We start from the raw sequence: 543,335 nt of genomic DNA, 5'->3' as shown, positions 1-543,335 counted from the left end.
ACTTGTGCTCCAGACCCTTCACCATCTCTGTTGCCCTTCTCTGGACACCCTCCAGCACCTCAATGTCCTTCTTGTATTGAGCATCCCAAAACTGAATACAGGATTTGAGGTATGGCCTCACCAGCGCTGCACACAGGGGGATGATCCCCTTCCCAGCCCTGCTGGCCACACTCTTCCTAATACAAGTCAGGGTATAATTTTCCCTCTTGGCCACCTGGGCACACCTGGCTCACATTCAGTCACTGTCAACCAGCACCCCCAGGTTCTTTCCTGCTGGGCAGTTTTCAGTCACTCTTCCCCAGTCTGCAGCACAACATGGTGCTGTTGCGACCCTGCTGCCAACAGGACCGAGCACCTTGTTGAACCTCATACCATTGGCCTTGGCTCATCAATCCAACCTGTCCAGACTCCTCTGCAGAGCCTTCCTACCCTGCAGCAGATCAACACTTCTGCCCAGCTTGGTGTCATCTGCAAACTGACTAAAGGGGAGCCCTTCACCCCCTCATCTAGATTATCAACAGATATTAAACAGATCTGGCCCCTATACTGAGCCTTGTGACACACCACTGGTGACAGGCTGCCAACTGGATTTAGCTCAAATCACTGCAACTCTTTGGGCTTGGCCATCCAGCCAGTGTTCTACCTGGCAAAGAGTACACACATCCACGCCATGGGCTGCTGGTTTCTCCAGGACAATGCTGTGGTAGATAGTGTTAAAGGTTTTACTAAAGATTAAGTAGGCAACATCCACATCCTTTCCCTCATCCACTAAGTGGTCACCCTCTCAAAGAAGGAGATCAGGCTGGTCAAGAGAACCAACCTTTCCTAAACCCATGCTGGCTGGGCTTGATCCCTTTGTTGCTCTGCACCTGCCATGTGATGGCACTCAAGGTGACCTGTGCCATGACCTTTTGTGGCACCGTGGTCAGGCTGAAAGGGCTGTAGTTCCCCAGATATTCCTTCCAGCCCTTTTTGGAGATGAGTTTCACACTGGTGTGAAAAACAAGATTCACTTTTCTTAATAAATTATAAAAAAAAATTAATATAAACAAAAAGACAATTAGGAGACAAAGGAAACAAAGCAAAGGGTTAAAACGGGTGGGTGCCCCTGGCGCGTTGCCAGGAACACACCTGATATCTTTGGAACATTCTTTTTATCCCCTCCTGCTGTGAGGGTTTAATGCATATTCAAACTTTTCTAAGAAGCATTTTGCATGGTTACGCCCTGAACCTGCCTCTTCAGAGCACGCTTCCTATGGTTTTTATTTTTGCTGATCATCATTTTATTTGAATTTGATTTCCTTTCTTTGCAAGTGGCCAGTGCTGATAACAGTCTGGGCCCCTTGTCCTGCCACCGGTGACAGCTGGGCTTCACGTCCTTCCGCTGCCAACAGCGTGGTCCTGGCTGTTGATAACAGCCTGGTCTCGTTGTCCTTCTGCTGATAACAGCTTGGGCCCCACTGTCTTTGCCCTCTGGGGTTTCCGTGCTTTGTACCACAAAATTCCTTTAAGCTTAAAACTTGTTAGCAAGAGAAAAAGTACATACATAGCCGAAAAGTATTTAATATATAACATTCATCCTAATACTTGCAAAAGCCAATATCACAATATGGATTTATAACGCTGGCTAACCTCCAGTCACCTGGGACCTCCCTGGCTAGCCAGGACTGCTGGTAAATGATGGAGAGTGGCTTGGCAAGCTCTTCCTCCAGTTTTCTCAGTGTTCTTGGGTGGATCTCATCCAGCCCCACAGACTTGGGAGTGTCTAAATGACACAGCTGGTCATTAACTACGTCCTCCTGGATTATGGGGGGGTTATTCTGCTCCCTGTCTTTGTCTTCCAGCTCAGGGGTGCGGGTACCCTGGGGACATCTGGTCTTTCTGTCAGAGACTGAGGCAAAGAAGGCATTAAGTAGCTCAGCCTCATTCTTGTTGCCAATATTCCCCTGCCAAGTCAAATAAAGGATGGAGATTCTCCTTGACCCTCTTTTTTGTTATTAATGTTTTTGTTAATTTTGATGGTAGTAGCTGGATTGAGTTCTAGCTGGGCTTCCTCCTTTCTAATTTTCTCTCTGCATGACTAAACTATGTATCTGTACTCTTACTGGCCACATCTTGCTGCTGAGTACAAAAAAAAACCAGGTTTGCTTCTTTGTAAATAAACAAAATATTAAGTAATATACAGTGTTTTTCTGTCCTTTGGGGTGAGGGGAAATGATTAACAACTTTTCTAAATAGGGAACTAGGTAAAGTTTTGCTCCAACTAATATACCTTTAGCTCTCCTTCCTACTCCCTGCCCCAAGGGACTCCGACACCTAAAAAAAGAAAGCAGACTTAGAGGTGATCCTGTTGCAAGCTCCTGAGGACTGTCCTGCTGGCTCAGTATTTTTCCAACCCCCCCACCCCTCCTTTTTTGTGAAAATGTTGACAGCTTTGGAGCTGGCAAGCTGTTAGCACTGCTTTCGCAGCCATGCTGGGTGTGAATTTGTGACACACTGCGGCAGGAAGTGCTCAGCGTCAGATCTGGCGATAACCGGACCTTTCTTCCAGGAAGACGAGATCATGTGGTCCTGTATCTGAGTAACACAGGTTGTGAATGCCAGAGTCATAACACTCTCAGTGATTTGGGGACCTTTCGCTGCTGGGTTCCCAACAGCCCTTTGGAAATGTCACATGGGGAGCAGTCAGTCCGCTCTCAAGCCCATGAGAACACGGTGTGTGGTTCGCAAACCCGCAGAAACACGCTACGACCGTGTCCGTCAGTACCAGCGGCAAACCGAAGCTGAAAAACAGCACTATGTGGAAAATATTGGTGTGGAAAATATCAAGCTAACAGCCACAGGCACGAGTCCTCTCTTTATCTTAAGCCTAGAGACAGCAAAGATAGCTGTCGCATCTCTCATCTCCTTTCCAAGATACCTTCTTCATAAATAGATATCACTCTCAGCCTCCTCCCACATCTCTTCCTCTTTTTTTTTTTACGGTGGAGAAACAGAAAACAAGGGTACTTGCAGTAAAATATTCCTCTGAAGTCAGATCTGATCAAGGGTTTGGGTCCTTGGTTTATTCAAAAGCCTGTGGTAATAGATGTGGTATATTTGCTTAGATAGATCAGATTGAGCTTCTGCATTTTTTGTTCTGCTGAAAACACCAGAGAACGAAAATTCTTCTTTTCAGGAAAATTTAAATCAAAAAAGTAAGGTCTTAGGCACTGAGAAGTACCTTTAGATGGGTTCTGACCCACTGTGGCAAGCCCCTCATACTGTAAACTCAGGAAAGCTACATATGAGCCTAAAGATGCAGCTTGTCCCTCATTATCTGTGGAAATTCTGGTTCAAAGTAACTTTTAAAAGTGAAATCAGGTCTCAGATCTCTTGAGCAGTTCTGAAAGCATTCCCAGTAAAACATTACAGATTTCTACCTACATTTAATGTTTATCTACTAGAATTCACCATGAGGCAACTACAGTAATGGCTTTGGTCTTCATGCAGTCCCAGACTAAACCTGGTCTAGTGGCAGAGATGAAAAATATCTATCCCAGCCCAGCTGCCAAAATGAGCCCAAGTGAGCCCTGGCCCAAATGAGCTCAACCCCAGCTGGATGTCACTGGCTGGAGCTCAGCCCTGGGTCAGGAGTCACCCATTTATTGACAGAATAACTCTGTTTACTCTGCTCTAGCTGTCTCTGCTTTCTGTGATAAACAAAGGGGTACATACAGACCCGCAGGACTGTTAGCAGAAGGTCGTGTGGGAGAAGTAGCAGAGGAGGACCAGGGGCTGGAAGAAAAGCAGATGCTGCAGGGAGGTGTGAGTGGCGGTGCAGCAGAGTGTGGGGAGCCCAGTGTCAGGAGACTGGGCAGCGAGAAGCGCAAGAAGGCAAGAGGGGGTCTCTGAGGTTGGCGCTGAGTGGCACTGTGCTTTGCTTTCATCTGCATGAGCACTGTGGTAACCAGATGGGCTCTCTGCTGCTGTATTCCCTCCTTCCAGCCATCTACCCCTGCCAGCCAGCATCTGCTCCATCCCCGTGCTGGGGAGCGCACACCGATGGGACCAAAGGGTGGCTAAGAAATACAGCAGTTGCTCAGCAACTCCCTGTCCCCCGAGGAGAACAGCGTAAGCGATCTGCACCAGCCTCGTGGACTGCTCTTCTCTGCACAGCTAGAGGTGCTCCTACCTTGACTTTTCTCTGGACTTCCCCTGCTCAGCCTGCAGATCTTCTCCTGCTTTAAGCCTCCAAACCCTCCATTTCAAAAAAGAAGCCATTGTGCAGGGTGCGCTGACCCACTGCAGCAGGATGGTGCAGGACAAAGGCCAAGCTGAAGGGACATGGCACCAGGTTATTGATCATTGAGGAGACCTTGAGCTAGGTAAATAGATGTCCTGCTTCCTCCCCCACTCCCTGCAGGTGTGAGTTGGGGTGTGGGCCAGGTCTCACAGGCAGCAGCAGGCTTTAGAGGTAGGTCTGCAGCTCTGGGGGAAACCCCAGTGCCTGCCATCAAATCTACTAACAAAGAGGCTCTTCTGCTGCTCCCTGCCCTCTCTCCCCTGCCCCTCCATCTGTGGCTGTGTGCTTATGCCTGCTGCTTCTGAAGGGATGCTATGGTAGCAGAGAAGTTCCCTTGCTCTCCTGGGCTACCCAACTTGGCTCCTTGGGGAGGAGATCCTTCCCAGGGGTTGCTCAGAAAGGTGCCCCAGAAGGAGCAAGGGAGGGCAGCCTGTGCTGGGCCTGTTTGTACTGCCTGCCTCTCTGGAAGGGTGTGTTAGAGCAAGTGGATGTGTGACTGCTTGTCCGAGCGTGGGCATTCACCAGGCTGGCTTTAATGTTCTGGAGTGAGTTACCTGGTGCTTACATTCTGCAAATGTAATGTTGCAAGGCAGCCTGGAGGGCTTGGGGCTCCATAACTCGGGGGAGCAGGCTGAAAAGCCCACTCACCCTTATCAAGTGATGCTCAGTGGCATCCACACGGGCTAAAATGTGCATGAGGCCAGCCACCTCTTCCCTCAGCTGTAGCAAGTCCCTCCCATGCACTCCTCTGTCCATGTTCACATGCACCACTGGGAACAAAGATGACTCACGGACACACAGACAGGACCACAAATGTTCCACAAGACCTCTGTGTTTTCTTGTGCAGATGCATTCACATGCCTTTGCTCTCCAACTGCAGAAACACAGAAAAAACTTTCAGGACAGGCATGCACTACGTGGTGGCAGAGGAAAGGAGGAGGAAAGTGGGTGACAAAGCCAGGGTTAATGTGTCTCTCTTGGGCGACGGTATTTCTTACCCAGAGCATGGGGCTGACAGAAGGGAAGCAGCCAGGAAGAAGCAAATGAAGCAGATTTGGGGAAGACAAGGGGCAAAGGAAGACAGAAGGTGTCTCCTGGCACAAGCAGGTGGTGGTGAAGGGCTGAACACTACTCAGGTGCTCTCTTCTCATTAGCTCAGCTATTGAGCCAGTGCCAGCATTGGCTTTGCCTGGGAACACACGGCCTGGTGGGAATGGCAATGTTTGCTTACTTTTAGGGATCAAGATAAAAATGGCACAGCAGGCAAAGTGTAACTTCAGGTTCCCAGGCAGTGGCTGCTTTGTGCAACTTCTGCTCACATTTCAGGTCACTGATTTTCTTCTGCATTGATCTAGATCAATAAAATACCAGCTTTAAAACAATTCCCAGCCTGGGAGGACAACACTTTTGTATTCAGAGAAATTAGTTATTGTACTAATTTGCAGTTTCGACAGAAGCAAACCAGGGAATGCCTTTGAAAACCAAGGGATTTCCAGGAGATGTAGACAAAACAGTGTCCTAGAAGCCTGTCTCCCATTAATTTAGCAGTTTTATCCACATTTGCTTTGAGCAATCCCTTTGATGATTTGCACAGCAATCTCTTGGGGCCATAGATCTTGGGAGAGAGGAAGACAGATTTGGTATAACACCTTCAGAGAGGGTGTAAAGGGAAACAGAAAAACCAACCTGACCCTGGCATGCTGTGTCACCATAGGACCCTGATGGAGGCCGAGGAACAGGAGGAAGACTCCAGCTCCCTCTCAAATGACAAATCAGAGACTAACTCACGCCGCTGCCTCCGCTACGTGCCCCTTGGGATAGCCTTTCTTGTGCTGGCTGGAGCTGCTGCAGCAACCTGGTATTTCCTAGGTAAAAATTCACGTGTTTTCCCCCCAGCAGGAGGTGGGGGGTGGGTAGACAAAGCAATGCCCAGCCCAAAGCACATTAGTGACTCTGGGTGGTCTTTAGACAGTCATACACAGGGGTAACCCCCTCTTCCCTACATGTTGCTAAGTGTCTTCTCTCGGCAGACTACAGACCATGGCACCTGGAGCCATCCATCCTGCAGTTTTACTGTGGCAGCCTCCAGGTCCTCAACCGCCGGTACTCCCCGGACCTTGGGCAGGTGGAGTCCAGAGCCTTCTGGGTGGAGTCAGCTAAGCTCCAGAACATGGTGAGGGCAGTTCCATGAACAGAGCCAGCCCTGAGGCTGCTCAGGGAGTAGAATGAGGAAGGGGTCAGGCACCCCCATGCAAGGGCAGGCTTGGTGGGCCTGCACAGCACGAGGGATGAAAGATCGGATCAGGCACCGCAACATTGCACTGTAATTATCAGACAACGTTCTCGTTGCAGCTGAAGGAACTGATTCGTGCCACAGAGCTGGGTCGGTACTACAACTCGAGCACGGTGTATGCCTTTGGGTGAGTAGCACCTGCAGCATATTTGCTTGCTCCTGTGTAAAGCTTCCAGTAAATTGTACTCTGGTTTCACTGAAATCTGCCCATGACAAACTTCTGCAGTCCCTGCCATGACCTCCAGACTAGGCTGGACAGTCCAGATTCAGACTGGTTCCAGCATAACAGAGCTGGGGATATTTTGATGTTTCTGTTGATCCCAGGTCATGATGAAAAGCCAAAACTGAGACATTTTTCAGAGAGGCAAAAGTTCAAGAGAGTAAAAAAAAAAAAAAAAATCATTGGGAAGAGATTAAAAAAAAATTGTCTTGGCATTGTCAGTAGAAACTAAGCAGCTGGAAATAAATTTTTCTAATTCAAGAAAGCAATTTTATGGCCTGACTCTAGGCACCAGAAGGGAGAGGCCAGAATGCACCATGGAAAAGTTATTCCCGCCAAGAAGCCTGGACCACCTGGGAACAGGATAACAGTGGAATGGGACAGATGTGGGACTACAGCTTTGCAGGTCTTAACAGTAGAAGAGGATAGCAGAAATAATTTCCAGACTGATGGTCATTTGCTTCTGATTTTTTTTCCTATGGAAAACCACACCCCAAATTTGTCTTTCATCTAAGGAACATTCCAGATTGGATGTAACTCCATTTTCAACTGGGGAAAGAAATGTTTGTCTTGCACATCTTTCTCTAGCCTTTTACTGAACAATGATATGTTTCAACATCTCCTTGCCCTCTCCCAGCCAGTTTTTTCTAGCAGCTGGTTGAACAGAACTTTCCCAGGCACAGCCTCCTGCAGCTTTAATGGGCTGTGGTAAGGTACCTGGTCATAAATCATCCATTTGTCACCACTGGGAGATGAGACTGAGCTTCTCTTTTCAACTCCTGGTCAGTAGTACCCAAAGGTCATTTCTACTTGAAATGAGACTACTCATTAGACTAGTCTTGATTAATTATCACATTAATTTGAGCTCATATGGTCATCACTAGAGCAGATGGCATGGAAAGGCTTCTTCCCACAAAGCACGGAGCACTGACTCACACCATGGATATTACAACTCCCCTGCCTCACTCAGAGAGGTTCCTCTGGGTCACAGCAGCAGAGCTGGAAAATCTACACAGATATGTCTGATTTGTGGAAAAATAGTGGGGAGGGTAATTCCCCAGGGTTTGTCTCTCCGGTAATTCTGGAGATGAAGAGCAAGAATATTTTACATGCTATTTCTCTGTTAGGGAGGGAGCTCTGACCTTCTTCTTCTGGTTCACCCTCCAAATCCCTGAGAGTCAGCAGAAGGAGGCAACTGCTGAGAGGGTAAACACAGTGCTCCACCAAGAGCTCTCCACCAGCTTCAACAGCTCGGGCAGCCTGTCCTACCAGACAGAGTACAGGATCAACCCCGACTCTCTGGTTCTCCTGGGTAAGTACGAGCTGCTCAGCTGTGGCCCAAGTAGTCAGAAATGCTCCATGATGTAGAAGGTTAGGAAAAAAGGCCAAGAGTCTATTGAAGGAGACAGAGGAAACCTGAAGAGGATGAGGAAGGTAGTAAGGATCAGGAGATACAATTATGCACATTTTTTCCCTGATAGAGAAGAACTGAAGTTTGATTTAAAAAAAAAAATAAAAAAATCCTTCCTTTGAAGGATTAAAATTATTGGAGATATACCTGACCACAATCAGATAAGCGATTCTTTTTTCACCCATCAGCTTTGGCTCCTGTAGAGCAAAATCTTAGACATGACTTAGATCAGCTCAGCTTGAAAATACCAAGCCCTTAGGTTTCCTACTTTCCTTTGGGAGATTATTCCAGACTATTTGATAGAGAGAAAAAAAACAACATATCTGAGTCACCACTAAGTCTTCCTCTGAGACAAAGCATCATTGTCACTTTGGTTCCTGACATGATTTTAAGGATTATTTATTGTTGCTCACAGAGAAGGTCACAGCCCGTTTAAAAAGCCACCCATACAAAACTGCTCTAAAGTAGGTGTTAGGTAAGGGACTAGGGACATATATATATAGTCAGTGCATACAGGTCCAGTGGAATTTATGTTTGATCTTTTTAATGAGGCTTAACTTGTCAGCCTAGTCTGATCCCCCTTACAGAGTCCCAAATCTCACAGGTGTTAAAATACACTCTGTTTCTTCTCTCCTCTTGGGACTCCTATTTCCAAGTTTCTTTTTCCCATGAGATGTTACATCTCCAAGTTGTTAGCTTTTTCTTTTTCCCTAGGCATGCTATCTTGCATTATTCCAAGATGAAACTTCTTTCATTATATCCTACCCATACTTTCTTTAACTTTTACCCCCAAATCCCAGTTGTTTTGTGGGTCATTTTTTGATGCCTGTAAAGAAAATTCAATTTCCTCTAAAGTACTTTCACTCCCTCATCCAGATCATAATTGTAAGGTCTTAGTCAAAAGCTGTATTAGCATCTCATCAAGACATCTCCTCCCACAGTCACCATTAGTTCCTTACTTCTACTTATGATTTGCTTCCAGCATGCCAGACCCTACGCTCAGCCAATTTAAATGAACTTTGTTAAGAAAGATATCACAAGGAAATGTACTAAATCCTTCCAAGTCTGTCCATCTAGCATTTTCCTTTTATTTGTTCACTTCATAATGCAACTCATAAACAAATAAAAATGATGGTGCCATAATTTTAGCTGTTCCCAGTTCCCTCTTATTTGCTTTGCATCTGTTTCACTGTTCTATTCATTTCAGCAGACCACACTTCTTTCTATTTTGGGCTTAAAACATCAGTTGTAGTTTATCCAGATCCTTCTGCTTTCCCTAGACCTTTCCCCCTCCAGTCAGAAGTCCAGTCTGATAACTGAGACAAAAGCCAGAAATTACTTATACTGCTGAGCTAGGGTGACCGCCAGCCAGTGACTTAACCTCTGGTTTCATTTGCCCTGTACAGTTAGAGTGGAAAAACAGCCAGCTGATAGCAGGTCACTAGCACTTCATTGCTTCCTCACAGACTCTTGCTGGCCTGCTCAGCTCTAAATTTCACTCTGCCTTGAGACACAGTGCTGCAAGCCATTGCCTAGTACAGGAACCTCTCCAACATCTCCAGTGCTTTATTTGTACTAACAGCCACACTCACCCCAGTACACTGGCTTCCCCCTTCCCCAAAAATCTTTTGGGACTTCCTGTTCCCTACAGGAACTCTGTTTTATTACCTTCAGATAGAAGAGTACTTACTACCAGCTCTGCACGGACTACTCTCTATAACACATGAGCTTGCCTAGGAGCCTGTCTCATGCCTGCAGGATACTATTTTCCACAACAACTGTTTTTGCTATGACAAAACCACTCATCTGTCCCCACAGATTTGCTTAGAAGCTACAGAAGACCAAAGCCCTGACCTAGGCAAGCCCCCAACAACAATCCTCACACCCAGTTGACCTCACAATGCCTTTTATTTTGGCAATTATTCCCAGTAGCACCTGATCTCTGGCTGATTCCGATTCAGCTGGAAGGCTGGAGAAAAGCCCAGCTCTCTTAAAGTGTTATCCACCCTGTGACTGTTTTGCACAGATCTGTAGCCCCTGCTGGTCACTTTCTCTGCAGCTCCCTCCTCTAAAGGTGGACTCTATAAGGATGTTGAGTAGCTCATCACACAGGGGTCATCAAGAGAGAACTCCTTCTCCACCCTCAGTGACTCCCATATTTTTGATTGGGCATTTTTTGTGGTGGGACAGCAGATGGTGAAGGCTCTGGGAAGTGGGGTTGTGCCCTGAGATGTGGCTGGCAGAGGAGGGAGATGACTGCCTGAAGCAATGCCCAGCCCTCCTGGGAAGGGGAAGAAGTCCTGGTACAGCACACACCAAAATGGGCAAGGAAAAAAGGCAAAGAAGCCCCTGATGGGCTGGAAAGCAAGAATTAGGGCTGTTGGATTTGGGTCAGGGGCAGACAAATAACCCAGAGAGATGGGTTGGGGAAGGCATGACTGAAACAAGTCCCTGAGAACAGACAGAGAGGTACCTGAAGGATGCCCCATGCTGATGTTGTGAGCTAGTTACATGAGTGTCCTGGAGTCCATTCAAAAGTTTTCTCCCAAATTTGCTATTTTAAACTACAAAGTTTTTTACAAATATTTACAAATTTAAACTAAGTCAATAAGGAAGGAAGGGAGTCCTCATCTACTATGCTAGGTTATCAGATTATCTTTTTTATCCAGTTTATATTTTTGTTTATCTTCTGTTATATATATTTTCTTTCTAACAGAATCCAGCGTGAAAGACATAGTAGTGCTGAAATCCACTCTGGGTAGGCTACCTTCTCCTTTCCTTTTGAGTTCATGACTTTATGGGAGCGATTTTCACAGGGGACAGAAAACTTGTTGGCCTCCTGGAGCTGTAAATCCTGGGAAGGGGAGAGTAGGAGCAAGGGAGCACCAGTGCTGCTGCTTGGCCAGATCCAAACTACATGACAGCTATGTACTGGATGGCTCTAGGCAGAGATGTCAGCTGCCAGGGGCAATGCAGCCACCTCAGACTTGTCCTGGTCCTAATGAGAACTGTGAAATAGCTGGGTGTACTGGTACCAGTGCAGATGCAATGCTGCTGAGTGGGGTGGGGGTTTCCTGCATGGCTCTGCACTGGATGTGCCTCATTTAGGAGTGTGTTGTCTTGGCAATGTTTGAAGATGCTTTTACTGATTTCAGGCAGTGTTTTAAGTTCTCTGTCTGGCAGCTTGTATTAGATGTGCTATTAGAAGCTCATCTTTAAACTGATATTTACTCAAAAATCCTGGTGTGAAAGTCTTCTGAAACCTGGAATTCAGATGAGAGAGATCTAAAGCCAGGAAGAGTATGGGGCTGAGAGGAGAAAGAGGTGAAAAAGTAAATAAAGCCAGTAGAAGATAACTGTGCTGTGCTGATATTTAAAGCCTGAGGTAGTATTAGGTTAACCAAGAAACAGGGGACAGCTCTTAGAGAAACTGGGGCAATGGTACAAAAGGATCAATGCCACCACAACACACGTAAAAGTAAACCGAGATCACTGGGATGAGTCAGCCTTACCCTAAAAAAGGGCTTACACTGATGTACCAAGTGACAATCCCATGTCTTAATTTCTCTTACAACCACGTCTATTTCAGGTTGCTACAGGTACAGCTATGTCCAGGACGATGACATCCTTAGGCTGGAGGGCCCTGACTACCTGGCCTCCAGTTGTCTTTGGCACCTCCATGGCCTCAAGGGCTACATGATCAAGCTACGCCTGGAGTGGACTCTGCCTGACTGCAGGGACCGCCTGGCAATGTACGACGCAGCTGGGCCCCTGGAGAAACACCTCATCACCTCGTAGGTAGCTCCTGAGCAGGGAGGACACGGTGGGGAAGACAGGCAGGATGGCACAACACGCCACAGCAGGGGAAGGTGTCAGACGACATCAGAGGAGGTTCTCCTTGATGTACAGCCTGCCTGCGTCAGCTGAAGTCACTGATGTGGGATATCTCACACCACTGTGCTTCAGGAGCTGTCGCTCTTGGCCCTTTGTTTGGTTCAGTTAGTGCCTTACAACTGCTGTGTGTGCATCACACAGATATCCATTGTCTTTCTCATTCTCCTCTTTCATTTGTTTGTTGCTTGCCTCACTCCTATACTTTCATCTCTTTCCCCTGAGGATCTACGGCTGCAGCCGGCAGGAGCCCATCGTGGAAGTCCTTTCATCTGGCCCTGTCATGTCCATTGTGTGGAAGAAAGCCATGTACAGCTACTATGACCCCTTCATCCTCTCAGCCCAGGCAGTGCCCCTCGAAGGTGAGGAAGGCTGGAGGAGAGTTGCTATAGTTAGAGGGAGAAGACGGGTTTTCTCCTACAGCATCACAGCTCCTAGAGATCCTGTATGCCTGTTAGGGGCAGAATTCATTCTGAATTGCAAGGGTGGTCGGTAAAAGGCAGGTTACATGGCCTCCCCAGGCTGAGGCTGAGCTGACAGAGAGCAGGGCTTCGAAAATCTGTATTTGCAGCTTGTGAGGTGAACATAACTCTGCGGGAGAGCCTGGAGCTGCAGGGGAAGATCGGCACCCCACACTACCCCAGCTACTACTCGCCCAACACGCAGTGCACCTGGCACATGATGGTAAGAGCCAGCTCCCACAGGAGCATCCACCCTGTCCCCAAAACGCAGGCAGCACTCCGCACATTGCAAGGGGTACAGCCAGGGCTCTCAGTCTGATCTCCATGAGATGCAAGGGTGACAGCCTGCCCAGCCTCCACATCAGGTGTGTTTCTGAGGGGGAAGAACTCTAATATTGCATACCAGCACGGAGATGCTGAGGAGGAATCCGAAATCTGATCTCCAGAGGAGTTCTTCAAAACAGAACCAGATTTACAGGAATTGATAAGAACTGCCAGGCTTTGACACCAGCAGCAGAGCCACACAGGGCTGTGGCATGGCTCCAGTTTAGAGGGTGCTTCTTTCTGACCTGCAGTGTGGCCGGACATGTCTGGCCTTCACATTTGCTCTGCTCATTTCTGATCTATAGAGTGTGCTGTAACACTCCTAGGAGCCATCTGCCCTCTACTCTGCACCCCCTTGTCTGCAGGTCCCATCCCTCGACTATGGGGTCACCCTCTGGTTCGATGCCTACGCACTCAGCAGACAGAAGCATGACCTGCCCTGTACCCAAGGCCAATGGATAATTCAGAACAGAAGGTGTGTGGTGGGGTCCTGGTTTCTGTCTCTCACTTCCCACCCGGGATAAAACTGGGATTAAACCTCTGCAGGCCTCTGCTCGCTTCAGCCACCATATGTGAGGAAGAAGAGCCATATGCTGTGGTCACTCTTTGTGCTGGTGTCTCCTGCTTTTCTGCTCGTCTTGTTCACTCTCTCCCCAGTGAACACATTTCTCACAGATTTGCTTTGAGCTACCAACCTGCTTTCTCTCTCTTGCTGTTTGCATCAGGCTTCTTAGTTTTCTCCTGTGTGTGTAACCTTGGTGTCCTCCCACGTCTCCAGTGTTTGCAAATCTGCCTGTCACCACCTCTGCAATATTATCTCTGTGTGCCATTGCCTTGAATCCACCTCCATACAGATCTTCCCCTTAGCTCCATATCCTCCTGCTTTGACTGCAGCCACTTTCCCTGCAGGACTTCCCACAATTAGCACCCATATGTTGCTGGGGCTACTGCTCACCACTGCCTCAGTGCGAAGGATGGAGACCTGTTGTGCTCCCATCTCCTCAGAGCAGGCTCTGAGATAGATGGACCTACAGCTTTTGGTTTTCCTCTCACTTAATGCAAAATTGCCTGTTTCCCTCCAAAACCTCCCCCCACCCACCTCATTAGTGCCTTCTCCATGGTTCCTGTAGAGGTAACTTGTCTTCCTATGAAGGATCTGGTCCAGAACTTATGTTACCCTGGCTTTGGATTTCCACTTTTTCTCTCCCTGCCTTCCTCTCTTAAACTGTCAGTGCCATAATTTCTACAACATGGCTTCTTTGGGAAGATGATGAAGGAGAATCTTCTTTCACTGTAAGAACTGAACTGTGCTGCATGGCCTGGTCTCAGTGCTGGCCAGAAAGTGGGACATGTACAAAGATAGGAGGGTCCCTCTGGACTCTGTATCTCATGCATACTGAAGGCATTTTGTATTCCTGGTTTGCCTGCAGCACCCAGTCTGTGTGACCCCTTTCCCACCCCAGCCCCACTGAGCCCCCTTGCCCTGCTTTGTCTCCTGCCTCCCTGTCCAATCCACCTCGCCTGTGTTTGCCCCTCAGGTTGTGTGGCCTGCGGACCCTGCAAGCCTACGCTGAGAGGATCCCAGTCACATCTTCTGCTGACATCACCATCACCTTCACCTCCCAGATCTCCTTAACCGGCCCTGGTGTACAGGCAGCTTACAGCCTGTACAAGCAATCTGACCGTAAGCTCAGGTTCTTCCCTGCTCCTTAGTGGGGGGACCAGCAGCCCCTCTGCACTTGGCTTGTGCTGGGAGAAGCACAAGGCATGGCCTGGGAGCCCTAGGTGCCATCCAGCCTTCAGGAAAATTCTCACAAATCAGTGATGCACCAGTGATGCCCCTAAAAGAGGAGGCAATTATGTGCAAAGCTGCTCCTGCACATCTGGCCCAGCCTCTTGTGGCCAGAGCCTTCATGCAACAAAACCCAAGGGCATAAAATTGCCTAAAACCTTACCCTCATGGCAGCATCACAAACTGGCCTTGGGAATTCAATGAGAAAGCACCTTGGCTTGATGCAACACTTGTTTTGATTACAAGATCTCTTAGAGAGAGCTGTTTCCTGCTCACCTTGGAATCCGTGCAAACAAGAGATAAATAAAACTGCACACAAATACACACATATGCAAATGCCGCCCACAGTCTGTCTTTCCAAGGTTTCACCATCTCCCTCCTAAAGGGTGCCAGTAATGCACACCAGTCCCTGAATATGTGCACTTGTCAACGTGTCTAACAAGAACCCCTTCAAGGTCCTACGTAAGTTTTGGCAACAACTCCAAAGAGCCTGTTTCAGCTTTCCCATGGTGTTCAGGAAACATGAAACAGCAGTGATCATGATGTATGGAGTGCCAGACAGGTCCTAAATGGTGCCCATTGTACAATGCAAAACAGGGAAACCCTCTTTCCCCTGGTGCATAGCCTGGCTCCATATGCCCGTGTTAAGAGCAGATTACATGGCAGATTTTGGGGGGTGCAGTGAGTGCTGCCAGCACACTGCAGCAGTGCTTGTGTGGTCAGGAGAGTGTGCAGTTCCACCTTTTCAAGCCATGGTGCTCTGCTGCCAGGAGGTTTCCAGTCATCGGGACTAATTACTCTCTTTTGGTTTCACAGCCTGTCCTGGGGAGTTTCTGTGTTTGGTGAACGGTTTGTGTGTCCCAGCCTGTGACGGGATCAAAGATTGCCCCAATGGGCTGGATGAGAGAAACTGTGGTGAGTGATTTCTTCTCCCCACTGGTCCCTGGTCTCAGCAAGACACAGCCCCTCACTCATCTGAAGGTAGATGGAGAGGATTTGGTCGGCCAAGGCACAGCCTTGTTCCTCAACTTCAGAAGCTTAAACCTCTGTGCCCTTTGAAGTCTCATCCCACTGCTGTAGGGCTTCAGCCTGCTCTGGAAAGAGCAGTAATGCTTCTGGCACCTGTCACAGCACAGCCTTCCTGGGACAGTCCCCTAGTAGCTAAAAGCACCAAGAGTTCCAAGCAGCCTGAAAGAAAACCCCTACCAAGCTGCCCCCACCTTGCCCTGTTTTCCTCCCACCCAGGGTCTGCAACCAACCTCAGCCCTGGCCTACAGCCCCCTCTGCTGTCACACCACTCAGCATCCCCCTCACTTCCCCAAGCCCACCCACTGACCTTCTCTCTCCTCTTCCCCCCAGGCCATTTGTACACTTCATCTGTACAGATCCTCACTCATGCATTTTGCCCCAGTTTGTGAGCATCAAAGTCCATGATCAGCCTCAATCTGTTCTTCATGCCAAAAGCAGTTAGTGCTGATGCAGGCTCCATCCTTACCATCTCAGAACCCCTGCAGAGCCCCATTCTCATAGGAACAACAATTCAGGCTTAGACATGACACCTAATTCATCTATTCTCTCATCTCTGGTGTGATTTGGGGCTCATCATATTGCTGCCACCACTAACTTTTCATTAGTTGTTTCCTACAGATGTTTTTTTAACACGTAAAGAACCCTGAACCACTAGAGAGAGTGGCCAATTTTGAAAGATTCAGAGGAAGGTACAGGAAAAGTCTAAAGTCAAAGAAAGGAGGAATCTTTCTATGGAAGCTTAAATTCAGTGCTAGAAATGTGAGAGCTCACATAAGACTGCCCAAGTAGGGTTTTGCTTTGTCTGTAGTGTTGCTGACAATGTCCTCTGTCCCATCATCCAGCTGTCTTACATCAGGGTTTGCATGCTTCCCTCCTGTAGACATGGACACATTAGAATCCTTATGAATATCTAATCCTTTCTTGAATCCCTACATCTCCTTGGCCCCAGGGGTATCATGTCATTCAGTTTCACAGGCTGACACAGACCAAGACTGACAGAAAACCCCACGCTTTCTCAGTGTTTTCCAAAATTGCTTTATATTTGAAAAAGAAGAGAAACATTATTATTTCCTTCCTTTCTTATACTCTTGCCACTAGTGTATCTCTGATTATTCATTCTGTGTTGGTACAATCCCTGTCTTTAAAATCAAAGTTCAAGTTGCCTCAGACCTTCATGTGCCTTTAGTCATCTAGAAGTTTCTAGGTGCTATTAATGAAGAAATTATAGTCACTGCAGTAGGAAAATGGTACACACAAACACAGTAAGTTCCTGATATGAAAATCTGTGAACAGAAGTCAAACTCTTTGTTGGACAGGCAGCTTAGACCCATCTCCATCCTCCAGTGTCCACCAGAACTCATGGACATTGCAGAATCCTTTGTTGTTCAGGACTCAGAGGCAAGGGGAAGTGCTGTTCTCTACAAAACAGTGACCCATGAGCTGGGGTTACATCAAGGCAGGCGGAACAGTGACCTCATCAGACAGAATGCAGTCCTACAAAACCCTAACAAGGCAAGCAGACCAGGACTGGTGGTGGTAAGTGAGGAGTCTTGGACCTCACAGCAAGTACATAGTGCTGAGGCGGGTCTGAGGAGGCCAAGACAAGAAAAGTTAAGTCAGCAACAGCAAAGTGTAAGACAGGGTGCAGGCACACCTACAATGCAGATGAGGAAAAAGTTGAACAGCTGCACTATACCAGAGTTGGTCTTAAGCACAGCTTATGAGGTGGGGGAAGAGGCTGTAGAGACTGCAGGACTTATGACCCTGTCCTCACACCTTGTCTTGCATGCCTGATTCCCATGAGCTTCCCTCCTGAGCAGTGTGCCCTGCAAAGTTCCAGTGCCGTGAGGACAGCACTTGCATTGAGTTCAGCAGGGTCTGCAACCAGAAGCTGGACTGTGTCAACGGGAGTGATGAAGAACACTGCAGTGGAGGTAGGGAGGAGACAATGCTGGGATGACAAACACCTACCCATGTGCTTGAACCAAGGCTGTCTGTAGAGTGCTTTCCACATGTGACATACGGGCACCATCTAACTTGCCCAGCCTCCTCACAATGTTTGTGAGCTGTTTGTTTGTTCAGGAAATTCCCTGTCATCATGGAATGATAAGGGGAACTTATGGAGTTCCCCTAAGCTCTCTGCTGCCCTTTCTCCTCATTTAAAGGCCTTCAGGCTGTATCTACAACCAGCTGCCCTCTCTCAGCTTTGGCTTTCCTTCCTTTTTGCAGGGGTCCTCTGCGGTCCTTTCACCTACCGCTGTGAAGATGGGACCTGTGTGAAGAAACCCAACCCCCTGTGTGACACCACTGCAGACTGCAAGGACCTGTCTGATGAGAATCACTGTGGTGAGGAAACAATCAGCCACACATCAGCCAGCCAGGTTCAGGATGACACGTAGCTGCAAGTTGCCCCTTTTTCTCCCACCAACCAGAATAAGCACCCACCCTCCCTTGTTCCACCACCTTCTCCCCACCTCAGTCCCACAGTACCAGTGGCCCTGCTCCATTCTGCAGTGGCAGGGACAGCAACAACTAGCTAGCTCTGTGCTGAGTGTGAGCAGGCACTTTCTCTTTGGACAGCTGCTCCCTGCCTCCTTCAGGCAGAGGCATCAGGCCAGACAGACATGTCTCACAGGCCAGGTTCAACCCGCAGGCTGCCTGTTTGACCACTCTGTCAGCTTACGTGCTGTTGTACAAGGCTCCAGCCAGGAAAATCACCCATGTCTGCATGGTAGGGAGAGAGTTTATGTTTTGATTTCCCTACTTGTTTTTTTCCTGGAGCCTCAGTAGGAACTGAAAGGCACAGCAGTTAGCACAGTCAGCATGTTTCCCCAAAGGCATCCCCAAGCTGCAGCCGAAGGTGAGGAATGCTGAGAGGGAGTGTTCACTAGACCTGTCCTGGGCAGTACATAAAGCCTAGGTAAGACAAGAAATTAGCGGTCAAACTCTTCAGTCAACTAAGTAGGAAAGGAAGGGCAGGCACAGTCTATCATGTTCCCTTTCTTCCCTGAAGTACCTGCTGTGTCTCCTCCTCAGACTGTGGAATGCAAGCCCCTCTCAGCAGGATTGTGGGTGGTATGAATTCTGTGGAAGGGGAATGGCCATGGCAGGCCAGCCTGCAAGTTCGGGGCCGCCACATCTGTGGGGGAACACTCATTGCTGACCGCTGGGTGGTCTCAGCTGCTCACTGCTTCCAGGATGAGAGGTAAATGGAGAGGGGAGGTGCTGGATAGAAAGATTAGCATTGCTTTCCATGTCATCCATGACTGGAGGCTTCTCTGACTGATGAAAATGTCATGGGGCAGCTGCACCCCTCCTCTGGCACCTCAGCCATGTTTGAGGTGAACATGAACTGAAGAAAGGGGTATGGATACGTGCAGTATTATCTGGGGGTGTGTGCAGGGGAAAAGGGGCAATCCTGGGATTCACAGAGCAGCTTTGAGGGGGCAGTGATAGCAGAAGATGCTGCACAGCTCCACCTTTGTTTTGGCTCTGTTTTGTCCCCACGCTGTCAGAACAATGCAGATGTCAGCATGTGCTAGGATGGGTGTAGCACTGCCGGCAAGGCGTGCCCTTTGGGTCCCATGCTCCTCTGCTGCATCCTACAGGCTGGCCTCCCCCTCCATCTGGACCGTGTACTTGGGCAAATACTTGCAAAATGCCACCGGCCATACAGAGGTGTCCTTCAAGGTCATCCATCTCTTCCTCCACCCTTATTACGAGGAGGACAGCCATGATTATGATGTGGCCCTGCTCCAGCTGGATCATCCGGTGATCATCTCGCCCTTAATCCAGCCCATCTGCTTGCCTGCTCCTTCTCACATCTTTGAGCCCGGCCTTCATTGCTGGATCACTGGCTGGGGAGCCCTGAAGGAAGGTGGTAGGTTCAAGGTCTCTTTGTGGCCTACTGCAGCAGTGCTGAGGCAGAAACATAGGGTCAGATGTGTCATAGGCAGAACAGACTTCTATTCATGCCAATTCCATCCATTCTCCTTCACTCCTGATTTTGGGTAATAGGTTGACCAAAGTTACTTGTCAAGTGCCCTGAAACCTCATGTGGAGAGGCAGGCATGGCAGTGTGGTAATCTGTATGGGGACAGCATGTGTTTCTTCGTCCAAAGACTAGAACAGCCCTTCAGGTCAGCTTAGTGCCTTCACCCACTCACAGACTTGTTCAAGCTGCTTCCTAATTGGAAACACTCAGCAGACTATACAGAACTGGATACTCCTGGTTTGTACTCTTAGACACAAGAGCTTAACATCTGTTTCAGTGAGAAACAAACCCAAAACTCTGACAACCCAGAGGTTTTCCCAGAGCAGAATACTTCTTGTCCCAAAAGCTGAAGTGCCCACAACATATCCCTGTAGGGAAAGGAATGAAGGGGAATTTTATGCCTTCCAAGCAGAAAAAGTGCTCAGATGAAAGTCAGAGACTGTAATGCCAGTGGAGAGCAGAACAGAAATTCCAATGGCAGGTTTCAGCATGAAGTGAGGTAGGCATGGGCTAGGGGAAGTTCCACCATAGCTCACCCGTGCTTTTTTGGTGCTCTGCTTTTCAGGGCACATCAGCAATGTTCTGCAGAAGGTGGACGTGCAGCTCATCCAGCAGAACATCTGCAGCGAGGCTTATCACTACATGATTACTCCCAGGATGCTGTGTGCTGGGTACTACCAGGGAAAGAAGGATGCCTGCCAGGTGAAAGAGGAGTTGTGGGATCAGGGTTGACTACCAGAGGTGGAATGCATCCCAAGTCTCACAAATGCAACCCACAGCCTGAAATGAGGGGGAAAAGACCATATAAGGTCACTTTCCCAACACTTCCTCTAAGTGGCCAACAGCTCTAATGACCACTTCTTCCCAGCATCCTTGCCTTAGACAGGATCCAAATACAGTTAAATTATCCTTTTCTCATTTCAGCCCATTCTCCACTCTACCTCCCACTTTCAAGTCAGGTGACTACATCAGTCTCTTACACCCTCAGCCTCTTTAGCACCTGTCATACACAGTAACCTGTCTCTTCCTCCACTGCTATCAATCTCAAGGAATTCCTCTCTGCCATCCCTCATGGGAAACATTGGAATTGTTAAATTCCAGCAAGCTTCCTTGCTTGCCACATATTTGGAAATGCCATATGGACCAGGAGGAATCAGTAGAGCAATCAGCTTTTTGGGACCTGGCTGAGGGGGAGGAATTTGCATGATGAAGAAATAACTGAGTCAGATGTTTGCACTGGAGACTGTTTTTGACATCTACCTAAGGTACAAGGAATGTTGCAGATGTCCCAGGCATGAGTTGAGGGGATCCAGGAATCTGTATACAGAGAGGCTCAAAGCAACAGAAGCTGATGGACCACCATCACTTCATTTTGCTTTTATTTTTTCTAGGGTGATTCTGGAGGTCCACTGGCCTGCAAAGAACCCAGTGGCAGATGGTTTCTGGCTGGTCTGGTCAGCTGGGGAATGGGATGTGCACGTGCAAATCACTATGGAGTATACACCAGGATCACTCAAGTGCTGGGCTGGATGAACCAAACCATGAGCTGAGAAAAGTGCATCTCTCTATCTCTGTACATCATCTGATGTATCCCCATCACACCTACACTCACATGGTACTCATTCCTGATCTTGCTCACTTGCCTCTCAGAGAGAGTGTGGGATGTTGTCAGACCCAGGATGCTCTTCTGAACAGGGTAAAAAAGGCTGCTGCAGGGATTGTAGAGAAAAGCAGGCAGACCCTCTTCCCCATTAGTACTTCCCAGGGAGCATCCCAAGGGGTTTTTTGGCCATCCATCCAAAAGCGGGGAGAAGAGAGGCAGGTGAGGGAGTTGGGGGGCGATGACATGAAACACAGCAATAGTCCCAAGCTGATGGTTTCTGAGAAGAGGAATAAGGGGAGCTGAACTTTCCATGAACCATGTGATTCAGCCACAGTCTTATGCTGGAACATTTGCTGAAAGAAAATGTGACTGATGTAGTTAGAGATTCCAGTAACTGTGAAATCAATCTGCCTCCCTCTTCCTTCCTGCTGCTTATCCTTCATCCCCCTTCCCCTCCCATCACTCCTCCTCTTCCATCTCCCTAATTGCTTCTTTTCTTAGCTGGCGTGTGCTGTTCAGTGTGCTGTTCAGCTCAGCCAGGCAACTCTTCACGTCTCACTGACTCCCAGGCATGAGTCCAGCATCGCACCCCCAAGCACGTGTCCTGCCTCCCTGCTGGAGCAGCACCCAGCCTCCACTGCTGCACTTCCCCCAGTAAAAATGCTGGAGCAGACTCCCACCCCCTTCCCTCAGCCCTTCTAAATACCTTTAACATCAGGGTGTCTCAAGCTCTTCCATCTCCTATCTCAGGTAATCCAGGAGGTGAAGGAGAAGGCTTCAGGGCACAGGGCTTAAACTGCAACTGCTGTGGTTTGGTTTTTTAACTAAAGATATACGTGTGTGTGTGTGTGTGTGTGTGTGTGTAATAATGGGCCACTCTCTGGAATCAGAAATAAAATTAATTTGAGGATTTTTTTGGCTCTTGTTTGCCTCACCCTGCTAAAAATTATCTTGAGGTTTGTATGTTTTTGACCAAACTCCAGTCCTGACACTGGCAAATGGCAAGAGTTTCCACAACCCTGCCCACCCCCCCCCACCCCAGATGTCCCTGGAGTCAACACATTCACTAGACAGGTGGTCCTCACTAATTGTTATGATTTAGGACCTGCAAACCTGCTCTGTAGCCCAGCTGCCTGCAGTGGGGATGCAGCACAGACACAGTGGGAAACACCTCCAGCCCCCAGAAGACAGGCACAGAACAAGCAGATTCTGGTGGCTCCAGGTGATTAATCCAAACCCCTTTTCTCCAACTCCCACCCCCTTACAGCAGGAATGAATTTTTACCACTTGAAGTGAGAGGCAGCAAGGAGGAACAGACTGTGAATTTTATTCAGGAGTCTTCAGACACAGCAGTGAAGCAAATGCCCCGCTCCCTAAAACTGGGATCTGCTTGGTGGTGGCTGACACAACATCAGGTACCAGCATGTTCCTGGTACCCAGGCAGCACACCATTCTCCTTCTCACACTGCTGGCACAGAGCTGCTTTGGGGGACAGGGAGAGAAGCACCAAGGAACGTAATACCCAGCACAGAGACACCTCCGAGTGATACAGGAGGCCCAGAAAAGGATGGTGGCTCTGCATTTGTCCCCAGGCCACAAGCCCACACTAGTTGCCTGCAACAGTGAAAGGGCAAGGGCTGGTCCTTCCACAGCTGCCACCACCTCGGTCCCTATCTGCATCCAGCGTGCTCGGGAAGGGACCGCAGGCTGCAGTGGCTGATCGCTGATGTCCCCACCAGGGGCCACTGTGACATTAAGGAAAGCCAGACTGCCAGGCATAGGAGGGGGCCGTGGGCTCCCGCTCCTACAGCAGCTCAGGGGCTCCATGGAGCATCTGCCCTCCTCCAGGGCTGGAAGCTCAAGCCTCCGAGGTGAGTTGGTAAAAAAAAAATGGTTGCATGTCAAGAGTGTAGAGGGCTGGGGACATCACTGTGGGACAAGGGGCTGCCATACACTGCAGTACAAAAATAAAGATATAAACAAGAAATGAAAAGGCTGGAGTGGAGTGTTCAGATCACATCCTCAGATCTCTGGCTTGTAACAGCTAGAGAAGGAGAGAGAAAGAGAAACACAATCAGTGGTAGGGAAAAAAAGCAAATGAGCATGGAGGGGAGAGTGAGAAACAGAAAAAGGTAAATGACAGAGGAAACACAAACATAAGAAAAAGAAAAGAAATGAGGGTGGGAAAACAGAACAGAAGGAAGAAAAAGTCCATGTGATTAACATACACTGACTCTTGAGATAATAACACTCAGGTCCCACAGCCATAGACAAGGTGGCTTTCAAACAGGGAGAGAGAAATGTCAGCCAGCTAACAAGTGCCCTCCATCAGGACTGGTGGAGATTGACAGTGAACACCTCCAGTTTAACAAGAGCCTCACAGTTTTGCAGTATGGAGAGGAATCCTCCTTCTTACGCTTTCCATACCGAGCCCCACACATGCTGGCCAGCCAGCCTTCCTAAGCAGGAGGCAGAGCGGAGAGGCTCATTTTGCACACAGCTGTGTGAACATCTGCAGTGGGGACCAGCTGCTTCTGCTCTGCCTTTGCCACCTTTCCCACTGCACTCTCACCCCTGGCAGAGCCAGTGGGGGAAAAGCCCAGGGAAGCGAGAGCAGGAAAGGAAAAATAACAGGCTGCCTTGTGCAAACTGCCCGGGCTGGCAGGCAAAGGAGCTGCGGACAGCAGCCTGGAGAAGCGATCTGGCATGCGTGTCACGCAGACACGTGGCAAAAGTCCACCCCTTCCCCTAACCACCCTTGCCTGCTTTGCATTCATTTCCACCCCTCTCCCAGCTGCACTCTCCTTTCTGCTGCCAGAGCCTCTGGTCCACAGCCATAGGATCTGCTTGGCAGGTAAAGGCATGCATAGGATGAGAATATGTAAAGACACCTTAGGGATGAGTCAACCTCACACCTCCCTCCTTCCCCTCCCCAAGCTCTACAAACCACGGCCATACCCACAAGAGGGAAGTGAGTCACTCATGCAGAGCTCAGGCTGGCAGGAGCTGGGAGTGCAGACAGGTAACATACCTGCAGAGGAGGAAAAGTGAGGAGCAGAGAGAGACAGGGCCCTGGGCAGAGACCACTCTGAGCCCTGGGGGACAAAGAGAGCAGAGGGAAGGATGCTGGAGGCTGGCGAGTGGGGCAATGTGGGAGGTAGATGACAGTGCTGGGATGGACACGGAAGGGAGCAGGAGGGAGGGTCCGCAGGAAGAGAGTTTAGCACAATCCCGAATAGATGGACAGTCTGCAAATAAAAATAAAACCGTAGATAAACCAAACAGTTCAAAATACAAAGCAGCAGCCATGGTAACAGCTCTCCCCTATCAGCTTTATCTCCAGAGAGACTAACTCCTGGAGAGGACATCCCCCACACCCCACACCTGTTCTAGTCCTTCCCTGATGCTAGCTGTGAGCTCTCACCAGAAAGGTGGACGAGTCTATGTCTGGGGGGTTATTTTTATCATTTTCCTCAGGGATTTGCTGCACCTTTCTCCTCTGCTTCTGCTTCTGCCTCTGCCTCCTCCTCCACCTCCTGCTCTTCCTCCTCCAGGTCCTCTGTGTTCTGTAGCCCAGCATGTGGGACAAAAGGAAGAAAGAGTGGAGATACTTGCAAGATGAGCCATGGCAGTTCTTTCTGACACACAACGGAACAAAGCAATTGTCATAACATTGGAATAGAAAGGGACCATGGCCAAGACAATTTTAGGTCAGGGAACAGAGAGGCTTGTTTTCCTCTGGACTATCACATCAGGGTACCTAACCCACTTACCAAGTACTGTGACCCCACCGCCCAACAACTGCCATCAGTTGCTAGTGTTCCTTCCTGCATCCTGGGTGTCTAAAGGATGTCATGCACTGCTACATGTTTCTGTCCTTCCCTCAAAAGGGGAGCAGGAGATATCTGCCCCTCAGGCTGAGACTCAGAAAAAGGAAAAAGAATGCTGCAAAGCCTTCAGGGAAATAATGCCCTATAGGCAGTGACACACACAGAATGGGCATGAGGAGGCATGAGGGGGATGTTAGAGTAGCATGAGAGGTGCCAGGGTGACTTGCTAAAGCCATTTGCCACACACAGCCACACACCACCCCACCCCTCCAACACACACACCCCTCCTTTTGGGCAACGGGTGTAACGCCATGGTGCTGAACACCAGGACTGGCCCCTGTATTTCACCACTGAAGTGCCCATTGTCACAAGGGAGAGAGAAAAGAGAGAAGGAGCAAAGAGCAAAGGATCTCGTGGGCAATGGGAGCAGGGCCATAGCAAAGTTAATCTCACCTTGGCTTTGTGGCTGGGCTCAGAACTCAGGCCATTGGGGGAGTTGTACAACTCCTTGGAGACAACACAGAGGAATTCTGTCTGATCCTCATTCCCATAATTATAGGATGAGCCAATGTTCACAAGCTAGAAAAGATGAGAGCAAGAATCACAAGTATATATCCCTGAAAACACCCATTCCACCTGGGGAGCAAGGCAGAAAGCCCACCATGCAGCACTGAGTCCAACCCATAATCCCAGTGGAGAGACCTCATAACTAAGCCAAGGTGACAACACAGAGAACCAGGAGATAAGTTATCCAGGATGCAAAACAGACAGGCCTCACACACTATCCTCTAAACCTCTAGAAAGGGGCAAGAAAGAGCCAGTGTGATGGCTGAATCAATGACTTACCCAGTATTCTCAGAGCAGGAAGGAGCCTTGCCTGGAAACTGTATGGTATTCATGATCTTTTCCCCAAAAGACAGCTCCTTCCCCCCCTGTTCTGCCTTATCCATACCTGCTCAAAGCGCCATCCATCTGACATAGTGGAAACCATCTGAGTAAGCTCCTCTTCCTGGCACTGCAGCACGCGGTAGACATGCTTAGGAGGCACCTGAGAGCAAAATTGCAGAGCACGCTGATAACAATCACATGCTAAAAGCTGCTCCCCTGCTGCAGAATGAAGTGGTAATATCCTTCCTTGACAGACCTGTCCTCTTCCCCATGTCCCAGGTGAAAGGGGAGTGGAAACCACAGTCCAGCTTTCTCCTGTGCTGTCATTGGAGGCAAGAACGGTATCTCTTCTGAAGAGCAGGGACTAAGCTGAGTGCTTCCTGCATTGTCCCCAGAAGATACTGCCCGCTTTTGATGGGGGGTTTGCAGTTGTCATTACAAAATTATTTTTGCAAACACAACAAATGCTGATGGGGCTTTGCAGCACAAAGTGACTGTGCTGCCAGAGGCTTATAACGTGAGGCAGACAAGATGAAAAGTGATATAGTAGACAATCCTCTCTGAAAAAAGATCTTCAAAGGTTGCTGGCCGAGACAGGGTATGATTGTGCTACAGGATTGATTCCTTGTCTGCATTTAACTCTTTTACAGACATCCCTTCACCATTTCCCTCCAGATTTCTTTACAGGTATTACCATGCTCTTCATTGTGATTACACTCCCAGGACTCCCCCACACCAGTCCTCCTCTCCATGACACCTTTGCTCTCTTCACAAACATTCCTCTATGCACCAGAGCAACCAGTTGCCTTCTTCCAAAAGCTAGAGGAGCTCACTTAGTTTCAGGGGCTACATCCAGCATTACTTCTGGGATGCAAAGCAAGCCTGCAATTTGTTTATTGTAACTAAATTGGTGGTAGCTTGTCCCCTGCAAGATTTTGCTGCATAGGGATTAGCACATTAATTAGTTGCTTCCTTCCATTCCTTGCTGCTTCCCTCAAGTCTTCTCTCAGTCTAGACTCATCTCTCTCCCGTTTTACACACCCTGCTTTCCCCACTCTATTTTGCCATACCTGTGTCACTGTGTAGTCCTTCTCCTCCATTCGATCCTTGATTATTCGGATCAAAGGACCAATGTTATAGAACTCCGCTTCTTCAAGGATCCCTGAGAAAGACAGAAGGAAGGACCACAAAGACAGAAAGCTAGCAGCCCATCTTTATTTTTCAACTTGCAAAAGATCAATTCTGAGCTTCACAAGGTCCATAGGGAGAAATTATATTACTGCCTTACTTTTGAACAGGCTTGAAACTCTTACTGCAGAAAATTGAAACTTGGCTCTCTGCATCTTGCTTCTAAAGCACACCCCAACTTCCTTATGCTGCCTGCTACTACAGAAACAGGCACTGCCAGTGAAGTCTTGTGCTGAGGACTGCTAATACCTTTCCCAGATACCTGGCCAAGGAGAACAGCTGTAAGCTCCAGTCTCTCTCAATGACCACTTGTTATCACCTTGCTCAGACACCACAACTTATGGTTCTGACAAGTCACCAAAAGACCCTAGAAAAGCCTAACTTACCTCCTGGACCACTTGGAGTTGCAGCCCCATATGACTTTATATGATCTTTGGCTCTCTTCCCTGTGCTTCAACTCAAAACAGGTAAACAAACAAAAATGGTTTTGTTTTTTTTCTCTATGGTACCTGCATCTAGCACCTCTCCTGAGACTCACCTGTTTGCTAACAGGCCTTCAGGAAAAGGGAGGTGGTTCCCAGAGGGTCAGTGAGGGAAAGGTGGCTGGAAGCCAACACTAACATGTCCCCAGGGCAATACAAAGAAAATATAGATGGGAAGATTGATCCTTTACTACCTGACACACTCAGACCTCTTCTGTGTCTCTCATTCAGCTATGAATTGTCTAATGGGTTAGTTTTTTGCCAGTCTGAGTGTTTGCAGCAGGAAAAAAAATAAGGCAATGCAAATGAACTGGACTCCTGTTTATCTTTCAGATTTGTTATTAAAACCTGCGGATGAACTCTGTATGACCTCAGGATTACAAGAAATGTCAAGTAGGAAACACCTCAAAATTGTGTTTATTACAATCCTATACCATTAGTTTGGTATATTTTTGTAATTATAACTGATAAAACTATTCTGAAGAAAAATTTCCTTAGACTAATGACCATGCAGAAACTGTGCTTGGCAAGAGCTGTGTAGCACAGCCTGTATTTCAAATTGGCTCCTTATTAGATCCTAACATCCAAAAAATAACAAGGCACTGTGGGCTGCTGGCTAGTAACACTGTGATGTCACCAAGTCATCCTGTTGGACCCACTGTCAACCTCAAATGAGGGATTGGTTTCTCTGACTTGCTCCACTGGAATTTCTGTAGCCCACAACCCATGAGAGCACAGGCAGCATACAGTGCATATCACTGATTAATGATGGTCTTTATTACAATCAGTAGAAGACATGAGCTCGGTTTTGTTTGGTCTACTGGGCTTTCATTCCTAATTAGAAACAGACATTAATAGAAAACTCAGTCTCAGAGCCTGGTTGAAAGTAGATCAGGAACAAGTAAAAAATGGCTTATTGAGGCTCTGAGATCTTGCCTACCTCTGCCTTGGTGACATCTCTGCTGGACAACACCTGCAAGGACATCTTCCTCACCTACTCCAAACCCCTTTAGTAAAGGAAACATCGTCATGCTTTGCAGGGATAGCTCTCTGAAATCCCCCCACAATAACATCCAAAAGGAGAACAGGAGACAACAAGGTTGACCACAAGCCCTATTTTTCCTGACTGTGGTAAGTGGGATTTTTCTGAGCTCCACAACTCACCCTCTTCAGCCATATCTTTATCAAGGACCAGCTTCCCATGACGGAGGAAATTCAGAATCGGTCCAAAGTAAGTGGGGTCTCGATCTATTAGATATGCACCAGTTTCATCCTAGCAACAGAGATAGATCACAAGGAGAAAAAAACCAAGGAAAACTTTTAGCCAGCCCTCAAATGCCCTAGAATACAAGAAAATACAAACCTAAGCAAAAATATCCACTATTTCTGAGATTCTTTGGAAACCATGGGTCCCTGAGAGTCCCTAGCCAAGTCAGTCCACCTTGGATTTTAACTCCTGTATTGGTCTACTCAGCATGCCCGCCTCAGTATGAATCAATCCAGATGAAAAAGCCCAAAAAATAGGCCTCAGTCTCTCTGTGCAACTGTGCATCCAGGCCTGGTGTGAGAGCAGCGATCCTCTTACAGGGACAAGGCTGAGTCAGGCAGACACAGCTGGGAAGCAGACCCAGGATGTCGGGTGGGTGACAAAGAGGAAGGAGAGCAGGAGCAAAGGGGAGATGGCCTCTCCTTTCCCCAGCTCGGGAAGGCAGCTGCCAGGCTACAACAAGGTGGAATCTGGCATGGGGAAATCCTTCCCGGGAGAGGGGGGATAAAGAGCAGGCGTTTCTCACTCAGTTGCTCCTGCAGCTGCCGGAGTCTGGCTCCATCCCTGCGTCCCTCCAGCCCTCCCCATGCTCGGTGGGGCACGGTGCGGGAGGCAACCCAGCTGCCTTACCCGGTCCGACTGCAGCTCCTCGCCCTGGCACAAGCGACACAGGAAAGATTTCTGCTCCCGACACAGGGTCTGCCTGGTGGTGAGGAAGACGGTGCCCCCCACATTGAGCCTCACCCACTTGGCCTGGGTGCCAGCGGGTGGCGGGATGTCCCAGGTACAGCGTAGCCCCACGGCGCCCTGCATCTCCTCCCTGCCCTCCATCCTCATCCTCACCCCCACCTCCCCCACGGCGTGCAGGGACTGCCGCAGGTGCTGCCTGTCGGAGAATGCCGGGATCTGTAGTTTATCTGCCTCTCCCTCCGCAGCAGCCGTGTTTCCTGGGGGCTAGACCTTCCCTGTGACTACCGAGGGAGTCCAGAGAAGAGGAAGGTTGCTCGGTGCTGGAGACTATCACTGAGGCTATTGAGGTGGGCAAAGTCACAGCTCCACAGCGCTGACACTCCCTGGCTTTTCCTCTGTTCCCGTTTTCACAGACCATGGGCCGGTCAGCACTCCGGAGGTGCAGGGTGTTATGCAAAACTCGTCGGCATTTATTTCCACAGACATCCTCTCTGGCTCATTAAAAGCTTCTGGGAACTGTAGTTTCGCGGAGACATGCACAAAAGGGTGATGGGAACTGTAGTTTCCCCAGCTTGCTGTTCCTGCAATGAGGATGCTATAAAGAAGGGGACTGCACCACATGACCCCAGCCCTGCGGCTGGTACTCTGCCTGCTTCCAGTCCTGGGTCTTGTCTGCAAGCTTCCTCGGAGGCAGGAAGCACAACCTGCTCCCTGGCAGTCGGCAGATTAAGCCCCTCAGCGCTGTACTTCACAGCATTCCCTTCAGGACATCCATTGCCTCAGGCTCACCGCTCAGTGCCGCAGCAGTTGCCATACTTTCTTGCAGCAAAATATGCAGACGGTTGCCTTCTTGCTAACATATGTAGGGACATTCTGGGAACTATAGCCTGGATCCACACGAAGTGCTGGCAGGGGGCAGGAATAATTTTTCTTCCAGCTCAGAGGAGTCGCTGACTTAGCAAAGTCCCCCCTCCCTGTGCTGCTCTACCTAGCAGAAACCCCCCACATCCTTCCCCTGGGCTCCTGCCATCCCTGTTTGTGTCTGGGCAACAGAGTTCAGACTAACTCAGCTCTGTGTGGAGTTTTACCTCTGCCCCAGGCACGTATCACCCGCTGCGGCTGATGTGCCAATCCCGTGTTGTGGAATCTAGTCCTGCCCCTGCCACTCGCTCCTGCCAGGCCGAGCCTCGTGCTCAGCAGTTCATGCCCCAGGGGACTCTGTTCAAACAAACTCCTTGGCACGGACAGAACCTGAACAAGCTCTCTCCAACAGAGAAGCTCTGCTTTTCCCACTCCCACCTAAGCACAGCTGTGCTTGCCAGCAGCTTGTGCACATTAAGAATGAAAAGCTGGTGTTTCACCCCATTGTGGCTCAAAAACCTTCCTCCACCTAAGCAACTTCCTGGCTCTCCCTTGAAAGGACAACGCAGTACTGCAGAGACACACAACACTTTCTTTTTCTTGCATTTAGATCTTAGTGCCTTTAGAGGTGGGGGGGTTACCTGAGTGAAGAGGATGGCTAAAGAGAAACATTATGTTTTACTCCTACATTCCTTTTCTTCTTGTCCTTCCTTCTTTTACTTGCAAATCACTCCCTTCTATCACTAAAGAAGAAGGCAGCATTGCCCTTCCCCCAAATTGCCCAGGACTTCCTTTCACAAAGATTGCACGTGTACTTTGCTCATTCTGTGGAGGAGTGCCAAGGGGAGGAGAGGAAAAGAGGGTTAACACGGAAGAGGTTTCAAGATTGCTGACCTTCAGCTAAGTACAGGAACAATTCAGCTGCTCCAGAGTGTAAGTTTAAATAATTTTGAATCAGCACTAGAGTGACCATTAACAGAGCATGAAAAAATATTTTTGTCTACCTATTTGGAGCAAGCTCTGGCCAAAATTACTGCTCAGCCCTGGGACCAGTCTCCACTGAGCAGTAACATGCATCAAAGATGCTCAGGCTAACAGTGACCCGGGCTGAAGCGTCACACAGCGCAGCACAGCTCTGGGCTGTCAGACTGCTGTCCTCCTAATTCTGGCTCTGAGTCAAACCACAGCAAATTGGAGACCTCTGCCCTGCACTCTGGTGTGTGAGGACTGCAGGACCCTGTCTGTACTGGCTACAGCTCCAGCACAGACAGAACTAGGCTGAGGACTGTTGCTCTCTGATATGAATGCAGCAGTTGGGTGATAGCCTACAGCCCTTTTTCTCCCCCTCCAAGAAATCTGCCCTGCCTTCAATTTTTTTCCCTTTTACCAAAGGATCACATTCTCCTTTTCCTCCTCTCACAGCCCCTCAACCTCTTTCTCCTTTTTAGGGTCCATCTCTTATTTTCAGCACCTTCTTTTCCAACCTCCCCCATGACAACGCTGCTCACGAGTCCAGGATGGTCTATACCCAAGGCATACTTCCTTCCATCAAACCAATCTCCACTTGTGACTGGAACCTCAAGTCTTGCTCACACCAGGGCCATGGGGTGAAAAGTTAATTGCTAAATCTAAAGAGGTATATTGTGAGTAAGGAAACACATCAAGGGACATCTCTTCCAACACTAGAGCCTTTTTTTCTGCAATGTACAGCAAAAAAATCATTGAAAATGCACCAGGCCAGGGATTTCCCCACAGTATGTGAAAATTCTCTTTAGGAAGAAGCCAGTGTGGGGTGAGTTGCCAACTGAAATGTTCTGATGAGTTGGTGGCATGGGCTAAAAACAGACTGGATTGCACACTATAACCAGATGCAGTTGTGAGATGCAATTAATGTGTCCTTGTTAAGGTCCCCTAAAATCAAGCAATAGGTCACAGGAGAGGTAAGTTTAAACAGTTTGTGGTATTTGGTCAAAGATTGGACTCGAGATGTCAGTTCTTTCCTAACCTTAATTTTTTATGGTTCTATGACTTGTTCCTCCTGCCTTTATGATAACTGTATATAAAACACATGCACAGCAACAGAGAGGAGAGCAAGCAAGAGTTTACACAGGGCTGGCTATGTGATGGTGTAAGACTGTACAGCCTTGCAAAGTCCCCAGTGAAATCATGGGGACCATTGCACAGATGGACTGGGCGCAGGAAAAACTTGACAGCCACTGGATACTGGGCTGAACAAGAGCTGAGGAGAACAGAGCAGGGGTAAACTGGGAGTGTCTTGGTTCAGCAGTCAGGTCTGCAATGCAATCCTGCAGAAGGCTACACACACTGCAGTGCTCTGCAGCTTGGTATGTGGAATGTGATGCATCTCTGGCATTGTAGAGGTGAACTTATTGAACTGTTGTGTTGTGGAACAGCAGTGGGAGCAGAGGTCACCATGTGTTGGCACAGTGTCACCACTCTGACAGGCTGGGAACACATATTGGGGATTACATGGCAGGAGGCACCAGAGAAGAAACCAGGAAGAACAAGTTGGCATGTCCATGTAGGATCAGTGCCACTCTTTTTTTCTTCAGGAGGTGGAGAGGGGAAGACAAGTGATGCTCTGACATTTTGCCAGTAAGCCAACACTCAATTTGGCAAATAAAATTCCCTGCACTGAACTTGGGGGTTGACACAGTTGAACAACAGAGTCCAGCTTGACTGCCAGCTGAACCAGGCGTATTGGAGCATGAAGAGAAAGGCCCCATGGCATACAGGCAAGCTAATCTTCCTCCAGCTCCTTGTGCTGCATGAGGTCTGTGAGCAATGTACCTGCATTCAAAGCAGTGTGCAAAGCCTGTGTGTGGACGTGCATCATGCAGCACCTTTGCTGGAACACTGCTGGGAGAAGGAAACAGAATTGTTGTGTAGCACCTGGTTGTAAGCTGGGATCAGAAGAGATGGGAGGAATATGAAATGTCCCTGCAGGCAACACCAATTACCACGGCTTATGTAGTACTGAGGCCAGTGGTGCTGGTAGAAGAAGGGCTGCTTTAGAATTTAGAAAAATTTGCAGAGGAACAAAAAGTTTGCTGGGAAATGAAGCATGAAATAGTGCAACCTGACTGCTAGAGAGCAGTATGGAAGGAAGAGGAAGGCAGGTTACAAAGAAGACAAGTGAAGAACAGGGGACCATGGGATTACTTTTGACTAGACCAGACTGTTTCACAGAATCCAAACCTCCTTCAAGACAAAAGTGCAGACAGTAAAATATAAATAAACCAATAAAGAGTTTATATGCTGGCCTGGCATTCTCAAATTTATACAGAGAGCTGTAAAAACTCTAGTCTCAGTTTAGTCACGTGTCAATGTAACCTTCCTCCTACATCAGGGCTGTTATTTAGGCTACCTTTTTGGCTACCATGAGCCCTATTCCACCAAAGATATGCTATTCCAAATTCCCTGTGGAAAATTTTCCACAGGAAAGTAATGAACATTAGTGATTTGCTTTATATCCACTACTCCCCAGCTTTAGGTTCCTATAGGAAACCCACCCACTGAGTCAGGGACATAAAGATCTGCAGAACATTTATAGTCCTGGTGTAAGTCCCCTCAGCTGTTCCATATGTCCAGTAGCATCTGTTATAGCTCAAAATAGGCTTTTGCAGTCTCCAGGCTTTGAAAACATTGTCTCTGCCTTCACAACGTTCTCAGTGCTTTGCCTGCATCACCAGAACAGATCTCCACTAAAAGGAGGGGGAACTTCAGAAAACACTGTTGGATAGATTTTTGATACATAAGAGGGAATACCCCAGAAAAACAAAGTATCTTGCTGTGGGAAAGAAGATCTCAGTTTCTCCCCTGTGGAGAAAGCAAGGCAAAGTTAAGCATCTGGGAAAAGATTTGCCAAAAACTGGGAAGAATCCTGAGATTTTGTAGCAGAAAATTCAGCCCGAGAAGGGCAGTTGAGTACTGCCAAGCTTGGCATAAATACCAGAGAGGGGGAAGGGCCCTGCTAGATGTCATCGAGCACAGGGGTGAAATGTAGAGCAAGGGGAGACAGAAGTTTTCCACTTAATTTGCAATCTCCAGGTGGATGGCTGGGCTTTGCTGCAGACATCCCTGCAACACACAGAACAGAGAAAAGCATCTCAGCCTCAAGAGGAAGCAGAGAGATTCCCACTGACCAAAACGACTGCTGGGTCAGTGGCAAAAGAGAAACATAGTGCTTAAGATGCATCAAAAATATCCTGGAAGTACCCACAAAAGCCAGCTCCCTGCATCTATTGCAAATAAATCTGAAATAATATGTCAATTTTCCTAATAACTAAATTTTCCTGGAGAAGCAGAGCAGGCAGAGCACTCATCTGGCCACATAATCACAAAATCAGCTTCTCTTTGTACTGAAGGGTCACTTGTTTCAGACTCCTGTGCATGCTATATACCCAGCACTTGCTGCAATGCCAGCCTCAAGTCCTTGAAGAGCTGGGTTGCCAGTCTGGATGCAAGCAGAGAAATTGCAGGCTGTCAGTCACTGGGTGGTCAGACCATAGGTGTGAAGGGGGAGGACAGAGGAAGAAATAAACTGGACAGTGAAACTCCAGCTGCCCAGGAGGTGGAGCAGAAACAGAGCTTGCATGCATGGAAGACAAGGCCAAGAAGAAGCAGCCAAAACAGGTAAGAGGAAATACAAAGAATAAGCACTCAGCAATAGGGAGGAATCCAGTCCTTTCAGTCAAACCTGTGACAATAAGCATCCACTGCATTCCCTGGAAAGGGCAACCCCATCATCCATAGATGTTTACAGGCACCTGTTGCTGCAAACTCAAGAGAAGAAACTGTCTCATTAACTTCTAAGTTACCAGTAGGCCAGAAGAGATGCAGATTTGTTTTCATTTTTTTACTGTGGGAGGTATCTGTGGGGTTTTTTTTGTTTAGTTTTGGGCATTTTTTGTAGACGAGAAAATCCCAGAGAGAACAAATTCTTGAACATTATCAAGGATACCCGGTGTGCTTTCAACTTTTAGAAATAAAATAAAAAGGTCTTGGGCAAAAATAGGTGCCAGTGTGGGCAATTCCTCTGTAAGTCTCAGTTCTGCTAAGTTTTTAGGGGAAGGTTACATGGTAAGAACAATAATATCCATGCAGTCCATTTTCCACTATGTAAGCTGACATCCAGTGTTTCAAGAGCAGAGCTGTAACTAACAACTGTGGACTTCAAGGCAAAAAAGCAAACGGACAAGGACCAAAAGCAGCAAGACAGTACAGAGACCCAAGAGAGAGGCATGCCATTGTCTTTCCTGGGTCAAAGAGCTTGCTGAGGATAAGAGGTGTGGCACTACTCAAAGAGAGAAGGAAATATCTCATTTGAATCTCACACTGCGGATTCACAAAGTGATTCCATAAAAACAGAATTCCTGAAAAGGATTCACCCAAGCAACACTCATGGAAGTTCCATTCAGCAGAACGACCTTGAAACATGTTTATTTACATTGTTTAAATCCCAGAATATTTTCTTTTTCTCAAAGGGGATTTTGGATCATGGGGCTACAAGGCTGGCTAAGTACACACTGTAGTTAGAGCCCAAGTACAAGAAGAAATACAAATCAAGTCTCTAGCCTAAGTGCCAACCTGAATGCCATAATTGCTCCTTTAACAGACATCTCTTTCCACAAAGTTTTGCATGCAAAATGGCCATAATGTGCATGGATGGGACAGCAGCAGAGAGCCAGATTATGAGGCATATTTATATAAAAGTGTGACCACCCCAGTGAATATGAATGAACGTGACTGAATGCTTTGAGTCAGGAGCTTGGCTTAACTCAGTTCCCTATGCTGGCAGCAGCACTCTCTGCCATCCATCTGATACGGTGAAATGGTCACAGAATCACAGAATGGCTGAGGTTGGAAGTGACTTTGGGAGGACATCTGCTCTACCCTATCTGCTCAAGTGGGGTCACCTAGAGCTGGCTGCCCAAAACCACTGTCATCTTCATCCTCCTAAGCAGCGGCAGGGTAAGGACAAAGTGCCGAAGCACCATGTGCGCATGATTGTTATCCAATGCCTTCATCGCAAGACACTTAACCAGGAATGCTAAACCCATCTTTTCCAAATCCTGTTTCAAGGCAAGCTACGAGCACAGCTGGGAAACAATGCAGCTTATTACACTGTTTTCCCTTTTCCCTCAGAAATAATATTTTCAGGCTGTGCCCGCATGTACCATTCCACCCAGGCCCCGTCGTACACTGCGACATCTGGCTTGCCGCAGAGGTAGGCCCCCAGAGCCACGTGGCAGGCGGTGACTCCAGAGCCACAGGTGGCTACCACCGGCTTTAGGAGGTCCACCTTCTTCTCCTGGAACAGAGTGCGGATCTGCTCAGGGGTCTTCTCTAACCCAGACTCTGTGAGGAAATCAGTGAAGGGGATACTCGTTGACCCAGGGACGTGACCAGGCTCAATTCCTAGAGAAAAAACAATACAAACAGGAATTAACCTCTATTGTCTGGGACAAGTCTATTCCAAAGCCTCTTCTGTTTCACTGAGAGAAGTATTTATTGCTTAGTGTATTTTGTTAAAACAAATACATTTATTTTTGTTACACTTTGCTTCACTAGATTACTGATAACTCAGGAAGGATGGCTCTATGTGTAACCTTCATGTTACCACATGGACACAACCCTGCCAAGTTCCATTTTTTCCCCTAGCTCCCTCCACATCTTTCTCCCCATCAGAGCAACCCACACTGATGAAGAACCTCCACAGGTCGTTCTGAGGGGAAGAGTAGCACCAGTACTTGAAAAGACAAATGAAGATCTTCGAGGTGTATTGAAAGCTAGTTCCTTACCCCCAGCCCCTCATGAGGAAAAAAAGATACATGGTTTCCCCACGGCTGAATTTTCAGAGTAGCACTTGCTAGTCAAGGGGAAAGGAGGACAGACGGACACACTGCCTGAAATCCCGTCCCATAAAAGACAGCCATTATTTCCTAGCATTACCTCTACAGGAGTCAAAGTGATAGACACCTTAAATTAAGCCCTTCTTTATAATGCCACTGTCTCAGAAGGCACATTACCATCTCGGGGCTCTGGCTCTACTCCCCGGAACCGTCCTGCAGCACGGGCATCCACTAGTTGGAAGCGATGGGAATCCAAGTTATCTAAGACATCCTCATATGTTTTCACCAGGGACTTGTCCAAGGTGGCATGGAACTCAGATGGAGCTACCTGGGTTTTCCCAGAGCTAAGTGCATTCCCCTCTCGCTGCCAGTTCTTCAGGCCACCATCCAGAAGGGAGACAGCTTCGTGTCCAAAGACACGGAACATCCACCATACCCGGGGTGCTGAGAAGAGACCTTGGTCGCTGCCATCATACACCACAACATGGGAATCATTCCCCACACCCAGCTTCCCCACATACTCGGCAAAGTCATTAGCCTTGGGCAGCATGTGATCGTAAGGCGAGGTTCGGTCACTGCACTGGTCAATGTCAAAGAAAACCGCACCAGGGATGTGGCGCTCCTCAAACTCTCGCTTTGGATCACGCTTCATCTTTGGCAAATACCAGGATGCATCCACTATTCTTAAGGCCAGGCCAGCTTGCTGGGACTTGATGGCTTCTGAAAGCCATTTTGCAGACACCAGAGCTCGGTAGAGGAGTTGTTGCGACATCGCTCCCGAGTCCTGGCTGAGATTAGCCGATTTCTGGATCCTACCTGAGTCCACCTGACTGCAGAAGGTAGAGAGCCACAAATTAGAGAGCAGCCTTTCAAAAAGCAGCTGGGCAAAGATGCGTTTTGGGACCCGTGTCTGCACTAAGGTGCTGGCTAAGCCTACAGTGAGGGGCTTGAAATGCTCCAGCCCCGAAAGTAGTTTCCCAAAGCTCATCCCAAACAATGCCCCGAGCGGGACAGCCACGGCGGTCCTGCCCTGCGCCCGGCCCCACGCAGCTCCCCTGGCCCCATCCAGGGACCCCAGCCAGCACTGACAGCAGCCTCAGCGCAGCGGGGCAGCCCCAAGGACCAGGCGCTCGGCGGTGAGGCACGGCCCCTCGCCTCTGCCCGTCCCGAGCACACCTGCAGCCGGGGCCATACAGGGCCCCGCCGCCGCCCGCTGCGAGCCCCCCCGGCCCGGCGGGGCCGCGGTTCCCGCCGCTTCGCCCCGTACCTCCGTGCTGGGCCTCGCTGCCCGCCAGCCACGGCCGCCGCCGGAGGGCGGGAGCGCTCCCAGCGGGCCGGGCCCGGCCGTGCGGCCGCCTCCGTGCCGCCCCTCGGGCCGCGCCTCCCGCCGCCATTTCGCGTGTGTCGGGCTCTGTGCGTGAGGGGAGCGCGGCCCGGCGGGGGCACCGCCACCGGGCCCCCCCGGCGGGGCGGCAGGGCCTCAGCCGGGCGCTGGGCACGGCCTCCTGGCTGGCGGAGGCTGTGCGGGCCGGGCGGGTGGGCGCCGGGCTGCGGGTGCTGGACGCCTCCTGGTACCCCCCCAAGGAGCGAAACGCCCGGCAGGAGTTCAAGGAGAGGCACATCCCGGGGGCGTCGTTCTTCGACATCGAGGAGTGCCGGGACAAGTCCTCCCCCTACGACTTCATGCTGCCCAGCGAGTCCCACTTCGCCGACTACGTGGGCGGGCTGGGGGTCAGCAATGACACCCACGTGGTGGTGTACGACGGGGACGAGGTGGGCACCTTCTACGCCCCCCGCGCCTGGTGGATGTTCCGGGCCTTTGGGCACAAGGAGGTCTCTGTGCTGAATGGTGGCTTCAAGAATTGGTTGAAGGAGGGGCACCCCGTCACGGCGGAGGTCACCCAGCCCGCACCGGCTGTCTTTAAGGCCAGGCTGAACCGGGCCCTGGTGAAGACTTTTGAGGAGATGATACAGAACGTGTCGTCCCTAAAGTTCCAGGTGGTGGATTCCCGCCCCGAGGGCCGGTTTCGGGGAACCGAGCTGGACCAAGGTAATGGAAGTGGGACTGGCACCTGCCCCAGGACGGGATGAATGTCAGTGCTAGACTGGGAGTAACAACTCCTGGCAGCCATCAAACAGATTTTCCTAAAGCACAGGCATGCCTCAGCCCGACTCATACCTTAAGGGATCCACAGTTGCACGTTCAGAGCCCAGTGCCATCGCTGAATGCTTTTGTTACAGTTGGCTATAAAGCTGCAGGAGGAAATAGCAGAAAAGGGATGTAGTCATTTGGTTCCAGGATCTCCCATCCCGCACCCTGCAGAGGTTTATCAAAATGCAAACATGGGAGGTGAAAGCTCGCAGGGGTTTGTTCAGGGTCCTATCTAAAACCAGCAGACACGTACAAACTATCAGTATTCATACAGGCACCTCTCACCATAATGAGTGCACTAGCAAAAGCCAAGGTTTTAGGTAATACAGTAACCCAAGGGACATTCTCCTTATTGCTCTGATTCCCAGCAGAGAATTTGCTTGAGCTGATCTTTGTTCTTTTGCTTATGTAAGAAAAGTCTGAAGCTTTTAGCAAATATATGGGGTGTCAGCCTCTCTCTTTTAGGTGCCCTAAGTTACAGGAACCAAAACTGATTTTGTTACCTCGATGAAACGCTGGACACACAAGCAGCAGGGTTGGGAGAAGTCCTGTGTAGTGGGGACAGCAGGTACAGCAATGTGCCTGGAATGAAACTGAAGTTAGTTAAAGGAGGCCCTTGCTGTGTAATTTAAGCCTTGGTATATCCCAGAATAACCTCCCCTCTGAAAGAGTGTAAAGGAAGCTTTCCTGACTGACCATTTAGGAGGCACTCTGTCAGTCACACTCCCACTCCCAGGGACTTTAACTGCTGGGACCAAAACCCCTTCTCAGCAGGCGGCTCCACTGAACTGATGGGTGCCTCACTTGACTTCCTACACACCCTGCACACACGCTCAGACCAGATATTCTTACCGTCTTGAGCCTGGGTTTTCCTTAGCAGAGCCTCAAAAGTTTGGTTCCTTAAAGCAACTTATTAACAACGCAATAACACAAAAACAGCTTGAGCTTGTGCCTCCGAGGAGGGACCTAAACAAAGGAAACACTGAACTTTTATACCTTCCCAGTCTGTGTGTGACAAAGTCCTGGCTCTTCCTGCTGAGTCCTCGGCTCCTGCTGTGTCTCAGTGTCCGGTCACCTGGCTGTGCCACAGGTCCTGTGCCCTCTGTTGTGCAAAGGGTCAGTGCCAGTTCTTGGCCTCTTGCCTGGGGCTCTCACAGCCCAGAGCCCAACCTGCATCTGACACTGCAGCTGCACTCCGAGCTACCTGCGCTGAATGTATTCCTCAACAAGGGAATCACAGAAATGGTTGGAAGAGAAAGAGTTTCTAGAAGAAAGCACAGAAAAGCTCAGCAGCAGCTGTTGGGTCTGAGCAGAGCCCACACTGCTGGAACGTGCTGTGGGTTTTTGTGGTCTCCAGGCCATGCTGGCCCACAGGGCTTTCCTGGCTGTTCACATATACGTGTGCTGCTGTACAGCCAGTTAGCGTGATAACATGTCCTGAAGTACATTCTTGTATCCAAACTTCAGGAGCATTTGGTTGTCATTGGTAAATGACAGTATTTACAGGTGGGTGGCCCAGATGTCTACAAAGACAATGTGGCAGGTGGGAAAGGTAATGGAAGTGATGGAGGAGGGAGTGTGGCAGGGGAAGGGAAAAGTTAGGCTTATCACTCATTCTATTTCTTCTCCTACCATAGCCATCAAAGTGAAGGTTGAATTTTAACCTCAAGATGTGACTAAAATGCTCCTTGCTGGGAGCTGGTTTATTTTGCATTCTTTCCCAAGGTGAGAGCTGTCACCAGATGACAAATACCACAGCCCCAACAGCATCTTCAAAACAGATTTTTCCTTTGAAATGCGTCAGCATGGAACAGCTTATTTGTGGTGGTCCAGCTTTGCTTCCCACAGCAGATCCAGCAGGATAAGCACTCCAGCTGCAGCTGCTCGTTCCACAGGAGCTTGACAGCTCTCTGAACCAAGCCAGCCATAGCAGCACATCAGCCAGCAGTGGGTAAAAGACAGTGCTTACACCTAAAAGAGCAATTTGAAATCAATGCTAATTAATTGCAGGGGTCATCCAATCAGGGAGGATGCAATTTAGAGAAGACTAATGGTCTTGGGGTTAAGGAACTTGCTGCCTTCTCAGGTGATTTCAGTTTAATTATTGCTTCAGTTCTTGACTTCCTAATTAAGTCAATTAATCTCTCCTGTTCTGTGAACTTCATCTCTAGAAGAGGCTAATTGCAGCTGACTCTTTTGCCTTTTTAGTTTTTCAGTTCTTTGTGGTAAGAATTAATTGTTCCTGTTTTATTTTTACCCTTGCTGGGATTTAGACCTCTGTACCGGTTAAGATAAGCCATAATATAGGACTAATTTTTATTTGCTGGGAGACGTTCACCAAAGTTGTCAGAGTGGGGAAAAATGGACATCTCTAAAGGCCAGGTCTCACAGGTCTTAAATTCAGGTATTGCTGTAGATGAAAAACTTGGATGTTCATGCAGAGTGTTCAGCATAAGCCTGACAGATGTGCAGCCCTGACCTATGCACCAGGTAGTTCAAGGTGTCCCTGCACAGTGCTGTGTTCCTGGAGGAACTAGCTGTCCAGGGCTGATTATAAAAGTAATTACATGATGGTTGCCAGTGCTGACCCTCTCTGATTGTCAGGCACTGAAAACTGATGAACAAGAATTACAGTCAACCAAATGCATACAGAAAAGTTGTGAATTTCTGAATTCTTTTGCAGACATCTGAGGAAAGAGGCAAAAGTTGCCAGGCAAGAAATCTATCATCTAAAAAAGAGCAAACCCAAAATTGTTTGATGAACTTTTACAGGTATTTTTCTTCTCATTCTCAGCCCTAAAGCAGTCCTTGTCTCCCTTCTGCATATAGAACTCTTCAGATTTTGCCCATTTTCCCAGCTTTCCATCCTGCCTTCCCCAAAAACAAAGCTTTTCCTCACCTTGAATGTTCAGTGGGAATGAGAATAAAATGTACATTTTTCTTCCCTGTCTCCTCCTAGAGGATTCTGCAGTTGGGAGTAGACTGGCTTTACTTTGCTCATAGTTGGGGCACAGCAGTGGAGAGTGAGAGACTTCATCAAAGTCTGTTTCAACCCACAGAAACCTACGAGGACTTTCAGGGAGCTGGCCAGGAGCAAGCCTAAAGTGTTCCTTACAGTGTGTTCACGGTAGGTTAGACAAGATCAGTAATTGTCCTTTCTAAGACATATCATTTGAATGGAAGAGAGAGATAAACAAGGAGGCAACAGAGGAGGCATTTGGAAAAGAACTATCTGCAGCCAGCACACTCCAAAGCCACAGGGAGTTAAATATGGGCAGAGCAAATCTTTTATCTTTTTGACATTAAGAAATTCCATCTGGAGCTTTCAGCACAAAGGGAAGGCTAGAGAAGAGGGGCTATGGTCTTAGATAAAGAGCCAACATAAACAGCCAACAAAAAGAACAATATGTAAGCAGAGAATCTAACAGATGTGGAAAAGGGGATTAAGTAGTGAAGAAGATAACATATTACAGCTTATAAATTGTGAGGAAGGATTGTGAGACACCAAGATGAGTGAGACTTGGCAAAAGGAATTAAATAACAAAAACTTCTGGAACAGAGTGAACAAAAGAGAAGAAGGAGAGAAAGAATAAATAAGGTTGCTGTGAAGTTAGCAGGCATTCCAGGTGGAAGATTATTTGTGTGTGGTCTCAGCATTATACTGAGCCCTGAGTCTGTGCTACCATGTTTTCTTCTCTCCTAAGGATAACTCTGCAGAGCAGGGAGAGGGCTAACCAAAAGATAGCCTCATGCTCAGTGGGGCAGATGATCTCGATCCCAAATATGTGTCAAAAATCAGTCATGTGACGTTGCAACTTAATGAGGCAAGAATTTGATAAATTTATTTGAAGCATGTTTCTGTGGGACAGAAACAATTGTAAACTTCATATTTAGAATAGGGGGTACAGCACAGCCTACCTGTTGTTCTAACATGGATAAACTAGGAGGCTTTCAAAAAACTCTTCAAGAAAAATTATTTTAAACAAAGACAAAATTGAGTAAAACATGTTGGTAGACTTGCACTGTAGCCGAGAGCTTTATTTCTTTGCCAACTGAATTGGTTGGCCAGATAAGAGAAATGGGAACGTGCGTGTCTGATCTTTTCTTCCAGCCATTGGAAGCACCTGCAAGGTAGAGTTGTGCCATTTGGACTTCATTAATGCTTTGGGAATAACATTAGAGGGACATTAATTAGCTCAATATGAGGAGAGGGCAAATAGCACACATTGTTAGATTTAAAAAATTGACTGAAAAGGAGATAAGTGAGATAAGAACAGCCTGAAAGAAGATCTGTGGGGCTGGAAGTTGCCAGCATGGTCCCATCGTTAAGCTTCCGTGTTTTGTTTCGTATTTTCCTGAATCATCGAGGCATTGAAAATAGGGAGTTGTTACTGAAATGTGCTGCTGGCACCGCCATGGGAAGGTCTGAATGATCACATGGGGAGTATTATGTGAGGTGCCACCTGCAGAGGTATCAGTGACAGGAAGAATAACACTATGGAGAGCAAACTGGAATGCTTATTAACCCAAAACACTGAACTGCTTGTGTTTCTCCTACAAGCTGATGAGCCACATTTGGAAGCAATAGAAGAGGATAAGATTTGGATTAATTAGTTTGGTACAGGAACATCACGTGTGATTTAGCTTTGCAACAGCCTTTGCAATTCCTGGTAGGAGATGCCACTTCTTTATCCAGAAGCCTGCTAGACACCTAGAGCTGTTTCTAGGGTGGCCAAGACAGAGAAAAGTGTATCTAAAGGGCTCTTACTGGGTTTAGGCTAAGGATGTGAGGTTGTTGGGTTTGCAATCAGTCTGTTGGAGCAATAGCAGACGGACAGAAAAACTATTTCAGCCATAGCGCAGTGTTAGCTCAAGGATAGATTGTGTATGGACTGATTGTGATGATCTGAACACTGGAAATTAATATTCCTCCTCACATGAGCCAGGAGGTGCTTCAGTGGGAGGTTTCATGACAGGAATCCAAACTGTTTCTCAGATGGATGCTTTTTTGAAAGGCAGTTTATGAAATGATTACTGAGGTATCTGGGGCCCAAGCTCTGTAGTTCTAGGGTTCCTTCCTGGAGTTTCTGACTTTGACTGCATCAATCTGGCATGGAGTATTCTCTGTTTCATATGGGACGGGAGCAGATGTATCCTCTTCCCTGTTCAGATTCCAGCTGCATCCAGTCTTGCCTTCCAGTCCTGTGTTTCTCTGCTCTTGACCTAGCAGAGAGAGATTATAAAGCTTCCTCAGCCACTTGAGAGCACTTCTTAGGCAGTCCAAGGGATTGTGGTTATGCAGTTTCAGCTCTTTCTCTCAGCTGAACACCCACATATGTGAATAAACAGTTTCTACAGAATTCTCCATCTTTCACCCACAGAGTGCAAGCACTGGTCTCTGACTCCAACAGAGTTTTGAATCTCTGGAGCAAGAAAGTCTCCCTATAGATCAAAGTCAAAACTGCTCTAAAATGAGTGTTTTCTCAGATCTCCTCAGCTCCTACCTGAAGAGTTGTTTAAGGGTGGTGAGTTGTCAGTCTCCAATAAGAGAGGGGTACAGACCTATTTTAAGGTGTGTGAACAGTCTAGAGAAGTGATAATGATCATGGTGCCTGGGACACCTGGGAAGTGAATCAATTGCCCAGCAAGCTTCTTTGAGCAAGAGTTCCCTTCTAGTTCATCCTCCAGGACTTCCTGATCTCAGTACATTTCCCAGTGGCCTAGGATGACTCACAGAGTTGTCTGTATTGGGATGATCACCAGTGCTGCAGCAGAACCTTGCAGAAATCGTTTGCTGAATGGATCTTTTCCTATTTACTCCATGAGAAAGTGGTCGCCTAAGCCAGGCATGTAAGAGGCTCCAGTAAGCAGCTTTGCAGTCTGAGAACTGTATACAAGGTTTTCTCAATTTTTGCTTCATTTTTTATTTCCTCTCTGTCATACCGACACTGTGTTGCTGAGTGAGTTTTGCAGTTCTCTGTACAGAAGTGATGAACTGTTGTCTTCTGGAACTGGAAAAAATGTGATAAAAGCATCAGTCCAAAATGCTGCCTCTTATTTTTTCTTTTCCTTTTTAAATGTTAGTCACTGCAGAAGTCAGCAGTTTTTCTCCCAGCTTCCCTTAGTAATGCTAAACACTTCTGATGGATGCATGAGGTGACTCCTAGACAACTGTGCTGTATTTCTAATGCACTCGGGGAGGATGAATCAAGAGACAAAGAGGGTCTATCTGAAACAGGAAGAGAACTTGTGAAGCTGACTCGGGGCAGCATTGATTGTCTTTAGGCTCTGTCCAGCAGAGCAAAAATTCCCTTCAGTTCTGTGCCAAAGCTGTTTTCCCCTTATATCTCACTATGTCATGTTACCACTCTGCACAGTGATGAAACTGCAGTGTCATTATGTGTGATGTCAGTTTCTGTGTAGGTATAGTTTAATAATTTGACTGTAACAAAGTCAAATGATTAAACTGCCCCATCTCTTCCATCTCCCCCATCTCCCAAGACAAGTTATCCCAATGATTTGGGCTAATGGAAAGCTGCCAATGAAACAGATTACTATTATGTGATTTTTTTTCAGATTTGTCTCATTAGAAGTTCAAACCTAGCAAGGAATCATTCCCTAAAACATATTTTCAGTGTAATACATAATGGTTTTGGCTTCAATGAGGTTTGATCCAAAGCCTCTCAAAATTATTGGAAAAGCTTCCATAATAATGGAAGCCTTAAGAATCTGAATTTGAAGGGTGTGATGCCAACCTTGTCCATCGTATTTTTATATCTGCTACTCTCTGAAGACCTTGTTTTGACATGCAGCTTTGATCTTGCCTGAAGTGGTCAGCTACACCAGCAGAAAAACAGAACCTTTTCTGATTTCATCCATGGAGTAAATAAGAAGTGATAAAAAATATAAATTCTGACTTCTCTGACCCCATTACCCCTGAGGATGGCTGCCTCAGCAGTGATGTGGATGACTTTAAGGTTTCTCTATGATGTCTTATTTATTTTTCTGAAATATGATTTTAAGGTGATGCAGGAATAAACTGTGAACAGATAAAAACTTTCACAAATTCCACATATATTCCCTGCTTCTGAAAACTGTGTCACTACACACTGCTGGCATACCTGGGGGAGGTTGGAAATGCATTGCTTTACTCCTCTTATCACAGGTGCCCTTAATGCCTTTGTAAAGGCATTATCTGTGGAGGTTCTTTGATTCTTGTTATGTCTAGGGCTTCTTCAGATTCCTACATCTCATTGCTTTCAGTGAGGAAATGGTTTGCTAAATATTTTGTAAGTTTTGACTTCAGCAAAATTGAATAATATTTTTCCTCTTCATAGCCCAATACCACTTTGCATCTTCATCATCAAGTGGAACAAATGAGTCTTTTGGAGGGAGTGAGAGTATCTGCAGTGATGTCTCTAATGTCTCTTGTGGGTGTCTTTCATCACCTATGTTAATGTGTCCTTGCTTATGTTTCCTTTTCTGGTTCCCTCTTGCAGGGTTGGAATCTGGCCACATCCCTGGTGCTGTGAACATACCCTTCCACTCATTCCTATCAGAAACAGGGCATGAGAAGAGTATTGAGGAGATCCAGGAAATATTCCGTGCAAAGAAAGTGGATCTCTCAAAGCCGCTGACGGCCACGTGCCGCAAGGGCGTCACGGCGTGTCAGATTGCCTTGGCAGCCTTCCTGTGCGGCAAGCGCGACGTGGCCGTGTACGACGGCTCCTGGTCCGAGTGGTTCCACCGAGCCCCACCACACTACAAAGTCTCCGAGTTGAAGCGCAGCAAGGCCTAGAGGGAAAGCTCTGCCTGGGGCAACATGGTCTAGCAGCTGTCTCCAGCCCAGGGTAAAGCAAAAGGGAGGAGGTGGAAGTAAAGAGTAAATCAGTTGATTCAGATTTTGCCAATTTTTTTTAAGAATTATCATCAGGTTTCTATTGAACTTTCGATTTTTGACAGTTAATAAAATATTAGATGATGCATCTGTGAGTATTTCTAATTCTCCTCTGTTACCTGCAACCTGCTTGTGTTGAGTGGGAAAAGCAGCTCTGCTGCATGAGAGTTACACTCTGTGCCTGAAGACATGCAGAAATTCCAGTGGCCTGATGAAAGATCAGGAGCAGAATGAATGCCGAGTCCAGTGCTAAAATACAGCACTGGGTACTGGACATGGGAGGGCCAAGCTGTGGTTCTGTCATTGATTCTATGGAAGACTTCTTGCCAGCCCACCATCTTCCCATTTGGAATGTGGAAAATGGGAGTACCTTCCATATGGCAGCTGGGCCCAACCCACAAGGAGGTGTGTTGCTTCCCTTGGGTTCAGGTAAGGGACATTGAAAAGAAATGTATCAACTGGTATGGCTCAGGTGTTCCAGATAGGCAGCAACAAGGACCCAACAAGAAGGCTGAGGTCAGAAAGCTCATGTGAAACATTTGGAGATGCTAAAAGATCCATTTCTGCTGAAATACCATCTTGTTGATTATCATGACTGTGTTAGGAAAGCCTCCCAGAAATCCTGTATGTGTGATGAGAAGTTTCGGGCACAGGTATTTAATGAGACACGAGCCTTTTACTCTGCTCCTTGTGTGTTTTTCCAATCAGCGAGGATAACCCTTCTCCACACTGCGTGAATTCCGTTTCCCATGGAGCTGGAGCCCACAGCTCATAGAGAGAGGGAGCATTGTTCCCTAGCAACCATCTCTACTCTTCAGCCTTCATCCAGGACCTTGTACAAACCACCAGTCACCACACAGGGATAATGGACCAGGTGAGAGAGGTAGTTACAGAAGAGGTTTTGCCTCTTGGTAAATCACAGATATTGGCATTTTATAATTTTTTTTAAAAAATAATTTAATAAATAAAGGAGAGAGAAATGTCATTTCCACATCCATGGGGCTCCTCGGGTTTGGAAAGTCACTGAAACCTCCTCACACTTTAGAGACCCAGTCAAATGTGGAAGGCCTATGAGACCACTCTTGGCCACATCTGGTGGCTGGTGAGATTGGCCAGTTCCCCCACCTGTCTGTGGAAGTTTTCTGCTTAGGGAGAACAGCTTCCTTTTTCCTCAAAGGCTGCATGTCAGGAAAAAGTGTTAGGCTATGCTAAACATCTTTCAGAAAGAAAGATCACATTTAATCCTTTTTAGCTCTTTGATCAAGATCTTTTCTGACTGGTTGCCTATTGTCCCTCACAGAATTAGTTTAGCAAAGCAATAAGTAAACATACTTCTGTCGTTCCTGTTATCCAGGAGGATGGTAAAATGGCCTTAAAGTCCTTCTTGCCTCAAGGTGTGGTATTCTCTGAGCAGTGCTTTGACTTCAGGGTCGGATATCAAATGAAAAACAGCAATCACATGCAGTTGCAGTGCTTTTATAATAACAGTGACAACAGCGTCATTGTTTGTTCTACAAACTAGAAAGTAGGAACAGTCGCAGGCTTTGGTGTCATTTTTGTCCAGGAGGAACTGGGGAAATTATTGATGAAAGGGATTTGGGAAATGAGCACATTGCCTCATTACACAGAAATTCTGCTTTGTTGGAAGAAATGGGAGAGGAGGAATTTCTACATCAGCAGACTGGAAAGTTCTTCCTACTGAATATAGTAATAATAACAAACAGACATGGGTTTTTTTAAGTAGGAGGTGGGAGTTAGCACAGCAGTTTATTTAGCAGCAGCTTCCTGCACTTTGATCATGTGTAAGTGTATGGCTCTTCTTTAAAAATAAAGAAGAGTGAGAGGGAAAAGAAGCAGATCATTCCCTGTGAGGTTTTTTTTGTGGGAGAGGCTCTGCAGAGCATGCAGCACTGACTCCTGGAGTCTGGCTGGTACAATAACTTCAGCTTCAGGATCCCAATACTGTGTAAGACTTGGTGCTGCAAAGATCTGTCACAGCGTAAAACCCAATCCGCTGCTGATTCAAGTCAACCCTGGTGGAGCACTGGGGTTCCTACCCCATGGGCTGGCGCCTTCATTCCCACAACTGCCTCAAGAGCAGAAGGTAAGCCCTGTGTCATGTCCTGAGCTAATCTGACAAGTCCAAACGTGCATTCCTACCCCATCCAGATCCCATTTGTCCTGCTGCTAGTGCCAGCAGGCTCACAGTCTTCCACCACTATGGGGCAGGGCTTCGGTTTTGTCACAGCCTTGCATGGGCTAAACCTACCAAGTCCCCCTGGGATGGGGACGTGACAGAGGGTTACACAGACATTCCCTCTGCAGGAAAACCACTTCTCGTCCTAGCTGTCCCATGCAAATGCAATGCCTACAGAAGCCGCTAAGGGAGACTCAAGGACAGACCCAGGTCCCAGGGATTAGTCATAGCTCAAAGAGCTGTGCAGGGGTGGAAATGCCAGGAGTTTGCTGCAGTTTGGGAATGTGGATTGACAGCATCTCCCTGTTGTTTGTATTCCCAGAAATGCCAAGCTCAGGACAATGCAGCATTAGAAACAGGACAGAAAGGACTCAACAACTGTACTGAAATGACAAAAAACTACTTGACCTGGGCATCTCTTTCAGATTACCAACAGCTGAGTTACAACTTCAACATTAATATCTTCCAAGGTGAGGGGACACACCACCTACCCCTGACCTTCAAAGCTGGTTCCATCTGTGCTTTGCCAGGGCTCAGGCAGCCACATTGCTCTGGGTAAAGATCTGACCATACATAATAGATTCCCCTCTTATTCCTTCTATCCAAGGTCACTGCTTTTCCAGGCTGTGATACCTAAGGAACTGGAATCTAGATACTCCCATTTTATGTATCTTATCCCTTTCTTTTCTTTCACTTTTTTTTTCCCCCCCCCAGTGTGAAAAGTGAATGTGAATCATAATCCTTGTTGTCCTGTCCAGAGTTGTCCAAATGGACACCATTTGCAATTTAATGTTCCCTTTCATCTCCAGTTACCTCCCGTTCCAGTGCCAGCATAATTTCTCTTCCAGACTTTTAGACATGTGGAGCTCTGAAATATCTTTCCCAAACCTCTGTTTCCAAGGTTCTCCAGGATCCCTCCATCTAAGCGAATAATGGAAACTGAGCATTCATCCAAGAAACTCTGAGATAATTGTCCATGGTTCTTGTTTCTCGTGTACCAGCATAAGGCAGATTCATTTTCCTGATACAGTATGTTCCATGACAAGACTTTGCTGGGTATTGAGGACTGCATTGTCCTGGGTTTGTGTGGTTACACAGAAAAGAAGGACGTCTTTCCTCAGGGAGCTCAAAATCATTATTGTCAAGACAAATATGTGATTAAAAGGAAGGTGAAGAGGAAAGGATTAGAGAAACACCACCCCACCCCCCCCGCCATGGTTAGAAGTAAAGAGAGGATAAAAAGAGAAGTCACATTTGGCAACTCTTTAAGTATTTTGGCAGAAAATGAGATCAAGAAGGCCTAGAGTAATAAAATGGTTTTGGGGGTTTTGTGTAGTTGTGCTGCTAGCAGCAGCTAGGAAGCTACTCACATGGATGAGGAGATTCAACGGTAGGGTAAGTGGGCACTTGGCTGAGGAAAGGGCACTGAGATACAAATAAAGATGCCTTGCAGCACTCTCTGTGTGTATCTCATACTTGAGGATGAAAAGCAGATTTATTTGGAAACACAAGTAACCTCCTGGGTGGTGATGGTGAAGTTATTGTTCAGTGCCCAGCCTCAGACCAGATCAAAGGTACTGCAGTCAGCACATACCTTTTCTTGAGCACTTGCAACTGCTGGGGTTGCTCCCCTGTTCAATTCCAGGACTGCAGTAGGGTGATTTCTACATACAATTCCTTATTTGCTGTTCCTTGCAGGTGGTCCACTGAAGAGCCAAAGCTTGATGAGAGATTCCTACACCCCTGATGTATTTCAGAAGGCAGTCATAGATCCCAGGCATTGGCATGGAAGGACAATTAATGAGCTGGGTATGACTTCTGACATGAAAAGTATATTGTTGAATTCCTGAGATGGGAGCTGCTTCTGCCAAGAACAAAGGATGGGTTTGAGCAGAGGCACAAGGGGCCTAGAAACTGGCATTTTAATAAGAGAGAAGCTTTGCAGCTAGAATAATCCTTGGGGTATGATAGCAGTAGGAGGGAAGCTGTAACTGAACTATGATTTCCATTCTTTACAGGGAGATGGTATGAGAAATATTTCCTAGATCTTAACGTGCAGAAAGCAATGAAGGAGAAACATGGGAGGCGTAAAAAAAAAAAAGATTCCTAGAAGATGAAGGTTGAAGGTTGGAATGCATTCAACAATGAGTCTTTTCCTTCTACCATCTAATAAACCTGCCTGTGAAATCTGAACCCATTGCCTTCTAGCTGGCAACAACAGATTTGTTCCTGGTGCTTTCTCCCCTCTCTATTAAAGTGTCTCTGGGGAGAGCAGTGTGAAATAAGTCTGAATATGCAAACAAACAAAAAAAATCACTGTTGCTCACTGGTACAGTGGGAAGGATTAGTGTGTGAGGCCCGTACCCTTGGAAAAGGATGTGGAGAGGGCCCCACATGGAAATTCACCTGCTCACATGTAAGTTGGAGCAAGACCTGTGAGCGGTGTAAGAGGGCAGTGGTGGGTGTTTGTTAACAAATAATGTTTTCCGGAAGACTTATGACACTTTGACAGCTGCCCCAGCACTCCGGGGAGTACAGAGGATGCACTGGGAACCAACCAGGGTTGTCCCAGCAGCAGAAATGTGCAAAAGGAAATGGAAATTCACCTGAGAAGAGTAGGTATCAGGGTGTTTGTGAAAGCTCACGCTATTTACAGGCCAAGGCGGTGAAAATAAAACCTAAGAAACAGCAGCTTATTCCACCTAAAGGAAACAGGAAAGGTGCAAGAAACCTCAGGACTCCTCCAATGCACAAATCACCCCCACACCATGCATGTACCCTTACTGAAGCTCTCATAAGCCCCACTTGCCCCTGACAGCCCTTTCCCTAGCTCAGAGGTGGCTCTCAGAGAGAAGCACATGCCTCCAGCATCCAGTCTGTACAACCTGGAGTGTGGGAGTGTGTCTGGGCAGTAAGTAAGGACCACCCAAGGCCTGAATGATGCAGGATTTGCAGGGTCTTTAGTGCTTCCTGATGTGTTTTTCTCACAAATTTAATGGTCTTTATTGCAGGACTGCTTTCCAGCTCCAAAGTGTAGCAATTTGGTGCAGCAATCACAAAGTAATTTCTGGGAATTGCGATGCCCTGTTCTTCCCTGTCTGGTCCTGAGCTCTCACCATTTTAGAAGATTGATGCTTTTCTCAATAATATGAACTGTTTTGGGACAGAATTAGGATCGTTACTTCACCATTGGCTGGTGATTAGATAACAGTATGGTGACTTTGTTAAAGTAGTGAAGGAGGTTAAAATTTAACTAATATGATAATCAAGTGATAATCATTTTCCACAACCAATAATTAACCGGATATTTCCAGGCAGATGTCCAAGCCTTTCAAATTAAGTAGACTGGCCAAATTGCAGCTTGTAGAAACCTCCCTATGGGTTTGCTTTGTACATCAGTACTGAGTGGCTGCTGTCTGAGCACACACCACTCTCGCCTCCCCTGAACAGCACAGCTCTGTAGGAACAGCCGGTTCTCTGTGTTGCATCCAGCACTGATGGCCAATATAACTCCAGGTACATAATGAGTCTTCTGAGACCACAGCAGGTCCTAATCCAGAAAACATGGAGCTGAACAGAAATCCACTGATGATGTTTGGCGTACTGGAAGCAGGCAGTTCAGGGCATAGTCAGCTAATAGGCAACACATAATGTGGGATGAATCCACAAATAGATGTACAAATTTGTTTCTACTAGACATTAAAAATGCTTATTAGCCATTAGAGATAGACACTAGGGCAAGCAGGCAGACTGCAGGATTATGGTTCAGCTGGAAGCAAATGCCCTTTTGCTATTCATGAAGGGCTCATTAAGAGAGTAGATCAGAAGAGAAATGGACTGAAATGTCCTGTTGGTGCACCACTGGGCAAAAATGGGGTGTTTGCCTCTTGCGGTGAAATGAAGTCACTGTGTAGACCTTTTACAAATGAAAATATTTTATAAGCACTTAAATAGAATAAAATACTTGGTGTTGTATAATGCACTCAAATGTGTGACAGCTGTTTGATGACAAATGAACATACCTGTGTCAATTCCCCTTCATCTTCTTTGCTTTGCCAAATGGTACAGCTCAGCCAGGAACAAACACTTTCAGACAGGTGACACATGAAAGCTGCAAAGATAACTGAGATTATAGCTTTCAGTGAGGCAGCACAGCTGCTGGGGACAATCAATACCTGAAGTCTCTGAGTGCTGAACAGACTAATTTAGCCACAACCTTGGCAAGGAGCATTTTCCTGTGTGGCACTTTTTGTTGTAGAGTGCTTTGGCTATCCAGCCAAAATGGAAAGTCAGCCTTGGAATCCCCAGGTACCATGTCATATGCAGTTAGACAAGAACAGAGCTGAAATAAGTGATCATGCTCCCTGCAGCTGAAATCTCCCTTCTATCCATTCTTTGGCTCTCAACAGTTCGTTCCTTCTTGCTTGTTTTGTGCTCGTGTTGGCACTTCCCTGCCCACGCTCTGAACTGAGTCAAACTGATAAACCAGCAGAAAATCAATACAGAAGGAAAAACAAAACCAAACCAAAGTTAACAGGTTAACCAATTAAAATTTCTAAGCAAAGGACCTTGTTGCAGATAAGGCAATGAGTGATGGGATATGCAGATGTTAGGAAAGAGGAGTAGAAGGAAAATGGAGGTGGAAATGGCCTTTCACTGCCTTTTTTATGCAGCAAGAAATTAGTTTCCCTCCACTGTATTGTCTCACAGAGCTCAGTGCTTTGCAACACAGGTAGCCCGTATTTAAGTGATTTTACAGGGTCTGATCATTGGGTGGCAGCTCTGAGCCAGCGTTTTTATCTGACAAGTCAGAAATTGGAAAAAAGTGTATTCTTCTCTGGTTTAGCTAAACCATTCACTGAAATTGCTATTTAAGAACTGTTTATGTCGCCTCCAAACAGTCGGTTCACTCGAAATACAATCACACTACAAGGATTTGAAGTAGGAGAAACCAGTTTCACCCCAGCGCTCTCCTCACAACTTTTTCTTACAGTAATGGCTACTTCCCAGCTCAGGTTTATGCATCACTGCAGTTGAATCACAGGTCATTTTGCAGGACATAACATTTAATAAATATTTCCTATTCTCCAAACAATATTGTGTTTTTCTTCTCATTTAACCCTCTGACCTCTGCCTATCTCATGCTATCCTGAATGATTCCATCCTTTGGTGTCTCCACTGTGAATGACTTCAAATGGCTTATATAAAGAGATGGTAACAACTGTAAGAACAGAAGACAGACACTGCAAAGACCCTTATTAGGATCTTCAGCCAACTATTCTATTCAATCCTTTGTGCTGTAAAGCTTGCATGGAAGTAAAACCTAAATTCAGAGCTACATCTATCCTGAGGTAAGACCAGTATTCCTAAAAGAAAGGAGTACTTACTGCTGATCCTGCCCATAATGGTATAAAAGAGAAATCCAGCACTGTTTGAAGTGACAAGAGATCACAACAAAAAAGGAGCAGGTGAATTGACTTCAGTGCATTTCATTCTCAGGCACTGCGTTTAAAATACAATTCTGTCTTACATTTGAAGGCATTAAAAAAACTCTTATTCATCAAGGGAGAATGGTGATTTGAGGGTTAGGAATTACCTGTGGTGCTCCACTTGATAGTGGTAGAGCAAATGAGCCAAGGAGCAAGAAGGGTATAAAACAAAACCAAGACTCAAATGGTCTGTTCCCCAGGGCTCACTTTGTATTTTCCTTGCCACAGACTCCTCTCTGACAGAGCCAAGGCTTCATGGATTGAAGCTGGAAGAGCAGTGACCCGGTGTCAGGGGTGGGATCACTGCACTTGGAAACAGTACAAGAGGTTTAAGAACAACAACTCCTTACAGATGGAGAATAGGCTCTCTCAGATTTGGGCAAAACAGGGGTGAGAGCTACATTGAAAAATATACAAGAAGGTTCTATTGTTGATTTTAGAGAACAGGCCTAACAATTTTTTATGCTGAGTTGCCCTTTTATCCCTCTTAATAACATTCCTTTTCTTTTAAACCCTTGGATTCATTGCTTCTGAGCAGGAAAACTGATTATCCAAGCTCATTATGGGCCCAAGTGAAATAAGTTTCTTTTCCTATAACCCGAGAGCCTTGAACTGAAATTGATTAACTATTTTTAGAAAGAAGCTCTAGCTAAATCCGAGTTCCTCCCCTGCCAATCACACCTATCAGGGGAGTGCAAAACAAGCCTATCTAAATGCAGGTGCCTAGGAATTATGGCCTGTCCCTTTTACCAAGTACATTATTATAACTAAGAAAGAGGTGGGGTTGTTTGAGATCTTTCACTATGTTGGACTAGGAGTTGGAGAGGAGAGGTACCATTTTTGGAAAGAAAATGGGATAATAATGGTGTTATATTTCGAATTTTTAGTTTGGTTATCTAACATACCTGCAACTCCAGCAGCATCTTCTAAATCTCAAGGCTGGCTTTTCCAACAGTCTTCTTTAGGGTTCTGAAGACCCTTGTATTGTCTTCCTTGCCACTGCTGGATGAGAAAACCCACAGGACTTGGCTGCTGCCAACAGCCCACTAGCTGGCAGCTCTCTAAGGTGCCAACTGCATACAGACAGGAGATGACCTAATGGGGTACACTGTCTTCCAGGAAGCCAGAAGAAACCTCTGGCCACATTTCTTGTACCTTCCTCAGAAGCTGCAGGCCTCAGATTTTTCTGTGACACAGGAAGAGGTCAACTCTGCCAACTACAAGTGTTCCAGTTCCAAGATATGAAAGCACAATTCAGCTTTTGAGAAAAATCCATATTTTTCCCTTAAATAAAACAGGGACAGGGGCCATTCTCTGGCTGCATCTGCAGACTTGCTGGTCTCCTTGGTCTCCCACAGAGTTTCTTCAGTCTAAAACACAGATAAAGTTCTGTGTATCTTTTAATTAGCCCAAAGTGCACAACACACTGTGTTACAGCTGTACTCCGAGTGAAAAAGGATGTGCTTTGCACAGCCTGCGTGCAGACCTGCTGGGATGCTGCTGAAGGACACTGGATACAGCCTCACCCGGTACAGTTGTGTCCATGTTGCCCAGTGGGAATCGTTGCCACCCTGTGCTATCTCCCAGGTGGTGCCAGGTTGTTATCTTGGAGAGCACTGGTTGGCACAGGCAAAACCGTGGCAGGGGGAGTGCTGACAACAAAACACTACAAGCAGTTGCAAGGCAGTGTGTGATACTACATCTTGGCCCTGATTTACTTGGCACTAATAACTCAGGCAATGTGACTGCTAGCATCAGCATTTATGAAGCTCACGAGCTTTCAGGGATATTTTGCAGTCAGTTTTTCAAAATAAAGGACCCTTGTCTCTCAGAAGTATTGAGTATGAAAGTTGAAGGGAGAAAACAAAGGGAGAAGACAACATTTTCCAAGAAGCTACAAACAAGCCCATCTTTCCTTCACATGACTTACAAAAGCACTAATTAAAAAGACCTGACCCTCACTCCTAAGAGCCAGATAATTATCACGAGACCCAGGAGTCAATTTAATTTGTATCAGCTTTCCCAACTACTCTGCAACCTAGGATATTTTCCCAAAGAGACTGTTCTGGTCACCTTCCCACTCTGTCTTTGAAGACATTATATAAATTTGAGTCATCATGGACAATTTGGAGCTATTTCTTATCAGCCACACACTGGCTGGGACCAATGCAGCTCTTCTTTGTTTACATTCCACTATTAAAGTCAGACTTTGCTTCAGGGGCAAAAAGTATGTCATTTCTAAAGGATGAGGAGGTAAGGGAGTATGTGTGTTTTTGTGAGAGGGAAGTTGTGTTCGGGCAAGCTGGGAGGAATTCAGACAACAAGGTTTCCACGGCCTTTTATTGAAACCTATTTCCAAAGGAAATGCTGAAGAAGAAAGGAAGCAGTTTTCTAGCCTCAGACTTCCATCCAGAGAGGTCAAGATCTGCAGCTGCAGTAATTCCTTACAATTTCCTAGGTGTTTGGAAGGTGACAAGACTTAAGAGATAAACAGGTGAAAATTCTCTGTCCCCCTCATTGCAATGGGTGATACCCATGTGCAGCCTACTCTTACCCTATGGCTAGTAAGGAATTTTAGGGTCAGATATTCAATACTACAGTCTGAGAATGATTTAAATACTCAGGACTAGAGATAAGACTTAGTGGTTTACCTTTATCATTCTGAAACAAGTAGATATTTATCTCTACCTCCACTAACAGGTCAAATTTGAAGTTGTGGTCTTCTTGATCATATCCAAGGATGTGACACACCCAGGGTACTGCGAAGTTCTGGCTGTCAGGGTGTTTTAGACCTTTGTGGGATCTTCAGGTCCATTTCTTTGTTCAGAACCATTTCTTTGTTCCTGGTTAATCAGAAGGAAAAAAGCATGACTAGCTCAATCAGATGTGTGGTTTCTAAAGCCTTCCCCACATATATTTTATTCTGTTTCTAAATCAATATTACATTATGCTGGCATACTCCTGTAATTCAGTAAGTGACATGAATAAATTCTCTAACATCAAATACTTCTGCTTTCCTTCCTCCCTTCCTTCCTCCCTCCCTCCCTCCCTCCCTCCCTCCCTCCCTACCTACCTACCAACCTCCCTCCCTACCTCCCTACCTCCCTGCCTCCCTCCCTACCTCCCTACCTACCTCCCTCCCTACCTCCCTACCTCCCTACCTCCCTACCTCCCTACCTCTCTTCCTTCCCTCAAAGAAGAAGCACTCACAATAACTATTTAGGGTTGGTGGGTGTCTGTGCCCTGAGCACACCCTTTTTCATGCCTTCCCCCAAAAGGGGTTTGGCTGCCCATGCCCAAGGCTGTCTAAAGTGGAACCATCCTGTCTGAGGATCTCCCCACCTTCACTCAGAAGGTGCTTGTAAATTCAGGCCCTTGCCTGAGGTCTGGCACAGCCTGTGCCTGGTGATGCACATTGCTGATTGCCATCCATGGGATTGACTTCCTAGCTTGACCTTGGGTCTGGCTACTGGATAGGGACTTCCTATGGGATCTGGATTGATGGCTGATTCTGGCCACTCTCACTGTTCAGCTTTTCTTGTTACTGTGGGGTTACACCATTGTCATTGAGGTCAGTGCCTTGCTGTCACCCTCAGCTCCCAGCTCACCTTCCCTCAGCAAGCAAAGCTTGTGACTTCCATTGCGGCAGGCTTGGTGTTTTACATGTGTACACACATCTGTTATGCTTGCTCACACTAGGGAACCCAAGGAAGGGACACCAGAGAAATGCAACCAGCAGTTGGGACAGAGGTTTTGTGAGGACTGTGGGACTGCAGAGCTCCTGCAAACAGAAAATTATTTTGGTGCAGACTGTGAAGTCCTTTATGCTGCAGGAACACTTCCGTGGTTTGAGACTTCAATCCACAGCAAATTGCTAACTTTTAGAATGTGATTCAATACTCTAGGGATTGTAAAAGTCACTTTCTCTATTGGCTTCACGGCTGTCAATTCATGAATGAATCCTACAGCTTTTTCTCAAAATTAAAACCGAGGTAATTTCTTCCTATTCTTATTTCATGTATTTTCTTCCCTGCCTCCAATCTCTTTGCTGTTTATCCCTCCATCTTCAGCATCCACTATTTTACTTTTTCTCTTTCCCCTATCTCTTCTTTATTTCCTGTTCCTTCATCTCTCTCATACTCTCATAGTCTGACTGTTCTGTTTTCTTCCTGAAAGGAAGGAGAAGTAGCAACAAGATAGAGTGAGACATATCTGGTATATCTGAAAGGAAACACAGGTTAAACAAACACTTACAACTTCTGTTTTTCTCACAGTTTTTGTTTTGCAGAAATAATTTCAACATAGCTGTGCTCTTGCTGGCATAAGGAAGAGCCAGCCTTCTTTGCCAATCTGATTAGTTATTATCACCTCTGCCTCTAGTCTAACACATTCTCCACTCAAGTGCAATTATTAGCAAGTCCTGCTGTAATGTGTTTGTGTGCTCTCACAGCAAAAGCAGGGTCCAGTGATTGAAAGGCTAATGAAAGCAGATGGATTTGCTTGCTCTGTTTCCTGTTCTTCCTCATCCTGTACAGAACCAGCTTCCTCCCTAGTCTGGACATAGCACTGGTGTCTGCAAGCTGGATACTGTGCTAGCTGCAAGACCTGTTCATGTCTTTTTGCCCAGCTCCATCTCTCAGGTTCATCAACCAAGCCTCTTCAGGCCCTTCACAGGACACCAGCCAGGAACTTTGTTCTTACAGCTGTTATTAAAGCTTGGAGTCACATTCATGATTTGATGAGCCTCAGAACACTCCACCCATGTGCAAGCTGTAAGAGATATAGTCATTGTAGGGTGATAGTGTAGTCACTGTAGGGTGATACTGTAGTCACTGTAGGGTCTTCACTGGGAGGTTTTCTGAATAGAAAATGGATCAGGCTGGAGAACATAGTGGGAAATGGTAAAATTAACACAAGTTACTGGACTGGAGAAAGCAGAGACAGAGAAGTGAGGTCCTAGGTGATGAGAACTGCTGGGAATATCTACAGTATTGATCTGCACTTATTTCACTAATCAAAATTGGCCCTTCATGGGAAAGTGGAAAGAAGTCTCCAACATCAATTGCTGCTCTTAGAATAGGCTGGACTCTTTGCCTTTTATCAGAATTTTATCATGAGTCTTTGAACTAAAAATGTCTCAAGTCTTTGACTCTGCATGTTTGTAAATCAAAATGGTCATACAAGAAAAGTAAGACTCCGGCCTACACTCAGTGCAGAAAATTTGGAATTGATAAATAGATAAGTCTAAAGGGTTAAGCTTGATGAAGCCTCATTAGGCTTCATGCCTTTGGATCCAAAGGGCCTCATAATACTGGCTAAAACTGCAAACACATCTTTCCCTTTCTCACCCCCCCCAAAAGGAATGCAAGGACAGCCTTTCTGACACAGTGAATTATCATCTAAGGCTTGTGATGGTGCCTTTGTTTCTCTTCCTGAGCTGCAGAGGCCTGGTGCTCCATGAAACCCCAACACAGATGGAAGGCTGGTTAAGTGTGAGTATAACATAGAAAACCTAAAAGAGCGGCTCTCCCCAGTGAGAAGCCTGTTGTTGGAGGAAATGAGAGCACCAACACCAACTGGGAAATGCTGAATGGGAATTTATTTAGCTGAGCGCTCACATCAGTATCAGTGTCCTAGGATAAGCATAATTCTGAGTCCTGGTAATTCTCTGCATAGTTTTGCAATAAGCAAGTGTCCAAGCTGAATGAAAGGACCCTCAGGACCTAAGCAGTGTAGTGTTGACTTTTGTACCCCTTAACAAGAGAAAGAATGTGGCAGACATTTAAAAAAACAACTTCTAAGAACATAATTACAGATTTTTTAAAAGCCAAACAAATGCTCTCAGCAATCCACTGCTCTTCTAGCAGTCAAGAGAGATCTCAGTAAAAAGTCAGTAAGGGCAAGATATGAGTAAGTGATTTATTGTTTAAGGCAAAAAACTAGATGCCTCATTAAGCAAGACATTCAGCTTTGCCTTTGTGGGTTGTTTCCATTTGGTGAATACATTGCCATGCCCACCAAATAAGCCCACTTGCCTTAGCAAGAGTTCTGCCTCTAGGAAGTCATATGCCAAAGTGAGAGACACCCACTCTGTTTAGCTACAAAGTCACAGAAAGGAGAAAGCTTCCTGGCAAGGAAAACATATTTCAAAAACCTAGCAGCTGAAAAACTCACATCCCTGTATCAGTAAACAAACATACCTCATAGGTGGATTTGCAGAGAACCCACTTTTCCTTTTTCTTTTGGGAAAAACCTGCATGCAAGAAGGAGCTGAGTCTATGTTGAGGAAAGATCAATGTTAACTAGGGAAAATGAATGTGCCCTTTCCTGAGAATTCAAACTCCAGGAACAGGAGCTGAAGTTGTCTCTGCTGTCATGAGAACTGCTGGCCCAGGATCTGCTTGGTTGAGTGCTCTGTTTTTTAGAAACAGCAGTCAAAAGATGGCAAGGAATGATTTTGCCTTTCCTAGCAGCTCAAGGGCAGGAACCTTGAGCTAACCTTGCAAGAAACACCTGTTCCTGAGCCGAGTCACTGTCAGGTCCAAAATGTGAAACAGGCTGCCAAGACCAGGTTGTTTCAGCCATTGTAGAGTTACTGCTTGAGAGACCACAGAGTCCGTGGTGTTCAGTACTGTGAATCACATGTCAGGCAAGGGATCACAATCTTCCCAGTATGTGTTCATTTCTGGAAAGATCAGTATGCAATGATACAGAGAGCTGGTTTTGGCTTGGATAGAGTTAATTTTCTTCACAGTAGCTGTTATGGGGCTGTGTTTTGGATTTGTGCTGGAAACAGTGTTGATAATTCAGGGATGTTTTAGTTACTGCTGAGCAGTGCTTACACAGAGTCAAGGCCTTTTCTGCCTCACCCCACCAGTGAGAAGGCTGGGGGTGCACAAGAAGCTGGAATGGAACACAGCCAGGACATCTGACCCCAAGTGACCCAAGGGATATTCCATACCACATGGCACCATGGTCAGCACATAAAGCTGAAGGAAGAAGAGGGCAGGGGAATGTTTGGAATCACATTTGTCTTCCCAAGACACCATAACATATAATGGATGGAGCTCTGCATTCCTGGGAATGGCAGAACTCTTGTCTTCCCACTGGAAGTGGTGAATGCATTCCCTGTTTTGTTTTGCTTCTATGAGCAGGTTTTGCTTTCCCTATTGAACTGTCTTTACCTCAACCCACAAGTTTTCTCACTTTTACTCTTCCCTTTTCCATTCCTTTTCCCATCCCACCAGGAGGCGCTGAGTGGTAGTTGGCAGCTGGAATGAAGCCACAAACATTTTCACCACTTTTTGTTTCAATACCTGTTACTGAGCACCCCAGAGGCTCCAACACTTATGAGTAATGGCCGAGTTCCTCACTCACACAGGTGCTGTGCCTCTGCTCTGACAGCTGTGTTACTAACTAAATCTTGACTTTAGCATAGGTCCAGCAAGTGGGTTCCTGACCAGATGTCATAAAATTAAAAAGAATGGGGAAGTATTTACTTCCTGTTACATTTTGCTTAACCAATTTCCCAGAACTGTGATATTTTTCTGCCAGTGAGATGTAATGATCTCTTAACAGAAGCTGAACTTTGCTGCTTGTTCCCTTTTCTGTTAATCTGCACTCAGAACCTGCCCTTTAAATCACGATTCTCCTGGTGCCCAATCTTTTCTGAAAGGAAAATTAATTTCCATAAATTTAAACAGTCATTAAACAAAATATTGGTTTACATAGTGAATGCTGTCTCAAAGGCACACTGTTGCTGCTAAGCTTGATGTGTACAAAACTGTCTCCATTCAAATAGTAGCACTACTGAGTATGTAATGGCACTATTGAGTACTTCATAGTAGCACTACTAAATATGGATTCTGCTTAAACCAAACCCACACAGCTGAGGGATTAAAATTCAAGCCACACTCTGATTACATATTTTAATTTAAGTGATAATATCACTCTGCATCAATAGAAGTGAGGCAAATACACTCAAACAGAGACAGTGTAATTTAACATATATTTTTCTTTTTAATCTCTGGGGGAGAAAGGAAGCGGCTGGTGGCATCTAAAGAAGTGAGAGGCAATGAATTCTCTTTCTGTTTTCTCTAGCCTGGACTGCAGCCTCTGTGAAGAGAGTTCTGCAGGTTTGGACAGTACCTTCAGCAATTGAAAGTACTAGAGCTCAGGCAACTTTGGATTACATCTGCCACAGTGTACACATTTTCTTAGGAATCAGTGACAGCTGGAAGTGCATCAGAAATAAAAAATTTTGAAAGCTAAAGGAAAACAGAGTTAGCCAAGGAGTGGAAGAAGGAAAAGCTATTTAACAATAATTTTCAAGATTATACTGTAAAAATGAACATTGTACACAGTGTATAGACATGAAACCAAGAATGGAGACTTTTTGTCTTCACATTTCTCCAAGGGCACACATGTATGCTTCTCTCTTCATGCTCCTTTCCCAGATTAAAAAATAAAAAATAAAAAAAAAAGAGAGAGAGAGATGTGTAAACTTATCCTTTTAGTTTCTTCTTAACAGGCAGAAGAATTTTCCCACTTAGATGGAGAGACCTCAGTGGAGAAAGATAAGGACTGGTAGTGAATACCCATGCACTATGTCTCTTGAAACTTCAGTCATTCATAAATAATTGCCTTTTCTTTTTTTCATGCTTGTTAAACACAGTCTCACTGTGTGTGATTCCAAGCAATACTTTGTTACTCCTCTCACTTAATTTACTCCAATTAGGTTCTGGCATCCCTAGACACCAAGGATCTGCCTATCAGATGGAATGTTTCTGCAAAAGAGCAATGCTTGGCGAACATGAGATTCAAGTTCCCTAGGGTGGAACTGAGGCATCTCTGTTCAGCAGAGTTGTGGCAACTTGTGCTTGCCTGGAGTGTGACGGGATCAGTGACAGCAAATTCTCTGCTCTGCTCTCATGGCAGAGTCTGGCAGCACCAGTTTCCTGGTTAGTTTGCATTGAAAAGCAGCCTGACTGTGTCAGGACATACCTATGCCAAAAAGGCCTGTCAGCTCTGGTTTGGGAAGGCTGAAAGACAACACCACCTGCAGAGCCAGGCTGTGAAGTGGTGCCTTTCTTCTTAAAGGTCACACAAAGGGAGTTAACTGGCGTGTTAATTCCCTATTTAAAGTGAAATCCAGTTAGAGCCTTTAGCAATAGCTTAGAGTAAAGGTTGGAGAAAACTCTTCTGATACAGAGAGCAAGCAGGAGAGATCAGTCTAAACCTCAGAATTTCTCCTTCTCTGTTTGCTGAGCCTTAGTGAAAGCAACTTTCATGAGTGTATATGAAAAGCAGTGGGCAGATTGTCATAAATTGATTGGTAATCTCTTCAGGGCTACTGGGATGGGCTCTTTGACCAGAAATACTTTAATAAATCCATTCAGGAAACAAAGAATCATGAGCTGACAAGACACCAAAAGGCCATCTGTAAAGCAGTTAAAAACTTCAGTCCCAAAGTGGGACAAAACCTGATCGAACAGGTAGACAAGTCAAGCCTTTTAGCTCCAAGACAGGACGTGAGGATGAAGCCGTTGTTTAGACACCTGTGGCTGTTGCCATATCTGTACAGACCATCCACAGCCTCTCTTGGGCACAGGGGAAGCTTTGCCAGGCATGTGATGTCACAGAGTGGTATCCCAGGAGCCAGGTACCACCTGCTGGATCTGGTCTCCACCCCCAGGAGGATGTCACCTCCCAAAAGGAGATCTGGAGTTACATGGACACTATCAACACTGCACCAGGAGTTACTCAACAGGTAACATGTGCAGCAAAGGCTGAGAGGTGTCTTCTTAAATAGGATGGGCTCCCTTCAGGAGCAGAAGAAAGGAAAATATCTCCTTCATTTCTCATGACCAAGTAAATACAAAAACGGACAAACATTTTACTAGAAAAGACACATGCAGTTGAAAAGGTGACAGAGCACAAAGTTTCTAGACATTCTTTCGGTACATGCCAAGCAAAACCCAATGGTTGTGGCCCAACAACAAAGAAACAGCAGGTGAGAGGTTCTGAAAGCAAAGTTTAAACCAGGAGGCTGAAAAAAGCAGTCCTACATAGTAACATTCTTCAATGGTCCTGCTTTTATAAACTCTGTCAGATAACAGAGTCTCACTGCATGATTGATTAAACTCTGTGGGAAAAAGGGGATTGTATTTATTAGTATCTGGTAACATTTTGAAGCAGATTAAGTTTATATAAGATGGATTCCGCCTAATCAAAACAGAATCAGTGCTGCTGACATTTAAGATTAAAGACACTATGAGGAAATTTTAAAATGAAAACCAAGGAAATGATGCCAGATGTGGAAAATAAATTGTTTGGATTGATCTATTTGTGTGGTCTGAAATCACAGAAAGCCTATGACTTAGAAAAAGGGATAGGATAGAAGGTAAGAAAAACACAGAGAAAAGCAATAACCTGGATAAGCAGAGCATATAAAACTATGCAACCAAATCAAGACAAATGTTTTGTTTTGTTTTACTTTATTTGCTACTATGAATCTAACCACAGAGTCTATTTTTTTTTTAGCCACTGTAAATGATTGCTTCTTGGAGTTATTTGTGAAAGCACTCAGAAGAAAACAAACAGATTTAGGCTTGAAAAATATGCAAGACCTAGTAAAAGCTGAAACAATGAAAGGCACAAGTTTACTACAATAATGTTTTAAGGACAAACTGGCAAAAATAAGACTAAGAAGCTGTTAAAGGATGAAATGTTTTCAGTGGACATAGGAGCTGTTTAAAGAATCTTATACAAATTTAAAAAGAGAACCTAGGCCTTTTGTAAGTCTACCCACACTATAGAGTTATTTTAGCCTTAATGTTCTGAAAAAGTAAATGAGGCAAGATATGTAGAGAAAAATGATAATTTAAAATGATCTTTTCCAACTAAATTTTAATGTTTAATAAAACATATTTACTTTCTTTACAAGCCTTGCATATCCTATATTATTACTCAATTGCTTTCTTACCATATAAATCTGCAAAGGAATTTAAACATTCAATTGCTGAATGAGTAATTGAGGTAAATAATCAAAAGCTTTAGCACTCCTCAGCTTTAGAGAAAAAGAAATACCAAATGGAAGCTTTTGAGGAGTACTCAGAGAAATATTCAGGGAACTACTGACCAATCAGGCTGGCTTTTGCACAGGATGATAGAAACTCAAAGAAAAAACAGAAGTAGTAGAGAAAAATGTTCTGGAGAAGTGTTAGCATCTCTCTATAAAAGAGAGTTTTCCATGCCTCATAAACCTGGTAGAGTTCTTTGAAGAACTCCAGAAGCAAACATGTACAAGGTTATCCAATTAATACCTCATACCTAGATGTCTAAAGAGCTTGAAGTCCCTCAAAAAATGCATTTCCAAGAAACTAAGAGATAAAAGGAAGGTTGTCATGTAGACTGAAGTAATTTAAAGACAGAAAACTAATGAGAAAAAAAATATTGGTTAGTTTTCATATTGGAGAAAGGATTTAAGTAGTTTCTCCTGGGAAAATTATAATTTTCAACATGCTTATTAATTATCTGGCAGACCAAGTGGTGAGAGATCTCTTACCTGAAAGATCTGAGCGACTGAGAAAGGCACCGTTTTTCTGGGGTGCTCTAAACTAGTGATGATGGAGAAAACACTAAGCTATAAATGGGATAGGAAATTAGAATCACAGAACCAGAGATTCACAGAATGGTTTGGGTTGGAAGGATCCAAACCCCTTGCCATGGGCAAGGACATCTTCCATTAGACCAAGTTGCTGAAGGCCCCATCCAACCTGGCCTTGAACCTTTCTAATGAATAAACATCCACAACTTCTCTGAGCTGCCAGTTTCTTTGTCTTGCCAGCCTCATAGTAAAAATTTCTTCTTTATGTCCAACCCAAATCTATCCTGTGTCAGTATAAAACTGCTGCCCACTGTCCTGTCACTACAGGAATGAAATCTTGTGATTCCAATGAGGATTTGCTGGGCAAGCTTTGGTCTGTTTCCCTGAATTTCATGTCATCCCATTTGCTTTTATAGTTTTCATTTTGTTTCAGAATTGTCTCTTTTTCTTTTCAGCATTCAATTTCTTCAGTTTCTTCTCCTGTCTCTTTATTCAGCCTTCCTCCCTGATGTGGGGATTTAATTTTGGCAAGTTTCAGTCCTTGTAACTGCACTTCTTTTCCTCTCAGTATAATTGGCTGTAGTCACTCCAAATTCTCTGTTTTTTTCCAATCTCATTTTGTTTGATCATATCTCTCTTCCAGAGTGTTTGTTCCCCTTTCTTCCCTGATTTGGGAGCACTGCAGCTACAAAAGGCATGCCAAGGGGAGCACAGGACTGCCACTACATGGCTCCCTCCACACCTTTCTGCTTGGCAACAGCCTCAGCTGCTTTTACTGCTCTGACTAGGGTTAACATTATGCCCTATATACTGAGATGAAAAGAGGTGCACTAGAAGACAGAAACTTGCCAAAATTATTCCAATTAAAATCCCCAAATTCAGGACGGAAACAAAACAAAGAGAGAAATCATGGAATTCAAGGGTTGAATATGCAGTTAATGAAATAAACTCAAAAGTGTGTGTCAACATCTTATGTAACTTTGAGTGCCACAGAAGGAGAAACAGCTTAGAAGATTAAAAAGTACTCATCCCAAACCTTTGCAATGTATGTGTACACTGCAAGCAAGGAGCTGGAAAATTTTTGAAGAGAGAATAGTTGTCCAGTTGTTTCAGACAGCTTTACAACTACTTCTCTAGACAAATCATCATTTAAGAATGAGGACCAAATGGTTCTCTACCAACAAGCTGGAAAGCACACAACCAGTCCACAAAGGTTTTGACCTGAATTTGGTACATGTTGTACAAATTTGTAGAGGAGTTTGGGTTCACCCACTGAACCTCATGGTGAAACATCCATTGTGTAGAATGAGGAGCTGTTAGGGTCAGGGTTGGAGCATATGGAATCCTGGCATACATTTGAGAGGACTTATAAAGAGCAAAAGGAGGCATGAAGTCATAGTGTTACTTATTCCATGTACAGAATGTGACATGTGGAGTTTATTTTCATGGAAATTTTATCTCCATAGTGAGAGCAGAGGGAGCATGTAGGGAGTGAGGAGAAGAGACAGAGTGGAGTTCTATGTGAATAACATTGTGTGTACAACATACTTGTGAACAAGAAACTAGGCAGGGACTGCAGGATAGGTTGGTTTTGTTTTCCATTACCCAGCAGAGATACAGGATTCTCTGAAATTCTCCCCCTATTGTTCCCTGAGGTCTTGAAGGGCTTTCCACTGCAGGGTTCTTTTCTAGCAAACCATTCAGCCCCATTTTCCTTCCTTACATAAGAGACAACTCCCAAGCCTACAGAAATGCAGCAACAGACCAGTTCAGTGTTGACCTTAATTAGAACTACTGAGGTCACAATAAACCTCCTACCCTAGTCTCCTGCAAGTTCAAGTAGTATGTTTCTGGCTGATGAAGATTATTATAAAGTTATTACTTCAGAGCAAGAAAAAATGCCTGCTGTTAAAACATGGGCACAACCTTTGATGTTTGAGTATGCAGTAAGGAAAAGGTTGCAATCATCTCATCACTTGTTTTTTGACTGTGTAAGAAACACTGCTGACTCATCATGCAGATATACAGGATGAGGGCCTGGAACTACTTAGTGAGAAGCCCTACAGACAGGAGCATGTCAAAATTGGCTCCTGAATCATCACCATGATGATTCCATTCCTTCACATCAGTACCTGGCACTGAAGGGGAAGGGAGCAGCAACTGGCCTTTGCACAGTAACTTTATGGCTCAAGCTAACGATCGGAAGTTGAAGACCTGGGACTCATGACTGCTTCTAAGTCTTGAATCAGGCTACAGGACTCTAAAATGCTTTTTAACACCCTCAGTGCACCTGGACCTCATGCAGAAGAGAATGGAAAATTCATAGGATCAGCAACAGGTGAAGTTTATAGAAGTTTTGATTCCAGTAAGAAGTGGATTCCTCTGTCAGAGAAGAGCCGTAGATCATGAGCTCTGTTTCCAATGTTCACTACATATTTTATTTAATGATATTTAGGTGGATATTGAAGAGAGAGTCCCTAGAGCAAAAACTCATTCTGCTGTAAATGAATTGTTATAGTTGGAAAGCAAGCCACTGTGCAGCTCCCTATCCTGACAATGGCATGTTTCTCTGCAAACTCCAGGCTCCTTCAGATGATAATATTGTCTCTGTGGGATCATAACAAATGTGCTTTTATCTGTAAATCCTGTCTCCAAAATCAGCCTCTGCAAATGCCCAGTGAAGTGCAGAGGAACAGAAGGAACAGAGAACTGTCAGAGTACTGATCACATCTTAGAGCACTGATCACAATGCAAATGGGCTTTATCCAGAAGCCACTGAGTTGAATAAAACTTCTCCCACTCATTATTCTTCTTGATTATTAAACCCTAGCAATTCAAGGCCCAGCAAAGTGATGCATATCTAAGATGTGAATTCAGATACAATATTTGCATATGAATTTGATCATCTCCTTTTAGGACATGCTTCGATAGAGCACAATTATACAGCCTGGAAGAAATTAATTGTGCCACTTATAAAAGGCCAAAGAAGAGATTAATAAAAAAAAAATTCATTGATTACAAAAGGTCTAAATTGCAAATCTCTCAAAGTGTTAAATCATTATTCTCTATCAGAGGCTGCAACTGCCTGCCTTCTGCTGTGAAGAGCAGCAGGTTCAATTTGCACACCTTTTGGATTTAAAATGGTATTTACAAGGATTAAGTTCTCAAAACCCAAATAATTTCACTGTAATTTCTGCATCAGCACAGTCCCATTAACCCAGCAGGAGGAATTGGGTGGCAAAATACATTTTCTCTGTCAAGTAATACAGCAAAGTCAGGAGAAAATGTCCTGCCTCACATATGGTATAGCTCAACCTATAGAATTTTCTGAGACCTGAGCAAATGAGCTAATAGTAATTTAATTGTAAACACAGTATTTTTAACATATGAAATGAAAAACAGGAAGAAATAATATGTTTATTAATACAGATTTTATATTTGAAAAAAAAATTTGGTTTTTTTTGGAGGTCAAGTCCACCTTCAGGTCTGAAACCAAACCCTTTTCCCCTTTTCATTGATTACAGAGTAGCAGTTCTGAAGAAATGTTCTTACCTTGCACCACTTCTTATACAGCAAAATTGGGAAAAAAGCTTTTCCTCTTTCTCAGCTCTCATTATTTAAGAGAAAAAAAAAAAAAAAACAAGAATCAATTACACATGAGGATGAATAATGGCTAAACAGCCAATGAACCTAAAAGAAAATCATACAGTACTTCAACACTTAGAAGCAGAAGAACCCCAGCAGTTACAGGCTTGTGCATCTTCCCAGCACCTCATATCTGCCATTTTCTGTCATCTGCCTCACTCCCTCTCACTGAACCTTAGGAGCCCTTAGGTTTTCTTTCAGTATCATTTCTTCTTCCAAATGGTTCTCTACAACTTGCTTTATGTATCCCAGTAATGTTTCCTTCTCATCCTTTGAATCCACCATGATATACTGCACATTAACATTAAGAAAGTTTTCCTGTATTTCAACTATTTTTTTCTCTTTTTTTTTTTTATGCTTCTATAACTGTCTGGGGTTTTTTTCACCTTAAACAATACCTATTTCATGTCATAATGGAAAGGCTGAGATATAGAAGTTCCTTGGTGACTTTTAGAGGTATTTTACAAGTGCACAGAAATTAAATAAAATTGCTTTTAGGTATAGAACTTTTCTTTCCAAGGTTTCCAAACTTGTCTTCTTCTGATAGCCTTTCAAGCTCTTAAGTCTGCATTTCCTGCCACGAGTTTTGCCAAGCAATCTGATATAATTGCAAGATGATTGTGATGTATTACAGGATCATGAGGAGGATAAACTGTTAATCATGGATAAGCCAAAAAGTTTGAAAAACACTGAAGGGCAATATTTGTGTTGTCTTCCATGCCAAATCTGTGAAGACCACCGAGGATGATATTGAGCTACTTCAAGTTTTTTTACACATTGAACTGGAAACTTGAAAATGGAACTGGTGTTTATTTGTTCCTAGGTTTGAGGATTCATTTTCACCAGATAGTGAACCTCTTTCAGTGACCTGTCTCTTTAGTATTCATTAATATTTATTTACCCATTTAACAGATTTCTTTGATCCCCAGAGATTGCTGCCAGGAAAAGTAATCATCTGATTTCAGGTTTTTGAAAAGCTGAATGGTCTGTATTTTTTCCCTTTTCCATGCATCCTTTTCCTTGCCCATGATGGATTCATCATCACATACAGGCTGCCCAAGTGTTGTCTTGCCTTCAGAAGGTTTCTTGACTTGGTGGCCTTCCTGACTATTAGCCATCTTCACAATGGATTTTAGGCTGTGGAAGCAATAATCACCAACCTGGCAAAGGAAAACTGGCTCACTGCTGTCAGGGTTTAACACCACCAAGTCACCTTCTGACAAAGGCTGCTTTCTAGGAATACCATTTTCCTTCTGTAATACAGGCAAAGAAATCTTTGTGGGTTTTAAATGTTCATGGAGACCTTCAGGCACAGTAAGATAGTCACAAAATGCATCCAGGTGCAATTCAGGAGATGATGTTGGTGCTTGGCCTGAAACTGGGATCATGACGCCAGTTTTCCCTAGAGAAAATTCATGGAAGGAGTCACTACTGGGAAGGTGGGGCTCCTGTGAGCCACAAGGTGATTCCTCAGCTGTGAGAAGTGGAGGATGGATGGAGGAGCTGGCTGATGGCAGTAAGGGGCTGTCTGTGGCAACGTACTCCAAGGGGCACAGTTGAGGAGACGTGGTACAGCGGAGAGCCTTTGGAGTGTTCTGCTCCTCTGTTCCCTTGTTGGTGCCTTCCCCACAGGCTGGTGAGGCCTGCAAGGCTTCTTCCTTGTCATTGAGGTGCTGCATCATTCCCTTCTGATCTGGGAGCATGTCCTTTGGAGGAGCTGTTCCTGGCTGTTCTTCTCTCTGTGGGGTCTGGGGAGAGTCTTCCCCTGGGAGAGTCACATACTGAAGGGAAACCGATTTCTTACTGAGTCCCACGGGGCCCATTTCCAGGGTCTGATGTGTATCAGGGTGAGAGGACACCACTGGGTTGTACAAGTATGGACCATTGAAAGCAAAGCAAGGGATTGCTCTGTGGGAAGAAATACTTGCATCAGCACTGTTTCTCCTTGAAATGGGAAAGGAGTGACTGCCACTCTGACTTGAGCAGGCAACTGGGGCATGCTCTGACTCATTTAAAGCATGGTATGAGTTCTGCAGGTCCGATGTAACAGAGGAAACATCTGTCTTCCTGGTCTGGTCCTCAAGGCACTCGGCCAAAGTCTTCACCTGCCTGAATGTGGGGAAGTTAAAAGTTGCTCATGAGAGAGATTATTGTTTTAAACACAAAACATAAATCAATCTTAGTTGAAAACACACATAGCTACACACAGGCCTAGAAAAAAAAAATCTTCTAGATGCAGTTATCCCTGTAGTAAAAATTTGAATCTCCTTGTCAAAAGTAACTTGTATAAGATTTTTTGGGACATAACATTTGATTATATTCTGCCATGATGCATTTGAGGTCTTAGAGACCATCCGCAGTGTCACTGTCATGTAATGTTCACTTACCTGTCCACAACTTGAAGGAAACTAGCCTGCTCCATCTTCTCTGAAAGGTTGTATTTGTTGAAGTCCAGCTGGTTGCTTGTTGGCCAACTTCCCAAATGTCCTTTCTGAAAATGAAAAAGCAGACATGACCAAAGAGCAGTATCTCACTGGCAGTAGAATCAGGAATTGTACATTCCTTGTGGACAAAGGAAACAAATAGGAGAGCCTATAGCACCTGGTAACAGGGATACAACTTCACTAATACAACTCAAAGGTATGTTCTCCTCTCCAGAAGACGGTTTCTTCCAACGCATATTGCCTTACCGCTAACTACAAGTATTCAGTGACCCAAGGAAAGATGCCCTCCTAAACTTGTTATTTGTGAATAGAGGACTTAAGGGATTTGATAGTAGGTGGTTGTCTTGGCCACAGTGATCATTAAATGATTGAGTTTAAAATTTTCAGAGTAATGGGAAAAAAGTAAAAGGAACAGTAGAGTTGCTACTCTGGACTTCAAGAGAGAAAACTTCAAGCTTGGAGCTTGGAGGGAAACCAGGGAGCTACTTAGCAGTGTCCCCTAGAAACCTGCTTTTGGGAGTTGGGACTCCGCAAGTGCTGGGCAGATATTAAGAACCCCCTTTTAAAAGTACAGGAACAGGAAATTCTAAAGTACTGAAAATTTTTCTACATTGATTTTAAATCACAGTTGTGCTGACAAGCACAGCACAAAAAGGTCTGCTAAATATAAGAGCATTACGTTGACTAGGACCAGAACTTCTAAAAACAAGTAATAGATAAATGAAGATATCTGTTCGTTGTGGACTAGAAAACAAGAAGAGCTCTCAAGATTATTGGAAGTCCTGACAGAGAAATAATGAATCCTTCAAGGTACAATTCTCTCTTACCCCAAGGTAGCTCTGGATCAGGAGACTCTTGCTGGGGTTCGGAATCTTTTCCTCCCACATTTTCTTCTTCCTGCAGCAAGAAAACAGTTTTCAATTGCTTCAACATTTCAAATGTTTCAACATTTGCTTCTCAATGTGGCTGCACCCCATACACCATGCTGCTCAGCACAGCAAGGCACGACCAAGGCACTGGCACAGCACCACCCAACTCCATCCCTCGTACAGCTGTGCACAAGGCTTCCCACAAAGGCCCATCTCCACACAGACCTTGGGACAAGAAGTGCCTCAGACTTTATGCCACCCACATGGGCTGCTAAGTCTCCATGTTGCAATGCAAGCCTACCTGAGGAAATACTTATAGCTGCAATAAGCAACTACCAGCAAAGCGATGATGAGAGCTGGGAGCGTCACTGGGAGAACCACAGGTGCCAGAACTGAAAAAGAGAAAAGAGAAAAAGATATCAACCTGCAGGGTGACTGTTTCCTGCAATAGGTTTTTCACTCTGGCCACTACTCAGGGAATTTGATATGTGGAGGGACAGGATCATAGGGCCTTCTAACTGCTGGAATATCCTCAAAAGTAGGACAGGAGAACATGGCCTGAAGAGCGTACTGACCGAAGGAGTTCATTGTTTCCTTTACTGATTGCCTTCTTAGCTTTTACTCATATCAGAATTAAACAATTTAAGCTAATAAAAGGATGGTTATGAATCTTACTCCAGGCATGACTTCAGGCATCTCAAGTCTGCCTGACTCTGCACAGTTCTGAGGAAATGGGGTCTCAGAGATTTTCTAAGAGTTCCCCCTGCTAACTGTCACAACAGCACACCAATTTCTTCCTGAATACACACATCAAAATTTTCCCACAGTATAACCACTTCAACCTTCCTCAGGACAAATAATGCAAGATTGGGCAAAAGATTGTATGATGGCAGACACTCTGCCTCTGAGCCCATAAACAACAAAAACATGTAAAGACTTTATCTCCAGCAGAATCCACTGTGTGTTTTACACAACCTTATAATCACTCTGCAAATATAAAAAGCTGATGGCTTATGTTCTGTCTTCTTAAAGTATCAGACTCTTTAGTCACTGACAGCAGAATGGACTACTGGAATAAGAAAATAATGATTATCCTTTGGGCAGGATGTCTTTGATTCATTCTCCACATGGAGAACTTTATGGTTTGTTGTACTCACCTTATGAAGACGAGTAAGAAAGAAACTTAAAAGGTCATTCACTTCCTTCCCTAGCATTGCTGATGGCCTGCAAGGATGCAGGCAGGGCAGATGCCTTGGTAAGTGACTCCAGCTAGGCCATGGCTGCACCTCACTCCAACCCCAGCTGAGAGAATGTGTTATACTGAAGAACAATTCTAGCCATTAACAGTCCACCAAAACCTGACAGAAGCAGCTGCATGAAAAGTACCATTCTCAGTCTTCCAGGTGAACTCCTCACTCCATTCACTCCAAGGTCCCTCATATTCCAGAGGCCTATTCACCCTTGCACGCATTTTCCCCCTATACTCTGTAGATGCTGCCAGCATCTGCAGGGTGAAGATGAAGGGAGGTTCATCATTGCTGATATTTAACTCCTGGAGAGTCTGGGGAGAGGGAAAGAGCACAAATGACAGAGGTGAGAAGATCTGCATTTCCATTTGACCAGCAAAGAAATATCCATGACTCTTGCACTTTGTAAGTTACCTTTTCATATCGGTTGTTTTCCCAGTACTTGACTTGGTATCTCTGTGTTATGAAGTTGTATTTCAAATTGTGTTTTATCCACCTTAGTTCATACTCTTGGTTCTCTGTTGCTGTTACTGACACATTTGCAGGCGGCAGCACCTGAACTGGAACACACTGAATGTCTCAGAGCACTTACCAACCTACTGGTTCAGTGATATCTTTCCATATTGTGAATCATTTCCAGGGACTGAAAACAAGGTTGTTTTGTGCAATGTAAAATGGCAAAACTTTTTAACACTTCTTAAGTCTCTGCATCTTCATTTTCTAGTCAAATACAACAGTAGACCACTAAGTAACAGAAAACCCATACCCATGAATACTGACTGCAGTCCCTGTGTAAAGAAAAGCAGCAAAGCAGTAGTTGAAATATCTGTACTTGTCCACCACATTTCCAGAAATTTTCCTTTAAAATTTTTCTCTTGAAGCTACCTCCTGGTATTTTCACCCACTGCAGGAGCTGCCTTAGTTTTAGAGTTTGAAAAGTGAGCCAAATACCTTCATATACATGTGGGCAGAGATGGCTTACCCAGTGCACCTCACTGGGCAAAGGATTCCTACCTCATCCAGTGTTCCAGGGGCCATTGCACAAACCCACAAGAGCTCACTGGCTTTCCTGAGAAATCACATAGTGACACACTCCTATTTGCCACAAACACTTCTCACCACAGTCCCCTGTCACTGGGACACTCATGAATGTGAATCACAGAGAAGTTAGCAGGGTGGCAAATGCTGACTGAGAAACTCCAGGTCACAGCCTGGATTTCTGCACAACAGTTTCCATCACTGTCACTTTCCTCAGAGTAACAAGTTCCATTGTTGAGGAATGGAACTCCACACCTACTCTCCAGAGCTCTGACCTGATACAGTCCCTTTCTTCATCAGTGATTGTTTCTTCCATTTCCCACTCACTTTTCCTCACCACCACTGTCCTCAGCCCCACTTGCTTAGACAGGCACCTCTCCAAGTAACAAGGAGAAGCAAGAAGCAACACAGAAACTCACTGTTTTTGTAGGCTTCAATCAGCTTGTCCTCTGTCTTGGCCCGGACAGACACATGGTACTGGCTCTGGCTGCTGGAATTGTTGACAGGGATCTCACAGCTCTGGACCACATATGAGGTGTGGTGCAAAGTCTTCTCATGCACAGGAGAGCACTCCTCTTCTCTGGGGGGATGAAAGAGGATGAATGGAAATCAGGTGAATGGGAAAGGCACAGACACACTGCTGTGGGCAGAGCACATACTCTGATGCTGGGGTGGCCCTGAAGAACAAGCCAAAGAGGACAGAGGTGGTGATCACTTTCTTCACTTCCCAGCTGCACGTCAGACGATCTCTACCATTGAAGAGGCAGCGAAGGTTTCTGGGCTGAAGGCCACCTTCAGAGAACACAAGTGCAAGATTAGCGACAGGAAACTTCTGGCTTCTCAGTTTCCAGCCCTGCATGGCCCCACTCATGACCCGTGTTACCTTCAGGGGTCTTCCACGACACTTCCATGCTCCACTCGCTGTACAGCCCAGAGAAGCCGCTGGCCTGCCCCGGTCTGGCTCGCACATGGGCAACGTAGCTGCTCCCTGGGACAAGGTCCTCACGGCTGAGACTGCAGTGTGTGGTGTTGGAGAGCACGAGCGAGGCAGCTTCCTGTTGTTGAGGGAGAGGAAGGAGAGGAAGGGATGGAGGAAATTGGGATGATGGTGAAGGGAGAGGTGAAATGAAGACAGGGAAAGAGAGAGAGGAGGAGTTGACTGCCAGGCTGCATCTCCAACAATCCCACAAGTGTGATGGTCCATGCAGATGCTGCCATGCGGTGCTTCCTCGCTGCCACACAAGAGGGGCTCCCATGTGCGCTGCAGCACAACTCAGGAAGGGCAAGGCATGGCCGCTGTCAGGCAATATCTGCAGCTTGCAAAGTTCAGACTACCTTCAGCTTCAGCTACACATGTTCATAGCACTGCTCAGCACAGAATTATGTGGGAATCTGGCCAAGAAAATTCCCTTAAAATCTAAAGATCAGGCTGACAGGTACAGAATAAAAACATATGCAGATCTAGGGAAATTATAGAGCAAATGATATGGGCTCCTAAAACCTTTTTTAAAAAAAAAAAGAAAAGAAAAACCCAAAACATATCTGTCTCAAAGGAGGAACAACTTCAAATGTATTTTGCTGTTTTTCCCACATGAACCCACAGCCTTATGTTGGAATGTGATTTAATTCAGTTTAACTCCAATTCAGATCCAAGTACAGTGGTTGGGGGTTTCTTTGAGTGGAGATCTTTGCATTTGGTTCAGCATTACAGTTCAGGAAAAATGCTATTTCATTGGACAAGTCACTTGCTAACAGAAAGAGAGACCCTTCCACCTGACCCAAAACAACACTTGCTGTATCTCTTCACAGTCCCTGAGAATGGAAAGACCATTCATTCACACAGCTTTTACCTCAGTCTTTCAACTGCCCAGAATAGTGCAATCTGAATCAGGACAGCTCAGCTCCTCCGCTCTTACCTCCCAGGACTCCCACTCCCGCTTGTAAGTGACCTCATAGTCCAGTGCATTGCCCAACCCTTGGCTTCCATCGGCTGTTTCCCAGGTCAGCAAGAAATCTCCTGATGTCATTGCGGTCACTGAGAGGTTTTGAGGTGGGAGGGGCTGAACTGGAAGGTGAAGGTACAATGCATGAGAGGAGATAATGAGGAAAAGAGGGGAAGAAAACATCTGGGTAAGCTTCCCCATTTCCAGAGAAACTTATCCCTGACAGAACAAGTACCTCCTGCTTGATAGCCCCTGAGATGATACCAGATCCAGCTGCTGTCAGAAACTTGCCTTCTCCTCTCCCTGCCCACCCTTCTCAATGTGGAACTCTTGGTCAGTTTGCACGATGGAAATGGAAATCACTTCCAGGTGAATGGCAAATACATTCTCAAAAATCCTTAAAATTCATTGGGAAATGAGAATATGGTATTTAAGCCTTACCATTTTGGAAAAGATCAACATCCACTTCCGTTTGAAGCACCTTTTTAGGTCTGAAGCCATAAATATCATCTACCCCAATTCCAAAATAGTCTGTAGTGTTGTGGCAGACCCAGTGCACATACACATCTGGAGTTTCACGTAAGTCATTTTCTGTCTGGCGTTTGCAAAACATGTCCTTGTTCTCCCTATGTACAGAGAAAGTAATCTATAAAGATCTGAAGACCTGTAGTTAGTGCAAAATTAAACACCTGAAACCAATTTCATCTCATCCTGTTGTTATAATTCACAAAGGCACTTATATCCTCTTCTCACTGTTCCTATTAGGCCTGCTTTGCGTCAGTTAATATGAGAAACATTTTTGACACCAGAATTTTGCATCCCCATTTCAAAGTCATGCAGAAGAATGTTACAGTACCAGTTAATTTTTGTTGCTTTTTAGCCTAGCTCTATGTAATCTCATATTTTTAGGCGAGAAATAGTATGATGAAAATGAATGTCATGTAAATAAATACCCCTTTTACTCAGAGTTAAGGGCCGTAAAATTTCTGATGATCCTAAGCTGCTTGAAGACTTTTATTTTGCAGTACCATAAAAACACTTAGAAAAAGATTCTCAACCAAAATGTACTTCGGTATCCTTAGTTGTTCTGTTGTGCCAAGGGACCTTAAGTATTCATTAAAGATTTCATCTACAATGTTAATCATCCTTTCAGATGGCCTTTCTCCAGGCCAAGGAGCATCATGAAAATTAGCAACAATTTTTTAAACTGGGCGGGAGAGGATAATCTTTGTGTGGTTGCAGTAGCCTTAGCTGCTGGAGAGATCCGTTGCTTCTTTATGTACCCTGTGGAATTTTGTTTGTGCATATGGCTTCATGCCCAGTATATTATCTTGTTCCAGCTCAGATGAGAAATATTAAGTTGTGAATATTTAAGGCCAAATACTCTCTTCCAGGATAGGATGGAGTCTTCTAGCCAACTATATGTCAGCAAGCATTATTCAGCACTATTGCTATTTTTGTAAGTTGGGTATTAGCTAGGAAACCAGGGATATTGATGAAGTATGGACTGGACACTGCAGTATGTGTGTAGCCTTAAGCAAAAGAGTCAGCCCAAGGGGTGTGAAGTCCTGAAGCTATTTCTATCTGCTCACCAGCATTATCTTACAGTTTGGGGTTTAGTCAACTATTCTTCGTTTGCGAGCTGATCCCGTTTAATTGTTGGCCATTTTGATTTCAGCTGTGTGACTGTCCATGTTTAATACCTGCTTGTCTGGGCAGTTCACCTCAGTTGTGTCTCAAGATCCACACACTTCATCATGCAACAGTGCTTCAGAGAATGCTCCAAAAGTCCAAGGAACTTTATATCATCTTTTCCCAGAAGTATTTAACTTTAAGGTCATGGTCCAAAGTTCTTCAATTGTTTTCATCTGCTCTTAGGTCTATTAATTCCCTCTTGTTTGCAATAAAATCAAGAGTTCTTCCTCTCTCTTTTTCTTCCTGTATCCCCAGACTCTAAATAATTTTCTTCTCGACTATCTATCCTTCCACTCTCCCTTAACTATTGCTCCATTTCTGTTCTTTCTTGTCCTCACCAACCATCTGGTGATTTGGTTCCCTTTTGAAAAGGAAACAAGTGTAACAGAGAGATACTGTCATAAACACACCAGTATCTCTGGGAGGAAAACTGATGGCACAGATAGACAACTTACCAGTCCTCTCTATCACATAAATATACAGTCTACACATATTTCTCAAAAGCTATCAAAACCACACTCTCAGTGATGCTCCTAATTGAGCAAAATGACAGGAGGAATGTCTCCTCCCTTTAGGGTTTACAAACAATACTCACACTTATTCTGACACTTCCTTCTCCCCAACGCTGATTATTAGCAGCCTACCCTTCTTATTTCATATCTACGATCCTACAACAAAATTATAGAAAATAATTGTAAAGGTGGTAAAAACAACTCCACTGGCATATCCTATTCATTCCTCTTTTCCTAGATGAGGCCTCAGAAGCAAGCAAAACTTTTGCTTAATTGAAAAAGAGAGGTGGCTGTGCTTTCTAAAAACTTGACTGCTTGTCCCCAGGATTCCAAGTTATGGCCAATACGCCTTTGAACTTCTATCTAGCTCAGCACATTTCAGGTACTTACATGTTAACATTATCCCTTTGGTAAAGGATCATACCAACGAGGTCATGAGCCTCTGAATGCTCCATCCATGTGCAAGACACCTGTGAGTTGTAGTCATTGTAGCACTTCAAGCTTTTCATTGGGATACTCTCTGGGAAAGGAATTCAGGAAAAAAAAAAAAAAAAAAAAGACGCGGTGATTAAAAATATAAATGGTGAGAAATAGCAGGAGGTAGAGAATGGGTAAGGCACTGATAAACTATTATCAGTTCTCTCCTCTTTGCACCAGAAAATCATAGACTCATAGAAATGTTTGGCTTGGAAGGGACCTCAAAGATCATGTAGTTCCAACGCTCCTGCCATGGGCAGGGACACCTTCTGCTGCACCACTTTGCTCAGAGCCCCATCCAGCCTGGCCCTGAGCATCTCCAGGGATGGGGCATGACTCCATGAAAATATGTGTGGAGTTGTGACCAGTCCGCACGTCTCCACCGTACACAAGTGTCCAAACCAAGCTACAGCTGACAAGAACTAGGTGAAATCTTTGTGCCTGCAAGGCATACAGTTCTAGCCAAGGTATTACTTTTCAAACACTGAGTATTTCCAAGGATTAGTAGATACCACAGTCAGCAGACATATGGTGATCATCTCCTCCTTATGTGTTTCTGTGTGAACTTCTTTGCTACTAACTTCCTAGTAAAGCTTATAATGCTAGAAAGGTCTGTTTAAAAGTGAGATGCTCTGGAAATTGTTATGACTCAGAAGAATGTCCAAACTAATTTGTTGGAACTAGATTTGTGATGGGAAGGGGAAGGGGAAGGGAAGGGGAAGGGGAAGGGGAAGGGGAAGGGGAAGGGGAAGGGAAAGGGGAAGGGAAAGGGGAAGGGAAGGGAAGGGAAGGGAAGGGAAGGGAAGGGAAGGGAAGGGAATAGGGGAAGGGAAGGGAAGGGAAGGGAAGGGAAGGTGCGGGAAGGTGCGGGAAGGTGCGGGAAGGGAAGGGAAGGGAAGGGAGGGAAGGGAAGGGAAGGGAAGGGAAGGGAAGGGAAGGGAAGGGAAGGGAAGGGAAGGGAAGGGAAGGGAAGGGAAGGGAAGGGAAGGGAAGGGAAGGGAAGGGAAGGGAAGGGAAGGGAAGGGAAGGGAAGGGAAGGGAAGGGAAGGGAAGGGAAGGGAAGGGAAGGGAAGGGAAGGGAAGGGAAGGGAAGGGAAGGGAAGGGAAGGGAAGGGAAGGGAAGGGAAGGGAAGGGAAGGGAAGGGAAGGGAAGGGAAGGGAAGGGAAGGGAAGGGAAGGGAAGGGAAGGGAAGGGAAGGGAAGAATACTTTTATTGTGTAAAAAAGGAAACACAAGCAAAGGATATGGCAGATGGTCTCTTTATCTGTCAGCTATTCCACAAGAAGAAAACCAGTTCATCTGGATTTTGCTCTTGGTAGCCCCCACCACACTGTCTTGTGTCTAGCCACATGTCTCTACTCCTGTGCACTATCATCTGAATTATGCAGCCCTTCATTTTCCTATGTTTTCACTAATTATCAGGGTCTATCCCTCCTTCCATTCACTCATTATCCAATCAGCTTGTGCATCTCATCCATTTTTACAGTATTTCACCTGTCCATACCACCAACATACAACTGATTTAGTTGCACGTGCACCTGCTACATGCTGGTTTTGATCAGGATGTCTGTTCTCTTACAGCTTAGAAAACAAGAGAAGGAACAAGAAAAGCAAGCAGAAAAGGAGGAAGAGCATTAGCGGAAAGAATGAGACAGATATGGAAAGAATGGCAATAATGGAAGGATAAAAGAGAATATAAATTTGAATCTCACCTTGAATGGTTTGAACACGGAAGACCAAATAGAAATCCACCAGCAGGATGAAAATCTCTTTCATGTTCATTATTGTCCTTGGCACACAGGCTTGATCCTAACTCAGAATTTCAGAGTTTTCATTGCCCACTGGCTACTCTCTTGCTCTGCTTACTGTGAAGCTGTTTGTTTTCGTTCCACATAAAGAGAAGTAAAACTGAATAAGGGAACTTCTTTTAGATTACGTTGAAGTGACATTCAGGAAGAACTTCTACCAAGCATTTCTTGCAGGACAAAAGCCACATCTTCGTGTGCTGTTGCAACGCAAGCAAAAAATGAAGTAAATGTACATTCCCAAGGAGGTGCAGGGATTCAGTCAGCTGAGAAGCAACAAGAAAAACATCCTAATTTTTTATGAGAACTTATCCTTAAAATTAATTTAATTCTTCGGCTCTTTATGCTTAAAGCCTTCCTAATGAACCACAACAGTAGTTAATTTCCTTAAAAATATGATCTCAACCACACAGTTCCTAGGACCGACAGTTGTTGAATTTCCATATTCATTCACTTTGAGAATTTCCTTCAACATACTACTTTTCTAGGTGCTCTCCTAACAAGTTACAAATTGTAGACACAGTGCCAAAGAAACTAAAATTATTTCTTTTTTTCTTTTTTTCTGGTGATTGTAGAGACTGAAAAGTAGGTTGAGCAGTTCCAGGACCATGGACCACACTGTTCAATGCTGGAATTTAAGTCCTTTTGGCCACCTTTCATTGCTCTCTCAGAATCATAATACACACCCCTGCTGAAGTACATTACAGTTCTGAGACTTTTTCTACTTTAGGGGAGCATGGAAAAACTCCTTTTAAATTCCTATTGACTTTTAGATTCCCAAACGCCACTTCCTTGAATCAGAAACAACTGGCTGAGCCCTTAAATAATCATTGCAGCTAGGGAATCCCTCAGTAACTCACAAGTCCTTGTATGGGAGCAGACTCTGCCATTATGCTTCCTCCACAGAGGAAGCCATTCCTTTACCTGGATCCAGGGGTGTCTGTGAGGCAGATGTTGGATGACTTTCCCTGTCCAGCCTCCTCCCCACCCCACACCAGAATCCTCTGATGCAGCAATCAGCAAACCCACACTTGCCTAGAACTGGAGACAGAAATATAAACTTCTTGGCAAGTAAGTCTTCAAAATAACTGCTATATCTTTTGTGAACCTCAAATGTCACTTTCAGAGAAGCTGACACCCCCCTTTAAAGGAAATTCTGTGCAATTACACAAAATAGGAAGTCTGTACTTTCTATTTTAGCCCCCAAAGCACGCACTTAGATGAGACTGTTAGGTTAACTGGGAAGGGAGGGAAAGGAAGTTTGTCATTGCCAATCTGTGTGTTAACAATTACCAGATCATGAGACTTAACTATTTTAAGAAAGACAAAGGATTGACTGGACTGACTGCAGCAGAAGTAAGAAAGATGAAGAATTTTATGGTTTTCACTCCTCTGCTGTTTCTTGCTTTAGACTAGACAATCTTCATGGCAGGGATCCCTCTGGGCTTTCGTTTGTGCATCTATACTGGAGGAGTGTGAACTACCTTTATCTCTGTCACTCTTTATTTTGCATAATATTTCTAAGTTTTACCGATTTCAAGAACAATTAATAATAAATTATAAGTACTATAATACATAGAGGAAACGAAAGAAAACTGGTGAGAGTAGTTGATCTGAAGTTAACCTACATCTAAGGCAGCCTGGTCTTTTAATCCAACCATAAAAAAAGAAAAAAAAACAACTTAGGAAAGTTTGGCAGCCATAAGGGAGAGACATGTTCAGGTTTGTGTTCTCAGGGATAAGCTGTGGGGGCTCAGATGAGTCCCCAGATACAGAATATAACTGACAGAGTCTGTCTGTCTGTCCTGCACTGCTACTCCTCCTCTCAATCCCCATGGTACTGACCAAAACCACAGTTGGCACAGTTATTCTCTCATCAGAACTGCATCAATAAACAAAAACAAAAAAAAAAAAAAAAAAAAGAGAGAAGTATCGTGCATAAGGGAAACAAGGGAAACATGCAAAGCAAGACAAAGAATATGGAGAATTTCTGGGGAAACTGTGTATCAGAAAGTGTCCATATAAAACCTGCAGACAGTTAGGGGAAGAGGTAACTTGGCTAGATGGGAAGAATTTATTTTGCATTGTAGTTTAAAGGCAGAGGGGGACCATCCTGCTCCGATTTTCAAAGGCCAGTGTGTTTATGTTCTTTCAGCACCCTTATAAAAGAGGACAGTGGTTTCCCAGCAGACATTTTCTCTCCTTTTCCTTTCTCATTGAAATTGTTCCTCCATTTTGAGAGAGACATGCTGAGCTGCTGGTTACATCGTAGGATCTAGCTGTCAGTGAAAATCTCTGAGTGCCACTTGCTCTGTTGAACTCCAGGAACAAGTAACAGGGAATCTTGCACACCAGAACCTTTGCAGACTGTACCTGCTGTCAGGTTTCAAACTTAACAGTGCATTTTCTTATGTATCACAACATGTAATATCATTGGCACAATCGTTGCTATTACTTCATCTCCTTTCTAAACTGCATTGCTACAATGCCCCTGAAGTAGGAAGTTACATTTTGTATTATTTCAGTAAAATAATGTCAACAACTCCCCACACCCCAAAAAAAACACTTTCAAATAAAAACTGATGAACTTTATTTATTGAAGAATCTGATACAGTAATTTCTTGTTAGTTCTACTTTGAATTGCAGTGTCACAAAGCAGAAGATAGAGAAGAAATTGCTGTTTGACTAGACATCCTACACATTTTCCCAGAACATGAAAATAAGTAGACTGTACAATTATATAAAGGTCTATACAGAACACCACAGGGGTACTAGGTTTGATTCACAGAAATCAATATACTGGTCAGTGGAAAAGAAGAAAGCTAAGATGACCTGCAATTTCTTCACTGAAATCCAAAAAAGTTTTCTTGATGCTCCTAGGACAAACTCTGAACATCCAATCAGACTCCAACATGAGATAAATAATTACACAGTGGCACACAAACCTTCAGATAAGCAAATGAAATTTATGTGAGTCCAGAAAAAAAAAAAAGGAAATTTTATGAATACATTCTGGACAAATGATTAGCCTTGGGAGTGAGAACAGAGACTAGAGCAGGTCTAGGGGCTCAGGAGACCTCTATTGCAGACTAACTTTGTGAACATGGCCCGTGATTTTATTCCTCTATTCCTCATTTTCTCTGGTCTCTATGTAGATGTCTCTACTGCAGATGAGTGCTAAAAAGCTGAAGAAGTTAACTAAGTACAGATTTTACATTGAAAGGCGATATATTACTAAAAAATTACTCATTTCAAGGACACTTCAAAGACATGTTGAAGGAAACTGCCTGCAGAGAGAGATATCTATATAGCACTTATATTGCTCCTACTGTTTGAGTAGCACCTGTTCCTGGACTAGTGTTGTAGACACCCAAGTCATCTTTGTGAGTGATGTGCAACTTCCAAGGGAAAAAGTGCTTCTCAGAGGGACTTCTTCTGCTCTGAGACACCATGAGTTCAACATCCTGATCAGAGAGCAAGCGGATCAGATCACCATCGGGGTCCCGGTAATTCAAAACAATGTCATCTTGGTTAAACTCCTGCCTGGGAGAAAAGAAATGGATTGATCCCCAGAAATCAAGGAATGCCTGGGAGGTGCTACATGATGAACAACATACTGACAATCTAATTAATTTTGATAAAAGCCACACAAAGCCTTGGGTGTCTTGGTTTTCTTGATACAGCTAGTACTAGAAATCATATAGCCATATTCATGTTGTGTTGTGTTTACGCTAAGAAATCTATCAGAACCAAGAACCATTTCCAGTAACATCACATAAATGGCACAATTCAACTGTGTGTTTGATAGAATTACCATGCAAAAGAGCTGATGGTTGTTACTACCCACTTTTGCCTACTTGTTTTTCCTCTTCCTGAAGAGTGTAAGAATATTAGAACAGGTGCTCTATTACCAATAATTACAAATATTTAATGTTCCAAATTGTTGATGTTCAACACCAGATTAATCTAGTTTAACACTAGTTTAACAAGTATTAGAAGGCCATGTCCTACATCCTGAAGAAATGTCCTAGACGAAAGATGCTTTTATGGGAGTATGGCTCTTAATACAAGAAATGGAAATTTCTACCCATCACAATTGAGTCAGAAGTGTGCATCATTCCTTACTCATTGACAATCCCAAGAAGAACTAGTATCTGCACAGATGGCCCTGGTCCAAGTCAAAGTGCAACTTCTTCAAGACATTTGAAAAGTACTTCATACACAAAACATAGTGATGACCAAGTATAATGTGGAAAATCTCAAACCAGAATGACCTTAACAAATATTTAACATCAAATATATAATCAAGTGCTTGCATTGTACCTCATCAATGCCATTAGATCTTTGAATGATGGAATGCTGCTCAGATCCTCATCCACTGCGATATCCCTGCATTTAGAATACATCTAATCATTACCTATCATGACAAGAGAATTGTTGGTGTTTCTTCAGCTATAAACTGGAAGACTATTTTATTACTACCTGACAGTGCTCACAGTTTCATCATAGTAATAACAGCGAACTTTATTAATGGTTTCTTCCTTCTGCGGTAAATCTTTTATGATCTTCACAAAAGCACATGGGAAAATCCCAGTGGCACCATCAGCAGTTCCCTGGAATTGTAGGAAATGTTAGAATCTCGAAAACCATGCCATTTTGGCCATATGCAATAGGTTCTGGAATTCAATTAATTTACACAGAAACAACAGTAAGAATTTTTCCACTATAATCAAGAAAAGAAATTCTATGGTGGCATCCCTTCAAAGATTATACAATTACATAGTCAAATACTAGGCAGGGGAGTGAAACAGTGTGTAAAAAATTAAAGTCAGATGGTTAGCAAGGAAGGCTGTGGTGTTTGAGCAAGCAGAGATATCATATCAGCAAACACACAGTATGTTCCCCTCATCCTTTTTTCAGAACACTGCTGCATTACCCAAGTTCTCTCTAATCAGGCTGACGTGTGTTGTGGTATGAAGCATGAAGCATACATCAACTCACCCTGAGGCAAGAAAACAATTAATCACTGAAATGGAGTTTCCATCTCCTTTCTGTGGCCTTTCTGTGTTCTAATCACTTCCAAAGAATTTAAAAACATTCCAGCAGAAGCAAATGCAAATGAGAACTGAAGTCTGGAGGGCAGAAAATTTGTAAGCTAAAAACCATCAAGTAACCAAATAATTACTAATTTGGAATCAAGGACTTACTCTTGACAGTAAGACCTGATTATGATACAGTTTCTCCTTGAAAGGAAGAGGCAGGTCACAGGACCAGGAGAGCCCTTTCTACTCATATATTTCAAGGTATGCTAATCATTCAGTACTGCTATTGCTGTCTTACCTCTAACCAGTCTTTGTTTACTTTGCTGAGTAGATAGATCAAATCTCCCTTCTTGAAGCTGAGTTCCAGTTTATTGGTTCCAGGAAAATCAAACAGTGCCTGTGGAAAGTAATAACCTCAAAATTATTGATTCACAGAATTACGAAAGTAAATCTTTCTGCTGTTTTCTTGAGGAGAAAGCATAAAGCAGCAAGGCAGCATGCACTTTATCACCACATATGTATTTCTGGGATAAGGTCAGATGTATTTGACCGTAGTCTGCAGTTCTCATAACCTCTTCTCGTGCTCAGCTCACACAAAACTGCTTTGAAAAAGCAGTGAAAGCACTAGGATAAACACGGCCCTGAGAGAGCTACATATAGGGATTCTTAAAGTGGCAGAACACTGAGCACCAGAGAAATAAATATACATAAGCTGAAAGCACTTAAGGGCAATTAAGACAACAGAGCTGAAGCCAACTGACAGCTTGAAATTCTGAGAATTGAAATAATATATTATTTCTCATTGCAGCTTTACAGCTTTTCGATTTGCTGCAGGTCTGTATTCTGAACTGGGAGATTTGGAAAAGCCTGGGAAATTGACGTGCTGTTAAAATGGAACTTAGATGCCCTCTTCAGGGAAAAAAAAAAAAAAACAAGAGACAAATACATGCTACCACCCTAGCAAAAAGTTGGATAGCTAAAATGGATGAGTTGTCAAAAATGCACATCTCCCCCATTGTCCTTTGAGAACATGGCAGTCATTTAAATGGTCTTAGAGGAGCAAAAATGAAAAGAACTTCTTTATTCTGCGTTGCAATGGTTCTTCTGGTCTTGTTAATGCCAAGAGTTCTCTTAATTTAAAAAAAAAAAAAAAGGCTAAAAAATAAAAAATAAAAAAATAAAACAAAAAATAGAAAAATTTTGTGCTAGTGGTTCATATGTCTGCTTAACAGCTCTTTCAAAAGCCTTTTTTCACCTTTTGAAAAGTTCTGGTAGGTATATTCAGTACAAATAAATTAATAGAGAAAACCCAAGAGATATGACTGTTCCAAGACCTGTCTTTCTCTGTGTAAAAAACTAAACCAACCAACCTCAAAGCAGGTGCATGGGTTTTTTAATCTTATATGGCAAAGTCACGTGTTTCAGGAAGCAAGACCCTGCTCAGACAAATACTGGTTATGAAGCAGTCTCACGTGCTTAATACTGAGAAAATATACCACAAAAGACCAAGAGTATGGGCATTTTTCCGCAGAACATTTATGTTACAGAAAATACTAAGATGCCTGCAAAGCTTTTAAGCATATGATGAAGTCAATGAAGCTGAAGCTTATGCCTGTTTTAGATTTAACTTATGGGTAGCACTATGCAAATATGGACAGTAAATTTGGCAGTAAGCTGTACATGTCTCAGTTTTGAATCTCCTGTCATTCTGATTTCACCATGGACCTTCTTATTACTCAAGTGATAAGGAACAGAACACCTCTTTCTATCCTTTGTTTCATTCCCTGTTGTTAAAATCAATTGTTTTTTCTCTGTTGATTTCACTTTCTTCTCCCAAGCTCTAATTAAAAAAGGTAACTTGATGGATGAGGTACCAAAGTAAAACAGTTTAATCTCCTGTCCTATGACAGGTTGTGCAGAGTACTCACCTCAGCCCGTGGAGCTGCGGTGCGGTCAAAAATAGGCACTTGATCTGAAATGCTCTTACTGCAAAGAAATGAGACAACAGGGAGGTAAACAACCTTCTAAGTCATTAAAAATGCTACACAGTCAGTAGTGCAGTGTCTGTGTTTTTACTGTTTAAGGGGCATGTACGCCATAGATCACCAGAGAAACTGCATGAGAATCTGTGTGCAGCAGTGAAGTAAATAAATATGGATGCAACAACACTGCCCTAGTTCTCTCAGTTTCAGTGCAGAGCAGCAGCAATCTGATGGTGTCTGCTGCTGAGAACAGATGGAATTCTCAATGCAGTCAGTATTCTGGACCTCTTTTCCACAGCACTGCTCAGTCCCTCTACTCTGCCTTCTGGGCATCATTGTTTCTAGCTTTTACAGCATTTAGTACAAACTCTGCCATCATATACACATGCAGCTTTTGCACTGTTTGAGGTAGGTGAAAAGGAAGTGAGTCCACCTTTGGCATGCTGAAAAGAGAATGAATTTATCTGAAGGGTAATGAAGTATGACATCTACTTAGCAGTTCTCCAAAGGGGTGTCAATGCTGCTATGGAGGACAGACCCCTGTTTAGGCAAAGGACAGGAACAAATTAAGCATTCAGTTTCATTTAGTGTCTGAACCAGTTCTCACTGAATTCAGTGCCAAAACTCACATTGACTTCAGTGGTGCAAGCCTATGTCCTTAAGCTTGGCCTGTATATTCTGCACGTTATTATAGAGAGTATCTTTAAAGAAATATAGGCAGATTTTTATTATTTTATTTTTTATTTATTTTTATTATTTATTTATTTTTATTATTTATTTTTAAAAATCAAGGTATACTCTCATTTAGGAATTTTCCTTTAATGCAAGTACCACATCCACTTTAGAAATTTGAGATTACTGAAAATAAGAAACACTCTGTGTTGACTCCACCACAAAAACCCTCATAATTAGGGATTCATGGATTCACTTGGAAAACACAGTGGTGATCCTCATCCCTCTCCCCCCCACCCCCAAAACTGGACATCTCTTACGTCAAGCAACACTGAAAAAAACATGTCAATCACTTACACTCGGCGTGTCCGTGGGCGAAGCCGTCTCAGTCTGTGAGGCACCTGCTCACCATCAAAGGTTGAGTGATAGAAGAACAGCCGAACGTCCTCATCCATCAACACCCAAGCAGGGAGGCAGAGTAGGTTCTGTGCCAAGAGCAAGCAGGAAGCAGAGTGTAACAGTGGGAGAGACCAATTCTCTATTTATTTACATGTAACAAATATGCCTCTCTGACCTACAGGATCATGAAGGATATTCATTACTGCCAGAAATCTCCCTCCTCTCCCTTCTCACTCAGCAGGACACAGCTGAACAGCTGACAGTCTCTCCTCTTTACTCCTGGAGTTGGCCAATGTATTCCTTCCCTCTTTTTGTACCTGATTTACTGCAGGAGTAAATTGCTTTTTGTCTTTTTCTTCAGAACATGAATGACTGTGGAAAGAAGGCAATCTTAAGTAGTGGAAGTCTCGGCCAGTGCTTCAGACTTCTACTGATTTGAAGTTCAGGTCTTCAGTTAACCTGCACACGAAGAATATCTCTCCTTGATGTATGCTGCATCTTCACTGTAATTCAGGTACTCTAAGAAACCTACCTGTCCTGATTCTGGCTGTGAGTCAGTTTTCTTCTTAGTAGCTGGTACAGTGTGTTGGATTTAGCATGAGAATAATGTTGGTAACACACAGATGTTTTAGTTGTCTCTAACTGGTGGCTTACTTAGGCTAAGCCAAGGACTTTTCTGTTTCCCAAGTCCTGCCAGTGAGGAGCTGCACAGGAAGTCAGGAGGGAGCACGGCCAGGGCAGCTGGTCTAAACTAGCCAAAGGGATATTCCATGTCATAGGACATCATGCCCAGTATGTAACTGCAGGGAGTTGCCCAGGAGCTACTCATCACTGCTCAGTGGACTGGCTGGGCATCGGTCAGCCGGTGGTGAGCAATTGTATTGCGCATCATTTGGTTTTGTTCTTCTATAGTTTTATTTCTCTCTTTTTGATCACCTCCCTTCCAATTACAATTATTTATTACTATTGCATTTTACTTTATTTCAATTATTAATCTGTTCTTATCTCAATGCATGGGTTTTACCATTTCCCAATTGTCCTCCCCATTCCATTAGGGGAGGAGGGAGTGAGCAAGAGGCTGCATGGCACTTAGATGGTGGGTGGAGTTAAAGCACAGGCCACACACCCACTCCTAATCCCTTGGATGCACACTCCAACTCTGTATTCATGAAAAACCTGGAGATTCACCATTTCCTCATACATCTTGGGGGTTTTGGTAAGGATATCTGTCTGTATGTGAAGGCAGAGAGTGAGCCTTTGTGAACTGCATATGCCAGCAGATCCTACAGTCTGAACAATCTGGGGAAGGGGACTCCAGATTGTACCACAGTGTGGGCACTGTGCCTTCAGGAAAGCAGTACAGAGAGAAGCAGATACTTAGAACTCTAACAGAACTGTCTGTCTTAGCTGACTTCAATGGCTAAGTATCTGAAGTGATCAGTGCATTCTTTACTTTAAAATTAAGTTTTACCTTCATGTAGACATTTAGGATAGGAATCCTGTTCTCAGCAATTTCCTTTTTGGCACCAACAAAAACTTTTCCTGGAAAATATAAAACCTGTGACAGCTATTGAAGGGACAAAAAAAAAAAATAAAAAGAAGAAAAAAAAAAAAAGGAAGAAGAAAGTAGGCTGTCAGAGAAAGGAATCAAGAGGAAGTAGAAGCTCAAAAAAACCTACACATTTTCTAGAGGATTTAAGGTTTCTAAATGAACTTTACCACAAATGAAGGGACTGTCAATGGAACATGACTTCTCTGGCATCCATAGCCAGGAATTAGCTCCTTGTCACAACTACTTCTCTCACTGCATTCCTCTTTAGGACAGCCTGGAGCTGAGAAAGCTGCTAGTTATGCAAAGGTTTGGTACTGACAGCTTACCTGGCAGTACAGGCAGTGTGCAGGTAAATGGGCTGTTATTGTTCTCTGGACCATATCTCTCCTCTAGTTTGGTGTGCAGGGCGTAGAACTCACGATAGCGCCGGAAAATCAGGTATCTGCCACCGCCTTTAAGCTTTACTTCAATGACAAACATCTGAAACAGAGAAGAGGGATCCAGGCTGATGTTCATACCTATAAATACTCACCAGATGAATGTGAGGAATAAAATAGGAACATAAGATCAGTGCTCCATTAGTGGGAATATTCTCTTAGGAGCAGAGAGGAAAGCAAGCCTTCAGTGAAGCATCTGCGAATTCAGGAACTAGGAAATAACAAGGTAGCACCAGTGTGGTATTTGTGTGGGTCCAGCTTGCATATGAAGCATGTCCCCTTTATAATCTTAGAAGGAAACATGAAATTACTACATTCAACTTTATGCTTGCACACTTTTCTTCAGTGACAAAAAAAATACATTAGGGAGACAAATACAAATATTTTACAATAAGAGAACTTGGAGATCTAAATCTAGAGACAGACATCAGAATTGAAGACATACTTCTTTTTGACTTTAATATACACAATTGCAGAAATTATGGTCTGCCCTCCTTCAACCACTATTTTATTTTATCTCTTGACAAAATTGCTTTGCTCTAAAGGAACCCCACATTTCTATGCACTGACCTCTAAGTCATATTGCAGCCAGATCCTTCCACAAACATAAAGACAGCAATGAAACATCACTCTATTCCAGTGTAAAACCTGAATTCTACAGTGGGAGTGTTTTTATGAGCAGTGTCTCCAGCAGAAGTCAGACTGAGCTGGTCATATTCAAACCTTCAGAAAATGTTAATGCCTTTCCCTAATATTCCCTTCCTGTGTGCTCTTTTGTGTCTTAATATACTACCTCCTGTGAAGATGGGAGCATCCTAACTTGCCAGTACCATGGAAAAATGAGACAAGACTCTGCCTTTCTACCCTCTGAATTACGTTTCCACTAACTTCACCAATGGTACAGGACTCCAACAGGAAACAAACCAGATATTAGGAAAGAATTATGATGTTAGAGGATATCTCCCACATTTCATTCAGAAAATAAGTTTTTAGACTGCATCTGGGATAACTATACTCCATTACAGAAAAAGAAAGCACTAAGTCTTCCACATGGAACTACCCATGCCAAAAAGCAATTACACCAGATTAACCACATTTTGCTTCCCACAACCAAACCAGTCACAGGTGAAGGCATATAGAGGCAGGATAAATCTCCCTTCTTACATAGTAATTAGTAAAGCCTTTCTTCTCTTCAATATCTGCAATATTAGCTGAAACAGGTACATCATCTGGAAGCTGGTCAAAATCGCTGTGAAGCAAGAACAGAAGATTTAGGTTACTCATACTGGTAATAGCCTTTGAGGTATCCTATGCCACATAGAACAAAGATAGACAATATCATATCAAAATTAAGACATTAGAAACTCATGGTGTCATTCTCTTCCTCTGGAGGTCTGATCTTGAGATGTCAAGTTTCAATAAATTTAGCACAAGTCAGTGGCCAATACCCCTCTCATTCCTATTCTTCCTCGAGAAGCAGGACTACAAAACAAACACTTGAACTGCTAAGCTTTTCCTGAGAAATGTGATCAGCTGTGGATGCATTCTTAATCCTTCCTTGATCTAGGAGATTTACAATAAGAGCTCTGCATCAGTTGATCTTATTCTAAGGAGATCATTATATATCATGATTTATGCTGCTATTATTACTGCATTACTGTAGGGAATAGGAAACAGTTCTGAGAAAAGAGCTTGTTATGCAAGGTGCTGTAGAAACTGACAGCACAAAGCTAAATCCTAAAAACTTTATACCCTGTGCAAGATGTGTAAAATGTACCACATACATATAAGAAAAGAAACAACTAAATAAACACAAACAGAAAAAGAACAAAGAAACAAAAACTCTGTATCAAAACTAGTGATGCCTACACCAGCTGTCAAAATGTCAAGTTTTCTTGTAAACATCACAATAAAGCAAATTCTTAAAAGAAGCCTGGGAAAAAAAGAGTAGGCTATCAAATATTTGGAGAGACACCTCCCAGTCACAGCAGGTAAGATTCACCACAGAATCACAGAATATTTGGAGTTGGAAGGGGCCCACAAAGATCATCCAGTCCAATTCTTAAATGAATGGCCCACACAGGGATCAAACCTACAACCTTGGTATTTATTGCCCCATCACAGCAGATAACCTGAAGCAAGCACAAAGATACTTATTTGAAAATGTCAAAGATGTGTGAAGGAACACTTGGAATTAGGCAAGGTTGGAATGAGCTTTGCAAATCCTAGAAAGGATTGGATTGGAAGTAAGAAGGAAGGATCGCTAACGAGCAGCCATATGACCACAAAGTCGTGTTACTGGTCTGTACTGTCCACACAACAAAAAAGCATGGATTGGCAGGTGTTTCTTCGTCTACGACCTTCCCCTTGGTGCAACAGCTTTGACAAGTAGCAGATAAATTCACCTTTTCTTCAGTCTTTTAACTCAGTGTTGTTAGAGGGATATTTATATTAAGACCTGAGTAAAAAGCATTTAGAATGAGGAAGAAAGGATAACAAATGAGATATAGAAGGGCTTTTAAAAGGGTCACCTAAGAAATGCCAAGCTGAGAAAATGTTAAATATTCTGATAATCCTAAAAAAAAATAAGTGGTTGTTGTCTTAGTTTATTCTTCTAGAAGAATATCCCAAGCAGGGGCTTCCACAGGGCGTAGTCCATTTGAAATTCTGAAGTAATGATGCAACATCTTGCAATAGTTTGGTGTATGAGGAGAATGCCATGAATCAGCACCACCCACAATACTTTAAATACTACCCCTTACTGTGAAGAGGGATGTGGTTATGGAGACCAGGATATATAATTAGTCATATCACAAACACTCATATCATAAACTCCAGTAAAAGGGAAACTGTTTTGCAGTTGTAAAGAGGACAATGACCCACTATGTCCTAGGTGGTGATACTCCCCACAAAAAGAGAAAGTCCACTCCAGCATAAGAAATGGTCTGCTCTATAACCCTAAGCAGCCTAATAGCGTGGAAGTTATGATAACAAGATGCCTTTTAGAATCACCAAAGATGCTCATATCTCAATTAACCAAACAGATCACGGGAGTTACATGAGGCTTGTGGGGAGGCAGGAGCAGGGAGAAACACATTACCTCTTTTCTCGCAGCTGTCGGGGAAGAGACATGGCTCTTCTTAAATCCAGATGATTAAGATCTATTCCTCTACTTCTTGAGCAGTTCCTGGTTTAATAGGAAGACCACAAAGTCAAAGTAATTCTCCCTGCATGAAACAACACTCTTTTGCAAGGCCTCAGAGATCTTTTTTTAATGCTTCAGTGTCAGACGATTTCTGCTGTACCTCCCCACCCCCACAAGTTTGAGGAAGTACCGGGGGAAAACAGTAATAAAGAGAGACTGTTCTGTGATGTCGGTCATGTCTCAAAACTGCCACAATTGAGAAACTGAAAGCCCAAGAAAAAGCACAAACTGTGAGCCACATATTCCATTGTCCACCCTCCTCTGAAACATTTGCAGCTAGCTCTGGCCTCTGTTGAAAGCCAGTATGAGTGGGCTCAACAAAGCCTGTTTTGCCTCAGTTAAAATGTCCCCATATACAGCTCTACCTTAATATTTGTAAACTAGGATGAAAACTTCTGATCCCCTCTTAAAGCTCTGTGATTCCCAAGGATCCTCCTTTTCACAGACCAAGAGCCAGGAGGTGGAGCTAAAGAATAAATTTTAAAATGGGAGCAGAATATATCATCAGAAAAATCAGCCTTGTCAAACACCCGGGCACCGGGCACAAGAGATGAGCTTTGAAGGATGGATCAATGAAAGTAAGACAGGAGTCCTTTAAAAGCCAAAGATCTTTTTGGCTTCATGTGCTCAAAACAACCCACATACAAAGACAAGGTAATGGCTTGCCCTGGCTTGTACTCAAGCTATAGTGACAAAGCATTTATATAACACCAGTTAACAATCTTTCAAGAAGAAAATAAAAGGAAGAAAGTGATGAGGAAACCATGATTTCTTAACGATATGGTGAAGTTGTAACACAGCTTATCTGCCTTAGTCAAAAGCTGTTATGTGCATCCTTGCCTCTCCATTTCTGCCTTTGACTCTCTTCCATTTTCATGTTCAATACGTATTTGCCTCCTTCTCCTCCTTCCGCTGACAAGAACAAAAATTCCCTTCTGAATGGAGCAAAAAATCAACCAGCATCCTTCAAAATAAAACTCTATTTGCAACTGTAATCATCAGCCTTGAGAGTAACTGCATTGCATCGCATTTTAATGAAGTAAATCCTTCACCCATCTCCTTTCCATGGATAACTCTAGGCACCATGATAGAATTTGAGAGGGGATACAGTGTCTCTTGACCAGAAGGAACCAGGAGAGCAAAATTCTGAACTGTATTTTCTGAGTGATCTGCTACTCTGCTACATATCATAGCTTTGACAAGAAAATCATAGAAAGGGTATCCTAATTTTTCAAATGTCCTGAAAGATAATCTAGATACAATGCAGGTACATCTTTTAATAGACAGAGGATATGACACAATGCAAAAATACATGTTCATCATTTATCTAGGGACATGGTTTTTTGAAAACAAGTCGGCAGAAACTCTCAGACAAATTGTCTATGCAACTGCTTTGCTGTAAGATGAGTAGAACAAACTGAAAGCAGCTCAATTCCACTACTTTCTACTAGAGATCACAGCTAGTAATAATACTAACTTGACAGAATAATGCTAAACCTACTAAGAATGTTTATGATTCTGCAGTACTTTCTTGTTCTGAACTCAACCAGAAAAAAAGATTGCTTTTCTGACAAAAAGCAGATTTCTGCCTCAGAAGAGTGGATAGCTGATTGGTTAGAGAGAACACCAAGGCTGTGAGACTAAGATTGGAAACACTGCTTTGACATCTTCTTCTGTGCCAAATCAGTGCCTCAACTACCACATGTTTTCTTTCCATTTCTACTATTGTGCTGCTATGGTAGAAATAACAATTCCTTTTATATGGGTTGAGAAAATAGGCCGTCTCTAATCAAACATTCTCTGTTCAAATAATTATTTTAAGAATGAAATAAATATCCACTACAAATCTGATAGCCTAATGACAGTACCTATGTCAAGAGATGTGCCTGCAGTAAAAAATTTCATCAGCTGACATGGCCAGCTCTCAGTTTTGAGAAACCCCATCTTTACACTATGGCTGGCATGGTCATTGTGGTGCTATGCACTGACCCAATTACATGTGCAAGAGAAAGCAGGAATTCATCCATGTGCACAGAATACAAAACAAAAATTGTTCCATTAAAGGAGACTACTAAGAGAATCCTCAGATGACTGAATCATGACCATATGCTGCCACCACTATATGCCTCTTCACAGTTCACAGTCTACTCTATTATTTTGGACATGCCTGTGAGCTGTGAAACTGTGGCCTTCTGTCCAATGCACCTGTTGTTAGAAAACACATGTACAAGGACACATAGCACCCTGTAAATCTGACAGTATCAGCTAGAACCAAACAACCAAACTAGTGAGGAATTTCAATGAAAAATAGGAATGTAGTCCCAAATCATCAGAGATACATGAACTACTGATAAAAGGTAAACCAAAAAATGTAGCAGAAATACTCAGCTGAATCTTTTGGATGACAGCACTACATACCCATGTCCACTAGGGCAGCAGCTACTGTACCATTTTGCATGACTTTATAGAATAATGGATTCTCTCTGATGCACCTGATCTTACAAAACTGCTGTGCAGTTATGCTCAATCACCTGCCATAGAATAAATCTTTCAAGTGACAGGAGAAAGTAAACAAGAATAAAAATGTTAAAAGATGTCTGATCTCATCACAGATTAATCTGCAAAGGAAATAACATTAGCTATCACTGCAAGGAAGCTGAACATCAAACAGAAACACATACGGCAGAGTTGGCTTGCAAGATACTTTCATTCAACCTATTGTTTTTAAAAGAGATGTGGAATGTTTGTTTCTGTAGCATACACATCATTAGCAGTTGGATGCCTTGTCTCCTGTGGTTGCTTGAGACTGAGCTGCAACTGTAATAACACTGATTTGGGAAGTATTTGGGGATCTTTTCCATTTTCCTTTAATAATATTTGTACTGACCACCAGCTTTACAGAATGCTTTAATAGACTTTTACAATATTTATTTTCAAATACAGCCATGTATAAGCTAGCTATTATTTTTATTATAGCACATTAATAATTAATTACAGTTCTGTAAAATTTCTGGACAGAAGTTACATTATATAAGCTATTCATGTCTGTCCTGCAATCTTTGGAGCTCTTTTGCAGGTAGTGCTACAAAATCCTTAGGAGACAATTGGCACAATAGTAAGTAATAAGACTGTTTCTTTCCCATATGCTATCAGGACAGTGGAAAACAAACCATTAAAAAAAAAAAGTTGAAGTTGTCCTATCTTTCTGAACTTGAAACTTTGAATAAAAAAACCAAAGGGGACATAAGTTGAGAGTTGAGCTGATTGGTTTTGTATTCTTCATTTGATAATGGCTCAATTCATAGTGTCTGAATTTATGGATATTCTCCCTGTCACACATTGTGTTGGGATTAAAAAAGCCACAGGAGTATGGATTGATGGAATTTGGAAATGTGCTTTGAATTAAATCTGGACACAGTTTCCATGATTGCTTTTTTAGGGTGAAAAATAGCTAGTAGGTATTTGCAGAAAAAGACTCTTTTCATGCCCTGCTGATATAAACACAACTGAATAATCCATCTTGGACTGAAGAAATTTAAAGGTCAGCATCTACCACAGTTCCTGACAGTGAATTTAATGGTGTCATTTCCAGAATAAATTATTACTCGACATGGAAGAGGTTTACAGAACCAAATGTTAAAGAATGAGCAGCATTTTTTTAAAATTACATTCTTCCCAGAACATCAAGCTAAATCATATACCTGAATCTTGGCTTTTTCACCTCTACTACTTGAGCAAAATAAGGAATAAGTATTGCAGGGGAAAAAAAAGACACCCCAAAAAGTGAGGTTTCGCTTTTGACATTATCAGCTATTTTGGAAATACGCAACCAAAAGTACCATTCTGAGGTTTGAGAGTTCATGATTCAATAGGCAGATCTCGCCAGCTTTTCTTATGCAGGGAAATATCACAAGCAGTATTATGATCTTCCTCTCTGTGGAAAACAATTCTTCTTTTAAAATAAACCTGCTTCCTTTAAAAATCTTTTTAATTATACAGGATTTCTTCCTGATAGGGCAGAATCACCTAGACTGGAAGAGTTAGAAGAAACTTCTGCATGAAAAGTGGAGCTTTTTGTTCTTGCAGAGCTCAGATGGATATTTGATGCCCAGGTGAGAAAAATGGAAGCTCAGAAACAAGAAGAGAACATTTCTTCATCCAGATCACATATCACTTCCTGGATAAAAGAGACAAATAAGGAAGAAATAGGGCAGAGCTTGTCACTGCTATTGTGCATGACAGATACAGGATGGAGGTGGAGCCCTGTGCTCCAGTCAGCTTCTCCAATGTGAAATTCTGGTAACTGGCAATTGCAGACAAAAAACCAGGAAAGTTCCATTCAAGCAGTCCTGAGAGAGCTATGCCTACAACCATCCCTCCAGAACTTTAAAACCTAGTTTTAATGCCCAGCAGCAGAGCACCTTTGTGACAGGGGGGGTTTTGTGTTTTAAGTCTCCTATTTATCTTGAGAATAAAAGATCTGTTGGAGTTATTGCTACTCAAGACAAAGAAAATTCTGCTTCATCTATTTCACAAGTTCAAAAGACCTACTAAAATTACCCAAAAAAATTTCACTGTACTTCCCCAAATGGCAAAACAGGGTCAGGATTTGCTAAAATTTGTGCACTGATGCATTCAAATCAGCCTACACTGTTCCTAACATCCATTTGAAGAAATCTTGTGACCAAATTCCTTTTACCTTATTAAGAAATTTTAGGTAAGTGTCTGTAGTTAAGTGAAGTTTTCTAAAAAGTTAAGGGAAACAGGCACCACTGGCCAGTAAATAAGACCTCAAGTGGGCCAGTTCTCCCTATGAAGGTTTTATCTGTCTCCTAGGAATATATATGAATTATGAAATGGCTAAATTCCCAGCTTTGTCACCTCAGGTTTCTAAAGGTAAGGTAATAAATCTGTCCATTACCGTGGACCTAGTTATTACTGGTACAAAGGTACCTTCTCATTCGGGACTCAGCTATATTTGGATATGCACTTTTACACTGGTATAATTGTCTTTACCCTAGGGGAGTTGTACTACTTAAGATACACTGATATAGTCAAAGAAGCACAATTTTCTGGTGCAGAAATATCCAGTCTGCTCCTTATAGAGACTTTATGGCTCATTTTCTAATGGTTCATAAATTGGGACAATATTCCTTAATAAAATCAGGGGGCAAGGGGGCTAAAGATTAGGATAGGCAGGCAAGTGGCAAATATAGAGGCAATAAATAGCAAAGCCCTGTGTTTTTTCAAAGTTCTGCTGTTCAAAGTATTCCTCACAGCATATACTCACAGCCTGCCTCACCTGCTGCCTCACCTACCAGCCATTTATTACCTCAGACCTTCACTCCCTGAAAGATAAAATTGTGGAATTAATGCACCAATTAACATTTCAACGAGCAATTCAATCTCGTATCAGTGGCTGGACTGTCCATTTCAAGTGTGCAAGGCTGGAGTTTATGTCTCCCATACCTCAATAGGCAGAAAGCTGCCTCGTTATGTGAAACTGGGTCTGAACAAGAGATCTCTTAATTAACTGCCATAGCAAGTTCAGCCACTGGTTTGATGTGTAATTCCTTCTATCTTATCTTTGCCATCTGTAAAATAGGGCTGACTAAGACTTTTCTCATGAGGGGGGAGGTGAGAAGCAAAAATGCTCAGTACAGATATAATTCTTGGGGAAAATCAGGTAAAATGTGAGAAACTACAACCGTTATTCTTTGCAACCCACCTACACTCAAAATCACCTGCAGTGCAAACAGAAAACAATGTAAAAAGGTTGCTCTTTAAAAATGTGCCAGTAATGTTCCAATGCCAGGCCTTAGAACAGATTCCCAAACCCTCAGAAAAGACTATAGTGGATAAACTATCACATATGTTCAACACCAGTAGCCAATAGGCCTGTCCTACTACAGAAAAGAACAAGGAAAGGAAATGAAGAATTACTTTCTTCGGAGTACTATTTAATTTTGGAATACATCGTTGTGCTTGTGGATTGCTTCAATAATCTGAGCCAAACAAAGGTATTGGAGAACTTTGAAGTTGTGATTTCAAGAAATGAGTATATGGCAACAGTAACAGCTTAGGAAATTCCCTGTCTTCACATACTCTTGGTTTTTTTTTCCTGCCTCACAGGATGGCACATCTGAGGCTATGCTGCAAAATACGTCAGCTAACTAAGACAGCTGTAAAAACACTTTTTAAAGCCACAGATCAATTTCCCAGCCCAGCTCACAGAGCAGACATCAACAGGATGAGGAGAATGAATGGGAAGGAATACATTAAACAAGATAACTATATCATAACAATATCATGCCTGATAACTTTGTCTTACAAAAGCAGTCTGCTCTGACAACACAGTGAGTGTATGTGTGTACATGCACAGCCCCAAATAATTCATTTTATTTCTCGACAATCCATCTCCACATGCAGATACTAATGCAGCCTCTTTCATGCATATGCTTCAGGGCAACCTAACAGTAGTGTGGCAAGAATTTTATCACTTTTAATGACGTATGGAAGAAGCCAAAACACACCCCCAAACCATAACCTTTGCTGTAATAGCTTTTCTGAATGAGACAGCAACTACTGAGGTAGTATCTACAGAATACAGTTCTTGAGTAGCTGCTCCTCTCTCCCTTAGTGCCTTTGCCCTGTTTGCCATCACTTTATTCATTTTTCCAGATTTCACTACAAACAACTTGTACAAGCTGTTGCACAATGTGAAAACAGTGCCATAACAGTGGGTTTCTCATCAGGAATCATAACACAGGTAGGTGGAAAAGAGGGCAGAAAACCGTATGTCAACAACACTTTTTCATGACTGAAAGGTGTTTTCCTCGTGAAAACGCCAAAATAAAACTTAAAAATAAAGGAAAAGGAGGAAGTGAAGGGAGGGGAATAAAAATCAAAAATGCCTGTGACTAAGACATGCAATAAAATCTATTTACTACCCAAATAATTCTTAGTCCAAACAAGGTGGTTATGACACTCTCAGATGTGTCTGCTAAAAAAACTGTAAAAGCTAGAGGGGGATTGATGTCCTGTTCCAGTTCTTTCTGTTCCACATCTCACCTCTTGAGTTCTGCTGAATGTGACATTTTTCCCTGGCACCTAATACACGGAGCTCTGCTGCTAATTTTGTGCACAGAGTTCTCATGCTGTGTAATTTGAGGCCAGAGACTCCTCCAACAGCTTGCCAGACGGAGTGCACACCCTTCAACACTGCTTCTGCTGCAGAGAAAGGGGGGATGGGACAAGGAAATGAGCCAGACAAGAAACAAGAAACAAGCTTCCAAACTTGTCCAAGATGTTTAGCCAATTTTTGGCTCTTAGATTTACCAGGGCTCTATCTCCAGCTCACTCTGTCCAGTTTGTCAGAAGATCCATCCAGTGGATTTGCCAGCAATTGCAAAGACTCAGTCAACTTAAGGCGCTCACTTTTCCCTTTTTCTTCCCATATTAGATTCTGTGTGGCTGCTCTAAAACTAAATCAGGCTGTTGGCCAAAAGGGTTTTTTAATACTACCCAGATGAGATAGTATAAAAACTGATTTCTGCAATATTACAATCAAGGATATGAAAGAGAATATGTTTCCTCTTTCTCCCCACCTTGGTTAATATCTCTGCATCTCCCAGAGATAGTCTGCACTGTAATACATTCTACTAAAATGAGAATGGTCAAGTAACCTTCAAAACATGAGCAGATGTACTCAGTAGGGGATTGAACTGGACGTATTCTCATTAACTAACCAGAAAAAAACAGACTCCCTTCTTTGTTTCCAGTGCCTTTTAGTGGAATCATCACTTTCTGCGGTATTGAATTAGATCCATTTTCAATACTACTTACTTTTTCCTTGGTGCTGATATTGCCAGAAGGAGAACACCCCACACCACTGTATTCTCTCCACTCCAATCTTCTTTCTCTTGACTGCATCAAAAACAGACAGTGAGGGGACTGCGACATAAAAAGAAAAAAAAAACCAACAAAAAACAAAAAACCTTTGAGAACAGAATTATATCAATAACTTCTTCTACTGTAAACACTTCATGTCAGAACAAAATAATCTGCACTGCCTAAAGATTTCTTTGGATGGTACAGCATCATCCTCACTAATACTTCTTCTCTGATAATTATTTTGACCAGCAGTATCAAGAACAAACCTAGTCTGAAAAAAAAGGAAGACTCCCAGGCCCTGCTGTACAGTGAGTACTATGATAATCCACAGACCCATCTGAGACTAATTTAAATCTTTCTTTAGAATTTGAGAAGAGCTGGGACATCTTCTGCTGTTCACCTGCAAGAAAGACTCATGATCTTTGACATCCAGAGAACTTTCTTTGAACTTTCTCTGCAGTTATCTCATTGTGAAATATGTGCCTCTGGAAAGGAAACAGGGGAGAGAAGGCTGGAAAAAGGAACATAGTCCTTTATTCTATATCTGGGAAGTCAGATAAACAAAAGATTACACATAAAAGTCAGATAACTTCATATACTGATCTACCACAACCACTAACGTGTTCCACTGAAGAAAAAGAAAAGAATGAGAGCAAAAATTGGGACAAGGCACAGCTGACAAAAAGAGTAACATAGAAAGTAAAAATAGGGATATGTAGAAACAAGCAAATGTAAGGAAGAATTGGGAAGAATCTATCCTTTCTCTAAAGTAATGCAGTGCAAAGTCCAATGCAAGTCCAGACTTGACCCACAAGTGTCTAGCTATCTAATTTATGAGATGTGAAGATGACCACCCAGAAGGCTGGCTATAAATTATATCTCTTAGACATGACATTATGATTTACATTCGGGCATAGGAAGGGAAAACTGATGAATAAGAATCTCGACCTTACCCTCTGGGGTACTGCCTGGAATGTACTCTGTTGGTACCTGAAAGACTGTAGATGCCCTGAGGTAGTAATATTCCTTGCCAAGACCTCTGCATCATAAAAGGTAATAGATCAGAGCTTTTTTTCCACTGTCTGACAGCATGGCTGGACAACTACAGTCTCAGACCCACAACATTTGCAATTTTGCTGACCAAGCTTTGCTCAAATCCTTGCTTTTTCCTCTTCTTTCATAGATCTTCATTGTTTATAGCCTTTATTTCTCTCTCTATACTGCCACTTCAGTTTGTTAGGGTTTTTTGCGGTAGCGAAACAATAGCCAGTAGGTCAAGAGTAATTATTTTTCTTGTCTAGCAAATGCTTATCAGGCTGTATCTGGAATACTACAAGACTGTATCTGAAATACTATCACTAGTTTTGGACCCTCAAAAACAAGACAAATAGTGACAGTCTGATAGAGCTCAACCAAGGACAAATAAGGTTGGAACACACAATATTCAAGGAAAAGCTGAAGTAAATTACTTTGCTTAGCTTAAAAAGGAAAAGACTGGGAGGGAGATATAACAGCTGCACCAGCTAAACAAAGTGAGATTAAAGAGCAGACACAGCTCGACTCTTCTCCTAGGTGGACAATGAAAGCTGCTGAAAGGAGACAGAGTTGCACAAGCAAAAGACTCTCAGTGGAGGTAAGAAAAAAATAATTCAACATGACACTGGAACAAGGCCTAGAAAGACTATGGGGTCTCTGTCATGGGAAAGGTGCAAACTTTGACTAGACAAGTTTAACACATCCTTTATATTAGGTCATCTTTGAGCTATTCATTGCATGTATGACATCCGGTGGCCCCCTCTAACCTTACTTATTCTATGTTCAGTTACCAGATGCTATCTTCAGACAACCAGAGTCTCCATCAGAGTTACTGGTCAGCCAATCTGCTTGACCTAAATTAAAATCTCACAGGCATTTGGTAGCTGTGAACACTTCAGAGAGTCTGATACAGTGCTATAAAATTAAGTTTCTTGTATTAAAAAAAAAAAAAAAAAAAAAAAAAGAATGAGCTGAAACTCAAATTCTCCTAAAGTCAACACTTCTAAAATCAGTACCTTTAATAACATCACAGTAAAAGGTATTGATGCATATTCTCAGATTGCATTGACAGATAGAAGTAATCAACTGATCTCCATGCCTTGCCTCTACTTCCTGTCTTATTCATCTGCAAATTCTTTCCTCTTTGATCACCAAGTTTTCCAGCTTCACCATTTTCTCCTGGTGGCATGCATCTTCCTCCAAGCCCATCTTTCTCCTCAACCTACTTTTCTCTTCACATAACCTTTTATTTCCTTTATTGATCCCAACCTTTATTCTTCTAGTCTTGAACCTCTGAGCTGGAAAATAATTCCTCAAGGCACCTCCCCTAAATAGCAGCTAATTATTTGGCTTTGGGCCTGCTCCTGCTTTGTCAGCTCTCTTGTCATCAAGTCTATCAAGTGTGTGTGGGGAAGCTCTGGAATGACCAAGAAACTTATAAACTGACCTGGTAATCCCAGGGAAAACCTGGTCTGTGTTAATGATACTTGTAAAATAATCAAGAGAGCTTGATGCATAAAGTACCCTTGAGCAGCCTTTCTCAAATGTTGCCTGACACAACAAGTATTCAGTGCTCCAAAGGGGGGAGGAGGGAAATATGTCTGCCATGAAAATTAATAGAGAGATTAAAATTATGCACCACACAAGCACTAGACCTGCACTAATTTTATTAGCAATTAAACATTTCTTTGTTTTCCTTTGCCTTAGTAGTTTGTCTCCCATTACCCTCAGTCTATTTTTTGGTTAATGCTGTGGCCTTTAGACATCAAGAGTCTTAGTATGAGAAATAAAACAGTTATAACTTTCACCATGCCTGGCGTGCTTACACAGTGAAACAAAGGATGAAGAAACATTTACACAAGTTGAAATTGGGCTCTTTAGGCTGTTAACTAGTGAGCAGTCAGAAAGGCTGCAGAGTTTTATAAATAGACTTGATTGGGAGAGCAAGAATTACAGAAAATAACACTTTCACCACATAAATACTTAATTCCAACTGGTATTTTAGAGATATAACTTGAAAAGTCAGAGACATTTTGCTCTCAGTTACAGAAAAGGTACTGTTCACATATTTTGAATGCAAAACATGGGGCTTACCAGTCCACCTACATCATCATGTAAGTATACAAAGAGTTCATGAACATAGCAAAAACTTTTATACTAGAAAAATTGTTAGTTTCTTTCACTCTTGAATCCGTATTCCATATGATTCATCAGAGCAGACCTGTATTTCTAATCTGAATACTTTCTTTTCAATTGTTGCAAAACACAAAAAAAATTTGAAAACCAAACACGCTTGCTTGACTTGGCAATACAGTTTACATTCTTACAGATGATTGTCTTATTCTTTCAAAGTCTATCAGATTTAGCTAGGCTAACAACAGGCACTCTGCTTTTACATATAATCCTTCTGCAAATCTCAATAAACTCTTTGCTGAAATAATAGCCATCCAGCTGCTAAACCCACAAGATAATTAAACACTCTATGAAAGGACATTTCTTTTTAAGCAGATTGAAATGCTATCAAATGATTACTCCCTCTTAGTTTGGATAATAATTATTCAAATACTCTTTTCTTTTTAACCTTTTTCTCACGTAAGTTCTCTCTGGGGCCCTTGGGCAACAGAAAAAATAAAAATGTAACTGTGGGATAGCTGAAGGCTATGTGAAGGCAGGAAAAAAAGGCATTAAATAGTTACTTCATTCTCATTTAAGCTCCAAATCTAGCTTCAGAGGGACTATTCTTAGTCAAAAAGTTTAGGATAAAGAAGACTGTGCAAGATCATAGTGCCTTTGGCATAAGAATTGATTCTTGCTATGTGACATCTAAGTACAATACTTAAAAAAGGCCCCAATTACAGTTGGAATTAGAAAATTTGATGCAGTATAAAACAGCTGAGGAAGAAGCATGTAGAAAGAGAAACTTCTAGTAATTTCCAATAAGTCTATTCTCCAAATAAACACCTGAGTTTTCTTGTACTGATAATGGGGAAAAGAAAGTAACAATAGCTATTTTTAAAGGACTAGCAAACTATGTAGAACCACAGGAGAAGGGTGGTTGCTATATACTACTGATTCCATTTAAGATACCTCCTCCTTCACTTTGGAAAGAGAACAACTTCCTTAAACACACATTTGGATCTCTTTCTTCAAGTGCCTATATCTACAAAAACCACTTCTTGTCCAACCCTATTTACTTCTCTAAAATATGACTGTGCTACCATTCTATGAGAGAGTCTAGCAGATGTTTTTGTTTTGCTGTCTCATCTTCAGGCTCCTTTTAAGGAGCTATTAGTCTTCCCTAATCCTCCAACTAAATTTATCAGCAGTTGTTTGCAGCCAAGAGTTAAGCTAAATTAAACTTTGAAATCCCTGTACAATGTATCAGATGCACTTCTGGTAGGGGAGCAGAAAGTTCCAAATGTTCCACTTACCAAAACGTAGGAGAACTATGTTTTTCTCTACAGGTATCTCAAAGCTTCTATATATTTTTCAAGATGACCACAATTTCCCTGATTTTATAAGAGCAGGAACTCAGCTATTGAAACAACTTTTCATTTAATTCTACATCAGGTATGTACTTGTTTTTTTCACATAGGTACATACCTTCCTCTACAAGTGTAGATTATGTAGGGAGGGGGAATGTACACACACACACGCTTAGGTTAAGGCTGCATGCATGCTTGAGGCATCTGTTCCAGCTGACACCCACGGTGAAAAGGGATTTATCTTCATCTCTCTCTCTCAACATGTATCTATCTGTTCCCCAGTCTTCATCCTCACACAATTAATCATTCCCTTGTTTGCTTCTCTCACACACTCATAACTACTTACCAGAACAGATATTCTTACTGGTCTTAGTGAGTAATAAAATACACAGTGTTTTAAAACTTGGTATGTCAATACTTGGTTAGTTTTGGTGACAATATATGATAATTCCTCATTCCAGAACTGCTTACTTCTGTGGTGCTTCTATGTCAGAAGATGGACAGTTATGTATCCTTACATACACACACACACACACACACACACACACAAAAAAAAACTAAATCAAACACCACCACAGCAAAAAAACTCTCAAAAAATCCCACAAAACAAAACATAATATGACAGTCCAGAATGTACTCCTTCTTATAAACAAAAAGAAAGCACATGCATAAAATACGGATGCTTAAGATGAAAGAGAAAAGACAGATATTTTACCTGGTTTTTCTGCCTTCAGATTACAATATAAAACATCAGTAGTTTTCAGCAGTCACTGATATCAGAAAAGAGATCAGTACCCACCTAGATTTACGGTGTCAATGAAACTCCTAAACAATTGGCCTTCTCTCTACAAAGTAATTATTCAGTGGTACTAATTGATCCCCATCACATTGCAGTTCTTGAGAATAGCTCTAGAAGAGGACCATGGTGAAATCTCCATTAAAAACACCACAAGAGTCTCAATGACAACTGTGGAAGATGGTTCAGACCCTCAAAAGACAACTGAGTTGAAAATGCAGCTCTCTGGATGTAAAAGCATTTCTTGCAAATCAGGTTACACTAAACCAGTGAAATAAAAACCAACTTCCTCTCCCAAGACTTCACAGCATTTACCCTGAGGCCAAATCAAAGATTTGTTCACAAAATCATTTGCCTACCCTTTCCCCCAGTTTGGGCTTTTTTTTTTCAGGAGAGAAATTGTGTGTGAAAAGTGTGATTTCTGCTGTCTTTATTCCCATGGCTCCTAAAAACTTCTAGAAAGGGAATTGGGCACATCACACAAAATGTCAGGTTAACAAATACCAACACAACAGCTCAGAGAAATAGACACTTTCTCACACCTTCATCCTCCCATATCACACTAAAAGAAAAAGAAATAAAAAAATCAAGAGAAAACTAGCCAAAACCATGAAAGGCAATCAAATACATCCTTCAGAAACATAAGCACACCTAAAAATAGGATGAAATGTTAAGCAAGTGACTTGGTTTTACCCATAGCAGTAATAAAGGTCTTTGTAAGGGATTTGCACAAGTTCTGTGCTGTTACAGTAGCATCTGACTCCTCATTGCTGGAGAGAAAGAGTGGTGAGGATTTAGAACATGTATAACCTGAAATCATCTGTCATTCCCTCACGGGGCATTAGCAAACTTTCCCTCTCCTGGGAGAAGAAAGAGCCCCACTCCTCCCCCATTTCTTGTGAACACAGCCTTAAGCATTTTTACAATGTGCTTATGAGTACAGGCTTATGAATATTATTAATAATTGGAACAAATCTATCCCTATTAAGAAAGGGTAAAAGAAGCCCAACTGAAGAGAGACAATGTTCTGTGCAATAAATAGGGTGAGCATGGTAGTAAAGAAGAGGTCAAGTAACAAACAAATCCTCTTATGTGAAAGCAATGATCTCTTTGCTCCACCCCAGTGAGACTGCTGTCACAAAATATACTTCTCACCATCAAGACCTAGAGCAACAAAAAGAAAAAGGAAGGTCCATTTTGGAAGATACCACCCCATGACAGGATGTAACATGAAATTTCTATACTGTGTGGTCTCATGTAAACAGTTGATTTGTTTTTGTTTCAATTGCCTGCCCTTTAACAGGAGAAAGTGTTGGAAAAATAAGTCCCTAGGCAGCTGATAGTAACAGGAGACATAGAAGTACACTACCTCAGAGATCAACAAGGTTTTCAGTATGCCCTGATATTTGCTTTTTCCTTCACAAATTACAGAGCAGAACTGTCAACAAAAGTGCAGAAAAATAACTGAGATTATAAATTTCAGAGGCAAAATGCTGCCAGCCAGCACATCGCTTGTGTCCTGCAAGTCTCTGCATCATCCACAAGCAAGCTATTAATGATCAATTTTCTGAAATATCTCATTCTTCTTCAAGACAGCAGTTTCTGTTTCCCAGTGAGATCAAACCTCAAAAGGCTTGGGAGGCTATTGCCTCTTACAAACAGCCATCAAAATACCAAAGCATGAGCCTAAAGTGCTGATGCATCTCGACCAAATGGATTGATGCTCTACTTCTAGATTACAGCACTTCTTTTAGCTACACAAAGAATATATACATAGTTTTGAAAGCAGGAATTCAAAAAGACCCTGCAATAGGGTGATTTTTGCAAGAGATTGCCACTGTGAACCTTTTGGGGAAGGAGAAACAATACAAACATCCAGGCAAAAAAAAAAGTATGCCCATAATGAAGACCAATTCAGATGTGCAAAATATAAAAAACATAATGTAATTTTCTATTAAAATGGTTAGCCCAATAAATCTATTTCTGTTATGCAAATAATTTTTTTAATAATAGGAATAAACTCTTTCACTTTCATAGGAAAATAAAGAAATCCCCATACATAAAATTATTAACAATGTGATGATTATCAGAAGGAATATCTGAAAGAAAATAGTAAGAAGAAGTTGAGATACAGTGGAAATGTCAGGGGAAACATACTTCCCTTAGGAATATGCCTGTGAATCTTTAATATTTTTTTCTCCTGAACACAGAGGATAAGGATGTTACAAGAGACAAACTCAGATTTTCAATTTGGCATTTACCTGAGGGGATCCCAGGTGAATGCTGCTGGACAAGCTAACACTTGAATGTCAGTCCATTCTCTTAAGAAGTTTAGAACAGGTAGCAAGAAGAGAGATTTCCTTCCTGTAATCTTTCTTTTAGGCAACCTAAAGATATAAAAAAGTGAAAGCAGGAGAATTCAGCATTTGGGTCAGATTCAGGCCATGAACAACAAGGAGATATTCGTTTAGTGTAAGTAAGATAATTTTGTGTGTATTTGTTTATAAACAACTGGGCTGATGCTGTTCAGCTCATTTCATCAGGGTGATTGAAACAGCACTACAGAATAATGACTTTTATATACTGTTATTCTCCTTAGCTGGATTCAAATCATCACTTAAACTTGAGAAGCTGCCTCATTTACCAATTGTGCAAATGGAAGAACTGTTTTCTAATGAAATATTGACAATAAATAAACAGCTGACACAACAGTGCTCCTGTTCTGGTAATAGTTATAAACTTCCTTATCTAGCAATTTCCACTTGAGATGTTGGCAGCAAAGCCCCGACTTGCCATTTGAGCATTTGAGCTATAAAATTCTTCACACTTGCTGTTAACTCAGAAAGATATGACTCCTTTACAAACCTCTGACTTTTAAATCCATCTCACTGGGCACTAACATCTCCGAAATGAATGATAAGTGCATTAATTTTTATTTTTTTAAAAAAGGAAAAAAAATACAAGAAAAAACCCAAACAAACAACAGATTAATTAAAGAATTACTATTAAAATTTGGGTTACCATAGGATTCTGGCTGCTAAAACTAAAGTCCAATTTCCCCAAAAGCTGTTTACCCTGATCTAAATACTTTGACTGTTCTCCTACCAGCAGCCTAGTATAAATAGGAATAAGCAATGAAACCATCTTTCTGCTGTGCTAGTTTTTCTGGGATATAACCCCTGTGGTAATAATTACATGGGACTTATCCATCCCAGCGTGAACACCACCAGAGTGTCAATTATGACAAATGTCTGGTACCCACAAGTGTCTGTAGTAAAGAAAACCAACTGTTTCCATTCGCTTAACCTTGGGGTCAGGGTTTCCCACTGGGACTAACAGCTTTTTTTCCTACTGTAAATATCCATTTGAAGTTGCTAGGATGTGTTATGATACACAGACCTACTCTTTCAGCACTTGCCTTTTTCTTGTTTGGTAATTTGAGCCTAACTCTCACCAGGGGTTTGCACCTATCTCTGGTTTTTATTTGTATTATCCCCTTTGGGTGAGACATTTCGCTTTCTTTTCCACACCATTTGCAATACAAGCTGGGGAGTCCCCAAAGCCCACTGGTAGCATGGACTGGTAGTGACCTATTTCTTACCTCTGGGGTATCTCTTGCAGCTATTTGCTATCTTCAGCTTTTGAGACAATTACCAGAGGAATGGAAAAATCAGTAAAAATGGAACCACTGAGCTTTGATCCTAGGAATACAGACTTCCCTCAGGCAAAACCAAGAACAGGCTATTGCAGAGGAAATTATAATTACATATACAAAACAAAGGACATTTTCAGTAGTGTAGACCGTGACAGTGGACATAGTTAAAAGTGTTTGGAGGAATGTAATTGCAAGGCAGTCCAATTATTACATCTTCCTCTAATCCTATCCCAAATCCCAACCATTTTGGCTCAGGAACTTCACAAGCTGGATGTGGCCTGTAGGAGTTTGATAACTTTCAGAGGATCTCTCTTCCATGAATTTGTCCACTTTCCTCTCCAGCACGTATAAGCACTCATCATCACAACATCCTTGGCAGACTAAAGCTTCAGGTTGGTCACCTGGAAGAATTTCTTCCCTGAAAGGATGGTTAAGCATTGGAATGGGCTGCTCAGGAAAGCGGGGGAGTAACCGTCCCAGGAAGTGTTCAAGAAACAACTGGATGTAGCACTTAAAGCTGGTAGTGTTCAGTCAAAGTCAGGACTTGATCTTGGAGGTCTTTTCCAACTTGAATGATTCTGTGATTCTATTACATCTTTAACAAATAAGGAAAATCTATGGGGAGCAAAAGATGGCTGGCTGGTATCCTTGAAGACTGAAGCTGCTTGTCACAACACAGCAGACACAGGAGATAGCAGCAGGGCAAACTTTCTGTTTTAGGATGTTATGCTACTGCTGTGATGATACCATCCCAAATTTTGGATATGTTGGCTGAAAGGGACCCAGAGCACTTTATTATTCAGATTACAGTTATATATGTGTGGTGGGGAAAAGGAAAAGAAATTTTAATGGATGAGCATCCCCAACTCTGCATTGTATGTGTATCCTAAAGAGGAAACACAGCCCTAATTTTTTGTGAATGAACCTGATTGAGATGATAGTAAATATGCAACCACATTACCAAAAGTGACAAGTGCAGTAACACAAACTTCCTCCCTAAAATCTACCATTTCACATAGGTGAAATTTCAGAATCTCAGTGAGCCTATTGCCACAACTCTCCACACCTTCCAGCTTTGGGAAGACTTGTACAAGTAATCTATATGTGTCAGATTTTGATTGTATTCTTCTTACAAAAAGAAAAAAAATCCCAACAAAACCCCTTTTAATTAATTAAATACTTGACATGTAACAAAGACCTCACTATATGCCCAATGTGGTCATAAATCTGCTTCTCTCTTTGTAAATAAGCCTTAGTAGGAGCTAACTAAAAGGATAAGAAAAGATTTCCACTAATCAGGATTGCTTTCACATGGCTGAATTACACAGAGGAATCACAATGACTGGCCCTGCACTTGCTCTCCTTTCACCAGTGGACAAATGCAGTCATTCCAGTGGAATAGACAGAAATGGAAGTCACAGCCCATTAGCCAAAAAGTCCTACAATCCTTATCCTCTCTAAGCTGCCAAAGGAAGGTAAAAGAGAAAAGTTGTTCTGCCAGCTACCAAATGGAAACGAAGCATGCAGCTAACAACCATGAGATACTGGTATCTCTAAACAAGAATCTAATCTTGGGACTACACCAAGGGTTTATAAAATGGGAAAGTATAATGCAAACCCCACAAGACTGAATTTAGCAAACAGTATACTGTTGATGACTTGTACTGTTCCAAAGGCAACACACCATTTGGTTGAAACATCTGGACCCACAAGAGCCAGCTACTTCACACTGTAATTATCACCTGCTCTGAGCCAGGGTATGGACACAGTGACTGTGAGAAATTAGGAATGCTGCTGAAAAGTAGTATTACTTCCCATACTACTGTAGCACACTGAAAACTCAAAAACCACTACAGGAAGTGTAATAGAAAAAAAAATAAGAGAGAGAACACAAACGATTGAGTTAACCTTTGTCATGTTCGATTCAATAAAGCTGCCTCTTTAGAAATTATCTAAAGCTGCTGGAGTACTTCCAATTTATCACAGAACTCAGCATCTAAATTATATGGGCAGTAGAGAAATATTTTTAAATATTCCTATCCCATACATACCTCAATTATATTTCCTCACTTCTAGTATCAATTAATCAAGCTAGAAAAATCAAAGCTCACTTTTGCAGCACCTGCCTTTCTCAAAAGATAATTTTCATTGTATCACAAAACCTTGGTTGCTTTTTAACCTAGGAAATGTTGGGTTTGAGTGCTGAAACAGAAAATAACTTTTTTTTACTCATAAATGTACTACAGATAAATGCAGTGCATAATCCTTTATAAAATGTTTTCCCTTTCCAAAAAAACGTTAAATATCAGGAAACATATCCCCAAATGGATTACAGAATGGCAAATACATTTCATAGGCATTTTTATTGTTGTTATTGCTTGACGGAGTAAAAATAGAAGTGTCTTCAAAGGTGTCTTTCCCTGGAATAAGCAATTCAGCATAAAGATAATTTATATGCTGAAAAGGTTACAGTCAATGTATTATGGCTGTATATATAGGATCTCTTCATTTACAATTCCTTATCTCTCCCAAGAAAGCTCAGGTTGTAAATTTTTTAGACTTCTACAGCACCTTGCCCAATGGGGCCCTGAATGCAGATTTTGCATGCCCCTATAAGTATGAGCAATCAGAATTACACAATTGAGATTGCTGCTGCCCGCAGGAAAAAAAAAAAAAGAATGTATTTCCGACTTGCTTCAAGGCCGAGAGGTAAATCTGAATGTTGTAGCCTTCAGGTGCAGGAGGCAGTTTAGATATGTTCTATTTTGTTTCAAATAGTATCTGTCAAGGCTAAAGCAAGAAAAGGGCAAACTCGGGAGCCTATCTGTGCTTTCCCTCACGCCAATGAGGGAGTTACATCTTCCCATTCCCTTCGTGAGCAGAGTCCCATCTCTCGAAATGAACCTTCTAACGCATCGTGATCTCTGCAATGCCACTTTCGTCTGATGTATGATTCATGGTCCTCTGCAAAACGTTTTCCCTTGCCAGAAAAACATTAAATATCAGGAAAAGTGTCCCTAGATGGATTGTACAATGGAAAATAGGCCTCAATAGCATTTTTATCATTGTTATTTGCCTATTTGTCCCTTAACAGCTCACTTTTACTTCTTGCCTCTCCCCTCGACATTGGAGTTTCATGTGGACCATCGGTTTGCCAATGTAATGGGTTTTCACAGCCAGGGGAAGGTAAGCGCCAAGGATTATTAATAGCGTTCCTCGATTAGTTAAGGGAAAGATAAATGTGACACCACCAACAAAACCCCTGAATATCTGATACCAGTGAGGAGTGGGTATCACCTGCCGAAAATAGAGCGAGAGAGATTATATAACTAGGGTTCCTACCCCGAGTTCCATCTCTTTTTGACCACCTCCCTATCTAACACCTTTTCAAGCGTGCTTACGAGAGGTACAAGAGGTAAGTAGCAAGAAAATGCTCAAATTTCCACAGCAAACGTGGATTCACCAGCTCCGGGCAAGATGCAGGACCTTCGCAGATAAGGGGATCTTCCATCACTCCGTCCTCACTCCCCTTTCCATAAACAAAAGCCCGGAAACAAAGAGATGCAAATCTCTCAAACACTGAGGAATGGCTTCCCGCAGAGAAGACTCCAAACGGGAAGAATGGATCATTAAAAGGAGTAAATAAGTGAATTCATTGAAGGGGAATGAGGAGAAAAGCAGGGGTGAAGGTGGAAATTACAAAACTGGGAAAGGGAGAGAAGAAAGTCAACGAGAACGAGAGTGCGGGCTTGCAAAGAGATTTTACTGAAATAGACAGCTGTGAACCGAAGACAAAAAAACCCCCACGATATCCAGAACACGTCTAGAAATGACACGTCTCCTTCTGCACAGATGATTGTAAGCGATGGGATGAAATCGCTCTCTTTGGGGTGGTAACTAGGAAGATAAAGGAAATGTGTCACCATTTTTGCAAAGGACCTCCGTCTTTCTGCTTCAATTCTTGGTGTGAGGGCTTCGTGCTGCTCAGGAGATTCTCCCTGAATTGTTTGCTTTTGGCAAGGGTGGGCTGATTTCTACTTAATTTATTTGGTCGTTTACTTAGTAACAATATCGTCATTCCGGCGCTGGTAGAAGGGGGAGTTGATCTACACAAAAGTTTTGGTTCAGACAACTTGGAAATCCACGGCGTGGATTTTGCAAATAGTTCGGGCAGAAAAACTGGCAAAATCTCAGAGATAAAGGAAAACGTGTCATTCATCTCGCATGGAGGATGAGAAAAAGATGAAGGGTCAAGTGAGAAACTGTCAATTCGTGAAACGCCTTTTTTATTAGAATAACAGTTTTGACTACAGGTTGGTGGTTAAAAGCTTCTGGAAATTTGCTAGCTATCCTTAAAGAGAGACACTGCTGAGGCTGGAGCTGGGCCTCATCGCTCCTCCATGTGAGATCCCAGCTGGCCGCTCCGCAAGCCCTGTGTCCCTGCTTTCACCTTTCTGGCTGTGGAGGGTACGCACGGCTTCTGAGCTGGGGGAAATGTTATTTACGCTCTACAGATGGCTCCACCTGATCTGAAGCCTCATTTTTCTGACACCTCTCACTTTTCGCCTCCACAGCACGATTAGGCCGTAGAGGGCTGACGGATCCGATGACGGAGGGAAAGCGGGGCAGTTCGCGCATCGTTAGGGATGCGGAGGGAGCCGCCGGGCTCCCACCCGCAGGACACAGACAAGGAATGCGCCTCTGGCCGGTTCGCTTGGCATGAGGCTAGTTAACCTGATCAGCGTCTGCCAGCACAGCAGGCAGCGCTGCGCATCGCCTCTGCCAGCCACCAGCTCGAGTTCCACCCGAGGGCAGCCTTCCAAATGGGCTCTGCCTTGTCAGCAGAGCGGGGTTAACACCGAAACACGAGTCACCCGCTAGGAGAGAGCATCTTCACTGGCGGGTGGGCAGGTGCGTTCCTCTTTGTAGGGACCTAAAAGGAAGCTCTGTGGCTCAACAACGGCTTTGCAAAAGATTCGCAAGAAAGGGAAAAAAACCTGCGGAGACTGAGGCCCAACTCTTCTTCAGACTGCACCGACGCTGCACGCAGCAAAGCTGGGAAAGCAGGGGGCGATGTAGCATTGGGCCGGCGGTGTCTGCACTGGGAGCAAGAAGAGATTGTCCTCTCTTTCCTCAGTTAAGGAAAGGTAAAGGGACGTCAATTTCATAAGATATGGCACATTGATCTCTGACAAATAGCTGCATATTGATGGGTCCGCACTTATCCTAGGTTTAAGACGGACTACCAATAGGGTTCTAACCCTGAATTCCACTAAAGCAAGAAACCCCAGTACCCCGAGTGCTGTCTTTACTGCACCCTTCCACCTCCCAGCTCCAAAACAAAGGCTGAGCGAGAATGACCCATGCAGGAAGGTGCACAGAGCTCTTCTGTGGGGCTGCTGTTTATCTCGGTTCAGCAGCCCAGTGCTCAGCTCCTCTGTCCCTGTAGAACAGGGAAGGATGCGTTCAGCCTAAGGAGAGGGACTTGGCTCCACCATCCGTCTCCTTGTTTGTCCTTGGAGAAAACTAAGCATTTCTTGCATCTCGGGAAATACATGGAAAAGAGAGGCCGGGGAGAAAGTTCCAACGGGAGAAAAACGACAGTCCCTTCCACAATGAAGAGACGATCTTTAGGAAAGAAAAGAAAAGAAGAAAAAAAAAAAGGTGGGGGGGGACTCCAATGTCCTCTCCTGCTCCGTCCCTCTGCGTTCAGTGTCATGGTAATGACTTACCCATCATAGCTGAACTTGGCCGTGGGAAAAAAAAAAAAAAAAGAGGGATGGGGCTCATACTCTTCAAAGCACAGAGCAATTATCGACAGCACAACCCGAGGTTCTGCACCAGCCGCCCCCTTTTCAAGGCTGCTCTCCGGCGGCCCCATTCAGAGGAGAGGTGTGATTGTGGCAGCAGGACCGGGCCGTACCCGTCGATCGCGCCTGGGGATCTCGCTGCCACCGCTCTGTCCTCCCCCGTCTCTCCTGGAGCAGCGATGCCAATACTCCTGCAGAGATCTGCCCTACTACTGGGCCCTAACCTTGGCTACCTCAGCCTAATGGCTCCTGCCCAAACTCCGAGAGAAAGTTGGACTACTTACCATATTTTATGTGAAAAATGGGCACAGATCCTTGGAGAGAAAAAAAAAACAAAACCCTAGAAAACACATTACAAATCCTAAATGCTTTCTTTTTTTGACTCTAATGGGAAGTGCCTGGTCCTGCCTGAGAAACCCACTACTGCACAGGAGCTCCTCACGAGTGTGTTGTCACCTCGCATCTCGTTTTGCCATACCCTGTCGCGGAAGATTCTGCAGCATATTGTGCATTACAAACGGGATCCGTAGGATTCGCTGGGATGTGATAATTAATTCAGTGAGGATGATGCTTAATATGGACTGGCCCGAAAGAAACAAGGTCTAAAAGGAATACGTGTGTGAAGGGGAGGGGGAAGGGAGAAGGGGGAAATGTTTAAAGTGGTTGAAGGATAAGGCAAATGTTCAAAAGCTACATTACATTTGCTTCCCGACCTCAAGAGCAGCTTGAAGCTTGGCATATGCTGCAGTTCCTTACTCGTCACCGAATATAACTGGTAAAGCTCATCCTGACTTACTAAAGGAAAAGGCTCTGCTCTGCACCACTAGTTTGTCCACTGCACCCGAGGACTTGACCTTGGCAAAACTCTTTCTCCAGCCGGTATCACAGCAGACTCTGGCACTGTTCCAGTAAGGCTTAGGCTCCAGCCTCCCAGGGAGCGACCCCCACCCGCATCCTCCCCCACCCCAGTCCCCACAGAGGCATCCCCGTGCCCTCTCTTTAGCTGAACCCTCGCGGCTGTGGACTACTTGGTGCTCTGCAAACTGGAGAGCGACAGCCCACAGCACTTATCCACGCAGAGCTATAGAGCTGGCACAGGTCCAGCCTTTCCCGGTGTGCCATCCCCACACAGCACTGCAGCTTTGGTCATATGAGCAGAAATGATGAGAAAAGCACTTTTTAATCTTTTCGCACTTGCTTCCCTGTTCAAACAGTTGCAGGATGGCTATGACTGACTTGCTCAGCGCTGAGGATATCAAGAAGGCTGTGGGAGCCTTTTCAGGTGAGTGCTTTTTTTCTATTTTTTTTTCTTCTCTCTTTTCCTCCTTTCATCTCTTCAGGTTAGGATAGCTGTGCATTTATTTCAGCTATGGGAAGATTAGAGGAACTAGCTAGTCAAAATTTCAAATGAGGATGTTTTCAGATGTTCAACGAATGCCTCTGACAGGTTTATGAAGTACAAGACTGCATCCTCAGCAAAGTTGTCCTGCACATTAGGGAGGTGAAATGTTTATTTTAAAGGAAAGTAAGCAGTAACTGCAGACAGACTTTGCTTCTACTGAGAGGATACTTTCAAAAGGAACAAACCCCTCGGCGAACCAACCTGCATTATATCTTGGTATGGGATAGAGAAGTCAGCAGTGGATGTCGGCAGCTTCCCTCTCACTCCTGAAATTTAGTTTCAGATGTTACAGAACTGCTGTTTCCCGTTTCAAGGATATAAGAAACCACTCTTGTACTTCCTATGCAGAATTCCCGGGTGGGCTTTGCTTTTCGGGATGGACAGAAGGCAACAGTAGAGCAAGCGGGAGCACTGCTCGACTGCAGGGGCTCCCTGCAGGTCGAATGGCTGCAGTGGTCCACACTTCCCTCTCAGACTCCTCCGAGTATCAGATGTTCCCTACCGCTCTCACTCATCGCGACCCCCAAAGTGACAGCAAACCCTCTTGGTGCTTACAGAGATTCAGGCAGTTAAGGTTGCTCCCAAAGAAAGGCAGAAATCGTGCTCCGGGATGCGCGCTATGCCCCCCTCCCCCAAACTACCTGGCTGACCGCACCATCCCGGGGAGCCGCCTCTGTCTGTCCTGCTCCGTGCGATGACCTTCCCGAACAGACAGAAGCGCAAGACCCGCTGAGCCTGGCTCAGCTCAGAAGCCGGAGAGTGAGAGGGAGCGACAAATTGCTTTGCTGGATCCAGCAGCTGTTTTACTCATTAGCTTCCATTGTTCTATGGCCATCTCCAAGTCCCGGAGCAGATGCAATTAGCAGCAACTAATGACAGATCTCAGTCAGGCACATCACGGAAGACTGAGCCTCCTTAATTTTATGTAATGGGAAAATTTAATGCGGCGGGAATAAGAATGCATGAGGAGCAGGAAAAAAAAAAAGTCCACCGCACGTTTTGGAGGTCACTGCGTGGTATTTCTAATCCACATCTCAGTTGTTAGGCTACCTGGGTGGGACAAAAGCGGCTGCGGTTAAAGGACGAGGGAGGTGGAGCAGGTAAACCGGCTCCGATTTCAAGGGCTCCGGGTTGTTTGTTTCTTTCCTCCCCGGAGACAGCTCCTCACAAGGTCTTGCAAGGCAGCGCGCCGTGCAGCACTCCCTTGCAGTGTCTGAGCTCACACACCACGATTGCACATTCCTTTAGCGGTTGAAATGCAAACACTGATTTCTAGTAAGTCTCCAGGAAAAAAAAAAAAACAGACAGTGCTCTGAAACATTTCTCGTCAATGCTTGAGCACGAGCATTTTTTAGGGTTTGTTTTTTGTGTTTTTTTTTTCCAGGGGTGGAAATGTCAAAAAGTGACAGCTATCTAATAGACTGCTCTCAGATGTCTGTTCTAGTGTAAAACTTAGCAAAAAAAAACCCCAATAACAAAAACAAACAAACAAACAAAACCAACCAAACAAGAAAACCAAAAACAAAAACAAAAAAAAGGTTTAAGGCACTGAAATGAGACCAAGCACATTAGACCTCAGCTCCCAAAGCTCCCAAGTCTATCACAGACTTCTTGGGTGACCTTGGGCAAGTCTCATCCTTCTCTAGCTCTGCTCTTCATCTGAAAAATCGAGATATTGCCTCTCTGCCCCACTGTTTATTTCCATTAGCACCTGTGAAGCATGGACGATTACACTGGGTACACCCAGCACCTACCAAAGCTGTGCTCCACTGTTCCTCCCGGGGCAAGAAAAACAGCAGCACGGAAGAAAACCACGGGTATGTGTTGGTGTGTGTGTTTCAATGACTTTTCTAAGCAGTTCTCTGGTTTTTCATCTCTTATAGCGGCTGAATCTTTTAACTACAAAAAGTTTTTCGAGATGGTAGGATTGAAAAAGAAAAGCCCAGAAGACGTGAAGAAGGTTTTCCATATTCTTGATAAAGATCAGAGCGGCTTCATTGAGGAGGAAGAATTGAAGTAAGTAAAGTTACATCCCTCTCAAATATCCCCACCTAAGGAGTCTAATTTCCTGTGGGTTATTTTTACAAGACTCTAGGTAGTAACACACAGCTCAAACTCTTGACTAGTATTTGTGTGCCACGCCAGTTGTTTGCTGAGCACATCATCTAAAGAGTGTTGGGAGATAGCTAGTTGCCACTTGGATTGTGGGATCCCTGAAACACATGAATGGTCAATACCTTACAGGTAGTTCTTCAGCCAAATGCAATTTCAGAGTAAACTACTTCTGAATGTTAAAGAAGGTCAACAACAGAAGACACAACGCTGGATTCTAACTTGTGTCTAAAATCAGTGGTACAAATAAATATGAAGTGCAATTGTTCTGTGGAAAAAAAAAAAACACAAACCAAAACAAACAACAAACCAAACCAAAAACAAACAAACAAACAAAAAACCCAAAACAAACCTTCCTCTTTTTTCCTATGCCTCCTTCCTAGGTTTGTCCTGAAGGGCTTTACCCCAGAAGGAAGAGACCTATCAGACAAAGAAACAAAGGCTCTTCTGGCTGCTGGAGATAAGGACGGTGATGGTAAAATTGGCGCTGATGGTATGTAATTAGAGGAGTAAACTTTGACAGTAACAACCGAATGTTACCCTTACACACAAGAACTGAGGAAACCCAGGAATCACGGGGGGCTGTGACCTTCTGAAGGGCAAAAACCAGTTTGGGTTTAATGAATGCCAAGCCCTGCTCCATTTGCCATACCTTGCTTGGAGGCGTTAGAGGAAGAGGAGCCGAATTGTGACACTAGAGGGGGCAGGAGCTCACAGAACCCGGCTGTGGGTCGGGCACTCCGCAGCGCAGGACTGAGTACCCAGCCAAACTCTACCTCCATTACTGTAATTTCTCTGTTGATATCAACGGAGTGAGGATCAGGGCACTACGAGTTCAGGGACTGAGGCTTGACTATAAAGCTTGGAAAGAATAATAGCTGAGCGCCAGCATTTTTGCTCGATGTTAAGTGAGCAGGAAAGTAGTTAATGACTTAGCAAAGCAATGCTCTTAAAATTCAAAGTACACCCATTTTGCTACAGAATTTCTATACAATAACAGTCTATCCAGCTTATGCTAGTGTTTACGTGGGCCTTCACACCTAAGAAAGCTTGTCACTCCCTTTTACTGAATATGAGAAATACAAGAAAAGAACGTTTTTTCCTCTCACAGCATTGCTTAAAAAGCTAGTCCTGTTTTCTATTCCCCCTTGGGATGAATCAGCTTAGCCCACATACGAAATTTCTCCTTTTTTCTCTTTGTTGGAGGTGAGAGTGAATGAAACACACTGAAGGAGACAAGAAGAGATGCAATTCTAAACTAAAGCTTTCCTCATTGCAGGAGCTAGAAGTCTGTGGCCAGAGTACTAAATCACCTAGAGAGCAGGCAATTGCTAGGGTTTTGACATATCAGTAAGCCATATAATAAGTTGAAATCTAAAAAATACCTAAACCCACTCATATCTCTCTGTGTTTACCTAATCTCTGAGATTTTTCAAAAATGTTATCTCAAAAAAATAAAAAGGTCAATTAAAAGAGAAATAAAAAGCAAAGTTAACTAACACACTCTGCCAGCTTAGAAGATGACACACAAAATCAGCCACTGACATATCAGTCAGGTGATGCACACTGGCATATCAGTGACTATGGCCATGTTCCTAGACCAAGCCTCTTAATTTCTCCAATCATGACTATATTAAAGTTTAGGCAAAGCTCCCACACTTCAGCAGTGCCGCTGAATCCAGTGTGAGTGCCATTTCCTGGAACTTCATATTCTTTATTATATAGGTCTTCTTTATACACACTAAAATAAGTGATAGTAGTACTAAAATCACTGGGCAAGTGTTTCAAAAGAAAACTTTATTCAGGTAAGTAAGCTTACAGCTGATCCACCAGCCTTAGATAAATTTTCAGCTATTCCAGAAGGCTGCAAATCAAAACTAGTCTTAATTGGAATAAAATAACAATATTGTATCATGATTTTGGCTTGTACAGGAAAATACAGCATTAACCTTTATATTTAAGACTACCATAACTTTTTTCTTTGAAACAATGCCTGAAATCCAGTATATTGGAATAAAGCAATATGAAATGCCTCTTCTCCTTATCTCTTTCTTCTGCAGCTTTTACTGTTCCCTAACTTTCAAATGGAATTACTCTGTGTTTACACTTGATAATGAGAAGAGAATGATGTGGTTTTTTCTATTGATTCTTCTGACCATATCCCTATGTACAACACTACCAGTTTCTTTCCCATTTCTTAAATTTGACTTTAACAGCCAATTTTTACATCAGAAAGGACTGAAATACGTACAAAACTTAACAGGATGAAGATGAGTAGGATACTTCCAGATACTTCCCAGCTTATGCTTTGGCCCATAAATCCAATTCAAGACTATAACTGCAAATGTAAATAAAACATCAAGTCATAAATGTACCTCACATTCATATGCAGTATTGCAATGCTGTATTCCTTTTGTAAACCAATTTTGTTTCCTGCAGCTGAATTTTCAGGATTTACTTCCACTCCTTGTTTCAAACATCAACTTCCTAAATCACTAAACGATGGCAAACAAGCAGCCTTTCACAGGGGTTAATGTAAATTCTCTTGATGGCCCTTGAATGCTGTCCCTCAGGAGCCCACAGCAATTGTAAGAACTGATCTTTAGGGATTTTAAACACCATAGAGACAACTTTCTCAGACGTATCATCATAAACATTAATCCCAACCTAATCAGCCTTCTTCTAGCTGGGGTCTCACATTACAAATTTTCTCTTAGATCTCTTGCTTTAAACCTTTTCTCATTCCTGCAAGACCATTCAGCTCTGAAATAGCTTCAGCAGTTTACCTCTTGTCTGATCACGGTTTGAACTTGTGGCCGATGAAGCAAAGAGCTGAAAACTTGCAGCTAGTTCCTGTAAGACATGACCATCTTCTGTGCAGTATCAAACCCCCTCCATATTCCACCAATGTGGTCAGAAGATGATGAACCTGAAAAAAATTGCAGGTCATGGCCAGGTTACCTCATTACACAAGCAACCTTAGTTTCCAGATCAGGCTGAAAAATGATGCTGAAGCAGCTCTAGTAGCTTCAGGAAAATATTTATTTTCCTTTATTTCTTTTATAAGAAAGAGGAGGAAAAGTATGAAAAGTTGTAGTCATCATATTGTTTTAAATCTATTTTGTTTATTTGCATTGGACATGCACATTGTGCTTTTTAGTTTCTTGATATTAATAGACTTGAGAAAATACATAGAGAACTTTCAAAGATCATGCACTGTAGGCAACACAAATCCAAATTTGTATCCCTGTATATCAGAATGTTGTAAAAATGTGACATAAGTGTGAAAAATTATGAATCATGACCTTGCCAGGTGAAAGCCATAACAAAAAAAACCACCAAAAACAAACAAACAAACAAAAAAATTTGGAATTCCTTCTTTTCTTATCCTGCTTTGTGCTCTTGTATCTTCCAAAATATATTAGTATAAGTCATTAGTTATAAAGTTTCCTAAACAGACTTGCTGTTGTAAAGAAAATGTAAAAAACACAGTCTGGTGAGAGAAATCATGAGCCTACAACATGTCCTCTGTAATCATGTCTGTCATTTCAGTAAAATACTAGAGGGCATGCATTAGGCTGGTATATAGTACTAAACTGTACTGAACACAGTGAAACAGTCCTCTCCTTTTAAGTCAGTGCTTTGATACAAAACAGCTAGTAAATTATTTTACATGACAAAATGGTCTAAATCCTTGCAATTTAAAGCCACTATTTGTGCAAAGAAAGATATAACTTAATTTTGTTTGGAAGGGTAACCACAACTGGAAACAATGATATACTAAATCACAAGGATTCCCTTACTAACAGGCCAGTGAGAGGCAGTAACCATTTACAAGGGAATGATATATAGTACATTATCTCAGAAGTTTTGCATATATGAGTACACTTTGTAACAATGCTTCCACAAGCCACCTGTGGTTGGACTAACCCTCATGCAAAAATGAGTACTGAATTAATTTACAAGATTATTCAACTGGAACATCTTTGAAATATTTAAAATACATTGAAAATTCTGGGAAAAGTGAAATTGTTGCAATTATGCAAGAAGGAATATTTTATGTCTTGCTGGCTATCACAAAATACCTGTGAAATATATTGCTATTAAGTGATAATAGTACTATCAAAATGTATTATAGAAAATAGTTGGCTGCAAGTCTGAATAACCTTTTCCAAACATATTCTGTAGACACAAATGATTATAAAAGGTATTTAATTTAGCTGTAATAAGTATGACAACTTGTTTTAACAGTATATGCATAGTTAGTTTTCCCTTTTGGAAAGGTTTGATCCATTGCGGTTCATGTTTCTCTCTCTGGGACTTATTCACACAGAGATTTAATAATCATAGCCTTTCTCCTTTTCTGCCCAGAATAGTTGGGGTTTTTATCACAAGCATTTTATGTTATCTCTTAAATTCAGTTTGCAAACACTTTCAGTCTATGTACCCACCATGTACAGGATTTATACATGTTTTGTGTTAAATAATCTGCATCACTAATCCTAATTTGGATTTACATCTTTCAAAACGATGGATAAATTTGGAATTAATTTAAACCCTCTGACATTTTTTATTTCTCAGTCTGGTTTGTCTGTATTTAGCGACACGTATTTTGGACACACCATCAAAAATGCTATCTGTTTGCACACAACAGTCAATTAAGATCTCACTTGTTTAGAGATTAGCATTTTTCAACTGAACACTAGAATATTCTTTAAAATGCCTAATTTTCATCTTCTATCTTTTTCAGTTGCCAGACTTTACTCTTCATTATGTCAAACTTCAGTAATTTTTTCTTGAGCCTTTACAGACTACTGCCTCCCCTATTTGTCATTTTCCTCTCAGCTGATTATGTTAAACCCATAAACCACTCTCTCTGCATATCCTCTAATCCCTTTATCATCTTTGTTGCCCTTCTCGGGATTCCCTCCAGTCTGTCATTTTCAGTGCTCTGAGGCACATACAACTGTGCAAGGTATTCTCATGTGTAACTCTTCCAAGGTTAGATGGAGTTAGGAATTATAACCAGGCAGCTATTCACCAGGATACAAATGTGCCTTTTCCATGCTTTATCTCCCTGCTGAAAGGCATTATATACACTAAAATAACCCCAAACTGCAGATAGATACGTTTGTGTAAATACTATGGATGTACCACTAATAAAAGCCACAGGGTAAAATCCTGGCTCTCTGACACCACAGGAATTTTTATAATTCTTACAACACAGTCAGAATTGCTACATAGGTTGGTATGAGCCTTCTGGTTTTGTAATCTGTCATTTTCACTCAATTTACAATTACAAAATTGAGTTTAAATGCAATAGAATTATAATATGGGACACGAATACTTTGAAAGTCTCATTAATGATTCTCTTTGCCAAACTGTAATAGAAAGGAAATTTATCTCACTGAAAGATTAAATTTCTAGTTCTTGCCTTCATCCCATTGAGATTTACAAAGAAATAACTGAGAACTAATCAAGTTCTTCAGATGAAGAGTAGTAGAAGTCTTACAGTCTGGCATGTATAGCATTTCTCCCTTTCATTTCACTGTAAGATTTCCCAAATCATACTTTCCCTTTAATTAACTTGGATTTCTTTGCTCTTTTTTATTGTGATATTTCTGCTACACCAATGACTCTGTATTCCTTGTAATATGCTTCCTCCTTCTTTAAATTTTGGTTTTAAAATATTTTTTAAAATTCTTTCCTTTCTCCAGAATTTGCAACTATGGTGGCTGAATCATAAAGGCTTTGACCAATGCAAACCCTTCACCCACCCTTCACTGCCCAATTCCAACCACCTCCTGCTGACTGCTTTGGCTCCTGTTCTATTTATTTATGTTATTTTATACTCCAGCTCTGTTCTCTGCAATCCTGCAACTCTGTAATTGTGCTGAAAGACACTGTTAAAATAATAAAGGTCACATCAATCTGGGCTTTCTTCTCTCTCACTACAACTTGTTTCTTATTTCATGTAGGCTTGGCACACGCTGAGAGAAAATGTTACTTGTTTTGTTTTGTTTTGTTTTTTCTGACATCCCTACTGCTTTATCCCTAGCTAGGGTAAAGTAGGAAGAAATTTAAAAAATTATTTGGGATAAAACATGCATATAGTAAGTCATTCTGTCCAAGTCCTGAACTGTGGCAAAACTGCATTATTTTTAAGCCATCCCTGCTAAATGGATGTGTACTCATAGCGTGGAAAATCTCTAGTGATGGAAAATCTCTAGTGATGGCAATTACCCAACTTCATTTGGCAGTTTGTTCTTTCAACTTGATCAGTGTTATAGCAAAAAAGTATTTCCTAATATTTAAACTACATCTCCCCTGCTGCATTTTGGTGATCAGTAAGTTGATCTGTATAATTTTTTAAATTTACCCAGTGCAGGGGGATTTTTGCATAAAAGGTTTGACAGGAATATCAGTTGGTGCCAATCATACATGAAGATAACTTCATAAACTATTAAAAAGTAGTCACTTCTGAAACACAGGGTATGTTTACTAGTAGTGTTATACAACTATCTAGGACAGGAAGAATGGCATACTCACAAGAAATAACAATATGAATTTCAGGAAAAAGAACACTGAGATTAAGGTGTGATGCTGCAGTTGATAATCCTACTGTTAAAACAGTAAATCAGAAAATCCCATCAAAAAGATTTTATTCTAAAACTTTACCAGGGAAGTGAATGTCTTCTTTGGAGTTATATATAGGAAACTGAGACTTATGCTAAGGAAATTATTAGCCAATAGTAAGCCTATGACAGAGCTCAATACTTATTTCCCAAATCCTGTTCAGTAACCTTGGCACCAATCTTATGCTTTTTACCAGTGTTGTTGGGGGGTTGGGGGTGTTTTGCTTTTAAAGCAAAGACTAAAGCACAGGGAAAATATTTTCAGGCAACATCTCCCCAACAACTTGACAAAACATTGATTGTTACTGCAGTATAAAGGAAGCGTATTTTCCATTTCTGTATTCCAAACTATTCCCTGCAGCAATAATACCTTGTTCAATTTAGATTTATTATCACCAATTTAGTGGAGACACAAAGATAAGGATGAAACCCTGTCATCATCCCACTGTACAGAATACCATCCTCTGCCACAGCGATTACCCAATGCTACTCGGGAAGCCAATAAACGTTCCCTAAAGCCATTCTAGATCCTCACTCTGTAGTAACTCGCAAGGAAGACTTTTTGCTGAAGATGCTGTGCATTCAAAAGAAACCCTTTGGTTTTGCACACTGTATATACGGTTCTGAAGGATGTATTGATTTTTAAGTATTCTAAATAAAGCAAATGAAAACGGATTGCGGTGAAGCGAGTTTATTTCCTGCTTTTTCTCGGCAGCTGCTGACCTCGCGTGGCAATAAAATCACATTACAGGAGCGCACAGGGCTACCGAAAAGGCATCCGGCACCACGCTGCTGCAGCAGCGAGAATGAAGGGCCGGGGAATTCGAGAACCGACATAAAAGTCGCTGGATAAACAAAGCCCTTTATACACCCTTTTTATTCTCTGAAGCTGCAAGGATTTGTATTTTAATGCTTCATTGGATGGCACGAAAGCTGAGATTTTATCGAGGGGTTTGGCAAAAAAAAAATAAATAAAGACTGTAGAACAAATAGCAAATAAATAAAGACACTAATGAGACTAAAAAATAATTGTAGCAGATTATGTGAAATAAATCAAATTACAGCAATATCAATGGAGATATTTCACTAGCATAGAAGTCTGAATACCGCAATGATCCCTGTTTCAGTCTTTCTTCATGTTGTTACCTCAATCTGGAACAAGCAACACTGAGTGCCTAATTTGGCCTGTAAATTTTAAGCCATAGAGTAATGAAGAAGGTGAAAAGAAATATCCTTTATTTGCAAACTGAAAAAGTTACATTGAGTAGAAAGACCTCCAAAATACCATCTCTACTTTTCATGCTGACAGTAAAAGATATTCTAAACCTGCATTTGGTCGATTTATTCAAATATGCAACTGGTATACTCAGATCCTGTATTCTGAGATCTTATACTCAGAATTCTCAAAAGCTCTATTTAAACACAGTTTTTTCCCCCTCCTCCCAACTGCATTTTAAATTAAAAGTTCAAATTTCAATATGCATCTATTGCCAAAAAAATAAAAATTCAAATACAAGTGTAATATAAGTAAATCTCTGCCCAGAGGCAAAATGACTGGTTTATCAATTGCCATCAAACTACTGGTTTCCTTCCACTGCTGGATCTTCAACTTAGACTCTTTCTCTTAGACTCTTATTTTTCCCCATACAAATTTCTTCCAAATCTTCTCCAATTCTTCAATTGTTTTATTTCAAATTTTAAAAACATTTAAGTTTTCCTTTTATCTGGATGTTATCTAGCCATGACTCAAAATACAGCAAACAAATGTCAAATTTGAAATAGAATAAAATATAAAACAAAACATTTCATATACAAAATATTAAATTATTCATTTTTATATATAGCTCTTGCTTTAATGTCTTTGAGACTGTCACAGAAACTGCTGTAAAGCCTGAAGAAAGCAGAATTTGCTACATAATTTAATCAGGCTTTCTGCACAGTGTGGATTACAGTATGCTTGACAAATACAAAAAGTACACACTACCCTGCAATTTACTGTTACATGAAGAAAGATGTTTTAATTTTCAGATGCATAAGCAAAGGAGCAAAATTACATTTCTCCAATAAACATTTACCTTAAATTTCTTAATTGCCATCTTACATCTTCTTTGCCCTGAACAGTAAGCGTTCCATAATTTGCTTCCCTGTTGTAATACAGTAGAAGTTATGAAAGAAAAAAAATACTTTAGCCATCCTGTTGAAGACAAATTTTTAAATAATCAGTACATATCCTTTACTTAGATTAATATCCAATGGTTTGCAATGAGACATAATTGAATGACAAATAAAAAAATAAGCATTACTTGTTCATACTGGAATTCTGTATTGCTAGAGAAGAAATTGCTTGCTCTGAGCTATAATTCAAGAGAAAAAGCCAAATCTTCAAGTCATAGCTGAACCATCACTGACAAATGACATTAGCATTTAACAGAAAGAGTTTGCATTAGCAGACTGTCACCAACTCTTTAAGATTTCTCCAATCACCCTTTACCATTACTAAATCCTTAACCAACAAATGCATAATTGTTTATGCTTTAAGGGTCCTGCCAAGCTCTTAATGGAGTTTCATGGATCAGCAGTTTTCCACATGTCTTATTTTGGGAATCAATAGACTGCAGGCCATAACACCTGTTCACCTTACAGAAACTGAGCTAGGATTTATATTTACAGTCTAACTACCAAGTCCTGAGATCAACACTGCCTAATGTCCTGAGATTGCTTCCACACTTCCTTCCTTTTATCAATGCAAAGGTTGTTTGTTTGCTTCTTTTGCCTTTTCTAACTAAACTAAGTATTTTTGAAGACTGGTAACGTAATTCACATTTCCCTTTCCTGCAACACACACACAGTTTTAGCAGAGCTTCTGTGCTAGAGTAGCTAAACATTAACAACATTCTGTTCAAAACAGAGTTAATATTGCTATGGAATTACACACTGCAGCCTTGCACAATATTTGCAACAAGTCTTGCCTTAACAAAACATCAAAAATTGGGCCCAAAGGTTCACTGAAGTCACAAATTAGCTTACAAAATTTTTATTAATGAGCATAATGTAAAAATAACTTAATTTGACTCTAAAATCCTAGATTGGCATTTAAATGGCTGGATGATAGGAACCCATTCTTTTATTTATAAAGCAACTTCAAATGAAATAGAAATTATAAGGCATGCACACCAAAATCCAGCTGTGGTTAAATTACATGCTGACATTCTTGTTCTAACCCCCCTCAGGAGCCATGGGTAATACAGAGAGAAGAGCACTGGCTTTAGGCTGGTGATTAAATATCTCCTCTAAGTCCTGGACTCTCTCATTGCTAACATGGGCTTGAACCTGAGCTCCTGCTCCTTCATTCTGAGCAAGCACTTTAGCTGATTCTCTTTTCCAAAGAGACACACCCTTTGGAAATCCCAACACTCTCTAGACATTTAAAATTACATTTCTCCTAAACACAGGAAAGTGAAGCCAAATGTATCTAAATAGGGTTAGCTGTCTGCATGACAGATCAATCATCAAAACTTTTCTGTTTGACTGTAGGATCTCTTAAGGTGGGATAATTATTTCACAAGGGAGGAAGTACATTCCTGGTTAGTGCCCTTCTGGTCAATAAGCAAATAAGCAAAGCTTAACAAAGGCTGATGCACCTTTAAAGGCAGAAGTTAATATGCATATGAATACTAGAGTCCCTTCTCCAACCACCAGAAATATAGAAGGAAATGCATGAACTAGAATAGTGAATGGATCAGATGATCCAAACATAAATACTGAAAAGTTTATGGAACTAACAAGAAGCCCTAAGCTAATAAGCCTATGGTACACGCAGCTAGAAAAGATACTTCTTTCATAAATTCATTCAGCCTCCCACCTAGGAAAATCTAAGTGAAAGGATCTTGTCAGTACCTCGATCAGCTTGTTCAACTCATATTGCCACAACAGTTTTTAACTCTAGGAGATGCTTTGTGAGGTTTACGTACAGAAATACAGTTGGTTTCACTGGTATTACAGTAGCACAAACCATTCTATGACTCCAGATGGGTCATGAGAGCTGCAGGACCAGAGGTCAAAGGCTTAACTATTGATTACTGGAGGGAAGGTCCAAGGATTGCTCAAAACTCAAATGGTTCAGAGACATTTTCAGCTTTTGGAAACGTGGTCTGGAAGAATTTTTTTAAAATTATAACATTTTAATTGATAACAAATTTTACTCCCTGTGTATTCACAATGCAATTCAGCTTAAAAATGTATCACTAGAAAGATATTAAAATATATAAGAAATAGCAAATTATCTCACAGTTATTACTGCTTTATAAAGAGGAATAAAAATTATGAGGCTGTGCTAATTTTATGCTTCATTCTGCAGATGAATGAAGATTTTGTCTTAAAAACATTTGCATTCCTCTCCTTTAAAGCAATTTTCAATTTTGCTGGATGCAGCACAATTGCATCTACTCTTTCAGCTGCAATGGGTTGTTGAAATTGAGCTATTGCCCAGCACCTGCTCTTAGTCAGACAGCTGAAATCAGAGGTTAGGGGAAAAAATAAAGATTTTTTGTCATTGTAATGCAAGTCTCCTTTTAGCTTTGCTGCAGTCAGTGTTCAATTATGTTCTGTAACAACCTCCATTACTAGAGCCAGTGTTTTTCTGTTCTCTCTGCATATATTAACTTCCTTGTTCACACGTGAGATCCTTCTTAGCAAGGCAGAGTCTTAAGAGACATTTGCCCATAGGCTTCATGAGTCTATCTTTTTTGGGCTGTTGAAGATCCTAGTGTTCAAATGCATCTTCATTTTGAATGCTTGAAAGGTAACTGATACAATAGAACTTAAATTATCTCCCAATGAAGGTCTGATAGGTCAAAATTAACCTGAAATTCCATCTAGTCTGTTGAATACAAAGCATTGAACAAGTAACAATGAAGGGCTCCCACGTAATTTTTTATCCTATTTTTACAAGCTCTGAATCCTTCTCCCTCAGAATTTTTATCAGTTCACTGTGTAGCCCAGAAATTCAAGGCTTCATCAGAAGCAGGAATCAAGACCCTACATCTGTCGGAAGAAAGCCACGAAGATTTTGACCAGCAAGGCTCAGCCACAAATGGGAAGGAAGTAGCTGGTGTGAGCAGCTATTGGGAAGGCAGGAACAGGAGCCTTGCTTCTGAAGTAGGAAGTAAATGGACAGAGAGCTCTGAGACAGAAGTCAGAGGGTGAACAACATTGAAATTCAAGGTCTCAGGAAAAGGAAATCCAGAGCAGGAAGTACTGGGATGATTAGAGTGAGGATTTGAAAAGCCTGGAGCAGAAGACATCTTATTACAATATAAATCCATTATAATAAATTGACCTTGAAAAGAAAGGATATCATTAAGGTGAAAATGTTGGTGCCTCAAAATTTAGCCTGTTATATAAGGGAAGAGAATAGAAAACAGAGTGTTGTAAACTTTTTAAAATTTAATTAAGAGTCTCAAATATTTCTCTTTTCCTTCTTCCTCCATTAAACCTCCAAGTCTTGGAGTCACATGGTTGAATCTTAGTTTTCAGCAAAAGGAAAAAAAATTTAGCTGTCATGCCATCAGAGAAAACCTTGAACATTCAAAGCCTAAAAAAATAGGATATAAACCCAAACATTAACTTCTATTTTTTAATAAATCTCATTATTTGAATGTAATCTGTCTTGCAGTTTTTAACATAAGATACAGCATTAGTGAAAGCCTAGCATCTGCCTTCTAAGCAGACAGCAGCTAGAGATCCAAAAAAAGATCCCCAGCTGCTATCATAGTCATCATCAGCACATAATGACTGGCATGCTGGAATTGTGGGTAGCTCATTTAAAGCTGTCACATATTCATGTATTCTCTGTTTGACAGATTAACCCCTTCCCTGGGATGCAGGAGCACACTCAGTGCTCCCTCCCCGTCATCCAATCCCCCTGTGCAGGAGAGCACGACACCATCACTCCAATAAGGGCGCTCGCAGCTAGGAAGGCTCAGGCCACACAAAGGGCCACAGCAAGCCCTCAGGGTGTCACAGACACTCTTCCATGGAGAGATCCAGACAACTTGCTGTGTTCCAGCTCCCTGATCAACAACCCACTATCTACTGCATTGGGGAGTATTATTAAAAATTAAATAAAGATTTCAGGGTTCCTTCCCAGTGCTTTTTCAAGTTTCCATGTGCACGAACAAGAAAATCAAGATTCAAGCTGGAATTTTTCCAGACATATGCAGAGTAATTACTCTCCGGAAATTCTCTTTATCTTCATCCTTGTGGATTTGAATGCATCCTTGAGAAATCTTTCCCTCCTTTCATATTCATCAGAAGAGAGGACATAGCAGTTCCAATTAGCTTACTCGAACCAAGTTTACATCTTGTAGAGGTACCTACCCTACATTTAGTAATTTGCTACTTTCCATTGATGCCACAACTGCCATCCATTTCTAACTTCCTCCCAGCGGAGGAGATCAGAAACAAATGGCAGATATTCCAGATCAGTCAGAAGGGGCTGTTGTAACTGCCAACAAATCCTTTGGCTGATTCAACCATTTTGTAATCATCTTATATTACAGTGCACCGATTCTCAGCCAAAAAGCCTTCAGATCTGTGTGTCAGCCCCCACCACAAAAGAGCAAAATCTGAAGACCTGAACTATAATGGTGTTATCAACAGAGCTAGAGAAAGCATCCAAATTCTCACTTCTGTGCTAATAGCCCCACTCTGAAGAGAAATAAAAGCTGGTTTTGGGGGATGCCAAATGAAGTAGCCCTCAAAATAGATGGAGTATCTATTTATTCCACTGCTTGGGGGAAGTGTAAAGAATGGAAATCTACAATAAAATTTACACATCCTTTCTTGCAGTTTTCACAGCTCTCCAGACATACCAATAAACATTCATAGTCAATCCTATAAGAATCTATGCGGATTTAAAAAGCTGCATGAACTCTGAATATTCATTCACAAGAAACTGCTGATGCCATTTTGTCACAATGCTTCCTTTTAGTAACATAAGATTTTAAAAAGAACTGATGAAATACTTTGTATTTAAGAGATTTCTTACAGAAAAACCTACTAATTCCTTTTCCTCAACATTAATGCCCTCCTGAGAAGCACTGCTTACTCCAAAGAAATCTACAGCTCTTCCATAGTAGCTTTTATCAGGCAGCAGGTTCGAGTTACAGGTTGTAACCTTCGCAGTTCTGAACATACCCAGAATGTTTGCATCGACAGATGAACAACTGTGGAAACAAGTCCTAGTAATATTAGTGAACTCTGCCTCAGAAGAAAATCACTTTATAACAGGTATGCTCTGTGAAGAAGATAATGAAGTGACCTATGCAGTGCCTGACAGAATCTGGAACACCAACCATACCTCAGTCTGAAAGAGTGCACGACCTCAGTTTAATCCCCTTTGTAAAGCCTTACCTGGGGTCCGAAATTCCTTGACACTCCTGCTGGAGATGCAGTTCCACCATTGCTGCAGAAGGCAGCCGGATGAAATGCGAGCCACACCCGACACGTGCAGTTCAACTGCTGGTTTAAGGGAATGTGACTTCAAATTTCAGGGTCTTGTGGCTGTCAGGAAAACTTTTCCTGCTCACATGAGAGAAGGGGCACTTCCCACTCAAAATAATCTTGTTTTGTTTGAGGGAAGAATTAAATGTGTGAATGAAAAGAGTGTTCTGTTCCTCCTGAGCTGCTAAATACAGGATTTAACCTAATAAACACTTCTCTAGGGTAAGGCCATCACCCTCTGTTGTTGGGGATTTTTTTTTGTTTAAATCCGCAGGGTTCCTCTTCCCCTCTTTCTCACGTATTCAAGATGAGAGAAGCTTCAGTGAGCACAGCTACCAGCATTCCAATTTATTCAGCAGCAACCCCTGTGGACTGCTAACAGCAGACTGCGATTCTGTTTGGATTACAAGGTGCAGATAAGTAATTCCATCCTTAATCTATCACTGTCAATGCTGGTAGGGGAACAACATATACCTGTGAGAAGTCAGGCAGAGGAAAAGATAGATTGGGTAAAAAAAACCTAAAAATATTGTGGGGTAGAAGGACAGAAGAAATAGAGAGGATACAAGTCCATTAAGAGTTCTGTGCACACATGCATGCAGAGGTAGGAAATGAGGGAATGGGATAAAGGAACAGGGTGCTAATACGAAGGCAGCAAGCAGGAAGGAGATTCCAGATCCCAAGCAGAAATTTTCAGTAGCAATGAAAATCTCACTTCCAACATAATCTATGCCTTCCACTGCAGTGATCCCAGTGTAAAATGCCAGGGATGTTTGTGACCTCTGCAAATGCTGATGGATACCACCACACTGCAGCCACGATCAATAAACCTCAAATACATCATAATGAAGCCTCAAAGCCTTCACTTGGAGACCTGTCAGTAAATTGGGGCAATATTACAGATAGACAACAAAGGACAATGCAAAGATTGCAAAAACGGAACAACGGAGAGGCAAGTGAATTTCCTGGAGGATGGAGTGGAAGGCAAAAAGATGAAAGAGGAGGTAAGCTATTTAGACATAAGTGATGGAGAACATCAATAGCCCACATCTGGAGACTGATGTGATGTAGTGATGGAGGACTTGGGGATGGAAAACACAGAAAGTAATAATGAGACCTGGGATTAATTTTTCTTTTCCCTTTTAAAGGAACAGGAGGGACTCTATCCCTTCTTTTACTACAAGTCATCATCCACAATTGCAGTCTTCCCACTCAGGCTAGTGAAGTCTTATTCGTGTTTTTATCACAGGAACAATGTTATTTTATGTGCCTATAGAAGACTCCTTTGATTCAGCTATAGGTTCTCATTAATTTTATGTTATTTGCATGCCTGCATAGGCATGTCACAGGTTTTATCCCAGGAAAGGTAAAAGAGCTGCCTTCTAAGCAGTTACATTAAAATAAAATGTTGACATTAAAATAAAACTTGGAAAACTTTATTTTTGACCCTTGGAATGTCCAGTGTTAAGACCCAAATACAGATGCATTATTGATTATTCTGTTCTTCCCAAGCTTACTCACTGCTTTCCGCAGTTTGCACATTCTGTGTTCCAGAATGAACAACCCAAAGTGCAGCCAAGTGAAGTTCATACCCTAAAAAAGTAGGGTATAGGTATAAAAAGGTATGGATTGCTATTAATGGCATGCTTTCTGATGGCACAGATCTTTCAAAGAGGTTGCAAGGAGGGAAAAACCCAGGAAGTTTCGTGGTTCCCTTTTTCAGCTTCCACGCAAACCCACTCGCTTGGACTGCTTAAGGAAGGCAGAAAATCAGTTCAAAGAATAAAAATAGGGTGTAGAAATAGTTCAATAGTAGCCAAGGGAGAGCTTCGTAGAAATACTTTAAAAGTAAGAGAAAACAAATAAAGAAATTAACCTACGACAGTGTGAAAGGCTATAAAAATTGACAAAGAGAGGGGGTAAAGAGGAGAAAGCAGCTAAGAAACCAACAAACAAGAGAACTTTCTCCGTGAGGACACTAACACGGCCAACGCAAGGAAAAGTGTGCAGTGGAGGGAAGGAGGGGGGATCAGCTCCGGCCCGGCCAGGGAAGGAGCGCAGCTCCACTCCCACAGGGTGACGGCGGCCTCACAAACCGCCTGTTCCCGCCGTGCTGACCCGGCTTCGTGGCCGACCTTGAAGCTGCGGCAGCAAAGCTCGGAGCCAGGCGCAGCCGCGGCTCCCGCCCCGAGCCCTGAGGGAAGCGTGACCCAAATGCGGGGGCCGGGTGCGAGGGACGCGCAGGCCGGGCCAGGCCGAGCTCCCGCCGCGCGCATGCGCAGCAAGGCGCACGGAGCCAGGGCCCTTCCGCACGGAACATCGCCTTCCGCGGCCTCACGGGCAGGAAGTGGAGGCTTCACCCCCGCTCGCCTCTTCCCGCCTTGGGGCTGCCGCAGCTCCCTGCCCGTAACTTCTATCATTTTTCTGCCGTGCCCACAGAGGGTCATTTCAGCCCCGTGGTGCAGGGCCCCTGTGTTCTACCCAATAACAAGCCGGCCTTCGCTGACGTCCTTAGTTGCCAGGCAGAATTCCCCTTTGCGCATCCCGTACCGCCGGGGCGCCACCGGGAGGGGCGGGGCGTCTGCTTTGATTGACAGTACTGCTAGGGGCGGGGAGAAAGGCCAGAACCAATAATAACTCTGGGTGTCCTTGATGAGCAGGGCCCGCAGCCAATGGGGATGGGCGGGTGGTCGCTCTGTTGCCAGGGCCACGCGGTTGCCAAGGCCGCGGCTCAACGCGGTGGCGGCCCCGCTGCCACCGTCCGGGCCCGCCGCCGCCACCTGCCCCGGGCCGGCGCCATGGTGAAGCTCGCTGCCAAGTGCCTGCTGGCAGGTGAGTCTGGCCCGCCCTCTCCCATCCACCCCGCTGGCCGCAGCGGACTCTAGAGCGGGCGCCGTGGGGTAGGGCGAGGCCGACAGCGCAGGCGGCCCGGCCTCCCACAGCCCCTCGTGGAGGGGCCGCCACGCCAGAGAAGATGTGGGGAAAGAGGCAACGGGAGAGAAGTGAGGATCTCGGCTGCTTGGGGATGGGAACAGTGGGAGTCGCGTGTGTCATTACCGCTTGGTACCCGCCCCCGTCTGCCACGTGGAGTCGAGCTGTGCCCAGGGAGGGTGTGAGGTGTAGTTGGATCGGCTGAAATCCAAAGACAGGATCTGAAAAAGAGGAAAAAAAACCCAAACCCAAACCAAAAAGAGTATTTCTGTAGTGTGGAAAGGTGGGCACAGAGACTGGAGAAAGCGTGAAGGGAGCAGGGTAGGCAGCTGAGTCCTGCCTCATTTGTGAGTCTTGCTTTGGGCTGACGGGAAGACTTCATGTCAGAAATTAGGATGATGCTGAGAGTATGATAGAAAGGTAAAGCCTAAACAAAGAGTAGAAGAATGAAGCATGAGCACTTCACAGTTGCATCTTTTTCGCTAAACAATTTGGAGGCTAACCTGCGGAAAAAATGAAGACACCAGTTTATTTAGTCAGGATGGATTATGGAGGTGCTGGAAGTAAGTACAGCTGGCTGTCAACATATTGTGAAAAAAACTTTAATTTTTCCCCTCCCTCTACATTGAAGCTCTGTGCAGCCTCAGACAAAAGCACAAATCCATAAAACCTTTGTGTGCAGTCCCAGGTTTAATTCTTCATTCCAAATTATTTCATACAGAATAAAATGTTTGCCTTTTTTAACCTCAGAAGCATATGACCATCAGCTCACACAAAACCAGATGTGGTCTTTGGCAAAGGCAAAAGAATTAATCTCCCTTGTGGCACTGCTGCTGTGAACAGCATGAGTGTCTTGCCTGTCTTCTACACTTGAAACGTAGGCATCATTTCCAATTTGGAAGTTTCCTGCTCCCAATGTACTGGCTTTGCTGAAATTTATCCAGTTTTGTTGTTCAGTGTTACCAAAGGCCAATTCCATGACCATTTTAAAATCACATAATTTTTCTCTGGATGACCTGTTTATGTCCTTAATCCTTATTGGGTCTGGAGCAGCCTTTTCAATTCTGTTCACAGCACAAAGAATAGGAATGTCCTATCCCATATGTCATTCTTCTATGTGCTACAATAATATCCATGTATTATTAAAAGTAATAAATTCATGAAGCAGACCAGGCAAAATAGAACCTCTGTTGCAGAAAAAAAACACTGTAGTGTTCACTGTAGTGAAAGGGACCTAAGATATGAGTAACCACAACAACCTAAAGGAAACAAGAAAATGCAATTACATAGATAGGAGCAAACCCATCAGAAATGGAACTGGGAGCTCTTGTGGACTTATAGAAATGGTAATAAAGAGCCAGTGACACAGAATTTGGAAGGACACCAAGGTCAAAGAGAAGAGGGGAAAAGGGCTCTTATTAGCAAAACAGAGACTATTAAGTTGGCAATAGAAGTCGATTCCTGTGTTATCTCAAGGGTCATTTACAGACACAAAAGTAAAGTACCTGTTGTCTGAGCTTACTTTGGAGACACTACATGAAGGTTTTCATTGTAGAGAAACAACCAGCAGTAGCAGGCATTTTTGACACATGAGGCTAAACTGAAAAGGACAAGGAAACTTTGTGTAAGTGTACTGGTGTAATAGACTAAAGAGGATGGCAAAGAATAGAAAGAGGGAAGAAACACCTGGGGCTGTCAAGTGAAAGAAAGGCAACGCATTAGTTAAGAATTTGTGCTGGCTGATGCCTGCACAGTTTGGAGCAATGTGTGCCTCTCTATCTCATTTTACAAAGACAGATCTAATTGTCTATTGAAATACAGAATAGCTTCCACTTAGAACAGAGTGTTGTCTTCCGCACAGGCTTGAGCTGATCAGAGAACAAACAAGCTGACTTACCAGATTTTCCTGTCTAAATATTGTGAGCCCAACTCAGCTTAAAGTAAGCAAGCATGCTAAAAATGTTTAAACAAGAACTACATTTGGTTAATGCATCTAGGGGTAATTGTCACTATCCAAAACACCTTTCCTCCTCTGTAATAGTATGTGAGCAGAAAGCTTTACCAATTTCCTTCAAAACACCATTAGGAAGCTGTAATAGAGTCAAAAATATACTCCTTTCTTGGTTTATTCATTAACAACATAATGTAAAATAACCCCTTTCTGGCTTTATTTATTAAGAACATAATGTGAAAGACTTGTATTCCAGGCTTGGCTGTTATGAGTGTGCCTTTAAGGGTAAAGCTTTAATCACTGAGGTGTTTAATTACTGGCTCCTGTCCTTTTAACTATGCAGGCTAGCAAGACATTATGTGGAGAAATGATAAGCTCTTTGGAAGCATTAAGGCCTTGTTTAGAAAGGGGTATAATTTATGTTTTTTTCCATGTAGTAATACAGGCATATGTGAGCTCTGCAGAGCTTGAGGAAATGGCCTGAAGTTGTGTCAGAGGAGGTTTAGGTTGGATATCAGGAAAAGGTTCTTCACCCAGAGGGTGACTGGGCTCTGTAACAGCTCTCCAGGGAAGCGGTCACAGCAACAAGCCTGGCAGAGTTCAAGAAGCATTTGGGCAGTATTCTTGGGCACATGGTGTGACTCTTGGGTATGGTCCTGTGCAGGGCCAGGACCCTGTGATCCTTGTGGGTCCCTTCCAATTCAGTGTATTTGGTGATCCTGTGATTGCTTTGGATCTCACAGAGTTTTGTAAGAGCAGGCCAAAGCAGGCAGCTGCCAGGTTTGCCTGAAGTGTGCAAGCCATATCAGAAAGTCTTGGCTCTAGAAGAGCAAAAGCCAAAGCCCCTTGCTTTCTCTTCCACACAGGGATGAATCAGCAGGCTCTTCTATCCAGCCATGTGCTTTCTCTCTGACATTTGCTTCTGTTATGCCCAGGATGCAACTAATGAGCCACCAGCAGCATTGAGTCAGCAAGAGTTGCTCTCTTAGCAGGCTCAGCAAGAAGAGTTCATTGAGAAACATTACCAGCTTAAGCAGCTTTGTCTCAGTATATAACAAGGATTTGAGTCTGGGGAAATGGGTAACCTAAGGAGAGGAAATAGCCTCCTAGGAAGCCCAGTCCCTTATCACATTGCAATTTTCTCTACATGATAACATATCTGGGAAATTTTAATTCCTGGGTAAGGGCTGTGGAGCAGGCATGAAGTTCAGAACAAACAGCAGTTCCACCCTGATCTGGCAGTCCTTTGCTGTTGTGTATAGGTCAAAAATCAGGTGCCAGCCACTAGTACACATCATGGCAATATTCATTTAGTTGTGTGGGTATTACCTTTTAGATGGTTTTGTGCTTCATGGGACACTTAAATTGCCTGTATTCAGAGTTAGAGCATCTAGGCTCTTACAACATGTGATAGTAACAAAACTGAGGAAAAATAAGATTCTTAAGTATGAAACAAAAATATTTTATATTTTTTGTTTTGCAGGAGATCCAGCTGTGGGCAAGAGTGCTTTAGCCCAGATGTTTCGCAGTGATGGGGCTCATTTTCAGAAGAACTACACACTGGTAAGCATTTAACAAGCTCGGACTGCTGTCTAATATTTTTTCTAAGATGAACAGGAAAACTGAGAGGCCTAGAACAAAATAAATATGATTTTAAGTTGAGGCATTCAAGGTGGGATCTTAGAGGGTTTTCTTTCTTACACCCTAGATTCTGAAGAGAAAAATTTAACGTTCTGTAAAGTCTGCATTATGTAGGTGCTGTTGAAACTTAAGGTAGAATAATTTAGTTAATCTTGTGATTTTCCTGCTGAACCAATGTTTTCATAAGGTTTTGTGGTGTTAGAGAGCTCCCCCCTTTAGGGACTACTCTATGAAAAAACACTGCTGAAGGAGAAAGCTTTTAATTCCAACTATTAAATGTGCATGTGGACAGTGCGCTTATCGCTGTGCAAACACCAAGATGTGCTGCATAGCCCCAAGATAATTATAATCTACAGAAACTGTTCCCAGATGAAGAGGATACAGTTTGCAGTCTTTCAGTGTAAGAATCAATGGTGATGACTAATCAGAAGCAGGATAAAAATAAAAGTAAATATAAGTAAAGTAAAAAAAGGAAAATATGAGTGTGGAGGAAAAAAACCCTAAAATATGTTTGTTCATTGAAATAAAGATGGAAACCAGAATTTAAGGATAGAAATAGAACAAGCAAATGAGCTACAAAGCAGAATAAGATAAAAAGTGGAAGAAGCACAAATAATCTCAGTCCCATATGTTAGCTCATCACATGGTTAGTGCAAAACGTTCTAAGGCGTGCGTTAGAGCAGCAGTGTGAGAGTGAACGTAGACCTTCAGACTTCAGCTAATACTCTGAGCTGTATAGAAGGAAATCTCTTTGGTTTTCCTCCTTTTTCCTCCTTCTGAGCAAATCTACGAGTCTTTGACATATTGTTGAGATTAGGTTACCAGAGCTAGAAGGAATATTGCTGAGTTTCCAGCGGTCTGTGTTTGATGGAATCGTAATGATTCACAAGAATTGCCTCAATCCAGTGCACGGTTGGTATGCAGTTGGACAGGCTCTTGAAAACTCTCCTGATCCTCATTTTCCTGATTCTTCTTGACAGACAGCAGGCATAGAACTGTTGGTGAAGGCTGTATCAGTTCCAGAGACAAGTGATAGTGTGGTGAGTTTTTCTGTGACATAAATTGGGTCAGAAAGAGACATCCAGAACTCAAGCCCCACATGAGTCTCATTCTGGTGGAAGATCACTATGCATGTTCCTAGGGCAATTAAGTTATATTAAGGAAATGAGGCTGACCATGTATAATTGCTGATACTTAAGGGTTAGTTTAATCTTAAAAATGTAATTTCTATGTGCTTGTATCCAACACAACATTTTAAACCAAAGTTATTGCCAGCTTTGTTGAGATTTTGTTCTATCCTTTGGGGCACTCAGGTTTAGTTCATGATTCTTGGGACTACAGAAGCTGAAGCTTATCTGTTATTTTTCCTTTATGCCTTATACTCCCACTAATGGAATGTATATAATTTTGTATAAATAAAGGTTACTGTCCCACTCCACATATTCTGTTTCCAGTAGGGATGGAAACTAGATTTGGGGCCTTGGAAGTAACTCGTTTACTGCTTATATTTGAAAAATGGCTATTTATTTTCTCATACTATCTGGAGTTTTCTCAGTGCAGGCATCCTGGTTTAGGGCAAACCTCCAAATGGAGTCCCTCTAGAAAAGCAGATTCCAGCAGCCCCTCCTCCAACTGGTTCGGGAAAAGATTTCCTTGGAGAAAAGTGGAAAAAAATGTTTATTTAACAAGCAAACTATTCACAAGCATAAAAAATGAATAATATTAAATAATGAAACCTCTTGCTGTTCTGTAGAGATGGCAAATTCAGAAAGTCCTTGTCATGGGGTGTAGCTCAGCTCACTCAGTCTCTTATCTGTCCCTTCAGTTCTGGAATGCAGCCTCCCAGCCCCCGGTGGGCCACAGGCGTGAGCTCCCAGTGTTCTGGGTTTTCAGTCCAGAGTGGGTTTGAACAGTTCCAAGCAAAAGAAAAAAAACCACAGTCCACAGAACTTCTCTGCCTCAGCTAGCTAAAAACTAACTAAATGCAAAGGAGAGCTCTGTCCCACTGTCTGTCCATGCTGTCCATGCTGCAGGCAGCACAGTCTGGGAGCAGGATGTGGTGGAGTGAGTGCAGTTTCTGATAACAGACTCACTTTTCTCCTGCTTTGCTCTCAGAACCAGTATCAAAGGTGCAGAACTCAATGTCCAGCATAAACAGGACAACTGGGGATACAAGCATCATAAAGTTACCCCAGGACAGTGAGGAATTTGTCCCTTAGAGACATGACACTGCTGTACTGAATAAAATGCTGGACTTACAAGTTGCAGTATTTATTTCCAAAACCTTTCCCTACACTGCATTTTTCTTGGCAAGAGCCTTCTTTCTGTTTCCGCTTTCAGGAATTCTTCATTTTTGACTCTGCAGGAAAAGATCTATTTTCTGAAATGCTGGAGAAACTGGTAAGTCTTATGTAACAGTCCTCTTCTTCCAAAGAAGTGCTTTTGCTTTGAAGATCTGAGCTCCCCACTCTGGCAGATGTAGCAAACTTTGTCTTTAGTGTAAACGGGAGCAATTACCTCAGTTGCCAATGCATCCTGTTCTACCTCTCTAAAACTTGTATAAGTACTGGAACAAATACTTTCTAAAGAAAGGAAAGCAGATAGGCAGTTTTCTTACAAAAGAAATAGGGAATATTAACTGAGAATTTCTGTGTACTGTTGTTTAAAGAAAAACATCTGTTTTGCTGCAACTTCAACAGTGGGAGGGCTTTTTTTGTGTTACAGTGATGTGTTTGATCCGAAAGGATTTGTTCTTGTCCTTGAGCATAATCCTGCCCTTGGGTTTTTTCCTTCACATATTTGTGACCTTCGCTGTACAGTTCTCTACTTCTACTGTGTTATCTCAATTTGAGAAGCAGAATCAGTTAATTAATGTGAGCTTTCATAAAATGGCTAAGTCAACCTAATGGTTCATTGTCTACAAGAGCAATTCCACTTTTACACTTGCACTGGATCTGGTTTGCAAGGGACTTCTCTAGAAGCTGGTTCAGCTTCTCGAACTGGAAGAAAACCTTTCTACTTTTTTTCTAGGACTAATTTTGTGCTGATTCAGCATGAAAAATCAGCTTCCCTGGGGATCAGATGAGTGCCAGAGCTGATACAAGTAAAGGGGCAGGACTGCCCAGACACAACTAGGGAGGAAAGCAAGACCATCTCTCCCAATGTCAATGATTTAGTAGGGTCAACTGAAATGTGAAACCTCAGCCAGGGCATAGGATTCCTGGGTGTTAGGCTTTTTATTTTCATCTTAGCAGCTGTGTTTGCCATGTTTACAGCCTGGCTGTTGACCACATCAGTTTCATTAGAGCTGACAGTGTTCCTTTCTTGCTGTGCAGTGGGAGCAACCCAACGTCCTGTGCCTTGTGTATGATGTCACTAATGAGCAATCCTTCAACAACTGTAGCAAATGGCTGGAGAAGCTGAGGGCTCAAGCAGTTGGGGTGCACATCCCGGGTAAGAATGGGGTGTGATTCTTGTTACCTACTCCCCTCTTGTATGACAGCAGTTGTTTCTGTTGAGCTGTGGAATAGAGCATTTATTTTAAGTCGGAGCAGACATGGATTCCTCCAGCTGCTTTGCTTTTATCAAAAAGCAGATAAGGCTTGAATATGTTTCTTTTTTGGAATATTTTCTAGGTAGTTATATTCTCCACATCTTGAACTTTTTAAGCTACTTCTGAAAATGTTCCAGTATTTATGGCTTACAAGTCAGCATTGATGAGCCGTGGTTTTTTCCTTTTCTTTCATGTCTTTTTTTCTGTAGGTGTCTTAGTGGGGAATAAAACAGACCTAGCTGATCGTCGGGTTGTGGAGCAGGAACAAGCACAGGAGTGGGCTGAGAAACATGGCCTGGAATACTGTGAGATGTCAGTGGTGAGTATCTGCTCCTTTCACCATCTGTGCAAGGAGATGTTTGTAAAGTTATCTTCTCTTTCAGGCAGAGAAAGATAACTGGGGACTCTCCTCCCCTCGTTTGTCATCTAACTCAGTTTTAATCCTTCTTTGGTGGAACAGAGCAGAAATAGTCAAATGATTGTTCCATCTGCAATTCACAACTTTCTCCTTTCTTTACAGAAGGAAATGAAAAATTTTGAGGCCCCATTCCACATTCTGGCAAAATTATTCCACCAACTGTACAAAGAGAAAGTGGAAACTTTTCACTCACTAGCCTGACTGGTATGATTTATTTATCCTCTAAGCTTCTTCTAGTACTGAGAATCCTGCTGGATTGAATACAGAGAGAAGAAAAAATATGAGCTATTTGCTACTTCATGGTCATCCTCTGGTAATTCAAAATAAACTAGAAATAAGCAAGTGGAAAGACACTCTTCTGAAGCTGCTACCTCAGCATTCCTTTCATGTCTTCTAACTTGGTTCTCTGCTCATTGAAAGTCTGCTAGGTTGGAGGAGGCGGAGAGTAAAAGGGGAGGACAGAATGGAAATTGCCAGCTCTTTGCTTTGATATCTTTTTGTCTGAACAGACTTCCTGCTGCTACAAGCAAGGATTTAGAGGTTTGGAAAAGCAGAGAGGAAGCTGACAGGATGTTTTTCGACTTAAGCCAGCCTTGATACATACACTGCAGGGCAGGACCGATTTGGCCCTATCCCCTTAAAAGCATTTTCACGAGGAGGCTTACAGCCCTAAAATCAACACCTGGAGACTGAGATGTGTGGGGGCAGAGCTGGATTTAGATGTGTTTCCAGGAGTGCCCAGAGTCGGAGGCCAGTTTTAACGGTGTTGCCCTTATCGGTTGTAGGATTGATATGCTGGTGACTAACGCATGTTTCTAATTTCCAGAATCTGTTTCTTTCCTTCGGCGTGGCTCGCTGTCCCTGCCTGGTGGGAGCTGCGTCCAACCGCTGTCGCTTGGTGACGCAGTGCCCTCTGCTGGTCCCAGGTCACAGGAGTTCTCCAGAGGCTGCCACCTCCCTTGAAGTGAGCGGGAAGGGCTTCCTGCAGCCGCTTCCAGATTGGATAAACTGCAGAGTGGAGTCAAATTGCGAGAATACCTTTTCTATTTTAAAGGTTAATCTAAAACTTATAAAAAATTACCTTTTCTTCTAAATATCTTTATCATCTTACATATTGTTGTGTCATTTTTGTCAGCTGAATTTGGCAATACCATTCTGATTAGGTGCAGTTCTCAATCTAAAAATCAGAGTCCTCTTATTAAAGTCTCTCTGCTTGTCATTGAATTTCAGATAAAAGACCATGGTTCTGATGTTGCTAGTGGAAACAGGACTAAGGAAATGAAAGTCAGCCTGGCTAAGTTACTCTGACTCAGCTGTGTCTGGCTAGAAGTTTCATATTAGAAAGGGTAAAAGCCTAGAGAGAGTTGCTCTTTTGTGTGCAGTACTGATGTTGCATATGTAAGAGTCTTTGCTAATGCAGTATGCAGAAGCACCTGTGGTGAGGTCCTGCCTTGTAACTGAGCCTAACACCAAGAATTTCAAAAATTTAACCATTATCTTCCAGATTATGGTAGACCCCCTTAGGCAAGGGAAGCTGAGTTTTGTAGAGACTAAGCACTGAGTGATTTTTCAGGCGGTCTTTTCAGGAATCTGTGTTTCAAGACTTTTATATGTTTGGTTTATAATAATTTTTATGCCCAGTGGTAGGAAAAGTACATTAAATTGAACATAAGAAATATGGCTGCAGATGTTGCAGCAGAGTTTATGAAGCACTTCAAGAATCTGGAGAAGCACTGCCCTCATTTCACTGGCAACAGTGTGTTGATGCTGGGAACTCACTAGGGAGCATGAATACCAGTTAAAGAGGGTGAGTAGGAGCTCAATCTACAAGAAGTGAAAACAAGAGGTTCTTTTGCTAGAAGCCAACTCAAAAATGGCAGAACAAGGTAGGAAAGCTCCTGCTTTCTCCAAAGAAGGAAGGGGTCCTCCATGAACTTAGGGTAACAAGAAGACTCACTCTTTTTAAAATTGGATTAGCATTACTGGCATTTGTGTCTTACATGGGTTGTCTTGTTAATCCTGGGTATTTTCTGTTGATTTACATAGGCTGTATAGATGCTTGCTTACAGGTGCTGATGTCTCTGAATAGTAAGAATAAAAGCTATTTTGGATGCTGTGCTGATCTTGTTAAAGAACTAAAGAAGGTTTGTTTTTATTTAGTATTTCATTTCCCCCTGCTTCCATTGATGATGTGATCACGAAACAAGACACATATTTTTTCATATTGAAAATAACATAGCAGACGTGTATGTCACCTGTGACATTGTGTATCTAGGGGGGATGAATGCCTTGGGAATAGGTAATAAAATGAATTCTGTGCAATCTTTAACCAGGGAGCCCATCTCTCTGCACCTGAAGGACCTCCCATAAATTCAAATAAACACTCTGAAAGCACCAGTAAGATGAAGACTGGTGAATGCTGTTTTTTAAAATAAATGTAAAAGCTGGAGGAGCTCATTAAGGGAATGTTTGCAGTGGTGATTTGTGATTTATAGGGAAGCTGCTTTTGAGAAGTTAGTGAAGAAAAATGCTGCCCATGCAGGGAAAGATGTATTGCCTAAGAGAGGAAATGCATGATGTAATTACCTTATAGTAGGGATTCACCCACTGCCCCTTTCCCTCTTCCACAGACCACAACTACAATTAGAAAAGAAATCATGTCTAAAGCATGTTGTCCAACTTGCTTTTTACAGGACTATTTCAAGCACTAATGTGGACACAGTTTAATGCCTTTCAAAATAGTGTGTTTGACAGTAACAATCTCAACCACTTCAGATGCATTTTAACAGCATAATATATTGTCCTTCCTGGCCAATGTGCTGTATAATACCAGCCTGATGCAAGTGGTGGTTGTTGCTATTTTCCTGGCTTAAATGTGACCTTGGTTGTAGAGGCTATGAGCGCAGAAGGGGTAAAAAACATGGGAGCCAAACATGGGAAGGTTGTTGGAAATAGTTTTGTTTCTGTTTGAAGGAGTTCAGGGTAGTGACTAAGTGAGCTGGACCAGCAGGATGAGTAAGAGTCTGGAGCCATTATTAAGTTTCTTCTCCCTGTTTACTAACTGTGGCAGTCACATCTGTAGAATGAGGATACATGTTTACTGCTTGTAGGCTTAGCATCAGTCTGAATTACAGATGCTGTGGAGAACAGTGGGAGAAAGACAGGAAGCCTGTCTTCTGACCAGGAGGCCTCTTGTCTTCTTACAGCTCCCCTGCTTTGTCCAGCTGTGCAGTGCTGCAGGTGCTCAGCATGAGTGTTACAGCACAGAAAAGACCCAGCTCAAGCAGAACTGAAATTTCAAAAGAAGGGGAAGGAAACAAACACGCCTTTAACTGGTTTTAATAGATATGTAGTCCTTTTTCCTGCTTGCTTGTTTGATCAGACAAAACCATTTCTTTCCTCCCGGGAGTCCCTCCTTCTTACCTTTCCTTTGGTCCTCATGGGTCTGCACAGAATTTCTGTTATACTTGTATCAAGCTAAGTAAAGCAGGGCACATCACCAGCTGATTTTTTTTTTTTAATCCTTCTAATTTCTGCATTATCTATTCCCAAGGCTGCAAGACATTTCTTCTTAGATTAATAGACTAAAGGAAACAAAAGTGGAATTTTTAGACAAATTGTCTTGGAAGAAAAAGCCTTAAGAAGCTGTCTGACATTCTGAAATTTTACTGGAAATTTGTTTGTGTAAAGTTGTCATATTAAAGATGCTTTAATGGTTTTGTTTTGTCTTGCCAGACATAGTCTACTGCGGAGTGAAATTCAGGATGTAAAATTCCAGAAAAGATCAGGTTTTACTGTGGGAATTAATAGGAGTTTCAAAGCTGATCACGCTGTGATAAGATCTGTTAAGTCTTAACAATGGAGTGGTCACTGCTGTTCATAATGAAGCATTAAATACACTGAAACAGGGCTGTCAAAACAGTTTCTTTTAGAGATTTGTTCATTTTAAAGGCTTTAAGCTTAAGAAAGGACATCTTTTAAAAGACTGATCTGATAAATGACACCATTTGGACCAGGGTTATTTCTGATATAACTTCAGTGACTTAAAGAGCTGGATTTAGTCTTTTATGCCAATTGACTCCCCTGGGTAAGCTTCATTTCTTTACCCACCGTACATCTTGGACCAATCTGACCTGATAGCAAAAGACACATGATGTTGTTGAAAATGAAATACTGCCTTGGGGCAGAAGGATAAACTGTGTGGCCTCCTGAGGTCCTCCCAGCAATACTTTCTATAATTCTATTAGATTAAGTGAGGAAAGAAGTAGCGTGGAAAGCACAAAACAGGCTAAGTCATAAACTAGCAATTAAACTGGGAGCTGGGCTGGGCTGCAGCAGAAAACGTACAATCTATCCCAATTAAGAGCTGTATCTCAAGAGAAACTGGGAGCCTGACGCAGGTGCTGACAGCAGGGAAAACACTGCATTTCTGTTCTGGAGGCAGCAACTGCTTTCTGCTGGTGCTTATGCAGATCTGTGGGGGTCCTTACGCAACTCGAGGCTGTGCTCTGTTTTTAATAATTACTGAATCTATGATGTTCAGGTGGCAGTTGCTTACAGTTGTGGTCTCATCTGCCTGCACAAAGTTGGCAGCATGATGGCAGATTATTTGCTAGTGGCAGGAAGACATCCCTATTACTGACACCTGCGTCATGGGACCCGTCTGTCCCTATGCATTCTCAGTCCTTTTCCTATCTCATATCTGCTCTTTGATGGACACCATCCAGCTCTGCTTGCTCTTAACAAGTAATTTTTCCATCTTGCAGATGGAAAGAACCTGCAAGAAAGTTCTCTGCAAGAACCTAGGGCTGAGGGACTTCTTGGACCTTCTGCAGCAAAGGTGGAGTCTTCAAGGGGCACTTCAAGGGCCATGTTGGCCTCCACAACATCTCTTTTGGCCTAGGGGCACATCATCTCTCTACTTCTCATGTCCTATTTCCTCCTGCTGTCATTTTGCCTGCAGAACAATGTCTTCTGTGCCAGTTGCCCTTGGCTCTGTTGACCCGGAACAACAATGCTTGGGGGAGGGAAGAAGAAGAGAGCTGCTCAGTCTTGAGCCTTTTCAAGGCTCTTTAGCTGTTGTGACTCCCTGTCGAAGTCACCTGAGAGATGGGGATGTTGCACAGTCTAGGGTGTATAATTTCCTGGCAGGAGACCACCAGCTGAGTCCTAGCAGCCTCATCTCGGCTCTTCAGAGCTTGCTGCAGTGTAACTTTGTCAGACACTGGCTGTTCTCCTTCTAACCTGGGGTTTTGGTGGGAATTTTTGGTAGGGTTCTTTTACTCCTTGGAGGTCTTTTGTTCTTCTCTCATGGCTTCACATATTTCCTCCCCTAGAGCTGTTTGTTAGGAGAAGCTTAGAATTGCTCCCTTTCCTGGTCTCTGAGATTCAATCTGGGAATGTTTAAAAGGAAAATGTGACAGACCCTACATGTCAAGCTGGGGTCAAGGGATGGGGCCAGTTTGATGAGTTTCCCTCCAGCCAGATATACATCAATTTGAGATATGTGGAGCCTGTAATCTTTCTGCACAAGAACTAAAAAATAGCCAGTATGAGGGCTGCAAGTTAGGGACTGTGAAGAAAAAGATATAAAGGCAGAAGTGATTGACTTCTGTGTCCCAGACAGGGGAAATGCAGGAACAGTAGGGGAACAGAAATATGTAGGAAATATGTAGGTCCCTATTCCTGCATGAAGAGCCCGAAGGTTTGCTGAGGCAGATTGAGAGGGTGGGATTTAAGGATAGGAAACCTAAGGCTTTTCCTGTCTTTTAGAATGTTGTGTGGAAATAAAGTAGGAGGAAAAGTAATTTTTGCATGAGCCACTGAGGGAAAATGAGGATACAGGGTAGAGCTGGATGACCTTGCAGGTGGAAGGGCAAGTGGTAAGAATAAATAACTAAAAGGAGATTTTCAGGGCCAATCTCTTAGAGCCAAGGGCAGACAGGGGGATTCAGAGCCATGATGAGGAAGGTCACTGGTAGCCATCAGTTTAGGCTGAAGATGTAGGGCCTGCATTAGAACAAGGCAGGAGGAGTTAAAGCCTGTGTGACAGCATTGACACCAGAAATTGAAAGGGCAGTAGCAAGAATACAGAATGATAAACCTAAGAATAGTGTGGGGAGGTAAGAACAGCAAGCTGTGATGCTGTGAGCAGCAGTGGCTGGAGACGGCATGTCCAGGTGAGACCAGAAAAAATAGAGTAGATATGCTGAGGGCACTAACAGACTATCAGACTATCTTCTAACAGGTAAATGCAGAGGAAAGGATGCTGCAAGTCTCTGGATGGAGGTATCTGGGGAGGTAGTGGAGAAGGTAAAGGAGCATTCTTGGACAATTCCATGGAACTGGATAAGAGCAGGAGGATGGTTCTGGTGTGAGCAAACACAGACTAATGCAAACTCTGCCCTCTGGTTTCTGTCCCTTTTGAGGTGTGGGGCTATTTCCTTTCAGCAGAGTATGCCATTGCTCTTTATGGCCCTCACAGCTAAGATTGCCAGTAGGTTAGCTTTCCCTGTTCACTGAGATAGAAGTGATCCCTGAATGCCATCTTGGTCCACAGCTTTTTTGATACCTGATTCCTCTTCCCTGTCTATGCCTTTTGCCTTTTTCCTCCCTTCTCTGCATGTGGAGGTCTTATATGTCCCCACAATTCTGCTACAACTCCCATGATACCAGCCCTCCCAATGACCTTAAGACTGCTTATTTCCTCCCATGTACTTTGCTTTCCAGGATTAGAAGCTGTGGTCAGAAAAACAGCCACTGGTCATTCTATCCACTACCACCCTCTCCTACCCCTATCCTTTCCATCTGGTGCTAGGGAAGAGCTTGTGCCCTGTTCAGCTGGCTAGTTCTGGCACAAAACTGGGCTGGTATAGGAGCGAGAGGGCTGTGCCCATGTTGGATGTGTGTCTCTGTGCGGGTGAGGAGCATCTGAGGCAGGCACCCTTTCCTCCTTTTATCAGACTGCGCTCATTTATTATACCATCTGTTTTCCCAGTGCTGGAGATGATGCTGGGGATATGTGACTTGGGGCACTCAGGCAGAAACTGGCCTGCACAAGGCCAGCCATGTGTTTGCCTCCTAGCAATGCAGCGGTCAGCAGCAAATTCTTTGCTGCTGCCTCCTCTCAGTATGGGAGAGAGCAATTGTGGACCTGGGTGTGTAGGAGACACAAAGAAATAAAATGTGGCAGGGGGAGGAGGGGAAAGAGACTTTGGGGTACATGTGTATCAGCTGCAGAGAACTGAGGGACAGACAGACAGATGAGCAGAGTTGGGGAGAAGGAAGAAGAATGGATTGAAGGGAGGGAAAAACGTAAAGAACTGTGCAGGGAGAGACAAAGAAACAGACTGGCTGGGGGGCAGCAAGAGAAAGGCTGTGAAGGAGGGAAAGACAGGCAGATTTGGCAAGGTTGTGGTGTGGAAATCAATGGATTGTCTGTGGGAGAGAGATGTGTGCCAGCCAGGTACTACACTCATAGGTAAGTGGATAACTAGGGAGATGGAGATAAGTTCTGTGTGTGTGTGTTTATACAGGCCTGTGTAAGGGTGAGCTGAATGAATGGGAGTGAGGAAGGGGAGTCATAAGGAAAGAGAAGAGTGAAAGCAGAGCAACAAAAGATCAAAGCTAGATAGAGATGAACCCTTGCAGTGCAAACAAGAGCTGGCATCAGGCAGAGGGGAGGAAGGGATTTGTATGGAAAGGAGACTAACTGCACTCGTATGTTGGGGGCTGAGGTTTTCTTATTGGAACGTGAGAGACAACGCAGGGCAGCCATCAGAGCACAATTCCCCAGTACTAAACAGAAGCATTTTTATGCATGCAGAGCTCACTGCCAGTGCACAGAGAGACCCAGTGGACCCAGGAATGTAAATGCCACTATGCTAGTGCAGACTGTTTCCTACCTGCTCAACTGCAATTTGTACCTGAGCATTTGCAACCTGTGGACTGCCTATTTCAAGCATATGTGCTTGACTATTAGAAGCTGTTTAAGATGGCAGCCTAGGTATTTATTTATCCTCCTTTCCCTTTCCTCTTGTCCTTTTCCTCACAGTGTACTCACAATAGAAAAGGAGACATGAAAAAGTAGTGTCCAGATTCACAGGGACCTTCTTGTTTCTTCTGCCTTGTTTCACAGACACCGCTTTGCTTTGCTGCCTGACTTGACCTCCCCCTCTTCCCTTTGACCATTTATTTTCTCTTCTGTACTTTCTTCTGCTTTTTTTTCATCTACTTCTTTATCTCTTCCTTCAATTTTCTGTAATTTTAAGGATTTTTATTGTCCCTATAACTCCATCCCCCTTTCTCCATTGTGTTCTAGACTAGGAGCCCTGTTTCTTTCCTTCTGCTCCTTTTCTTTCTCCCCAGTTCCTCCATCTCCTTCTGCCTGTGCCTGTCTGCCTGCTTTCTCTCACTCACTGTCTGTCTCTCTTGAACTGGGTTGTGAATTCTGTTGGCATCAGAGTGGGACAAACTGTAAAACCGAGGTTCCCGGAGGGCCAGATTGTGATCATTTTATTTTTACAATGTCCTTGGATGTGTAAAGGTGTTTGTTTGAGGGGGAGGAGCAGTGCATGTGCTCCATGTGGGAGAAGAGAGAGGAGTGAAGGCCAGAACAAATGAAGCTTATAACCAATATAGGTCAGTTGCAAAGAAGACTCCCAATGGTCTGTGAAATAGAGAAGTGTTTTGTCATTTCAGACTGGCTAGTGGAGAGATGGCAGATGAATAGTTTTATCTAACACACACAGGGAAAGGGTCTTGTTGGAGAATGCAGTAGTGATGAGCATGGGAGGAGGACCAGCTCTGCACAGGGCTCATCTCCCAGCCGCCCCCATAACCCAGGGAAAAAAACGCCTTTCTCCTGCTCTGAGCTGCCTACTCCTGTGTATGTTCCCATGTCTCTGCTATGGGCTGCGTGGTGCTTCCCTGTGCCCTCTGCCAGACTTGCTCACTGTGTCAGAGAACAACAACCAAACAAACAAATTAGAGAAGCACAGAGAACCATAATCCCACACTCTTGGAGGATGGGCTGGAGTGCTTGGTCAGCCTCTGCTGGGGTCAGCTGCCAAAGAGACCCACATAGTGACAGAGAGGAATTATCAAGGCCCTGAGCATGGTCTGGTGGAGCTGTATGAGCCAAGTGCACTGCTGGGAATTGTTTTGCTCTGCAGAAGGCTCCTCACTTCCCATGATTTGCCACCATATAAGTAAATTCTGCTTTCTGATCATTCCAGAAATTTTCAAAAGTGGTCAGTAGCTGCAGTGAATGACAGAAATGCAGTGAATGACAAATACTGATGAACCCACCATTTGGCCTTGGGGGTTTTGATTTAATTTCTATTGAGAAATTTGTTGGTTTATGAGATCAAAGCTACTCTGTTAAATGACATTAAAACATCAAAACTGAAATCTAGATTTTCAGAGGTGTTTGGAGCCCCTACACCTCTCTAAATTCGATGTGAGATGCTGACTGCTCAGCACAACTGAAAATCAGGACAGTTCCTCACTGTCTAAACATGGAGTTAGAAGCCTGAATAGACTTAGGTATTTTGCTTCTTATTTTAAGGTAGTCCTTTATTCCCAAAGCAGAGAACACCACCTCCTGACAATTTCTACCCATGGAGTACTCTTCTATGCATCACCATAATGCTCCAGTCTAGCATCTGACTGGCTTAATCTGATGTGTTTAACCTACTTCCTCTATAGGAATTCATTTGGGGGATCCTAAACCATTACAATGGTAATGTGAAAACAAATCCTAGGAATTCATACAATACAAGAGCTCTGTGGTCATGAGGTATCAGCTGACTTGCTCTGAAATAGTGTCTTAGGTGCTTTTACACCTCATGGGATGTCTCCCTGACTATGTGAGACTAGAGAAGTAAATCCTTCTCACATTAAAATTGGTAGCCTTTTTCTGGCATCAGTGGGACATGGTTATTCTGAATTCTCTTAGAATGCCAGCTCACTGAACTCCTGAATAGGTGCTATGATATGTGCTACTCTTGATTTGTCCCTCTGAAAATTCAGAGGGATGAAATAGCCTATCCTAGACACTAACAATTCTCTTGCTTTTCCTGGGATGTTCCTTCAAGAATCCTCTTAACCCTGATGTACTACTGAGCGTCAGAGAAGTTAAATGTCCAATATTCCTGCCCCGATACCCTAAACTATCTGACAGAAGAAAAACTCGGGGTATCCTAAAGATGAAAGTTCGCATAGCTGTCTTGCATTAGTACCAGACCTAGGAGAGCAAATCTGTCCATGGAGGAAGCCCCAGTGATACCTCTGTGGCTGCAGAGGTCTAGATGGCAAAAGCTCATATTAGGGCCGGATTGTGGCTATAAATGATGATACTGAATAGATGCGGCTGCACAAGATCCTCTTGTCTGTCCCCATCTGTGCCCTTTACACTGAAAGGAAGACTGATATCACAGGATATCGATCAGTGTCAACACAAACCATCCTCACTGTACACCTCACCTTTACCTCAACATTTATCATTGCACTGATGCTTCCAAGAAGATTCTGAAAGCCTTCCGAAAAAAATAAAGCCTTTCTTTTTTTTCACTTATTCTTTGCAATTCCATGTTTACATGGAAACCGATTTTTTTTTTAAATTATTATTATTTAAGAACCAAACCACAGCCCATGCACATTTCCTCAGTGTAGTTTCGTAAAACTGTCGAGAAATGGTGACTGCTTTTAATTTGGACTTCCTGAAGTTGACCAGGAGAAACCACCCCTTCCATGAGAAATCAGGAGTGATGGTCTAATCTAGTTACAGTCAGTGGATAAATGGACAAAGGCTTTGTTGGGAGCAACATAGTTGGTGCCCATATTTCAGGTGCAATGGGCAGTGGGACCCATAGCCTCTCTGATACGTTCTGGAGACTCTTCCCTGTGTCTTAGGCCCTAGAGCAGATTTTGATTACAAAACCTGTGCCAAAACCTTTTCACCAACTTTTTGTTGCCTGGAATATGCTTTCAGAGTTGGATATATGTAGATGTCAGTGGGAACTGTCTGTGTCTGGCTTTGGATATGAATGTGAACTAAGAAGAGAATTTCCATGAAGAATCTGGGGATACAGAAAAGTAGAAACAATGGCTGTATGCTTGTGAATAAGTGGGTCTCAAGCTGGATTTCTATGGTGTATGGCTAATGCAGGGGTAAGGGAATGTAGAGGCATGTATTTATTTAAATGCAAGATAGTCCAACATGAAGGTAGCCTGGGATTATAGATTAAGTGTAGAAAAATGTGTGTTCTGGAGAGGATAAGTATGAGGCACAGCATCTGAGTGGGGAAGAGTGTCTTTAGTTTAGCATACTTATGTAAATACATAGGGATAGACGTGCTGGTGGGAGGGGGAATGTTCTCACAACTTATATTCTCTGCTAGTCATATTCGGTTTGTGTATGTGTGTGTGTGTATATATATATATATCTATACATATGCATATATCCTCACTGAGAGTGCTTTACCAAATACTAGAATTCCAGCTAGAATGACTTGTTAGCAGCCTGCCCTCTGTTAGAGCTAATGGGTTGCAGGTATTGATTTTTTTCTATTTCTATTGATTAGGAGGCTGCTGTACATACAAACCTTAACATAGCATGGAAAGAGAAAGGGAAGCAAAACAGTTCACATCCCAGCAACTCATCATGGCGGAAAATTCATCCTGGGTATCTCAGTCTTCTCCAACTATCTCTTCTGAGTAGAGAAGGAAGGCATTCCTTTTTTTGCAGAAATCAGCCCTCAGGGCTCATGAGAGGACACTTTTTGTTTTGCAACCATCTTCAGATACACCATTCAATGGAAGAAAAGGTTGTGTAAGAAAAAGGGGAAAAGGAAAGAGCAGGAGTTGTAGCTTCAAGACTCAATCTGAAAGTTACCTTGGGTACCCATAGGTACCCAATTCATTCATAACAGCACCCAGATCCCACTAAAATCAGTGCAAACACTTTCACTTTGGTGTGCTTTATGAATACGTTCTGGATTTTTTGGTGCCTCAGTGCCTCCGCAAACTAATGAACATGTTACTTTGTAGGAGTGTTGTGAGGCCAAATGAACAGTTTGTACAAGATTTTGCTTGGAAGAGGAGATAAGAGAGAAACCGAGGGGCTTCTGTATGGCAGCATTAGAACCTCATACTTGGTGCCTGCTATTCCTGTCTATCACAATAGGTTTTTAAGCACTCTCAGGGCATCACCTGCACCCATTTTGCATGGAAATCTGCTCATTTTAATTGATAGACCTCCATGTCCGGTATCTCCCTTTTTTCTTTAATTTCTGGTCACAGGGTTACACTAGAGATGACTTTGCTGTGGTATTGAATGTCTGATGTTTAAACTGTGTTGTTGATCTTCAACATGAACCTGAAGATAAGAAGGGAGGACCAGTGAGGCTTTTTCCATCTGCATTTATCTCCCTATGTCTATCATCTCCATCTCTAGCTCCTTCACCTGTGATTCTCTGGCAAAACCCACACATTTTCTTTCCATGGTTTGCTGGCTTGTTGAACTGGTCTAAGAAAACCAGCATGCAGATATGATGTGAATAATGTTTCTTAACTGCTTTGGGAACCTCATCTTTGGATGTCAGTGATGACTGCTCTGATCACCCCATCTGCTTTTCTAACAGTACAGATATGTGACTTCTTTCTTCTCCAGTGAAATAGCTTACATTTTAATTCTCTTTACACACCATATCTCATTTCTCTCTTCTCTGCCCCATTGGCTTCTAGTTCCATGATCATCACCCTAACCCCAGTTTGTTTTTCCTAACATCTCCTCTGCTGGTGCATTTCCCTATTAACACCTCTGCTCATCCTGCAAATGCAGCTGCATCAACTCTATCTCTTTTACATCTCATTACAACAGCTCCTTCTCAGCTGGCCTCCCCAGGATGAAGATTCCTAGATCCAATTTTTATACACTATCGCTGTTTGATTTTATCCTATCTGCCAAAGAGCTCCACTGCAGCACTCAATCCACAAACACTATTCAGTCTCATTACCATCCCTTGGAGTTGCTTCCGACTTCGTGCCCTTCATCTCGCTTCCTGCATCTTTCTCGTGCCCCTTTTTTTCCTACAGCACTGCCCCTTCTCTCCACAAATAGCAGCACTCTTGGTTTGCCATTGGAAGCAGACTTCCTGTGGCTCCCTGTCTCATCAGCTTCTCATTTCAAGTAATTTAAAATGTAATTTAAAATCTCTCTATTTCCTCCAGACTATTAATTTCTCTCTCCTTACTCTTCTATAGATGTCATTCTGTGTTGCACTATTCAGAAGATACAACTGTTGTAAAAATCTGCCACAGTGGTTTTATTCTGTATTCTTGTTTTGTATTATCATTTTTAATGATTCTTTATAGGAAAGACAAAATCTCAGCACAGCATCTAACCTCTGCACAAGCAGTCACACAGGACAGTCTGGCATTTGCATTGCCTTTGTTCCATTCTTCTCCTGTGGCATTTAGAACTGTAGAGGGATTATTGTGAATGGTCTAAGAGTATATAAGTAGGGTATCAGGAAGAGAATTATTTCTGGAAATTGGGAAGTGTGAGGCAGGAAGCCGTGTTTAGTTGTGATCCTGAGATATACTGAGCTCTCATAGGTCTGACTCCTCTTAGCCAGAGATTATAGAAATTGCCACCCTGGAAACGTGGCCTTCTTATAGTGGCAATTTCTTTGGGGAGAACATGCTCTTCTCTTGTTGCTTGTTGTTCTCTTGTAGTGTAATACACTCTTTTAGAGTGCAGAGTAACTGAGGAGCCAACCTTCCTTGGAAGTATGAGGTCCAGATTTCCAGAGTGGTTTTCTTGTCCACACATGATATATTTGTGCCTGATGGATTTAAGTGCAAGAAGAGCCAAATGAAGATTTTTGTTCTTCAGAATCTTTCAAACTCCTGGCCCAGACTTTCTATCTTCCTTTGAAGAATGAGGTTTGAATACTGGGGTGGGGTTGGAAAGGAACAACCAGTAACACAGAAAGAAACTGCTCAGCGTCCCAAGAACTATTTATTCTTCCCTTATGCCTTCCCTCTTCAAGGTCCCTTCCTTCTTTTAGGCAAAATATAAAGGGAGGAGAGGTCCTTGAGGGATCTTCCCTAGCTTTCCCAGCTAAGAGCCTCATGGAGCCTCCTCAACACAGGCCATCCCTATAAAGCCAAAATCTGCCACCAGCTTAGGGGTGTTCTCCACATCTCTCTGCCTCACAAATTCCTTTGCACCAAGGACAACAGTTCAAAGAGCCTGTCCACAAATTACCATCCTCCACGTTCTTGCAGCAGGCTGTACTCAGAGTATGAAAACTGCGGAGTGCAATACGCACCTGCCCCCTTGTTCATCCCCAGCTGTTCAGCAGCTCCAAGGGTATAGAAAGAGACCCCCAGTTCCAATGGCAGAGAGCAAGGCTAGGATTCCCCCAAATGAGCTACGTACTGTATTCATCCACAAAAAATATTTCAATGGTCTCAACCTGCACTGTCTCCTACCACCTCTCCCTTTTTCTGCCTTCCCCAGGGCTTGTTCTACCTGCTGGTGGCAATTTGCATTTGGCTGATGCCAGACACCAAGAGTGCTGGTAAACAGCTCTGCCTCAGTCTCAGCTATGAGGGCAGCCTGGAATGTGTCCTCCAAATGGGGGAGATGATCAAGGGTCTGTAGGGCAGCCAGCCCTACAGCCCCCTGGCTGCTTGCTATAGAGCCCTTCACATCCATGAGTCCTGGGACAGATTGTCCTGGAAGGGTACTCCCAGTCTGCACCCAGAGAGGGAGCAGGGAGAAGCGATCACTGGAGTTATGAAATTGCAGCACAGCTGAAGCCCTCCAACTGGTTCAACTTCCCAGCACCCCCTTCCCCCAGCACTGCTCCCCCGCATAGAACAGCAGTGAACCTAAAGCAGATCTTCTGGTCTCATTTTTTACTGAACAATGAATCTGATCAGAGAGAAACAAAATCGGTAGCATCAAGAATTAGATTATTTCTTTTCTTCATGATTGTTGCATTAATGAGCAGCTACATGTATAGAACCAGGAGGTGACTAATGTAATTAACCTGGTGTAATGATACTGCTGAGGAAAAGAGAGAGGATTATGACATACTTAGATGTCAGTATTGCACAATTTTTTATGTGTTCCCTGTACTATCAGGTTGTGTCTGACACAGAAAACTTGAGCAGTGATAGATTTCAGTCTGCATCCATTCAGCTCATGCATCTTTCTGTGTAAAATGAGGATGTGAAAGGTGGATTGCTTTCCCAGGGTTGAGGGGGTGGAGGTATTCAATTTTGGTGGTTCCTTCCCTCAACAAAATGATACTAATTATCATAAATCGTCCTTTCTCATGAAGAATCTTCCCAAAATGTCTGCTTCTTGGAGCAGGCATTGGGATTTCACCGAAATCCCTAATGACAAAGTAAGAACACAGGGATCCATACAACACTGGTCAGGGGGAGGCAGAGGGACAGAAAACGAGCAACACCAAGACATATGCAACTTGCAGCAAAGCCGAGAGAAGAGCGAAGAGCAAGCACTTAAAAATCATAACAACGGCAATAAGAGCAGAAATACATGCTTATTTTTAAGTTACCCTTCCACGTTACGTTTCACCCGCCTCCTGGGGAGAGAAACGGCTGACTAAAGTTTTGTGCGGGTCTAACTGCGGCGTGCGGGTCGCACTCGCAGCTCCGGGCACCTACGGCGGGGACGCGAAGGAAGCTGAGCTGCGGGGCGGCGGTGGTGGAGGGGGGGGGAAGGCGGTAAGGGAGGGAGAGCCCCAGCGCCGTCTTCCCCTGGGCCCCGCGGCGGCCCCGGGGGAACGACCCTTGCCGGTGCCGGCAGCGGCGGGCGAGGCGCAGGGCGGGGGCAGGCTGCCCCCCCGCCCCCCGCTGCCTGCCTGCTGCCTGTGCCTGCCCGCGCAGAGCGGAGCGGGGCGGAGGAGGAGGGCGGCTGCCGCCCGCGGATGCTGGGGCGCGGGCGGCGCGGGCAGGGCGGGCGGCGCGGGCAGGGAGCTGTCCTTCAGCACCGCGGGCCGCGGAGCGCTCCTCCCGCACCGCCGCCCGGGGAGCTGTCCTGCAGCACCGCCGGCCCGGGAGCGCCCCGCCCGCCCCGCCGCCCGGGGAGCTGTCCTGCGGCACCGCCGGCCAGCGCCGACACCGGCACCGACACCGCCGCCGCCGCCGCCGCCGCCTCCGCCGCCGCCGCGGGGGAGCCGTCCAGCGCCGCGCCGCCAACGCCGCCGCCGCCGCCGGCTTGATGCAGTAGCGGGGCCCGGGAGTCGCCGGGGGCCGCCGCGGGGCAGGGGGTGCCGCAGCCGGGCCCCGCTCCGCGCCCCCCGCCCGGGAGGGGCGCCGCGCCTGTCCCCCTCCTCCCCCTCCCCAACCCCCCCCCCCCCTCCAGGAGCCCCCCTCTCTCCTCGCCCACCTCCGCCGGGAGCGAGCGCCGCGGCTGTGCGGAAAAGCCATGGGAGGCAAGACCTCGGCACCTGTTCAGCTGAAATCAAGGGCTTACAGTATACTGGGCACTCTGGCTTGGTGGTAGGAGCGAGCAAAAGGAAGGAGAAGCAAGCAAGAAAAAGTGAGAGAGGATTGGAGCGACTGCCGCTGCCGGGAAAAAAAAAAAAATAAAAACCCAAGGAAGATAACTGGGAAGGAAAAGGATTTTCATGGCGCAGGCTGCAGAGCTAAGCAAGAAGACTGAAGGTTGCATCTCTGCTCTTACAGTCTCTAACTGTCTAGGTCCAGATAATGAGAGATTGTGTTGAGGATGCTGCTGCTGCTCCCCTGTTCACTGTGGAAGCCATCTCCAAATTAGCCATTACATATGGAAACTGGAGACCAGAATTTTAGAAAAAGGGATTAAGGCGTCTCATTTTGGGGGGGGTTCTCTCTTTATTTGTTTGGTTTTTCTTGGTTCTTTTCTCTGTTTTTTTTTTTCTTTTTCCTTTTTTTATATTTCAACCAGAACGTTTCCGATTTAAAAGGCAAGCCTCTTCCCGTGTGGTCTTTCTAATTTACACTCTTTTCCGTGGGCTTTCTTACCTCCCTTTTTTGATATCTATCTCTCTCTATACCCATTATATTATTAGTCGGAATTATTATTCTTTTTATTTTATTAAACACACACACCCCAAGAATCAGAAGGCGGTTGGGTATTTGTATAATGAAGAATTATGGGGCTCTTTGACAGAGGTGTTCAGATGCTTTTAACCACCGTTGGTGCTTTCGCTGCCTTCAGCCTGATGACCATAGCTGTGGGGACCGACTACTGGCTTTACTCCAGAGGGGTTTGCAAGACTAAAACTGTCAGTGAGAACGAAACCAGCAAAAAGAACGAGGAAGTCATGACCCATTCTGGATTATGGAGAACCTGCTGCCTGGAAGGTATTTGATTCTGGACCTCCACACCCCCCCCACCCCCCCACCCCTTCCTCTCCCACCACCCCACGTTTCTCCCTCCTCCCCCCAACAAATCCCTCCACATTCCACCATTTTCTCACTTCATTCCTTTCACGGTGGATTGAGAGTGGTGGGCTCAGTTACTCAGAGCACAGAGGCAAGAAGACAGGCAAAACATTCACTGTTCTGCTCCCTTCTCCCTTCTTTTTCCCACCCTCCCCCCTCCCACCTTCCCCAAAAATTCACTTCCTCCCTCCAACTGGAATAATGTGTGTGTTACAAAACCACCGAGAGATCCTTTCAAAATGCAACTGTGCAGTCTGCCTGTCTTCAGCTTGTTTGTATTGCCTGGGTAAGCAATGCCAAAATGCTGTGTTATTGCTGTGCTCCGGCTGCAACCAGAGAGTGAAATAATTGCTCTCCTTTCAAATGGCTTATTTGCAAAGACAAGACTGTGAGTGAGGGGCAATGTGGGGAGGAGGTGATTGCAAAACACTCTGGATGCAATTTAGTTCACTTTAGGAAGGAAAAAGAGAGAAAGGGAAGCAACTGTGTCATATCCAAAATGTCTCATACAGAACGACACCAGTCATCTCAAACAGAGTTCAGAGCATTTTGTAATGTCTGTAGGCAATCACATCTCCCTGGGCTGGATGCAGAGGGGTCTAGTTGGCCGCTGATTGGTTTGGTTTGGGGCTGGGATTTTTCCCCAGTTTGTTTGTTGTTGGGAGGGGGGTTTTGTTTGGGGTTGGTTTTGGGGTTTGGTTTGGGGTTTTTTAGGGTTTATGGTAAAGGCTTAAAATAAACAAGTTTCTGAATGGAGAAATCAGCTGAAGCCTGATGTGGTGAAACTGAACAGCAACTCAGTGACATGTCTGATGACAGAAGAGACACCACTGCAGCCAACTTCTGGAATCAGACGTTCTAAAGGCAGAGGGAAAGAAAAGAGGGGCCAGTGATTCGCTTTTAAATATGTGTTGCTGAGTACTGCTATTGGCGTACGTGTGGGCTGGGGAGGTGGTCTTCAGCCTGTGCTGGAGGGAGAGGGGCAAGCGATGTAAGTGCGTGGTTTATGTTACACACGTAGTGAGGAGAGAGTGAGAGAACAGGAGCGCACATCACAGCCCATTGTGAAAGCCCTGCTTGTGAATCAGCTCCCAGCTGGACGGTGGGCTGCCAGGGGTTCATGGACATCCAGGGATAAGATCAGTGTCTGCCGGTGTCCACCGGAGCTGGGTGTGCCTGGAGCTCCCTGTCGGGAGAGAACGGCAAGTGGGTACCGCAGAACTGATTTTCTTAACCCGGCACTGGGAGATGGAAGGCAGGGGGAAGAGGGAAATAAACTATGTATGTTTTGATGTCTCTCACCAAAGAAAGCTAAAGCTGCTGTTTGGAAATGGTTGTGTCCAGGAAGAAGCGTGAATTTCCCCCCCGTTCTTGGTGCAAATGGTTGAGTGATGGCTGGACATGTTTTGAATAGCTAAGTGACTTCATTGAGCGATGGTCTATTTGACGCATACTGCATTTAGTGCCCTTTGTCAACCCAAACTGCTGCCTTTTAACATATCCTGCAGAGGAGCTCTATGCTGAATACTATATGCTGTATCCACGCCAGAAAATCAATAGCAGTAAATTAATGGGGGATGTTTTAAACACACTTGCTCACACACATGCACAGATTTCCTGCAAATAGATAAATACATAGAGGTATATATTAATAAAAAATGAAAAGCCTTTCACACAGATATTCATTACAATCAGGGAAGGAGACATCTCCTTAATTAAAAATTAATGAGAGAGAGAAGGGAAAAAAAAAAAAAAAGCCAAATGCAAAGCCATGCAGGGAAGAGAGGCTGCAGGGATGAACTCCCTTCCTGAGCCATGTCCCCAAGCTGGAGGGCGGAGGGAGGCTGGGGTGGAGATAGAAGGTATGAGGACCCCATCCAGGAGAGGCAGAGAATTCAGATCATGTCTATCTGCCCACAGAGCCGTACCCAGAGGGACGCGGTCTGAGGGGGAGGAGGAAGGGGCGGGTGAGGTTTGTCAGATTGGAGGAGCTCGGGGCTCCTTCTCCTTTACATCTGACAGGACCCCACAGGCACTGTTAAGAAGTGGCTTGCATGGCAAAAGAATGTGCCAGGATGCTTCCAATTAAAAGCTTTGAAGTGGCCCCAGCCCCCACAATGTTGTGCTGCCAGCCCAGGTCCCCTGCCCTCCCTGCTGATGCTCTCCAGCGGGCTGAAACCATAGCCCTGCATGAACGGTGTGAAATTCAGCCTGAGCACAACCCTCATTGCCCTGGCAGGGTGCTCTCGCTCACCCCACACACGTGAGGGTTGGGCTGGCCCAATGCCCCAGCCCCTGAACGCTGGGCAGCAGCAGCAGCAGCAAGTGGAGTAGGAGGGTGCAATGCACCACAGGGGAGCTGAGCCCAGCTCTGAGTCCCTCACCTGAGGGCACAGGTTCCACTAAAACTTGGATAAAGACTTGGTTGCAAGAGCATCTCAGCAGAGGGCAAAACATGAGCACACACTGAGCAGGGACTGAGCATGGGTTTGCCTTGTGAGGTGGCACAGCATAGGTTTGGAACTGCCTCTGCCGGGATGCTTGGCTTCCCAAAGCCCCACAGCCTGCATGGGGTGGTGGCTGGCACTCCCTTGGTCCCAGGACAGCACAGCCAAATATCCCCACCAGCCCTTGGATGGCAGGGCTCTTACTGTCATGTCTGATCAACTTAGTGGGGGGTTATCTTCTTTCTTGTCAAAAGGAATCAGAAGGGTGTCCCTGGCTGATTCCCTCTCCTTGGTGAAAGCTTCCTGCTGGTGAGCCGGAGAGAGAAGGATGCAGCAAAGTCTCCTTTCCCCCAGGATACATAGAGTGGGTAGATTTGTGGAGGGAAGGGCTTACAGGAAGCTGTAAAAAAGGACAAAAACCTTGGATCTGTGCACAGTCTGCCCACGGTGTGGCAGAGGCACCTGACAAAAGATGTAGGGCAGATACTCTTCTGCCTGGAGGAGATGTCAGGGCAGGTCTATAGGGCGAGGGGAGGTAGAGAAGAGGAGGGCAGGAGGTTTTGTAACAAGAAAATAATCAAAAAAGGAGTTCAAACTGCCATCTGCTACTGGTAGGAAGCCTCTGATAATGTTGTCTTCATTTCTGGAAGCATGGAGGAACACTGGCATTAGTCAACACTGTAGGCTCTCAGAGATGGTGGACACCTCATGTTCGAGTTATCGTGCTAAATTGTCTATTCTCTTCTTGGCCAAGATATCCAGCAGCAAAAATGGATGTGAGCAATTATCTTGGGCTGTATCCACAGATACATTGTGGTCAGAATTGCAAGCTCCTCTTGGAGAATTTGGTCCCCAGGGTTTCAATTTTTGGGTTTCCCTCTCTTCAGTAATTCTATTCCCTACAGTGGACTTTCAGTCAGCATTTTCAGATCTTTGTATTGCTTCTAAGAAGAGTGTCATTTGGGAAGTCCCTCCTCTATTGGGATTTCCTTCCCCCTCTTTCTTCTGTCCTACAGTGAGCCTCTGCTCCATGGTGGGACTCAAGCAGACAGTAGTGTCAGTTCATGTTGCTGCAGATCATGCTTCCGATTTTTTCCCTAATCTTCCTCCAGATGATTTTCTCTCAGACTTTGGGGTTGCCCAGATATGTCTCTGGGCCATTCAGAAGTCTCTGCCCTTCAAGAAAAATGTTTTTTCTCAGCCCCTTAGCTGTATAGACACAAAACACACAAACACTGGACAATTGAGATCTGCAAGCTCATGCCCCACATGGATGCTGCACCTCTTACAACTTCGAAATGGCTGCGGATCTTCCAGCCTAATTCCTTCTTGGCACTGAATGTTTTAAAAACACTTTTTATTATGAGTGATGCCTTGTCTAATTCTTTCATTAGCTCCTGTAGATCTCCTACAGGATCTCAAAAAGTGAGGGACGATGCCTTATCAGGGTCTTATGAAGCAAGCAAATGAAATGTATTTTATATCTGTAGGTTATTGGTTTTGTCATGTTGTCATTATTATTAAGAAACAGATAGGTCTGGGAGGCTTTTATACTGAGAAGGCAGGAGAGAAGAGTCCAGGGCAGGCAGGCATGAGTGATGCACATGGGGTTAGACATCCCTGTAGATCTGACTGGTGTGAAGGCAAGTAATTGAATGGATGTTGGTGGAGAAAATAATTCCTGCCTAGAGACCCTTCCCAAGGAGAAATAATGAGCTGATCTGTTCCCTTTCCAGCTTGTTATATCTGAACAGTGCATGAAAACTAAGTGCAGATTCAGTGTTTGCAAAAATGAAGAGCTGACAGCAAAGTGAGGCAGGGCACAGGCAGTGGACAAGCTTCTGCCAGACAATTCTGGCGCTGCGTTGCTTCCTCTCACTGCCTTCTCCCACTGCTGTTTGTTCCTGGTGCACCTCTTTCCTTTCACACCCATTTTATGTGTAGGTTTTCTCCCTGTTTTCCCTCTTACCTTTCATGATTTTATTTCTTTCAGCGGTTGTTTCTGTCAGTGTCCCTAGTTTTGCTCTGCAGAATTGCCTGCCGTCCTACTTCCAAGGATCAACAAATCTACAAAGGGTCCTTTCCTTTCATCCTTGCTGACCTAATCCAGGGCCTTTTCTGAAAATTCAGTGTTTGTAGCAGTAGATTAAATCTGGGTCTCCACGTCTTCACAGTTCAGGACCAGGAGCATGCTAGCCCCGCCATGAGATGCAGCAGGAAGAAATGACCAGGCACAGAGATGATTGTTGCTGGCATTGCATCTGCTGGGGAAAAAAAGGATTCAGAGCTGGACAGGCCTTGTGTGAAGAAGAAGGCAAAGGATTTTAAAAAGTGGGGTGGCAGATGGTAAGGAAGAATTACTCAGGATCCCAGACTTGGGTGGGTTTCGTTCTCCTCTCAGCTTAAATTCACACCTGACTGAAGTCACAGAGAAGGCAGGGGTTTGAGGGGCTGAGACCTGCAAGCTCAGCTCCTTTGTAAGATCTGACAAGGAAATGCTGTTCCTCACTAGTGAGTTGCTAGAACAGATTTCCAAATTGCTTTTAAATTATGAATCTTCCTGCTGACAGAAAAAGAGGAATGGGTTAATACTGTCCTGAAATGCACCAGAAATTGCCTTGCTGAAAAGAGTGAGAGTGAAATGCAGTGGGAGGGACATGGAGGTGCAGTGTGGCAGCAGTAATGTATAAAGAAATTACACAGAGATAGAACAAATGTCTCTTTGCCAGGGAGACCAGGAGCTATTCCTATCTAATGTTTCCCTTTTAACCCATCCCTTTCCCCACGCAGCCCTCTGAGCCCCCGTCTCACTCGGTTGCGGTTTGGTGCGATCTAAGCAAGAGTTTTGGGGGAGGAGAACCACTGAGGTTTGACAGCAGGATCTCCATATTTATTTAATTTAAAAGCAGTAGAGAGGAGGTTGCCGGGGGGAGCAGGGAACATTTCAGGCTCTCAGATGGCTCTGCCCCCTGCCCCTGTTTTAAGAGCAGATTCCCAATCAAGCATACCCGGTTTATCCCAGGGGGAGCCCTCGCTGCTCCATTCTGCGCTGCTTCTCCCTTCCATATCACACTCATTGTTAGGGGATGTGCTGCTGCCTTCCTTGCACGGGCACAAAACCTGCCCCCTTGCAGGGGGCTCTCAAGGAGGGAAGGGGGCTGCTGCCGGGGGAATGGGTTACAGCAGGGCTCCTGCTCCATGTCCTCCCCCCTCAGCCCCCAGTCCAAGGCAGCAACCACCCAGCAGGGGAAACACAGAGCGCAGAACTGGTTAGGCATACGCAGAACGTAATGTAAATATGATACTCCTAAAAGTTATTTTTCCCTTGCGTGTATGACCCCAGCTTTTCCCTCACCCTCCATCTTTGACTCATTCTATCCATCTCCATTTTAATTTGTTCTCGTTTCCCTCCCTTGTTTTTCCTCTTTATTTTTCCCTTTCATCTTTGTGTCTCTTCTGTGCTTTCTCTCAAAAGCATCCTCTCCTTCATTATTTCTCCCTGTTTGTCTTCAAGTTCTCTGAGACCCATCCCCCTTGCTCTTTCTTCTGTTCTATTATCTTGTCCTTGCTCCCCTCCGTCCCCTTCACTCCTGCTGCCACATTTCTCTATCTTTCCAGTTCTCCCTGCCATCATTTCCCCCTGCCTTTACCCCACCTTACATATAGTCATTCCCTCCAGCTAAAGGACCCCATTCTTATGGAGCTGTGCTGCCTGTATGCTCTAAATAAGCACTTTCCCAACCTCTTTCTGGCTGTCCCCCTCCTCCTTCCTCCAGCCAGTGCCCCCTCCTCAAAGCCATGTATGACACCAGTTGCTGTCTCCTCTTACCAGCAGCCCAGCTACCTCTGAGGGGGCTGAGACCCAAGCTCCTCCCTCTGCTCCCCTCATTGCTCACTGCCTGTGGTCAAGCCAACCTCCCTCCACTTTGCTGCCTCCAACCTCCCATGGCCGGAGGGCTCACTGGCAGCTCAGCTGATGAGCTGGCTCATCTGCGTGCAGCCAGCAACTGGGCTGGAAGGAGCTCATGGCAGCCCTAAATGCCCTCCCTGGCAACCCTCAGACATGGATCAGGCCAGGATCCAAATGGAAAATAAGGGTCTCAAGCCATAACCCTGGGGTAGTTGTTGTGCACTACAGTGAAGGACCCCTGGCTGTCAGGGAGAAGAGTCTCAGCGAGCAGTCGTCCTTTTTGAACTGTTTTTAGGGGAACAATTTTCTCTGAGATTCTCAGGAATCCCTAAGGGGAGGAGGTGGAATGGTGCTGGGGGCTCCAAGCCCCATGGTTGCCTGAATGAACCTCAGTGAGGAGGGGCAGAGGGTATGACTGGCTGGTGAGGAAAGGGGGATTGTGTACCATGCAGGGCTGTGCATGAGCCATGGTGATTCACTGGGTGCCAGAAACAGGGCTGGTGCTGTTAATGGCTCTGCTGTCTATCGCAGCACATGGCTGCAGACAGAAAACCCACCACCTGCAAGTCCCCAAGCATAAGGAGTGAAGCAAAGGGGATAGCAGAGAGTGCAGAAACAAGGGCCATCCAAGAGTGGGGGTGCTGCAAAGTCAGAATAGGGTTCGCAAAAGATGGACAGGGACAAGGAAGAGTAGGAAAGACTGTGTATGAAGGCTAGGTATGTTTGCCTGGAAAAGGAGGTGAATGAGAGGGAAAGTGATTGGATTGTTTTGAATAATGAATGGGCTAGAGAAGGTGGATCAGTAGCTCTTGATTTCCCCATTTTGTAACACACAGACAAGAGGACCTGACATGAGTCACGGGAGACCCAGTTAAAGCTTTCTCATTTGATGCATATCAGGGCTGTGGAGCTCATTGCCACTGGAGCTCTCATGGCCAAGATTTTAACAGCATTTAGCAAGCAAGTGGGCATTTACGACAGAGTTCACGAAAATTAAGCATCCTCCTAATGGATGTGAACAGCATTTTGGGTGTTTTGTAATTCAGCAATTAAGCCAGTCGCCATAAAAACTAGGATAACATTTCACAAGGGCAGTCTATCCCCTATCTGACTGCCATGTGGTTCTTGCCTCTTCCCTGAAACATTTGTCAGGGATTAAACAGAGCTCAGATTTTCTTAGTCTGGCATTTCTTTTGTTTCTAGATGCTATGCTGTGCAGTTGCAATGTAAGATGCAAACTAGGCCTGCATTTCTGCTGGTGTCAACGACTGCTCTAATTTGACAAATTAACAGTGAGTTTAGGTATTTCTATCATATTTTGCTAGGAAGGATCTGGGATAGAGAGCAATTAAGAGCGTATGGAATTAAGTGGAGTCCTTTTTCTTCACACCCCAGGGTATAAAGTAAGTAGTTGGCAATGAAGGTGCTATATATGTGCAAAGAATTATTGTTGTTGAAGTCCCTGCTTCCCAGAAAGCAATAGGCTTTGGGTCTCTTTGATGCTATCACGACTAAATTAAAAACGAGGTTGTCTCTTTTCTCTTGTATCTGTGGAAATGATTACTGCACTGGCATCTGATGACGTACAATACTGTGGTGTTTCTGTACACAGGAGATGGAGGCCCAATTCTCCCCTCGTTTGCTCTGATGTAACCTCGGTGACTCGGATGGAGTCACTCTGCTTATGCTGCCTGTGTAGGCAAGGGGAGAGTGAGGCTGAGGAAGGGCTGTGCGTGCTTTAAACATCCATGCCCCCAAGGTCACTGCGTGTCCCCGCTCGGCCAGTGACGTACCCAACAAACCAAGGGCTAAATTCACTTCTAGTGTGAGTGGGTGCAACAGCCACAAAGGTAACGAGATTCTGCATTTATTTATGCCAGCTGTTCACCAAGTCCAGCGATTCCTTTTTTTACTAGTCCCATTTTCGTCATCTTTCACCCCCATTAAAAAAAATTCAACTTGGCTGCTCTTCCTGTGGGGCAAAAATTCTCACACAGATTCCTCACCTTGGATGGGTGAGTGTGTGTAAAATGGCAGCAGAGGTGACTATGAACTTGCTGGCATTTGCCTTTCTCTTTCTCTTCTTTCTGCATTTCTACCTTTATCTGCATCTCTCTTTTTTATTGGCAGCTTTCTGTCTCCCAGACCCATTTATTCTCCTTGTGTTACAGAAAAGCTCTCCCATAACATTCCAAACTGCTCAATCAGAGTTTTCATACCAGGCCTTGCAGGATAGGTGAAATCCACTTCTGTTTCTGTGGCACAGGTGACTAAAGTATTTATACTAGCTTCCTATCAAATCTATAACTCCTCAGAGAAGCATATGGACTTTATCCTGCAGTTCCTATTCCCCTAGAGCATATACTCCTATCCTCTCGCTGTGAAAAACAGAAAATGAGGATGGTATACAAAAACTTGAGAATGTAATGCCATCCTATTCATGGGTAGGGATTTTTCTGATGTGTGTTTTTGCTAGAAGCAAACACCTATAAATTTCTGATTTAGCTTGTTGTATAAAGAATACATTCTGTCAAATAAAGAACAACACTATCCACCTCCGTTCCTTGGATTTTCTATCCCTTTCTGATTTTTTTCTTCCTATTTCTCAGTTTTCATTCTCCTTCTGAACATGATTTTTTTTTTAGTGCTGGTTTTATTTTTCTCCTCCCACTCCTTCATAACAACATTTCATTCTTAAATTTGCTATCACTCAGAGAACTTCTCTCTTTCTTCAGGTCTTGTTTATATCACCAGTGTAGCTGCAGTGAGATGGATCATGCTTGAACACTGAATATTTCCCAGGTTTATGGTTGTGTTCATTCAGTATCACAGATCACTGTGAATCAAATGACTTTTCATCCAACCCTATTTGCTGACTTCTGCAACCTTACTGTGACCTGTCCATTATAAACAATGGACAAGCTCCTCTTCCTGGAGCTTTATCTCCTCCTGAGGATGTCGCATGATATTTTTCTTTCTTAGTTCAATTTTTTTCACCCTTGGTTTCCATTTTTCTTCATTTTCTTCATCATTCTTCTTCAGAATTCACTGTTTCTTCATCTCTTCCCTTTTTCTCCACATCATCTCTCATGTCCGAATTTTTCTCCAGCAGTCCTAACCCCTGATGATGTTTCTGCTCTTCCTTTACATTTCTAGCCCATAGCCCTCCTGGGTAGGAACTAGTTCCCTTGATCCCACCCCTTTCAGCCTCTTTGGAGAGGCGGTGGAAAAGGATTCACAACTAAATCCATTCAAATATGCACATGTGCACATGTGCAACTCCTTTCAGATACGATTGGTATAAAAGATTGGTGATTGAGATGAAGTGGTTTGATTTTGACTTTTGCCTTTCAGACAGCCATGAGGAGTCATTCCCAAATGTAGATGCCCCCCAGAACTGCCTTCAGAGTACAGGGTCTCAAGGGACCAATCATCAAGAATTTCTGCTGCTTCGTTTTAGATTCAAGCACTGCCCTTTTCCTTAGGCTGAGGGTCATGGGTTTTTGAAGGGCAGTGGCAGAATCATGAAAGAAGACATTTTTCTCCTGCTCATTTTTGAGTGAGGAGTGAATGAACTGTGATAAATATTTTTTTCTGCATATAACTAGAGCTGTCTCAAAGAAGTGGCAGAGGAAACAGATGGCAGAGGCCCTTTATAGGCAGCTGCTGTTGTCTCTTAAGGTGTCACCATCGCAAGAAAAGTGGTTGCAATTGGGGAGCTTCAAGATCAGTAGCGCATGAAAGGACTTGAGCGGAAAAGGATGTCATCCTGCCTGAAGGCAGGGGGGAGGGAGACAGAAATCAAATATTCAGAGACGAAAAATCAAGTACGGGGAATAGGTTGGAGCCACTATGAAGTTTTACTGAATTTCAAGACCATAGGGTGGATGGTTTCCCTGTGTTTGGGAGTTTCTAACTGGCCACAGACAGTAGGAACATGGTAAGCAGGGTGAAGAGCTGGTTTAGTGTATTTTGGGGACAGCAAGAGGGGCTGGTGTCCAGTGGGAACAGCCGAGTGAGAGACTGAGATCCCCAACACACTGTGGAAATGCAGGAGTGAGGAAAGGTCCAGGAATAGCTATCTCCAGGCTCCTTTCTCCTCCAATTGCTTCAGAGCACTACTGCAGTGCATGCCTTTGGTATGGGGGATGCTACAGTTTGGTGTGGAAGCTTCTGTCCCAGATATTCCTCAGAATGCCTGCCTGGAGCCCTATGATCTCACTGTATGCAGCAGAGAGAGAAATTTTGAGTTGACCTGTGAAATAACAGAAGTGGGGACATGTAGCTGCTCCCTCAAGAAACAACCAGGCTTAAGTCCCTTCGTATCTTCCAGGCTTGGAGGGATTGCACAATGGGCTAGACCTCTAAGTCTTCCAGACATGGGGTTGTTTTAATCTCTCCTGCTGCCCTTGTGTCTCCAAAAGTAGGAGCCATGTACTTCTTTCAAGTTAAAGGTTTGATAGGAGAATTTGGGAGGAAGCCTAGGAGGATGATAGGGTCTCTCATGAAGTGAAAGGGTTTGGGGCAACAGAATAGCTGTGAACAGGCTTGCTGCTGGAGATAATTGGAGCTCAACATTGCACAGTGTCCTTTAGCTGAGGATTCCATTGGAACTGCACTCAATAGTCTCAAAGGGAGCAACTGCCAAGAGCAGAACAGTGCAGCTGCTTTTCTGTTGGGAAAGGGAGCAAAAGAGAAAATAATGTCTACCCTGCCGGGTGAACTGCAATGCAAACAGCAGCACAGCCCAGGAAAATGGATGGGACTGACAATTTTTCTAAATTTTAGGTGAGCACCTAATCATTGCACAACTCTTTCTCAATCACTGTTCCTTTCTCCCCCTCTTCATACATCACTTTGTCCATCTGTTCAAAGGAAAGCATAACTCAGAAAGGCCAAGAATGGCTTTCCAGGAATTAATTCCAGGGGCTGTCTAAGATCACAGGAGAAAGGTGTTTTTCTGTGTGCTGCATCATTACAGCTTGGCCCACATTTACAGGAACAGTGAGGGGGAAAGCATTCAGAGCAAAGCAAGAGTGTGAGAAAGAGCATTGTGATGATATAAAGGCACCAGGACCAGGGAGGACTTTTATTCTTCTGCAGAAACTGAAGGGATGGGTTGTTTCTGGGAATAAACTGACTCAGCTGTGGGGGAAAGCATCTCTGCATGCTGGAAATGGAGGGACATTTGAGACTGGAAGGGTCTGTGACAGCTGGAAAGCACAGCTGGCCAGAAGGAAACATTAGGCAAGAGAGGACCCAGGACTTGGCCACAGCATGACAAGGGAAGGTGGTAATAGGAATGCAGTGTGAGTGCTGGAAGGAGATAATTGAGATACATGGTCTGAAAGAGGAAGATGAGTCAGAAGAAATCCTGGGACTCAGAGGTAGAATTGCTGAGAGAAGCAGGAGTATCAGCTGGAGCTGATGGATGGAGAAACAGACCTTCTCATCCATCTTCTCTGAATTATGGAATGGGATGGATTTTCACCTGCTGATGCCAACATCTGCCATCACTAACAGCCCTCCCTCTCACTCCTTCTCATTCCTTCCTACCCCAGTCCATGGAAGAAAGGAGGGTTCAGACATAAAATGACTGGGCAGGATTAATCATGTGGACCAACCAACCTTGGACCTCCAGCAGTTTGGAAAGTGTGACCAGTGGTTTGGGCTCCATGCAGTGAAGTTTGAAATAGGAAAGAAGAAACAAACTAGCTGGAGCATGAAATATCAGTCCTGACTTGGTGATGCCAAGAAAGGCAGGCACAGCCACCTCATACATTGAGCTCTGCTGGTCTCATAGCTGGAAGCACATGAATTTGTCCTCCTTCTGGAGCCTTTGGGTACAGTTTTCATGGCAAAGAACCCACAGCTTGGCTAGATTATCTTTGGTAAAGCAGAGGAACCAACACTTAATGCTCCTCTCTGGCTGCTCTTCTTCAACGGAGATTTTCTGAGAATTTTACATTTTCTTGCCATTGTGCCATTGCAGCTGAACAAAAAATGCTTCACATAGGGTGGAAACACCTTTATGCTAGACACCGTGCATACACAAAACTGTTGTCCCTACATCAAAGAAGTGACACTCTAAGATGACAAATGACATATGAAAGGCAGCAAAGCAGAAGGCAGCAAATGTGTAGAATTTGTTTCTGTGTTGCTGCTTTTGACATCACTAAGAGGGTATTACACCTAGAACTGACTTCATCTCCTTCTCCAGGCAGAGCAGAATGCAGAACAGCACCCACCTGCCCAGCACCAGGCAGTGCCAGGAGGAGATTCCCAAATAAGCAAGCTACCTTAGGTATTTCAAGTTCTAATGGCTACTCAAGCATGATGCCCTGCACAGGCAAACTAGTTGTGTGTCTGAAAGCCATCAGGATGCAGCGATTACTCAGGTGTGCAGATTCCAAAACCCCTGCATGGTCACATTCCACTGTGCTATGGGGACTTGTATTAAGAGCCTCTCTCAGTTCTCAGTCCAAGTCTCACTCCTGTATCCCCAAGGAGGCATGCCTAAGTGACTGGAGGGCTTTTCCCCCATGCTTGGAAACCACAGGTAGTCTGAAAGAAATGGATGATCCCATCTCATTGTGTTCCCGTGGGAGTGGAATTACGTTATTTGGGGTTCTGAAGTGGAGCTTGGCCCAGACGTGTGTGCAAGTGCTTGGGAGATAGTGAGCCAGAAGATGCCATCACAGCTGGATTTCTCCTTTGCAGTTTTAGCAGGCAGGGCTGAAGGACAGAGACTAATCTCCATGTGACCTGCAGATCCTGTCCTTTCACATGAGGGCTGAAGCTTGCTGAAGAGGCAATGCTGGAATGCTTTTGCCCATGTGGTATCTGCCCTGGGGATACATGGCCACTTCTGTCTCTAGGGTTGTCACTTACCAGTGAAAATTCATTGGATTCATGACAAAACTGCAGGATTTACCAGCAAAGAAATAGTTTGTCCTCAAAATAAATAAAATCTGATCTGGAGGTGGTGATTTACTCAGACACCCAAGAGATCACTTATTTTGAGTATCATGTTTAATTCTCACTGAGACTGCTAGTTTTGTCAATCTACATCTTAGTTTTCTCAGGAAAAAAAAAAAATATATTACAGGGCTTCTTCCCATAACAAAAATGAAGGAAAAGACTCAAGGAGAGGAAAGCTCCATGCTCATCACTTCACTGAGCTGCACCACAGCAGGGACAGTGGTCAAACCCACATTCAAATAAATTCTTAAGACCTACATGAAGCTCTTCTCTTCCTTGGGATCCACATGAAGAATTAGATCTCTGCAACAGATACACAGTAGCTTTTCCTAAATAATGAACTAATCAGAAAGACTAAAAATAGGCTGCACTGGAACATCAGTTCAGCCATTTGGAATGTAGAGCAAATAGCACTGAATGTGTTTAATGAAGTGAAAGAGCTTTGTTTTTAATCACTGAGCTATTGATAAATTGTTGATAGGTGATCAAATGTGGACTATGCTTTCAAATGTTGTGACTTTTTGAACCTGCCAAGACCCTCTTGAGCCACTCTTTATCTTTTCACTGCTAATGTAGTAGGACTTCCTGCCCATTTCAGGACCTAAAATAAGAATAACTGTAACGTCATCTTTTTTTTTCCGGGTAACAAACATCTAGCCTCTGGGCCAGTGATCAATTTTCAAGACTAAATGTTCATAGTTGTACAAAATCAGACCCTGGGAACTGGGTCGGATATGTGAGAGAAGATGACAAGATGGGAGGCAGATCAGTTCACATCTCTTCATACTGTTATCAGGATAACACCAGGACATTAGATTAGGAGGATGGGGAGAGTGAATGAGGAAGAATCTGGTTTTTAATTGTACAACAGCAAAAAAATGAGTGGGGAATCAGCATAGACCCTACAGCAAGAGAAGATTTCATTTTCATGCAGGGAAAGGAGTGAGCTGGATCCTCACGGGTGTTAGACCAAAGGAAGCAAGGGAAACTGAGGCTCTAACAGGAAATTCAAGTTTGTTGTGAGGTTTGAGAGAATACTATTGAACTAGTTTAGTTCATGACAGCCCCGACTGGCTGTCCTAGGTAGACTAAATCTTCCAGCATGTCTGGATCATACTTGGTCCAGAATGACAGAGGAAGAGAAAAGAGTCTTAAGCAGAGTCCACATGTCCCTTAATTAATGCCATCCAAGATTTCCCATATACAGAATGTCTTCAGATGGAATGTAAGCAAAATTATTTGTTATTTTGTGCTATTAAATGGGCTGAATCAACTGGAATGAATTTGAGGATTGAGCCCCATACACCTGCTCTGGCTGATGTATGCTCACACATCAGTGATCTTACTAGGCAGCTTGCTGTAAACCTTGAAGCTATCTTTACTTTTCCTTCCAGTGGAGAAGAATCACAGTGTCTTTTTCACAGTCTGCAGGAAATCTCAAAGAGCATCTGAGATATAGTTTATACACTACAACAATTTTCTAACGCTGGTTTATTTAGAGCACAGAGTTCTCAGCATTCCTAGATAAATGTTAATGTGTCCCCCTCCCAAAGGTGGGGGGTACATCATCCAACCCGTGCTAAGTCAGTATAGCAATTAATTATCTGACTGAATATTTGTATTCTGCTTATAAACTCATGAATTATTCAATTCCATCCTGTTTGGAACCAGGTTTTCCTTTTAACCTCAACTGCAAACCAGCTGTCCATCAATTGTGATGTGCTCATACCTTAGGGTGATGAGAGCAGCAGAAAAGCCTAAATGGGTTGCTAGAAAGTGCTACCAGTAATATAGAGATGCATTTCATTAGTGTTGGGAGGATTGGCAGCTCTTTAATTGTATGAATCACCCAATGGGTGTGTTCCCGAAGCCAATCGGAGCGTGCCAGTTCAGTAGAGCCACAGTGAGCAACGCTGTGCTGCGTCATTCAGCATTCTCCAGCGAGTGATTAAATCCATGTCATTCGCCATAAATCAAATGTTGTCACAGGGTCAGTCTTGTGGGTCATGCTAGGTTATCATGGGGATTTTGCAGTGGTTCTATCAGGTACTGCTGTGTCACACAGGTTTTTTGAGGTCATGCTGGGTTCTTCAGATACCATCTCTTGAACTCACTGGGAGCCCTGTTGGAGTGCATCAGGGGAATGATGAGAAGGGTTTGCTGTGTAGCCTTCTACTGGGTTAAGGCTACTTTTCATGGCTAAAGTATCTTTCCCATGGAAAATGTGCATTTTTTTTCTCATTTATTAGTTTTAAGCAGACACTGTGACATTTGTGATTTTGCCTTCCAAAACAACACCTGCCCAAGGCCCAAAACAAATAAGATCTAGTCTTGAGGCAGTGGCTTTTTTTTTCAGACAGAAAACATCATGCTATTTCAGTTAATTCTATTGCTGCCTGACTGCATGGAGTCAGATTCTGCCCTGTGCTAATACTGCTGCACATCAGTGGTTTAAATTCCTGTTATCAGAAACTCCCACATAGCCAAGAAATGCAAAAGTTTCCCTCAGTGAGGGGATGTGGCCAAAGCACGAACAGTAAAATACATCAGGTTCCAGGAGTCCCCTGCTACAGTGGTCCCTTGTTTTCAGGTAGGATTTGGTCAGGTATATGTTACAACAGCCTTGAGGTACTCCAGCTTGTATCAGAGACTAAGCCAATCTCTTCTGGTCTGGTGATCAGAAAAACACAAACGCAGCACAAAGCCACCTTTAACCCCCACACCAACCATCCTGCTTCAGACACCACTGAGAAAGCTGGAAATCCACAGCTTCCATCCAGAAGTCACTTCAGATGGCATGAGTTTAAAATGTTGACATTTTTATGCACAGAGAGACTATTTTAGCATTTTTTAAAGGATCATTATGACCTCTTATGAGGTCTGTGTGGCTGGTTGAGTATAAGTGAGTTGGTGTAACTAATGCTTACTTTTGCAGAAGAGGAATGTAAGAATTGTCTTGATAACGTTTTTAAACTCCTCAAAATAAATTTATTTTCCATGACACACATGGCCTCTCCAGAAGAGAGAGTGGCAGATCATGATATGAAAGTTTTACTGGTGCCAATCAAGATGACACTCCAAACCCACTAGTGCCATCACTGGTCAGGTAAACAAAGTCTAACAGATGAATTTCTGAAGACAGTGTCCCAATTTTCAGCAGCAAAACCAATGCTGCTGGGTGAGGTTTCAACTTGTGCTTTCTATGCATGGGATTGCTCTGCTCAGAGCAATAGAAGCCATTCTGGTAGTGCATGATTTTTCACCTCTTGATGCTTTCCATCACCCAGTGTCCCTGGAGCACAAGAAAATCCTCCCATGCCCATCTTATTTGTGGGAAATTTCAGACAGGGGAAGGTTAAGTGTTTGGCCAAGTATACACAAAGACTGCAGCAGAGCTGAATTCACTTTTCACCAAACTGTAAGTCCATATCAGATCATCCTGCCTTCCTTCCAAAGTGCTGTTTACCTGGCCCCACTGCCTGTGTCACCACAGAAGGATATTGACTGTTTTCCAAGTGTGAAATACACAGATGTTCTCTAAAGCTCCAGGGAGATGCCATGGATAGCAATCAGTAACATATTAGAGCCGATTCAAACTCTGCAGTACTTCTTGCAAGCTCCCAGATCCTTTGGACATAGGAGGTCTCTGCTGGAGCCACATGAGATCTTGCTGGTCTTCTATTAGAGTCAGTGAGTGAGCCAGGAAAAAGTTATTCCCTCTGAAACTGAAATCAAACTCATATTTTCCTCAGCAGAGATATTTTAACTCATTCATTATTATCTTTTTTTTTTCCTCTGAAAAGCAATGCTCGATTGGTACTCAGAGGTTGTTAGAGCCAAAGGGGAGAAAGAGAACACTGGGGTATTGTTCTTGCTGCAGTTGCAGGCTTACTTGGCACCTAAAAAAGGTTTTGTTAAAAAAACAAACCAATTCTACAGTGCTTTGAGTGAGAAGAAGAAAACAGCAAGCGAGAAAAAGAAAAAGAAAATCCATGCTGTTTAAGTCTTGGGCAGTGTCAGGAAAAGAAGGCATGAAGTTGACATATTGGGTCAAATCCATGGCTACTGTAAGTGAGCATGAACTACTTATTCTTGCATTCAGCAATGATTCGTGTGGGGCTAAGACTCAGATTATTTCATTTAGCCTTTGTGAGGTAAGAAGAATCCAATACTGAATTCCTGCATAGGTCCGTGACAGATGGTGTTTAACAGCAACAGGCACTCTGGGTATGTTTTCACATGTCTTGCTGGATCCCAGCTTTCTCCTCAGGCTTTCCATGTCATTTGTAACTCACCTGGAGAAACTTTCAGGTGTGTTTTCCTATTGCAAAAGCGACACATGGAAATGCATCCACATTAAGTTGCCATCACGGCGCAGTCTCATGTTTGCCATGTGATGCACACAAAGACACAATCTGGCATCTAAGGTGGCTTGCTTTCTTCCAAACACCAGCACATGGAATCATCACAACATCCTCCATTCATTTCTTTCTCCACCCGCCTGTCTCTGGGTGTTTTTTTTCTTTCTCATTCATGTTCAGCAGGTGCCTTCAATTCCCAAACATGTTCCCAGATCTTTCCCAATGTCAGCTGTGAAGCTAAAAAGGGATTTTCTGAATTTGATTGATCAGGTTGTCACAAACCTGGCTAGGAGCCATTTGTTGGACACTAATCAGATTGCTGCCGCAGAATCCAACTGCTGAGTTTCCAGCGTGCTTTTAGCCTCTGGAGTGTAAAGAGAGACAAAAGAACTACACCTGACTGGGCATCTCCAGGGATGTTTGAGGGGCACAGAGCTCTATCGACCATTCCTGCTTGAGAACTTGACCTCCTACTGCAGTTGCCTCTCCCTGCAGGCTCACACAACTTCCCCAGGTAGCTGAAGTACAGCCTTTCACAGAAACCCATCATGAGGCATGAGCTTACACTTTCACTTATAGCCACTGCCAGATGTAACACATCTGTGATAAAGATGAAATTTGCATATAATGTCTGAACCCATCACCTCTCAGGAAAAAAGTTCATGAAAAAACAATAAACACAGTGTCCCCCCCAACAGCTCCCTGTCCTTTTAACTCAATAGGAGATCTCCTGCCTTCGATGCCAGCTCATAATTTGTCTTTTCTGCTCGTGGTTATTTCCCTCACCAAATGAAGCTTTTCTCTTTAAATTACCATTCACTCCTCTCTCTTCCGTCCATTCTCTCTTGTCTCTTGATGAAGTTTCCTGTTTTGTTGCTCAGCCAAGTCTTTCTTTATTCCTTTCCATCCTTACCTGGCTTTGTTCAGCTTTTTGCAATGGGCCTCCGCAAACCCACCGCCCCTGCGTGCAGTCTCAGTCATCACCCACCAGGGTTCAAGGACCAACTGCTGTCGATGTGTGAAGGACTCTTCTGCCTCACAGTGGGCAGGAACCCACACTGGAGTCACTCTCCTGGTTACAGCAATGTAAAACACCGCGACATCAAGGAGAGTGCGCAGCTCATGCAGAGGTCTCACATCAACATGAGGCTCAGCACCAGCTGTTCAACAGGCATTTAAACCCAGTGCTATTCTCGCAGCGTTGCAGCCTCACTAAGTACAATGACTCTGAAAGAGGTACAGATATTTATCTCGACAAGCTCTTGAGGCCTTCAGCTGCTCATCTGGCAAGTGCTCAGAGCTGCTGCTTTTGGAGGACACATGCCCACCCAGATCTCCTCCAGCCATTCAAGTTCAGTGTGCAGGAGCTCGGAGCAAAATGACAAGAACAAGACACAGAATATTTCTAGCTGATACGTGAGTCAGGGGCCCAGTGCACAGCGTAGTCTGCATGCTTTTACGAAGGAAAATAGGTGGAAGCATCACATTATCTGTGGCTCCAGCTCAGCAGATGCTCCATTTGCACACTACAATTTATGAGCTGCGCTGTGGAATGATTTAGAGGGTTGAGGACAGAGTGCTTTGCTTTCATCAGGGATATGGAGGTATAGGAATACTTGCCATGAACAGGCTGTGAATACAGCCTAGAGAATAATACAGTTTTCCTGTGTGGGCTGACATGCCCCCACATGGACCACTGCACAGATCACCCTTGGAGTAAGGATGATTTGATGGGCTCTTATTATAAATGATCCTTGGCTAACAACATAAAGCAAGTAATTTATGCTTCTTCCTGCATTTCTAAATAATCTTTAGTAGGTTGAATTGTCCATAAATCTACTGCTGTACTTTGGATACAGGTGTGAATCCAAGGACTCTCTGACTCTTAAAATGATGAAGTTTGGCAAGCAGAAATCACTTTTTAAAGCAAGGATTCACTTCTCTCTCTTTTAAACGCTGCAGGAAGTCAAGACACGCAGGAAGTAAGGTCTGATTCTGGTAAAGTGGGCTGAAATAACTCGCTGTTTTCAGAGCAGGATGAAACACATGGCGATTATAATGCAAAAAAGCTTTATGAGTATGTAACTGTTTAAAAGCTGATTATGAAAAAGAGGGACTTGGCATCCAATCTGGAAGGGTAGTAGAGGGAGGGATGGCTGCATGGCAGGACTCCTGTTGGTGTATGAATGTCTGCACCATGGTGGCATTGTTATCCCCTTCTTGTCCTGACAATACGCAGTCAATGGCACTTCAGGAGGTGGGTGGGAGACATCTGGTTAATGAGGAACAGATGGACCTCATCGGACATGCACTGTACCTGCTCTTTTCTTCGCAGCTCCCTCCCTCACTCTCTGATTTCTCTATTCTTCGCTGCAGCTGAGCTCTTCCCTCTCCTTCCTTTCAAATGGGAGAGAATGTTTGTGTGCTTCCAGTAAAAAGCAATGAAATGCTCTGGTCAGAGCCAAGTGCAGCAAATGCAGTTAGGAAATGACTCAACTGTAGCTCGCTCCATTCTCTGGGACCCCTACATGCTGTGCTGGTCCCCACTTACCATGCCCCCTTATCACTCAAGTCCCTAGACCCATCATGACTGTAGAAAACAAAGGCCACTTTCTCATTTGGCATTTCTTTGATAGGATCTGCTTAATAACCTGAGAATGACTTTCCTGAAGCCCATTCTTTGGGATTGGGAAGTTTACCCCACTGTGATAAGGTATTTGTTAACGGGGACAATTTTTAGAAGAGGTGCAGCAATTCCAGGCAACCTGAATTTCCCTTCTATCCTAATTCCTTCATGGCAGGTAGGTAGGATTTGGGTCTGGGCTTGTGTGTTCTCATTCAGTTAACAGATGCCAGTAGTGTGGGTTTGTTGGTCTTCCATGAAAATCTGAAAAGCTGCATACAAACCAGATCCTGAGAGAAATACAAATTCCCAAAGGCTTGTGCATCTCACAGCTCAGAGGAGACAGCACAGTGTTCCTAGATGTGCTTCTACAAAGGAAATCTTCCTAAATCCCTGTGTTCCAACCAACGCTGACAAAATAGCAAAATAATTCCTATCAAGTTCCAATTGGCTTTCATTAATACTGGTGGCTTTCATTGAGATTTGCTTCCCGAGAGATATGACAGAAAAGTCAGTCTCTAAACCCCTTCTCACTCCTTCTTGTAAAAATTTTATTTCACTACAGTTATGCTTGCTCAGAGTTATAGAGTTGAACTGATCCCTCAGTTTAAGTTACATGATGTGCTTATGTAACATCAGAACAAGGTTTTCTACCTTCCTCTAACTCAACAAGTATTTTAGTCTGGGTGACCAAAGTCCCCTGAATCAGTCCCTTTCAAGGGCAGCAAGCAGAGGCATAGTTAGCAGTCCAACCATGCTACCTTCTTCTGTCTCACTAATCTGAGAGCTATTATTGTGTCCAAAACCAGGATTAATTTTCAGTGTAGGTCTGTCTTGGATAAAAGGCCCCCATGTCCCTTCTGTGGTTTGTACTCCAGCTGCCTTTGAGACACATTGGATTTTTTATATAGGGCACAATTACAGCATGAATGAGGAAAGAGAACTTCAAAGGAGGATGATTAAGGTTGGATGAGTTGGAAACCAAGTTAATTCACTTGAGCTGATTATTTCAATGAGGAAAATGGACTCAGTCACCATGGTATCCTCTTCATAGCATACAAATGCTGAGTTAGCATCCAGATCCACCCTCTGCCAGGATCTTGACCTTATGGGCAACTCGGAAGTATTATTCAATATACGTCCCAGCCAAAGCATCGTGATTGTATCTGCTTGTCCTTGGCTTTCCTTCCAAGATCTTTTCCATACTCTCTCTATCTTTTCCCAAATGTGCTCTCACTCCTCTTGTTAACTTCAGGGAGAGTTAACAAGCAGATTCTAAGATAGTGAGTTAACAATACCTCAGCAGCCTTAGAGAGTCCAACAGCAGGACAGGACAAAAAAAAGAAGAGCCCGTTCATCTTTCTCCCTTTGCCATTCATTGGAAGTTGGTCATCTTAGCATCTTAGTTTTATTCTGTATGCCATACACCTCTATCCGTGGCTCTCTGTTCCTGCCTGGGACATTTCCCTCATTGCAGCAGAGGAGTGAAGATCCTGACATGCCCCCACTTCTCAGAGCAACCTCTTCAGTCCAGCGTGGCAAGATGTCTTTACACCATTCCTCTCCCACAAGCTACTGACCACGGCAACACAGTCTGGAACTGGTGTAAGCTTCAGTGAGTTCACTGGGAGATAGATCCCAGTCTGGGGATCCCATCCAGAAATCCTCAGGGAGAGAATGTGCTCAGCCATCCCTGGCAGCTCATCTTCACCATGCACATGCAAACAAGTCTGTCAGGTCAGCCTCTTTCCAGATGCTTGGATGGCTGTACACTTTCTTGTTTTGTATTAGATTCTTTCCTTAGACACACCTCATATCTCTCCTTGGACACATTCCACAGGTACAAAAAGTCTTCCTGTTGGCCTCTACCCCCATTAGAGAAGTATCTGCTCAAGGTCACTGATCATTCAGTCCTCCTGATGCAATGGAGTTGGGGTGGTCTGTGAGTTTCTTACCAGCATAACCTCTCTGTTTGACAGATCCTTTCCTTTAAACTCTGGAATGCAACTCTTGGCAAATAATGCCATCTTCAGTGTTCCACCTCTAAATAGCCTTCCATCTGCTGAAGAGTGAAAATCAGTGTCGGTGCACCTGAACCTGCTCCCTTGAAGGGAGATTTTCTGTGCACTGCCCCAGATTTGTCAAGTCCATTATGAGGAATCCTGTTGTGCAGAACTTCAAATCGAGACACACTGCTTTGTAAGATAAATGCAGGTTGAAAGTGTGCAGCTGCATTCCTAGAGAAAAGGGCTATGATTCCCCAGAGACCCTCGAAGGTCCAAGGTAACTGCAGTCATGACCTCATTGCCTGCACAAGTCTCATCAGTGCAGCAATGGAATGAACTTGTACAAGCCCCACTGGAGAAGGGACAAAACTGAAAATCCCAATTCTGTCTTCCACAGTAAGTGCATGCACAGAAATATGCCTCTGAGGGAAGTTTATGCCCCAGGCTGAATAGGTGAAGAACTGGGGCTTACTGGTGCTTTTAGAAGTTGATAGATTTTGCATTCTTGCTGCACTTTCATGTAAATTACAAGCCACTTTTTTTACTTACCGTAAGAATGGAGCAATATGCAGTGAAGTGCATTGTTTTTTGGCTGTTGAGATTGCATCACTGGGATTCTGGGATTCCAATTTTCCTGCTCTTCTCAAATGTGGTGAAATCCATGGTCAACCCAAGCTGAATAAAACATCCCTGGCCTGAGTTATAATTCAGTTTCAGTTGCCTTTCTCTGATTCAGTTTCACTAGTAAGTTGGAAATAATAGTAATAGTAATAGTAATAGTAATAGTAATAGTAATAGTAATAGTAATAGTAATAGTAGTAGTAGCAATAATAATAATAATAATAATAATAATAATAATAATAATAATAATAATAATAATAGTAACAATGCTGCATCATAAATCTTAGGTGAAGCCTGGGCTTCCATCCCAAAATGTTCTCAGAGACTTAACCAGTTCGAAGAACATCACAACCAGACAAGGGGGTGGATCTGCTGGAGCAATCATCCATTTCCTATGCTTAGAGTAGCATGGCAGCTTCTTTTACTTTGATATATGTTACATTGATAGAAATCTATCAACATGTTGCCAATTTGAGAAAGTCTGTTTTTCCCTGTATATTCTTTCAATCTGATTCCTTTTCTCCTTGTAAGTCCTAGTTTATAACACAAATTTCAGCAGCTGGATTCTGTGATAGGATGAAATTTTAGAGTTGCTCCATAGGTATTTACAGCCTGGTCATTGCCATGTTGTATGTGGATTGAATCACTCTATTTCCAGGCTTTGCAATGGCATAGCACTGGCTTTCACCTCCAGTTGTGCTTGTTCATTTACACCCTCTAGACATAGAGCAAGGGGTATCGGTAAAGAAAAGGTCGGTCAGACATTTGTGTGTGGTATTTGAGATTGAATTGTAGGATAACGGGAGCATTCAGGTAGGAAGGAACTCCCAAATTCTCTGGTCCAAGCTACTGCCAAAGCAGGGAGCAGCTGTGAGGCCAAGCCGGTTTGCTCAGGGTTTTGCTCAGCTGTGGCCAGGTTTTGTGGCTATCACTTCCCAGCAGAACTCCAAGGGAATGTGGTATATCACTGAAGAACAGCTATGCCTGAAGTTCCAGGGCATATGGAACAGGTTTTTAAAAATTTATACTTCTGTTTTAGTGGTTTGTGCATCACACCTTTGAGACTTACCCCATCTCCTCACTCTGGCAGTCCTCAGTGTGTACCGATCAAGAACTGAAAACAGCCCATCTTGGGTCTCAAATCAATACAAGCTGTAAGCCCTGCTTGGGCCACATGCTTGTAAGAAAGCCAAAGGAAGCACCTTGTATGGCTTTTCCTAAGTTGTGCCCGCAAGAAAAGAGATAGCAGTGTTTCATCTACCTTATCACAGTAACGAGAGAGTAGCCGGAGAATAAGAGCTGTAGGAAAATGTGCTCTGCAGAATCAAGCTCCTTGGGAGCTCCCTGTGTGTGAAGTGAGGGCTCTGAACCCGTGGGAACATGTCTGATGCCTCTCTGCACCAGCTGGTGAAATCCCACACACACTGTTTCTAGTCCCTGAAGTCGAATGCACAGGGGGCTCCCCTCTGTCCTGGGGATGGGTGGACTTGTCTTTGTCAGCTAACTCTTACAAGCTTCTGTGCACAAAACAGGAACTTACTGCTTACTGTTGGCAAAGGGTTAGGCTGGATAAATCACCAGAGTCCTGGAGCAGGGGCAGCGAAGTTGTCTCTGGTCAGCATGGATTTGAACTCGTCCACTGAGGTATAATGTCCTGTCAAGAAGAACAAAGTAAAAATATTCCTCTGAAATCCCATTTATTTGGCTCCTTACTTGGGAAGCTGCACAACAGCTCAAGGGTTATACAACTCTCATCATGCAGTGCCAGGTAGACAGGAAGTTTTAACAGCAACACCAACCAATTCAGCTGTTTTAAGGCAAAAACTACCCTTTTTTTTCCCGTAATGTGACACGAGATAATAGTCCCCGTATACTGAGGATCATGTGCTGTAGGTCTCAGAGCTGCAAAAATGTGTCAGCCAGAGCTGTTCAATAGTTCAATGGTCTATTGGATAAATGAGAGGATGAGAAACACAGTAAAAGGCAATGTGGGACCACATGAACGTCTGTCAGCCAATGCCACTGGTCTGGAAAACCTTGGGTTGCAATTAGAAACTGTATTTCATAAAGCAGTACATCCTACTGTGATGTGTGTTAGACAAACACACAAAACAGGCTTCAGGCTGCCCGCTGGATCAGCCTGGTCAGGGCAGTCAAACCTGCAGCCAGAGGAGCTGTTCCAAACTCTGAGCTCCAGGGGAAGCTGCACCTCTGGTACTGCACAGTGATACAGACAGGAAGCTGCAAACAGCTTTGTGCAGACCTCTGGTAACAGCTTGGGCCTCTTGTATGATCAGAATCTTCCCCCTTTAGCACAGCAGCAGCTGCATTGGTCACAGGCACCTTATCTTTACTGTCACCTCCATTAATTCCTTGTATGCGTGTCATTAATCCCACCTGCCTGGAGCTGGCTTCTCAGGCCAGCTATGAAATGGGGCTATGTTAGAGAGAGATGCTGTGCTCCAAACCTAATGCTGTGTAGCAGAGGAATGTGGTCAGATGGCCCTGCAAACAGGCCTAGATTTGTTTGCTCACATTCACCAGTAGGTACCATGATGAGCACTTGGTGGTTTGCTCATTTTGGAATATGTGCGATTCCCAGCACTGCTCCTCAGTTCATAGCTGGCTTCTAATCTATATGTTAGGCTTGTAATGGTGTACAGTGGCATGATTGATCCAGAGCTAGATGTTACAACACTGTCATCTCTCTTTTGGACAGTTCATCAGATGTTTGCAACATAAATTTCCAATACCAACTTTATTTATCCACAGCCATTACTTTGTGCTGCAACCATTTCACTGCATAAAACATCTTGAGTATAATTCCAGGACTTCTCTAGTATCACTCAGAAGCAAAGGCTTTTCACCCAGCAATATACACAAGCTGTTTCACTGGCTTGGATGGAAAAGATGGAAGTCTATAACTAACAAAAATGCCAGAAAAATGTATATATTTGGTTGTGTTCACAGCTTGAACTGAGTGAATCCAAAGCAGTGTGAGCTGCTGTAATGTGGCTCTCTCCCTGTCCTGCCAGCATGTAACTCACACAGCTTAAACCACCTTAACTACTGCTGAACTCCACACTTGCCCCTTGCTGTCCAATAAACAGGATAGAGATGTGGTGCTCCTTAATAGCACCTGTGAGGTCATCATCCTGTGTTCCAACAGAAGCATTCCTGTAGCAGCCAAGGAAAGAAACATAGCTGGACAGACCAATAATTGAGAAAGCTGATGTATTTCCGACAAAAGAAGGGAGCTATTCACACCCTCTTTCTGACATTAACCTTAAAGTATCGATTCTGCAGTCACATTTTCTTCATCAAAGAAGGATTCTGTGGATGCAGTCAAACTTTGGCTGAGTGTATACATGCATATGGAGTGAAAAGTGTGTGTGACCTGAATTTTAGGACTAACCTCTAAGACTACCCTTTAAACAAAAACTCAGCATGGTACATCTCCCAGTGTTGGTTAACTCCCACCATTTGAAGGGACAGGTTAGGCTCTCATGTGCCTGTTTGACTTTGCAAAAATTAGCTAGTTGTCATCAGCTGGACAAGAACATAGGTTTTAGTAAATATCACACAAAATATTTGCGTATGATCATTCAGTTTACTTTAAACAAATTAGCTTCAATTGTGCTCCCACTCCATTTGTCTGCCTTCTGTGACTGTTCCAGAAACATATTTACTGGCATGGATTTTCCCTCAAATAGCAACATTTATGTGAACATGTTTGTAAAAAGAAAATGTTGATTCTATAACCAAAAAGTATTCACTCTGATGAGACACTACTACTACTGAGTTAAAACAACTACCAAATTGTTACTGGAAATCTTTTTCTGAGGGAAAAGCTGTAAAAGCATCTGGGTTTTGGGGCATATTTTTGTTACATTCTTTCTTTTGTTGGGGAACTGGAAACCCAAATATTTTCCATTTTGAGTTGATGGCATATGATAAAAGTCATTGAGTACATGTCTCCAGTTAGGAAATAACTGAAATTCACACTTCATGTACTTAAAGCCATGCTGGCACAAACAGATTAGCAAACAAGTCAGAGGTTGACTTGCCCTTGTGCTGTCACAAAAAAAGTCAATCAACAAACAAATTCAGGGAAGCTATTATGTTCCTTCAAGAATTATTTGAAAGCACATGGGAGAAGCCATTAGTGGTCTCCCAGGCTCTTCAAAAGAAATAAGGACTTTCTGTTGATCATGCATGGAATTGCAGTTTTACATTACTTACCAATCCTATATTTTGTAACATTTGTACTGAGCGCTAGAAAAAGGCAGGCTGGCTTGGGTTCACAGTGGAAAAAACCCAGGACTAAAGTCTAAAAAAACAATTGAAAAACAAATCTGTTATCAATTGAAAGCAAGACAGGGAGGAGAAAGAGAGAGAGAGAGTTCAGAAAGCAGAGAGAAATGTTAGTCCAGGCAAAGGAAGCAGTATTGGAAAAAGACATGTCAACAGCTGAAGCTGTGGGACACTGAGGAAGGCCCTGCTAGCAGAGAAATTTGAGAAATGGCACAGACTGGAAAAAACCAGATTGGAAAATAAAGGAGAGGGATTTGAAAAAAACAAGTGAGGTTTCCACACAACCTTCTCTTCTCCAGGCTGAACAGCCTCAACTTCCTCAGCCTGTCTTTGTAGGAGAAGTGTTCCAGTCCTTTTATCAACTTCATGGCCCTCTTCTGGACTTGCTCCAACAGTCCCATGTTCTTCCTATGCTGGGACACAAGACACAGCACTCTAGGTGGGGGGATCACAAGAGCAGAGTAGAGGGGGAGAATCCCCTCCCTCGCCCTGCTGATCACATTCCTGTTGATGCAGCCCAGTATTCCTTTGGTTTTCTGTGCTGAGAGCACACACTGATGGCTCATGTTGAGTTGTTCATCAACCATCACATAACATATGCAGAATGGGTTTCAAACAGGGACAGAAAAGTGGTATTGATTATTTGAAGCAATTTATATTAAGAGGAATGATTCTACCCATGAAGAAGTTAACTGAGAAAAGCTGATATGAATCCAGAAACTTTCTTAGGCAAGAGAGGCTGCAGATAAGCAGGGGCAACCCAATGCAGATATAAAGCTGGGTGTATTACGGTACTATTGACATTAACCAGGCAAATAGAGCTCACAGAATTTTTTTACTGAAACACATCTTTTGTCTGTGAATGGCAATTTGTTGAAGCTGACACTCTGCAGGAACGTGCTTTCTAGTCTCAGTGGAAAAGGTTGCTTAGATCTGAGATGAACTCACTGGCCAGAAGGAGAGAAGGAGAAGAGGAAATCAGAAGAACCAAATATTTAATAAACTCATCTAGAACACAAGAAGCCCAGGGTGAAGTCTTTGCTGGGTGATAAGAATTTTGAACCAGTTTCCACCATTTCAATATTAAGTCTAGCTACTAGTCCACCAGTTCTTCTAGGAAAGGGCTGTTTTCTACCTTCCTCACAGGAAAAAAAAGAAAAAAAAACAAACAAAAAACAAACAAACGAGGAGGTATGGATATGTCACAGTAAAAAGAGTTACTCTGAAACTTCTAAAACACCCCGAGGCTTTGCACCATCACATCTCTCCACCACTTAAGGTGGAAAGAAGACCCTGAAGCAGCAGTAGGCTCATGAATGGAGGTCTCTGGCTCTGATGTCAGAAGTAAGGGAGCTCTTTGTAGTCTTGATCAGATGGTATACAACTACATTTTCATAGGTACTCAGTTCTCTGTGCCTTCTCTGAGGTATTTTGCACCTACTGTTCTATTCTCTGTTTTTCAAAGGTGCTCAAGACCTATTGCTCCCTTTCATGTCCTATAGCAAAGCAATTAGGTTAAGTTATTTCAGACTGGGTTCCCAGAAATGAAGATGCATAAAATGAATGAACACATGAAAATATTGGCCCTAGTGTCTCTGTGACTCAGCTTTTCCGTCTCTACAATGGAGAAAACAATGCTTACTGATTCTGCAAAATACTTTGAGCTCTAGGAGTGAAAAGCAGTATGAATGTTAGGTATGATTATAATTTTTATAAGAAAAAAAAAATATTAAAAGCATCATTTATCCCTGGGGAAGGGATCCCAGCATAGAAGAGGCATCCCCATCTGAAGAACCACTTGAAAGTTGAGCAGTTGCTAAGAAACGACAGTACCTTCATCACAATGAATACCTTGAGACAGATGGAGTGGGCAACCATTTCACAGGGCTGCCATGAAGTAAAAAAAGAAATGGGACCAGGCATCATTAGCAGAGAGGAGATCATTAGATTCCTGCACTGCGGTCTGCATGAACCTAGAGTGAAAATGGATGAGGACAGTCATGTAGGAGAGATAGCAGGGAGTGACTCTCTTAAGTGCTCTATGAAGAATAAGGAGGCTCTGGGTGCTTGTTAAGTGGAACGGCGGTGTCGGTGGAGGAGCCTGAGGACACAGCAGATAATGGCTTCTTTTCAAAGAGCTGAGCAGAGTACCAGAAGCTATGGAATTACTGGAAACAGGAGTAAAGTAAAAAGACAGAGTAAGGAGATAGGCCTAAATGATGAGAGGTACCAGGGTCAAGAGAAGTAGTTGTTTTCTTGAGCGACTGAATTATGTCAGATGTTTCCAGGGCTGCAAAGAGAGTGGGAGGGAAGGCATGAGAAAGGCTCAGGAAAGAGGGCTGTTAAGTCTAAACAATATAAATCAGGGAAATATGTGATTGAAAGATGGAATAAGTATATTGTCTGGAAAAGAGCTAGGAGGTGAAGACAACATGGGTGTGCTGGGAATAACAGTGGTGTCAGAGGACCAGGCAGGAAGGGCTAATACAACTTGAGAAACAGAGAAAGAACAACAAGACTATCCTTGATAAGCTGCCCTAAGTCTCCCAGTAGATTTGAAGGACATATTCACACTGTTGTTCCTGAAAGTATAACCCAAACAATTGGCAATCAGAGACTTGCTAAAACATCCTGAAGAAGATCTTGAAGTAATGGATTTTGTTTATGTTTGGGTTTGGTTTTTACTGCAGATGGTGTTGGACAGAAATGGAGATTAACTCAGCACTGCAGGTATTGCCATAATGGACAGAGAGATGAAAGGAGGGAGCCACTCAAACTGCAGAGGAGCGCCAATAGGCATATGAGGAAAATGCTTGAAGGGCATCAAAGGTTTAGTATAATTCTGAGATTAAGAGACAACAGGGATTGGTGCAAATTACGCAAGGCAGCGCAGGGTAGGGTGGGAAAAGTTGGTCTTATTAGGACTGAGTCCCAGAGATCAGGAAACTGAGGTTGAGAAACTGCATGCCAATAGTTGAGAAAGAAGAAGAAGAAAGAGGAGGGGGCAGCAGGAAGTCATCAGAGTTGACAATAAGCTAAAAATTAAGAAGTCTAAAAGATCATGGAAGGTAAGAAAATAGAAGAAATTCACATGTAGAAAATTGTTTCAAAAGCGAATGGAAAGATGAGATGTTAAAAAAACCCACATAGAATCTACTCAAGGTTTCAGAGATGGGAGATGAAGTTTCTCCCTAAAGAAGCCAGAGGAACAGGAAGTTTTTTGCTTATTTTGGCAGTTTTGTCCTGTAGGCAACACCCTTGACAAGACATGACCTAGGAAAGATGCAATAAACAACAGAGACAGTGGTATTGATCTTTGGAACCCCGCAGAGTGTGGGAAAAGCTCTACTGCTGGGATCATCCCCTTGATCAACTTTTGGGGAACTCATGAGATGGGAGGAAATCCCACTACTTTTCTCTCTGTAGAAATGCTCTGCACCCTACAGCTTGTGGGCTGTGATGGGAGATCCTCAGCCCCTCAGTGCCACTGTTCTGCTGCTCTGGTGGCACCCATCCCACCGCTCACAGACAGTCCTCTCCCTGCCACTGCCTCCCCTTAACACTCCTGATGCGTGGATGATTGATTAGGCAAAAGCAATATAGGGAAAATGTTTTACCCAGCTATTTAGACCAGATCACGAAAGCACAAACCCGCTCAATTCTCAGAGCCAGAGAGGCCCAGCAGGACTGCAGGGGAGGCTTAATAATCACACTAAAACTCCCAGCATGCAGCAGTTACATTATCTTTTCTTTACCTGCTGTTCCACTTGTGTCATTCCCTCTTCTTGAATCCCCGTGCTGACTTCCAGACTCCTTCTACATCAAAGTTCAGTTCTCATTTCATCTTCAAGGCCTCACGTGGCTCTCTTGGAGCTTGCTCCCTGTCTCCTCTCCCGTGCTACTCGGTGCTCACTCAGCACATCTGCCCCTCCCCAGCCCCCTCCATTGCCCTGCAGCAATGACTCTGCTCCTCCTCTCCTGCTGTCCTCTCCCCTCCTTCCACCGCACAACCTTATTCACCTCCCTCTGCCTGCCCTCAGGACTCATTTACTGCAGTTAGTCTCTCTGTGTTAATGACTTCCACTTCTGTGCCCTTGGCAAGCTTTGCCCCTTCTGACTATTAACTTTGTTTACTATATTACATCTTTGGAATGAGGAATGATTCAGAGATACCCAGCTAAAGCCAGGAGCAAACAAGATATGAACATGCCATAACTCAGCCTGTGACCTTTCTCAGGCACTTCCTTCCCTCATTCCATCCTGCAAGTCTCAGGCCTAATCCTGTCCCCAGTGTTTCCCGCTGACCTCACCAGGAGCAGGATCCAGGCCTTGTAGCTGCTGCCTAATGGCTGCTGAGAGCATCCTCTGAAGAGCTGGGTGTCCTCACTTGCAAGTGCCCCACATGCTGGGGTCTTTGTACTGCAAAATCCTGGGGACAAAATTCTGCCTGTTTAGCTGCCAGTAAAATGCTGTGTACCCATGATGGCATGTGGAAATACATAATAATGCTTAAAGCTACAAGCAGACAGCATTACCAGGGAAAGGCTTTCCCCTCCCACTCACCCCTTGTCTATCTGTTTCTTTCCCGTTGTCAAAATTTAGCATCCTCCACTGAGAGACTCAGTTTTGCTCTGATGCTTGGAAGGCATCCAGTCCCAGCTTGCTTGCTTTCCCTGCCAGTCTCCACAGGTATTCGATACACAAGGCTTGTCAGGAAATGCTCTCTCTTCTCTCCACACCCCCACCCCTCCCACCCCCTGCAGGGGAATCTCCAGTGCTGGGGTTGTTACAGGATCCCGGGGTCAGGCAAAGTCGTTCATTCTCTCTTTGACGCATCAATCGCCTCTGCTCCTCAGCGCACTGTGAAGTGCACTACAGAAAAAGAGGAGCCCTTCGGGAGGAGTGGAGGGCAGCTCTCAAGAAGCATTTGCACAATCCATTTGTTATGTCAGATCACAGAGGAAACAAGAGGAAAACCTGCCCTGTTTTGGTTCCAGCTTGGCCAAAACTCATTTAGACATTCAATAAAAGGGGCTCCACCAGAGACAGTTTGGACCAGAGACTAATGCACAGACTGAATTCCATGTTTGAGATTGACATGACTCTAGTGCTGGCTCAGCAAAACCAAGGGCAGCACCTTCCAAGGCTGTGCCAATCAAGAGGTCTTGGTGCACAGTGGATTTCAGAGGTCAGTTTTGAAGGAGCAGACTGGTAGACATAGGTGTGGCAGCTGTTAGTAAAGTGGCCAAGTGGTGCCCAAGGAACAGCTGGCCAGCTGTGTCTTCAGCTACCACAGCTGTCCCAGCAGGACCCAAAGAGAAGCTGCAAACATGCTGAGTAAGGTGTGTGAAGTCAAGCAGATGCAGAGGCCAGGCTGGAAAAACATGGACAACTACTTTCCCACAAAACTCTGGATTTATAAAACTTCCTGTTCTACACTGGGGTGGGAAAAAGATAGTTTTATATGCCTTTTTTTTGTTGAAACCAAAACCATAAGTTAGAGGCACTGAAATTGGCCATAAGCCAATAGTTCAGGTATTCACTTTATTCCCCTGGGATTTAGGTGACCAGGTCAAAGTCCCTGCACCCTTCTGAGAAATTTTCATTGAAAAACGCTGACCAACTTCAAGAAAGAAAGACTTTCAGCAGTGGCTGTGGCACAGACAAAAAAAAAGGGGATTTACTCGTGGAGAGACAAACACAAAGTGAGTCTGAGATGCTGCTGTTCTTTGATCTTAGCACTTTTCTTGTCTGGCAACTGAGTTCAAAGGTAAGAGAATGAGGTTAAGATCTAAGATGCAGCACAACTTTTGTTGTTACTTCACAGACTGCTGCAGCTATAGCAGTAAATTAGAAACTGAGAAAGGGGCTGGTACTTCAGACCAGTGATTCCAGTGGAGAACTGAAAATATTTTCCAAGGGAAAGTGGGCAAATATGGAAGGGATTTGGGTTTTGGCAGTCTTAGGAGACAAGTTCTCATGTTAAAGACTTTGAAGCAGGGAAGTTTCAGTTCTGAGACCTACATCATTCCATGTGTAGTGCAGGTGGGGAGTAGAGAGGTACAGTTTGGTACAAGAAGCTCTGATGGATATGTCTCCAGGTAGTACAATTCGGGACATAGAAGGTGGCTTGGTACCTGCTTGGACATGATTCAAAACCCTGAAACGGCCTTTCAGGTTTCTAACTGAGTGTAACTGGGCCAGATCACATTAGAAATAATATTCCCCAGTCTAGTATTGTGAGTAAATTTTATTCCATTATGAATAGCCTCCTCCCTGGGATGCAAGAGTAATGTTACGTGTAGAGTAGCTGAAAACGCTTCAGAGATTAGCCTTAGCACATAGCTCACACCTACAGACTCTTCTGTAATAAATTAGCGTGCTCAGTGGATGAAAAAATATTGGTGAAGCAGCACGACTTGCAGTCAAGCTTCAAAAGGGTTATTATGACTGAGCAGTAGTACCTGCTCCCCCGTATGCCTTTCCTGGCTGTGCCACAGGTAGATTCACACTCCTCCTTTGCAGCCTTCCCTTCAGCCTCCCCTTTCCAAATCATCCTTCCCTCACTGACCTCCGCTCGTTTTTCTTGCAGGCACCATCCCTAAATCTGGCACACCTTTCCCCTCTATGGTTTTCTTTTTAAAAGCCAGCATAAACTAACAGGATATACATGTGCACACAATCGTAAATGTCTCATGATCCTCTGCTGCTATAAACCTCCCTTTTCCAAACACCCTGCTGGCACTGTTTGCTTGTTAAATAAGCCCAATGCTGTGCTTAAGTCTAACTTTTGTTGTAAGAGCTTCAGGAGAGGGCCAAATCACTTTGTTTTCTTGTAAATCACTGGGGTACCCACAACCCTGAGGAAATAACAATAATAAAATTATTAATGTTCTAATAGCAGCCTCTAAAAGCTAACAACACTTGCAAGGCTTGGCATTTGTTTTTTGCTCAGCTGCATAGAAAGGGACCTAAAATCAAATCTGTGCAATGTCTACTTTAACACCCAGTGTTTGATGTGGATTATGAGTAAAGCAGCAAGTTAGAACAGCAGTAGCTTGTTTGGAGACATTAGGAGCCTCAGCATAGCTGTGCTACAGCAATTTGATCAGACTCACAGCTACCCTGCATGGCCCTGTGGGGTACAAGCTGTGTTTACCAACATTTTTTGAACTCCAGTGACCCAAGTGAAAAATAAGCATAATGTGTGTAACAAAGCAAACTCTGTGTCCTGGCTTTTTCAGCACAGAGGGCAATGCTTTCCTACAACTTTCACAGACTGGTCTGGTTGTTACTCTGGATATTTGCCTTGCCAGCAATTGCACCTAAATGAGCACAGGGAGGTATGAGCCTAAACTGTTTTGGAGCCTATACATGCAATCCATACAACTCCTCACATCCTGAATCGTAGCATAGCTGGGAAATGCAAGAAACAATATTAAGCCATGTTTGGATTCAGCACTCAGGCTGATTGGAAAGTGGACTGCATTCAGTCATTGGACTGCAATGGATGCTGTCCCCATTCTGAAGACACTGTCAAGTCAGGGACTTGACAATGACTAACCCTTTCTGAAAGTGGCTAGCTCAGGACCAGTGGCTTCCTCCTAAGCTGTCAGTAGGAAGGGGTTTGCTATACATCAGATTCGCTGATCTGATCTTCCTGCCCTGTTTTCCCTTGTGTTTCTTATTCCCTATTGATTTAGGAACATTTGGGAGGTTTTGGATAGTTTTGTGAGTGAGGTCCAGGTCAGGACTCAATTCGCCAGGAGTGAACATCCTGAAGAGCTTCAGCACACTCGTATTCCCTTCATCCCGGCATGTTCCCCGGAGCACAGCAGGGTATCTGTTCTGGGTTGGGCTTCTCCCAAAACACCAGTGCTGGAGGATGAGATGTAGTGACTGCCAGAGGAAATTGCAAAATTGGAAAGTCCTGACCTCTTCCTCAGGGCTTTCATTTTCTAATTTGTAGGTGGTGCATTCCAGGGCATAAAGGACACGGGGCAGAAAAGCTCCGTGAGTGCATGGCCCTGCACGTTGCAGCTCAACCTGAAGTGCTGCAGTCAGCAGGGCTTTCTGCCAAGGAAATCCTATGCCCAGTTCCCTCCTGGCCATCTCTGGTGGGCTGCCTGAAGGGACAGCAAAAACCTCAGTGCACTTCCTGAACAGACTAAGGGATAACCACTATTCCCTGCCTGGGCAAGGCCGCCTCCACTCTCCAAGGGCGAGTGTGTGCGCGCTCAGTGAGCGCGTAATGGCAGCCACACTCATCTGCAGAGCCACCGCACCGCGGGACCTCTGTCGGTGTTGCATGAAGGGCTTTGGGTTCCCTGGCGTAAAAAGGTACTAGAGAAAGTCCAGCCCTTACCTTGTTTTATTTCCTCACCTGAAATAGACTTCACACTCATCTCCTGGGCTGGAATGGCCAGAACAGGTTGTGAATTTCCAGTGATCCCCAAATCAGGCAACAGCAAAGGGACCCCCAGGTCTCATCTAGAGACCTTTAAAGAAAGCAGGCAGTGCCTACCTTCTCAGTCATTTTCCCAGAGGAAGGGAGGACAATGAAATGAAAATCCCTGAAGACCACTAGGGAGGGTTGCAATTTTCCATGAGAGGCAAGCCGAGGAATTCCCACACACTGTTATTCCCCAAAATTTCTACTGCTGGGTGTCAATTCTGCTACAGATTTCACAATTCCTACTGCAGGCTGATGATGATGTGTGGGAGAACACAGGAGACTCGCTGAGACTGCCAAATTGCTAAATACATGTGATGGTGGGCTCTCCCTTCCTCCATGTGTCTGAGCCTTGGAGGGGAAGGGGGAGGAGAGCTCAAGTGGCGCAGAAGAGGGAGGATGGATTAAAAGCTGCCTCTGTCATTGACTTGTTCCATTCTTTGGATTATTTCCCTGGGGTTCTTGGGTATTTTTGTTATTAATAACTAATAATAATTTCTATATAGTGCTTTGCATCCTGAAGGACCCTAAAGCACACCACATACTTCTTAAGCTAATTAACAGCTGCAAGCCTAATTCCTCTCTTGGTTGTGGCCCTTACTGCTGAAGGAGCAGCTTAGAGTCACACTAGATTTACACCAGTTTAACTGAGGACAGCGTCTCCCTATAGATCCAGCTGGATATGTCAGAGACAAATGCAATGTGGAGCTGGAGATGAAGGATTTGAAGTGTGTTTTCTCCTCCTTCATAATTTAAAAATGACTAAGGAAATTGCAGTCAAAAAGCCTTGTGAACACAGCATTACAACTGCAAGATTCAAGATTTGGAGTTTGGGTATAGCCAAGCCCTGGCTCCTGCTGAGTTAGAGGCTCAGCTCATATCTGTACTAGGCATGCACAGCTTGTGGCTCATCCCAGGCTGTGCAGGACACTTTTCACCGTGCAAGGACAGCTGGTTTGCCCTCTTTTCTTGCCTGTTAAGTCCATGTCTGTACACTGTTACTTAGAGTGACCATTAGAGTTACAGTCTCATCACTGATCCAAAACATGACCTACTGTACAAGGTGAGCCTGGCTCTGTCCACTGATGCACACTCAGAGATCAGCAACACAGTTACCTCTGAGCAGAAAAATGCAACACTATAGGACGAACTAAATCAGAAATTTTCTAGCCTGTGGTTTTCCTCTACATACTTCTGGGGAAAGACTAATCCATTTGAGCTCTGGGTCTTTGAGTCCAAATTTGAGATGGTTCAGTCCTTACGTCCTCATCCAGCTAGGATGTTGTTTACATGCTCTGATTTCTGAGAGTTTGATGTTGTAACCCTATATGCAAAAACTGTCCTAGTTACAGTATTGTTGCCATGATAGGGAAAAGGAAAAAAAAAAATAAAGAAAAGAAAAGAGAAGAACCAGCTCTTAAATACTTCCTCCATCCCATTCACCCCTTTCCATCCAGGCTTAAATTAGTGTCTTCCTTCCTCTCACATCTGGATGTACAGCCGTGGATTGGGATTGCCTGTGGTAGCTATGGAGCATCTCGTCTCCTCCCACACCTTATGCACATCACTTCTCTCTCACTGCAGATAATTGCATCACCCTTCCTGTCACTTGGCTCACAGTTGTAGTGTCACATTTGACTCGTTACACACACACATAAATGGTTTTGCTACAAATTGATAGATTTTTTTTTTTAATCATCTCTAATTTCATTATTTCTTTCACTTGCCCTTCCTGTTTTGCTTGGACTTTTCTCCATGTCCTGATCAACTTCTGCTTTTATTTCTCCATCCTCCACCAGAGAAGGTCCAGCACCTAAGTTATGTTCTTTGAATTTGAAATCCAACATCATGCTACCACATCTGAGCACCAACACTTACAAACCCTTTTCTCAACTCTATTTCTGGTTCCCAGCTCATTTCAAATCTAGTTCTGTCTCTTCTTGCAAGGCAAAGGCACTCCTTCCACCAGCTCAGTTAATAGACCTTGAAAACTGGTACAAGGCTTGTAAGCCAGAAAGTTCATATATTTTTCCTTCCTAGAGTGACACTAGTCACTCTAACAACAGTAGAAATTGTTTCCGTTCTCTCTGCTGAGGAACCAGAGATGTTGCTCATGCTTTACTCATTCACTGAATCACACAGGAAAATATCATTATAAAAACCAAATTATTTCATTGACATATAAATTAAATCATGCATTTGTTATATATATATAATTATTTGCAATGCCAGTGCAGAAGGCAAATGTGAGAAATAGAACACTAGGAGGAACACAGTTACCCACAGCTTTCAGTGATTTAGATGAGCCTAATACATTTTTGTGTTAAGTACTATTTTCAGAAGAAATTTGGTCTGGGTTTGATTCTGGCGAGGTCTAGAAAAAAGATGCAATTATTTACCATGGGAGACATTTGTACTGGGTGTCTGCAAAAAAGGATTTTTTGAATTACTTTTATTATTGCTGTGTTGAGATTTTTCATTTGTGACTTGGACAGATGTCTAGCAGTCCCTGAAAACCAGCCACCCGCAATGTTTCAGTTTATAAAGCTCAAACATGCTGGATTTGCGTTTGCACCAAAACACATTCAAGAGCCTTTGCCCAATTTTCCCAGCCAATCTCACTTCTTTGCCTGTGACAAAGCACGGGAAATTTCAAGCCACAGCGAGGATATTTTTGAAAGTTACAACCCTGTAAAAAGAGGGTGTTTATAAATGGAAATCTTCATATAATCTTAATAATAGGTTTTGCTACCACTGCATCTCCACCCACGTACACGGAATAGCTGTAGCCAGCACTGAGGCAGAGTCTATGGGCTACTTAGCAGCACGCAGCAGCAGCAGCAGCATCGAGCAGGGTGGGAAGGAGGGGAGGCTGCCACCTCCAAGGAAAGATGCAAAGCGGTTCCAGGCTGACAGCAGTGCAGAGTCCAGCCCTAGCACAGCGTGGGCCCCCTTGGCTGCCGCAGCAGAGCTCTGCAAGGCACCATGTGGGCAATGCCAGGGTGGGATGGGCTCTCCTGCACTCCCACCCACACTGCTGAGGCTCGGCAGGAGGGACCTGAGTCACCTGCAGCTGCGCATGTGTGGTCATCACACTGAAAGGGTGGTTAAGCATTGGAAAAGGCTGCCCAGGGAAGTGGTGGAGTCACCATCCTTGGAAGAGTTCATGAAACAACTGGACGTGGCACTTAGTACTTTGGTTAAGTTGGCACAATGGCTGACAATCAGTCAAAAGATGGACTCGATGATCTCAGACATCTTTTCCAACTTAAGTGATTCCATGATCCTTCTGTCATTAGCCCCTTCTCCTTTTCCAGGTGATTGTCAGGGATAGCTGCAGAGACTAAGCGAGGAGAAGAGCTGAAAAAGGCAGAACAGGAGCCTGGTATTAGTTTGGATGGGACTAATCTCCCTGGTGCTCTCTGGCAGCTCTCTATACCCCTCTCCTTCCACCTCATAATTTTCTCCTCAGTGCTACCCCATACTGCCTTCTCCCACTTACTTCTCCCATCTATGTCTGCATTTCTTTTCCTATTTATCAGCCATCTCCTGAATAAATTAACCTCCACAGAACAGTGTGTTCAGGCCATTTTACTGCTGTAGCTTTGGTTATTGCTAATGTGCTGTGATACACCTCTTCCTCCATGCTCATCAAGGCAGCAGTGGTCTGTAAGACAGTGTTTGCAACATTTTTACTGCAACTTGTTTTATCATCTGACCCTTGGCAACAGCTGTAATAAACATGATTATTAATAATAAGGTGAGGAGAGCTGGTATAACGGTTCTACCTCGTAGGCAGGGGCAGATATTCTTTCATAACTATAAGATCAATTTCTATTTTGCACCAGTTCTTTTGCAGGCTTCTTCAGCACAATATCTGAATGAATTCCAGTGGCACATTAAGCGATGGAGCTTGATATCAGTCACGTGTGGTTTGTTCTTTTATCCTCTCCCCAGGGAGAGAATTATGTATGCAACGTACTGGTTATGTTGCTAGCGTTTTGTTTGGGATTTTTAACATATGCATTGCTGCATGTTTGCATTGAAGAAGACCACATCCAAGCAGGTGCACTGCATTTGGACAGAAAGGTGGCAAGATTTTTGATGGCCTGTAGTTCCCATGGGATCTCTGCTATTGTCCCAGGCTCAACTCCGCAGACCACATTTACTGTCCCACTGACCTTCACCTTGTAGTGGAAAATCCCTATGTCCCTAATGACAGCTGAGCACTCTTCAGTCCTAAAATTACCCAGCTGGGTCAAAAGGTATTACCCAAGTACAGCATCCCCTGCCACTGGGCAGGGTCAGAGCCGCAAGAGCAGCACCTGCTCCAGCCCCAGAATGACCAACCCTTGTGCTCTATTTTCTGCTTTAACCCTACACCCTGTAACCTGTGTACTGAGGCAGGTGAAAAGATGGCCTTGTTTTTGGAAGGTGCGATTCTCTACTGAGGGATTCCCAGAGAGGTATAATGAGCCCTTTTGTAGGGCCAGTCTTTCTTTCGGGAGAGTCAGCACATGTGGGTAAAAGCAGATGCCCACAAGCACTGTTTGTGCTCCCTGCCACCACGCTTTTCATCAGCTCCAAATCCCCCAAAATTATGTGAGCTCTCAAGTGCTTCATTCTTGGAAGGGAGGAGAGCAATCAAAATGCCTTCAAAAGGCTTTTCCTGTGCTCTTTGTCACTTCATGAAACCTCACTCCTTCCTCTTGCAGTCATGTCAGGTTGGGCATTAACAACTCAGTGTCACCAGTGTCAATTTTTGACAGGGATGGCAGATGTCCTCTCCTGGTTTGGAAGCCTTTTGTGTGTAAGAAAGGCATGCCAGCAGTTTGCCATATAGCTGTGGAATTTGTCTTTGTAGCCCAGAGGCTGGTTCTGAGCCTCACTTCACCACCTGGTACCAAAGGGACACTGTTCAGAAACAGAATCCTGGAGCAGAAACATCTGTGTTTGTGTCTGACTACCTGTCCTTCGTGTGCCATTTCTCATATCTCTTTCATGGGCAGATAGCAAACAGTTTACTCTGCACCAAAGTTTACTCCTAGGGCAGGCAGCACAAGTGGGAACTTCTGAGAACTGCCATGTTTGCACAGCCTTCATGCACAGAAGGTCACATCAAAAATGAGCATGTTACATTTGAACTAGATGGTGGGAAGAATTATCTGGCCCAAATGATCTAGTGTCTGATCACTTTCATATTTTTAATACAAATATCTTCAGCCTACTCTCCTGAGGCAGGGGAATACCATTATTCCCATTTTGAGTGAAAGAAGGGGGCGGGGAGAGGGGGGTAAGTGGCTTGCCTAAAATGATACAGAGAGCATGTGATGGAAAGTGATACTCAAATCCTTGGCCAACACCAAGACATCTTTCTCAGCTTTTAGAGACAACAGCTATATCCAGCCCCCTTTATTTATTTCTCTAGAAGCCATCATGCCAAAACCTCTGCTAAATTAGAGAGTGAGACTGAAGAAAAGCTTTCAGTGGATTGCTTTTCTCCATAAATGGAAATATCACAAATCATTCTGGGAAAACAGGTCTTTCTGTTCTCGTCCCTCTTTGTCTGCTTCTCTCCTTTTGGATGTCTTTTCCTCTGCCTCTGGCTCACAGTTTTCAGATGTATGGTCCTGACCATTTAAAAGTGTTCCTACCTCACATGAAGGGAGTAGCTTTTCATTCTTTGGAACTTACTATTTTGCAATGGATTGCACTCTGCAGGCAAGCAAGACTTCTGAAAGGGACAGGGCTGCACAAAGCAGCACAAAAATAAACTGTTATCACCAACAGTACCGAGCCGGGTTCTCATCACGGGTAGCTCAGTCTGAGTATTGCTGCAGCAGGGCTGGTGGCTGCCAGCTGTCCTGGATAGACAGCTTATACCCAAACAATGATCCTGCCACACTGGAGGAGGTCTCTCTCAGAGATGAACACACAGTTGACATTGAATTTCATGCCTCTTAGACATTTAGTCCCTCTTGGCAGTATGAGAGATTGTCTCTGCTCCTAATGACCCAACTGGGCAACTTCTGTCCTTGGCCAGGCACTGGAAGGGTGCCTACTGCACCAATCCTGGCTCTTTTTCTTTGCATTTTCCAAAGTTTGGGCAGGCAAGAAGCAAACGGTGGTGATCTTGCCTAATGACACCCAGTAACACACAAAGGATGCGGGGGCTGCTCTGTGCTTTTCCATGGACCTGGGCATCTGCAGCCTTCCAGTCCTGAGACAGGCTGATGCTCATCCCCGCCTTCTTTGCCGCCCACGCACCCCAAAGCAGGCTGTTCGGAGGATGCCCACACCGATACACCAGAGAGAGGGAGGCGGCTGTCATGAGTGAGAGAGACTGAGAAACAAGAGATCTGATGGTTGAACATGAGCAAGGATGAAGAGAGAGCCCAGACTGCACTGGGAGAGCTACAGGGAGGAGGTGGAAGCATGTAGTTGAAGTTTCTCAGAGAGGTGTATGGGAGAAGACAGAGACGCATGCCCTGTTTCAAGGTTCACAGCATGAAATACCTTGAGCTGGGAAGAATGGGAAGGGAAAAGGGACTCAAGTAGAGAGGAGATGTTGCTCTTACTTCCTTGGGGGTGTACTCAGAACCCTACATGCCCTCCCACATAATGATTTGATCTTGCTCAGGTGTTCAGGAGTATTAACTATAGGATGGCACACAGCTCTCACCGTCCCTGGCTCTTCAGACCACACGTGCAGCACAAGAAAAGGCTGTTGTGTCAGACCTCAGCAGCACTGCTGAGTTGCTCCATCCCCCCTCTGTGCTTCCACCAGCACAGGTGCCAGGGAAGCTGCTGTACCATCTCAGCAGGCCACAGATGTCCGTCAGAGAATTGCCGAGTGACCTTGGCACAAGAAGTGACATCAAGGCCTTCCCCACACCAAGCGGGTTTCTGAACCGCTGCCATCCATCACTCACCTACTCCGTGCACTTTCGGAGCCGCTGGCACCAGCACACCCACACCATGCCCTGTTTAACACGTCCCCGTACGGCACCAGGCAGAGGAATGCTGTCACCCCCATTTTACAGGGTGGGACTCTGAGGCAGAGAGAAGTGGTTTTAACAGCACGCCTGTGGAAGAGCAAAAACTGAATCTTGTTCTCTTATATTCCCAGTTAGCGCATTAATGACCTAAATTCTGCATCCTTTCCCCATCCATCGCCCAGAGGAGCTAGGAGGCATGGGAGGAGAGGGTGTGGTAGCACAGGCAGCATCCAAACCCACAGCACTCCGTGCTGAGCACAGACAAAGCAGGGGCTAAAGTGGGACCAACACTGCCCTCATAAATCCTGGTAGCATTGATCCGGGGAGGGGAATCAACCTGGCACAGCGTATCAGCCTGTGGAGAAGGGCAGTTCCACAATGTCACAGCATTTTAAGCAAGCCAAGGCTTGACACTCCAATGGCCAAGTACCCTGCTGAGCCAGGTCAGCAAAGCCTTTGGGACACTGAGCACCAGTAGCAGATTTTCAAAGAGCCTGCATATCCCCTCAGCCTGCCTAAGCAGCCGAACCTCTAACCAGCTATCCCACGCAAGTCCATATAAAAGACAGCCTGCACCAGATGCAGCATCTTCCCCAAGCAGCTCAATTCTTTACATAGGAATTAATCAGCCTCAAATTCAGCAAGAAACAGAGCGGGGGAGAGGGAGAAAAAAGGAAGCAGGGAAAGGATGTCACACAGTGAGGGGGTTCCCAGATGCACTGCGTCTTCCCTCCCTGGCTGATTCCAACTGGGAGGCTCTGGCTGTGTGCCAGGAACATCACCTGGGAGGTGTATGCAGGTTCTGCCTGCTCCCCCAGCAAGTATGGGCAGGAGGAACTCGGTGTTCAGGATCTGCTGGGCAAGGAGCTGAAATCTGAAGCTGGAGACCTCCCCAGTGCCCCGGAGTGTGCCAGTGTTCACATGCACTGTACAGCAGTGACCGCAGCCAAAGGACCAGGATGAGGAGCTGCTCATCTGTCACAGGCAGATGGCCCCAGGCAGTCAGGGGCAAGCAAGGGAAAGGACCCCCTTCATGCTGTATCTGCCTGCCTCAAAGGGATTTTAGTGGGCAAGTAGCAGGGTGGAAGTGTGCCAAGGCAATTTCCTTGGCTATGAAGCTTTCCTTCCAGAAAAGCCATGGCTGAGAAGCAGACACTTTTTCAACGAGGTAACTGGATTGGGGATGAGTGATTAACAACCTTTCATAACCCACCGTTTCAGTGTGGGAATAGTATGTCAGAGCTACACAGAGAGGCTTTGTTCCTACTTTCTTCTCCTATTACGTACCTCTTAATGCACACACACTCCTCTCTGCTGTCTCTAGTCTCTTCATGCAAGCTCTTCAAATGAGCAGCTAAATGCGATAGGTACCTTGGAGGCATCAGACACAAGCCAGATGGATGCAGAAGAAGCCAAACTTGGGGGTTGACATAAAGAAACCCACCCACCTGCCTTCCATTTACTCAGCTATTTACTCAGGACTGCCTCCCAAAGCATCCCAAACATGAATCCATCAAGGCTTGGCCTCAAGAAGAAACTCAGGGAGAATCCTTTGAGTTTTATCCTTCCTCCATCTGTTCACAAATATCTGAAAGATCATTCAAATTTACCTGGAACAGACCTTCCAAGACATGACCTGGGGACCTAACATGGTGACTGCAGGTCTCAGCCTGGGTAGGGTTGGTCTGGAAGAGATCTGTTGCTCTTCCCAGAGGCAACAACCTCAAGTGTGGCAGCTTCATTTTCCCTTGCCCTGCACACCCAGCTGGTCCAGAAGCTGGGTTCGGGGTCAGGGTGGCAGGAGGCTTACCCAGGTTGCCACAGCATTTGTCACTCTTCAGACTCGGTCTCCAAATGCTTCCACTGTGGGACCAATGAGCCTGAGACATTTTGTTGCTTGACCTCTGGTGAGGAGGCCCACGGGATCACCATGCACCTCATGCAGACACTGCATTTCTCCTTCCTGGACAGACTATGTCCATCACTTCTGTGTTGCCAGTCAGTGCAAGTGTCCAGAGGGAAATGGAATGGAGGGTAGGAGAAAAATATTGTGGGAACCCCAGAAGATATAATGAAATTGTCTTTCACATGGTCAACCCTGTACAAGAATGGACAACCTGATCATTTGAGATATTAATTAATCAGTGGTCATGGTAGAAATTATGATGTGGCTTGAGGAGTACCTCTCTGAAGTGGTATTCCTGGTGTCAAGAGGAGAGATGAGTGATGAAAATAAGAGTTTGGTAGACATCTCAGCAAAGAAAAGACTTGGAACGTGTCACTGGCCACTTGCTGGGATGGCCTTGTTGGTCATGGGGTATGTGAAAAAGGGTGCCCCATGACTGAAACTAGCAGAAGGCCCTGTACATACACCAGCCTGATGGAACTGTGTCCAGTCCAGTTTCCTCCACTTATGGTGGAAGATTTTGCTCCCCCAGCACAAGGGTGTTTTGCTGTTGAGCTGCATACACACACTTGCACCAAACTTCTTGTAGCCTCAGTCTGTGAGGATACAAGAGAAGGCCTGGCAAAGGTACGCAAAAACAAGCAGTCATATGGAGAAAGTAGATTAAGGGCTTTTGTTCTCACACCAAACCAGAACAAAGGGATGTATCCTGCCCAGGGAATCAAAGGGCAGCAAATTCAGAGCTGAGAGAAACAAATACTTTTGCAACCCACACCTAATCATCCTGCCCCGATCCCCTTATTGCTGGGATCCACCGAGGCCATGTCAGGGGAAACACTGAGGTCTGATGATGAAACTCATAGTTACGCCTGTCCATGCTGAGGGAGAGCACCTTGGCACCTGTACTTTGCCCAGTATCTGGCTCCTGCTCCCATCCCACCTCCCTCAGAGGCGGGCAGTGCTCTCCTGCCTGCCTTCAGCAGGAGCCACCGAGCTTCTGCTGCTCTCCTCTGCGGAGTGAGGCGTGCTGGGCTTGGTGGGCGTCAGGCTGGATCCTGACAGCAAACCCCACATTCCTGTGCAAATACCAGGGAAATACATGCTCAAGTGTGCAAGGAGAGGCCCTGGGCAGTTCCTGGGCATGCACACACGAGTGGGCATGCTGCCTGGGAAGAAGGCAGGCGGGCACAAAAGGTGACGCAGAGGGCAGCTGTTCCTGCAAGGCAGGTTTTGGTGTTCTCATTTGTTCTTTTTTTTCTCTTGTTCCCTAGGGAATTTTAAAGGTCTGTGTAAGCAAATCGATCACTTCCCTGAGGATGCAGATTATGAAGCCGATACAGCAGAATATTTCCTCCGTAAGTCCGCAGGCTCTTTCTGCAATGGCTCGTAGGTGCTAGCGTCGGGCGCCTTTTGTTTTCTGAACACAGGGTGGTGGAGACACTGGGACTTGTGAGGCTCAGTGGAAAACCCAGAGCCTTGTCACCCCCTAAAAATAACTCCACTCTCACCTCCCAGGGACCCTGCCCATGAGACAGTGCAAATTCAAACTCACAGTAACAACAAATGGCATTTTTATTTATTAGCAGAAATTAATTGTGATATAAAATCAGAGTCTTAATTCAAATACACTGAAAAGCTGCCGAGGTCAGACTGGCCTAGCTGGGGCAGTGTGTGTGTGTATGAGTGTGCATGTCCTCCTGAAGCAGAGGAAGTTTGTATTTCCTTATCTGATACTCCAGTGGCACTAGACTTAAGAAATTAACTGGATTTTGACTGAGGAGCTCTTATTGCTGTCTTCACCTTTCCCCAAACACCGCTTCCCTACGGAGGCTGCAGATCTGATCTTTGCTGGTTTTAGCGATGGGAGCAGGAAGCAGGAATAAGGACAGTCAGAGCCCTTTGAAGGAAAGACCTGGTGCTTACCCAGAGCCCTTAGAGAGATGCTGAACCCTAGGCACAAGGCATGTCTGTAATGAAACCTGGCCCAAGCTCCATGTCCAGCCTGAGATGTGTGAGCAAAGCTCACAGCGCTTTGCGCAGCAGCACCCTGGCCAGTAGGACAGATCCACATCATGCCCTGCCTGGTTGCTCTCACCAGCCAGCATTTCCACCCACCCCAGAGGCAGGAGCTTACTCTTCCTTTAGCACAGCTGAGCAGGGAACACTCCTCCTTTTAGGTCTTCACCTTGCTATCCTGCCCTGCCTCCACAAGCCCAACGTCTTTTGACATCATGAGATCTTCTCCCAACAGAAATCTGAGATAAGTGCTTTTGACCTTCCAAGGTTAATCATCAGAGGCTTCCAAAGACCGGGAGTCTTTCAGAATAGCTCCTTGTCATCCGGGTGTGCTCCAAGCCAGATGTGGAGACCCAGCCCTGCGGCAGGGATGAGAGAGATAATTTAGGATCTGTGAGGCTCATTTGTATGTGAAAAGAGACAGATCTTATGCTGCTTCCTCTTGGTTTCTCAAACAGTCCTTCATCCACTGTAAATTGTAAATAACCAAGGGAGATTGCTTCTTTCAGCTGCCTTTCTGCAGCACCGGTCTCTTAATTGCCGCATGGCCCCTGAACAGCAGAGCTGAAGACAGGGGTTTGATCCAGTTTGGCACAGGGATGCCAAAGGTTTGCAGGCTGCCTCCGGGGGCAAACCAGCCCTGGCAGAGCTGCTTGAGAGCAAGGAAGCTGCTTGCAGCATCAATTGCACTTCAGAAAAAAGAGTTCGGGGAAGGGGCCAAACATCTCAAGAAGGATGGGTTTGTTCCCTCAGAGGGAACAAGATCTGAAGACAAAAAACCAGCCCAATGTCAGGACCTGACAGTGTTCCCAGGGGAGAGCCCTTTTTAAGAAAGAACCAGGTTCAAAGAGAGATTTGGCAAGTCAATAAAGGATGACTTGGGTCACTCCTGAGGGAACTGGGATTTCTGCTGGCTTAGACCTGCCTGGAGAAGGACCCCACTGAATAGCTTCTTCCCAGAACTTCTGTAAAACCAGAGTCCATGGGTGCTCTGCATGGGCAAAGCCTGGCGGTACCATCAGAAACAGCTAGGAAGTTGTTTATCAGTATCAGAGTAGGCAATTTCCTCATGCCCCAGGGGACCAGGACAGTGATGGGGCAGTGTCCATAGCCTGGCTAGAAGGGCTTAGCCATTATTTCTGCCAGCCATCCACATAAGTTGTCTTAGGACTTTTGAAATTAAATGCTGTTATCAGAGAGGGACCAGAAGCATCCCTGTGTTTCCTTGCTAGCAGACGCAGATGAACTTAGGGAGCGTACACCACCAGCCCCTATTCTTTAGGCCACAGGCCCTGGAGCCAGGAAGACTGGATGATATTCTCCCCCTCTCTTGCTGGCATGGTCCTCCTGAAAGGCTGAAGAAGGCTACTTTCCTTCTCCACCACATGACAGCTGCAGCTTCCCATGTCAGTCAGCAACTTTGTGTTCTCCCAACAGACGTGAATTTCAGAATTAAGACAGAGATAAAACTGATGTAGTCAGGACCAGGTTGCAGGACAGACCAAGCATCCCCCTAGAAACCCTCTCAAGAGTGGGTGTCTGCTTGACGTTTGCTTCCTGCCATTTAAGCTTCCCTTCGTCAAATGCCACCTTGTTTTCCAGAAGCTATTAAGATGGTTATTACTGTTATCCTGTTCCCTGAAACACAGCCAAGAAGAGCTGGAAAGCAAGCAAGAGAGGTTTCTCCCTGCCTTCTGCATTCCCCATGCACAGGCAGTGTGTTAGGCCCCCCTCAAAGAACTGATTGCTTGTGCCTAGCAGGATCCAGGGGCCAGCAGGGTCTTTTAAGCAGGGTCTCTGCTCACTTAAGAAAAAGTCCTGCATTTGCTTCATTGGGATCATTCTTGCAGGCAAGGAAGGATTAGCTTTCATCCCCCTTCCAGATCTTTGCTCCACAAGCAGAATTGCACCAGCCCGTCTGATACCTTTCTTTATCAAGCAAGGCTTCATTTCACACTTTAACAGCTTATTTTCTCTTGTGAAGGGAGGAGAGAAGGCCTTCCTAGTTTAAAAAAAAAATAGGAATATTCGCAACGCAGACTCAGGCAGAGCGCTGGCTCCCACTGAGCCGCCCACGAGCGGTGTGTGCGTGCGTGCCTGTGTGCGTGGGTGTGCGTACACACAGACTTGGCCTTTCGCTGCGTGAACACGAGTCAGGCCCCCCAGAAGCTTTGGGGTATGTTTTGCATGCACATATGAGCATATACGTGCATCTGTGCATCCATGCCATTGCCCTCTGCTGGCTGAGCTCTTCCCATATCGACCGATGGAGAGTGTGCGTGTGTGGGAGCTGGCACATCCAAACCCATCACTGCCCTCTGGAAGGAGCCCAGTCATTTAATCACTAGGATAAGCCCCGCATTTCGGCACACAGGGCTGGGACTTTTTCTTCTCAGTCCTCACTGCAGCTGCAGCGCAGTGCATGGCACCACGAGCTCCTTCTCAGCCCTAAAAAAAACCAAAAAACTTCTCCTTGAGATGCTCATGCCCTTTCCGGAGGATTTGAGATTGAGCAGCTCTGCAGGAAGCATTTGGGTTGCTGCTCTTTGAAGTGCAGGCTTGAGCGGCAGAGCCCCGCAGAAGGAGAAGCTGAATGGTGCCTGGGCTCCCCCTCCAGCCCACAGTCCCCCCGAAAAGAGAGGAAAAGACAGCGTGAGGGGGCACAGACAAGGCAGGCAGGCTCCCAACTCAGCCACCAGCCCCGCAGTCCCCTCTACCTCCCTGCGCTGAACCGCCAGCTTCGTGACAGCAGCAGTGGCCAGGGCATGGGAGAGTTGTTTTGGACCACTCTCTTTTTCTGACACACTTTGTTTCTCTCTCTCTCCCTCCCTCCATCATCCAATGCCTTTATCCCTCCTTAAATTACTTCCCTACTGCACATTGCCCTCTGCCTCTCCCCTTCACCCCCACCCATAAAACGTGCTCGCGTGCCCCGTCCCCTCACTCCGGCACCATTTCCATGCCCCTGTTTGCTGTCTCTCACACCTGTGTTGTTCTTTCTGTCCTGCCCTCCCTCTCTCCTCTGCAGGGGCTGTTAGAGCCTCTAGTATTTTCCCGATCCTGAGTGTGATTCTGCTTTTCATGGGTGGACTCTGCATTGCAGCCAGCGAGTTCTACAAAACCCGACACAACATCATCCTTAGTGCCGGCATCTTCTTCGTGTCTGCAGGTAAAGGGATGCCCAGGGCCTGATGCCCCGGGGGTGGGCTCCAGGGGTTGGGGGGCATCTGCAGGGGTGCAGTGGCCCAGGCAGATGAGTGTGCATTTCCCAGCCCTGATAAGCTTTATTTGGGCTGAAAGCAGCACCACAGGGATGCCTCTCCACGCTGTCTGCTTGCCCAGCAGAGGCAGGCAGGCAGGCAGGGGCTTTTCTCCTGCTTGGGAGCTGATGGAGAATTTCCCTAATATCTGACATCTCTCAGGGACCAGGAGTGCAGTCCAGGGAAGCAGCAGGCACCTGAGGAGGGTTTTGCCTGAGTTTCCCAAGGAAAACTGCCCATCCAGGAGGGGACAGGCAGGGATTCAACCCCACAGCCCCCACTACTGTCACGTGTGACCTTCCTGACATCTCCTTCTCTCTCCCCTGCCGGACGGCTTGCAGGTCTGAGTAATATAATTGGCATCATCGTATACATATCAGCCAACGCTGGAGACCCCTCCAAGAGTGACTCCAAGAAGAACAGCTACTCCTATGGCTGGTCCTTCTATTTCGGGGCCCTGTCCTTCATTATAGCCGAGATGGTGGGAGTGCTGGCTGTCCACATGTTCATAGACCGGCACAAACAGCTGCGCGCCAACGCTCGTGCCACGGACTACCTCCAGTCCTCCGCCATCACCCGCATCCCCAGCTACCGGTACCGCTATCAGAGACGCAGTCGCTCCAGCTCCCGCTCCACTGAGCCTTCACACTCCAGGGATGCCTCTCCCGTCGGGATCAAAGGGTTCAACACCCTCCCATCAACAGAGATCTCGATGTACACCCTGACCAGGGACCCGCTGAAGGCAACCACCACCCCCACCGCCACCTACAACTCCGACAGGGATAACAGTTTCCTCCAGGTTCACAACTGTATCCAGAAAGAGAACAAGGACTCTATCCACACCAACACAGCCAACCGCCGGACCACCCCGGTATGAAGCCGTCGCCAGGAGCTGAAAATGGGGCAGGAACGGGCAGGAGGAGACGGGGGTGGGCTGCAGGGTGGGGAGGGTGGAAGGGGGCAGGGGGCAGCAGGGGGGGTGGGGAAGGAGGAGGTGGAAGCGCCCCTTGGTGGAGTGGGGACCTTCCCAATGCAAAAAAAAAAAAAAATCCACAAAAAAACCAACAAAAGCAAACAAAAAACTGACAAAAAAAATAAAAAAAAAATAACGAAGGAACAAGCAGATAAGCAGACAAACAAGCGAGCGAACAAAAAAAAACCCAAACAAACGAAAAGGAAACATGAGGAAAGAGACAACAGTGAAAAAAAATTCTTAAAAAAAAAAAGAAAAAAGAAAAAAGAAAAAAAAGAAAAACCTTTAAACTGAGAGAAAGAGATTTAAAAAATAGAAATAAATTTAAAAGAAAATGCATGATTTCCCATGTACCATTATTTTAACATTTAATAAAAACAGATTAAAAAAAATAAAAGGGAACCAAGAAATAAAAAATGACAATAAATCAAGTGGGAGGAAGAGGAGGAGGCAGCTTTTTTAATTTTGGGTGGTTTTATTATTTTATTTTATGGTTTGTTTCCCACTTACCTTTAACCCAGCACAAGCTTCTTGGGGAACAGGGGATGGGTGTTGGGCTGCCAGTGACTTCAGTGTTCTTGGGCCAGTTATGGAGGATCCTGGGTGCTGGAGTTAGCCATGACCCACTCTGTTCCCCTGAGACCCATGGGGACCCACTCCATTCCCCTAGGATCCGTGGGGATCCACTCATCCTCCACAGGTACCTAGGGGTTTAAAGTGACCCTAGGGAGTGCAGGAGCTGATGCTGAGTCACCCCTCCACAGTGTCCCCAGGGGGGTCCCCACTTCCCCAGCCCTTGGGACCCTGGGGTTAATGGTGACAGTGCAAAAAAACAAACAGACACAGTAAATAAAGACACACAAGCAGAGACAAAAAAAAAAAAAAAAAAAAAAAAAGAGACAAAAGAGGTTTCTTAAAAAATAAAGTGGCAATTTTTTAATAAAACAACAGCTATAAATAAATGTAAATATAATAAGTGGATTTACTTGCAAGAAGAACAGATAGTATTTTTTTCTTTTAATTTTTGTTTTCTTCAGCTTTAAACTGTGAAAAAAAAGTAAAAAAGGAAAAGAGGCAGCAGGGAGCTGTGTGGGAGGCACAGGTGGGGGGGGGCTGGTGGAGGACAGCTGGGGCTCCCATTCTTTCAGGGTGATGATGCTGTGGGGGGGACACACACGGGATGCTGTGGGGGGGCAGCACTCACGCACACGTGTGCCCATGCTCACACACTCGTGCCCTGGTGGGCGCACGCTCTCCTGTGAATGCTCCAGAGGCTCCCCAGGGTGGCCACGCACCCCTCAGATCTGCCCAGATCCCCTTTGGGTCACATCAGTGGGGCTGCAGCCACGTAGGGGCACGGTCAGGCCACCCAGCCGCCCCCCGAAATCGCTCCCGTCCTCGCCTGGGCACAGGCAGCACACCCTGAGCCGGAGGCGGCCCCAGGCTGTGATCCGCGCTGCCTGCCATCCCCACCTCCGAGCCCCCGAGCGCCCCTCCAGCTGCCCCGCCAGCGGCTGTCCCTGCCCGCCGGCTTTTGCCCTCCTCCCCGCCCCTCTCCTGGGGGTCCCCCACTGCCGTGGTCGCCTCCACAACAGCAAGGCAAGGCGAGCTGGGTCCCCCCATCCCTCTCGGGCCCCCAGGCCTGGCTGCTGCCTGCCTGGGGCAGCGGGGAGCCAGCTGTGAGCGCAGCTCCCTCCACCAGAGCCGGGGGCGGAGGGGAGGTGGCAGCAGGGCTGATGGGTGCCTCTGTGACACCCGCGGACACCGGCCAGCCCGGGGCGAGGGCAGGACCCCTTTGGGGCTGCCCCCCGAAAGCAGAAGTGCCCGGGGCAGGCACAAATGCCGAGAGTTTGCAGGATGGGGCCGCTGAGCCCTTCGGCAGCGCAGACCCACTTTTCGACTCTTTTTCCGTCCCCATTCCTGCTGCTCCAGTTTTAGGAGCTGCGCAGTCCCCGCTCCAGGCCCCAGCGGGGGTTCTGCTTTAAAGCAACCAGATCCTCCCCGCTCCCCCCGACCCACTGCTACTTCACCCCCCCTTCCCCGCCCTGGGGTAGGGCGGGGGGGCAGCAGAGGGACGGGGTCACCCCCCAAAACGGCATCACAGGACAAGAGGTGGATGCGAGCGCCTCGGCTGGGTGTTCAGACCCTACCCCACTGCTGACATCCTCTCCCGTGGCCTCCCAGCCCTTTCAGAAGGATTCACAGGGGACATCCACCCCCTCCAAGGAGTCCAGAGGAGTAAGTTAAAGCCGGCTCCCCAGCGTAGAGGGAAGGTGGCGTTGGGGTTTCCATCCTCACCCAACCCTGCTGGGAGCTGGGGAGCATTCACAGGGCTGAGTGCGCCCTGGGGCCAGGCGGGGACAGCGCGGGAGGGCGCCGGGACAGCGTGTGCAGGAGGCAAGGGCTGGCGGGGAAGATTTTCCGCAGGGTGTTGCTCATGTCCAGCTCAAACCAGTACAAGAAACCAACCTCCATTTTCTTTATTTCGTGGGTTTTTTTCAGACTGTTAAAAATAAAAAAATTTTAAAAAGAGAAAATGACAAAAAAAAAAAAATCCTGGTACATGAAATAAAGATTTTTTTTTTATAACTTGGTCCTCGTTTATGTGCATTTATTGGGGGGGATTTGTAGTGCCAGAAGAGTTCCTCAAAACCTAACAAGAGAATCTACTGCTGTGGACAATTTCGTCCTCGCTGGCAATTCAGAGGATGGTCTTGCTTCAAGACGGTCTTCAAGATACAGGAATGGATGAGGCAAGGGGAGAGGGCTTTGCCACAACTTTTTATTTTAAGTAAGTGTAGGTAAACTCAAGTCATACGTGGGCTTTCTCTGCTGCTCTCCAAAACATCTGTTCCAGCCTCTCTTTAGCCTCCAGCATTTCCCCTCCTGTTCCATTCTTTCTGAAGATACCACAAAGGCTGATGCTCCAATTCCTGCTGGCAAACAGTGGCTCTTGTGGCAAGCCAAGAATTGCCAGCAAGGTCGAAATTCATACACACTGGAGGGCTCAAAAAGAAAGTGACCCCAGCATTGTTTTGGGGTTTTGTTCAGCCACTCATGGCAATTTCCTCAATAGCTGGGTTGGCAGTGGGTGCCTGGTGGGAATGCTCAGCATAGAAGCTTGGAGCAGGGGAATAACTTACAGCTGGAGATGCAGACACAGAAACAGATAAGGTGGCAGCAGAGCAGGGAGACAAGATCCCTACAAAGGGGACTAGGGTCCTGGCACATCCCCTCATCTCCCACTCCCCATTGGCAGCAAGGATGTCACCAGTGAGCCTCCCTTCACTCTGCACTGGACTCTCACTTCCCATGAGACCCTCCATGGCTTTCTGAATCAGACCAGAATCCCCATCAGATTCTGTCACCACTAGCTCGGACAGATGGCATGGAAAGACAGCCACCTGAGTGACAAGGCCTCTCTGTGTGTGACCCACAGCAGACAAATGAGACCTCGAGCTGAATGAGCAGCTGGGACCAGGGGACTTTATTTGGCCGGAGCAAGGAAGGCACAGCTGGCTCCAGGAATCCCAGCAGACACTGGTGGGCCGCAGTGTGATCACAGCACTGCAGTTCTCCCCGCTGCCCAATGCACCTCACACATGTTGGTACCTGTGCACAGCAACTGTATTCCCTGGCCAGCCCCAGTGGGTCCCCACTCTGGCCCTCACTGCACCCCCTCCAGCACAAACTCCTGCAGCTCATCCCTCTTCTTTGGGCTCCTGGTAGCACCTAACACCCACCCCAGCATTCCAGCTGGCAGGACGCTTCATTGCCAAGGTAATTGGGGGCACCCGCCGACCCATTTCTGCTCCTTCTCCAGGGACCCTTCCCAGCAGCGGCCTCACCAAGAAGGAGGGCATAGGGAGGGGAGAGGCAGCAAAGCAGGCCAGGAGTCTGTCTGAGGGACACCAGGGAGCTCCCAACCCTGCCACATGCACATCTAGGAGGCAGCTGCCTTCCCACCCCATCTAGTGCACAGACACCCCCAAACCTTCTCACCTCCTCCTCATCTCCTCGCCTGGTTCTGAAGCCTCCAGTGCTGAGTGTTCCTGCTCAGGCATGAGTGGGATAAGCTGAAGGAGCCCCCCTGCATTTCATCCATCCACCCTGTGTTGCTTCCAATCCTAGCCTTCTGCAGAGCCTGGGGAAAGAGTGTGCTTCCTCACCCTCGCCCGTGCCAGCGAGGCACTGGGGAGATGTGGCTACACTTCCCACGCAACGTCCTGCCTGGAGTGAAGGGGCTGCATGGCTGTTCCCCTCTGCAAAACTCCATGAGGGGCTCCTTCCTCACAGGGTGCAGATGCTTCTCCCCTTCTCTATCTGGCTTTTATGGGATAAAGCAGCACCGGCCTGAAATTAGGTGTGGGGAATGCTCCTCAGACAGCGCCAGCCTCCATGCCTTAATAATTAGTACTAATATTCAGCACTTATACAGCACTTTTCATGTTCAAAGCACTTTGCAAACATTAACTAATTAATGTCATATTAAGTGATGTCTTAGAGGGGCAGCATCGAAAGCAAACGACTTGTGCGTGGGCAGAAGCTCTCATTCCCCATCTCTCCCCAGGCGCATTAACACTTAGGTTGGTGAGAGCCCCTAATATGTTTTCCTGCTCCCCTCCTAGTTCTCAGTGCTCCCCATGCCATGTGCTTGCCATTCCCACTGCTGACTGTGTGCTCCGGCAGGCCCTGAGTATGCCAGGGGTGAGCAGGGCACCAGGGTCTACTCCTCGGCAGAACTGAGCCACTGAGGCCTTAGGGAAGCCAAAGACTCGTGACTGAGAGGTCAGTTAAAATATTTGGGTTGGAAAAGTTCCTGTCCCAGTCCCAAGCCCCAGCAGTGGGGAAGGAGAGACAGCAGGCCCCTCGCAACACGGCCAGAGTGGAGAAGGAGCAGGCAAAGTCTGGTCCGATGCCTTCAGCCAGGTCCCTGTCATGCCCCAGCCTCGTGACCTCTTTGGGGCCAGTGGTCATTCCCTGCTTTGAGGTGCCAGAGGAATGCAGTGCCTGGCCCTGTACAGGGCTGATTTTGGACAGCACCCCTCCAAACCTGAGGACATGCTCTCAAATGCTGGCCATGGATTGGTAGGAGGCAGGCAGGGCATCTGCCAGAGAGAGTGCTGCCCTACTCAGACAGAGCAATTTGCAAGGATGGCTCTGGCAAAGGATCTGAGCTCCAGAGGGCCTGCATTGCCCAAGGGATGCAGGCCTGTACTGGCAGTGGTGCCAGGTCTTCCATCCCACAGAGACACAGCATGGCTGGAGAGGGGGCTCCCTTTGTGGGATGGTGTGGGGCAAGGGAGTACTTGTTATTGAGTAATGCCCAGGCCCTCACGTGTGTGGGTCTGCTGTCAACATGTGCTTGCTGCTCCTCTGCTGCCTCTCTCATATGGACCTCAGCCAGAGCTGGCTGCGTTTTGCTTCAGTGGGAGATGCTCTGAGAGCTCCTCATGTGGGGAAACCCAGATACTTGGCTATTAAATTAACGTCGGGCATTTAACTGCATCATTGAAATGGTTTAAACACCCAGGAGTGGTAATTAGTAATTATGGTTTGGTGAGGGAGGATATTAAGACCCAGGTATGGAGCCCAGTATTTTTCTCTGCAGATAATTTTTAGTGCCAGATGACTACAGAGAGAGGCCAAGCGTCAGACACGCAAGCCTGCTGTCTTGCTTGTGTGTGAGAACTGCCACGGGGGAAGGAGACAGCCACACAGCTCGCCTTTCAAAAGCCGAGCACCGAGGCCAAGGACACAGAAAGGTTTGAGATGGAGAGCTGATGGAGAAGGAAGGTCTGTGAAGAGGTACAGCCAACATAACTAAAACTGCTAGGTGAGCAAGGATGGCGAAGGACAGGCTAGCTGAATGTCCTGGAAGTGTCCTCAAAGGTAGAGGTCTTGGCATCTCTTGGCATCTCCTTCCCAGGTGCCTTGCAGCTTCTGGGGCCTTCTCCCCTCATCCCCCCAGGCCCTTCTGAACACCTTCTGGAGAGACAAAAAGAAGAGACAACTGTTTTGGTAAGGAAGAGTGGCAGAGGATAAAATTTGAGTAGGACCTATGCATATTAAACAGATGTGAATTAAATTCCACCACTCTGATTTCTACCCCCAAGAGTGGGGAACAAATTACCCCTCACGCTAAGCTGAGGCATGGAGCTGTATCACACCTGGGCTGCTGTGCAGTACGCAGCTCCTCACCCAGGCAGGGCATTTACAGAACTTCTGATCGTACGTTCTGATCGAGCATACCTGTACCACAGCTTGCTGGCTCCACAGAGCTCCAGAGTAGCTGTGCAACCATGATGCCCCATGGAGATGGAAAACTCCCCTTCAGCCCGAGGAGGAAACAGGACCCTGTCACCTGGACATGGTCATGAAAAGACCTTTAACTGGGGATTTGTGTCCACAAGGGTAGGGAGGACATCTGTGATGTCCCAATGGCCAGGCTGGCTGCCCCTTACTAAAGACATCAACCACTGGCTGGTAGAGGGGTGCTGAGGACTTGCCAGGCATGGAGCTGCACTGAGGACACTGACAGAGGATCCAGGACCCAAATGGGCCATGTTGCTTCCCACAACTGCAGCAGCAAAAATTGGGTGACTGCCTCCATCTTCCTGGCTGCAAATCCCAGCTTTGACCTGGCTCTGGCAGAGCCAACCCAGACGTGAACCATTCTGGCAGAGTGTTGTCACTTGTGCCAATTTTACACCGTGGAGAGGAGTAGCGTGCGAATGACGCCAAACCCTGCTGGCCTCATTTCACTTGCCCTTTATTGAAACCTCCAGGCCTTGCACCCTGGGCTCGGAGCGACAAGGGTGCCACGGCTGATGTACGCAACAAGGGCTGGGCCTCGGCGGCCTCGGCATCCTCTGCAGCGGTCAGCTCTTGACATTGCGGAACGTCCGCAGTGGAGGAGCCGGCTGGCCCGATACCCGCGGCTTCAGCAAAGGGGTCAAGATACACGGCTATGAGCTGAGTTCCAGAAACAGATCCACAAGGGCAAAGTACTGGGCTTGGGAAAGGGTTTTCTCTGCTGCTGCTCCTCCTGCTGCTCCTGATCCCCTCGGGGATGGAAAAAACAAGGGACTTTGCTCTCTAGGGACCTGTCAATCAGAATCTGCCAGCACCGTTTAATTTGCTGCATTTATGCCTGCCAGGAGAGCTGGCCAGGCTGCCAGTTCCTGAGCAGGCAGTGCCATCCCGTGGGACGAGCTCAGCACAGCAGCAGAGCCTCACAGCCGCACTGTGCGGGAGCTGGAGCAGCCCCACAGCTTCCTAAGAAGATGCAGCACTGGGACCCTTGCCCGGTGTCCCCCGGTGCACAGGGGTGGCCAGCGAACATTTCCATTCTCCCTGGACTACTCACTACCTGCTTTCCCTCATTCCCCCTATCCTGACAGCAGCTCAGAGGAGACACAAGGACATAATTTACCTGGGGATTTAGCTTAGTCCCACCCGCGACAGGCTCCAGCCAGCACAGGGGCAGGCATTATTATAGGAGAGGAGGGCAGACAACAAAGCTCTTACTGTGAGGTTGGTGTGGCCCTGAGATTCAAGGCAGCATGTCCCAGGAAGCTGCTTATCATCAGCAAGTCCCCCCACTTCTTCTGCTCTAAAATCTGCAGCTCTCCCTGGTGCCTGGCCAGGGATCATCTAGGAGTGTTTAGTGCAGTAATACTTCACACATGCGGAGAAAAGAGCAATTCCCCAGAGCATTTCCCAGGTCAGGGAGCCCCATGGCTGCCCCATGTCTCCTTCTGCCCTTGCTACTCTCCTTTGAGTACTTGGAGCGGTTTGTGGGTCCTTTGGGGACAAAGGGGTGAAGAGAATGTCCCTTCCCAGCCCAAACCCCTTCCCATCCCCTACAGCAGGGGCCACAAGCAAAGCCTGGGCCTGACCTTGGGAGTCAGTTGTGACCTTGGGAAGTGCCTGATCCAGAGGAACAGGCTGCAGATAGGGAAAAGGAGAGAAAGAAAGACCTTGGACTGCTGCAGTGGGAGCTTTCTGGAGCAAGGCTGAGAGTGCGCATCCATCCCAGCTGCCTCAGGGTACCTGACGCCCGATGGGGGACATACGCAGCACAGCTTTGCCAGAAGGGACAAAAGCACCCGGCTGACTCCTCCAAAGACAGAAGAGAGCAGATGGCGCTGAAATCTGCTCAAGAGGAGAGGAAGGAATGGCCCCGAGGCTCCGTACTCCCTGTACCCTCCGCACTCCCTGTACCCCGAGAGGCACATTTGTCCGCGGCCAAGCGTGTCGGCCAGCCCTGTCCCTGACTTACCAAGGAGCAGAGAAGGGAATGGCAACCATGGACTTGCTGGGTTGCTGCTTATCCCTTGATGTAATTCTCTTTTGTGGGGACCTTCTTGACAGTCCATGGGAAGGGAACAGTATGTTACACATAGGTAGCATCTGCTTTTGGTTCCTTACTGCCTTGAAACTAGGTCTTGTGCAAATAGGGTTCCACTGTGTTTCCTAGCAGAAATTGCATGCACTCTTTTTCTGCCTCCTGATATTCTGCTTAGACCTCTTTTCCTGGCTGGCATAAACATTAAGCTTTATAGAGAAGAGACCAGCCAGGCAAGAGCATTTGCACAGCATGTTTAGCCCCAGAAGATTCTAATTTTTCACAGAAGTTACTCTAACACTGATGATGTTGAAGGAAATAACTATGGGTGCTTCTGTGCTGGGCAAGGACCCTTGTAAAGAAAACCTGGGATGCTCACAGCTCTGATCGCATCGAGGTCTTTCTGAGGGCAGTGCTGCATGCGATTCAGGCACTGGATAATCGCAGGGGCACAGAGTGGGGCTCCTGCAGCTGAAAACTGCTAACTCAGTGGTGAGAAGGCATTGTGTGCCTTGCACCTTCCACCACCCAGGGCCCCATCCTCCTCCTCACTGTAGATCTGGCTGTATCTATGCAGCATTTCCCACATGCAGGAGCCTCTGTTGACACGGTTCCCCATCACCACAGCTTGTATCTCCTCCCATCAGGCAGGGAATGTTGTATCTCCCTGCACAGCATGGAGGTGACAAGCTCCCACTGCAGAAGCTCACTGGTGTGGCCTAGAAAACAGCCACAGAGCAGGGATTTGAAACTGAGCCTGTGGACGCCCAAGCTCATACCCCAGCCACTGCACCAGCCTTCCTCTCCTGATGCAGGCTTGGAGCCAGCAGGGACACTGCTGCCGCCAGCTGCTCTAATTGAGCTTTGTAGAATAAACTTGTGGAATTAGCCTGTTGGCTGCTGGGATAAAATCCAGCACTGAGTGCAGATCAAAGGAGACAATCTTGCTGACAGTTTGAGGGGAGGCAGCGGGACCTGGGTTCCTTCTGTAGCTCTGGAAAGGGCAGTGCTCAGCAGCCAAGGGTGACAATGCAGCGTGACACACACACTGGCTCTTCGGCAATTCGTGTAGTCCAGACTTTGATGGTCAAAGCTACAGAAACCTTAGGAGAGTTCCAACACTGTTGGCAAAAATAGTCAAAACCAGGCAAGAGACAGCACTAATTCACAGAAAGACAATTTTTGGGTACACCAAAAGTCTGTGGCTTTTCCTGGTAGCATGGAAGGAGCAGGCAGTTCAAGGTCAGGCTCTGAGCCCAGCCTACAGAAGCAGCATGGTTTAAGAAGGATAAATCTGCCCTTGCTCTGTTTCTGTCTGTCTGTGAGGACAAGACAGTCCAGCCCGGCAGCCAGGGAGAGCTCAGCACAGCAGAAGGAGAAAGAGGGGAAAAAAATTAAAGCTATCTGATACCAAGAATAATAAACTCAGCACATTCCTTGTGTGGACCTTACTGGCTGGTCTGAACACACACAGCAAATCTGCCAGGTGCCACCTGCTCCCAGCCCCACTAGATTGCACAGGCAGCAAATTAAAAATCATATTCTCTGCACGTACACGTTAACCCTGTTTTATGGCCATTTTTCCAGAGTTCCTGAAAATCTAATCATGAATTTTCCTGGAAATCCAATCAAGAATTTCCCTGACAAAGCTGGTGAGCAACCACCACACGAGAGGACAGGTTTATAGCTCGGCAACCAGGACAGCAGCAAAAGGAATGAAGCTCTTGGAAAGGAGGCCAAGCATTGCAGCAAATCACCTGTCCTGAGAGAACAGCAGACTCAGGAGGCAGATAAAAGTGCCATGGAAAAGATGGGATACAAAGAGGAGGGCCAGGGAAGAAAGGAAGGAAAGAGGGCTTCCCAGCCTGTGAACATCGGTCTGGGCCATGAGCCAGTTCATACATGGCCAAAGTTGGTTACAAGAAAAGCCCTGGACCCAGCAGTAAGTTTTGCTGCTTTCAAGATGATGACAATGACTGTGGAAGAGGAATCTGACCTGAGGAGGTGTGTGTGAACATCACGGTTCCCCACAGTGGGAAGGTGTTAAGACTGAAGACTATTTCCCTTGGTTTCTGGGTTTGTCAAGAAGCACAGGGCAGTGGAGACTAAGCATATGGCACAGGCATACGGTGTGTTTGGTCTTCAGCGAGGAAAAGGAACCCAGCTGTCTATTTTTGATGCATTTCTTGTAAGAATGAGAAAAGGAACTGCTGGAAAATAGTATTTTAATGTGAACATTATTCACATTTAATTAAATGTCTTCCAGACCTCAGCTGCCTTTTTGATTGGAAGTACCATCATACAAGCTGGAAAACAAGCCATCTTAAGGCTTTCCAAAGCTTTTTCAAGGCAGAGGTGATCTGTTTTCTAAGAAAGGCCGCTAATGGCCTGGGTGCTTGAACTTTCTCTCCTTCACTTAAACCTGGCAAGTCCCTGGTAGCACTGCCTGAGCTGTGCATCATCCTCTCTCAGCAGGAGAAGGCTGCTCAGCACAGCGCCAGCTCTCCAGCGAGCCCCAACCCACGGAGGAGATGGATGGCAGAGAAGGTTTTGGACTGGAACATCTAAGGTGCTGGAATGAGCCTCTCTTTTATGGGCCTGCTAACACCAGCACAGAGCCCAAAGCCAGAGAAGTGGGAGACAAGAACGGAGAAACGGATGGGAGCAATTTATCCTGGCTGTTCTCATGAGCATCTTCCAGGGAAGAGTGATTAGTCTTATTAACTGATTAAATGATTAATTAACTGATGAACTGAAATTATGGATCAAGGATCAAATGATTGCAAGGCAAGTGTATTTGGAGTACTTTTCCAGGAAGTGACCTATTTCACATGCCTTTCATGAAAACCAGAGGCCAGGAGGGGAACTGTTTGCAGCAGAGTGTGGGGTCAGCAGGATGGAACCAGAGGCACACGGAGCTGGGGGCCCCAGAAGGACAAGGTGCAGGACAAGAAGGGAGGTGCAGTACCTGGTGTGAAGCAGGAAGCTGCTTCCTCTCCTAGTAAATCTGACCTGAGACAGGCTAAGGAAGTTGGTTCTGTTCACTCTGGAGAAGAGAAGGTCTCATGGAGATCTCATAGCAACCTTCCAGTATCTGAAGAGAGACTACCAGGAAGCCAAAGAGGGACTCTTCATCAGGAACTGTACTCATAGGACAAAGACTAATGGCTACAAATGGAAAGAAGGAAATATAGGCTGACTATTAGGAAGAAATTCTTTACTGTGAGGGTGACAAGACACTGGAACAGGTTGCCCAGGGAAGTTATGGATGTCTCAACCCTGGCAGTGTTCAAGGCCAGGCTGGATAAGGCCTTGGGCAACCTGGTCTAGTGGGAGGTCCCTGCCCATGGCAGGGGTGGTTAGGACTAGAGGATCTTTAAGGTTTCTTCCAACCCTTAAACACTCTACGATTCTAGCTGTGGCAGAAAATCTCCCCTGCTTAAGATCAGATTTATTTTTTTTTTCACAGAACTCTTCTTCTCCTTGCTAAGAAAATGGAAGGTTAGATCCATGCCCAGGGGAGCATTTATCCCGCACAACCACTCCCTATGCGTGCCGTCTCCTCCAACCCACACCTATATCCAACTGTGTCACCAGAAAAGGAAATTTGATGGGCTGAAACCAAGCTGCACACGATCTGCCACCTCTGGTAGACAGCAGCAGCACTACATTCTCTTGCATGCACCTCACGGAGGCCCAGGAGGAAAGTGGAAAATGTGGAGAGCACGGGATTTTGTTTTATCAGTCTATTTCTCTTCATTAATTCCTAAGCCTATTTTCTCTTTTCAGAACTTCTTCCTCTTTTCCTCACCATCTTCTAAGCTGTGAGTCCCTCTGAGCCCATAGAGCCCATTGTCCAGCTTGGGGGGACAAGAGACAGGCACTGTGGGGGTCACTTGCAGCTGGGATCCCACTGAGCCATGCAAGCGACCAGCGAGGCAGTTCCAGCACCGATGATGTTTGTCTCCAAAAAGGCTGTTTAGGTGAGACAGTTACAAATTGTATTTTATAAACTGTATTTCTGTAAGTGGATTTTTTTTTTTTGCTGGCAGGAAGAGGCACTTTAATAATCCCTCTTCTGATTAATGGCAGGGTGTCTTGTCAAAGCAAAGACCGCTGCAGCTTCGGTTCTTTCTCGAGGAGGAATCACAAGTGGAAAATAAAGAAGAAAATGCACAACCTCTCTGCCTGGAAAATATTGATCTAGACTCTTCCTAGGTAGAAGATACTCAGTAAAATTCTCTGAAGAGTTTTTTAGCCTGTGAGCTGAAGAGATTTGTAAACCAAATCCTGCTCTTTTTAGAGGTAGAGAAAATTTCAATCACTCTGGCATGAGAACATTTGGGATTTAATGATTTATTGCCCTCACTCCCTGAGAAGAAATACTATCCCAATTACAAAGACAGGGACCCAAGGCACTGCTATATTAAATCACTGGTTCATGGTCTCCTAGAGATTCCAGAGGGCTGAACCCAACTTCCAGCCCTAGGTCTGCCTTCCAGCAGGTCCAGGGAAGCCATCAGGGATGATGGGAAAGCTTGAATATCACACTGTGAACACAGCAAGGGCAACTGCAATTCCCATTCTTCACACATCTTTGACTCTCAAAGTCAAGTGGTTTTTGTAACACCCTCTAAAAACAACTTGGTTGAATGATCATACAACTACAGCCTGGAAAGTATCTGATTTTCCATAGAATCATTGCAGAGTTTGGAATATATGGAATATATTTTTATTTTAAGAAGCTGGGTGGGGGAATGAAGAGGCATACCATTAAGTCATGTTTCCTGTCCTAGCATATAACTTTATTGACATGTTTCTTGTCCAGAGTGCTCTAAGGCTGCTCTCTATCAAAGTCATCTCTTAAGGTCTATCTCAGCTTTTATCTGGGAAAACAGGAATTTACCAACCAGACATCACAGTAACTCCATCACACATCTGTGAAGCAAAATTTACCAGATGGGAACTGCACATTAATAGTTGAAACCTGTATTTGACTACGCTGAGGATCATTATTCTTCCAATACATGATTTGTAAAGTAAGTTGAACTCAAGTTTTCCTAAAGGAAAAAAAAAAAGGCAAGTCATTGACACCAAAACCATTCCCAATAGGCATTTGCCTACCATGGGGCTGAATACTTCTGCCAAGAGAAGTTCCACAGTTCCAGGAAGTTTAGCCATCATTAGCACTGGAGGTGTTTCTGACCTCACCATTGTCGGAGCTGCTGTGCTCTGCTGAGCCTTCAGCACACACAGAAGGCCAAGTTTTCATCCTCTTTATGACATCTAGGTTCAAAGTGAATGGGTTGTGAAATGTCACCCACAGCTTTTACACTTAAAAGCCAAACTCAAGCATTTTAATCAACAGGGGAAATTTACACTATCCTTAACATCAATCTCCTTCCACTCCTGCATATTTTTCCTTATTAAGTGGTGATTAAGCAGGAATGAAATTTCTGTAAATGACAGTGTTGTCCCAAAACAGGTTCTTTCACCCAGTCTGCAAGAGGCCAACTGACACACACAATCCAAGTATTTGATTTTATTTACAGTTCTGCATAGAAAGAGGTGCTGGATGGCAAATCCCCAAAGCCAGCACAACTCCCAAAACTTTTCACTCTATACATTTTGGCAAAACAAGGCATTAATGACCCTTGGCTACAAGTTACCTAGTTCTCTTTTTAATTAGTATTCTGTCTTCAATTGGTTAATGATCCTCTCACTGCTCATGCTAATTAGCCTGCATGATCAGTCTGTCTTTCTCTCCTTTCGAGTCGGTGGTTTCTTGGATCAGTGGCCATGATCTCCCCCTGCCAGAATTACCTCTTACTCTGTTGGAGCTGATTCAGCACAGTTGCTGAGCTGTCTTTATTAGTTTCTTCCTTATCTTGGGGGTTTTGGCAAATGTATTTGTGGCTTGTGAATTCTGCACTCTTAACGTCCACTATCTGTGGTACATCCTTCTTCCCAAGCTTTGTTAACCTCCCCTGAGGTCACTGAAAAATGTTGATCCTTAAACCTTAACAAGGCAATTCTACTGTCAAGTAATTTGTCTTTCCAGCACCTGGACATCACTTGGAGTTTGTTTGTTAGCTGCTGTTTCACAGATTAAACCTCTTTTCTTGTTGATAGGACTTGAAAGCACACAAAGATCAAACACCAAAGAACATCTTTTCTTAAGAAAATTTTTTTGATAGTTGACACGTTGCGACAACGCTGCCGCTTTACGGCAGCCGCGCGCCTTGGTCTCCTTTCCGGGGAGGGTTAGAGGTTTTCTGCTTTTACGACAGGGCGCTGCCGTCGCGCGGTGCTGACGCAAGAAGGGCGCGCCGGGGCTGCGCGCGGCCCTTTCTCCGCCCGCCGCCGCCGCCGCTGGGGCCGCCGCTGGAGCCTCTCCTGGATCCGCCGCTGGATCCGCCGCCATCGGGGCCGCGCCCGGGCCGCGCAGGTGAGGGAAGTGCTTGGGCCGCCCCGGAGCTGCTCGCCTGCCGCGCCGGCACCGCCCGCGCGTACCGAGACCCCGGCCCGGCCCCGCCCCGCCGATCCCGCCGGTTCCGGTGGAGCCGCGACCCCGCCCCTCCCCGGCACACGCAGCGCCCACCCGGAGCCTTCCTTTCTCCCTGGGCCCGGTTGGCGGAGGCGCCTTCCCTTGGCGGTGGCCTGTGCCGAAGCAAGGCCTCAGGTTTCGGTGCCACACCGTGCGGCGGCTGAGGGTCTGAGGTTTTGGGGTTTTTATTTTATTTTTTCATCTTTAGAAAATTAAAACATGGCGAAGTTTGTGGCACCCGTGATCCAGGACAACCCGTCCGGCTGGGGCCCGTGTGCTGTGCCCGAGCAGTTCAAGGATATGCCCTACCAGCCCTTCAGCAAAGGAGACCGCCTGGGCAAGGTACCTGTGCCGTGAGCTCTGGGTGCCTTCCGGGCCCCGGTGTTCGCTTTTGTGTTACCCTGGCTGCTCCCCTGGCACCCTTGGCAGTGCGTCCTGACACGCTGTGAACACCTGGCAGGGCTGGCAGGCAGAGGTGGGACTCAAAAGGATTAGACCTGGAGCATATGGCAGTGTTTGTTTCTGCTGCTGGGAGTCCTGCGTGTGCAGTGTTAGAGGTGTGGGAGGGGAAGTTTTGTGTTAATACTTACTTTTGACTGTTTACGCTTGTTCTTAGGTGGCCGATTGGACAGGAGCCACGTATCAGGATAAAAGATACACAAGTACGTGTGGTCTGCTGGCTGTTCCTGGGGTTTATTTTCTGCAGAGTTTCCTTCCAAGCGTCGTTCCTGCTTTCATGTCTCACACCCACCCTGTAATTACCTGCACACCTCAGCAAGACGGGCAGCTTACTTTAGGAAGCGTGCTTTACCCTTGGGAAAGCTCTGTGTGGCTCTCCCTGTCCTTGGGGCTTACTCTGGGTTTTTGTACTGCATTACTGCCCGGGCTCATAAGGGAGGTTTGGAGCAGGAGAAGACATGCAGGTGTAAAGCAGGAGTCCCAATTTAGACAACAGACTTAGGTGAAGGGAGTCGGGGAGAGAAAAGGGCAAAGCATCAAGGTTTTTTCTTAGAACTGTGGTGCTGAGATACTTTGTTTTATTTCCAGACAAGTACTCGTCACAGTTTGGTGGCGGAAGCCAATATGCCTATTTCCATGAGGAGGATGAGACCAGCTTCCAGCTGGTGGACACGGCCCGGACGCAGAAGACGGCGTACCAGAGGAACCGCATGAGGTTTGCACAGGTAACGTGTTGTTGGAGAGGGGATCAGAGGGGAGCTTCAGCAGCGCAGGATTCTTTCCCTATTAAAATGTCTTCGTTTTTCTTCCTGTCATTTCCGCAGAGGAACCTTCGGAGAGACAAGGACCGTCGGAACATGCTGCAGTTCAGCATGCAGACACTGCCAAAGAGTGCCAAGCAGAAGGAGAGGTGAGGCTGCAGAGACGAGCTTACCAAGCTCGGGTTGGAGTGTGTGAACATACTGTTGATGAATTTGCAAACTTACAGTAACAGAATCAGCTGGAGCGAGCAAATAGCAAAGAATTTCAGGATTTTTCTAGTTCTGCTGGTGTCAGTAGTACTTAAAAGCATGGATTTCAAATGGCTGCCTAATAATTTAGGAGAATTTTTAAATTGTATTTAGAAAGTAAGGGTGGCATTCTAACCAGAGAATATCCTTTCTGAAAACTGCATTTCAGTCTTCAGGTAAAACTATATAAAGAGCTGCTCAGAGCAAAGAAAAGACTTTTTAATGCCTCAAGCATCTTGATCAACAGATGGCTCAACAAATGTTTCAGGAGCTCGGTGCCTGAAAGCACTGCTCCTCTGGTAGTAGTTTAGAAGTGGAGGAATAGTTGTGCCATATAGGAATCAAGAACTTCTCTTCATGGCTTTTCTCACATTTGTCATTTTAGAGATCGTTTGCGCCTACAAAAGAAGTTTCAGAAGCAGTTTGGAGTGAGACAGAAATGGGACCAGAAATCACAGGTAGAAATCACAACTGATGAGCTTTGTGCCTCCTCTGATGGTTAGGTTTCTCAGGCTGCACTCATGGGGCAGCTCCTCTTACACAAATCCTGATGTGTCTCCATTTCTCTCTGTACCTGTCCCGCCTCTGGTCGCACAGCAGAAACCTCGTGACTCCTCTGTTGAAGTTCGCAGTGATTGGGAGGTGAAGGAGGAGATGGATTTCCCTCGGCTGATGAAAATGCGCTATCTGGAGGTGTCAGAGCCACAGGATATGTGAGTTCCTAAAACAGCCCTTTGCTTGCTCCTTGAAGTGGCTGGATTTTTGGAAAGCAGGAGCTCAAGGGTCTTCTGCCTGGTCCAAATGTTCTCATTGAGGTACCAAAACCAGGGGGAAGTAATGGAACACCTAGCAGGCCCTGTGTGGTTCATGGGTAGTGTTACCTGCAGGAAGGGTATCCAGATGGTCCTCTTAACTTTGCAGAGAGTGCTGTGGAGCCCTGGAGTACTATGACAAAGCCTTCGACCGCATTACAACAAGAAACGAGAAGCTCCTGAGGAGCATTAAGCGCATCTTCCATACTGTCACCACTACGGATGACCCAGTTATCCGAAAGGTATCCACCAGTTTGTAAAACTCGGTGTGTGCTGTTGTTGGAGACTATCTGTCACTGTCAGACCAAAGGGCAAATGCAAGAAATATTAGGTTGTACCAGTATTTTTCTTAGGTGGAAGGCAGAGCTAGATTAATGCAGAGCTAGGAACACTGGCCAAGGAAAAGCTGTAGTTCTGGAAGGACAAGCAGACCAGTACTTGAGCTATGTTGGGAAGAAAACTTATGTCAGAGACCTGATTCTTGGGGACTTGCTTTTGGAGGTGAGGAAGGCTCAGACATTTCTCTCTTGTGACCTGATTGGTAATAAGAAACCATGCATTTTCCAACAGAACTAACATTTTGTAGTAGTTTCTTACCTTCCCCTTGTGTGGGTGAGGGTGGGCCAGGATTGCTGGGTAGTACCTTATGCTTTGTTGATGTGGTACTCACCAGTTCAGCTTTCTCAGTCAGAACAGCAGAAGAAATCAGTGATCTGGTTTGCTAGCACTTCTCATCCCGCCTAGGGAAGCGGTATCTGTTCTTACTGCTGAAACAGTTTTCTCCTCCTGTATTCACAGCTGGCCAAGACACAAGGGAATGTGTTTGCCACGGATGCCATCCTGGCCACACTGATGAGCTGCACTCGCTCTGTCTATTCCTGGGACATCATTGTCCAGAGAGTTGGATCCAAGCTTTTCTTTGACAAGAGGGACAACTCAGATTTTGGTGAGGAAAAGTATTTCTGTTGCAGTAGCTGAAGGGTCTAATTTTCTTCATGCTTATTTGGGTGTCCACACTGCGCCCCCTGAACAAGCTGATTACTACAGTACATGTGATAGTTGTGTGGGGAACTTCAGTATTGATCTGCGCTGATGGTGGGGCTAGAAACTCACTAAAGCTGACATAGTTACTCCCCCAAGTATAACCACTTGCATCTGGTTTTCTTCCCAGACCTCCTGACGGTGAGTGAAACAGCCAATGAACCACCACAGGAAGAGGGCAACTCCTTTAATTCTCCACGCAATCTGGCCATGGAAGCTACCTACATCAATCATAACTTCTCCCAGCAGTGTCTAAGAATGGTAAGGTGGAACAGTGATGAGTGGTGGGGTCTGTGTTTCAGAGAGTCTCAAGAAGAGACATCATTAAGGCTGCTTTAATACAGCACAGAAGCATTTTAATTAACAGTTGTGTTATGTCAGTGGTCTTTCAGTTTTGAAAGAGGTGGGATTATTTCTGGTGAGTAATGTGACTTTGTTGTAGAAAGGTTTTCACTTTGATTTCACAGACAAGTCATCCTACTCCCATTGATGATGTAGACAGGGTTCTTAGTACACTTAATGAAGCCTAAGTGCCAGTACAAGTACTCCTTGTAGTGCTGTGACTAATGTGGGCATGAGGCTTTCATCAGCTGTCTTAATGTTTTGGTGTTTCTCTACGTAAGGGAAATCAGCTACTGTTGCTGTAAAAGAATATTTTTCCAATAGAGGAGAGCTGTCTCCTAACATGCTCTGCTGTTTCCATCTGCAGGGAAAGGAGAAATACAAGTTTCCCAACCCAAACCCCTTTGTGGAGGATGACATGGATAAAAATGAAGTAGCCTCTGTTGCATACAGGTAGGTTGATATTTCTGATGCCCAGGTTTGGCAAGAGGGGGCAGGATGTCAGTGTGATACGGAGGCAACAGATTGGGAGTGTTATTGATGGAAGATTTACCTTGAGAGGGATTCATGGATGACCTCACAGTGAAAAGATAGAGAAGGAAAGGATTTCGCTGAACGCTTACATGGATCTGGGAGAGAACAAAGGTCAGAAATAACCAGCTGGATTTTTTATTGGCAGATACCGAAGGTGGAAGCTGGGAGACGATATAGATCTCATTGTCCGCTGTGAACATGATGGAGTGATGACAGGAGCTAATGGAGAAGTGTCATTCATCAACATCAAAACACTGAACGAGTGGGATTCGAGGGTGAGGAGGAACAGGATCCCCAAGCTAGCTCTAACTGCTTCACTGCTGCCTGACATGCCAGGTACAGCAGGGAAGATGAGACAAATATCTGGTGGTGTCCCCGGGTGTTATATTCCACCAAGGACTTTGGTGGACAAGCAGTGCTGATGGGATTCTCCCCTAAATGCAAGGTAGCTGGCTTTAATCTGCTTGTCCCTGGGTGTTCAACACAGCCAGTCTGTTCTTATGGTTCTCTTTAGAATTCTTCCCTCACAAATTACCCTTTCTAACCAGTGCTACAAATGTTGATCAGTCCCAGCTGTTTGCATTTCTCCCTTCCCGGTGCAAGAGCTTTCCCTGTAGGCTGCAGTTCACATTCCCTCACGTGGTACTGTAGGGTAGACAGCTCCCATGTGTGATGACAAGATGGCTGGAGAGATGGCTGCTGCTGGCTTGTCAGGCTGATCCTGGTTCTGATTCTCCTCTCAGTATTGCAATGGGGTGGACTGGCGGCAGAAGCTGGACTCTCAGAGAGGGGCTGTCATTGCCACGGAGCTGAAGAACAACAGCTACAAATTGGCCCGCTGGACATGCTGCGCGCTGCTGGCTGGATCAGAGTATCTTAAACTCGGGTAAGGGGGGGCAGTTCACACCAAATATCTTCCAGGTGCATTTTCCATTATTAAACTTTGTGTATGTCTGAGTGAAGCACTTACAGAACGAGTAATCCTAAAATCACCCAGTGTTTGAGTAGCCAAGAAAGGAAAGCTTGTGGTGAGTGTACCAACCTTGGTGTAAGCTGCTTCTCCTCAGCATCCAGCTGTGATTGACCCCACACACATGAGGGTCAGGTGGCCTGCATGGGCTCTCAGCCTCTTTGCTGTGGTCACCAACAAGGGAGATAAATACAGTGACTGTGATGCCTCTCAGGAATCTTGATTGATCATCAGTGACCTGTTACTGAGAAATTAGGTGGTGGGGAGAGATATGGCCACAGCATTTTTTCAACTGTCAGCTTAAAATCAGTTGAGTACTGTAGGTAATGAATAAAGAGGCTTTTGCTAAATAAGTTTTAGTGGTTCTGCAACCCTCAGTTCCATCCACAGACACAGAACTGATACTTTTCCATCTTCTTGATTCCAGATTCGCAGCTAATCGTGCAATTGCTTAATTTTATCTCGGGCTAATTCTTCTTTATCTTTTGTTCCTCTCCATCCGATTTGGGGATTTCTAGGTGCATTACAGATTGACAGTTTGTAGCCAGGAGATCCTCTTAGCTTTCAGTGTTGGAGTATTAGGATTTTTTGGCCCAGAAAACAAAAATAAGACAATCATACTGCTTTTCTTGCTGGTATTTTTCTGCTGTCTGGGCTTAATCTCCTGAAACCCCTCTGGTTACTTCTCACCCCCCTAGGTACGTATCCCGTTACCATGTGAAGGATTCTGCCCGCCACGTGATCCTGGGCACCCAGCAGTTCAAGCCAAATGAATTTGCCAGCCAGATTAATCTGAGCATAGAGAACGCCTGGGGCATTCTGCGATGCGTCATTGACATCTGCATGAAGCTGGATGAGGGGAAATACCTCATCCTCAAGGACCCCAACAAGCAGGTGATCCGCATCTACAGTTTGCCTGATGGCACCTTCAGCTCTGATGAAGATGAGGAGGATGAGGAGGAAGAAGAGGAAGAGGAAGGTTTGTAGCATACTTGGCACTTTATGCTTTTAAATGATGTATTGGTCTGGATGAAAAGGTGGTAGGTATATGATGAAGACCAGAGCTAAAGGGTCAGATCTGACCAGTGCAATGACTTGAGAGGAATGAGGGTGGAGAATATGTGGTCCCAAGGATGGGACTCAGTTGAAAGAGGTGTGGGTGACATTGAGAGTACTGAGCTGGAAGAAAAAAGAGATTTGGAAATGCAGATGTGCCTCTGTACAGATACTTGGGGAGGACTGATTTTAGCAGGGGTCAGGGGGAAGGTCCCAGATCCAGAGCCCTGACTGTGAAAACAAAGCCTGCCAAGGAGCCCTTCATTCAGCCGCCCCAAGGTCTGTAGGAGTGGGTGGGTGCTAATTTCTGTTGGTACTGGAATATTTATTTTTTTTTTTGCAGTTTTAGAAATGGCAGTGACTATAAAGTGACATTTAAGATGTGTGACAGAATTCAATTGAGGGAACTTGGTGAAGGCTTTTCTGAAGTGACTCTTGAAGCTGAGCAATTGCTGGCTGGTCAGGATGGGAGTTTTGGAGGCTCAGTGGTGCCCAGTGGACAGCTGCTGCCTTCACTTTGCTTCTTAAAACTATCTTTGATCCCTGATGTGAGATCTGTGTGTGCTCTGTTGACAGTGGGGAAACCATTTATCCTAGAGCTCTTGCTTCTGTGATAGGAAAAATATCTCCCAGCTTATTTTTAGGCTGTAAGCTTAGCCTGGCTTAAAGCCTCCGGATTTTATTATGGAAATGTTAGTTAGGTTGCTGTGTAATTTGCTCAGGAATGTAAATTGTTTAATTCCAAGTGATGTGTGTGTGGTCTTGGCTGATGGGCAGGTTTATTGGGAAGCTGTGGGGAGGTGAGGAGACAGTTGGAGGTGGGATAATCTCCCGAAGTGGCAGCCTTGATTTTTTGTGTTCCTTGTGGCATTTCCTTGACAGCGAGGGTTTAATTTTGGAGTTTGTATGGTTTTCTTTCCCCGGCTGAATTAATTTCATTTCCGTTTCTCTTTTTCAGAGGAAGAGAGCTGAACGCTGCAGCCACTACCGCGGGGGCTGCAGTGCCCGGGCAGCCCCGGTCCCGAGGGTCGGGCTGTGGCTGCACCTTCGGCCCAGCTGTGCTGTACATCGATCAGAAACGGGGGGAAAGCGGAATAAAGTTGATTTTGCCGAGTGCCGGCGCTGTCTGTGTGTGTGCGTGCGTGCGTGCCTGGTTCGGGTGCCCCGCGCGGTCACGGCTCCGGCCCGCGCCTGCCCCTTTAAGCGCCGCCCGCCCCCGGACACGTGGTGCGCGCACCGCCATGGTGCCGGCGGCGGGAAGCGGCGGTGGCGGTGTCACGTGACGCGGGGAGCGCACCGCCCCCCTCGCTCGCCCCCTCAGCGGGCGGGAGGCAGCGCCGTGCCCGCCCCCCCTTGCCCGGGCGGCGCGGGAAGGAGGAGGGAGCGGAGCAGGAAGAGCCGGGAGCGGGAGGAGCGGCGCGGCGGGAGCTCCATGGTGCAGGTGCGGCTCCGGGCGGCCGGTGGCGGCGCCGCGCGTCACGTGTGCCGCGCCTCGTGCGCCGTTTGGCGGGGGCGGGGGCATCGGGGCCGGGACCGTATTGGTGGGGGAGCGAGGGAAGCGCGGGACACCCCATCTCCCATTGGCTAGGGGGCTTGCATCGCCCGTCCCCATTGGCTGGTGGGGCGCAGAGGCGCTCGCGACCAGGAGTCCACAGGTGCTGCCCCACCTTGCCACCTGTGTGCTGTGGGTGGGGGACGCTACGCGCCCATTGGCTGGAAGGCATGGGGGCCCTGCTGCTATTGGTTGGCAGGGAGCAGGGCCCCGCCCCAACACCCCACCCTGTAGGAGGACGTCTCATGGCGGCCGGGTCTGGGCGGGGGCTGATGGGTTCCGGGGTGTCCTGTGGGGACGCTGGCGCCCCTGGGGTAACGCCTCCCGGTCCTGCTCACTTCAGGGCCGGCTGCGCCAGCCCCGCCATGGCTTCGGCGGTCTGCGGGACGCTCCTGGGGCTGGCCCTGTACGCCGGCGGCCTGTGGACGGTGAGTGGTGCCACCTTCCTCTACCACGACTACTGCGTCATCGGGGCCGGCCCCGCGGGCTTGCAGGCGGCCTACTTCCTCCAGCAAGCCGGCCGGGACTACATCGTCTTCGAGCGGAGCCATGCTCCCGGCAGCTTCTTCGCGCTCTACCCTCGGCACCGCAAACTTATCAGCATCAACAAGCAGTACACGGGCAAGTCCAACAGCGAGTTCAATCTCCGCCACGACTGGAATTCGCTCCTCAGCCATGACCGGCGGCTGCTTTTCCGACACTACTCTCGCGACTTCTTCCCCAACGCTGACACGATGGTGCGTTACCTGGAGGACTTCGCTTCCTTGCTGAAGCTGCGTGTTCAGTACAACACGGCCATCATCCATGTGACATTGGAGAAGAATGAGCAGGCCTGGAACGGCCATTACTTTCTTTTGACCGACCAGGACCGGAAGAACTACAAGTGCAGGTAATGGGCGGACCTATGTCTTGACATGCAACTCAGAGTTTTGCCTTGTTGAGGCACGATTATCTCCAAGGATGGAGATGTTACAGCCTCTTAGAGCCTTAATCACCATCAGAAGAGGAAAACATTTTTAGGGATTGGCAGGTGGATGGGTAGAATAGCTGCTCCTGGGAAAGCATTACCTTTCACGGGCAGTGTTTTGCTTTGGGCAGCTGAGGAGGTTGCGAGGGCAGACACAAATTGGCTGCAATGGCCATCACTGCAGCGTCTGTCCTTGATAGGTAGGCTTGAAATCACTTTTGTTTTATCACTAGATAATTACTGTCTGTGAAAAAATTAACTCAGTTGTACTTACAGCCAACACTGCCTCTATTACAAACTGGCCTGAGTCAGTGCAGTGACATCTTGCTCCTGTTTTCCCCCATGTGCTCAGGGGTGTGTCCCAGATGAGTGAAGCCCTTGGTTGGCACAGAGCTGGAACACAGGGGGGAAGAAGAGGAAAGCTGGGGGGGAGGGGCAAGGACTGTGAGAAGTAACCCTCAAAGCTGCTGGTTGCTGAATTCCCCTTCCACTCGTCCTTTTTACGTCTGTGTATCCCACACCACCGCTGAGCTCCATTCCTAAAAACCTGGAAGATACTCGTGTGAACATATGAGTGTATTTCTCACCTCTCCTGAGAACCTCAGCTCTACGACAGCAGGTCGTGCTGGCTGTCACTTGCCGGTGTGCTGCTGACAGGCTCTGAGGGGACAGAAGGCAATCCCAGACACCCACATACCGTGAGCGAGTTGCTCTCGGGATGCTCTGTAAGCAAGGCTGGTGCTGCTTGCCTCAGCTGCCTGGTGTTTCCATCTAAATCACAAAAACTTCCTCAAGAATCAAGTAAAAACTCTTATGGAGTGATATAAAAAGATCGCTGTAGTTATTTTTGGTGTTAACGATTAATGATGTTGCTAACACGTTTTTATGACTGGGAGTTACATTTCAAAATATCAAAATTATTTCCTGTCTTAGAAATGTCTTCTGCTCTGCCAAATGTCAACTCAAATTTTAAATCAAAGTAATTTTTATGCAACATATAATCAACCTGTGAAGCTATATTACGTATACTGTCAATGAGTTCATGTTAGTAGAAGTTGCATTCATGAACAGGCGAGGGAGATGCATATGTACAGCACCCACACTAACTATTGCTATATATAACTGTTCCTGGGTGTCCTGAGGATAGGGAAGAGAGGAGCAGATCATTAGTTGAAGCTAGGTAAAGGTTTCTTTTGAAACTGTGACCTGTGCAGCTGCCCCAGTGTCACTGTGGAGGTCACATTGCAGCCACCTTCCACACTGGGAGGAGAAAGGGGTGAGGAGATGGAGCCTGAAATTCCTGCGTTTTCAAGTGCTGTCCCTGTTTTTGCAGCTCTTTGTTGGTTGCTGCTGGGACGTGGGTTCCCAATGTGGTAAACTTTCCTGGCTCAGAGTATGTTGAGGGTTACGAGACCGTGTCCATCAACCCAGACGACTTTGTTGGCCAAACCATATTGATCTTAGGCCGAGGGAACTCGGCCTTTGAGACAGCGGAGAACATCCTGGGTGTCACAAATTTCATCCACATGGTGAGCCGGTCCCGCGTGCGCCTCTCATGGGCCACCCACTACGTCGGGGATCTGAGGTGAGAAACCACTCCTATTCCTGTTTCTAATGAGGCTGGAATACAAACAAGGAGAATCAGTTCTTTCCCAGCTGACAGGCTGGACTGGTGCTGTGGTCATGGGGGCCACAGGGGAAATATGGGGCCTTCTATAGGTCCTTGCTTTAAAGCAATCCAGGTTGCAGTTGCTGAACACAGGGGCTTGGTGAGAGCTTTTAAGAATCTGTGTGAAATAGAAATATGTCCACTTGGAAACTGTAATCTTTACGATATACTGGCTCTCAAGTTATTGCCTTGCCTCCAGTCACAGAGGAAAGTTAGGAGGTTGGTTACATCCTCCAAGGACAGTGAGGCTGTGTTACCCACGCTGTTCCTGTGAGCCCTGAGGTTTTGGGGATAACCTTTACACTGCAGAGGAGTTGGGATGCCTGATAAATGATCCCATTTTCAGCACCTGAGACAGAACCTCCCTTCTTTACGTTCTTGTATTTTCCATAGAGCAATTAACAATGGCCTGCTGGACACCTACCAGCTAAAATCTCTGGATGGGCTTCTGGAGGGCGACCTGGAAGATCTGGCTATCGTTAAGGACAAAAAGGGAAAGCTGCACATCACACTGCGGTTCTACTTGGAGAATAGGAATATCAGCGCAGGCATTGACTCCATCACCCTCCCTCAGGATGAACTGGACAATTTTGCCACCCGCGCACCTTACGACCGTGTCATCCGCTGCCTGGGTTGGAAGTTTGACTTCTCTATCTATAATAGGTGAGGGAGAACCAGGATCTCCAGGAAAGAAGGTGTTTAGGCTGAAGGGCCTGAGTAGGGAGGAGAGGGAAGAGCAAGTCTCCTGGCAGCATTGTTTGGATCTCTGTGTGCTCTGAGCTGCTTGGTGCTGCACAGTCCTTTGTTTATCCTGCAGGTAAGAGTGTGTCCCAGTAGGAATGTGTGTCACTGCCCTCTGACCGACAGGCTCTAACACTGTGCAGATGGCAGCAATGGGACCTGAGTGACACAGAAAAGTTGGTACCTTTAGAACTTAACATGCTGACCTGCCAGATCACATGGACAAGGCTAGCAGTGTTTGTTTTGTTTCTTTTAAATGAGGATGATAAAGGTGCAGATCCTTGCAAAAAGGTTTTATCTGGGAAAAAAAAATTCCCTGAGGACGCAACCTTCATTCCACCTTGGTACATTGTGGAGCTGAAAATGATACTGCTAACTTCACTGTCTTCCAAAATTCACTGTTAGTGGCTCAGCTAAGAATTAGATCTTGTCCAGGGCTATCTTGAGCTGAACACCCTTATCTTCCAAAGATCCTCATTTTAGTAGTAAATGCCACTGAAGGCAGCAGGGGTATGAGGCAGAATCTTGCAGTGGCTGCAGTAATAATGTGTATCAGAAACCCATTTTATTTTTCTACTCCTGTCCTTCCTGATAGCCTGCTCTTCTCTTTTGCATATCAGATCCCTGAGAATGATGCCAGGAAAAGGGAATATTAAGAAGTATCCTCAAATCAAACCCAGCTATGAGTCTAGAAGCACTCAGGGGCTCTTTGTTCTTGGTACTGCTAGCCATTCAGTTGACTTCAGGAAATCTGCTGGGGGCTTCATCCATGGATTCCGGTATACAAGTGAGTACTGGGATGTACAGAAAGGGCAGAGGTGGAAACTGTTCCTCCCTTCAGAGGAACAAACCATAGATTACTGCTGGAAAGTGATTTCCCTTAGTCTTGTTCTGGCAATAAAAAGGACAAAACACAGAGGAGCTGTAACTGCATCATCTGAAGTGGAGAAGTAACTTGGGGTCATATATGAAGTTTTTGGTTGTCTATCTTTGTTTTGTCTTGTGTCTCTCTTGCCTGCTGTCTGTTATTTATGTAACACAATAGATTTCTTCCTGCCAGACGCTCTGCCTCATGACAGGCTGTGGGTGAGAGGTCTGTGTTGTGGAGTCAAAACCCAGCAGCTGTGGGCAGTAGAGAGAATTTCCTTCTTTATGTGTGTGTGCCCATCCTTATCATTAAAGGATTGCTGAGAAGTAATGAAATATCCCCAAGGACCCCCACCCCCTCCCGCATCACTCAGCATCACATCAGCTTTCCAAGGGCATCTCCACTGCAGTTACCAGCGATTGGGGTGGGAGATCTGAGCGTGGAGGAGCTGTATAGATCGTTTATTGAGTCCTGCTGCAGTGCAGAAATTTGATTTCTTAAAGCATAAGCTTGGGTTGTTAAATGAGCTGTCTTTGTTTCTCTCCATGTCTTAGCTCGGGCAGTCCATCGCCTATTGGAAAACCGTCACCATGGTGTCCCCTGGCCATCCACAGTCTACCCTATTACACAGCTGACCAATTCCATCATCAAGAGGGTGAATGAGGCCTCAGGCCTCTACCAGATGTTCAGTGTCCTGGCTGACATCATACTGCTGAGAGAGTGAGTGAGTAATTATTCCCAGCACTGCGCTCCATAGTTTCATTTCTGTTTCTTTACCATTGCTTCCCGTAGTGCCACCACAAAAATTGCGCTGGTCCTGCCTAAGGATGTTACACATCACATAGGCAGCCATCCCAAACCTGTACCACTGCTGCAACTGATGCCCAGTTGTGCAGACTGTTTATCCCTGTTAAAGGGCTGAAATGGTCCAGACCTTCCCTCTAGGATCAGAGATAGTAGTACTCTTTTACTGACCCCAGGGGAAAAGCTTTCCTTGAGCGGTGCTACTGTAGAGAAAATCCCATAATCCCATGAAAACAATGGTGTCTGTAACAGTATCTGCAGCCTTTATAAGCTCTGCATCAAGTGCAGCCCAGATCTGTAATGACCAATCAAAATTGCTATCTTACGACTTTTTGGCTTTAGTCTTGACCAGCTGAGGGTGGGTTGGATCCCAGCTGGCTTTTTCTGGTGGAAAATTCCGATGGTGTGTTTGCAATTCACAGGAATGCCACAGCATTTGAGTACCTGGAAGAGTACCCTATTGGAGTCCTGGCTGAGCTGGAAATGCAGACAGGAAGAAAGGCTGGCAGTGGGCTCTTTGTCATCATCATGGAGTATGGGAAGAATTTCTCTGGGGCTGACAAGGATGTCTTCTACTACAACCGTGCTGTGGGAGAGGCACAGCATGCCTGGCAGTCTAACTTTTTACACCCTGTTATTTACTATTACAAACGCCTCCCAACAGGTAAGCTTTCCTGCTAATTACAACCAAAACAAAGAGGGATAAAAATAAATCAGACCCCAAGTGGGGGTGACATCTGAAAGCACTGTTCCCCCTTCCTGTGAGCCACCCCCCACCACTCAATGAGCTGAAAAGGAAGCTGAGAGTTAGCGAGGAACTTCCATGGGTAAGTACGGTACAGGGTGTGGGGGGGTTGTACCAGAGACCTCGTGTTTGAAAACAGGAACAAACACGTGCTGGAAATTTCCCCATGCCCAAAAAGAGGAACAGTTCTTCCCTTTGGCTGACACCCTATGTGTGTTTTGGAGAGCCTGACAGATGAGGCTGGGCTGTTGTTTGGCCATCTTGCTGCCAAGAGAAAGCTGCTTTCTGGCAGGCCCAGGTCTAAGAGTTCACACAGACATAGAGACAGCCAAAGGCAAGGGTTTGAAGAGGAGTATTCTGTCGAGCAGCAAACAGGCTTGAAGTAGACTTCCTTGGGAAATGAGTGTGTTGAAATCCTCATCTCCAGAAACCTAGGGTCAGGGTGCAGCTTGCCTTACACAGAAATAAGCATGATGGGTAGCAACACTAAATGCAGCTTAGCCCATCTGGCAGTCCCTGCCCAGGGGGAACAGGAGTGAAATGACAGGAATGCTACAGGCAGGGACAGAGGGCAGCTGTGCAGTGGCAGGGCTGTTGAGGACAGAGCTGGCAGAGGGGATTTCAAATGAAAGTTACGGATTAAAAGGGAAGGACAAAAGTGGAAGGACAAAAGTGGAAACAGCTGTCACAGCTGCTTTCTACTCCCCAAGTTCTTTTTAATGCCATTTTGCTTCTAAGAGACTATGTTAATGTTCTCTTGGCAGAGCATGAGATGAGACTCCGTCCCCCAGATTGGCCTCTGCCCCGGCCAGATGCCATCCATCACATTGTGGAGGACTTTCTGACAGACTGGACAGCCCCAAATGCTCACATCCTGCCACTGAGGCGGTTTTTGGAGAACTGCCTCAGCACCGACCTGCGCAATTTCTTTGCAGGTAATTTGTGCACAGGGTAGAAGTGGCAGGAAGAGGAGGGAGGAGTGTGAGGAACAAGTCACAGAAGTGATCTTCTCTGCAAATAGCTGAGATGTCCCTGTGGTGAGCTGCTCGTCTCACTGTCAGTCACACCACCTCAATGCACTCACCAGATGGTACAAAATGCTGTTCTGTGTGTATATTCCCAGAGTCCTCACTCTTGTTCACCATTAGAAAAAGACTGGCCCAGGCATGCCAGAATTTATAGAAAGGCATGTAAGGTTGGGTTCCATCCTTTTTCTAGCTGCAGCTTTCCTTTCTTCTTCATTATCTGAACATTTCTTTGTGTAGTAGAGAATTTCCTTCTCTATCTCTCATGTACTGGTGATTGGATTGCTTGTCCATGGGAAATAGAAGTGCTGTGATGTGAGAGGTGAAGAGCCTGTGCTGCCTCCCTCTTTGGTCTTAAGACCAGTGTGGGACCCTCCTGCAGGAAGCCCGTGTGGCACACAGAGGGAAGCCATCTTGTAGCACAAAGAAGATGCCAAAAGATGCAAGCTCAAATCCAGCTCCTTTTTCTCTGTGTGCAGACTGGGCATCCCTCTATACATCTCCTGAGCTCTGCAGAATTAAGTCAATTACTGTGCTGCCACCTGAGGCAGGGTACCGGGTGGGAAACTCGTCTTCCCTCATCCTCTCTGCCTTTTGTTTTGAACAAGTCCCTGATAGTTTTTGGGAGTTTTTCCCTATAGGGTGTCTCCGCTGACTCTAATTTTTGATCCTTTCCCCTGCAGAGTCATGTTTCCTGTTTGCCTTCACCCATCAGAAGCTGCCTCCCTCCTGCCAGCAGGGGTACATGAGAATGCAGGGACTGCTGGGGAGCCAGGAACTCCTGCACCACGCAGTACAGGCGGGGTTGCTCCAGGATTACAGTCACACAGACTTTTCGGGTGACAGACCCTCTGAGAGCCACGATGGGTCACAGGAGCAGTTGATGAGAGATCATGGGATACCAGTTCGTCCTCTGCAGCATCTTGTTAATGCCAAGGATGAGCTTTAACCTCTCTTGCTCCACACTGAAATCCATAGGTGCTCTTGTGACAGTACTGTAACAGAGATCCACAGTAGGACTCTGCCCTTTCCAGCATCCCTATTTCCATCCCCATGCTTCCCACTGATTGTGAGTTGCCAAAGACCTGCTCAGATCTTGCTGTTACAGAGAGGACCAACATGCTCTGAAGGATGGAGTAAGGGACCAAAATCCAGTACTGCTGAGGTTCCCATGTTGTCCTTGCAGAGTTCAGAGTTGCCTGAAGGTGGTGTTTGTGTTTATCTCACTGACCAGTATCTGCAGTGATGTACAGAGGCCACAGAAGTGAGTGCAGGAATGCCTGGGAAACTTCAGATGTCATGTCCCCCTTCAGAGGTGACCTGCTCACACCCTGTGGCAGCCCAGTGCTGCCTCCCTGGTCCCTGGATGCCCCCACACTGTGTAAACTTGAAGATTCTTTTCTGCATTGAATCCTGAAATGGTACTCCAGGCAAACTTCCTGGTATTTTTCCTGCATTTGAGTTAGGGCAATTGTGTAGTTTGAGTGAGGAAAGATGATTTTTTTTTTTTAGTTACTGTATAGGTCAGATAATTTATAATTTCCCAGAGTACACTACAAGGGACTCTCCTCCACGATGGATGAGTAGCTTGCTTGGAATGCCTGGGACACAGAGACTTAGAGTTTGGCTCCGCTGTCCTCATGTTTTTCTTCTCCCACACCAAGCAGCCTGGAAGGTTAGACTGTCTTTTATAAAGCATGACCAATATTTCTCCTATTTGCACTATGTCCTATCAAGAAAGTTTGATGATGTTAAAATGCTCCTTAAAATGCCTCTGTTTTATTCCCCTCCAGTCATCTTGAGATCCTAGAGGGACTGATAAGGAGGCTGTCTGCACTTTACTGCTCCCTCTGTGAGCCTGTCACCTCCGTCTCCATGACTCCTTCCATGGGCCTAGAGTTGTAATGCAAGAGCAATTTTGAGCTTGACCTCATGATGTCCTTGTGATTTCTAGGAAATAGAGGGGTGACAGGGAACAGGCTTTTATATCCACACATTTTCCAACCCTTTAGCTCCTTGAAAAATACACATTAATGCTTCTAAACCGAGAGGAGCTGTACCTTACATGTACCTAGAGCCCTCCCAATCCTTTGAATTCAGCTGCTCTTTCACTAAAACCCCAGTTCCTTGGAGAGGCTGGGGAGCAGAAGAGGTCAAGGGAGTGACAGGGGAGTTCTTGCTCTCTGAGAATACTGGCCTATACAAGCAATGCTGCTGCTGGAAGGTAGTGCCTGTTCATATGCAGCTGGAGAGGGTGGTATGGGCCATGCTGGTTTGTGGTCACCCCTGAGTGCAGGGCTGCAGGTTGGTCCCGACGCCCTGCCCGGGTGGGTGCGTTGTGGAACAGAGTTAATTGCTCTCTTAGGGGATTGTGGAGCTGTACGTTTCCAGGAAAGCTTAAAATAAGCAGGTGAAACAGCGGCCCTTTGCGCAGCCTCAAGCTGAAGAGAGGGGGCAGCCGGGCCCGCGCCTCGGCTCGCGCGGCGCCCATCGGGGGGCTCCGCCGCCAATCAGCAGCCAGGGTTTGTCCCACGTGGCACTCCCGTCCTCCCCTCAGGGGCGGAGCGAAGTGCCCTAAAGGACAGGCACGGCAGCCAATCAGAGGTCCCGGTTCATGGGGCTGCTGCCAATCGGTTGGGAGAACGGCCGGGCCGTTTGCAGCATTTTTCCGGCGGCGGCAGCCAATCAGTGCGGGTGGGCGGGGCGGCGCGCGGAAGTTCGGTGTGTGCGGGTCACCTCCGCGCCCGGGAAGGTGCGGGCGGGACGCGGGCCCGGCGGGCGGAGCGGGGCCCTCCCGGCTGTGCCCTGCTGCCCTCGGGCTCGGGAAGCAGCGGGGCGACGGCGTCTGGGGCTGTTCTCCCCCACAGGGTTGGGACCGGGGGGGGCCCTGTGCCACCTGTTGGGACGTCAGCTGAAGGAGCCCCGCGGTATCGGAGCAGTGGGACTCCCGCTGCCTGGGTCTGCCCTGTGGGAGGCGAGGAACGGGCGGTGGGGGCAACGCTGCTCTGTAGGGCTGAGGGAAACGGGACCCTGTGCCTGGAGCCGTCTCCTGTAAATGGGGAGAAGGCGGGGGCCAGCTGGAGGCCCCGTGGCTGTGGGGCAGGGGCTGGGCACAGGGGCAGGAAGCATTCCCATGTCATGTCCCATAAGCTTCTCTCCTGACACCTGCTGAGGGGGACTCGGATCAGGGCGCTGCTGCAGTGCGACCAGCCGTGGTGTGCACCCGCCCCAGCAATCACTCCCCCCACAGATGGCCCAGAGGCTGGCGCTCCAGCGGCTGCTCTCCCTCCCCACGCGGGGGTCCCTGGCATCCCACGGCAGAGCCTTGGGTACCTCAGCTGGCCGCAGGAGCACTTTCAACGTGCAGGATGGCAGCGACTTCCAGGACCGTGTGGTGAACAGCCCCAAGCCCGTTGTGGTGGACTTCCATGCACAGTAAGTTCCGCCCATGGCTCTTGCACCCCTCTCCACCATCATACTTGCAGGTGTGTCCCTGTGACTTTCCTGATGTGGTCCCACTCTGGGCACACCATGGAGGAGCATGCTTGAGGGCTTTCCAAACTGTGGAGTCTCATGTTAAAAGGCGCTTCTGCCCATCAGGCTCAATCCATGAAGATTCCCCTCAGAGCCAAACCCTGCAACAATGTCGAACAGGAGTGCCAGGAAAAAATTCCCCGGGGTGGCATAGCTGCACCTTCCAGGTGCTCAGGTGTCACCCCAGCTGCAGTGTTGCATCATCCTACAAAAGGTGCCTCAGGAAAAAGCTCTGATATTTGCCCTATTTGGCTTTATGGATGAAATGTCCTCTTAGAAACATTAACGTTTGTTAACGGCCCCAGAGAGCTCTGCACTTGCCATGCCTCACTGTTGTTATGGTGTGTCATTCCATGTTTCTTAAAGCTGCGTGGTTTTGAGGCTCTTTATAGCAAATGCCTTTATGTGTTAATAACAGCCGTGTGACACCAATGACAGCAATTCTCATCAATAAAAATGCTGTCATCACCTGCTAGTAAAAATATTCCTAAATGTTATCTGCTCTATTAAGTCTATTAACAATACTGATTATCTTTGGGTTTTTCATGTATCTTCATAGTCCTCCAGTACTGTTATGTGAGCCTGTTATAGCCGATTTGGGGCAAACAGAAGACAAAACAGCCAAAAAACTTCTGCTCTAGATAAACCAACCGGCAAACCAAAGTGAGCATTAGCTGGGATCATCCAGGAAGGAGAAGACAGTTAATTGAAGCCTGAAACCAGATACAGAGCTTCCTTAACCTTTGACAGCTCCTTTGTGAGAGCTCCTTTCTAAGCTGTGGTTCAGGAATTGTATTTCCAGGCTGGCTCTAAGTGGCAATGGTGCCAAAGGCACTGGTGTACCAGCATGCCTTCCATGGCTGCACCTGCCTCTCCTAATGTCCTCTCTCTTTTCTTGCTCCATCAGGTGGTGTGGTCCCTGCAAGATCCTAGGCCCCAGGTTAGAGAAGCTAGTGGCCAAGCTGGAGGGGAAGGTGCTGATGGCCAAGGTGGACATTGACGATCACACAGACCTTGCTATCGAGTATGAGGTAGGAGATGGAAGAGCACAGACGTTCTTTAGCTGGCAGTGCAAAAGTGCCTCCCTGGGGAGAGCTGTGCCTACACAGCAGCAGCATTGGAGGGGAGGGGAAGCCCAGAGCCTGCGGGTTCCTGATCCATTGGGTCACTTTTCAGTAGGTGGATTTTGCTGTTTGGCTCTGCTCCAGCTCTGCTGGTCATGCCCAGCATCCCCACCTCTAATTCTGCAGGGAGGTGTTCTCTAGGCCTTGCGGGTGTCTCTCGGTGTAAACACTTCCCTGGTCTTCAGGAGCCTGGAGCACACACAGCATTTTGCTGCCAGCTGGGGCTGCTCAGGTGCAGGGCAAGAATATGAAGTGACAATGTGTAACTGCTCTTCTGTGCTACTGAAAGTGGTTCTTTGTGCAACCAGCCTGTCCTCTCTTTGTTCAGGAGTCTTCCTTGTTCAGGATCTCTAGCTGGGCCCCATCCTTGAGTTGCAGCATGGGGAGACACAGTGAATTTTGTTTGGACAGGTAGAAGCCAGGTCAGAAAAAGCACATAAACAACAGGAGCACGTGTCCTGCTCTTGAAAGATGATGTTGGTGCTTACACTGGTGCATGACATTACTGCTGGGTTTGTTTCCTCTGCTGCCTTTCTCCCAGGAAGCAGCAGAATGACTGGAGAAGGCCATGGCTTTAGTTTACATGATTCATTTATTTGTCCCCTCTGTCAATGATTAGGTAGTTTAAGAAACACAAAAGCCGCTCTGAGGGCCATGGTTGCCTCTGTTGTCTCTCCTTGTAAACAACCACTCTTCACAGGAAGTTGGGGCATCCTGCTGTTATGTTTTACAGGGGGAAAATGTGCTTCATTTTCACTTGGGTATCATGCAGATGGATCTGCTCCCCCTCTGCAGATGAGGTCCTGCTCCCAGGGTGACAACTAGCACAGCAAGCTCCTCAAGCTGCCCCGAAAAGTGTGAACCATCTCCTGAGCAAGCTGTCATTTTGTTGAGTCTGGAGAAGATGCTGTGTGCCGTTCCCGCACCCTGCCGAGACAGGAGACAGAAGTGGAAACAGCTTGTTCCCTCCTACTCTTTCTCCAGGGAGACCTTTCTGCCTGTGCTTGCCCACACAGCTGGTGGCCACAGTCATGACTTGCAGTTCCCACAAGCTCAGCATGAGAGCCTCTGGTGCTCTCCAGGGTGGAGGCATGCTGGCAGATACACCCCAGGCCAAGGAAGATGGCTGGCTCCTGAGCAGGGCTGGCTGCTGCAAGCCCAAAAGGTTGCGTAGCTCAGAGGGTGCTGGTGAGAAGTTGAAGAGGATGAGGTGGTTTCAGCGATGATCTAGAAGTGTGTGAATTCTAATTGATGCAGGGAAAGCTCTGGTAGCAGCCACGCTAAGGAGAAGAGAATAGAGATTATTAGCTCAACTCACGTATTGTTCCAAGCCTTCCAGTAGATAGAATTAGCTGGGATTACAAGAGCATAATCTCAGATGAGTGGAAAACAACAAGCAGGGTGTGTGCATGCAGAGGAAGGTCTGTGAAAAGAGGCTGAAAGTCCCAAGCTGTTCAGGTTTGATGACGTGCTGCATGTCCTCTCCCCACGGGTGCTGAGGGAGCACTGCCTACGGTGTCTGTGTGCAGGTAGGACTGAGGCTGCAGGGAAGGGTCACCTTCTAGCAGTTCGTTCTGGAACCTTATATACAAACACGATGAAGTTTGTCTTTTGCAAGAGGCCCTCCTCCGCTTTTGGAGTGGTGTGTGTGTGTCTTGTCTTGGCCATTATCCCTGTGGCTAAAACACCATCCCTAGACAGAATTTTCTGCTCAGATCTCTGTAGTTTGGAGCATCCTTTCCCCAAGACAGAAGTTTGGTTCATGTGCTGAGCATGTGCTTGGTTTTGCTTCATCTTCCGGGAAGTTGCCGTGTAAGGAGAAGTGTAAGGGCTGATGGGAATACACGGAGTAGAGATCTAAGAGGGACCAAATAGAGTGTTTGTGAGAAATCAGGAAAACCAAAGGTGGTATTTAGGAGAGGTCGGAGAAAGTTTGTTTTAAAGCCATTCCGTTGGGGATCAGATGTCTGCGTGCTGAGGAAGTCTTTGGGGGTTTTCAGTGTCCATGCCACCCCCACAACTCCTTCACTAGCTGCCAGGAAGTCTCGCTCTGTGTTTATTCCCCTGCCCACGCACACACGCAGCCCCCAGTTTGCTGCCTGCTTGCACAATGTCCTCTTCAGCAGCCTTCTTGGAGCAGGGGGAGGCAGCGGGAGGGGGAGACCCCCTGGAAGAACCGAGGAATGCTGGCACATTCCTTTATACAAGCGGCTGTCTGCCCTTGGCTCTCAGCCATCCCAGCTTAGCACAAAGCACGGATGCATTTCTTGCATCTAGGAATGTCCCCAGTGCCCTTCCCTGTCCTCTTATGCCCAGCACAAAAGTGCTTGCTCTGGAGACTCTCTGTTTTATCTAATGCCTTTCATCTCTGGTTGTGGCCTTTCTCCACTGCTCCAGCCAGCTCCTGACCTCTCGCCTCAAGAGCAGAAAGGGGGAAGAAGTACTTTTGTTTATCTACAGTCTCTTAAAATTCTTTAGATTCATCTCTTGCCTTAGCCAGTTGCCTCTGTGTGTGGTAGGGCAGTGTGAAAGGGCAGCCCCTTCTCTGGCCACTCTGGGTGGGGAGCTCAGGGGAGCTGCTGGGTACAGAGATGGTCATTCATCAATGGAGCTCCATCCTGTTACCTCCTCACTCAGAGGCCTGGATGAAATCCTTCCTTCTGCTCTGTTGCATGGCATCTGAGTTTGTATAAAAGTTTCAGATGGGAGAGAATTCCCTTGGTATGGGCGTTGCCAGGAATAACCTGGATGGCCACGTTTGTTTATTTATCTGTGTGGTCAACACTAATCAAAAGCAGACTGATTTTTTTTGTAGAAATGCTCTTTAGGGAGGAGGAAAGTTTGTTTAGGTTCAGTGCAGATGGGACCCAAAAAAAATGGGGGAAAAAAAAATAAAAAATGCCCTCAACTTTGCATTCTAGAAATTCCCATGACATTTGCTTCTCAACCAGCAAAACAAAGTACATGCTCCATTAACAGGCTGCCCTCACTGCAGCTGGCAGGAAGGAAGCTGACAAAAACATTGTGTTTTCTGAGCAGAGGAAAGTTGTTCTGTGCCTTCCACTCTTTCTTGGGATTTGCTCACCAGCACAAAGAGGGAAAGAGACAGAGGGATTGAGACCATGTGAAGCTCATGGGTGCACTGGTCAGCCTGCAGGTCCTGGCAAAATGGTGTTGCCTGCTTCTTGGAAGCATAGAGCTTCCATGTGTTGCCTATTCCTCACTCTGGCCCTAATAGGGACCAGCTCTTCTTTTTTTTGATGGGACTGGAGCAACTCTGTTCAATATGGACCCACTCTGCAAACCAGAGGGAGTCTCAAGGAGAGGTTTGCCCTTCTCGGGGAGGGGCAGCTGAGTGCAATGCATCCTTTGTTTCTCCTAAAATCGCAAGAGAATGTGTTGGCACCCTGGTCAGTGCTGGGGCCCAAGCCCTCTGGATCTGCTCCGTGCAGTCACTAGGAGGAGCTGAAGATTGTGCATTGAGAAGCCCCGACGCTCCCATCCCTTCAGATGAGACTGCACAAGCCCTGAAGGACACTGGGGAGCCACGCTGGACTGCCGGCTGGGACTGGGTGGGAAAGGAACACAAAATGTCCCTTTCATCTCAGACTCCCAGTGGGAGAAAAGCCAGCCCTCTGATGGGTTTCCAAAGGGATTTGCAGATCTTTGTTGGCAGCAGGGCTGGCAGTGCACATGGGAAGGCCCCACAGGCCAGGGGAGGGTCAGCAGGCAAGATAAGGACAGGATGTGTTTTGAGGGGGAGACTTTGCAGAGATAAGGGCATCAAAGCCTCGGGGTCAGAAATGTGATCAGACCTTCCATTGCTGCAGTTCTCCAAGCTCTGGTTGTTCCTTCCTTCAGTCATGTCCCTGGGGTCTCTGCTGTCACCAGTCAACCAGCAAGTCCCTGGGGAGTGTTGTCATTTCCAACACTTCTTCTCTTGGATAATTCCCAGAAACCTTTGTTCTGAGCTATAAAAGCAGTGCCCAGAGCAGCACAGCTGCCTGCTAGCTCCGGTCAGAGGGACTTTTTCACTTTTTACCTAATTGTCAGGGATCTGCAGTGAATGGCTACTTTATGACCAGATAAACCACTAAAAACAGAAGTGGGAAAGGAAGAAGGCTTGGAGGGGATTGTCATTGCCATAATATGATGGGAGCAGGAAATCTGCCTGTGCAGTGGTGGGATGGGTTAGGATTAGAGTTCCAGTCCTGTCTAGAGAAGAATACAGGTCCAGTCTGATGCTACCCTAGCCATAAAATATCCAAAGGTCATAATGTCTGAGATGTCCTAGATGTATTCATTTATGATGGGACAAAAGGAAAGGAGAAGAAGCATTTGTATGGAGATGGTTTTTGTATTAGCTGTGGTTTTGTCTTTAAAAATTTGGTTGTATTTAAACTCAAAAAGCAGCTCAGCCTTGTATTGAGTAGAGCAGTGTAAGTCAGTGCAGAGAAGGGGAACATGGAGCTCAGCTGGCCTGTTTTGCTAGTGGACATCTTACCCTAGAGCAGTGCATGCTCAGCTCCCTTGTAGCCACTTACTTAGACTTCCATTGGGAGACTAGGTGCAGGTGGCTTCCTGCAGGCTTTGCTCACCTGTCTCCCCATTTCTCTTGCCCCAGGTGTCAGCAGTGCCAACTGTGCTGGCTATGAAGAACGGAGACGTTGTGGATAAATTTGTGGGCATAAAGGATGAGGATCAGCTGGAGGCATTCCTCAAGAAACTCATTGGAGCCTGAAGTAAAAGGGTGGCTGTACCTCTGCCTCTGGAAACATCCATTTTGTGCATTCCTTGCCTGGGAGAGCTGAGGGCAGGTCAATTGCTTGCCCTGTACAACACAGGGGTTTCTTCTGTTACGGTGTTCTTAGAAGATGGAAAATGTTGTAATCCTTCCCTCCTTCTTCCCCTTCTCACGAGCAGCAGTAGCTGTAAAGGGTGCTGAGGAGCAGGGCTGCTTATTCTCAAAACAGGGAATGTGGCTGGAATTAGGAGCCTGTGTTTATCAGCCAAGAGCTGACGTGCAGAGCTGCTGCTGCTGAGTTAAGAGGAGGAATGTTTTTGTCTTTGCTTCACATCTGATAGCCCAGAGCAGAGGGCAGCTGCTCCCTTCAAGATGATGGTACATACCTGCCCTGGGTGGGTTCGTTTAAAGCTGAGAATGCCTCTACCTTGTCCATGAAACCTGTCTCTTTCTTCCTCTGTCCTTGTGTTGCTGGGACAGGTACAACTCCTCCACAAATCTATGGGCTCCCAATTTAATTTTATAAGAGAAAATAGGGAGAAGTATTTTATGGATCTCCTTTTGTATGTCTGCAGTGGAGAACTTTTATCAGTCACTGCTGTCTAGCCGGGAGAGTAAATCGATTCTCACAAATCTGTCTGTCCAGAGAGATGAGTTGGGAGTATCAGCAGCACAGTTTCTAATGATGGGTTGGGAAAGTGTAGGTTATGACTTGATCCCTACTAAAAGGTCATGTGTTGAAAAACAAAATAGGGGATTCCTTCCATGGGGCTTTCAGTGCTGCCTGTAGGACCTCCTTTGTGTGCTGCTGGATCCAGGGGGCCAGAGGGAGGACTCACCTCTCATGCACAGATGAGCAGCTGCTCACTGCACAAAAGGAACCTGAGCTGTGCTCACTCCCCCTGTGCTTTTCTCACCCCTCCCCTGTCTGTGGAGCCTGAGAGCCTCCCTCTCCCTGTTGTGAATAATTAAATGTGTTCACACAGGTGAGCTCTGCCAGAAGGCAGCTTTTTGATTGCTACTGCCCTGACCTTTGGACTAAGGGTGCCAGCTGTGGGCCTTCTATCTGAGCAGCCTTCACCCCTTCCAACCTCTTTCTTCTCCTCACATACACCTGTTTCCTGTCAACCTGGCTTCTGAGTCCTCCCAGCCTCCTCCTGTGCTTGTAGGCAGAGTACAACACTAGCAGTGGTTACTGCTGTACTGTTTAATTCCAGCTTGCTTATCTAAGCTGCATGAGAACATTGTAAGTGCTTAATAACCATGTACAAGCTGCTTTTTTTTTTTTTTTTTTTTTTTTTTACCACAGCTTCTGTTTCCTTCAGTCACTTTAAATCTGCTTTGGCTTTGCTCCATTTCACCTCCCTGGCATATGAGCAGCCAGGTAATTTTTTTTCTGCACCTCTGCAGTAATGATTTATGACCTTTGAAGGAGCCAGGGGAGTGGTGATCCAAGTCCTGCTGCAACTGCAGTGCTGCTGGCTGGCATCAGTGCTCCCACCTGCTCCTGTCACACTGGAGCCTGGGCCATGGCACAAGGTGGTACTGGCCCCCTGAGGTGGGTGCCTCCCATTTGGGCTGGGCTGATCTCACCGTTGGCACGCTGCTAGAGGTGATGTCACTTGGATGTAATCTGGTAAAGAACTGTTGGTCAGTTATGATCAATAAAAACTGGCATTTCATTTTATTCTGGAGATTACATAGGCTGTGGTGCTCCTGATCTCATGTTTCAGGCTGGGCAATTTCCTCTGCAGTTTCAGTGTTCCTGCTCAGTAAACACTTCTAGTAAAGACTCCATTTCCCTGCACAAGCAGGAAAGGTAGGGGAACAGCGTCACATACCCAACAATAATCAACTTTCTTGCCTTACCATCCTACAGAACAGGAAAAAACAGAGTGACTTTGCATTGTGTAATTAAGGGGCAGTATAAAATAGTTATTTTACTGCTTCCTTCTAAGGAAAAGCAGAGCTAAAGTGTCACTCAGCTGTTAAAGTGCCAGCACACTTTAGGGTGCATTATGTGAAAGCCACAACTGTTTCTTAGAGATAAATGCTGAAGACCCACGTACCTGGTGCCCTGTGGGAGTCCTTCAGAACAGTGTGGACAGTAGGAGGAGGGGTTTGAGGACAGCTTGAAATTCCTCAAGCACTTTGCAAGGTTTCCACCACAGGACAAGACTCAGAGCAAAAGGGTATTTTCTGTGTCAGGTTTTTAATTCAGCTCCCTATTTGCCAACTGCTGGGGAAGGCTTCAGGGATTCCCACAGTGGTGTTAGTAAAAGGAGGTGCAAGCAGGAAGCAGTACCAGCAGTGTGTTTGTGTAGTGGTTAAAGAGGAGCTGCACAGCAATTTTCATGCCACCTGAATGTGATGTTGGTCTTGCCTGATTGAAGGGAGCTGAAGCAATGGGTAATTCCTCAGCAGTAGCTGTTTTTTCCATGTCAGCTGGGAAAATGTTTCTCCAGCGAGGATGCAGTTTGTTTTCCCTTTTGGAGTTAAGCACTTTGAATCCTCCTCTGATCTGTCAAGCATTTTCTCTCTCCTACCTAAGCCTGTCTATTTAACAGTAGCTTTCTCAGCTCTTAATGTTCCTTGTTTCTATTTTAAGAGGACAGGGCAGTCAGTGCCTTCCCAAGGGGAGCAGTGCTCAGCTAAGCCCGCTTCTCTTCCCTGTGCATGTTTTGAACCCAACCAAGGTTCCCCCAAGGGTCAGGCACAGTGCCTCTGTCCTCACAGTCTTGTCCAAGGCGCCTGATTCCAGGCAAGCAGAGGTTTTCCATTCGTCTCTGTTGGCTTTACACTTGCATCAAGCCCTGAAACAGCTGCTCCTTTCCCCAAGATGTTTATGCCTGCCTGCTGAACTCCAAGTTAATCTCCAGCTGCTCTGGCTCATAGTGAGTATCTGAAAGAAGGGAGGGAGAGCTTTGTTGTGTACTCTACTAGAGGTGCTATGCCAGCACCAGCTTCAAGGGATGGTCGAGGATGGAAAACTCCAGTTGCTTGGCTTGCAGCACACAATGGGCTGTGTATATGTGGCCCTCTGAAGGGGATAGGTTGAACGAGTTTGTTTCCAGTGAGGTCTGACCTTGGCAGCCGGGCCAGTAAATCCTTTGCTTTATCAACAAATACGATTCCTCCTGTGCAGAGAACAAAACAAAGACCAGCTCCATGTCAACAGGGAAATGGCCTCCACTGACGCTGCCTTAGGCAGGGCCTTTCACTAGCCCAGCCAGGCTTTTGGCCTGAACAGTTTGTTAATCACTTTGAGCTTCCCCTCACACACCTCGTTTTTCTCATCCAAGTAATTATAGGATTCAGACAGAATCAGCAATTAAATTCTCCAGCCCTGCAAGGCTGTTAGCAATTTTAAGCTCAGTGTTCAAAACTACTGCTAAATGGTGGCTAAGTGCTTGCTGTGACTTTCCTGCAAGTTAAAAAGTAACAGCAGCTGCAATAGTCTAGTCAATCAAAAGATAAGATAAAACTACCATAGGCATGATTTCCAAACCAAAACCAGACTAGATGGCCTGTTACACAGTCTCTTGTCCTCCTTACCTGCCCCTGGCAACACACCTGGGCTCAAGCTCTGGTTTAACCCTAGTTGACAAATAAGTACTGGGCAGCTGCTCACTCACACCTATCCTGGTGGAGGAGAAGAATCAGGGACAAAAAAAAGGCAAAACCATAGGTTGAGACAAGAGTAGTTTAATAATTTGAATAAAGTAAAATAATAACACAATAATACTTGTAATGAAAAGGAAAACTACAGAAAGAAAGAAAATACAAGAGGAACAAGTGATGCACAGTAGAATTTCTCACCATTTGGCTGATTGATGCCCAGCCTATCCCTGAGCAGTGATTGGTTCCTTCCAGGTAACTCCACCAGTTTATATACTGGCATGATGGGCATAGGGCATGATGTCCTATGACATGGAATATCCCTTTAGCCATTTCGGCTCAGCTCTACTGGCCATCCTCCTTCCCAGCTTCTTGTGTAGCTCCTCACTGGCAGAGCATAGGGAACTGAAAAGTCCTTGATTTAAAGCAAGCACTGCTTAGAAAGAAGTAGAGCATTGCTACATTATCAGTATTATTCTCATGCTAAATCCAACATACAGCACTGCACTGGCTGCTTGGAAGAAAATTAACCCTGTCCCAGTCAAAACCAGGACACTGTCCCTCACACACAGAGGTGGTGTTCTGCCATGTCTTGCTGCTCTTTTCAAGGATGTTGGGTACCCTTGTGAGCTTTGTGGTTTCTCTGCCTCTGCAGCTCTGACTTCAGCAACACTTTCCTCCATAAAGCCTTTCACAGGCAAAACCCAAAGATTGCAGCTCTCGGGAGAGTGATAGCCACAGGCTGGATGGAATTTGGAGGGGGCTGCTGTGCTGAGCCATGCCTGGTTGCTTTTTCTCTCTGTGCATTCTACCAGCCAGGGGAGGATGGAGGCAGGAGCAGAAGGGGAAGCCCCAAATTTCTTACACCAGAGGAGCCAAATGGGTGAAAACAAGAGGCCTACAGGGAGAGATTAAAAATGCATCCACCCACATCCCCGTGGGAATGGAGTGAGGAGAAGCCTTGTGGCTGCCTTCCTGGTGGCATGGGGTCCCTTGCCCAAGGGCGGGCAGTGAGACAGGGAAACATCCTACAAGTAGAGGCCAGAGGGGGAAACTGGAGCTGCTCGTGTCATGAGGGTGGAGGACAGCTGGAAGCTGCAGGCAACAGGGAAGCACCCAACTTCCCACCTCAGATCGACTTCCTAGGCTCTCATGATCGATCCAAAAGTCACAGTAAAAATGCACTAAAATTGATGGGTTTTCTCGATGGCCTACATGAAGTAAGGTCTGTTAAATAAGATCCCTACAGGTGTATGTGTATATATACATGTTTATCTACTCCCATACTCTTGTTCTCTGTTGTGGAGAGTGCCAGGAGTTTCTGTGACTCACAGATGTCCCCAGCAGCCACAGCTGTTGACAGAAAAGGACTGGCTCTCCCACCCAAGGTAAGGCTAAGTGCCCTGTGCCCTTCTCAGCCTCTACACGCTTCTCTTCACTCTGCTGCTAAAGGCACCTTGGCTCTATCTCTCTTAGAGTGGACAAGTGGTTGAGCAATTTCCTGAAAAACAGGAAATTTTTGCAGTGAGAGTCCTCAGAATTACTGACTTCAAGTCATCCAGGGGGTACAACATATACCAGAGATTTTGGTGCTTTCCAGAGACGGTGACCTCTGGTCATTCACATGGCTGCAGCTCCTCTGTGCCAGTCCCGCACAGTGAGAGGGTGTTTGTCCCGGCGGGCTCTGCACATGGAGCTTCACGCCCTTGGGAAGGAGAGGAGCTGAAGCCCCCAGGGTTGCTGTCTCACTCCATCATCAGGCAGTAACACTTCCCTGCAGTGCCCATAGCCACGGGTGCAGGGATAGCCCGGCTCCTTTCCCTGCAGGTGGCTTTACCTGCGGGGCCATGGCACAGCCATGGGTCTGGCTGTCGCAGCAGCCGGGATAGAGATGGAGTGATGCAAGCTCCAGCACGCCTGCTGGTATTTATATAACATCGTTTTACTTTAATCCGGCTTTTTAAGTAAAGTGTCAAAGCCTTTCTGTTCACTTGTTCACTAGGAACCTTTTCCTTTCTATTTTTTTTTTTTTAATTTTTTTTTGACTGCGAGTTTCATCTTTCAAAGCTTGGCTAGTTTTGAGTGATGCCGAAAAACCTCATTTACAGTGGCTTTTTGTTCTGTGCTGGTATTGTTCAGGCAGAAGTGGTTGTTTTCTTTTTGTCCTGGCATAGCTCAGAAGTGACTGCATAGTCTGAGCTCAAACTTTCTAAAAATACTTACCCTGAGGAGAGATCCAGCATGGCACTGTTCAGACCCAGAGATTAACGCCTTGGAAAGGTGCAGTGGTCTGAAAAAGAAGCCAGTGGCAGTGTCCTGCCAACTCTGGTCACCGTAAGCCCTGGAGATTCAACATGTGGCAGGCAGAGAGGATCTGCAGAGGGCTGTGGATCTCTGAGGCACCAGGGAAGTCCACCCAGTGCCTGCAGAACCAGCCCAAGGGAAATACTTCTGAGGAAAGGCTATATGGTGACTCAGAAGTCATAACAGAAGCACTTCTTGCTGCTTGGGGAAGCAAGGCTGAACAATGAACCTGCTTCACACCAGAGGTTGGTCTTCATAATCACATCCTCCTGTTGGAGTGTGAGATGGCTCTGGGGGAAGTGAGCGTGTAGAGGCTTCTGGGGGAGAAGCGTTTAGAGGCTGAGAAGGGCACAGGCACTGAGCAGAACAGAGATCAGACATATGACAAATTGCAGGAAAGCATGTGGGAGCTTTTTTTTGTCCTGCCACTGGCTGACTGCAGGAAGCTTCCCAGGTGACAGCTTTAGCAGCTGCTGGGATAGGAGATCTTATTGTTCAGCATTCGTGTTTACAGCTGTGCCACTTCTTGGCAGGAAGCTACAAGACAAAACCCCCACATTCCTCCTCCTTGCCTGCCAGGTCTGCTCTCAAGGGGCTGATCCTTCAGCCTAGCTATTTTCAGCTTAGCTCGCTACCTGAGGAGATCCAGCTTCCCCTTCCCAGCCAGGCTGGGTCCCATGGGCTTCATCCTAAAATCCTGGCAGAAGCATGGAAACTTTTCATAGAGCTCAGACAAGATTCAAGATTGCTGCTGCTGTAACACCTACTACTGCATTTTTCATGCTAAACTGCGGTTTCCCAGCACTCCAACCCCCTTGTACCTGTCTGAACCCTGTTTAGTTCTCATTCCCCTTTCCCTGGCTTTGGGGTCAAGTTCTGTTCTCAATTTTTTTGGCAACTCTCAGGAGGAAGCACATTTGGGGTCTTCTTAATCTGTCTGGCATTGCACATGAAGGCAGAAGCTGGCAGCATCCTTGAGATGAAAGGATGCAGGAACACGAGTGACTCGTTGCTGCTGGTCTCACTGGAGCCTGTGGCACAGAAAGTGGCAGCATGTGGCCACGTCTGCAAGCAAACTCCTTAGGCTGCTGTCCTTTCCCTGTTCTGCTTCTCCCCCACAATGCTGTGTCTCCCTGTGACATTGTGTCCACCCTGTGGTGGCCAGCAGCACATGACTGACTGACCCAAGGGCACTGTTCCCAGCCTCGTTTCTCCGGCTTGCAGCTGGGGTTATGATGGCTAAGTTCTGCCACTGTTACATCCCAAGCCCTGTTTCCCTCCCTCCTTTTTCCTTTCCTCCCTGGGGTTTTATACTGAGGCCAGGAATGATGGTCACGTCCCCTCCAAGGAATCAACAGGCTGTGGCATTTCCGTTGAGGGCGGAATCTGAGGCTGCTGGCAGCAAATCCCTCTGCCATGGAGCTGACAAGGCAAGGAGGCTGGTGTGTCACTGGCTCTGCTAAGGGGTGTCAGCCGGGGTTTTCCACGGACTGGATATGCCCGCTGTTGTAATCGCACCTGGAGAGTGCCTGGCTGCGGTTCAGCCCCTGCCACGCTTGCCTGCGCCTGTAATCTCCCAAGGTTTTGCAAAAGTGCCGGCAGCCCACGGTGGCGGAGCTGCGGGGAAGGCACAGTGCTCGGGTGATTCAGCCGGGGAGCCTCTGTCCTAGCTGAGTCAGGCCTTATTCCAGCATCTCCCTGTCCTGCTGCTGGGTGCTATGTCTGCAAATTGCAGGAGCCTCACAAGCTGGGTCTCCTCAGCACTTCTGCCCCTTTGCCCCCCCCAGCCCAGCATCCCAGCCAAAGCTGGCTCCGGTCGTGGCCGCTTCCTCTTTGTGGGACTGCTGTGCACAAACAGCTGCATCGTGTCAGCCCGGCGGGCTGCACTGCCCTGATAAATGACCCAGTTCCCGAGAGCAGGGACGGAACTGCCGATGTACGGCTCCCTAGGATGAGGGGAGGGCAGCAGATAGCCCAGCCATGCTTCGGGAACATCACTGTCCTCATCTCATCTGTCTCCCACCAATATTGTGTCTCCCTGTGTCTTCTCTTGCCACACACACAGCAGCACAGGTAGCACCCAAGGTGTCTCAATCCATAACCCTTGCTTTGCAGACAGCGTGAATGGCAGCACCACTGGCACTTTGGAAAGCCATGGCCAATGCCTTGGAAAGAGTCTGCAGAGGCAGAGGATGAAGGAGGAGCAGCCTCTAGCTGTCACCCACGGGCGCCTATCAGCAGCCCATAAGCTTGGGCTGGCGACACTTGAAGATTAAATTCTGCCCTACAGGGTGTTCTCTTGCCCCATTTCTGCACCAGCCTGCGCTGGCTGTCCTTTCTCACATCAGAGTGGGGGGGATGGGACAGGAAGGCCCTCATTATCCAGGGCTTGCTAATTAGACGGGAATGTTATCTCCAGCCCAGATGTCAGCTCTGACCTCCATCTAACCTTCTTCTAGAAATCAAAACAGACACAACTCTGCTTGTTTTAAAATAAGAAAAATAAGCCTTTGGGGTGAAGCAGGAAAACCTGGTCTTGGGGGTACATCTGGGGTGGGAGGAAGGCACAGAACCAGATAAGCCTTGGTGAGGTTCTCCAGGCTGCCAAGCTGGGTGGGACTGGCCACCCTACCTTGGGCAGAGAACAAGGTCCCATGGCTCATGGTGGCTGTGCATGTATTTTGGGCCTTCTAACCTATATCCAGCAGGAATGTTGGTGCAGACATAGCTTCATGTTCCAACACAACCCAGGGAATCCCAGCTGGGTCCTGTAGATCCAGATGTGGAGCTGATAGGAAAGAAAAGCTGAGTTGGTATTTCATCTCTTTGCCTTGCTTTTAGGATTTACAAAAGGGTGTCAAGAGGAGATGTTGATCCCTGGAACAAATTATTCCTTTCAAACCCAACCTGAATATCTTTTCCTCATGCCACCTAAGCAGTCCTTAAATTGGTTCAGAATAAAGGGAGCTGGGTGACATAAAAAGCTGATGATTCTTGGCCTTGACTTGTAGTAAAACCTCGTTTTATTGCATTTCTGTAATGATTTTCTATAGCTGGGGAGCAAACTTTGCCTGACTCTGATCTGGGTCAGACCTTTGAGCACCTCACCCTATGTTAACCCAGATTTACATCTCCATTCTCCATAGCAAACTACATTGTTTCATTTCCTCTTTGTAAGACTACAGCTCCAACCTGGAGATTAACACCATGGAGGTCTTTACCCAACACCCCTTTTCCTTCTGTGTCAGGCATTCAAGAACCCTGGGCTGCAGCACCAAAGCTCCTTATGACAGAGGCTTGATGTAGTTCTTGCAGTAAAATGAAGAATGGATGTGGCCAGCTGAGAACCAGCACCTCAGGGCTTTCTTCTGCTGCTGTTGCCTTTGTAGCTTGGGGCAGTCAGTGGCCCAGCCTGGGCTCTACCCTGCCCAGTCCAACACCACAGTACCAAGACTTATGAAGAGCCCAGAAGGATTGCTCATTAAGCCACAATTCCAATATTTTAAAAGGTGCTGCTGATTCACAATTAAGCAACATTTTGCCTACCATATCCCCAAGACAGCAAGCAGGCAAAAGTTTTGAGGTGTCCCCTTCACTTGATTCCAAGCACCTGTTGGCCCCCTGAGTAATGGGTATTCTTTTTTATGCTCTGAAGGCTGTGCCTCATGCGTGTGACATCACAGCAGGGTTGTGTTGCCCTCTGGCAACATCACCAGAGCAGAAAATTATTTCTGTTGTCTTCCAGACCTGGTTACTGAATGGTACACCCTGTCTCCCTGAGCTTCAGGGTTACTGAAGTAGAGTAATAGCTGAGAAGTGAGTAATCAAGAAGCTACCTGACCAGATTTAAACCTGACTATAAACATCTTCTCCAACAATAATGGGAAGGAGGATTTGTGCCTGCTAAGGTGCACAGCTGCTGCAGGAGGACTGTGCACAGACGTCCCTGGGACTTGGTGTGGATGGCATTCATACAGCACACCTGTAGGAAAGCTCTGCTTAAAAAAAACCCACAGCTATAGGGCCTTGAGTGATTTTGCACCCATTTTTATGACCTAAACTTCTGAGTCAATATTTACCTAAGAGGCACATGCACAGCTGCCCTATGATGCTGTGTACACACAAGGACAAATGTCAATGCTGTGCACGCACACCCCCACACTCACACTCAAAGACTCGAGCTTCTACAAGCAGGCAGACACCTCCTCTTCCTCCTCAGGCTGCTTCAGGATGGTCCTTCACATTTGACAGAGGAAAACTGACGCAACACCAAGGCAGAAGTATGAACCTGCCCAAGGGAACTGGACCATCTGACACGGAGGCAGGGTCTGAGGGAGCTGGGTTGGTTTGCAAAGGGACAAGAAAGCTCACAAGGGGGACTATCTAACCACTGACTTCTACTGCCCAAATGAGGGTCATGTGGAAGGTAAAGCCACATTGCCAGACATGCTCAGTGGAAGGACAAGAGGGAAAAGATGGTGGATTTGCTGTCCTCTGAGTTTTTCAAATCCCAGTTGGATATCGCCCCAAGCACCCTGATCTAACTTTAAGGCTGGTCCTGCCCCAAGCAGATGGTTGAGCTGGAGACCTCCAAAATGACCTCTTACACTAAATGATGCTGTGATTTTAGTAATGGTACATTCTTGAGAGTAGACATATTTGATAGTAGATATTCTTTAATTCAGATACTGATTGCCACCGCTTGTATGTGGGATGCTATAACACCTGTGATCAGCCACACAACTGAATTCAATTCATTCACAACAGTCCTGAAAAAGAGGCTTTCTGGCCTCTAATAAACTTTAATTCCCACTAGTTTCTGAGTAGCTTGTGGGTCTGGCAGCTCATGACTGTGCATTTTCAGCACCTCTGTAGCAAGCATGTAGTCAAATGTACCAAAGAAATTATCAAACTGGAAACATCTGTCTTTCTTTTGATTCAGGGTTGTTTCCAGCTGAATCAGCTGGCTGTCATCTGAGACTGGTAGTGGGAGTGTGAAGATCAGAGGAGGGAGGGGAGCAGCCCTTGTTATGGGACTGCTCAGACTTTGGTTGGCTTCACACAGTCGTTAAACCCCAACCCTGACCCATGAGAGGTTGAGGAGAACATGATGTTCCACCTTTGCAGGTTAATGTACCCATGTTGCTCATCCCAGGGCAAAGTGTGCACAGCTCCTCTTTCTTGAGAAAGAGAAAGCAGATTAAGGGAGACTGTGTGGTAGGCTTAGGAGAAGGCATATCCTGAAATCACTACTATCTGTAGACCACTCTCACAGCTTCTGCTCCTCTCTTAAAATATGTGAGATTTATAACAATTCAGTGGGTGGTAGGGAAGGACATTACATCTGGCACTTCTGCAAACGGGTGTCAGAGAACTGCTAAGTCCACGTTGGAGCATCTATTCCAGGCATTTCTGCAAGTCAGATACAGCCCAAATTATGAGAAGTATATCGTAGAGGAAGCTCTTAGTGCCTGTTTCCTCTCATAACACAGAGATAACTGCCTCCTGCAGTACTAAATATGACTGGATTTGGTGAAGGCTGCTGAGGCCTGTCAGTGTGTGCTTTGCCCTCTGGAATACCAGCCTTCTACAGCTCCCAAGTGGCATGGCTAACCCTTGCCTCCTGCTCCTTCCCAAATCACACCAGTATTCACAGAGGGAGGTCAATGCTGTAACATTTTATTTTTTTTCTTTCCCCCGCCCCCCTCCCCCCCCCGGGAGAAATTGAACACACCAAAGTGATAGCTATGGGCTGGTAGAAGACTAAAAAAATAAAGTTACAGTCTGAATCCCCACTCACCATACCCTCCTCCCCATCCCAGGCAACATATGCATGTGGCTTAACTTTTCATGTCCTTGGTTTAATGAACTCGTGTCAGGAATTTCATGTGCATAGCAACCTTATCTGATGACAGTGACATTTTTAGCATGTTTATGTCCAGTTTTATTTGCAAACTGTTTCCAGCATAGTTCAGCTGGGTGGATTGGACGGGGCTGAAATGTGTAAGAACCCAACACACATAATGGAAGCTCAGCCAGAGTTACTGGGGGCTCTGAAGCACATCCATGGGCAAAAGGATCTGCAACTGAGTTTGTGCACCAGATTTTCCAGCTGCAGCCTTTCACGCACTCGCTTGTGTCCAACAAGCAACGCTGGGGGGGGGCACGGGGAGGATTGTTTGTTTTTTCTTTCTTTTTTCTTCCGGTTCTCAGTACTGTCACAACCAGATGAGAATATGTTTCCCACGTCAGCTGTGGAGGCACTCTCCAACCCACTGCTCCCTGATACCCACAACATTACAAAAGCAGACGTCTCTGCTTCACCACAGCTCCAGCTAGTTGGAGGTATGGGGGAGAAGGGGAGGGGAGCCGAGGCGTTTTGTAGTTTGAAATTTGAACAGCTGGATTCAGCAAGGGTTCCCAGGGTTTTTCCCGGCAAAGAGGTCAGCGGCTTAGGCAGGCAGATAGCCTGGGAGCAAACATCAGGAGTGCCCCTGGAGGCTCCACCTCCGCAGCTCTGCCCCGAGTGGAGCGCTCTTGCCCTTATAAGGCTGCGGTAGTCACAAGGAAAAAAACCATAAATAGTTGTATCATTGTTACCTGCCTGAGCTCTTCCTGCCTGCAGCTCCCAGAGCTCCCCTCCCCACTCCGGCTCCAGAAAGGCGGTGTTTCCCATGTCTCTGAACATGGATGTGCAAGTCCGGGTCATGAGGTCCAGTTTCTCCAGGTGCTCTGCCCTGCACGACTCCTTGCCTTGGCCTTTGCAGAAAGTCTCCTGCCTGGGACTGTACAATTACTTTAAAAGTGCTGCAGGAGACGGGCTGTGGTCCACCCATCTGTGTGTCTTTCTTCAGCAGCTCATGGGCCACAAGTTTCCTTGGTTTGAGGGGTGTTGCTTTCATTCTTCAATTTTGTATGAACAGGGTAAGGTGTGGGATGATAATGCAAAACAGTAGATCAGGGCAAAATAAGACCCTTAGCAAAAATGGCAAGCAGCCCTATGTTTCTGTTTGCTTCTTTTCCAGCATGCGAGATCCATACCTAAATGCAGAGAAAATCTTGATGTCTCCTGGAAAGAGATCATTATGAGTAAGACACTGTGGGCTGAGCAGCAACAAAGTGTCTTAGACCAGCAATCAGAAGACCTGGTGTATCTGTGAGACAATTACTTGTCTGTTTCCTGATGTGATTGAGTTTTACCCCTTCCCCCTTCTCTAATTACTTTTCTCTAAGTAATGAAGCAATTCATTGTCAGTGCATATTTTAAACACTGACTCTCTGGGTTCCTGTCTTAGACCCAGCACAGGCTTCCCAAAAGTTTCCTGTGGGCCCCAGCTACAGCAGTTTTAACATTTTCCATCCTACGTGCAGTAGCTCTGTGCTGCCATGGGGTCCTCGGTTCTCTGACTGCCTGGTCAGTCAGGGTAGTACCTGTACATACTTCCTGCCTGGGACCTGCTGCAGGCATTGAGGCCACTCTGCCTTTCTTCACTTCTGATCATGCTCTCACACTGAGTTTTCCTGGTCTGTCTGAGCTTGAAAGCTCTTTGGGGAAAGCAGCAGGAGCTGATCTTGGCTTCAGAATAAGCTTGTGCTACTGCAACACAAAGAAAGGAAGAGTGGTTTGATGTGCAGCAATAAAGACCAGAATGCCTGTCTTCATTAGATTATCTTCAGTCTCTTCCAGAGAGGAAAGGCAGGTTCCCATAAGAACTGCTGTGCTTGGGAAGCTGCCATTAAGAATTACAACTTTTCCCCTAGACAGTCTTTACCAGCTGCGCTGGCAGGATGGGATATGCTGTCTCCATTGGGAATGTAGCTTGAGCTCCTATTTCCCCAGTCCCACATAAATGTTACTCCCCTGCTTTCTGGGAAGCTCCTTGGACACAAAAGCAACTTTGAATATCTGGTGCCTTCTATGTTGTAAAGGTGTTGGGCAAACAGCACTATTGGAGGCAACAGGAGAAGTGTGATGCTGACCCGAGACTGAATCATAACATGCTTCTCCCAATACCATGGATTCACGTGCCTTGTGCGACCTTTCTCCAGAAATTAAACAGAAAACAAGATTAGAGAGCAGCAGTGTGAAAGGTTTCTTGCTAATAGGGTGGAAAATGTTTGGTGTTAAGATGTCAGTCATCCATATAGTACAGTTTTCCGTCATCGTCATTGCCTCTCTTTGAGGCAGAAGGACAGCCCCGGGCCCCTGGAGTTTGCTGCTTCCCTCGGCAGGAGGCGGAGGGAGGAGGAGGTGGTCCCAGTGCCTGGGTGGCTGGCGCTGCCCTGGGGACAGCTCGGTGCCAGTGGGTGAGGTCACCACCATCAGGGAGGAGGGCAGGGGCCGCTCCCTTCCCAGCTGTTGTCTGAGCACATGCTGAGCAGCCAGCCAGGACACCGGCAGGCAAGGAGCTGGCTGGAGAAATTGCAGCCGTTCTCACTTTCCTCCCTTTCCTCCTCCTGCAGGGGCGAGGGTAGCAATCATTTCAGGGCACACAAATCCCCATCACATTCTTTCACATCCCTAGGCCTTTACACGCAGAGGTCACTTCCAGGAGACTATAATCTACATTTTCAGTTTTAGAGGGGACTTTACATTGAACTTAAAAGATCTTAGTCTCCTGTATCCTGAAGAAGCACAAAAAAATATGCATCTCTAAGTGCTTCTCATTATAGTGGTATTTTTCCTCCTGCTTTACTTATTTGCCTGCTTGAGTTTAGTTTGGTTTTTTACTTCTTTTCCTTGCTAATTAGAAGACTAATTTTAGAAATTAGTCTTGTCCACTCTGGAAACCTAGTAGAAAATTAGTAAAAATGCAATAGCAAGAAAATGAAAGCAAGCCTGAGGAAAGGTAATTGTTTATAACTGAGGGGTTTTGTTAACTCCTGTGCCTAATTAACACACTACAAAGGGGAGCCTTTGTTGAAACTTCCACACCCTGCTTTCTCAATTAAGGTACAAGAGAGATCATCATAAAGAGCTTGGAGACAGCTGGTATATCCCCTAGCAAAGCTAAGCCTGATTTAGCATTCCTTAAACTAAAAAAAAAATTAAAGAAAATCCTCAAAACCCAACAATAGTGAGCATACACATATCCTCTTTCTCTTTCTGCATATGATTCTTTTTCTCCATGTAGTGCAAAGCTCTTTCTCATTAGTTCCTGGTAGAAATAAAAAAACCTTAAATTATGATCCTCATTGCTGATGTGTTTTTAGCCCACAGGAAAAATGGGCTGTGGTGATTATTTTCAGGGTTATGATGGCTGGTTGAAGAAACTTTGCAGGAAAGCTGAATCATTGAGTGAGCATCTTGTTTTCATCTTTTTTTTATTTTGCTATCCCACATCTAAGGGGCGGCTTATGAAAATTCAAAAGGCTTTTATACATGTACATTCCTCTATAAAGAGTCAAAGAATTACAGGCCTCTACAGTGTCTCGCAATTAGCTGCAAACTTAGGTACAGGGGTGTGTTTCAAGTTCAGTGTTAGATGCAGCTGTAATTGGGAGACTGGTAGAGCAGTAAGAGGCTTAAGGATGGTTTAACTTTATGTACGAACAGAAAAGTCAAGGAGGGAGAGGACAGGATTTACCACAGGTTAAATTACTTTTCCCATTAGGTAGAAGAGTGCAGTGCTACTTTATTTTGTGCTTTAGGTCTGTGTCATGCTTGCGTTTATAACTCAAAGTCCAAATAATATTAATAATATTATCTTCCACAGAAAACTTTTTAACCTCCTTTTCTTTTTTCTTTTTTTTTTTTTTTTTCTTTCCCTGGGACCAGTGCAAGAAGGCAGTAGTGCTTGCAGTTCTCCTTACACCTTGGCCTAATACAAGTTGCTACCTTACGTGAAGGAACTCCAGAAGTCCCTCAGCACCTCTGTCCTGTGGCTTTGATTCCTCTAACACTTTCCTGTCTCTTGGTATCTGAGAAATTTCAGAGCAGGTGCTAGCCTGGGCAGCTCAATGAGTTATTGATTTTTGACCGGAATCAGTGTGTCATAAAAATGCACAGGATGCCCAGTGAGTTGCTTTCTTTGTTCCAGAGTAATCCCAGGAAACGATGATCTGATAAATGGGAGAGAAGGGTGACTGTGTTAAATGGAGCTCATCTTCACCTCATCTGAAAGGAGGCTTCCCACAGTGATGGCACCTCATGTGTCTGTGCTGGCAATTTCTCACATCCTGCAAAGCTGATGTCTCAGGAAATCCTGGTGAATTTTCTTTCTGTGTCAGCCCTGACAGTTCACTCTTGTGATCCATCCCCCTGACCCAAACGTAGGACTGAGAAGAAGGGTAATGCACAGATCTTTGTGCCCAGCTTCCTGCACTGGTACATACATTCCCAAAGGCAGAGCAGACCAGCAAAGCTGTACAGAACAGTCCATGCTCACAGTAGGAAGCTGGAGGAGCTGGGAGAATTGAGGAGGCTCTCATGGGAGCAGGAAAAAAAGTCCTAAATGTGGGAGGGAATCTTGGCAGAAATGAAAGGGGGGTTGTTGAGCAAAGCATGCACTGGCTCCAGATGCACAGAGCTTGCAATATGTTATGCTGAGAATCTGTGGGTGTGTTTATAAGACCTGCCACTGACTTGCAAGCACAAAGGATGTAGCCTCCTCTTATCAGAAAAATGTGGGCTTCAGCCTTGCAGAAGAGGTAGAATGAATGTTCGAGTAACCTCCCATTGGGTCTTCTTTCAGGTTCTAGCCCAACAGAATGTTCCCAAAGTTTGGTTTTGACTGCACCAGCTTTGGTTTCTGGCAGACAAAAGTGGTGTCTTTAATTGGGGCAGGCTATAAACGAGTTAGTTCCCCTGCAGTTCCCACAACAAAGTTACAGTGGGAATCTGGATGACTTTCTACAACACTGGAAAAATCCCTTGCTCTTAACATCTCTTGGGCATACTAGAGAATTTCAAGCTAGATTCACTTTGTCCTCAGCCAGCTTCCTGAAATGAGAACCACAGGGCCACTTCATTTGAACAAATATTTGGCCTTGATTACTGTAGCAGGCTGAGCCCAAAAACAAACAGGAGACATGGGATAAACTGAGAGGCACCATTAGTGGAGAGGAATCTCACACAGTAACCTCAGGAAAGGCAGCAAGCTGAAAGTAGGGGTGCTTTCTTGGTTTTTTGTAAGGACGGTGTTAAAAAAGGAGGGACTAAATTCATCCTGGTAGAGGAAGAGGGAAGTGAACATTCTGCTAGATGTCTTTTGTTTAGAGGTCTATTAAAGGTGACTGATGCTGAAAAGCAATTAAAACAATAAATTTTTTTGAAGTAGTTAAATGCTGTCACTCTTATGTGTTCTCTGAAGCAAGTCCTGTTTTTGTTATAGCACAATCACTCTGCTACTGAATTCTTGGTTTTGTGAAAACATGGCTTAGCCTGAGACCTACAGAAGGAAAATAGAAGCAAAGGTGGCAGAAAGCTCTCCACAGCCCTACCTTATCAGAGTGAATTCAGCAGTGTTTAGGTGGATTTGTCAGTCTCTTTAAAGTGTATTTTCCTTATCAGTACCTCACCCAATCCTAGCTTGTCATAAGCATGACAGGTGCAGTGTGACAGAGGGGCAGGGGCAGGATGCTATTCTCCTTTCAACTTATCCTCTGCTAAAAGGAATGCCCCCAAGCCCTTCTGAACTCAGGAATCTGAAGCATTTCTTACCCCCTCTGAGAAAGAGAGAAGGAAAAGGAGGTATTTGAGATGTTAATAAAGGCTCCTTAGCAATTGTTGAACCAGGGAGCTGTGGGGCCAGGGCAGACAAGCCTAAAATTTTGTACTTGCTGAAGTATCACTGAAGGAGCTAAGGTGTAACAGATGGTATGAAAATGATTGTTTTCTTCAAAATAAACCCAAGCAAAAAAGCAACAAAACAAAAACCCAAACAAACAAAAACCCCAGTTGCTTTGCTTTTTTTTAAGGCAGGTAACAGGATGTTTTCTGCTGGCATTTTGGACAAGTCTGGGTAGGCCCAAGGCAGGAAACTCAGATTCCAAATCTGAGTTTTGGGACAAAGATTCTTTTGCTGGATAGCTTCTTGGCCGTTTTGTATACTGATGTTAGATGCCAGCTTTTCTGAATTTAAAGCTGAATAGAACATAGTGAGCAGCAAAAGAACAGGGCTAGAGGAAACACAGTTTGGAAAAAGATATAATGAACTAAAAAAAGTCTGTTGCTTAGCACTGTGGTTCCATTTAAATGGCAGACGTACCTCTTGGATGTAAAGAGCTCTGGGCCATTATTCTTAGTATGTCTGATCAGGAATGTGGTGTCTGTAACCCTGCCAAATGGAGTTGTAATCTCATCTCATGGACTGGAAGAACTCACAAGCTCCAAGAAGACTTTTCCTTCGCCTCAGACAGAAGTTTTTTTATCTAGGTGTGTTTCTGAGGATGTTTCATGACTTCAGCCAGAGCCCAGCTGTTTGATAATCTGCTTCCCCAATAGGGTCCTTTCTACAGGATGTTGTCATTTGCATTTTATTGAAAGAAGGCACTCTGGCATGTGACAAATATACTTAGTGCAGTACAGAGGTAGAGAAGTGTGCTTCTGAATGGTATTGCAAATGACCAGAGATGCTGTATGTAAATGGCTTGCTTTTCAGCAGCGGATCTTGTCATTAATGTATTGAGAAAGTAAAAACATGTTCCTCTTTTTTTTACTAAAGTTGAAGCAAGAGCTACAATGAGAGAGCAGGAGTTCAGCAGGTTGCTCACATGGAACCGTGTGGGTGGAGGGTTGGGGAGAGGTGAAAAATAGCATTATTGTTTTAAATGCTAGAGTATGCCAGGTACAGCTTTTCCCTTCCTCCCCTGTTGTGGAGTGCAGATAAATTCCCTTCCTAAATTTTCTCCATTAGCAAAGTCAATTTAAAAGACTCCCATCACAGTGCTTCAGTTTAATCTCCTCAGTTGTGCTGATGTGTCTCTCTGAGGGCCTATAAACTAGATCAGTGAACTGATCTTTTTTTCTTGACCTGCTTTTTTTAGCTGTTCTTCAGTGATCCAGTGTACAATATGACTTTTTAAACATCTTCACCATCACTGCTGGACCAGTGGAAAGTTGTGTCACAGCACTAAAACCAAGTGTCTAATGGTAGAATAGACAACACCTTAAACCAGTTTTGCTGATGAAGAAGGTATGATGAAATTGCACCTTGACATACGAAAGTGAGCCAGTTAAGCCTTACTTTTTCTACAGCCATGCCAGAAGCTGGGTAGTTCTGCTAAGATTAACATCGTTCTGTAAGAAATTGATTCCTCTCCTAACATCTGCTCCTGGCTGCTTCTGAAACAGGTTACCCGGGACACATTTCACTTGTTGTCTGACACACACACCCCTCCCACCCCTCAGGGGAAACATCACTTGCTTTCACTCCTTCCACACCTCCTAAGATGGCTTTCCACCTTTCACGCTCTCACAGTTTGGATGTGGTATTTGGTTTGGGAGCAGAACAATGAAAAATTGGTATAAGGGGAAAAGGAAGTTATGTGCTAATAGGTGGTGCTTAAATTGCAGACAAATTTCAGGTTGCTCAGAGGCACAAAGTCCGCAGACCTACGTGACTTTCTTCTACAGACCCGCCTCCAAAGAGGCAGTTCCTTTTGCTACAATACCTGAAAATGCTTCAGGTTCTCATCTGCATTTATAGCTGCTGCTTTGTATGGGTGTATCTATTAAAGCCACTTCAGAGCTGCTTCTCTAAAGAAATTCTAATTATGAATCTGCACTGAAACAACTAAGGTTTCAAGGTTTTGCAAAAGCAGACCTCAGGCTTCTTAGCAACACCAGATTGTGACATTCTCCAGATTCGTACATGTGCGGTTTCTGTCTAAAGACACTGTGGTTAGAGTTTAGCAATGTGACTCCTCCGATGGAGTAAACACCTTTTTGCCTCTGTCACTCTTCTTGTTTCACTCTCTCCAGCTTGTCAGTAAGAAACTAGTTTTGGGAGAGGTTTTTTTCCTGCCCCCCAAAGCATTGAAAATTATTCACCAAAATTAATTTTGCCACTTTTATCTATTTGTCAGATACAAAAATCAAATGTCCCTGCATTTATTGCTGATTGATGAAGTGCAGGCTTCTCCCAGGGCTTGCTGTTTACCCACAAATTTAAACGAAGTTCATTTGCAACAAACTTAAGACCAAACTGGTTTTGGATTAGACCAGTGTAGGGAAAAACACTATAATTCAGCAGTGGCCCTTTGTCTGGTGTAAAGGCTGGCAAATTGAAGAAGTATCTCTGGATGCTTGCTCCTTCATAGATTTGTTTCCCTCTGGAAATAGTATTTATTAAATATGGGAATAAATTTATTAATTTATTCCCATCAAACTGGTAAATCTGTTTGCTGTTGAGATGTTTTCCAGAATTCAGTGACCATTACATGTTTGCTCTTCCAAATGGTGCTGGCTTGCAAACACTGGTGTAAAATGTGAGGGAAATTGATTACAAAGATACACATAAATATCATGTGCATTTGCAGACAGTAACAGATGTATAAAATCAGTCTGATAGCTCTTTTAGTCACACTTGTTTTTCTCTGAGGTGTGTCCCCTTTCCTGGGTAACTTCCTGCCAACAAAAGCCTGTTGCACGTTTTTTCAAGGTAATCAAGCTACAGAAAACAGACATTTAAAACCTGACTTGCCTCAAGTATGGCACATCTACAAATCTTACCATGAGGGAAACACACAGTCTTCTACAGAGGTGGGATACACTTTTTGTGAAGGGGAAGAACAGTGTAAACTTGCACCAATCTGTTCTGAACTCAGTTTTGATGCTTTACTGCTGAAGCCATCAAGAAAGTTTTGATATCAATTAAACAGGAGTGTGACCAAGTTCTTAAATTTATATTTAAAAAAAAAGAAAAAAAGAAAAAAAGAAAAAAAAAGCACCAAACCATAAGAAGGCAGTCCAGTCTGACCTTAGCCTTAAATCTGAGCATCAGGAAGAGCAGAGCACATATACAAGTGTGAGAGTCAGAGAAGAGTAAAAAAAAAATAAATTACCAATATTATATACTCTTCAAAAATTACTTTGTGACAGTCTTTTTATGTCTGCATTTCATTCTCCCAGTCATTATCTTTTACTTCCAACATAACTACTGGTGTCAGTTCATATTGCCTTTTGTACTTGGTTTCCTAGCTAAGATCTGCTACTTTTCCTCCTTTAAAAGCTCTGTTTAGACTTGATACTGACTACTTTCCTTTGCTTACCTTTCCTTTCTCCACCACTTGGCTAATGATGCAGCTTCTCATGTTCTTCAGAAGCTTTTGATGTATTTGGTTACCTTCACTATTTTCATTCTGCTGCATTTTTGTGGGAGCACTTAAAACTCTCTTGTTCAGTCAGTAAATATCTGTTCCATATGTTGGTCACTTGTTTTCATGGCTCAGTATGAGCCACTGGATTGTTTGACCATAGAATCATGGAATGGTTTGGGTTGGAAGGGACATTAAAGATCAGGCAGTTTCGACTCCCCTGACATGGGCAGGGACACCTTCCACTACACCAGGTTACTCAGAACTCCATCCATGAATGCTTCCAGGGATGGGGCAGCTACAACTTCTCTGGGCAACCTATGCCAGTGCCTCATAACCCTCACAGTCAATCCAAAGGCATCTGGTTATGTAGGGAGCTGTCTGTCATAATTCCAAGTTCCTTTCATTTTCTGCCTTGAATTACGAGTGAAGACCTACCCTGTATATTCCCTTCTCACTGCCAGATTAAATTCTTGTTTATATTTTGCATCTGTATTTACATTTCTCGCTTCTGCCTCTGACAGTGACACCTCTCTGTCCCTGATACTCACTGTAGAACCTTTCAGTGATTTCTCCATCTTGTGTGTCTTGAGATAAAAATATCTAGGATTGTTTCCAGATTGCTGTAGTGAATCTTTCTAAGCCTCAGAAAAGAAATGCTTACTTTAGATACTTCTTCATTAACTTGCCTCTTTATTCAAGCCTCTTTAACTGCATTTGCCTCTTCTGCTTGGAGCTTTGGTACTGCCACCAGTAAACTTTGCCTTGCATTTTCTGTCACTGGCACCTACATCTGCAAATGTGCCCTCCTTGTACAAAGTAGGAAGTCAGAAAGGGAAGGAGCCTTGTATATCAATATGCTCATAAAGCGTGCAGTAAACCTTATCTGCATGTCTAGATCTGACACATGGATTTACGTACACTCTACTCTTTTTCAGGACTTTGGTCTTGCATCCTGGCTATTGCTTCCTCCTTTAGCTCATCCTGAAGTTACAGTAAATATAAGGAGGCAGAATTCCACCACCTTTGTCTTTTCACACCTCAATGTTTCAGCATGCCTTTTAAAGTATGTTTTGGGCCTCTGTGAGCATGTGCACTAGCTGTTCCAAACACCTCAGCAGCATCAGGGACTGCTTATGCCTGTGCTTCTGCCTGCCTCAGTTTTGTTCCTTAAGAGTCCAGAGAAAGGAAGCAAAGCTGGGTGAAGGGTCTGGAGCAAAAAGTCTTATGAGAAGCCAAGGAACCTGCGATTGTTGAGCCTGGAGAAAAGGAGAGTCAGGGGACACCCTTATCCCTCTCTACAACTGCCTGAAAGGAGGTTTTAGCCAGGTGGGCGTCAGTCTCTTCTCCCAGGTAACCAGTGGCAGTGTGAGAGAGCATGGCCTCAAGCTGAGCCAGGCTGGACATCAGAAGCAATTTCTTCTGAGAAAGTGATTAGGCATTAGGATGGGCTCCATGGAGGTGGTGGGGTCACTGTCCCTGGAGGTATTTAAGCAAAGACTGGACGTGGCACTCAGTGCCATAGTGTGATTGACACGGTGGTGCTCGGTCATAGGTTGGACTCGACGATCTCAGAGATCTTTTCCAACCTGATTCTGTGAAACTTAATTCTGACTGGCATCCTCCTGTCGCAGGTATTTTGCCCTACAATAAGGCTGAGTCGGAACCTCTTGACAGGAACACCCCCCCACCAACCCCCATCCCCGAGGACTTCTGGCACGGCCTCCGGCGGCGGCGCCCGCAGCTCATCGCTCCGCTGACCCCCATGCCCTGTTCCCGGCCCCGGCCGTACCCGCTGCCCTCATGAGCACCCAAGGCCGGAGCGGGCCGCCGGTACCCGCCCGGCGCGGGGCATTGTGGGGCTGGCGCGGCGTGGGGCGTTGTGGGGCCAGCTCGGCCGGGCTCGACCCGGGCGGATCGGAGCGGAGGAACCCTCTCCGATCCCGCAGCCGGCAGGGTGGAGCCCCGGACGCCCCCGAAGCCCCGCAGCCGCCGCCGCTCCCCGCCCGAGCGGCCGCGGGGCCGGGCTGGGCTGAGCTGGGCGGGGCCGGGCGGGGCGCACGGGCGTTGCTAACGGCTCAACGGCTTCCTCAGCCTCCGCACACCTCGGCCACTCTGATTGGTCAGAACGGCCGTCAATCTCCGGGGGCGGCGGCTCCATTGGCGGGCGGCGGCGCGGGGGGCGGGGCGGTCCCGCCCGGGCGGGCGGGCGGCTCAGCAGAGCCGGTGAGCGGGGGGCGGCCGCGGTGCCGCGGGAGGAGCCGCAGCCGGAGGACGCCGCATTATTGCCGTGAGGAGCGCAGCCGCCGCCGCGGCGTTTCCTTCCCTCCACCGTAGCCGGGCTCAGGTGAAGCCGGTCGGGCGGGGCGGTGGGCGCGGGTGGCTCCGGTTTGTCCCCCCTGGCGCCGCGCTTTCCTCCCTCCCTCGCCGGGTTTGGCGCCTCTTTGTCCGGCCGGGCGAGAGGGCTCCGCTGTTCCGCCGCTCTGCCGCTCTGCCCCCGTGGGACCCGGCGTGGTGGGGTGCTCCCCGTGTCCTCACGGTGCTCAGGGGCCGTGTGTGCCCGGGGAGTTGCCGCTCTGCCGCCTGCACGCCCCGCGAACCGGCCTCCCGCAGGTGAGGTGGGTGATTGGCGCTCTTTTCCACCAGACCCAGCTCCTTCCCCTCCCAACTTCCCTCCGGTGCCCGGCCTCGGGGGGCAGCGGGCAGGGGCCGGCGGGGCCGGCGGGCAGCTGTCAGGGCTGCAGCCTGAGTCACGGGCTGACAACTCTCCTGCAGACTCCGCCATGGGCTTGGCTTCCGCCCGCCCGCCCGGCTCCACTTCCTCGTTCGGTTTGGGCCAGGAGAGAGGGAGGGAGGGAGGAGGGAGTGACAGGGCAAGATGAAGCTTGCACTGGGAGCTCTTGCAGATAGCTTGTGCTTTCAGGCATCACCTCCAACCGAGTAGTAAAAGTTCGCCGGCTTTGAGTGGTATCTTTACCAACTTATCCTGGGTAGGTGTGGAAAGTAACAAGTTTCATGGCCCCTGAGTGTGGTGCCTGCCCAGGGAGTTTAATGAGAATTGTTCCTAATTTGCCTAAACACGGGGTGAAATTAGTTTTAAAAGAATTACACGCTTCTGGTAATAAAGGGGGATTTTTCAGAAGTAAACTTAATTGGTCAGCAAACTCTGCATGCGGTGACTCCTTAACTCCACTTTCTTTTCCTCCTTACAATTCCTTTCCTTCTTTTTTCCTCTTGAAGCACTGCTTGTGATTTAGATCTTTCTTCTTCTGTAGTTTTTCTTCTGTGTCCTATGTCGTGATGTCCTGAGCCACACTCCATCAGAGTGAGCTAAGAAGCTAAGCTCTTTTATAACTGGGCAGGTCTCCCAAAACAGAGTAATCTCTCAAATAATGCATAAAAAATTATGCTTCAGATCTGTAAAGATACTGTAGGTAGTCTGCAGGCCAAGGTCCATTTATAACTTGTGTGCTGTAAGGAAATACAAGGTTGCTTACATGGAGGCTGTTGAACCAGGGATTGAAAGATTAAATTACATTCTTGACTCTCGTATACATCTCCTGTTCATAAGGCTAGGTATGGTAAAGTTTTAACTCCAAAGTAACAGCCCTCTAATCAGTTACTGCCTGTGTAAAATGCTTTTGAAATTAGTCACTAGGTCACAGTGTGACTAAGTTCACTTATTGATGGTAATCCAGCAAAAATGGCAATGGTACGGCTGTGAACCGACTCATAGATGCACTGTCTGCATCTGTAGTGCTCTCACAAGGTTTCAATGAGATAAACAAATATTTTTATTAACTAGAAAGTTGTAATGGGGGGAAAGCAATTGATAAATGTAAGTGGCACAGAAGGGTTTTGAAGCTGTTAATCACAATTTCCCAAACTGTATAAATACAAGATTTTATACTAATCTGACCTTGTGAAAATGACTACAAGGAAATCATGCAACAGTTCCATGATGCTCCATTATCAGATGGAACTGCTGAAATTGATGTGTTCCATTTCTTGATAGCTTTGTTTATTGCACTTACTCATAGTGTGTGCACTGTCTTTACAGAGGTGGACAGGCAAATTTTTCTGTAACTCTGAAGTAGAAGCAAAATTGGTAGTAGTGGGTAGAAATGGGGATCTGAACTTCTTTACTGCTCTGAAACATCAAAGTGTGTGTGACTGGCACCAGGCTGGTGAGTGATAAGGCTCTTCTTGGAATCTGGTGTCGTCTCTTGGGTGCTTGACTTGTATAGCCAAGGTCTGATTTTAGAAGACCTCTGGAGAAGTGTTTGCACTGCTGAGTAGCCTGTGTATGTTTCTGTATAAAAAGAAAGATTTAATAATCAGGTTCTGTCTGCCCCAAAAGAATGAGTGAAGAAACTGAAGTCTTGTTATTAGCCTTTGTGTAGATAGTTATGGTATTTCTACCATGGTCCTGGGTTGGTTTTTGGTTGTTTTGTTTTGCTTTTTCTTTCATGTTAATCTTGTAAGAAAAAAGTTGCTAAATGATAATTTCATCTCAAGAGATAAAGAATAAGATTTTTAAAATTATTTCCTCTTGGTAGATTTTGGTGTGTTTCAGAATGTTTTAAGAAGACAAATAGCTTGTGAGAACTACACCATAATATTTTTAATTAATCTAATGAAAAAATAATGATAATAATAAAAAACCCCAACCTTGTCTGGTAAAATCGTAGGAAAGAGATGAGAAAAATCTGAAATAATCTTTGTTGTCCAGCACATTATTTAGGTATTATGCAAAATGTTGAAGAGTGGTCAAGCTGTGTAGTTGGCGGTAGCTCTAATACTCACTCATCTTCTAGTTGAAAACTGCCTTGTAGTTGGATGCCACAGGTGTTTAAGTCTCTTTGCAACAATATTTGGCACTGCAAATGTATCTGCTACAAATGCGAGATTTGCATTTACCACTTCAACAAGCTATCTTGAAAACCTAAACCATTATTATCTTGGAAGGTCTTTAAAAATAATGTAGCAACTGTTTTAATTTAATTATTCACAGGTTAGTCGTGTGTCAGGCTATTCACATGCAGGTACGAGGGAGTGCATGTGTATCAGCTGCTACCTTTGTGAAAATATACTTCAGTTGTACTGGGAGATTTGTCTGTGTATACCCAAGTTTCAGATTTGGTTCTGTTAATTTCCAGAACAAAGGAGACAGGACACGTGTCAGAGCTATTGTGATTTCTGAGCTGATTCTGCTCAGTCTTCCGCTTCCACCACATCCCTAGGCCTGTGTCTCGCCCAGATTGATGTCGCTTATGGATTAGTGTGACTGTAATAGGGTGAGATTATAAGTGGACCCATGGGAGGTACAGGAACTCATCTAGTTAATGCAAGGTTTACTAAAAGGGGAAGTCAAAGCTAAGGTTGTGTTATCCCCCACAGTACATCTCCTTTTTTGTGTGGTAGCTTTGGGTTTATTGGGTAACGTGCTGAAACTAGCTGATGACTAGAGTACATTTTAGAGGCTCAGAGTTAGTGTGCACATCTACTAAAAGGTGTTCAAAACCTTAATCCTCAGTGTATGATTTAATGTATTTTTGTTGGTTTGACTTAATAGTGCACTCAGTGCCCTCTAACATACATTTTTTGTCTTTGATTTCTTGTATAAATATCTCGTTACTCTTTGCTTTCTTAGTTTATAATTGAGGCTGAGCTGTTTGCATGTTAAGTAGAGAAATTGTGTGCCTGACATTAAGTCTTCTGTGGGTTGGAACAAAACTATAATAGCAGAGGATTGCCTACAGCAGCATTGTTTTTGCTGGCAGTTGCTCTAACTTAATGGTGGCTTGGTGACCTTGTACCTTAAATTTCTTTTCAGTTTAACCACACCATGGTTCTAATTGAAATTTCTAGTGTAGAAAGAGATGGAAACTAGCAACCTGATTTTAATAGAGTATGCTGAGGCAAAAATACAAATGCTATTTCTGCCCTGGAAGCTAATGCAAATGGGTGTTGTCCAACTAAATGAAATGCATCAATTTACAAGTTCATCTTAATTATGGTTTATCCGCTTCGCTTTTTTCTTCAGTGGCTGTGAGAACTTGTTCAGAGTACTTGAAGTAATAATCTCAACACTAATTTTTCTTGTAGTCTTAGGCCACTGTAGTGACTTAACAGCTTCTGACCTTACTCCAGCCCAGTTGTGTTCAGCATAATGGGTTTGTCCCCCTTTTCAGTTAATGGTCCTGTGGCCTGTTACTGTTCATCACAAGATGCCTTTCTGAGCATCCTAAAGAGTCTGGAGAAACAGTAGTCTACAGTTTTCTGATGATGGGGCTGTGATTGATTTAATTGTGTGATACTTCTGGAGCTTGTACTGCTAAGTCATTTTCTTTTTAATCGTAGTGAAAAGGAAACTGGAAAATTGATCTGGCATACTTTGTCTACTGTAAAATATTTCTTGTAGAAGTATTACAAATGTATTGCTGCTGGTTTCAGAGAGGTGTAATGAACTGTAGTGCTGTATGTCGTGTCTTGACTCTGTGACCTGTTTATGAAATTTATGCCTCTAGAGTTTTGTACATAGGGTTTGAATTCTGCTTGTCTTCATGACTTGAAATCTGAATTTCTTCTAATGCATGTATGCTGACTTTACTGAGAGCAATAAATAAAACCACATGGATGAGTGACTTCAGTAAACTCAGGCTAATAATTAATATATTAAGGGAAACTGAACTTGGAAATCCATATCATATAGTCTTCTTAACTGATGAATACTTCTATTCATCAAGAGCTACCATTTTAATGAGTCTCGGCAGGAAATCCATTGTGATATATGTCTCTGCACAGTACTTGAGTTCTGATTTGCGTGAAAGCAAAGTGGGCGTTCAGACTTGTAAGAAAAAAGGTTTAGAGAAATTTTACAGCTCTATTTTGTTAGTTGTGTGCAGTCAGAGGGTTTTTTTTTCCTTCTGGGCAACTTCCTGTTTAAAATCTAAGTCTTAAAGCATGCTCTTGTAATAGTTTACTTCACTTTTTATTGTTTGTAGTGATGAGAGTAGTCACCTGTGTTTTTCTTTAAAGCTCAAGATTTGACCAGTTCATTTGAATTTAGGCTCTTTTAATCAACCTTGGATGTACAGTAGATTTGACTTTAGTTAAAGTTGGTTATGGCCAACAACCAACTTAGTTTTAGTAACAGAGTTGTTTTAAATGTTCAAGAAAAAAAAAAAAAAGAAACCTACAGCCAAATTTCAATTAAAAATTTAAAAATCTGTTTTTTTACCAAATGTGATTGACTTAACTGAACTGTATTATCAGTATGTAGGTCAGTTGTTAGTGAGGAAGCTCTTTTTGATAGGGACTATTACATGAAGGTCTGCTTGCCATTTAGTGCAAGAGATTCCAATCTTTCTGTGCCAGAATTGATAAAATCAATTATTTTGAAATGTGTGAACAACGTAATTTTCATTGATGTGCTATCAGTTTAAGAAAAATAAACCTTATCTTACGATTTGGACATATTTGAACAGGTATAGGGTATTTAGATGAAAGAACTTCACAAGCAATACTGAATGTAAATCTGAAATCAAACCAGTGAGCTGGATTAGAAAGTTCCTGGCTAAGCACTTGAAACTAGTTGGTTTATAAGGTAAATTGATTTTTGCACTTTTTTTTTTTTTTTAATGTAGGTGAATAAAAATACTCTCAGGCTTCTATTCTGGCTATATCAGTCATAGTTTAAAATGTAGGGGAAGGTATTGACATTTTGCTTTGGGTTTTTTGGGTGATTGTGAGGATGAATGGCTGTGTGTTTAACAGAAGGGGAGGATTTGAGATGAAGATAACCAGAAACAGCAATTTAATTCATAAATTCCTCGTTGCATTAACTATCTAGAAGGCAACTTTACTTCTTGCTTGTAAATGTATATGAAGTAGTCCAAGAAATGTTTCTTTTGTATTAGTGGAATTTTACTTTTTTAGCAGAATGCCACTTAAATATGTTTTATTCTTCATAGTTCTGGTTCAGACATTGCTTTTTTCCCCATTGTTCAGAGATAGAAATGTTTTTTTATCCCTTTCTGACATCAAGTAGAATGTATTCAGACTTCTCAGAATTGTTTAAATAAATGGAACTACGGATGCAGATGTACAGTAGGCTACCTAAAATAGTTAAATAAATGGATACTTGAAACTGCTGTGTTTCAAGTGGATGTGTCTGCATGAGGACACATGAGCATTAATACCAAGTAAGAGTTCTCTACAAGCACAAAAACATTTTAAACTGTGACTTAAGATTTGTGACTTAACCCAGACAATAAAAGTTAAGTGAACTGGTTTATGTTGCAGTATGAATCTTTATAGCAGACACTAAAGTCTGTGACATTTCATTACACAGTAAATTATTGTGTATTGGTTTAATGGCCCTTTCCAAGTCTAATGCAGTATATGATGGGAAAAGTAAAATGAGAGCACACACATGGGGTGAGGAAGATGTATTAGTCATAAAAGAAGGATTGCCAATTTATTAGGCAAATTAATGTAACTTCCAAAAACTATCTACGTTGTCCATGTAGCACTGACTGACGTATACATGTGCACAGTTTATCTTCTTCCACATGGTGGGAGGTAATCTTTTGTGTGGCAAATCCTAATTTTTTACCTTATGGGCAGAACTATATTAATAAATTTTAGTTCTTTAGTGCTTGAAAAACTTGATGTAAACTTAACTGATAAATATCACCATGTTGTATTATTGCTAATTCTGTTAGGAGAAAGTGCAGCTGCAGTTCAGCTTTTGCTCACGTAGATAAGAAGAGTATCAGAGAGTCATGGGATTGTTTGTGTTGGAAGGGACCTTACAGATCATTTTGTTCCAATCCTCTGCCATGAGGGACACCTTTCACTAGGCCAGGTTGCTCAGAGCCCCATTCAGCCTGGCTCTGAACACTTCCAGGGATGAGGCATCCACAGTTTCTTTGGGCAGCTTGTTCCAGTGCCTCATCACCATAGCAAAGCCATGTGTATGGTTATGGACAATGTTGTTAGCTATGGTGGAAACGCACAAAACAGTTTGGCTACTCCGTGGTCAGTGTTTCCTTATGTTATTTTTTTTCCTTTTAGGGCAGAAAGCAAAACTTTATTGGAAATTTTCAAATTATATTTGTTTCCTCATATGGGAACCATAGAATGTCATATCAGTGGCCTGCCAAAAGGAGATAATTTTCTTTTTTTTCCTCCAAAAAAGTATCTTGTATTGCCAGAATGAGAAAATTTTATATGCCATGATAGCCATGATTCTAATAGTCCAGACTGTTTCTACTTGAAGTGTCCTTGCTTTTACTCATTTAAGATTGAAAGATGAGTCCTTTCTTCACCTCTAACACAAAAACCAATGTTCCAGGAGATCCAGACAGGGGGGAGGGCATGGTTGGGTGAATTCTAAAATCAGTGATGCCTAATGTTGTTCCTTTCTAAGGACTGATATATTTGCCAGTTAGAGAAGAAAGTGCACAGGTCAGGGAGGGAGCAAGCTAACCAGAAGACAAACTTGTGGCTGAGGTGTACAGACCAGACCAGTGTTCTTGTGCTGTGCTGCACCATGAGCTTTCTGTAGAACAGTCTTATAATGGTTGGCTAAGAAGCTGTGCCAGACCTTGAATGCAATAGGGAAATGTCGCAATCTGGATTTTCAGACTATCTTGAACATAATATTTATGAGCACAAGTATTTATAAAACAAATATAAATATAATAAAAATTTTAAAAAGATAAATATTTTCAGCCTGGCCTCCTTACACATCCTGGAATGTAAAGGCTATGTAGCTTTTTCTTCTTTGTGTAGGAGTTCTCATGTCCAGAAAAAGTCATTCTTCTCCAGACCTCTACCTCAGAGATCGCTGTCATAAACAAGAGACTTCTTATTGATCTATTATGTATTGCTGGAAGGGTTGAGAATCAACCTTGGACCCTGTAGAGGTGGTAGACGTCTAGGTGCCACGTTTTTGCCTGCCATCCCCATAGCTGCTGTTAATGTGCAGAATGATTTGAAACAAGAATAAAAATAAGAGATGTAGCAGAAGGCTGTTTGTACACAGTGCTAGTTTGGCACAATAGGTTGAGCTGAAAGTGTCTAGAGAAACTTCAGCTGCAAAGTAAAAATAATACCTTTAAAAATTACTTACTAGACATATTTACACTCATTCTTGGTTCTTTTCATTATGAGCTGGAAGATGATTAGTAGTATTGATGTTGGGATCAAAGCAATTTGTCAGTTAACATTAGCAAGAGTAATTGTTCCTGTAAGATGACTTTATCTTGGCCACATACATACTAAATATTTGCATCTAAAAGGGTGAACCAGAACCATATTTTTCATCTCCATATTTAGGTGTAATTGTTTTATTCCTTTTTTCCTCTTGCAATGAATTGAAACCTGGCATTGACAGAGATAACAGAGAGTGCGAATTGATGTATGTAGAACTACCTTAAACAGTGCCTGAGAGTTCTTGGCAGATACCTTTTTAGCCTTAAATCAGAATATTAGGGAGGGGATGAAAAGTGACCCTGAGATATCAAAGGTTAAAACTTTCTAAGCTCTCGTGCAGTGTCTGTAGAGAACTGCATGCCTGATCAGAACATACACAGGCCATTATGCCTCCTGAAAACAAGTCTTCCAGCAAAACAGCTTGAACAGCAGGGATGGGCTGCAATTTTCTGAACTACAGCTGTCTCCTTAAGTGGGATTACTTTGCTGAGTGGTCACGAAGAATGTGTTCTCCCCCTGGAATGTTTTCCTTGTGGGCACACTGTCTCTGGAAGAGGAATTCTCCCCTCTGCTGAGAAGGCATGTACTGTATTCCACTAATGAGAAACAACAGTTGCAGAAAGTGTATTATGCAGGATTGTAAACTTTGAATATTTATTCAAAGTGAATGGGGTTGGGTGGCAGCCAGCCTAGCTTTGTTATGCTAAAGACTGGACTTGAAATCAACAGAAGGCTACCCTCCCCCTCCCTAAATCGGTGTTTGGTGTGTTTAAACAAGAGTGTGCACAGGCTTCATAGAGCTGATTAACTGTATTGGTGCCATCTACATGGTAGTGTGTCTCTGTGTCTCCCTGGACTCCTAAGGTGCAATTAAAACAGAGGCAAGCATACCCTCCCTAGCATTAACTTAGGGAAGCTATGCCTGCCTTTATTTGCCTATAACCCACAGTGGTTAATTACTGCATGCAGTGTGGTTGCCCAAGATCGTTCCTGTGCTTCTGTAGTCCATGGTGAAGCCTGCACTATCCTGTTTTCAATCTGGTACCTAAAGTAGCCTCTTCAGATTGGCATTAATATTTGTTAAATGTACGTGTGCCGTGCTTGTAGGACTGTTCTCACAGTCCTACTGTATTTGAACCCAGTGGAGAGAAAAGGTGACTATTAAGTGGGATGTACGTGGCTTTGTGGCCTTTGCACTTTACCATGGGAAGTCCCAGCTGCCAGAGCAAAATCCCTCTCTCAGGTGTTAGAATAGAATACATGCAAGTGCTGCTTCACACATAGCAGAGTGGTGCTTGGCAGCTGATGAAGAGGGCTGGACACAGAGAAACCAAGAAACACTTGTTCCGTGTTCAGTGTTCTGAGGATGTGTGTTGGGTACCTTTAGGCCACTCGGAAGATGCAGAATTTCCTTCAATTTCTTTCTTTGCCTTACCTGTAGTCTGTCCAGTAGGTCACTTCGATGCAATAGAAGCATCACTTATGCATTAGATAATTTGATTCCTCCTTCTTGGTTCTTAGAGCCCCACATGGAGAGGGCACTTTAGTGCTCTACCTTGAGTTTAATTTACAGTAATAAACAGGGTAGCTGGCAAGTCTGGGCAGCACTACAGTCAAACTGAATATGCAACAATAATTGCCAGCAAACTGCATTCCAGTTGTGAAATAAATCTTTCAACAATGTATTGTGTGCGTCAGACTGTGACTAGAGAGGAAAGCAGTGAACTACAGTAAGCCTAATAGCAGTCATTATGAATCCCAAATAAGCTGAAATAGAAGAAATGAATCTGCATGGCAGCATTCTGAAGGCAAAGGGTAAGTGCAGCTTGGGGGGCTGCCTGTGAGGGGGTGTTAATTGTAGGCTCAGGTACTTGTCTGGTGTTGTATTCTCTCGTGGGATCACTGAAATTCACGATTCTTGCATTCAGCCTGAAGCATCAAGCACTGGTGTGTCTCAATATACTGAACTTGAGAAATAAGCAGATATAACCTGTCCATCAGTTCAGCTTCCTGACAGCTTTTCCCTTTCCTTTCCTCTCCACCTCTTCCTTGTGATTCATTTCTCACCCTTAGTAATTTAAACTCTGTTTTTAGGCGTTGCTTACAAACTGGAGCAGTTTGGGCTAACAAACCTTACAGTTTTCTTTTCTATAAACATACTGGCACTTGGAGATGTGGAGTGTCAGCCTAACCTAAACAAATGAGATCTGAACAGTTTCTTAGTGAATACAAGGGAATTATAGGAAGATTTTTATTGGTGGGTTAGGGGTTTTATATTGTCAGTTCATGGTTACTGTAGCTAGCTTGGCCACTATAGTCTATTTTAGACTAGTTTAGTCTAGCTTTCTAGCTGCTCTTAAATCTGATTTGATGAACTGTATTCAGCTGGCTGGGGAAAGCAAAATAGTTGAGCTGCAGGAATAATGCAAGTATTAGCTGTTCAGATCATACGCCTAGCAAGGATTCCCATCATATGAATGTTACTGACCAAACTCAGTTTGAATCATTAGCAGCTTCTCAAGGTCAGATTATTTTTTAAATTTTTTGTGTATTAACAAATAATCAAATTTCTTCACTGAGGGCAACTTAGTTGTACCCAAAATAGGGCCGTAAGAGAGACCAGTACCTATAGAAAGGTGCACTCAGTTTGTTCTATGAAAGGGCCTTCTGTCTTGTATTGCACCCTCTGACAACCTGCTAAAGGTAAGACAGTTTGGAAAGTGGTGGAAAAGTTGTATTCCTGAACTGCTTTTAAAAGGTGAACTCTTAAAGAAGGGGAAATTAACTTGTAGTCTAAATATGTTTGCTGTTATTGTTCATTCTTTTTGTCACCCTTTAGGGTAGTTCCTCTTGCACTGCAAGTAGAAAGGCCACTAGGCAAACCATGTGGGAGGATTGTTTAATATGAAATCACAGAAAATTGGTAACAGTGTCTTACTGGTGGATATGAAACAGAAGAAAACTTCCACTAATTATCCACTTAAGACCCTTTACGTACAGGCTCAGTCTTACAGCAAAGTTCTGAAGTGGTGATCTGAGTTGCCAAGGAGTCTGTGCACGTGTATGGCTATTTTGCATCCTCTGTAGCGCAGTATTTCACGAACTTCTCGTAATTCGTTAAAGTAGGGAAATAAAACAGTGTTTGAATAAAACTGTCTATTCCAGTGTAGTAATGCAGCTTTGCTAGGAATGAGGCTGAAGCCAAGAAAGAACAGTGTGAGGATTCCTACTTTAATGATGGTTTAGGTAACTCAAACTGGACATATTTCCTTGCCCAGCCAGTGCTTTAATACTTGTGTGAAACTTTAACTCTTGCCATTAATGTTCTTTTGAATTCTATTTCTACTTCAGCTATTACCTCCATAGTTCAGTAAAGCCCAAGCTTACCTTACTGAACAGTGGTTCACTCCCAGGAGCAGTTCTGTGGCTGCTGACAGAGTAAATGTTTGAGGGGAATGGGGAATGTAATACAAATAAGTATTGAAAATTAAATTGCAAATAGGTAATGTTCTGTGCTTTTAGCAGTTGCAAAACACTTGTAATTGAAAGAAAGAGACCTTAAAGCAGAGGTAGTTTTTAGACCTTTCCAAACCAGATAAAGTTTGTTCCCAGGTTTATGGGAAGCACTTGATGCTTTAAGTAGAGAGTGTGTGAAGTGTCTCATAATTCCAACCTTAAGGCTATGAAATTGCAGGAAACTAAGGCAAACTTCTGTCCATATGTCCACTGTATTCCAGTGAGGGTTTGGAGTAATTCTGCCTAATTCAAAGGTAGTGTATGTCATCTTAAGTCAAATCCAGTGCTTGACTTGTTCCTCTCAAAAGAATCTGTCTGCTGGGAAATATATATGTCAACAGGGCAGTTGGTACTATTTTTTTTAAGGTTGCTCTACATACTGATGTCTTGGTCCCATCCTATTCATGATTGTAGAGATTGTGTTGTCTCTGTGTCTGTATGGCGTCTTTGTGGCAATTACATAGTTAGTTAAATGGCAAAGAATGTCTTTTGGACCCTCAAATAATGGAAAATGAGCAAAGTTTGACCAGCCTCTTCCCCAGACTGCTATGAACCACAATAAGGGAACATACTGGGTTAACGGGGAAGTGACTGTAGTATGTCATTTTTGGAAACAATACTAGGAAGGAGGCATTTAAACTCAAAACAAGGATGGTCTGTCTTCCTTCTGTATTCTTTGGTCGTCTTGCCTATAGACTGGCATCAAAAAGAATATTGTTAACGGTATTTTCATCTGGCAGTTGCACAATAGCTATGTAAAGATAAATGTCCTTGTCCTACATAATTCTCTACACCCCAAATGCAAACTACCAGGCAAACAAATTGCTTCCTAATTGTTCCTAAAACAGCAATGATTTGCATTCATTGTGAGTTGCTCTAAGGCCGTAAGAGCTTACTGGGCTTGCTTCCTTCCTTGACCACTTTAAGGGATTTTTAGAAATGCCCAGTGAAATGCAGCATAAGCTAGGAAAATAAGTTTAGGAGACCATGAAATGGAACTTGCTGAATCTGATTCCTCTGGTACTGTTCTTGTGGAGAAGACAAATTAATGGTTGGTTTGTGGTATTGCTAGTTTAGACGCCCTGTGGGTTTGAAGTCAGCCTCAAGAATAGCTTTAATGCCATGTTATCTTAGTTTGAGCCTCTAGTCATCTACTACGTGAGGATTCTGTTCTGGAGCACAGGAGAGCTAGTTTAAGATGATGATAAGAAGGCTGCTGCTGCCATTCAATGGGAGAATTTTCAAGTCTGTTTCAAGTTTGAGGTGCAGACCCTTTTTGAATCTCCTCACTACTATTCGCTAGTACTTAAAATATTAAAAGTTACATTAAATATATGTATTTATATCTACAGTATATTATACTATATTAATATATATTTAATATATTAAAAATATCTTAAACTTTAGTGTTTGGTGAGATTTTAGAATAGCTTTAGGCTGTTTCTCCTCTTACTGTGAAAGTTGTTTTCAGCCCTGAAAATAAAAAGGTATAGATGCTCTAGAACGATCTCTTACTGGCTGCAGAATGCACTCTTGTAGTATGGGAGATAATTTGGGGTTCTCTTCCTGCAAAGAATTTGATTAACTTCTCTGTAACTATCTTCTTTCCTTAGTTCTCCCCAGATCTAGGACTGACTGGGGATTGATACCCTTTGAAAGATTTCTTGTGGTCTTAGCCAGAAATAGTCTTTAACCTAGAATGTATCTTAAGGTGTACTGAATGCATGCACGTACCCTAGCAGCGAGGATGTGAGGACTATATTTCAGTGTAATGTAGGACACTTCAGATGGCTGGTTACTTCGGATTCCTCAGGAAATGATGAAACTGAATCTAGCTGAAGCCTAGTGCCTCTGTGTCCTGCCTGATTATAGCCAAAAAAGGCAACTGGTTACATTCTGGGAGTTGCATAGGCAGGAAGCTGTGTAATGGAGGGTAGAGCACAGCTGTTGCCTTGCCAAACCTGATACAACTCTGAACAATTGAATTTTTTTTTTCCTTTTCCCCCTCTTTCCTTCCATTCCCTTTTTTTAACCCTTTGATTACAACCTGCAGATGATACTCTGCAGTGTCATGAAATGCTAATGTGTTCTGTTGAATTCTTGGTCTTATTTGCTATATACTCTGTCAGGCTTGCTGTTATAGGATGGTCTTGGAGCTCTCCCGACAGCTCAAGTTTTTTATGGCAGCCTCCACATTGCTGCATCTTATCTCTACAACAAATCTTGTTGATACATATCCATTAAAATCTAGTTTTCAGGAATAACATGAAAAGCCAGGGAGGAGTTTCTCTGAGAATCGCCATTGTGGTTGACGTGGAAGTGTCGGTGACACTGTGGGGAAGGAAAGATGGGGCCAAGTGTGGAATAGCTGCTTGGCATATCCTGTAAGGCTTAAGACAAAGATTTTAAACTCAAACTAAAGGAAGTGATTATTTATAGAGTGATTTTCTCTTTGTTTGCTAAAGAATTTTTGACTGTGAATATATAACTATCCATACAGTCTCTGGCACAAAGTTACATACCACTTACAGTGATACATTTGTTGAATTTCCCTACACGCTTACAAATTACTCGTGTTGGCATTTGTGCCCATCATTATTATGGCTGATGTTTTTCTGGCTTCATTCACTGTTTGCTAATGCTGGGACTCTACATCTATTGTTGTTCTCATGCATGTTTTGGGAATTGAGCTGCTTCTGTCCCGCTTTCAATACTTTTTTGTCTGGAGTGTGTGTAGTCAAACTTCACTTACTTGATTTGCCTGCTGGCTTGTAAATATGAATTCTGTAGAAAAGTTATCCATATAGCTCCTGATAGCCTTCTAGGACATGAATACTCATATTTTCATTTCCTGTTCTTTAGGTGGTCAAGAGCTCTAGTTTCTATTCAAGCTATGAAAAACATATATTGAGGACACTGGTATCTTTGTGAGGAAGAATTCAAGAAGTAATGTTTATGGGATCTTGTAAAGAGGCTGCTGTTACATGGCTAATGAGCCTTGACGCACGCAGTCCTTTTCTGATTGAAAGGACTTTTGAATGGCACTAATAAAATTGCTGCCTTATAAACTGGAAAATCCCTGGCGGTAGTGTTCTGGTTTTGATGAAACACTAAATCTAGGGTGCCATTTTTCAAGTATACAGCCTAAGTCTCCCTTTCATAGGGATGAAACTCTCTCCTCTATCTGACCACAGCTTCATAGAAGGATGTTTGTAGAAGATATTTAGCTGTAAAATTTCCTGATTTATTCTTATCTTGGAGATATTTTGCTACAGAACATTATCTAGAAAAAAAAATTGCATATATAAACTGGCAGGCTGGGTATTACTACTAAGCTGGTGATGGAAAGTATCTAATATCAGTCTTAACTGGTGGCAAATTACTTACTGGCTGCAAATTACTGCTATCTTTTAGAAGCAAAGTGCACCCCATATTCTAGGCTGGTAGCTGACGTTTTTGAGAAGTTGTGTTTTTTGATTTATAGCTTATCAGAATAAGGAGATACAAAGTAAAAGTGCTGATTACACATTTAGGATTTGATTTCAGAGCCAATATCTCTACCAAGCAGAGCAGTGAAGGGTTAATTTTGACCTGCATGTTATTGACATAGTGTCTGATGCTATGAAGATTGGCACAAATTGTTTGGTGCTTGCCACTTTAATATGCTTCCTCTTTTCTGCCAAATAATGGCTTCCAAATGCTTAACGGTCAGTGTTTTGTTGTAGGTTTTGGGGTTTTTTTTAAAACTGCTTGCTAGTTTGATTTTTTTTTTCATACTCTTGGCAAGCAAAACCTTGGCCTTATTGGAAGTTTGACAATTTGAGCAGTGCTTACTAACATGAAATTAAAGGAGGGAGAGGCATGCTCTGATGACCAGGGATTCAGAGTACTTAGCATGTGCCTGTCTGCCTCTAGGAATTTGCAAGTCAATTTGAGGCTTCAAAAATAACCTTTTTCTTTGTTTCCCCCTCTCTTTACAGGTCCCCAGTTATAAACCACAATGTCGCAAAGAGATGCGGATAAGTACCTTTATGTGGACAAAAACATCATTAATAACCCCCTGACTCAGGCTGACTGGGCAGCTAAGAAGCTGGTATGGGTTCCCTCAGAGAAGAATGGGTTTGAGGCAGCTAGCCTGAAGGAAGAAGTAGGAGATGAAGCCATCGTGGAACTGGCAGAGAATGGGAAGAAAGTGAAAGTAAATAAGGATGACATCCAGAAGATGAACCCCCCCAAATTCTCTAAAGTAGAAGATATGGCAGAGCTGACATGCCTGAATGAGGCTTCTGTGCTTCACAACTTGAAGGAGAGATACTACTCAGGACTGATCTATGTAAGTAATCTTGTCTGTTGGGGCAGGAGTTCCTGATTATATACTGTAATTGCTTTGCTCCTAAGTGTGTGTGTTAGCCTTTCATTGCCCCTATACACAACTCATCAAGTGACTTACCTTCTTCCCTCTACTTAAAATTTTTCACTAAACTATGCCAATCCCCCTCTAGTTAATGTTGAAGCTTTCAAGGAATGCTATGGTAAATCTGGCTTTAATGTTTTAGTGTCTTTGTTTGCAGGATGTTTTGAATGCCTTTTAACTTTCTCTTAGCAAGACACAGGAGCAGTTGGATAGTGGTAAACAGGGAGTCTGATCTGAACAAAATACTAATAATAATGATAACAACAACAACAACACAGTCCTAATCCACCTTGCATCTGAAATGTGTTTTCCGTGTCTGGAGCTTCAGTGGGAAAGAACACCAGTGCCAAGCTTTTTGTGTGGCTCTCAGAGCATCTTACTGGAGAAGGACTATGTGTGCCTGCATGTACTTACAAATAGGAAATGTTCCTTTTCTTTCCATCCCCAAATGGAAAAGATCAGAGGTTTCTGCTTTTTACTGCTGTGTAAATAACAGATACCATTTATGGGACCAAAGGTCATACCCAAAGAAGCAGGCAGCAGCCACTTCACTGAACACCAAAGGCAATAAATAAGGAAAGGTGGGGAAGGAGACTTTGGAACCTTGACCTGGTTCTTCAGTTCCCTTCTGATTTCCTCTTCTTGTTGCCTATGTTTAGCAAGCAGATGTTGGTCATGCTATCTTCTGCTGTATTAATACTCTGCAGTTATAGAATGAGTTATTAAACACACTGGTAATGTAAAATCTGTGTGCAGTGACTGGTTAAAACAGGACGAGGGAGAAACTCATGACTTACTAGTGCTGTGTCTGTTCTTCTGCAGTGACATGAAGGCATACAGATGACTCCTGGAGAAATTATCAGAAAATATATGAAGGATACAAGGCTGATATAAACTTAGTCTGACTTCCACAGTCTGATGTCAGAATTCGAGAGCTAGTGTGATTGGAGGCTGATGTAGTTTATTATTCTTGTAGTTAACTTCTGCCTTCTACTATTGGTCAAAATCTATTCTTAGATGGAAAAATATTGGTATTCAGATGAAATAGGATATGGAAGATCCATGAGTAACATTTTTAGAATAGGAAACACTGCTAGCTTATATAATAATTGTTGAAAATAATTCAGCAGTGTCTCAAAGTCTGTTGCGTGCTGTGCAATGGGCTGTTTCACATATCTTGCAAGATACCATCTGAAATTTCAGATGTAGTCTGTGACTATTTGAGTTCTTTTAATTGGCTTGTAAGAAGATTGTAAGATTTTTTTGGTAAAAAATCTCCACACCCTTCACCCAAGCAAACCTTGCATAGTATTCCTCTATTACAGAATCTTAGTCTTGCCAAAACTGTGTTCCTGTGCACTTGTGAAATGGACTGATCTCACCTGTCAGCAGTTCTCAGCAAGTCAGGAGATTAATGGGAAGGCTTAAAATACTTTCATTGCAGTGGCTGTTAGTTGATCATTAATCCGCTTGAAGAAAGGGAGTACACGCAATGCATCTCCAGCATAAATGTCTCTGGAAAGATCACAAGCATAGTTTAGTTCTGTTCTTCTACTTCCTTTCTTATTTGGCAGCAGGGCTGTGTGTTTTTTATAAGTTATTGTCTTTTTTCCATTTTATTTTTTTATCTTTATTTTTCTGTCTTTCCATCCTGTAATATGAAGGGGAGAAAATCTTATTGCTGGTGCAGGCAGATTTTGAGTGAGGAGTGCCAAACAGTTCAAGAACTAAGAGCTTGACTCCAAACACCAGTTTGCTGTTTCCAAACATCAGTTTGTTCTGCACTGAGGTGACTTGCTAATAGACTGGTTTTCATATTAACCCTTTATATTTGGAATCCTTTATCAAAAGATAATTTTCAGCTTTTGTGAATAATTTTTGCTTACATGAATTGCTTTGTTTGTATTTAGTGTGAAACTCAAAGCTCAATTGTACGTGTTCCAGTTATTTTATTGAAGTTAACTGTTACTGGGAAATAAATTTTCTGATGCTGTCATCTTTGTGCCATACTGCAGATGGTCCTTTCAACTCCTCAGAGCTAGTTTAGCAGTTAGAAAAATAAAACTCGTTCCAGTTTGGCATGTGTGTCACTTGAAATAGTTAGTGAAAGATAATGCCAGAATTCTATTTTGAGATAGTAATGTCTGAGACAAAGTACTGATTTCCAAGCCAGCTATGCTTATAATAGATGAGCCTTTCAATTGGAACCTTGGGTTCAATTCAGGGATTTATGCATATAAGTCTTTATTTGTACTTTAATAAGATGAAGGTAACTCTTGTCTTCTTGTGGTAGGGCTGGCTTCTGCTTATTAATGCAATTCAACTTGCTTCCTTTATGAAACTGGCAGTGGGCTCGACCAGCAGTCATGACTTGGTGGTCGTACTCGGTTGGTTATCCCAGCCATGATTAATTACCCCTCTTTATTTATTAGACAGAATTATCCCTTCACACAGCTGAGGTCATCCTACTGCATGGAAACTTCCCTTAGGTATTTCTCCTGGCAAGCAGAATACTGGAAGGAGATGGTAGCTTCTTCTTGCATACTTGCTCCATGGCTTCATCACTCTAAGTGAAATTAATGTGTTCCCTTTTCGAAACTGCTGCTCTCATCCATAGGGTGGCTTTAGTTATGCAGTCTACTTACTTGATAAGCAACCATTCTAATTTGTCAGCAGTCACAGCTATGAAGAGTTACACGTACACAGCTAAGAAAACTCTACATTCCTTGTGGACTTGTGTGCACTGCGAGCATGCTGCTCTTGCTTTGACTCATTTCTGTCTCTTTGTCCTATTCTGTCTTCCACCAGTGTGGTCAAAGGTCAGGAAAGCATCATCCAAACTTTCAGCTTTTATTCTGTGCTGTGCAAGTGTTGTCAGACTTGATGAAGAACTAAAGCTGAGGCGAAAGGAATTGACATTGCTGGCTTGGTTGCTGTAAACTCCTTAAACTGTTCCCTTCAAGCACTACCTGAAACCTAACCTGACTAGAATGTCTCATGGAAGCTTAGCTGCCTGGAACTTTAGAAGTACTGTGCCAAAAGGTTTTTAGCCAACTTTAATAGTTTTCCACTTTGGAAAGACATTTAGTATTTTCTGTAAGTCATTCAAATATTCCTCAAATGTTTTAAAAAAAAAAAATAGGAAAAAAAGTAGGTCTGGAAGCATATCTTGATTGTTTATATTGGGATGTGGAAAAGAAACCTTAAATATCTATGAAAAACTTGCTTCCTGGAGGACGTCTGTCTGAATCTATATCTGAATCTGCTGCATATAAGAGTGGACTTGTTACTTAGTGTTAAGCTAGCATGTCGAAAGTTTGAATATAAGAGCACAAACTGTGTAGTAGATGCTATTTTCACCCTTCTGATCACTGCAGTCTAATCCTTACCTTTATCTAGCTAAGGAGCTAAATCTGATTAAGTACTCTCTGTGCTCCTTGTGGAGAACTCTCTACCACTCCAAAGCACTCTTTCTTCATTGAGCAAACAATAGAAGAGATCTTGGCAATAGAAATAAAAAGTGCCAAATGTACTGTCTTCTGGTAGCACTGGAAGTTGCTGTAGAAAGCTGCTCCTCTCCAGATGTTTCAAACAGCTGCTTCTAAAGTTGACAGGGAACTAGGATAGCTCTAAACCCCAGGAGCTGGGCTTGGAATGCTATTCTTAGAATATCTAGGAAATATCTAAGAAGCCTCTGCTCTTATTCCCTTTGCAAGTAAAAATGTTGGGTCTTTTTTTTTTTTTTTGGTACTCGGATCTCAAAGTTTGGGTTTGTTTTTTTTTAAAGAAACTTAATATTTTCACTGGAAGTGTTGTTTTGACAGTTGTATTCCATTAGAACTGTGCAATTTAAGCCAGTGGAAACTAATTGAAAAATTGAAGTTTGCTATCGTAGATAATGAATTAACCATTTGATATGAATTTGAAGTAAGCTTTGGTGTATATCGCTGACTCCTTTAGCATGGACTACTTTAGAATTGTTTTCTATTTTGACTGGTTCAAAACAATACTGAGCATTCTAAACATACCTACTGAACATACTATACATTGCTGACCTTACAATTTGAATCTAGTTCTAGTCATACTACATTATAAATTATGAAAGTGTTCAGGCTCAGGAGGCCATGTAATCCAGCTTCCCATTCAGAACAGGAGAGCACTGCCTTAGGCATAGTCCAGCGGTCTTGAAAACCTCTCAGGAGTACATTGGTCTTATTTTTATTTTTGTACCTATTTTGGCTTGAGGTTTTATTTTGTTTAGTGATCATTTACTAGAGAAGTCCATATCAAGCATCAGGCAGAACATAAAATGTATGCATTTTGGAGCTAAGCACCTACATTAGATAATGAAATGGCACTTGACTTCAAATATGGGAAGTTTGAAAGGAAGAAAAGCCAGTCCTAGTGGACTGTTAATCAGCTGGGGAGCCAGTGATATCAGCTTGACTGATGGGCCAGCTGATGCTCAGTGCACACTTGGAAAAGTTGAGTACTGCTCAAGGTTATAGGACTTTAGCTGTTCCTCAGATTTTAATATTGCTTAGTGGGAAGCATGCCATATGGCATCACTGGAAGAAGTACTTTAAAAAGCACTGTTTGATTTGTTTGTTTTTCCAAGTAAATTACTGTTAAAATATGCAAATATGCAACATTTTTAATTTCTGTCTCTATTTGCTGGCGTGTTTTCTTTCTAGACCTACTCAGGCCTGTTCTGCGTGGTAATCAATCCTTACAAGAACCTGCCCATATACTCAGAAGAAATAGTGGAGATGTACAAAGGCAAAAAGAGACATGAAATGCCCCCTCATATCTATGCCATCACAGACACAGCCTACAGGAGCATGATGCAAGGTGGGTGCTGACTGAGATAATGACTCTTGTTGAAATCACAAATCAAGGTTGCAGTCAAAACACTGCAGGAGAACAACAACTCACTGCTATCAAAAGGCATTATTGTCCCTGCTTACAGACACTACTTGGTACCAGCTTTTGTGTTCAGGTGAATAGCTTTCTCCTGTTCTAGTGGATTGAAGAACCTTATAAAAAGTCTGGTGAGAGCTAAATTTGACATAAAGAACAGACTGGTGTGAATGTATGGGGTTCAGAGAAGCAGGCAATGAGAACTGAGGTAGAAAATTTTCCATCTCAGTGATGAGCTTATGAACTGAGATAGCTGTAGGTGGATAGGTATGTGTATTGTTTGATAGAGGCTTGTAACAAAAGCCAACTTAAAATCCAGTTGCACAGTCTGGTTGGGGGGAACAAGCTTAGTATAACCTGTATTTCAAAGTGTGGTGGTCAGTGGTAGCTTTACTGTCAAGACTTGTTTTGCTTATATTCTTACTTTGTTAATAAAACTCATTGCCAGGAAATATTAAGTATATCTGTTGCCTTTTCATGGAATAAAAGAAGTGGATAGACCTATTTCACTTCACATTATACAACTGTGAATCAAGAGTACTATGGATATTATCTGCTACCTGTTTATCGCATAAGACCTTCTAAATATGGTACTCTGAATGCCCTGTGCATATTCCTGGTTCTGAGAGGTCTTTCACAGAGTCAGTGGTGGCGAGTGTGATGCTTGGAGAGGTTCAGGTGTGGAGGTATTTTGTGCTTTACTTCCTGTTTGTACCTGGGTTTTCTGAGGAGACACATTTTGTAAGGTTTAAAGGGTGTAAAGGACAGTTTGATTTGGCATGCCTTTATGAATGTTACTGCTCCATTATTTTTTGATGCTTAGAAATGATTAAGGTCTTTGTTCCTCCTAGATCTTGTCACTAGCCTCACATTTTTGAACAAAGTCCAGATATAATAAAATCATGCTTTAAAATTCTCATTAGTCTCAGTTTGAGTTCTGCTTTTCACCTGCCCTTGCTACCACTTGCACCTCCAAGCATAGGAGGACTATAATAATACAGATTCCCGGAGTGGAAAGAAAGAAAATCTCTATCCACTCACCTGTCCTAGTGGCTTCCAACAAACTTGGTGTGGAGAAAGCTGATAAAGTTTGCTAAATCTTGGTGCCATGCAGAGTACAGGGGTGAGCTAATGTCATGGATCAGCTAATCTGTATTTATAAAAGCCTAGGATGGAGAGGGGTCAGCACACAGACATGCTGAAGTGGACTGGTGGCAGTCATTGGTGGCAATTTGTTGAAGATGTGGCAGGTCTCAAAGAACTACAGACATACTGCTGGTGTGTTACTCTGAAATGAATGCTATATCCAGAAGATAAAAACCCGTGAACCTGGACCTCTAAAGGATCTCATTTCCCCTAGAGAAAGACTGGATCTGCCGTGATGGTCAAGAACAATTGCTCCACCTGTATTATACATGGCAGAATGTTGTCCATATACCTCATTACACTTTTCCTTCTTTTATTACTTCCTTCTCTCCATTTCCTCTTCCTTGTTAGCTCAAGCACTAATTTGTATTTTTGTTAAACAAGCTATTGACTTAACTGTACCAAAGTTCCTGTTCCCTAGAAAGAAATCTTTTCTACATAGAATCAGAAACAGTTTCTTTGTCAGTGTTGTGAGGAGATTGAAAAAGTCTATTGCCCTTATACTTGAAAGTGCACGTGCCTGCATCTTGTCCTTCATCCATGCCAAGTGTATCAGTATGTGACAGAAGATACCCAAACAGTTCAAATCTGCATCAGGGGAGAGGTGACCTTGGTCTGATGGTGGTTCAGGGGTAATGATTAATCTATGTGGGTATTTTCTTTCGTGTTGAAAAGAGGAGGTCTGTCAGACCACCGCTTGGATGATGTCTAAAACTTGGAACTCCCAGACTTGACTTGCTTTGTTGTACAAAGCTGGAGAAGCCCGGCCACTGTTTTCCAAGCATGGGAAAGTTGCTATGAGGTCTGCTGGAGTGTTTACCTTTCCCAGAACAATTCTAGCTATGCTGTATTCTCAGCAGTATTGACAGTGTAGAGGTTTACCCCAGCTCTTTGCCTAGTTTAAGATACCTTTTTGCTGACTTTTTCGAATGCTTGTTGATGTGACATCATTCCCAATTAGCTTTTGAACTAGCCTGCCTTGATCTATTTAACTGGGTTTGGAGAGTTTTCTGTGTGGCTTCACAGGTACCTTTGTGTGCTGCAAGACCCTCTAGAGATTGTTTAAGGGTTTTTTATTGCCTTATTTCCTTGTTTCAAAGGGTAGCAGTAGCATTCCAGTGTCTGCTACTGGGAGTGAGGGTGAGTAGTAGGTTGTTGCAGTGTCTCTAGTCCTGGCTAGCCTCGAGGGGAACGGAAAGCAACATTCCTATTCCACTTTCTCGGTTTTGCTCAGTGGTGGGGGAGGTTTGGTGCAGCAGCCAGTGGTAATGGCAGGAATCTGTACAGAGAATAGAAGATGAAAGGGTCGGGTGCTCCACATGAGCCAGAGGCATTTAGGATTAGGCTGCCTTCCCTAGGTTACTTTCAGAGCCCTGAAGACTGGGAATCCTTCATGGCCTGGAGAAGGATAGCAAGCTGACTTGACTCTGATTTCTGTCAGCACGGGGTATAGTTATCTCTTAAGCTGACAGTGTGGAAAAGCTTTGCGTGTTAATTGATTTGGGCTCAGATTTTTTTTTATTTTTTTTGTTGGTTTTCAGTCAACTTATGGTATTTGAATAAGCAAGGCTTTCAAAGGGATAGTTCATCAGGAAGGGAGAGGAAGATGAGAGTTTTGTTCCAACCTCTGCTTATCCACAAATTATTTAACCCCTTTCAGGCATCTGTGCTGATGCACTGTGGGTGAGCTTTGGTCTTCTTTTTGTATCTTCTGGTTACTTCATTGACAGAAATGCCAGGGCACTTAGATATTCCAAGAGATTATTTTGGTTTTTGTTAATTTTCACTGGAAGTACTTTGTTGAAGAAATAAAATGGTGAAGGATATGTTCAGAGTGGGCAGTTTGTTGTTACTGGGTTTTTTCCCCGCTCCTTTCTCAGACCCAAGACTGTGACTCTCAGAAATAAGATGAAAATATTATTTTGCTATGTATTACCTGGAGAGACTTCCTGTGCTTCAAGAAAAGAACTCTCAAAAAAGTGTAAAATTTTGCTTTCAGAGAAAACAACCATTTGTCTTAATGTTTTTGGTCCCTGGGTAACCTGGATGCCAGAAGACTGAGATCTGCTTTCAGAAAAATTATTCTTCTGGTGCTGAAGATTGAAACACAGTGCCTGCAAGTGGAGTGGTGTCTTGAGCAAACAAATCATTATTCTAATGCAGCAGATGTATACTGAGGAGGTACATTCTTTACCCCAATTCACAGTCTCCAGGGCCTCAATTTAGAAAAACATTTTTTAAAGCTGTTAAACAGCACCTGTTTGTCTATTTGGAACACACATGGAGAACTTCTGTGTCAGATAGTGATAGAAGATAGAAATTTCATTGGTATCTGGAGGATGGTATCTGTTTTAATATCCTGAAGAGTATCTAAAACTTCTGTAATAGGTTAGGTCAGTATGACTATTCTGGTCTACAAAGCTTGGACCTCTTCAACTAAGATGGGTAGGAGAGGGAATAGACAGCACTTAGCTAATGAATGTATTCCATCTCTTTTCTTATCCAGTTTTCTCCACATCACCTGAGGGCTCCTAATGTTTCACCTAACAAAACTGAAAATCATTGAGCAATGGTTAAACCCTCCTTGACCTTGATGGATTAGTCTGCAATGAGCCTGTGCAGCCAGAACTGTGCTGGTGTTCACTTGGAAGTTAGGTAGTCCCTGGGTTTGGTGTTTAAAAAAAAAATTCTGAAGCACAGTGACTTCATGATTTTTAGTGACCTTGTTACAGTAAGGGAGGAAGCACAGTGTTACATGTTGTAAGACAAATCCCTTGCTTTGTAGATCCTCACATGCACCTTGGGACCACTTGTGATTTTCACAAAAGACAGTCATCTAGATCTGTAGAATATAGACCTTCAGATGTTTTGTTTGTAATTAAATGTTTGCATGTTTCTCTCAGTTTACAAACTAGCAGAACACTTCTGTTTTAACTTGCTGCCAAATCATTTCTCAGCTTGCTTCTTAACGTGGGGCTGCTGTGCTGCACTGTATAATGCACTACTACCCCAAAGAGCATCTTTCTTTTCCATATAATATTCTGTCAGTGCATCTCAATTGAGACCTGCTCTGATTAGGTGAAGGCACACATGTCTCTTTCAAGTTGCATGTAAAGGTCAAATTCAATTTCCATTAAAACCTAAAAGAATATAGCCTGTGGTTTCACAAGTGTTTTCCAGATTCGTTCAAGTTTCTCATGCAAAGGGCAACATGAAATTTGGATGCTAGTTACAGAGGATATTTGTTTTGATGCAAATGGCAAGAAAATATGTACATTGTTTCTAATTTCCTGAAGAAATGTTTTACATGCTTTGAATTACTTGCGATTTCTAAATGCAGCTCTAAAAATCTGTGTCCTGAGATGCGGTTTTCATGAGAATAGGGAGCTAAAAAAGAGTCTGGTTGCCCACTTGTTTTTTAGTAAGTTACCACACCCTTTTTTGCTTCATTCCTGTAAACCAGAGCAGGAGTTCTCTGACAGTCACTTATGTAATGGTTCAGCCCCAGTTGTCAGTCTCCCTGCAGTTCACTGTTTTAATATCATGAGCTGCCTGAGCTTTTTGCAGGCTGTATACTAGTTTTTCTTTTCTGTCAGAACTTCATAAACATTTGCATAACCTAAAATTACAGCATACAACGTGTTTTCTGCTATCTCCAGATCCAGTTAAGGAGTGTTAGAGGAGGGGAGATATGGGCTCTAGTCCAAAAATGTCTTGAGGGAATAAATATTTGCATTTGACACTGTAGGATGCGTTTCATTTTGAAAAATGAAATTTACTTTTCTCCTTGTAACTGTTTTCAAACTTCAGCTAATGCAGAGCTGAATTTTGGTACTAGAGTATTCCTGCCAACTGAAGTTTCTCATGTTTGATTTTTTTTTTAAACACTTTGAAGCCCTATTGTTGAGAGCTGTCTTGGATATGCTATGTTTCTCCTTCGTTTGATTTCTTTTTTCTCTTTCTTTTTGTACTTGATGGTAGTTAGCATTTTGAAACTTCTCTGTAGTATGTTCTTTAGATGACAGTGCAAAAACAGGTTCTTGGGCTCTGTCCTGGTGTTCACCTGGAGTGTTTTTGATCCCATTCAAGCCAGCATGTAGGTTAAAGCAGCACAGTGAATGTACCTGATTAGGTCTGATGCCAGTGGGGTTGTTCGGTGTAGCACAGTGTCCCTGCGGCCCCTCCTGTGTTAAGAACGCTGAGGAAAGGACACGGCATGGGACGTAAAAATTATGTTGATGTTGGAAGAGAAGTTTGAGGAGGCAGTAAAGAGCTGAAACTACTACGTGGTCGAAGCACTTAGATGCATTTAAGAGTAATTCTTGCTTTAGGTCAGCTCTGTAGCTTGGCCAGCCCAGCCCAGGTTGGGCTGCAGGCATGCAGCGGGTGCTGGGGAGCAGCGCAGTAACGGGAACGCGGAGGGCTGGGCTGCCAGACGCCCGTGGTTAGGAGGTGGGTGGTACCCTGAGCTATGGTTAAGCTTTTAGCCTTAGTGAGTCAGCTATAGGCAGGGGACTGCAAGCCAAGCCTTTGCCTTTCAGCTCCACTTCCTCTTAGCTGCAGAGGTGATGTCACCATTGTGTGAATGCTATATTACTTCTCCTTTTATGGAGATGAACAGGCTTGAAACGAGAGTCACTCATGCAGAGGAAGTGGGTGATAAAGGCCTGGTAGGACGTTCTGCAACTGAGATGTAGAGCTTAAATTGCACATTCTCTTCTAGCCTCCTAGCCTTTTTCTTCTCCCATCCCAAAACATTTGAAAACAAAATTCAAGACTTTGGAGCTGTATTAATTTATCAATTATGCCAATATATTTGACCACAGCAGTTCAGCATTCATTCACATCTGTTGTTTTGCAGTAGTATATTTGGTTGAGTACTTTCTATGTACAAAGATGTCTCTTTTTGTGAAAAGAAATTTTGGTTGAGTTTTTAATGTAAGCTGAAGCAGTCAGCAGTCTAAATACAGTCTTTTATTCTTAGACTAAAGAAAGTCAAGAATAAGTTACATAGTATGGGGTTTTTTTACACAGTAAAATTAATCTACTGATCTTATTATACCATACTGCTGTATAGTTTAAATTTGAAGGATATTTTACTTCCTAAATTTCTGGATGTTTGAGGCTGCTGTGTCTTGTGATCACTTGAATACTATGGTGATGAGAGCTGAAGAAGAGTCCAGATAAAAAGCTTTCCTTGTCAGCTGGTTTGAAATATAGAACTGTTGCTATAATTAACTAATGAGTTGTTATTCTGGATTGTTTTTAATAAGTGACTCTGTTCAGGATTGAAAAGCAGGTGCAGATTTCTTTTAATCAGGCGTTTCTTGATTGTGTTATTATAAGCAACTGAGTTTATGGTACCCAGCACATTCTCTTTTGCTGAGTAGGTTGCTTGCACAACTGACAATGAAGTAAAGGCAAGTGCTGACTGAAGTAGTGCAGTACGCCCATGTTGAATGATGCTTTGAAAAAAAAAAAGGGGGGGGGGAGGTGGAGGTGGCCTCTTGCCTGGACAACTGAATTCTGATTCATGATAGCACAAGTTAGTATCATATGGAGAACAAATATTGGCATTTGAAACTCTTCTTAATTTGAAGAGTATCTACGAGTTACGCGTTGGATGTGTTAGCTCTCTGCCCCTTTGGTCGGCTCCAGTTTCCTGTTGCTCAACACATTATTTGAGTTGTCTGTCTATACACAATTAGAAGAATTCCAGCTATCCCAATGACTGCTGCTTTGCAGTCCTGGGAAAGAATTTCCCCCGGATTGCAAACAGGAATGTTGCCTTTTATGGCAGTGTCTGCATGCTCCCGGAGACTTGCCTGCACTCGCAGGTACGTTCCTGCTGACTTAAAGCAGAGGTGACTAAGGCAGCTGCAGTGGGCCACCAGAAAAGTATGTTGGGGGAGGAAAGCTTCATGCCAAGAGGATTTCGAACACCGTCTGTGGCTTTTCCTGCCTGACCACTTTCAATACCTTTCTTTGTGTTAAGGTGGGGGAAAATCCTGTGCTTGCCCCTTTGAGACTCCTTAAGGTCAATCCAGGGTGCTGTGACTACCTTGCCTTACTGGAAAAAGGCTGGAGAGAACTTCTCAATCAAGTATGAGAAAACTTGGCAGGATCGAGAAGTATTCAGTGCCAAAGAGCTGCTTGGTGTTATTGTCTGATGTTGATCATCTCTTTTTCTGTTGGGCAGTCAGTTTATCTGTCTGCTTACTGGTATTCTTTTTGCTGGATCATCTCTAGGATGGAAATGGGAAGGCAGGTGCTATTCAAGTGCCTGGGGCTCCACTGCCTGTTTGAGAAGCCCCAGCTCATAATTCCAGGATCAGAGCTGGTTAGCAGCAATAAGGAGCACCTTATTTAGAGTTCTCTTTTTAATCTTTTTTTTCTTTCTCTCTTAGACTTAACTTCTTAGAAGAGCCTCTCTAGTACCTGAATGTGAGCATAACCTCTTTTGGACAAGTGAACTGTTTGTTTTTATTCAAGCTTTTGAAAGTCAGATGTTATTCAGAGGCACAGTCTTGTCCTTTCACATACCTGCTTTGTGGTGCAGAATTGTACTCAGGTGTTGTACTACCCAAGAATACATTTCCTTAGGCAATCCATAAATGAGTCATTAGTTATTCCCCTGATCCACCCTCAAAGTGCCCAGTCATGCAGAGGGCTGGCATGTGCCTGCTGAGCCCTTGACCCACTGGGAACCTGAATGTGTGAGGTCTTTGGAGCTGGCTAACTTCTACTCTTGGCCTGGCCTTCAGCAAAAGGAGTGTGTGTCTCAAAGGCAGTGAATAAATTCAGCACTTGAAAAAATGAATATGCAATTTAAGTAAAGCTGCAGTATCTAGTTTTGAAGGCTTAAGAATTGGCCAGTCTAAAACTGTTTGAGTCGTGATTTTCTTCTGCTTTCCTTCTTCCAGCCTTGGGGCTGATCAGCACTTTCTGAGAACAGTATTAGCAGGGTAATGACAGGTAATATTCTGAGTTATAACAGGAAAAAAGCAGATTGTTTTCCTCTCATTTTTTGTGCTCATCTACATACAATCAGTTTCCAGTAAAGATGCTTAAGAGCAGGAGCTGCGTATATGTAGCATGTGAACCTAATGCTTCCATTATTGGCTTCAGAATATTTTAAGATGGAATCTCAAACCTGTTAGGTTTGCCAGCTTTCCTTATTTCACAAAAATATGTGCAAACTGGGTGTACGGGAGATTTTTCATGATGAATGTGGCATTCATGACGTTAGTACTGAAATGCTAAATGCACTTGCAGCAGCAGTGTTTAAGGGTACAGAAAGAGATTTCAGGTACTTGAAATCTATCAGACTAGAAAGCCTTCCCTAATTACAGCTCAATCTCTTTATCTTGCACAAAACAACTTGAATGGTGACTTAATTATATCATCTAAGTACTGTCTGGTGGGAAGAATACTGAGTGTGCTTGGTTTCTCTAAGCTATGGGGAGAAAGAATAGAAAGAACCAGTAGCTAAAATGTGGAGATAGTCACATAAACATACTGTCAGTGGTCACTAATTACTGAAAAAAAAATTAGGAGAGATCCAGTGAATTGCATCCTGCCATGGATGTTTGAGGCTTTCTTTCTCTCTCTTTAGAGAGTAGATGTTACTCTAGTGCAATGAGTGGAAAAAGGAAAGTGCAATGTCTGAACAAAATCTAACTGATGCTGTGTTACTGAGCTTCTCAGACTTAATAATCTGGGAGTCCCTCTGGTCTTGATTTAGAAACAAACACGCACCTAACGTCAAATAAAAAAAAAAAAAACCCAGCCTAATGGGGATTTTGAGTTCAGTGGCAGAGTGTGTTCTGAGTGCCCCAGTGGCTCTTGTGGGCTATCAGTCAATGACTTGCTGTGCCCACCTCTTCCATGTTTCACTGTCTCTGTGATGACTACAAGCTACTGAGGCTGTTATGGTGTACACATGGGCACTCTCCAGTCTTCCTAGTGCTCCCGGCTCATTCTTGGTGGTGTGAAGGAATGGTATGGAACATGGGTTGGGGGTAGATGGGCACAGGGTGGGGCGCAGGGAGGAAAGTGAAGCAGGGCAGAATTGGTGGAGCGTGTGCAGGAGCTGTGGGATGAAGGTGTGGTGGAAGGACTGGTCAGGACTGTGCGTAATGAAGTGGAATCATAGATGAATGCTGACAGGAGATTAAAGATGTGGGAGAAGATAGTGGTGAATGGGCTGCATGAATTAAGTTCTGTAACTGGAAAGATACCCACAGCTGGGAATTGAACACAGGCATTAGTATGTCTGCTGGTATGTCAACGTGGAAAAGAAAAGGTTTCTATTGTTACTAACTGCTGTGTTAATACAATAGGGGATGGTGCCTCAAACAATCAGCTGTATAGGATGTAGGCTGCTGCGCAGTGTTTTTAGCTTACGGGCCCAGTCTATGTAAAATAAACAACAAATATTTTGTCATTGAGCCTCCAGTGTTTGTTTTAGTCTGAAAGCATATATTTGATGTGAATCTTAGACACTTTGGGATTTGTAACAGTTGCTGTCCCACTTTTCCTCTACCTCTTCCATTTTCACTATTCTGCTGATAACTTCTGTAATTCGGTATGGGCTTACTGTAATAGGGGCTGAAGAACAAGTAGATGCACATCATACTGTAGCTCTGTGGTAAAGAATCATTCACTAGGAGACTTCTGTAGTGTTTGTAGAAAAATTGTAATGCAAATAATATTCCTTCTGGATGAAGAAAACTAAATTGCTGTGGTGCCATTATACTTTGGCATACAGTAGGACGTGGGTGTCTTGCCAGAGAAGGGGTTACTTGGCTTTGTTTCTGAAGATATTTGTCAGTGTTTACTAGTTACTGGTGTCTTTGGTATTAATTTCATTCTGTCAGAGAAATTTACTTTCAGAGTTCTAGTCTGACTACTCTTTTAAAATTTTTTCTAGATCGAGAGGATCAGTCCATCCTTTGCACGTGAGTATTTCCAATTGTCAGTTTGTCTGCATGTCAAAGTTTGTGTTTTTACGTTCTTGGTGGAAGGAGTCTCTTAATGTTAAGTGCTGGTAGTGGAATTACAGAATTAGGTAATAATGGAGAGTCAAGGAAAGTCTCAGTACAATTCCTCCAATATATAATTCCTTCTTCAAAATAATATTTCTAATGAATGGGGGAAGGGTGGATTTGAAACAGCCCCTGTGCTCAAACTACTAAAGAAATACAGCTTTGTCAATGGAAAAGGCTTGGAGTGATCCTTCAGATTTGATGCAGCTGTTACATTTAAGTACATGCATACTGATGAGGCTGATAGAGTAACAGATACTCTTGATGCAGCAGTTTGTCTTTTAGACACAGTAAAATTGATTGTCCCTCAGCCATGCTTAAGGAATTGATACGTTTCTTCTTGCTGTCAGGAGGGTTCCCTTTGAAAGATTTACTTCATTACGTTTCACCCCAACCTCTACAGCAGCCTCCAAGCTATTCCTCAGCCACTTGACAGTCTTTGTATCCAAGTGACTAGAAAGTGTAGTTCTTCATTGCCTTCCATGTTGCAGTCCAGCTGCAGCCCAGCTTTTTTCCCTTGGTTTTGAGGTGCTGCAATGGCTAGAATGCAGTTAAGGATGTCGGTAGCCCTTTTGGGATTAGAAATAGAATAATGTCACCTTACATCTTGTTTGTGGATAACCTACAGATTTTTCTTTCTAGAGGTGAATCTGGAGCTGGTAAAACAGAGAACACCAAGAAGGTCATTCAGTATCTGGCTCATGTTGCTTCCTCGCATAAGTCCAAAAAAGACCAGGTAAGACCTAGGTTTAACGATGCTTTATTTCTCTGCTGACTTTGGACACTAAATATATACTGGCTGATATTGGTAAAAGACATATTCCTCAGCAGAAGCTTAGATGTTAACATCTCTCAGGGGATTGAGGTGGTCAGTGAACTATGAAACAGTAAGTGTGTCAAAAATTGCAAGTCAGGGAACACTGTTCAAAGTCATAACTCCTTTGAATTTGGTGGATCTACAGTGGGCGTAAACTCATCCACAACCCCTTGGATTTGTGGGCAAGTGCATGGGCCAAGAGCTGCTATAAATGCACCACCTGTACTGATGTTTTTTCACACGGATGTATTTCTTATAACCAATCTAGACAGTTTAAAACTGATCCTTCTGTGGAGGAGTTGTCTCATTTCTTCTGTACAATTATAGATTAGGTCTGGCCATTACATGTTCTGTCTGAAAACGGGAGAATACATTGATAGGCTAGTGGACATCAGCTGAAAACTTAGAAATGGTAGGGAATCATTAAAAGGGGGGAAAACAGCCAACTGTTAGCAGCACATGAGAGGAGGGTGGTGATGATGGTGGGAGGACTTTAAAGATGTCTCACTTATATTTTTTTCCCCCTCCCTCTCCCCCGATGGACTATTGCCGAATTCTTCAGTTGTATCCTCGTAGGTGAGCTGCACGTTTACTGCACGTTCTGCACCAGGAATGCGTTTTCTGTCCCATTGTGTGATTTTTTTGAGCAGCTTTTCACTCCACACCAATATCACTTTCTGCAGCTAAAGCAAATCCATAGACAATTCACAATTTTTATTTTTTTTGTGTGTGGTGCACAGTAATCTTTTTGTAAGGATGTTCAGTTGAAGACTGTAGTGATATCAAGAATACTTGTGAATTGTGCTCTATACTAGTTTGCCTTTAAGGTTTTTCTTGCAGGATTTTCCCAGATACATATCATTTTAGAAGTATTCCTCCAGGGCAATAGGACCGGACAAGGCTTTCCTGGAATCTTAAACATATAGTGTGTGTGGTGTTACACACACACTATGTTTAAGTGTTAAGTGTTTAATCAGGGTGTTTTAGGACTGTGGGCTTGTTAGCCAGATCTGAACACATTGGAAATGTTCATTAATGAAAGCCAAGTGCCAGGTATGTAGAGATGCAGTGGACGCAAGTTTTCCTATAGTAGTTTAATGTGTAGGCATGTCTAATGCATGTAGAGTGTATAAATAAAAAGGCATTTCTGCATTCAGGCACACTGTATGTGTGCATGCACATAGTAGTAACTAACTTCTGGAATTCTACCAAAAAAAAAGTTGTATGTGCCAAAACTTCAGACATATGAAGGCTTTTTCCATGGTCTGTCAGTAGCTGTATTTAGAAACATTCTTCTTTTTTTTTAAGCGTGGAAAATAGAGTCATGGGGTTGAGTTAAGTATTCTTCCACTGCTTGTCCATGAGTAAAATTTGAACCACCAAAGCAGGACAGGCAGTCTGCTTAGGATAATAAAACAGTCCTAAGTTGGACTGGTTGGTGATTTGCTCAAGTTTGATATTTAATTTTTTTTCCTAAGTTTTGATTTTTTAAAAAAGTCCTACTGCCCACGTTTTGTGGCTGAACTGACCTTACCAGAGGGGATTTAGAGCTGAAGCCTTTGTTAATCAGCAGTGAGTGCTCTCTGCAACACTTCTTTACAGAGCAAACTTGGAATCAGAGTATAAGAGTTTATGAAGATGAATATGTTTAATTTTTTGAGGATCTCGGGTATGGTGGTCATGAAAGAATTTTGTCTTTAGACTCAGATCTTAATGAAGGATATTATAGAAAGTAGTGGTACATTCTTTACCATGAGCTTTTGGACGTAAACTGGAGTTTTTCCACGTATCAGGGCAAAATCAGTTTTATTAAACATATTCTTTAACTCTATCTCACTTGTTTTGGAGGTAGTGATGTATTCCACCATTCCCAGTGTATTAGTATATTCAGCTAAATAAACTTCTAACTGCGTGGTGTGACTTCTGAGCACACTAAGGCTCCTTTTGAGGGGTGTTCAAAATCTAATTATAGAAACATTTTTTTTTTCATTTGTTGAAACTTCTATTTATGGAAGTTGAAATCACTGTTTTCCTGTATTTAATTTCAGCTTCTCTACTGTTTTCTTAAATCATGTAATGATTTTTCAAGATGTGTGTTTGCATCTAACTGGAAATTTGTGGGTAATAGTAGCTGATATTTAAATATTTGTAACAAAACTTCAGTTAAAAATGATCATTCTCCTTCCCCCATCCACCGACTGGAGTTGGGATTTACTTATTTGGTAATCTCTCACATGACTGCAGAGAAGAACACAAAAGCAAATCCCTGAAGAGTAAAAAATAAAACAACAAACTCCAACAAACCAAACAAACAATGCAAACACCCTCCCCCATAATTTTTTAAAAATTGCATGCTGTTAAAGGTAGATGTGATTTCTGGATGCATTTCTTCAAGAATAAATAGCTGGAAAAACTTCTATCTTGCTTAGAAAACATTTCAAAAAGTGCATGAGATGCAAAAAACTTCAGAGAACAAGGTAGATGTCAAGGAATTTGGTTGGTGTAATTTCAGAGCAGTAGAAAGAGAGCATGTTGAAGAGTGTTGGGAACTGCCAACCACAGACTAACAGACCCAGTAGCTTTTTCTGCTTCTGTTTTCACGAGGAATATTGCACATACTTCAAGTGCATGCCAAGTGTTAAATAAATTTGTTTCAGGTCAAGGAATGGCAACTACAGGTGCCAGGAGATTGGCAGCATTTTAATGCTAGGAACCTTAAGATTTTTAGAAAGCTTGTGATAGACAGCTCTGTCTTGTAATGGTTTGATTTTGCAAAATTATCCATTGTATAAAAATAATGAAGTGTCTTCCATCAGTGAAAGGTGACTATCAAAATATAAGGTAAAAAACCCCAACAGACTCTACCCAAAAGCTAAAAAAATTTTTTGCATTTTTAACTAAGACAACATGCAGTGAGGAATGGGTACAGTAATTGCAGACACTTAGTCTTATGCTGTTACTGTGGCATGCTGAGAACTCTGATTTTCCCACTGTGTCATGATGCTGCGGCAAATCAGGAGAGCTTAGTGATTTGAACAACTCTTCAGCATTTTCCTTTCCCCAGAACTTCATATTGCTGTGAGGCCAAGCTGGCATTCTCTATGCGTATTGCTACCTTGGTGTTTCAAGAGACCTAATCACTTCTAAACTACAATTTACCAACACCTACTTGAAACTAAAGACACTTTTTCCTGAAGTACTAAGTAACATTAGGGTCTATTGTATGTGGACTTGCATAAACTTCCAGTCTTTGTCTAGCTAAGTATGGTCTTGGTTTTATTTTTAGCCACATAATTAAAATAGATTTGATGTCAAAGCCTGATTTCTCTTCCCTCCTTGTTCCATAGTTGGGTTTAAGTGCTGTGTTACTGTCATCTCTCACTTGAATAGTAGCAAATTTCAGTTAGAAACAAAGGCCTTGGACTGCACTGCAAAATGGGGAAGAATGGTGTGAGGGAAGAGCATTCCAACTTCAGTACATGTGGTAGAACACAAGGGGAAATGTGACTATCACAGAGTTTCAAGGACTGAACCCTAGATTCAAGGTTTTTTTTCCTTGTAATGGATGCTGGGTCTGTTGTGAGACAGGTGATGTCCCAGCTCAGGTTCCCTTACCAGGGCTAAGCCCCTTGTTGCATCTACTTGACAGTGAATGAAGGTGTTTGCAGCAGCTGCTCCTTCTGTATATGTGCAGTTCCACCAGGGCTGGGGGTCTTGTTTGGCCTTGCACTTTGCAAGCGTGAAGTGATGCGATCGTGGAAGTAAAAAATTAAGACTTGTAGTTCATTGTACAGCTTCTCATATATCTTCCCCTTTTTTTTAATTGCCTGTGTTTTTAGAGACACTGTGTAAGAACTAATCTATCTTTGAGAACAAATGGGAACAGTTTTCCTTTAGAAGTAACCTTAAATAGTTTCCCCATAAATTCCAGTTCTCACAAATCAAACTTCATTTCCATCTGTTATGCACAGGCAGTCTTGAGTACTTACTGATAACTGCTAAAAAGAGAAACATTAATCTAAACTGTAATTTTGTGTCTCCAGAAGCTTTCTAGTTGATCTTGAAATAAAGAGAACTCCATGCTTTTAGCACAGAGGACAAGTAATTTTTCAAAAGACCTGGGGATACATGAGCCTGCAGGGAAAGGTGTATATGCTGCAATGGTCTAGCTGGGCAGAGATAAAAGTTCTGAATTTCTTTTTCTAGAATTCCAACATTTTGTGTTCCTTGAGGGGAGGAGTGTGTGAATATGGCAGCAGAATGCAAGCAATCATATAGTTTGTGGGATACCACTAATTCTCTTTTTTGTGTGTTCCTCCTAAAAAGGAGATCTTTGCTTGTTTGTACTTCGTAAGATGTAGATTCTTAGGAAAGTGCAAGCTTTTTGTGTTTGTTTTTTATAAAATATTAGACCTTTTCAGACTTACTTGTTAATCTTAGTAGCAGTGTGCAGTGTTCAGAGCTGTCTTTAAGCAGCAAGATAGGATTTACCTCACTCTTCCAGCCTCAGTGGCAGTACACTTCTGGGATGAGGGCCTGGTCTTGGATGGTGGTATGATTTTCACATTGTCCCTGGGAATTCTGAAGGATATTACAGCCAAGTGACTTTGAAGGGCTTCTTGCTAACAGAAAGACACACTGGGAGTAAGGGAATAAGGCTTATTTATGAATGTTTCTGTTTAACCCAGATAACTAATGAGTCTCCTTTGAAGGTTTAAGTGATCATCTCCTAAGGTTTAATATGTCTTCTCTGCAACAGATGCCAAACCAGTGTGAATTGAAACTGCAGCACTGGTTTGACCCAAGGTTAATGCAGTGAACCACTACCTACTTTATTAATTTGGGATTTTTCTCTAGGGAGAACTGGAGAGACAGTTGCTCCAGGCTAATCCCATCCTGGAGGCCTTTGGAAATGCCAAGACAGTAAAGAACGACAACTCCTCAAGATTTGTGAGTATTATTATGTCATGAGTGTATTCAAAAAGTGCATCAAAACTGTATTTTACACTTTCCAGAGTTTTCTGCTTTTGGGTGAATTGCTATCAGGGATAGAGTAATTGAGTGACTTCCTTTAAATTAATCTGGGAAAAAAATGCTAACACTGAAGGAAGTTCAACTGTGAAGCTAAAATTGAAGGTGAAATTGGAAGGACCCAGGTTGTGGGAAATCTAGGTTGAAACATAGTGAGTGTGAGTTGTAGGCTGTCACAATGACAGAAGTATCTGGAAGTGCTTGGCGTCTTTCTTTTGTTCAGTTGGTGTTGTGATCAGCAGGCATTGCCTATTGGCTGACCTTATGCTTTGCCTAAAACCTGCCTGACCTGTTTGGAGTTTCCTTTCCTGGATTAAAAAGAGAAGGTTTACATCTGTTGTTGGTACTGTTGTTACCATACACAAATAATACTAATTTTAATGCTGTTGTCTTCCTCTTAGGGCAAATTTATCAGAATCAACTTTGATGTCAACGGTTACATTGTTGGAGCCAATATTGAGACCTGTATCCTTTCTGTAACCCCTTGAAAGGTTCGAGGCTCCAGAGGTGTCAGGAATGGTACCTAGCAGTCTCTTCACAGCTGACTTAGGTTGGGAAGGCAGTTGGAAGCACTCTAGATTTCTGCTATCAAGATCACTGTTGTAGTCTCCTGTTTCCTCAATAGTATTTTGTGATCATGGTGCAGATCTTTTCTGAATGAATGAATTCTAATCTTAAGAGATGAAATGCAAGCATAAACTGCAGCAATATGAGTTTGGGGTGTAGAATTTCATAAGTCATTCTCGCTTCTGTCCGAGGCAAGTGGGGATTGATGGCCACTATTTTTTTGTCGCTTACCATGGTCATCATTCAGAGACTGATGCTGAGGCTGAGACCAGAAGCTCAATGGGTTGTTGACTGATAATGATTGCTAAGTCAATACCCCTGACAATTGGTATGAGGAGAACATCAGGTAGTTTTTTCTCCTGCCACAGAATAGGAAGGGATTTATATGTCCTGTCATGTGCCTTGACTCTCTGAAGATCTGCTGGAGAAGTCACGTGCAATTCGCCAGGCCAAAGAGGAGAGAACCTTCCACATCTTTTATTACCTGCTTTCTGGGGCAGGGGAGCATTTGAAGAGTAAGTATGATTGTGTTGTGATGAGGGAATCCCATAACTACAACAACAGAGGATTCAGAACACTTGTAGACAAGGACCTGTTCATTCACAGTTCCTTCTTCTCTACCTTTTGGATATGGTCAGCTCTCCACCACTTCTTTCATGCACTCATACATCCATCTGCCCTCCCCCTGCACGTCTCAGTTCCTGAAAACTTGCTTCTCTGGTTCCTTCCTGCACTTGTCTCCCTGCCAACAATGACTCTACACCCTTCCTTATCTAAATCACTGTCCCGTGTTTAGTCTAGTCTTGCAGGATGTAAACCATTCTGGTGCAGGAATGGTCCTGCTGTGATGCACAACCTGTAACTGAGTGGAGCAAATCTGCAAGCCTCTAAGTAGCTCTAGCAGTCTGGGATCCCAGCACACCTTGTTTTAATACTTCTGCCTTGTAATCTGGGTCTGTGTTGTGCAAGAGCTGTGACTGGATCGGTAGGAATGACACGAACAGAGGACTTTCTCATAGCTCCTACTGTTTCAAGAGTTAATGTGTTAACTTTCATCTGACTTGAAACAAATAAGGTATCTGAAATTAAAGGGAAATTTACTTTCAAGTTAATCCCTGCTTTTTACAGGTTTAGGTCCTAATGATGAGTGCCACTGCCTTGGTGGAGTAGTCCAGAGGAAGGAATAGCAAGAAATAATACAGAAAAACTCTGTGTTTATCTAAAATACATTAAATGTCCAGCCTGAAGTAAAACTGGGCTTAATCCTAGATTCGTCCACAAGCTGGTAGTGTATGCAAGTCAGAAATTCGGTATTAGTGATAACTTGTTTCAGTTACAAAAGAAAATCCATAGCAATTTCTTTCTCAATTCTTTCCTAAGATGATCTGCTGCTGGAGCCTTACAACAAGTACCGCTTCCTTTCCAATGGGCATGTCACGATCCCAGGTCAGCAAGACAAAGACATGTTTCAGGAGACCATGGAGGCAATGAAGATCATGGGCATCCCAGATGAAGAGCAGATAGGTATGAATATGCAGGGAATAAAAGGGGGAACAGGCTGTGCCTCGAGCTTTTTTGTTCTGATGTTCTTTTATTGTTTTGGTTTGATCTGTTAGGTTGTTTAGGGATTTTGTTGGTTTTGTTTTGCTTGTGTCTATTTCTGCTCCCCCTCCCCGGAGTGAACAGTGTGCAAGTAACAAAATTTAGTGGCTTTGGAGTGACCCACCTCAGGATCTATCTGCACAGTTTCAGGTTATACAGTTAACTTTAGAGAAAGCAGCTAATAAAAACATGCTTCTGCTTACTGTTTTTGTTCCCAGTCTGAGGCTTGTATACTCAGTTTATGAAAAACACATCCAAGATATAAGAATTCTCTTATGCAATGCATGGCTTATGTGCTCCCACTATCCTTTAGCAGTGGCTCTAAAGTATGTGATCCAGCCACTGCTGGATTAGACCTTTTTAGAATGGGCTGGTCATATTGCCTTTCTTTCCAGCTTAACACTGAACTGCTGATCAGAAATTAATATTGTCTGATTCTGGGAGCACAGTAGCATGACAGTGAAAATAGAATTGCGTGCAGCCAGCACAAAGCGCAGTGATACGTATTCACCAGAGCTCTGCTCTCTCATTCATGATCTGCCTCACTGGCTGGGAATCAGTGTTCTGCAAAGTCTCACTTTTGAAAAGTATATGGTTTTCTAAAGCTAGGACTGTTACTCTCTACACTGAAGCAACAAGCATCTGTTGTGGTTTGAGGTCACCACCTCCTCTGCTGGAGGCTGCAGTTCTTGTGGCTGTAAGGGGACATTTATTTACCTGTGCCTTCTGCTCTTTACAGTCCAGCTGTTAAAATCCATGCTGCTGTTATTGACAGTTTAATACATTTCTTGATATCCTGAATCATATGAGGCTGAAACTTCTGTGTGGAGGTGAAGAGAAATTTGCCAAAACCAAATAAAAGAAATGGTAGCCTAATTCATAGTCAGGGTGTCTTGCTGTGCGCAGTTTTTTGAGTTGTTTTTAATGTGTGCTCCAGGGTATGTCTTTGCTGTCATGTAGATGAGTTACTAGTTTCAGGCACTACAGCAAAAATAGCTTTAATGTTTTACACTTGCTGAGGAGCCTGTTCCAGTGCCCTTTTTTCCAAGATCCAGCCTAACCCTCCCCTGATACAGCTTAATGCTGTTCCCTTGGATCCTCTCATTGATCAGCAGAGAGATGGGTGCCTGGCCCTCCACTTTCCCTTGTGAGGAAGCTGTAGGCTGCTGTGAAGTCCCCCTTCACTCTCCTCCAGGCTGAACAACCGAGTGACCTCAGTCACTCCTCCTATGGCTTTCTCTTGACCTATCACCATTTTCATAGCCATCCTTTGGACACTCCCTCGTAGCTTTATATCTTTCTGATATTGTGGCACCCAAAACTGAAAACTGCGCCTAGGACTTGAGGTGTGGCTGCACCAGTGCAGAGTGGAGTGGGACAGTCACACACATATGTTTCTTTTCTGTTACTCCTAATGTAGCATATATGGAGCTTTTGTTCACTCTCTTATCAAAAGGATGTTTTCTTTAAACAAATCTTTTTGTGATAGTGTAGTGGTTTAACTCCAGTTGGCAACTAAGCCCTACACAGCTCCTCACTCACTCCTGCCCAGTAGGATGGGAGAGAGAATTAAGATAGTAAAAGTGAGAAAACCCATGGATCAAAATAGACAGTGTACCAGGTATAGCAAAAGCTGCACATGTAAGTGAAGCACAGCAATATGAGGAATTAATTCACCACTTCCCACGGGCAGGCAGGTGTTTGGCTATTCCCAGGAAAGCGGGTCACAGTCACACAGTGACTTGGGAAGACAAACGTTATCATGCCCAACATACTCCCTTCTTCTCTCAGCTTTATATGCTGAACATGATGCCATGTGGTATGGAATATCCCTTGGGTCAGTTGGGGTCAGCTGTCCTGGCTGTGTTCCATTCCAGCTTCTTGTGCACCCCCAGCCTTCTCACTGGTGGGGTGAGGCAGAAAAGGCTTTGACTTTGTCTAAGCACTGCTCAGCAGTAACTAAAACATCCCTGTGTTACGAAGACTTGTTTCCAGCAGAAATCCAGAACAAAGCTCCATAACAGCTACTGTGAAGAAAATTCTACCCCAGCCAATGTCAGTATAAACAAATAGAAATTGGGGACAAAAAATATCTTCGCTACAAGATCCCCTTCCAGTGACTGGCAGTTTACTTTGCTCAAGGCAACTGGAAGCTATTATGCAATGAGCTTTGATTGATACATGGTGAAAATTGAATTGACACCGTCTTCCCTGTCTTGGCATCTGATGGTTTGGCTTTCTTGATGTGCATCATTTGAAGAGTATGAATACATCGTTAGCAGTGGGGTGGGGTGGTTCAGCATATAATTAGTAATACTTACAGTACAGGCACTTTCGCCAACATCCTGCTGCCTTCTATACATTATAATGTTTATAAGGATTACAATCTTGGTCAGGGAACTGAAAGTGTTACAGGGTTAAAGAAACAAAATCTTTAATTGGGTTGTTCTCTTAACTGTCTCTCTCTTTTGTTCAGCAATAACTGTTGGGAAAAATTGAGTATCGAATTCATTGCATGAGTTTTGACCCTCATGCAGAGAAAAAGTGTTTTATTAGAACATACAGATGTTGTAGGTGGCACTTAACCCTCAGTCCTGTCTCTGACTGTTTAATAGAGATGTTGAGAATGGGTAAATTTCTAGGCTGTGGAGTCTTGCAAAGGAATGACAAGGCAAGTCCTTCATCCTGAATGGGAGTAATTTAGAGGAATAGCCTGTGGTGGTTTTTTCCTAAATTTCAGAAGGATTTTTGGGATGTTGAGATGGGTCTCTTAACCATTTTAGAAAAGATAACTGGGTCATATCAAGGCTTTTGGTGACGTCTGATACTAAGCTGTTATTATTGTTACTATTTTAAAAGGTCTGCTGAAGGTTATCTCAGGCGTTCTTCAACTTGGCAATATCGTCTTCAAGAAGGAGCGTAATACAGACCAAGCCTCTATGCCAGACAATACAGGTAACCAATCTGGTCCCCCACACCAAAGAAAAGTGCAGCAAAAAAGCCCACAGGAAGTTCATGCAAGTGGGAGAATGTATTGCAGTATGTATGGAATGCTGGAGTCCTGTTTTTCCACAGGGTGAATTATTTGTCGGAGGAGCTGGCGTGCTCCATATAAATACAGAGTGTTCTGCCAGGCGTGTGTTTGCAGCCACCCACGGGCAGGAATGTGGCAGTGTTCTTGTGTCAGGGCTAGACAGGAAGTACACGTGATGAACAGATGAAAAGGATTACTGGAATATGTGGAGTGTGTGTTTTAAACGAGCTACAGTAATTGCTCCTTCAAACCTATATTACCAGATTTTAAGGAATGTTCTTTGCTGCCTTTGGTATTCTGGTAGCTGTAAGAGTAAGGTGGTGGATAGTTTTATGGTGGGTGTAAAAGCATGTGTACATACTTCAGTTGCACTACCCCTTGTTGAATGTGTAAATAGTGCCATGTTTCACATGATAGAAGACTATTTGTTGGAAGACTGAACTCTTAGACCTTCATTGTAGATGTACTGCAGGAGTGCAAATGTTGCTAATTTATCACTAAGTAGGTTTTTTGCCTGTTATTATTTAAGATACGCTCTAAATGTCATTTTAAGGAGGAGAGTGAACTGTTTGGGTTTTGGATCTTGAATCTGAAATACAGAGTTGACTCAAAAACTAATCAGATGAAGACAGAGCAATTAGCTTGATTAAGAAATCCATTGTCTGATGTATTTTTAAATTGATTACAGACAATGACTCTTCTAAAGCTTGTGTGTTACAATTTAGTAGTATGAGACTATTAATTCAAATGTACTCTAGTGGCTTCTGGAGAAACTCAGTAAACTGTAGTATGGGTTGCAAGAAGGTTGTTTTGGAGTTTTTTTTTTGTTAGCAAGGTATTTTGTCTCAGCAACACATTCTTTATTTAATGTTTTTTGTAAGCTGTTTCCTGACTTTTCTAAAGACAGTTGTTGGAATGTTTTTCTTTCTATCTTGCTTTCTGTGAGAAAAACAGAATAATATGAATCTTTTTGTTTCTTCTTACCATCTTTAGCTGCTCAGAAGGTGTCTCACCTTTTGGGTATCAATGTGACAGATTTCACTAGAGGTATCCTGACTCCTCGCATCAAAGTCGGACGAGATTATGTGCAGAAAGCTCAGACCAAAGAGCAGGTAGGCGTTCTCAAAAAATGAGTACTTTGCTCTCTAATCTTACTGCTGCACAGCTAATGAATATATCAGAGGTTTCTGTAGTGTTTACTGACCATCTTTATGATTGCAGCGTATGGCAAGCACACTTGAACACTGTACCATAATATATTGCTTGCTCATGTAATCTGTACAAAGATAGAACTCACCCTGTCCCTCAGCACTTCTTCTCATCCAAAAAAAAAAAAAAAAACAAACCAAAAGAAAGAGAACACAAATTACCCAATTTTGGTGACTGGGTGTCTCTGGAGAGTTATTTCAATGTGGTATGCAAGGGTGACATTTTCAAGTTGGTGCAATAGAGAAAGCACTATTTTTGAGTAGGTCAGCTACTAAGATAGAATTTGCTGCTCACCCTTGGAATTGATAAGAAAATTTGTAACACTCTTGGCTGGTTGTGCTGTAAATGAAACCTGACCTAGGAGCTCTCGGCCTGCTTGAATGGAGCAAGCCCCTGTGCTTACTCATTGCCTGACTTCTTCATGAACACAGCATTATCCTCTGAATAAAGAAACATGGCCCTCTAACATGGAAAGGATTGGTAAGAGATTGAAGTCTGGAAAAAATCATAGGTTGCCTTTCCATGTTGCCTATCCCTTTTGATGTTTAATCTCTTACTACACATAGTGTTTGTTTCAAATACGGGTAGGGTAGTGGCAGGGAGGGATTGCGCTTCATAAATCCAAAGTTATTAAAGAATTTAAATTCATTTCCCGTGGGCCTATGAAATACTCCATGTTACTACAGTCTTTGGAAATGACTGGGCGTAGTTTTTCTGTCTTTAGTACCAGCTCTTGTTTCCTCCAGCAGTCAGGATCCTGAAATTTGGTTTTGACACACTAATTTAGAGACAAATTCTTTGCTCTTGTATATGGAATATCACTATGCCATCTACTTTTCATTTGAAATAAACTGAAATAAGCCTTGTTCAATTAATTTCCCGGTGGAGTGAAACATGTCAGACTACAGTTGTGCTGCTAGATCCTGAAACAGTGTAATCTGTGTTTTTCTTTGGTTTGTAATGCAACTTTTGATGTTTATCCATTTGCTGTTTAGGCTGATTTTGCCATTGAAGCACTGGCCAAAGCCACTTATGAACGGATGTTCCGGTGGCTGGTTATGCGCATCAACAAGGCTTTGGATAAGACCAAGAGACAAGGTGCATCCTTCATTGGAATCCTTGACATTGCTGGCTTTGAGATTTTTGAGGTAAGGAGATGTCAGGTCCTTGCATTCAGCACAGTTTAATATGGAGCAAAGACCACAGAAGGAAATAGCTTTACAACTGGAAAATAACACACTTTTGGAAAGGATGTGAAGCCCACAAAAAGGGGAATCGGTATCAAGTCTCGTGCAAGATAAATGTAGGAGAGGAAGAGCTGAAGGAAAGCTGTGGGGAAAATGGGACAGAGGGGAAATGTGAACTCTTTCTCTAGATGACAGTGAACTCTTAGGCCAAATGTTATGGGATTCTATGAAATAACTTTAGGATGTGGTTTGCATTATTTTCTGAAGCAGCCACAGACTGCCATCAAAAGAGAAGTATCCTGCCATTATCCCAGCAAGGCAGCTCCTGTCAACCTGTTTTATGTTACACTGGGTCTAGCTCATGAACAGCTGCAAATGAATTGGACCAATTCATTCACAAAATAGAAAACTGAGACACAGAAAAGTTTGGGTTGGTTTGGGTTTTTTTTCATTTGTTGGTTGGGTTTTGGGGGGTATTTTTATTTCCTTCCCCCTCTTATTGGTATACCTTTGGCTTCATGGTTGCTGGATCTCATGGAAAGAAGAGGAAAAGAAATAACTTAGTTAGGAATTATTAAATATGGAGTCATTAGAGCAGGACTTCCTTTAGAAGCTTTGACATTGTGTGGTCAAATGTAAAAATGCACTGTGAGTTATTAACTGTGTCCTTACTGTTGGAAGAAATCTGAGAATTTTGAAAAAATTTCCCTCACTTTCCTTGCTCTGATTTTATATAAGGATTAAAAAGGGACTTTCCAGTCAACATGCTTTTAGGAATTTGTCTTCAGGCTTCTCTTGCTTCTTCTTCCTGTGAAAAGGACTTGCTGGCTCTGCATTTGTGAGAAAACCAGAGTCCTTTCTTGTTCTGGGTTAAGTAGCTGCAGTAACTCTTCTGCTGTTTACAGCTAAATGTTCTTTTGCAAAGTCTGAGAACCAATGTGTATGAACTTCCCTAGGGATTGTAGCAGTGTGCAGTGGCACATGACAGAACAGGCAGTTCATATCCAAAGGGGTTATTGACAGTGGACTGTCTGCCCCAGTCTAGCTTAGATTCCTGAGCCACAGATAAGATCTTTTGTGCTAAGAGAATGCTAGGTGTGTCTTCACAACCAATTGCTCAAACATCTTTCTACCTTTTTCTTCACTAGCTGAACTCCTTTGAGCAACTGTGTATTAACTACACAAATGAAAAGTTGCAGCAGCTCTTTAACCACACCATGTTCATTCTGGAGCAAGAGGAGTACCAGAGGGAGGGCATAGAGTGGAATTTCATTGACTTTGGCCTGGACCTGCAGCCCTGCATTGACCTCATAGAGAAGCCGGTAAGTTTGTTGTTTTACCATCAAGCAGGAAATAGCTGCACTGATTTTGTCATTGAGGACACCATCTCTGCCCCTGGATTGGAAACTGGCCCTCTAGCTTTTGTAATCCTCTACTGACACTGTAAGGTGATTAGAAACAGGAGTGAAGAGTTTCTTCTTTGTCTGAAAGTGTGTCACCACTAAGGCTGTTAACTGCTAAGTATCAGTTCTGTAGGAAACACTGCATGAAAATGGATCTAATTGGCCACTTTTTCCTCTCACTGTATTGTCCTCTTTTGTGTAGGTGTGCATGGTGCTAGATGTATGTGTAGCTTGCCATAAGTAGTGTGAACTTCCTTACTTAACTACAGGTGTAACGAGAAGCTGTGATCTCTGCTGTTTTCATTCTGCTCTAATGAAACTTGAGAATTTACAAATTTCATAGTAGATGTTCCATTAGTAATAACTAGTTTGTGAAGCTTTCTGCTATAGCCTTTTGCATTTAGACACCTGAATATATTCAGAGAACTGTATAATAATATTTCCTCTATTAAAAAATGTCTTTTTCCAAAAAACAACCTAGACAAATGTCACAGAAGAGACTTTCTCATCATAATGGTCAGAATTCAGATGAGGATATTGAAGAACTATTAACAATTTATATTTCAGTGGAAGTAGTTTAACTGGTATCACACAAGAGGTTAATATGATGTGGATCATGCTTAGGTATTCTTTCTTTTCTCCTCTAGCCATCTAAAGGTGTTAATTATCGTTGTAGTCATGTAGTTAATGATGTTTTGATGTTTCCTTTCTTTAAGGCTGGGCCTCCTGGTATACTGGCCCTGCTGGACGAAGAGTGCTGGTTCCCAAAAGCAACAGACAAAAGCTTTGTGGAAAAAGTTGTTCAAGAACAAGGCACCCACCCCAAATTTCAGAAGCCAAAACAGCTGAAAGACAAAGCTGACTTCTGTATCATACATTATGCTGGCAAGGTAAAGAATTTAATAACTAAAATGTGAAGGTTGAACTGCTTATTCATAACAGCTGCTTCTTAGAAATGGCTAGTTACTGAAACGGTTGCCTTTGAGACACCATCAGAAGATGGCATGAAAGTGTTCCATTGCAGAGGAGCTAACAGGGCCTGAGGAGATTTGTCTGCAAATTATATCTATATTTTTAGTTCAAGACATGTCAAACTGACAGCAATTTAAATTTAAATTTGTTTTCTGACACTTGGTGAGCTGGAGGTACTGTTCAGAAACCTTCATCAAGACTTCATCACCAAAAATGCTGATGCAGCTGTTTTTTGTGTCACACTCTGGATGGTACACACTAGCATTACAAATTCATTCCATTTACTGACAGAACAGAACGTGCAGCTTTTTGTAAGGGTTGGAAATTCCTAGGTGTGCTTACTTAGATGGCAAATCCAAGAATGATTGGGTAATCTGTTGTTGTGCAGACTTTGGTGATACTTTTTTAGACCGTGCCAGATGTTGGATTTTGGGCTGCAGAAAATCACCCCCCACTCAGCTCAAAGCTTCTTGATGTGTTTATCTTCTCCAGGTGGATTACAAGGCAGATGAATGGCTGATGAAGAACATGGATCCACTGAATGATAACATTGCTACTCTTCTCCACCAGTCATCTGATAAGTTTGTGTCTGAGCTGTGGAAAGATGGTATGTGATTAAACTTCACTTAATTTGTTTGCTCTTTTTTTGTGTGGAAGAGCTTGAGCATCAAAAGCCTTTGATGAACTGTTTTGCTTTTTTCCCCGTGAAGATTAAGTCACCAAGATGAGCATTATCTGGAGCATCCTTTGCTTAGATCATGGTATTTCATTAGAAGTTTACTGTAACCCAGGAGAAAGGTTCATTTGCATCAACTTCAACATAAGCTTGCCACATATATAGCAATTCTGTCTCAAAATGAGGAATACTGGGATAAAATACAAATGCACAATTAAGAGGCAGCAGCTTGCATAGCTGCAACACTCAGGGTCCGAGGTGGAATCTGTTTTCAGTCCTGTGACTAAGTGTGACCTTTCTGCAGTGCTGTTCAGTATTTTACTCTATCTTCTCTGGGTTTTATCTGCTTTTGAGTCTTACTGTTACTGTCACTTTCTGTGGTAGGTTTTCTTTGACGTCTCTGTCTGTTACAGAGATGCAGAAGGTTCAGAGAGCCTATTTCTATCAACACTTTCCTATTCTTCATCTAGAACCAGGTGACTGAGAAACCCAGCTGTTGTGTCATGTGTGTGATGCATCCTAGAGCCATGCAAGAAATGCTTCCGTTAACTTCTCTTTGTCCCTTTGTCATACCTGCCTGTCCTTCTTGTTCATTTCCTCTGCTTTGTGCTAGTAGCTCCTCATGGACTCTGAAACAAAACTCACCTTGAAAGTGGATACAAAAATATAGACACATTCAGGTGCTAAAAGTTGCTCTTGCATGATTGCTCTTGGGTAGGAACAAATCCCTGTCAACTGTTTGAGGTAGAGCTAGCACAGCTGTATTTCCTGCAAGATCTGGAAGGAAGATTTCTGAGACTGATAGAAACTGAAATCCAGTTTAACATTGGTTTTAGTACTGGGATTTCACTTCAGCAGCTGATCATTTAAAAGAAAGTTTGGCAAAGGAACTTGTCCTGGATGGAAAATGGCCATCAGCAAGTTGTGCCTAACAAGGCCTTTGCTGTGTGAGACTACTTTTTGGGCTTTGAAATGTCAACTGACCACATCTTATCAGTTTGCATTTATTGTTCTTAGCTGAATCTTCAGTTGCAAGTGTCTGTCCTTTTCACTATCTTGAAGTAGAATGCAGGGCTCAAGATTAAGAGGATTGGCACAGCCAGAGTCTGGGATTCACTTCTGTGGATTTCCCTGTGATGTCATCTAGTAACATAACCTTCTTTTCTTTCTGATAAGACATCCTTGACCGTGTTCCAGCAGCTGCTCTAGAGGTGAACAATTTTTAGCTAATATTAGCTATAAATGAGAATATTCTTTCTAGTTTATTCTTTTGTGGGGGTATCTCTAAGCAGCTAAGTTTTTGTTTTTCTTAAATCAGAAGACACTTGAGCATAAGCTGGTGTATTTTCTGAAGTGAAGATTGGAAGCCTGAGTGTAGGCATCAGCCAGCCATTAAAGATGGTTGAAGAGTAGCTTGAAGCTCTAAGTAAAAGTGTATTGGACGTGTGGAAATTTATAGTGATACAGCTGGTTTTTGCTGGATGGGTGAAATTTTATCTCCGTGTAGGAAAGCAATGGGGAAAACTATAGTTTCTTCTTGCCCTGCTACTAGCAGATCTAGCTGACTTCTGTTGAGGGGAAAAAAAAAATCTGTGGTGTCCATCCCTCAAGGTGATAATTTCATCAATGCTTGGATGTCACTGTGGCACAGTGGAGAAACTTGGGGCAGGGAGTTCTGACTTTCTCCTAGTGCTGTTGTTCATGTCTGTGTCATAGAATACTTGTACTCCAAAAACCACTCGAGCGTGGTATCCTGAGGTTTGGGCTTTGTCATGCCTTTTTCTGTGCTTGTTCAGTTTACCAGTAGATATGACTTTTCTGATCATTGGTTATTACAGTCCTGACTGTAATGCAAGAGTGAAGCTGGGCTTTTTCTCTGTCTGTGGCCCCCTCTGGATCAGAGTTAACTAATAGTTGACTCTGCTGGGCTAGCAGCTAGAACTCTTGTTTTTCATTCTAAGCTAAGCAAGTAGAAGCGTCTGTAACTCACTTCTAGATTGCTCTTCCAGTGCTGCCATCCAGGGCATCAGTAGAATATGTTTGGGATTGAGTTTGACTCCATCACTCAAACTTCCTGTAGTGAGCTGATGCTTTCTTTTCCTTCCTGCTCCTATCCCTGCACAAATTTTGTACAGGAGTCGACATCTGTGTAGAGATGAAGCAAAAAGGATCCTGCAGCTCCTCTCATTTATCCTGTTCTACCCAGGTGTTCTTTGTATGTCCCAATACTTCCTTTGTTTGTGGGAGAATTTTAATGCTCTTTCCTGTGCTCTCTCTAGTGGACCGTATTGTTGGGCTGGATCAGGTAGCCGGTATGTCAGATACAGCATTGCCAGGGGCCTTTAAAACCAGGAAGGGAATGTTCCGGACAGTGGGACAGCTCTACAAAGAACAGCTGGCTAAACTGATGGCTACCTTGAGGAACACCAACCCCAACTTTGTCCGTTGCATTATCCCCAACCATGAGAAAAAGGTAAAGACAACTATAACAGCACAGCCCATGCATTCTTATATGGGCTTCCTAGGTATGTGGCTGGGTTGATGGCTTTTGTCAGGTTTTACGAGATCTGGAAGAGGCCCTGTTTTCTCAGGGTATTTTTTTTAAGGTCATCCTAAGTAACTGTATGCTTACTAAAACTTTGGAGACTGACCTTTGCAGTTCTTAAGTTGTCCTAAAAGCTTTCCATTGCTTTTAATTGGAAAGGAGAGAACTGGCTGCTTTACAAAGAGAGGGAGAGGCGAGGGAGTAAGCCCTTTTTGTAAAAGCTTTTTGGTATTCATAAAATATACTTTTTCCTTACTAGGCTGGAAAACTGGACCCCCACTTAGTCCTTGACCAGCTTCGCTGTAATGGTGTGCTGGAGGGAATCCGTATTTGTCGTCAAGGTTTCCCCAACAGAGTTGTATTCCAGGAATTCAGACAAAGGTGAGCCCTAGAAAAGAATCTGAAGCAGTCTTTAGCCTAGCAAAGTTAAGACATAAGTACAAAAATTGAAATATTTTATTGCAACTAGATTGCCAGTTTTTCAAAGGCAACACATCTGTGTCTTGGTATTCCCTGACACAAAGATTCCAAAAAAGCATTTTTGATTTCTCCTGTAAGGATGTAGTTAAGGTGAAGCATAGAGGACCCTGTCCAAGGCTGCTGCTTCATACTCTGCTGTCTAGAGGAGCAGTGCTTTTTGGAAAATTCTTGAACTCATAATGGCCTAGGAATGCATACTGATTTCTTTTGTTTTGTTGTTTTCAAATAAAATTGTGTGACTAGTCTGATGCTTTCTTGTTTTCAGATACGAAATCTTAACTCCAAATGCAATTCCCAAAGGATTTATGGATGGAAAGCAGGCTTGCGTGCTGATGGTAAAACATCCTAGAAACTCTACTTGAATAGAATGAACTTTATGGGTGTGGTTTAAAAGCTGGAGTTTTGAATGCTAAATATAACTTGTATTCACAGACCAAAATTCCAAAGTCAAATGTTTTGTCTGAGAGAAGGGTGCAAAAAGCTTCCTTTTGGCTTCATGGATGGAGGCTTTTGTCTAGCATAAGATTCAATAATCCTAGGCAAAGAGGACCTTTCTGTTTCCACAGATGCATACTTTGAGATACCAGCAGTATTCATAGACTCAAAATGCTTAGAAGCATCTATGCTATCTTTAGCACATGCTTAAAGTATGAGCTTCAGTAAACTTTTTGTAATGGCCTGCTGCTGACAAATGCTTTCAGCAGAGGCTCCAATTAGTTTCTGTAGAATTGCCTGCTTCAAAGGGAAAGCTTTGGCCCTACCTGGGTGACTAGGCTTGAACTGAACTTGACTGTTAGGGATTCCCTTTTTCTGTCTTACAGTAGTATAGCTGATTCTTCTTAACTTAGTTAATATAAGCATTGGCAGCAAATCCTCAGAAGGAAGGTAGTGCTGGGGTGTCTTTCTGACAAAGATATGACTGAGAAAAAGTCAATGGGAAGGACCAACAGATGTATTTATTCTAGAAAAGGAAGAGAGCTCTTGGGATTAGACATGCATTCCTCACAGCATCCTTATCTTCTGAGTACTTGATGTGATACTGTATTAAATGATGCTTTCTGTCATCTTTTCTGTCTCTGATTATCTCCATTTGATGCTGTGCTTGGCTGAGCTCCAACTCCTCTAGTTGGGATAGGCCAGGAATTTATTGGCAACTTTGGTTTGCTCATTGTAGAGAAGGGCTGTCTTAGAGCCTTGAGCCACAAATATGTTTTGTGATGTTTCACATGAAACAGTCTTTGCAGGACATGAATTCTTCTCTCTCTCTTTTTAGATCAAAGCATTGGAACTGGATTCCAACCTTTACAGAATTGGACAGAGTAAAGTGTTTTTCAGAGCTGGAGTCCTTGCTCATCTCGAAGAAGAGAGAGACCTGAAGATCACAGATGTCATTATTGGATTCCAAGCATGTTGCAGAGGCTACCTGGCCAGAAAGTAAGTACCGTGGTTTTTCAAGTACATCATAAACATGTATTTCTCCCATTCAAATACAAGTTTATCTTAAAAAAAAAAAAAAATCTAGAAATTATTTTTTGTCAGAAAGGTCATGATTTATTTATAGTATATAACAGTTGATGGACTTCTAGGGTTTTCTTGTCTCTGTAATGCCAGACTTCTGGCACCTGCAGGAATCTCTGTGTGCTGCATCCCAGAAACTACCTGAGCAGTAAAGTTCTGCTCTGTAGGAATGCCATGCAGCAGATCAAGTTTTTGATGGAAGTGCTGTGAAGGTGCAAATGGAAAAGTCCTAGTACAGTACTGATGCAGGAGGTGTGTAGGGTTTCTCTTAAGCTACCAGGTAGGGCTGCAATTGGTGCAGTTCTAAGATCAAAAGTAGTACCTGTCAGTTTGGTGGGAAAACACACCTCTGTTTAAATCTCCCTTTTTGGAAGTGAAGGTAGTAAAGCTTTTCAGAGTAGGAGACATGAGGTAAATTTTGTTAAAATAGGAAATTGGATTAAGATAAAAATAGCCACTCTTACCTGAGCAGAAAAAAAAATTAAAATCAAGAGAAGGTTCACTGGAAACTGCTGTGTTTTTGGGAGGAAATCTTCTAAAGAAAAAATACAGAGGTTTTTTTTCATAGAAAAAAGAGATTGATGGTGTGGATTGTGTGTTGCTCTGGGTTCCTTTGTCTTATCTCCACTTGCTTTGCAGAGCCTTTGCCAAGCGCCAGCAGCAGCTGACAGCTATGAAAGTGCTCCAGAGAAACTGTGCTGCCTATCTGAAACTGCGGAACTGGCAATGGTGGAGGTTGTTCACCAAGGTAAGAGTTTTCCCTCTGCAGTCCCCCTGCAATGAACAAAGACATCTTCAACTAGATCAGTTTGCTCAGAGCCTCATCCAACCTGACCTTGAATGTTATCAGGGATCAGGCATCTGTCCACCACCTCTGGACGTGTTCTAGTGTTTCACCACCATTACTGTAAAAAACTTCTTCCTTATATCTAGTCTGAATCTACTCTTTTTTTGCTTGAAACCATTACCCTTTTGTCACAACAAGCCTTCCTAACAAGTTTGGCCCCCTCTGTTTTATGAACCCCCTTGTAGGTACTGACAGGTGCTCTGAGGTCTCCCTGGAGCCTTCTCTTCTTCAGGCTGAACAGCCCCAACTCTCTCAGCCTGTCTTCATAGTGGAGGTGCTCCAGCCCTCTGATCATTTTTGTGACCCTCTGGACCCACTCAAACAAGTCCATATCTTTCCTGGGCTGAGGACCCCAGACCTGGGTGCAACACTCCAGGTGGAGTCTCACCAGAGCAGAGGGGCAAAATCCTCCTCTGGATTCAACCAAGCCAGTTCCTTGATCACCAAACACTCCACCCATCAAATCCATATCTCTTCAGTTTAGAGAGAAAGATCTTGTGGGGTACCATGCCAGAGGCCTTACAGAAGTCCACCTATATGACATTGACTTATCTGTGAATTTCCCCATTGTATGGCAGCTCTTGTTCTCTCACTATTACTACTTAACCCTTGAGGCTCTGGAATTTACTGGACTCTTTCCTGATGCATCCCATCCTGGAGGAGAATAAATGGACTGACGGACAGTGTGCTATAGGCATATTAGGTGATACCCAGTCCTGTATAATTCCCCCCAGTATTCACAACAAATCCTTCAAATAAGATATGTATTTGAAATGTTGTTTTATTCCATGCTTATCTCAAGTGCAAGAGCATTTCTTCATGTTTTTGTTATTCCTTATACACATCTCATTCCCTTGGTTTTCCTTTCAGGTGAAGCCCCTTCTGCAAGTGAGCAGACAGGAGGAGGAGATGATGGCCAAGGAAGAAGAACTAATAAAGGTCAAGGAGAAGCAGCTGGCTGCAGAAAATAGACTGAGTGAGATGGAGACCTTCCAGGCCCAGGTGAATTTTGCAAATCTGATGTGTAAAAATTGTTCTCTCTCCATCTGTCCAACTGCTTGAGAGCACCTCCTTTGCTTTCTTGGTCTGATGGACAAACTGCAGGATTCCAGCTTGCTGGAACATGACTTGGCTGCCTCTTGTTCACTTTCCTTTGCCCTTCTTGCAGCTCATTTCCTGCAGCAGGTCTTTTTATACAATGATTACCTATCGCCCTTCTGTAATCATTATAGGGAAAAAAGTCTCCTTTGGCTGAGTGTTAGAGCAAGCTGATTGAATTCAGTCTTGTCATGAATGGAATCATTTATGTTTGGAACACAGAAGGTTGGGGCAAGGTTGTTTTTTTTTCTGTAGGGCTGATAATTATTTGTTACTTTTGTAAGGGGAAATAGACAATATCCGTATTTCAAATGGATATGGTCTTGAGAAATTTGTGAATAATTTGTGGTTGCAGCACTTGATTTGTGAAGGAGAAAACACACTTAAAACTGTGTTTTGATATTTAGCTTTTGGCTAACAGCAGGGGACTGCTTTTTAAAACTGTAACTGTGGAAAAGTTTAAAACTGTAACTGGAACAGAGGAGCACAGAACTTCACTTAACACACATTGCTAAGTGCTTTGGTAAATTGGAGCTCGTCTTACTTCTGGCTTTGCATCCAATGTAGCTAATGGCAGAGAAGATGCAGCTGCAGGAACAGTTGCAAGCAGAAACTGAACTGTGTGCTGAAGCCGAGGAGATAAGAGCTCGCCTGACAGCCAAGAAACAAGAACTGGAGGAGATATGTCATGACCTGGAAGCGAGGGTGGAGGAAGAGGAAGAACGGTGTCAACATCTTCAGGCTGAAAAGAAGAAAATGCAGCAGAACATCCAGGTAATGCCTTGGGAATGCTGTCTCTTGTCAGTAAAGAGGATAGAAAGGATTAGAATGGTTCTTTTGCCTCAGCTTGGAGGGATGTGAAAGAGAGAAGGGGGAAAGAGGCATAGGAAAATCCATCTGTCTAAACAGCAATAGAGCACAGCAGTTCTGGTTCTGAGCCTGAGGCATTCAGTTGTCTGGAATGAGCTGTTCCATTCTTGAAGGTGATGGCCACTTCTCAAATAATTAGACAAGTCCTTGCTTTATTTTAGGAATGGTAGTATTCCTTAACAAAATAACATTGTTTATTCTGCTAAAAAATTTGTTGATTGGCATACAGTCTGTTGCTTTAAGTCATGGCAGAGATGTCAGTCTAGGACCACTGATAATACTTCAAAGGAAGGGTGAAGAAGCCTTTCATTCTAGTTTTGCTACTGTGCTGTTCCATGGATTAGTGAACACTGACAAATACTTTGCTTTTCTTTGGGTATTGTAAAGGAGCTAGAGGAGCAGCTTGAGGAAGAGGAAAGTGCAAGGCAGAAGCTGCAGCTAGAAAAAGTTACCACAGAGGCCAAATTGAAGAAGTTGGAAGAAGATGTGCTGGTTCTGGAAGATCAGAATCTCAAATTGGCTAAGGTAAGACTCCGCATCTTCTTCCATAAGCTAAAGGTGCACCTGTGAGTCTCTTGGAGAAAACCACTACAGGCTGACACCCTTATTACAGGGAAACTTACTAATTAATTCAGTCTTGTCTTTGAGAATTCTGACCTGAATTTTTGAAGGTAACTGTGTGACTGTATTCTCAGTCAGTATTGTATGATATTTAAATAACCTTCACTAAATAATGATCCATGAGCAAACATTTTCTGATGCATTGTTATGCCAAACAGTATCAAGTTATTTTATGAAGACTTCCATTTCAGTTTTGAAAGGGCTGTCATATACAAATCTTTAATTTCAATTCAACTTTAAATTTACTTGAATTCTATTTGTGATCCTGAAAGGATTTCTTTCTTTCTGGATTTCCCCATAGTAGAAGTAGTCACTCATGACATTGACATTTCTAAGCATCAGAGCTAGAAAAATACCCTGTAATTCCAGCAACTCTTTTGACTCTGCCTTCTCAATTCTGCAGGAAAAGAAACTCTTGGAAGACAGAATGTCTGAATTTACCACAAACCTTACAGAGGAAGAAGAAAAATCTAAGAGTTTAGCCAAACTGAAGAATAAGCATGAGGCCATGATCACAGACCTTGAAGGTGGTTTTGGTTTTTGGTTGTTTTTTTTTTTAAGATAGATCCTATAAAGACCTTGCCTAATTAGTTTTAGGTGGTTTCTCATTAAAATTTTTTGAACTTCAGTTTTATTTCTGAAAGAGTTTTAGTCCTCCTGAGTTTCTGAAGGGTTAAAAATCAGTCTATAGTGTGTAAGCTATTGATCAGTTTGATAGAACTGTGCTCTGTCTGGCTGAAGGTTATGTGGCTTGTCAGCTGAGCCCTTGATCTAAATAAAAATCCTCTCCAAAGCAGCCAGGCCAATGGAGAAGAGAGGCTGGTTCTTCTCCAGCTGTGGAAGTGTCTTCACTTTTCTACTTCCAGCAGCATCAGTCTCTCAGGGTTAGTGCTTTTTCTGATAGCCTGTTTGCACAAATTCTTCAGAGTTCTAGAATGATATTCTTCTGGAGACTGCCTGTTTATTTTCAGTAAAGGGAGAGCAGACCTTGTGTTCAGCATCACTAAATGGGTGCTTATTGCCTGCATGGCGTGAGACTGGCATTGTGTTTGCATTGTTACTGTGAAAGTGGGGAAAGGAGGTTTGGCGGTAAGGCGAGGGGAAGGGAAATTGCCCAGATACATTTTGAGGGCAAAATATGGAGTAGATGCCTGTATAGGTCCTGACAAAAAAATGCAGTCTAGCTACAGTTTGGACAGTTGTGTTATCAGGAAAGAAAGTATTACTTAAATAGATCTATTTTTCTATGCTTGTACAATGTTCCAAGTGTGTGATCTGTGTAACTGAACGCGTCCCCATCTCCTTTAGAACGCCTGCGACGCGAAGAAAAGCAGAGGCAAGAGCTGGAAAAGACTCGTCGGAAGCTTGAAGGGGACTCCACTGATCTGCATGACCAGATTGCTGAGTTGCAGGCTCAGATTGCAGAACTCAAAATGCAGCTGGCCAAGAAGGAAGAGGAGCTGCAGGCAGCCTTAGCTAGGTGAGAACCTGACCTTGCAGGGTTCAGGGACCAGCCAGGACCTGGTTGGGAAGTATGTCACTTGGAATAGGGTGAATAGGGATAAGGGCAATCTGTGGATGTTGTATTTTAGCCTGTGGCTTATTTCAGATCCATATCTTTGGCATTAGAGTTCTTTAGCTGCTGCTCACTGCCACATTCTCTGTACAGAACTAGACTATGGATGCAATGGACACTGCATGCGTTTGACTGGAGTAGTAATCCTTAATATGGGATTAAAAAGTAGTAGTCGCACACTGTCCCTCTGGTAGTTGCTGTATTCATTTACTCAGTAAAGTGTCCAATTTCCAGTGTAAAATGGTGCTTTCTCTTCTGCTTTCTTCTGTTATCAGTCTCTCTCTGTCCCCTTCTTTAAGGTAATTTCACTGTCTCAAGTATTGGGAGATGGAGCTTAAAATTTATAGATCATATATGGATCAAAGTCTGAATATAATATTGTAGAGCTGACCAACACCAGCTTTTCTTGATTATTTTTGGTAGGACAGGTTGTCTTAATTTGTGTATGGTTTAAGTCTGGCTCTGACCAGAACCTTATGTTAAACACAGAGTGGAAGAAGAGGCAGCTCAGAAGAACATGGCCCTGAAGAAGATCAGGGAACTTGAATCCCAGATCACTGAGCTGCAGGAGGACCTGGAGTCAGAGAGAGCATTCAGGAATAAAGCTGAAAAACAGAAGCGGGATCTGGGAGAAGAGCTGGAAGCATTGAAAACAGAGCTAGAAGACACACTAGATTCTACAGCTGCTCAGCAGGAGCTGAGGTAACTCCAGCATGGGGCTGTGTTATCTTTATTTGGGTTTTGCTGGTTTTAATAATTCTGCTCTATTCAGTCTCGTACCATAGCAAGTCTTTGCCCTTATCACTGCTTAACAGCCTCAGTGACTACAGAAGGAGGTGTGTGCAAGCAAGGTGTGTCAAGAATGCATTACCTCTCCTGATGTCAGAAAGTTGATTTCCTACCTAACCAAAGTGTTAGTGGTACATTGGTACTTTTTCAGGCTGTTACCACTTAGGCAGAAATGATGCTGCCAGCTTGCACTTAAGAAGGATGCGGTGCTAAGTGCTACCTTTGAAAAGTATCTTTATAGCCTAAAGAGACCTTGGTGTTTTTTTGCATTAGAGATGCTGTAGGTGGATATGCACCTCTGTTTGATTCCCTTCTTGGCATCTAAATGGAATTTGTGAATCTTGCAGGTCAAAGAGAGAACAAGAAGTAACGGTTTTGAAGAAGACCCTTGAAGATGAGGCAAAGACTCATGAGGCTCAAATCCAAGAGATGAGGCAGAAACATTCACAAGCTATTGAAGAGCTGGCAGAGCAGTTAGAACAAACCAAACGGGTATGTGGAACAGAAAGCACAAGGCCAAAGCAGTCAACCTCCCTGAAATGACAGTGCAGAAGAGCACAAAGTGTTCATGATACTCATATATGTGTTCTTCCCTTGGTAGATCGTTTTTCTCCATGAAGCATATATAAAACTGTTTTAAATAATGGCATTCATTCTTTTTTCTCCTGTTAGGCATGTTAAACTGCACAGCAAAGACATTTTTTTCACTTGTTAGCTTGTACAACCTTTAATTTGGAAATCTGATCATGCAAGACTTTTTTCTGTATTGTTGTCTTCTCTGATTGTTCGATTGTCTCCTGATTATCAGTGACAGGCTGTTCATCTTGTTTTTTTTCTGAGTAAGCAGTCTGCAACTTAGCTGCTAAACATACAGCATTAGTTTGCTTGTTGGAAAAACATGTACTCACTGGATCCTGCCATATCTGAAGTCTGAGGGGTTTTCATGCCTTTTCTTTTCCTCTTCAGGTGAAAGCAAACCTTGAAAAAGCAAAACAAGCTCTGGAAAGTGAGAAGGTTGAACTGTCCAATGAGGTGAAGGCTCTTCTGCAGGGCAAAGGTGATGCTGAGCACAAGCGGAAGAAAGTGGATGCTCAGCTCCAGGAACTGCAGGTGAAATTTACAGAAGGTGAAAGAGTGAAGACTGAACTGGCTGAGAGGGTTAACAAACTGCAGGTGAGTGGCATGGGTTTTCCTTAGCTTCAGCCCAGGGCTCAAGAGAAAAGGTTGTAGGGTGGTGTCTCCCCATGGCTAGTTGAAAAATTCTATTCCTCCTGAGGATAATGTTCCTACAAACAGCAAATCCATCATTTGCTTCGCAAGGACTACACAAACTCTGTAACTCATTGCTAGATCAGGATATTTGGATTGATGTCACTGAATTTGAGCAGCCCTGAGAAGATGAAATAACCAGTTGCTGCTTGAGTTTTGGAAGGCTCAAGGAGTCAGAGTGTCTGTGCCCCCTGAAGGCAGGCAGTGGTTTGCACAGCTCTGTGGGCAGTCAGCTGCTGGAACACCTGAAGTGGCACACACAGACAGGTGGTTGTGTAGCTCATGTGGAAGACAGTGTCTGGAAGTTTTGTCACATGGCTGATGGCTCAAGGGAGATGTGGATGGATTTCTCCTCCTTTCTTCAAAGGAGCAGCAACTCCCTTAGAGCGACTTGAAACATTGTCTTTGGCCTTCTCATTTATGGAGGGTTGTCATTAAAAGTTGAACATTGCCAGCATATACACAATCTTTTGAAGCGTGAAAATGTAATTTTGAGATTCTAGATATAATCCTGAAGCAAATAGTATAAAATAGAAGAGGGTTAGTATAAAATAGTATAAAATAGAAGAGAGTTAGTTTAATAAAAAATTTTACAGTTGCTTACCAAGCTGTCTAAAATCTCATGTAGGCCTTAACCCAAACCAACCAAAATCAGAAGGCTGTTGTAATAGAGCTGATCTGAAATTAAAAATCTCTTTTCAGCTTCTCATCTGGGACTGTGGAAATGATGTGTTCATCCCTTGAAAGATTATACACATGCCCTCCTGTTGAGAGGTGCCTCTGTTTTCAGTCTTAGGTCTCATGGCTGGTCACCTCTTCCTGTCGTTGTTCTTGCTGATGCATTCAGTAACTGATACTCTGATCTCTCCTTCAGGTTGAGTTGGACAATGTCACAGGTCTTCTGAACCAGTCTGACAGTAAATCAATCAAATTAGCAAAGGATTTCTCTGCTCTGGAATCACAGCTTCAGGATACCCAGGTGAGAGCTTTGGAAGCCAGGTCAGCTATCTTTCTGTTACAAACTGGTAAAGGGAGAAATCACTCTGGATGCCATTAAGTACTGACTATACAACAGTTCAAAGGACTGGGTCTGGATTCTTTTGGAGGTTTTTTGTCTTTGGGGTTTTTTTTGCTAAATACTGCATGCTATTGAGTGCATTTCTACAGAAACAAGCTGGTTATCTTCCTTCTGCTTCTTCAGCCTGTGGAACATATGTGACTTTGCCTTTCTTGGGCTTAGAAGTCCTGCTCTATCACCTTTCCATCTGAGACCACTTCAATGCTTCAGCTGACTGGAATGCTTGTTTGAAGTTCTTGTTTGAGATCTTTGTAGTCAAGTGTTTGACAGGGTTTCTGTATGTATGTGTGTGACCTACAGTAAATTTGTCGAATTAAGCAGAAAGTTTTATTTCCCAGTGGATGTTGGGGAAGTGATAGATTGAAATAATTTTGTATTTTTTTCAGGAAATAAGTCATCCTGAGCCTTACACTTTGGGAAAAACAAGCATTTACAGTTAGCAGAATATGACTCTTAAGGTCAAGCATGGAGTGCTAAGAAGGTTGGAAGGGAAAGGAAGTAGTCAGTAATAAGTAGCCTTGAACAGTCACCTGTCTACTTACTACTCTTTATAGAACAGACTCAAAGACAGGGCACAATATAAAAATTCTGCAGTAGTTTGAAGATTGGTTAATCTTTACAGATCCCTTCAGCTCGAACACTGGCAGCATAAGTCAGTCAATGCAATGTTAAATGACTAAGCTGGTAAAGGACCAGTGCTGTACAGTTCTGCTGAGACCAACATGGTTTTTAACCATGCAAGAGCACTTGGGCCTGCTGTGTGTTCCTTTGGTACTGGAATATGAGAGAGACACGTAGCAGAGTACAGTCATGCTGTTGTTGGGAAGGGTCTGAATACTTTTTATGCTTTGAGGACTTGAGAAAGGACAAGAAAGCTTGTGTGGTAAGGCCCTGAGAAAGGCTTGTGTGGCAGGGTGTGTACTTTATTGATTAGAGTGTAGGAGAGAATAGGACCCTTCTGAATATTTTGTTTCTATACAGACTCACTAAAAGGCAGTCATTTAAATTCTGTCTTCAATTGTCTTATCTGTGAAGTTAGTTGCATGCTTAAACTCAACTTCAGAAGCACTCCTGGAGAGAGTGGGTGAGGATTGTGAGCCTTTAAATCCAATGAGTGGTGCTGAATTCCACTGGGGTGTTTGCTTTATAGGAGCTGCTGCAGGAGGAGACTCGCCTCAAATTGAGCCTCAGCACTAAGCTGAAGCAAATGGAGGATGAGAAGAATGCTTTCAAGGAGCAGTTGGAAGAAGAGGAGGAGGCAAAGAGAAACCTGGAGAAACAAATCTCTGTTCTTCAGCAACAGGTACAGAGTCTACATCCCAAAAATCAGTGACCTTTGGAGAGTAAGGATAGGTACAGGTCTGTCTTGAGAGAAGTTAGATTTAAATGTAGAATTGACTTCTAGCAGCACAACTTTTCCTGGGTAAGGGCGATTTGGGTGAGAGAAGAAATGAAGAGGTCTCCGATGATAATCGGATGAACTGCTCGTAGATTTCTGTCCAGGAATTCCTTTGGGAATTCAGTCATACTGAATTATCTGAGCAGGGAGTAGTACCTTCAGAAATGAGCAGACCTTCTTACTTCAAAGTCCTAAACTTCTGGTGCTGGTAAACTGCACAGAACATTTTATATGGTTTCATGTGCAATCTTGGTCCTTCAGGCAATAGATGCAAAGAAGAAGATGGATGATGGTCTGGGTTGCCTTGAGTCAGCAGAGGAAGCCAGGAAGAAGCTGCAGAAGGACTTGGAGGGCTTGAGCCAGCGTTATGAAGAGAAGACAGCTGCATATGACAAGCTGGAAAAAACAAAGACCCGCCTGCAGCAAGAGCTGGATGACCTTGCTGTGGACTTGGACCATCAGCGGCAGATCGTCTCCAACCTAGAGAAGAAGCAGAAGAAGTTTGATCAGGTATAATAACTTCAGTCATAAGCATTCAGTAGTACATCTTATTGATAGGTCTCCTTTAAGAATACCTAAGCAATACCACTTGGAGAATGCATATTTATTTCTGAACTAAGGCAGAGCACGTAGAGTGGAGGAAAAAGCTTTAATAGAAGTAAATTAATTTTGTTCTATGAATAGGAAGTTAAGCAATGTTCTTTTTCCCAAAGGGATAACATTTATATCAAAACCAAAATTGAGTTTGAAGTGTTGTTTGCAAATCATCTCAGAGAAGGTTGAAAATAATAGGTTGGAGGCCTAGGAAGTCAGAGGTTTGTTTACTTGGGGTCAGCACAGTAGTTAGAGGTGGGTTGGAACACTTCATTCTCTGAAGCTGCATTTTCTTGATTCCTTCTATCCATGGAAGAACACTATTAAGAAGGCCCTGATGAAAAGATGCATGTTTACCTTGTTAGCAAATGTTCAGTAGTTTCTCAGAATACTGATGCTGTGCTCTTGTAGCTGTTGGCAGAGGAGAAGACCATCTCTGCCAAGTACGCAGAGGAACGGGACCGCGCTGAGGCAGAGGCCCGGGAGAAGGAGACCAAGGCCCTGTCCCTGGCCAGAGCCCTGGAAGAAGCAATAGAGCAGAAGGCTGAGCTGGAACGAGTCAATAAGCAGTTCCGTGCAGAGATGGAAGATCTCATGAGCTCAAAGGATGATGTTGGGAAAAGTGTAAGTATTGAATTAAGGTGTCCAGGCAGGAAATGTCACACAGTCGATACTGTTACTTTTGTACTCCAAAAAGCTGATGCCAGTGGTAACACAGAGGAACGTTGTAGAGAGTTACTGGATACATTGTGAGTTTGTGAATGTTGTTTGTATTACATCAGTAAGTGGTAAAGGTGGGTTGGAAATTTCCCAAATGTGAGGCAGTGGCAAAGCTGAAAATTACCTGGTGTCCTTGTGGCAGAGATGAAGGTATGGTGTGAACCTGATAGGTAAAATACAGCAATTAGCCAGGCAGTGGAAGACATTAGCCCCAATATTTCAAAACAAGAAATGTCACAGTACTGAAGAAAAATTAATAAATTCAGAGGCTAAGAAGTATTTTCTTGCAATCTGTCAGAACCAGAGGTGTCCCACTCGGATAAGTCTGTAGCGGATCAGGACTGGGCTAACAATTACTTTTTGCTTTCTCCACACCCATAACCAGAACTAACAGTAATTGTGGCTCAGACTGGCAGCTTGCAACTGCCCCAATACAGGGACAGGTGCGGTGTTCTTGTATCGTGTGTGATGCGAGTGGCTGTTCTTAGCCATTTTTTGCAGTTAGGGTAGATTAAATTGTTCTGCACTCTCTGGGGAAATCTCACGTGTGGTGGTACTGTGTTGTAGGTCCATGAGCTGGAGAAAGCTAAGCGAGCTCTGGAGCAGCAGGTGGAGGAGATGAAGACACAGCTGGAAGAGCTGGAGGATGAACTGCAGGCCACAGAGGATGCCAAACTGCGGCTAGAAGTGAACCAACAAGCTATGAAGGCACAGTTTGACCGGGACCTCCAGGGCCGTGATGAACAGAATGAAGAGAAGAAGAAACAGCTGATCAGACAAGTAAGAACTGCTGTGTAAATCCTCAGTGCATTCTGTACACAAAGGCACTTGTGTCCAAAGACACTCAGACAGACAGTACCAATCCAAAGATTGTTGTTAATGTTAATACTCCAGGCAATATTGCAAAGCTGTGACAGACTTCCTCCCTTGTGTGTGATTGTTCCAATAGTCTTTGTCTATCACAGGAATCCACGGGGCTTTATTAGTGAGGAATGTCAGCCCCATCCCCCTGCCATGGAGAATGAAAAAAAAGTCACGTGCTTGCACTTATGCAGCCTTTGAAAGGGGAAAGTGAAAAGTGGGTGCTGGGAAACGAAGGAGCTGAAATGCTGATGCCTCTGCTGCTCCACACAGGTCCGGGAGATGGAGGCGGAACTGGAGGATGAACGAAAACAGCGCTCCATGGCTGTGGCTGCCAGGAAGAAGCTTGAGATGGACCTGAAGGATTTGGAAAGCCATATAGACACTGCTAACAAGAATCGTGAAGAAGCCATCAAGCAGCTGCGCAAACTGCAGGTGAAACATTGCAGCTGTTTCAGCTGTCAGGGCAGAATTTTTTACCCAGGGAAACGGGATGTAAGATTTCACTTCACCATTGCCAGAACAATGCATCAGTGTCACAAGAGCAGCAGAATCTTGCAGCAGTTCACTGTGAAAGATTTTTTGGCATTTCAAGCATCCTTCTAATCCCAATCTGCCTGTTTAACCCCTGGGAGACAAGCTATAGGCAACGTCTGCTCTAGTGCTTGCTTCAAGGTCCGTGTTTTTGGAATGGATTATAAAGCTGCAAAGCTAGAGGACCTTAAATAATATTTAGGTTAGGCCTACACCTGCCCCAAGATGGCTCTGTTGTGTTTTTTAAATTCCAGCAAGCAGTTGTCTGACCTGTTCTTAGGAAAAACTAAATCCTCTCCAGACTGTTCATTCCATTGCTTCACTAGAAAGCTTCCTGTACCTTCCCTTCCCTTCTCCATTTATCTGCCAAAACTTTTTTTCCACAGATAAGCAATCCTGCTTGCTTCCACTGATATTTTTACATGTTACTTGTGAAACGCAAAAAGAATGATTTTTGTTTTTACAGCAACCTTTGTGGTTGTTGAAAAGTAATGAATCCCTATTTCTGTTTTCCGTCCATGTTTCCCGTAAAACAAATAAACCACATCTCTTAATATTAATTCATTGCTTTCTATTCTCTTTTCAGGCACAAATGAAGGATTACATGCGGGAACTGGAGGACACACGTACTTCCAGAGATGAGATCTGGGCACAGGCCAAAGAAAATGAGAAGAAACTGAAAAGCATGGAGGCAGAGATGATCCAGTTGCAGGAGGTAATGGAATATGCATGAAAGTCAAGGATTGGTTTGTTTTCTTTAGCCAAGAACTACATGCAGCAGTCTAAGCTGGAGTGTTTGTTTCCTTTCTTTCGTACTTCTTGCTCTGCTCAAATATGAGGTCCAATTCAGAATTTGGCCCTTTCCTGACAGCTGTGATAGGAGTGTGCAAAGCAAAGGAGGCTGTGGCGTGGACAGGGAACAGGCCATGTCATATAATTAGCTTTGGCTTATGCTAGAGACCATACCAGCCATTACCAGTAACTCCTTTTTCCTATGCTGCGTTAATTGGTAGCTTCCTATTGGATCACTGTCCGTCTCGTTTTCATTCCAGGAACTTGCAGCTGCTGAGCGTGCCAAGCGCCAGGCCCAGCAAGAGAGGGATGAACTGGCTGATGAGATTGCCAACAACAGTGGTAAAGGGTGAGTAATGTTCCCCGTTTGAGGGAGGAGGAGCTGCTGTGAGAAAACACTTCTTGGCCTGTTATTTTTATGTAAACTGCAGCACACACTGTATCCCCTCTGGTCTCTAAAGACTGAGCTTATTTTGTATACAAGTGGTGAGTTTTCCCCAAGGCATCGATGCCATCAGTGCTGCTTTAATGCTTTCATGACTCTGTGTCCTGCAGAGCACTGGCCATGGAGGAGAAGAGGCGCCTGGAGGCACGGATAGCTCAGCTGGAGGAGGAGTTAGAAGAAGAACAGGGCAACACAGAGATAATCAATGATCGGCTCAAGAAGGCAAATCTTCAGGTACCTGTTCAGGCTGTAGTGGCCTGTGGGGGTTTTCTGGTGTCTGTGAATCGTCAGACTGTGCCAGCAGCTACCTTGTGCACAGTGCAGACCCTCAGAAAGCCATCGGTGCGAGCAAGATGGAAACAGCTGAATACAGTACAGAAAATAGCTAAAACTATTATGATGTTAACTCACTGGCTTGGGCCATTTAAAATCGTTGGGTAGCTGGAACAATCTCCCAAGTTTATTTTAAACTAAACCAACCCCCTCCCAGTCCTTTTTTTCTGTACTAAGGGATATTGAGAAAGATGATCTGTGGCATGCTGCTCCAACTTGACATGCTAAAGGGTGCCACAGTGTGTTCGGAAAATTACTTTTCTGCCAGTTGTACGCTGTTTGAAATTGACTGAACATGTGAAATTTGTTAGGCTGCTATAGAAACCATGATTGTGATCTGCCTGTTGTGTGCCATATTTTGTCTGCCCAACTTTGAGAGTCAATCACGTTGTTTTCTTACCACTCCCAAAGCCAAGGAGCTGGGCTGATTGTTTTCCAAAGGGCTCTTTCATTCTGATAGATGAGAGTGTAGTTCTCTACTTGGTTGACTATCAGCCAGAGCCCTGGCTTGGAAGTAGACAAGTTCTCACCCTTTTACCTCTGACAGACAGTATTTTTAAGCTGCTGCTTTGTATAGAAGTAGATAGACAGCACATAAATAATAAATTAGTAAAGCACATGTATTGGATCCACTTGCCTCAGGATTTTTGTAATTCAGAGACTGATAATTACTGTGTTAAGTGTCAGACCATGACTTGAGCCCCAGAGGGCAGTGAATGTGATTGGCAAGCCCTAAGAGTAGGTTGATAAACCTGTTATTCAAGGAATTACTTTGAAACTCTGGGTAAACTAAGATACTTTGAGAAGTGTCCTGCCTACAGACAGCTCCCTCTGCATCAGAGTTATTCCAGGTATTCAGCTCACCCTCAGGGTCCTTTTTCTTTTTAAGTCTGAGAAATAAATGAGCCTTTCAGGCAGGAGCACTGCACTGGCTGTGCTGAGGAGTCCTTATCTCTCTCTTGGCGCAGATCGATCAGATGAACGCCGACCTGAACGCTGAGCGCAGCAACGCGCAGAAGAACGAGAACGCTCGCCAGCAGATGGAGCGCCAGAACAAGGAGCTCAAGCTCAAACTGCAGGAGATGGAGAGTGCCGTCAAGTCCAAGTACAAGGCTACCATCACGGCCTTGGAAGCAAAGATAGCACAGCTGGAAGAGCAGCTGGACATGGAGACCAAGTATGTACTAGGAGAAACTGCTTTACAAGCTTCCACCCCTTCTGGGATTTTAAGCTCCTCTTAAATCTCATTTGTCTGAGTTGTGAGCTTCATCCTAGGTATACAGGGTAGTACAGAAATAAGATCTTGGCATACCTTCCTTGTTTGTCACAGTTAATTCTTCTGAATTTCACCACTCCTAAGACTGTAGCTGTGGTGTGCTTGTTGCCCCTCTGTAGCTCTTGTCCGTGTGACATCAGCCTTTTGGTCATTTCTGGGGAACATTGCCTCTCATCCTCTTTTCTTCCTAAGCTGAGAAGGACTTTTGCCGTTTTCCTCACTTCTGACTTGTCTGGATCAGGTGATCTTGTTGGGGACAGTGGGAGATAAGGTGTTGTCTGAGCCCTTGGTGTTTGTGTTCAGGGAGCGCCAGGCTGCCAGCAAACAGGTGCGTCGTGCCGAGAAGAAGCTGAAAGACATCCTGCTACAGGTGGATGATGAGAGGCGTAACGCTGAGCAATTCAAAGATCAGGTGGGTACAGTGACCTGCAGTGTCTGTGAGTCTTCGGGGGGGTCAGGCTTTCCCTCCTATGACCAAGGCATTCACCATCCCATGCATTTCTCTTCTTCTCTGTCACTGTAATAATTACAAGATGAGAAAGATGAAAATGTGATTCTTTTAAAGAAAAAACAAGGACCTCTCAAGTCCTAGGCAGTTCCCTTCAGAAAGGGAAGAGGGGGCTTTGGAAACACTTTTTTTTTGCTACTACAGCTACTGTGCTGCAAGTCGGGGGAAGCACTGAGTTCTTACTATTTGTTGCCCCATTCATGCTCAGGCGGACAAGGCAAACATACGCTTGAAGCAGCTGAAGCGCCAGCTGGAGGAAGCAGAAGAGGAGGCCCAGCGAGCCAATGCATCCCGTAGGAAGCTCCAGCGGGAGCTGGAAGATGCCACCGAAACAGCGGATGCAATGAATAGAGAAGTCAGCTCCCTGAAAAGCAAACTCAGGTAAGGAGGAGCATTTTGTGCCATGCCTTGGCAGCCAGTGCAGCATGGGCTTTGTGCAGCTGCCCCCAGCAAACAGCGGGGCCGGGTGCTTCCTCACCTCCTCCCTGTGAGTTCTGTGGAACACTGCTGAGGTGCCGTGTGTCCTTCCCTAGGCGTGGGGACCTGCCGTTCGTCATGACACGCCGGATGGTCAGGAAGGGAACGGGAGAGTGCTCCGACGAGGAAGTGGATGGCAAGGCGGATGCTGGTGATGCCAAAGCTACTGAATAAGTCCTCCCATTTGACCCAGGTTACACGTGAGGGAGTGACCCATCTACCCTCCCCTCTTCCATTGGACTTTCAGCAAACCCTCTCCTCCTAAATTGGCTGGGGATCTGCAGAGCAAGCCCAGGTCTGTGTATCTGGAGCCATCGGGCATCTGTGTTCCTGGTTTTCTCCTCTTTCCAGTTTCCTAATCCTCTTTGTGGATTTAATGCCAAAGAGTCAGGGCTCTGAAATTTGACCAGCGGTTTGGCCACTGCAAAGGCCTGTAGAACTGTCAGTGCCATTTCTGCTGGTAAATCCTTACACAGTTTGGAGGGAGTGGGGCTAGGGAAAGATTATTTTTGCTGTAAATCTCCTTTTGTCTTCAATTCTAGCTGCAGGGAAGCTTCTTCCTGTATTCTTTCCCCTCCCTCTTTGTTTGCTTTCGGCAATCATGTTCAGTGACCTCAGACTTCTGCCTCTTTTAATCTGCCCACCCATGTGGTTTGGGAGCAGTTTCAGGAAAAACGGTGTGCTTTGGCCATGGCAATTTGCCCTTTCTTCTTCCGTGTGTTCCCAGGGGGGACTGAAGAGGGAAACTCTTCTTGGGACCGCTTACCTGGGGAACTTGCCAAAGTTGTCTCTCTCTCTTTCTTTCTTTTTTTTTCTTTCTTTTTTTTTTTCTTTTTTTTTTTTTTTTTCTTTTTTTCTCCCTTCTTTTCCTGTCTGGACAGATTTCTGAAGTGCAATGATGTCCTGTTTGTGTCTCTGCCTCTGAGCGGTTTCATCTAAGGTAGTGTGGACCAGTAGTTAATGACAGGCTGGGGGAGCAGAGCAATGTCCTTGTGCTTGTCTGAGAATCTCTGGGGGACCAAATATATTTAATGGTAATAGACAGAATCTAGAGGAATTTAATAGGGTAGTGGGCAGAGGGTGGGGATAAGGGGAGGGAAATTCCTCTTATTGACATGTCCAAGCCTCTTGCACCTGCTCTGTAACCAGGGGTTGGGATTAGTTATTGTGCACCATTGAGTAAGAGTATATTAAAAACCCTTTAATCTGCACAGATATATGTAAGGCCTTTGTATTTCTTGTAATAAGTAATTAAGAAAAAAAAATAAAGGTCTTTATCACTGCCTTTCTTTTGGGACCATGGTTATATATAGATAGTCTTTACTTTTCTACACCGTACACTGGTTGCTGGATTTACCTGTATTCTTAACCATATTGTATATGCTGCATTTAGACCTACTTATGAGCAAAGTAAGAAAATATGAAGCACCATACTGTATGCCTGAAGCGCCCTAATGCAGGAGTCTCCTGTCCCAATTGCTGTCACAGAAGAATTTAAATTTTTTTATATAATAAAAGTGCCTTAGCATGTGCCTCAGCTGTGTGTCACCACTACAGTCAGTAATGGTTTACTGGTGCTCCACTGATGTTACCAATAAAGATTATCCATGTGCTGCAGTCCTGTGTGTGTGTGTTGCCCTTCACTCCATCCCTCGGTGCAGTGAACACCCTGTGCAGCCACAGAAACTCTGCTTTTTGTTATGTTTTTGCTAGAAATTAAGTAAGAAACTTCTTGTGCCCATATTCTGGTCTTTTGGCCCCTTGAAGTGTGTCACAAGTACATTCTGGTCCTACAGGCAGGGCAGGAGAAGCTGGAGTGCAACAGCAGCAGCTCCTAACTCTGAGCTCATCCTTCCCATCCTGTGCTGGCAGAGATTTAGACCTTGCTGAGAAAGTCTGAGCTGGGAGCTGCGGTCGGGGCTGGGCCGGGCCTGGGTGGCAGCGATGGGGAAGGAGGTGCTGGCACTCACACGAGGGGCCTGTGCTGCCAGCAGGGGAGGGGCTGCTGCCACGGCCAGTGCTGGCAAACAAGGAGCAGGGAGGGAGCAGCTTACGGGAAACTCCTTCCCTGGGGAGCACACGTGGCTGCTTGCCCCCAAAGGGCGGCATTTCTGCCTAACCAGATGTTGGGAGGGGAAAAGTCTTCTCATTAAGAAACTTAAGTGTAAGTAGAAGTTAAAAAAAAAAAAGGGGGAGTGCAGAAGGAGCAGGCAGAGTTAACCATGTGCTGCTGCACAAGTGTATGCAGTCCAAAGGGTCAGCTGAGAATGAGCTGCTTTAGAAGCTGTGTTACGTTGGATGCAGTTTTTGAAAGCCTGGATAGGGATTAAGGCATGAGGGGCTGGATGTGGGTTCATGATATGTGGAATACAGACACTGCTGTGCTCATCTCCTGCATATAGGCTGTTGAAAACAGGATTGGACTTAGTGTCACCTGGGAGGTTACTGGCTCAGCCACTTCAGTCTTTTTCCAAAATGTTTTGCAGAAACTTGCAGGGTATCTCTGAGACCAGTGTGCCCTTTAAATTGCATAGAAATTGCTTTCCCATCATAGGATCAACTTGATACAGCACCTCTGGCCAGGCACTGCAGTGATCCAGAGCAGAACCTGTGTGCTGATGCTGTGATGACCCTTTTAAGCTCAGGCTGCTTTTTGTGTCCTTAGCCTTGTGCTGTGTGAGCCAGAGCACTGCTTGGCTGCAGTTCTGTCCTGTGCAAGATGGAAAGAGGCTTGTGTGGTTTTTTGTTTTTGTTTTTTTTTTTTTACTGGCACAGTATTTCTCTTCAGCTTTCTACTTTTTTGTGCATCCCTATGGAAGGGACAAAATTGAGTCTCCTATTCACCATTTTCTGCTTTGCAGAGTGCAACCTTAAGCCAGGAGATTCTCATGGCTTCAGGTTAGTTGCTGTTCTGTGGCTCCCCAGAGCTTGTAAATGCTTCACAGTGTTTTTCCTGGAATTTTGGGGGTGGTCTGAGTAGGTGAATGGCTACAAGGGCTGGAATAAGCATGGAGGAGGTTGAGCTTTGACCTTTTCTATGGGCCCTATAGAAAAAGTTTCTGGAAGTTGTTGCTGGAGCTCTGTTTGTTGTCTGGACTATCTGGCCTCGGGGCTGATGCTAGCCAGGGTTGGAAGGGTTTGAATTAGAGGGAAGGGCAGAGAGAGATTTTGAGGAAATGTAAGAGATGATGTTGATTACAAACACTCCTGTCCCTGCACTGGGTCATTCTTCTGGGACAAAGGATCTGCAACCAGATCATTACATTACATAAGCTGGTTAAAAAAAAAAAAAGATTAAATTGTTGCAGGTTTACAGCATGGCCCACACAGGGCATTGCAACAGCAGAATCGAGGGGCAGAGCAACCAGCCCAGCCCCAGCCTTTGGGAAATGGAGGTAAATCACCTGACCTGCAGCAGTATCCTGTGCAAAGAGCCTTCTTTCCTGGGGAGCAGCTGAGTGCTCTGCTTGTTCCTGCTGCAGCTCCCCCCAGGGCAGAGCAAGGACAGTGGCCATTGGAGCCAGATCCAACTGGGTTCCTGGGCACAGCAGCACTGACCTGCCAGGTTTAAGATTTAGCGCTCTTCCATTTCTTTCACAAATTGATTCAAGTACCACTTACTGTAAATGAAGAATGAGGGTTCAGATTCAATGGCTGTGGAGTGGGATTCCTCAGTGACAGACACTGGAGTGGGGGAACTAAGGTGGAAAGCTGCAGCTTTCCCAGCCTGGGGTGTGATGGAGGTCCCAGAGCAGTGGTTTGAGTGATCTGAAAATAAAATGCAGGCTTCTGCAGCCCACCTCTAGAGCTCAGGCAGTTCAGCTGGTTCTGGAGGTGCTGGAGACAATATTCCCAGTTTCAAGACAGAGAGCTACCACTAGTGGATAACTTCTGTCTGTATTTAATTTTGCCTTTCCCTGACGCTCTAGCAGTGGGACTGAAAGCAGAAGGAAAAGGATAGCTATAAAAAAAAATATACCAGAACCCTTTTTGTCCTAAATTTATGACTCCCATCCTTGCTTCCATTTCAAGCCTGTGGGGCTGAGCAGCCATGCAGCGAGAGGAAAAGCAAAATGTGAAACCTCTTGGGCAATGATAGTCTGGCACATGAGAGGAGAGAGGTGCAGGGTGCCAGCTCTCTGCACTGGGGCAGCCTCCCTGTCTGAGACTTGGAATTTGGGTAGAACATACAGAGAAGGATGCTGAAAAGCCAATTAGGTAAAAGTACAGCCACTCTTTGGACTGGGCTTGGTTGTGCAGGCTGAGCGTTGAGGGCAGGCCACCTTCTGCACTCACCTGCCGCAGCCAAGGGTGCATGCAGGCAGCAGAGGCCGTGGGACACGCGCTCTGCAGGAGAGTCGGCCTTGGAGGTTTCACTATTGCTCAGCTCTCCAGCCCCCAGGAAGAGAGGGAGGAAGTGGAGGACTGATGATGATGGAGTGGTTGGCCTTGCAATGCTGTGTTAGTCATAATGTGGTTGCTTGCTGCTAATTAAGCTGGAATTACACTGTGAATGGCTTAATTCACTACAGCCCTAATTGACTTCTGATGGAATTTGTGCAGAATCTCATGGGAGTGGGTGTTGTGGCAGGGTGTATCACTCAGGACAAATAGATCACTTCTTTAGACTCCTTTTTAGGAGAAGAGCCATCGCTCAAATCCCTGACCTCATTTAAGACTGAGCTTGAAGGAGGGCTCTGTGGCAAGAAAAAGTTTCACTAGACATGAAATTCTGGTGGCAGAGAGTGGTGGTGCCAGTGGAGAGATTTGCCTAGAAGTGCAGGGATGTTGCACTGTACTGCCAGGAGATGTTGGGCAGCCTCCACCAGCTTTGTGGGTGAAGCAATGACTTGATGGAGGAAAGAAAAAGGAAAAAAATACAACAAACCCTTGGAGCAGTGATCAAAGGAACTTCCTGCTTTTCATTCCCACTGTATCCAGGGAAACATCTCCCTGTGTTGCCTTATAAAGAAATAGCATTGCACAGGAGCTGAGCCCACCTTTCACTTTTCCTCCCTCAAACTCCTGGCACTGAGGCATTCCTGGTGAAGCAGCCTTTCCCCTAGCCCCCTATTCCCTTCCAGAATGCTTTACTCGATCCTGAGCTGTCCCTGGGATTTGAGAAGACTCTGGCAAAACTTCCCAGCCCTGCAAGTTGCTTGATGGATGCAGGCTGCCCCATGGCCAGCAGGCATGTGTTGAAAGCTTGTTTCATTTCCTTCTCAGCACTTCCCCATGGGAGCTGAGAAGGGCATGAGAGCTGCATGCACCCTGTCCGTGCTGCCAAGTCCATCCTAGATCAGAGCTGGCTCTTTCAGACCCCATTTCTGCCTCCCAAAGCTGGTGCAGGTGTAAGGAGCTCAGCTCTGGAGGAGAGACCGGCTCCAGCCTCAGGTGAGGCTCTCTGCTTGCTTCTTAAATATTAATGTTGTCGCTAGGAGCTGCAGAAGGCTTTGAAGCTGAGGTTTTGGGCGCAGCCAAAACAGGTTTTAATGAGGTAACACAGCCCAATTTGCTGTGCAGGCTTTTGATCCTGTGGGCTGTCAGTGTGCTTGTGCAGCTCACAGCTCGCCAGCTCATCATTTTCGGAAGCACGAGGCACCCGGCTGTCTTGCCTTGACGTGTCCTTGTGGGCAAGGATAAAACTCTTGATCAGCTTTTGCTTGAAGCTCAGCTCACCATTTCCTTCTCACCTGCAAAGTTTCTGGGAGGTGACTTCAAGGACACAGTTTATGCTCCAGCATGGATCTGCAGTTAAGCTGCAGCAGGACCCCACACAAGGAAAGGAGCCAGGTTAGTGCTGTCTGTGTTTGTTCAGGCCCCTGCTGCGGGGCTGGAGGGGATTTATCTGCATCCCAACACCTCTCCTTTGCTAAGGGAAACACCTCTGTGCTGCAGCTGAGGCATTTGGTTCAGAGTAGGGATGGCCAGCACAGCTGGCAGCCCTGCTGCACTAGAGAATAACACAGAGTATCTCTACAGAGCAGGAGGAAATTACACTGCGAGTAAAGCCCCTCTGACCTCAGAGGTCATTTGCCGGCACTGCTGCCCTGGGCAGGTGAGGAAACCAGAACTGCTTGAACAGAAAAGGCAGCGGGGCTGGGGCCCAGCAGCAGCATTTGCTGACTGGTGCAGGGCAGGCGGCCCCAGTGCCACCAGTGGAAGTGTCGGGACAAGGATGGGACCAGCATCCCAATGGCCAAGGATGTGCCAGCATGTGCAGTGTGCCCTGCAGGACTGGTGCTCTCACTGGGTACAGCACAGCCCTAAACACAGCACAGCTTCAGAGGGACACTGAGGATGAGCCAAGCCTGGCAAAACATCCCCATGAAGGGACCTGACATGTTTGCTTTGGGCAGAAGTTGAAAGGGGATTAGGGAGAAAATCACAGAGGGAGACCAAATAGCAGCTTCTCTGTGGCTCCTCTCCCATAACCTGGAAGCAAAGAGATATGTGATGGAGAGAGGAAGCAGGCACCCACTCCATGGACGTAGGGCATAGCAGGAGCAGAGCTGTGTCCAGGATTATCATGCAGGATCATTTCAAAACAGCTTCTCTCCAAAGACAGATTTCAAGGTCCCAATCCCCTGGATGGACAGAGCAGTTGTTCTTTGCTCTGCTGTCCAGGATCTGACAGATCAGTTCCCCAAAATCTTCCCTCTGCATTCCCCTGGCAGCTCTGTGAGCTGTGCTTGAGAGGATGCCTGTTCTCCATGGGGCCGTGGTACCTATGGCTTGCCCAGCAGGAGAGGCTGCCTCATGATACTGCCACGAACTATTAAAAGCAGCAAGATGATTAAAATAAGCTGTCATGGGACATTCACTCCAAACAGAAAGCATGAGCTGGGTTCTGTCATTTCCCAGGAAAGTTAATCTGTGTTTACAGGCTGCCATGAAGTTGGGCCGTGCTGGTGGGAGGCTCCCCAGACTAATTTCTCTCCTGGCAAGGTGTGTGGGGGCAGCAGCACTGCTGTGGGCAGCTGGCTCCATTTTCCCCTGTCAAACAAAGCCTTTTCCTGGCCACCGGGGTGGAATAAGCAAACACCTCCCAGCAGGCGCCATGGCAGGAAGAGCTGGGTCTGGAAATGCCCGCGCTCCGCTCCTGACAGCGGCAGAGCCTCGGCTGTGCTGCAGAAGGGCGAGAGGTGCTGGGGTGGGAGCCCATGGAGCACCTCTTGGTCACAGTCTCACTTGCTGGGACATCCCACCAAGGCAGAGAGCGCTCCCTGTGAATTGCAGTGGGCTAGTTGGACTTCCACCAGCCAGTAGAGCCCACAGCTCCCTTCTGCACTCAGTTTCCTCCAGCACAGGTCAGAGATGCCCTGAGAATCCTCCAGCTGATCCCAGCAACACTCCCTCCCACCTGCCCAACAGGGACCCTGCCTCTATGCATGCAGGTAACCTCACTGCTGTTGCTAAAAAAGAGGCCCTTAGGCTTGTGTTGGGGCTGGGGGTAAATCAATTGCCACTGCCCAGGTACCTTTGCTGGGGAGGATAGCTGGTCCCAGGTCTCCCAGCCCCTTGTCCTCCTCACACTGCTGAAACTGGGGACACATCTGGTGTGTGCAGGACTCACCTGTCCTGTTTGAGTTGCTGGGTGAAAGCGAACCAAGCAGAAGAGATGGGTTGCACAGGTAGCAAAATTTTTCACCTGACATAATTTGTTCCCTTTACCTGCTTAGCTTTTGGATTCTGCCTTTTCTGCTGCAACTGGCACGGCCCTTCTTGCTAATCTGGGCACTTACTGGCAGGACAGGGATTGCTCCCATGTGGTTTTGATGCTACTGCTTTCTGATTTTCTTGTGCAGTGAATAGATAAAATATTTACTGTCTTTCCTCGCCTTTCTTTTTTTCTCTTTTTTCTCCTCTCCTCTCTTTTCCGAACTATCCAGCAAATCCTTTGATGCCAGAGTCAGTCACAGCACAACATTTCACAGAAAATAAGTGCTCATGGCAATTCCTGCTCTGCAATTTGAACTCCTTTCCTCTTTAAAGGAAAAGGTAAAATTTGGGGACATGAGGATCTGGTAGATCTGGTAGGATCCACTGCTAAATTACTGCCTTAGAGGATGACTTGGAAAGTGTGGATGGAGAATACCAGCTGTGACTGATGGACTGGGATGCGTTTAAAAATTAAGTACCTCAGAGAACTAATGAAGAATGGTTTCAGCTGAAGAAATTTCTTGTGGGTTGAACACTGGAGGAAAGAGATGAATTATCAACGATACAGCAGGTGAAAAGGGGCTGCTTTATTTATTTCCGAAGCACAGCGAGACTCGATGTGTACTTACCTGTGTTGATTATGAGCCCCGCTGAGCTTGATTATAATTCGCTCTCCGGGGCGAGCGTGCTGCGCTCGGCAGCAGGGAGGAAGTGCAAAAGGAATTTGTCTGTGCCAGGATGAAATGTGATTACTGGCTGCACGCTGCAGCAGAGCCTTGTTCCTGGGGGTTGGGGATCCCACACCTCTCAGGTATCCTATGAGTGCTGAAACACCTGAGGGAAGTTTATTTTTTTTTGGCCTGTTTCTGACTGGTTTGGTGCCACGACACCTAAGCTGGCACTCGGTAACAGCACAGAGCTGATAGTCCGAGGTGATCTCTTTGAAACAAAGCAACAGCTTGGTAATGGCCTTACATGAAAGGGAGAGCTTTGCTATAAACTAATTCTAAAGCAGCTGCCCCACAGCCATGGAGGAGCTGGAATGCTTTAACAGTAGTTTTAGTTACAGCTCGAGCAGTTTATGGATGGGAATACCTGGTGTGATTTCTGGGCTCAGTGACATGGGACAGCCATGGGCAGCCTGAGCAGGGATTTTGGGGATGATGCAGAGGGATTTGGGGTACACTGCAGGGACCTCAGTGGGTTGTGGGGAAGAAGAGGGCAGAGCAGAGGCAGGGCAGCGAGCCCTTGGCTTGTAGGCTCACACTCCTGGTAGTTCTGGGAGCCTTCAATGAGGTTTTGGCAGTGGAGGGGTGAGTTCATTCCTGCTTATAATCTGAACCTCTGGCTCTGTTTTCTCTTCCTCTCCCTTCCCCTACTAATGTCTCCCAAGGGAAAGTTCCTGCTGCAGTAAAGGGGAGGAAAAGACAAATCACAAAAGCAGAGGGCTGGGGGATGCCGGGTGGGGAGGCAACTCCAAGGGGCCGGCCTGCTGGAGCAGACTCAGGAATGCTGGTGAGGGAGTGGCAGCAGGGACAGTGGAAAATAGATATTAAAGGGAGAAAAAGACTTTTAAAATCAGTGTGAGCAGGTCCATGAGATGAAACGGCAGTGACTTCTCTAGAATGGTTATAGTCTCGTACCTCAATTACATTTATTTGCGTGCCCTACCTGTACATTCTCACTGCTGAAGAATGCACTCAGACTGCTTCCAGCTTTCCCCTCTGTCATAAATTGCTGGAATTTATAGCACTTACTCTGGAGACTGTGGTGATTTCCCCATTCCATATTTAACCCATGTCACCCAAACCACCTAAACTGCATCTGAATGCAAGCTGTATGAAGAAAAGTGATATTAATACAAGTCAGAGGCAAGTCTTGGGAGGGAGTGTCCAGCATGAAATGGTAGTTCTGAGTCACACGGCTGTTTTCTGGGTCAGCCAGACCCTACTGCACAGGGCTGGTATCCCCAGCCAGCTCCAGTGTCACTCAGGGATTTCCACCACGGTTTTATCATCAGCTTCGCAGGGCTGTGGATATTCCTTTCTGAATTTTGCATAGGCTGGTAATGTTTCATTTCGATTTGAATCTCTAGCCCTGATCAAATGGCTGTTCAGCAGGCAGGAAAAGGACAAGGGGCTGGAAAACATGACTAAATATGGCTGTGTTTCTGGTTGCTACAGACTGCAGGATTAGCAGTCCCTTCTTGCCAGCAGTCACAGCTGAAGTTCCCAAGGTTTGAGGATCACTGAGGGGAGCTATAGCCCAGCCCTCTCCCTGCCTTTTTTATTTTTTAAATTTTTAAAAATTTTTCTTAATTTTTTTTGTTTGTTTTCCACAGAGAAATCTGCAACCTATTGTGTGGGCTAGTAAACTTGGCAGCCTCCAGCTGCCTATAAAATTGCATTAGGCATTTATATTTCCTGTAGCGGATTATGTGTTGTCTGGGTTTCGGATGATTCCGGGCGAGAGGCTTAGCCTTTCTTTTTTTCAGGGGCAGGGGGGGTGTGGGCTACAAATTGCATTTGAAATCATTTCATCTTCTTGAAGATAGGAGAGCACTGGCAATCAGCAGGGCACACGGATGTGTTTCGAGACAGATGGAGGCAGTGTCCCTGCCTGCGGCTTGCAGAGCTGCTCCAGCCCCGTGTGCAAGGCACAGGCACCAAAGTCCTCACCTTGCCCACAAGCACATCAATAACCCCATTGACTGCAATGATATTTCTCATGCTTCAAGTTAAGCAAGTGCTTGAATGTCACGCTGAATCACAAGTGAAGGATTTCTTCGCGCTCTCGTGGATTCAGTTCTCCTGACCCAGCTGGCTCCGTGAACCCGCACACATCGGGAGTTTATCTGAAATCTTAGTATTTATGCAGATGGAGCATACATGGGGGATTTTCTTTTCAAACTGGAGGTTGACTTACTTTGAAAAAATCCTCTTGGCTCATATACAGAGTATTTATTGTGCTTTACCAGTTTTCTGATTTGGATCTGAAGCCAAAGAGGCATTTACTAGAGTGGAGAAATCACATTCACAAAAAAAAAATTAAAAAAATAAAAAAAAAAAAAAAGGAAAAGGAAAAGTATGTCTTCAAATCTTATTTGAAATCTGTGCTGTATCAGCAGCTAATAACATTGTGAAGGGGTAAAATCAGATTGCAAGTGCTTATTGGTACAATGTTATCATAAATTCACAGAGCACTTTTCTGCACGAAGGAAAATCGATCATCTTTTACTGCAAATGTACAGTCTCAGGGCACGATTTTGGAGTCATGTTTATGTGAGTAAGTTGTGTCTCACAGTCCCTGTGATGCGAATGCTGCACTGCTGGATAGCCAGCAGGTGGAGTCATCTATAACGGATGTGCTGCGGTCTGGAAAGTTATTGAGTAAGTACGGGATGGGACACGTGGAAATTCCAGTTGGAAGCTGAGACCAAGGAAAATATAAGGAATGGAACTGGAAAACTGTGAGCGTGGCAGATACGAAGAGCTAAAACTTTAGCAGCAGCAGAGGAGGGACCTGCAAAATGTTTGGAACAGTGAATAGCTGGAGCAATCCTGGAAACACTTCTGTGGCTTGGATCCCGAGGCGTAATTCATGCTGCTGTAATTTGCACAGATGGCGGATGTCTCAAGGGAAGGCTCGAACAGCTGGGAAACATCAGGGTGTGGGCCAGCTTCAACCACACACCCTTTCTTTATCCCCGAATCAGTCACAGAAGTGAAAGGTGATACCGAGATCGCTGCAGAAAATATCTGCAAGCTACTCTCTGCGCTGGGAGATGGCTCCTCCTGCGTGGTGAATCCTGTTAAGGACCAGATTAGTGTGGCATTTTGTGTGTAAAAATGCACCTTCAGAAGCTTTTCAATAAACCAATTAGGGAGGATGAATCAGCCTCAACTCCAGAGATCAGTCATGTAGTAAATTGAGTTGTAGCTAAAGGGCCCTAATAAACAGGGTGCTTCACTGAAAAGGAGCAGGAGTTACCCCCACACCTTACCCCGTTCAGTTCCACGATGTGCCCAGCCACCACAGAGGATGTTTTGCTTTGTCCTCTGCTCTATCTGCCTGTTACACCAGGAATGAACATTGCCTCCAGCGGGGCATTTGCCCTTCTCAAGCTGTGCTGCCTCCAGCCTATTTGGAAATGCGCAAACAATGATTGGTACTCTCTGTTTGTGTGCCCGTGTAAGCTGAATAGCAATGTCAGGCTGTTACAGACTCATGTCTGAGAGAGGAGAGGGTGGCACAGCCCTGAGGTGCTTCAGAGACACAGCCAGAGATGTGCAGCCAGGCCACTGCAGGACTGCATCAACAGCAGCCACTGCTGGCCCATTGATGGGGACTCCAGCCTTCAGCAACCTCTGGTTCACTCATCACAGGCAGCTGAGGGGAATACGTGCCAGGTATTTCCCAAGTACTGGATCTCTGGCATCCAGCGGGTAGGAAAGAGCCAATGAGGCTTTTTTTCTGTGTCCCCATGAAGGGAGGTACCCTGTGGTACCTCTGTAGCTCATACTGTTTATCTTGGTCATTATCTCAGTCTTATTTATCCAGCTCTGCAGTCTGAACAGGAACACAAGAGACCTTTCATCTCCCAGATGTGCTCCCCGCACACCTTTCTGCTATTATACATTTTTGGGATATACAGTGATGCCCTTTCAGGTTAGAACTGCTGGAGGACCTACCTTATTCCCCGTCCCCTCAGGCATAAGCAGTGCAAGCAGATGGCATTTTTATGCTAATTGCATCAATACAGGTAACTGCATCTGTGCTGCAGGTGCCATGCCATCCTGCTTTGGCAGCATCAGGACACCTGAAATGCCACACCTGCTGTACAGCCTGATGCCCCACAGAACCACAGACCAAGCAAACAGCAAGGATAAATGTGCTGCAGTGATGTTTGCAGGAAACAGGAAAATGAGTCAGGAAAGTTTTGCTCTGAGCTCTCTGATGGATTCCCAGCTGCTGACACTGCTGCCTTGCTGGAGTGCCGAGGTGCTTGGAGGTGTTTGCTGAAGCCAGGTGTCCTCATTGCGAGAGGTGGCACTGGGAAAAGAGCGGGTGCATTGTGGGTGCTGGCCCAGTGACTGACATCTGCCAGCACCTTTGCGTCACAGCGACATATTGATATTGGCATCCTGCCGCTGCTTGGGCACTGGCACCCCCCTGGCACACCGTTCAGGCCAGGTGACAAGGTCCTTGCATTTTGCTGACTTAGGTTATGTATTTTTAGCTGCGTGCTAATTGGTTACAAGAAAAGGCAGCTTCTGCTGGTAAAATTTTCTAGCAAATTGCTGGTCTGAGATAAGGAAGAAGAAACATTTACCCACACTAGTTACTACGGAAAGCTCCATCGTCGCTTCCTGCGAAACCAGGACCAAAGTCCAGGCTGAAACTTCACCTTGGCGGCACTTCATCACCTGTGGGAGTACTGCTGTGAAGAGGAAGAGCGTTTGGCTTCAGAGGTTTGTCTGACTGGACAGAAACAGCAGGAATGAGCAGGGCTGGGCAAGGTGCTAGACCCCACCTGACCCATTTAGCAGAGAGACAAAATCCTCCATGAAAGAGAGGAACAAAGCTGCTGGAGGCTAAAAGGGCAAGAGGGAGCTGGTCAGCAGGGTGAGACATGGTGTGTAGATGATGGAAGCAGAAAGAAACTGTTCTCAGTTGTGGTGGTGGAGAGGAGACATTTGCTTTGAAGTGGCTCTGAGTAATTTCTATGCCTTTGAGCCAAAGGCTAATAACTGAGTTTGTGCCTCTCTTCATGCCTATGCCTTAGAACTTTCATGAGTCACTGCCTCTGCTCCATTCAAGCACCTTCTGGGACCCAGCCCTTTGTTCTTCCATAGATGTTTCACACCCAGCATCCTGATGCCACCTGATCTCCAGCCCAGTGGGAGCACCAGCACATGTTTTTCCAAGGAATCTCTTCAGAAGATACCCTTCTGCAGGGAGGATACCACCACAATTTTATTCTAAAATGATATTAATCTGTTCAGGAAAGATACACTCTTCATGCCAGCTTCTGGGAGCTCTCTGCAAGGACAACATATCTTACGATTGCCTCTCTCCGGTCTGTCAAAGACAAAGCACTGGTGAGCACTCTGCAAACTAGTCCACGAAATCACAGCACATGAGCCTTTGGCAAGAATGCTGTGCAGCAGTGGAAGGGTTAACAGAGGAGTCAGCTGTCTGTTTAGTATGTCTCAGATGTCACATACAAATACCTAAAAGGCAGCTGGGTTGTGTGAAAGGAAATCAACGGATTAAGATTGTGTCTCAACTCAAAAGCTTTTTTGTGACTTCAGGAATGCCTCATATCCCATCTGTTAAATGGTGATAATACCTATCCCACAGTCTTACCATGAAGACAAATTAATTAATCTTATTTTATGAGGAAATGGAAAGATCTGGATAAATGGTAGTATGTAGTAACGGGGCAGTAATGTCAGAAAGCTCACAATGGCACAGAGCACGGCAGTGGCAGCTGCAGGTCACTTCGGTAGGAGGGCACAGTTCAGCTCTTTTCACCTGCACCATAACTCAGCTCCGTGCCCTGCGGTGGTCCTGGCTCCTCCCCTGGAGCATACCACAGCCAGCTGAAAACGCCTCACCAGGGTGCCTATGGCACCGCCAGCTCTGCCAGGAGCTGCTCTGCAGCACAGACCATGTGCACACAGGATGCAAGGGAGACCCTGCAGCAGCTTTGGCACCTGCATGGCAGGAGGTGGTGGAAATGGGGTTAGGAGAAGGAGAAGAGAAAAATGGAGGCTGGGCACCATAAGGCAACTCATTTCTTTCATATCCCCAAGGGAAGTGTCGGACAGACACTGAGTTACCACGATGAGAGGAGTGCTCCCAAGATCTCTCTCTGAACTGTTAATTCCTGACCTGACTGAAGGTTGAAGCCTTCTGCAGCTTTACACAGGCAATACCTTAACTTGGACCCTATCACGTAGAATCCCTGGTCAAAATTAGGGGGGGGAAGAGAAATACAGAAACATTGCTTTTCTCTGTATGAGCAGCATCCCAGTCATGAGAATTGCAGCTTCTTTCCAAGCCAAGGGTGGACTGAACACGTTCCTTCAGTGTTGTTTGACAGTCTGGCTCATTTTATCAAACCCAGTCAAGATGAATGAGACATGTGTTTACCCTTGGTGGGTGAGCAGACAAAAGCTGCATATAATTGTCTTCTGGGTGCCTGCCACTCCGTGGGGATTTGTAATCATTTTGAAAAAAAGAGATTTCCCCTGTCACTGGAGGAGACAAGCTGGCACCTCAGCAGAAAACATACCACTTAAAATAGCTTTCAACGTGGCCTTGAAAACTATTTTCGGATGGGGAAAAATGTGGTGTAAGGGAAGACTGGAGTCATGTATGGTAACTGTCACTCAAAACCAAAGGCTCTATAATTTCATGAAGATCAACAGATGTAGCACGTACAGGGGATATGGAACACAAAGATAATCTAACTGGTTCCCAGGCTTTGTTACACATTGTGATATTCAAGAAGGCAATAAAGGTTTCCTCACACTGACCAACTCCATTTTTAGTTTTTTCCTTTTTCTTCAAGTTGTTGGCAAGCAGGAGTGTTGTCCCCACCTCATAACAAGCCAACCGCAGATTTGTATTATGATCTGTGGATTAGTTCTCCATCAAGTTGCCATGGCTTCCAGACTACGTTCAGGACAATACAGGTTGCCTATGCCTTCCTCATTCTAGAGCAGACATTGTCCCCAGCGCTACCAGATTGCAGCTGCATAATAAAATCAACTTTATGTTTTGGTTGAGGATCCCAAGTTTGTTTCTCAAGATAAAAACGTGGAGACACACGAAAGGGCTGATGAACAGGCTTTGGGCTCTTGCAGACTGGTGTCTCCATCCAGTTGGAAGTCCAATGCAGCAAAAAACCGAGGTGAGATACATATATATATGTACATAAACGCAGGAGAAACCCACAGAGGCCATCAGGGACAGGAAACCAGCGCAGCCCCTTCCTCAAGAAATCAGATGTGCTCTGGGGCAGCGAGGCGAGCCCTGGAGTGAGGTGCAGGGAGGAGGCCTGGGAAAGGCCGGGAAGAACACAATGCACTGAGTGATGCGAGGTTGCGCTGAGCAGGGCTCCGGGGCTACGGAGCGGGGCAGCACACCCCTCGCTGCCGGATGCTCCTGAAGCGGGGGTCAGGCCAGTACCCCTCATCCCAGGTTCGCCTCAGTTCCTTACGGAAGCGCTGCGGAAACCTTACGCCCAAAGGCAGCCCCGCGCCAGCGGGGCCGGGACCAAGCCGCCCCGCGACGGGGGACGCGGCTCTGCCCGAGGGCTGGGCGCCCCGCACTCCTATGGCCACCGCCGCGGCCCGGCTGGGGGTCCCGCACCCGCCGTTGTCCCCACAGGGCGGCCGGGCGGGCTCGGCGCAGCCCCGCTGTCCGGCGGTGCCGAGGCGGCCCGGCCGAGCGGCCATTTCCCGGAGCCCCGCGCCGGCCCCGCCCCGCCCCGCCCGGCACCGCCTCCGCCGCCGCCGCCGCCGCCGAAGGTTTCCGAGCGGGGGTCGCGCTGCTCCGGCGGCGTTTCCGGAGATTGCCGAGGGGCTCCGGCCCCTCCCCAGCCGCCGCCGAGCCCGTGACCGAGGCGCTCCGGTGGGTCGGAGCCCGGCGCGCCCGCTGCTGCTCCGGTCGCGCCGCGGGGCTCGCCGCCCTCCTCCTTCTCCTCCTGCTGCTCCCGCTCCTCCGGCAGCGCCGGGCGCCGCGGTGACAGAGCGGGGCGATCGCGGCGGGGGGCGGCCGGGGCTCCGGCGGCGCGGATGGCGGAGGGGCGGCCGCCCCCCCCGCAGCCGCAGCAGCAGACACAGCCGCAGCTCCTGGCCGGCGGCGGCGCGGGGTCCGCCCGCGGCGTGAAGCGGGAGCCGGAGCTGGAGCAGCCCATGCCCGGCGGGGACGGCGCGGAGGGCGGCCACAGCAAGCGGCTGCGGACGGAGGCGGAGGCCGACGGCGGCGGCATGCAGGTAGCGGGCAGGGCCGGGCCGGGCCGTCCCCGGCTCTCCCTCCCCGGGACTCGGCCGGGCCGCGTTTCATTTCGGTTTGCGGGATTCGGCGCGTTGCGCTCGGGCGTACGGCCCTTTCTCCGCGGGCAGCCGGGCGAGCGGCGCTCCCCCCGGGCTCCCCGGGCCGAGCCGGGCGGCTCCCGGGGGCGCAGGCCAGCACGTGGAGCGGCGGCGCGGGGCCCTGGGGGGGCCGCCGCCGGGTCCGGCGCCCCGGGCGCCGCCGGGCAACTCGGGCAGGCCGCGGTGTCCGGGCCGGGTGCGGGGCACCGGCAGCGCTCCGGGGCCGGCGGGTTTTACCCGCGGCGCTTGGGGCTTGTACGGCACCAGGAGAAATCCCAGGTGCTCCCTGGGAAGGGTGAGAAGCGGGGTAGTGGGGCGTCTTCTAGGCTGGTTCAGAATCCCACGTTTCTGTCGTCTGCTGCCAGCGCGGTTTGATCGTCCCCAAAACATCGTTTGTTTCAGGTGCATTGGCCTTTTTGTTTGTGGGGTGATGCTGCCAAGGTGTTTCTGCCTCCCTTTGTCTGGGTGTTGTGGAGGGTTGTTTTATTACTGCAGTTGCACTGGTCTTTTCTGCTTCTGTCTTTCGTGATGAGTATATCAGAGATCTTTGGAAGCAGCGTGATTTATTAATCTGAACTTGTTTCTCTGCTCACCTTTTCTGGGGTTATTTAGCGCTCCTGGCTTTCCAAAGGGAGCATCCTGTTCTCTCCATGGTATTTCTCATCAAGATGCCGAGTGCCGGCCAACACTCTTTCCTTTTTATTTCCCAGGCTGTCCCCAGTTTTCATACTCAAGAATTACTTATTTTTTAAACAGCTTGTAGCAGGAAGGTTTTGTTTGTGGTTCTGTCTGATGTTCAGCCTTTCGTGGTGGTCTCTCCACCCCACAGCGTCATGTTTTCCTAAGTGTGATGGTGTGGCCTGAGCGCTTGCTGGAGCTTTGTACACAAGTGCTGCTGCTTGTGCTGTCCCAAGGGCAAGCGAAAATCGTGCTGTGCTCTTTAATCCCTTGAAGTAGTGTGTTCTCCCAGACATAGGTGTTAAGGATGACTCAGGCAATGTGTACAATTGCAAGGAGAAAGATGCTCGACATCGAAGGAGTGTTTATACGGTGTACCTTGCTGGGAGTTATGAATGAGTGCATGAGCATGGTGACTTGAAATTCTTCTAGCTCTTCAGAGTTGAACTGAGGCAGAGATCCTGTGTAGTTACTGAAGACGCACCAGTTTACCTTGCATAGAGTGGTTTAACTGGTTGTTGTTGATACAAACCTGGGTAAATCAACTGAAAATTGCCCAGGACATGATTTGGGCCTTTTGTTTTTTTTTTTTAGTTGCTGTTGAGTACAATTTTTCTACCCATAAAAGGCTCCCCCTTATATTTACATTGAAAGGTATCTTGCTTTTTGTTCAGTGAATAATGCAAGATAGTAAGAGTGCAGCTTTCAGCCATGGGGCTGTAACAGTGTGTGTGTGAAGCAGTGTGTAATACTGGTGGTCATGATGCTAGGGATTGATTGTGGAATTAATTAGCAGGATGCTGGGGTTTATTTCTGTACCAAATAGTGGGAAACAGTGGAGAAATTAGGTGAAGTGCAACTAGTACAGCCCAATTTTTAAGTGTGTTTGTAGTGAGTGTAGCAGTTCTTCAGATTAGGACACCCATATTGTACTTACTTGGCATTCTTAGTGTAATTTTAATCTTTATGTATGTATATATATGGAAAAGATTTTTCAATCCTTTTATTTTAAAAGATGAAAATAAGCATATATATGTGTGTATGTATATATGTACAAATTCATACCATTATTTGGAACTAGGTGATCTTTAAGGTCCTTTCTAACTGAAACCATTCTATGATTCTATGTCCAGAAGTTTCCCTTGACTTTTTTTTTTGTTTGTTTTAAAGACTGTAGTTTATATATTTGGAGAATCTTCTCATGTTTGCAAGCAAGAAGTACCAAATTTGAAGCCAAACTTCCCAGTAATATCAGAAGTAGGAAAAATGTGTTCTTTAATGTTTGGGAAATTCGGTATCTTTTTGCTTAAAAGACAAAACACAAGATTGCCCTTCATGAGGATGTCAGTTCAGATAGTGCTTTCTTTTGAAGTACCTATTTTAAAATAACCAGCTCCTCTTTAGTAAATCCTCTATGTTTAACTGTATATAATGCTTACAAGAGGAATAAAGAACCTATTCTTTGATTTTTTTTTTTTCTCCCTCTCATATGTATTAGAGGCTTTCTGAAAGCTGTAAATAAGACCAGCAACCATTGTACCTTGTTTTTCCTGGAGATCCTGTCAATTTTCTACTTCCTGTTCCAGAGCCACGGGCTGTTGCTGTGTAAACTTGGTGACCTTGTGTCTCTGGACTGATAGCAAGGAATCACAGAATGCCATGCCCACCACCACTTCTTCTTTGCGTAACCTGTGCCTACCAGTGGCTTAGGATGTAAACACAGTGTGTAATGCTGAAATAAAACATTAATTTTATAAATTAATGCTAATAATTAGCAATAAATTGCTAATGTAGCTGTAAAACTAATAATTTTTTGGGGGTCTATTGACATGAAATATCAAAACTAGGCTATAGGAAGGTAAGACAGTAGTTAGTTATTAAGATCTTGAGGCTTGAGGTGCCTAAAAGCTTTGAGTAGCCCTTAAATTTCCTGGGCTTCTTGTTTTCTGCTGTCTCAGGCCAGCATGCTCAGACAGCTTATGCTGTTAGGGTTTCATTATCTAATCCATCTTTGATCAGGCCGGATAAATGGTGTTTGGCCAGTGCTGATCTTGTTAGGAGGGTGGTGTAAAGCTGCTTGAGTTGGGATTGGGACAAATCGGATCATGGCTGCTATCTGCTTCTGGGACATATTTCAGTTAATCATGGCGTGGGAGGAAAAGGTCTACAAGGAACTGCTGGTTTTTAGCTCCCTCTGTTCCATAAATGGCAAAAGTCAAATGCTACCAGCCAGGAATGTCACCTGGAAGTATTTGGATAGGTTTGTAAGCTCTGGAAGTAAAGGGCCCCAAAGGTACTGCTGCTTTTTAACTGTATAAATACTAGCAAAGGACTACCTTGTGCTCTGTTTGCTGACTTGGATGGTTGAATCATTTGGATCAGCTTGCTGATCTGAGTAAAAATAATGCCTAACACAGGGGAGAAGGTAAAAAAAGAAAGTTATATTAGCCTAAGTCACTTGTAAAAGTGCACTGAAATGCAGTTGTTGATGCAGCTGTATTTGTTTCTTGTCAGAAAATACTGACTGCTGCACAGATGGAAGAGAAAGTACCCTTGCAACAATCTCTCTCCTCCTCTTTTCCTTGTGTGATGAAAGATGAGAAATGTTGTGGCTAGCTGGGAAGTGTCTCTTTCTCTTTCAAGCTGCAGACAATTGTATAATTCCAGGGTGCTCTTTTTGTCTTCCCTTTCCAGGTGCTAGAGGTGTACCGGACAGTGTACACTGGCTGAAAAAGTTACTAAGATATCTTTCCCTTGCTTTGTGTGGGGTTGAATGAGTTAATCAACTCCTTGTTTAGTCCCTAAGCTGAATTTTGATTTATCTTTTTTGTGGGATCTAGGCAGGTTAGGAAATTAAAATCATACCTGGTGGTAATACATGGGAGGAATTAGATGCAAGGTGTGAACAGAGCTGATCCTTGTTCCCCTTTCATGAATGACTTTTGTGCTCAGTATCCCTGAGTATTTGGGAGAATTACCCTTCTTGCAACCGTGAGCATGGCCAGCTGGTCAGGACCGACAGTTAATGCAGCTGTGGTCTGCGCCTTGCCCAGTCCACATAAACCTTTAGTGGCAGCAGTGAGTGGTGACTTTGTGTTGTCATTCAGCCATGTCAGCACAGGGTTCATAAAGATGACTAGTGGTGTTGAGATCAGTCCCCTGTGACTAAAAGATGATGTAATAGACGATAAGTCTGCTCCACAAGATAGTCTGTGGTTTCTCATCCTACCATGAGCCAGAAGGTGGTCTGTGACACCCTCTAGCAGCCTGACTTCCTTCCAGCACCTTGAACTGCAGGGTGCTGCAGAAAGGGGAGAGTGGGGGCATGACTGGTGCTTCATGACAACCAGTGTCCTTGCTCAAGCTGTGGCCTGTTTGTGGTGCTCCAGGGGGGATGGCAAGAAATCAGTCTGCTGATAATTTCTACATACGTTTGGGTTTACAAATAAGAGGGCTGAGTGTGATTGTAATTGAGAAGGGGCCAGTGAATAACAGCTTTTGCGCTGTGAAGGACCCTTTAGAAGTCTGTATTTTTAAATCTTACAGAAGAGAACATCTAGTTCCAGTAAATTGTGGAAAAGCTGTGTAATCAGGTTAGCTTTTTCCTCCCTCTTATTTTTCATGGCATGGCTGTCTTTGTAAAGAGATGTAGAGCAATGCAGGGGATACAAGATAATATAGTAAAAGAAATGAAGTTTCAATCTTTCAACCCGTACCTTGGATCCAGGATGAGGTTTCCTGGGATGCTGTTTCAACAGAATATTGCTGATGTGATGAGACGTAATGAATCACCTCTAAGTTTGTTGTTGTTTCTCTGTTTGCATTTGCCCTTTGTTTTTATAAATATTTGAATGTTATGAGTTAGACTTGACACAGTCTGGGAACACTTAGAAAATCTCCAGTTCAAAGAAAACCCTTGGCAAACAGACTGAAAGTTGGGATTTTAGAGCTGTTAAGAGTGCTTTAATGTTGGCTCTTTTCTTGCCATATTCAGGAAAATGGAAAGCCCAAGTGAAGTATTCTGCATGCGTTAGTACTCCTCCTGGCTCTCTCGGTACTTCTCTGTAGATTCCAGAGGTTTGTGTTCAAAGGTGATGGCCACGTCTGTGACGCTGGAAGCCAAACAGAGCTCTGGCTCTACTGGAGATGGTTTCCTTCTGCATATGGGTACCAGCTGTACACATAAGCTTTTTATTTTTCCTTTCAGAATTCCCATTTAGAAACACGAGTGCTCTGGTATTTTGCAGGAGGCCTGGTCTCCCCCTTGGTGTTGGAAAGGTTGCCCACCTGGCTGAGTTTGGAGCAGCTCCTGGGCACATCCTGTGCTATACCCTCTGTCGGCTGTTCCTCCCAGTGATGCAGCAAGCAGGGCCCCTGCCTTATCCTTCTGCACTGGGGGTTTGCAATTCTGTATTCAAGGTTGTCTCAAAGATGTGCTGGTCACAGGTTTAGCAGCTGTGTTCCTGTGCTGGCTTCGTGCTTTACCCTGACCACCCTTTCAGCCACTGCTGCGGTGAGGCCAGTGGCAGCAGGAATACCAGAACACATGAGATACAAAGGAGACAGCAGTAAAATAAAATAAATCAACTACTTTGTTTGCACTAGGGGTAGGGAAGCCAGGCTCAAGTTGAGATGGATCTGAACAGGATTCTGTGTGTGGTCTGTGGCCCCCTGGAAACTGCTGCTGAAGGACATACCCCTGTTAGCTTGGAAAAATAAAGCCTGTCCTTAGCAGTGTTTGGTTGGCTGCACAGAAACCTCTGCCCCTCTGGAAAATGTTAGGAATCACGTTATTTGAAAATGTTTTAAAACCTGCCACTCCGTGCTGCTGACTTGTCTTGTGGCACTCAGCAAACCTTAGTTTTTGTATGAAGTGACAGAGAAGGGGAGATGTTTTGGTTGTCTGGAAATTTCTTATTTAATTTGTCCTGATATTACTTGACCTTCTGTGTGTGTGTTTGCTGTTGAAATGCGGTGGCTGAGGGATCAGAGGAACATCCAGAAGAGAAGTGAGAGAAGCAATTAGAGGTAACGAGTTCCAGTTCATTGAAGCATTCTGTTGATCTACATTTTACAGTGGTATTGAGTGGACACCCGAGTGTAGCTGTCATGAGATAATCCTGATGTTTAGGGATTAGAGCTGCTTGACTGCATTTTGGGCCTTAACTCCCTTTGCTCTCCAGTAAATTTAATTTTGCCAGCAATCTTTTGTATATTCAGTTTGAAAGATATGTATACATTTTCTCCAGCATGCTTCCTCCTCTCTCTGCTTCACTTTCTTGCATCCAACTCATTTTTTCCAGGCTGAATTAGAGATATTTGTAGGAACCAAGTCCAGTGATGGCATGGACTGGATGAAACAGTCCTCACCAGTCCTGGACCTTGTGGTGTTCCGTGTTAGGGCTCTGCTGAGCTGTGCCTGGCTACCTCTCCTGCAGGGAAGCTTTGCTGAGAAAGACCACATAGTTTTCTAGATTTCTAACCTGGGTTCTGGAAGATTTCCAGGGTGTTTGTGAAGTGTTCCAGTCTCTCTCTCATTTGGCTTGTCACACATACATACAACATCTATCTAAATCACCCCTAGCAGTTCTCTTGCTGGACCAAAGGAAATGGGATGCCAACTCCTTAGCAGTGATATGAGGTATAGTGGCCACAAAGGTTGTATACAAAAGCCCCCTTTGTTTGATGAGCAGCATCAGCTGAACTAGAGCTAGATCCAGCATCTGCTTGGGCAGAGCAGGAAACTTTGGCAGTTTCTGTCAGCTCACTTGGTGTGGCATTGGTGTTCAGTCAGCTATACCATTGTGCCAGCTCCTAACCTTTGGAGTGTGGGCAGAGGGTACTCGTGGTTCACGCTGATTAGAAAAGAGGTAATGAGATCTTCTACTTGGATAAGACAGTGGGATTCAGGCTGGCATGTTTTTGTAAAGTGGCTGTGTGTTACTGGGGCTGTTGCTTATTTTCGCCTTTGTCTAGGAGAGTTTGTGGTGCAGAAAGATTGGATGCTTGCTTCAAAGATTATGGAATAGAAGCACTTGTTGCTTTTCTTGCATGACTTTATTGGGTTTTATCTGCTTATATTTGCCTCAGCAATAATGCAGCTATTAGCATAAAGATCAGGAAGAAGCTGCACCATTTAAGGGGGAAAAATCCCTCATCATGTCAGCACTTTTTCCCTCTGACTGTGCATAGCTAAATTTCTTTTAATAGAGAGGCGAAAGAATCAACCTTATGTGGCCTTTCTGTGTGTCACAAATATCCAAATATGTTCCCCAGAGGCCTTTGGGGCCTTGGGATCTGGATCTGGCTCAGGTTTCTTCAACGGACTGCAGTATTGTGCACTTTTAAGTGAGGCTTTCTGCACAGCTTTCCCACTGCTATTTCTGTAGGAGATTCTTGCAGACATTTGGAGTGGTTGTCACTGTTGAGGGTGATGCCCAGGAAGAAAATCCCACCAAGGCATCACTAAAAAGCCTTGATTTAGTGCTGTGTGGGCTGAGGGGAGGCTCTAGCTGGGATTCTGGTGCTGTAATTTTGCTGCTTGTGGTTGCTGTTCTCCTGCCCAGATAGTGCTGGGAAGGTCGCCTTTCCTCCAGCCTGTTCACTGACCTCAGGCAGCAAGGCGGGGGGAAGGTCAGGCTCTGCCCAGCTGCAGGACTGGGCACCTTCTTCCTGGGTCCCAGGATCTGCAGGCAGAGTAGCCAAGAGTGTCTCTCTGAGTGGCTCCAGTGAGAGATTGTGCTTCTGAGCCATCTCTGTCTGCCTCTTTGATTTTATTCTATTCTGTGTCTTTGCTTGCCTTTTGTGGGAAGAAGAAATGAAGGGAAGTGCAAGCAATGGCTTCTTCATTACCCTTTGTACTCTGCTGTTCTGGAAAGCAGGTCCATCAGAGGCCTCTTTCCTACCCTTATTTAGTTTTAAAAGCCCTGTTTAGCTTTGGAGCTAAGCTGGACCGGAACGGAGTAGATTTTGTAGGTGCTTCTCTTTGCCTTTAGGCACTAGTTCTTGAAGCTCAGCTTTGGAGTGACCTGGGGTGGTTCCTGAGATTAAAGACCTCTGTCTGAGTGGCGCTGCTTCTGCTCCCATGAGTAGGACCAGCCACACAGCCTGGGGAGATCCAAAAGGTTCATTCAGGGAAGGAAGCCTAGGCTGTGATGTTGCTGCAGTAGATGGAACCGTGGGGCATACCAAAGGAAGTGGGGGCTGGCAGCATGGTAGGGGCTGATGTCCTGGGGCTGGTGGCATGTGTGAGGGTGGGAGACAGGTGTTTGTGTTATAGTAGCCTCCGGAATTATTTAAATAATGGGGGAAACAGAGGCAATAAAGCATATGCTGCACTGCTGCTGATTTGCAGATCTGAATGTCTCTTTGACAGGCTGCAGGAGAATCCAGCTGGCTTCTGAAGCACCTGCTCATCCTGTTATTTGTTTTGTCCAGTAGTGGAAGTTGAGGTGTGGAAATGCAGAATGCTCTCAGTGCTCTAGTTAGAAGAAGAGCTTCTAACAGAAGAGCAGCTCTGCAGTGGTTCTGGAGTTATGTTTGTCCTGGGTCTGGAACTGCAGGTGCTGTTTCCTCTGTGCAGAGGGTTGAGGAGACAGGGAATGTGCCAGGGTGAGAACATGTGCACAGCAGGCTGCAGCCAGGGAGACTTTAATTTGTGGAGCTTCCACATTGAAGGGGCTGGAACTCAGCCAGTAACTGCCCAACAGGAGAGTGTGACAAGAAGGCATCATGTGAGGTCATAATTATGTGGTCATACCTTTTATGTTTTTAGAGATGACTTCATCTCTGCAAGTGCAGCAAATGGATGGTGCTCACTGAGGCGCTATTAAACTTAATGGGAGTTTTGTAACCAGTTAAAATGGGTGTGAGGTCAGGTTTTGGACTATCCAATATTTTGTTTCTTTTTTTTCATCTTATGTATGACCCCACACTGAATATACTGCAGATAACCTAAACCCTGCACAGAATACAGACCTATTAATTTTTAATGGTCTCTTCTACAGTATTCACCACTGTAGTGTGGGTGCTTCACAGGTACTGATGATTTTATTTTATTTAGTTTCCTGAGAGGTAGAAAAGTTATACTACGTCTTACTGTGGAAGTATGGGATTGAAGTACTTGGTAATAAGACCAGTTTTGCCAAAAAAAGATTGACACTTAAAATCTAATTTATTTTTATTTGTACTTTCGTTTGTAGCTGTGCCTTTTTTATTGAGGTCAGGTTTTGGGGATGTTTTAATCCTTGATCTACGGCTGTCTACAACCTCCACTATATAAATATATATATACATGAATGAGGTGTACTGCTTCCATAGACTAATCCTTAAGTGTGTTATGTTGGCCAAATGTACAGTGATGTTGTCTTTATCTTAAAACCCAGCAGAACAGCTTGAATTAAGGAGATTGGTCAGCATCATAGTGAAATTTTACTTGGAAGATAAGGTTTGAAATCTAATGAACATTTTAGGTGGAATGGATGCTGCTTGTCTTAAACTACAAAACCACCTACCTTAGGGTTTCTGCAGCAGTTTTTACTGCTCAGAACACAGCACTTCTTAGGCTTGAATGAAGCAGGAATTAGGAAAAAGTAGCACATAATCCTGATTTATTGTAACATCCCTGCACATGTGGAAACACTGGGAGTTGCATGGATAGTTGCTATTTTTTAATCTGCAGCACCTGACTTTTGCAGTTGCTATTTTAGGAGAGAATGTAGCTACACTGCCTTTTGAGTTAAAAAGCGTGTTTTGCTCTGTTAAGAAGCAAAGAGCTGCTGTGTGAACAGCACAGGCAGGAACCAGCTCCTGACCTGTTCCCTGTGCTGGCTCCCAATGTGGGCTGGCAGCTCTCCCCCTTTCCTCAGAACACAGGTCTCAGTGTGGTTGCTTGTGGGGTCAGCGAGGAGGACAGAGGCATGTTTGCTGAGGAGACTTTATGACACATTAGGGCAGCAAAGGAATCCTGCCACTTGGGATTCAGGTGTCTCGGGTGAAAAATACGTGCTTGATCATGGACTTGGTGTCTCCTGTTTGTTTGCTGAATAGCGAGTCCTCCATGCATCCCATCACTGCCTGCTTTTTATTGCTTCTCCACGGGGGTTCAGTTCTGTTCTCCTTAGCTGAGTAAAGGGGGAGCCAGAATTGTGTTATATGGCTAGGGTTCTGTCATCTTCAGAGAGCCCCAGACAACAAGCCTAGTTTTGGGCTGAATGCCTGATCTTACTGCTAGGATTGTCAGACTACAACACTGGAAGTAGTATAAAGCTGTAGGGGAGAAATAAACACCCCATTCCACTGCTTTTTGGAAAGAGGAGATAAAGACCAACCTGGCAATGCCTTCTTTGTGCCCCTGCATGTGTTATGGGAATTCCCATTGCCTTGAAGTGAGGAGAGAGGATGAAGCTGGTGTTCTCTCCAAAGCTCACATGAATCCACTGGAGGTCTGGCATCTGCTAGTGTCACCAGCTGGATCTAGCAGTTTTTTCCGTGTCTGACCTTTATACCCAAGCACTTCTTGGAAAAGTCTTACTTCCTGGGCTGGTTAGATTTCCCTGAGAGTGGTGTCTGCATGCCAAGTGCCTCATGTTGTGAGAGCTGAGCTGAGATGTCACAGACAGAGGAGAGAGGAGACAAGGCCAACCTTTGAGATGGTGGGATGGGCTCAGCAGGAGGTGATAGTGGCATTTGGGGACAGTACTGTCTGTGTGCTGTTTAGGTATCAACCATGGGCCAGAGAACGCTTCAGAGAAGAGAAGGAGAATGTAAAAGGAAATGGACCAACTGTGGATTTTGATTGTCAGATAGAGAGGGTTACAATGGAACTTCACTCTGCAGTGTTTCCATCTGTTGTGATTTAATCTTAACTGGCAGCTAAGCCCCACACAGCTGCTCACTCCTTCCTGCTGGGATGGGGGAGAGAATCAGAAGACTAAAAGTAAAAAAATAATTGTGGGTTGAGATAAAGGCAGTTTAACAGGTAAAGCAAAAGCCACATGTGCAAGCAAAGGAAAATGAGGAATTCAGTCACCACTTACCAAGGACAGGCAGGCGTTCAGACATCCCCAGACATCATGTGTTATGGTGATTTGGGAAGACAGACTTCACTCTGAATGTCCCCCCTTTCTCTTTCTTCCTTCAGCTTTATGTGCTGACCATGGTGCCATGTGGTATGGAATATCCCTTGGGTCACTTGGGGTCAGATGTCCTGGCTGTGTTCCATTCCAGCTTCTTGTGCACCCCCAGCCTTCTCACTGGTGGGGTGAGGCAGAAAAGGCCTTGACTCTGTGTAAGCACTGCTCAGCAGTAACTAAAACATCCCTGAATTATCAACACTGTTTCCAGCACAAATCCAAAACACAGCCCCATAACAGCTACTGTGAGGAACATTAACTGTATGAAAGCCAAAACCAGCATACAGTCTGTCTGTCCCTTCTCTTAGTGCCCACTTGTGACCAGTCGGTGCTGTTGTGATGGACATGGATGTGGTGAATGAGGCTAAGACTGGTATTTGAGTATATATTGTCTGGCCAGCTGATACTTGTGTATATATATATATGATATGTCTGTATGTGGCTTTGCTAGGAAACTGAAATTATGCTCATAATTAGGTCTGTTTTTTGTGTTTGTCTCTGTCCCCTAATGAGATCCTTCTTCAAAAAGCTTGCTGCATTTCCCCATCTTGCCTGATCTCGTCTGGCTTTCAACAGGAATATCATATGGTCAGTATCAAATATTACAGTTTCAGAAAAGTAGGTTTTATCTGTTGATAAATCACAAATTAGCACCACTAAGAATTCTTCATGCTTCATGTTCTATCTTGAAACCTCTCTGTCTATAGGTCTGATAACATATCTGAGTGTATCTCTTTCTTTCAGCCAGACCAGTGTGTAAGTTCTCCTGAGGGTGGTCGTTTCCCATGGGGAAGGTGTTGATTTGAATAGATGGAGGTGCTATGAGACTTCTTCTGTGTGTGTGTGTGTGTGTGTGTGTGTGTGTGTTCCTCCTGTTATTCATTGCTTAGAGGGTTAAGTAAGAATTCCTTCTTTGCTGGTCAGTGGGTTGATGTTTCCATCTTGGGCAGTATCAGGTATTTGTGACTGCTTTGCATGCCAGGAGTAGCATGAGTTGGGTTTGCTTCAACCATGACCCCTTTAAGGACTAGGAATTCTTTGATGGGTGATTACACTTAACTCTGGACTCTTTGTTGATGGATGTGATGGACCATGTACATACTTCTTGGGAAGGTTTCCTTAAATAGGCATGACCTTTCTAGTGAAAACAGGAATATAGTTTTTGCTTTTTTTCCTCCCCAGCATGGTATTTGTTTCATTTTTGGACCTCATGATTACTGCAGACATTTACCACAGGAGTAGCTCATAGGCTTGGTAGCTTCATAGGGCAGAGTATGGCAAGTCCATTGGAGTTTTGATAGGGGTATTAGCTTGCTTTGCAGTGTGGCGTTTGATAGAACATTTGTTCCATCATTTCTGTAGCAGCCACTATTTTTCACCTTTGCTGACATGGTTCTCTTTTCTTACCCTGTCTGGCATCCAGAACTCTGAGGCATCTCTGTGTGCAGAGAAAGACTAGCCAGTCTTCATGCTTTAATATGTAGATGGGGAATGGATAGTGATTCAGTAGATCTGGATCACCCTGTGTTCTTGTTTCTGTTGTGTTTCAGTAGAGGTGTGGAATCTGTGGGCAAATTGGAGAGAATGGTCCTGTTACCTCAGAATTAGAAGTCCTCTGGCTGTGACTTGAATGTGATGACAGTCTGCCTGAAGTAATGCCTGTCCCTGACTGTCCTTGGGAAGTGTAGCAGGAGATGGATGTGTTTGACTCTCCTGTGCACTGAAATCTTCCAGGATGCCTGGTGTCAGCTAGTCACTGTTGCTGGCAAGGTGAGAGCAAGCTCTTTTATGAGGTTTGTGTTTAAATAAACATACAATCTCAGTGCTTTGGCTCTTTTATCTATTGTAAGGAATTCTTTGAAGTTTGTTTTCTTGGATTTGGTGCTTGATAAAGACATGATACATATAGTCTGGAAAAGGGGCAGTGGACAAACTGACCAGCCATGCTGGCACAGTAATATCAATTTTGGCTTGTGTAGTTTACCTGATCCTCAGGGTTAGTCTGAAATACAAATTTAATGTACATTCTCCTAAGCAATTTCTTATACTGCGTCACCAGTTTCTTGATGCCTGAAATATTGGAAGTTTGCAATTAAAGATTCTGAGGTCTGTAGATCTCTCTGCTTGGTTCTGGGATTGGCAATTTTTACTTTTGTTTTTAGGATAGGATTTTAAAGACAATCCCTAAATCTCTGGACCCCTTGGGCAGGAGTAAACATGTGGCATTGTTCCTCTTCCATGGGTGAATTCGTACCATTGTATGGCTTTCTCTGCCTCTGACTTCCTGGGCAGGATTTTTGATAATTAATACAGTCACATTAAGTAGGGGAGAGTTTCCCAACTTTACTTTGCAGGTAAATATTTTTGTGTCTTGTATGGATTTTCCTGGGGTGCAGAATCAGTTAGATGGTTATCTTTGCTTTCTGAACAATGTGCTTATATACGGATCATTATTGCATAGTGCTCCTCATAGAGGCAACTATCTTCACGAAGTTGCTTTAAAAAAATTACTGTTGCATTTGTACAGGCTGCATTTGAACAGGTGCACTGTGAAAATAAGATTGCAGTGAGAAGGAAGGATAGGATATGGTTATCAGTCATCTCCCATCTCATGTCCCAGTGGAGCCAGGGCAGGTGGTCCTGCCTCCCCTGGTGACTCAAGGGGTACTGTCACGTCTGTTAAATTAGCTCTGGATTGGAGTTGCTGGAAGTATGTCTGGTCAAATGCTAATTCAGCATGTTGTATGTGAAGCTAATTGGCAGGGTAGAAAAAGCAGTGTTGCCTGTAGGAAATTTTCTTCTTACCTGCAAGAGCTTAAACAGTAAAAATGTAAAATATCCAGTAGAAAAATTTCTTCCTCCTTGCATGGTTAGCAGTGATAACCAAAAGCAAATTTTTCAGTTCTGTGCTTAGAGCCCTCTGATAGTATTGTCATGGCTTGTGCTTCTGTTTACAGATTTCCCATGTAGCTGAATTAAATTAACAAGACCAGTCAATTCATTGCTGCTGTATTTAAACCCCTGGGCAGCAATGAATCTGGCAAGGATGGAGCGTCATTTTCATGTGCTGCTTGGAAAGGGAGGGTGTACAGAGAAATGAAGTAGTGTTACTGACTGGGGGAGGGGTTCACAGGCACAGCTCAGGTGGCAGATGAAGAGAACAGTGTAGGTTCCCAGAAGTCTTTTTTGTCTACTGCTTCCCATGTGGCTCAGTCATTAGAGAGCAGGAGGTTTTTTCTGTCATGTATGGGCTAGCCAAAGGCTAGTGTATCCACAGAGTTTATTCAAGTCAGATAGCATTACAGGAATGAAAACAGAACTCTTGGTTCCTGTTCATTGATATAATCCTTTGTTTTTAGCACTTAAATATCCCTGTATTCTTTAGCCTAGCCTCAGTTATCCTGGATTTGAGCCCTTCTTAAATCCTAATTGCATAGCATTCATGTTAGGAAGAGAGGTGGTGTGAGGTGAGGCACAGAGAAATGAAACAAGTCCCCCAGGTCACCTGCAGAGGAACAGAAATCTCAGAGCACTGGGTTCAGTGGGCCATCTTTCCTTCCCTTGTTTGAACTAGGCAGCCTCCTTTATTGCTGTCACCTCCATCTAAAGGGTGGTCCTTGGAGGCTGTTTGGAACACATGGTGAGCTGCACATTGCTCTTGCCTTACTCTGCATCAGCTTGCTGTGTTAGCAGAAGGTAGTTTGTAGCATTTTACAGCATATTTCCCTAGCACCAAAATTAATTACATATATGGATCTGCATCCTGTTGTTAGATGTTTCATATTTTCTTTAGGCTTGTGTAAAATACACGGACAAGGTGCTACAGATTAATTTATTTTTTTTTTAAATGCCTTCTCTCATGAGTCTGCATAGCTTGTGAGACTGAGATGATACTATAAGCTTTGCAGCCAGTTTGGAATTCTGGACTTCACCATGTCATGTTTGCTTCTCTTGTCTGTTTCCTCCAAGTCTTTTATGTGGAGTTTACTGGTGCAGTTTGCATAGCAGAAATTGTCCTGTTGTAGCAGCTGGTGAGTGGATGATGGACAGCTGATTAAGCTAAACCTTCAAAAGGCTTTTGAAAAAAAACACAGTAGTATTAAATTTATGATTTGCAAATGTTCTATCAGTACTACTAGGTTAGATAGCTTTAGACCGCCTGGTGTAAGTTGGTCTGACTAAAAACACTCCTTTGCTCTGGGCCACCAATCCTTGTGTTTGTGGGGTATTTACAGTGGGCACAGCCTCTGTGTAGTGACTCTGTGTTGGGGTGCATGGTGTGAACTCATACCTTGATGCTAACTTGGGAGTAAATAGGTTCTGAAAGAAGTGATCTTTTCTCACTGTGCTCAATTTGGCTCAAAGTTTCTTTTTCATGATCTCAGAAAATAAGTAATGCCAAAGAGAAGAATTTGTCTCTAAATCCAGCTGACTGCACTGTGGTGGATGTGTTGCCTCTGCTGTCCTTTCAAGAGGCAAACTGGTGTCCAGTGCTGGCTGTGCCCATCTCACAGTGCTGACAGCAGCAGTGTGTGAGGTGATGTGGCATGACATACCCACAGTGGAGCTGCATGTCACTTCTGTCACCTGGTAGTATCTGTAGCTCCGCAAGGAGAGTCCTTTGCATGTCACTGTCTACCTCTCTCATATCCACATTGCTTTAGAAGTGAGTGGACATCCGCTCCCCTTGCAGAGGAGGGGGGTAAATGTTTGCTCATCTACAGTTTCTGTGATCCAAGTGTGTTTTCCACTGTGCCTTTGTATTTGATGGTAGGTCCTCCTTCCCCTTGGCGCGCGTCTGCAACGTGCTCATGTGCCGGCATGCGTGTGCTGCCCTTGAAAACAGACCAAACTTATTAAAATCATTGCTGGTTGCCATGGCTGCTGTTGTCGCTGTGGGCTAATAGAAAAGGCAATTACAGCTGCATGCTGGGGAGTGTATGGGGAGGCTGTGGGCAGGGGAGTACAGGCGGCTGCATGCTGAGGAGTTGTGTGACTGATAGCTTGGATGTCACAGTGAGCAAGCAGCAGAGGAGAGAAAGGCAGGAGATACCCTGTAATGAGGTTTGGCCAGATGTGCTGCTATATTTCCACCTCCTGGGCAGGCTCATTGAGAGATTCCCACCCTTCCTTTGATTGTCAGGGGGAATCTCGGGGTTGAGTTTCACGTTTTCAGCTGGGCGCAGCACAGTGCTGCTCAGTGACTCTCAGCTGGCCCAGGAAGTGAAACGGAGTTGGAAAACTTTCTGTGTGTTGAAGATACTAATCTGGTCCCTTTCCTGCTGTTTCCTCTCTGTGAATATTCCTCTTCAGTTCTAACTTTGTGGTTTCCTGTAGGTTGAATGTCATGATATAAAATAGCTCAAATTTTCCTGGAGTGAGTAGGATCACTTAAGAAAAGTGCTTCTTATAATGAATGTAAAGCTAAGGGGAAAATGCATCCTTCATCTTTATTCTCTGAATTTGGGCAGCATGTGTCCAAGTAATGCCAGCACTGTTTGTGCCAAGTGCAAACATAAAAAGAACTGGAATTGTTTTATAGTGCAGAGCTTGTAGGAAATCAGTAAATTCCTTGAAAGATTCGAGATGGGGAAGTAGGTGAGAGCTGTAAATCTTGGGGATATCAAAAACTGCTTTGGCAGTGTTTGACAGAGCACTGCACTCCCAAATTGAAACCCTCTGTACCCTCCAATTTGTTCTGCTTTCCCTTTCCCTGTTCTGCTAAGCAATGGCCTGGGACCTTGCTGCACAGGAGCTCTTCCAGGAGGCTCTCTTTGTACATTGAGAGGCACGTCTTACAAGTTTCTTCTGGCTTATAGAATCCATGATGGTGTCAATGAAGCTAAAACGATGGTTGTTACCTCCTTCAGTAGGGAGACAAGTCGCTGGAGGCATGGACAGACAAAGTGAGAAAAATAAAACAATCCTCTTGGAGAAGGCAGTGTTGGGATCTTGTCTCAATTTCTCTCTTTCTGCTGTTCTCCCAGCAGCTGTTTCCAGAGGCCCTCTGGATCAAGCCCTTTGGGGGATAGCTGTGGTGACTCACCCGGCTGGGATCGTTTCCGCAGCGTGTGAGAGCCTGGCTTCCCAGGGAGCCGTGGCACCAGGAAGGGGAAGGTTTCTGGTGCGTTTGATCCCTCAGCGAAGATTATGCTGTGTCTGGTTAATTAGACGCTGCTGCTTTCTTTACTGGTGTACTAAATATAAATGGAAGAGCTAGTCTAATATACTTGAAGTTGCAAATGTCAGGAGTCAATAGCTTTATTTTCCTCTCGCCAAATCTGATTTGGTTTTAAGTACTGCCACTAAATCTAATGATGCAGTAATTCCTGTTTGTTAAAAGGAATGAGGGATTTAGACTGAGACAGACTTAATGCTCTTCTCCCATCTCTCTCTCATCCCACCTCTGTTTTACAAAGGAAGAGCTACTGGTTTGCAGGTGTTTGTACAGTAAGACCTGAAGGTCAAAAGGCTCGATCTAAATACACTGAACTGAGTTTGTATTCAGCTAATATACCTTTGTTAAGGTTTTCTCTCTGCACAGTTTTTGGTGCAGACTTGTACATTCCAAGCATTACCTTTGTGACAGTTAGCAGAGTGCCAATTTTTAAAAAAAAATATAAAAAAATGCAGTAAAGATAAAGAAGCTGCTTCTGGAGCCCAGGCTTCATGTTCTGTCTGGGATTCTTTGTTTGCTGAACTACAGTCTTAAGTCCTGGCAGGCCCCAGGGAGATCCGTAATGGGATAGACATCTGTGCTTAAAATGCCTTGCCCTGTTGGTCTGCTGTGCAGGAAAAAGAATAAGTATCAAATGAGATATTTTTTCTCCCTCTGGGCTCACACTGAGCACGGTGAACCCAATCTACCTCCGTCTGCTTAGTTGCAGACACCGTTTTCTTGCACGTGTCTGACCTGTAGCACGACGCCTGGCAAGTACAGCTCGCTGGGAAGTACAGCTGGTACTGCCGGCCGCTGTGTGAAATGTACCATCCCGTATTGTTTGGAAAGTCCTTGAGAGCAGAAATGATGGGAAGAACTCCTCGATTCAGTGCTGCTAGCAGCAGCAGTGAGGCTCTGCATCTTGCCGTAGCATCTTGCCGTCGGCTGCAGTAATTGCTGTTAGTTCATGCCCTGGCTGATCTGGAATGCTTTTGTCCTGGCCAGTAGGATAATGTGGGCTACCTTGTCTTGGGGCAAAACTGGCTGCTGGGTTGGAGGAGGAGGGAGCATGCTCATTATGTGCTGGAGGCATTTTTGCCATGTTGGAGCATGTGCTGGAAGATGCATGATTGAAAAATGAGAGCACCTAGAACTTTAGCCTTGATCTGCCAGGTCTGTTCTGGCCTCAAGACTCGAGGTCTGGCAGAACAGTTTCAGCATTAGGTGTCTCTTTTTGGAATGGGGAGGAAAGAAACCCGGAGTTTCTTCTTGAAGTTTTCCCATTCTAATGGTGGCAAGAAGAAATTGTGTTTCTGGAGTGTGTTGAATTGTAATAATTAATCGTTCTCAGTCTGCATAGAGTAGCTGAAAACTGTCCACAGTGTTTCTGTGTGCTCCAGGTCATCATTAGACGTGGCCTGACATGGACTGACTAGCACAGAGGATTTTTTCCTAAAGCTGTTTCCTCTGCTGTATTGATCCAGTGTTATAACGCTATTGCTTCGAAGGTTATCATTTTTCATATCCCCAACACTTGTGTATTGTCTTGCCTTATCCCTCTTTTCCCTCCCCGCACCTTTTCCTATTTTTGATAGACTAGTCTAACACAAACATTTCCAGGGACAGAGCAGCGGCTGCAAGAGAATAGCCTTCAACCTCTTCTGCTTTAAGCTTTGGGAGCCGGGCTGATGGAGAGCACATGACGCTGCCGGTGGCTTTTCCTTCCCGGCGGGACACAGGGAGCTGTGTGTGCGAGGGGAACAAGCCGTGCTGTGTAGTGTGTCGGCGCTCCGCTCCCGCTGGTGGCGAGGGCAGGTCGGGCTGCTGCCAGCGTGGCACGGCTCGGCGGCCCGGCGGCTCTCCCGGGCGCGGCGGGGCTGCAGCAGCCGGGCGCCACTCGCGCACCGCCTTCGCTCCTGACCCCGGGCAGGAGCGTGCCCAGCGGCTCAAGGCGATGCGAGCAGGCTTCATCTTTCCCCGGCATGGTGTGAGCGAGAGGAGCGCCTGAATTATTCACTCCTCCTCGGCCTGCTGTTCCTATTGAATTCCCGTGTCGAGGCACCCTGCCAGCACCCGCCGATTAATTCATTGCTGCGCCTGCCCCGGGGGCACCCCGTGTGTTCGGGGCTGGAGGGAGCGGGGGGCGGCCGCCTGCGCCGGGCTCGCCCCGGAGCTGTGTAGCTGCAGGTCGGGGAGCCTGGCTTGTCCTGAAGCCCTTTCATCCGCAGCGTAGGTGGGCGCCGGCCCTTTCGCTGCTCAAAGGGTTGTTGGCAGGTTTGCTTGTGTTTTTATCTGTCTCTGGCTTGCAGCCGTGCTGAAGCCTGCCTGGGCTCTCTGATCCTGATCTTCCTGTCCCAGCTCTCCACATGCGGTATCTGGTATTGTGTCCTATCTGTATTTTGTCTTGGTGGAGTGGATTTCTCCACCAAGAAATCTCAGGATGCAAACCACATCCTGATGTTTCACACACCATTTAAGGTTCTCCTTACTCCTGCATCCTGAGCTTTTAGGGGTGATTGTGCTAGGGAAAAAAAAACTATGTTTCACAATTTCTGAGAGGAATTTTTTTTTTTATTGTTCTAAGAGAAACCATTTCCCTTTTGTCTATGATGTTACTCTTAGTAATCGGAGTAATTTTTTTTTGTTAAACATTTAAAAGATCTCTACTGTTCACATTATCACAACTCATAAAAGCTGTCGAAGACACATTTGATACTTTCGGTAGGAGGTTATCACTTCTCTTAATAAGAACTTCTGGACATATGTTTGGTACCATCTTCATTGTGTTGATCCTCTGCTTTTTTTCCTCTGTATATTCTTTTTTAAGGAATTACAGCAGGTGGCTGGTCTGTGGGGAAGCTTCCTTTGACCCGAGTGCTCTGGTCCCAGTTGACAGGGGCGGATGGAGTTTCAGGTCCTCCTCCTGGCTGCACAGAGGAGTGTTTTTTCACCTCTAATTGGATCATGTAAATCGGCTCTTTCTTTGTCTGGTTCTCTTTGTCCAGAATCTCCTTTTGGATTATGACCAATAAATCAGCCTTGACAATGGATTGACTTTTCCTTTAGTAATTACACTGATATTTGAAGACTGGTGTAACTGATGAGCAAAATAGGTGTAATAATCAGAATTGTGACCAATAATTTTCCTCAAAAACTGATTTATGTAGTAGAGGCGTTATGTGATGTAGTACAAAGTAACAAGGGCTTTTTTTTTAAATCCTGTACTGTTACAGACCTCTGAGACTAGCATTTGATAAAGTGCTAAGGGGTCCCCAGGGTCTGACAGATGCTGGAGAAAACAGAGCTTCTTTCCAGAGAGAAACACAGTCCTTTCACACTCGTGCAAATGCTGGATGCCAGAGTAGTGCACCTTTCTCCTGGGACATGGAAAGCTTTTGTTGCTGAATGCTGTCCCCTCAGCCAAAGGCAGTCTTTGAGAGTCAGAGTTTGCAGTGTGTGGTTGTGTTGGGTAATGTGGGAGGAACAATGTACTGTCCTTCTTTTCCTCACTTTGGCGCTTATGCCTGGAGCAATGGAGTGTGCCATTGCCTCTAAAGTGGTGGCTGCCGTATTGTGGCTTCTCTGCAGCACAGAGCGGAGTAATTCAGTGGAGAAAAAGGAGCAAAAGAAGCCTCAGGAAAGCCCAAATCACAAATTGTATGAGCATTGACTGGCTATTGAATCAAAAAGGCTAGAAGGAAGGGAATGAAGGATAAAGTCATCTGTTTTGTCCTTTGTACATACAGGAATGGAGAAGTGTACTATTCCCTGTCAGTAGAGGAGAGGGAAACGTCTGAAACAAGCTTCCTTCTCTTGCTTTTAAAGCTGGATGAGTGGGAGACATGAAGTTGTGAAGGTGTGAAGCCTTCGTGCAGCAACCCAGAGAGTCTAGGACTGCACTTCCTGATTAATACACAAGGCTTGCAAATGTATTTTTGCTGTGGCAGAAGCATCCAGCCCCTCCAGAAGTAAATACAAAAGGTGGCAAACTGGGACTCATAAATGGTGAGGTCTACATGTAGTCAGTTGGGAAGCAAAGCCTGGTTGTAATATGTGGCTTCCAGGATGCAGGAGAGCCAGAATTGCCTGTCGTCAAAGTGTGGGACTCTATGCTTTTATGTTCTCTTTGTGTAGTAGAGATTCTAAGTTTTGGAAATTCTCATTTATAGCCATATTTGCTTCAGTAACAGCAGCAGGAGAAAGAGAAAACTTTTTCTTCCTTCCTTCTTTTTTCTTCCTCCTGGAGATTTTTGACTGTTTTCTGAAGGGAGCAGATTTTGGTCTTTTTCTTTCATCTTCCTGATCTGATTGAAGAGCAGTGGGGGACAGAATTCAATCTGTGATTTGCATGTGTTCAATCCTTCTGTCCCGAATCTGTACAATGTCTTTCTGTGCGGCTGATAACAGCTTTCTCATCAGCACTTACATCTATGTGAAATTACAGTATCCATTTTTTTTTTTCCTTTTTCTTTCTCTGCTGCTTTAAAGCCACAAGTAATCCTCCAGGCACCAGTGCTATCTTTCAATAGTCTCTGACTGATGCAATGCTGTCTTCACACGGGATGGGATTTGGGAGGTGCAGTTTTTCACCTAGGAGGATTACAAGCTTCATCTTGATACAAACATTTTTACACTACAGGTGGTAGTGTTGGTGCCTCAGGACTTTGTTTTTGGCACTAGGAAGATGCACTGCAAATTCAGTGTCTTGGTTCTAGAAGACAGGTGTCTGCTAGGGAGAGCAGGAGCCTCCCTTGGGTTGAAAGAATGTAGACCCCCTTCCTCCGAATTATTATAATTTTGAAATCAAGGGGCCTTTAGGCAGAGATCTGGGGACAGGAATGACAGTTCTTTACTAGTATAACCAGGCAAACAAACAACAATAACTACAGCATTAACAAGAAAACAGAACCAGGGACCCCGGGACAGCTTTCTCAGCTGAGATGGGATGGAGGAGAGGTTTTGTTCTCACAAACCCCTCGGGCAGTCAGTCCCGGTGCTCCTGCAGGGCTCCGAGGAGCAGTCGGCTGGAAACAGCAGGGACGAGCTGAGATCCCGGGCTGGTGGCTGAGGTGGATCAGCAGCTCTGCGGCAGTGGCTGGCACTGCCACACGTCCCGGCAGGACAGGGGGTGCGAGGCCGCCAACAAAGAGGGGAGAAGGAGAAGAAGCAGCAGCTCCGTCTGGGTGATGGCGAAATTCCCTCCTCCCCACCGCAGCAGCTCCGCGACCCAGCAAACGAATGTCTTTCCCTGAAGCCGAAGAAGCCAGCTAAAAACTGTCCCCACCCTCCTTTCCTGCCCCTTCCCCCGCCCTTGGCCCGGCCACTCTTTGTCCTTTGTCGGTACTAAGTACCCACAGTTAGGTTGTCTCCGAAGCTAATGGGTAAAAATTCCACGGGCAGGCCAGAACAACAAAAAAAAAAAAAAAAAAAAAAAAAAGACACCTAACCCTCAACATTCAGGAATGCTCCTAGACCTTTCTTCCTTTTTGTGTCAGCTTTAGAGCTGCAAAATGTCCATTGGTGCCAGTAGCTGCCTAGCAAGTGTAGGGGTTTGTTATGTTTCAGTTTTGGTCAGGTTCATATATAACTATGTATAATACAAATGCAAAAAATATATGTTTTGTATACACACAACCTTATCTATCATCTGTGGTCATCATTTAGGTGCTTTCTTGTAATGCATTAATCAATGTTTTGTTCTTTCCTATCCCTGTGAGGGAAAGCAATATATGCTCTTTCAAGATTAGGTTTTTTGTTCACATTCTTATTGTGAAAGAAAAGTTATAACTAAAAGTATAAAGTAAACTAAAGTTATACTAAAAGTTATGCATACTTTTAGTATGCCTACTAGTGAAGTCTTCTACATGCTTCATCCTACCATCAACATTCTCTCCAGAATTACTGTACTGCAGTTGGTCTTGTCAAATCTGTGACATGTTTGTGGCAGTGGTAGACGGCCTTGTAGCTAAGAGCAGTGCTTTTGCAGTGGGAAAAGCTGGGGAAAAAGGTATTAGCACTTGTTTTTGTAGATCTTCTCCAATTACTGATCTGAAAAATAGCTACCAAGAGTAGATAGATTTAGTTGATGAAAATGCCTTTTCCCTCCTGGATTCTCACAGCCCTGGACAAAATTAATGGACTAAGCATGACAGCTTGGTTTTGAGTACTCATTGCTGCTGTCCTTAGAGCACCACTTTGCTCATGAAAACTCACTTAAGCAGCTCCAGTCTCTGGTGAAGCAGCAGCAGCAGACTTGTGTTGCTCCTTGCTTCTGAGGGAGAAAGAAGCAAAGTATGAGCCAACGTCACCTGTATCTGGTTAGGCCATACAGTACTGGAGATGTTTTGGCATGAAGAAGGAAAGCCACGAAATGTGAGATGACACCATTAATTTCTTCTGCTGCTTCAGATGATTGCTTGATGTTTCCGATGATCGGTTCTTCAAGGGAGTAAAAATTCTGACTCCTAAAGCATTGTTTTAGATGCCTGTGTAAAAGGCTCTGAAATGCATGGAGGTCAAGGACTGATCATTTCTGAGGAGGAATCTTGTCAGCGAAGTTCTCATTGCGGGAGGTGGTTTAAGCTGATGGGAAAATATGCTCTCTTTGAAAGAGAAGCCCTTCTTTCTCCCTGACTCCAACCATGTGGTCATGCACCCTCCCATGTACAGGTGTTAGGGATTACGTGGCCTGTAGCGACCACCTTTGTTTGTGGATCTAATCCTTCTCCTTTTTGAGGGATTAGTTTCCAGGAGGATCAGCAGGCTGATCTGACTTGCAGTTTTCTTCTGTGATCCCTACTGCGCATGCAAGAGGTGAAGTAGGGATGCACACTTGGGAACCAGAGAGGGAAAAAAAACCAGAGTGATTTACTTTGTTGGTACAGTGATTTTTGAGGTTGGCTTAATCTGGCTGTAAAACCCATACTCTTAAAAGGTTTGTATTGCTGTCTAGCTGAAGGGAGTTTGAGATTTAATCCCTTTATACTTGGGTTGAGCAATGTGCAGAAGGAAGGAACAAGTAGAACTGAATTTGTAGGACTGCAACTGTCTAGAGCTTTGACTAAAAATATTTGCTATATTTAAAAAGAAACCTTGAGAAATAAAACAAAAAGAACCAAATGGTGCTTTGGCAGGGTTTTAAGATTTGACTGGCCCTCTCCTCTGCTATTTGCCACAGTGCCTTAGGTCTGCTCCAGCTCAGAGGTTTGCTACACTGCCAGTTTCTCTGTACCGAATTCAAGATGTTTTTGTGTTCAGTTGGGAGGGTGGCTCCCTTTTTTGTTTCCTTCATCTCAATGTGCTGCATAGGAAGATACATGATGCTGTAATTTCAGGAGCCCAATGCTTTTAGAGCTCTTTTCTTCTGTATTTCATCTGCAGGCTCAGGGAGGGAAATGTTACTTCTTAATGCAAAGAAGTCTCCAGGGATTGCACACAGGAGAGGGTTTTAGACTAAATTGTGAAGGAAACAAGCTTTAGGTGAATCTGCTATGACAATCCCTGCCCACACTTGCACACTTATAAACCAAGCGGTAATTTCAATTCCATTTTAAAGCTGGAGGAATTGTAATGCTATTGCCTTCCTAAAAGCTTTGTGGAAAATGGTGATGGGGTGGGAGAGATGCAGACACGGGAGGCAAGGCGGTCAGTACTTGTGGGTTATACAGTCCATGTGCAGCAGCTGGATGATTGGTCCGGCCACGCCATGGCGTTTGCTCCCTTTTGCCCCGAGCAACCATAGCAGAGCACGGTGATGGGGGCTGTGGTTATAGCTGCAGGAGGCTGGAATGGGAAACAGTCAGGGGGCAGAGGGTACAAATCCACGAGGAACTAGTTTGGGTTAGTTCCACCGCCTTGATTATTACATTGTCTTGCAGGCAGGGAAGGGAGGGGGCTTTGATGCTTTTGTGTGATGCTGGCAGGAATGTGCAATCCAGGGGTTTTGAGACCTCCTGGAGGGGGGCATGGGTCTTTTTCCAGTGGCTTCAGGCTATCCATAAAGACAATAGAGTGGAACTGAGGCTCTGTGAGGAGTTTGCATGCTGTTCCCGAGGACTTCCTGGACTTTAACTAAACCTAAAGCTTGTAAAAAGAGAGAAACACATTGGAGGCATGTAGGATGCTGCAGGAAAGAATTATGTCTGTCTCCTGCCTGCTTGACAGACAAAGATCTTGAAGTCTCCGAGGTTCCTGGGGTGCAGCAGCCTGGGGCTTTATTACTGCAGTCACCACAAAGCTCTCTGGCACTTGTCTTGACCTTTCACAGGCCAAATTTCTTCCTATAAGCACATGCCCTTTAATTGCAATCTTATTTTTAATGTTGATGGCTGTATTTACACACAGGATGTATAAGAATAACCAATACTTGAGACTGCTGGAAGTCTCTCAACTTCATTTTTCCATTAATACATAAAGTCTGTTCTGGGCTGAATACAAGTAGCAGCATCTATTCCTTATAGGCAGGGCTAGCATGCCTATCTGGCACAAACTGAATAATTTGCACCACTTGCAGATACCTCTCCTGTTCGTTTTGCTTTCCACAGTAGTATGATCTTTCTTAGAAAAGTCTTCAGAGAGGCTTACCTTGCTTCTGTGCAAAATGGAAACAGTAACTTACTGCAAATGTCTGGTATGGTCCCCATAAGGGGTGTATGGTGCTTGTTTTGTATCTTCCTCTCTTTGCAGAGCAATCTCCCAACTTTTTGTTCCTTTCTTAAAATTTTGAAACAAAGCATGTACTTAAAACTCTTCCAGAGAGGAGGTGTTCCTCCTCTGTGAGGGAAGGAGATCCTTTGATAAGTATTCCTTTTTCCCTTGTTTTAACGGTGTTCTTGCTGTGACCATTGCTTGCATGGAAATGCTTCATCCCTCCTGCATAAGTTATTTGCCTAGGTTGGGACATCAGCTATAGCCTGCCATCCTGTGCATTTTGTCTAGGCTGCATATTTCTGGCAGCTTAGGCAGGATTTCACTTTTTTCATATGCTTTGCAGTAGGGAGGTGTGACCACAGCTACCATGCAGGTATACTCAGGGCAATCATGTTTAGCAAGAACTTTGCATGAGCAGTGAGGAGGTTTGTATAGCACAAGTGGATTCCAAGGAGTCCGTGGTTAATGGCTTAGAAAACCTATTATTTTAGGAATTTATTTTTTATTATTACTTTTATAAATTGCACTCCGGTTATAAAGAGCTTTGGCATGTGGCCACATCCCATTCTCCCTGTCTGTGGCCCATAAGAAGGTGGCAGTCAGCTACAGGGTAGATGTAAAAAGAAAGGCAAACGTGTGTTTTCTGTAGTGGAATAGCATTGTGTTATAGCAGGAATTACTCATTACTTTTCATATGGAATTGCTTAATTGGGATGTTGAAAGGTTAGCTTTGATTTTGTTTTGATACTTCTCTATATTTTTGTCACCAAATGTGTACCACTCTGGTGTCTCATTAGAAGAAAAACCCTGAAAAATACTGATATGTGTGTTGTGTGAGAGATGAGTAAAGGTAAAGCAAAGAGGGAAGGGTAAAAGCAGGTTTTATTTTTTCATGGAGATAGCAAACCTTACAAGGGGAGTGACTCTCTAATAAACTATTACATAAGGATTTATTCTGGTAAAATTCAACAGTCATGACCTCTACTTTTCCCTTTTAAAATACTGGTGAATGGCACTTTGGAGACAGATACCCTCTTTGTCTTCAGAACATGTGCTGAGGCACTAAGAGGCTGTTCCCTTATTAGAAGGAGCCTAGGGATTGAAATGGCTGGATCAGACTCTGTTGCCCTTCTCATCCTTGGTACCTCTGAGGCAGTAGGGGAGCCATCACCATGATGATGTGCTTTGCATCATGGTCCTTCTGTCCTCTTAAGAGCAGAATTAAATCTTTTGTGTGTGTCTGGAATATTCGTCTCTGCTGGAGTGGGTTCTCCCAAATCCATGTGGTGATTTATGGCAGAGAAATGGCAGATTCCAGGGGCCGGAATTCAGGGTGTCCCTGAGTGTGCACAGCTCCCATTTGGGGATATTCTAGCTGCAGAATGACTTGCTGTCCATGTTTTCCCCAAGTTGATCATATTAGGTGAAATTAGTGCTCTGGATACTCTTTGTGACGCACTTCGGGGTGTCCCTTGTAAGCAGAGGGAGCTGCCATGCTGTGCAAGTTGCTCTTGCAGCAGCACAAGACGGGGTTCATTCCCTTTTAGACATGCTCTTTTGTTCCCTGCTGTTGCAGGGAGAGGAGCTTTCCAGGAGGGGGATGAAGAAGCCAGACTTAATGGTCTTAAGAGTGGATTTATTTTCTTTTTTTTCTATTTTGCGAAGGAAGGCCTGGGAGTTGTTTCTCTCTAACAGTTTCCAGATGGTGCTGCTGGAACACAAAGATTTCTAGTGTGTTTGGGATGGCGGCTCTGAGACCCCCAGCCCCCCAGCGCTTCCTGTGCAGCTCCACAACCCTGCAGGCTTAATCAGAAACAGTCCTGGCTGCTGAGGCAGGCTGCCCCAGGCCCTCTGCTTTCTCCCTCCTCCAGGCTTTTTAACCCCTTGCCATTACAGCTCCAGCCCATCAGCTTGCCCACTTCACTTCTCTCCTTTCTCAAGCTGGCTGTAGGCACTTGCAGTGTTCCAGGGATGCAACTGCATTTGGCTAAACTGCTTGAACAATTTGTGTCTCTGGGGAAAGGGAAGGTGGTTTGTAATGTGAACCTGGGAAAATAATTTCTGTAACTATGTAGGGCAGCTTATGCAATCAGGACAGTGTGTCCAGGGCACAAAAAATTTCTCTTACACCTATTTGCCTGCAGCACTTAGTATACAGTATGATTTTGTCAGAGTTGTGTGCTGTTGAACCTCTATCTCTTTTTTGTGCCAATTTCCCTTAGAGCAAGGCAGATTTAATTTTATATCACAGCCTCTTCACGCCCAGCTGACAAATTAGCTTCAGATTTTTTCTTCTGAAGGTAATATGACAACTATAATTTCGTTTGCAAAGTAGGAGTACTCTTGTTTCTTTTTAGCCTTTGAGCAACAGCCTGTGAATATTTGTAAAATCAGCCAAGAAGTTTGTGATCAACTGACTTCCCTTCTGGATCCATGGTGTCATGGATCTCTCATCCTGTTCTCTCCTGTATTCTCCATCCTGTTTTTTAAGAAAACAAAACAGTGAAGCCGTCTACTAAAGCAGAACTCTATACTCCTCTTCACCTTGTGAAAGCTTGTACTCATCATGTTTGAGCAAGCCAGATTTTCATGCCATGAGCATGTTGCCCTGTAATGAGTTGGCTTAATGTAAATTATGTGTGAAATGCTTCCTCAGCCCCATGTAACAATTATGGCATCCAAAGGTGCCCCCAGTGCTGGATTTTAGAGCTGTGTTATGAGCCCTGTCCTGTTTCTGTTGAGTAAGAATACAAATGAAGATGAACTGCCATTTTAAAATGCTTCTGCTTAGTAAAAGAGGAGGGAAATCAATATTTTGTGCTATTGACTTCTTTGCATGTAGAGTGTCCTTGTATTTGCTGGATCACAGACGTCACACAGTGCACAGTATTCCCAGGGGCTTTAACTTGCACTGGATCTATTGTTGCCACTGTAGGTCATGGACCAGCAGAGTCAGACTATATTCTCTTTATGCCTTGAGCAGAATGAGGATGCTACCATATGTAGTCCAAAGGAAGTGTGCATTTTGCACATTTAAATTACACTAAATCAATGGAATCTCATCTATTTGAGTGACTGAAAACATCCATTGGCTGATCTGGGAAATGAAAAACCTAGCTGGGGGAAGGGCTGCTTCTGACCAGAGAGCTACTTCCATTATTTGGAAAAAGTCAGGGAAGAATCAGCATTGTTATAAAGAATATATGTAAAATACTTCAATTTTAGCTGTTGAAGTGCTTTTTTTATATGAAAACCCCCCTTCTCTGCAGCATTAGATATCTGTACCGTAACTTCATATTGACACCATCAGCTTAAAGCCTGAGCATGTATTTGTAAACTTGTTGCATCATGAATATTTTAGCAGACCTGAAAGTATTTAAACTTTTCTGTGCGGTTTGGTCAGATGTGTATTTGTCTGTATTCCATTCTACAGCCTCTGCTATGCCAGTCAGTTATTCTTCCTATTGTATACATATAGTTTCACAGAAAAGAAGTGCCAGAGATTGGAGTTAAGAAAATAAGTATTTCAAAATACAGAAAATTGCACTGACACGTTTGGGTGGCATCACTGGGGCTCTCTTCAACAGGGATGCAGCCATCCCAAAGTTACCCTGTTCTGTCTGACCACCTTCCCTAGCCAACTGCTCCAAACTATTCAAACTCTGGTCAGGGCAGGAGACTATTTTTATTAATCTGACATCACTTTCCTTTCTTGTCTTTACTGTGTCACTGGGCTTCCCGCCCGCGGAGCCTCTGGCAGGCCTGGCCTCCCTCCAGCTGGGCTCTGCCGGGGTGCTGCCCCTTCCCGATGGCCGCGCGGATGACCTGCGGTCCCACAGCGGGCTCTGGGCTCCGCGGGGCTGTGGCTGCCATGTCCCTGCTACAGAGCTGGGTGTCCCCCTTTGTGGAGCTGGGAGGCTGGAGCAGACACCCAGGACAGGGACCCCTTCATGCTGTGGGGCTGGAGTGGGTGAGAGGCTGCAGGTGGGAGCTGCATTCCCTGGAGCCCTCTGAGGCACCGGGGACACGGCGGCACGGCAGCTCTCCTGCTCTATCTGTCCTCCTGCGGAAAACACGGTATTTTTAGGATATGGGGAAGCCTGGAGCGGGGTGGGGGGGGCTTAGGCCGGAGGCTGCTGTCGCTGCAGCAACGGGACCAGAATTCCAGGAAGGAAGAGGGGCCGGATGAGCCTCTGTCCTGGCCTCTACTGGACTGCAGAGCAGGGAACTCGTGGGCGCTTCTCTGCTCCTGTGGGTCCCCACAGCCAGAGCCCTGCGCTGGCAGCTGCAGCCCTGCTTTTCCCTCCCTCACAAAGTGGCCTCAGTCATTGGGATGGGTGTCGGGAGCCAGGGCTGTGCTAGCCCGCATTCTTCCCAGCCATCAAGGGCGGCCCTGCGCAGTGTACTTGGTGTGGTAGCTTTTATCAAAATCTCAAGCTCGTAGGCCCCAAATACACTTAAAAAAAAGAGGGAGCAGGGGGGTGGGTGGGTGAGAAGCGGGTGAAAAGTAGAATGTAAGTCCTGCTACTTGCATCCAGCAAATTATACAGATTGTTGATGTCAGGGCACTAACAAGGAAGCAAATAAGTGGAAGGTCTTTGCTAGATGACGTCTGCACATGTGGAAAACAGCCAAAGCCATGAAGCAAGTTTAATTGAAAGTGAAGACAGCTGAAGGGAAGTGCCCTATACTATAGACACAGTTATTGGTGCTGCAGAGTGATTAGCAAGAGCTGTATATCAAATTAGGCTAAGTATCGAGGGAGAAGGGTGACATCAAGATCCATTTAAAAACTACTTAGTTCAGTTTTTCATTAATAATTGGCAATTCACCCTTAGATGCTACTTTCCCCATTAATTTTATCCAAAGACAATTTGGGATAGCAGACAGCACACACAATTGAGAAGGCAGACTGAATGCATCAGATACATTTGGACAGAGAAATGGTTATTTCCTTTTTGTTTATATGCAATAATTTGTGCAAGTAAGGACCTGATAAAGAGTTGCTTACTTTTTTAGCAACTGATAATAAGATCAAGGCATTTACAGTTTTGGCAGTGCTCTCCCATAGTTAAATACTAAAAAGCCTTTTTCAAGACAATCCCCCCACCCACCTTGCCTTTCCCCAGCACAGAGTTTCTGTCTTTCCTGTATGCAAGAAGTAAAACAAAAAAGATGGTGAAACCACTGGGCTGTGATGAACAGCATTGAGATTTCTGTCTGGCTCACGATCTTTACTTTTTCACGACTGTCACTTTCAGATTAATAGCTTCGTAGCCAGTGTTTTCAGCCTATTTTTTTTTCTTATTGTGAACATCTTATTCACTGTGCTCTAAAAAAGCGGCTTCTGTTTGTCTAGTACAAGTCTCTGATAAATGTATAGCTTGTGCTATCTCATCACTTCAAAATCCCATTTTGCTTTTGGGAGGAACAAGTAATTTCTTGTTGCTTTTTTTTTCATAGCTCTGTGTAGTCCAAGGGTTTCTGGCTTTTCTGGTGCAGGGGCTCTCCCTTGTCACTTCTTTCCAAGCCACCAGGCTACTGCACTGCCCGTAGCTGTTGGGGGCAGCCAGAGCAGAGACAGATGAGCTGGTCCTGTGAGTTTTGCTGCTGCTGTTCAGAACCCAGCGGGTGGTTATGGAACTTGAAAGGACTACATTAACTTCACTCCACTTTTCCTGGCATTGTCATGAAAGCAGGAATGCTGCAGATCCAGAGAAGAGATTGCTTGGTCATGTTTCTGAGATTATCTTTGCAATGGAAAGGACTCAGCACTTCAAGCTGAAGCTGGGATTCAGCAGAATTGATTTTCCGGCTGGGAGAAATGCGGACAAACTTGCTAAGCTAATGGTTCCTACGAGCAAAGTTTCAATCTACAGACTTTGGGTTTAATTCAGCTGTCAGGAAACAGTTGCTGATCAGGCCTCAGTGATTGTTGCATCTGGCAAAATGGCAAGTTGTGATGTAAAATTGATTCATTCTGGGGTCAGGTTAGTCCAAAAATAGTATTATTAAGCTAAAATTTATTTTTAATTTTAAGAAATGTGTAGAAGGACTTTCAGACTTTCCATTATGTGTTAGAGCTGTGATGTTTCCCCTAGAGGAATCACTTTATTCCAGTCCTTTGAGGCCTTTCATAAGCTAGTGCCAGCAGAGATGATCACTTTAATGGCATCTTGGTTTATTCACAGTTCCTTATGTTTTTAAGATGTGTCTAATTCGGCAGTTCTTAGAATTTTTTGAGTTGATAGGTATCAAAAACCCCAAAAATTCTGAAGCCTGGCTCTGGCAGAAGCATCTACTTTGAGCTTCAGTCGTCTGCAAATGACTGTGCTGAGTTTATCTTCTGACCTGAGGCAGTACCGGTGACTTGCAGTTTGTGGCAGACCTTACTACTGCAAGTGCCAGTGGAAGAGGTCTTGTGTTAGCAAGGCTGGGAAATTAAAGAATGGGAAAACTTTGAAATAAAGGGGTGGTAAAGACTTAGTGGATTTTACTGAGTTGTGACTTTTATCCTGTCAAATCTAGTTGGCCTGCACAGAGGCTTTCACTGGGGTACAGCCACGATGGTCACATATCCTATGGAAGTGTGGAAGCCCATGTGTGAGATCATCCATATGGTTTGAATAAAATCCCAATATGTGTTGCAGAAAGCTGATTTATGGTATTAGCTTCTAGTTTTATTCTCCCTACTCTAAAGCAAATTGCAGTACCTGAGAAATGCCTTTCAGTGGTAAACAAAGTAATGAAATATCTCAGTGGCAGTTTGATTTGATTTTGCAGGCTAGTGTCACCTAACTCAATTTTTTTATGAATGTCTAGTTGCATGTTGACATTGAAAGAGAATGTAATTGGCAGGAGGGAGCTGTGCAAAAGAGATGGAGTTATCTGGGAAATCCCTCTCCCATCGGGCTGCTGCCAGCAGGCAGGTTCCCTCTGTGTTTGTGGTGGGTACTTATCTGTGTCAAACCTTCCCTCTTTCTTTCTCACTTCCATTTTGTGAGATTAGTTTTGTTTTGTGCAGTCAGAAGAGGAGATTGAGCTGTATCCCCATCCTCTGCTGCCTTGGATTGCCTAGCAGGGGTTTTCCGTCTGGATGTTGCTGGGCTGTGCTGTTCCAGTTGCAGGAGTTTAACGCTTTCACTTCTTGCTCTGTTTAGTTTTCAACAAAGGCCAAGTCCGTATGGAATAATCATGCAGCAGGCCCCAGATTCACCATTAGTGACCTGTAAAATTGCCAGCACTGGAGATTATTGGCAGGAGACGGTTTCCCTAGGCGCTTCCTGCCTTCTCTTGGAGAGTTAAGTTCAATTAGAGCAATGATACGCACAGCGGGGATTTTGCAAAGAGTCCAGTACTTGGTGGTAGCATTGCTGTATGAAAGGCAAAGAGATATCTTTGGCCTTTTTGTGACCTTAATGCTCCAGCTGCTGCCCTCTTTCTAACCTCTGCTATCTTGGAACTCTCACTAATGTAATGCTCTTTCACCTCTCCTTTTACCTCCTGATGCAGCCATATCTCTCAGACATTTTTAGCCTGCATATTCTGTGAGGTTTGTCTTCCAAAAAATAAAGCATGGATTGTGGGATGTGTGCCATTTCCCCCTCCATTCAATTTTTCTTGTTTCTTTCTGGTTTCTTACGTGCTGTGGGCTGTCCTCAGATCTCTGTAATCATCTTTGTCTTCACACTTTTGTGATTTGATTCTACTCGAAACTGTTCTGTTTCTAGATGTGGTTTCTTGGATTCCAGATTCTTTGATTTCAGGAAATCTCATAAAGTTCAGTTCTGTCTCTTTTCTGCCACAGCCTCATGATGACAGTCCCTCTTACTAGTCCCTTATGTGAAGAGCATCATTCTGAAACTAACAATTTCCTTTTCCTTTCTTATAACTTTCAACTTGCATTCACTGCCCTTATCTTTAGTATCTATAAGGGAAGCTTGTCCATTAATTCCTTATCCTCTGTGTGGAAGTCCTTCTGGTTTTCAGGGTGTTGAGAGAGGCTTGCACAGGAACTTGTCTGAGATACTGACCTTGCAGGTGTGTGTGTAAGTACTGTTAAAAGCATGCCTGGAATAGAAGACCATCTGTCTTGCTACAGGGTGGATGTTTATGGTATTTAGACATACATTGGTAAACTGTAGTTTGTGGGATAAACAATCACAGTGCTTATAAGGTGTACTTACACTGGGGGAGAAAAAGACAAACTGTGTTTTCATCATGGCGTTGTTTTTTCTTACTTAAGTTCATAGTTAAAACCTGAAAGCTTTGAGTGGTGCTGTAGTTGAGGGTCTCCATTTGCTTCTTCCAACTTCTATCTTTCCTTCTGTTTCTGAATCGTTTGTGGAGTTTTGTGCTTAACCTGCTTTCTGGCTGTGTTAGTATTTGAGAAGAATGTACTCACATGGTGGCCAGCCTAATTAATTACTGTTAATCCCCAAAAATTGGCTGCCAAAAGTTTTGTTGTCCTTGGAGCTTTCATACTGTGCATGCTACTGTAGCATGAGAGTATGAAGAGAGGGTGAATGTTTCCTGGCAGGTTTCCATGGAGAATCCCCTGGGCAGAATTGAAGTAAAGAGGAAGAGAGGGAGGATGGATGCAAACTCTAAATAGCATTGCTAGTCTCTGCACTGAAATATTTAGCACCTTGATTTTCAGCAAGAATTGTGTTAAAGTGTTTTGTGTAAACTGAAATTGTGCCAGTGGCCACATGCCCTGTGTAGGGTAGTAGACCTTTCCTTGGTAGGAGCTGGCCTTTCACTCAAATGTCCCAAGCACAAAACCTAAAACATCTCAACGAAAACTCTCCCAACAGTGATTGTACATCTCAAGTCAGCTTCATGCCCGTAATGTATTTATTTGCTTTTGACAATTTGAGATTGTTTTGCTGTGTTTTGTCAGGGCCTCTCTCTCCCTCCTCTCCTTCCCCAAGAGCTGCTGGAGAAAGTACAGGGCTGACTTAGAGTTCCTCCTCATAAGTCATAACAGGAGATAGACTTAAAAAGTGATTGTGGAGGGTGGCTGTTTCCTTTCCTCCTCCTCCTCCTCCTCCTCCTAGCATTCTTCTGGGGGTTGCTTGTGAATGCACAGGAGTACCAGGGTGGAATTTATACAGACTTTGTCTAGTTTAGTTTATCCTCTCCTCAGACGGAAAGATGCATGCCTGAGGCATGTGAGTGCCCTTTCTCCATACCAAAGAGGATGTGTTGGAGGGAGAGGAACCAAAAATACATTAAGAAACAGAAATAAACATTTATGAAGTATTATGTTACCTTCATCCCCACTGCACTGATAAAATAGAGATGGGTCTGGGAATTTTTCTGGGAATGGAGAAATTCCAGAAATGTTGGAGGTTCATATATTCCCGCAGAGCAGGATGATGGAGCTGCCAATATCACAAAATGTGTAGGCTCAGAGCCCCTTCTGAGCTGAAGAAATAAGGCCTAGAGGATTGATTTCCTGCTGGGAGTGTTGAGGTATTGCACAGGCTTACTGGGGTGTTTGAAGTTACACTGACTGCTTTTTAAGTTCATATTAAACTATTAATATAGTTTTTGAAAAGGAAAAATATGACACGTTTACAGCTAATGTTTAGGGAAACATTTCTTCAAGACTGGGCGAGGTGCATCATAACATCTGTAATTTTATGTTCTGTTTTGTTCAGTTTTCATGATAGTAAATGTGTTTGCATATAAAAAATTTTTGGAAAAGGACCAAAATTATACGTAACTGATATTACAGAGGGTAGAGTAGGATTAGTTTATGCTTATTTTATGGCTTTGATTTTTTTTTTTTTTTCTTCTACACAATTTGACATATGCAGTTGAAAATAAATTTTAGGTGTATTGGCTTACATGGAAAAAAGAAAGTTGGCAGAATACTTTAGCTCGTTCTTCCCCCATTTCATGCAGGTTCTTGTCTTTGGCTGAGTTAAGACAGGCCTATATTTTCTTGCTTTCTATTCCTTGTAACCCCTACCTTTGCTCTTTGTTTTCTTGTCTTGCAGAGCGAGCCTCTGACTTCAGGTTATCATGGATATCCAGCAAGAGACAATCAAGTAAGTGTCTGATTGCAGTAAATGCATGTGTCCGTGCATCTCTGTACGCTTAGGGGTGTTTTGTCTGACAGCTTCCTGGCTCTCGTGATGGAGTGGAAATAGTTTTGTTCTATTGTGGATTGTTTGTGGAGACATATGTGATTAATTGAATGGGTTTTTATGACTTCCAGCAGTATGTGGCAAGGCACCTCGTAAGGGGTTAAATATCATCCACATTACCAACAGCTCAGGAAATTCTTGATTCTTAAAAATGTCACAGTTTAGAATCTCTGTCCTAAGCTCTCCCTGTATCTCCTCAGTGTTAATGAATGTAGATGTTCAGTGCCAGTACATGCTTGGCCCTGTTTTATACTTATTGCTGTAATTCTGGCATCTGGGGAGCAAAACAACACTGAGTTTTTGTGAGAGTCTGCTTTGCTGGTGGAGTAGAGACTGACACATCCTATTGGGTTGTTTCTAATATCTGTGAACTTGTCTTGCATTCCTTTCAAGTCCTGGAGGGCCCCTGCTCCTTGCTCTTATTCAGGATGCTCTCCTACAGCAGTAAAAATGACACTGTTCAGTGCTCTGCATCTGTAAGCGTTCTCTTGCCTCCTGACAGAAGACAGAGAAATCCCAGTTGATGAATTTGTACGATAGAAGGAGGAGATGCTTTGGAACAAATGAAATTTAATGGTTGTAAGATACAACTGTCACACATTAAATCTCCCTTCTTAGAATGAAGTTTTTTTCAGTGTTCTGCAGTGCTACTGCAAAGCAGAGTATGAACTGGTGTAGCAGGAAATTAATATGCACGGAAAATCAATAATGCAGCACATTTCAGTAATGTGCAAATAACAAAACCAAAATCAAATTCTTTAATACTCTCAGGTACTGCTATATAAAGAAAGTGATTTTCATCATCTCTTGATGAGGTCTGGGTATATGTAATAACAGCTTAATGGGAGATGTTTGTACGAAGGAAGTGCAGCATAGTACAGCCTCAGCAACTGAAGAGCTTAAATCTTTGGTGCTTGGTATGTGTGGTGTATGAGTTTATAGGAAGAAATTATTCAGAATGTCTTCTGGGATATATAACTGCTAACTAGCACAAATAAATACTACACACTGGGATGCTGTGAGAATTGTGTTCCTACTCTGTCTAGGCTAAGTGAGGTAAGATAGGCTGCAAGGCAGAACCAGTCAGATCCTTAAAGTGGTTCATATCTGCTTTTGGCTTTCCCATTCTGGTAGCACCTTTTGTACCCTATTTTGGTGCTTCACTTTACCTGCCTATTCGGGGTGTTTTAGGGTATTTTGATACCTACCAATATATCCCACTTCACAGGTTTCCTCTTTCTCATCCCATAAGAACTCTTCTGATTTCAAAGTCCAGAACTGCTATTACTGGCTGGTTGCCAGATCAGCAGAGATGGGCATGGGAAGCTGTACTACAGCCAATGTGTGAAATGAGAATTACAGCCTGGACAGCCCTGGGAGCTTTATGTGGGTGAGCACAGGGAGTAATGAATGTTAGCAAGTGTGTGCATGTATTTTGGATGGCAGAGAGCTTTATGGAATTTTCTTGGAGAACAAACAGCTGCAGTTTAACTTGTGTGTTTTCATTTAGCAAATGCTTGTAAAAATATTTTTTGGCTGGTTTTTGTTTGTTTTGTTTTTTTTCTTCCTGCTCTCTACAACATTTTGGTCTGTAGTAAGTATTTGTTCTTCTGTCTTGCTTGTGTCCCTGAAGCAGCTTAAATTCAGATCTGGTTTTCACTAATGAGGTTTCAAGGCTTTTAGCTAATCTGATTGCAAGCCTCTAACTTGATAGCAGCAGAAAAAGAAGTCTTCTGTTGCCACAGGCTGGGGCTGGTGTGGGAGAATCAGCAATGGCTGATCTATCACCTGCCTTCTTGCACTGCAAAAGGAGGAGGTGGTGTGAGGAATATGTGTAGGGGGTCCTCACCCTGTAACAAAGCAATTACTGAGATACAGGAGCAGTTCTGTTGGATTTCCTCAAATTAGGAGCTTGATTTCAGCTGGTGAGGGTAAGTCAGTGTATTGTGCTCTTCCCCATTGTTCTTCACTGTAAGTACTTGTACTGTGTTTTTTTTTTTCCCCACTGTTTTCTTAAGGAGAAATAGCAAAGGAGAGCTTATTTTTAGGGCTTTTCATCCTGTGACCACAATAGTCAGATTGTGACTAGCCCTTTCTTTCACTTTATGCAGTCTCCTACTCCTCCTTCACTTGTTTGAATGCCTTTTTCGTTCCTCCAGGCTCTGAATGCCGTTAATTGCTGGCTGCAAACCTTTCACTGTGCTGTTTTTACACCCTCTAGTGGTTAAATCATACCCAGATGTTCCGGATTATTGGGGTTTTTATTCCTGACAGTGGAAATATGTGATTGGTTTGAGTCCTCACTTTGGCCATTTCGGAATGCTTAGGTCTCCAGAAGAGAGTTTATTTTGTATCTTTTCCCAAGTATTTAAGTATTCTGTTGTCATCATTCATGGGTAGCAGTACTGAAACAAATGAGATGGGTTCATGTTGAGGCTCTTTATCTCAGAATCCTGGTCTTGTATGATTGCTTTATGATAACCCAAAGCTCTGTGTTGTTGTGCACCCCCCTTGTTCCTCACCTGCCCTGCTTGAGTGCTGTCTTGCTGGACTTTTTGTGGTGATAGGACCTGGGGAGCATGTGTGCTAAATCATTATTGTATGAGTTTGCCTAAAAAGAGGCTTTATTTTGCCAAGGAGTTGCACTACTGCATCTATGTTACAGTCCTGTAAGGAGCTTGAGAGCTCTGTGGGACTGTTCTCAGAATTCAAGGTTTGCTCTGTGGATGCCTAGAGAACATTCGGGAATGGCAGGATACCCTTCTTTTCCCAGAGCTAGGCTGACGGCAGGGACAAAGCTCATGGTAAGGGGAAAATGAGGGAACATTGGTGTAACATAGTGTAACATTGTTAACTGAGATGACAACCAGGTCTTTTGCTGAGGAGAGCTTATTCCCTGGGGACTATTCAGTTTTTTCATCCCTCTGTTAGGTCTGCCAACAAAATGGTATTTCTTTTTTTGTAATGCAAGCGCCTGCCTAACAGGCAGTGAACCAAGACTTCCTTGCTTCATTTCCCAAGCTGTGACAAACAGCTCTGAGGTACTTTGAGTTGGTCTCAACATGGAAAATGACTGGTACGGCTATACTGATACGGCTTTTACATACAGACAAACTCATCAAGAATACATAGTCTCCTTCCAGAAGGCTGTTCCATGCTAACTGTTCCAGCTTATTTTTTATATAGACAAGACCTATATTATATTGCTCTAGTGCTTTTCATGTCCAAATTTATTAGACATGATATCTGAGATTTGTTAGAGTGCCAAATACTGGCACTTCTGTGGCAGAATTTTGCAGCTGCACAGAATAATTTTGTTCCCCAACAGGAAGCAAAATGAGCAAGAACACCTTGTTTTGCTGCTACTGATGGGAAGAGAGGAGGAGAGAGAGTTTATGGAAGCAGGAGGTAATTTCACACACCAGAACTGGGTCAGGATGTTAGAGCTATTATACCTCTTCTGTTATGGAAAGTGATCCTCAGCTATCACAACGGGGTAGGATATTGGTTTGAAGCCTCTTTTAAAAGCTTGTACTTCCCTAAGTACAACTCTTAAATCAAACTGGGACATTGGCTTGGTGCTAATGTGGTGGAAACGTCATTACCTATCACAAGTGACACTTCCTTCAACAGCTTAATTTCAGTGGCTTGTTTTCCATCTGAGCACTCACCAGCCCTGACCTGTTGTTCTCCTCTATGTAGATGAGGCTGCAGCCCAAGGTAGTGGATGCCTATGGCAACTGCTAGGAACAGCTTTATCAGTATCCTCTCAGTTTTGAGTTCAAGCTTAAGGTGAAATGCTGTTAAATCATCTCCAATTGTCAGCCTTTTCCCCAGGGTCTTTACTCACTTGCTGCATTGGAATATCTGACGGGGCATCACAGGCTCCAGGCGGATGTGTGCGCTGCCTTCCCTGGGGCCGCAAGCTGGTGAGGGGAAATTGAACAGCACTGGTGGCAGCCTCTGAGAACAGGAAGCCTCCCCATTGCTTTTTTTCTTCCCTGTTTGTTTTCTTTGCCCAGTCCCTTCTGATGCGGGGACTTTGGCAAGGAAGACCTTCATCCTGAGATGTGACGGGTGGGTGAGGGCTCCTGTGGGGAGGCAGGACAGCAGGTCACCAGGCTTCCTGTTGGAGCTGCCTGCCTAGAGGCACTGCTGCTCATTGGTGGTCTCTTGGCAGCAAGCAGCAGGAATCTCAACAGGGTTCATAGGGGAAACCTGTCCTTTCTCAGCTGAAACTCCTTCACTTATCCTTCACCTATCTCCCTCTTCTCCATTATGTGGGTGAAGTGTGAATTTAGGAATATTGCCACAACTTGATTAGCATCTAGGTGGCTCAGCACTGATTGGGATATCCACCCAAAAAATCTCTTGATTTAGTACCAACAGACTTGAGATGCTCTTGCCATGAGGCAAATAAAAATGTCATCCTGGAGGAAAATGGTTTGGTCGCTTGTTTTGTTTTCACTTGTACCGTGATAGCACCAACCACAGTCTCTTTAGTGCCCTGCTTGGTCAGTTTTGTAACAAAGACTCCCTGTCTCAAAGTTCAAATCTAAGTAGTCTTCCTGAAAGGTTTTAGTTTTTAATTTCTTTTCCTCCTAGTAACTGTCCATGAAAATAAACCTTTCCGTGTGTATGTTATGTGGCTCTGTAGCCTGTGAGGTAATGACAGTGGAAGTGTTAAGTTATTCAGGAGCTAGAAAGGAGCACGGTTTGTGTGGTTTTGGGTTGTTTGTTGCTTACACTCTTCATTTGAAAAGTGCATTTGATACAAATTTTTAAACTCAGGAGCAGAGAGAGGTTCTAGAGAGGCTCAAATAAAATTTTAATACCATACTCTGTGAGTACGCAGCCAAGACAAAGATCAGGAAGCTTCTGAGATCCTCCATATAAAATGGAGAGGACCAGGCTTGTTGTTCCTAGTACTTTTGAGGAGTTCCTCTTGGCTTGAAAGCAATCAACCCAAAATTTGGGATGGGACCAAGCTAATGAGGGAAAACGGCTCTAAGTGCTTTCTTTATGTTTAAAATTAGGTGGATTAGGATAAGTCTGCCAAATCTGCTGTGTCCTGGCTTCTACAGCCTCTCTTCAGGCAAGCAGTGAAACGTTTCCACAGCGTCCTAGACAGGACTGACGGGATATTCTATTACTGACCTAACTGCAGTATCCCATAGAAAATAATGAGCTTCATTTCAGAGAATGTAGTCTGGGGAAAAATGTCCAATGTATTCAGGAGGTGAGAAGCATCTGTGAGGCAGCTGCACACAAGGGGGTTCAAGAGTGTTTAGTGGGAGAACTGCTGGGATGTTACTGCTCCTCGAAGCTATGGAGAGTTTGGGCCAGTTCAGGTGTGCTTATGGAAAACAATTTAACACTGCAGGAGGAAGGAACTTGAGAAGTCCTTTACCAGATTGCATCAGACGCTACTTAAAACTCTCAGTACATTCAGAAGGTAAAAACATGTTGAGAGAGTGAAGAGAGTTAAAACAATGTAAAATGTGATATGTGAGAAGGAAAATAGAGAACAGAATGTTAAGCTAAAAACTGAAGGAGGTGTTGGTTACAGATTGAAGTTTAAACAATTAAGAATGAGTTGGAAAAGCAAGATCCACTGAGACTCATCTGGTGATACATCTCCCTTGAATCCAGAACTGTCTTGATCAGATCTTGCTTGAAGTGATCTTGCTAGATCACTTGAAGCATGAAGAACTGGTTCCTTGTTTTCTCAAGCCCAGACTATATCCCTGAGAAGCTGCAGGAAAGATACAATAAGTGGGATTAAAAAAACAGTTGTAAGACATAAACCACCACATAGGTTAGCTTGGTTATAAACCAATTCTGAAATTTCACTCTGAACCAAGTCTCTGTGCTTATATTGGCCACATTCCCCCAAATGTCTCTTTTCCTTTGTTTAGCTTATTTCCCAGCAAACCTCTTAAATAATACAGGAAGGATGATGTCTTGCAGTTGACATGAGTCTTACAAGTAGATCACTCTGGCTATATATTTATTCCCCTCTTCCCTCATGTCTGCTGCCTTTCTAATCTCTGAATACAAGGCACGGAATCCTTTCCTTGCAGAGCCCTGAATACGTTCCATAAACACATCCAGTGAACTCCATGCCAGTGCATGCCTTTCTCATAATCAATAGCAAAAGATAATAAGTAACCACGTGGAAAAAAAGTTGTAAGAGAAGAAATAGTTAAGGAGTGCACCTAATTCAGATACATGGGAAGACTTCCTCGAAGTAAGCTCTTTAAACCCTATAAACAGCTTTTCAAGGGAAGTAACAAATACCTTGCTGATGAATAGTCCGGCCAAAGCTCTGGGGTTGTAAGGCGTTGGCAGGAAATGGGCTTGGATGATGTAATACAAATTCCTTTCATGTTTGGGTCCTCTGATTCAAGCAATTTCTCATCTCTGTTTAGGGGTTAAGGAGTGGGGATGTGAGTCATCCTAGAGAGAGTACCAGGAGACCACTTTTTCTCCTCTGATGACCATATGAGTGTTACTCCATGTCTGTCTTGGAGGTTCCCAAGCCCCTCAGTTCTTTTGGCAGCAGGGACAGCATCTTGTTTAGATTTTCCCTTCTGAATGATTACGCCAGAGTGTAGCATGTGTGTTAGAAGTAGTCTGAATCGGTTGTAGGACTAAAACCAAATGGTGCAGAGAAAACGGCCTGTTGATAGCTGTGATATCCTATTGAGGGTATGAAAGCAGCTATTCCAGGTCAGACCGAAGGTCTCTGCCTTCCAGTGTTCTGGCTTTGACAGTGTCTAATAGCAAGTACTTAAAACAGAGGGAGCAGCGCCAAGATTCAGTGATACTTCCCCTCTGCTGTGCTCTTGAAGCAATCCTGTGGTTTTGGGATTTCCTGACTATAGATTTTTATTCTTTTTTAAAGTCACCTGTGATAGATTTTTTTTTTCTTTATTGAATTTCTCTAAATGGTTTCGGAGCCTGTCTAAACCTTTGGCATCCACAGCATCCTGTGGCAACAAGTCCCCGCTTTAGGTGATTTTTGTGGGGAAAAAGTTCTTCCCTACATCACTAACTTGAAACTGAGGTGCTTTTAAATCTCTGGGGCGAGCGGGCGCTTGGGATCCTCGGCTCGCGCGCGCACACACACACACACACACACACACACACACACACACATATATATATGTATAATTCTTTTTTTTTAAACCGCTGTGCAGCTGTTATTTCTAGGTACCCAAAGGTGCCGCAGCGCGTTGCTGACGGACAAGCCGTGCTCTTGGGAGCCTTGGCTCTGGCATCTGTTGCCGAGCCGAGCCGTGCTGGCGGGGGTGGCCCGCGGGGCCGGGCGGCGCTGGCGCTGCGCTGCCGGGAGAGGGCAGCCGGCTCACGGCCAGCGCTGCCCGCCCCGCCCCGCCCGCGGCCCGGGCCCGCCGCCTCCGGCTGCCCCGCACGGCACAGCCCAGCACAGCATAGCACAGCCCGCTGCAGCCGCGGACACACGCGGCTCGGCCTCTGCGAGCGAGTGGGGCTGTTTCTGGAACGCCTCTTCTGGGCGAGGGAAGTTGTGTTTAGAGGGCTGGGGAGAGGGCAGCCCTTTCATGCGACCTGTGCTGGCGTTTGGTGGTGGAAAAGGTTTCCACAAAAGTCTTTGATCTGTGAGCAGAAGCAACATCCGGGGGGTGTGTAGGAGGAGGAGTGCTCCTAATAGATTTGTTTTTAGAGGGGAGCCTAAGTAGGCACTCTGCAGGCTTTCCTGGCCCGAGCTGGTTTCTTCCAGAGGGAAGGCTGCTGCCCAGCACCGCTGCTGCTCAGAGGGCATGGCGGAAGGTGGTCTTCTCCTTTGTGCTGCAGTGGTGGGTTTTCTCCAGTTTCATACACATCATGAAATCTCACAGCTTTCAAGTGAACGAAGAGCATGTATGTGAAAAAATATTATTCTTGCATCTTAATTTTTTTTAAAGGCGGCTAGAGATCCAGAGAAATTCAATTGCTTAGTGTAGCTACAGAATGTGGAAAGATGCTGAGAAAGATCAGATGCTTATGGTCAGATCCTTTACTACAGGAAATTAAGCCAACAGCAGACATACATTGCTAATTTTTAAGGGCTAATCATGTCAGATCAATTTAGTTTTTTCGTTTGACATGGCAGCAGGCCTGGCAGACAGAGAAAGCTACTGGCTTTGGACATAGTCCCACATGACCTTTACATAAACTAGACAAATGAAAGGTGAAATTAAGAAGGGGCTGAATGCCTCATTGGAAACCGTATGTGGAGCAATTATATCCTGCTTTTCTGTGTGTGTGTGTCTGATCTGGAGTCCTAACATGGTCTGGTTTGGCTGCTCTGCTCTTCTCTACTGCTCGTCAAAATTGAGGGTCATAAAACAGTGACTTAAAATATGTATGTGCAGGGGCTGGCAGCGTTTGGAAGGTAGGATTAAAAGCTGGAAAGATCACAGTAAATTGCAGAAATGCCCTGAAATCCAACAATGTGAAATTAAACAAAACCAAGCTGTATTAACAAAAGGAACTGTATATGCAATATAAAATGGAGACTAACTGGCTAAGCACTAATATACAAGGAAGGATCTGGGGTAATAGGAGATAACAAACTGAGTACGTGGTGCTGGTTTTCGTGGTCTTGAAAACCTGGAATACATTTCCAGGTGTGTCAAGTAACTGCAGAAGACAGTTATTCTTTGCAGCTTAGTACAGCAAGTGGAGCACTGTACCTACTTTAAGCACTTCAGGATGTACACAGGTGAAATCTGGAAAAAATCCAGGAAAGAACAAGAAAAAGGAGGCTCAGAGAACCTGACATAGTAGGAAAATACCAACCTTGTTCCTTCCTTTAAAAAAGACAGAGTAGAAAATATGGAGGGTGGCGATTATTTACTGTGTCCATTGAAGACAGCTTAATTGGTATCAAGAAAGGCTTAAATTGAATATTGTGGAGTAAACCAACATTTTCTGATTCAATGTAGTGAAATAGTGGAAGGGTAATTTAGGGGATCAGAGTTCCAGTTTCTAGGAGTGTGTAATAACAAGTTAGGCAATTCCTGATGGATGTTTGTCTAAACATGCTCTGTGCCTTCTCTGAGCATGGAGGACCTCTTGTCTCTCCTGCCCTGTATTTGAGTTATTTTGTGACAGTCAAAAGCCAGTTGTTATCACTGACATTATTCTACAGCAACATGACTGCTCTTTCTCTGTTTTTCCTGGGTTTTTTTTTGTGTGTGTCTAAATTGTAAGATAGGAGGTTCCTCTGCTCCTATATGATCTTAAAAGTGCCCAAGATCCTTTCTTTGTGACAGCTGTCTCAGCTCTGTTTCTTCCTGAGCTTGCTTATTACTCAAATGGTGCAGGGTATTCAGCATCTCTGAGTCAGTCCTTCGCTCTGTCTTACAGTATAATATCTACTATGTATGAACCTTGGATTGGTCTGATATTTTGATTTCCCTTTAAGTTCTCTGGTCAGATTTCCATTATAAAAATGTTTAGAAGAGAGATTATTATTATTATTTTTCTTTAATTAATGTAAACAAACGTGTCCTTACTACCCTACCTGCATGAAGAAAGTACTGAGAGGATTCAGGAGGAGCATTTCCTCGGGCTGGGCAGGGAGCGTGCTTCTGCCTGCCTGCGGCTGAGATCTGCTGTGGGAGGGCAGCCAGTGCTGCCTGAGCCTTACCCCAAGTACAGCAACTGCTTCTGCACCCTGCCCGTGCCGGCTGCGTCAGTGGGACCCCGAGTAAATGAATGGGATTGCTTTCTGTTCTGCTGACTTCTCATGCATGGTGAGTGAGCAGCTCTGCATTGGCTGGGGAAGGATGCTGTGTGCAAGCAGCCTACCTCAGCGAGCTGCGCAGATGCTCCTGAGAATACCTGGTGGATGGAAGATGGTTTCATTCTTCTTAGTATTAAGGGAGAGCTATTTCCAGCAGTAGCATAATGTTGCTCAGAGCAGGCATTTACCAGATGGTTTCAGCTCCCCCGAGGTTTTGGATGTGAAAGGGAAGGGGCCAGGAACACACTTTTGATTCATTCCATTAGTAGATTAATCGGCACTGTCCTGGCTTAATAAGTCTCTTAGATTTCCCAGTGGAAATGGCACATGTAATTCTGCCCAGGTCATGCTCTGCACCCCTGTGTTGAAGCTTTCACAGCAAGACGCTGTGCTGCTGCAGGCAACATTTGCAAAGCAAGACTGGGGAAGGGGGAAGGGGCAGGTTTTTTCATGGAGGGAGAGGTGAAAAAAAATCTTTTTAGTAGAAACTGTTAAATAATGTTGTGGGAGTGAAATAGGTTGTGGGAATGTGCTTGAATTCTGTGTTTTGGTGGGGATGTATTTTAAAAAAAAAATCTTGCAGTGGTAATTTGATGTTAGGAGGCTTTTTTTGCCCCCCCCTCATTCTGTATTAATTACCAGCTAGATTGTGTTTTCCAGGAAGTCTGTGATTAGAGGACAAGGGTGCTCTTCCTGATAAAGGTCAGAGGCTGCTGTCTCCAGAGGCTGTCAATAAAATGATGAGAACTGTCTCATGGATTCTGACTGAAAGCCTCAACAGATGCTGTGCTGCTATTTACTTGGGGCTGAGGGTGGGCAGTCCCCCATGACCTGTCTCTTCCCACCTCTGTTTCCAACGGCCAGCCAATTGTTGGGGAGTGAAATTAGTTGCTGCTGCTGCTGCCCACACAAGAGGTTTGTAGCTTATGGTGTTTTAGAAGGAATCTGTGTTTTTAACTCTTGGTACCTGTGGATTTCAAGAAGCCGCGCTCTGATGTCACAGCAGCACCAAGCTGGCTTGCTGCCAGGCCCAATAAATGTTTAGCAATAGGATTGCATCTAATGAGACCCATTGAAATTCCTTTGTAGCTGATTTTGTTGAGGAGACACTTCAGGTACTATCAGCAAACACATCTTTGTGTTTTCTAGTCCATTGTTCCTGCTACACCTGGAGAGCATGGGCTACTCTTTCTTACAGGTCAGGAGGACAGCAGTGGCTAACGTTGGCAACAGTTTGATCCTCATCTTTATTTCTAGGGCACCTGTCACCCTGGCTCCTTGCCATGGTCTCTCTAAGCTAAAACAGTGCTGCCCATTTCCAAGTGCTTGGAGAACAGCATCTTGTTTTCCAGCCATTTATGGCAGCTAGCTCTGATCCTTTGCAGGGTCTGGAGGAAGACTGACAGGGGCCAAAGGAGTAAATGTCATGAGACTTGAGCTTTCCGTTGAAAGCTGAGATAGAGATATTTTACATCCCGTGGTAAATGTAGCCAGATTTAGGCTCCTTGGTATTTCCAGTAGAATGGCATTTCAGAACTGGGAGCTGAACTCTGACAGCAGCGTTGTCCCCAGTTGCTGTCAGCTTCACCCCAGACAGAGAACTGCTGTTTTGAGCAGCTGTTGCTGCGGAGCAGAGAACAAGAAAAATGATCGTCTCTGAAATAATTTGAAATAGACAGATAGAGTCAGCCATCTGAATTTCACTCAAGAATTAATCTAATCACTGTGTAATATGTTCTTACTGGTTTATCCTACCTAAAGGGCAAAGTTAACTACATTAAGCACAATTTGGAGCATTTGATTTCCTTCAGACTTAGACTTCGGATGCAGCTGACTATCTGCATACGAATTTTGAGGTTTCTGGGTGTCTCTAATCCAGTTTGTAGTGACATTAGCATTAGATAACCATAGCAAGGCCTTTATCTGAAAGGGAACCTGCATTCTTCAGGTCGCACAAGGATGAAAAAAGATTGTTCTGGTCACTGTTGCTTTCTGGAAGTTTAGGAACAGGGAATAATTTAATATATCATTGCTTTGTTATCCAAGGGAATAGCTTCTCTAGCAGTTACAATACTTATCAGATGGTGTGGTTACACTTCAGAGCTTATATTTGGATTCAGATAAAATGGATTCAGATTTATATTTGATTATATATTAGATTTATATATTGATTATATTCAGATTATATTCAGATTCAGATAATATTGCATAGGATCTAGGATGCAATAAATGCATGTGTTGACGAGCCATAGTTACTTCAAACCGTTCATCTCATCTAAACCAAGTGTGAGTTGCTACTCATTCAGTTTGTCTGTCTTAGAAAGGAATTGGAAAAGTAAGGAGGTTGCGATTAATATCTAATGGAAGAGTCTGATTTTGCCAGGTTTTGGTCAGAAAATACAACAGAATGGAATTCATAGTACTGTTTGTTTGGGTGTGGGGTTTTTTGTTTGTTTTTTTGTCATGGCTGCCTGTCGGAGAAAGAAGGTGGATGAGCCTTAATGTGTGCTCAGCTGAAGGCGTTTGAAGGTCATAGTATGTGACCCCACAGACTGCAGTGATGCTGAAGATCAGATAGCTGGTATGCTCCTATGAGAGCCAAAAATCCACCTGATTTAAGTACAATTACTGTCACAAATGTGCCAGTTTGTTGGGACATCCCATGTTGCAAACTGTGGATGTTTTCAGTACTCACTGCGTGTGAGATCTGTTAAAAGATACATGTAGGTATCTATCTGTATGCCTCTTGGAAGTCCCATATCAAGTATATACACTAAGAAGACTTTGAAGAATGGATTCTCTTTTGTTTATAAAGTGGGTGACCAGTAGTGCAGTTAGTCTTTAAAGGTACACACTTTCCTAAATTGTCTTATGCCCAAAATTCCCCAAGGGACCAGTCAGATGGAGGGAACTGTTTGCTGCAGCCATGAGAGTAATGGAGTTAGATGGTGGTGGCACAGGTATGGTTAAAGAGCGCTTTGCTCAGAATGAGATCAGAAACAGAATTGCATTTCTGACAACTGACCTTTGCTGATCATTGTGAATTGAAGTTGGGGATATTATATTCTATAACTAAAATTTTCCGGTAGCGTTTCTGTCATCTCGAAATCTTCCTCTGTTTTATATCTATTTATACCTCTTTCCTTATGCTTTATTAATGCCTTTTACATTTGAACAGTCTGCTGTTCCTTTATGTGGCTCGACAACTGCCAATACTCTTGTTGAAATATTTTGTTTTTAGTTCTAATGGCGATTTTGCCTGGGTTTTCTTACTCCTGTTATGTAATGGAAGTAACTGCAGTCCCCGACACGTGTGTTTCGTCTCTTTCCACCCACCCGTACTTATCACAGGTTGATGCTGTGTTCCACTAAAGTCTTTTAGCAGTTTGGTTTTGTTGTTTTTCAGGAGATGTCATTCAGTGTTTATTGGTGTTACCTCTTCATTAGCTGCAGTCATTCCTTTCTTCTTTGCTGATTATATCCTTGTGCCATTTCCCACGCTGAAGTCGTATTTCAGGCATTCAGTTATTTTGTCTTCATTAGGTACATGAGGCTGCTAGGTAAAGTCATGGTTATTCTTCTTCTTAGAGGGTCAAATGAAAGAATGTGATTTGAATAAAAGAAGAAATAAAGCATCTATAATATGTGACAATAAGGATAAAAAAACGGGCAGAATGTAGTATTTGCTAGCTGGTTTCTTCCTTCTCATAGACATATTTACAGTTTACTACAGTTTACTTTGAGTCTCTCTAAGTTTAAGCAAATGCATTTTATACCCTTGAAAAGGGACATTAAAACCCAGTTTTCAACCCAAGCAATAAAGGATAGAATTTTATTCCTCTCTCTAGCAACTTTACTATCCCAGGATTTGTAAACTGCTTTCTAAGCCATAGTAAATTAAATCCCAGCAGTACTGGGCCTCTGTAGATAAATATAGTAGCCATTATACCTTGATATAGTCCTATTGCCTAGGAAAATACAACTGTTATTGAAAAGGAATTTGCTCAGGGCAAGAAGGTATCCATTACTTCCTGAATAACTCACTAACATTGTTAACCTTCCTTTGCACAAACAAGCCAGGAGGAGTCCCTTTCTGCAGGATGGTATTATTCTCCATCTGTATTCTCCTTTATCATCAACAGACCTAAACCAAAGTTTCAGCATATTGATAAATGCCTCTGTGGTCCAGGCAAGAGAGCTATGCCGTCTTCCCCTTTTCCTGCTGTTGCAATACTTTTATCTTCATACCCTTTCTTAATTTCTGGGATGTTGTGGTGCTGATGAATTGCTGATGCAGTACAGCCACTTGATATGGTAAACACAGAGACAAAAAAAAAAATGGTGTAATTATGCTCCAGCTCAATTTATGAGGTTTTGGAAGCAGTTTCCTTCTTGCTACCTGAATTCTCACACCTTCAATTGGATGCCAGCAGTTCATCCTTTTGTATAGCTACCCTTGCAGACTATGAAGAGATGAGTAGGAGCTGAGTTGTGGGGTTTTTTATTTTTTTATTTATGACTTCCTCTTCAGAATCCAAAACCAAAGAAATACCCTATTTAGCACTGACAAGTCTAGGGCACAAAGTAAGGTGAGAATCTTTCTACCCTTTATCAGTTAAACTGGATATTGTACTCCTGATTTGACTCTAAAAATAGACTTTGGTTGAAATCTGATGCTGTGTAATAGCTTTCTGCTACTTCATAGAAAAACTAAAGGGAGATCAAACTTTTTTCCCTTTATGAAGGCATTAAGGCACTTATTAGCTAATCAGTCTTTAAAAAAATATGTATTTAAATACCAGGGTTGGAGCTTACTCTGTTTCTCTCTTACAATGATCTAAATATATTTGCTACATGCCAGTTCAGTGTGGACTTCAGACTAGATCCATGTGTGATAGAATGCAGAAGATACAGCCTGAAAATCAAGGCTAGGGTGGCAACACCAGCAGCAGAGAAACTTTTTCTTCTGTAGATGTTCAGGTTGCTAGATTCTCCTCAAAAGGTATTGGAGGATTTCAGACTTCACTCCTGGTCCACCCATAGTAAGGCTAGGTAGGTAGCCTAGACAAGTATAATTCATGGAAATTCCCATTTGGCTCCCCAAACTCATGTTTGCTATATCCTGGGAGTGGCTGCATAGTCATTCTGTTTCTGCAGATAAATGCCCAAACTGGAGCTGTGAGAATTCCTTACATCTAAATGCTTGCATGCTCTTCAGTGTTTAACTTTGAATTCTCTGGCTTCACAATTTAGTTTTGTTCATGTGGGTGTTCTTGGTTTTAATTTAAAGGTGTATTTTTGGGAACATGTTTTCGGAGAAGTACCTTTCCTAGTTACTGAGCTTTTTTTTCTCTTGAAGAATTGACAATGCCTTCCAGAATAGTGCTCTTGAGCACAGTTGTGAGGGGAGGAAAATCCCAAACAAACTCGAAAAAGCTTTTCTTGGTATCCATTTCTTTTTTTTTTTCCCTTATGTACTTGAATGATAAGCCTATGAATTGAGATCTCCTGAAATTTATTTAAGGACTTAAATTTAATTACTGTGATAAGTCAGTAACAGGACAGTTCTTAAATATTGTTGGGTTTGTTTGCATGTCAGGATGCTTTATTGTTTCAGGCTTTCTGCTTTTTTTGGAAGATAAACTAGCCCTTGATAGGTTGTTTTTAAATAAGTAGTCTCTTTTCAAATCCTTTTGCTGGACCATACATGCAGAAGAGAAAACAGGGAATCCAGTCTTCTAGTAATGAAATGGGTTGCTCTATAAAAAAAATGTTGGGTTTTTTTCCCTTGTAATATGCCAATGTTTGGCTTATTTGCTTGGCAAAACATCCAGAGGAGTTGTGGTATTTTTCTGGATGATTTATTGTATGCACTTTGTATTCTTGCTTCCTTTCATAAACAGGATAACGCAGAGTGAAGCTTCCTATATTCCTTTCGGATGCTGAGAGGAAATCTACCTTGTGGCTTAGAAATTCTGATAATCAGAGATAATCCAGGATCCTGAGCAGAGGCAGTCTCACAAATGAGCAGTACTCTGCTGCCAGGGTAGTCTCCAGCGGCACCCAATGGAGCAAACCAACCTCAAAGAAGATCCTCTTATCTCCATAGGAGATGCATGTGTGCCCAGGGCTGCCTTCTGTGCCTCTCCCCACATAGCTTCCAGCCCCATCTCTAATCTTCTTTCAAAAAACCAAAACAAACCCCAAATAAAAATCAACCAGTCAAACCAAATAAAACCCCCCAAGACACAAGGCATGCCCGAACCCACGACTAGCAGAGGTCTGATTCCCCTGTTGTCTTCCTCGAGCCTTCTGCTGGAGTTAGATAAGCCATGGAAAGCAGCCGCTGAATTGGAGAAACTTCCCTCTGGGCACCATAGAGCATGTTGCTGTTTCAGTCTCCAGTCAGACCTTTTGTGGATGGTTCTTGAAGTGTTTGCCATAGCAGGGCAATGATTGAGTCTTCATCCTCAGTCTGAATCTAGCTTCTGCATAAAATGTGGACACTGATTATGGCTTTTGGCTGTGAGGAACTGCTTTCCTTCAGTTTGAAATTAAATTTCCCTCTTCAACCTGCTGCAATCTCATGCCTTCAGCAGTAGCGCTGCTTTCCTGATGCAGTCTTCTGGTATGACGGAGGTTGGCCTAACTCAGCAAGCAGCACCAAGGTTTAATAAAAACTGGCTGCAAGAAACACCTGTATTTGTAGTTGCCATTGTGTCACAGTTGTACTTTTGCCCTTATGGCAGGTTTAGTGTTAGTGCTGGAGTAAGGGCTTATTAGGGCTCCAAGTGCAGGTGATGCAGTTCATAGCAGACTGCAGACTTTCCCGTGTGTCCACATTTAAATATGTTCACAGCTGTAGGTACGGCTGAAACCTACTTGTTATCTGGTTGCATCCCTTTTGTTTGCAAGCTCAAGTGACATAAGAGAGCCACAGAGCTGTTTGTTGGGTAGCTGTTGGAACATCTTCCTTAGTTACTGCTGGAATGGAAGGCATTTTGTTATCACAGACTGCAACAGCTGACTTTTCTCCAAATATAGAACAGAAATACGTATTGAATGCTTTGGCTCTTTTTTCAGTATTGGGAATGTTTCTACCTTTTCCCCATAGTAGCAGATCAATGCAGTTGCTGGGGTTTCTATTCTTGAGAAGCTTTAAAAACACATTATCGTCTTCCAGCTCTGACTATGGATTTTACCTCCTCTCACTAGGATTCCCTTGTAAATTTTATTTTTTCCCTTTCTAATTTCCTTTCTATTTTCTTCTCACAGCTTTTCTCTTTTTTTTTTTTTTTTTTTTTTTTTTTTTTCCACTTGCTAGAATATATACAAATGTTCAAGTGTGGAGATGTGATAGGGAAGCCCAATAAGCAATCTGTCTGTCTAGGAAAAATATGCCACTATACCTCTGGTCCCACTCAAGTGCTAAGTATGTACGTAGGTGCATTAGTTTGGTCTCTATTCTCCTTGCACATATCCAGATGGAATTGTCACAATCATTTTAACTAAGCTACCACTAATTTATATTTTTACAATTGATTGCTCTTTTCTGTCAAGATGGAATCTAATATGGAGTTACTCATTTTCAATGTAACACTTCTTGAACTAAGAAATTGTTTTCTCTAATTTTGCAATCTGGAGGGTGTTCTTTGACACCAGCCCCCCTATGCCTCCCACAAGTGTTGTTGCATTAGAAATTCCAGATGATCAGATGGGATTTTCCCTCTGTTATGAAGAGGTACTCATCTAACCACTCATCCTGTGTGCTATCTAATATGATTTCAGTAGCGTGTAGCAGACACACCAGCTCATACCCTGTCTTGAGCTTTATCTGCTAGAATGTTAATCCACGAGCATTTGAAATCATATGCCTCTGAGACACAATCAGCTAGAAACAGATAACGTCTGTTTGAAACTGTGCTGTGCCCATTCCCTGTTTTCCCACTCGGATCTTTCCTAAATAGGCTAGAATTTTCTGTAAATTATTTTCTAAGCATTTGTCTTATTTGAAACTTATATACCAGCAGTGTATTTGAGTTGAGTTTATGCACATGAGTAGTCACAATAATTTTTATATGTAATTAAGGCTCTTGATGCCATACAGAAACATGTAGATTTTTTTTTCATTTTTCCCAGTGTCTCATTTTTCCAAATACCTTTATGCAGGATTAAATAGGTGGTTACTTGCTCCCTTTTTTATCTTTCCCCTTTTGTTACTTGCTAGGACTGTCCTTACTTCTCTAACAAGCATTAAAGTCTTTGCAGACTGCTTTCTTCCCCTTTCACTTTGATTTACACAACAGCCTCCTGTCAGGGAAGAGGGACCAATGTTTCACTAGGCTACAGCTCTCTGAACATTTTTCTCATAGCTTGGTATATATTAATTTAAAAATCTTTACCTTTCTACTTTTAATCCTTTTTGAGACATGAAAGATCCCTAAGAGATAATGTGTATTTCACACAGCAGCCTTTACAAGCTCCCTGACACATATCCTGTGAATGACTGTTGTTAAGATTATGGCAAAGCATTTGCAGGGGATCCTAGCTACCTGTGTCAGAAGCCTGTCTTAGTCATGTTTGTCTTTGTTTTTCTGGAATAAGATGCATTGACATAACTGACATACTGTTGTCCTCTTGCTCCTTAGAGAATATTTTTTGGGTTTTTTAGAAGAAATTTTTCAAAAAGAAATGTCTTGTATGGATACATTTTACATACCAGCTAATGTAGTTGAAAAATCTAAAGAAAAGCATATTGAAGACCTAATAATTCAAGTTGTTCCTTCCCCTCCCCCACCCCCTATTGTATCAGCCAAGCCAAATCTTTTTCTTGCTTGTAATCTGAGGCTAAAATGGTACTGCTACCAGTTCTGCAAGTGTGGATAGTCATGGGCATGCGCTTCGCACTCTTCATGTAGATTTGAACCTCTGGGCAGCAGCAGCTCTCTTGAAAAGCAGGGTGGTGGTGCCTCTCGAGTCCACCCACAGCCTCATTTCCTGACCCATTGGGTACTCCTCTCACTGCTTGAGAATACTGGGTGTTGAGAAACCTGCTCTTGCAGTTCATCAAACAGGGCTCCTGCTCCAGGACATAGGTATTACATCACCAGAAGTCTGCTGCTCTCAGTAATCTTCCTGTGTGCCTTCCATGGAGAGGTGGTGGCCTTGCAGCAACTGTGGCAAATAAATTTTGAGGTAGTATTTAGATGATTCAAGGAGGGTTCATGGGTCTTGTTTTGATTTGCAGGTTGAATGTGACCTGCACAATATGGAACTGCTGGGATGATTTGTAACAAGCCTCAGTTGTTGAAACTAATGAATAGGCTTATTCTAAAAGTTTTTATTTTCTTTCCCTGAAGGTGGCCTGAAGGATGAGAGCTTGGGAAAGAAGAGGAAGAATTTTTTTTCTTATGTTTTTAATTAGGGAAGTTTTTAATAACTCTTCAGCTTAGTTTTAAGGTTCATCCTTTTCAAGTTTTTTATAGGAATACATATCAAGTAGGATTTATTTGGGTTTGCTCACCTGGTCCACATGTCTTCTCACTTTTTCTGCTGCAGACAAGGAACCTCAGCTTTTATTAAAATGACCATAGGATCATTTTTGAATTGTGATTCTGGATCAGAAGAAAACCTTGAAAATGCCATCAAGGTTATCTGGTGCAGAAGTGTCTGCTTCAGTCTGCAGGCTGGCTGAACTAGTTGCCGCTGATGGTGTGACCCTGCTTCAGAGATGTTAACAGAAGTGTCTAATCGTGATGCAAATGTCAGCATTGCTGCTGTTTCGCTCCTCTCAGAGCCTTTGAGAACAGGTTTGTGGATCACATGCTTCACTTTTTGGAGACTGTGGTGCATAGGCTTTGGTGCAGTAAGTGATTTTTAGGAACATTGCTTTTCAGCCTCTCAGCCTGACCCCTTGTGCAAAAAGCTGCGAGCAGATGGGAGACCTGAGCGATGCCATAACGGAACAACCCTGTGCAATCCCAGCTTTCTGGAGGAGCTCTTGCTCCTTTCCCCGAGTAGCAGGGCTTGGGTTTTCTGGGCTGGAAAGTTGAGTGTCGTCTTGCTTGTCTTTAACCATCAGATCCCTATGACTGCTGTATCCTGGTAATGGGAATAAACCTTTTCTCCAGGTTTCTATGTGGGTCTGCAGTGACAGTCATGTATTTATTTCCTTAGAGCCCATCGGCATCCCATGTGCTCAGGCCTGTTCCTGGGACAGGCCTGCCCTGGGGTGTGTCTGTGGCTTGCTGAAGGTGAGAGGAGCCTGGGGAGTGTGGAGCACATCTGGGGTGTCTGGGCTGGCTGTGACAGGAGACCCTTCCTTTTGTCACCCCCTGCAGACAGGGCCTGACTCGTGTAGAGCCCGGATGCATGCTTTGCTCCAAACCTCCTGGTCTGCGTTTAAGTAATCTGTAAGTAGAGGCAGTAGAGGTGATATGTGGAATAGCACCATTTCTATATCTTTAGCTGAGATAAAAATATTTCTTCAAAACTCATTTCCAAGGAGACCAGTGCCTCAATGAAAACACTCTTTTTTTTTCTTTTTTTTTTTAAATTTCTTCCCCCCCCCCCCCCGTTTTAGATGAAGCCATATTTAATGTAGCATTTGGAGCCTGGCAAGGGAAGTCAATTCTTCATTTTGAGGCGGGAAGGGAAGGGGGCAAGAAACCCGTTTTCCTAGTTTGGAAGAGCAGTTTAACTGATTAATGAGATGCGAGGTGACACTCATCCTGTGGCATCGGGCACGGGGGATGGGACGAGGATTTGTTCCTGCAGGGAAGGGCTTGCTGGTGCTTGTCGAGGGAACTGGGGCGAGTGTCTCTTGCTCAGCGCTCCTTTCCTGGGGCTGCCGCCCCACCGGCAGAACTTTGCAGTCCTGAAATTGGAGCCGGCTGGGAGGGCACTTGCCCCAGTCAGACTTGGGGGGAAGCTGCCTCCGGGCAAGTGGGAACCCGATACACTCTGAGGAACCGGAGCCAGCTGCCGCTTTCCCTTTAGCAATATGCATGTCTGTAGAATACTCATGTGGAGCCACCTGCGAAAGCAGATTAACCCCTTTATCTGTGTCGCTTCCTTTCCCCAGCTCATGCCGACAGTGGTTGTTCTTTCTTCCTGAAGGAGCTCCAGGGCTGGCACACACGCATTTTCTCCTTAGCTTCAGGATCCCCGTAGTTACGCTCCTTGATGCCTGTCAGTGGTTAATGATTAAATACAGCTACTGAATTGTGACCGAATTTGGGGTGTTGACTAAGGGGGTAGATGAAGATGTGCAGAACCTGCCTGTAGCCCCCTGCGTGGCTCCTGCATCTACGGATGATTCCTGTAGGAGCAATTAGTGGCCGGGGGGGAATGGGTCCTCATCCCCAGTGACCTTGGAGGACAAGGTTTTGCTCTGCTTCATTCACGGCTACAGTCCCCTTTTCTAAAGTAAGCGCTCTCCAGCACTGGGAGCCGGGCTGCATTTATTGCTAACCCCACCCATCCCTGCCTCTTGCAAGAATCTTGTGAGGCCGAGATTGTGTTTTTAGAAGCAGAATGACAGGGAGAAATTCCCTGGAGGCGAATGCAGAGTGTGTGCTGTGCACGCCAGTACAGACACACGGGGCTGGGAACTCCCAGGGAGAGATTAAGTGCGAGAGAAGAGCGCAGAGCAGCCAGAGCTGGAGGAGGGGGGTGGAGGAGGCGAGACGCTTTCTAAGCCTCAAACTGAGCCGTTCGGATTTTTTTTCTTTAAGAAAAAAAACCAAAAAAACACCCTCGACCAACCTCGGTGTCGACAGTCTTACTGAAGTGCCTCTTGTGTTGCCGGATCATCTCACTGCTGGGTTTGAAGGACCCAGGCTAACATGATGTACCTCTGGGTGAGTAGGAAGCGTGTGTGAGGGCTTGCACACTTTGCACATATAAGGAATGGAAAGCTGAAGGACTCTGCACTAACGTGAGCGGCCTTCACTGTTGGGCTTAGCTCTCTGCAGCCTCTACTCACTGTGGGCTAGTTTTCCCTTTAAAAAAAAAATAAAATATTTTGAGCACGTACTATTAACTGGGTATCAAGCAGGCTTTTCTTGTGGTTATAAGTGCCTCTGGAGAGAACAGTTTTGGGCAGGTGCCTTGGAGACAAAATTTTTTGGTATAATGCTACTCACTGTCTGCCAACTGAGAGACCTGTGTGTGTGTGTGTGTGTGTATATATATATATATTTTTTTTTTTTTTAATTCATAAACCTGTTCCCATGTGCCTCTGCTTTATGGGATTTTTGGAGTCACTGAGAGACATCCCAGGTAGTGAAGGAGTGCTGCTGAAAGGGATCTGTAAGTCTCTGAAGGCTAGGAGAAGAGTAGGAAGGGGTTAGATAGTTTTGTAGTTTGGGACTTTGAGGATGGAGGGAGAAGCTCTTTTGAGAAAAGCTGGATGCAAGGTTATTTTTCCAGAAGTGGCACAGTTCCTCAAGTTTCTAGTGGAGTATGGAAAATAATGTCAGGAAGAAACATGTGTAAAGTGTTATATAGATCCAGCAAGCAAAGTAATAGCTTATACAAAGGCATATATATTTTCAGCCTTTGAGCAAGGACTGGAATTTCCACTGGAGCAGTCAGCTTTTAGACTGCTCAGTCATCAATGTATAGTTTTGTCTGCTCCTGGGCACCCTTGAGATCTGCAGTTTGCCCTTGGGTTTTCTTACCCAGCTGTGAGAGGTAAAGAATAGCTGGGTCCCAACTAATTTTTGGTTTGACTTGTTTTTTTTTAAAAAAAAGCCCTTGTTTGTAACTCAGAACGAGAGGGCTCTCTCTGCCTCTGTCTGCTTTGAGTCTGGTTCCCCGGAACAAACACTGGTTTATTTTAGCAACAAAGCAAGCCTTGGAACCCAGGCAGAAGGATTTGACTTCCCTGCTTTGCACATACACACACTATCTTTGTTGCAGGTAACCTGATTCTGCACAGGGGTATGCACACTTGCCTGGTTTTGTCCAGCAGGCCCTGCTGGCAGGAACGTCCACCTTCTCTGCTCAGCCCCTTGCCACAGCCTGGTGTATGGGACCTTCACTTTTAGGGAGAAAGACTGGGCAGGACCCATGGCTCAGCTAAGATTTGTGCTTGGTTTGGTGGGTGGGGTGAGAGGAGAAGTAATTCAGCCAATGCTGCTGCTGCTGATCTTAGATAAGGAATAAACAATGGAGATGTTCCCTACTCTGCTGAAATGGGGAGGATGAGTGTGGGAGCAGAGGAGAGCTGCCCTGCTGTCTCACCTCCTGTGCTGAGGGGTTTGTGAGCACTCTAGAATAAAACAGAGGTGTTAGCCTGCCTAAAGACCAGCTTTGGCCCAAAACATGAAGCACTGACCTGGATTCTTAAAAGAGGGTTGAGTTTTGGGATGCTTGCCAGTGGATGAACCCCATGGCCTGCTGCTTCAGCTTGCACCCTGAACTTCAGGCAGTGTTACTGCTGTGTTTCCATTGCAGTTCAACTTCAGAGAAGTGGGGAAAATAAATATTAAATGCTTGAATAGCTGAAGGGGTTTTAAAGGCATCGTCTGGGCACTCTGCCATAATAATTAAAAAAATTAGTGAATTTTTGCTATCTAGAGATGAACTTTCCCTTCTCAGTACAGGTTACACTATTACTTTTGGGGAGTCTTCTCCTCCTTGGACCTTTCAGGGACCTTTTCCTCCATGCCCATTTATGTTTCTGCTTTGAGCTCTTTTTATCCTGACAGGCTACATAATCTTTAGCGGTGAGAACAAGGAGCCTCAACTGACAGATCTGGTTTGGTGTGGGGTTTGTTGTGCCTTGGCTGTGCCAGTTTCTTGCTTCCCTGCTCACAGGTTCCCCTCTGCCTCTCATTCTCTTCTTGTTGCCTGTGCTATCTTTTTTTTCTGTTCTCTGCCTCTTGTCCTTGGAATGTCAGGACTTCAGTAGATGCATGGAGATTTGTACTGAGTCATTCCTTAATTCAATGCATGAAGCTACATTAATGCAATGTTCAATTTGAGGTTTTAAATATGCAAGTCCTGAAATCCAGAATTAAGATTCCCACAGCAACCATAATGTTTCTCCCCCAGCCCCCCATCCCCAGGGGTACATGTTACAGAATTATCTTCTTTGAAGAGATTGTGCAGTATTGAGTGCTGTCAGGTTTGACAAATAGTAAAATAAAAAGGAGAATGCACCTTCCTCTGCAGCTGTGGTGTGGTGTGGAAACTGTTCCCAGACATACAGGCTACCTGCAACATCACAGTCCCTGATTATAATGCTGTCTCTGGAATGAAGTGGTGTTGTAGCCTTGGTTCAGTCTGACATTCCTGCTTGCTGAACTGTATTCCCTCGGGTGAAACTTGTTGCAGGATACTCTTAAATATTTGAGAGCCTTGTAGACTGCAGGAGATTGTGGGCTGTGGAGAGCTGGAGAGTAGGAAACTTAAAATATCTGTTGTGATGACCTAATGCTTGGCATTGTGAGGGAAGTGAAGGCAGCAGACGATCTGTGCCGTTAAATATCAAGGGAGACTATTTATCTTAACACTTTCTTTGTGTAGGATGCAGTTGTATAAAATCTTTCTGAGGCAGAGATGGTATGATAGTCTCTCTGATGTTGCAAACCCTTTGAGTGTATTGTCAGTGTTGTAACTCAAGGTGGGTATTTGCCTTATGTATGGGAGGTGCATGTAGGAGTTCTGTTTTTGCAAGCATTTTGTTTGTGGGGGACCATCTAGCTCGAGTTTTGTCTCTTCTCATACTCATCCCCATTTGTGTGCAGCTGTCTGGGCTCTTGAATTGCTCAAGAAAGTTCCTAGTCATCAATTCTCTAAATGGGACATGGGTAATTTGGGCTATGAAAGCAAGAGGGTCTTTGTGCTGAGGGCAGTCAGGAATGACAGCAAGGTGTTGTGCTGGTGACAGCCAGGAGCAGAGTAGTTTGAAGGTGGGAAAAACATTCAACCCTTTACTGGATAAGAAAGACTGAGTTTTATCATTTATGAGCAGATGAATCTTTGTGTACTGTGAGTCATGAGATATAATCTAGAGTCATTTCATTCCAAGTATTTTCTAAAGAGCATGATGTGTTCTGAGAGTTGCATGTATGAATGTTGCCTTGTTGGAGGTCTGTTGTTACAAGAAAGGTTGAAAGGAAGGGACAGCAGCCCTATGAAGCAATTTATCAATCATCCTTCTCCTGTGCTCAAAGACAGCTGAAACTATCAAAGGCAGGAGGGACCAAGGTAAGGGAGGTCCATGCTGTTGCTAGGCTTCTGGTAGGAAAGCACTGGATTCATTGCTCTGTTTATAGTGGGTATGGATAATTTCCTCATTTTTCGCAGCCATGTACAGAGTACATGCTGAGTGTTTGTCAGAGGGCTGGCTGCCTATTGCAACAAGAAATTATTTCTTTCTCTGGAGCCCCATGAAAATGGAGATCTTACCTAGACACACTAATTACCATACAGCAAGAATAGTGTTAGTAAGCTTGCCGAGCTAATTTTGATTTTTTTTTGTTGGTTTTCTTCCTGACCTATCTTTTACTTTCCTTTTTGTCATTGAAAAGTCTCTCTTTGCATTCACTGGAATAATTTTTCCCTCTAGGCTCCGAGCTCATCAGCTTTACCACCAAGGGATTGGAAACCCAACTCTGCTGCCAAACTTGAGTCTTAGCAACGAGCTCTTCCTCACGCCAGGTCTTTCTATTATTTGTTTGGTCTTTTTTCATGAAAGGTAGCTACTGCCAGTGAAAAGTATGGACGTTACAGCATGGTTTTCAAAGCATGCATTTGACAGCAGCAAAACAAGTGGCTATCCAGGAAAAACTGCCTCCCTTCTCTGTTCTAGTACAAAGCCTGGGGCAGCTCTTGCTGGGGAAGTCTAGCTGTGCCTCTAGGTCTTTGGCTGGAACCTGTTTGGTAGGCATGGCTAATGAACATCAGCCATCACCCAAAGCTCTGACTGGAGGGAGAGCACAGGTGCTGGCGTGTGGAAGGTGTGCATGTGGCATGGTCACTGCTGAGAGAGATGGACATGGGATTGCCTCTGGGAGATTGCGGCTGTGAGGATGTAGAAGGATTTTCCTGAATGAATGTTAGAGGTCAGGTGTGGGTGAATTTCTGTGAGTATATTAAAAGACGTTTTGTGTTAATACAAACACTTGTATTAATTCTTGCTCTGGAGCAGAAAAGCCCTGGAAAATCATAAAATGGAGCTCATGTGAAAATACTCGAGCTAGTAAGCCGTAAGCTGATTCCCCAGCCTGCAAGTCCCTGCAGTGCCATGCTGTGGCATGCATACGTAGCAGCTTGAATCCAGAAGTAATATAGTTATGTTTGTCCAGCACTGCAGCTGAGATAATGAGTTCTGCTGCTCGATAAGGTTTATTAGCTTTGGTGCAGCACCTCATGAACATGGTTATACTGCTTCCACACTTGAGCTGCTCTGTGCACAGCTGGGTTGGGGATGTCTGCATTGCATTCCTCTGGAGCTTTGTGTGACAAAGCAACTTGCATCTATTTACATCTAGGGTTTTATACAGGTTTTGGAGATTTGGGAAACAGAGAAAGAAGAGTGTATGAAAGAGATTATATAATGTGACTGGCTGTGTTATTAGAGGACTAGAGTTGATAATCCAGGTGATCTTTTCCAATTCTATGTTCCTACAAGCCTGTAATTGTGGAAGATGCCGAGGTCACTACTGAGACAAGAAAGCCCAGTGCAGTTCAAAAGGAAAAGCCATTTCAAATTAAGGTATAGGCTTCAGAAGATGAAGATTCAGGATCACAATGCTCTGTTCTGTAGGCTACAGTGATTTTATCTGGTTTTGTGTAAATCAGGTGTGCAGCACATTGCCATCATGTTCAGGAATTCCCTTCTCTGATGAGTCTAAACAAAAGAGTTAGAGAGATGTAGGTTTGCTCAGTTGGTGTATTTCTCCAGTGGCTCTTCTGCCTGACTGCTGTATTCCCACCTGTCCAAACAGTGGTGAGCACAGGGGATTCTTTTATGCTGTAAGCTTGGATGACTGACAAGGGCTGGGTCCTCTTTAAGTTAGTTTTTCACAAAACAGCCTGTTTATCTTGGAAGGAAGAGAATAAACTGTAAGAGAATAAGGAGAGAATAAACCTCAGCCTTCATGATTTCCAGCTGAAAGCTTGAGGAAGAATGCAGATAATAGCAATTTGAGACTGAACATCTGTGTTTCCTGCACTTCCCATGGCGCTTATTTGCTAATATTAATTCCATTAGTGACAGAACTTTACCGTTTTCACAGAATCACAGAATTCTTAGGCTTGGAAAGGACCTCTGGAGATCATCTAGTTCAATCCCCCTGTCAATTCAGAATCACTTAAAGTAGGTGACATAGGAGCATGTCCAGATGATTTTGAATGTTTCCAGAGAGAAGGACTCCATAACCACCGTGGGCAGCCTGTTCCAATGTTCTGCCGCCCTCAATGTAAAGAAGTTCTTGTTCATCCTGAGGTGGAATTTCTTGTGTTTTAGTTTATGGCCATTGCTCCTCATCCTGTCAATGGACACCACCAAAAAGCATCTTCCAGCAACGTCTTGGCACCTGCCTTTGAGATATTTAAATATATTAATGAGATCATCTCTCAGTTACCTGTTCTCCAGACTAAACAGCCACAGCTTCTGCAGTCTCTCCTTGTACAAGATGGTCCAGAGCCCTCATCATCTTTGTGGCATCTACTGAACCCTCTGTAGTATCTCCTTGTCTTTCTTGCAATGTGGAACCCAGAACTGGGCACAGCACTCCAGGTGTGGCCTCACTAGGGCCAAGTAGGAGGGGAAGGATCAGCCCCCTTGACCTGCTGGCCACAGTTTTTCTGATGCACCTCAGGATACCACTGGCTCTCCTGGCCTCGAGGGCACACTGCTGGCTCATGGTCAGGTTGTCATCCATCAAGAGTCCAAGGTCTTCCCCTGCAGAACTGATCTCTAGTAGGTCCTGTACTGGTACTTGGGGTTATTCCTCTCCAGGTGCAAGACCCTATACTTGCCCTTGTTGAACCTCATTAGGTTTCTCTCCACCCAACTTGCCAGCCTATCAGAAGCAGAATGACAGAGAGAAATTCCCTGGAGGCGAATGCAGAGTGTGTGCACTGTCCTAACCCACAAGGTAATAGTAATGGTGTGGGAAGGGTCTCTGAGTGGACCTGAATTGGGGTGGCTTTTTTGCCACAGCTCTAAGCAGTCACTAGAGTAGCAACTGTGTATGTGTGCGTGCTTAACCAAAAGTATGATTGGACAGCTTATGCAATTAGCTGGAAAATATCCCTTAATAGTTCAGAAAGGTCTGTGGGATACAGCAGGAGCTTGAGTGACGTAGAGGGGTCCGAAAAAGTTCTCTCTATGGAGTTGTCAGTTTGGAGAAGGAACAGCAGTCTGTATCTGCAGTACCACAGCTGTGGATGGTATCCTGTACCCACGGCAGTGTGATTCACCCTGCAGCCATGCATTGGAGAGGCAAGCTGTACTGGTGGACCAGTGCAGATAGTTCCAGACTGGAACTGAAAACAGGCTTGCAGAAAATTAAGAAGTCCATTGAGGATGTGCTTTGTGCCCTCCAGTGCTAAATTCTTTTGCTAAAAATGTTAAATATTCCTCAAAGCTGTGAAAAAGCTTAAACAAGTAATTAAGTTTCCTTCGTCTGTCCCTTAAATTTAGGTTTCATTGTTCTCAGAGTCCTGTGTCTCATGACTAATATACTGCCTGCACAATGCGCTGGCTGATTTTTTACCAGATGGTTCTTGGGTCTGTAGCTGAATCCAGGGCGAAGGCAGTTAGTTTTTCTTCTGCTTCAAATGAAAGATGCTGTCCCCCACACAATGCTTTGATTGAATCTTGGACATAAGACAATAATGAAGCAAAAATATTTTGACCAGATGACAACTTTTTAAGATATTCTTAGGGATTATTATTCATTATATTTAAGGAGCTGGCATAGGATGATACTAGAACACTCTTCTGTACATTTTTTTACAATTTATAAATCATCTAGTGTTGAAGCAAAGTTTAAATGCAGAAAAATGCTGGAATTCAAATATGTATATATGGCTAGAAGATAGAAAATGTGCAGTGTGAACTGCCTGTTGCTATTTTTTCACTTTTTGTTTTTGTTGTAATGGCCTTCTTTTTCATTCCATCCTCAGTCATGATGGTGATGTCTGCTTGCATCCATGATGTATCTTTTGGATGGAGAACCCTTGTGAGTAAAGAAAAAGCATCCCTCAGGAAGGTGCAGCATAAGTGGGGTGCCTATCTCCATGGGGACCATCTCAGCAGCACTGCAGAGCAGGTTTCCCCTGAGGCCTGTTGGATCCAGCTATTCCTGCCCCCCCCCCCCCCCCCCCCCCAATTTATTACACCGTGATTTTGGCTGCTGCTTGAGTGAGGAGAAGCAGTGAATGGCAATTATGGTTGCCAAAAATTTTTTTTTTACCAACCAGCGTAAAAGGAGAAGCCCATTCAGCATAGGTGAAGCTACTGACTGTGACATCTTTTAAGAAATGGCTGGTATTGGCATTTTAAAATTTTAGTGTTGGGGAAAACTTTCTTCTATGGAAGAAGTTTGGGTGGAGTGTATACAGTGTGTGTCTAACGGCTGTTTTTAAACACCTTTTGGACTGAGAAGTGCTGTAGAAATATGAGATCCTTTAATGCTTTTTCTTTGCATAAGGAATGTTGCTCTTCAATGCAGCTGTTTAGCTGTTGCGAGCAGGTGTGCAATAAACACCCCTTTCCTTTTCTAACAAGTGTGGTGGTGATGGATACCCTCTCATTTAAACATGCATGGCTTTCTCTCCTACAAGAATTGAAAACTTTAAAAATAGCTTACATATCTAGAAAGAATATCTAGCCTTGTCCTGTTTCCCTCTTCCCCTCCCCCTTGCTACCAACTCAAATTACCGACAAGCTTTGGAAATTTCGGGGCAGGGGAACAGAGGTGCAGCTGGCCTGCATGTGTTGCACCAGCTGTAATGCAAATGATACATGCTGAAAGAGGCTTTTCTCACTTTTGTAATTCTTGGATATTGTTGTGCAATGGGGACATGCGACAATTTGTCTTAAATGTATTTGCTGTTATGTTCCGCACAGTATACTGCATCCTTTGTTCCTTTCCAGCAAGAGACAATATCAAAATCCAATTGCCCGTTGGCAGCATGTCTGATTGCAGCTGGGGCTGTCCTCCTGCCTTCCCCATCTATCAGGCCTGGGGTGATCCCATCACATTGATATCAGTTAATTTAGGGCTGGCCAGAACACGGAGTTTGGTAAATTCTCAGCTTTCTTGGCTTTTTGGACAATTTGTAATAAAGCACAATTTTATTGTTCTTTGTTTGTGAAAGTGGCATTACCTATTGCTCTTCTGCCCGAGAGGGCCAAAGGGGAAGTGCTTAGCTGCCTGTACCCTGGTTGTTTCGTGGGTACCAGTCAACTTTTCTGCTGCTTATCTGAAGCAGTCAAAGTACAGGCGCTGGAGGTTCAGTTGTGTAAAAACAAAAGCTGATGTTGATTTAATCCCATTACACTGCGTTGATCTCTCAACCACTGGACTCTTAGTAGGATTCCAGCTTTAATCCTGTAAGGATCAATCTGGCCCATTGCTTTTCTGTCCTGATCCTAAATCCCCCTTTAATCTTGTTAATTATACCAGGCCTTTTTTGGTTTCATTTTTTTCCGTTGTGCACCAGCAAAACCACACTAAATCTTTGTGTTGCTGTATCTGACCTGGTGTTTTTACCCTTTGTTCATCTTGTTGAGGAGCAGGGTTCTCAAGGCTGGTTTCATCATTCATAGCAGTGCATTTGGTAGTCTGGTGTCTGCTGCTTCAGACTCCTGTGAAGTCAGCTGGTTATGCTGTTGTGCTGAATCTCTCCTGGTTCTGTCAGAGGTTTTCTTTCTTTTCATCTGTTTGATACTGTGCTGTCTGAAGGGGGTGGGGAATCATGGAACATGACAGCCACTTTGAAATTGCTTTCTTATGTTAAAGACAAAGGGTTTTTGGAGCAGAATCCCATCACTGGAGGAGAAGACAATGTCAGAGAATGAGATGATGAGACACATGCTCTGAGAAGACTGGAACCTGTGTCAGGGTCTGGGTAGTCCCATGGCCCACAGATACATTCTGAAGGTCACAGAGAAATTCAGCTGCTTAAATCAACCTTTTTATGTTTATGTGTGTTTGGGTGTCTTGAGGAGAGGAATAATGCACATTCAGACTTGAGGCTCTTTATCTTCACATTGCACTGTCTGCAGGCCTTCAAGCCCAGTGCTGCCTTTTCTGTGTAATGCACAAGGCCAATTTCTCACTGTGACAATCTGCTCCTGGCACTTGCAATAGAAACTAGCAGTGCTTAATGTATTCATCTGTTATTTCCTATAGTGCAAAGAAGAAAACCAACCCAAAATTGCACCTACATTTGCTGTAACTTGATCAAGAGCTGACAGATCCTTTCTGGAACATGTCTGTGCTGGGATCTTGACTGCTCTGCCAAATTTTATGCCTTTATCTTGCAGTGCTGCTCCTTTTCTCTCCTCTGTCCATGCAGCTCTGCCTCACCCAGGAGAAGCTTCTACTTTTCCAGCCTTTCATCCAAATTCTGATTTCCCACCACCTTGCCAGAGCACCATGGGGCTGGTATTTCTCCTTGCCAGAATGCAGGCTGTAGGTATGGGTCTGCCGTAGAAGTAGCCAAGGTGATTTCCTTTTAAACCAGATAGAGGGGAAACCAGGTTTGGATCACAGAGGATGAGCTCCATGGATGCATTTATTCCAATTGAAGTAGCCCTTGTACTTAGTTTTTGGAAAACACTTGGAGCCGTGATAAAGAAGTAACAATTGCTTTTAAGGGAACGTGGGCATTTTCCCAGCAGTTCTGGGGTTAAGGAAATTGTAGAGGGCTGACATGGTGACAGTGTTCCCTATTTTTGTGTGTTGCCAGTAGCGAGAAGAGGGAAACTTTGATTTCTAATCCGCTTTGGAGGAGGCTCTGTATCAGGGCTGCACAGAAACATCCAGTCAAGCAGCTCCTTTATCATAAAGGGGATTTTAATTAAAACTGTTCTTGCATCATGAGCGAAATGAGCGTCAGTGCCAGCCAGCCCTGTACTGGGCATTTATCTCCTTCAAACCACATTACCAGTAATTGCTGCATTAAATCAAAGTCGAGGGAGATTACAGGTCTGAATTGGGCAGGCGGCCGGTGCCAGCGTGGGGAGCTCCGTGCTGCCGAGCCGCTGATACGGGAACCCCCTCGGCCCCCCAGCTGGAGGTGAAGAGTTGGAGGGCTGCTGGATCCCAAGAAGCCCTTCTCATTACAAGGCAGGAATTTTTATTATAACCTAGGAGGAGTGGCAGGCTGTATGCTTGGAGCATTTTAAGCTCCTGGTGTTTTTCTGTTAACTTCCTTTTTAAACAAACAAACCCAATAACAAAACAAACCCTGTGGCATTGCCATCCCACTTCTGTCTCCTGTTTGGATTCATTACAGACATTCCCTTTTGTTCATCATCTGTTGCCTATTCCAGCCCTAAAATTTAAGAATATATCACCTCTTGTCTTGATATATCCCTTGATATATCTCTTTTTCTCTGTTCTTTGCCACAGCTCTGCTGTGGAGCTGTTAACTTAACTCCCTGTCCCAATATGGGAGGGCTTCTCCTCTTCTTCCCCCGCTGAGGAATTGTATCTGCCTTGACCTCTGATTCCTTTGCCAACTATGGCTCATTAGCTCGTTTAATTATTTTTCTAAATTTTTAAGCATTCTGTTGTGTCTAGGTCTAGAGCAGCTGTTTCCCTTCTTCTTGTCCCTATACTTCAACCTTGGTCACTCCAAAAAACATCTGATCAGCCTAGCGTTGCTGTTGCTTCTGCTCTACAAACTTTTGTCAGGGCAAGGCTGAGGAACGGCCGTGCCCACCTGAGGTCTCAGGTGTGTGAACTGGCTTGAGGTAATTAGATCTATGTGGGCAATCACTGAATTATCAAAATATGACAGCTGGACTTCTGGTGGCTATTACTACCTCTCTCCCATAATTGCAGAGAGGGTAAGCCAGGAAGAGAATGTGAAGAAAACATGGAGTTTTTTTCCTTTTGAAAAGTCACTGTCATTTTCTTTGTTTCTGTCTTGATGGGGGTTATGTATTTTCCTGTTGTATTGCTGACAATCTTGGGGCAGTTGGGTGGCAGTTATGATTTTTCTTCATTTTGCCCAGAGGTGTTGGCAATCTGCCATTCTGAAATTTGCTTCCTACAGTGTTTGCACATCTACTGCATTCCTGTGCTGAAGAATAGGGTCTCATTCTCAGCACTGTACTGAGAACCGGGTAATGTATGTGAAAGATGATGCTGCAGCTGGATCTGCCTGCTAAAACAGGTTGCACACTGTTGAGTTGTATTAGATTTTTAAGATTTGCACAAGTTTCTCAGAAGTTGTCTAGTTCAGAGCAGTTGCAGCAATGTGCCTGCTGTGCCCCTTCAGAGCTTGAAGTCGCACCTTTTGCTTTATTACAGTGTGAGCTTGAGATGCAGCTTAAGTATTGCCCTACTTCAACTCTGGCCTACGAATGAATCTCTAGCCTGAGATAAGTGCTTCTTTTAAATTCATGCTAAGAGATGTGTAAAGCCGCAGAGGCTGAAGTTTGAGTGCTGCTGATATCCCAGCTGATAATGCAGAGGGGTTGCAGTTAATTTTTGCCTTAGTAGTCCTGTTACCACGAAGTGAGAGTAGTCCCACTGCAGAGTAACTGGAGAGTCGTGCAGAGAACATAAGCCAAGTCTTTGGTGGAGATTTCTTGATAGTGAGAGAAAGCAGAGATAAGGGTTTTCACGGTAGCCAGGAAAACATCTTTATGGCACCGTGGTTTTGGGACAGAGAATGCAGATAGTGTGGCATATTAGGGTGAATTTTTTTTTGTAGAGGTCACAGAAAGCTGATGAAAGAGCAGGTATTCTTGATTGTGCAGATGGTGGAACCAGAAAAAGCCCTTGGTGGTTGTTGTCCAGGGATTTCTGCTGCTGTGGCTTGTTTTCAAACTTGCTGGGAGTTGAAGCTAGCCTGCAGGAGGGAGCTTTGGACTGAGCCATGTTGACCTTTATTCTGTTCTTCTGGCTCTTGGGGAGAAGTGTGGGTGGTATTTATCTTATGTGTCCATGGCAGGCCTCTGTGCCCATGTCCTAGGACTCTGTGCGAGAGTAAAAAGATTTCCAGAATTTTTCTCTATGTTTCAAAAAATCACAGTCAAAATCTAGGTGTTAGCTGCCTTTTACTATTTTTGTCTTAGTCTGAGGCAGAAAATGATGTGAAGACTACTTATTGCCTCTGAGCTGGCATAGTCTTAACATACCTTTTTCTGTTCTCCACCACAGCCTTATATTTCTCCACTGAAACCACTGGAGAAGGGACACAGCAATAACTAGCACCTCTGCCTCCAGACGAGTAGTCCCTGGGGTCCTTCCCTACATTAAAGCATGACTTGCTGCTGTCACCATTCATTTAGCCTGTCTTGACTCTCCTCTTTCAGGGTAAACTGCATCATTTTTGCCAAACCTCAGCTTTGCATGCTATTTCTGGATCCTTTCTGTGCACTCAGCAAATGCACCAAACTCTTAACTGCAGCACTTCTGGTATTTTGCTGTTGAATCTCTTTAGAGTTGCCTGACTTTGGGATTTTTATTTATTTGTTTTTTTAATGGGAATGGAGAAAAAACAGGGTTCATCATCTAAAGCTGAGCAGGTGGGCAAGATTTTGAACTGAGGTCTGCAGAAATTAATGGACAGATGTAATTCTATAATGAAATTATCTTCGCAGATTTATGCTGAAAGTGTCATATTTTGTCTATTGCTGTGCTGGAACTGTTTCCAGATGACTTGCTGCTATTTATTTGGTGACCTGCTGTTGTGGCAGCTAAAGGTCCTGCCTGCATGATGTTCTCCAGTTCCTCAGTTATTGCCAGTAATAGTCTCAAATCCAGCTATCACGCATAGACAGTGCTGCCTTTTTATTTCTCTCTTACTTTCATTCAATTAAGAATTTTGTTTAGTATTTTTGATGTGTTTTGCCTCTTGCTTACACAGTTATGGGACGTGGGCAGCTGCTCTGCTATTCTGATTGCATCAAGCTGGGCAGAACTGTGTCAGAACAGCAGAATGCTGTCCCAGAAAACCTTTCCCCCAAATTCTGCTTTTGTTTGTGTAGCTGGGAAGCCATACCACTTTAAAGTAGGGATAAATTTAATTTCATACTAGCATAATTTATTGTGTGGCCACTCGTTAACTTGGAACAAGTACCTTATTCTATTTTAGTTTGTCACGTGGAGGCAATTTGATAAGCTGGGAGGCGAGGTGGGGAGGAAAGTCCATACCAAAACCGTCTCTGTTAGGAAGCAAGTGCTCAGCTAGATGAGTAAGACTCACAGCCACAGTTCTGAAATGCTCTGCAATGGTTGATCGTATTCTCCTTTCACTCCAGGCAAGGGCGGGGTAGAACGTGTTCCCTCAAACCCTTGTTGAAAGTGGTTTATCCCATGAGCTGTTTTCTGGGATGGATTGAGAACGCATGTGGCATTTCCAACAGCCCCACGTGGCTGTTTGCTGGTGGGTCTGAGGTAATGGCAGAACTGTACTTACACTACAGGGGAATCGTCAGTGTGGTCCAGTCCTAGTTTGTGATTCATTCAATTAAAAATACTTGGTGAGAGTATGTCTGATACTACCATCTGGTGACTTTTAATAATATATATTCTTAGGAAGGTGGTTCTTTAATTAAGGAATTAACCTTAATTTTTGTAGGCTTAGCATCTGAAGAAATGCTCAGACTTAAGCTGCTCTATTTCTAGAAGAGTCAAATCTTTCTTTTTCGTATCTCCCCGTTGTCTCCTTAAGGATCAGCTAATTGAACTGCTGCTGCTTGTTAAGTGAAAAACCAAGTGGGACTGTGAGAGACAGAATGGGCAAAGCTTTTCTCTGACTGAGGTTCTGGAACAGCCTCTGAACTGAAGGAAAACTGCCTCCACTCTATTCATTTTTCTTCCTCTTTGTCCACTGCCCCCAAAGGAATATGCAAAGGCACTGTGGCTGTCATGTAATGTCTAAACTACCAAGAGAAAACAACTTGTCTTCTTTGATGTTGAAATTCTGCATCTGGGCACCTTTTAGTTTCTCATGTAATGAGCAAAAAGCATTTTGATGGACATGTAGCATTACCAAGATCAGTGCTTATATAAGTGGTCCCAAAAGAAAGCTGTGCTGCGATCACCTTCACTACCAATTGTCTTAGCCCAGAAGTATACTTATTTGCTTCCTGAAGCAGTGCCAAGTATTTAGAGTTCTCATTGAAAGAAGGCCCAGACCCAAGATACAGATAATTTATTTTCTAGAAAATCTGTGTATACTTACTTTTCCCCCTTTTCATACTGTGCCTTTGGTAATAAATAAGGCGATGGAGCCTGTCTGGTTTCAGAAGCTTCTTTTGGACTTGCTGCATGTTACATTCAGGTGTTCTGGAGTTGTCTCAAGATTGTATAATTAAAAACTGTTCTGGAATGCACGTAAAGCAATGGACTGGGGTAGAAAGGAAAGATGAAGTTATATCTTCTGTATGCTGCTGGTGTATCAAGACTACTGGCAGGTTTGTTTTGCAACTTAATCACTAATAGATTCTTGTGAGTTATTGTTCTGTTAAAGCTGCCTTGCTGGGAGCTGGCTTGTTAGCATCGAGAATAAAACCTCAGTTCTGGAAACACAGGCTCTTGACAGGGAATTTTTCAAACTCAGAAGAGTGTTCATCACTGCCTTACGTTTTTCCTTTGCAGTAATTTCAGAGGTAGACTTCGGACAATCTAAGTTTTGCCTGAATTAACTTGAGTCCTCGTCCGGCAGATGAAGTTGTCTGGGCAGGATATGTACTTCCAACTTAAGGGAGACTCTGCCTACAAAAATCTTAACTTTAGGATCGAGAGTGTTTGTCTGTCTCTCTTGACAGCTGTGACAGTGTAGGTTGGGTATTGGAAGAACTTGGTTTCTGGCTGAAGAAGATCCAGGCTTGTGATTTCACGAATCCCCTTTGGTATACAGGTTTCTGGACTTGGCTAATGTTACCATTCTACTGGATGGCTGTAAGAAAGCTAAACAAAAGAAAAAGTGCCGATTGCCCAGCAGACAGAAGTCTTGCAATATGTTCCTTTAGCAGAGCAACTTCATATTATTGTTCTGCCTCCTTTTTCCATGTCCTTCCCTAAAGCAGAGTTTGTTGAGGCTTTGAAAATAAGAGGTAGTTAAGAAGTAATGACTTCTAATTCTGACCTGTTCTCCTCTTATGCTGTGTATTTGTAATTGTTTTTTCAAACTGCTCTAGTTTTCCAGTCTAGACAAACCATTAATATTTAACAGCTACATGTAGATGATGCAGTGAAGACCTAAGAGCAGTAACAGGATGCAGGTATCTCATGTCCAGAGTTTAGAGTGTGCATGATGCCTGCTGTTAAGCCACTTTAGATCAGTTTCAGAACTACAGAGCTTGGTTGGAGAGTGTTTAGAGTGGTAGTGGCACATGCAGACAAACTTTATCACTCTTAAGTAAATTGCCTTGCAAATGGAGAATGTGCTGCAGAAAAAGGTGGAAAAGGGAGATCTCCAGCCCTTGGAGGAGAAAATACATGACCAGAAGCTATTTCAGAGCTCCAGTTTTATTAAGTACTATCTTTGGAATTTTTCTCTCTCCATAATTTTTTTTTTTAATTGTGCATTCTATCCATGAAAACCAGATGTGTAATGACTGAAGTTCCACTGTCTGCCTGAGGTATTTCCTTGGCAGAAACAGCGAGTATGATGGGGCAATCTTCGCTGCTTTACGTTTTTGCTGCTTTCTTTAGCTTTGGGTTCCTTGGGCCTTTTGCCAGGGGGCTTTTACTTTCCTTGGATTCAAAGTGTATTTTTGGTAATTTAATTTGTGCTAATGTGTTTTTGGACTATTAATCCTAATGAACATGAGGACTCAGCAGCACTAACTAATCAGACAGAGTTTCAGGCAAGTAATGGCTCCTATGGCTATACCAACCCATTCAAATTCTTTCCTGTGATGTCCTTATTATGCTAATCCAACACACTCTGGTTTGCTGCTACTCTACATCCCCCAGAACTGCTGGTTTCATTTCTACTTTAATGCATCTAGTTTCTGATCTGTGACATTTGCCTGCTTAACATGTTACACTTGCAGAGAAGGCACTGGCTGTGTGCTGAGTTATTCACTCACCTGCATAGCTGATCCACCACCAAATCTTGCTCTTGAGATCAGGACATCTATGTAAAACTGGCAGGTTTCTGAAATGTGAAAAAAATCCAGTTTCTGCAGTCACCCATGTGTTGTCATGTTTGCTTCTGCGTGCCATTTTGGAATACTGAGCTTTCCTGTGCGTGCTCTGCTTACATTTATGTCCTCGCCACTTGACTCTCTAATGATTCCAGGGTCAGAATAGCACCTAAACCATAAGTAAATTTTCTTGTCATTGTTGATATCAAATCTGTGAAGAGAAAGGAAAATCTCGCAGCTCTTTGAAAAAACATTATATCCATTCCAGCAAACAAGCAATAAACGTAGCCCTAGAGAGAGGAATGGGTACTTTCCAGTTTCATTCTCACTTGGACTGAGCAAAAGCCACCTTTGTGCTTAGGGCATGGGACCTGCTTTGGTGCAAAATAAGAATCTTTTGCAGCTCTGTAGATATAATCTTGGTGCTGTTTGTCTAACACTAGTGTGAACTGGCTGAGCTGCTTGATCTATTTAGCTGCTATGAAAATCAGTACATATCCAGCCAGAAAATGCATCCTTGCTTGCTGGCATGTTTCCTACATTTACATCAGTCTTTAAAAAGCAGAGACATATTGTAAGCTGCTCATCAGATCCCTGATGACCCAGTTTAGCAGATGTAGTGATTGGCTAATTGTTTAAGATGCCATTTTTGGTGGGTGAGAGGAAGAGCATCAGCCAGGCTTCTAGCGATGAAGAGTTAGATTCAGCAGAGGTAAGAGCTCTTTAGTGGGAGTAACTAGATAAGGCTTGGATTAATTTGTCTGGAGAACAGAAAATTATGCAGAAGATTTATAAATGTAGTTCATAAAATTAAACTGTTGGTGTAATTCCTTTGTAAAGATCAATGTGGGGTAATGGCTATATATCATGGAAATATCTGAGATTCCATACTGCATTGCTGTGTCCTCACAGTACCACAGTTTTTAGCAATTAAAAAAAAATAAAAATATATGTGGTAAATGTCTGGCACTGCCGTGGCTGCACTTCAAGCATCATGAGACTATGGCTATATTATGTTCTTATAGCTGTACTTGTAATTGTGACTTAGCATACTTGCTTTAAAAACAGTCTGAACAAAGCAGGCAAAGCAATGTGCAGAGCTGTGGTCTTGGCATTTCCCAAAAATGTTCCTCTGTCTCCAGACATCAAAGTGAGCAGTGCATGTGAAGCAAAGTTCTGAGTTTTGAGAGCACAGGGAAAAACTTGTGTAATCTCCATGCCTTGCTTAGTACACAGAAAGGGGAAAATTAGGTGAATGCTACCACAGTGGCATGTAAAACAGTATGTCTAGAAAGAGAGAAGTGTAGGTAGGAGCTGGAAAAAACAAAATTACATTTTTAAATTAAATTTTTAATGTTATTAAAAAAATAACAAAGTTCACCAGTAACTAGATGGGTGATAGTTGAGAGAGTTGGGACCTGTGTGATTGATAAATGCACAAACATCAGAATGTTGTTTTTTTGGTTTTTTTTGGTTGGTTTTTTTTTTAGTACTCCTGGGATTCAAAATAACAAATAGAGGAGCCAGAGCTACTGCTGCAGAACATGAAACTAGATATTATAGGGATAATATCAATCTGCAAGAATAGTAATCATGGCTTTAACATGCATTCAAGATTATGTGTGGTTCAGATAGGGTAGATGTAAAAGGTGATAGGCTGTATTGTATGCAGTAGACTGTAAGGAAGAAAGCAGAGCAATACTGATAATGTAGGATTTGTTTCTGGTCACATTGACGTGGGGAAGAATGGTAAAAAGAGGTCCCAGGGGAAGTACTGTGAGTCTGCTGTAATCCCTCATAGGATTGGATTCAGATAGAAACTTGAGGCTCAAAAATTATACTATTCCCAGTACCATTAGAGAGATAAATATTAGTATGAGAAACTAATTTCTCAGATACAGCTTGGAGAACAAATGCTGCTAATAATCATTGGATCAAAAGATGTTGTCGTTGTAGCATCATCACCTGTTGTTGACACAGTGAGTGGATTATTGGTGCTATGACTGTTATAGGAAAACAAGCTGTTTAGGAGCCTCCATCTCCCCACCTTTGGATGGGATATAAGCTTTGCTACATGAAGCAATACATTTAACCAAGTCAGCGCAGCCCTGAATGTAGAATGGTGTGGTTTGGGGTTGGTGGGCCTTTTTTTGGTTGGTTGGGATTTTTTAAATTTGTTTTCTAGAGGCACTTTGGATACAAATTAGTGATGGTCTATGTAAAGGGGAAAATCCTCTTAGAAGAAACCTTAGCTTAACCTAATAAAGGCTGTTAGGTGAAAAAACAAGCAATTTTACAAAAGAGAAATTATCAGCAGGGATAGCTGTGCCTTTAAAATCAGTAGGGATGAAATAAGAACTGCCAAAAATCAGGCTGAATTAAGCCTTAAAAATGTTGCTAAGGAAATGGGTGACAGTTTCTCAAAATACAATTGCAGAGAAGGGAGGAGGGGGGGCCCACTTAGTGTTGAGGATAAGGTAGTTAATGAGATGGTCTTGTGGTCACAGAATTGAACAAGTCTTAGGTTGTTTTAAGTAGAGTTGATCTTGGGAGCAAGGGCAATATTGGTAATGGGCAAGAACCCACCACAGAAGCAGTCACACTGGACATTTCAAAGATGCTAGTTAGTGCAGGTAGGCTGGGCTGGGAAGCAGAGTTGCCTGGGGAAGGGGGGGTGCCGATTCCCCAGAGTGAAAGAACTGGTTCATGCAGTTGCAGATCTGATAGAAGTTTTAATCTACCAAATAGGAGTGCTATCATATGTTTGGAGAACAGGAGGTGGAATAGACCTATTGCTGGTGGGGAATGATCTGAGAAAATACAGACCTAACCTCAGCTGCATGCTGACACACAAATATTAATGAAAGGCCTGTGTACAAATAAAAAATGTGATAAAAGGCAACACAAATCAATTAAAATTGGGTTGTGCCTTATCAGCTTGTCTGTTTTTAAGATAACCAATTTTCTTACCTTGATAATGTGTGTTTTACATAATGGGATGACGTCTCTTACTCTATAGACAGGTTCTACAGCATTTGATGTGGTGCTACAGAAGGAAGTACTAATGAGACTAGAGAAGATGCTGTTTAGTGCTGGAATTGTGAAACAGAGCTGATGTTGTTCTGGGTGATGTCTTTAAAAATAAAGATGACCACAGGCTAGATCAGGTGCAAGAACATGCTTCTAGAGGTTGGGGAATAGCCAGCCTGTCATGTGACAGAATACCGGAACAGCTGCTTGGTTGGTTAGAGAGGGAATACGTGAGGAAGGTTAATTGTAAGGGAAAGAGAAAATACGGCTAAGCCACAGGACAGCACTGGCACAAGAACAAAGGAAAGACACAAATTGCTCAGGAATAGCATTAAGCTGGAGAACACAGATCCCAGATATTCTAGGGGTGGTGTAGCTGCAAAACCCAGCTCTAAGATATAGTGTGATAAATTCTATGAAAAGTTAAGATTATCTTTTATGATAGCGGTTGATCTGATTCTGGGTGTCAGGAGATCTTTTCCAGTCTTCATATTTCTGTAAAACTATTCATATATGTAAGCATCTGCAGGAACAAGGCTATGATTTTATGACAGTTACCTAACTTGTGTTACTGGAAATGCATGGGCATAGTAGGTTGCATGGTATGTAGTTGGACTATTATCTTGAAACAGAATTACTGAGTGAAGTGCCATCTTATATTTGACTAATATTCATTGCAAGTCAGTGTGCAGTAGTAAACCAGTCCTTGTGGCCAGTCTTGCAGAAAATTCAGTAGTTTATTAGTGGTCAGTAAAGTCCTGCTGTGTCCATCTTGGCACATACGAGTTTTAAACTAGCTTTTGTCCTTTAATTACCTGAGGGACACGGGAAGTGTGATGCTTTGTTACCAAAGTATCACCCGAATATCTTGATGCTGGTTAAGTCACAGTATATAAGTTTGCATCAAAAACTTTATAGCATGGCAGTTTTATTGGATCCGTAGTTAAAACAGCAGAGGAGCTTAGGTGATGTTCCCTTTCCTTGTTTTGTTTTGCCCATTTGATGGGTATTTATAGATAGGAAGATATCTGCACTAGGATTTGGAAATGTTTTATTCCCCTAAGGCTTGGTTGGAAATGACAAGAATTGGATTGTGAAATGAATGTAAGGTTTTTAACTTAGTTAGGGATTTGGTTTTAGAACCTGGGGCAGTAATATGAAGTAGCAAAAACAGGCTGTGGAAAAGACTTTGGGTTTGTATAAATTAATGCCTTTTCATAAAAAGATTTTATTGGAGATACTAAATTGCTTGAGCGCATAGTAATGAGCTATGCAAAAGAATGAAGGGCGGGCAGCTTTCGAACATGTAGTTACAGAAAGAGAAGGAAATAAAAAAGTATTGGTCGTTCAGAGGAAGCCAGATGATTCTATCTGTGCCCCCAGGCAGGGCATGCAGGGATTGCTGAAAGGTAGCCAGAAAGCCCTCTGCTGAGGTGGGGACATAATGGTGAGGAGGAAGGGAATAATGGTGAGCTCCAGAAAGCTGTTTTGGGTCTGTTTGGGGTGAAATAAGTTGGCCAAAGGCAGAATGAGATGGAAGTTCATTGTGGGATCCTCGTCTTTTTTCCCCAGTGAAGAGATCTGGAAGCATAGCCGTTTTCCCATTTATGGGCAACTAATTTCTCTGTCTGTGCAAATCTTCACACAGAAACAATGGCTATAGAATTATTTATTTATTTTAGATGTAGAAAATGCCATGCTTTATACTCCCCAAATTGGTCATGCTCCTTTTGTAAGGAAGGAGTGGCCCTGTGGCCCTAGGAAAGATGATGAGAGTGGGTGACAGCTGCTATAACCACTCACCCAGCTCATAGCTGTCCTTTTCTGAGGCTCTCAGAAAGAAGGGGCAGTGGGGGCAGAGGATGAGCCAAGAGCTGTCCTGCTGGGCTGTGTGGGTCGGAGGGCTGTGGATTAGGCACCCTTTACCTGAATGACAAAGGTTTGCAAATGCAAATTGTGCTAGATAATGATCCACTTATTTAACCTCTTGAAAAAAAAATAAATCTCAAGTTTAACTCTTTCTGAAGGGGAGGAAACTGAGGGACAACAGAAGGGCAGCTGCCCTAGAGCTATGCTGAGGGAGCTGTTTAGTGGTGCACAGCAGCACTACAGCAAAGTTAAAGATTAGAAATGCAAAAACCCCCTGACTTTATGCATTTAAAATGATGTGTGTGGGGGAAATTTGGCTAGCCCTTCTTGGGTTTGATCACTGTAGCATGTTTATTTTTGAAACCTCAGAGGGAGGGGTTTTATCCCTGCTATCCTTTGGAGGAAGGTGGGAATCTTTTGTGGGCTTGGGCTGTTAACTCTTTGAGAACCCAGGTTTGGTCCAGTGTCAACGTGGTGTGTTTTTTTTGTAGTGATGGGTAAAACGTCGTGTAATTTGTTACGGGAGATCAGGCCCCCTTGGTGCACCCCCTGGCTGTGGTGAATCTTTTAAGAATCAGCGTTGGGCTCTCGGATGTCTGGTAATGTGGCCGGCATGTAGGCTGCTGGGGTGAGCCTGCTGGCTGAGCAACTCCCCATCTGTCCCTGTCGGTCAGGGAGCAGATTCCTCCCTGGGAATGAGGAGGATGGGCTTCCTAAAATGGGCACAACAACTGGCCCTGCCCAGCCTTGCCCCCTTCTCCCTGCTGCTCAGCACCCTGTGTGACAGAGTTAATCCCCCTCGCCGCCCCCAGTTTGACTGGAACAGCTGAGGGGGACAACCCACCGGCCCAAGGCTGGGGCAGTGGGGGCCATTCCAGGGCCCAGCTCCCCCCGCCGGCCCCGGTTCCGGCAGCTGTCCCTGCTTGCCTCAGCTGGGGAGGGAGGGAGAAGCGTTAAACGATATGGGCACACACTCCCTTATGAAAGAGATCCCTTCAGTTTGAGATAGCAGTGTGGCTTCTCCCCTCTCCCTCCCTCCTTCCCTGATACCAGAGGATTTTACTATGCTAATCCCAGCACCTGTCCCTGCAGAGGACAAGCAAGAAGGGTATGGTGGTGGGGGAGGAACAGTCCCATATGTTTTTCCCTGTCCTGGATTGGGAGTGTTCCCTCTGACGCACCTAGAGCCCAGAACATATGCTCTTTTCAGATCCTAAATGCTGTTTGCTTCCTCCCATCCCTGGCAGCAGTGGCTGCGAAGATCCTGTGTCCCCCTCTTCCTGGCAGTTGCTCTGTTTGCTGCCCGGGAATCGCAGGACGCTCCTCAGTCGAGGCTTGCAGGGCTGTTTTCAGTAGAGGATTTCTAATTTTAGGAGCCTCTGCCGCCTATGGTTGAGTGCTGCCTTGCTGGATCCCAGAAGAGAGGGGCTGAGCTGTGCCGAGCCAGGCAGCTCCTTTTTATTTTCAGCTGAGCTAGTGTCAACCTGAGTGGCCCCAGAGGCCCGAGCCAAGCACTGCGCAGGGCTGCCAGAGTCCTTCCCACAAGGCTGAAAGACGGAGACTCGGATTTGAAGCTTCCAGTCCTGTGTCCATTTGGCCTTTAGCTGGAGGATCTTTGGCTATGTATGGTGTGTATTGTATGGATTACCAATACCCAGTTGTCCAGGTAAGCAAAAGGACAGTGCTGACTTTAAGGAGTTCTGCTCTCTATGTTGTTTGGACAAAACTGGAGCTTATGTGCTGGTTTTGTAGGACACTGCTTCCAAGCTGGGCTTCTTGTGTCCCAGGCCTCTGCCCAGAGACTCTGACAGAGGGCTTTGAAGCTCCTGCGCCAGAGCAGTACCATTTGATACTTTTTAACTCCAAGACTTGTCTTGTTTGAGACTTCTGTATTTTGGTTCGCATTTTTGGTCTTTTTCTTTAATCGTTTGTTTGTAGGGGGGGTTGAACTGACAGCAGTGCTGTGCTCTGCAAACTAGTGTGTTGTTGCGTGTCTTACTGCGTTGTTGGGGCACATGTGACTTGTACGTGTGACTGCAGCCTGTCTCTCAGGGATGCTGAGCCACCCAGAGCAGCTTCTCACCTATTCTCCTCCTCCCTCCTCCAAAATCACCCACAAAACCTCTGACAAAGTCTCTTTTGTCACGTTATTACTTTTGGAGGTCCAGAGAGGATGTGTAGGGCGAAAGGAACGGGTGGGTTTGGGAGCAGCGCTCGGGGCTGGGCGAAGCCTGTATTGCAGCCTCTGCTGGGGGAGGGGGTTATATTTGGAGCACACGTGAGATTTGCTGGCCCAGTGTGTGGAGTCTTGGAGAAGACAGAGCCTGTGTGGGTCAGGCTCAAATACTTTTGGAGCCAAGTGAAAGATGATGTTCTTTAGGCAATCCTTGGCTATTCAGTGCCAGCACTCCATGTTCTTACAGTTTATCCAGAAAATGTGAAATGTAGACTAGAGGTTCAGGATTATCTATGGTGAGATACATCAGATAGCCACTAAATAGTATTTTGTTAGGTTACCTTGTATCAGGGGTTTTATTACCCACATGAATGGAATCCACCAGTAGAAGTGTGTCTCTTGGTTGTTAAGATTTGTTCCTGATAAATTGGTTCTTTGCACTTGAAACTCTTTTTTTTTTTCCTCCCTCTGGCCTTGGTCCAGCTGGCAGGTTTGCTCCATCTAAACTTGAGCCAGCACAGAAATGCAGGTAATGGGATGTTAAAATTGAAGGCTATGCTTACTTTCCACCCTTAGCAGGGTGGTAAATAACATAACAAAAAAAAAAAAAAAACCCCAAACAAAAAACCCCCCCAAAAAACCCCATAAAAACCAAACCAAAAAAACCCCAAACCAACATATCCTGAGAGCAGAATGTTTGGGGACTCCTCCTCTTCCTTGTTCCATGCTTTCTATGAGTGTTAAACTAACCCAAGCATTTAACAGTGTACATGTAGACTACTTAGACTACAGGTTAGTTCTTCATCAGTGTGCTTTCAGTGGCCTTGTCCTTTGGCCTGCTGCATAAACATCCTTCTCCAGCTTCTTTTCCATTTGGATTTGAATGGTAGGAGCTAACCAGAAACCATCATGTACATCTGTGTGAACACAGGAGAGAATATAAAAGTGTGACAGACATGCTCAGGTGGGAGCAAGGAGCTTTGCCTGGCATGATGAGGATTATCAGCTGTGCCCTGGCACTGCGGAGATAGACTAGTTAAATTTGCCCACAGTTATTTCAAAATGCTACTTCTACAACACAGTAATGAAATTTCGATGCATATGTGCCCATGATGCATGAGAAACCATAAGAACTCATAAGTATTGGCATCTAGAGCTCTTCTGAATACATTGCTTTTTGAATAAATGCAGTAAGTAGGAAGGGGCGATCTCGTGGCTCTGAGCTATGTGTTCTTCAGGCTTCCAGCCTTCAGCTCTGCTCATGCTTCTCTGTTCTTTTCAGCAGTAAGATCTGCAGTTTGGGTTTTGGTTTTGCTTAGTAGAAGGTGGCAAACTGTGATGGTAAATTCAGGAGCAGTTCTATGATTCTCATGTAGGAGAAGCTAAGTGGAGGTCCGCCGAATTATTCTGCATGGCCATGACACAACATTTGACCCCACATCCCTCAGTGAGGAAAGATGACTTGCGCCAATTTTTTGTGGGCCTTGTTCATTATCAGATGTTGCCCTACATCTCTATTAGAACCCAAGACAACAAAAATCTCAAGTGTTGCCACTTATGATCATGTTTTGCATGATGTGTTTTAAGCTTTTGAAACTCTGTATCAGATTTTTATTTCATTTGGTTTTGCAGCAGAGAGAACGCTTGCAGACTTGGGTTTCTTGTTGCCTGAGCACATCCACTGAAAATTGGGTCTTTGCTCAACGGGAGCAAAGGTGGATATATTGCAAGCATGGGGGAGGAGATGCTTTCTGGTCCACAATGGAGATGAAAGAGGGAGACCAGCAGTAGATCTGAAGGGAATTCCCACTCTGCTGGCACATGAGCAAAGCAGATGTACCAACTGGGTGGTGGGAGGCAGTGCAAGGAAAGGTTCAGTGCATGGTTGGGCATTTAATTTTCCTTAGAAGACTCCTTCTGATGAAAAGTGTTTCTGGAGGCTCCTCAGGTGAAGGCCAAAATGGAGCAGAAATGGTGCTATTCTGGTTAACAGTAGTGGGATGATGTCCAGAAGACGTGTGCTACAGCCCTAGATCTGGGACATCAAGATGCTACCTCATGGCACAGGCAAGACTGGGTGAACACAACAGTTAAAGTATTTAAGTGGAGAGAATAAGGACATTACCCTGAGTGATTTGCAGAGGTCTGGTGAATGAAATACACAATGCTGAAACCTGGTGCTTTGTCATGTCCAAGGTTTAAGGAGGTCACTGTGGTTTTTGCTGCTTTTAAATGGAATTTATGCTTGACCTAGAACTGTGCTCCAAAATCTCAGATTTGTAATATCGGGTGGAAGACCAAATCCACTACTATTTCTGGTTTTGCAACATTGCATTTAAGTATGTAGTATTGTAACTTGCAAGTTACCAGAGAGGATGAGATAACACAGAAAAACGTGGACTCTGACTCAGAGGCCTGTGGGCTGCAGCCATGGAGGCTGGCTCCCTCCCAGAGGATCCCACACCACGGTTTGGTTGTGTTGGGCGGCTGGCCCATGGCTCTCTGCCTCCATGCACTGGTGGCACGTAAGGGCTTCTGGTGTCTTGATCTCTTGCTTTTCACAACGGAGGAGGGATTGGCTTGTGACACATGTTCCTGCTGGCCTGCTGAATGAGGAAACGGCAAGGGAAGGAAAGGAAGAAGGGAGGGAGCCAGAGGTCAGTTTGCAACGAGTGAAATTGGGAAACTAAAATGCATCGTGGGTCAGCATGGGCTGCCTGGAGAGCAGTGCTGTGGCAGAAGCCCATGAAGCAAAACCGCTGGTCTTTTTTTTTTTTTTTTTTTAATGTAAATTATAACTGGGCATATTCATGCAAAGAACACATGAGAATGCAAGGTGTTACTGTGCCATAATTTGGCTTCTCTGCTGCTAAAGCTTGGGGAGTCTCTTGAGTACCAGGTGTCAAGAAGAGATACATCAGAAGCACGACTTGCCTGAGCCGGTTTTATCTCTGCGTCATGAGCACTGGAGCATCAGTACAGTCTTCTTGTCTAACTGTGGGATTGGCAGACCTGTGCTCAGCACTGTCCGTGGGTTTCCATGGGTGCAGTGTTGGGAAAAATCAATCAGAGCATCTCAGATCCCGTCTGGCAAATGGGGTAGCAGTGTATCGCTGTTTTACGGGGTCGCTGAGAGAACAGATGCTCTCATCCGTGGCGTGCTCAGGTGCTCAGGGCCAGATGCTTGCTGAAGATAAATGGGAGGGAAAAAAGCAAGCTGGGAAGGAGTCCAGCGGTCTCCAGGTTTTATGATGATAGAAATGCAGATCCTGGCACGGATACTGCTTCCGGTTCAGCCAACACACCGTGTAACCCACGCGTTCTCCCTTTTGTGTCAGGAGGGAGGTCTGTGCAAAACTGACAGCTATCTCTCCAGCATCCTCCAGCCGGGAGATGCTCTCTCCCGCCTGCTGAGGTCCAGGCGGAGGCCTGGGGCGCTGGGAATGGTAGGTGCGGAGGAGCTCGGGCCGGCCGTGAGGTTCTGCCGGCCGGGACCGGCGCTGCAATGGGCCACCCACCTTCGCTTTTGTTTCCAGCTCGCGTTTGCGCCTTCTCCGAGCCTCCCGGTTCCCGGGGAGCAGTGGGGAGTCCCGGCGTGCAGGCGAGGAAGCGCCTCGGTGGGGCGGGGGCTGGCCGGGCCGGGCCGTGCCGAGCCCAGCCGGGCGGGGCGAGGCGGGGCGCGGCGGGGGCGGCCCCGGCTCGCATTAATTACCTTCGGCATTCGGGGCGGCGCTTCCCGCAGCCATCTGGCTGAGCCGGGGGGGCGGCGGGGGGGGGGGGAGGGAGGGGGAAGAAGGGGAGGAACACGGGAGAAGAAAGAGAGGAAAAAGGGCTCGGGGAGCACCGCGCCGGCGAGGCAGCGCAGCGCAGCCACCCGCCGCCGCCGCCGCCCGCCTCCACGGGGCTGCTGCTTTTTAAATTTCGTTTTATTTGTTTCTCTTTTCTTTTAATTTTTCCCTCTCCCGTGCGGCCGGCCTCCCCCATTTTGGTTTATGGAGAAAAAGAAAATGGTAACTCAGGTAAGGGTGGCGGGCGGGCCGGGCTCCGGCGGCTGCCCGCCCGGCTTTGTCTGGGCAGGGAGCAGGGCGCCCGGAGCGGGAGGGAGCCCCGCCGCGCCGGTACCCGCGGTGGGAGCTTTGGGGAAGGGGTTCCTGCCGTCCCCCTGCCCGGAGCAACCTCGCAGTGCCCTCCAGAGAGAGCGGTGCGCGGGGGGCACGGGTTGCCCCTGCTTCGAGTTAGGCTAAACCCGCATTTGAACGACCGATGCCGAAGGTGGACGGCTTCTCCGCCGCTTCTCCAGCCGGCTGCCGGTCACCGCGGGGGCCGGGAAGCCCTTGTAGGTAGCGGTAGGCGTGGGGCTGCCCGTGTCTTCCCGGGGGAAAGCGGCTGACGTTTCCTGAGGAGCGCGCCCAGGGCCATCGCGCATCCACCGCAAGGGGTTTTCGTCGGACAGTGGTCGCCTTTTAAGGCTACTGTATGCTTTTGGATTTTTTTTTTTTTTTTTTTTTTTCTCCCTCCTGGCATGGCATATGCAACTCGCCATCGGAGGGAGCGGGCAAAGGGAGGGAGGAGGAGTAGGAGAGCGGCATCTTGGAGCTGGAATCCTTTGGACTTAGGCAAAGGCACATTATATAATGTCCCTGCAGTGCCTTGCAGAGCTGGAAACCTTTGGGGGATATTCCCAAAGGGGGTGGAGGGAAGGACTCTCAGAAGAACTTTTTTTCAAATCTGGGTTTCACAAGTGCTTTTTTTCTGTAGAACTTTACAGCTCTATAGAGTAGATGCACACTGCCTTTTTGGCTTTCCTTAGCTCAGGCTGAAGCCCCCTTCATTAGCTGCTGCTGAGGTCCTGCATGTCCCACTGCAAGGGGCAGCTCTTTTGCTGGTGCCTAACTCAGAATGAATCTGCTGCGAAAAGTGACACCCACTTTGACCCTTTCCCTCTCTCATCTTGCATTCATTGTCAGTGGCTGAAAATTAGGTCTCTGTCCAGTCTAAGGGTATCTTCCCAAGCCCCACCTTGTGCTTCTGCTATTTAGTCCCTTCCATTACAGATTCCTTTTTATCTGGTCCAAGGCTTTCTGTTTGAGACAGAAGAGCTCTGCAGAAATCTCGTGGGGCTTTCTGTACCTATATTTAGTTTAGCAAATGATGCTGGAAAGCTGTGTCTCTGCAGTCAGGGTCCATTTGTGTTTTGCTGTGTGCTCAGAGTGTATGCCTGGTCAGCTGGAGGTGTGTGCCCCTAAGCTGCAGGTCGATGTGTGCACATTTCAGAGAGTTGTTCTGCACAGCCATGTGTGGCAATGTGCTCTCAGCCACAGCTGTCATGCTCGGACCCCGTGTCTGTGCGGTGCAGAAAGGTGCCTGGGTCACCAGGACCAAGTGTGTGTATATTGTGCATGTCTGGGACTGAGCAACCTGGAGCACAAGTCTGTTGGCTGGGGGACATTCAGGGCTGGGAAGGATGAGATTCTACTGGAGCACTGGCTGAAACAGGGGAGGGTATAAACTCATTTAAAGGTTTAGGATATCTTAATAGACTCCAGAGAAATCTGTCTACCATAGAAACTCTCAATTTATTGACATGGGAAAGGAGGTGTCAAGACTGCGCGTTATTGTGTTGTTTGACCTTGAATTACGATTGTCTTAAGAGTATGTACTATTTAGTATAGGTTTTCAGGATTTGCATTGTGTATTTACATGCTGAGATGCTGGAGAAGATGCATATTAAAGAAACAGTAGGAGAGGAGAACTCAGACTGTGTGTGTCAGTTGGGGATCCAGATGAACGATGGATAGCCCTTGTACGCAGAGTTGAGGAAGACAGCACAGGTGAATTCAGCTCTAGCACAGTGCTGCCTTCTCTCAGGGAGATCATTTGGCTGCTAGGCTGGTCCTTAGTAGTACCTCACTGCAGGTTTGGCCAGGTGTGAGGCTGAAGGAGCGTGGCACATTCAAGACAATATCCCCAGCCACGTTATTCTGCAGTGCTCTTTGAAGCAGCAGACTGCCATTATTTAAACCTGTGAACTTACTTCCTTGGGGCTCTGTCTCATTTATGAAAAGTAAATATTGTTGGTATGTTAAACTTGTAATTGCTGCTGATTGAATTCAGCATTGCTACAGTCTTGCTCCGTTTAGTTCAGTCTCCAGAAAACATTGCCTACCTGGTCTGAGTTCTCTTGTGTTGTAGGGAGCAAGCTTGCTGTCTTCCTCCGAGATCTGGGAGATGAGCTTCTGTATAGGCATGACAGGCTGATAGAACAGAACAAATATGAGTGTATGGAGTGATAAGACTAGAAACAGTGATGGAAATAAATGGGAGATACTGGAAGGTAGAAATGTGCTTAAAAAAGAGGAAACAAAAATTGCTAATGAGAGTAAGAGCTCAGATTCATTAACAGAAAGTACCTTAGCCTTATCCCCCTTAATCCTAAATCAGTGAAAATGAGTGTTAAACAAGGCCCAGTACATTATGTACTAATTGCAGATAAAAGAAGAGAGTCTTTTATGGATGAGAATTATATGCTAAAAGGCTTTTTCTCTGTGTGGTGCATGGTGAGGTTGCTGGCTTGTGTGGAGCACAAAGCCCTCCCTTTCTTGGACAGCCCAGTGCCTTGCTGGCGTTTTCCTCCAAATCTGTTTCCCATCAGGGCTGGGAGAGGGGGAAGGTGTCGAGCATCTCAGAGAGTGGGGAAGGAGCTGCTGCCTCCTTAAGGGGTCCCCCCAGCCCATGTGGCAGCCGGCAGTGCTGAGTGTGTGTGTGCCTTTGTAATGAATCCCCCCGCCATTGTCTGCTCCCCTCCCTGCTCTCAGCAATGGAACCTTTCACCTGGGCTGCTGCCCGCTGGCGGGCCTTCTTCCAAGATAGGAGGAGGAGGAGGAAGGGCTGCTTGTGGTAATTAAAGCCAGACCTTGGAGAACTGCTATTTTCTGACCTCAGCACCCCATTTTCCTTCTTTATCTGCCTTGAGTTCCCAGCTTTTGATGTGGGTGTAAGCAGAAGGTCTGCTTTTGTGCAGCTGTAGGATCACCAGTCTCCATTTTGTGGCACCATTTGAAGCATCTTTGCTGCCCTGCCTCCCAGCATGCCCCCTCTTTTCCCCCCCAGCACCCCTTGGAGGCTCCAGCCAGCGCCGTTTATCTTGGCGCGTGTTTGACTTGCTACACTCTGCCCAGGGCTCAGGGAGGTGATGGCGTTTGTGGCTTTGAGACTAATTTATGTCCTTGTTAAAATGAACCAGCAAGCAGTCTCATTTTTTCCAGAGGTTTTCTTCCCTTTCCCTTCCCCCTTCTATAACCCTTTCCCTCCCAGACCCTGTGTGTAGCTGTGAGACAACTTGTACAGTCAAAAGTTGCTTGCTCAGTCAGTGATTTGTTTTTTTAAATTAAGAAAACCCAACAATTGCAGTGCTCCTTAAATGGAGATCTTATTTAAATCAGAGCAGTGGCTGACTCATTAAAGGCCGCTCTGTCTCCTTTTCATTCCTCTGCCTCATTCTCTTTCCCTGTCTTTCTCTACCTCCCATTACAGTAATGGTGTGATAAAACAGATCTTTGTGTTCCATGTTGTGATCATGCAGGCATGTGTAGTTGGAGGGGGGAGACAGGAGATGGGGAATCCTGTCACGACAGCCACCTTGTGCTAGCTAAAAATGTATAATGCATCCCATTACAGGAGACTGTCCTCCTTTGTTTGAACTGTCTGCAAGGGAGACTGAGTCCCAGAACAGCCTCCCCCCTCCTGTCCCCTTATGGCTGCTTTAGGTTCTGTTCCCCTCCAGGCAAGCTGGATGCTGCAGGATTCCCCTGCTCCCTTAAAAGAAAGAATTAAGAAAGAAAAGCTTTATCTCTGTGTGGTAGAAGGCCCCCTGTTTTCCTCTTGGACTTCTCTTAGGAGTTACCATTATTTCCCTGTCCCTTTTCCCTGCTTTGAGGATTGCATGTCCCTTTCAGTCCAGTTGTCCTTTCTGCTTGCTCGTTGCTTTGGTGCTATCTTGCAAACTTGCATGAGCTGTTGGAAAGGAATTGCTCTCTTCTCTGTCCATGGACTTCTGCACTTCCCCTTTCTTTGCTGTTTGAGAAATGATGCTTGTTTACATGGTATCTGACTCGGTACCTATACCTATCCCCTACTTTTTCATTCCCTTCTACTGTATGTCATAGGACTTCTCCTTAGTACTGCAAGACACCATGTCAGCATCAGAGGTTTGTGTGAGAGAAATCCTATCCAGTCACTTTTCCAAGAGACTTTCCCTTGGGAATGCAAAGTTTATTCTGCATCTCACTTTCCCTGATACTAGGACATAGTTGCTTGAGGTGGGGCTCTGGGTTGTGTCTGTAACTGTTACACTTGGAGATTTAACTGCTGGTTGAGAAAGGCATACTCTTAAGGGCCTAAAAATCAGTGGGGCCTGGCAGAACCTGGTGAGTGTTTTTTAGTCTTTTTCTCTTGGCCCCCTGTGCTGAGCACTTTGAGATGCATTGGAGTAGAGGTGAACCACTGCAGGTGCTTGTAGAGCTGTCTTGGGATGGCAGAAGCTGTATTCAACATTTCCTAGGCAGGATGGAGAAAAGCAACTTGATACGGCACTGCCATTTCCTTGAGTCCCTGTCCTAGAAATAACCTCGCTGCTCCCTAGTGCATTTCTTCTGCAGGTGACTAGGTGGTTATCCCCGGGAATTGAGAAATGAGGATGCCTAAGTTTGCTGTGATATTTGATTGCCAAGGCTGTGTAAATTTAACATACAGTTTTAATTGTATTTTAAGAACTATTAATTTATGAAGTATCTGGATCAGTGAAGAGGTTGTAGTGAACTACAAAAAAATACAAAAGTTCAAGGTTGCAAAGGAGGGAGGCCCTTGAAACCAGCAATGTCTTTCCCTCCAGCTTATTAATTCATGATGCAATGGCTCCATTGCATTTAATTAGTATTGACCAGCCTCCTACTATAAAATCTAAAAGCAGTGCAAAAGGGGTCTGCAGTGGATGTCTCTGTGTGTGATGTTTTTTAGACATGGATTCTGGTCTTACTGACTGCTTCAGGTAAAATGCTTCATGTTCCTGTTTTAGATCCATTTCCAGCAAATGGTGTGTGCAATTGGCTGCCCCTTTGCAATGAATTTCTTAATGTACTTACCTCCCAGCTGCAGAGTCACAGACTTCACTAACAGGCATTCCTTGGAGGTCTGAGTATCAGGGAGGAGATAGTTAATTTGCCTAAGTCTTCTCAAAAATGCTATTTAAAAGAATGTAGTCAGTATTCTTTCTGTCAGACACGTACCCTGGAATCAGAGTAGAGAAATGTTAATTTTCCTACCAAAAGTATTTTGGTATTCTCCTGCAGAGTCATTTATGATCCTCTGCTGTGTGGGATGGATTTTTGCCGGGCTGTTGGAGGCTGTGCTGTGACCAGTGAGGGTAGGACATATATAGGCTGGTTTTGTAGAGTTCATAGAAGCCAGAGCAATTAATGCTCAACTGGAAGCTTTTGGAAAAAATTGTGTTTTACCAGCATGAAAGAAAATGGGACAAATGCTGTTCAACAGTGTGCTTTGCTTAATACCTGATGTTTTTTTCTTTGCAAAATTGTTCATTAAGCAATATTATTCTTAAACTGAATTGAGAGTGATCAAGAATGTAATGGAGAGGGATTTCAATTCCCGGGCATTTCCGTATTTCATGTCGGGAAAGAAACCTTCATTTGTTCTCTTTATTTCTGTGGCTATTTATGATGCTCTTTAATCACATGTTTGTATGCTATTTTTTTCCACGAGAAAGAAAAGAAAAAACAGGCAACCCTCTAACCATCCCCATCAGCTTCAGTGTATGTGGCACCATGATGACCCTTGCAAGTTATCAGTGGCAGAGTTGGCCATCCCAGATACAGCCCGCAGACCTCTGCCACTTTGACTGACTATGTAATTAGCTGTCATTTTCTGTGCAGGCCAGCTTGATCGGTGTTTGCCATTTGGTTTTGTACATTTGCTGACAGCAGAGGAATGGCGATGTTTTGCAGTATTAGGCTCTGGTTTAGGCTTTGGGGTTGTATGCTAGTAATCGCATTTTCCCTTCTCTTCCATCCCTGTGTGTCCTTTCCTGTCTTACCTCTGCCCTCTATCATTGGAGGATGGATGGATGCTTCTTCCTCCTCTCACTGTCTCCCCATGATCCCTGGTCACTAGCTTGCCCCATACAAGCCGTACTATATCCATACTCTCCCAGTCTCCATTCCTCTCCAGTTACGTGCCCTCCTGTTTTGACAGACTACTACTTTATCTTGATCATTTCAGTTCCTTCTGAGCTGATGTTTAGACCTGCTTATTCTTTGCTTCTCTTCCTCCTCTTCCTCCCTCTCCTCACTACAGTCTCCTTGTCATAGGCATTTTTAACTCTCCGCCCACTGCCTTCATTCCTCATTTAGTGTGCCTTTTCTACACCTATTGCAGTCATACTTGTCTGTTCTATTTGCTCCCTGTCACTGCCTGTGCTGATAGTGCTCAGGCTTCTTGTCTCAATTTAATTTGCTCCTGCTGCATTTACAGGTCTGTTTCTTGGGGTTTTTTTTTGGATTTGAGGTGCTCCTTGATGTTGCATCATCCCTGCTAAGGAGATGGTGTAAAGTACTGGAGATGGATCATTTCCCTGCTGTCAGTGATCTTCAGACCTAGGTCTGACATGGCCAGTATCTCCTCTGAAGCTGTGGATGATCTCCAAATGAGACCATGAAATCACAGAAAATGGGGTGCAAGTGGCACTGCCAGCCACCCTTAAGAGCATCTCTGTTTCCTGTTAGAATAAACAATATCTAAACCATTCCTGATGGTGAATAACCTGCCTTAAAAGCATTTGCAATGCCACTGCTGGCCTTTCTGAGCATTGCCAAGTCTTTCCTAGTATCTAACATAAAGCTTGTTGCCACCATTTGTTCTTTCAGTGAGGAATATAAAGAATTGATTGGTTCTTTCCTTTTTGGCAGGTTTTGCATACTGTTATTTCTTTCTTTTTTATCTTTTAGCCTTTTTTGATCATTGCATATGGCTTTACTGGGAGATTTAGCTGATTAAATGTAAGGCACTATAATTTTCCATACTTTGGTTGTAATGTTGGTCAGATCTTGGTGGCTAAATATAGATTCCTGAAATGCAAATTTTTCTGTTAAATAAGAAGTTCTCTTAGACTTTTCAAAGCGTATGTGGAGGTTTCCTCCTCCCTTAATCATAAACAAATCAAAATATACCCCCTACATTTTTCTCAGGTTGGATTGCTATGGTTTAAGTAACAAAACAAGTCATCAACTCCAAAATCAATTATAGATAGAATGAACAAAAGATTCAATTTGAATGGTTTCTTGGAATTTTATCAATTGAAAACTCAGTCCTACAGTGGGAAGTAACCAGCCTGACTCTACCAGCCCTGCCTCTAATGGAGATTTTTACCCTGAGTAGTCTCTAAATACCTAACTGGAATTGCACTCCAAGTAGTCTGTAATCTGAGGGTGCATGGATGCACCAAAAAATGTCCAAGTAATTGGAAGCGTAATCTTTCTAGCTTCTGAAGTCTGCCCTCAGGCTGCGAGTCTTGAGTATGGTTAAAACCCTCTGAACTGTCCTCCTGGTTATCCTGCTTAAAATTCATAGTGTCTGCAGTTGTGGTCCTGTGGAGTTTAGGATTTCTGTGTGCTGTATATAAGTCCTGGTCTCCATGAGTTATATGACTTGGAGGGCATATTTGACTTTCAGATAATTGCTTTTGATTAGCCAAGATGTAGATAATCAGAGTTTGACCTATGCAGTGCACAGACCATCATTCACCTATCAGGTCTCACTGAAGCTCCTTATCTAGGCCTATGCTCTCCCTCCAGTCTTAATAGCAAAACCTGCTTTAAAGTACTTAAAAAGATTGACTTAAAAATGTCTTGGAGAGAAGTTTGGATTTCTTAGATAGTACTAGTCCTCCTTTGTCTAGTGTACCCTCCATGAAGAGTGAAACCATTAATTTGATTTGTTGTTCTTTGTAGCTTTTCTCATTTTTGTTATGGCATCATATGAAAGGAGGTTATCAAAACTGAACAATTATGTAAAGTGCTTAGAAATATTAGAGAGCAGGAGTAGGAAGGGCTTTTGTTTTTCAGTGTGTCTCCTCCTGCTTTATAAAATTTGGTAGAGATAAATAGGGCAGCAAGGGAAAGGATTTCAGTTTCAACAGGCATAGTTTTAAATCTGTCTAAACTTAAAAAGGATCCTTCCAGCCTGAATCAGGAGGTATGGGAGGAACGGCATGTTAATTTGGTGAAACTAGTGAATTAGTCAATTTGTTGACTGTTGGTTGACTGTACGATACTGTGCTATGTTAGCTTTGCTTAGTGCTCAAATATTTAATGCAGATTCATTTGCTTTAAATTTCCCTTTTGCTTTTGTTTGTGTGTGATGTTTAATGTTGCTACATTTGCTTTGCAAATACTTTCTCAGGTCTGTTTCCACCCTGTTCCAGGATGAAGCATTCTATCTTGAAGCAGTGGGAGAGGGAAAAAAAGTGGTTCTAGGAGTCCATTTCACATGAGTTTGGTTGGGGAGGTGTTAATACTTTTTCGGAGTTGCGTTAGACTGTGATGGAACCAATCTGTGGCAAAGAGTGTACTGTGGTGAGATAGGGGAATGAGGAAGGTGGTGACTGAAGGCTGTGGTGAGAACTTTGGACAGTTCCTTGCACCGTGTGTCCTTCACAGGGACATGGGTGACAGACTGAATACACCAAGTGTGACTGATGAGGAGGTGTAGTCAAGGAGGGGCTGACTCTCTTGGTGGCAGAAAGAATTTAGGTCATCCAAAGCCAGTTGCAAACCTTCATCCTAAGAGAATTTTTCTGAGGGACTCTAGGTCTTCAAAGCGTCTTTTGATCAAAATGCTGCAAGGGAGGATGAATTTATCTGGGAACATGGACTTCTGAAGGGTGGAAAAAATACTGTGCTTCATCAGAAAGTAAGACTTCTGAATGCTTTGTCTTATTCAATGAGACGAGTCTAAATAGGGTTTAAACAGATTGAAGATCCGTGATCTGTGTTCTCCATCAAGTCTGAAACTAGCATTGAGCAGTCCAGTGGTGACTTTGGCCATAGACAAAATGAAGGTCTTCTAACAAGCCTTGCTGTAATGAGGTGAGAAAGGCAGTGACTTTACTGTCCCTTTCAGCTCAACTGTGCTTTCTCAGGAACATTCTTTGGTTTTTGTTAGGAGTATTCTTAATTGGTTTTGACAGTGAGCTGCAGGAGTTACTGCAAGTGTTGCACAGAAGTCAAGAGAAAGCTGCACTGAAGGCTGCAGACCTGAGCGTCTCCGTTCAGATCCGTGCCTGCCTGGCCCTCCTGCCTGCCAGCTCCAAGGCTCCCTGCCTGATGAATGGCTGGGATTCTGCTTGGCAGCTGACATGGCCAAGACCACATCTCCTGACCAGATGTTGGGAGCTTAAAGCAGAAGTGTATAGAAATCCAGTGCCTTTTTTTTTTTTTTTTTTTTTCAGTGGGTGGGTAGGAAACTTTGAGCTGTGTTATTTGTAACACAGAGAAGAATAGCTAGAACTGAGTAATAGGAATTTCCTAATGCTTTGGAGATGCATAGAGGAAGATAAATTTCATTCTTCTGGGGCGTTTGTAGAGGCTTTCAAAAGTGTAGTAGGCCTCTAGGTTAGCTGTGAAGCTCTGTGTGTCACCATACAATTATTCTGAGATTCTCTCTGGCCTAAATCTAGGTGAAAAGAATCTGGTGTCAGGAAAGAACCACGTTTGATTGACATGGTTTAAATGCAGAGTTGTGATGAGCCTCCTGGCTACTGTTCAGACAATCCTAGCAGAAAAGTGTTCCTGTAGCCAATCATAAAACCTTAGAATCATAGAATGATTTGGGTTGGAAGGGATCTTTAAAGGTTATCTAGTCCAACCCCTCTGAAATGAGCAGGGACATTTTCAAAGATTCAGCTGTGAAAGTGGTTCGGGCATTGGCCTTCAGCTGTGTCTGTCCCAAATTTCTGCCAGGGGATTACTGTGCCTATGTGAGTTGCTCCTGTGCCCTCACGTGAGGTCGCTGTGGTAGACCTGCTCTTGCAGAAGTGCATGGAGACGAGTCTGTTGATTAAGTGTGATGTTTGTATTACCCAGCAGAAGCAGAGCACAAAACTTCTTCCGTTGTGATCATCTAAGATCATCCATGGCTGTAAAGTGGAGGTGGTCTTTGTGCCCTGTGGTGCCAAATACTGAGATACTGAAAAGGCTTTATATCCTAGACATGCAAGAGGAAGCTAAAAGAGCAATTTTTATCTTAAAGAATTTAAGGGAAGTTTTTCAGATGTATCTGTCTTTCTGTGAATCATCTAGTGGATGTTGAAGGCCTGACAAATCAAGGACACTTCTGTTAACAATGAATATATTGGCTGCTGTGGGTTACTACTCATACTGTTGTTGGCAACTTTAGAACATAAATGCTTCCTAAAAATTTAATAGGACAGAAATAAAAAGCTCAGTTTGTGGTGATAGGCAGTTCAAATCTCATCAAACGAGGTAGAGTTAAAACCAAGTGTTGAGGGCTCATGCTGAAGAACATTTCTCAGGTTTGACAGTGATGTCTGTGGGCTGTGCTGGCCCATCTAGGGGATGAGGCTGTGGATCCCATACAGCAAGCTGGATCTCTAAATTCCCACGCTGAGTGTGTTGAGTTGCAGATGGACATCTGTTTTCAAGGAGCATCTTTGTAGGACAGAGCAACTACCTGTCTGTTCCATGCAGTAGCTTCAAACTACGGAGAAATTATTCCAGTTCCTTATGTCCTCATTGCTTCGTGTTGAAAATGCTACATCTTCAAAAGAACAATTCTTTTGAATTTGCTTCTTGTTTCAGTTAATTGGGCTAATTCTTAATGTCCAGATTGTCATCTGGACTAGTTACATGCTTGTGCTGCAGGCTCTCCTTCCTCCCCAACCTCAGTGTTACGTTTCACACATTGTATCTCTTAAAGGAGGCAGTAGCGCCTTTGAAAATTAGAAGATGGGGTAGAGTCTGGTCAAATCTTATGATGTTTTAGGTCAGCTGTCAGTGATAGTAACCAGATCTATGGCAAATCTTTCCCTCCCTCTCCCCAGGGTGCCTGCTCAGCCCTTTGCATGCCAGTGAAGCTGATATGATCCAAATTAACTTTTTCATTGTTTACATTTATTTTCTGAGTCATGAGAGGTCCTCAGGAGCCACAGAATTAAATGTTGTTTTCCTTTCTAACGCTTTTTGTATGGTATAAAAAAATGTATTTTTTTATTGTTGTGTGGGATCAGATGCTGGTTTTTTCCATGTTAACATGCTGCTGGGTATGCAGCGCATCATGGGAATAACACGGAGCTGCACAGTCAGCAGAGGAGTGCTCATTATTTTGATGTCTGGTGTAAAATGGTGGCTCCTGCTCTAAATGACTTGGTGAGGTAGTTGCTCCTCTTCCAACATGTTTTCCTTTCTCTGCGTATGAGGTCTTCCAATAAGATAGGAAAGTACAAGGTATTTTTTGGGCCAGGTTGCATTTGACTTCTGGCTGGATCCTTTAGTTTCAGTGATATATGAAGGACAGCTGGGGTGGTAGTTAGAAGCAGAGATGTAAAATCCCAGGACTCACTGCTGGCAAAGCAGCAGGATTGTTGTCAGTCTCTGAATTACACTGCTGTGACTGCTATTTTATGCTTTTAATGTAAACAGCATCTTTTTGGTAGCGGGGCTGATGGCCAGTGTTGACCAAGGGATGCTGCTGCTTTTTCAGAAGCAGAAAGGTAAGAGGGTGGGACCGGACGATTGATCCACTTATTCAAGAGGCAGGTGCTCTTCCTTGAAATGCTGCCTGGAAAGAGGTTTTGCTGTTTGACAGTTCAGTACTTCACTTTGGAGCCATTTCATGCCACAGAGCAGGAGGATGAGAGAGAATTTCATTAATATGGAGCTGGCCATCCCAGCTTGGGGGCTGCCTGAGTCTCTTCTCTTGGCTATGAGGACCAGGGAGAAAATAGCAGGAGCTCTGGCTTGCAGTAGGAAACTCACTCTGAGTGTGCTGCATGGCCCTTCCTGCGCATAGCAAAGACCCGGCTCTTCTCCTTCAAAGGTCTGAAAGCAGCTGAAATGAGACTGCAGGGGAATTTAGCGGTTTCATCCAAGACTGCATCTGCAGACCTTGCTGAGTTGTCGCATACCCTTGCACGCTCCCTGCTGTGCCTGAGCCCTGACAGGGCCGAGCCATTTGGTGCCCAGCCTGTACCTTGAGCTGGGCCAGGATCCAGGTATGAAGAGTGTCTTCTTGCGCAGTCCAAGAGGCACCTTTGACAGCATGTGACACGTTGTGATTGCGGTTTGGTTACCATCATCTTTTAAACGATGGTCCGTGGGTGCCAGTAAAGGCAGAGATTACTCTCTTTCTGTATACTGTTAATTAAAGCTTTTACCTGGAAAGGAGATGGCATGGTGCAGCTCAGTTAGCCAGGGCAGACTAGCTTGTGTCTGTCATTCAGGATAATCCTTTGGCTGCTGTTTGTGAAGGTGTCTTTTTGGCTTCTTTTCACTCAGAGTAGGTGTATTTGTTCTTTGAAGCCTTCTGCATGTACTGTGTAAGCAGCAAATATCTTAGGTCTTTTGAATCTAGGTAGATATGCAGTGGAAGCTGCTACAAAAGATCATTTTTGAGTCTGGCTGCAGGTTTCATGGCCCTATGAATTTGATCCTGAATAAATGTCTTTATATGTGATTTTGATTTTCTGCAGAGTATTAGGTACCCCCTGAAATTATCTTTTAAAACCAAGAAATTCAGAGGTGAGAGCATAGCTTAAGTCCTACTTATAAACCCCAAGCTTTTATCACTGTCATAGTAAAAATAGCCCCCAGTACATGAATGACAAGCAGATGATAGCTGAGTAAATGAATGGGTTTTCTGTTACATCTTAAACTTGATTTCTAGCTGATTTTATTTGTGCCAGTGATGGCCAAGCTGTGTACATCTGTTAGCATCCCACTGAGAGGCCAGTGGAGCTGCTCGCACCCAAGAAATGCCTGAATAAATGCACTGCTGAAATTAAGGGAGGGAATTGTGGGGAATAAAGACAGATTGTCACGTACTGTTTCTCAATCAGGTGCCGGTTGAGCTTTGGGTTTGGTGATCTTAAGATTTTTTTCTCTTTTAAGGTGCAATATTATAAGATTTAAAACCCTGTGGGGTCTTCAAGCAAATTATTTTCTTCCCAAGTATGAGCACCCAAGAGTCAGAAGCCCCAGGAGAGGTGAAAGCAAAGCATGAGCTAGCTATGTTCTGCACCTCTGTGGAAAGCAGAGCACCTTGTTACTTTTTTCACAGGTGTTTTTGCTTGTTTGGAAAGTAACTGGAGCTGTGCTCATGAATATTTGAAGCTGAAAGGTGCCTGTTGAGGGCTGGAGGGAAGTAGGGCCAAGGAAGGGCAGGCGGTGTGGGAGCCAGAGGGGCAGAACAGGGAGTGGCCCTGGCCCTGTGTGGTTGTCTCATCTCTCCTATGGTAGTAGACTTCTTATGGGGATGAATGTGCTCTGAAATATTTATTGCCCTGTTTAAATATTCATTGCCGCAAAGGCCGTGCAGCCTGATGGCAGCAGTGGAGCCTCAAGGGACAGGGGCCACAGCAGTCCCTGGCATTTCCTTTCAGTAATATGATAAAAATATATTTAAAAAAAATAAATAAATCGGGCATTCCCCCACTGCAAGATTGACAGGAGCACTCAGGCGTATGTCCCAGTGTTTCCTCTTCGTGCCAGAGACTTGTATTTGCTCTCAGGCTCGTATGCTGGGGTGCTGCTCTTGGTTGCCAGATGCTAATGCTTTTTTTTCCAGGCCTGTATCCTAGAGTGAGTGGCTTTGTTTAGCCTGACACTGTGAGTGTGAAAGGGGATGTACAGAAGGGCAAACCGACTGGCTTGAAAGGGTTTAAGTTGTGTATAGCCTGTCTTTTTGTCTTTCTGTAGGTGAGCAAGGAGAGGGGAGAAAAACAACCTTTAATGCGCTTGGCTGTGGAAGGTGGTGGAGATCTGCTGAGAATTATAGAGGGGTAAACTTCTCGGGAACTCATGTAGTAATATATTAAGGGAGCTGCAGATGCTGACAGACATGCTCTGACATGAGATGCTCTTATATCAATTTAGCTTTTAAGGTTTATTGATTTAGCTTCAGTAAAATAGAGCAGTTTAAAAGTAGGACTGCCAGTGCTACACAGTAGTTTAATGTGAATATTTTGCACGTTGCTATTGTTAAACCTGCACATGCTTTATGTGTCCCAGGGCATTGATGTGGTGGTGACAAGGGAGGACAGCATGTTTCCAATGCTGCTGCTGAGTGTGGGGGCTGCAGGAGCTGCTTTAGCCAGGAAGAGGCACTTGAAAGGTGGTCAGATGTGCTGCTGACCTCGAGCTTTACCTATGAGCTGTGCAGGTGGCCTATGCAGGGAAGAAGTCTGTTCTGGTTCATGGTTGCAGCAGGAATGTGGTAAACATATATTAGCTGGAAGGCCTGGGGAAAAGAGGCTTTAAAAGGATTTTGTAACAATGGGAAAATCTTTCCTGAGATGCTCGACAAATTCACTGTGTACGAACCAGCTTTATGCTGGCTTATGTGGGGATGCTCTAGAAGTTAAGTGAAGCAGGTAGTGGCAATAGCATATGCTAAACGTCCATGTAGCCTCTTGTTCTGGGATGAAGTGGCATTTCAGGTGCATTTCAAAGTTGCACTTAATGTAGCATAACTGTGGGCTGCTGTGAGAAGAGCAGTCTCCCTCATCTCTGTGCCCTGGCCATATGCTCAGCCTCCTCACCGCTTTGGGCATTGTGCTTAAGCAGATATAAAGCGAGACAGTTGAGTTTATGACCAAACAGATGACTATTGTTTGGATTAATTTTCTGGCAGCGGCTGTGGCGTGACTGGATCTCACAACGGCCGGGGAGGGGAAGCACAGCCCCTGATTCCAAGGCCATTTGGTAGTTTGTCATATTAGTGGTACATGAAACTGCACCTATAGTTTTCAATAGCTTGTTCCTCTCTGTGAGGTGAAGTCATTATGCTTATAAATGTGTATGCTGCTTAGTTTAATCAGCTTTAATTTATGTGCATTGACTTCCACCAGCCCTTGTTAGCCTTCCAGGATATTGTCCTATAGATCTGGCTTTAGATTGTCTCTTCTGGCTCTACCTGCATTGTAGGCCATTATGGCTCACTCAGTTACCTCTGTTTTGGGTGACATAATGTTTTCAGCGCAAAGACAGGAAAAGATGGAAAAGACTGAGTCCTTCTCACCAACTGACTTAATGACTGTCATTTAGAAATCAGTAAACAAAATGAAATGGTGTCTTTCACCAGAGCTCAATTTATCAGACTCAGCTTTTGGCCATCAGTTTTCTTGATTACTTTTTTCATTAGATTAAATATTATTAGCATCTACTTTATTTTCCTCACAATTAATATACTTTAATAAAATAATCAGTTACCACTTTTTTTTTTTAATGATAAGCAAAATAAATTGGGCTTTTCAAGGTTTACAGTGTGCAGCCATGTGGCTCTGTCCAATCTTGGGGTAATTTCTGTAGCTATTTCATGTTCCCTTTTGAATTTTTTCATTCCATTTTTAAAATTTGCGTATTGAAGCATGTGTCTCATTTTTCATCTGGCCAAGGCCACATACCTGAGTAGCAATGCTTCCCACTCCCTCAGGTTGGTAATATATCTGAAAGCTGTAGTCACTCTCTGTACCAGGCTGCTGCACTGATGAGTTGCTTCTCCATGCTCCTTTCCAGACCCTCTGCTTTCCAGGACACACAGTGGAGGCTTCTTTGAAAATGGAAAACTACTCTTGGAACAAATGACTAGCAAGAGATAGGAGAATGCTGGAATGGAAAGTAACTGTGGGAAGAAATCTGTGTTTCTAAACCGTCAAATTTCTGTTCTGAAACGTGTGCCAAGTCAGTCGCAGACTTCCTCCGCCCTGCACCCTGAGAGCAGCTTGATATAATGTTGTTGCTGCGTGACTGAGTCCTGGTACTCGAGTCACAGATGGGTCCCGTTTGCCTCATCTCATCTCCTGTCTTCTGTACTGAATTCTGAGCATACCCATGATAGGCCAGTGGCAGTGAAAATGTGACAGGGCTGAGATGTTTAGCTGCTTGCACGAAAAAATCCCCAGAGCCTCAAGAGGAGCTCTGGTTTTGTGTTTAAATATGCTGCATACGTCTCATTCTCCACCTTTGCTTCAGAGTCACGTCTGAACATGCGGCTCCTCGCTATGGTTTCTGCCAGCTCTGCAGTTCTTTCTTTCCAAGGCATTCAGTGCTCTCCAATTGATTCCAGATGTGTTCTCCCTTTCCCGGCACTTTCTCCCTTCTTCCTCCTCCTGCCCTGGCAGCAGAGGCAGGGCTGCTTTTTTCCTGTGTGGTGCTGGAGTTAGTGCAGGCAGGGGGGAAGACTTCCCTGCTGTCCACTGAAATCTGGGGAATTGAAGGGGCCAGTGTAAGTGAAAGCTGCCTGACAGGGCTTTGAGGTTTGTCCATCCTCCAGGAGCCAAGTCAGCTCAGAGCAGCTCCTCTGTACAGCTCACTACTTCCTTCAGCTCATTGCCTTCACAGCAGGGGAAAAAAGGACAGGAAAGCCTGATACCAAAAGTGATCTTCAAAATCCTTCCTAGAAGAGCGCTGGAAATAGAGAGAGATCTGGAAGAGTCTGTTGCAGATAGCTGTGTCACATAGCGAGGGCTTTGAGAAATCCTTGTCACTAAAGTAGATACAAATCTTTCTTAGGGGCTGAGTGAGCTTCATGAGGATTTAGACATTCAAGGAAGCCATCTGAATTCTTGAGGTTGCAGGAATAACTCTCTACACTCACTGAGATTTGGTGATATATTTGCAGATGCAGAGCAGTAGTCCATTCACAGAGCAGAGACGTGATGAAAAATTGTTTATCTGTCCAACCTTGATTTGGGTTGGGGAATCAGGTACTGGTTTTCTGAAATATCTCAGTTGGAGAGTTACCCTTTTCCTTGAAAGAAAGCTGCTTGAAGTGAGCAATCTGATTGCGGATTTAGCTGAGGAGACACTTAACTGTGACACTACCTTGCCAGCATGGTTAAGAGATACCATGGGACCAGGTGGTATTTTCTTCCCTGTTATATTTCCATGTTCTGTAGCCCTTCTTTTTCAAAGGACCACCAGGAACCACTGTCTGGAGTAAGGCAGAGAATCAGCACAGGCAGGTCCTCTGTGCCATCTAAAGTATCACCCAGATATCCTGCTGCAACCATGGACCTCTTCTGAAAAGCAGTTACCCATTCCTTCCCCACCGCTGGCCTCTGGTTTCTGCTGCTTCCCTGAGAGAGGATCCACAGTCATGCAGTGGAGAGTGTGATTGGTTTGCTAATCTGCTGAATAGCTGATGGCAGCTAGCTTGGATTAAACATACGTGACACATCTGCAGCACACTGTTCCTTAGCTGTGACTCATTTCAATTCTGGTCCCAGAGAAGGAACTTAGCTGTCTTTGCCTGACAGAGGAGTAATCTCCTTCGTGTGGGACATGCTTCTGCCACCCTGGGTGTCCGCTGGATTAACAGAGGACTCGATTTGGTAGTATTTTGAGACATTATTTTCATGCTGATTTGTTGAAAGCTAGGTGTCTTATGGAAATCTTTTTTTTCCCCCAAGAATGTTTGACTATGAATGCTAAGCGGAAAATAGTCACTTGGAATGTTGCAAAACTGGAAAGAACACAACCAGGGTAGGTGCTAAAGGACAAAACTGGACCAAAAAATTGCGCCTGAGCTTTTCTCTTAGTTGCTGACTTTGTTGCTGAGGACGTATCCATCCTGGTGACTTTTTCCTTTGTTCTCCACCCTTACCCCCTTCTCCCCAGGAATTCTCAGAGGTAGTTTAATTCCTAATATGGAGTGCAAACAGATGTTGGGACCCTGATGTCTCTCGAAGCACAATTGTCTCTAATCAACCCCAGAGAGCATGAATGGATTGAAAGCATTTGTTGAGTTGCTTTTGTGCCAGTAACGTTTACATTTATTTTTTTTTTCCCTGAGTGGAGAATAATGTAGATTTCAGGAGCAGAAATCAGTGATTTTTAAAATCTGAAAGGTATGTTTCAGGCTGGTAAGTAGATGTGGCCCTGGGCCTTATTAATGTTGTGTAACTTTAAAGCTTTGGATGTATCCAACAGGAAGCCTCTTTGCAGGTTGCCCAAGGGCTTCTTACCAAGTGTGCATGCATTCAGCACTGAGAGCCTGTGTTTGTGCGTAGGGGTAGAGCAAAAGTTGGCCATTACTGGATGTGATGATAGCATGGGGATGAGTGAGTGCTTCCTGTGTATAACAGTAAGATAGACTATAATTTTCTTTCATCCTTTCCTACAAAAGGGGGGCTTGAACTTCTTTTCCATAAAGTTCTTAAATGCATTAAAAAAAACCCAAAAAGGCCAGCTGCTTTATTTGACAGAACACTTTTTGGTGGCCTGGAATGATAGAGTGTGTTTTGGAAGATAACTTGTTCTTCCCTTGCTTTAAATATCTAGGAAGGGCAAGATTAGATATCTAGTGCAAGTTTGCACCAGGAAGTTGAAGGAGACATGCCTTTAAATGGTTAGTTAGGTGCAAATGTGAGTGCAGGCATCTCTTCTTAGATTTTTTTTTTTTTTTTACTGGTACAAGATTAGCTCATTGAGGCTTAACCCAGTGCAAAAGGCATTTCCTGAGTGATTACATCCGACTTAAATTAAAAAAAGTGTACTCATAAACTCAACTTCTCTTTATTTTAACAAATTACCATAAAATTCAGCAGATGTTTCCAGAACTACCTAGATTAAGAATTTGCCTTTGGGAGGATTCAGGAGGAATTGCTCTTGTGCCCATGAGAGTAGAGTCAAAATCCAACATCCTTTTCTATTACCACAGTGCGCTATAGATCAAATGAAGATCAAGCTCCAGATGTGCAGATGAAATACAGAACCTCTTACTACTGTGATCCTCTTCAAGGTGCTTTTATGATCAACCCACACCAAGAAAGAGTGTTGATTTTATCAGACACTGTCCCAGACACACAGGCATGTCAGTCCTGCTCTCTGGAGTTACAGAAATGCCTTTGTAGTGTGGAGAGTGGGTGTCAGGTTAGGGTCACATACCCCTCTGAATCCAGGAATGGGTTTGTACAAAGATGAAGGATATGAGATGGTTATATCCTTTGTATATATCACCCCCAGATTTCCTTTCTTTAGGCATTTTACCCACTCTTCCAGTTCAGAAGCTAATCTGTAATGAAATAGCCACAATAGAGAAAGTGTTACTGCATTTTGGGATTGAGACCCTGTCTCATGTTTGCGGGCATCTGCAGGGTTGGCATGGCCAAGTCACTGTTTTGAGGTGTCTGGGGTGTTGGAAAGCCATCACTTCATCATTCTATACATCGCTTTGTCTTGTGTTTGAGTATCGTCATGGCCCTAAAGAGCGAAAGCACAGTTTAAAAAACCTGGTGTAGGTTCCGTGTGCAGTGAGAGCCACCAGTGTTAGGTTGGAATTTATCTCTGGTGTAATGAATGCCCCAGCCTGTGTTTTTTTCTGCAAGGGGTAATCCTGCAGTTCCTGGTGCTCGTGGGGAGCATCGTTGGCAATGCTTTGTATCCATTCCCGTTTGAGAAGAAAGCGTTTGTTGATACATTTATTACCAGCGGGCAAATTGTGGGATTGCCTGTGGAGAGGGTTAATGCATGCTGGAGACTGCGGCTCCCTGGCAGCCTGAGCTCATCCAAGTGCTGGTGCCCATAGCCCTTCCCTCCCCAGCTTCTCCACCCCCTGTCCTTTCTGGCTCTGGTTTGCCTCCAGCTCCTTGCCAAGCTGTTTCAGCTCTCTTAACTGGGAACAAAACTAACCTGGCAATAAAAAGTGAGTAATTTTTTTTTCCTGGGTTATGTGCTGAAAGGGCTCAGTGGTGAGCAGGCTGGCAGGGGAGAGAGGACACAGGAGTGCACAGCTGTAGGTGGTATGGTGGCAGATCCAGCCAGAGCTCCTCTGAAGCCGCAGCTGAGAACTGGGGAGACTCTTTTGGAAGGGGCTGGGAAAGAGACCCTGCTAGTGCAGCTTTTTTGTTGATCCGTGGGAAGAGGGGGAAAACACAGCCCATTATTAATTAATTAATTAATCGTAATTAATTAATTATTCTTCTGCTCCTAAGCAGCAGCCTTGTATGGTAAGCCCTTTCTCTCTTATCTGTGTACAGCCAGGGAGCAGTGCTTTGCATGTGTGATGTTTGCATCCCTGACAGGAGGCTGTGACCTGGGTTCTAGAAGGGACAGCACGGTCCCTGCATTCCCTCACTCAGAAGGATCCCTTTCTTACAGACAGCTGAGGGTGGGCAGTGGCTCCAGGTTCCTGCCAGGCTCTTCAGATCCCACCTCTAAACATTTTTGCTGTTTACAGAAGGGATTAGGTTAGTGCAGAGAGCAAACAGTTGTAGCCTGGAACTCTTGGTCTTCACAAACAGGTTAATTGCCTCCATTAGCTGCAAGGCAGTTGCTTCAAGGATTCATAAAATTGGTTCAGTGAAGACATATGTATTAGAATCCCCATTCCACTAATAGGCTTATACTCACATCTATCGCAGTGATTTGGGGGTTAGCAGAGTTCAAAGGCATTTTTAAGAGATTGATGTTTATATGCCATACCATTTCCCTGAGTATTTCTATGTTGCTGATGACTCACAGTAGGGTTAGGGATAGCACAGACCAGTTACCTTGTGGCAGTTTGCCACAACTGTAGAGAAACTGTACTGGTTTTGCTTTACCTGGAGTATAATTTTTATTTGGCTGGTTAGGCTTTACTATCTATGCATGTTATGGCATAGCAATACAGAAGAGATCTGAAGCTGCCTTGCTATAAGGCTCTTTTCATATCCCTCTACTTACACCCATTTCTCTAATGAGGAAAACAAAACGACTCCTTCACAGAACAGACTGATCTTTGACAGTTTTATGGAAGCAGGAGGCCTTTGTGTGCATTTCTGGTGTTTGCTCTTGGCACTCCAGTGCCGTGATCTTGGATCACCACCTGCTGTCTGCTGAAAGAATTCGTCCTGTGTCACATTTGCTGAACCACGTTGCTCCTTGTTGAGTTGTTGTCCCCAGCTCCCTCCCTTCTGCAAGGTACCACCACGTGCAGTTACTCATCCTTTCTCCGCTTAGCTTGGAGCTGCAAAGTTCATTAATTAACTTAAAGCTGCATAAGCTCTTAGGAAAGTGTCCCCATTAGGGATTTTTCACTGCTTTAGCTAATTTTTTTTTAAACAAAATGTGGGATGGGTTTGTACTGATCAGTGTAGGCAAACCCCTGACTTAAGGAAGAAAATTAGCACCTGCTAGGACATGACTGGACCTTTGTAGGGCTGAGAATAGGGGCGTGAAAGCAGAGCCCAGATGGGTAACCATATCCTTCTTGTGCCCTGAGGGCTTGGGTGCTCATGAATCAGATGCCAACATTTTGTGAGGGGGCAGCTGCTTTGAATTCCTACCTGATGTGAATAAATGATTTCTGTGGGAACAGAGCAACAGAAGGAATAGAAAACACAGGAATTATTGCTTTTCTTTGAACTATAGGTTAACATATATTGTACTGAAATGGGTTTTTGTTTTTTGTTTTGTTTTGTGGTTTTGGTTTTTTTTTTGGTTCTTTTTTTTAAGTAGTGTGTGTTAATTACACTCTTTCATTTGCACTGGACAGCCTTTCCCAGTTTGAGCATGGCATGGCAGCTATCATGGTTGGTGCATGGCAGCAGAAACTGGCAGAGCTGATCAGTTAATCTGGAACTGCCAAAATTATTCCTGCAACCAAATGTCCCTCACACTCACCTCCTGGAGACTGCCAGCCTGATGCATTGTGGCCAAGAGAGGTGTCTGTCTGCTTCTGAACAATGATTAAAATTTACTTCATACCATCACAGAAGTTTAAGGTGGGAGTAGTTTTTGTGGGGAGCTGCACCCAGGTTTTCCTAGTCCTATGGTGGCATCCTTGTGTAGTTTGGGGATGGTGACTGCTCTTGGACATGCCTATCTGGATTTCTTGTTGCATCTGAGTAAATTTTAAAGATATTTTGGTGAGCTAAAACAGGCAGAACTGGCAATGCAGTGAGATTGGATAGACAAGATATGTCAAGATTGGATAGACAAAGACTTCCCTTTACCCAGAAATTTGAGGGTTTCTCCATGCTCTCTGTACCTCCTGAGACATGCAAGAAGCAACACCCTTGACTGCAGAATTTTATGTGGTGGTTTAGAAGTAAGGAAAGGAGTTCAGGTTCTATGTTTGAATATTAACAGGATTTTTGTGTGTGTGCCGTGTGTTCTGTGTTAGCTCTTGAAAATATGAAGTGTTGTGTAAATGTTGAAATTTGGTAGAATCACAGAAGAGGTAGAGTCTCCTCTGGGTTTGGAGGATATCAGTATGCTGTGAAACCTGCAGAGATCTCATCAGGAGTCCTTTTCTGTTGACGCTAGTGGAAACAGGGAAAAAAGTAATTCTGAAGCATCAAAGGAAATTAAAATTACCAAAAAAAATCAGACGGGAAGTATGTCCATAATCATCTCAAGAGAGAAATAATTTGAGATACAGATACTCCATGGGATGATGAAACTTGGACAAATATAATAATGATAGATCTCCAGATAACCCGAGACATTAAATGAAGGATGCATTTGTAATAACAGATATGATTTTTGCATGTTAGTGTGATTTGAGGAGTGGGGGAGTGACAATGGTATTAAAAACATTTTATTCTGCACCAGAAATCCTTCTTTGAAAAATCTTAGTAAGGTCAGAGAGAAGTAATAAATAAAGTTGCCAAGATATTTTGGCTTGAGAGGTGTGATTAAACTGAAAATAAATATGTATTATCAAAATGCCACAAGCAGCATAGGAGAGAGTAAGCATTTTTCATCCTTCAAACATTTGTAGATAGTTGAAGGGAGAGAAATTTTTTAAAAGGTTGAAATGCATTTAAACTGGAAGGAACAGTATTAACTGAGGGGTAAAAACATTGAAAATAAGATTATATAAGGTTCATGGGCTGGCATTTTAAACAGTCTAAGAGTGAGGTTGAACAGAATGCTGGACTATGTCCTGTGGGGAGCAGCCCTGCACTGTTGACAGGATGGCAGAATAGGTTTTGTTTGGGGTTAATCAGCATTCACTTCCTCTGACCTGGGATGCTGCTGGCTTGGAAATCTAGCTTGTTGTAAGAAGACTGGAAATAGTTTCTGCTCCTCCGTTTTTCCTGTGGAAAAATTTTTCATTGCAAAGAAAAAGTCAGTTTCCTATTTAGCTCCTATTTGAAACGTAAGAAGGGGGGAGGCAGACAATGTGGGCTGTACGGAAGAACGCAGACCGTCAAATACAATGAAATTCTGTAAACAGAAGAGCTTGGCAAGGAAAACAGCATGTGGACAGAATGGAGCTGTCATGTCAGGGGATAAACAGTCTGAGCAGGTGAGCAGTAGGGTTGCTGATACCTGGTTTGCAGTGGGAATGGCCATCGTTCTGCCTGTCCTGCTTCCTGCTTTAGAACTCGCTCTGCAGATCTTGGTGACGGGTTAGGTTGAGCCAGAAGTGGCTTGCTTTGAAGCTGAGAATAGCAAAAGAATGAGCAGACCTGGAGGGCTGGTGGAGCTGCCCTCCTTTTCTGAGGGGGAAACAAAAATCCTGTCCTGCTTTCAGAAAATGTGCTTGGTGCGTGAAAAAACCTCCGCAGAGCTGCGAGCACACGACGCAGGGCTGCAACTGCTTGGGGGAGTGTGTGCAAGGAGCTGAGCACTGGCCACGGTGGCCATGCCCGCCTGAATTTTTCTTTCTCAGATAAGGCTGTGGAGTTCCTGCAGGCAGCAAGGCTGGACTTGAAACCGTCCGTTCTTCAGCACGGGCTAAGGCTGCAGCTTGGCTCTGCTAAGTGGTATTGAATGCCCTTCCCTCTCCTTCTCCCCAGCTGCGGGAGCGCATGGCCACGTGGCCCCCAGGGGAGGCAGGCCAGATAGACTAATGTCAGAGCAAATTTGGGATTCAGCCAGTGTCTGAATGACCCGGTGCTGGCTGGAGGTGCACTGCGTTTATCATTGTTTCCTCCGCCCGGAAGGGAAAGCTGCAGGTAGGCTGATAAAGGGACTGAAAGGTTTGTCCGGCTTCTTTGGAGGTCCGTCAGCCCCTGCATGCTCTCTGCTGAAAGGCTGCTTGGTAATTCCCACTCTGCCTTTCCTATCCATGGGATAAGGTCTGTTTCGCTTTTACTCCATTGATTTAAGCATGCTGGTGTCAGAATAGCCTCGAGCACCTCTAGGCTTTGTGGGGGAGGACCCAGGGCTGGAACAGCAGCCAAAATTTAAAATCAGGATTAGTCTGTTGACACGCACATAAATCAAACAGCCCTCCTATCATAAATCTTTTCTGTGGATTTTTTTTTTCTGCTGCGGCGGTGAAAGCAGTAGGAGCGGTGCAGCAGCCTGGGCTTCCCAGGGCTGGGCTTCAATGTCAAGGCTGTTCTCCTTCACCCCGGGTGGCTGAATGCAGCTCCCCCCTTGGTGAGATCCCTGCAGAGGCTGCAGGGCTGCATGCTTTTTTGTTTCCTTCTTGTGGCTTTCTGACATGGTGGGGTAGCATTTTTTATTGTATTCTGGGGGTATCTTTTGCATGGTCAGTTCTTTTTTTCTGAGTCATCTGATTGATGTTGGCTACATCTAAGACAGTGCTAAAAGCTTCTAAAAAGTCCACTATGCAAGAGGTCTCTATGGGATACCCTAAGCTGAGGGAGGAGTGGGTAATTAATGCCTTGCGTGATTGTAGAGATGCTCAGGATTGGGAACGAGTGTGCGGCTGGCTTGGGATCTCAGCTTGTTTCTCTATAGCTCTTTGGTGTCTCGTGCATGACTAGCAAGAAACAAATGGGATGTTCTATCATCAGATATATGTACTCTGTATGCAGTGCTGCCAGGGCAAAGGAGGGGGCTTCTGCACATATGGATTTTAAAAATCATACTTTTAATCACTGTAACATAACAGAGACGTGTGCTCTGAACCACACGATGTGCTTGCTTGTGAGCAGTGAGGGTCAGGCTGGAGGAGATGGACCCAGTTATGGTACTTTGAGGGATGTTGAGAAACCCTGTTCTTCTGTGTTTCCTTCTCTGTTCCAATGTGTGAGTGCCTCTTCCCTCTTCTGCAATAACACCTTACTGTGTGTAAAGCTTTGTGTGAGATCACAGGGGTATGCAGTCTGCAAACCCTGTAATTTGTTTGCTATATGCCACCCAGTAGCAAGAAAATTGCCCTGAAAAGATTAAGAAAACAGTGTCATGGCTCAGAGGAGCAAGGCATGCGCTTTTTGATAGGAGAGATAATAGAAGTCTGTGTAATACTATGGTGACGGTGGGTGGGATATTCACATGAACGTGTGCGTTGTTTCTCAGGCTGATGTTTTGATCTATCTTCTGTAGTATAAAGCTGTTTTCTCCTTTTTCCTTTCTTAAGGGTAACCAGGAGCCATCTGCAACTCCTGATGCAATGGTGCAGCCATTCACCACAATCCCATTTCCGCCACCCCCACAGAATGGGATTCCCACAGAGTATGGGGTGCCACACACTCAGGACTATGCAGGCCAGACCAGCGAGCACAATCTGACGCTCTACGGAAGCACGCAGCCGCATGGAGAGCAGAGCACGAACACGGCCAGCACGCAGAACGGATCTCTTGCAGTAAGTGCACAAGGGTGCCCAGCCAGAACGGCACAATGCTTTGGGGAAGAGCAGCGACTGATTAGATTGCTGTTTCTCAAGTGTGCAGCAAACCAGCAGTAGACTTGAAAGGAGACAACTATAAACAAAACATGGCTTCTGACCTTCCATTACTGGATTTCCCCTTTTGCGTGTTCCCTTGTAAATTGGTGCCTGCAGAGAGCAGTAGTACTTGAAATCATGATCACGGTGGTTTTACCATGGTGGCGTTGTCCAAAGACAGTCTCTTACAAAAGTGTTAATTACTTTGTGTTAATTGATGAATGGTTCAAATAGATGTGATGGAGGCAAATTCTGGAGGGTTGATAGTACAAAGAATTAGGGTGAGCACATGGATTTTAGGTGTAATCCCAATGTGGTTTAGTTTTCAGGAAGCTAACAGAGTAGAAAATTACTTTTCTTTGACTTTCTGAAGACAGCAGGGAGCTTCAGGAAGCAATGATAGGAGATGAGCTCTCAGCTACTGGTCGTCCATTTGCCAAACCAAGATTTTCATCATCTTACGTATTTTCTTTCTTCTTTCCATGGCCTGGAACTGGCACTGGGCAACATGCTGGCAGATTATCCCAGGAAAAGCTTTATCCACCCCTTAAGCCACTTGTTAAGACTTAACTTCCTAATAAAGAGCCTTATGGTGAGAGCCTTCAGCGCTCAGGGGCGGATTTAATCTGTTAATGCTTTCAGTTTTACTTGTAGTTGGTGTTTGGCTTGTAGAGATTATTTTTTTCCCCTGGTAAGTACTGAATGAATCCAGTGCCAACAGTTGGAAGAACTGATAGTGCCAGCTCAAGTGTTCATGGTTCCTGATGTCTGCTTCTGCGGTGGGGAGTGGCTGCATGGTTGGCGCCATTGGTCATGACTTCGATAAGATACCTGTGATTTCTTCCTGGGAATGCCATAACTTCGGCATCTTAAAGAAGAAAGAGTACAAACTCTGTAAGGCACTTTGGTAGTGTGTAAAAGGAACTTAGGGTGCCTTGCTTGGCAAAAAGAAGTAGGTTAGGAAAGACCAGGCAGGAAATAAAACATAGAGCTGATGCAGTGTGCAAATCACTGTTTTAGCACCAGATTGTCCAATCGCATTCCAACGCGTAAGATTTGGGTTGCTCATCTCCAGCAAACAGCTGTCTCAGGCACTGGATGAGGAAGCTGGAAATAGGGAATAAAAGACACGGCAGTGGCTTTCCCTGTGTGTTTTTGCTGTTCCCATCCTTGTCCAGAGCTTAAGAGCATTTCTTTCTAATGGAAGTGATGTGAGCCTTGACCTTGGATGTAAGCTCTTGCCAGCCTTCCTTCTCCTCTTCCATATTAGGAGCCATCTCTGTTGCTCTGCAGGGCCGAGCTCTGTGTTTCATCAACTAAAGCTGGCTCCAAGGAGCCCACAGCCTGTGGCTAGCCTGCGAGGAGGGACTGGGAGCCCATCTGTGCAGGAGGGAGTGTTGCTGGGAGACTGCTGGTAGGCAGTGGTTGTTGCCAGGAGTCTGTGGGGGGAGCCTGGCTGGCAGGGGGGTATCCAAGAGGCAGACTGAATAACACACAGTGCTTGTACTGGCTGCTGGAAACAGGTGTGCATGTCTGGAGTGACTGTTTGATGTGGTTAAAGATGTGCAAGCTGAGCATACAGAGTCAGGCCTGTGGCCATAGCTGGCTGGGAAAGGGTTAAGGGCATGCACAAGGGCCTTGCTGAGGCTGCTATGCCCGGGACTGATCAAACCCAGAGGATCCCACATGGTGGCACATGAAGAAACCTGTGGGAGCAGGGGTAAAAATGCCTCAACTGGGGGCTTTTCATGTGCCAGTTTTCACATCCACTGCATCCTGGATCTTCCAAATCTCTTTATCTTCCTATCTAGGACTCCTCTATGAATTTATTTTGATTCTGTGTGCTGCCTTAGGATGTAATTCCTTGTAACTTTTCTTCTCAGTACACTGATTAATGATGTAGGACCTAGGGGGAGCAAGAAGGCTCAGTAGTTACTCAGGTTAAAGAATGCTATTAAAATACAGCAGAACAGGTTGGTTATTTAATCTCAAACATCTACAGCTAATATTAAACATTTTATCCATCCCGTATGCTGGCCGTTACTTGTTTGACACACAAGTTCAGTCCATGTGGACTAGACTGTTAGGCTTTAAGGCAACTTCTCCTTTAACCATTTTGCCATCTTGCTCAAACAACATTGCTAACTTGAATCCTGCAAAAAGCCATCATGGGTGAGGTACAAGCCTTCCCTCCGGTTTTTGTGATTGACAAGCACAGCTGCTGTCATGTGTGCGAAGGCGATACCCCAGACTCAACAGCCAGTGGATTTTTTAGCTGCTGACTTGAAGCCTGTGCTCCCATGGGATGATTCAGAAATTCCTTCAGCTGGACAGATAAGTTCCCCCGCTTGGTTTTAAGAACAAGGCCTGTGATTGGTCATATTGGCAGGACAGAGGGAGATAGCAAAAGGTGTGGTCAGATGGTGGGGATTTCCTGCTTTTCAGGCTGATAGCCTGTAGGATAATGACAAAAGTAACAAAGAACATGGGGGTAGCTTAAAGGTTGCTCAAGGAAAGGGGGCTTGATCTCCTTGGTAGGATGTTACACAGCAATATAATGTGGTCTGTAACAGGGTCCTTAAGATGCAGGGTGGGAGCACCTTTTCATAGAAACTTGGCTAGTTAGCTAGAATGATTTGAGATTAGTGGTGGTGTCTGAGCTAATAGAGAGTGGTCTGGGAGCCTGAGGTCAAAGATCAGTAGTGAACTTATGTAAAATAAACTTTGGGAGTCAAAGTCCATGCCTTCCTATGAAATCTAAAACCCTGAACAAAGGGGAATGACTGGTTGGTGTCATGAGGTGAGGATGGGTTTGGTTATGGAGGTCTGAATATAGTGGAAGGCATTCAGAGGTCTCAGGATTGGGGCGTGGAAAAGAAATTGGCACAGTAGTTTGTGTAATACAAACAGCTTCATATTTTGGAATCTCTATTTTAGGATCAAGTCTCATCTGTGGGGCTTTGTTTCTTGCCTGGCATGTGGCAGGAAGACCTCTTGGTCTTCATATCCAAGCATCTGTCCTTTCTCTTGATACTGTCCCAAAGCACAGCTGAAAGGCCTGGATTAAAAATAGGCTGAGGTTCAGGACCATATTTGGCCTACTTAGTCTGCCTGTTGCAGCCCTTCTCTTAAACAGTTGACGCTCAGCATTTCACTTACAGTGCTGGGTTGCCTGGTTTCTTCTGCCTTCCCCCTTCTTGGTTTACCTTAGTGCTCTTATCCCTAATGGAAACACCCAGCACAGTTAGCTGCAAGGGGAGATGCTAATTAGACTGCAGTACCCCTGGCAGCTGAGCTGATCTAAGAGATTCACTGCTGTCAGAAGGGAGAGATCTGACTCAAGTGCAAACTCCCACTCCTATTTACTGTCTCTGGCATTCCTTACATGAGCCACTTTAATTCACTGACCTGGCAGAAAGCTGTCCAATTCTTTTGCTGGGTTAATGAATTAGAGCCGCTCTTGGAGGGATCCAGCAAATGCTGTTGTTGCAAGGTAAGCGTGTGGAGAGCATGGCCAGAAGCCGAGAGCAATTGTCAGCTCTCTGCATCTCCTGGTACTCTACCCGCAGAGGGAAGATTAATCATCTGCTGAACTAAAAAGGCTTGCTTGATAGTAAATGCAATGCACTTAATACTGCAAGCTGATTATTCAACTTGTTTCTCTTGTTAATGTCAGAGGGAAGAATTTGTATGTCTGTATAAATTATGGAATGCAGCTGGAGGTATAGAAGTAGAGGAATAAGTTTATGTAAATTACTTCGCATGAAAATGGCAGGTGCTGTCGCCTTGGTGTTACGTTGCCATGAAGCAGTATAAAGCATTATTTAATTACAGAGCATCGTGTCTCTGCTTCTTGATGCGCTGTACTGAAACGTATTTAACTCATCCGCTATACCATAAAGGGGTATTGACTTTCAGATTTTCAGAGAAGGCACATATGTGGTGGGGGCCCATATATGTCATGTTCGGAGGCAGGACAGGGAAGGTGCTTGGTCATCTGGCTGTGCCATGGACATCTAGCAAGGGCTTAGAAAGAAGAGATACAACGACACCAAAGATTCCTCGACTGACTTTTGCAACACATGGACAATATTATAATGATGACTTTCCCTTGGGTATTTCTTGCCTAGACTGAATTTGCAGAATTTTCCTCTGTAATTACTTTTCATCCCCTTAATAATTAAAGCAATTGCTCATGTGAGATATTTCAGGTGAAGAATATGTTTAATGAATGTCATCAGTTATTTTCTGATACTGCTGAGCCAGGTAGACATGAGGAAGAGCTAGCTTCAAATAAGTAGTTTGCTGCTGATTGTTTGGCCACCTCAGCTTAGAAATTGCTGTCTTGAGGTTGCAAACCCCAACATTTAACATCAAGAGTTTGGTTTGAATATGAGGCAGATAGTCAGCACTTGCAGACTTGTGTTTAGTGAGGCAGGTTTAAAAATGAGACATGGGAAATAAATCAGCAAGTATCATTACATTGAAGTATATAGCTGTGGTACTTTGTGTATCTCGAAGGTTTTAGCAGATCTAGCAGAAGTACAGGGAAAGATAAAAGTGATGATGAAAGGGATGTAGCAGATTCTTTATGCAAAGAAATGAAATCTTCACTTACAGAAAGAGCTGTCAGGAATAAAGGTATATGACAACTACACAGAAGATTGGATGGTACGGCAATTAAAATATGTAGCTTTCCCATTTTCACTTACTAGGATGCGTGTGGGAAATAAATGGGTGCCATGTATAAAAAAAAGAGCAGGGTTTACTACTTATTTTTTCCATATGATGAAGAAACTAGCATTGCAGCTCTTGTGCATGGGATGCTTAGCAAGTTGAGACATCAGCTAGCCTTAGTTTGCTGGAGAAAAGTCAGCGAGCATTTGCCTTGTTCTTGCATTCTTCCACAGATGCCACATACTTGGCTGATACTAGAAAGAAGATAATGGGCTGGATGGATCTTAAGTCTGTCACTGTGTGGCAGTTCTTTTGCCACTGTCAATGGAGTGGTCCAGGGGTGACCACTAGCTTGGGAAATTTTGCTGTCTCCTTTACCTTGTCAGGACATCCCTGTTTTGTGAGGGATGGGCTGGAGCTGCTCACAGAAGGTTTGACAATCTGACCAGCAGAGCAGGCCTTTCAGGGGGCTCCATTTCACCACTTCATTGAGAGGGAAAAGAAAAAGAAAGAAGCATTAAAGAGTACTGTTAGAAATATCCATCTTTGGGTTGACAGTGTTACTTGACACATCAGTGGTGTTGTGAGCAAAGTTCCCTGTGTGCTTTCCTATGTTAGGTTTGTGTTCTGTGAGGTATGTCTTTAATGAGGAAAGTGAATAAATTACTTAAGCTTCAGTATAGATAAGTAACAAAAAATACCTATCAGAAAAAATATACCCTAAATCCACCTGGCTGTACAGAAAATAGTAAAAAACCTTGTAGCAGTTAATTGGTATGTTCTTAGAATTTTTCGGTCTGTTTTTTTAGCATACAGAATATTTTGGATAATACTTAATTGTACTTGTAAGTAGCCCCCAATGTTTTTTAAATGTAACACTGCTGGCCTATCTGGAAAAGCACATGCATGTGTATAATTGTAAAATTATATTTATTGCTGTTGAAAAGTGATAATTAGCTCTAAGGTCTTCTGTCTGCTGAACAAGTCTTTAAGCAGCTGAAGTTGCCATGGTGTTTGCTATTGGATGTGTGGGACCTCAAAGCTGCTTTAGTAGAGTGTGGTGGGGAAAGAGATGGATTTTGTGTCTAGGGCCTAATTTTCACTTGTTTTTCCATTCAGCCTCTTCAGTGGGTATCTGTTCATTGGTGGGTGACTGGTTGTTTTGACAAAGGTTCTTTACTAGAAGTTGTAGAGATTTTTCCACATTATCTGTGCTCTGCTTCATGGTGGGAAGATTGCCTTCTCTCAGCTGTAGCTTTTGGTCCTTGCTCTTCAGGCTCTTGATCCAAACAAGGTTGGGTGTTTGGTTTTGGCTTTTTTTGGAATCAAGACTGATTGAGGAGCAGTTGAGTGAGCACAGCCTGTCTCCTAGATTTTGTAAGCCACCCAAATCCCCTTTTAAATATAGTTATTAGTTACAGTTTGTATTTTGTAAATATTTTCTTTGCAGTGATTTATGGCTCTTAACCTCCTCAGTGTGATTCACAACATTTTGGACTGCCTGCTTCCTGGGGGAGAAAATGGGGGGTTGTTTTTTGTTTGTCTGGAACTTGGTTCTGAAGTGGTTCCAGTTCTAGAAGCAAGTGGGAGATGGAAACAGAATGTGCTGGGTATTAATAATCTCTGTGTAGGTCTGTTGCACTGGTGCTTGTCTGGCTCGATGGGGAGGCATCCCTCTGTCTAGCCATTCAGATGGAGATCTGCTCAGAGCTCAGGTGGTGCTGGAGCCCCTGCCTCCCTGCTGCTGAGGGGAAATCCTCAGCAACTGGTTGTTCATCACCTGCATTAGGATAGAGGACACCAGCTGAGAGGTGGGAAGGTGGTTGTAGAGCTGTCCCCAAACGTTTTGGAACACCCTTTTGTTGCCAGGTGTCCTCTTCCCCTTTTACGTGTGTAAGTGCAGGAATATAATCCATGCTTCTCTTTGCAGCTGCCTCTTCTTGCTTAGGGTTTCCTTGCTGCTGGCAGATGTAAAGGGAGGAGCTGACCTGGGGGCACAGGCAGCAAGGAGTTAAAAGTGAAGCACATGCTTTGCTGTCCTGAGCTCTGATGTGTTTCAAGTGACCTTGAGCAGAGCCCAGAGCCTGCATGTGCAGACATGAATGGCATTATCACCTGCAGCAGTATCTGTTACACAGGCTGTGCTGAGGAGGTGCAGTGAGTCCAGTACTGTTCCTAAACGTGAGTCCTTCGCTGCAGCATGTCTGTATTGCCTGATGACAGGCATTGGGACACAGGGAATGTGTATTGGTGCCCTTCCGAGCTGATTCTCTAGAGAAGGGAGAGGTCTCTTTTTTCACTGGGAAGTGCTGACATGAGACCAGAAGGAGCTTGAACACCTTGTGGGGAAAGAGTCAAGGTGGGGAGTGGGTGCTTGGTGAAATGAGGGCTTTCATCATCTGGCTTGGTCAGGGTAGCACTGCTGCCAGGCTGTGTTAAGTGCTGCCTGAGAATAAGCTTCAGGCCCTTCCTTTCATCTCCTTCCTAATGAATTAAGCCAAGGAATAACTTTAAAAGGAAAAAAAAAAAAAAGATCTGAAGAGGCTTTTTTTTTTTTTTTTTTATGTTGTAGCTGAATGTGTGGCAGTGGACAAATGTACTGAGCTAATGTTACAGTGGTGAAAAGTTCAAGTCGTACCTTAGGGCCATGGATGATAGAGATGAGGGAGCTACAGCATGCAGAAGAAGGTATTTAATGTTAAACTACTACGGAAAAATCAGGCTGTGTGAAAGCATGAAAAGCATTTGGAGTCTCTCAGTGCAGTTAAAAAACGTAAGAGTGGACCAAGATCCCTTTTTCCTTCTATCATTTCTTCCCTTTGAAGCATTTGTCTCACTGTACACATCTCACATGCTGCAGAATGACTCCTGTGTAGCAGCAGCTCTCTGCCATATGCAGGAACAGCTGTGAATGCTTTTGAGCAGGCCACTGTACATGATACATTGCACCCTTGGTAAGAAATGAGTTCTGCCCTCTGCCTGGCAGCAAATGGATGGGAGAGGAGTGCAAACAACATTCTGGCTCCCTCCCCTGTGGAAACAGCAGATCCAGTCCTGTACAACCTATATTTTAGTGTAGCTGTCCCTTTTAGCAGGAGTATTGGTGATTTTTGGGAGTTACTTTTCAGTACTCACTTGCAGGTGATGGATGCAGTGGTGACAGATAAGCTACTTCTGTGTTTTGTCCTTCTTGGACAGATTTTCCCTGAGGAGCAGAGGACTCTGACAGAGGCATAAAAATTAAACCACTAAGTAGCGTGGTGTGATTTAATTGCAAGCCAGATGCATTGATTCTTCCCCTAGGGTGTATTCTCTATAAGTTTGGAGAGCGCTTTTGTCATAGAGGTGAGGGAAGGAGAAGAGGGGGAACATGCAGGGGACAGCTTTTGGCTTGGATCAAAAGGAAGTTTCTGAAGTTTTTCTCAAAAATTTGATGTTTGTGAGGTGAATGAGTCTTAGACAAATAAAAATGCTTCATTCTACAAGGCTTCTCCTGAGACTTTCACAGCTATGGGAAGCAGACATAGTTGTGAAGGCAGTATTGTCATTCTTCCTATCATAGATAATTTATCTTAACAGATCAAACATGTTTGGTGCTGCATGCACAGCTTTACTGAAATGAAATGGAAAGCTGTCACTGCTCTGCTTAGCATGGCAAGACCCCAGTGATTACTGTTTGCTTGTTCTTGTCTTTGTATATACACTTGCATTGTAACCAACATGCAAGTTCAAGGTCATATCTTTAAGTGATATTCCTGGAAGAAGATTCTTAGTGTCACCAACTGAGTTTATCTGTGAAGAGATGTTTCCAAATGTTTGTGAAGTGTTGTATATTGAATGATGTGCAGAGCAGCCTAGCAAGTCCAGTCAGTGGTTAGGGAATTGGTGTGGGCACCATCCCACAATCCCCTCAGATTTCTTTCGTCTTTGGTACACAAATTGCATATTTAAAACAGAAGGAAAAAAGGACCCAAACTAGCAAAAACCTCATCCCTACTCGTACATCTTTAAGGCCCACATGATTTCTTGAAAGTGCCTTAAAAAGACTGACTCTCAGCAATTACAGTCCTTGCCTTATTGTAGGATTTCTTTTACTTGATGGGTTAAGGAGGAAGTCAGGTTGGCATCTAAAGAGTTGAAATGACACTTGAAAGTGTATCACACGGGTAGTCAAAGCTTGACTCCTGGGAGTCTGAGGCAAGCAGCAGGAGACTGAATGAGTGGGTGGGTGCTCTTTGAATACCTTGGCCTGTCACTGATGCACTTAGAAAGGGACAAGAGCAATAAAACCGACCAAATTGTAGTCTGCTTTTTTCTGTGGCTCTGAGGTTTTGAGGTCATCTTTCTGACTAAAGTGCGAAAAATGCTATTTTCTCATCAAGCCATTTTGCAAAGGGGCCTTGCCTTTATGTTTAGGGCTGTGCTCAAATTTTAGCATTTTTCAGTCTAAGCTTACACAAGCAGCTGAGGTTCTATTCCTTACTTTTCTCCTGCCAGTAATCTCTGTGCGGGCATTAGGACTCTCATCTGGCACATAGATTTCCCTTATTCCTCTGTCTGCTTCTTGTACTTTTTCTGTGAACAAATACCCCTGGTGTACCCCTTGACCTCTCTTTGCCATGCCAGTCAGCGCTTGATAACAGTGGAACAAATTGCCTTTCTTAGCTGTGGAATTGGTAGCAAAAAGCAGCACTTGGACTTTTTATAAATCTTGCAGTGGTGATGGCTCTTTCCTGTTCCTGGGCTCACTTAAATGTATGCGAAAAATTATCAGAGACATCCGTAAGCTGTTCCTATATGGATTTTACCATTTAATTATAGATCTTTTGGGGTAATGTTTTTCTGAAGGGAGCTTGACAGAGCAGATGCCGTTTTGCCTCGGGATGCACTTCTGGTATTGGCCCGGTGAAGAGCTGCCACTTCAGCTGTGGGATTTTGATGATTGCATGAACATCCTGCCACATGAGATTAGAGTGGCGGTACTACCTCCCAGCTCCAGGATATGAAAGATCTGTCTCTTCATTAGAGCTTTCACATGGTGGCAGCTGATGTGAGGAAGAATGGGCTAAAAGAGACAAGCAATTTAAGAAAACCAAAGACAAATCTAGTAAACTGGAAGGTGATAGGAGGGGAGGGAGGCTGAGATCTCGTTAGTGTTTACTCATGGAAAGGGAGGGGAAGAATAACAGATCAATTGTTAAGTGCTACTGGCTTTATCAAAATAATTGTTAAGTGCTAGATAGCTCCATTGCAAGTGCAGTGCTAATACCTAAGAAGGGGTAGACAAGGCATGTGAAAGGAATTTGTGTGATTACTACTCATGCGCACCCTTTTGTCTTTTCTGATTTCAGCAGACAGAAGGAGGGGCACAGACAGATGGACAGCAGTCACAGACACAGAGCAGTGAAAATACTGAGAGCAAATCCACTCCAAAACGACTTCACGTGTCTAACATTCCCTTCCGCTTTCGAGATCCTGACCTTCGGCAGATGTTTGGGGTAAGTTATGAGCATCTTGTCAGGCATGGCAGATTCTCCTTCTCCAGGTGGGACACCTGGTGCTGTGTATTTGTGTGAATGAAAAGCCCTTCCCTCTCAGTTTAGTCAGCACAATCCTGTAATATATTTGCATGATTAGGACAATTGGTTATGTTTAACTTAGAGATAAATACACATGAGAACTATAACAGTGTTCTTCCTATTAAGATGTTCATAGAATCATAAAATGGTTTGGGTAGGAAGGGACCTTAAAGATCATCCAGTTCAAACACCCCTGCCATGGGCTTGTACATCTTTCACTGGGTGTGCTTAGAGCTAAATCCAGCCTGGCTATGAACACCTCCAGGGATGGGGCATGCACAGCTGCTTGGGGCAACCTACAGCTTCTCTGAGCAGCAATGTTCAGTGTAATCTAACAATTGGTTTGGGAAAAAAACCAAAACAAAATGAAACCTCACCCTATTTCTGAGCAAAGGCCAGGATTAAACACTGACTTAATATATCCCTTGCAAAGCACTGTTTTTCAGTTGCATAGAAACATATTGAAGTATTTCTTTCCTCATGATCCATTTCTGTGATGAAGGATGGCTGGAAACAATTTGCCAGCTAGCGACTGCATGTGGAAAAGCTAGTGCAAGTCAGATGGTATTTAACATTGTGTATGATATACCTTCTGTTTCTTTTGACCACATAGTTTGTCTTCCCTAATCCTTGGATGCTATTCATGATTCTTGATTTATAGGCTCTTTGAGGAAGAGTTTGTTTATGTGAGTACACGTGGTGACTCATTCCATGTGAACACAGATAAACAAGCTAGATGTCTCATGACCTAACCTTCATGTGAAGTTATCTTTCTGTCATATCATCATCAGGGATATTTGATTTGTTGATATAATTATAATATGATCCTTGGTTGATGGAATGCTTTAAAGTTTTCAGAAATATTTATTATTATTTCTTAAGTTAACAGCTACTGCCTTTTTAAGGTGCAGCCCAAAGAATCGATGTCAGGGAAGCCCAAAGCTCTTGTTGCCTTAGGCTTGGAGTGTATACCTTGGTCCTCATTTATAGCAGCTGCTCCTCCAAATTCTGCAGTATTTCTGTTTCAGTTGTTGCAGCTCCTGAGCCATCAGGGTGTGTGTGCATGCACAAAGGCACACGCTTGCATGCAGAGTAGTGTTGCAGTATTGTAAATTTGTCTAATTCATGGACTTCAGCGCTGGAAATGAGAGAAGAATTTGCCTTATCTGTCTGTAGCTTGGACAGTACAAAAGGGACAAAACAGTGGTCAAAGTGCAGAAAGGCAAGGCTACTATTCAGAGGGACCTGGTCAGGCTGAGGGAAATGTTAATATACTCAACAAGAGTGAATTCCGGGCCTTTCGTCGTACTCAACTTTCTGTCAACCAGGCCCCCCCGTCCTTCTCTCTGCAGCCCTGTTCTGCAGCATCTCATTCTCCAATCTGTCCATATATCCAGGGTTGCCTCACCCCAGGTGCAGAATCTGGCACTTTTCTTTGTTAAACTTCATATGGTTGGTGATTATCCAGCCCTCTAATTTGTCTAGGCCTCTTTGCAGGGCCTCTCTGGCTTTGGTTTATCAATTAAATACGGGGAAAATCTTAGATTTTTGGTGAGGATGCTTAAATAGTGGAACACGTTGCTCAGATGGGTTGTGGAACCTCTGTCCTTGAAGGTATCTGACTTGACTGGCCACAGCCTGGCCAAAAAGATCTCATTATACCTTCTGTGAGTAGGGGATGCACTAATATGACATTTGGAGTCAGTTCCTGTGATTCTGTTGCAAGAGGCCTGGGTTTGGTTCCATGTTGTTCATACCTTAGATTGTTATACTCTTGATGTCTGTGGGAATGTTTTCAGAATTGAACATATCTCCTGGCAATCTGTGATTGCTGAATCTTCTGCTTTGCTTTTGTGGTTTTTCTAGCTTGGTTTTTGCTGTTGCAGGGTGTGCAGTAGGCAGTTCCGTCCGGTTTGGACAAATGGTTGCTGAAATCACAGCCAGTTCTTGGACCACCTGCCACAATCTGTATTTATCATGTCCTGCTCTGTGCTACGGCTGCTCCTCTCTCCTGGGAGCTGCATCGCTTACATAAATTGTTCCCCATTGCTGTCCCTTCTCCCGGGACTGGTGCTTAATTGACAACTAGCTCTTTTTACACTTGTTCACCTTGATGCTTTTCTGCCATTGTCTACCATGTCTCCTGGTGTGGAAGACATGGATGAGATGGAAATGACAAGGACATACCTGTCCTCTTGCCTATGCTTTGCAGGTTAGGACACCCAGGCAAAGTTTAAATGAACTGCTGTCCTAAGATGTGACTTGCAGAAAATGCAGCCTAATTACTTGCTTTAAGATTTCCTGTCCTTTCTTTGGCCTATATGGCGCCCTTTTTATGCATAGGAGGAATGGGGAATAATGCTATATGAACTGGTTTCTGGTGTTCCTCTGGTGTTTATTTTTTTGTCTAAACATCATCTCAAGTTCCAGCACATTGATGTGATTTTAACTGGGTGAATGATATATTATTCCTTGTAAAACCTTTTGGTAGTTCACATGGCCCTGTGGTTGTTGAGAGTTATGCCTGCCAGAAGAGTGTTCATCTTCTGGGACACAAAACACCCCATGTGCCGTTTTCTGTGATAGAGGACTTTGCTGCCTTGCCAAGGAAATAATGAATGATTCTCGCACATCTTCCTTTTTCTTTTACTGCTGCTTCTCTCAGCATGCTCATAGCCTCAAGCAGGAGAGCATGCTCTCTGAATGCTGCTTGCTCCTATTTCTTTTTCAGGATCAAGATGCTTTCCTTTGGGTGACTCACTGAAACCTACCCTTTCTCCTAAAGGGGACTCATGATTGTCTGAGTCTTCAGCTGTGACTAGCCTGTAACCCCCATCTTCTCCCTCTCCCTTCTGTGTGTCAGGTCACATCTCCTCAACATCATATCTGAGAGACTCAAAATCCTTGCCTGGAGTGATTTTTCCCAAGCTACTGTACAAAGAGAGAAATTGGGTAGACAGTAAAGCCGTGGAGGAAGAAATAAATGTGATGGTAGGGAGGGAGTAAAGAAGAACCCTCAAGGATGGAACAGCATGCAAGAGGTCAGCCCAGTCCTGGGGCACAGAAAATATCTAATGCTTTTGTCCAGACTCAAGCAGAGGTGGACTTGAGACATGTTGTCCCATGTGTGATTAAATACATATTACATAACACTTTCTAAACCTGCGGCATTTGGCAGAGCTGCAAACGTAAGGCTTTCTTAACAAATTCAAATTATTTGGGTTCCAACCATCAACTGTAATGTGTTTCTAACAGGTCCTTGAAATATCCTCAGGAATAGACCAAACATTTCTTTATATATGTATGCATCTTACAGGGAGGCAAATAATGTGGCCTGCATAAAACAGGTAATATTTACTTTACATTTCATGAGGGCAATGAAAAGACTTCCAGAAAGCTTCTGGAATGAGTAGGTAGTTTTTTAATGCACACAGTTCTGTACCCACCATGGAATAAATCAATAGCTGACCTTGTTCTTGCAGATAAAGAAGAGTTAATAGCTGACCTGAAATCCCACTGTTGCCTAGGTACTGGCGATTGTTATTTGTCTGTATTTGCTTTGTGCAAACAGAATATGGCATCAGGCAGCACTGTAAGGAGCTTTAGAAGAGTCTGTTTCTTAGAGTTTAAACAATTGGCAGGATAACTGCCCAGGAAGGTATCTTTGAAAGGGAAGTATTAATGGAAACCATAAAGTATTCAGCAGCATCATACTGGTGGCCAAGAAGGCATGATTCCACAGTTGTTGAAACTGTGGTAATAAAACTCAAAGCATTCCTTTCTTTAGGTGAGGAGGAGGAAGTTAATACCAGTGAATATAGGTGCAAACTTCAGTAAAGAAGCAGGTGAAAAAGGAAATGTGCTAGTCATGGAGATACTGGTGACCAAAGTTTAGAGAACCCATCATTTTTTTTTATGTGCAAAGATAAAAGGTCTATGTATGGGTACAGTATAAAATCAGGAGGTAGTTGTGTGTTTTTGGGGAAAAAAACCCACAAACAAGAGCAAAACAAAAAATCAAACAGGGAAAAAACAACCCCCAATGGATTGTGTTTAGAATTTAAGAGGGAGTATTTTTACCTCACTTGATTTTTTACATAATTAATAACAGAGGAGGATGAGACAGTGCTGACTAATATTTAAAAACCAGCAGATCTAGATAAGGTATGTCGAATGGTAGTAGCCAAAGCAAGGAGCTCCATTATTCATTAATACTAATTTTTAGCCAATTCTTGTAAGCTAAGGGAGTTGCAGTAGGGTGGAACACTGCCCACCAAGATTCACTATTGAAAAAAACTGAAAGGGATGAGCCAAAGAGCTAAGAACTACCTAGCTGTATATTGATCCAAGATAAAAATAATTTTGGAACATTTTAAGGAAGCTCATTAGAATCTGAAAAAACATGTTAGTATCAGTTTAGCAGAACTTTGTAATACACATCTTTGCAGACAAATGCTGTCTTGTTTGTTTTGACAAGATTGTACAAAGCAGTACTGATATAGTGAAACATTGCTCAACCAATTGAATTTGTCCAAGTGACCAATTCTTAAGAAAAATAATACTTATCTCAAGCACAACACACATTAGAGGGATTAAAAACTTCTTTAATGATAGATAATAAAAAGTAGTAGTTACTTGGGAGATAGCTGTGATCAAGACTGTTTCTTTGTCAGTTTTCCCAGGGATCTGTTTCCTTCACTGTCCTGTTTAGTATGGAGACGGTGCTATTGAAACCTTGCCAGTAAGGTTTGCAGTTTAGAAACTATTTGAGGAGGAGGAAAGAGACAGATAAGGTTACTGTTAGAGAATGAGTAGAAATGCCTGGTTGACTGATGATAACTCAAACAAAAATGTGTTTGATGCAGCTCATTGCAGAGTACCAAGTATGTGGGAATCTATCTGTGCTCTTAAGATGGAAAGCTTTCTTTGGAAAACACTGATTTGGGAGAGTACTAGTGATTGTTGAAGATAATTGTGTCAATAATTCAAAGGGGTTATCAGGTTGAAGGAGGGATGTGATCTTGCTCATGTTCCAAATTGAAAAGACTGTGACTGCATAATTTTATTCAGTTCTGAGATCAGTTTAAGACCAAAAGAAATGAACTAGGACTTGGAAGGTGAATGAATTTTTTAACTTGGTAAGGTATTAGGTACATTATTTACTCAGCTTATTAAAAAGAGATGTTAGGAGATGATAAGTCATTTCTAATGCCTATCACAAATGCTTACATATGGGTGATACATACTAACAAGGAGTTTAGGTCTTGTTTACAGTCATAAGATTTTCCAGTTGGAAGCTGTGATTTAACACAATTACTCTTGAAATAAGAAAAAAATTCATAGTCATTGAGGCTTATTTGAACAATGGAACAGCTTACCAGGGAGAAGAAGAGTTGCCATCAGTGTTAAAAACAAATTAGCAACTCCTTTTTCAAAATCTTACTATCCATTTTCTGAGGGACATTCTTTGGCTAATGCGTGCAAGGACTCTAACATGATGGTAGTCATGTTCTCTTGCACTGGTGGTAGGATGTTCCCTTCTTTCTGGACTGTGTATGCAGAAGAAAAGTTGATATTTCCCCTCAACATATTTCTAGTCCTTTCAGTTTTGTGCTGTGATAGTGTCTGTGCTTGCACCTCATGGTTGGTAGCTTCAGCCCTTCCCCCTCGTGCTTCAAGAAGCAGTTCTCCTTCCAGTATAAAATTGGCTGGGATAGTCTGGTCATTTCTGGACTTTTGAGTTATATGGACTTTGGAGTCTCCTGGTGAAGATAGAGGGTTGGACAGCCTGTAAGAGGAAGATCCTTCTGTTCCCAAGCTGAATCTTGAATTGTCTCCACAAAAACAAGCAAGTGGATTGTTTTGGTAGATCATATGGATGTTCTTGCACAAAATCTTTCTTACCTGTTGTGAGAGCAACAATACGAGGAGTCAGAATTGATGTTTCTCAGAATTTACTGTGGTGAAATGCTCTTTGGTTAAGTGTAAAATAAAAATAAGGACTGTGTTGATGATGGTTGCAGATGAAGGTGGGTTAACACAGTAGGCTATGAATTTTTGCAGACTCTGGCTTCAGGAGACCTTGCTTTTTTAAAAACTTGCTCAATCCATAGCTACCACTTGTAGACTCTTAGTTCTTTCTGCTGGGGAGCATAATCAGCCCAATTGATAACGTGGTTTTGTGTGTTATCAGCTACAGCAGTAATAACCCGTAGATGTTTTCTATAAAAGTGACTATTATGTCCCATTTAATTAATTCCAGTTAATGAAGTTACTAATAATGTCATTTATTACAAGTGACAGAATGGTAGCCACTTTTTTTTTTTTTTTACATTGGAAAAGGATGACATTAAGGCAGGTAATGTTATCCTTTTACTTCTCTAAGCATAATTCATATCTATACTGCAAGGTTCTTTATGATATATGTTTGTGGTAGACCACTGGTTTGTATGACCCAAGCAACAAAGTTTTGCAAGCTCAGATACTTTTGGAAGCTCTTTCAGCCCTCAAATCTTGGCCTCTGAGGAAACATTTTGTCACTTGGCACTTCCTAAAATATCCTGGTGGATATAATTTCTCATCCAACTTAATTCTGGTGTCAAGAGTGCCAAACACCTCCATAAGCCTATAGTTTGTGGCTAAAGCAATAACAAATTAGACTACAGATCTTTGTCAGCAGGAATTTGCTAGCATTTAAAGTCTGCATTTGCCAGTAAATAAATTTAAGCACAGAGGTAATTAGTGATACACAAGCATTGGCAATGGAAGAAGTACTAGTTGAAGTGTTAAAGTATATAGGCAATAATATGATAGAACAAGAAGCTCTGACCTGCAGGTGTTGATGCACTGGGGCCCAAAGTACAGCAATAGCACACTTGCTTAAAGAGACTCTGCTTTCTGAGTGGATTGGATGCCCAAAGGAGATTCTGTCTTCTGGATATTAAGATGTATTTTAGGTTTTTCGTCTCCTGGTACTACTGGCCACCAATTGCATGTAACAAGTACTACGTGCCAGTATTAGAGAACAAATATTCTGACACAAAGTTGCCTCTTGTAGCTTTTCTTGTTTCCAAGCTCTCCCTGTGATGACAGTGAGTCCCAGCCCTATCACAGGGCGGGACTTTGTTCTTGTTGGTGTTAGTTAGAGTTCTAAGAGGTGCTGCTGATTATATTGATATGTTTCACACCTGAACATTTTCTGTAACCACCTTTCAGAAAGGACTTTTGTGCTCAGTGCTGCTTGAACATGGTGCTTTGTCTTCATGGCGGTGGTGTGCAGGGGTGCTTGTGCCCCTGCAGCTGCCATCAGCTCTTGTACTGCCTGTCTTGCTCTGAGAAAGCTCTCTGCTATCAACTTCTGTACCGATCCTCTGCTGGAAGGCAGCAATGACTGCATCATACATTTATCTAAGATTTTTTAGATTTTCTTATGAGTTACTAGGGGCGTCCGTAGCAAGACTGTCCTGAACGTCATTTAGTAAACAGTGCTGTGCTCTAGCTAGATTTAATTGGATAAAAGGCCTGGGTAAAATTACATGGAGTTGTCTTTTGTTGACCCAGTTTCATATGGATTCAGTCTACATGCTAAGTACTCTCAAATTGATTTTGGAATGTATGCTGCTTTTGTGGGCATGGGTCCAAGTACCTTTCCTGCAGCATCAGTACCAGGTTACACTGCAGTCACACCTCTGGGGAATGGCACAAAGCAGGAACAAGGAGCTGGAAGTGTAGACCTGGAAGCTAGACTGGTGTTAAGATCTCTCTCTGGGTGGTGCCCTGTGGTAGTGTTAATCTCCATCTCACTGTTTCATGTGAAAATCTTTTATTTGGGATTTAGGGAACAACAGATGACTGAGAACTGTGTCTGTCATCATGTTTTGGGGGTTTTTTGTTGTTTTTTTTTTTTTTTTTTTTCCTGGGATGGCTGTGGTCTGTAAATCCTGTTAGAAATCTGTGCTCTTTGTGTGGCTTCCTGTTAAAAGCCTGGTTTCTGAGAAAATGTGTGTTTTGTTGGCCAACAGCTCAATCCTAGTAAGGGCTGCTTGGTGCTTGTTCATTATCTGCTCCCTTGGTAAGTGGTAGGGCTTTGGTTCATAAATCCTTGATGCTTCCATCTTCCTGTCAGCAAAGCATAGTGGTGTAGCTTGGCTGGCCAGGGTTGGCCTCATTGCTTGAAGAAATGTGACTCAGCTTTGGGTGAGAAAGTTGGTGTGCTGATAGTGTAGTTCTGGCAGACCCCACGCTGCCATAACTAAGTGCTGACTAATACACACTATGATGGAGCCAGTCGTGCTCAGCTGAAAGTATATCTATGGAGCTGGGACCTAGGGAAAGGACTCTGTAGCATGGATCTAGCCTGCTTGTAGAATGCTCTTGCTCATGTGCCTCATGGATTCCCTCACAGGATGCCAGTTTCTTGCCTATTTTGAATGTTGACCATCTTTAAGAATGGACTGCTTGACATTTTTGAAGTTTAGACAGCTCACTGGACTCATCTCTAAGTGAATTTTCTAGGGCTAACAAAACTGCTTGGACATACAGAGTTCTCTTGTAGGGATGAGGTTGTCACACGATGTCTCTCATTATCCTTTGTTGTTCCATGTTTTCTAGAGAATTTGCCTAGTACTCTCTGTTGTTTGCATCTTTAGGATTAAGTTATTTGTCTGGCACATTTTGGAGCTGATTTTGGAAGCTCTAGACAGGGACAGGAGTCAGGGCCAACTGGAACAGAGCATGTAGGAGGGGCCCTACCAAATTGTCAGTGCCTTGGAAGACAAAAGCTTTCTGGTGCCAGATCTCTCAAATTTATGATGTTTAATGTAGCTATGGCCTCAGCTGGAAAAATCTGTTGCCTTCACAACATCTGTGTGGAAAGAAACACACAGCATGCATATCTTTCCTTGCACAATGCCCTTGCATCTATGCTAAGGTAGGTCATGTTCAAGCAAGATTTGTTTCTGGTCATAACTTCTGTGTGTTCATATCTTTATGCCTCTTGAAAACTGTTACTTCCAACACTCCCTGCTACCATTGTAGAGGGTCTGACTCTCATTTGCTAAAAATAACTGAAAGCTCGTCAAGTTCACTCCAGGGAAGAGACCATTAAGATAAAGCACGATTCTATAGCTCCTTTGCCATGGCATGACCAGAATAACATGTGTGTGTATGTCTTCCCATCACATGGCATGTGTGTGAGCAGTTCATGGAGGTGGCTTTTTGCATGACCTGACATGGTATGGAATGCTGGCCTCTTGGTCACATAGTAAGCTTTCTAAATCATGGTGGGGAGCATTGGAGACAGACAGTCCTGCAATACCTTCTCCAGAGGCTGTGCAGACCTCTTAGTAGACGTTCTTAGTAATCACTGAGTGAGCCAATCAAGTTTGTGATTCATGTCTTCAGGGTTAGAGGTTACAGGGTTAGTCTTCATGGATGACCTAAGCATGGGACTGGTTTTATTTGGCCAGTCCCTATGTCTTTTGAAAAATATAAACATGCCTGTATATACATGATTTATAAAAATTATTATGAGAGCATTTGGTGCTGACCCTTGTATTTAGATTGCCTAACATTTCCCATACAAAAATTGTGACCTTTTACTAAGGAGCTCTTAAAACTTCGATTGTTTACAATAGACTGTTAACATTTGGTAGGCAAAGCACCATTGGAGAACAAAGTGCCTTTTTATGTTCCACTAAATTAGATTCAGCTTTGAAGGAGTTATAAACTGTTAAAATGAACTAGTTATTTTTTTTTCCTGCTTTCATTCTTCAGGAAGATTCTGGCATGCTACCAAAAAAAAAGTGCCTTCCAGTGCTGGGACCTGCTGTAAACCGTTGCAGCAGTGGGGACAGGAGACGTTGTGTTAGGAGCTGTGGCAATGGCTGCAGCAGAGTCTTGAAGAGCCCAGCCCACGTCCTTCTGCCTCACAGCCCTGCTTTCTTTCAGGGAATTTCATGGAGCAGAAAATTCCCTCCCCAGCAAACCTCCCTTCAGCAGTCAGCCCCCATTGTCTGTGCTCTTCTCTCCCACGGAGGTCCTTCTCTCTTGCCTCTTCAAACACCCTCAACTCCTGCGTAGAAAAGAGTTTGGGGCAGTTTGCATGGGTGGATGTAGCCCATTGCAGTAGATGTCAAGCCTGTGTTTGCTGTGACCACAGGCTCTTAATTCTGTCATCTAGGAAACGATGTACCTCCATCACCTCGTAGGCAAGGGAGGGCCATGCCACCTCTTGTACAGCTAGGTCAGACCTCTTGCATTCAGTGTCACCGCTGGCGTCCTGTCAGCCATGAGAAGTGAAACGCACAGGACAGGGTTTCCCATTGGTGTGGAAGCCCTGCACAGGGAGCTCAGCCCAGCAGGGCTGGCAGGCAGTGCTGGCAGAAATGCCTGAGGATCCAGGCCCAGCCGCGTGTACAGAAAGGGGAGGATGGCACGGCGTAATTGTGCACCAGAAGCGGCACAGTTTGTTCTCTTTCAAGATGATTCTAATGAGGTAGAAAATGGTGATTTTTTGATGGCTTTGAAGATTCTGAAAATAATTTTGGCATTTACATTTAGCGAGAGCCTGACTGTTTCAGTGTGTGGCAAGGCTAGGCAGCTGAGCTGATCTGGCAGGGGACAGATCCTGCTCTCGGGCAGGGTGTGCTGCTTTCCGCTCCCTTTTGCTTCTTCGAGCTGTAATGCTCACTGACCCTTCAAGCCACTTCAGATCAGTAAATTGTCAGAACCTTTGTATGTATTCCTTTTCTTGTGCTAGGTTTTCGCGGGATTGCTGAGCTGTATCAGTTTATCTGCAGGTGAGAATGAAAACTGAGGCCACCTCTGGAAGGCTGGTGAGACCAGACAAGGAAAGACAAAGGAGCGGGGACAGCCCTTCAGCGGCCACAAGCTGCTAAATTGGTTCAGCCCGTCATGTAATGATGCTGAGATAGTCCACCAAGAAAGCAATCATGACAATCATGACTGATTCCTTTCATGGTGGTACCAAAGCCGTATGCAACAAAGACAACAAAAAGCAATCAACGGTTAATCTCCTTTATTGACAAGCCCACACCAAGTGTGGGATAGAAATAGAAGACGTATTTTAGCTGTGATTGGCAGAGAAGCAGTCAAAAGAGGATCTAGCATGGATCAAGCTTAAGCTGTTGAGATGTTGAGGTTTCAAGGAAGATGCATGTTTACATTAGCATTATTCAAACTTGTGTAATGTAGGATGTTGTGAATTCAATTGTTCTTGGGATGAATAGAGGATCAAGTATTGTTCTTAAACAATAGAATAGTAAAAACAACATCTGTGAACCGAGATCTCCTTTTTAAGAATGGAGAAGGCAAGCAGACAGAAATTATAGCTAAAATTATTGGAAGTGTTTTGTTTGCTTGCAGACAGTTGTGGAATACTTGTTCAAGGGACTCAGCAACTTTTTATTGCTTAACATATTCAGAGCCTTTCCTCAGCCATCATGGCTCTCTGCTGTAAATGTTCCAGGTTTTCAAATCTGGCCAGAAGCCTTTCAAGAACGGCACCCACAAAATGAGCATTACACCCATTTGACTCTGAATGCAACTGTTAAATAAAAAATAAAAAAAAAGGCAAATACTATTTTAAGAATGCTGGGCAAAGGGGAGAGTGTCCCAGTGCCTGTAGTCGTCATCTTTTTTAACTCTGAAACCATCCTTTATTTTCTTGTTGATCCTTCATTTGCTATCAAACTTAAATCAATACCATGTTGATAGAAGCTTTCCTAAATAATGGGGTAGGAAAAATTGTTGTAGCATTTGTCTGAGTGCAGTATATGAGTATGTCTCTAGAATGAAGGTTACTCCATATATACACTCCTAAAAACAACATTTAGACTTGTCTTTCTAGAGAGCAGACCTCCAGTTTAGAAATAGAGCACTGACACTTCTGGAGGACAGAGCACTGTGGCCCTCTGTTGAAGTGGTGATACTTTTGCCTCTAGGCTGCTGTTCTGAGTCTGGCTGCTTCAGTAAAATATTTTAATATGTTCCTAGCAAGGTGAAAGATGTGACCCATACATGGTTCCACAGAGGTGATAAATCTCTTTCTGTGCTAAATAGACAGCTCTTTGGAACCCTTTCACTGCAGAGCTCTCCTTGGGGTCTCCAGACGGAGACAGAGGTCAGAATTCTGTTACATGTGATAAGCTTGCATAGATATTGTTGACCACTTACTGTATATCACAGGTTGAAGTTGAATGATCTTTTTCTGAAAAACAAACTGTTGGAAATTTTCTATTTTCATGGTTTCTGAATCTGCCATCAATTCTTTTGAAGGCTTGGAGTTTTGGAAAATAAAGGGAAGGAAAGAAGCTTTAGTGTTTGAAACCCCTGGGGCTGGGAGTCTTATGTTGCTATCCCTTTCAGAGAAACATCACTGTTAAGTTTCTGTTTGTGATAGCCACTTCAGGAGGAAGCTGGAATGCTGAATTATATGTGAGAAATGTTGTTGGATATCTGAGATGAAACCATAGAACCATGTCTTAGATAAAATAGTAGAATGAGGGAAGGAAGAGCTGTTTAGATTAGCAGGGGAAAGATGAGCTTCCTCGAATCCCTAAAACTCTTCTGGAGATTGTTTTCCTTCCTTTAGACTTTTTTGAGAAAACCTGGAGTTTGTGACCAAGATGACTTGCATGTCTGAACCCAGGAGAACTGGGTCACATCACTGGAATTTTATGCCTTTGCCTGTGTGTTAGAAATGGAAATACTCTCACCTACCTTCTTGTGCCAAGCCAGCCCCTGCAAAAGGTAGGAAAAACGGACCGCCACAAATAAATATTTTCTTTTTCTTTTCCCTTGTCTCTCTGCAGCAATTCGGCAAAATCCTTGATGTAGAGATAATCTTTAATGAGCGTGGCTCGAAGGTAAGTCCTGTTTCTGTACCCGCTTCTCTTGTTTTGATTGCAGAGTAAAAGGCAGTTCATTGCCTAGAGAACATATTCTGTAGAGATCAGCAGGAATTAGTGGGATGGGGGAAGGGAAAAGCTATTCTGGGGACTGTCTCCGTTCCCTCTGACTCAAGACTCGGAGCATGGTCATTTCTGGGCAGCATGTACAAATGCTCAGAGACACTCCTGTCTCTGTGTGGGATCAGGTTCCCCACTCTTTTGAACAAACAGGGACTCAGTCAGCTGAGCCTTCATACCAACCTCTTCCCATTGCATTGGCCATGGCTGCCCTGTGAGGAAGGCAGAATAAGGTAAAACAGCTTTATGTGAAGGGAGACTGTAAGAACAAAAGCTAAACTCACCCCCATCCCTGCCATTTTCATTGCATTAAAATACTTCTGTAGAAAAACTGTCATATCTCATATGTGAAAGGATTTTATTTACTCTGTTTTGCAGCCTTACTTGGCACTTCTGAGATACTGACCTTTCATGTTTGAGATATTTGATGCTTTAATATAAGCATCCTGATTCCACTTGCCCTGCCCCACGTGGACCTCCCCCACAGAATTTGCATTCACACTCCTATTTTCTCCTTACAGATATATTAAGAGGCAAGTTTTGTTGAGGGTTAATGGCAATTTATATCTCTGGAGATGAGATTTCAAATGTTGCTCAGGTCAGCTGCAGAGAGATTCAGTGATCTCTGTCCTAATTGGCAATTGGTTCTCATCACGTAACCAGTATCACCACAATGACAAATTGCTGTGATTCTCTCTCTGCCCAGGAGGTTCAGCACTGGAATAGCAGGGAGTTTTGCAGGTCAGGAGCAAGGTGCATTGCCAAAGCTCTATGGGGGAAGCTTGCACAGTGCATGTCTATACTCTGCTTGACTTAATCAATGCTAAGATTCCCATTTTCGATTAAAACAAAATTTCCCTCCTCCTCACACACACGTGTGTGCACATGTGTGCATGCACACAAAAGGTTTTGAAGTTGCAATTCAGCTAAGCAGTTTTGGTTTAGAGTCTATGCGTTTTGCTTGGATTTGAGGTCCACAGTTTTTATGGTGGCCTCTTTGCTTCAACATGTGTTCTGGGGTATGTTCATGTTCAGAGCCCCCTGCAAATTTCCACCTATGTTTCCCAAGATTCATTCTGAAGTTCTTCAGTCCTGTATTATCTGGAAACCAGAAAGCCATTGATCTGTATACAAAAGACACGAGTTTTAGCCCTTTTCCCTCATCCTCCATTTCTACTTAATACCATGGTTTTCTTTTGTTTTATTTTCCACCAAGACAGTCTGAACAAGTAAATGTCTATATGGTTTAGTTAGAGTTTTACTTTGCTGCATGGTTAAAAATCTATATGCTTTACCAAAACAATCAGCTGTGCTGAATTTGTAAATATTAATTCTGCTCTCTGCTGTTCTTTTGATATTTATAGGCCAAAGCTACCTGTGAATTACTCTTGATTCTAGTCATTATTGTTTGGTTTTGAGAATAGCCTCTGGCCTCTGTCAAATCCCTCCTTGTTCAGATATAATTGCAAAAGAAAGAGCAAAAATAACTGGTCTGGCAAAATGTTCTTCATATCCCACTGCCTGTGCTTTCCAGAGCAGTGTTTTCCTCTTCACACATGAACTTCAGTCTCTCTCTCCCATCCGTACAGCCCTGTGTATTAAACGCCCACGGCTGCCCTTTCCCTTCTAGGCAATACTGACATTGAAGGCTTTTCTGTGAAGACTTGATTTATGACTATGAAAAGTACCTTCTTGTGCTGTTGCTAAAGCCCAAGGCTTCTGGTTTTCAGTTAAAACAAAAAATACTGCTGAAGAGTTCCTTGATTAATGTTACCCTGAACCCTTAAAAAAATATTTGAAAAAAAAGAAACAAAACAGAGATGTTCTTCTAGTCTTTATTAAGCATGCAGTTTTCTACTGCTTTTTTGTCATCTTGCAGCAAAAAGCAGTTGCAAAACTGGTAGCTTGTACTGAGGGATGTCCAGAATCTGAACAGAATGAGAAAACAGCCAAAGAGTTATTTCATGGTATTTTTGCATCCTTCTCACCCAAAATAATTCCCGTTTTAAAAAGAATGCAAAATTTTTCCTGCTTAGCATGAAAATGGGAGGCCCCAGTGTTTGAGTGGGGTGTAGCTGCACGAAGCACCTGGTATTCACATAATAATGGAAAAACAAGTTTGGTGATCTGATGGTGAAGCAAAGGAAATGGATCTTTCTGGAGGCCACTCACTCACTCTTGGGTTCTTCCTCCACCTTAGGAAAAAAATCTGAATGCATTTTCCCTTTGGTTTCCATTCTAATCTAATGATATGAAACCTCTCTCTCTTCTTCTCCTCCTCTCTCTTGGGAATCCGAAAGCAGATGCTCCTGCTGCCTGCCTTGTGCTGTGTTCTCAATGCTCCCTTCCCTTCCCTGGGTTCCTAAGGGTTGTAGTGTTTTGTGTATATGTTTTGTAAATATTTTAAAGGTACAGTGGTAAATCCCAAACTGCCCTGGGTTTGCCCCCACCCAGCGTACGATGGGGTTGAGCAGCGCTTTGTCCCCGCCGAGCTGTGGCGGGAGAACTCTACTGGGATTGCTCCAGTGCTGGTCAGTAGGAGGGACTGGAGGAAATGTTCAGGTAGCATTCTTCATTTTGAATCCACCTGAGATGACCAGGCAGTTTTCTTCGACAGCTGGGGAAGCTCTATCAAACTGGCTGCATCTTCAGGATCTCTGTGTACTTAAAAGGTTTGGTGACCAAAGAGAGAGCTGGCTGTATCCATCACAGCCACCTCTCACACCAGGTTCTTTCAGAAGTGGTATTTGTTGACTTTCTCTATCACAGCAACGTAGGAGGCAGTTAATGAGTTTTGCTGATCCTTCTCTCAAAGCAACGTGAATTCTTGTTTTGTAACTCACTTTTTTCTCAGATTCAGTCTGTTTAGTAGGAATATATGGGCCCTGGTAGACCTCACACTAACAGTGCTTTGCTGCGTGTGAGAAACAAGATAAAAACTTTAAACATTCCTTCAATTACATTTTGTTTTCTTCTTGTTAAATAGAATTACGTCAGTCTTCCCTTGATGTGTTTGGCTTTTTTTCCTTGCTTCCAGGAAATTAGCTGTTTGTTTCATTTATCCTGTTTACCATTACATTTCTAGCTCTGACTGGTATAAGTGCCTTTAAATAGCATTCTGCCCATGGTTGCAGTTTACCATGCACTTCACTGAACCGTGAATAAAACACCTCCAGAGGAAGTCGAGAGGATTCCTGCTCCTTTTGTTAGTGGAGATTCATCCTCTAGATGCGTATTTTGCCACTATTGTGCCGAGTTGAACAAGTGGACATATTTGCAGAATTAATGCAGTCTGCCTGTGTAATGAGTACCCTGTGGCATTTGTAAAACTGCAGGGGAAGGGAATCCAAGCTCTTTGCTCACCAGCTGTGTACCGTGTGGCATTCCAAGATGTGCCCTCAATGACATTCAGAGACCAGGAGTACGTAAGCACACAGCAAAATCTTGGCTGAACAGGGAGTGGGTTTTGTTTGTTTTTGGTGGTTTTCTTTTTTTGTTTTTTTTTTGTTTTTTTTGTAGCTTTTTAAATGGTTGGAGTTCATATTAGCGCAGAGTAGCTTCTGGTTTCAGGATACTGCAAGTTTATGTCCCTCACTGACTTCCACTTGGGAGACCCAAATCTACAAGTTCTTGTATAGAACGATAGTGTCTAGAAGTGCTTCATATTTATTTTAAAAATTAGTCGTATTGTGGGTTATGAGAGAAATTGCATCTGTTGGTGTTTGGATTTATGTAAGTAAACCTATGCTAACTAAAAACTCATGCGAAAGCTGTGTGGATTTTTAAGTTTGCAGTTAACTGTAGGTTAAGATAAGAATGTGAATATAGGTTTTGATAATGGTGCCTTAAAGATTTTAAGTTTGCATGTGCATTTATTTCTTCTTTAAATGGAGTTGAGCCACTCTGGTTCTGGACCTAGTTTCCACTCAGTGGAAAGCCCCTTATTACATAAAATTAATTAGAAGTCTTGTTTTCATTTTAATTCTATTTTTATAATTTTTATTCAGATGTCATCAGTTGAGCCAGAAATACAGTGTTATTAATACAATTAGGTTTAAAAACAAAATACTGGTGACCAGCATCGCTTTCTCAGGTCACCAAATCCCTTTAGATATTTTTAGTTTCATGCCTTGAAGTCTGCAATACTGAACTAAAGGAATCAGTTAGTCCATACACTGAACTGATTTATTTAAACTTGAATTTCAGTTTGAAGTTTATGGTTTCACAGTGTAAGCTGATCTACTGCTCCTGTGGGAGTGCTTTTCCTTCCAGCAGTGCTCATTTCACTATGCATGGAACTGGATCTAGGTGCTAAATTAGCAAGACACTGATGCAGCAGGGAGAGAAATGAGCTTGTCTTCAGCCAGTTCAGCCAGTTGAACTCAGACCATGCAGTGAGATCCAGCATCAGCTGAAGGGAAGAGGAGCAGCACACACCTGGGGGATGTCTGGGGCCGTGAAGCCCCTGTCCTGAGCTGGCTGGAACTGCTCTGAAGCCCCAGGCTCTTGCTGCCCAGCAGTGCAGGCCGGGCTCCTGCTCCTCGCTGCTGGCCTTTGCCCCCTCTACTGTTTCTCAGCAGGGATTGGCAGTGGAGCAGCTCAAGCTGGACTGTGGGACTGACAGAGCTTAAAAATAACCCTGCAGGTTTTTTTGAAGATACACTTACTTTTTTTTTTTTTAAGTCAGGTTAATTCCTGCATCTGACTCACCAGATTGCACAGGTACACTGACAGGTTCTACACGTGCATGTTCCTTAATGCAAAGTGCGGCACTGGGGCCGGGAGGAGTTGGAATTGCTACTGAAATGGTGGTGGCTTGGTTTACACAGATGTTTTCAACAACTTGAAGGGTGCATTTGCGTGTGTATCTTCAAAACTTTTTTCTGGGTTTTGTGCTGTGTTGCTGTCGGTGCATTCAGTCCTGCTCATCTCCGGTGGATTATAGCTGAAACCCTCCTACTCTTTCCAAATGCCTTGGAAACAGGTAGCCTAAACTGCTGCCTTTTTGGCCATTTTTTTCAGGCTTCTAAAAGTTTATTACAGAACTAAGGGAAAAAAAAAGAAAGAAAAAACTTGGTTAGAAACAAGCACAGCAGCAGATGACAGCAAGGCTGGTTGCTGGCTGTGCTCCAGTGGTACAAGGCAAAGATGCTGCTGCTGATGTGACTGGTCTAAACTCCATGATGAACAAAGGGTTAACAATGCATGGATTTCAAGGGGCTCTGTTTAGTTTTCTTTGGTTTTATTTTTTTTTTATTTTACTTTATTTTATTTTTGTTGTTGTTTTTTGTTTAATTTCTGTGTTCTGGCCACACCCAGGAGAACCGTCTGGTTTTGATTTCTCCCTTTACGGTTACATGGTAAATTTTCTTTCTCATTCTTCAGAGATGGAAACGTTCAAATACTCTATATATATATACATTTATTATTTTTTTTTTCACTGCTCATCATGTTGCTTGTTATTTATTGCAGAATCTGAGGCCAGACTAAAAAGGTGACAGTTACTCGGTCTCTTCAGGTCCTTTCAATAAACTTTTGGGTAAAAAGGAATTAGTCTGGTACTGCAAATTACTCACTGGTCCTAAAAACATATGTTGGAATTTAGTGTTTGCTGGGTTAAACTTATTTTCTGCATGGGAGAAGTTCATGGCAGTTGCTGGTCAGGAGGAATTGTTGAAAATTTTAGCCTTGTTATCATAACAGCGTAATTAAACTCAAACTATGTTTATAATCTAAATTTTAGAAAACCTAAGTATGTTTTTAGTCCAGGATCTTCCCTTCCTCTGGCTCCATACGTATTACTATGGGTATGTATCCAGTACCTGCTATAAAGCTAAGCTAGTAAATATTGGATACCTGCCCCATCTTTATTTTTTTCTTGCTTTGTTCCTTTTTTTTCTTTCAAGGTCAAGACAGCCTTGCTGAGGGAAAACTGAGAATTGTTTATTGCATATGTATTTAGGTACAAATTAATCCCTATTCTTTACAGGTCATCTGTGAGAAGGAATAAAAAATACATGTATGTTGTTTTTTTCTCTCCCACTTCAGAAACGTGTGTGTATATGTATATAATTGCTAGTTTTTAAACTTAGAAATAACAAAAATGTCAAGTGTGGCTCACCTGTTTTTCCTGATGAAAATTTAAATGTCTAAGAGATGCATTAGTATGACAAACCAAGAGGACACAAATACTAACTGCCATAGTCAACTATGTAAAGCATTAATTCAGCATTGATATTAAATGGTGCTCAACAAAGAGTTGCACAAGCTGAGGGCTGATCTGTCAATAAAATATGGTTAATTAGTTCTGTTGTTCTGGATCAGATTAATTCTGGTTTAATTCACATTGTTAATTATATTCATATAGTCTGCATGTGGATAGTATGCTGCCTTGAGTTAACTTAATAAAAATACTGAGAATTCCTACTCAGTTTAAAGATATTTAATGATAATGTAGTTTTTTTAAATCCCATACGGACTTCGCTAATTGCAAACAGATGTGAATTAAAATAGTCTTAGTTTGGTTCTAGCTTGCACAGATTAATGTCTAAAAAATTACTTTCCATCTGCACTCCAGTTTTCAGTTCATATCATCACTGAAGACATAAATTTCATTTGGTCTCCACAGGCTTGTCTAGAACAAACAGAAATTTTAATGCAAAAAGAGAAGAGGGAAATAGAGATTCCTGTTGCAGTCCTTACCTCCCCTCTTCCCCCCAGCCTTTAAAAGATGTTTTTTCCCTGTTATACAGAACCAGAGGAAAAGGTGTTGCTCTATTTCTCAGGCTTGCCTTTTTCTGTAGGGGCTCTTTAAAGCAGGCACAGCACCCTATTCCTTCATATTCTGCTTTGCTATTGCATCCTCCTCGGTTCTCTGCAACATATTTGAGAGTTATATGCAGTTGGGCTGTTTTATTAGCCACTGTGTCTTGTAGCTCTGATTTTAATTCATTTAAACAGGGAACTTCTATGCTGTTCTGAAAAAAGGCATCATTTTGTTATTTATATAGCTCTTTATTTATAGCTGGAGAAATGAAATTATCTGAAGCTTTAGATTTATAGATTTATTTAGATAGAAGCTTTTGATTATTGGGTTGGAGCCCAAAGGAGCGTTTTCGTTGATCTCAGCATTGCAGTACTGGCTAAGATCCTTTATTATTTCTGTTCAGGGGGGAGAAAAAAAAAAGTCAACCTCCCCCCTCCAAAAACCAACAACCACCTCCCTGCATTTAACTAATTTGTAGCAGTTTTGTGCTGGAAACCTAGCTGTGGATGATAAAGACCAGCTTGTCACTTAAACAGCTTGGGCTGTTTAAGATTAGTATTGAAAAGACCTTTAAAAAGTACTTGAAGAATAATGGCTTGCTTGTGTCTCATTGCTAACAATGATTAGAAATCAGCATGCTATCTGTTTTTTGGGATGTCCAGTCCAAATATATACTGACCCCAAGGTGCATGAAGGAGGTTGCCTGGCTAGCATGCCCCTTCCCTGAAAGGCATAGCTGTAGATCACTCTCATCACTTCACTCTTCCATTAATATTGGGAGGGAGTTTCCATTGCATCAAATGTAAGCTTTGTTGTTATGCTCCTGAGGGTACTGGAGCCAGTGGAGATTACTCTCTGTACATTAAAGCAGTATTTGCTTTATACCAAGCCACAGGAGCCAGTTATTGCTGCTTTTAAAATATCCTGAAAGCAGAATGTAACAATGCTTTTTTGTTTGGGTCCACTCTCTCTAATGGCATGAAGAGTGTCTCATCACAGTTGTCTGTATTAAGATGCCATTTGCTCCTAGTTAAAATCCTAATTCACTTTGTCATGTTGGCTCTCTCTTAATGTCAGTGCACTCATCTCTGTGGAAGGAATCATGGTCTCTTACCCTGTCCTGTCCCACCACTGCATGAGTTGGCAGGAGCATGAGCATGTGTAGGACAGGTGTGTGTTGCTTGTGCCTTCATGGATGTGGTTAACCTGAATTTGTCTAACTAAAGTGATGTTTTGGCAATCCTCGAGCCTTTGTGGTTGCTCCAAGCAGGGCATGTCAATTTTTCTGGAAATTTCATGGTCTAACTAGGCAGAGATCTGTTGCTATCCACAGCGCAGAGGTTGCCATCTCAGAACAAAGCTGAGTAAGATAGGTAGCAGGGTGGGAGGGAGAGGTAGCAGAGGGTGAACAGTGTCATACAAAACCTACCTTGACCAATGAATCAGTATTTAAGTGTTTAGATTTACAGTCAAGTCCACCACAGTACTCAGAGATAAGAATATTTTGGATCTACAGTATGTGATACTCTAAATCTTCACATTAAATATGCTTATTTTATGGTGCCACCTAGAAGCCCTCCTTACTTCCAGGGACCCATGTATCATTGGGGAAGTTATAGGCTTAGGAATAGACATGATCTGTGCCCTGAAGAGCTTACAAGGGATGCTTTACAAAGAGCCCTTCCTCTCAACAGTGTTCTAAGGTAGGTAATTATTACTGTCTCCATACTACAGGTGGGAAGAACAAGGTTCAGTGTTTGACTTGCCCCAAATCTTCGCAGAATTCCTGGTACCAGGCATGAACTCAGATTGCTGCTCACTCTTTAGCAGTTTGTCAAGAAAACAAAGTGCTGCTCAGTGTTGATGGTCCTGTACTGTGTCTGGGTTGGGTTGGGGACCTATAAAATCTGTGTTCATTGAGAGGGGAGAGAAGCCCCAATTGGGCTTGCCCAGCTTTCCATGTCAGAGCAGGGTTTAGTGTTTTTAAGCAAAAAACCAAAACAAAGCAAAATGAAAAATTGTCTCGAGTAACTTTGTATTCTTTTTTGGTCTGGCCTCAATTGCTTTTATGTTTTCTTTTTTTTTAATTATTCTTATTATTCTTATTATGATTACAGTTCCTTTTTTATTGATTTTAATTTCTTTCATTTATGAAACATGCATGAACCAACAATGTGACTCTAGGAGGTTATTGCTGAGTTGTGCTGATGTCGATTTCATACTGTGATATTTTTTCTCTATTTACCTAGAGATCAGTATTTCAATATATAACGATGTGCATGTTTTCCCCCCTTCTCCCGCTGCATGCAGGGATTCGGGTTCGTAACTTTCGAGAATAGTGCTGATGCAGACAGGGCCAGGGAGAAATTACACGGCACCGTGGTAGAGGGCCGTAAAATCGAGGTGCATGTCTTCAGTAATTCAATTTCTTCTTTATATTTATTCTTTTGATTTCTTTTTGTGTCTTGCCTCACTTATTTCACATTTGGATCCCAGTCTCGTGTGTGCGTGTGTTTGTGTCTGTGTCCTTCACCTCCCTGCACTGAAATGTATAGAAGTTTACACCCTTTACAGAATATTTTTATTGTTGCTTTGGGTATTTTTTTTTCTTTTTCTTTCTTCTTTTCTTAAGTTTTATTCCCACCCACTCCAAATTTTTGCCCTTCTGTCTTGATTTTTCCTTTGCTTCAGTTTGCGAGGCTCCAATTTCCTGTTACCAGGCCTGAACAAAACTAACTGAAAGAGTACTGTCCAACTTCTAACTGTGTCCAAAAAAGCAAGCAGGGGGCCAGCCAGTATCCTCTCTTTCCTCTGAGGCCAGTTCTCCTCCATGCAAGTGTGAGATGATGCTCGTGGGAGGGGTGGGGACATGTGGGGCAGCAGCCCCGAGTGGGCTGTGCTATACACATTGCTGGTTTCTTGATCTGCCCATGGTCAAGAATAGGTTTGGTGAAAGCTAATCCTAAAAGTTTGCTAGCTCTCACCACTGGGGAGGGGGAAGGGTTAATGTTGGTTGGCCATCGTGGCCATATGTTGGGCATGCCTGGTGTTGACCAATTTGGTGTTCCACTGTGTTGAAGGCTAACTGGCATCATCCCTCTCTCCTTCTTTCTTTAAAAAAAAAAAAACAAACAAAAAACCACAAACCAAAAAGTACAAATATTGAAACAAAAAAGCCGCCGTTTTTGAGTAAGATGTCTGCATATTTTGCTTTTTTTTTTTCTTTTTTTTTCTGTTTTGTTTTGTTTTTTTTTTATTTCCCTTTCCGATGGTTTAGCGTTTAGGGCCCTTCACTTGACTCACTCTTTCCATGGTAACTATACACAATGCTGGCGATGGTACGAGTTGGCGGTAAGTGAAACAAAAGTGCTAGAGAAGAAGCTTTTTCTTTTTTTTTTTTTAAATTTTTCTTAAAATTACAAAAAAAAATTAAGAAAGAAAAAATCCATCTGCCATCTCACATTAACACTACGAAATGTGATTTGACTTGTTGTCCCCACCCACCTCCTTCCCCTTCTCCCCCTTTTATTTTCAATGCTGTTGAGTAATGCCGCCTGGACTTTGGATGTACATATTGTTTTGTAGCAGTCTGAGCTGTTTGATTACTGACTTCATGGTGATTTCCCCTTGCACATCTTACTCAGAGTTACTGAACTCCAGTTTGGCTGGTTTTTATTAATGCACCCATTTCCTCTTCTCTCTCTCCTGCCCCTTCTGCTGCTCTTTCTATCTGAGACCTGTTTGTAGCTGTTACTGTTTGTTTTCTCTCTTTTTCTTTCTGCCCCCTCCCCAGTTTATTTCTTTACTGAGTTAAATGCAGCTGTTGGTCTCTTTGCTGACTGGTGGTTTCTGATTGGTTCTGGCAATTTTTCCTTTAAGTGCTTGTGTTGCACTTCGCTGTAGCAGCTGATTTCAGGCACTCGCTCCATCTAATGATTGTCTGTGAGACCCTACCCCCTCACTCCTCCCCTCCCCACCCTCTGAATCAATTGTGGTGTGTTTTTTTTCTTTCTTTTTTTTATCTGTGTGTGTTTAACTGCATGCTCTCAGTCTCATCATTGTTGTTTCCCATTCTTTCTTTTTTAAATGTGTAATGTTTCTATTGTTTTGGGTCTGAAACAAGAGTAAAATGTAGCTCTGGACTCCCCACCCTGTGTACACCCACCATCCATACATCTCAAGGGCCTGAGGCAGCTTCTATTCTTGTATCCGTTTTCTTTTCTTCTTCTTCACCCTGGCCTCCATTCCCATTTGGCATGGGTTTTGATAAATTATTGATGATACATAAAAACTTCACCCTTCTTGCAAGAGCTTTGAGGCTGACACGGGGCTGCAGTAACTTGGCTTCCAAACTAGTCCATCTTTTCTTTATCAGCACCATCTCTGCAGTAACACCCCACTTGCTTGAGCAGTCAAACCGCTTGGAACTACGCAGAGCTCTGTAAAGAGGGTGGAGGGCACAGTAAACCCAAAAATGATCCAGGTCTGCTGCTATGTATTCTTTTTGTCCCATGAGATTTGTGACAATGAAAAAATAATCTGGAAAAAGACCTGAAAATGGTGGGTGTAAATCAGTAAACGTAGATCACCGAAACAGTTGGTCATGTTCCAGAGATTTCCTCAAGCCTTGGAAGGCTTGAGGGACTCCAGGCTACCTTTTTCTACCCAAGTGTCCTGCCAGTAACCTGCTGGGCCCCAATTCCAGCAGTGAGCTCGAGACACAAGTCAGCTTGTACGTCACCTGGTTCAATCCCCTGCCCTGGGCTGCAGAAATTATTCCTGCCTCTTGAACAGAACCTGGACAAAGCATCTAAGGTTTTGCCCTTTTGATCACTGAGCTGTAAATAATCCCGTGCCTAGGGATGTCAGGGTGGTGGAGAATCTGCACTTTACTCTTGTTGGCCTTTTGTTTAATGCATAATTTTAAAATGCCACGTTTAGCTGTAACTTTTATAATTAAATGGCATCTGTTAAAAGTAATTTAATGATTGCATTCATGTAAAATTAGCTGTTTAATTTTTTTTTGCTCAGAGAAGTATAGTGTGTATGTGTGTGTGTGTGTGATATCTGAGAGTTTTTCACCATTTTCCCTAACATTCTGTGCTTCCTTCCCTCTCCTCCCCCTCCCCTTTCTTACTTTTAGGTTAACAATGCCACTGCGAGAGTGATGACCAATAAGAAGATGGTCACACCTTATGCAAATGGTAAGAGAGACTGTTTGTACTAATGATGAGCTGAAGAAAGACAAAAGTGAACAGTCATGACTTCTGCTCTGGACCAAAAGAAACCAATAAAACCCCACAAACTCTAATTTGTATCGTTATACCATCCAGTATAACCCTAAAGTGTTTGTGGAAGAATACCATTTTCCAGATGGAGAACTGGGGACAGAGAGAAGTAGGGACATGCCCAGTGTGGCCAAGATGGGTAAAGGTGCCAAGGACCAATGGGTTGCCTGCCCTACTACTGCAAGCTGATTCTGTATGGTGTGCAGAACTCTTGTTGCCATCACTTAGATACCTAAATATGAATGCAGAAACATAACTTAAAGTGCATAATTAGCTTAATAACTTAAGATAGCTCCGTTTAGGTTCTATCTGTAAAAGTACAGCTGTTCCCAAGCAACCAGCAAAACAGAGCATTTGCACTGCTTGTTTGCTTGCTTTTTGTTTCAGAGTGTGCCTGTGTTCAGTAATTTTCCAGTGAACCTAAAAAGAGAAAGACCAAGTTGTTTGGGTAATGAAGAATCCTGTTTCATTGGGATATCTTGTTGTTTCTCTGTGCAGTCATTTTATTTCATAGGCATATATAGCTAAAATTTTAAAATTTTAAAATTTTAGCATTTAAAATGCTAAAAAGTTATTCTCCCAGCAGAGCTGAATTCAGCTTTGATAAGGATTTTGAATCTGAAACAAGCAGCAAAGTTCTTTTTGGTGTGAAAATGTTCCCAAACAGTTTAATCAAGGCAAGAAGCTGCGTACAGGTAGTTGCTAGTGTGAGAATCTGTTTTGATTACCAAGTAAGACTCCAAACTCAGAAGATAAACACTTTTTATGTTGCTCTGCTGCTGGCTTACTGAGTGGCCCCTGCAAGTAAATCTTACTATGGGTACAGAACTAGGGAAATAGGGCCAAGCAAAAGGCCTGGGATTCTGGGTCACAGTACCTGGAAGGAACTAGGAAACTGTGTAGCGAAATGCAATGCTTCCATGGTATATTGTCCTGAAAGCAAGGGCATAATATTTCATGCATGTGACTGGTAACAAAACTTGGCTTACTTGTGAAAGTGATAATGTACTAGCATATTTTGCTTTTGCAGCCAGCAATTTAAAGCCAGCTTTAAAGCTGTGCAAAGGAATTTAGTATTAGACCAGGCTTAAGGCATACTGGCAAGTATGGTTGCACAACTGTTATTGAATTTGAGACTTGATAGTCCACTTGTTGCCACCACTGGAATATTTTGCCATCAAGGTGAGCAGTGCAGCAGCAGTGTGCCTGTACTTGCAGTGGGAGCCTGCACTGCATCTGTCATTGATACTCTGCCAGCAGGTGAAGGGGTGGTGTTGATGGGCTGCGATTCACAGAGTTGTTCATAGGGCTTCTAGAGTGGTTAGAGGTGTTAAAAGTTCAGCAAGTGCACCGGGGCTCCGAGACAGAGGAAGCATATAGATTTATTTAAATAAAAATGCCTCTGTGATTGCTAGCTGAACAGCTAAGATCTTTCCTGAAAGGAATGCTTTGTGGAAGCCAGCCCAGATCACATTGTTAACTTTATACCTCTTTCCTCCCCCATTAGAGAGATGGAGGGGGAAAAGACAGATAGGTTTCTAGATACGACTGGAAATATGTACCAACTCATCCCCATACTTCTTTAAGCCCTATTCTCTTGTTGCTTTTATCTTGATGATTTGCAGTTCTTGCCAATTATCCAGATTATACTGAAATCATTTCTCTGTGAAGGCTTTCACCTGAAAAGCAGCATAAAGAGGGCAAGAAATGCTAAAATAACAGTGAGGAGAAAGTGTGAGATGAATAGAATGATTTGGTTTTATGAACTATAGTTGCATAATGCAGTTAATGAGGAAATTCAGACACTGTTGCTTTTTAGCAGGTATCTAGCAGACAAAACAGAAGGGTTTTTTGAGAATTCAGAGCTATAAATTGACTTGCCTGAGATGACAGTCTGGGCTGGTGGCTTTAGAGAGGGCTTGGATCTGCAGTGTTCCCAGTGAAAGTAGGGAGGAGCTGTCAGCAAGGCTCCTGCAGGGAATGCCAGGTCGCATGGTGCTCATGGCGAATATGCATATAAGGTAGTTGGCATTCCCAAAGCAGTGCCTCTGCCTGCTGTGGATCAGCTGATGTTTTGTGATTCCCTCCAATACAGCAACCTGGACCTAGAGCTTGACGTTAGGAAAAGGCAGTTGGCCTCCATCTACACCAAGGGGGATTGAGGCAAAGCAGAAATTGGAAAGAGCTGTGCATGTGAAGCTGGGGCGCATGCAAGAGACCATTCCCCCTACCCACGCTGCCCGTTCCTTCTCTTGGTGTAGATTTTGGCATTCACTGCAGTCTTTGTTGTTTCAGGTTGGAAGTTGAGTCCTGTGGTTGGAGCGGTGTACGGCCCTGAGTTATATGCAGGTAGAGCTTAAGTAGACACTTCCACTTCTGCCATTTAACTGCAGTGGTGTTTGTTTGTGTTCTTAATCTGCTGTTTCTTTATAACCTTTTTACAGTTTTGTTTTTGTTTTTTGTTTTTTATTCTTTTTAAAATTGAATTAGCGTCCAGCTTTCAAGCAGATGTCTCGCTGGGCAATGACGCCGCAGTGCCCCTGTCAGGAAGGGGGGGTATTAACACTTACATTCCTTTAATCAGTAAGTAGCTCCCAATGGCCCCTGTATTTTTACTGTGTTTGAGTTAATGATGACCTGTTACCCTTCTTCCCTCCAGTCTGTATAATATATACTTGAAAGGATGGGTCTCGCTGGGAATGAATTTACCTTGAGCCAAAGTATAGTGTGCAGTTGCTGTATCTTGTTCATCTGCAGTGTCTTGCTGTACTGCTGAATGGGTCCTTCTGAACGACAAGGAGGCTGCAGAACAAGGGGAGGGTGTGTGAGGAATAGGCTTGCTCTCCTTGCTCTCCTCCTCATTTTGAAATTGAAAACAAGCAGACAAATCCCTAAAGTACATATTATACAAGCTGCTAAACTGCGGGTCTGCAGGGCCCCTAGTGGCATGCACCTGGATGCACGCTGGGTTGGGTTTGTGCCCTGGGACTTGTTCCCTCTCAGTATCTGTTCTTGATGTGTTTGCAGATGCCTCTGAGGTTTTACAAAGTTTCATCACAAGCAATTTACTTCAGTTTAAAGCATAATAATAGAGGCATCTCTATATGTGGTGCCAGTTATTGGTCACACTTATTAAATGAAGGTGGGCTCTCAGTAAACTGGCACTTTATGGGAAATTGCTGCTGCTGTTATATGGGCTATCTTGTCTTTCAGGCTTTAAAATGAACATACAGAGGATTGGGTGGCAAAGAGTGGGAGGGGAAAGGAGGGAAGAGACTGATGTAAGTTGGTTGACTTTAAGGGCCTCTTGACAAATTATTTTAAAGAGCCTCTGAAGTTTTGGAAGAACTGCGTGCTGTATTGATAGTAACTCCCCGCGCTTCTCAGACTCTAACCAGACTGCATGGCGGTGTCAAAAGGTGGGGGGATTTGATCCTTATTTGGGGTGGGTAAGGCATGCCAAAACATTAACCTCTTGCATGCCAAACCTCTCTGCAACCCTTCTCCCCCCAAAGGCCATGGTGTAGCAGGAAGTATGTATGGGATGCTTGCTGGGTTATAAGCATGTCCCTCTGCAGGACTGATGCCAAATGTCCCACCGCTGTGAAGCTGTTATGTCACTTTGTTTGAAGCAGGTGCTTGTTGGGTCAGAGCTTGAATCCTTTTCACCTTCCACCTTGTCTGTCTTTACAGTTCCAGGCTTCCCCTATCCAACTGCAGCCACCACAGCCGCCGCATTTCGGGGTGCCCATCTGAGGGGCCGAGGAAGGACAGTGTATGGGGCAGTGCGGGCAGTACCTCCCACGGCCATCCCTGCCTACCCAGGGTAAGCACTGGTCACAGGAGCAGAGTGCTCTGCACAACCGTGTCAAATAGCTAATCAGTTAACCAAAAAACCCTAAAATTGTCTGGATGGTGAGAGTCAAGATCTTGCTAGTGCCAGAGCATTCTGCACATGATGGCATCCAGTGGGGGCAAATCTAAATTTTTCTGAGTTAAGTTCTTGACTGAAACAATTTTCAGTACTTGCAACAGCTTAAAGTGCTGATGGGTTCCTTCTCATAATTTCTCAATTTGTCTGTATATGGTATTTTTCATCCATTGACCCAATATGTTATAGTGCTGCTGAGAAGGACACAAAGAGAAGATCTAAAATTCCTGAAAAGGTTCTGCTCTTTGCACTCTATTTGTATTTCCATATTCAGGAATGAGGAATATTATCCATTACCTTCATGCCTCACCATCTGGCAGTAGGACACAGAAGAGCCAGTTACCCACAATGGATTTGCTTTCTTTGTTGGAGACGGTTTAAAAAGGTTTAAAACAAAGATTAATCAAGTCCATTAATTTAAAGCTGGGAGCGTTTGGGATGTAGAGAGAATGATAATGCAATGAAGCAATGGCAAGTTTGTGGCCTTGGCGTTCTTTGCCCTCAGATTTTCACCAGTAATGCAGTGCAGAAAATGCTGTTACAAAGGAGTATTCCACTGTTTAAAAGAACTAGGTCTATATGTGAGTTTTGTTTTGGGTTTTTGTTGGTTTGTTTAAATGTGATGGAATGACAGCTAAATCAGCAAATCCCTTCCAAACTGTCTTTTTTGGTTGTTTCGTTTCTGATTTTGAGGATGCTTTAATCATATTGTCTCTGGAGTTCTATTTGCCATATTTTCCAGGCAATGTTCTCAGAAAGAACAGGAATAGAAATGAATCCTCCAACACAGATGTGGACTGACCCTTCTTTTCCTATACACTAGGCCCAAAAGGGAAGAAAAAAAATCATAAATCTTTTATTAAAAAGGAAAGTGGAATCCATACACATCAATGGAGGGAGCTGGCCTGATATATGCTGGATAAGCTCACAATACCTTCTGTAGCAGATTAAGTGATGAGAGCTACTGTGACCCTTTTAGAGTCTAGTCTGATATTGAAAGTGGAGCTCCAGGAAGCAAGATGCAGTGGTCATGTATCTGTCTAGCTTTCCTCTTTGGCAATTTTGGCAATGTTTGTATTTAATTCACCAGAAGACTTTAAATGAAACCTCATCTAAACATTAGTCTTCTGAACAGTGTTTCTTCTGGGATTTCAAATCCACTTTTTTGCCACCACTCCTAGTTTACATTCTTTATCCTCTAACCATAGCCTCTGACCTGCAACTTGCCTGTCTATTGCTCTAAAAATGGCCCAGTCCTGTTTTACTGGGGAGTGCTCCACAGTGAAACAAAGCAGCGAAGCTCAGCTAAGTGCTGCTGTCTAGCAGAATATGAAATATTTGCACCAGGGGGAGAAGTGTGCTTTTCATCCCTGGGAGTAACAGCTAGAGCATTCCTAGCCAGAGGCTGTCAGGAGTGGGGCACTGGGAAAGCCTTGTCCTTGATGTAAATCCAGCCTGAGTCCCATGTAAAAGGTTTATTTTCATTTGAAATATGGGTCAGGCTCCAATGATTAGCCCTTCCAAATACCATCTTATGTGGTATTACACTGAATTTTTCTCACCCTGCTGACTGATGCCATGTCTTCATGGACAGCATACTACCTAGTAAACATTTACAGGGCAGTAGTAAGCCAGACAGATTCACAGAGGCCCAGAACGGTCCCTAGTCCAAAGCACTGTGATGTAATTAACTACTGCTGTGGTTCTTGTCATCATAGTCTGAATCTCTACAAGATACTTTGTAGAATGGTTTGATTCCTAGTGGAATAATACAACATGTGGTATTCAATTCCATGTTGCAGTAACCTGTAAGACAGCCACCACTCCACGTGGGCACTGTTGACCTCCAAGGGGTCAGGGATGAGCACACGTTCCTGACACCTTGCCCTCCATCGGTTACTTTCTTCCTGGCCAGTGGAAAGATGACACCATAAGATCAGTCAGCAACATGAATGACCAAGACATAGTGAGTAAATGTGGAAGAAGGCAGTAAAGTAAGCTGTAGGTTAACTCAAACCTGATAGAAGGAATTGGTTTTCACAAACCTCAGTGTTGTTTAAGTTACAAACTTAATGGTATCACAGCATTTGAGAGCTTAGCAAAAATAAAAAAATACAGATGTAGATTAATAAAAGCTCGTTGGTATTGCCATACTGGATCAGACCCGAGCGCCATCCAGGTTAGAGTAAGTTTTGACAGTGTCAAGTGCTAAACCAGAGGAAGGTGCAAGAAATCATAATTCCCAATAGTTTTAATATTTATTTTGACAACTCAGGATTTGCTAATGCTTATGTGGAATGCCCATACTTATGTATGGCCATGGTTGTTTATCCAGAGAATGTTTTTGATACTTCAGAAAGCAATTTTTTAGACTGTTGGAGGTGATGTTAGATAGTCACCTATACCTGACTTTGAATACTAATGCAACCTTCAGTTTTATCTGAGGTGCCACTTGGTAGAAATAAGGAGACATTATAAATTCTGATATATAACATGAGTAAAAACTGTACTAGAATATTGCCCTGATTTATAGCAGCCACGCTTTTTAAATGAGAATGCTAACAAATAACACTTCAGACCAAAAGCTGTAAGAATCTAGACAGTCTGAAAAAAACCTGCTGTAAAACTCTCAAAGCTAAATAAGCTTGATAAATATTATTTCTCAAACTATAGGTTAGTCATTGACATGTGCATGGTCGTTAGGTACCTGTGTGAGGAATAGACTTGCCATAGTAAAGAATAATTCAGTCTAGGAGTTTAAATATATACGAGATTCACTGATTGAAGCCAAAGAAGATAGAAGACTAGATACAGGGCAACAAATAGCTTTGAGGGTTTGAAGTGGTTTTTTGTTCCTTTTACAGCAGTCAGCTGTTGGTACACCTAAATGATATGCTGGCTTCTTTAGAAAAACAGCCTATTTCTTTGTCCCTTGGATATGTATTAGCTCAGCTAGTAGGCTTTTTACAGATTGCACCAAGATTTGACTGGCTGCCAGACTGTTTTTTACTTCTGGTCAAGCTGCATAACCAGAATGTGGCCCTCAGATGAAGGAATTCTCTCAGTTTTTTCTAGCATTAAGAATCACAGATACGGATATTTTACCATATAAATAAACCTTGCTAAATTTCAGCCCTGGAAGTTGATATCAGTCAAATCCAAACTAAAAGAGAGATGGAGGATTCACATGTGTTCGGGTGTTTGGATCCAGGAAGCCTTACTCTTACCTGTTATTAGTGTTCCTTGCAGTTTTCTCTGGAGAGCTGATGCTAGCATCTCTTGCTGACAGAAATAGTGGCCTGATCCAATGTGGTAATGCTTATGTTCATCCAACTGATTGTGTTTGGAATAACTGTTAAAACTGCTAACCTGTTCATAAACCAAGTCACTTCCTCTGTCGTGCGTTTGCCTTTCCTGCAGGAGCAGGTGGAGTATCACTGCTAAAACACTCCTGGTCCTAGATAGAGAACCCAGCAATGTAAGTCACTGCCCCAGGAGCCAAACTCTTTGTTATGTGGTTGTAAAAAATTAGCTTCAACAAACATGATCTTATGGCCTGCTTCTCCCTGCTGAAGTGGCTCCCCTCTTCCTCTAACAAGGGTCTCTATCTTCATACCTGCTCCCAGCGCTCTTGGAGACTACAGTAACTTTGTCCATTGGGAATGGAGTGTACTTCTCCTGGGGAAGGCAGCAAGACTAAATTATTCAAGCAGTAGCTAACACTGCAAGATTTTTTTTTTTATTTTTTTTTTGTTTTGTTTTACTTTTTTAGTAATAGCATGCAGAATTTTGGCAAGATCTGCTGGGCTTTTTTTGTGTGTGTGTGCCTTACAATAGGTGGGTGTCTGAGGGTGGCAGGCTCTTGGCAGCATTTCACATTCCATCTGATGAGTAAAAAATGATAGTCAAAAGAATAGCTAGTGTTCCATACCTTCTTTTTCCTTTATGCTATGGGTAAGTCATGCACATCAGATCCATGAGCATCACAGATGGTGGGGTTAATGCTTTTTAAAGCCTTGAGCAAGTTTGTGTGGAGCTCTTCAGAGGACAAAGCTGGAGGAAATTCCTCAGTATGTGAAGCACATGCTGAACTCAAATGGGTGGGGGGCATCCCCTCTCTTCCTTCCTCATCCTTCCCCAACCCCTGTCCCCAGAGTGAGCTGTGTAGTCTTAAGCTAGTGAATGCTCTGGTAAGAGCAGCTATTTGGGAACCCCAGGCTCTGTTTAACAGTTCTTGTGCTTGAAGTTCTGAGAGAAACAAAACTATGGCTTAAAGCAGAAAAAGCACCATCCCATGGAAACCCTTCCAGTTGCTCCTCTCTGCTATGGAATAAGTCATTACTACCAGGGACTCCCACTGCACCTTTCAATTTTCGGATCTTGGACCAGTCACCTAACCTTTTTAGCTCATTATCTCTGCTTGTGAAAGCAATGCATTGTGGGTATTTTTGGTTTTTTCTTTTCAATTACATTTCTCTGTGTTTACTTTGATCAGAATTGATTGACTTGTTTTCCTGAGGTGTTGCATCGGTTCTTTAAGATGCTGAATAATAATACTTTGCATGCTTGTGTGATCAGCCAAATCTTATCGCATGTCTAATGTGCAGGGTAAAAGCAGGTGATGTATGGATGTCAGAAACAAAATTCATGCAGCCCTGTGAAGCCTGAGAAATGTAATCAGGCACAAGTCTCTGAACCACACTTCCTGACGTAGGTGACTCCAGCCCCTGTGGGATGCCTTCTGTGAGGGGCTCCTCAATTCCACAAGCCCACTTCACGAAGCCAACGTTTCCATGTGTTTTAGGGGGTAACTAAAATCATTCCAGGAGAATAATCACAGTGGAGGTTTCTAAACCCTTGTGTCTCTCTTCAGGACGTCAGATCTTTTTGAGTCAATATTTACTCTACAAGATGGTGGTTCCCCTCCCTCTCTCCTTCGCATACTGTCTCCCCCTCTGCCCACCCCTTCCCCCTTTGCATGCCATGGAAGATGACTTGGAGCCGTGCGTGCGCACACACGTTCTCTCGCTGATTTGCTCCTGCCAAAAGCCCAGGTTGTGGATTCATACATCACCTGCCTGTGTATAACGCATGTGCATGCTGCCGTCCTCAATAACCGGAATGTGTTTTCTGTTCTTTTGTTTTTTGTTTGTTTGTTTTTTTTTGTTTTGTTTTTTTGTTTTTGTGTGGATTTTCTGCAGTGTGGTTTACCAGGACGGATTTTACGGTGCTGACCTCTATGTAAGTACACACACCGGAGCCTTCTTGTCCCCAACCCCTGACAAGCCAGCCTTTTTTTTTGTTTTCTTTTCTTTTTCTTTTGGTTTGTTCGTTTGGTTTGGTTTGGTTTTTTAAATATCATTTACTTTAATTTTCTTCTTCCTTGTGGATATATATATTTATATATTTAGGAATGCAAGCATGCTTCTCTGTCACTGCGCTTGCCCCTGGGTGCAAAACCTAAGCCTTTGGGTTTCCTGATCATTGCCAGGGTCAGTTTATTGGGTGTCCTGTCCCCCACATGCACACTGGTACTAATCAACCTGAGAGATGATTAGCAAATTAAAATTTCTCTCAACACTTCTCTCATTTACATAATTTGGATATAAAAATAACAGGACTGGTTTAGCCTCAGACCTTCCCTTTCCTTCTCCCCATCTTCCCTCCCCTTTCTCTTTCCTCTTGGGGCCCTTTCAGGTTTGATTTGTGCAGCCCACACTACACTGAACAAGTTGTATGTTTTAAAATGTTCATGTGCCACTGGGATGTGGAGATTATCCCTTTGGGGAAGACACTTGGGCTAATTAAAAATGGAGGCTGAAATGCTAGACTGAAAACTGACATCTCATTTTGCTGGTAGGAATGGCACCTAAATAGGCTAGATTCTCTCGCCTCTTCAGGGAATTGTAAAGTACAAATATGTGGAGATGTTCGGTTACGAGAGTCAGCAGCCTCCTCCTGTTTGGGAATTAGCTGTGATCCTACTGGAGACTTTGTCCTGTCATTGTCTTTGTCCTACCCAGTCAGTCTGTATTGCAAATCTCCAGGGTCTCTGTGTGTACATAGGTGGGTTGTGGATGGAGGTGTTTGAACTGGCCAGTGAGAAAAGTGCTTTCCTCTCCAAGGGGAGAGCTGTTGCAGAGCAGGAAAATTGCCTATCAAAATAAAAATGTTCAGGGCCACAACTGCCACTGCAACTCGTGGCCTGCCTGGCTTTATCAAGAGTTCCCAGTTGTGTGGCATTGTAGGTCATAGCTCTCTGGAGCTGGGAAGTTTTGTATAGTTTGGGTAGTGGCACAATTGTCAGCACGAATTTCACATTCCCGTTCCTTTGAAGGTGCTATTCCTGACATTTATAAAGAGGACCCTGGGGTTAGACTCAGGATAATGGATGGAACTAGCTTTTGGATTGTGTTGGCTTATATGGAGGATCAAGTTCTGGACAGGTGCTTTTTCCAGCCTAGGTACAGCAGTTGGAAGATGTGCTGTCTGAGATAGAGAGAACTGTGTGCATTTCTTCACTCTTCCATATACTATCGTGTGTGCAGTCCTTTAAAGATTGATCTGCCTAGTCAAGTGTTTCTTTATAAAGCTGTGTCAAGGACTACAGAAGGTTCTGCATTTTCCTGCCTCCCTCCTAAAACACTACCTTTACATACACTGACTTTGCTATGGCAAGTAACCAAGAAAATGAGTGGTGCTTAGTGCCTCTTCCCACAGAGTGTGGCATATAAAAGGCTGCCATGTTGAAAGGGAAGACCAGGGTTACTCCTTATTTCTTTTGAGAAAGCTCCTTCAGAGCTCTTGTTGGAGAGGAGAGGCTTATTTAACATGTAAGGACAGAAGCTTTAGCAGTGATGAACACCCATAACCACTTGGTGCTGCAGAGCAGTACCACCATGTAACACAAAGCCAAGCTCCCAGGTCAGGTTATAGAACCACTAGGTGGATTTCTGGTGACTTTGCTGTTGGTTGCAGTGTTGTCACTGTCAGAAAGCAGGATGATAGAAGAGAGGACTGCATCTAAGTAGATGGTGGTGCTTTTTCCTATGTTATTGCTGGCCAGAGCCCTCCAATGGAGCTCAGGAAAAAGTTGTTATCCAAACTTGAAATTGCCCTTCCAAATAATTTGCTTGGCACAGGTGGAGTGACTTCAGTGTCTCTGTGTCTCGCTGATTTGTTGTGCTTTTCACCGAAGTGCTTCCATCCCTCTGGTTGCTGTGATAGGTTTATCCAGGTTCTGGAAGGTATGGCAGAGGATACTTCATTTAGGACTGGGGGGAAGTTAAATTGAGGTTCTCTTAAGATTTCTGAGTCCATAGGGTTGTGGAAAGAAGCTGAGCTGGCAGGGTGTGGTTAATGATAGGCAAGGTGAAAGGGAAGTGTCCCAAGTTTGGGCTGCTTTTTCTGCATATATGCTATGCACCGATTTCTCATTTTCCTCCTCCTCCTTTTCCTCACTCCTTTTTTCTTTCCTGGGGCAACCATCCTGCTAGCCATTTCTTCTGTGAAGAAGGCATTCCATCTGTTGTTGGATGCGTCCCACTCTGGCAAGACACCTGAATTGATAAAACAACCTGCCCCAGGATGCAGAGGGCTTCATTTCGGATCATAAGAAAGGTTATCTTTCTTCTACAATGGGGTCAATCTGGGTGGTGGGGGGGAAACCCAAACAAACCCACTGGTGCGAAGACTGCTCCTGCCTGTGAAAAGCGTGCTTGCATCCACTGGAAAGAAAAGGCTGGTGAGCCCCGCTGTGGGCTGTTTGTATGATTGTTTCTTTCCACAGCTGTGTTTTTTTGAACTGCTCTTCCTGTGTTCTGTTATAGAATAGTCTTACAGGAACCAATCATTAGCGCTAAAATACCTCAGGTAGGAGTGCCAGTGTGACCTGCCAACCAATCAGATTGTGGATTGCAGTGGAAAAAACTGAATTATACTAACCATTCCAGCACCACATTAGAGATGGGAACAGAGGCTTTTTTAGAGCAGCGCAGACTCACGTGTGAGCCAAGCCCCCGCTGTAGCAGGGTGGCGTGTGTCCAGATTTCATACCAAGTGGCATTTCACTCAAAATAAAAAAACCAAACAAAAACCAACAAAAAAATGAAAACCAACAAAACTTTAATTCAGTGGAAGGGTTAACAAGGTCATGCTTGTCCCATTACCATGTAGAAGCACCTGCTGCAATGGACACTGTTGTCCTGTCACCTCTTCTAATTCATTCATGCTCATTCCTGGTGCACGTATGCCACCCTTCTAATACAGAAATACCAGAAGCGTTTCTAGCCCTTTCTGCTTCTTAGCTTCTGTTATATGGAAGTATGGGGGTGGAGAAGATACATCTGAGAGATAACAAATGAAAGATCCTAGAATTGGCCTCACTGCCTAAACCTGGCAAGCAGTAAAATGTACCTAACTGGTACCATGAGTTACACATTTCTCGGTGGTTATGGACGCACTTGTGTCCTAGCGGCAGAAAGGCTCTTTGGAGTAAAGAGGGCAGTGACATACTTTGTGTGCCCTTCTAAGGCAGGAAGGGAAAAAGAAAAGGGAGGTTTATACCACGCTGGCAAAGTAAGCTGTAGTTTTGGATTTCCTCTTGCTCTTGTTGGATTGATCACCTGATACGGACTTGAAGAGTGGAGGAGAAGATGTACTTGAGCTGTGAACTGCATAAAATGTTAATTTATTTTCATCAATACACTCAGTAATTGGAATGCTGCTTTAGTTGGGATTGCAGCTTCCTGTATATATGTTGTTTTTCCATGTTTGTCTTATTTGAGAAAACATAATACTGAAAAAGCTGCCATCTAATGTTAAAGAAGGAATTTAAAAGAAAATATTGCTTTGTTGATGAGCCAAGGACAATAACATCACAGAAGAGTCATTTTAAATTTGGGCATTTGTTCATACCCAAGCAATACAGCTATTTGACAGCTCAGGTCTGTAGGCTCAAGCACTACATGGGGGGAAGGGATCCAGCATAGCCCCAGCAAGACTGGAAGGCCAGATAGAGAAAAAGAACTTGAATCAAGATAAGCAGCATTTAGCCTGGTGTTCATTTCTCTCACATGCTCCCAAGACAATCCAAAAGCCTGTACCAAAAAGGGCTAATCTTGATTTACACAGTCCTTTTGGTTGTTTTTAATGCCCATTAAAAATGCATAAGCATTCTCAGTAGTTCCCATTTCCTTATGGAGGCAGTAATTAAACTGTCCAATTGATAGAAACGTCTCTGACATAACATCTTCGCAAGAAGCTCAGCCACACTTACTACTTTTGAGATGAGACTAGAGATTTTAAAAAACTGAACCTGTATGGGTAACCTGTCCCTGTGGAATCAAATAGATGGAGTGGGAGTTTGCATGGCTGTCCTGAGTTTCAGGCACTATGCCACTCAGTGTTTTTTTCTGTTGCAGTTTGGCTGTGGCACTGAAGGAATGTGTTGAAGCTGGCAAGGGCTGTTTTTCTTTTTTTTTCTTTTTTCTTTTTCCCTTTTTTTTTCTTTTTACTTTTTTCTTTTTTTTTTTTAAATAATTATTTCTTTCATTTGGGAACACATTTTTTCCTCTTTGTTGCTGTGGTTGCAGATGCTCTATGCTGTTATAATTTATATTTACTGGAGTACCTGAAGTGGGTGGCACCAGAAATCACTAAGGGTCGTAGGACCCTGCAGCTGACCTTGCAGATGAGCTCTGCATATCAGTTACAAGTTTTGTGTAAACAGGAACAGTAGGAGAAAATATCTGGTGCATTGGACGAGCTGAACAGGCTTTAGATGCATTTATTGAATTATATAAGTGGATCCTGGTTTATGGAGAACAGGAACATCAGCTGGGTAAGGCAACCTGTACTGTGTCTGCTCTGTATTGTCCCAGAGCTTGATGAAAGGATTTATGAGAAAACAAAGTGTAGTTGCAACAGTTCTTCCTCTTTCCTTCACTCTATTTTGGTGTGTTTGGACCTGCTGATCATGCTAAATACATCCCCGTCTCAGAAATCTCCCAGCTGTCCACACTCATTGCTCCTATGACAAGAATGCACCATGGCCATTATGATCCCCATTTTTGGTTTTATTTGAAGTACACATAAGTAGACTTTGCAGATTGCTTTGAAATGAGCAGCTCTGCCTGTACGTGTGTACCTCTATCCTGAGATTTATTTTTTTTTCCTTTTTAAAATACCAGTAGCTTCAATTTTGCATCAGTGCATGGTTAAAAAGCAATACACGTCAGCTATTTCTTAACTTCATTTCTCCAATGAATTATTTCTCCTGTTTTGTTTTGTTTTTTGTTTTCTTTTTTTTTTTTTTGTTTGTTTGTTGTGCAGTTGACTGAAGAAATGTTAACATCCCGCTCTAAATCTCTCAGTGGAGTCTCTGTTCCCTTCTCTGATATAACAGATGGGTTATTGCTTGTTATAATTATTAACATTGTGGTGTGGGACAGGGCTAGGGTGGGAGCCATTCTGGGGGGCGAGGGCGGGGTGCTGCGGGAGTCGTTAAGGTTGGAATGTTAACTCCAGTGGTGACTGACTGTTTCCGTAATAGCAGGTTGTTGTGGCTGCACGCTCTAGTACTTGAGGCTGTGTACTTCACTGAGCTTGTGGTAGAGCCTAGGGCGAACTGCTGTCCCAAGAGAATGCTGGGATGGATAGAACTAGCCAATATGAGTCTGAACGTGGTGACTTTGCTGGTTGTTCTAGCTCCAGATGTCAGCATGCTTAGTTTTTAATTTTAATTAATAAATGTTACTCCATTCCCCCTCCCACACCTGATTCCAACCCTTCTTTTCTTCTTTTTTATTTTTGTTTTTTTGGTTTGGTTTGGTTCGGTTCTGTTTCATTTTCCTTTATGAGACACATGAGTTAAAAGATAATTCTATGATAAGCCTTTTTGGTTTCAAACTGCATCTTGCTGTCATGTTCAGAGTATGTGCCAGGCACGTTTGAAGCGGCTTCTGGTCTGAAATGTGACTGGCAAGTGTGGAAGTGTGGGGCAGAGTGGGCATCAAGGGTGCATGCTGAGGCCAGCTGCCCCTGCAGAGGGTGGTGCCTGGAGAAAATGCCTCCTACACTGTGCCCAAGTGACAGACCAAGGGTTCAGGAAGCTCATAGCCTGAGGGGAATACTACAGTGGCATTCATACAAAGCTTTGTCTTAATTTGGTGAGGTTAATTAAGGTTGGATTTGGATTAAGGCTGCACCTCGTTCCTCTTGCCTCTGTCATGTTTTACAGGGTGGTGCAATGATAGCATGGCAAAACCAAGCTAACATCCCCAAAGCATCAATCCAAAATGCAGGATTTGAAACACCTAGGTGAGATTAAAAGACCTAAACTGTAACATGACATTTTTCCAAGCCATGCAGTGATGTTTCACAGGTGTAGATCTGTGTTGCTTTTTCTCCTGTTAAGTAGAAGATTGAAGAGGCTGCAAATCCACAAATCCCTTTTCTCTGGAGTAGAAAAGGGTCTGCAAACGTGTTTTGGATAGCACGTTAGCCTTCAGGGCTAATGCAGCCATACCAAAGAAGCCAATATTAATTTAAAATCATTATTTCTAATTTAAAAGCTACCCAGGTCCAGATTGAGCACTATTTAGCAAAGACACAGTTCTGTAGTGGAGCTGATCTTGTACTCTTAGTTACATGTATGTAAAAGATATATAGCGAAGAAGTAGTAGAGGTATATTGAGCTGATTCTGGAGGTGAAGAGCATAACTCTGCCTTCCAGTCCTTCAATCCCTAAAATGTCAGTTGGAAGAAAAAAAGGAAAAAAAAAAAAAAGCCAGAAACGATCTGGAATTTTCCGATGTCTTTTTATGGCTCATTGTGTTTCTAGAAAGTCAGAACCATGGTTCATTTACCAAGCCTTCACCCCCAAGTTAAAAAAAAAAAGTGTTCAGAAATACAATAAAGATATAACCAGGGCTTCAGAGCCCCCTTTGCTGCCTGCTATGCCACTTTTGTCCCTCATCTGAAAGGTGGCTGGCCTTGGTCTTCCAGTACTTCAGGTCTTGCTCTGTCCCAAGAACTCCTTGTAGGAGTTCCAAGAGGAGATTCACAGGTCTTCTCTGAGTCAGAATTCACATTTTGACAACACAGCTGTTAAGTACATTTTTAGTAACTACCTCTGATCACCTTTGCTACAGGTGTGTAGCATGGGCAGAAATACAGCAGCAGAACAGACTGTTCTGGCATAATTTCCCTTGACCTGTTTCCTTCTTATATGGAGAGGGAGGGGAGAACAGTCTGGTTGGCCTCAATATTGGTTTGCTTGTTGACAGCCCTTAATCCACCAGGGACTGTCTTCTCTGACCATCTTTTCCTGATTGCTTTTCACCTTCTCTGGCTATTGATACTTCTGCACATGTGGACCCAATTAAATTCTAGCCCTTTGGGTTTTCCTGGCTGTAGAAACGAGAGGGTAAGAAAAACAAAAACAGTAAGTAGGAATTTCTCTTTCTATTTAATATACTTCACAGAAAGTGTCCACCTCTGATTTCCCCTCCTTTAAGAGGAGGGAGCTGTAAAAATTAACTTGCATGCAAGATTCTGGGTCTTTCCATTTTCTCCATGCCAAATTGCATTTTCTGTAGGGTTGTAACAATTCTCAGCCTTCCTTTAGTGCATTCCCTTTGCTAAAGAGGATAATAGAAGGGCCTCCCTGGTCCCTCTAAGAAAAGGAATATACACGAGTTAATGGGTGATGCTTGCAAGAGACATGACATGGGAGCTGATGCAGTTTGAAACACTTCCTCTCCTTGTGATGTGTGTGACTCTTTTTTTAGTTTTTTTTTATGCTCTGCATGGGTGGACAGGTATCTGTAAAGTCAGTTCTCTTCTCTCCTGCAGGGTGGATACGCAGCCTACAGATATGCACAGCCTGCTACTGCAACAGCAGCCACAGCCGCTGCAGCCGCTGCAGCAGCTTACAGCGATGGGTATGTAAGGGGGAAGTGTCCATGGGGGCTAGCTTGCTGTGCTCAGGGATTCAAGGAGCATTGATCCATCACAGAACTTCTGCTTCTTTCCCCCGTTCCTTTGTCTTACCTGCACTCGCATGCGCGTACATGCATGCACCACCCAACACGGAAGACTTGAATGCACGGTTTGTCTCTGCTCCTGGACAGTATTGCCCTCAGTGTATGTGAGCTGGCACAAATCCTGGCCTCTTCCCTGTCCTTGTGATTCTTCTCTGCACAAAGCAGGCAGTGTGGTTGCGGCCTCAGAGTCGGAGATCTGGCTTTGGGCAGGTTACTTAATCACTGGGTGCGTTTCTCTCCCCATCATAAAGTAAAAACAACTCAGCTCATGCAGTGCTCTAGGATGCTTTAACATGAAGCTCTGAATAGATACAAAGGAATGTCTTCATCAGAGTGCTTGCCTTAAGATTTTTCATTGCCTGTGCAGTGAGGCCATGTTTTAATCCTAGCACATTAAAGTTTATACTCCTCTCATAGTGGAGAATCCCTCACTGCTTTCCATTTAGCAGCTGTTATTGTGCCAGTAGCACCAGTGCCAGCAGTCACTCTCCTCCCTCATTGCATCGCGCAGTTACCCAAAGATAAGGGATGCTCTAGCTGGCATTTCAAAGGTGCTGACCTCTTTCCTGCAGGTCAGGCTCATGGCCTGTGCCACATTCCTCCTGGCAGGCCGTTCTCCAGCCCATCTCATACAATGCATGGCAGCATGCCCATAGGATTTCTCTGCAGAGGAGCTGCCTGCGTGCCTGTGTGTGCATGCATGCATACATGCGTGTGCAAGGGCATGCTGCTGCTTCCATTACCTGTGGTCAGGCAGCTATTTCTCTGCCCCTCCCAAGTGACTTTTTTTTTTCTTCTTATATCTTTTCTCCCTCTCTTCAGTTATGGCAGGGTGTACACAGCAGATCCTTACCATGCCCTTGCCCCTGCCGCTAGCTACGGAGTTGGCGCTGTGGTAAGTGGGATTTTCTTTCTTGTGCTGTTTCTGATTTCCAGCATGGGGAACAGCCACTGGGTATCATGCAATGAAACCTCACCCAGAAGAACTTTTGTTGAGGGAGGAGGTCCTTAGCAGCAGTGCTGGGTTCCCAGTTGTTCCCCATTCATATCTGTGTGTGCACTAAGAAAGGAACCAGGCTATAGGAGACCAGTTATTACTTGGTCTTGCACATCATGTAGTACAATGAAAAATGAAAATGAAAAGCAAACAGAGCTGCCGGGAGCCAGAACACTGTTGGCAAATCAGTAGAACTGTATCGAGGTGATACATAGAGCAAAAATCAGCAATAGAGATTCAGGATACCCTTTCTTGCCATTTTCAGTTCTGGGAAGCAAGGGAATAAGTTGTTCTTGGGACATCTTGCATCAAAGCTGCTTCACTCGGTTCCCTCTTGCACTAGTGGAAGGATGCGGTGTCCTGCCTGCCAGCAGTAGTTATGCAAGGGCAGGATGAGGTATGCTGGCATCGGAGGGGAGTGGAGCAGCTTGCTGAAAACACATGCTTGCCCATCTGCTAGCCACCGCAGTATCTGTGTTGTTGCAAAGGCTGGAATACAAATGTGCTCAGAGAAAAAGACGCCTAAAAATAGATATCTGCAGTGTAGCACCTCCATTTCAGCCTCAGCCCATCATGTGGACTCTCTTTAGGGTCAGTGAGGGAAAAACAGGTAATTCTAGGATACCCAGTCATCATATCTATTTTAGACCTTTACCTTGAGGTGAGGTGAAGAGCATCCTAGAAGTCCTGGTCTCCGCAGTCTATAAAGGCAGCCTGGACAACTGGCTTGAGATTAGGACTGGTGAGTCCCCTCTCTGGTACTGAATTGCCTTCCACCAAGACTTGCCAAACTTCACCTCCAGCTGGCTGGCCATGAGCATGCCCTCCTGAGCCACATCTTTGGTTTTGCAGGCAGAGTTCTCTCTTGCTTCTTAGAGGTGCTGATGGTGGTGGGTCAGTGCCAGGACAGGTCCTTCCAGAAGCATTTGGGTACTGTCCTGGGTATCCCTTCACAGTTCTCCTCCTAACAACCTTTTCTTCTCCCATTTCATTTCCACAGGCGAGTTTATACCGAGGTGGCTACAGCCGATTTGCCCCCTACTGAAGTGACGTGAGCCCCCTGCAAGTGGGAGAGCCCCCCCAGTTCATGAGGCCTGGCTATTGCAATATTTACTAGTAGAGGAACTCTATAGCAAGTCGAGGAGGAAAAAAAAAAAAAACAAAAGAGAAAATACTTTTTTATACCTCACTATGTTCTTTGAATATGTATTTTTTTTTTCCTTTAAATTTCTGCCTTTAATTCTTTTGTTCCAAAGATTGTGCTTTTTTTTTTTGTTTGTTTGTTTGTTTTTTGTTTTCTTTTTTGGGGTTTTTTTAACTGTGGTAAAAATAATGCATTTCCGTGTCTGTATGTTGGTGCATAGCTTATCCTACCAATCACGGAAAAGGCGATTAGCGATAAGGAAAGCTGTTAGAAACTGATATCATGCAATTAATCAGGAACACGCAGACAGAGTTACTTCCCTGGGTCTGGTGCTTGGTGCCTGTGAGACAGGAGGACGTGAGGGAGAAGTCTCCACCTGCTGTGTTTCTGGTCTGCAGAAGGAAGCACTCTTTGGCTGTGGCTGGGACCTGAATGCTGGTGGGAAAAAGTCATTTATGTTTGGAAATGGGGGAAATGCAGAGACTTTCCTTGTTTCTATCACCATCTGACGCGCACAGGTTTGGGACAGTTTCAGCAGTGTCAGAACTTTAGTCTTCGCAAGAGGAGAGTCCCTCAACCTGCCCAAAGACTTCAGCTGTTACCTGCTCTATAGGGGACAAGACTTGGAAAGGAGTTTTTGATGAGGATGATCTTTTCCCCACACACAGAACTTTCATTCGCTGATTTTTGTCCGCTGCAGGTGGCTGTAACTGTCATAGTTTTCATTTCTCCTTTTGAAGATCTTTCTTGTTGTCCTTTTCCTCCCCTTCGTTCCTCGAGGAGTGGCAGATGCAGTGCAGGATCATGCAGAGTACCTCTGTTGCGGACAGCAAGTGACTAAACTTGGGGAGGTGAAGCACCTGCAGCCTTGCAGAGGAAGAAAGCGAGCAGAAGAGTCGAGCATGGTGCACGCTCTGAGGCCCAGCGTGCAAGGGCTCTGCTCCTGTTCATCCTGGGCTGCTTAGGTGCTTCTGCAAGTAATCTGTTTCGAATAATGTGAGTGAGGAAAAGCCAATCACACACAAGCTGCTCGAGGTGAGGGACAAGCATGTGGGTTTGTGTGGAGGAAGAGGATCTTTTATATCTAAATGTGATCCTGAAGTAGTTTTGTATCTGGCAGAAGCAGTTTTTGCAAGCAATGAATTCATAGGAACTTCCTACCACAAGCTATTTCAGGCCCTTCCATAGCTGCATTGGAGCCCCTGGGTTTGTTTTGCCCAGCTTCTCACAGAAAGTTGTGCACCTGGTCTGCTGAGTCCATATAGACACTACATATTAGAAGACTTGGAAGAATAGAAACTACTTACCCGAGGGCTCCACGACTCCAAGACCATCTCCCTTCTGCTCTCACAGACAAAGAATTTGCTGTGTTTCAAAGACAGGACACTTAGATGACTGTGTTCTGTCCTGATGCGGAGTTGCTGCTTTCCAGACCTCCCTGTTCAGCTGCTGGCTCCCAGAGTGCTCCCAGTAATCCCAGTGCTCAGAGGCAGGCTCTAACCGCATGCTGGAGAGCTGCAGAAGTGTAATTGTACCAGGCTGCCTCGACTCCATGGATTGGTGCTGGGGTGAGCCACTGCCTTCAGAAGGGCAGCTTAGAGTATGGATTTGTTGGGGGAGCCTCTCCAGCTCCTGTCGAACACCTGCTTTTCCATCCACCACTGACTCAGAATAGGAAAATTCCTACATTTAACACTAAGCAATGTCACCAAGCAGAGGTCCTGCTCCTGGGGAGGTGTCCTGGTCCAACCACACACAACCACACATTTTTTGCTCTTCCCCAGTGATACATGGAGCCTCTCTGTGCACAGCAGAGTGGAGGTACCTCAAATGGGAAGAATGGGGACACCATTAGTTAAGCCAGAGACCCTGAAGCTATTGTTTTTCTGGAGGAATAGCTAGATAAAGGGGACACCAAACTGCCAGCCTGTTGGGCACTTTTTTTTTGTTTTGGTTTTGTTTTTTTTGTGGTTTTATTGTTGTTTTTTTACTTTTTTTTTTTTCCAAGCCAAAGTTTGGTTTGTTGCTGTTATGACAATTTTTTTGTTGTTTGTATATAAATATTTTAGCTTGAAGATAAGGAGGGGGGAGAACAGGGTGTTGGGGCTTTCACAAAATCTAGGAAATGAGGGAGACTCGGGATGTTTGGGGGTTTTTACTGCCTGAGTTGGGGTAGAAGAGGGAGGACTTGTGGTAGAGATAGTCATATTCAGGTGGAGTTATTTCCACTGCCAAGCAGCCAGGGGACTTGCAGAGCTGGGATGCAGCTTGTTCTCCCCGCTGTGGATGGAGAGCCTGAGCGAGGCCATCCCTTCCCTTCCCACAGGCAGTTCCTCAGGCTGTGAGCCCAGGAGCATCTGCAGAGCCCTGCTGGGGCAGCTGCTCCCCCACTGCCCCTCTCCCACATTCAGTTCAGCTGGTTCTGACTGCAGCTCCTCAAAAGCCGGGTTCTTCCTCCCTGAGTGCCCTCCCCTGCCCTGGCAGTGCCACCTGCAATCCTCCCCTGCCACGTGGCCTCTCTGGGAGTAGGGAGGTAGCCCCATTTCTGCCACCTGGCAGAGTCTATGCATGGCAGCTTCAGCCCGCCCAAGTATATTAGGAATGTGAGGGGTTTAGTGCAGAAGCACCCAACCTTTGGGGGGCTGTGGTCCCCCAATCTCCGAGTAATACCTGTTCTAAGACCATCCAGCCTGATTCCTCCTGTATCTGAGCCTGGCCTGCTCTAGTCCCTCCCTGCCAGGCTCTTCTGGTGCATTAAGCAGCCAGTGTCTCTGTGGCTCCATAGTTAATGCTGCAAGATCCCCTGAGGGAGCTTACTGATAGCCTGGCTTCCTGCTCTCAGCACTGAGCTGCAGAGGGGACACCAGGACACTTGCATGGCTGGTGGCCAGAGGTAGCTCACTGGTTCCAGGTGTCCAAAGCACCAGACTTCCCAAAAACTTGCATGGCAAGGTTTCCTGAGTGAGTGTTGTGCTGTGACAGGAGAGCTCTTCAGCCTTTCTTCCCTGTTGGCAAACAGGGAGCTCCAGTTTCACTCTGATGTGTTATGAGCTGAATAGAGAAACTTCAGAGTAGCCAAGGTGTGGCTATATCCATCCTCTGAAGAAGTGAGGACAAAGCCTATATCTCCCTATGCAAAATTAATTACGTTTAATAAATTGAACTGGGCCCTGGCTTATTAGAATGATGGCAGCTAGTGCTTGTCCATGTGATGGGTCTGCAGTCACAGGTCCCTTGCAAAGCAGGATTTGGCTTTCTGAGGGAAACCGCCCAGGCAGCCTGGCAAATAGCTTGCTGTTTGTTGCCATCTAGTCTGGTGGCATCTGGGACTCCTCTTGATGCAGAGAAAAAAAAATGTATCTTTAAGTGTAGCTGTTTGTACTGTCTTGCAATAGGTTCAGCCAGCACATGATGATGAAATTTTGGTTTGAAGAGTTGGTTTATTTAACATGCTGGTCTGTATTTCCTTGCAGTTACGGTTGTGCTGGTATAAAGTAACTTCTACTGGTATAGCATATTCTCTACTGGGAATAAGTTATATTGATGCCCAGCAAGTTAGCAAACTTGTCCTGGTCCCCACGTGTGGGAGGCTGCACTGCTGGAGGTGGGTTAGCTTTTCCAAGAAAAGCTATGACAGGACCTGGAGGCAATGGGAGCTCAGTATGAGCCTAATATAGTCAGTTTTTCCCGGGTTAAGCAGTGAGGTGGATCCTGTGTCATGAATTTGGATAGACAAAGCCATGTTTAAAGATAGCTGTGGCTTGGCTGTTCCAGTGCCTGAGAGGGAGCAGACTTGCCCAGCAAGGAGCACTGGCTCTGGAGTCTGAGACCTGTGTTTTGGACAGGGCTCTGCCAGTGACCTCTCAAGGGTCCCTGTGAGGCAGTCATGTTGCTACTTTAGACTTCGCTTCCCCGTCCCTAAAGTGAAGCTGAAGTTTATCCCCTGTTCTTACCTGTTTTGAGATCCATGGATGTGAAGTGTACAGCAAGAGCTAAGGAGGGTTTTCTGAGTAGCTAGCTCGAGTGCTGGTTGTGGAACGGTTAATGAAGCCATTTCCCTGCCTGAAAAGAGACACTGGCTGCTGGGCTTTCAATTCCAGCACCCAGAGCTCCATCAGTGGGGAATACAAAGCAGAGCCTCCCAGTTCTACCCATGTTTTTCCCCAGCCCATCCCCATCTGTATCTTCCCATCCTAGCCACGAAGATGGAGGCAAGTGGAAAACAGGTTTGGGGAGCACTTAGGAATTTAATAAAGGGAAACCCAAAAAACAGCTCTGGGGAATGCTTTTGCTCAGTCTAGCTCCAAAGGGAAAGCACACAGGCAGCCTGGCAGAGGGCCTGCTGCCTGTGACCCTCCAGCCTGGCAGGGTGGGGGAATGCTCTCCTTGGTGTAGAGGGGTGATTTTTAAAGTGTTTTACCTGTTTGCACTGTTTTAAAATAGGAGGGGGGGGAACCAACCTAGTGAACAAGATGAACATCCAATGTAAACTTCTTTGTGTTTTTATTTTTGACATGCTCTTGGATAATGTCAAACATTTTGTAGTATACACCAGTGAGACTTGATTCTTTGTTGCATAAAACACTATTTTTGGTGATGTTAATGTCTGAAAAGCCCATTCCCTCCATCCCCACCTTACTGATTGCCCTCTCCACACTCCAACCCCAGTAAACTTCTCTTCTACAATGAAAACTCCAGTCAACAAGGCAAGCAGGAGTCTGATAGCCAGAGCGTGAAATGGGGCCCTTTGCAAGCAGGCTGTGGGGTTTCTGCCTGGTATGCTTTGCTCCAGCCAGGAGTTGTCAGGAGAGCCCCCATCCCTCTGCATTGCCTGCAGCAATGGCAGCCTAAATGGGACTCGGGATGGCCAAGTCCCGTCTCTGTTGCCACTGCTGACCCTGGAAGACAGCTTCTTGCTGGGGCTGCCAGTGCTGCCCATGATTGTCCTCTTGGGGCCATGGGCTGCAGCTGGCCCAGGCTTGTGCAGGAGACGGGCTTCCCATGCTGCCTCTCGACTCGTGGTAGAGCAGGAATGCATCAGCCAAAAACCTTGCCTGATTTCACCAGGAGATTGCTGGTGTGTAAAGCCGTCCACCAAGATACTCATTTGGCTGGCAGTCAGAGTCAGCAAAATGCCCATTAATCTTAGGAATGTTTATTCTTTTTAAAATTTTTTTGATGTTCTGAAGTGGGTCAATAAATCTCTTGCCAGATTCCCAGTTCTCTGCTGGTGGAAGGGCTTGTTGCTTCCCTGAGGAGTAAATTTCTTACAGAAATCAGGCCTCCCACATTAATAGTCTCAGTTCTGGTCATGTTTTTCTATTTTTTTCTGTTCACAGTATTTTGTGTGTGCGAGTGTTGTAGTTTTGGCAGCACAGTTTGGCTGCATTATCAAGTGACAAAATCATCCTCTTTTACCCCAGGGGATACAATTTGGTTTTGTTTTCTTTCCTTGATTTTTTTTGTTTTGTTTGTTTGGGGGTTTTTGTTAGGCTTTGTTTGGTTTTTGGTTTTGTTTTTTTTTTTTAGCTTGGTTTTTTTTTTTAATATGGTAAATCCTGCTTGTAAATAGCTGGAGCTAAAACCTGGGGCTGATAGCAAATGAGAACCAGGGCTGTAGATCAATACGGAGCTGGTGGAGTATTTTACTGACCTCACAGGCCGATCTCTTTGAGACTTGGAGATTTTCAGTGCGAGGCTGAGATGCCGCAGCACCTCCAGTGGCAGCGACAGACTTGCCCCTTCTCGCAGTCTCCCCAGCACCTCCCATTGCCAGGTACCGCCGGGGAGCAGGACGTGTCCGAGTGGGACACGTTCCCTTCCCCTGGATCATTTCCTAGGACGCCCGAGCCGCTTGCCCAGGGTCCCATTTCCCTGCTGACTCTGGAGAAGCAGTATCTGCATCCCAGGGCTTTGTGACAGCCTTTAACTTCCCGCCCTCCCTCGTTAAGTATCATATTGTATAGTAGCTTTCAGACCATACAGTATTCATTGGGTTATTCCTATTATTATCAAGTAGCTGGAATTGTGAAGGTTGGAGTAGTTAGATCTTTAGCTTTTATTCCTTTTTTTTGTATTACTATCCATGTGTATAAATTATTGATCATGTTGCTGGCTTTTATAAACTCTAAGCAAGGGGGGAAACCCTTCCTAACCCTTTGCAAATGGTAATGAAGCACTGTTTTTAAATAAAAGAGAGAAACACCAGTCTGCTGGCTCCTCTGTGTTGTCTGTTTTTCAGCACATCTGGAAGAATTTCGCTGGTGCATCACCCTGACAGGTAAAATGCAAAGAAGGGAAGCTGGTGTGAGCTGGGAGATTGGATCTTCTTAACAGTGATAAAGAGTGAAGCCTTGGCAAGTCACACTGGCAAGATCTCAGCCCCATCTGTTCCTATACCAGCCTCTCAGAAAATCCACACCTTTCCCTGCCATTGTATCCCACTGCTGCTTATTGGCAGAAAAGGGCCAATTGTTTGGTATTTGATAAGAAGCTCTTTTTTTTCTTTTCCTTTTTTTATTTTTTTTTTTTTAAGCCTAGTTGGTGTTTGAGTCTGTGGAAGGAGAGAACCATTTCAAATTACGGTATCAGCATCTCCTTTAGCGCCTGTGTGGCCAACCTCGCTCCCTCTGTGATAGCACAGGTTTAATAGTTAACACACACAACTGGAAGCTGGGGTTCCTGTGTCAGTGTAAATTTCCTCTGGGAGTTTGGACACGTCTTTTAATCACTGTTGTCCTGCCTGTAAAAGGAGTATTGCTGCAGACAAGCAGAAATTCATTCACATTCTGTGTAGTACTTACAAATCCTCCAGTGAAAGATGACATGCAAATATAGATCTGTGTAATCAGGTGCCTTTTAAACTGAAATGATCCTAAAAATAGCAAATAATAAATCCCTGTGACTAATTGGAAGTGATTATTGAAACAATAACTGAGCAAAATGATGATACAGTCAAATATGCCTAGTACAGTTGAGACTGGTGTTTTAATTGCTTTTGGAAATGCAAGGTACCAGGAACAAAAGGGGTGGGATAAGGTATTTCCCTGGGCAGTAGGATTGTCGATTACGATGCAGGAAGGTGTGCGAGCTCCTTAAGCATTCCTTCCCAGTATTTACCAATGATATGTTCCTGTCAGATGATCCTCATTTCATTCTAACAATAACTCAAGAGGATGTTCAACAGTGACTGCTAAAATTAGATGCTTGGAAATCAGGGCTGAATAATTGTTGAAGAAAAGCTGGTTAAGGGATTCTGCATCAGTGGAACTGGGAAAGGTCTTGAAAGGAAGCTCTGCCGTGCTGGGATAAAGGTATTGCAGAGGGAGGCTCCAGAGGCGCAGCAAAGGAGCTCTGGGTTTTCCAGCTGACCCTCATTTCAAGGCAAAGCTGTAAAATGGCTGATCCTGGAATTCACTAATTAGTCAGTAAAAGTGTTGTAATATTCAACATTGCTCAATGTGCTTTATCCAGAGTAGAGCTCACCAAAGGAAGCAGAGGTTCTTTGCACTGCAAGCTGGCTGAGGAAGCAAACACAGCTGATTTAATACATCCCCCTTTCTATAAGGTGTAGATAATTGTAATAAGTAATAGACAAATCACACTAGTCACAGCTGATCACGAGCCACGGTGCTTATTTCTATGTGTAGGTAGCATCCCCTGAGAGTGACAGTGCCACTGGCATCAGGAAGGACCTGGGGAGAGGGTTTGGCAATAACAGGCCTGGGCTCTGTGCCGTGGGGCTCGGTGTCAGCCCAGGGTCCACCAGCGTGGCTGCCGAGCAAGAACCTCAGTGCCACATGGCTGTGCCTGCCTGCTGCAGGGTGGGATGGAGCCAATAAATGGCAACATTTGCTGGAAAGCATTTGGATCACGTTGAAATGATTTATGAATTCAAACTGAATTTGCAGAAGAGCTCAAGGGTGAGGTTAGTGTGACTGCTAAGGCTGCATCTTAGACTGGCACTGACAAGCTGCATCAGGAGATTTGACTCAAAAGCTCAGGAAGAAGTCCTGATCCCTGTGCCAGTAGCAAAGCTGACTTGTCAGGATTTTGCTGGACTTCTATTGACTGTACTGGCTCAGAGGTGGCAGTCTGAGTATCCCTTTGATAGGAGAGTTTTGCTTAGCAGCTGGTGTAGGAGGAAGAGTTATTTGCATGCCCTCTTTCTGTCTTTATGCAGAAAATTGCAAAGTTGTAGAATAATTTGGGTTGGAAGAGATCTGTGGAGGCCATCTAGTGCTGTCTTGCTCAAAGGTCCGTCAAGTTCATGTAACTGTAGCATCTTCAGTGTGAGCTCAGGGGGAAATGCATTCTGCAATGCTAACAACTTCAGCACGTCCTGGGAGGTGAGAGGTGACCCCCACTCCGCTCCGTGTGCCCTCAGCTGTTTCCTTCCCTGTGCAGACGAGGTTGGTTGTTGCTTGCAGCTGTTTCACTGGGGTGTGGAGAAGAAAAACTGCAATGTGCTTAACTTTGATTCAGACAAGATGGATTTTCTGTGATTGCTCTCAGTTTTCCTGAAACGTGATCATTTCTGGCATAGCGTGTCCAGTGCTGGCTCCTGCTGCTTCCAGCATGGTTCAAGGGCTGGAACTGGGTGGGGGAAGAGGAGGGAAACAGGAAAACAACTGTGAGAGCTCATCTGTTATTTGTCAGGAAGGATAATTGATTGCTCTCTAGAAGCACCTCCCAAGGAACGGAGAGCTGACTGTTCCGTGTCTTTCCTGCCAATTGGTGTAACATTCCCCAGCACACGGCAGGTGAAGCCAGGCAACTCCAGCCTTAACTGTGCGTTAAGGAACTTGCTGCAATTAGTGATTTCTAAAGCATTTCTAAGTGCCAAATACTAATCCAGGAGCTTGTTGTGACTTGCACCATCCAGTCCTGTTGCTGACCTCAATGGAAATGGACAAGGAGGAGGTGCTCTGTCCTGGGTGCTCTCTGTTCACCTTGGGCTTGCACTGACTCTTCGGCCCAAACCTGGAACCGTTGGGTGCTGCTCCTTTTCCCTTTGCTGGTTGGGCAAAGCAAGTCCTTGCCCACAGGGCCAGCCCGAGTGGGCCAAGCCCAGCATTTCCCCAATGTCACCTCTGGCAGAGGAGAAAGCTGCTGGCTTCTGTGAGCCCCATAATAAGCAATGAGAATACTGGAACTGAAATGAGGATTTCAGTTTCTGGCAAGAGCCAGTCATCTCCTGCAGGTCTCTGACAGTGCAGCAGGGACTCTTTGGCTTCTGAGGTGCAGTGGCCACCGGCCCATGACCAGACTCTTGGAGTCAGCCATCCCACATGGAGAAACCTCGCTGCGTTTGGCCCCTTTCCTGCTGCAGCACACCAGTGCTGGAGTGCCAAGGAGGAGATGCACAGAGCTGGCACTGGGAGCAGCTGTCCCAGTTTGTGGAAACTTTCTTGCCTTTTTAAGGACATGCAGAGTGCTGTGCTCTAACTTTAGCACAAAGGTATGGTTGACTTGGCTTCTTTTATTAATGGATGAGTATAAATATATCTGCTCTTGGTGCTTGTCTTGTTCTTCCATGTGTAAACACTGAGCTCTGTCCCAGCTCCTTTTGATGATAAATTCCCTGTCTTTTGAATCACAAATCACCTTTTTGTGTGTCAGGAGGAAGCGTCAAAGCCCAAAGTCACTTTGTTTTTTATAGCACCAGCGCTCTCCAGCTGAACTCCGCTCAGATATCACCGATTTCATGGAGCTCTGCAACAACAGCAGGTCTGGCGTGTTTACGGTCTTACTGAAGTAGCCTTTGAGCTCCTCTGGAGCCCTGCTGCCACAGAGCGCTGCAATCTTCTCTTGTTTTTGCTAGGATGTCGCCCGTCCTTCCCGGCGGGAGGCTGGGAAACCTCGCTTCCCGTTCAAAACACCAGGGCTTTTCTTTTTCGGTCAGTGCTTCTGAGTTCTGCCGCTTCTGCTCCACGAGAAGCGGCTCTCCAGAAATAGCTCCTTGCTCCTGGCCGAGCGTGGCTCACGTGGGCGCGATGCCGCCGGCTGTCCCCGCACTCACCCCCAGTGCAGGGCAGCTGCAGATGCCTGTGCCCACAGCACAAGGGGCTGGGGAGGGATTTTGGCTCACCCCAGTGTGAACGGGGGTGAGCTGCCTGCTCTGCTGGTCTCCCACTCGGCTGCAGGGCCTGAAGGTGAGAAAGGAAAAGGGAGACTCAGTGCCATCCATGCAAAGCTTTGCACAGGTAGTGGAAAGCTTCTGTGTTGTGGGGGGCTGGTCGAAAAGTTTGGGGAGAAAAGGTCAAAGCTGGGGAAAAGCTGGTGCGTGCTGAACTTTCACAGTGGCCTCGAGGGTGAGGGCTGAGCTGGCTGCAGAGCCGTGACCCAGGGATAACACTCTTATTTCTTCTCTGGGGACCCGCAATGGGCTTTGTGGTGAAGGAACAGGAATGACCCGCCTTGCTCCTCACTAATGGCGTGATGTGACCAGCGCTGAGCTGGGAGGCAGTGCAGCCAGAGGTCTGGAGAGCTGAGTCTGACACACTTCATGGGGTCAGATCGGGTGAGACAGCCTTGAAGCACTGGAGATGACAGCTGTGGTGAAGCCCACTCATCCCTGGTTGAGATCCAGGTGCTGCTGTGGTTGAGAGGGTCATTAGCTGTGGTGGGGAGGCCAGGCAGAGCCCAGCGCAGCAATTTGGGTCACTGAGTGGCTGTGCAAAATATTTCCTCAGCCCTGGGCTCGCAGATGGCTTTGACTTCAAAAGAGTAAATACCTGGAGTTACTGCAGGGTTGAGGGGAAAACCCCATTCCCACAGGCTCGTTAGTTACACCAAATACCTCTTGCACTATGGATTTGGTACCTGTCAACAGCAGCACAAGTGCTGGGGTCTGTGCTGGCAAGTCGCTGGTCCCCCCAGCATTATCCATGAGCTGTGGGAGACCATGAAAGGCCTCCTCACCATCAGCCAGTGTCCTCATACCAAAACTGGGGAAAAATCCCATGTGCAGAGCTAAGGGGGCTTGCTCTGGTTGTGCCCCCAACGACCAGGATGCAGGCAGCAGCTGTAAGGCATCCCTAGTAGCAAGGAGGGTCAGAAATAACCCCAGGGATGGGATACCAGACCTCCTGATTTTCCTGTGGCTGATCCTGGAGCCTCCAAGCTCCCAAGTATGTTGCATTCCACTGAAGAATGATGCCCTCAAAACAAAAAAAAAAAAAGAAACTGAAGGCAGATTTCCCTCCAGGGGCTGAATACATTTGTGCCTGGCCAGAGCTGTTCAGATTGTGGGAGCGGTGACCATCAGTGGCTCCCAGCAATGGCATGGGGTGCTTAGAGCCACGACAGCCCCTTGGGAGGTGTCCCAGGTGGGACATCCCAGCAGCTGCACAAAACTCGCTGTGATTTGCAGGCCAGGTGTGACCTGGCACTGCAGGGGGAAGTGGGGAGTTCTGTGCATTTAGAAAATCAAATACTCTGGAGCCTTGCCTATCTCTGGCATGCCCTTATCCTGCTTGCAAGTCCCTGGCAGCCGCCTTTCCCCAAGGCCTCCACTAGAAATGAAACATCTTGACAAAAACAAAGGGGCCCTTTGAGAAACACCTTGGCTGAGCATCCCTCTCCCTCCTGGTGACTGATGGCACCAGAGACTTGTACTGTGTGGCCATGATGCAGAGCCAGGAGCCACTTTGTCCCTGTGATGTAGCAGTGTCCAGCTCTACTTGGAGCTGCACAAATGCATGGTGGATTTTAACTCTGGTTTCCTTTGGGAAAATGTGAAATATTGATCATCCTGTGCCTTTTTATGACTTCCTGTCCCCTTGCAGGGGATCCTCACAGCTGAGAGGCCCGAGAGGAACAGAAGCATCCTCATGGGCACTGCCAAGGCTGAGACCTCAGCAATCCTGCGTGTGCAGGAAATATGTCCTGAAAAAGAGCTGGGTCTGGGTACAGCACATCTCTGATGTGACCCCTGGAGATTTTGCTCACCACGTGTATCCACGTCATTCCCTCCCTGCCACTGCAGCTCCGTTGGTCTCCTGGGGCCACATGTTTCTAGAACAGAAACTTCAGCGCTGAGTCTGAGCATCTGTGCCCAAAATACAATGAGAGTTGCCAGGAGGAGAGAAGAGGCAGTGGATGAATCTTGTCTTTTCTGCTTTGCAAACAATCAGGTCCCAAGCTTTGAGCTCTGCTCTGTTGCCCTGACTGATTGGCTTGGTGGTAGGTGGCTGCTCAGGGAGTGCTGCAGAGCAGAAATCTTTTTCCAAATCCTTTGCCTCTGCCCTCTGGCAGCCAAGAAGTCCTCATGGAACAAAATCCTAACATGCTCAGAGGCATGTTTCATGGCCAGAAATCTTTCTGGCCTCAGTTTCACTCCAGGCATTGGGGAAAATACGAATGCTTTTAAAAGCTGCCATCTCATCGTCTAAGTCAGAGAAACCAAGAGCCACGAATGTGCCCAAAGGAATGGCCCACGGGAACAACAGGGCTTGAGCACACAGGATAATGCAAGGCAGAAAAAGCAGAAAGGCACATTTTGAACAGTACTTGAGTAGCCTGGTCATCTGGATAAAATGAAAAGGAGAACCAGGACCAATAAAGCCAGGTCTAGCCAGACCCCCAGGACTCACTGCAGGACTCAGCAGGGCTGTGAGCACCCACAGCTGTCTTAACCACTGGGACAGCCAAGGCCATGACATTTCTGAGATTCCTCTACCCAGGACAGTTATTATTCCACTTCATCTTAGAATTTATTTTTTAACACCTCTTTTCTTTCACTGGTGTTTCTACAAACAACTTGGAGAGGATTCAGAGCTTTGGAGTTACCAGCCCTCACCTCCCAAAGCCACAGCTATGGGAGACCCCAGGCATCCCCTGGCTCTGCATGTGCAGGAAGGCCATTTCCAGAGCCAGAGCTGTGCTGCAGTGCTGAGGGTCTGTGGCCACACCAGGAACAGGACTGGCCTCTCTTACCTTGCAAGTGTCACTGACCAGTGAAGAGCAGCAAACCCAGTCTCAGACCTGGCCTGCTGGTGGTCTGATCTTACCACTGCTTCCTGCAAAAAAACCAAGCCCCTGGGTGGGAAGTCTGGAAGACCAAAGGATTGTCAGTATGGTGCTAATGCTAAAAACTGGGTCAAAGGGTTGACCAAAAGGTGAAGGGAGCACACAGCCTGGCAATGGTGGCGGGGTAGCCCTGGCACTGGGGCCTCCTGGAGGGAACAGGAGGAAGAGGTTCTGTGAAGTTTCATCCCAAACCTCAGGTACAGGATGGCAGGGATGGCTGTTTGCCTTAGTGACAGCCAAGGGGAAGAGGCTGGAGGCTGCTGTGAAAGGGCTGATGGACTGTGTCCTCTGGGCAGGGGCATCACCTCCTTCTGCCCACAAGACCACTTGGTGCCTTCTGCTCAGCCCTCAGTTTGAAGAAGCAGACCAGTACCTCATGCTTGAAGCCATCCTCATTAGCATCTGTGTGCTAGAGAACGATTCTGCCAGGAGCCACACAATGTCCATGTTTCCATTGCCATTGCTGCAGCTGCTTGTGTTCCTGATTTCAGAGTGTCTGGGTCATTAGACACCAGGATGACCTGGTGGAGACCCTGCCTTCCTTAGCTAATGCATTCTCCAGGATGTGGGCACAGTGACTCAGGGACACTGTGCGATTTCCTCACTTATGTTTTTCCTGTCCTAGAGCTACTGCTACTTACCTCTGCATCTAACCCCATAAATGCCCTGCTGGTTTCCCACATGTGAAGTGTGGGTAGTGAGGTCTCTCATACCTCTCCCCTCTAGGCTGTTTACTCAAGAAGTTTCTTACTTCACTGGGGCACTCAAAAAGCATCTGCTGATGTAAATTTATTTCCAAGATGCCAGGTCCTGCCTGTAGCTGCATTTCCCATGGGGAGCCATACCCACTTCTGGTCATATCCCTTCACTCCTGTAGGGACCCAGCACAGGCTCCGGCCAGTCAGAGGTGATTTTTCCATTGTGTGAGTGGTCTGTGGCTCTAGAGCTCATTTCCCAATCCTGCTCACCAAAGTTGGACTCATGTCTCCATCCACTTCTGCTGCAAGCTCAGGGCTGCTTCAGGAGCACCAGGGTGGAGGCAAGGCTTTGGGAAAAGGTTGATCTCCAAGCATGCTCTGTGGGCTTGGAGCTGGAGATGCTAAGCAGGTGCAGCTCCTCCTGCACATCTCTGCTTCTCAGCATGTCTGGGGTGTGAATTCTTGGATATGAGCTCCTCAGCATTTCAGGGTGAAAAGGTTATTTTTCCCACATTACCTCACTCCCACCTGCCAGCTGAACATCACAATAATTTAGATGTGGCAAAGGTAGCAGAAGTCATTTAGGTTCCACCCAGCATAGCAGGAGCTGGAAGTTAGCTCACATGCATAAGGGGAGAGGAATTTCCCTTAGGTCTTCAGGAAATATATGGGCCCATGCTGGGGTCCCCAAACTGGAGCAGCTGGACAATCCCCGCCAGGGCAATGTTTGTGGGTTGCTTTAGTGCTGTTCACATAAGGTTTACCATGGCAGCACCCTCAGAGGTGGGTGATGCTGTTCCAGTGCCGCTGGGTTCATCTGCCATGAAATCACCCATGGCATTTTACTGGAGACATTTGCCTGTGTGGGGATGTTTGTGCTTAGGGTCATGTCTGCTTTTGCTTCTATGCCTTGTATTTTTAAATTGGGTTTGATCAGCACTCAATGCCTGCAGCGTAGCTCCTTTCAGATCATCTGTCATGTCAGAAAATGGCTTTGAATATCTGTCTGCTCATTTCAAGCTAAATATTTACTCTGTAATTAGGCAGTTTTGTTTCGAATGCTTTTTAAAAAGAAGTATTAATGAAAAGTCAGTATTAAGTTGCCTAGGTTGATGGGAATAAGCAGGTGGAAAGCAAAACACTTCTGCAAAGCTGGTGTGGTTGTTTAGCCTTCACAAAATGTCCCCTCTGTTTGTCTCTTCCCCTGGGTTCATCACTATGAAAATCTGCTCTATTGGTTTCTGTGCCAGGACATGCTTGAAATATTGCAGCAGTGTGTGTGGAGGTGAGGGAAAAGTCTTCAGCCCGTGCTGTCCCCACTTGACAGCACCCCTTGATGGTGTCCCTAGCTGGGCTCTCGTCCCCGGAGCCATCGGTGCCCTGCCACAGATGCTGGTGTGGGTGCTCCCAGTGTGGTGTGGCAGTGCTGGAGGCATCTCTGTCACAGGCCTCCGGTCCAAGGCACACCCTGTGTGTGCTGTGCAGGGATGAAAAACAATGGAGAACTGGGGAAAATGTGGTTTCACGTTTTCCTGCTGCCAGAGAAGTAGAAGTTGTGCTCTCGCAGAGACAGGGCTCATGAAGTCACACACGTGGGTGAAGACAGAAAGGTAGGAGCAAGTTTCTTACTTCACTGGGACACTCAAAAAGCATCTGCTGATGTTGTAAATTTATTTCCAAGAAGTCCAAACCCATGGCTTCTGGTTCACCTGTGAACTCAGAGGGAAGAAAAAAGAAAATATTTATGTCAACCTCACTCAGGCTAAAAATATTTCTTTTAGGTTCCTGGCAAGACAAAAGCCTCCTGACACCCTGGCATGTTCATTGCATCAGGGGTCTACACGGTGTGGTTTTGCTTTCAGATGAAAACATTTTCAAGCTCCACTCCCAGGGCAGATCTCCTGCCTATCTGTAGTTTACCTCTAAGCTCCTGCATGAGGGCAGGGAGCAAGATGCTGGCCAGTGACACAGCTGCCTCCTGGCTGGGGGAGTGTGGGATCCTGTCCCCCTGCACTAGGGAGAAATTAAAGGTAAGAAAGGAAGATAAAGATTGAAATTGAAATTTAAACCTAAAATATAACTTCAAAGGACACAACAGTTAAGCCACTTGGGGAAATGCCTGAAGTTTAGGGATTTGATTTTGTGAGCGGCTGCAAGTGCGAGCTTCCCACTGGACCTGAATTCAGTGGCAGGGGAACTCTGCCTCAGAGCACAACCTTACTTTTAATTACTTCTAGCTAAATCTGTATGAAGTAATTGTGTACTATTAAATGATCTCACTCAACATAAGAT

General features: G+C 44.4%; 15 protein-coding genes and 1 long non-coding RNA gene across 48 annotated transcripts; 12 read left to right on the top strand and 4 right to left on the bottom strand.

Annotated features, from left to right (window-relative positions):
- Positions 1-3,735: 3,735 nt before the first annotated feature.
- On the top strand, positions 3,736-22,205 carry TMPRSS6 (transmembrane serine protease 6). 4 transcript variants are annotated; one of them, XM_014256675.2, is made up of 18 exons: positions 3,736-3,807; positions 6,000-6,154; positions 6,316-6,458; positions 6,638-6,705; positions 7,926-8,110; positions 10,926-10,967; positions 11,799-12,003; positions 12,326-12,462; positions 12,672-12,784; positions 13,251-13,360; positions 14,424-14,569; positions 15,494-15,592; positions 17,527-17,640; positions 17,936-18,052; positions 18,743-18,911; positions 19,315-19,586; positions 20,266-20,402; positions 21,092-22,205. In XM_014256675.2, exons 2-18 carry the CDS (start codon positions 6,007-6,009, stop codon positions 21,248-21,250), a joined length of 2,364 nt encoding a protein of 787 aa, XP_014112150.2. In that variant the 5' UTR covers positions 3,736-3,807; positions 6,000-6,006; the 3' UTR covers positions 21,251-22,205. The 4 variants fall into 4 exon arrangements, with proteins under 4 accessions (XP_014112150.2, XP_087911349.1, XP_005527636.2 ...); XM_088055223.1 differs by lacking the exon at positions 3,736-3,807 and adding an exon at positions 4,031-4,164; XM_005527579.3 differs by lacking the exon at positions 3,736-3,807 and adding an exon at positions 4,402-4,456.
- A 391-nt stretch (positions 22,206-22,596) lies between these two features.
- KCTD17 (potassium channel tetramerization domain containing 17) lies at positions 22,597-30,136 on the bottom strand. 10 transcript variants are annotated; one of them, XM_088055843.1, is made up of 8 exons: positions 29,802-30,136; positions 28,856-28,964; positions 27,092-27,183; positions 26,086-26,181; positions 25,587-25,712; positions 24,794-24,869; positions 24,262-24,551; positions 22,597-23,347 (listed from the first exon to the last, which is right to left on the bottom strand). In XM_088055843.1, the coding sequence occupies exons 2-7, from the start codon at positions 28,866-28,868 to the stop codon at positions 24,295-24,297; spliced, it is 660 nt and encodes a 219-aa protein (XP_087911969.1). In that variant the 5' UTR covers positions 28,869-28,964; positions 29,802-30,136; the 3' UTR covers positions 22,597-23,347; positions 24,262-24,294. The 10 variants fall into 10 exon arrangements, with proteins under 10 accessions (XP_087911969.1, XP_087911970.1, XP_087911963.1 ...); XM_088055844.1 differs by having other exon boundaries at positions 29,808-30,136; XM_088055837.1 differs by lacking the exon at positions 29,802-30,136 and adding an exon at positions 29,589-29,795.
- Positions 30,137-35,945: 5,809 nt separating this feature from the next.
- Positions 35,946-38,752, bottom strand: MPST (mercaptopyruvate sulfurtransferase). The gene is made up of 3 exons (XM_005527577.3): positions 38,652-38,752; positions 37,562-38,214; positions 35,946-36,950 (listed from the first exon to the last, which is right to left on the bottom strand). Exons 2-3 carry the CDS (start codon positions 38,154-38,156, stop codon positions 36,652-36,654), a joined length of 894 nt encoding a protein of 297 aa, XP_005527634.1. The 5' UTR covers positions 38,157-38,214; positions 38,652-38,752; the 3' UTR covers positions 35,946-36,651.
- On the top strand, positions 38,275-47,521 carry TST (thiosulfate sulfurtransferase). The gene is made up of 3 exons (XM_005527578.3): positions 38,275-38,322; positions 38,807-39,434; positions 47,036-47,521. The coding sequence occupies exons 1-3, from the start codon at positions 38,275-38,277 to the stop codon at positions 47,332-47,334; spliced, it is 975 nt and encodes a 324-aa protein (XP_005527635.2). The 3' UTR covers positions 47,335-47,521.
- A 145-nt stretch (positions 47,522-47,666) lies between these two features.
- Positions 47,667-54,207, top strand: CIMIP4 (ciliary microtubule inner protein 4). Its single transcript, XM_088055845.1, has 4 exons — positions 47,667-48,307; positions 49,953-50,100; positions 51,329-51,439; positions 51,649-54,207. Exons 1-4 carry the CDS (start codon positions 48,299-48,301, stop codon positions 51,738-51,740), a joined length of 360 nt encoding a protein of 119 aa, XP_087911971.1. The 5' UTR covers positions 47,667-48,298; the 3' UTR covers positions 51,741-54,207.
- Positions 54,208-70,125: 15,918 nt separating this feature from the next.
- Positions 70,126-83,413, bottom strand: CSF2RB (colony stimulating factor 2 receptor subunit beta). Its single transcript, XM_005527574.3, has 14 exons — positions 83,327-83,413; positions 82,310-82,602; positions 80,511-80,640; positions 78,355-78,539; positions 77,887-78,035; positions 76,854-77,025; positions 76,630-76,762; positions 76,390-76,550; positions 75,347-75,492; positions 75,072-75,246; positions 73,987-74,077; positions 73,644-73,713; positions 72,760-72,863; positions 70,126-72,481 (listed from the first exon to the last, which is right to left on the bottom strand). The coding sequence occupies exons 2-14, from the start codon at positions 82,377-82,379 to the stop codon at positions 71,278-71,280; spliced, it is 2,790 nt and encodes a 929-aa protein (XP_005527631.2). The 5' UTR covers positions 82,380-82,602; positions 83,327-83,413; the 3' UTR covers positions 70,126-71,277.
- Positions 83,414-84,975: 1,562 nt separating this feature from the next.
- Positions 84,976-103,555, bottom strand: NCF4 (neutrophil cytosolic factor 4). 3 transcript variants are annotated; one of them, XM_088055406.1, is made up of 11 exons: positions 103,537-103,555; positions 95,587-95,673; positions 93,651-93,735; positions 92,376-92,529; positions 91,969-92,039; positions 90,456-90,583; positions 89,373-89,430; positions 87,743-87,841; positions 86,885-87,015; positions 86,726-86,791; positions 84,976-85,945 (listed from the first exon to the last, which is right to left on the bottom strand). In XM_088055406.1, the coding sequence occupies exons 2-11, from the start codon at positions 95,616-95,618 to the stop codon at positions 85,717-85,719; spliced, it is 1,053 nt and encodes a 350-aa protein (XP_087911532.1). In that variant the 5' UTR covers positions 95,619-95,673; positions 103,537-103,555; the 3' UTR covers positions 84,976-85,716. The 3 variants fall into 3 exon arrangements, with proteins under 3 accessions (XP_087911532.1, XP_005527630.2, XP_087911531.1); XM_005527573.3 differs by lacking the exon at positions 103,537-103,555 and having other exon boundaries at positions 95,587-95,788; XM_088055405.1 differs by lacking the exons at positions 95,587-95,673; positions 103,537-103,555 and having other exon boundaries at positions 93,651-93,770.
- Positions 103,556-115,874: 12,319 nt separating this feature from the next.
- On the top strand, positions 115,875-127,814 carry PVALB (parvalbumin). The gene is made up of 5 exons (XM_005527569.3): positions 115,875-115,970; positions 119,580-119,647; positions 121,651-121,783; positions 122,263-122,372; positions 127,597-127,814. The coding sequence occupies exons 2-5, from the start codon at positions 119,587-119,589 to the stop codon at positions 127,623-127,625; spliced, it is 333 nt and encodes a 110-aa protein (XP_005527626.1). The 5' UTR covers positions 115,875-115,970; positions 119,580-119,586; the 3' UTR covers positions 127,626-127,814.
- Positions 127,815-138,729: 10,915 nt separating this feature from the next.
- On the top strand, positions 138,730-147,714 carry IFT27 (intraflagellar transport 27). 3 transcript variants are annotated; one of them, XM_005527566.3, is made up of 8 exons: positions 138,730-138,849; positions 142,383-142,462; positions 143,521-143,580; positions 144,881-144,940; positions 145,876-145,993; positions 146,303-146,412; positions 146,614-146,715; positions 147,338-147,714. In XM_005527566.3, exons 1-7 carry the CDS (start codon positions 138,816-138,818, stop codon positions 146,710-146,712), a joined length of 561 nt encoding a protein of 186 aa, XP_005527623.1. In that variant the 5' UTR covers positions 138,730-138,815; the 3' UTR covers positions 146,713-146,715; positions 147,338-147,714. The 3 variants fall into 3 exon arrangements, with proteins under 3 accessions (XP_005527623.1, XP_014112043.1, XP_087911997.1); XM_014256568.2 differs by lacking the exon at positions 147,338-147,714 and adding an exon at positions 147,021-147,326; XM_088055871.1 differs by lacking the exon at positions 144,881-144,940.
- Positions 147,715-162,185: 14,471 nt separating this feature from the next.
- On the top strand, positions 162,186-214,758 carry CACNG2 (calcium voltage-gated channel auxiliary subunit gamma 2). Of its 3 annotated transcripts, none has more exons than XM_088055404.1 (5): positions 162,186-162,279; positions 163,757-163,902; positions 209,874-209,957; positions 213,647-213,787; positions 214,220-214,758. In XM_088055404.1, exons 2-5 carry the CDS (start codon positions 163,761-163,763, stop codon positions 214,753-214,755), a joined length of 903 nt encoding a protein of 300 aa, XP_087911530.1. In that variant the 5' UTR covers positions 162,186-162,279; positions 163,757-163,760; the 3' UTR covers positions 214,756-214,758. The 3 variants fall into 3 exon arrangements, with proteins under 3 accessions (XP_087911530.1, XP_005527621.1, XP_005527620.1); XM_005527564.2 differs by lacking the exon at positions 162,186-162,279 and adding an exon at positions 162,980-163,221; XM_005527563.2 differs by lacking the exon at positions 162,186-162,279 and having other exon boundaries at positions 162,980-163,902.
- Positions 214,759-229,501: 14,743 nt separating this feature from the next.
- On the top strand, positions 229,502-237,088 carry EIF3D (eukaryotic translation initiation factor 3 subunit D). Of its 2 annotated transcripts, none has more exons than XM_014256559.2 (15): positions 229,502-229,649; positions 229,957-230,090; positions 230,365-230,410; positions 230,796-230,932; positions 231,032-231,117; positions 231,603-231,675; positions 231,818-231,930; positions 232,139-232,271; positions 232,828-232,975; positions 233,201-233,331; positions 233,780-233,865; positions 234,092-234,221; positions 234,690-234,832; positions 235,615-235,895; positions 236,931-237,088. In XM_014256559.2, the coding sequence occupies exons 2-15, from the start codon at positions 229,968-229,970 to the stop codon at positions 236,942-236,944; spliced, it is 1,644 nt and encodes a 547-aa protein (XP_014112034.1). In that variant the 5' UTR covers positions 229,502-229,649; positions 229,957-229,967; the 3' UTR covers positions 236,945-237,088. The 2 variants fall into 2 exon arrangements, with proteins under 2 accessions (XP_014112034.1, XP_005527619.1); XM_005527562.3 differs by having other exon boundaries at positions 231,815-231,930.
- A 198-nt stretch (positions 237,089-237,286) lies between these two features.
- Positions 237,287-246,536, top strand: FOXRED2 (FAD dependent oxidoreductase domain containing 2). 2 transcript variants are annotated; one of them, XM_005527561.3, is made up of 9 exons: positions 237,287-237,413; positions 237,868-238,413; positions 239,825-240,076; positions 240,554-240,823; positions 241,522-241,688; positions 242,324-242,489; positions 242,996-243,237; positions 244,083-244,253; positions 245,027-246,536. In XM_005527561.3, exons 2-9 carry the CDS (start codon positions 237,890-237,892, stop codon positions 245,290-245,292), a joined length of 2,058 nt encoding a protein of 685 aa, XP_005527618.2. In that variant the 5' UTR covers positions 237,287-237,413; positions 237,868-237,889; the 3' UTR covers positions 245,293-246,536. The 2 variants fall into 2 exon arrangements, with proteins under 2 accessions (XP_005527618.2, XP_087911991.1); XM_088055865.1 differs by lacking the exon at positions 237,287-237,413 and having other exon boundaries at positions 237,793-238,413.
- Positions 246,537-247,029: 493 nt separating this feature from the next.
- TXN2 (thioredoxin 2) lies at positions 247,030-254,171 on the top strand. Of its 4 annotated transcripts, none has more exons than XM_014256650.2 (4): positions 247,030-247,064; positions 247,594-247,778; positions 248,785-248,908; positions 253,626-254,171. In XM_014256650.2, exons 2-4 carry the CDS (start codon positions 247,594-247,596, stop codon positions 253,740-253,742), a joined length of 426 nt encoding a protein of 141 aa, XP_014112125.1. In that variant the 5' UTR covers positions 247,030-247,064; the 3' UTR covers positions 253,743-254,171. The 4 variants fall into 4 exon arrangements, with proteins under 4 accessions (XP_014112125.1, XP_005527617.1, XP_014112126.1 ...); XM_005527560.3 differs by having other exon boundaries at positions 247,046-247,095; XM_014256651.2 differs by lacking the exon at positions 247,030-247,064 and adding an exon at positions 247,139-247,270.
- An 11,645-nt stretch (positions 254,172-265,816) lies between these two features.
- On the top strand, positions 265,817-267,600 carry LOC148184297 (uncharacterized). The gene is made up of 2 exons (XR_015772509.1): positions 265,817-266,591; positions 266,693-267,600. It is a non-coding gene; the product is annotated as an uncharacterized LOC148184297 (long non-coding RNA).
- A 9,543-nt stretch (positions 267,601-277,143) lies between these two features.
- MYH9 (myosin heavy chain 9) lies at positions 277,144-346,937 on the top strand. 3 transcript variants are annotated; one of them, XM_005527559.3, is made up of 41 exons: positions 277,144-277,272; positions 292,646-292,998; positions 297,774-297,930; positions 308,078-308,105; positions 308,835-308,928; positions 313,867-313,959; positions 314,442-314,505; positions 315,024-315,122; positions 315,988-316,131; positions 319,069-319,164; positions 320,237-320,355; positions 321,448-321,600; positions 322,788-322,961; positions 323,759-323,932; positions 324,507-324,621; positions 326,970-327,163; positions 327,495-327,616; positions 327,981-328,050; positions 328,989-329,149; positions 329,873-329,981; positions 330,951-331,082; positions 331,746-331,952; positions 332,436-332,573; positions 333,073-333,196; positions 333,978-334,149; positions 334,735-334,947; positions 335,382-335,526; positions 336,001-336,207; positions 337,178-337,282; positions 338,532-338,684; positions 339,042-339,290; positions 339,786-339,998; positions 340,662-340,874; positions 341,229-341,390; positions 342,076-342,204; positions 342,542-342,630; positions 342,837-342,960; positions 344,028-344,236; positions 344,639-344,747; positions 345,052-345,224; positions 345,377-346,937. In XM_005527559.3, exons 2-41 carry the CDS (start codon positions 292,666-292,668, stop codon positions 345,492-345,494), a joined length of 5,883 nt encoding a protein of 1,960 aa, XP_005527616.1. In that variant the 5' UTR covers positions 277,144-277,272; positions 292,646-292,665; the 3' UTR covers positions 345,495-346,937. The 3 variants fall into 3 exon arrangements, with proteins under 3 accessions (XP_005527616.1, XP_087911712.1, XP_014112103.1); XM_088055586.1 differs by lacking the exon at positions 277,144-277,272 and adding an exon at positions 277,309-277,538; XM_014256628.2 differs by lacking the exon at positions 277,144-277,272 and adding an exon at positions 277,309-277,543.
- A 14,852-nt stretch (positions 346,938-361,789) lies between these two features.
- RBFOX2 (RNA binding fox-1 homolog 2) lies at positions 361,790-533,520 on the top strand. Of its 8 annotated transcripts, XM_088055336.1 has the most exons (15): positions 361,790-361,990; positions 397,717-397,767; positions 472,591-472,815; positions 482,925-483,071; positions 495,986-496,039; positions 505,218-505,310; positions 508,051-508,111; positions 510,491-510,544; positions 510,686-510,778; positions 511,889-512,021; positions 517,328-517,367; positions 522,459-522,535; positions 524,982-525,070; positions 525,995-526,067; positions 527,170-533,520. In XM_088055336.1, the coding sequence occupies exons 1-15, from the start codon at positions 361,790-361,792 to the stop codon at positions 527,222-527,224; spliced, it is 1,446 nt and encodes a 481-aa protein (XP_087911462.1). In that variant the 3' UTR covers positions 527,225-533,520. The 8 variants fall into 8 exon arrangements, 6 of the variants coding, with proteins under 6 accessions (XP_087911462.1, XP_014112096.2, XP_005527611.2 ...); XR_015772505.1 differs by lacking the exons at positions 522,459-522,535; positions 527,170-533,520 and adding an exon at positions 519,956-519,998 and having other exon boundaries at positions 525,995-526,016; XR_001331787.2 differs by lacking the exons at positions 522,459-522,535; positions 525,995-526,067; positions 527,170-533,520 and adding exons at positions 519,623-519,746; positions 519,956-519,998 and having other exon boundaries at positions 524,982-525,052.
- Positions 533,521-543,335: the final 9,815 nt, after the last annotated feature.

Source organism: Pseudopodoces humilis, chromosome 5, assembly GCF_049639895.1.
Source record: "Pseudopodoces humilis isolate 2021_Gansu_Grassland_sample_001 chromosome 5, ASM4963989v1, whole genome shotgun sequence".
Lineage (NCBI taxonomy): Eukaryota > Metazoa > Chordata > Aves > Passeriformes > Paridae > Pseudopodoces > Pseudopodoces humilis.
The sequence above is the reverse complement of the archived record's forward strand: the minus strand, read 5'-3'. Positions and strand labels throughout refer to the sequence as shown.

What these genes read in the sequence shown, in the direction of transcription:
- TMPRSS6 (XM_088055222.1), top strand. Translation starts at nt 5,983, where the DNA reads ATGCTGTGTCACCATAGGACCCTGATGGAGGCCGAGGAACAGGAGGAA. An exon ending in AGTGCTGAAATCCACTCTGG is followed by an intron (nt 10,968 to 11,798) that starts GTAGGCTACCTT and finishes CGTCTATTTCAG; the next exon opens with GTTGCTACAGGTACAGCTAT. An exon ending in CACTGCTTCCAGGATGAGAG is followed by an intron (nt 18,912 to 19,314) that starts GTAAATGGAGAG and finishes TGCATCCTACAG; the next exon opens with GCTGGCCTCCCCCTCCATCT.
- KCTD17 (XM_088055837.1), bottom strand. Translation starts at nt 29,795, where the DNA reads ATGAGGATGGAGGGCAGGGAGGAGATGCAGGGCGCCGTGGGGCTACGC. An exon ending in ATGGATGGCGCTTTGAGCAG is followed by an intron (nt 25,713 to 26,085) that starts GTATGGATAAGG and finishes CATCTTTTCTAG; the next exon opens with CTTGTGAACATTGGCTCATC. An exon ending in AGCCCAGCCACAAAGCCAAG is followed by an intron (nt 24,870 to 25,586) that starts GTGAGATTAACT and finishes GCTGGGCTACAG; the next exon opens with AACACAGAGGACCTGGAGGA.
- MPST (XM_005527577.3), bottom strand. Translation starts at nt 38,156, where the DNA reads ATGTCGCAACAACTCCTCTACCGAGCTCTGGTGTCTGCAAAATGGCTT. An exon ending in AGAGCCAGAGCCCCGAGATG is followed by an intron (nt 36,951 to 37,561) that starts GTAATGTGCCTT and finishes TTTTTTCTCTAG; the next exon opens with GAATTGAGCCTGGTCACGTC.
- TST (XM_005527578.3), top strand. Translation starts at nt 38,275, where the DNA reads ATGCGTTTTGGGACCCGTGTCTGCACTAAGGTGCTGGCTAAGCCTACA. An exon ending in AGGTGCTGGCTAAGCCTACA is followed by an intron (nt 38,323 to 38,806) that starts GTGAGGGGCTTG and finishes TCTGTGCGTGAG; the next exon opens with GGGAGCGCGGCCCGGCGGGG. An exon ending in GGGAACCGAGCTGGACCAAG is followed by an intron (nt 39,435 to 47,035) that starts GTAATGGAAGTG and finishes TCCCTCTTGCAG; the next exon opens with GGTTGGAATCTGGCCACATC.
- CIMIP4 (XM_088055845.1), top strand. An exon ending in CAACATTAATATCTTCCAAG is followed by an intron (nt 50,101 to 51,328) that starts GTGAGGGGACAC and finishes TGTTCCTTGCAG; the next exon opens with GTGGTCCACTGAAGAGCCAA. An exon ending in AAGGACAATTAATGAGCTGG is followed by an intron (nt 51,440 to 51,648) that starts GTATGACTTCTG and finishes CATTCTTTACAG; the next exon opens with GGAGATGGTATGAGAAATAT.
- CSF2RB (XM_005527574.3), bottom strand. Translation starts at nt 82,379, where the DNA reads ATGAACATGAAAGAGATTTTCATCCTGCTGGTGGATTTCTATTTGGTC. An exon ending in GTCGTGGAAGACCCCTGAAG is followed by an intron (nt 76,763 to 76,853) that starts GTAACACGGGTC and finishes TGTTCTCTGAAG; the next exon opens with GTGGCCTTCAGCCCAGAAAC. An exon ending in AGGGCCACCCCAGCATCAGA is followed by an intron (nt 76,551 to 76,629) that starts GTATGTGCTCTG and finishes TCATCCCCCCAG; the next exon opens with AGAAGAGGAGTGCTCTCCTG.
- NCF4 (XM_088055405.1), bottom strand. Translation starts at nt 93,770, where the DNA reads ATGAGTAACCTAAATCTTCTGTTCTTGCTTCACAGCGATTTTGACCAG. An exon ending in CACACTGCCTGTACTGCCAG is followed by an intron (nt 92,040 to 92,375) that starts GTAAGCTGTCAG and finishes TATATTTTCCAG; the next exon opens with GAAAAGTTTTTGTTGGTGCC. An exon ending in CGCCCACGGACACGCCGAGT is followed by an intron (nt 89,431 to 90,455) that starts GTAAGTGATTGA and finishes ATTTCTTTGCAG; the next exon opens with TAAGAGCATTTCAGATCAAG.
- PVALB (XM_005527569.3), top strand. Translation starts at nt 119,587, where the DNA reads ATGGCTATGACTGACTTGCTCAGCGCTGAGGATATCAAGAAGGCTGTG. An exon ending in GGCTGTGGGAGCCTTTTCAG is followed by an intron (nt 119,648 to 121,650) that starts GTGAGTGCTTTT and finishes CATCTCTTATAG; the next exon opens with CGGCTGAATCTTTTAACTAC. An exon ending in TGGTAAAATTGGCGCTGATG is followed by an intron (nt 122,373 to 127,596) that starts GTATGTAATTAG and finishes TCCTTTCTCCAG; the next exon opens with AATTTGCAACTATGGTGGCT.
- IFT27 (XM_005527566.3), top strand. Translation starts at nt 138,816, where the DNA reads ATGGTGAAGCTCGCTGCCAAGTGCCTGCTGGCAG. An exon ending in CAGAGACAAGTGATAGTGTG is followed by an intron (nt 143,581 to 144,880) that starts GTGAGTTTTTCT and finishes TTCCGCTTTCAG; the next exon opens with GAATTCTTCATTTTTGACTC. An exon ending in AGTTGGGGTGCACATCCCGG is followed by an intron (nt 145,994 to 146,302) that starts GTAAGAATGGGG and finishes TTTTTTCTGTAG; the next exon opens with GTGTCTTAGTGGGGAATAAA.
- CACNG2 (XM_005527563.2), top strand. Translation starts at nt 163,692, where the DNA reads ATGGGGCTCTTTGACAGAGGTGTTCAGATGCTTTTAACCACCGTTGGT. An exon ending in TACAGCAGAATATTTCCTCC is followed by an intron (nt 209,958 to 213,646) that starts GTAAGTCCGCAG and finishes TCTCCTCTGCAG; the next exon opens with GGGCTGTTAGAGCCTCTAGT. An exon ending in CATCTTCTTCGTGTCTGCAG is followed by an intron (nt 213,788 to 214,219) that starts GTAAAGGGATGC and finishes GACGGCTTGCAG; the next exon opens with GTCTGAGTAATATAATTGGC.
- EIF3D (XM_005527562.3), top strand. Translation starts at nt 229,968, where the DNA reads ATGGCGAAGTTTGTGGCACCCGTGATCCAGGACAACCCGTCCGGCTGG. An exon ending in AGTGCCAAGCAGAAGGAGAG is followed by an intron (nt 231,118 to 231,602) that starts GTGAGGCTGCAG and finishes TTGTCATTTTAG; the next exon opens with AGATCGTTTGCGCCTACAAA. An exon ending in CCCAGCAGTGTCTAAGAATG is followed by an intron (nt 233,332 to 233,779) that starts GTAAGGTGGAAC and finishes TTCCATCTGCAG; the next exon opens with GGAAAGGAGAAATACAAGTT.
- FOXRED2 (XM_088055865.1), top strand. Translation starts at nt 237,797, where the DNA reads ATGGGTTCCGGGGTGTCCTGTGGGGACGCTGGCGCCCCTGGGGTAACG. An exon ending in TTACAAACGCCTCCCAACAG is followed by an intron (nt 243,238 to 244,082) that starts GTAAGCTTTCCT and finishes TTCTCTTGGCAG; the next exon opens with AGCATGAGATGAGACTCCGT. An exon ending in CCTGCGCAATTTCTTTGCAG is followed by an intron (nt 244,254 to 245,026) that starts GTAATTTGTGCA and finishes TTTCCCCTGCAG; the next exon opens with AGTCATGTTTCCTGTTTGCC.
- TXN2 (XM_014256650.2), top strand. Translation starts at nt 247,594, where the DNA reads ATGGCCCAGAGGCTGGCGCTCCAGCGGCTGCTCTCCCTCCCCACGCGG. An exon ending in GTGGTGGACTTCCATGCACA is followed by an intron (nt 247,779 to 248,784) that starts GTAAGTTCCGCC and finishes TTGCTCCATCAG; the next exon opens with GTGGTGTGGTCCCTGCAAGA. An exon ending in ACCTTGCTATCGAGTATGAG is followed by an intron (nt 248,909 to 253,625) that starts GTAGGAGATGGA and finishes CTCTTGCCCCAG; the next exon opens with GTGTCAGCAGTGCCAACTGT.
- MYH9 (XM_005527559.3), top strand. Translation starts at nt 292,666, where the DNA reads ATGTCGCAAAGAGATGCGGATAAGTACCTTTATGTGGACAAAAACATC. An exon ending in GATCAGTCCATCCTTTGCAC is followed by an intron (nt 308,106 to 308,834) that starts GTGAGTATTTCC and finishes TTTTCTTTCTAG; the next exon opens with AGGTGAATCTGGAGCTGGTA. An exon ending in AGAGGGTTAACAAACTGCAG is followed by an intron (nt 336,208 to 337,177) that starts GTGAGTGGCATG and finishes TCTCTCCTTCAG; the next exon opens with GTTGAGTTGGACAATGTCAC.
- RBFOX2 (XM_088055336.1), top strand. Translation starts at nt 361,790, where the DNA reads ATGGCGGAGGGGCGGCCGCCCCCCCCGCAGCCGCAGCAGCAGACACAG. An exon ending in TTAATGAGCGTGGCTCGAAG is followed by an intron (nt 496,040 to 505,217) that starts GTAAGTCCTGTT and finishes CGCTGCATGCAG; the next exon opens with GGATTCGGGTTCGTAACTTT. An exon ending in GGTCACACCTTATGCAAATG is followed by an intron (nt 508,112 to 510,490) that starts GTAAGAGAGACT and finishes TTGTTGTTTCAG; the next exon opens with GTTGGAAGTTGAGTCCTGTG.